Source organism: Schistocerca nitens, chromosome 8 (assembly GCF_023898315.1).
Source record: "Schistocerca nitens isolate TAMUIC-IGC-003100 chromosome 8, iqSchNite1.1, whole genome shotgun sequence".
Classification (NCBI taxonomy): Eukaryota; Metazoa; Arthropoda; class Insecta; order Orthoptera; family Acrididae; genus Schistocerca; species Schistocerca nitens.
This window is the reverse complement of record NC_064621.1, coordinates 279,508,435-280,085,150: the sequence shown is the minus strand read 5'-3', so window position 1 is coordinate 280,085,150 and position 576,716 is coordinate 279,508,435. Positions and strand designations below refer to the sequence as shown.

The following is a 576,716-nucleotide window of genomic DNA, read 5'->3' as shown; positions in this document are numbered from 1 at the left end:
GCCATAGCTCTTTAACGTCAAATTTTGCAGCACTGTCCTAGTGGATACGTTAGCCGCAACTTCCATACTGAGTTATGTGGTTAATTCACGCGGTGTTCCTTGTTGTTAGCACTCATAACTGTACGCAGAAGCCGCTTCTCTCTATCGTTAAGTGAAGGCTGTCAGCCACTGCGTTGTCCACGGTGAGAGACAATGCCTGAAATTTGATATTGTGAACCCACTCTTGACTCTGGGGATCTCGAAATACTAAATAACCAAACGATTTCTGAAATGAAATGTCCCATGAGTTCAAAGCGCGTTCATTCCCGTCGTGCAGCCATAATTACTTCGGAAAGCTTTCCACATGAATCAGCTGAGTACAAATGACAGCTCCGCCAGTGTACGGCTTACTTATATCTTGTGTTTGCTTTCTGCATATGCGCATACCGCTATCCCATGACTTTTGTCATCTCAATATATAGCACAACGGACGCGAACTCACCATTGATCATTGCTGATGAGGCAGACAAGTATAAAATTCTGCCGTGCAATGGAAACAGTTTCAGTAACTGCAAATTTCGAAGTGAGGTACTGTAAATTGAGATGGACTGGCTCGAATTTATTCAAATCGTATATTACGAGAACAATAGACCAGAGGTACACTTGAAGTAAGACGTTGAACGTGTAACTTTTAAGAAATGCTGTAACAAATGTAAGTCTCAAACATTACTCAGAATTGCTGATAATACGAGGGTAATCCCAAAAATAAGGTCTCATAATTCTTAGAAGTACATAGACCTGCTTATTTCTACAATCGTTTACATCAGTTTACAGCATGAACATTTAGCAGTTTTTCGACATATTCACCATTTCTGTCGATGCATTTTTGTAGACGTTGTGGCAGTTTTGTATACCCATCTCATACCAGCTCGTCGCCATGCTCTTAAGGAAGTTATGAACCTCTTCTTTCACCTCGTCGTCGGAGCTGAATCGCTATCCGGCCAAATGTTCTTTTAACGTATGGAACAGATGATAGTCACTGGGCGCCAAGTCATGATTATAGGGTGGGTGGGTGATTATATTCCACCAAAACTGTTGCAGGAGAGCAACGGCTTGCCGAGCGATGTGTGGGCGGGCGTTGACATGGAGAATGTGTACGCCCTTGCTCAACATTCCTCTTCTCCGGTTCTGATTTGCCGTTTTGAGTTTTTTCAAAGTCTCACAGTACTTGTCAGCCTTAATTGTGGTCCCAGTGGGCATAAAGTCGACCAACAAGATCCCCGTCACCCGTGACAATTGAGTCCAGAAAGTTGTCCTGTTCGGCTGCAAGGCGGTGAAGAAATGCGCGGGAAGCATCAACTCGTTGCTGCATGTGGTCCTCAGTCAGCATGTGTGGCACCCATCTTGCGCACACCTTCCGGTAGTTCACTGTTGCCGTTAAAATTCTGTGAATGGTGCTTCGGGAAACTTTAGGAACCGACGTGCAGAGATCATCCAGGGTTACCCGCCGATCTTCACGTATGCTTTGCTCAACCTTCAGCACTGTCTCCTCAGAAACTGACGGTCTCCCGCTCCTTTGTTTGTCGCGAATTTCGGTCCGACCAGCTGCAAACTCTCTGCACCACTTACGAACATTTTTGACATGCATACACGACTCACCATACACTTCCGTCAATTGGCGATGGACATCAATCGGCGCAGTGACCTGTGCGTTCAAAAACCGAATAGCTGCGCGCAATTCGCACTTGGCGGTAACATCCAACGGGAGCTCCATTCTCAACGGCTGGCAAGCCAAGGCTGAGCGCCTGAGCGCAGCGTGCGCATGTTTACATACAGCGCAGGAAGCACTCCTCGTAACAGTGTGACCAACTCCCACACAAAGAAAGTTCTGTACTTTTAAAAAAATAGGAGACCTTACTTTTGAGATTACCCTCGTAGCATTTGAATTACATGAAGACAAAGCTATCTCGTTTAATCTGTGGTCGTCACTGCAATGTTTTCGAGCTAAGAGGATTTGGAAGTTAGTAGTCAATTTGCTAATTACGAAATTTTACTCAACAAATAACTTGCTTACTGATCATTTTCTGCTATCCGACAAATTTCTTCGAGAGATACTGTCATCTGTTGCAGTGTCAGAAGAAATCGGTGTTTTTTCTTTGCCATCTATTGTTGACAATGTCGCCGTCTATGACAATCTATTCACGACGCTAGTAACACTCACTAGATATGTTAACCCTAGATTACTTGAAGAATCGACTTCTAGATGAAGAGAGGAAGAGGAAAGATGTTGTCAAGAAACACCACATTAAATTGTCGATGGTTTTTTGTTGCAGTTAGAACAGAAATCGATGTCTGGTAAGTCTTTTAACAGTACTAAATCAGATAAAAGAGGTAACAGTCTTTACATTCTTCGTGTTATAAGTGTGGGATGGAAGGACACCAGTTGTCGGACTGTCGAAAACCAAAGAAAAATACGGTAAAGGAAACAAAAAAAAATCTGCGGGGACAGGATTTGATGATTAAGTTATAAAGGAGAACAGTTACGGTTTACCTGCAGCTACTTTGAAAATGGGCAACATCAAGGGAAATTAAATGTGGAACGTGTGCCATTGGAGTGATATGGGACCCCTGATACCTCTAGATACGACTGTGACAGATGACAAGTACGTAAGCATTCTGTCTGATCACCTGCATTCATTCGTGTCCATTGTACATTCCGACGGACTTCGGCCATTCCAGAAGGACAGCGCGACACAGCACTCGTCCAGAATTGCTTCAAAGTGGCTCCAGGAAATCACAGAAGACTTAAATAAGGATGGTCGGAAGCGGATTTGAACCGTCGTCCTCCCGAATACGGATCCAGCATGCTAACCACTGCGCCACCTCGCTTGGTCTCTCTCCTCCGAAAAAGTTTGTTTAGACGCTACCCAATGTTTTATTTTTGCAAGGTGGTAAATTCTTAGTAATTTAGCAACGATCTCCCACTCTCGAGCAAAATTTCTGCACTAACCAATGGGGCAACAACCACATTTTCTTTTCTCCGAAAACGGCATCCGATCCTGCACTGCGGCTCCTCTTCTCAGGCACTGTCCAGTCATCCCCCTACATGCTGCAGTACTCCAGTCAACAAACTCTGTAGCCTGGCGACTGACTGTCGGCACCCCTGCTCCTTACAAACTGTCATGAGGCAAATTAGATCTTATCTACCTTTCCGGCCACCCCCATACCATTCTTATACGATTAGCGTCGGTGACCATGAAGCACCATGTGAGACCATTTAAACGGAATAGGTTACGCCATAAAGAAATGGACAGGCCCACACAGTCACAGCTGTCTCTTTAGTGCTCACTGATAAGATCCGTTCGGCGATACCCGTCCGCCAGTTGCCTCTCCAGTTTCTTCGAGAAACCTGCAGGCGGCGCCACTGCGGAACCGGTTACACAATATCAGTCGTCCTAACTTACGAATTGGTCGTTCTCCAGAGCATTGTCCTGGAACACATGGCTAGCGTTTTTTGATCCTGTTCCCTGACAGCATCTCCCCGACCCTTGTCTAGTGTTGTCACTCTTCTGATGGCTTACAAGATTCGACAAAACCCTGCACCTAAGTACTGTATGCGGAGTAAATAGAGCTAATCGGTCATACTTTATAGAAGGATGGCTTTATGTTTGTAGTCATCTCAACACCCATTTTGATATCAGCTTGAATTAGCGGAGAAAAATATGGAATCATCTAACTGTCGCATGATCGATCATACGGGTTCAGTGTGTGGGACCAACTTAGACAACAACTTCGTCCCAGTCCTTGTCACCAAGACATCAACGAACAGTTACGACAACTGAGAGCCAGTTTGCCTCGGGACGGAATGCAGTGGCTTTACGACACCCTTCCCAAATGAATCAGCGCGTACACCTGAGCTACAGGGAACACAAATTCACACTAATAAGTGGGTTCATAAAGCTAAGTTCTTTGCAAATCTGACTCGATTCTATAATCAATAACGTCACGTAACTCTCATAATGCGTGAATTTTAATTTTATTTCCTGCTCCCCTTCTGGATCCTTCACTTCCCTTGTTAGTCAATGTCTAAGAAGATAATAGTAACAATAATAATAATAGTACTCGGCTCAAGTCAGTTTAATGTGGCCACTCCTATCGACGTCAACGTGCAATAACATTTTGCAGACAATAACCATTCACAGACGGCAGGTGGAAGGACTATCAGGGGGAGGGATGCGAGAAACAGTGCAGTCTTCGTCGTAATGCGGAAACGGAACGACTAACGTAACGTTGAAAAGAGCATTATCGTTGGCTTTCCGAAACGACTAGGTGTGTAAACCCTTTACGAAAGAAAAATGCCAAAATAGCCCAATATTTTTAGAAGTTATTTAATTTACACGACCAGTTACGGCATCTCATTACTGCAATCTTCAGATCATAAGCGCTCCATGTATAATCAGACATATCGATACTGGCATAATTGAAGCCATCAGTATCTGTATTCCGCGATTTCGTTTCTGGAGAATTTATTTCGAAGACTTGTTGTGAAGTCTTCAAAGTAAACAATCCAACAGCGAAATCACGGCATCCAGATATCGATGGCTCCAGTTATGCAAGTATCGATGTATCTGATTGTCTGTACATGGAGTGTATAGTGCCTGAAAGATGGCATTAACGAGATGCTGAAACTGGTCGCCTAAATAAAATAACTCCTGAAAACCTACCACTGTTTGGCGATTTTTCATTAGTAAATTTTTGACTGGGTGCTGTCCCGTATCCACGATGGATCAACAGAGCCGTTTGCAAAACGTTGCCGGCCGGTGTGGCCGTGCGGTTCTAGGCGCTACAGTCTGGAACGGCGTGACCGCTACGATCGCAGGTTCGAATCCTGCCTCGGGCATGGCTGTGTGTGATGTCCTTCGCTTACTTAGGATTAAGTAGTTCTACGTTCTAGGGGACTGATGACCACAGATGTTAAGTCCCATAGTGCACAGAGCCATTTGAACCATTTTTGCAAAACGTTTTATTTCCGCCGTGTTTAGTGTACCAGGCATTGCTAAATGGCGTTATCCAAACCAGAGGCGCGACAGCTATGGTACACCTAGAACCATAAATGACAGGGTGAATGATAACTGCGGAGAAGTGTATATGCGAATATAAGTACGACTGGTCAGCAAGTGAGTTCTCAGACGAACGAGGAGGCTAACACCAGTGTCTCCTCAATAACATCAAACGTTGCTGTGTGTGAGCCACCGCAACAGATGCATGGTTCATACCGCCATGGTGACTGCTGTTCATTAGCGAAGAAGACTGGAATTTTCACGCCAATATCGCATCTGTACGTCCACTGAGCGGCGACAGGTGACCTTTCCAGATGACTGACGTTTTATGCTCCACTGTAAAGATGATTTGGGCGTGTACGGCACCGAAGCAATCGCCAGGAGGTTCCAGCCCGGAAGAGGGATTGTCATGGGCTGTGGAATGTTTTTGTTTCATACCTTGTGTGATTTCGTCGTTCTGGAAGGCACAGTGGATAAATACATGTGCCTATCTATTTTTGGAGACCATATACACCGCTACATTCAGTTTGGTTTCCCGCGGCACGATGGCACCTATCAGCAGGAAAATGGAACCTGCCAAACAACTCGCATGGCATGTGCTTCGTTTGAAGACCATCAGGATGATTTTACCGTACACATCTGGCTGCCAAAACCCAGTCCAGAATCTGTGGGACCACCTCGATCGGCATGTACGCGCCATCGTTCCACAACCGAGAAAGGTAGCGCAGTTGGTCACGGCGCTGGAGTGGGAAAAGTTACACATCCCTGTCCGTACCTTCCACTATCGCTCTGACTTTCTTTCGGCAAGTCACGCAACGGTCCACGCTCCTAAAGATGGCTGCTCAGAATTTTACCAGGTGATACATTTGTGTGGGCAGTGTATTACACTACTGGCCATTAAAATTGCTACACCACGAAGATGACGTGCTACAGACGTGAAATTTAACCGACAGGAAGAAGATGCTGTGATATGCAAATGATTAGCTTTTAAGAGCATTCACACAAGGTTGGCCCCGGTGGCGACACCTAAAACGTGATGACATGAGGAAAGTTTCCAACCGATTTCTCATACACAAACAGCAGTTGACCGACGTTGCCTAGTGAAACGCTGTTGTGATGCCTCGTGTAAAGAGGAGAAATGCGTACCATCACGTTTCCGACTTTGATAAAGGTCGGACTGCAGCCCATCGCGTCTGCGGTTTATCGTGTCGCGACATTGCTGCTCGCGTTGGTCGAGATCCAATGACTGTTAGCAGAATATGGAATCGCTGGGTTCAGGAGGGTAACGCGGAACGCCGTTTTGGATCCCAACGGCCTCGTATCACTAGCAGTCGAGATGACAGGCATCTTATCATCATGACTGTAACGGATCGTGCAGCCACGTCTCGATCCCTGAGTCAACACATGAGGACATTTGGAAGACAACAACCATGTGCACGAACCTTTCGACGACGTTTGCAGCAGCATGGACTATCAGCTCGGAGACCATGGCTGCGGTTATCCCTGACGCTGCATCACAGACAGGAGCGCCTACGATGGCATACTCAGCGACGAACATAGGTGCACGAATGGCAAAACGCAATTTTTTCGAATGCATCTAGGTTCTGTTTACAGCATCATGATCGTCGCATCCGTGTTTGGCGACATCGCGGTGAACGCACATTCGAAGTGTGTATTCGTCATCGCCATACTGGCGTATCACCCGGCATGAAGGTATGGGGTTCCATTGGTTACACGTCTCGGTCACCTCTTGTTCGCATTGATGGCACTTGGAACAGTGGACGTTTCATTTTAGATGTGTTACGACCCGTGTCTCCACCCTTCATTCTATCCCTGCGAAACCCTACATTTCAGCAGGATAATGCACGGCCGCATGTTTCAGGTCCTGTACGGGACTTTCTGGATACAGCAAATGTTCGACTGCTGCCCTGGCCAGCTCATTCTCCAGATCTGTCACCATTTGAAAACGTCTGGTCAATGATGGCCGAGCAACTGGATCTTCACAATTAGGCAGTCACTTCTCTTGTTGAACTGTGGTATCGTGTTGAAGCTGCATGGGCACCTGCACCTGTACACGTCATCCAAGCTCTGTTTGACTCAATGCCCAGACGTATCAAGGCCGTTATTTTGGCCAGAGGTGGTTGTTCTGGAAACTGATTTCTCAGGATCTATGCACCCTAATTGCGTGAAAATGTAATCACATGTCAGCTCTAGTATAATATATTTGTCCAATGAATACCTGTTTATCATTTGCATTTCTTCTTGGTGTAGCAATTTTAACGACCAGTAGTGTAGTAACAATAAATGCGAACTAGGCAACAACAAGGAAGACTGATAAAACCTAAAATCACCAGTAATAACTGCAAACCATCGAGGTCAAATTGTTTCATCCAGGAGTTCGGTTCCGAAGAGATCCTATTTGGAGGCGATCGTTAAGCGGTGCGTCGGCGGGAATGGTAACTTGCGACTGTGACTGAGAAGCGCAGAGCAGTCGCTCTGCCATAACGTGGCAGCCACGGCGAGGCGAGGTTCGGCGAGGTGGCGATAAATCGCGGTGAAACTGCTCCGGCCTTTACTGGCCTATTAAACGACCGGTAATGCGGCCGTTATCGAGGCTCCTGTTCTGCCGATGCGGCTAGGTGCGAGAGGTCGTTTTCCGGGGCCGTATCTCGCTCTTGCCCCAGAGCGGGAATGGCATTCGATCGCCTTACGCCGCCTGTGGAGTGCTCGGAGATGTTTGCCATTAGACGCGGCCCAATCTCTGGTATGGCTGTTAGCGATGTTGTCGTACATTAATCCTTGTGGAGAGGTCTTTGTAGCAGGACAGCCTAGCTCATTACCCTGACACTTGAGAGGCTACCTATGGGGCCTCTGAGGTAACATCCACATCTGTATTCTGGAAACCAATATACGCCGCGTTGAAGATCTACTATTCATAGTGCCATATATTAAGACAGGTAGTAATGGGTGATCGTCTTGTGGATGACGAGGTGGTTAGAGCAAGGAACCCGAAAAATTATCCTCCATGTCCTTTTCGAGAAATGTATTCAAGGAAAAGATAGGAAAGCCCTGATCTGGATAGCAGGAGTCGGTTTTGAAAACCGATCCTCCTGAATGGAGTACAAAGAATTGTTGTCTCTTACACACATCTTTACGATCTTTATTCTTTGGCATAACTTTGAGTCTTGATAGCACAATCTTTTACTAAGCGTTGCGCGTTTCAAAATTTCATGACCCCACTAAAGCTGTGGAATGAAGTGTGCAAGAATTTAATGACAGAAAATGTAAATAAGCCTGCATCTAAGTATTCCAGTGTAGAGAAATTGTATATGGTATCGTACTTGCATAAAAATTATCTTCAGTACAAAGCTCACGTATTATAGCGCATAAAATGAATAAAATACCATTTTCATCTCATCGACGTGTATTTGACATTGCCGTCGTCTGTCGAATAGAATCAGTGTTAAACTGAGTGTGACAATTGAACTATCGAAGAGGTAAACGATAACCATAGGTGGCGGTAGCTCTGACCATAGAAAACTAATCAAAGAGTGACTTTACAAAATTCTACACTCTGCGATTAAGCAGGTGCCAACATCTCGAGAGCAAATTTGACAAAAACAAGTTTTCTACTTTTATGGAAGTAAAACTCATACTAACAGCATGAAAATTGCATCGTTAGGTAACATTGTATAAAACGTACAGTAGTAATCTTAAGTCAGTAACCAAAACTGAGGGCATTTGTAATCAGTAACTGGTTTGGTACTAAATAAACATAAAACCAGTATGACGAATAAGTCTAATATAAGTGTGAAGCAATAAGTTCAAACCGATCACAAAATAAATGTACATAAAGCCTACTTTACACTACATTCGGTTGCTATACTCTTTGCATGGAGTGAGTTTTACGCACATGGTTTCATATTTGACTGTAGACACGGAAGAGCCAGTATACACTTCGGTTTCGTCGTTTCATGGGTCGTGTCTGAACTGAAAGTTTTGGCAGCTGCACGTTGCTCGAGTTGTGATGGAGTTACACCTTGTTGCGTTGAATCGCTGCATAAGAAAAAAATAAGAAACATGTTTCGAATCATGACTTGTAGAAGAAAAGACGTCAGCGCGGTTGCTCAGCATCCTTGCTGAAATAATTTATAATGTAAGACCTAAGAAATTCATTTAATTACCTTTGAATGTCACCAGAACTGTTCAAGTTTCTTCTAAGTACAGTTAATTATGCGATAAGGAATAAAGATACTGTAGTGCATGAAGCAGTGTCGTCGTAACTGAAATTACGTATCACATTGCGTGCATTACAATCGAGAACACTCGGCATGCTATAAGATGCGGATTTAGTTGGTGATGACGCTTTTTCATCAACACCAATAATTATTAACATTAAAAATAATTATTATTAACATTAACAGCAGTAATTATTCGAAGCTGGCCGCATTAAGAAGAGAATGGTTTGCAAACTATTCTCTTGAAGATAGGTCTATACAGTGGCAATATATCAAAATTCCAGAATTCAAACATATGTGAATGGGGAGCAATGCTGCGACGTTTCAAATAGATGGATATTGACTAAAGAATGCAGCTTCTTGATTTGTGTAGCATTCCCTCCTGTCAACAATATTCCTTAAAAAACAGAGTCGGTCAACTCGAACGGTGGGGTTTTAGTCTTGTATATGAGAGCATTTGTACAGCTAGAATTACATTTGCTTGTACTTTGCTTAATTCAGTTGTATATGTGCTTCTGATTAGATAAATTTTGCACTGCATCTCAGATATTGTCAAACTACCCGTGTTCTGATCGCTCGTGAAGGTCTCAGGAGAGACAATATATTGCTTATTTTTATAAGCAGCATCATTGAAATCCCACAAACACCAATGCAAGGCATAAATATTCAAAATGTGAACATTATTCTCCATCCCTCCCTGCATATTTCAGTTTTTCTACACTCTACGAACACATTTAACCTCAAAACTCATACAACTAGTGTCGCCAAAGTTGGAACAAACCGAAAGTGTTTAGTTTCACCAACAAGTTGCGCAAACGCCCAGAGCACATGTGCAGCAGCCGGTAGTGCAGTTGCCTGCAACCTAGTGTCGTCGTGTAAAATAGGCTTAAGTATCACAAGATGTAGTCAATTTACAATAGATAAACATGTAAATGTCATAACAGAATCACTTAGGTGACCCAAGACTGGTGGTAGCGGCATGAAAAGAAAGTATTATTACATGAGGAAAGGGGCATATATATATATATATATATATATATATATATATATATATATATATAATCAGAATATTTAAATTTTAAAACTTCATGTATTTTTGTTATCTTCTGCCCTTGAGGGCAACGTTATTTAAGATTTCTCTAGTGCACTACATAATTACACTCATCATTTAGTGAAGTGAATAACTTATGTTCTTCAGTTACTGGTACAATTTTATTTTCAGGAGCAAGTGCATTATCTTTACGTAAATCTTGCAGCTCTCTACTAAATTCGAGATGTACTTCGAATATGTATTCAATTCCAGAATTCTCTGATATCTCAATACTTTCTTAATCCAAAAGAATCTTGATCACCCCACTTAAATTGACCATATGTTAAATGTTGCTTCAAAGCATAACCACACAGATTGTTTTCCTTTAAAATGCTGAATGATTTTCTTTATATTATTATATTTCACATGTTTATTATTTGCTGCCACATATATTTTACAACATTGGGATATACTATCTTATATTCCTTTTTCTATTATTAGAATGATAAACATGTAACAATTCAAGTGGTTGTCCACTCATTTTTAGCACTAGATTAGATTAGATTAGATTTACTCCCATTCCAATTGATCCATAATGAGGAGATCCTCCAGGATGTAGAACATGTCAGAAAAACAACAATACATTGCAAATATTTACAACTGAAGCAAATAAGGTAACATTCCGCAGGTCCCAACTGGAATCATCGTAATTTTTTAATGAGCGCTATATGGAAGGATCATTTCACAAATACTAATGGACTGAATTTGAAATAAAAAAGTTTTTTATTTATTTATAAGGTAATAAACGTGTAATACAAATACTTATTTACAGTGAACACATTACTGCACTGAAATGGTGCAGAAGTTAGATTGTACTTACACATACACACACATACACACACACACATACAGACTTATTTACAATGAACTCATTACTGCACTGAAATATATACAAATCAGTTGGTTCTACTACGAAATTCATCAATGGATTAGAAGGCCACCAATAAATCCCTTAGGCTTCTCTTAAACTGAATATCATTGGTTGTTAAGCTTTTTATGGCTGCTGGGGAGTTATTGAGAATGTGTGTTCCTGAATAATGCACACCTTTTTATACAAGACTGAGTGACTTTAAATCCTTGTGAAGATTATTCTTATTTCTAGTACTGATTCCATTAATTGAGCTGTTGGTTTAAAAAAGTGTTATATTTTCAATGACAAATTTCATGAAAGAATAAATATATTGGGAAGCAGTAGTTAGTATCCCTAGTTCCCTAAATAGGCTTCTGCAGGATGTTCTTGAGTTCACACCACATATAACTCCTACTGCACGTTTTTGTGCCCAGAAAACTTTGGCTTTGCTTGATGAATTACCCCAAAATAATCCCATATGACATTATGGAATGAAAGTAAGCATAGTATGCCCGATTTTTCATTTTTATATCCCCTATGTCTGACACAATTCGCTTTGCAAATAGAGATTTGTTAAGTTGCTTCAGCAGTTCTGTGGTGTGCTTTTCCCAGTTGAATTCATTACCGAGCTGTAATCCCAAGAATTTAACACTTTCCACTTCTTCTATCTGCTTGTCATCATATGTTAGGCATATACTTGTGGCACACCCCTTACAAGTTCTGGACTGCATGTAGTATATTTTTCAAAGGTTAGTGACAAGGAATTGGCTAGGAACCAGTGATTAATGTCCACAAATATTTAATTAGCTGATCTTTCTAAGCCTACACTAAATTTGCTATTTATTGCAATATTTGTATCATCGGCAAACAAAACGAACTTGGTATCAGGTAATGTTAATGATGAAAGGTCATTGATATACGCAAGAAAAAGTAGGGGCTCTAAAATGGAACCCCACATGTAATTATTTCCCAGTTGGATGATGTCTGATAGTTTGATACATGTCTCTTTCCTAATATTACCCTTTGTTTCCTGCCAGAGGTATAAGATTTGAACCACTTTGCAGCATTTCCTGTTACACTATAATATTCTAATTTACTTAAATGGGTATTGTGATTTACACTGTCAAATGCCTTTGACAGAACACAAAATATACCAGTTGCATGCAGTTTTTTATCTAATGAATTAAGCACATTTTCACTGAAAGTGTAGATGGCCTTCTCAATATCAGAACCCTTTAGAAATCGGAACTGTGGCTTTGACAATATGTTATTTGAGATAAGATGGATATAAAGCCGATTGTACATTACTTTTTCTAAAATTTTTGTGAATGCTGGCATAAGTGAAATTGGTCAGACATTTGAGGCTATTTCCTTATCTCCCTTCTTAATCAGTGGCTTAACGTCAGCATATTTTAACCATTCAGGAAATATTCCACTGATAAACGACTGGTTACACAGGTAGCTTAATATGTTACTTAACTCAGAATCACATTCTTTAATTAGCTTTGTTGATATTTTACCCACTACATGTTTTTGATTTTTAAATTTTTATGATGGATATTATTTCTGTTGGGATAGTGAGGGTCAAATTCGTATTATGCAAGCTACTTGATATGTCTGGCCTGAATGCAGATCACGTGGAAAAAAATACCAAGTACATCTATCTTCATTTTATGGTATCAAACCTTCTGCGTTTTTCATAATGGAGCTCTTTTACAAACAAATTAGAATCATACCCTGAGAATTCTGTGAGTAATTTGGAACAAGATTAGGATACTTCAATTGAAGATTCCATTGACAGCATAGAAGGACAATATATTTTCCTCTGAAATGATTATGTTAATGACCTTTTTTGTTTTTCTTTGAATACTGGCATCTAAATAATGAATATATATTTTTTAACTTCCATATCTTGATTGTTCTTCAAATGTTAGTCGTTCCCTTTCCTCAATTTCAGAATACGTTTTTGGAATGTATTCCACCTTGCTTCTCAAACATTCAGTCAATTTTTTATTACAGTTTGTTGTTCCTATTTGAATGGATCTTACTATCCCTCATTGATGTACTTGACAAGGTAACAAAAACCACTTGGTTCATGTTTCTGATTTTACATATTACAAGACTGCCTACATAACTTTTATTCATTTACATTTATGTATTCAGCATTTCAAAATCTACATAAATAAAAGAAAAGGACTTTCTGTGTAAATTGATAATTTTCCAAACTTAGATAGTAATCTTTCTCTGGTAAACTTACTTTTAATAGATTATAACTAAGCAATCTGGTGTGTGAGTATTTAAGTTTTCCTTACTGTTGAAGTGAGTAATATGTATCACAAATACACTTTACTTCTTCATGTTTTGTAACTTCGCTCAAAACAAGCCTAGCTAAATTTTTTATACAACAGTTGTGTGAATTACTCTCACTCTTGAAATAAATAAGTTTTACATGCTTCTGTTTCTTACATTTTATATTTTTAAATCGATACAGTTTTTATTCTTCATCGAATGGATAAACATAAATAGATACCATAATTTTAGTCTTATTATTTGGAACATTATCAGTCTCAACTCGAAACACAAGGTTTTTCACATTTTTTATCTATATCAAGAGCAGCATTTCTATATTTTCTAACTGTCTGCATTTTTATTTACAAGAAACAAACCAGATTTTATAACCTATAGGAAACCTTTGCAATCATTACATTCCACATTCACCTAAGTTTTCTTACTTTTTGTTGTTTGTAACTAGTCAATATAGGATGAAGTGCATATACATATATTATTTCGTATCTCCAAGGCAGTAATTCTGTTTAATGCCTAACCAGATCTTTGTGCTTCATAAATAACCATTTTTGATAAACTTTTCATATTTGATTTTTATTCATTGTAATCAAAGCTCTTTCATTCAATGATGTATAATTTTCTGTCTGAAAATTATTTCCAAAATTCTTTGAACTATTGGCATTCGATACTCACAAAACAGGATAAAATTAATTTCAGTCCATGATGAATGTTTAGGTAATTTTAACTATTTTCATAATTTTTTGCTTTGGTGCATTCAAAAAAAGTTGGACTTAAATACTTTTTGAATATTTTTGAAATTCATAGTTTGTTGTCAGTCAGAAAATGCGTTATTAACCAGATGCTCATTAAATGTTCTGTTTGTTGATTACACAAGTAAATTAGTAGAAAAACGAAATATTTCTTTCATTCAATTTGTTTCATTATTTTAAAATATTGCCTCACTGAATCTGATTGTAAAATGAGGCAAGTGTTTCCATGCATTTTGCTGATGTCTAATAATGGATAGAATTAGAACATTTTTTTTATTTACCATATCCAGCCAACTTACTTCTATATCAATAATCATGTAGTTGAATAACTGTGAATTGGTTCATTTTCTACTTTAGTTATAACTAATATGTTTTAACTGATAAAATAAAAATGAATATAATCTGACTCAACCTGATTTGTAGTCGCAGTTTTCCAATTTTTGTTCTATTCTATGTACCTTTTGTTACATTTGCATTTAAGTTTGTCTTTAGTAAATTGGTTGGAATAAAAACAATTAAATCGTTGATTTCTTGACACCCAATATATTTTTTGTAGATGTGTTTCCTCACTCAGTTTGTTGTTCTCAACAATTGAAAACTTACAGGAAGAAATTTAAGATTTACAAATTTAAATGAAATGGCTTTCTGTGTGCTGAACAAAAGAAGACAGGAAGTGCCTGTACAAATAATTAATGAAATCGAACCATATGTTGTGACTCGAACTGAAAACCTTAATTTGAGAAATACGATCCATATTCTACAATTATTTTATTACATATTTGAGCATGATTACTATGTGCTCAGATGTGAAAAAATACATTCAAGATATCCACAATATCGTAGATAGGCATCTAAATTGTGAAGAAATAATAAGAATCAAGTATAATCCAATGGCAGAAGCCTTAGGTTTGCATCCAAACTGACTCTTCTGCAAAATAAAATGAAAAACTAACTGGGACAAAAAAGTTTTCTTTTGTAAAAATTACTTTTAATTACATAATGGACACACAGAGCAACAAAGTTTACATGATGCAGGAAATCTTTTGTAAAATAACATATTCATATATGAATAATTTGTTCATAAGTATCCCCTTTCACTTTCTCCCCATCCAATGCCTTCATTGTGTATATGACTGGATTAGAATAGACAACATGATCTGCCATAAAAAATTTCTGGTGGCCAACTGATTGTATACCCCTTTCCAAACATTCCTTTCAGTTTGCTAATTCTCACTTTATCTCCCATGATCTCATGATCAACAATAATAAATTTCTGGTGACCAACTGGTTGAATACCCTTCTCCAAACATTCGTTTCAATTTGCTAATTCTTACTTTACCTCCCATTTTATATTGACACCTTGAATCTCTTACATATCTGTCTTCCTCAGCAAATCTTTTTATTATCCTTGGTCACATCCTTTGGCATCATATTTATGGTTGAATGTTTTGTGTTCTTCACCCAATTTAGTATTTTTTCAAAGGTGTCAACTGCATTTACACCTATTTTATCTTTAACTGGAATAGCCCAAACAATTTTTGTAAAGGCATCAATTACAGCTTGTAAATATTTGTATCCTTTATCTATTATTCTAAAATTAGTTTCAAAATGCCTGAACACATTTTTTACTACATCAGCTTACCATAAATCGTCTATACCAAGTGAAAACAATTCTTATTCTTTTAAAATATTTTCTCATTGCTTTATGTCACTCAATAATTTCTTCATGGTTTATTATTAGGCAGTGTATCAGCAGCCACAGATTTTTTTTAACAGACTTACACTTTTTAGTATTGCATATTGAGGGTGATGTGATTCAGTAAACTTGATACACTTGAAACATATGTGATTATTGGCTTACAAAAGTTGAAAACTAAATAATATATTTCAAATTTTGTATGATGTAATTGTTTCAGCAAATGTAATTGATTTCATATCTATTGGTATGTTTGTAACTATATCTTCTAATCAGTCAGAAAATTTTATTTCATAACACTATTGATAGACTGCTATTGTTTATTTCATATATCTTATCTAATTCATTCCTGTGATATCAAAATCATGAAATGCCGATTGTTACTTTCTATTTTTCCCAACAACAATGATTCTTTTAAGTCTAAAGTTGTATTCAAAATCGTGCATTTTTTCGTTTGCCTCCTGACAAAAAAGAAATTCAATTTTTTATCTACTCTATCAATATTTTCTAGTCTATTGTTCCTTTCTAAAACAAACATATGAGCTGCATGCATGTTTTTCATCTTCATATAATGATTTCTTAAAGTGGTATTTCTGTCATTGTTGTTGTCATTATGGTCTTCAGTCCACAGACAGGTTTGTTGCAGCTCTCGATGCCATACAGTAAAGCTGCATGTCAGGGGAAAAATTATGGCTGTAGTTTCCACTTGTTTCAGCCATTTTCAGTACCTGTACAGCAAGGCCATTTTCTCAGGTTACCTTCCATTAGGAAAGTGGAAGCACCAAGCGACTGCATGTAACTTATAAATTATATAGTGCAGCAATCAGTCATCCATTTTAGATTTTATTATGCCAGTCCAGATTTCTGCTAGTAGCTAGCCATACGTAGTGCAAAAAACACAAGAAGTACATAGTCATATGCTATAGTAAAAACTTACAAATAATGGCATAACTTATATGGTTTGCATATTACATACAGCTATTTTTTTATTCTCAGTGCATGTAATTCTCTGTTGTTCAGGTGTCAGTCACAGTTCTTTGAATACTACTGTATACAGAAGGTGGGCTGTGTGAAGACCACATCGGTTGATTGTATGGTGCCCTCTATATGAGGATAACGTAGTACATAAAGTAAAGCAAAGACATCATAATAAGATTCTAAGTTTGAAAAATAGGGCAACAGCAAGTAACAATGATTGTGTATCAAATTTTAACTTCTTCCCAAGATTGTTGAATTTAACGAACATTGTTTTTGATCAGAGTGAAACGGAAATGCTTAGTAATGGTATGAAGTATAACGTATATAGGAAAGTGGATCATAAGGCTATAAAAGACATGGTGGTCCACCCTAAGTATGCAACTGACTCACTGAGAATACCAGAACTTCATCAGAATAAGATTTGTTTAGTGATTAATTTTACTATTACAAATGAGATTAATAAACCTGTCCCCAGTTCTATAAAAGAGAAGAGAGCCATTGAATATATCAATTTTAAGCTATCGGAAAACGATGGCATAGTAACTAATGCAGACAAAGGGGGAACAATCATGATCATCGCAAAAGACATCCATATTGCCAAAACTCTAAAATTCTTTGAAGATAATTGGATTAAGGAAAACGTTAAGGATGTAACGTCTGAACCTCAGATGAAATTGCTAGATCAGTTAAAAATTTGCAGTGAGATAATATCACGAAGGAAGGTACATAGGCTAAAGTTTATGAACCCCCGGCACCCACACTTAGTGCACAAATAAAGATATACACAGAATGATAATCGATATGCCCAGTGGTGGATGGTAGGTGTAGTCCTTTCTATTAGATAGCTGGCAAATGCCTGCGGTTTCCAAAACTCAATATAAATTCTATAAACAATTCTCCGTTAAAAACAGGTTCGTACTTATAAAAAAATATTAAATACGCCAATCACTGATGAAATGAAATCTATTTCTTTGGATGTCGCCATCTCATACACAAATATACCCATTGATAAAACTGTGCAAGTCATTCAGAATAATTTAATGGAACAAAACAAGCTTTCTATGAGGGAATTAGATGAATTCAATGGGCTCCTTACCATAATTCTGAAATTTAACTACGTTAAATTTTATGGGGGCATTTGTTCCCGAAAAGATGGTCCCAGTATGTGGAGCTCAATATCTGAATTGCTTGCTGCTAACTTCATTAATTAACTAGAAAACAGATTCTTTTCTGAAAATCCTTCCTTGGCTGACAACATTGTATACTACTTTAGGTATGAAGATGACACACTGCTGCTAATGCAAGGTAACAATGATGTCATCAACTCTATAGTAGCCAAATATAATAACTTGCATCAAACAATTAAATTTACTTGTGAGACTGAAACAAATGAATCTATTACTTTTCTAGATCTATCTATTCGGAATGAAAACGGCAGGCATACATTTTGCAGTTTCGCAAAGAGACTTGTACTGATGGCATTGTGGATTTAAATTCAAACCACTGAGTACAACATAACAAGGCGTTTTTCAATTTTCCTATCAATCAGTTGTTCAAAATTCTGTTGTCAAAAGATGAACTAGATGATGAAATGGCAGCAATAAGGCACACTGCAGAAGTGAATAATTATCCACATGACTTTGTAGGTACTATATGTAAGAAAATAGCTAATAAATACAAAAATAGGATGACACTTTACAATAGTATGGTTTCTAAAGAAAATACTAAGTTCGTTAGTTTACCTCACTATGGAAAAATGAGTACTAGGATTGCAACTATCCTTACAAAGTTCAAAAATGGCTCTGAGCACAATGGGACTTAACATCTGAGGTCATCACTCCCCCCTTAGAAAGTACATTGTGATAGTGTCTTTTGGTACCAGAAATAACTAAGGATGTATTCTGCAACACTCTATAGATGCAAAAAAACATATGTCACGCTTCTGGAGTTTATAAAATTGTTGCCCAAACTGTAAGGCCTGTTATGTTTGCCAAACAGGAAGGAGGTTGGAAATTAGGTTTGGGGAACACCTCGCGTTGAGAAGAAAAGTCACCTTGGAGAAATTGAGTATGGCTGCCCATTTACTTACAACGAAGCATAAGATGCCGACTTTGATATCTAATGTGAGGTTGCTGCATAAATGTGGGAAAGGTACGTTCCTCAACCTCCTAGAAGAGCTGGAGATCTTCTGCCATCACAAGAATGCCGACAGCAACCTAATTAATGATCAAATCGTTATGAAAAATACACTCTTCTGGGAATTGTTTGAAAGCTTGGTGCTAGGAATCAATGTAGGGTTTCACACGGGGGAACAAAGTATCTCCTGCCATCTTGCCAAAATGTGGCAAGCCTAATATTGTACGAGTATGATGGTTATAATTTTGAACCTACAGAACGTTCTCCATGATATGTTAGCTCAGATGCATGTACATTGTTATTAACACCAATTCATTCTATTGGTTTTATTGTATTTATAAGAAAAATCGGTTTGAAGTCACAAAGAGTCTAGTACCCTCTACATCTGTAACAGAATAGTCCAGTTACACCAACCATCCATCTGGCTGACATTTGGCACCATCTATAAACTATTTAGTAAATGGAAGGAACAATATACCTGTTAAGAGAGAAAAATAATACCAAGATAAAAACATTTAAATCAGATCAACTCTAATAGTTGTATATAGCATTAGCCTTCTTGCGTCTTATAAATAAATAATAATTATAAATTATAAATAAATAATTATAGATAAATAATTATAAATTATAAATAAATAATTATAAATTATAAATAAATAATTACAAATAAATAATAATTTAAAGAAAGATGTTACCAATCTGATGTTTGTTACATGTTTAAAGAATAAAACAACTGACTCACAAGGAGCGAACCTGGAAATTTTCTTATACATGTTTTCCATATTCACTGGAAAATATGTTCCAATGTAAATCTGAATTGTTTTACTTTCCATAAATATTATAAATGTAGTTGATGCCAGACAACCAACCGATGTGTTCTCCTCGCAGACTACCTTCAGTATACAGTAGTGTTCAATGAACTGTGACTGACGCCTGAACAACAGAGAGTTAAGTGCACTGAGAATAAAAAATAGCGGTATGTAATATGCAAACCATATAAGTTATGTCCATTATGATTATCTGGGCTGTTATGCTGATGTCGGTTGATGAATTTTGGCTCAATTCAGGTGTCTCAGTAGCGAGCCAGTGGGTGTGTTGGACCTTCCATCGAGCTACAGACCCCTCGAAGATGTCTCCCGCAGACGGGGATGAAACGTTGAGAATTGAGCCAAAATTCATCAACCGACCATGGCATAACAGCCCGGATCTGCATAATGGACACGACATTTCCGGCCATGAAAGTCTACATATAAGTTATGCCATTAGTTGTAACTTTTTAGTATAGCACCTCACTATGTTATTCTGGTATTTTTAACATTGAGAATGGCTAGCTACTATATAAAATATGGATTTACATAATAAAACCTAAAAAGGACAACTGATTGCTGCATTCTATAACTTAAAAGGCCATTTTAGCTAATGTTACAAGGACAGATCAGTCAATGACCCAGACTTTCGCCTGCAGAACTACTGAAGATGCTGCTGCCCCTCTTCAGGAACCACTTGTTTGTCTGGCCTCTCAACAGATACCCCTCCATTGTGGTTGCACCTACAGTACAGCTATCTATATCGCTGAGGCCCGCAAGCCTCCCCACAAATGGCAAGGTCCAAGATTCATGGGGGAGTTGTCACTAAGAAAATGAAATTTTTTGATTAAAAGGTTTTGTGCTGACATAATTATTCAATTGTGTTACAATACTTATGCTCTCAGCTTTTGTAAGACGATTATTTGATTGATTTTTAAGTATTGTTTGGTAACTTCACCAGAACGACTCTTTGGATTTTTTATACCTATAAATCTTCTACCTTTTGACATCAGTATATGCTTTAGTTGCTTTAACCCCCCAGTGGGCACCCCTTCGGCAGTTAGCCGCAAGATTTAGTTTTCTGTTAGTATCAGAGATTGTGTAACAGGTGCATCCACTTTCAGATACACATTTGCTATTCTCAAGAGGTATCACTACTTACAACGTTTGTGCAATTCATACTTTCAGCAGTTTTGTCGCTATTGTTGTTTGAAATGTAACTGTTAGCTGCTATGATCCACGTGTTGTATATGTTTACTGTACTTACGTTTTTCTTTCCCCTCAAGGCAATATTTCTTTCCTGTTAGTATATAATGACTATTCGAATAGAATCAAAGTTTCCATATGCAATTTTCATTACTTTTTACAATCTTGGATATTGATTTACTTCAATATATTACTTTTATAAAAACATGTGTTTCATTAGGTATCATAAAAGCGTGGAAATGGAGAAAAAGAAGGCATTTGACAGGCACCATCTAATTGTACATCCTGAAGACTATCAGGGAGTATTGCGAGGATGTCAGAAGAAGAATTACAAGAATTGTCAGATTCATGATGAATCTGAGTCGGAAGAAGAAGTTATTGACGAAGAAAAAGAACAGCAGTGGCTCCGAACAATCAACAGAGGAAAATGATGACCACCTGGTTGAAGAGAGGACACAACAAACAGATGTTTACCGATTCTACGTAGGAAAAGATAACGAAACTATCTGCATAAGTGAACTGCTTCTTTCTTCTTCTAAAATCAATGCCAAGAGTATGCCAAAAGTTTTGCCAGGTCCAAAGACAACTGATGAAATTATGGAAAAGGAATTGGTGCATTTTACCCATTTATTACTGGTGGGAAGATTGACAACATTGTAGAAAATACAAACCGATACATCCAGAACACTAAAAGAGCTAATGTTCAATATTCAAGAGAACGAGACTGCAGAGACACCACAAAACCAGAGATAAAGGCTCTTTTAGGTGCATTATATATAAAGAAAGGAGGACATACGAATTGCTGTGAACTGTGGGATGCAGATGGTACAGGAATGATTATTTTATGAACTTTCTTTAGCTACAAGCGCTTTCGCTTTCTGCTCTAACTCTTAGGTTCGACGACCTGGATACCTAGAACGAAAGAAAACAAAGTGACAAACTAGCACCTATTGCGGACTTTCATCAAGAGTTTGTCAACAACTCCCTTCCTCATTACAATGTCAGCGAGGTTTTCACTATTGACGAGATGTTGCATCCTTTCACAGCATGCTGCAGATTTTTACAGTATGTGCCTAATAAGCCTGCATAATATGGGATCAAGATATCAAGATTTATGCCTTGTGTGATGCCAAAATATTTTAAACCCTGAACTTCGAAATTTGCTGTGGCAACCAGATGCCAGGACCCTACCTGAAGTCTAACAAGCCTAATGAAATTGTGCAAAGTTTAGAGGAATCAAACAGAATTCTTAGAACTGACAATTATTACAGTACCTACCCTCTGGCTGAAAATCTAAACAATGGTTCGATTTTCTTTGGAACCATGAAAAAAAGATAAGAAGGAAACACCTCAAGAATTCCAAGCAATAAATCCCTAGAAGTCCAGGCATGTGTCTTTGGTTTTCAAAACAATTATTGTATCTTCTCGATTGTTCCTAAAAAGAACAGAGCTGTCATTTTTTTATCGACAATCCACAGGACACATGAAAAAGATCAGGAACCAAGAAATCGAGAGAGAGTTTGAACTACAATGTTACCAAAGGAGAACTAGACACTGTAGATCACATGTCCTCATCCTACAGTGCTTCCCGAATAACGTGGCGATGGCCACGTGCACGTTTCTACAGACATCTAGATATTGCTATAAATGTAAAAACTATTTTCAAATTCAACAATCCTGATAATAAAGAATGAAGACGAATTTTTTTGGAACATCTTGCTCTGGACCTTATGGAAGAACATTTTAATCAAGGAGCATCACTTGAGACACGTCCCAAGGATATTCACGGCTTCTTGAACAACTATAGGCACAAAGAAGTGAAGACAAAAGAGCCATCAAAACCTGGAATTTGTTACATATGTGGCAGGCATAAAAACAACAGAACCCAAACAGTATGTATGAAATGCAAGAAAAATGTACGGAAGAAACATAGTGTCATAGATACAAAATGTGTGAAATGTGAAAGTGAGATACAGATGGAAGTTGACTAACTTATTCACAATCATAAACAGGAGTGGGAGTTTATGAATGCTCCATTTCATAATGTGTTCCCTTGTGACTTTCTTTTCACATCAATCAGTGCAATTAAGTGATATAATTAAAAGTACAACGACAATAATAGAAAATTACAAAGGCATCAAATAAATAAAAGATTCTTTTCTTAGTGCTATGTAATTTTAGGTTATGTTTCCCAAAATAATGTAACTGGCGATTATGTATAGATTTTTTTTCCTTAGGTTAAAAGTGTAATACTAATTGCATTGTAAAAGGTGTAAAGCACCCACCCATGGTAGTATGAAAGCCACACCCACCGAAGGGTTAAAGATGTTGTGTGCTTCTTTATCAAATTGTTTAATTAAATCACCTACAGTTGGATCAATTATTGATTGCAAAAGCTCGAATTCATGTTTGATGCTTTCTAATACTCTAGGGCTTTGCTCATTACTGGAGTAACGTTTAGGCTACACCTTGTTTACATAACTTTTCGCCTATTAGATTTAAAATATTACAGAATACAGAGACAGGACTTCGTCCATAATGGACAATAGCTTTAACATGAATACACAAAAAGATCACAAATGACTTCATAAAAATTTTGTATTGTTGCAGTACCGTAGTGTAGTTCACTGAGACCAACATATTTAACCAAATCTTTAGGAATATTTTCTCCAAATGAATCAAATACATTTTTTTCATATTTGGTTATATAATAATATATCCAATGTGGGCCAACATTATCAGAAATAAGAAAATTTATTACTCTACATTTGACATTGTTTGGTTTGTTGGATAATTTGTCAATCGTATAATTACCACAAAAGTTTTTATTTTCCTGATTTTTAGCGAGTTTTTCTATATCAAAATTACTTAATTCATTAGGTTACATACTAAATATTTCTAGAGCTTTTTTCCACTTCTTAATTATGCAGTTTTTGACCTTCCAATTCTTTATTACATTTCCTTTTATTTATAACTGCATTTACAACATCTATTCCACCAGCTAGTGAATGAATTGTAGCTAAACACAGTAATCCTGCTAAATGATTGTAAGAAATCCTCTGTGTTTTATTACTCCTGACCCCTGCTCGTACCTTCTCATAAATCCAATAATTTTTTTCACAACTTGTGTGCCTAATGTTATGATTAATTTGCCACCATATTTCTTATCTCTATTTCTATTTATAACATCAATTAAAAATTATCAACAATATGTACCTGTTCATTACTGACTTTATTATTTTAATTGCTTTTGGTTTAGTTTTGCCAGTAGGCAGCAATTTGTTATCAATGCAGAAGAAAATCACTTATACAGATAACAATTTATGAGGATGAATATTTTTAATAGGTACTGAAATGATTCTATTGAAATTTTTATAGTCCTCACACATTTTCATCAAGATCCAGGTTGAAGCCTACTTCTGCAGGCGTAAATTGAGTACCCATACCTAATTTTTGTGTATCTCATATTATGCCAGTTACTGCAGCAGAAGGAAGTCTATCATTGAATTCTGCATCCTTACTACATAATCTTTCTTTTTCTGCCTTCTGAAGTTCTTTATCTGCCCCATGTATTCCTCTAAGTCTTGATTATTTGTGTATGCAATTTTATGTTGGTTACATCCTTCATTTAGTGGATTTTTACCTTGAAATCTTTCAACAGGGTGTTCAACTGGTGCCTTACCCAGGCCAAAAAATTTACATGTAGAAAGTGTTAAGTAGATGTTATGCTTTCAAACTGAATTAATCAGCGAGTTTACTAATCCTTTTCCATACTTTTAATTTTGCCAAAATCTATGTGGCAAGTTATTAAAAATCTGATCAAGTATGGTATATCTATTGGACTATTGATAATGAAATCATTGAATTTCATTACAGTAATTGTATTTCCAGCTATTTCTTCACCATCAGTAGCTGCTCAGCTACCTGTAATCCCACACATTCATTGAAACATATTCGACAAGTTATTCAGCAGATTTTTTATTGAATCTTTGGCTGGGTTTGAATCAGAATAAGCTAAAGAATCTGAATTTGATAGTATCTGTCTTAACTTTGGGATGTAGACAATAACGATTTCTTTTATCAAAATTATATATTTATTACCTCTTCTTGATTTCACTTTAATTTGATTCTTATCAGAATATAATCATGCTGAATGGTACTATACATCCATATAATTTATAGCCCAGTAGTGTCTTTATTTGAAAGATTCAGCAGACCATTTGTACCTTTATTTTTTTCACAAATTGTTAATTCACCTCCATTGAATTCAACAGACAAAGAACGAGTCAAATTTACCAGTGGGTTTGAACACAAAAACACAAAAACTCCACTACGTTTAATATACTTTCATATTGTTTCACTTAAATTTATTTAACATCACTATGAGGGACAACACCTCCACTCTCTTCATTCTGTAATTTTTTTCTACATATGTATATTCAAATTTATTCAGTGCAGACTGCATCTCTGAATCACTCAATATGAAATCAAAGAGTGGGCTTACATGTTGTTTAATTTGTGGCACATTTCAAAATTCTTCTGGAAGAAGCGTGGTACAATGGAGTGCATATTGAATCATGTGTTTTCCAAATGCTTCATTTTTATCAATTGTTTTCAATACATTTGCACCTAAACCTTCACATCATTCTTTTACTCTTTCTATTGCAGCTATAACAGATTGATCTTTTGTAATTTTCGTATTACGTTCTTGGTTGCTTTTTCCTGATAATGAAACCTTCCTTCTATTCTATGACTTTTTCTGTTTCTTTTAGCTTTTTTTAACAACCTGTGGCTCATTTATTGCAAACATTTACTGAAGATAAAGAAACATTAATTTTGCAACTTCACTATAGTATAGTACTAGACGACCATCTCCTCTACAGGTTCATATTGTTAGGATATCTTGTTTTCTAATTCTTTATTTTTCCCCATTGCGCTTACTAGTCACATCTGTCATACAAAATCCGATCTGATTTTTATTCCAACAATTACCGTACTTTGTTTAAGGCCATCAAACTTTAAATCACCACCAACAAACTCATTTTAAATTTGAGCCAAATATGTATCATCCTCTGTAAATGTAATTAAAACATTTACATCATCTCTCACTAGTTCCTATAGTATCTTTGATTATGTATGGGCTCAACAAAGCCAACTTATCCTTCATGTTTGCTTCTGAAAAGTATTCTCTAACTTCATCCTGATTTTCAAAAAAGAGGTCACCAAATACTAGAAATGAATCACCCTGACATTCATCCACAGGTATAATTCCATCATTATTTCCAGTAAATGTATTAGTCTTCTCTTTTCAGTTGTCTTTCACTTTCCACATATTTTTATAAATTCTTGATATTTGGTTGATCTAAATTTTTGGAGCAAATATACCAAGGATTCAATTTACTCCAATGCAAACATTATGGAGCTAAAATACAACTGACAATCATTGATGTTGTCTTTCAACAACTTGGTCCTATTAGTGGACTTTGAATATAATCAGGCCAGACCTTCCAATATTCTTATTTTTATTTCTTCTCTTTATTTTTCGTTCCCAAACAGTTTCCACATAATAAATAATTTTTATTCTCAAAAAGAGATTGGCTGCTTCTCAATGACACAGCTTTAGCAATTATTTTCAGCCATAATGGCAATGTTCATAAACTGTGACTGTGTGGGATAATTATTTATTTCAAGTTTTTGCTACCAGTCACTTTTTACTTTGTGCTTAATCTAACGTAATGCAACGCATTTGAGCATGTTCTGTTCATCTGCAGGCGTTTATACATACATATAGAGAAATGTTGCTTAAATACAGTCATGAACTAGACTTATCTAGAACTCTTTTTGCATTGTTTATTACTTTAGCTGCTGGTGTGACATTTGGAGGGAAGGAAGAGGGCAGTGTATGGCTACAAATCGAAATCAGTGATGTCTTATGCTGGTTTTCTTCCTTGTGGTTGACTATGTATATCACAGCCTGTATATGATGCAGATAGATTTGCATCAGTTATATGTTTTACGAAAATAGTTTGAAAGGCTTTTATTTAAAAGTTGATCAGTTAGAATTTCATCATCTTGCTGCTTCACTTGCATCGCTGGTGTAATGGCAGAGCTGTTGATTGACATTAGACTATTGCACATTATATTATGTCACTGACTGCCAACGTAATTCACTGCACAAATTGCTTCGATGTTATACACACAACATAAGATGGAGGACTGTATCATGTGAGTCTGTATCGATTATTGAGGTTTTGTATCGATATTCTTGGTACTGACAGATTTGTAGTCAATTGTTTACTTTGACATATCTTGAATCTACTTAGTTAGAACTGGCTTAAGACTGTTGAAAAATTTTAATGTTTTGAATTCGGTTAGTTGTTTAAGAATGTTATCTCCATGCCTTGTGTTATGTATGAAAATCTCCGTTTCTTCCACGATATCCATTCTTTTACTTTTTCCTCTTTTGTGTAAGATTTTGAGGTTGCCTTCGATTTCTGAAGGGTGGCCTGTGTCTTTAATGTGAGTTGCTATAGCTGCTTTGTTACATTTACCAGGCCTGTAGCAGTCAAAAGTTTCTTTCAGTTGGGTTCTGAAATTTCTGCCTGTTTGGCCGATATAATATTTATTACATTGGCTGCAGATACATTTGTAAATGCCTGATGCATGAAGACTTGTATCTGGTGGTTTCATTTTCTGAATAAGCTTCCTACACAGTTTGTTGTTGGTGCTGAGGCTGATATTTACTTCTGGGCTTTTGAAAAGTCTTGCTAATTTGTCAGATACCATTGCAAGATATGGCATTGTTACATATTTGAATGCTGAGGCACTGTCAGTTGTTAGTGTAGTTTGATGTTGTTTGTTCAGTTTATTTTTTATCTATTGTGACATGGTATTAATTAGAGAAGGGTAATATCCATTGTTTACTGCAGTATATGTTATGGTTTCTATTCCTTGTCGCAGTTCTGTATGTTAAAGTGGAAATTTGTGTGCTCTGCATGGCATTGAGCTATAACCAGCTTTCTTGTGGGAGGGGGGATGTTTTGAGGAGTTTGGTATAGTGTTGTCAGACCCAGAAGCTTTTCTGTATACATTGAACACTAGCTTTTGGTTCTGTTTTGATATTTTTATGTCAAGAAAAGGTATGGTGTTTTCTTCCTGTTCAAGGGCGAATTGAATATTTTTATGTAGGCTATTGAATTTTTTAAAAATGTTTGTCACTTCATCATCTGTGCCATGAGATAAATGAGGGTGTCATCTACATATCTCTTATAGAATTTAACATTGCTTGTGATGTTATCATTCAGTGCTAGAATTTTATTTTCTTTACGGTTGGTAAGTATTTCAGCTGATAGGCCACTGAGAGGGTTCCCCATTGCTAGTCCTGGGTCCTGCTCGTAAATTTTATTGTTAAAAGAGAGGTGATTATGTGAGAGCACCAGATTAAGTACATCTACCAGTTCTATGATTTCTGGTTTGCTCGTTGTCTTGTTTCTCAATAGGTTCATTCTTATTATCTCAACTGTTTCATCTACAGGTATACTGCAGTAAAACTTAACAATATCTAGGGATAGAAACATGGCTTGAGGTGGTACTGTCAAATCTTTCAAACTGTTAATAAGTTCACGGCTGTTCTTTATGGAATATGTTTCTTCAAATGTATATTTTTCCACAAGTATGACATTTAGGTCTCTCATTAATTTGTAGGCTGGGTTATTAATTGAGTTCGCAATAGCCCTGATAGGTTTGTTGGTTTTACAGACTTTTGGTTGTGCTCTGAGTTTGGGGGCTGTTGGGTTCATCACAATATGGTCTCATACTTCATTCTTAGTGGAAAGGAAGTTAGTGTTGTTGAGGCATTTTCTTATTTCAGCTTGAAACTATGATGTGTTGTCAACTTGGACTTCCAGGATGTGGTTGTTTGCATAGAATTCGAGTGCTTTGTGTATATAATCATCCATAAACGTAATAACTGTTGTGGAACCTTTATCAGATTTTACAACCAGAGCATTATGGTTTTGTAGTTTCTTATTGATTGACTTTAAGACATTTCTTTCAAAGTTGTTTGTTTTTGTTGCTTTTGTCGTTATGTGTTTCTGTACAATTTTAGTAGCCTTGTGGCCTAGTACTGTTTCTTCAGTGTCATTAAGTTTTGCAATATCACTGGCTATCTTTAGTGAGTATATGCTGTCTTTTATGTTTTTGTGGTTCATGCTTGAATTTATATTATGCTTCAAACCCTTATTTAGCAGTGTCATTTCGGTCTCTCTGAATTCAATGTTAGTTGAATTTAAAACTCTTGGGAAAAATGTGTTGGGGTTACTATTTTATTTACATATTTATCGATAGGTGGCTTGTTTCTCATTCTCAAATTGTCAAGCTTCTTCTGATAAAGTGCTGTTTATTTTATTATATGTGTTTTTTTATTATGTTTCCAAGGATATCATGGAATAATGGCATTTGTGCTGGATGTGCTAATAACATTAATTCCAGATAGGTGCTGTAAGCTAATCGCTTGAGGTCTTCTTTCTTTTAAGGGGTTCCGGAAAGGCTCAAAATCATGAAAAGTTCAATTTTTACTTTTTTGCGTTTTCTGAATCTGCAGACTATTACCTTTTAATAGATATATAATTTATTCAATTCCGAAGACTACAACTATTTTTAAACTTTTTTTGAAATGTGTTCTACATGGGCGTGACCCACTGTGGCGCTGTTAAACTGCTGTCAAATGGTGTTATTATTAACGTCCGTGTTCATCAGGTACATTTTAGTGATGTGAGATAAAGTATGTGTGGTGGCTAACCTGTGATGGTTCAATATATATCGCTGGTGTGATTGTCGATTGTTTCATGTTTATTTACTCTGTCGTTATCTCGAAAATATTCGTAATTAATTCTGTTTCTTGAGTCTCTGTTTTGCTGAAATATAATAATGAGTAAAAGTAAAGTTATTAGAAATCCTCTGAAGGCTTTTAAGAAAAGGAGAAATGTTGGAAAGCCAAAGGTATGTGTTATTACTGTAAACAATATAGATGATGAAAATCCCCAACATAGCTTGTGTCCCAAAGAAGAAGACAGTTGGTGTAAATATAACAAAGGATTGCTAACTGGTGAAGTGTACACTCATAAGCATAGTCTGCCTCATGCAATAATGGAGGTGATAAAACCTATTTTCAGAGACTTAGCAGCACCTGAAGTGTTGAAAAAGTGTATTCACGGAAAAACTCAAAACCCCAATGAAAGTGTAAATAGTGTTATATGGTCGAGAATCCCCAAGACTGTATTTGTTGGAATAGAAACACTTCACTTTGGTGTGTATGATGCTGTTGCGACTTTCAATGATGGCAACATTGTAAGGTGCAAGGTATTTAGAAATATGGGAATGAAGATAGGTTCTAACATGGTACGAGCGATGCTTGCTTTAGGCAAGGAACGCCTTCGGGCTGCAGACAGGGCTGTAAAGAGTCTAGAAATACAAGCAAAAGTAAATAGGAGGAGGAACAAGAGGAAGCTGGAGGAGGAGTTTGCAGAGGATGAAGATAATCCATCCTATGGACCTGGAATGCACTAAAAAGTTAATCCAATCTTTGTCGCTCGATTCCCAAAACTTTTATTTTCTCATACTAATTACATGTTTTCTAAGGATCTTCCAAACATATTTGTTTCAAACTTTCAGTAAATGTTACACAGTACCTTCTGCATAATTTAACACAGCCTTTTTCCAAAAAACTGTATATTTTTGAATATATAAATAAAAAATTGCAAAAAAATGTTGTGAATTTTCATTACAATTGAAAAAAAATCATCTTTAATAACTGAACTAAAATTTTGTAAAATCCCTGTGTTAATTTGTAGCCCATATTCCAATAAATAATCTGTAAAAAGTTCAACTTCCTACCTCAAATACTTTGTGAGGAAAGATGTAATTTATAAGCATTATTTTAACATTGCAAGTATAGGGCGTTCCGGAGCCCCTTAATATAAATATTGTACTTCACATCACAGCCAGAACTTCTCACCTGTAGCTTTAGCAATTTGTGCTGAGATAGATTTACAGTTAGTCATAATGCTCACATATTTAGGTATTATGTTTATGTATGGACATAATTTGTTGAATTTTATATCAAAACATGTTTTAAGTAACTCAATCTAATTTTTCTGTATGTTCGAAATACTTTCGCAACTTGGCTGGTTGTATCATAATTATTTTCAGCTATAATGGCTATGTTTATGAAACGTCACTGTGTGGGATAATTATTTATTACAAGTTTCTGCTACCAGTCACTTTTTATTTAATGCTTAATCTAACATAATGCAACACATTTCCAAAATGTTCTGTTCTTCTTCAGACATTTATACATACATACATACATATAGAGAAATATTACTTAAAAATAAACAGTCTTAAACTAGGTTAATCTGGATCTCTTTGTGCATTGTTTTTTACTGTAGCTGCTGGTGTGGTATTTGGGGGGAAGGGGGGGGGGGGACAGTGTACAGCTAGAAATCGAAATCAGTGATGTCTTCTGATGGTTTTCTTCCATGTTGTATTGTTTGGTTGTTTAAAACATTTATGACTGGTATTATTACATTACAAAATAACAAACAGTATTGTTATGAAGATATAATTGAAGATCCTATTTGTCAGTATTGTCTAGAAAGCTTAGAAAATTTTATCCATACCCAAAATCCGGTTATACAGGTTACAGCAGGTGAAATTTTGAATAGTTATCATTGGCTACCATTTTAAATTATATATGTAAATAAAAAGGATAGTGTTGGATGTGTCTTGTTTGTTGTTGTTGTGGTCTTCAGTTCTGAGACTGGTTTGATGCAGCTCTCCATGCCACTCTATCCTGTGCAAGTTTTTCATCTCCCAGTACCTACTGCAGCCTACATCCTTCCGAATCTGTTAGTGTACTCATCTCTTTGTCTTCCTCTACGATGTTTACCTTCAACGCTGCCCTCAAGTACTAAATTGGTGATCCCTTGATGCCTCAGAACATGTCCTACCAACCGATCCCTTCTTTTAGGTAAGTTGTGCCACAAACTCCTCTTCTCCCCAATTCTATTCTATACCTCCTCATTGGTTATGTGATCTACCCATGTAATCTTCAACATTCTTCTGTAGCACCACATTTCGAAGGCTACTATTCTCTTCTTGTCTAAACTATTTAACGTCCACGTTTCACTTCCATACATGGCTACACTCCATACAAATACTTTCAGACACGACTTCCTGACACTTAAATCAATACTCGATGTTATCAAATTTCTCTTCTTCTGAAACACTTTCCTTGCCATTGCATGTCTACATTTTATATCCTCTCTACTTCGATCATCATCAGTTATTTTGCTCCCCAAATAGCAAAACTCCTTTACTACTTTAAGAGTCTCATTTCCTAATCTAATTCCTCAGCATCACCCAACTTAATTCGACTAAATTCCATTATCCTCGTTTTGCTTTTCCTGATGTTCATCTTACACCCTCCTTTCAAGACACTGTCAACTGCTCTTCCAAGTCCTTGGCTGTCTCTGACAGAATTACAATGTCATCGGCGAACCTCAAAGTTTTTATTTCTTCTCCATGGATTTTAATACATACTCCGAACTTTTCTTTTATTTCCTTTACTGCTTGCTCAATATACAGACTGAATAACATCAGGGAGAGGCTACAACCCTGTCTCACTCCCTTCGCAACCACTGCTTCCCTTTCATGTCACTTGACTTAAGGATGTATCTTAGGTTTACTAATTAAATTATTGAAGTCAATGAAGAAACTGTTGCTAATGATGATAAAAAAATATTCCATTTGAATTACTCAACATAAATTATAATTTTGATAATGGAGATTTTGTATAGCATAGAGACAATTTCTATCAAGCAACTAATATGATTGCTTCAGTCAAACTTAATGCTGAATTGGGTGCAGCAGTAATCGATAAACCACATTATGGCATATTTGCTTATATAATCCTATTTTTGATGCTATTCAGGGTTTAGAAATTTCTATAACTAATAAATACCATAATTTAATTGACCTTAGTGGTTCTTTGTGACAGTTGTTTTAAAAATGGTTAGTAAATTTTATCCAAATTAAATGAATAATATCAACAGCTATTAGTTTTACTCATTCCGTGCAAACGAGGAAAGTAAATATATCCTTCATGATCCTAAAAGAGGATGCTATAATTATCATGAGTATAGGAGATGGTGACTTCATCCTAATCATATTCAGTTGTACATGAGATTGAAGACTGACACAGTTTATGGATGTAATGATGCAATGGAAAATTGAATAAAATTTATATCGGTAGTTATGTGGTGAAGATAATTCATTTTGCAACCATAAGGGAAGGAAATTATGTTGTATCCAGAATATAACACCCATTTCTTCCTCATCAGTTTTGTTACATTTGACTTCATTTCTTGCTGAAAAATGAGCAGGGTATAAACTAAATAATGGGACAATAAATATCAAGAAAAACTACGTGCTCTATATATTGGATATGTTTATGAGTTTTTTAAAGCTTATAAGTAATTTACCTCAGTAGGTGATACTACTGTGATTTTCAGTGGGAGTTCCAGTGCAAGAGAGGCTATTCTTGGGTGGTGTTGCAACTTACATGGAAGATAAATTTACTAAAGAAAGTAAAATTGTTGTTGAATCTATGGGAATTCATGTACCTATTGTTGAATATGAACCAAGCTACAAGCTTGAGCTATGAATAAATAAAATTAAAGACCCTAAAGTACTTCTATCATTCTATGCACTACAAGATGTAAAACTAGCTGGATTAAGTGGGAAGAAGGATGTTGAGGTTGGTAGTACAAGTTACTAAAACACAGTGGAATTTGATGCACCTTATTTTGTTTTTGTTGTACTTAAAACTAATCGTAGAAATAAACAGCTGCTTTAATCGTCACTGCATGATCATGACCAACTACACTATATCTATACAGAACTTCTATCTAAAAAGTGGGATAAAATGAAGTTATTCCAGAGATGATGTGGTATATTAATACCCTAAATAATTTTCCCAATGCTAATGAACCATTTCTTGATTTCAAACTTCTCATAGAGTTGATGGGGATGGCAGATATAAATAAAAATTATTTCATTACAGATTTTCCGACTTGTAGCATTTATATAACAGCTAAGTATAATATTGTTACATGTCAGAAAGTGATGGTGAAACTGTACACAGTTAGTGATAAAATTCCTGCAGACACTCTAGCATATGTTACCAGGTATGGAAAGAAGAATCTGACATATGATACGCAACACACAATTCAGCTAAGGATTTTTAATTGAAAACTACTTTATCTGCTTTTTATAAGTTGTATGGATTTACTCTGCTGGTCAAAAGTGGTGCTGCATTATATAGATCCCACCTGCAGCAAAGCACTAACTCAGCTTGCCTGTTTAGGAATTATACTGGACTGACATAACGCTGTGGCGCTGTGCTGTCTCTAGATACCAAAACCGCAACATCCTGTTCACTCCGTCACGCCTGTCAGTGCCATTCGAACAAAGTGACTAAGCTGCTGATAATTTCATTCACAGATGGCACTGAAGCAGTTCCCACCCTCAACAGTACAGGAAATATTCAGTTTTTCGCGTACAATGTAGTTTTCTAGTGTTAATTTGAATGTTCACATTCACATTTACATGTAGTTTACAATTCGTCTCATCTAGAAAACGCAATAATTCAATGAAAATAACCTCTTACAACAAAAAATAAACCAAAGAAACTAGGACATTTTTTAATGTGGTTTGTTTTGCATTTAATTACCATGTAAGCATACAGCTACATTTGTAACCAGTATGCCTCAGACTGGGAGCAGTCTACCTGCCGAAGCTACTGTGTTTCATCGATCATCACTACTATCCGAGTTGTGCTCCTTGAATTAAAGACAACAGATGAAAGTAGGGCAGCTACCATAAGATGCTAGATCATCATCATGACCTGACAATGGAACTGGACTTCGAGATGGACTTCAAAGAAACCCCCAGAGGGGTAAGAGATGGGAAATAGATGAGAGAAAGAGACAACTTCAAAAATCTCTTTGAGGTTTCCCTCGTTGGCTCAAAGGTTTTGCCAAAATCTATTAATAAATATTTTTCTATGTAAGTGGAACTGTTACTGATGAAGCTCTGAAATGCAAGCAATACTAGCTGCTTTAAAAATATTACTGACAGTGAATATTTTAATACTAGATATGGAAACCAAATTTGTTTGGATCTCAGTAAAGAATTTAACATAATTTTGCGAGATGGATATTTGAAATTAATCAATAATTTTGTTTTCAGTTTTCTGCAGAAGGCAAGGATAAACTGAGAATCAAAAGAATGAGGAAATTTTAAGTTACTAATAAATAATTTCCTTACCTAGAATTTCCTTGATTTGAAGAGAAACATGTCTTATGTTTTGTTCACTATGAAAGCTCTGGGGGCATGATCATCCCCCTTCGAATTATTAAAAACAATAAAGGGTTTTCGAAAAATCCCTAAAATCACGAAAATAAATAAATGAGTAAATAGATAAATAAATGACTAAATTCCCCTCCATTTGCCTTCATTTCCCTCTATTTCCCTTTGTATTCTCTTTTTCCCTTCATTTCCTAAAAATGTCCTTAAGAATCGTCAAAAAATAGCTGATGGTAGAAGATACTTGTATGTTCTGGATTATTTTTTTCTAAAAATCAATAAAAATAATAAAACTCCAAAGGGAAATATGCGGTTTCTAAGATATTGGGAAAATAGCTATAATCTACAAATATATTCTGTTATTCATCACTCACAGAGTGTGCTCATTCATCTTTGTCCCAGTACAGTAAAGGTGAATTATTTACAATCTCAGAAAAAAGCATGAGAACCTTACATTATACCCTGCTACCGAAAAAAACTTTCATGCAAATTGTCTTAGCTGTGGTAATGCAAGGAGAAATAAATTTTTTGAGAATTACAAAGAAGTGAGTACAATAAGTTACAACTATAAATAACAATATACGTATTATGTTACAGATTGTAAAATGTAAAAGAGAATGGTGTGATGTGAGTTTTACATACGAACATTGCTGTTGCACAGCAACGAAACACACACACTACTTTCTGAATACTGTGGACTGTAGGTAAATATTGCATTACTTATAACCATCTATATGCTTTAATGTCTGATATAATTAATCTTGAGGCCAGTGTGGGAATATTATCGAGTGTAAAATATTGCACCAGTTAGCATCAACAAATACACTACTAAATTCTCTTGTCATTAATTCTGTGGCCAAGAAGACAAATGCAAGTAGCACAACACTGACACATTTCGTGAATCATTAATGAAGTCATACCTGAAGCAGACTCCATAAGGCAACTGATTGTCTGTCGCTGACAGTACTCTGAAGATTGGTAGTAAATATGAGCAAATGGAGGGAAATAATTTTCCACCTGACAACTTGAAGTCACACAGCTAACTTCGCACTGAGTACTACTGTTTCCTTAAAGTGTGTGAAAAACTTATTTAAATCTCTGGCAACTTCATCTAATTTGTGATTATACAATACATTACAAATATCTCAATTGTACGCTAAGTGTTATCTGTCCAAGAAATTACCTTACTCCTAGCAAATAAGTGAAATAGCACAAAACATTAAATGAAAGTGTAAGATGAATCTTATGTGCAAAAGATGAATAACTGTAGATTATAATTGTCAGCATGATCAGAAAACCTTATATAAACAAAAAGAGTAGTGCAGTGCTCTGTGAAAGATATAAAGTAAAATTAACAAGAGAAGCAACGGACTAAAGATCACTATTTCCTAATTGTGACAAATGTCCATGAAAATGTACAAGAAAATCTATGTAATGGAACTCAGAGCTAACATGTAATGTAAAACATAGGAAACGTCCCAATAAAAATATATACATGACAAACATTCACAGAACATTAGAAAAAGAAGGTATACAGATAAGAAATAACAGCTAGACAGACAAAAAAATTATCTAGGTTCATGGAAAGGAAAGGGGAAGGGTATTCAGAGTATTTCAAAGACAAAGTGTCAATCAGTTTGTGTGATACTTATTCCAGTGTCATGTACTACTGAAATGTGCTGATCAGCTTTCTAACTCCTATTTTGTACGTGTGTTACACATTCACTGAAACCTCATACTTTTCTCAATATATCTTTTATATCAGTTTACCAGGCAAAAACGTCATAGTCACATAGCAATAACTTTCATGTCAATTTACAAAGCAAAATCATAAAGTTAATTTGCATAAGTTTCATTATCACATCATAACCATGTATGTACATAGTGTAATCATGTTTAACGTGCTTATTCTCATATATATTTCTAAATTACTATCAACATCCCTCTTCAGCTATAGCATATGTACAGTGTTGTTTGACCTGCCTACTCACACATTTTACTACATACATTTCTTTTACTACATATTTTTTTTCTTATTTGTATCTGTCACATTTTCAACTTACTCTCTTCCTACAACCGCTTTCTTAATTATGTTATGTCATTACATTTACCTCAATTATAACGTGTAACAGATAATGCATATCCTAAGAGAGCTCTCATAAAACCACTGCAGTATACAGATATTCACAAAATTAGCACATAAGAAAGGCAAAGCAGCCAAATTCATTATCAAACACATATAAACTAGACAAATATTTCATCAGGAAAGCTATGCAGCAAAGTATCTTACCCATATGTAACAAAAAAATAATTACAGTAAATCAGGAAACAAAATAAAGAACTCATTCTTAGGCTAAGACAAAGCATACATAAAAGTTCCATCAGAAAACTAGCATAGTGACTAAAACCGAGTACGTCATTACAGAAATGCAAGGTACCAGTGTCATCCCAAAATCCCAATAACACATCAGTGTCAATAGTTTGTTGGTGCCCAATAATTGTGTAATCTATGAGTCCACAAGAGACAAAAGCTATGTTTGTCTGTAGTCATAGTATGCAACAAGATTACGTAAGTTCACAACACGAACCTAAATCATGGCAAGAAAATTAATTAACAAGTGCTAAAGTGGGAAAAGAAGAAAAACATTATGAATTTGTAGAAAACTGTTCATTAAAATACGCACTTTACCGCAAGATACAGCTGCGATATTTTCCCACTGAAGAGTCAAACAAACTGGTACACCTGCCTAACATCATGCAAGGCCCCCATGAGCATGAGGAAGTGCCACAACAGGAAGTGGCATGGACTCAACTAATGTCTGAAGTACTGCTGGAGAGAACTGACACCGTGAATCGTGCAGGGCTGTTCATAAATCCGTAAGAGCATCAGGGGATGGAGATCTCTTGTGAGCAGGACGTTATAAGGCATCCCTGATATGCTCAATAATCTTCATGTCTAGGAACTTTGGTGGCCATCGGAAGTGTTTCATTTCAGACGAGTGTTCCTGGAGCCACTCTGTAAAAATTCTGGAAGTGTGGGATGTCACATTGTCCTGCTGGAATGGCCCAAGTCCGTTGGAATGCCCAATGGATGCGAACTGTTTCAGATGATCAGAAAGGATGCTTATGTACAGGTCACCTGTCAGAGTCGTACCTAGATGTATAGGAGTTGCATATCACCTCAACTGCACAGGCTCCACACTACTACAGAGTCTCCACCAGATTTAACAGCCCACTGCTGACATGCAGGGTCCATGGATTCATGAGGTTGTATCCATACCCATACATTTCCATTCGCATGATACAATTTGAAAGGAGACGACTAATCTGACCAGGCAACATGTTTCCAGTCATCAGCAGTCCAATGTCGGTGTTCATGGGCCCAGGCGAGGCATAAAGCATTGTGCCGTGCACTCAGCAAGAGTACACGAGTGGACCTTCAGCTCCTAAAGTCCATATCGATGATGTTTCGTTGAATGGTTCGCACACTGACACTCGTTGATGGCCCAGCATTGAAATCTGCAGCAGTCTGAGGAAGGACTGTGCTTCTGTCACATTAAACCATTCTCTTCAATCGTTGTTTGTCCCGTTCTTGCAGGAACCTATTCCAGCCACAATGATGTCGGTGATTTGATATTTTACGGATTACTGATATAAATGGTGCACTTGTGAAATGGTCATACAGAAAAATCCTCACTTCATCGCTACCTCAGAGAGCCTGTATCCCATCAGTCGTGCGCCGACTATAGCAGCATGTAGAAAATCACTTAAATCTAGATAACCTACCATTATGGCAGCAGTAACCGATCTAACAACTACGCCAGACATTCTTTGCCTTATATAAGCTTTATCGAGCTAAGTGGCGTGGTATTCTATATAACGTGCATCATCATCTGACTTGTGGACATCTTGGTGTGTAGTCAGTTACAAAAGAAAAGTACATATTTCTACAGAATAATGCTCTTGTATACCATTTGCAGCAAATCATAAAAAAATGTTCAGAAACATCATAAAGAACAAGTATATAAGAAACATATGCCTTACCAGTTGTACCTGACGACCCGAAAAACTTAACTTAAAAAATTAATTCTGATACCCTTTACCAAAAAAATGGTTCAAATGGCTCTGAGCACTATGGGACTCAACTGCTGAGGTCATTAGTCCCCTAGAACTTAGAACTAGTTAAACCTAACTAACCTAAGGACATCACAAACATCCATGCCCGAGGCAGGATTCGAACCTGCGACCGTAGCGGTCTTGCGGTTCCAGACTGCAGCGCCTTTAACCGCACGGCCACTTCGGCCGGCTACCCTTTACCATGTTGGTGTTACATACTATTTCAGATCTCTGTTGTCCTACTAATCGAATAACTGTCATCAACTTCCTTCGGCTACATGCAAGCTAATGAAATGTATCCAGACAAGGAAACAATCACCTCCAATAAAAAAACAAGGTCCATGATGACTATCTACTCATTCCTCATTATACATCATAACCCCTAACCATTGCATCTTTCTATCATGTTATTATCAATAATCAGTAATACCTTAAACACATTTATCTCTGCTGAATCCATATCATAAGAAGCTCATATCTCATAATGTCCTCATACGTCGAAATAATTCATAGTAAATACTCCCTGCTCTGTTTCTTTAATTAACTCTTACACCAGAAAGACTCCACAGTCACACTTAATAAATAACATAACTGAGCAAACAAACCTTCGTTACTGCACAACGGATCATGAAAAGAAAACTCCACAAAAATACAAATTACCTCAGACACTGATAATTTCCTTCAAACAAGACAGTCTTAACTTGAACAACCTTAATTATTCCTTGAACTGGAAGAGAATACTTCATATGTTTGGAATTCATCAATACCACTACTATTTCCAAAATCGATTTTCCATTTGTACAACACCACTATAATTTCAGTTACCTGTATGTCTAATTGGAACTCGTACAAAATCTTTCATTTCATAATTTGTGACTGGGACTGCTGTACTTACAAATGATAGCATTCAAAGCTGTTTGCTTGTTTCGCCAACCTGTGTACCACTTCCAAAAATTTCGTATTGAGAAGAAAGTTTTCCGAAACTACAGTTCCTATCTTCTAACAAGTTGGGTTCTTATAAGATAGTGCTCATAACAAACAGAAATATTCCCACATATTGCTTTAAGTGAACAAAGTTTACTGCTATAGCAGCAGTATATCCTGTATGATGTGACTAACTGTTTACTGCCGGAAGTGTAAGTCGCAATTGTAAACTGTGTTCCACTGTCGAATTTCAATGAAATGCCGCTTGTATTTCGTTTCATATTATCCTGATGGGATCAAATATTTATGATATCCGAGTAATTTTTCATTTAACAGTTTTTTAACTGGTTCATATTTTGTTACTGTCTCGAAATGTGTGTAATCGAAGTTTTTAATTTGCCACTATTGAAATGTGACACATTCTTAATCATAGCTCATAAGTCACTAAAATTTCTTTCATCAGAGTTATATTAGGATAATAATAGAAAATTTCTTGAACTTATAGTAGGAGAAGACAAATGAAGCAAGAAACTGAAAAATAGTTAACACACAGCTCGTAAAGGCATCGTTCACCAATCGATGTAACCAGAAAAGTATAATGGTTCCATCATCTATTTTTAAAAATAGGAAAATGCTTCGAATTTGGAGTGTCACTTCTTTTGCTCAAATGCTCAGTATAGCGCTCGAGGTTCTCACAGTCTTGTGTACAAGTGAATTTTTTTAAAGGAAACTAATCCCCTAGGTTGACTGCATTACAATGTTTGTAATCGTCACTGTAGCATTTCTGTACCCACAAAACGTCTTTGGTATGCCGCCAAGGCTGTTCCCTGTTTGGACTGAAAGTGAAATTCTGTCCTCCCGACATATGACAGCAGTGCTATGAATACACAAATACACAGACAACGATAATATGTAAATAAGAATAAGCAGAATAATCGCTCTTCTCTTTTCTTTCACTGTGTGTAAACTGTTGTTCTACTATACTTTCATGATCGTCTACATGCTGTTTCAAAGCTTTTCGTTTCTTTGTTCATGAAGAACAGATAAGTTAAGTGTTATCTGAATTTCTGTTTGTAGTTGTTTGTTTGTGTATTTCATCTGTCGGGATTGCAAGATACTCAATTTCTTTTGCCCATGAATTGCAATGGTGCAGGATGTTACACTGTTTTCTGTAAATAGTTCTTCTACTTTGTCATTGTGGAGATTTGTTTCACTATTTTAACACGTACTGCCTAATTTTGCGTTGGTATTTATTTTACTTATGTGTTGTATAGTGTTCAAGTGATTTTCTTCAGTTTCAGGACTCATAGTCTAGCCTCCAGTCTCGTAATAGTAGGCTGTAATCCATTTCCAATCTGTTGTTGGATTTCTATACAATGATTTTCTCAAGGTCTATGATATCTTAACTTCTTTCTGCTTGTGATTAACTTACTTTTTTAGATACTTTGGTGTTTTGCTGTAGTGTTTCACTTGTGCTTCAAGTTATATTCATGTTTTGTAGCAACTCTAACAAAGCAAAACCCGAATCGACTGTCTCAGTAAGTGGCTGTTGGAAAATTATGCATGGCTAAGGCGATTTTTCTCCTAGCGATTCGTTTTCTGAAATTCCTTGTTCACTGTTGGATACCTGATTTGTTGCGTTTCCTAATAAAGAACTCAACTGGGCTGGAAAAATTTTCTGTCCTGTGATATCTCAAATAAATTATTTATTTGTATCGACTGTGGTGCTCGTTGTGTTTCATTAATAACTGAGTCATTACTTTGCGGTGTGGTTTACGATCTAGTGGCATGACAAAGTAGTTGAAACGTACCCCTTAGAAAATTTTATGAATTACTGTGCTGGTAAACCTCTTACATTATTTGGTTTTCAAACAGTTGAGCAGAACTGAACGTACACAGACATTTCGCTCTTTACTTGTTGTGATTAACACTAAACTGAACCACAATATTTTTATCGCAATGTAATCCGACTTTCAAAAATCCCTACAAGAGAATGGCCCTGACTAACAATAACCTATACCTTTCATGAATCACTTACCTCACAAAAATCTTCGTTACTCGAACTACTGCAATACAGCGAGGGCCAATACTGCCAGCTGAATAAAAGATTCTAACTACTGAAGGCACTAACAACTGATAGGCATAGTTAGCAAATGAAAGATTTTGATAGAGAACAAACAATGTATTTACCTTAATAGTGTTTAAAAGTCATTATATATATATATATATGTGTGTGTATATATATATATATATATATATATATATATATATATATATATATATATATATATATACTCCTGGAAATGGAAAAAAGAACACATTGACACCGGTGTGTCAGACCCACCATACTTGCTCCGGACACTGCGAGAGGGCTGTACAAGCAATGATCACACGCACGGCACAGCGGACACACCAGGACCCGCGGTGTTGGCCGTCGAATGCCGCTAGCTGCGCAGCATTTGTGCACCGCCGCCGTCAGTGTCAGCCAGTTTGCCGTGGCATACGGAGCTCCATCGCAGTCTTTAACACTGGTAGCATGCCGCGACAGCGTGGACGTGAACAGTATGTGCAGTTGACGGACTTTGAGCGAGGGCGTATAGTGGCCATGCGGGAGGCCGGGTGGACGTACCGCCGAATTGCTCAACACGTGGGGGCGTGAGGTCTCCACAGTACATCGATGTTGTCGCCAGTGGTCGGCGGAAGGTGCACGTGCCCGTCGACCTGGGATCGGACCGCAGCGACGCACGGATGCACGCCAAGACCGTAGGATCCTACGCAGTGCCGTAGGGGACCGCACCGCCACTTCCCAGCAAATTAGGGACACTGTTGCTCCTGGGGTATCGGCGAGGACCATTCGCAACCGTCTCCATGAAGCTAGGCTACGGTCCCGCACACCGTTAGGCCGTCTTCCGCTCACGCCCCAACATCGTGCAGCCCGCCTCCAGTGGTGTCGCGACAGGCGTGAATGGAGGGACGAATGGAGACGTGTCGTCTTCAGCGATGAGAGTCGCTTCTGCCTTGGTGCCAATGATGGTCGTATGCGTGTTTGGCGCCGTGCAGGTGAGCGCCACAATCAGGACTGCATACGACCGAGGCACACAGGGCCAACACCCGGCATCATGGTGTGGGGAGCGATCTCCTACACTGGCCGTACACCACTGGTGATCGTCGAGGGGACACTGAATAGTGCACGGTACATCCAAACCGTCATCGAACCCATCGTTCTACCATTCCTAGACCGGCAAGGGAACTTGCTGTTCCAACAGGACAATGCACGTCCGCATGTATCCCGTGCCACCCAACGTGCTCTAGAAGGTGTAAGTCAACTAGCCTGGCCAGCAAGATCTCCGGATCTGTCCCCCATTGAGCATGTTTGGGACTGGATGAAGCGTCGTCTCACGCGGTCTGCACGTCCAGCACGAACGCTGGTCCAACTGAGGCGCCAGGTGGAAATGGCATGACAAGCCGTTCCACAGGACTACATCCAGCATCTCTACGATCGTCTCCATGGGAGAATAGCAGCCTGTATTGCTGCGAAAGGTGGATATACACTGTACTAGTGCCGACATTGTGCATGCTCTGTTGCCTGTGTCTATGTGCCTGTGGTTCTGTCAGTGTGATCATGTGATGTATCTGACCCCAGGAATGTGTCAATAAAGTTTCCCCTTCCTTGGACAATGAATTCACGGTGTTCTTATTTCAATTTCCAGGAGTGTATATATATCAGTACTTGACATACAGTCTTACAAATTTACTGTCTCTGATGGACACACATCCAAACCATCTGCTCTCAAAACTCTGCCATCTCTCACCCCACATCCACCACTGCTGGCGGCTCACCTCCAAGTGGGCAACGCTATGCTCTGTTCACATCCAGCTGCCCAACACTACAACAGCGAATATTTCAACAATGCCAACCAGCCACAGACTGCACATCACAGAGAGTGATTTTCGACAGATCGCTACGTGGCGTTACCGACTTAAAAACCTAAACAGCCTACTTACATAGTGTGTGCTATCTAATTAAATTCTAATGAAGGTAGGACTAATGATTAAAAATCCTATTGAAAGAATAAATATTAAAACAACAATGAAACGATTTATATTTTTTTCTCCTGCCATATAATCCTCTCTATAGTAAATTACCAGTGAAGAAACATACATACCAAAAGACATAAAAATGAGGGACATTCAATCCAAAGTTAAAGTCATAACAACCTTAGAACCATTTAAATTAAAAAGTCCTGATTCAACAAAAACTCTATAAACAATTATTAAGTAATAGATTCCTAAAATAAAAATTTTGTTGAAATGTAAAAACTGAATTACCAAACAAAATTTGTGTGTGTAGTTAAATAACCAGAAAAAAATAAATTCTCATTGGCAACAGAAATATCTGAAAAAATCTAGGTAACACTGAAATATTTCCTACAGTTTGTACTACTGAATGCCTATGCAACAGAGATCTTCAATAAAACTTTTTCGAGAACTATGTTGCTATCTAACCACAAAGTCACAGACAAACCAGAGGACTGTCAGAGGCAAAAAGGGTCGACATTTGCAAGTTTTCTACAAAAAATTTTATGTATGTGAGAAAACTGAATATATTGTCTTCATAAACTTTCACATGTAATGTGAACTTTGGATGTCATACTCAATTTCTGAGCAAAACTGACTGTTGGTTGGTCCTATGTTTCGCATGTGAACAGCATCACGGAAAAGAAAGACTTAAAACTTCACGAAATGTAAAATTTGAAAAAAAGAAAATAAATATTGTTAAACGCCAAAACAAACTACTAGCGTGCTCAATGAAAACTATATAACTAAAACTCAGTACTGAAGTACATTAAGAGCTTTGCATGGTATGACGTGTAACGTTTGACTTGAAATACACACGAAATAAATTACTGCTCTACTCGGAAGGATATGGCTGTTTGAAATTTAGAACACTGTTCACTGAAATTTAATCTGATTGCTAGCATGACACCTGACAATTTCGACTACATACTATTTGTTCAGGAATGCAATATGATATTGGCTCCAAAATAAAAGTGACTTACCTATTGCTCAGTATGATGTTTCTGTGTCTGGAGTATTCTGTGCCTGGAATACTCATGTTCTCGAAAGCAAATACTAGCCAGTAGATACAGCAGCCAAATAAAAAATAATACTCATCTCTTATATCATTCTTTTTGCATGTCAGAAACAAACTGTGACTCCTTTGGCGTAAGGAGCAGTGGACAGTGGACACACGGCAAAATACTCAAAACTTTTCAATGAGTCTTGGAGAAGGGTTTTACTTTGCAGAAAATAGTTCATAAGAAGTCAAACTCTGATTAATGTCAAAAATATTCCACAACGTAAGTCTAACAATTACAGAATTCTCTCATTACAAAATTTACAAACATTTCAACCAGTTGTGTTACTTGTGACATAATGGAAACAAAGAGATAAAATTAACATTATACTTGAGCGTTAAGGGACGAAGATTCCCTTCAGTTAATGTTTCTGACAAACAAATTTTTAACTCATGCACTTGTATTGGTTACCTTCAAAAATCCCTCTCGAAGGTCTTCTTCGTCAAAAGAAACAACAATTTATGTTTACATACAAGATTTCATCTCTATAATCAATTATACCAGATAATTTCTTTCAGGTTCCCTCATATCACATCTCCTTCTCTAAAATCTCGACTGCTCGCTACTAATCCTCAAAAGAGAATGCCCCAGAGGTGAACAACTGACTACCTAGAAAGTCATCCACAGATAAAACTACACAAAGCCAAGGATCGTATTCACTACTAGCACAGTGCGCTCATTCATCTTTGTCCCAGTAGAGTAAAGGTGAATTATTTGCAACTGCAAAAAAAGTATCAGAAACTTACAGCTTCACATGACAGATGTTTTATGAAGCTAAGAGTGTTGGTTCTTGAAGGGGTCAATCTGTTGGAGATATTTCACTGTGTTTGAGTTCAGAACACATACTAAGATTACATAATACTTGTGTGTCAATTATACTGGCCGATAGTTTTGTAGATCACTTTCCTTATCTTACTTCTAGACGTTCTTTCTTCCAACAACCTGACAGAACTCTGTGTTCGAGGGAGCTGTGGTATACCATGGTTAAAAGAAATGCTAACTGAGAGGAAAATTCTATGAAGAAGCTGATACTGATTCCACTACTAGCGGTTTTGTTCAGGTCTATTGCTCACAGTCGTTTCGTAATTAATGTTGGTTATCTTTGCCGTGAATTAAACTGGGGAAGCACTGTTGGAATTTTCTTTCCATAAACGTTCAGTAACTGTGTTTTTACTTTGATATCCTAAATTTCAGTTTCCGTGTGATCCGTGAGAGTCTGCACACTACCATTGTTGCCACTTACAGACTTTATATTTGACGAAAATTCCTTTGGGTTTTGTGAAAGTTTTTGAAAAAATTGTGCTACCGGTGTCGTTATAGGCCGAAATCGGTCATAAGGGCGTGCTGAGTTAGTTATATAATATTCCCAAGCCTCTTGTCACACGAAAGTGTCATCGAAATCATTCAGTCGGGTTTCATGGAACAGACAGTACGTCCGTCATTTCTTAGACCCTAGGTACATATCTATATCCTCGCTGAAGATTTTAAATTGCACTGAAGTGTATCGTGCCCAACATGTATCACGCCAGACAACACATTATGTGAAGGATTATTTGAACCACGGAATACTGGCGCGTTCCGTTGTCGCTATCACTCCTGATAGTCTTCTCTATTTGCAAAACATGAAGTTACATGTATTTTCAGTGATTCTCACATAACTAATGCCTCAAATTTTGACACTAGAAAACTCACTATTGAAGCTGTGCCTCTTTCCCTGTACACTGATGCACATCGATTACCCAATCTTTGTGGATCACTAAGAATGGTGCTAAAAACTTTTGGAAGAACGCTAGGAGGCCACCTCCTTTCATATTACTGTTTACTGCATGGCGTGGTGTAGCACTTGGCTAAAGTTCTGGAAACCTGTTTTGCTTGTGAAGTGCAATCTTGGTGCTATGACGATTACAGAGAAAGTATCATCAGCAAAATAGAATGAAAATTTATTACGAAACTGAATAAACTCGCTGGCTGGCTTTCCATAAACGTCTAGCCCTCCACTGTGTCCTATTTACGTAGAAGAACAGTCTAACCCGACAACTGCAACCGGGTAACAAGGGAAAATACAAGAGCTTCCCTCAACTTTCTTTGCCACCCGAGTCTTAAGAACAGTGCCTCCTCAACAGTTTCGGGAAGTTTTTATGAAACTTCGTAGTACGGCAACGAAGGAAACTCCAAGAGGAGCGACGATATGCATTGTTATCTACAAGTCCACTGAAAGTTTATGTCCCCGATAAAAGAAAGATAAACCCGCGACGCCCCTGTGCAGACGTACTTTCAACGCTGGCCGCAGTAGCGCCTTCGCTTTACCAGGTCGTTAGGGTACGCCCGATCTGCCTTAATTAAATTCCTCCTTTATTCGTCTTCTTCTCGCGTGCGGCCCATTCGAGGCTCCGGAGCTCGGAGTAGCAAGTTGTCCGCTCACTGCTACCTGCTGCCGCGGTTCTGACGCAATAATTAGCCGGCTTCGCCTCCGCCTCTGCTGTCGCAAGGGTGCCACAAAGTTTTGCCCCCCATTAAGACGTCATCCGGTGCGCACCGGTTGCCCCGGCAAGACGGGAGTGAATGCCGCCGAGGCACGGGCGAAGCGTGGCATTCTAGCTGTGACGAGGGCTAAGCGCGTTACGGAAGTCTCCGTGACAGCCGACAGTAAAAGGCAGAGCGCGCCCACTCTAAGTGTGCGTAATACTGGAGCCTCACGAAGGCTCTCCGAAGAAACCTGTAGCAGCCTTGTGCTTACAAGTATGTGACTCTAACGAAACACACCAGTTTCAGTGCGATCGAAATTTAAGGTGCTGAACATTATCAGCACATAGTACATATTGTGAGCTAAACGACGAAAACGTTCTCTAAGAAAAGATTCTTAACTGAATGATGGGATGTAAACATATCTACACTACTGGCCATTAAAATTGCTACACCACGAAGATTACGTGCTACAGACGCGAAATTTAACCGAAAGGAAGAAGATGCTATGATATGCAAGTGATTTGCTTTTCAGAGCATTTACACAAGTTTGGCGCCGGTGGCGACACCTACAAAGTGCTGACATGAGGAAAGTTTCCAACCGATTTCGCATACACAAACAGCAGTTGACCGGCGTTGCCTGGTGAAACGCTGTTGTGATGCCTCGCGTAAGGAGGAGAAATGCGTACCATCACGTTTTCGACTTTGATAAAGCTCGGATTGCATCCTATCGCGATTGCGGTTTATCGTATCGCGACATTGCTGCTGGCGTTGGTCGAGATCCAATGACTGTTAGCAGAATATAGAATCGGTGGGTTCAAGAGGGTAATACGGAACGACGAGCTGGATCCCAACGGCCTCGTATCATTAGCAGTCGAGATGACAGGCATCTTATCCGCATGGCTGTAAGGGATCGTGCAGATGGGAACGTTTGCAAGACAACAACCATCTGCACGAACAGTTCGACGTTTGCAGCAGCATGGACTATCAGCTCGGAGACCATGGCTGCGGTTACCCTTGACGCTGCATCACAGACAGGAGAGCCTACGATGGTGCTCTCAACGACGAACCTGGGTGTACGAATGTCAAAACGTCATTTTTTCAGATGAATCCGGGTTCTGTTTACAGCATCATGATGGTCGCATTCGTGTTTGCTGACATCGCGGTGAACGCACATGGGGAAGCGCGTATTCGTCATCGCCATACTGGCGTATCATCCGGCGTGATTGGTATGGGGTGCCATTGGTTACACGTCTCGCTCACCTCTTGTTCGCATTGACGGCACTTTGAACAGTGGACGTTACATTTCAGATGTGTTACGACCCGTGGCTCTACCCTTCACTCGATCCCTAAGAAACCCTACATTCCAGCAGGATAATGCACGGCCGCATGTTGCAGGTCCTGTACGGGCCTTTCTGGATACATAAAATGTTCGACTGCTGCCTTGGCCAGCACATTCTCCAGATCTCTCACCAATTGAAAACGTCTGGTCAATGGTGGCCGAGCTACTGGCTCGTCACAATACGCCAGTCACTACTCTTGATGAACTGTGGTATCGTGTTGAAGCTGCATGGGCAGCTGTACCTGTACACGCTATCCAAGTTCTCTTTGACTCAATGCCCAGGTGCATCAAGGCCGTTATTACGGCCAGAGGTGGTTGTTCTGGGTTCTGATTTCTCAGGATCTATGCACCTACATTGCGTGAAAATGTAATCACATGTCAGTTCTAGTATAATATACTGGTCCAATGAATACCCGTTTATCATCTCCATTTCTTCTTCGTGTATCAGTTTTAATGGCCAGTAGAGTACATCTACGTGATTACTCTGCTATTCACAATAAAGTGCCTGGAGGAGGGTTCAGTGAACCACCTTCAAGCTGTCTCTCTAAGGTTCCACTCTCGAACGGCGCGCGGAAAAAATGAGCACTTAAATTTTTCTGTGCCAGCCCCTGATTTCTCTTATTTCATCGTGATGATCATTTCTCCATATGTAGGTGGGTGGTAACAGAATGTTTTCGCAGTCGGAGGAGAAAACTGGTGATTGAAATTTCATGAGAAGATCCCGTGGCAACGAAAAACGCCTTTGTTTCAATGATTGCCACTCCAGTTCACGTATCATGCCTGTGGCACTACCTCCCCTATTTCGCGATAATACAAAACACGAGCTGCCCTTCTTTGAAATTTTTCGGTGTCATCCGTCATGCCCACCTGATACGGATCCCCCACAGCACAGCTGTACTCCAGAACAGGGCGGACAAGCTTGGTGTAAGCAGTCTCTTTAGCAGACCTGTGGCACCTTGCAAGTGATCTAGCAATGAATAGCATTCTTTGGTTTGTTCTACCCACAACATTATCTATGTGATCTTTCCAATTTAGTTTATTTGTGATTCTAAGCCCTAGGCATTTAGATGAATTTACAGCCTTCAGATTTATGTGAATAATAGCATAATCGATATTTAGTGGATTTCTTTTAGTACTCATGTGAATAACTTTACACTTTTCTTTATTCAGGGTAAATTGCCACGTTTCGCACCACACAGATATATTATCTAAATCATTTGGCAATTCGCTTTAGTCATCTCATGACTTTTGAAAACGGTAAATGACAGCGTCATCTGCAAACAATCGAAGACGGCTACTGAGATTGTGGTGTCACCGCTAGACACCACACTTGCTAGGTGGTAGCTTTAAATCGGCCACGGTCCATTAGTACATGTCGGACCCGCGTGTCGCCACTGTGTGATCGCAGACCGAGCGCCACCACATGGTAGGTCTACAGAGACGTACGAGCACTCGCCCCAGTTGTACGGACGACATTGCTAGCGACTACACGTACGAAGCCTTTCTCTCAATTGCCGAGAGACAGTTAGAATAGCCTTCAGCTAAGTCCATGGCTACGACCTAGCAAGGCGCAGTTAACCATATCTGGAGAGAGTCTCACTTGTATTATCAAGAGCAATGTACAACAAGAAATTAAAGTTAAGTATACGAGAAGCTCCGTACTTTTCTTTATAGCTTTCATCACGTATCCTGTTTCAGACTTAACGCAAGACGGCTTGAGTTGACGCGTGCCCTTTCGGCTACTTCTCAGTGTGGCGTAGCTAGCTTGTTACGCCACAACAGAGATTGTCTCCTACGTCGTTAGTACAGTTTGGGAACAATGGAGCGCCTATAACATTTAGTTGGGGAAAGTCCGATATTACTTCTGTTGTACTCAATGTTTATATCTGTAAATAAAAGAAAATAGAAATTGCAATGGAAGTGAAAATTGTGAGAAAAGTAAAAATTTTGATAAACAGTAAGAAAATAGAAAAGATGCAACGTGGAAATCAGTATAAAAGCATGGAAATTTGCAGAAAAATCAACATTGTCCGTTGGAATAGATGCGCACAGTGTATGCACAATAGTATGAAATCCAGTGTACTGACAATTGCCGTCAAATGGTATCACATTTGATGTCAGTGGTGTAGTGTACAATAAGGAATCAGCGATTCGGGTGGTAGAGGGGATACGGGTCGTACAGGGTTGAAGTCGGTATAAAGGCAGTCGGTTCTCGGCTCTATGCGGTGTTTGCCTAAGAGTCTTTAATGCAGACTGTAAACAGACGCCATTAATAACAGAGCGTTTTGTGTAGATAAGCCGGCCGGTGTGACCGATCGGTTCTAGGCGCTACAGCCTGGAACCGCGTGATCGCTACGGTCGCAGGTTCTAATCCTGTCTCGGGCATGGATGTGTGTGATGTCCTTAGGTTAGTTGGGTTTAAGTAGTTGTAAGGTCTAGGGGACTGATGACCTCAGCAGTTAAGTCCCATAGTGCTCAGAGCCATTTGATCCATTTTGTGTACAAAAACCACGACTGTGACAGTCCCTTGCGGAAAATACTACACAAGGCAAAAATCGGTACGTGCAAGGAAACAGGGCTCTATAATCTTCCAATTGCCAAGAAGTTGAACTGTTGAATTACAGCGAGTGGTAACTTCGCAGACTGGACACACGATATGGACGAAATGGTAAATATTAGCAAAGTGGAAAATTATCTGTATCATTGAAAGGATTACTTCTGCGCCAAGCAAGGGGCATAAACCGTAATTCTTCTGAACTTGTTCCTGATTTACAGTGCTAGTAACTGCCAGACGTCTACGATAAATTTTGTCACAGGACAGACATCTTACTGTCAACAAACAACTCCAGAAACCAGCTCTACAATTCTAACATAAGCAGGCTAGATTGGAGTCTGCTGATAACCATATACTAATGGACTTCAGATTGTGATGAATTGATCTTCAGTGATGGGAAGAAGTTTGATTTAGATAGCTTGGATGGATTTCAGTATGACTGGCATGATATGCGAAGAGATCAGCAGGTAAGAATGAGTAGAAGTTTTGATGGTGGAAGTGTTGTGATTTGGGGTAGCCCCCTAGGCTGAAAGTAAGTCACATATTGTTTGGCTGATCAGTAGAATGAACTCTGCATCTACATCTATACTGCGTAAACCATCGTTAGGTGTATGGCAGAGGGTACATGTCACTCTACCTATCATTAGCGTTTCTTCCTCTTCCATTCACATACGGAGCGCGGAAAGGATCATTGTTTGAATGACTCTGTGCGAGCAGTAATTACTCTAATCTAATTCTCACAATCCTACTTGATCGATACGTAGGGGATTGTAGTATATTCCTAGAGTCATCATTTAAAGGCGGTTCTTGAAACTTTGTTTCTAGACATTCTTGAGATAGTTTACGTCTATTTTCAAGAATCTTCCAGTTGAGTTCCTTCAGTACCTTAGTGACACTCATCCACTGATAAAACAAACCTGTGATCATTCGTGCTGCCTTTCTCTGTATATGTTCAGTAACCCCCGTTAATTCTTAAGCAGTACTCTAGGACGGGTCGCACGAGTGATTTGTAAGCAATCTCCTTTGCAGACTCAGTGGACTTCCCCAGTATTCTACCAATAAACGTAAGTCTACAACCTGCTTTACCCACGACTATGCCTATGTGATCATTCTATTTCACGTCCCGACAGAGTCTTACACCTAGGTATTTGTATGAGTTGGCCTTTTGCAGCAGTGATTCATTGACATTTCTGTCATAGGATAACATGTTGTTTTTTTTTATTTTGTGATGTGCACAATTTTAAATTTCTGAACATTTAAAGCATGTTTGAAAACCGTGCACCATTTTGAAATCTTAACTAGGTCTGGCTGAATATTTATGCACCTTCTTTCAGATACTACCTAATTTTAGATACCTCTATCATCTGCAAGAGTCCTGATGTTACTGTTAATATTGTCTGCGAAGTCACTAATATACAACATGAACAGCAAGGGTGCCAACATACTTCCCCAGCGTACACCTGAAGTTACGTCTACATCTGACGATGACTCTCCATCCAAGATAACATGCTGTGTCCTCCCTTCCGAAACTTCCTCAATACAGTCACTAATTTCACATGATACTCCATACAACCGAATTTTTTACAGTAAACGTAGATGTGGTTCTGAATCAAATGCTTTTCGGAAATCAATGAATGCTACATTTGCCTGATTGCCTTGATTCCAAGCTTTCAGTATGTCAAGTGAGAAAAGTTGGAATTGGGTCTCACATGATCAATATTTCGGAAATGCATATTGGATGGAACTGTTCAAGATACCTAATTACGTTTGAGCTCAGAATATGTTCTAAAATTCTACAACAAATTGATATCATAGATATCAGATGGTAGTTCTGTGGATCATTCCTTCTACCCTTCTTGCAGACGGGTGCGACCTGTGCTTTTTGACTAGAGTTGGGCAGTTTTTTGTTCAGGGGATCTATAATAGATCATAGTTAGAAGAGGGGCTAACTGAGCTGCAAATTCACTATAGAATCTAACAGGTATTCAATCCAGCCGTGGAGCTTTGTTCAGTTTTAATGATTTCAGCTGTTTCTCAACGCCACTGTCACTAATACTTACTTCATTCGTCTTTTCAGTGGCACGATTATTAAATTGGGGCAGTTCTCCTGGGCTTTCCTTTCTAAAAGAACGTTTGGTTTGGGAGTAAAGCCTTTCAGCTTTTTATTTGCTACTCTCAGTTTCAGTTCCTGTCTCTTTCGCTAGGGTCTGGGCACTAACATCGGTGCCACTAACAGCCTTTACATACGACCAGAATTTCTTTGGGTCATTAAAGGCCAAACGCGTTTAATTCAGCACCCTTCTATCTATAGCCCTTCGTTTTGTCTGCACCTATTACGTAGTATTCTCTGTTCCTCTAGAAGTTTCTTTACAATGACTCTGTAGAATGTTGGTTCCCTCTCATCATTGGTCTACTGGGAACATATCTATCCAGTGCTAGGTTAATTATTCTTTTAGACTTGAGCCTTAATTTCTCTACATGCTCCTGCCTGTGCTGAAAATTTCGAGTTCCTCACTGAGATATGACTCCAACACAGAGATGCGAGGGACAGAACTTATTAGAATAAATGATCACCTCGTGTACGAAACGTTTCAACAAGATAATGCACCTAGAATGAAAAAGTGGTTGGAAGATAAAAATATAAATATCTTGGTTATCACTGTTAGCATTCAACCGCGATTCTTATACATATATTTTAACAACGCATTTCAAGAGACAATGCTCTCATCATCAGGTTGTAAAGTCTATGTCATGAAATTAATCGGACTAAAAAGACAAAATACCATCACAAATAGTTGGGAAGTCCATAGAGTAAAACAGAATTAAAAGTATATTGGACTGTGGGTCCTCTTCTTATACTGAAGTTGTTGACACAAGTCGATGGCCGTCCCATAGCTACCAAGTATGCTGTCGCACTGTGCCGGCTGGGGAGCTGTTGTGGACTGACGTGCCTAGGTGTTGTGGCGTGGTTACAGCCGTGTGCTTGACGGTAACGCTATGCTATTGGGCGCCTTATTTCCTTATTGCATTGGTCTGCCATCTTTAGCCTCTCGCAACTCCGTCAGTGACATGCTACAAGTTTAAAGTCGCATACCTACCCTAAAATAATTCTAAAAACCCGCTAAAAATCTCATTTCTTTAAAATTATCTTGCGCATTTAGAATATTGCTTTATTTCTTTTCATGGATAGCTATCTCGAATACCTCTAGTAATTCAAGTTTCCTCCCTTTCGATTCTACATGCAATATTTCTACGTTATCATCTATGCTATTAAGGGAATGTCCTGTTTCATATATATGGTTCGCTACAGCTGATTTGTCATAATTTCCTAACCTGAACGCATCTCTATGTTCTTTATACCGGATCGCGAATGATCTTCCTGTCTGCTCTATGTATTTTTGCATCATAAATTCTGCACTGAATCTTATAAATAAGTTTGAAAGATCGGGAGTTTATAAGATTCAGTGCAGAACTTGTGATGCAAAATACATAGGGCAGACAGAAAGATCATTCGCGATCCGGTATAAAGAACATAAAGATGCGTTCAGGTTAAGAAATTATGACAAATCAGCTGTTGCGAACCATAAATATAAAACAGGCCATCCTCTTAATAGCATAGAAGATAACGTAGAAATAGTGCATGTAGAATCGAAAGGGAGGAAACTTGATTTACTAGAGGAATTCGAGATGGCTGTCCATGAAAAGAAACAAAGCAATATTCCAAATGCAAAAGATAATTTTAAAGAAATGAGATTTTTAGCGGGTTTTTAGAATTATTTTAGGGTAGGTATGCGACTTTAAACTTGTAGCATGTCACTGACGGAGTTGCGAGAGGCTAACGATGGCAGACCAATGCAATAAGGAAATAAGGCGCCCAATAGCATAGCGTTACCGTCAAGCACACGGCTGTAACCACGCCACAACACCTAGGCACGTCAGTCCACAACAGCTCCCCAGCCGGCACAGTGCGACAGCATACTTGGTAGCTATGGGACGGCCATCGACTTGTGTCAACAACTTCAATGTAAGACGAGGACCCACAGTCCAATATACTTTTAATTCTGTTTTACTCTATGGACTTCCCAACTAATTGTGATGGTATTTTGTCTTTTTAGTCCGATTAATTTCATGACATAGACTTTACAACCTGATGATGAGAGCATTGTCTATTGAAACGCGTTGTTAAAAAAATATATATGTATAAGAATCGCGGTTGAATGCTAAGAGTGATAACCAGTATAACGACAACTGCTACCTCGACTCCATAATGGATTATATTAAATAAATGTCTTACTCGGCTCTGCACGCACCCGGATTTGAACCCAGAGGGAAACCTTTGTGGATATTTTCAAGGCGTGTTTATCGCAGGTAAAGGCAATTCGAAGTCGTATGTGAGCTGATAAGATCCACATGAGAAAACTGGGCGAGAATTTCACTCCGAGAACTATCAACCCCATCAAAATCAATGCCCAAGATAATCTTTGAGGTGGTTAGGAAGAACGGAGGTTGGACAAAGTATTAACAATGCAATAACGCAACAGGACAGTGAGTGCCTTTATAGTAATTTCCAACCAGGAAATGTAAATATCTTATTGTGTTACTCTTGTTATGAGAGAAACTACGTAATTCCGTCTTGACTGTTTATGTCTTATACAATTTGGTAGTAAATTCGATTCATGTAGGCTTCAGACATTTTACTATTACTTTCGTGGAACCCTATCTTAATACTGATTTCCACTGTCACACTGCGACTTCATAATCCTTTTTTAGTTACTGAAAGTGCGGTGAAGCTATTGGAGTGTATACAGCTTTTGTGAGAAAGCGTTAATGCGGCGGATTCTGGCCACATTGTGTAAAAGCAGCAGCTGAAAGAAGGTATCCGTGGTGACATCTACATTAAGTGCTTATAACAGTACCAAGAAGCGACAAATAAAGAAAAACGAAAAGGAGAAAGTAAAAAGAAAGAAAAAGGAAAAATAGACGAAGAGACGAGGAAGTAAAAAGATAATGGTGTAGAACAGGGAAACCAACCCAGAAGAATTATTTTTGGCGACAACGATGAAGGCTCAGAGTGCGTGTACTGTGCAGAAAAAGTTTCAAATTCAAGGCCAGATAAGTAGTAGATGAAGTACAAGTTGTGCTTCCCCTGGGTTCAAGAACTTTGTACAAGACTTGAGGAACAGTTTGGCTTTTTTTCGTGAAAATTGTAATTCGAATCATGAAAACGGTTTTATCCGTTACCTTTTAAAGTTAAGTGGCCACTTACGCCGCTCAGTTCTGGAAATGTGACCATTTTGCCATTTTGTGAAAATTTAATTGTTTTAAGTACTTCATTTTATACTCAGCTTATTAATCTTTTGTACATTATACTTCAATAGCTGTAGACTGTAATCACTTATTTTTATGTATTACCGTCTATTACTACACAGCATTACAAACAGCAGTGTCTTAGCATGCATACTTTGCCCGCATCTTCATTATATCAATATACAAATCTAATTCAGATGTAGTTCATAATAAATAGAAATATGACATAATAAAGTATGTGTAAGGCGGTAGCTTGACAATACCATCAGCAACGAGATGACACTGAAGCTGCTCAACTTGGTGACAAGGTATTAATGTTGCAGTTTTTCTCTGAAACCATCACTAACATATTTCATAGGCTGATGTGTAAATTGACTTGATCAAGTAGTTGTTCAGTTACATTGTTCTGTAATTCCGGATCTGAATTAGCATTGCCAGTGGCTGTTTCTCGTTTCATCGTTTGTTGTTCCGCTTTTCCTGTGTAGTTGGTGGAGGTTCGAAGACCTGAGAGCCTACGACTGCGATGTAAGTGATAAGGGTCCTTTTCAGAGAAATTTTCCACTATAAAACTGTACTGTTGGCAGACACCCGGCCGCAGGTAGCGGGAGTGTCCTTCTCTTTCCCTCTAGCTCGCTATCCAGGAGAGTTATGGAGCACACTCCTGTGTTGAAGGAAACACTGAATTCATTGTGTAAGCCTTATAGAGATCTCCATCCAGGTGTGGCTTCCCTCAGGGCAAGTGTTCATTACGAAGGTTCGAAGTAACGTTCGGTTTAAGCTTTTAGGATAGGACTTTTGATTATGTCATTCTGTCGTTTTATGGAGACCCAGTGCCCTCGCACTGTGCCTACATGTAGAGGTTTCCGTTTGTCAGTTTCAAAATTATCCCATGGAGTGGGAGGAACCTCCTGGCTCTGGCTGCCCATCTCTGAGCGACTGGCTGAATCAAAATGAGACAGAATGAGAAGGAGACTGTTTAACGCTATTACGTATTTTTTAATTTTCTGAACTTGGAATCAACGTGCACACTGGGTAACGACTACCATTTCTGGAGACAAACTGCGAGTATCTAACGGCTCTTAGAGAACACACTTCGTGGTAGGCTTTTGTACAGCAATATCTTTGATTTAGAGTACTGATGAGTAGAGGCTTCTTTTCAGGAAGTTGTGGAGTAAACAGTCAAGTTAAGACAGGAGAGATGACAGACGAGTCTTGCTGGCGATGGAAGGATGTCTGTACTTAAGCACTAGGTAAAAAAAGAGGGGAGAAACCATATCCTCCAGCTGCTGCTGTGGTCTATTAAATTTTATTACGAAATAACTATGTCAGATAGTTTACTGTGTCTAGGAACCAAAGACGTTACTCCTTGAATCATAAAAGCAAACATTATCATTGCCTTACCTCTTATTTATTATTATCTCCGTTGTTGAATTTATTGTTAATGCTTCCGACTTCGTTCTTCTCTGATAGAAATGCAGGGAACTTGTGGATATTACGTTACAACTCGATAGTAAGAGTAAAAGTTGTATTCAAGGAATAAATAAACGAGTGCTCCTCGCTTCTAAATAATTAGGTGAGATTCGAACGTAAATATTACTGTTTCCAGTCATTCTGATTACTACATAAAATTCCAGCTCCACTATGTCGACGTGGAGTTGGAGGGACGCTGGGGAGATTGGCGAACGAATCTGCAAACACAGCGACTTTCAACAGACCCAATGCCACCTAACAAGAAATCTGCCTCAGTTCTTTACCAACATATTACCACACGACAAACACACACTAGGTGAGTTTAATTTCAATGGAAATTTCAATACTCCATTCGGAAACCAAGAAATCATGCTTGTCTATAAAACCACAAAGTGAAGGAAAGGTAATAATGTAGGTGCAGGCTCTGAATGTTTCGTTAAGATGCGCTGTCGTCGCTAGCGCACTCGTCGTTCAGTTTCAAATTACTTCGCTCCCTTCAGGAGCAGAATACGCGATCTGAAAGTCATGCACCCTGCTTGTTACTGTCAATCTGCATTTTTGGGTTTCCCGTGGTCTTCGCTCCCATCTATCTGTGTACGTTCTACACCTAATTAACCACACACACAGTCACCGGACATGTTCGCAAATTATTCACCTAACTGTGTCGCATCCTTACTGCCCAACTGAGGTTATGGTATGAGTTGGATTTCCTTGTCAGATTGTTAATAGTTCTTCCTAGGATGTCATTGGGTACCTCTCATGCCCAATGTCAATAAATTCATCTTGTTGTAGTGCCCATTTGTTTCTATTCACAGGAAGAAGATCGCTCCTCCAACCCATTCGCTGCTACAGACGTGTTCTTAACATTTCGTGCTTATGTGGCTGTTGTCATGGCTGCACTGCTCGCTAAATGCTGGTGCCTGCGCTGAGAAATAGCGTTCCGTCTTAAATGAAATACCTATCATCCAATTTTTCGAAAAGTACCGAGTGAAAAAGTTAGATTTTTGCACATCTCACAGTCTAAAACCTGCAATCAATAAAGAATTCAATTTCTTTCGTTGTCCGCCATATCCATTGCACTGCACCTTATTAAGGAAAATTTTGCACGATGATTTAGAGAGTTCGCAGAGGTAAAAACGAATTGCGTAAACTTTCAGTGCGGTTGATTTCAGCTCTTACATTGCACTAAACTAAATCAAGATAAGGTATGGCAATTTTATTTAAAATTGACAGCAGAAGGATATTTCATTTCGTTCTCGAGTTATAAGGTTTTGTTTCTGAAGGGAGGTCGCGAGCGACGCGCCTACCCACGTCCGTGCGCGTCGCTAATCGTGTGGTGATAAAATTCGTCATATCTCATAAACTACTGAAGATATCGAAAGAATTTTTTTTTTTTTTTTTTTTTTTTTGCAAATGATAACACGCATTGACGCACATAGGTTGAATGGTAAATACTCGAAACTATGTATTTCCTGAGATGTGGAAGTAACTCGTTTACAGCAGCGAGGTCGGTGGCTCAGAACGCATCCAGACGTCCATTGCACTGTAGTCAAACCCAAGCGCATATACACGTCCACGACACCTGGGGAACGGCGTATCAGGATGTACATGCATGCCCCCACAAGCGAAAACATTAATATATCTATGCGCGTGGTGTGGTAACCGTTTATTTCATGCTTAATGGGGCTACCGCTATTAATATCCATTTGAATAAGTGGTTTTTCGTTCCGTGATAGTACCGTTGTTTTCAATTAATTTGTATGAGCATTTGGATTGGTTCATCATTCTGTCGGGCACCAGACTTTGGTATTGTGCATCCTAGCTGTGTGCACCGATCACAACCGTCACCCCACACTAAACCGCCCGTATGTGTGGTAGTCAAAACCGGTTTCTAGGAACAGGAACGGAACAAAGAATTTAAGCAAATGAAACGAACTTTCTGATGTCATTTCTTGCGTTAACATTGTGAGGCCGAGTGCGAAGTGAAGACGTAAGACAGCCACAAAACTTGAAAAACAACAATGACAGGAGAGATCAGATACCAACAAAAACGTTGTATGACTATATCAAAAGGACGCCAGCTGAACAACTGCCATAGCAACTACTACATTCCGACCCAACTGGAAGACGGGACATAGGATGGGCAATGATGAGATGGAAACAACAGTTTTGGGAAATTACTTCGGTTACAAAATGGGCTTACACACAGCCCTTAAAGTAGAAGAATAAGAGGAAATCTACGAGAGACAAAAGTAATGAGAAGAAGCAGATATAACGATGAAATTGACATGAAAACTGATAGCTGAGAAATAGACAACTGAAGAAAAATACGAAGAAGGAGTGACAGGCGAAGAGATGATTCTTGGTCAGAATAGTCTGTGGTTATTAAACAAAGGCTTTCACTTGAGGAAAGACTTTCATAGTTGTACTTCTGGAACATAACACCGTATGGAAGTGTGTCATAGCCTGTGGGATTACTAAATAAGAACAGAATCGAAGTGTTTTAATGTAATGCTGTGGTAAGGTGATGAAAATTAGGTTGACTTATAACACATGAAATGTGAGGTACTCAGCAGAAACAGCAAGAAAAGGAACACGTATAAATGTTTGTGAAGGACAGGACGAAAGAACATCTGTCAGTAGATCAAGGAATAATATCCACGGCTCCTAACGCTTCCAAGAGCCGTAGGGACTGTAGCTGGTTCTTCTGTTTGCTGACAAATGTAGTTTTCAGGACTGTCGTAAGTATATATACCATCAAATGACTAAATTCTAAAGACTTCTGGGAAAAATGCTTATCAAGAAAGTAGTATCTACACATAGGAAGTATACCTATCACAGGATTAATATCTGTTTAGGCTTTCATGGGAATGTCTCTTACCACCTATCTATATGCCTTACACACTGTGGTAGTAGGCTGTATCAGGATGAATCAAAACTGCCGCCCGGTGTGGCTGGGCGGTTCTAGGCGCTAGTCTGGAAGCGCGCGACCCGTACGGTAGCAGGTTCGAATCCTGCCTCGGGCATGGATGTGTGTGATGTCCTTAGGTTAGATAGGTTTAAGTAGTTCTAAGTTCTAGGGGACCGATGACCTCAGAAGTTAAGTCCCATAGTGCTCAGAGCCATTTGAACCACTTTTTGTATCAAAACTGTTACAACAATCCGTTTTTGTTTGTCGTGAGATCTTACTGTTGTCACTTGTGAAGTTGATACACGTTGCTTCGTTTTTTCAGTATCTGTTATTGTGACGTCTATCGGCTCATTTCTTTGTAGTGTGATAAACGAAGTGTGAAGTTAAATAAAAACACAAAACGCTGTTTCCCAATTTTTTCACGTTAAATGGGTGTTGTGACCCTCGTGTCGAAGCGCCAGTCACGCACATTACACTACAACCACAGGAGATGATAAGGAATGTCTATCAGTCAGACGAAACGCCAATGGTGAGGGACTATGCAGCAGTTTACTCGTCACGTGGAGCAAGTACGTCAAAGCTACAGTACCACTTCACACTAAGTTAAAGCTGCAGTACCACTCTGCACTATTACATAAATCGGTTAGCTGGACCGCATATCACATTCTCATCTCCTTTTGAAACTCCAGACATATGCACTTCCAATTAACAAAGGCTACCTTATTGCATCCTTCTCATCTAATTGCCCATTCTGTGACGCTGTTGTGTGCCGTACCCTCCATCCCACTGCATGAATATTCCAAGACTCTGTCCTCTCTCCTTTATCTCGTCTACACAGGTGATATGCCCAAACAGACTCCACCGGTCCGTCTCCTTCAGTATGCTGACGACACCGCTCTCCACGCTCTGTACTCTATACGCCATCAATCCCAAAGATAGCTGCAAACCCACTTCAATCAGTTTTCATCTTGCTGTGGCTCCTCAAGACCAGCCCCTTCACAAATCAGGCTATAACTGTAGGCCGAACCACCTACACCTTCCATTTCCATGACTTCTACCTCACCGCCTACAACAGTCCTACCCCATGAAGTAACAAACGAAAATACGTTATACTAACAATCGGCTCCTAGCTAACATGGAGAGCCCTTCTACTAACTACTTAAGGGAAACTAGAATAAAACTAACTGTACGAAATTGGGGATTGCACCTCTCCACTACCCGTACACTTACAAACCGATGATCCGCTCCATCTTGTTCTATGCAAATGCACATTCCAAGCTTTGTCAGTTCTTGAAAGCTTCGAACGCCATGCATTCCTCCTCCATTACCGCGATCATTTACCTTCCGCTACGTGGAGCCTCCAACATCTCATCAAATTCTCACCTCACTTTACCCACATCAAACAGCTCCGCATATTCTACGCTTTCCGCAAATAACATTCCAACAATCCAGTTATCTCCCATCAGAGCACCATTCCTGGTATGCTGCCGCAACTCTGAAAACATGTCCCACCATCCCAACACCTTCACACACTTTATATCCTGTGTCAGTTCTACTTCAACTGATTACCTCTCCCAGACAATAAAATACGTCCCAATATTTACCCTTCCTTCCAAACGTTATCCTCCCCCACCTATCATATTGTAGTCTCTCTAGTCCGCTATTTTACGTGAAAATGCAATGCTGTTTTCTAGAAGAATATTACCTGTGTTAGTTTCGCCTTTAGTTTTTTAATAGAAAAATCAATATTTTTAATGTAACCGCCAAAGAGTTTATCACTTAAGTATCTTTAAATTGTATGTAAACTTTTCACGTTTATAATGTTTGGTACGCCTATGTTCATATTTTTAAAAACTCTTAGCTGAAGAGTGGAATATTCTACCGCTGACAGGCCCACACCCGGCCATATGGTACGAGGAGGAAAGAAACAGCTTAGCTTGCAGTGCGTGTTCTCGCGTTCCGGCCAAATCTTGCATTACATCGGAGACCAACTGACACTCGTCGACAGTGTTAACAGTGGGCTAGAGGCTACTTGTGCTTGCAGAACTATTACATTCTTGCTCTGTACACTGATCTTTAAATTGCGTATTCGTACAAAATATTTTTAAAGGAGAATGTCCTTAACTGAGGATCATATTAATAGAATAAAAATTCGCTTCAGTTGTAAGTAATTTGTCTTTTCCAATGAAAGAATGGTTTCAGAAGCTTAAAGCTCCATGATCAGATGTCACCAAATGCGAACAAGAGGAGGACAATTAGCTCATAAGAAGTATGGAACTGACATCCACAGATGCATGATAAGGCCTCTGAGAAAAGGTATTGCCCAACAATTAGAAAATATCATCAATGTGTAGCGGACAGGCCAGTCATTCACAAGGGATAAAACTTACGATAGGTGAAGGAAACCCATAATTATCATCGTAAGATACAAAGAACTGCTCCTCATATGTGAGAGAAATGTTAGTGGTTAACTTCAAACAAGCCACTGACAGATTTTTAATCGCTCCTAAATAGCACTGAAGCCCACACAGTACTAGGCACAGAAAGCTATTAAAAATCTTCAGTTGACTGTGGTGAGTTGTTTTGGAAAAATGTAACTGTATACCGAAAGAAAAGGGAAATGGAAAATGAATATGGTGGATTTTTCGCATTAGACGAACCTGAAATCCTCCCGAGACAGACACTTAAAACGCTTGCGAGATTGCTTCGGGAAAATTCATATCAAGGGTGACCATAAATTTATAATTAGGTCCTTCCATCAACCACCAGATTCATCTCTTGATGTTACCAAAAACAACAGAAAACCGCACTTTGTTTGCACAGACGTTCCATAGTCACACTTTTATCACTGGAAGAGACTTTCGTCCTGCAATGGTAGGATAACTGTAGTTTCCTTTGTGGTAAATGTGACAAGATATTCTCTGAAATCTTACTAAATGCCTTCTCTGACGACTATGTAGAACAAGCAGTCTGAAGCCCTACTCACTATGAAAGTATATTAGATGTAACGGCAATATATCGACGTGATAATTTTGAAGATGTCCATATCGAAACGTCTCATGAAGCAGTTAAAGCAAGACTGAATACCAAAGTACAAAGGACGACTGAAACAAGTAGAAAGTTTTACATGCTCAGCAAACTAGACATAGAAGCAGTAGTGTAATATCTCAATGACAGCTCAGGATAGCAGCATGTATAGGTGCTGTTTCAAAGAATAGGTGAGCGTTCACTGGATAGGTATGTACCTTGTACAGCAAATAATATTGAGATGGACACTCCATGGTATACAGTTACCGCAATTAAGCACACAAATAAACAGAGACCACTGCAATATAAGCATAAAACAAAGCATACGGCTATAGGTAGGGAGATTTTGAATTAAACGCGTTTGGCAGTCAACAGATCACTGCGTGGAGCGTTCATTGACTACCGTAGCAGAATGGTGTCGAACATTCACAAACCGAAAGAAATTCTAGTTGTATAAGGCTCTTATTGGCACCAAAGTTAGTGTTCTGCCACTCATGGACAAGAGAGGAACTGAAACTGAGACTCGCAAAGCAAAAGCAGAAATTATTAACCCTGTTTTCAAATGTTGCTTTACAATGGAAAAGCCGGAACTATTGCCCCAATTGTATTCTTGCACCAGCGTAATGTTCAGTGAAATAAATTTTAATGTTCGTGGCCGGCCGGGGAGGCCGAGCGGTTCTACGAGCTACAGTCTGGAACCGCGCGACCGCTACGGTCGTAGGTTCGAATCCTACCTCTGGCATGGATGTGTGTGATGTCCTTAGGTTACTTAGGTTTAAGTAGTTCTAAGTTCTAGGGGACTGATGACCTCAGATGTCAAGTCCCATAGCGCTCACAGCCATTTGAACCATTTAATGTTCGTGGCGTTGAGAAACAGCGAAATACGTTAAAACTGAATGAAGTCTCAGTGTCCGATGAAATCTTTATTAGGTTCCATTCTAAATCTGCGGCAAATTTAGCTCCTCTTTTAACTGTTATGTATCGTAGATCCCTAGAGCAAAACGTGCCTAGTAGTTGGAATAAGGCACAGGTCCTACTGGTCTACAAGAAATGTAGCAGATGCGATGCACAAAACTACCGTCCAGTACTCCTGACGTCTATTTGTTGTGGAATATTAGAACATATTCTGAGCTCAAAAATAACGTATATCGAACAGAACGACCTCCTCCAAGCCAAGTAGTACGGATTTCAGAAACATAGATCATATGAGAAACAACTTGCACTTTTTTCACATGACATCCAGAAAGCCGTGGGTCAAGGCAGACAGATGTATGCGGTATTTCTCGATTTCCGTTGTTCACTCAGTACCTCACCTGCGCTTATTGTCAAAAGTACGATCGTAGGTTTACCAGGCAAAATTTGTGATTGAATTTAGGATTCCTTGGTAGGCAGCACGCATCGTGCTGCCTTGGCTGGAAGATTATCCGTAGATGTAAAAGTAACTTCGGTTTTCCACGGGGGAATATGTTTGATACTTCTTTTCCTAGTGCAGTCGGAGCTGCAGATATGTCCAGTCAGACCTTTTGTGCAGATTCTGTACATAAGCCACTGAAAAATGTTAATCTCAACATTGTTTCCACACAGCAAGACAATAGTTAATTGTATCATCTCTGGTGAAACAGATACAGTCATCGGTTTATGATACACCATTAACAGTTATACTAGTAGATAATACACACTCTAGGGTTTTCATTGGAGGATTACTGCTGACAAGACTAGTGATGTCAAATTATCGTATATCACATGTGATGTGCAGAAGCGTCAAAAACATCTCAGCTGTCGTTCCAGTTTGTAGTGTTGTATTCATTATTTTCTTCTTTCTTCTTAGTTACATAGGTACACACATATGTGTTCCTTACTTCTTTCAGCGAATAGCCTGAAGTTGTTCTCCGGCAGACTGATATTCTCACTTGGGCTTTCAAGAAGAGGAGCCTTGGGACAGCAACTGGAAACAGAGATGCATGGAAATGCCAATTTGTCTGTTCAGTTTCTCTTACAGCTTGGCATTTTTGTGCCGATTTCAATGGTTTTTTAAATATGTTAAAACAACATTTAGCTTTCTTTCAACAAAAGAAACACTGTGTTCCCGTCCACACATTTTTTGGTACGAGAACCTTACACCTGTTGTTCTGTTTCTGTGTGTTTCTCTGATGGCTATCGATGTTACTTCCACTGCACATTCAAATATGACGATTGTTGAAATTGCTCTTGACTACATGACTTTTTCGAATAGCTTGGAAAAACATGTCAAAAGGGCTATTAGAGGATAATTATTGAAGTGTTTGTTATCACATCTTTATAAAGAGGTTTAACAACCACATATTTTAATCTACTACTACTGACGGCCTTGGGAGAGCCAGTCCTGGCGAAACTCTACCATCTGGTGAGCAAGATGTTTGAGACAGGCGAAATACCCTCAGACTTCAAGAAGATTTTAATAATTCCAATCCCAAAGAATTCAGGTGTTGACAGATATGAAAATTACCGAACTATCAGTTTAATAAGTCACAGCTGCAAAATACTAACGCGAATTCTTTACGGACGTATGGAAAAACTGGTAGAAGCCGACCTCGGCGAAGATCAGTTGGGATTCCGCAGAAATGTTGGAACACGTGAGGCAATACTGACCCTACGACTTATCTTAGAAGCTAGATTAAGGAAAGGCAAACCTACATTTCTGGCATTTGTAGACTTAGAGCAAGCTTTTGACAATGTTGACTGGAATACTCTCAAATTCTAAAGGTGGCAGGGGTAAAATACAGGGAGCGAAAAGCTATTTACAATTTGTACAGATACCAAACCAGATGGCAGTTATAAGAGTCGAGGGGCATGAAAGGGAAGCAGCGGTTGGGAAGGGAGTGAGTCAGCGTTGTAGCCTGTCCCCGATGTTATTGAATCTGTATATTGAGCAAGCAGTAAAGGAAACAAAAGAAAAATTCGGAGTAGGTATTAAAGTCCATGGAGATGAAATAAAAACTTCGAGGTTCGCCGATGACATTGTAATTCTGTCAGAGACAGCAAAGGACTTGGAAGAGCAGTTGAACGGAATGGACAGTGTCTTGAAAGGAGGATATAAGATGAACATCAACAAAACCAAAACGAGGGTAATGGAATGTAGTCGAATTAAGTCGGGTGATGCTGAGGGAATTAGATTAGAAAATGAGACACTTAAAGTAGTAAAGGAGTTTTGCTATTTGGGGAGCAAAATAACTGATGATGGTCGAAGTAGAGAGGATATAAAATGTAGACTGGCAATGGCAAGGAAAGCGTTTCTGAAGAAGAGAAATTTGTTAACATCTAGTATAGATTTAAGTGTCAGGAAGTCGTTTCTGAAAGTATTTGTATGGAGTGTAGCCATGTATGGAAGTGAAACATGGACGATAAATAGTTTGGACAAGAAGAGAATAGAAGCTTTCGAAATGTGGTGCTACAGAAGAATGCTGAAGATTAGATGGGTAGATCACATAACTAATGAGGAGGTATTGAATAGAATTGGGGAGAAGAGGAGTTTGTGGCACAAATTGACAAGAAGAAGGGACCAGGTGGTAGGACATGTTCTGAGGCATCAAGGGATCACAAATTTAGCATTGGAGGGCAGCGTGGAGGGTAAAAATCGTAGAGGGAGACCAAGAGATGAATACACTAAGCAGATTCCGAAGGATGTAGGTTGCCGTAGGTACTGGGAGATGAAGAAGCTTGCACAGGATAGAGTAGCATGGAGAGGTGCATCAAACCAGTCTCAGGACTGAAGACAACAAAAACAACAACATATTTTAAACTGTCTAGTAAAGCTCCCAATGCAACTGATGCATTTCATATATCAACTATATAACTAAATTACTACTTAAGGCACAAAAACATTTCAGAATTCAGTCCTAAATTCAATCAAAACCAAAATCACTTTTGTTTTTTACAAGCTTTATGATTCTACTAACTTCAGTGAAGGTTTTGGTACTACTTAAAGTGGCTTAAATTTTTGTAGAAGGATATTTTTACCATACTCTCTTGCGTCTTTATCTGGACCATCTAATCCAGTCCGGAATTCCAATTTTCCTTGTGTCTTTTCTGACACATTCCTCCCAAATTAGCTTTGGTCTTTAACTCTCCTGGTTCCTTCAGCCACTGCACTGAATATTTTCTTGCTCTCAGTAAATGTCCTGCCCATTACAGCATTTTAACCTTAATATAGCTGACAATGAGTCATTATACAAATTATATAATTCATAGTTGAATCTCCTCCTGCTGACACAATTTTCTTCCAGTATTCCAAGAATTTGTCTCAAGATCTTTCTTCCAGATGTGCCCGGTTGTTTTCCATCAAGTTTTGTTATTGTCTATATTTCAGTACTGTATGTTAGCACCAGCCTTTCTAAAACTTTATACGTCATTACTTCAGTTTCTCATAAAAGCAACGTAGATTTCTAAAGCTTTCTGAGGCCTTGGTAGCGCTTGCTGGCAGACAATATTCGTTTCTGAATTTCAGAGATGACATTGTTCGTAAACTTTCTTCTGATCCAGGGTAAGTAAAACTACACAAGCCATCAAACTTACATGAACCAATCTCTATGGACAGGGACTCATTTGAATAATCTTTTCTAGTTACACACATATACTTATTTTTCCTTACAATCTAGCCAAGTACCACTTTTCTCCTGGAAATACAGAATGGAAAAAATAAGCTGATACTATGGTCAGACCAGAAATTACAAATACGAGCAACTTAAATTGGAAAGACTACATAGGTAATATTGTGGGGATGGCGAAACAAACACTGCGCTTTGTTGGCAGAACACGTAGAAGATGCGACAAACCCACAAAAGAGACAGCCTACATTACACTTGTCAGCCCTCTGCTGGAATATTGCTGCGCGGTGTTGGATCCTTACCAGTTAGGATTGACGGAGGACATCGAAAAAGTGCAAAGAAACGCAGCTCGTTTCGTGTTATCGGGCAATAGGAGTGAGATTGTCACTGATATGATACGAGAGTTGTGGTGGCAGTCGCTGAAACAAAGGCGGTTCTCTTTGCGGCGAGATCTATTTTCGAAATATCAATCACCAACTTTCTCTTCCGAATGCGAAAATATTTTGTAGACACCCACCTTCCTTAGGGAGAAATGATCATCATAATAAAATAAGAGAAATCAGAGCTCGAACGGAAAGATTTAAGTGTTCCTTTTTCCCACGCGCCATTCGAGACTGGAATGGTAGAGAAGTAGTATGAAAATGGTTCGATAAATCCTCTGCCAGGCACCTAAGTGTGAATTGCAGAGTAACCATGTAGATGTAGATTTAGAATATATATTACAGCTCTTCAATGTAAAGGTAATAATTCTATTTACATAGATGTTGCATTCAAGAAAATCAAATAAATTTAGACTGGGGTCATATAAATCCCAGTGGTACTCAGTGGATAAAATCCTGAATAGATTTTAATGTGCTGCAAATATAACGCTGAATAAAACATCACTCAGCGGGAGATAGTCATACAGAACATAATAGGTCTGAAAACAAGGAAGATAAGTACTTCAAAAGTGCTTATGAGGGACTCCAATAGTACTAAGAAGGGAGCAACAGCAACTGAGGCAAGAAACCCTAACAATGGGTACAAGTACCATTTTCTTTGTGGCGGTTGCTTCGTAAAATAGCTGTTCAGTGGAACAGTCATCATCGTATTTTCATAAGTATTACTTTCAAAAAAGAAACAACAGTTTAAATTGACATCATATTGCTCCCAGTGGTAGTCAACACAAAACAAATGTATAAATATTCTAAATATAAAAATGAATAAAACATCGTTGGTAACAACTTACTCAGAGGGAGAGCCATGTATTTCAAAGTAATAGTTTCCAGATACGTACTTCGAGTGTATATGTGTGGTTATGTTGGACCCCTTGATTCTAGAAGGATTAACAATAAACGCTAAAGGCACATAGTTTATATTGTTGTTCATTTACAGACAGCAGGAATGAATTGTGATATGGTAAAACACGCAACAACAGAAGCAGTGGGAAAAAAATTAACAGCATAGTAAAGCAGCAGCTTAGTCTGACAAAATCGCACTGCTAAAAACGAACTCCCGCCATCTCGCCGTTGATTGTCTTGTCGTTTTATCGTCGTAGTTACACAATGGCTCATTCACTGTCAGTGGTTATCCAAAAAATGTAGCTTTATTCGGCGTCCTTCACCCTGCTCTGGGCTTGTTAACAGGTTGCTTTTTCATATATCCTGCATTTTTCGCCCACTGTGATTTCAATATCATTTTCTAAATGAAAAGTGTCTACCATGAATCTACTAGATATGTTTATTTCGCCCATCTGTACAAGCACAAATACAAGGTGTACATCTTTGATTCCGCCTTTTGCCGATAGGTGGGGACAACGGTAAGTAGCGGTCGAAAGAAACAGATCGCAGACGTCAGGCAGTTAGCTTGGACCTCGCTCAACATAACCTCATTCATACATTAGTCGATTTGTGTCTGCGTATTTAAGTTGTTCTTGATTGAAATGTCAGTTTACGACCTAATTCTAGTCAATTGCGGGAAGTGCTACTGTTTTGTTTCAATATGAATAAAACAGCGGCAGAGTATCATCGAATGCTCTCAAGAAGTATGGTAAGAATGCTATTAGCTACCGCATGTGACAGAGACCAGAGACAGGGCTGTGGGGCGGTTACGCACGCTGCACCCCGTGCTCTGCCCAGAGTCGACGCTTGCCCCTCGCCACGGCATCACTCTATTTGACTCTGGTTTACCTAGTATTGGAGTACGCGGCCGTGATATGCGGATACGCCGTCGAGTCCCACATTGATACACTACTGGCCATTAAAATTGCTAAACCAAGAAGAAATGCAGATGATAAACGGGTATTCATTGGACAAATATATTATACTAGAACTGACATGTGATTACATTTTCACCCAATTTGGGTGCATAGATCCTGAGAAATCAGTTTCCAGAACAACCACCTCTGGCCGTAATAACGGCATTGATACGGCTCGGCATTGAGTCAAACAGAGCTTGGACGGCGTGTGGAGATACAGCTGCCCATGCAGCTTCAACCGATATCACAGTTCATCAAGAGTAGTGACTGGCGTATTCTGACGAGACAGTGGCTCGGCCACCATTGACCAGACGTTTTCAATTGGTGAGAGATCTGGAGAATGTGCTGGCCAGGGCAGGAGTCGAACATTTTCTGTATCCAGAAAGGCCCGTACAGGACTTACAACATATGGTCGTGCATTATCCTGCTGAAATGTAGGTTTTCGCAGCGATCGAATGAAGGGTAAAGGCACGGGTCGTAACACATCTGAAATGTAACGTCCATTGTTCAAAGTGCCGACAATGCAAACAAGAGGTGACCGAGACGTGTAACCAATGGCACCGTATACCATCACGCCGGGTGATACGCCAGTATGGCGATGACGAATACACGCTTCCAATGTGTGTTCAACGCGATGTCGCCAAACACGGAAGCGACCATCCTGATGCTGTAAACAGAACCTGGATTCATCCGAAAAAATTACGTTTTGCCTTTCGTGCACCCAGGTTCGTCGTTGAGTACACCATCGCAGGCGCTCCTGTCTGTGATGCAGCTTCAAGTGTAACCGCAGCCATGGTCTCCGAGCTGATAGTCCATGCTGCTTCAAACGTCGTCGAACTGTTCGTGCAGATGGTTGTTGTCTTGCAAACGTCCCCATCTGTTGATTCAAGGATCGAGACGTGGCTGCACGATCCATTACAGCCATGCGGATAAGATGCCTATCATCTCGACTGCTAGTGATACGAGGCCGTTGGAATCCAGCACGGCGTTCCGTATTACCCTACTGAGCCCACCGATTCCATATTCTGTTAACAGTCATTGGATCTCGACCAACGCGAGCAGCAATGTCGCGATACGATAAACCGCAATCGCGATAAGCTACAATCCGACCTTTACCAAAGTTGGAAACGTGATGGTACGCATTTCACCTCCTTACACGAGGAATCACAACAACGTTTCACCAGGCAGCGCCGGTCAACTGCTGTTTGTGTATGAGGAATCGGTTGGAAACTTTCCTCATGACAGCAAGTTGTAGGTGTCACCACCGGTGCCAACCTTGTGTAAATGCTCTGAAAAGCTAATCATTTGCATATCACAGCATCTTTTTCCTGTCGGCTAAATTTCGCGTCTGTAGCACGTCATCTTCGTGGTGTAGCAATTTTAATGGCCTATAGTTCACTCAGCGGAGGGTGCAAAAGGTGCAAAATCGGGCGCTCAAACTGGCGCTGCACCTTCCTGGGCTCTACCCCACACGCCAGGTTCCGCCGGATTGCTCCTTTCACTTTATGAAAAGTCGGACCACTGCCGCAACTGGCTCGTCAGTAGCTTGGGCCAACAATACTTCCTCTGGCTGACTAGCGTTGGCCGGACCTGATGCAAGAGTGGTGCTCTCCACTATAGAACGAGTACCAACTCTCTGACGACACCAGAGGTCGGTTCTGTATCTAAAAATGCAGCAACAGGATTTCTGTGTTTACCGTGCGACTGGTTTCCTCGCCCATAACTGTGACTGTGACTATGTTGTGAATAGAGAAGCAGTAAAATCAGAACTGCAGTTATAACATCAGAAGGCAAGATCACACAATGTGAAACAATTTATTTCATGACAGTAACTGAGATCTCCCAGAAATATAACTACACACCACTCTCATTTACCTACCGTGATCATGCTCCAATTACGATACATGCTCCACACTGGTTCGTCAAATGTATAACACATGCTAAATAAAGTACCCATAACACTAATACAAGAGAAAAAGCAGATACATCAGTAATGATGATGCGTCGACAATAGCTCAGGGATTGGTCGACCGGAAGAGCTCAGTGACTTAGAATGTGGAATATTCAATGGATATCACCAGGGTTACAAATGCATCAGGGACATACTTCTAATTTTCCTAAAACTGTCCAAGTTGACTGTTGCTTGTTTGATTGCGTAGTGGAAACGGGAAGGAACAACAACAGCTAAATCAAGCCGAGGCAGATCTCATCTAGTGCCGGATGGGTTCGTCGAGACTTTTGGAGGGTGGTTGTAAAATATTGCATTGGATCAAGGGATGGCATCATTCGAGACTTACCCAGTGCTACAGTAACTAAAGGAGCTCAACGAAGAGATTACCTTCGTGCAATAACTGAAACAGCAGAAATATCTACACTGTTTGCCTTTGGGCTGTGAAACGAGTGATTTGTATGATCATACACGCCGTATGCTCTGGCATTGCTACTGAAGGATTTCGGACTGGCGAATGCCTGGAGAATGTTACCTGTCATCATGTGCAGCGCCAACAGTGAAATATGGAGTCGATGATGTTAACGATATTCGCGTGTTGGGCGATGTATGAAGAAAGTTAAGAAACTCAGTTCCATTATCGACGGCGTTTGGGATGTCCTGCCATAAGCATTGCTCTCTAGATGGTGAATCGGGCTGATGCCATTGCTCGTGCAGACCGAAGCATCGCTACTTGTCAATTGGCTCTAAAGCTATCAGTGAGGATCTGACGAACATGTGGTAATTTAGACACTGGGATCTTCGAAAATGTACTTCATATTGGTTCTAAGAATGTCCACAACAGGCCTCAAAATTCGAAGAAAGGCCATTTCACCTAAGCTATTGGAGTAGTTTGAGGCCCATAGGCAGCCAGTTCCGTCTCGGATCGTTATAATTGACGAAACATAGCTGCACCTCTTTCTGACGAAAACGGGATGGTAGTTATTGGGTTGACATCATTCTCGACCTCCAAAAAAACAGACCCCCAAGGCCCCTCTGCTGGTAAAGTCATGACGACAGTCTTGTGAGATGGATTCATTCAGGTGAAAGTGTAGCCAAAGCCTCATCCGTTTATTAAGAGAAGTGGAGTAAGACTCGGGACCAAATCAAGAAGTCTTTATGACGTTTTCGATCTTATAAGAATTCCAAATAAATCATTCTCAAGCACGACGGTGCACGCTATTGTCCCCATGTTCTCAGAACCTGGGAACATGACGCCAAACTGGGTAAAATATCGTCACCTCATCCATCCTCATCCTACATCTGGCGCCCTCCGACTTCCATATGTTTGGATCAATTAAGGGTTTGAAATACCCAATGGACACACTTGAAGACGATGAGAGCGTAATTCATGCAGATATAACGTGCCTACGAGCGTGAGACGATAGCTTTTACCAACAGAGAATGAATGATCTCACACAACGCTGACGTAAAACTATAGAGCGACATGGAGGTTATGTAGAAAGACAGTATGTGGCGTCACCGCCAGACACCACACTTGCTAGGTGGTAGCTTAAATCGGCCGCGGTCCATTAGTACATGTCGGACCCGCGTGTCGCCACTGTCAGGATCGCAGACCGAGCGCCACCACAAGGCAGGTCTCGAGAGACGGACCAGCACTCGTCCCAGTTGTACGAAGACATTGCTAGCGACTACACTGACGAAGCTTTTCTCTCATTTGCCGAGAGACAGAATAGCCTTCAGCTAAGTTAATGGCTACGACCTAGCAAGGCACCATTAACCATTTGTAACGTTGCATGTACCTCAAGATAGTTTCACTTGTATCATCCAGAATGCTGTATACCAAAGGACAATATAAAAGTTAAGTGTTCTAGTAGCTACGTTCTTTTCTTTATCACATTCATCACGTATCCTGTTCCAGACTTAACGCCAGACGGCGTGAGTTGACGCGTGCCCTTTCGGCTACTTCATTGTGGACTGGCTGCCTTAACAGTCCACTACACAGTACACAGGTAAGAGATGTATTGACTGATATTGCCGACAAATTCTGGTTGTTAAGAGTGGTTAAGTACTGAGAAAAAGTTGTACGGCATTGTGTATCGAACTACCCTCGCACATGCTCGTTCTATGAATTCAAATTTTAAAATATATTACGTTGCATCAAGGAAAATGAACTTTAATTTATAAAACGAATTAGAGTAAAGGTATATGTTTAGCAAAGCTCATCTGCCTGTGTTACTTTTACCATATTTTTGATGTTATTGAATATATCGCAGATATTGGTCATACCATGATGTTTACTAAACGTCTGTTAAAAAAAAGTTTTGATGACGTTTAAATCAGATTGTATACTGGATTATTTAGTATGATTCCACATACACATACATACACCGCAGGCCACCGTACCAAGCGTGGCCGAGGGTATCACATACAACCACTAGTCATTTACTTTCCTGTTTCACTCGGAAGAGAAAAACGACTCTGTACGAGCCCTAATTTGTCTCATCGTATAACCGTGGTCGTTCACTGCAACAGAGTCGATCTGCACTTGACCTTAAATACCGGCTATCTAATTTTCTGCAATAGTGCCTCACGAAAAGAGCATCGTCTTCCATCCAGGGACTCACATTTCTTCCCTGTAAGTATTTCCGTAAAACTGCGTGCTGATCGGATCTACCTGTAACAAATCTAGCAGTACACCTCTGAACTTCTTCGTTATCTTCCTTTAATCCACCCTGTCGGAAATCCCGCAAACTCAAGCAGTACTCAAGAGTGGGTCGTACTATCGTTGTATACGTAGACTTCTATATAGATGAGCTACGCTTTCCCAAAATTCTCCCAACAAAACGAAGCCGAGCATTCAAATACATGACTACCAACTTGATTTGCTCATTCCATTTCATATTGCTTTGCAACGTTAAGCCTAGATAATTAATCCAAGTGATTGTGTCGAGCAATACTATTTATGTATTCGATCGTTAGAGGATTGTTTTTTCCAACTCATCACCATTACCTTACATTTTTCTGCATTTATAGCTAGCTGTCATTCATCACACGAACTAGAAATCCTATCCTACAACAATCACTCAAGGACGACACCGTCCCGTGCACCGCAGCGTCATCTGCAAACAGCTGTTGCGTTCGCCCTGTCTACCAGATCATTTATGAGTAGCAGCGGTACTGTCACTGCCCGCTGGGGCACTCCTAACGTTACCGTGGCCTCTGATGAACACTCTCCATAGAGGACAGCGTATTGGGTTCTCACATATTTTGGAACCTAATCCGCACACTCAGACCTTCGTCAGCAGTTTGCTACAGAGCACCGAGTCAAACGCATTCCGGTACTCTAGGAATACGATATCGACCTGTTGTATTTTATTCTTTATTTTAGGACATCATGTGAGAAAATGGCAAGCTGAGTTTCGCACGAGCGACACTTTCTAAATCCATCCTCATTCGTGGACGAAAGCTTTCCGGTCTCAAGGAAATTTATTGTATTCGAACTCAGAATGGATTCAAGAATTGCGCAGCAAACTGATGTTAAGGATATTGGTCTCTAATTATGAGGGTTCGTTGTTTTAACTTTCTTATATACAGATCTCTCCTGCACTTTTTTTTCGCTTTAGACTCTGCACTGGGCGAGAGATCCGCGATAAATCGAAACGTCGCAGGAGCCCAGACTTAAGAGGTTATGGGATTCATGTTTAGTAACTGTTTCTGTTACTTTTCGATGAACAAAAAAGTCGCTGAAGGGTTCCTAAGACTTTGTAATGTTAATCTCAGTGATACAAACAAATATTTCTACTGGTCGTTTGAGACAGCAAATTCGTGCTTCTGGTTCTCATTAATTGCTTGGTTATGTCTTTGTTTAATATTTGTGAATCGAATGGGCTCATCATCTCCCCTGTATAAGTGATGTGACTGACGTTGCTAATGCAATTCCTGTGCATTAAATTGGTTGTCTCATTATTAAATCAGCTGCGTACAATCTGCGATTATCTTTAAAACTACGACTGAATTTGAGTTTCCTCTTTTTAGTGTTGCCTATAGATGTAGATGAACCCTCTGTATTAATTTTAATTCATGTCTTTGAAACCGTTTATAGTACATGTAGGGACTATTATTGGGAGTTGAATTTAATGAATTTCCTGCGGCCTTATATGATTCGTTGAATTTACTGTTACCAACATTAAACCTCACATAATAACGATGAAAAATGAAGCAGGTAGTAGTTTACCCAACAAAGAGAGTTTAGACAAAATTTTCTATTCAATTGTTTTGCCTTGATTTATTTTTGTTTTTTATATCAGCAGAGCATCTATTATTCTGATTTGGTTTGGTAGCCGCAGAGGTTTTTCCTCCTGTCCTTTTACTTCGTGGAGTTAAGTGTAACAACTTTCTATTGACATATTTTGTTGAACTGTAGAACCGTCACATTACCAATTTAATTTGTAATGGAATGGTTTTTGACATCTCACCTGGCTGGGATTGTTGATTTTCAGACTTTTCCAGAGTATGCTGAAATGAGTTGAGCCCCCAGTTGCAATCTACATTGTTTAAAAGGAGAAATCCACCACGCAGCTGGTACATATGTTCACTTTACAATCTGAACATATCTAATGGGTACATGGTGGATCTATTTCTGTGTTATACAATGAAGAACGTAGTTTCCAGGCCTGAACCTTTCTCCATAATGTGGAAAGTTCTCACGACTTAATTACTTTATTCTCTCTAGTCTCTGCAATTATTTGTTCCGCTGTTTCTCCTAGTTAACACCTCACAGGTATTTCTCAATTGCTCACTGAACATCCCGGTTTTAAAATTAAAAATCCATATCGTAAAGCCAAAGGTCTAAACCGATAACACACACACGGGCTGCAAGCTCATTTTAGACACATTTTACCTTCGAGAACTACATTTAAACCCCAAAGCTATTCCTGCTGACCTGTGTGCCTCTTTTGCTATTTGTTCAGTTATTGCCATTAACTGCCTCTAAAACAAAACCTCATAAGACGACTTCGTGATTTTTAATCATCTTCAGAACTGTTACATTAAATACGAAACGAAAACTACATTAAGAAACTACATTACTACACATCGAGAAAACAGCTATTCTTGTTCGTATATCATTCGTAAGTAAACTAGGTACAATGTATTAACAAACCATTCATGTATGTGGTAGAAATCATTTTTGCACATGTAAACGTCACAAGTTATAAGTGCTTCAGATATACAGTACTGGCATATGTATGTAATGCCATATTAGTGCTGTATAATGTCTAGTATACTAAATGCTTTAAAAAATCGACTGTTTAAAAACACAATAGCTCGCAATAAAAATTTTGGCTGGGTAATCATTTAAGATTCAGAGCTATATCATAATAAAAATAAGCCATTGACTTCCTAACTTTATCTTAATGAAGGAAAGGAAAAATATCAAACTAATTTTGTGGTCCAAAATCACTTTAGACTTAGGCCAATGTAACTTAACTACTCAAATAATGCTCACACGTTCAATACTTATTGGCCAGTAATCGTTATTGCGGAATAATATTGACGTTCTGTGATCGATATTGACGGTTTGCACAAAGTACTAAAGAAGACTGCAGAGCTCTGTAAATTGTGCAATGTATTGTAGGGCGTAAGGGCGACGATGTGCAGTACACGGCAGTTGCTGCGAATACCGAGGGAAATTCAATTCCCTTCGCACAAATTTCCGCAAAGAGCTGCAAACTGCTGAATCATAAAAGACCCGGAAGTATGCTGGAAGTTGTATATTAAAGCACCATACGGTACTTCGAGAAATGAAATTTGTGATCGATCAGGAAACTATTGTACACAATAGAAGAGGAAAACGAAGGCCGTGGTGTCGTGGCACGAAGAAGAAACGTTTATTTTACAGGTAGCAGTTCCCATAATAGACAAATGAGTTGAGGTGAGCTATCCAATGAGCACACAGGTTCATTTTTCTTGCTTAACAGTTGTGGCAGCACAGATACACTATTATATAAGCTTTCTGTCAGTAGTGAAATTTTTTGTTCATTTCCAAGAGTTGTTACAATAGACACATTCATAGATAACATCACATGTATGCAATAAATTGCACAGTTAACTAGTTTAATTTGTGGTTAATGGTTGTTATGATTTACGAATCTGTGCAGCGGTTAATGAGGTCCTGGTCCTTTGAAGTGTTCAATTGAAGTTTTCAGACTTATTTCACCAGTTCTGCATTATTCCTGTTTGCCTGTGGCCAGGAAAGCAATTCAATCGCAATACATGGGGATTATATGAAGACTGAAATACTAACGACCTGCAACACTTACCAGCTGTGACACGTGCATTTTGAACAGAAAAACTCGCTGCGGTTAAAAGTTTTTTATAGTGCATCTGGAAGTATTAATATATTTATACATCAGACCTGCATTACCCATGGAGGCTACAGAAATGTGAACTGTAGCCTTGTTGTAACAACGTTGTTGGTAGGAGTTTTTGTTTTATGTAACAGACTTCGAATTGCCTGATTCCGAAATCGATAAACTTAAGAAAATGCGTATGTGACCAGTGACTGAAAATAACTATACTAATAGTGCCATCATGAACGCAGGCTCGCAATGCAAAGTTTCTGTCTTGTATAAAAACCCCTGTTTGTTAATTCGCAATGTTTTATTTTCGCTTTGTTATTTGATACTATTTTCATTGTCAGGCCTGCTTTCAAACCAACTCTCTTCAATCGTTTGCTCTACTCCTTGTTAAAGTTAATCTGCACTAGTGGCAAACAGCATAACGTCACCGAAAAAACGCAGGACCTTCAGATATAAACGATTAACGTGTCCTTCTGATTTATTCTTCCTTATGGGTCTGAAAAGTTTCTCTATAAATGGTAGAAAACTGCTTTGATGATGTGTAATCTCCTTTCCAGACTGCTCTTTCGCTAAAGATTTTCCAAATAACCTACACAAGGCTGATGTAACCGGTTTGACATATGTATTCTTCAAAAACACTAAGCAGTTTGAATGAATGTCTCACGTGTTAAAAAAATGGCTCTGAGCACTATGGGACTTAACTTCTGAGGTCTTCAGTCCCCTAGAACTTAGAACTACTTAAACCTAACTAACCTAAGGACATCACACACATCCATGCCCGAGGCAGGATTCGAACCTTCGACCGTAGCGGTTACGCGGTTCCAGACTGTAGCGCCTGGAACCGTTCGGCCAACCCGGCCGGCACTTGTTCCATTGGCTGTTTGTACACATATTGTTAGAACAGAATCAAAAATTTTCTCTGAAAATAGGACTCCATAGAAAGCGATAACTCATATAAATTCCTCCGTTCTACCTCATCTGTCCAGATAGTTCAGAGACTGATTTCATTCCTGGCGTACAAGTGATGTCAGCGCAGTAACGATGATGGTAGCGTGAAGTAACAACTGCTAAACAACAGCTACCAACCTATGGGCATTCCTGCAAGCCACTATGCATTTCAAACCACGTGGGTCCATCTTCTGGCGTCTACATGTAGTCTGATAAATTTCTTTGCTCTTGGTCGAGATGATCTTTTAGAACTGTCTTGTTTTCTTAGAAGGTAATACGTTAAATTTCGAAATCTTGGAAAAATACAGTGAACGAAAACGGCACTAATGAGAATGCCTACAGTACTTTCTCTGTTACTTTGATCTTCGTTAGTTTTTTTTTTCACGACTTCCAAGTGTAGAACATTACCTTCTAATAACACAGATTTGAAGGATCAACTCTCCCATGAGAAAATACATTAATATGACTGTGGTGTCACCGCCAGACACCACGCTTGCTATGTGGTAGCCTCTAAATCGGCCGCGGTCCGTTAGTATACGTCGGACCTTCGTGTCGCCACTATCAGTGAATGCAGACCGAGCGCCGCCACACGGCAGATCTAGAGAGACTTCCTAGCACTCGCCCCAGTTGTACAACCGACTTTGCTAGCGATGGTTCACTGACAAAATACGCTCTCAGTTGCCGAGACAATAGTTTAGCATAGCCTTCAGCTACGTCATTTGCTACGACCTAGCAAGTCGCCATTATCAGTTACTATTGATATTGATTCATGTACCGTCAGACCGACGTTCACCATTAATGGATTAAAGTTAAGTATTCCACCAGCTACGTCCGTTTTTCTAAATTCTAATTTCCTTGTCCTGTTCCAGACCTCACGCCAGCCTGCGTGAGCTAAAACCCGTGCCTTTCGGCCTCCTTCTAGTAACACGGTGTTGGCTCTCCTGCCAGCCAAAACAATGACTACATGTGTAAACTAGAAGATGGGCCCTTGATGTAGCTAGTGTAGTGTAACAAAGCATAAATATTAGTGGCTGAAGGCTCTATTCAACGTTCTCTCAGCATAAAGTAGAAACAGTTGAAAGGTGGCTACACTGAGCCATAGCGCCAGAGATCGCGCTAGAAATTATTGTTCCGCCGCCTCCACTGGCAGTGATTATTGAGATGTCGTAGTGGGCAGTGCTTGGGGAGAGCTCGTGGTAGTCAGTGCTTGTTAAGAACTCGTAGCAGAGAGTGTTTGTTGAGATGTGCTAGTAGGGAGTGCTTGCTGAGATGTGATACTGAAAATTTCTTGTTGAGATGTGGTAATAGCGAGTCGGTGTGGAGATATATTGTAATGATTAGAGTGATTTGGTCAATATATGAAGGTAACGAAACTTGATTTATTTTTCATTATTTAATGTCGTAAATAATGCTTCATTACAGGTTCAGTCAACAAAGCATCTGGCTTGTGTTCTGGGATTAGAGTGTAATTCTGGTTTTCTTGAGTAATTATGGTATTTCTTTTTCCTTTAATTAATTCAGTATAAATGATATCTAAAATTTCTTGTGTTGTTGAAGAAGAACCGTGCCAGATGCGTACGTTGAGTCATACTCCCACACACAGAACAGTTACACTTGTGCTTTGGTTTCGTAGGTTTTATAGTTGCTGGGGACTTAATTAATTAATTGTGTTAATGTGCATGGGGGCTTAATTATTATGAAATGCAAATAATTTTAATTTTTGGTAGCTGTATGTCCGATTACGCTATGTCTCGTAAACGGTTGGCCCTGACTAGTATTATTACGCAATCTGACTGCATGGAACCACAACAAAGAACGCAATGGAAATTTTCATTAACACAATTAATTAATTAAGCCCCAGCAACTATAAAACCTACGAAACCAAAGCACAAGTGTAACTGTTCTGTGTGTGGGAGTATGACTCAACGTACGCATCTGGCACGGTTCTTCTTCAACAACACAAGAAATTTTAAATATCATTTATACTGAATTAATTAAAGGAAAAGGAATACCATAATTACTCAAGAAAACCAGAATTACACTCTAATCCCAGAACACAAGCCAGATGCTTTGTTGACTGAACCTGTAATGAAGCATTATTTACGACATTAAATAATGAAAAATAAATCAAGTTTCGTTACCTTCATATATTGACCAAATCACTCTAATCATTACAATATATCTCCACACCGACTCGCTATTACCACATCTCAACAAGAAATTTTCAGTATCACATCTCAGCAAGCACTCCCTACTAGCACATCTCAACAAACACTCTCTGCTACGAGTTCTTAACAAGCACTGACTACCACGAGCTCTCCCCAAGCACTGCCCACTACGACATCTCAATAATCACTGCCAGTGGAGGCGGCGGAACAATACTCTCTAGCGCGATCTCTGGCGCTGTGGCTCAGTGTAGCCACCTTTCATATGCCCTTCCTCCACAGGCTAGAATTTGATGGTATTTTTGCCAGCATTGGTGGTGAAAATACCACCAAATTCGTCAAAAAAATACACACAAAAATAAAAGATAATATTAATGCGTAAATATCACATAACTAGATAAAAATTTGGCTTTGCACTGACCTTTCAATAACCTAATATATAAAATACAGTAAGCAATACAAATTCCTTCATACATGTGACTTTACATAACAGTTTACACAAGTATTATGTGGTTAAACAGTTCAATCAATAGCGTCAGCAATGATGAATATATGCAGGTAAGAGTCTCATAACTTTTCACAAACAGTAATACACAAAAAATCAGTTTATGCAAATATTCACATAAACGCTTTCCATAGCCCAAGAAACAAGTAGTTGACAGTTCCAGCAGTAGCACCCAGCAATGGTCAACAGGTGCAAATACCATCAAGTAACATTATTTCAATAGAAGCAGTCCATCAGTGGCACCCAGCAATGTTGAACAGGTGCAGACACCAACAAGTAACATCTTTTCAGTAGAAACAGTCCATCAGTGGCACCCAGCAATGTTGAGCAGGTGCCAACACCAACAAGTGACATCATTTCGGTAGAAGCAGTCCATCAGTGGCACCCAGCAATGTTGAGCAGGTGCAGACATCAACAAGTAACACCGTTTCAGTATAAGCAGTTCCATCAGTGGCACCAGCAATGTTGAACAGGTGCAGATATCAAGAGGTGACATCTTTTCAGTAGAAGCAGTCCATCAGTGGCACCCAGTAATGTTGAATAGTTGCAGACACCAACAAGTAACACCATTTCAGTATAAGCAGTTCCATTAGTGGCACCAGCAATGTTGAACAGGTGCTGACCGCAGTCCATAATATTCACTTTCACTAATCACACTGTTCATCAGCAGAAATTAAACATGACTAAATGTCACACATCATGTTGAAAAGTGCAGCACCATCACTAATCAGACAGTTTAGGCATGAACAATAGTTTGAATACACATACAATGCTTTTACACTAAACATACAAATCATAACAAACACACAAATGATATCAGATAATTGTCCTATTAACTATTACAATACACAAATACCAGTAAACCTATAATATTTATGGGTGTCAGTGCACGCCACAACGAACAAGTAAAATAATATTTAGGAGATAGGTTGGGATCACTTCTCTGGGATTATAAAAGGAAAACACACAAAACACACTCACTCATCTTTCATCCACATTAGTGCTACTGTGTAATTGAATAGTGTTAACTGTGTAAATGCAATTCTGTCAAAATTTTATGTTCATCATGTGTATCAAGTAGTAGTGGCAGCAATGTATTACAGTCGATAATAGTTAGTCAACGTCATAGTCATCATGTCAAGACCAATGTTTGCCAAGCCAGATCAAAATGTACCGTTGCTGAACAACTGTCAGTGAGCCAAGATATGCAAATACTTCCTCTCTTCAAAAAAAGTCTATACTGCTTAGTGATTTAACAAAGTGTGTGTGAAGACAATTTTCCTTCTACTTGAGTGTTCTAGTCTGCCATCTTTATCCTCCTTGTGCCATATAGACCAACAAAAAAAAAAATATGCTCCTCACTTACTTCACCTCTTATCCACCAAAACTCCAATAATCATCAGCATCACATAATCTCAATATTTCAATAATACCTCTTCAATACGTCGATCATCAATATCATTTACCTTACCTCTTGTCCACGAAAACTCCAATAATCATCAACTTCACATAATCTCAATACCTCAATCATACCGCTTCAATACGTCGATATATATAAACCCTATCACCAATATCATTTCACTTCCATAACAACTCTTTCCTCTAGTCAGTCTCCTCGAACAAGTACAGATAAAATTCTAGTGCAAACTTCAGTTCATCATCCCATGCAATCCGAAGACACAGTGTCAACACACAACCTCTGTGTAATCCATCTGACCCAAATATTCTACTCATTATAAATTATAAGATACATTTCGGTTCCTTGTCCATCCTTAAATAAAAGAAATGCATACATGACCTCTAACAGACTTAGTTCGAATAACTCTCAGTTATGGCAAACAGAAGCAAACATGTAGAGTATTTCTTGTGTCAAGTGTCACTTCCTATTTCAATTGCTCACGAAGAATGCAGTGTAATAACTGTCAATGGTCTAAACCTAGTGTTGGTATGTCATGTCGTTATCTGCCTTCCTATTAGCATAAATTTATACAGCTTCCATAAAACCTCAAGCTTATGTGACTTCTATGAAGTTTCTCGTACTAATGTCGTTCGTCGAATTATAGCAGTTCATTTTCTTATCTTAAAAATATAAAGCACTGAGCGTAAGCAAAACATGCAATAGCGAGTAAATATACCAGTAGAGAACAGAATGTCAACAAGTGGATGCAGCACAATCCCTACAACGAGGCTCTGCCAAGCAAACAATCTATAATTAATACCACAGTGTAACTCTATGTTCGTACACAGTATATCAGCATTTCTATATTCTAAATTGAAGAGTAGTTATGACAACAAAACAGAAGTGTGTAAATATGGAATCCATACGCACAGCAGCAAACATATATCTTACGTAATAAACAAGTCATTAGCATCATTCAGCATAAGCAAATAAATGTTCATATGTAATCTTAATAAGTAAACATGAAGGCGCAAGCAGATAAATCACAAAGTGTAACCTACATACCTAACTACAGTCAGCACAATTAATCAGGTGACAATTATAATTTAAATAAATAAGCACAGCAGGCACATAATAGAAAAATATGACATCAGTGAAAAAGCAGTGCAGCCAAGCGATGCATAATACACTCCTGGAAATTGAAATAAGAACACCGTGAATTCATTGTCCCAGGAAGGGGAAACTTTATTGACACATTTCTGGGGTCAGATACATCACATGATCACACTGACAGAACCACAGGCACATAGACACAGGCAACAGAGCATGCACAATGTCGGCACTAGTACAGTGTATATCCACCTTTCGCAGCAATGCAGGCTGCTATTCTCCCATGGAGACGATCGTAGAGATGCTGGATGTAGTCCTGTGGAACGGCTTGCCATGCCATTTCCACCTGGCGCCTCAGTTGGACCAGCATTCGTGCTGGACGTGCAGACCGCGTGAGACGACGCTTCATCCAGCCCCAAACATGCTCAATGGCGGACAGATCCGGAGATCTTGCTGGCCAGGGTAGTTGACTTACACCTTCTTTGCACGTTGGGTGGCACGGGATACATGCGGACGTGCATTGTCCTGTTGGAACAGCAAGTTCCCTTGCCGGTCTAGGAATGGTAGAACGATGGGTTCGATGACGGTTTGGATGTACCGTGCACTATTCAGTGTCCCCTCGACGATCACCAGTGGTGTACGGCCAGTGTAGGAGATCGCTCCCCACACCATGATGCCGGGTGTTGGCCCTGTGTGCCTCGGTCGTATGCAGTCCTGATTGTGGCGCTCACCTGCACGGCGCCAAACACGCATACGACCATCATTGGCACCAAGGCAGAAGCGACTCTCATCGCTGAAGACGACACGTCTCCATTCGTCCCTCCATTCACGCCTGTCGCGACACCACTGGAGGCGGGCTGCACGATGTTGGGGCGTGAGCGGAAGACGGCCTAACGGTGTGCGGGACCGTAGCCCAGCTTCATGGAGACGGTTGCGAATGGTCCTCGCCGATACCCCAGGAGCAACAGTGTCCCTAATTTGCTGTGAAGTGGCGGTGCGGTCCCCTACGGCACTGCGTAGGATCCTACGGTCTTGGCGTGCATCCGTGCGTCGCTGCGGTCCGGTCCCAGGTCGACGGGCACGTGCACCTTCCGCCGACCACTGGCGACAACATCGATGTACTGTGGAGACCTCACGCCCCACGTGTTGAGCAATTCGGCGGTACGTCCACCCGGCCTCCCGCATGCCCACTATACGCCCTCGCTCAAAGTCCGTCAACTGCACATACGGTTCACATCCACGCTGTCGGGGCATGCTACCAGTGTTAAAGACTGCGATGGAGCTCCGTATGCCACGGCAAACTGTCTGACACTGACGGCGGCGGTGCACAAATGCTGCGCAGCTAGCGCCATTCGACGGCCAACACCGCGGTTCCTGGTGTGTCCGCTGTGCCGTGCGTGTGATCATTGCTTGTACAGCCCTCTCGCAGTGTCCGGAGCAAGTATGGTGGGTCTGACACACCGGTGTCAATGTGTTCTTTTTTCCATTTCCAGGAGTGTATATACAAATAACAAGCCTGTTCATTAATCAATCATCGTCAAAATCAGTTAATGTGCGTAAGCACGTCGCTTCACAAGTAAATTCATAGAACATGAAATTTAGCACAAAGTATGAATCATGTAATCGCAAGCAGCAAATTACGTCTAAAGTACGTACCTAAGTGGAAATATGTTACCTGAAAAATAAACTCAATTAATCATTACCTTTTTAGTTTATTACTTTTTTCTTTGAAATTACATTCTTCCTGAAATTTTTTCCATAGCAAGTCGTCTTAATGTCGGACACGCACAGAATTTACCTGAAGGTCTTAAATATTTGATACAACCGTATCCTGAAAAATACTGAACGTTAATAACATAATTCATAAAGTCACCATAGCTTTATACAGAATTTGTTCGGAGAATTTAGACTGTGTATTTGTTTATGGCTGTCAGTGCATTCGCACTGAGCGCTCGATCAGCTGTAGGCGCATGACGTAGGAAGTGATTGTTTGCAGTCAACGACTGCCTTGTGCGGCGCGCAGACTTCACTGTTGCTTTAAGTATCTGCCGCCGCCGGAACACGGCGCGGTATCCTTGTACTCTCCGCATGTTTACGTATAACTGTTGATGTCTCAAAAATATGTCATTCCACAAAAATTTTAACGTTCGATATATGATGTATTCCCTTAGAGCGTCGAGATTTAAGAGTTTCTACTTCAACAGTGTTATCATGGATAATTTTGCGAATTCTATATGGACCGTTATAAAGCAGAAAAAATTTGCGACATAAGCCTTTTGCTTTATGAGACAAACGGTGAGACTTAATTAACACCTTTTGACCAACTGACAAGATTTTTAAACGACCAGGACGTTTAGCTGATTTCTCTCTTCTAGCAGCCGCAGACGCAATATTTCGTAGAGATAGGGTGACAACTTCAGAATGCCGCAGTTTCCGTGAAGGCGGAAAAGGAACGATTTCAGAAATGCGATTTGTTGGTACTTTATTTTTTAATATCAATAGAGGCGGTAAAGAAGTTGAGTCATTAGGAAGTTCATTCAGAATGTTTTGAAAAATATGAAGATACTGATCCCAAGTTCTGTGATTCTGATGACAATAAAGACGGCACAATTTATTGATTTCCTTCATCCATCTCTCTGAAGCATTAGATTGAGGGTGAAAAAGTGAAATAAAAATTGGTTTAATCTTACGACGCCGTAGAGTACGAAGCCAAACTTTAGAGCGAAACTGTGATCCATTATCTGATATAACCTTATCAACATGACCAACTTCTTTAAGAAAATGTTTGATGAAAGCATTAGATACTGAACGAGCTGTTGCTTTGCGTAAAGGTGTAAAACACACATATTTTGATGTCAATTCCACTGCTACGAAAATGTACGCAAAACCATTAGTAGAACGAACCACTAGACCGAACAAATCGACTGCAGCCATGTTCTTTAATTTCGCTGGAATGATAGAAACAGTTGGCGGCTTAGCCTTTTGACATAATTTGCATTTGGCAAGAACAGATCGAATACGTTTTTCCATATTACTGAGGTAGCAATTTTCTCGTAATTTATGAAAGCATTTTCTGGGACCAAAATGTGCATAACTGAAATGTGTGTACCAAATCAATTTATTGACCCACTCATCAGGAATACAAACTAACCAAACAGAGTTGTCGACCGATTTCCGTTTAAAAAGAATGTCATTGAGAACTAAATAATGCTGTCTAATCGCTACGCTTTCCTTTCTCCTCCACTTCTCCTTAATGTCCTTCCAGATTGGATCCTTATTTTGCTCCTTAGCGATGTCCTGGAGCGAAGACGAAATAAAATTCTCAAACGCAACACCTTGAATGTACATCAAACAATAATGGTTTTCTTTGCAGTCCTCTTCAGCACTTTGTTTCAAACCCATAGGTGCACGTGATAAAGCATCAGCAACAATATTTGAAGATCCCTGTATGTAAACAATACTAAAATCAAATTCCTGCAGGTACAACGCCCATCGAGACAATCTGCCATAAGTTAATTTTGTCGACATAAGAAATTCCAGAGCTCGATGATCGGTGTAAACCTTAGTATGTCTGCCATACAAAAATGTGCGAAATTTTGTGAAAGCCCAAACAACAGCCAAAGCTTCAAGTTCCGTAATCGAATCATTCTTTTCGGATTTAGAGAGAACACGACTTCCAAAGGCAATAGTTTTCTGTACTACAACGCCGTCTTCTTCTATCTCTTGAAATAAGTGTGCACCTAGGCCTTTGTATGATGAGTCCGTCACCAAACAAAAGTCTTTAGATAAATCCGGATGCGAAAGAAGTGGAGCAGCAACTAAAGCATCACGGAGTTGTTCAAATTCTGACTGAGCTTCCTCATCCCAACACCAATTAGATTTCTTTCCAGATAGTTCACATAAACGAGGTGTGGCCAAATTGTCCAATCTAACAAAGCGTCTAAGAAAATTACAGACACCAAGGAAACTACGAACATCACGTTTTGTAGTAGGAACAGCATTATTACGAATAGCTTCTAGTTTCTCTGGATCAGGGAGAATACCTTCTGTAGAAATAATGTGACCGAGAAATTTCACCTGAGAACGACCAAATTCAGATTTTTCCAAGTTCACTGTCATGCCAACTCTTGCAAAAATACGTAATAATGAATCCAAAATTTTGTTGTGCTCACTCCAAGAATGTTTAGCAATAAGAATATCGTCAACATATGAAGTAATATTGTCACGAAGATAAACAGGTAAAATTTCATTTAAACTACGAATGAATGCTGCAGAAGATACAGTAAGTCCAAACGGTAATTTCCGAAACTGGTAACAGTTACCAAAGGCTAAAAAGGCAGTATATTTTCTACAATCAGGGTGGAGTTCTATTTGCCAAAAACTTGCGCGCATATCAATCGTGGATAAAACTTTAATTCCATGGAAATGTTGAAGAAGTTCATCTAAATTTTGTGGACGGTCAGTTTCAGGAATAATAATATTATTTATCTGTCTGGAATCCAGAACCAAACGAACTGACCCATCCTTTTTAAGAACAACGTGTAGTGGGCTGGTATAAGGACTGACAGCTGGCTCAATAATGCCCTGATCTAACATGTATTGAAGTTCATTCTTAACCTTGTCTCTGTAAGCCAAAGGAATAGCGTACGTTTTCCCGCGAAATGGTGTGTGTTCCTTTACTTTAAATAAATATTGTAAGCCTTGTATAGTTCCTGTGTGATGACTAAACACTGTACCATGTGAAGTCAAAATATGGTGCAGCTCTTCTCTTGCAACGTCATCTGGCACTTCAGCTTTTTTAACCTTTTCATTAATTAATTTTTCGCTACTAATTATATCCTCCATCGCGTCTCTGTATCTATTGTCATTGTCATGAATAAACACACTGTCGTCATAATGCTCAACGAAAACATCAGAAGTAAGAAACCTGAAACATTTTGTATCTGATTCAGATCTTGCTAAACACTCGAAAAATTTCAAACATTTCGGCATTCCGGCAACAGTCAAATTCACACTTCCTTCTTTAAAGTTCAAAATTGCCTTATGTGTGTTAAGAAACTCCATACCTAATATAATCTGTGTACTGAGTAATGGAACAATAATAAAATTAGCAGACAATTCGTATCCTTGACAAATGAAATTTAGGTTGGTCTGTTGTTTAACTTCCACACCTTTTCCAGAAATCGCTCCTCGAATTGTAGTTTTAGAGATAGGTAACACAGGACAGGCAATAGTTCTTTCACATATACGAAAAACTGATTCACTAATGACGTTCAATGGGCTCCCAGAATCTAAAACTGCAGTGAACTTATTCTTACCCACACATACTTCAATAACAGGATGTAAAAATGCGTCTACATTATTTTCCTTTTCGCCTAGCAAAATGTCTCTCATATCTTCCAGGCGTACGTAGTGTAAAGTTGTAGTGTCATTACTTTCTGACCCGTCTATATTGCTGCCAGAAGCCGAAGCTGCAAGTCATGGTCGATTGTTTGCGTCACGTCTTTGATTATTCCCGTCATTTCGCGGATCAATTTCTACTATTTCCATTTGTCTCTCTGAATTTCTGTCACGCGGAGGATGCCAATTAGGTCCTTCCTGTCTGTTAGATGCAAATTCTTGGTTGTGTCTGTTATTAAAATTTCTGTTTTCCTGTCTGTCTGCGTAACTACTTCTTGTATAATTTCGACTGTCACTTCTGAAATTATTGTTAGACCTACTACCCTGGTTATTTCTGTGGTAAGAGTTTCTATTATTGTATGAATAATTTCTGTCTTGATGATACCGATTACTGTTTCCGTATGATTGATCATTCCGGTACGAATTACCGTTATTATAATTGTCTGTGTAATTTCTGTTAGAACGTCTGTTATTGTCATAAGGCTGTTATCTATTGTCCTGTCTGTTACGTCTGTCATTCTCAAAGTTACCCATATAACGCCCGTTCCGATCACTATCCCTTTTCTCTGAACATCTGTCGTAATTACTGTTACTGAAAAAGTTACAAGAAGTCCCGTCGTCGTTGTCATACTCAAGTTCTTGTAACAAAGTCTTAAAAGTCTCAATGTCGTCTTTACATCTTCCAGCTAAAGCAATTTGTCTAATGGATTGTGGCAGCTTAGTTAAACAAATGCGAATTAATTCAGTCGGGCTATAAGGGTTGGAAAGGAACTGATTCTTTCGAATCATGTCTTCAAAATATTCCGCTGGCGTGCGGAACTCAGACTGTTTGAAATTACGCTGCATAATAAGACTGTGTTTCACTCTGTCTTGCGTGTTTTCGGACCAATAAGTCGATCGAAATGCATGATAAAAATCATTCAAATTATTACAATCTCTAATGAGTGCGCGCATCCGCGTCGCCGGTTCATTTTCTAAATATCCACACATAAATTCCAGTTTGTGACTTAGTGGCCAATTTGGTGGGAGTGCATACATAAATTGATCTAACCATGCACATGGATGTATGTCATTCTTAGAATTGCGGAAGATCTTAAATTTCCGAACAGTCAAAAAGTGTTTATAGTCAAAGTTTTCGCCTTGTGGCGACAAAGACCTACCGCGTCTGTCCCAGTCACAATGACGATTATTGTTAAATTCACGCGCCTGGCGCTCTCTTGTTGCATCCCGGAAATGAAACAAATTATTTTCTTCAAACCCCCCTGGTATCTGTGATTCTAAATTTCATCTGCTGTCTTTTCCTGCAATTTCGCCTTCAATTTGTTTGACTTGCTTTTGTAGTGCCTCAAATTCCCTTTTCACGCGTTCATTAAATTTTCCCTGATTTTCAACATGCTTATTTATGTTCTGGTACTCTTCAGTTTCCGCAAATGGCAATGGTGCTGTATCATCCGAATCTTTGTCCCCATGTAAACTAATATTTGTCAATTTATCTGAAATTTCCTCAACTCTTTCCGATAAGTCACCTATTTTTTCTTTCTGTTTATTTACGTCTTCCGTAAGTGTCGCGACTCGGGTTTCAGTGTTGACACATTTGGTAGTTAACTGTTCATATTGTTGTGTTAGATTATTTATTCTGTGATTTGGTACCGATTCCTCGATTCTCTCAAACATCTCTTCCTTATCGTGTGCACATTGTAAATTTAACTCTGAAAATTTCTGTACTATCACGCGATCTCTCTCCTCCTGTTCTCTATCCTGTTCCCTTTGTCTAATCTCTACTGCAATTAATCTATTATTGTGAGAATTCAAAATCGGTTGTACTTCTTCTCTGATTTCTTTCTTTAATTCATCTTTCATATTTTTGAAACATGTCCCTATTCGCGAATCTAACCGTGTTTCCATTGTTTATAATTCAGATCCTAACTGTGATCCCAGTGAGTCTAACCGTATTTCCATTGTTCCCATATCAGTTTTAATTGTTCCTATCTCTGTTTTTAATTCAGATCCTAACTGCTCCATTGTTCCCCTTTGTAAGTCTAACCGTGTTGCCAAAGTTCCCATCTCTGTTCCCATTGTTCCCATCTGTGTTTTAAATTCAGATCGAAAATTTAATATTGCACTCATCAACTGCTCCATATTAGCTTGTTCGAAATTCTTTTCGCCCCTAACATTTCCCGCAAAACCAGTTTCCTTCGTCATAGCTGTAAAGCTATCTGTGTTCGATACTATTTCAGAATCTTCTATCGTTAATCTCGTATTCTGTGAATTTCCTGATTGAGAAAAATTTTGAAATGGTTCCGGACTATTTTCCCGACTTATTAAATTGTTTTCCACTTCATTATTCACCATACTGTTGTCCTGTGTTAGCGAGTTCGCCATGTCAACAATTTCGTCATTCTGACTATCCATCATTTTTGCCTTTTTCATTGATCGCGTAATCATTTACAAAATATACAAAACTCGTCACTATATGAAAATTACACACAATGACGCTTTATCTCCAACAATACCATTCACACGAAATGTTTCCCTCAAACACGATTAATCGAACAATTGAAATAATTGCACTAAATTGTCAAACGCATATACAAGACAACAAAATTAAATTCTGAAAAAAAATACCATTAGAAGAATGACAATTACCACATCTACACATGCAAAATAGACTACAATTACTAAACTACAAATTACTACAACAATACTACTGTCTACTATTTTTACAATCAGAAGAATTCCAAGGGACGATCCGAAGCAGCGGTCGCCACGTGCATGGGGGCTTAATTATTATGAAATGCAAATAATTTTAATTTTTGGTAGCTGTATGTCCGATTACGCTATGTCTCGTAAACGGTTGGCCCTGACTAGTATTATTACGCAATCTGACTGCATAGAACAACAACAAAGAATGCAATGGAAATTTTCATTAACACAATTAATTAATTAGGTCCCCAGCAACTATAAAACCTACGAAACCAAAGCACAAGTGTAACTGTTCTGTGTGTGGGAGTATGACTTAACGTACGCATCTGGCACGGTTCTTCTTCAACAACACAAGAAATTTTAAATATCATTTATACTGAATTAATTAAAGGAAATAGAAATACCATAATTACTCAAGAAAACCAGAATTACACTCTAATCCCAGAACACAAGCCAGATGCTTTGTTGACTGAACCTGTAATGAAGCATTATTTACGACATTAAATAATGAAAAATAAATCAAGTTTCGTTACCTTCATATATTGACCAAATCACTCTAATCATTACAATATATCTCCACACCGACTCGCTATTACCACATCTCAACAAGAAACTTTCAGTATCACATCTCAGCAAGCACTCCCTACTAGCACATCTCAACAAACACTCTCTGCTACGAGTTCTTAACAAGCACTGACTACCACGAGCTCTCCCCAAGCACTGCCCACTACGACATCTCAATAATCACTGCCAGTGGAGGCGGCGGAACAATACTCTCTAGCGCGATCTCTGGCGCTGTGGCTCAGTGTAGCCACCTTTCACAGTTTCCTATATTGCTTTTATATTTCTGTGCCACCAGTTTTACCCATTCCTACTGAAACGATGTCATCTGTAAGCGACTTTGTGCTCTTTGTACCTACTAGTAGCAAAAGGCAGTCCATTTGGCCGACTAGTGGGATAAGGATATCGTGTAGAACAAAGCGGCAATTATATCAAAAGTGTTAGAAGTAGTTACAATCAAGCTACAGTAGCCCAGTACAAACAGTGGTGTAAGTTGCTTAAAATGTTATTAGGAAGTCAAAGAATATGTGGTATGCAAATAGAATAGCTAATTCACAGGATAAAATTAAAACCGTATGGTCAGTTGTGAAGGAAGTGTCGTGTAATCAGCACAAGGTCGACGATATAACGTCAGTTCGTAGTAAAAATATATCCTGCACTGATAAATCAGATATATGTACAGTATTAAACAATCATTTTCTGAGCAATGCTGGTGAATTAAATAAAAATTTAGTTTATACAGGGAATCATATAACTCTTTTGGCAAATGCCTTTCCGAGACTGATGTTTCAAATACTCCTGTGTGATACAGGCAAGGGGGAGATTGAGTCAATAATTAAATCACTAAAGTTAAGGACTCTCATGGATATGACAGAGTGTCTAGCAGAATATTAAACTACTGTGCTATACATGTTAGCCCTGTAGTTATCCATATTTGTAATTTATCCTTTAGGAATGGCAGTTTCCTGAGCGATGAAAGTACTCAATAGTAAACCCGCTATATAAAAAGAGAGAAAGGGATAATATAGACAATTTCAGACCTATTCCTATGCCATCAGTGTTTGCTAAAGTTATCGAAAAGGCTACTTATGAAAGGATAATTGATCATTTTATATCACACGATTTGCTATCAAACTATTGCTCCAGTAACTGGACCATTGCAGAATACAGGGAGTACCTCACAATTGCCTAACCTCTTACTTTAGCAACAAACAGCAATAGGTCATTATTCACAGCCTTGAGAATGACTGTGATGTGGGGTCTGAGTGGGGTATGGTCAAATTTGAGGTGCCTCAGGGATCAGATGTGGGGCCACTAATGTTCCTTACTTGTATAAGTGATATTCCCTCAAGTATTACAGGTATCTTTGATGATGACACTAGCTCGGTAGTAAAGGATGTTGTGTGCAACATTGACTCTGTTTCAAATAGTGCAGCTCGTGACATAAGTTCATGCCTTGTAGGAAAATAAACTAAAGCTAAATCACAGTACGACTCACTTTTTACAGTTTCTGACACACAATTCAACAAAATCTGAAGTTTTAATTTCACAGAATGGGCATATAATTAGTGAAACTGAGCAGTTAAAATTTCTAGCTGTTCAGATAGATATTAAACTGTCGTGGAAAGCCCACGTTCAGTAGCTTGTTCAAAGACTTAATGCTGCCATTTTTACTATTGGAACGATATCTGAAGTAAGCGATCGTTTGACACCAAAATTAATCTACTTTGGTTATTTTCGTTCGCTTATGTCGTGTGGTATAATATTTTGGGACAACTCTTTCCATTCTAAATGGATATTTTTGGGTCATAAACAGTCGGTTTGGGCAATAAGTGCTCTAAGTTCACGAACCTCATGTCCATCCATGTTCACGAGTCTAGGTACTTAACATTATCCTCTCAGTATTTATATACACACTACTGGTCATTAAAATTGCTGCACCACGAAGATGTGCTTTTTTTTTTGTCATCAGTCTACTGACTGGTTTGATGCGGCCCACGACGAATTCCTTTCCTGTGCTAACCTCTTCATCTCAGAGTAGCACTTGCAACCTACGTCCTCAATTATTTGCTTGACGTATTCCAAACTCTGTCTTCCTCTACAATATTTGCCCTCTACAGCTCCCTCTAGTACCATGGAAGTCATTCCCTCATGTCTTAGCAGATGTCCTATCGTCCTGTCCCTTCTCCTTATCAGTGTTTTCCACAGAATCCTTTCCTCTACGATTCTGCGTAGAACAGTTTACACAAGTATTATGTGGTTAAACAGTTCAATCAATAGCGTCAGCAATGACGAATATATGCAGGTAAGAGTCTCATAACTTTTCACAAACAGTAATACACAAAAAATGAGTTTATACAAATATTCACATAAACGCTTTCCATAGCCCAAGAAACAAGTAGTTGACAGTTCCAGCAGTAGCACCCAGCAATGGTCAACAGGTGCAAATACCAACAAGTAACATTATTTCAATAGAAGCAGTCCATCAGTGGCACCCAGCAATGTTGAGCAGGTGCCGACACCAACAAGTGACATCATTTCGGTAGAAGCAGTCCATCAGTGGCACCCAGCAATGTTGAGCAGGTGCAGACATCAACAAGTAACACCGTTTCAGTATAAGCAGTTCCATCAGTGGCACCAGCAATGTTGAACAGGTGCAGATATCAAGAGGTGACATCTTTTCAGTAGAAGCAGTCCATCAGTGGCACCCAGTAATGTTGAATAGGTGCAGACACCAACAAGTAACACCATTTCAGTATAAGCAGTTCCATTAGTGGCACCAGCAATGTTGAACAGGTGCAGACCGCAGTCCATAATATTCACTTTCACTAATCACACTGTTCATCAGCAGAAATTAAACATGTTCTAGTGGCACCAATTATGTAGAAAAAGTGCAAATAACAGTCCATAATATTCCCTAACACTAATCACACAGTTCATCAGCAGAAATTAAACATGACTAAATGTCACTTATCATGTTGAAAAGTGCAGCACCATCACTAATCAGACAGTTCAGGCATGAACAATAGTTTGAATACACATACAATGCTTTTACACTAAACATACAAATCATAACAAACACACAAATGATATCAGATAATTGTCCTATTAACTATTACAATACACAAATACCAGTAAACCTATAATATTTATGGGTGTCAGTGCAAGCCACAACAAACAAGTAAAATAATATTTAGGAGATAGGTTGGGATCACTTCTCTGGGATTATAAAAGGAAAACACACAAAACACACTCACTCATCTTTCATCCACATTAGTGCTACTGTGTAATTGAATAGTGTTAAGTGTGTAAATGCAATTCTGTCAAAATTTTATGTTCATCATGTGTATCAAGTAGTAGTGGCAGCAATGTATAACAGTCAATAATAGTTAGTCAACGTCATAGTCATCCTGTCAAGACCAATGTTTGCCAAGCCAGATCAAAATGTACCGTTGCTGAACAACTGTCAGTGAGCCCAGATATGCAAAAACTTCCTCTCTTCAAAAAAAGTATATACTGCTTAGTGATTTAACAAAGTGTGTGTGTAGACAACCTTCCTTCTACTTGAGTGTTCTAGTCTGCCATCTTTATCCTCCTTGTTCCATATAGACCAACAAAAAAAATATGCTCCTCACTTACTTCACCTCTTATCCACCAAAACTCCAATAATCATCAGCATCACATAATCTCAATATTTCAATAATACCTCTTCAATACGTCGATCATCAATATCATTTGCCTTACCTCTTGTCCACGAAAACTCCAATAATCATCAACTTCACATAATCTCAATACCTCAATCATACCGCTTCAATACGTCGATATATATAAACCTTATCACCAATATCATTTCACTTCCATAACAACTCTTTCCTCTAGTCAGTCTCCTTGAACAAGTACAGATAAAATTCTAGTGCAAACTTCAGTTCATCATCCCATGCAATCCGAAGACACAGTGTCAACACACAACCTCTGTGTAATCCATCTGACCCAAATATTCTACTCATTATAAATTATAAGATACATTTCGGTTCCTTGTCCATCCTTAAATAAAAGAAATGCATACATGACCTCTAACAGACTTAGTTCGAATAACTCTCAGTTATGGCAAACAGAAGCAAACATGTAGAGTATTTCTTGTGTCAAGTGTCACTTCCTATTTCAATTGCTCACGAAGAATGCAGTGTAATAACTGTCAATGGTCTAAACCTAGTGTTGGTATGTCATGTCGTTATCTTCCTTCCTATTAGCATAAATTTATACAGCTTCCATAAAACCTCCAGCTTATGTGACTTCTATGAAGTTTCTCGTACTAATGTCGTTCGTCGAATTATAGCAGTTCATTTTCTTATCTTAAAAATATAAAGCACTGAGCGTAAGCAAAACATGCAATAGCGAGTAAATATACCAGTAGAGAACAGAATGTCAACAAGTGGATGCAGCACAATCCCTACAACGAGGCTCTGCCAAGCAAACAATCTATAATTAATACCACAGTGTAACTCTATGTTCGTACACAGTATATCAGCATTTCTATATTCTAAATTGAAGAGTAGTTATGACAACAAAACAGAAGTGTGTAAATATGGAATCCATACGCACAGCAGCAAACATATATCTTACGTAATAAACAAGTCATTAGCATCATTCAGCATAAGCAAATAAATGTTCATATGTAATCTTAATAAGTAAACATGAAGGCGCAAGCAGATAAATCACAAAGTGTAACCTACATACCTAACTACAGTCAGCACAATTAATCAGGTGACAATTATAATTTAAATAAATAAGCACAGCAGGCACATAATAGAAAAATATGACATCAGTGAAAAAGCAGTGCAGCCAAGCGATGCATAATATATACAAATAACAAGCCTGTTCATTAATCAATCATCGTCAAAATCAGTTAATGTGCGTAAGCACGTCGCTTCACAAGTAAATTCATAGAACATGAAATTTAGCACAAAGTATGAATCACGTAATCGCAAGCAGCAAATTACGTCTAAAGTACGTACCTAAGTGGAAATATGTTACCTGAAAAATAAACTCAATTAATCATTACCTTTTTAGTTTATTACTTTTTTCTTTGAAATTACATTCTTCCTGAAATTTTCTCCATAGCAAGTCGTCTTAACGTCGGACACGCACAGAATTTACCTGAAGGTCTTAAATATTTGATACAACCGTATCCTGAAAAATACTGAACGTTAATAACATAATTCATAAAGTCACCATAGCTTTATACAGAATTTGTTCGGAGAATTTAGACTGTGTATTTGTTTACGGCTGTCAGTGCATTCGCACTGAGCGCTCGATCAGCTGTAGGCGCATGACGTAGGAAGTGATTGTTTGCAGTCAACGACTGCCTTGTGCGGCGCGCAGACTTCACTGTTGCTTTGAGTATCTGCCGCCGCCGGAACACGGCGCGGTATCCTTGTACTCTCCGCATGTTTACGTATAACTGTTGATGTCTCAAAAATATGTCATTCCACAAAAATTTTAACGTTCGATGTATGATGTATTCCCTTTGAGCGTCGAGATTTAAGAGTTTCTACTTCAACAGTGTTATCATGGATAATTTTGCGAATTCTATATGGACCGTTATAAAGCAGAAAAAATTTGCGACATAAGCCTTTTGCTTTATGAGACCAACGGTGAGACTTAATTAACACCTTTTGACCAACTGACAAGATTTTTAAACGACCAGGACGTTTAGCTGATTTCTCTCTTCTAGCAGCCGCAGACGCAATATTTCGTAGAGCCAGGTTGACAACTTCAGAATGCCGCAGTTTCCGTGAAGGCGGAAAAGGAACGATTTCAGAAATGCGATTTGTTGGTACTTTATTTTTTAATATCAATAGAGGCGGTAAAGAAGTTGAGTCATTAGGAAGTTCATTCAGAATGTTTTGAAAAATATGAAGATACTGATCCCAAGTTCGGTGATTCTGATGACAATAAAGACGGCACAATTTATTGATTTCCTTCATCCATCTCTCTGAAGCATTAGATTGAGGGTGAAAAAGTGAAATAAAAATTGGTTTAATCTTACGACGCCGTAGAGTACGAAGCCAAACTTTAGAGCGAAACTGTGATCCATTATCTGATATAACCTTATCAACATGACCAACTTCTTTAAGAAAATGTTTGATGAAAGCATTAGATACTGAACGAGCTGTTGCTTTGCGTAAAGGTGTAAAACACACATATTTTGATGTCAATTCCACTGCTACGAAAATGTACGCAAAACCATTAGTAGAACGAACCACTAGACCGAACAAATCGACTGCAGCCATGTTCTTTAATTTCGCTGGAATGATAGGAAACAACGGTGCTCTGTGAGAAACAGTTGGCGGCTTAGCCTTTTGACATAATTTGCATTTGGCAAGAACAGATCGAATACGTTTTTCCATATTACTGAGGTAGCAATTTTCTCGTAATTTATGAAAGCATTTTCTGGGACCAAAATGTGCATAACTGTAATGTGTGTACCAAATCAATTTATTGACCCACTCATCAGGAATACAAACTAACCAAACAGAGTTGTCGACCGATTTCCGTTTAAAAAGAATGTCATTGCGAACTAAATAATGCTGTCTAATCGCTACGCTTTCCTTTCTCCTCCACTTCTCCTTAATGTCCTTCCAGATTGGTTCCTTATTTTGCTCCTTAGCGATGTCCTGGAGCGAAGACGAAATAAAATTCTCAAACGCAACACCTTGAATGTACATCAAACAATAATGGTTTTCTTTGCAGTCCTCTTCAGCACTTTGTTTCAAACCCATAGGTGCACGTGATAAAGCATCAACAACAATATTTGAAGATCGCTGTATGTAAACAATACTAAAATCAAATTCCTGCAGGTACAACGCCCATCGTGACAATCTGCCATAAGTTAATTTTGTCGACATAAGAAATTCCAGAGCTCGATGATCGGTGTAAACCTTAGTATGTCTGCCATACAAAAATGTGCGAAATTTTGTGAAAGCCCAAACAACAGCCAAAGCTTCAAGTTCCGTAATCGAATCATTCTTTTCGGATTTAGAGAGAACACGACTTCCAAAGGCAATAGTTTTCTGTACTACAACGCCGTCTTCTTCTATCTCTTGAAATAAGTGTGCACCTAGGCCTTTGTATGATGAGTCCGTCACCAAACAAAAGTCTTTAGACAAATCCGGATGCGAAAGAAGTGGAGCAGCAACTAAAGCATCACGGAGTTGTTCAAATTCTGACTGAGCTTCCTCATCCCAACACCAATTAGATTTCTTTCCAGATAGTTCACATAAACGAGGTGTGGCCAAATTGTCCAATCTAACAAAGCGTCTAAGAAAATTACAGACACCAAGGAAACTACGAACATCACGTTTTGTAGTAGGAACAGCATAATTACGAATAGCGTCTAGTTTCTCTGGATCAGGGAGAATACCTTCTGTAGAAATAATGTGACCGAGAAATTTCACCTGAGAACGACCAAATTCAGATTTTTCCAAGTTCACTGTCATGCCAACTCGTGCAAAAATCCGTAACAATGAATCCAAAATTTTGTTATGCTCACTCCAAGAATGTTTAGCAATAAGAATATCGTCAACATATGAAGTAATATTGTCACGAAGATAAACAGGTAAAATTTCATTTAAGCTACGAATGAATGCTGCTGAAGATACAGTAAGTCCAAACGGTAATTTCCGAAACTGGTAACAGTTACCAAAGGCTAAAAAGGCAGTATATTTTCTACAATCAGGGTGGAGTTCTATTTGCCAAAAACTTGCGCGCATATCAATCGTGGATAAAACTTTAATTCCATGGAAATGTTGAAGAAGTTCATCTAAATTTTGTGGACGGTCAGTTTCAGGAATAATAATATTATTTATCTGTCTGGAATCCAGAACCAAACGAATTGACCCATCCTTTTTAAGTACAACGTGTAGTGGGCTGGTATAAGGACTGACAGCTTGCTCAATAATGCCCTGATCTAACATGTATTGAAGTTCATTCTTAACCTTGTCTCTGTAAGCCAAAGGAATAGCGTACGTTTTCCCGCGAAATGGTGTGTGTTCTTTTACTTTAAATAAATATTGTAAGCCTTGTATAGTTCCTGTGTGATGACTAAACACTGTACCATGTGAAGTCAAAATATGGTGCAGCTCTTCTCTTGCAACGTCATCTGGCACTTCAGCTTTTTTAACCTTTTCATTAATTAATTCTTCGCTACTAATTATATCCTCCATCGCGTCTCTGTATCTATTGTCATTGTCATGAATAAACACACTGTCGTCATAATGCTCAACGAAAACATCAGAAGTAAGAAACCTGAAACATTTTGTATCTGATTCAGATCTTGCTAAACACTCGAAAAATTTCAAACATTTCGGCATTCCGGCAACAGTCAAATTCACACTTCCTTCTTTAAAGTTCAAAATTGCCTTATGTGTGTTAAGAAACTCCATACCTAATATAATCTGTGTACTGAGTAATGGAACAATAATAAAATTAGCAGACAATTCGTATCCTTGACAAATGAAATTTAGGTTGGTCTGTTGTTTAACTTCCACACCTTTTCCAGAAATCGCTCCTCGAATTGTAGTTTTAGAGATAGGTAACACAGGACAGGCAATAGTTCTTTCACATATACGAAAAACTGATTCACTAATGACGTTCAATGGGCTCCCAGAATCTAAAACTGCAGTGAACTTATTCTTACCCACACATACTTCAATAACAGGATGTAAAAATGCGTCTACATTATTTTCCTTTTCGCCTAGCAAAATGTCTCTCATATCTTCCAGGCGTACGTAGTGTAAAGTTGTAGTGTCATTACTTTCTGACCCGTCTATATTGCTGCCAGAAGCCGAAGCTGCAAGTCATGGTCGATTGTTTGCGTCACGTCTTTGATTATTCCCGTCATTTCGCGGATCAATTTCTACTATTTCCACTTGTCTCTCTGAATTTCTGTCACGCGGAGGATGCCAATTAGGTCCTTCCTGTCTGTTAGATGCAAATTCTTGGTTGTGTCTGTTATTAAAATTTCTGTTTTCCTGTCTGTCTGCGTAACTACTTCTTGTATAATTTCGACTGTCACTTCTGAAATTATTGTTAGACCTACTACCCTGGTTATTTCTGTGGTAAGAGTTTCTATTATTGTATGAATAATTTCTGTCTTGATGACACCGATTACTGTTTCCGTATGATTGATCATTCCGGTACGAATTACCGTTATTATAATTGTCTGTGTAATTTCTGTTAGAACGTCTGTTATTGTCATAAGGCTGGTATCTATTGTCCTGTCTGTTACGTCTGTCATTCTCAAAGTTACCCATATAACGCACGTTCCGATCACTATCCCTTTTCTCTGAACATCTGTCGTAATTACTGTTACTGAAAAAGTTACAAGAAGTCCCGTCGTCGTTGTCATACTCAAGTTCTTGTAACAAAGTCTTAAAAGTCTCAATGTCGTCTTTACATCTTCCAGCTAAAGCAATTTGTCTAATGGATTGTGGCAGCTTAGTTAAACAAATGCGAATTAATTCAGTCGGGCTATAAGGGTTGGAAAGGAACTGATTCTTTCGAATCATGTCTTCAAAATATTCCGCTGGCGTGCGGAACTCAGACTGTTTGAAATTACGCTGCATAATAAGACTGTGTTTCACTCTGTCTTGCGTGTTTTCGGACCAATAAGCCGATCGAAATGCATGATAAAAATCATTCAGATTATTACAATCTCTAATGAGTGCGCGCATCCGCGTCGCCGGTTCATTTTCTAAATATCCACACATAAATTCCAGTTTGTGACTTAGTGGCCAATTTGGTGGGAGTGCATACATAAATTGATCTAACCATGCACATGGATGTATGTCATTCTTAGAATTGCGGAAGATCTTAAATTTCCGAACAGTCAAAAAGTGTTTATAGTCAAAGTTTTCGCCTCGTGGCGACAAAGACCTACCGCGTCTGTCCCAGTCACAATGACGATTATTGTTAAATTCACGCGCCTGGCGCTCTCTTGTTGCATCCCGGAAATGAAACAAATTATTTTCTTCAAACCCCCCTGGTATCTGTGATTCTAAATTTCATCTGCTGTCTTTTCCTGCAATTTCGCCTTCAATTTGTTTGACTTGCTTTTGTAGTGCCTCAAATTCCCTTTTCACGCGTTCATTAAATTTTCCCTGATTTTCAACATGCTTATTTATGTTCTGGTACTCTTCAGTTTCCGCAAATGGCAATGGTGCTGTATCATCCGAATCTTTGTCCCCATGTAAACTAATATTTGTCAATTTATCTGAAATTTCCTCAACTCTTTCCGATAAGTCACCTATTTTTTCTTTCTGTTTATTTACGTCTTCCGTAAGTGTCGCGACTCGAGTTTCTGTGTTGACACATTTGGTAGTTAACTGTTCATATTGTTGTGTTAGATTATTTATTCTGTCATTTGGTACCGATTCCTCGATTCTCTCAAATATCTCTTCCTTATCGTGTGCACATTGTAAATTTAACTCTGAAAATTTCTGTACTATCACGCGATCTCTCTCCTCCTGTTCTCTATCCTGTTCCCTTTGTCTAATCTCTACTGCAATTAATCTATTATTGTGAGAATTCAAAATCGGTTGTACTTCTTCTCTGATTTCTTTCTTTAATTCATCTTTCATATTTTTGAAACATGTCCCTATTCGCGAATCTAACCGTGTTTCCATTGTTTATAATTCAGATCCTGACTGTGATCGCAGTGAGTCTAACCGTATTTCCATTGTTCCCATATCAGTTTTAATTGTTCCTATCTCTCTTTTTAATTCAGATCCTAACTGCTCCATTGTTCCCCTTTGTAAGTCTAACCGTGTTGCCAAAGTTCCCATCTCTGTTCCCATTGTTCCATCTGTGTTTTAAATTCAGATCGAAAATTTAATATTGCACTCATCATCTGCTCCATATTAACTTGTTCGAAATTCTTTTCGCCCCTAACATTTCCCGCAAAACCAGTTTCCTTCGTCATAGCTGTAAAGCTATCTGTGTTCGATACTATTTCAGAATCTTCTATCGTTAATCTCGTATTCTGTGAATTTCCTGATTGAGAAAAATTTTGAAATGGTTCCGGACTATTTTCCCGACTTATTAAACTGTTTTCCACTTCATTATTCACCATACTGTTGTCCTGTGTTAGCGAGTTCGCCATGTCAACAATTTCGTCATTCTGACTATCCATCATTTTTGCCTTCTTCATTGATCGCGTAATCATTTACAAAATATACAAAACTCGTCACTATATGAAAATTACACACAATGACGCTTTATCTCCAACAATACCATTCACACGAAATGTTTCCCTCAAACACGATTAATCGAACAATTGAAATAATTGCACTAAATTGTCAAACGCTTATGCAAGACAACAAAATTAAATTCTGAAACAAAAATACCATTAGAAGAATGACAATTACCCAATCTACACATGCAAAATAGACTACAACTACTAAACTACAAATTACTACAACAATACTACTGTCTACTATTTTTACAATCAGAAGAATTCCAAGGGACGATCCGAAGCAGCGGTCGCCACGTGCATGGGGGCTTAATTATTATGAAATGCAAATAATTTTAATTTTTGGTAGCTGTATGTCGGACTACGCTATGTCTCGTAAACGGTTGGCCCTGACTAGTATTATTACGCAATCTGACTGCATAGAACAACAACAAAGAATGAAATGGAAATTTTCATTAACACAATTAATTAATTAAGTCCCCAGCAACTATAAAACCTACGAAACCAAAGTACAAGTGTAACTGTTCTGTGTGTGGGAGTATGACTCAACGTACGCATCTGGCACGGTTCTTCTTCAACAACACAAGAAATTTTAAATATCATTTATACTGAATTAATTAAAGGAAATAGAAATACCATAATTACTCAAGAAAACCAGAATTACACTCTAATCCCAGAACACAAGCCAGATGCTTTGTTGACTGAACCTGTAATGAAGCATTATTTACGACATTAAATAATGAAAAATAAATCCACACCGACTCGCTATTACCACATCTCAACAAGAAATTTTCAGTATCACATCTCAGCAAGCACTCCCTACTAGCACATCTCAACAAACACTCTCTGCTACGAGTTCTTAACAAGCACTGACTACCACGAGCTCTCCCCAAGCACTGCCCACTACGACATCTCAATAATCACTGCCAGTGGGGGCGGCGGAACAATACTCTCTAGCGCGATCTCTGGCGCTGTGGCTCAGTGTAGCCACCTTTCACAGTTTCCTATATTGCTTTTATATTTCTGTGCCACCAGTTTTACCCATTCCTACTGAAACGATGTCATCTGTAAGCGACTTTGTGCTCGTTGTACCTACTAGTAGCAAAAGGCAGTCCATTTGGCCGACTAGTGGGATAAGGATATCGTGTAGAACAAAGCGGCAATTATATCAAAAGTGTTAGAAGTAGTTACAATCAAGCTACAGTAGCCCAGTACAAACAGTGGTGTAAGTTGCTTAAAATGTTATTAGGAAGTCAAAGAATATGTGGTATGCAAATAGAATAGCTAATTCACAGGATAAAATTAAAACCGTATGGTCAGTTGTGAAGGAAGTGTCGTGTAATCAGCACAAGGTCGACGATATAACGTCAGTTCGTAGTAAAAATATATCCTGTACTGATAAATCAGATATATGTACAGTATTAAACAATCATTTTCTGAGCAATGCTGGTGAATTAAATAAAAATTTAGTTTATACAGGGAATCATATAACTCTTTTGGCAAATGCCTTTCCGAGACTGATGTTTCAAATACTCCTGTGTGATACAGGCAAGGGGGAGATTGAGTCAATAATTAAATCACTAAAGTTAAGGACTCTCATGGATATGACAGAGTGTCTAGCAGAATATTAAACTACTGTGCTATACATGTTAGCCTTGTAGTTATCCATATTTGTAATTTTTCCTTTAGGAATGGCAGTTTCCTGAGCGATGAAAGTACTCAGTAGTAAACCCGCATTATAAAAAGAGAGAAAGGGATAATATAGACAATTTTAGACCTATTCCTATGCCATCAGTGTTTGCTAAAGTTATCGAAAAGGCTATTTATGAAAGGATAATTGATCATTTTATATCACACGATTTGCTATCAAACTATAGCTCCAGTAATTGGACCATTGCAGAACACAGGGAGTACCTCACAATTGCCTAACCTCTTACTTTAGCAACAAACAGCAATAGGTCATTATTCACAGCCTTGAGAATGACTGTGATGTGGGGTCTGAGTGGGGTATGGTCAAATTTGAGGTGCCTCAGGGATCATGGGGCCACTAATGTTCCTTACTTGTATAAGTGATATTCCCTCAAGTATTACAGGTAACTTTGATGATGACACTAGCTCGGTAGTAAAGGATGTTGTGTGCAACATTGACTCTGTTTCAAACAGTGCAGCTCGTGACATAAGTTTATGCCTTGTAGGAAAATAAACTAAAGCTAAATCACAGTACGACTCACTTTTTACAGTTTCTGACACACAATTCAACAAAATCTGAAGTTTTAATTTCACAGAATGGGCATATAATTAGTGAAACTGAGCAGTTAAAATTTCTAGCTGTTCAGATAGATATTAAACTGTCGTGGAAAGCCCACGTTCAGTAGCTTGTTCAAAGACTTAATGCTGCCATTTTTACTATTGGAACGATATCTGAAGTAAGCGATCGTTTGACACCAAAATTAATCTACTTTGGTTATTTTCGTTCGCTTATGTCGTGTGGAATAATATTTTGGGACAACTCTTTCCATTCTAAATGGATATTTTTGGGCAATAAGTCCTCTAAGTTCACGAACCTCATGTCCATCCATGTTCACGAGTCTAGGTACTTAACATTATCCTCTCAGTATTTATATACACACTACTGGTCATTAAAATTGCTGCACCACGAAGATGTGCTTTTTTTTGTCATCAGTCTACTGACTGGTTTGATGCGGCCCACGACGAATTCCTTTCCTGTGCTAACCTCTTCATCTCAGAGTAGCACTTGCAACCTACGTCCTCAATTATTTGCTTGACGTATTCCAAACTCTGTCTTCCTCTACAATATTTGCCCTCTACAGCTCCCTCTAGTACCATGGAAGTCATTCCCTCATGTCTTAGCAGATGTCCTATCGTCCTGTCCCTTCTCCTTATCAGTGTTTTCCACAGAATCCTTTCCTCTACGATTCTGCGCAGAACCTCCACATTCCTTACCTTATCAGTCCACCTAATTTTCAACATTCGTCTATAGCTCCACATCTGAAATGCTTCAGATCTCTTCTGTTCAGGTTTCCCCACAGTCCATGTTTCACTGCTGTACTCCAGACGTAAATCCTCAGTAATTTCTTCGTCAAATTAAGGCCGATATTTGATTGTAGTAGACTTCTCTTGGCCAGAAATGCCTTTTTTGCCATAGCGAGTCTGCTTTTAATGTCCTCCTTGCTCCGTCCGTCATTGGTTATTTTACCGTCTAGGTAGCAGAATTCTTTAACTTCATTGACTTCGTGACCATCAAACCTGATGTTAAGTTTCTCGCTGTTCTCATTTCTACTACTTCTCATTACCTTCGTCTTTCTCCGATTTACTCTCAAACCATACTGTGTACTCATTAGACTGTTCATTCCGTTCAGCAGGTCATTTAATTCTTCTTCACTTTCACTCAGGATAGCAATGTCATCAGCGAATCGTATCATTGATATCCTTTCACCTTGTATTTTAATTCCACTCCTGAACCTTTCTTTTATTTCCATCATTGCTTCCTCGATGTACAGACTGAAGAGTAGGGGCGAAAGGCTACAGCCTTGTCTTACACCCTTCTTAATACGAGCACTTCGTTCCTGATCGTTCACTCTTATTATTCCCTCTTGGTTGTTGTACATATTGTATATGACCCGTCTCTCCCTATAGCTTACCCCTACTTTTTTTCAGAATCTCGAACAGCTTGCACCACTTTCTAGTGTCGAACGCTTTTTCTAGGTCGACAAATTCTATGAAAGTGCCTTGATTTTTCTTTAGCCCTGCTTCCATTATTAGCCGTAACGTCAGAATTGCCTCTCTCGTCGCTTTACTCTTCCTAAAGCCAAACTGATCGTCACCTAGTGCATTCTCAATTTTCTTTTCCATTCTTCTGTATAATATTCTTGTAAGCAGCTTCGATGCATGAGCTGTTAAGCTGATTGTGCGATAATTCTCGCACTTGTCAGCTCTTGCCGTCTTCGGAATTGTGTGGATGATGCTTTTCCGAAAGTCAGATGGTATGTCGCCAGACGCATATATTCTACACACCAACGTGAATAGTCGTTTTGTTGCCACTTCCCCCAATGATTTTAGAAATTCTGATGGAATGTTATCTATCCCTTCTGCCTTATTTGACCGTAAGTCCTCCAAAGCTCTTTTAAATTCCGATTCTAATACTGGATCTCCTATCTCTTCCAAATCGACTCCTGTTTCTTCTGTTTCTTCTTCTATCACATCAGACAAATCTTCACCCTCACAGAGGCTTTCAATGTATTCTTTCCACCTATCTGCTCTCTCCTCTGCATTTAACACTGGACTTCCCGTTGCACTCTTAATGTTACCACCGTTGCTCTTAATGTCAACAAAGGTTGTTTTGAGTTTCCTGTATGCTGAGTCTGCCCTTCCGACAATCATATCGTTTTCGATGTCTTCACATTTTTCCTGCAGCCATTTCGTCTTAGCTTCCCTGCACTTCCTATTTATTTCATTCCTCAGCGACTTGTATTTCTGGATTCCTCCTTTCATCAATCAACTGAAGTACACTCCTGGAAATTGAAATAAGAACACCGTGAATTCATTGTCCCAGGAAGGGGAAACTTTATTGACACATTCCTGGGGTCAGATACATCACATGATCACACTGACAGAACCACAGGCACATAGACACAGGCAACACAGCATGCACAATGTCGGCACTAGTACAGTGTATATCCACCTTTCGCAGCAATGCAGGCTGCTATTCTCCCATGGAGACGATCGTAGAGATGCTGGATGTAGTCCTGTGGAACGGCTTGCCATGCCATTTCCCCCTGGCGCCTCAGTTGGACCAGCGTTCGTGCTGGACGTGCAGACCGCGTGAGACGACGCTTCATCCAGTCCCAAACATGCTCAATGGGGGACAGATCCGGAGATCTTGCTGGCCAGGGTAGTTGACTTACACCTTCTAGAGCACGTTGGGTGGCACGGGATACATGCGGATGTGCATTGTCCTGTTGGAACAGCAAGTTCCCTTGCCGGTCTAGGAATGGTAGAACGATGGGTTCGATGACGGTTTGGATGTACCGTGCACTATTCAGTGTCCCCTCGACGATCACCATTGGTGTACGGCCAGTGTAGGAGATCGCTCCCCACACCATGATGCCGGGTGTTGGCCCTGTGTGCCTCGGTCGTATGCAGTCCTGATTGTGGCGCCCACCTGCACGGCGCCAAACACGCATACGACCATCATTGGCACCAAGGCAGAAGCGACTCTCATCGCTGAAGACGACACGTCTCCATTCGTCCCTCCATTCACGCCTGTCGCGACACCACTGGAGGCGGGCTGCACGATGTTGGGGCGTGAGCGGAAGACGGCCTAATGGTGTGTGGGACCGTAGCCCAGCTTCATGGAGACGGTTGCGAATGGTCCTCGCCGATACCCCAGGAGCAACAGTGTCCCTAATTTGCTGGGAAGTGGCGGTGCGGTCCCCTACGGCACTGCGTAGGATCCTACGGTCTTGGCGTGCATCCGTGCGTCGCTGCGGTCCGGTCCCAGGTCGACGGGCACGTGCACCTTCCGCCGACCACTGGCGACAACATCGATGTACTGTGGAGACCTCACGCCCCACGTGTTGAGCAATTCGGCGGTACGTCCACCCGGCCTCCCGCATGCCCACTATACGCCCTCGCTCAAAGTCCGTCAATTGCACATACGGTTCACGTCCACGCTGTCGCGGCATGCTACCAGTGTTAAAGACTGCGATGGAGCTCCGTATGCCACGGCAAACAGGCTGACACTGACGGCGGCGGTGCACAAATGCTGCGCAGCTAGCGCCATTCGACGGCCAACACCGCGGTTCCTGGTGTGTCCGCTGTGCCGTGCGTGTGATCATTGCTTGTACAGCCCTCTCGCAGTGTCCGGAGCAAGAATGGTGGGTCTGACACACCGGTTTCAATGCGTTCGTTTTTCCATTTCCAGGAGTGTATTTCTTCTGTTACCCATGGTTTCTTCGCAGCTACCTTCTTTGTACCTATGTTTTCATTTCCAACTTCTGCGATGGCCCTTTTTAGAGATGTCCATTCGTCTTCAAGTGTTCTGCGTTATTCCTTATTGCTGTATCCATAGCGTTAGAGAACTTCAAACGTATCTCGTCATTCCTTAGTACTTCCATATCCCACTTCTTTGCGTATTGATTCTTCCTGACTAATGTCTTGAACTTCAGCCTACTCTTCATCACTACTATATTGTGATCTGAGTCTATATCTGCTCCTGGGTAAGCCTTACAATCCAGTATCTGATTTCGGAATCTCTATCTGACCATGATGTAATCTAACTGAAATCTTCGCGTATCTCCCGGCATTTTCCAAGTATACCTCCTCCTCTTGTGATTCTCGAACAGGGTATTCGATATTACTAGCTGAAACGTGTTACAGAACTGAATTAGTCTTTCCCCTCTTTCATTCCTCGTCCCAAGCCCATATTCTCCTGTAACCTTCTGTTCTACTCCTTCCCCTACAACTGCATTCCAGTCGCCCATGACTATTAGATTTTCGTCCCCCTTTACATACTGCATTACCCTTTCAATATCCTCATACACTTTCTCTATCTGTTCATCTTCAGCTTGCGACGTCGGCATGTATACCTGAACTATCGTTGTCGGTGTTGGTCTGCTGTCGATTCTGATTAGAACAACCCGGTCACTGAACTGTTCACAGTAACACACCCTCTGCTGTACCTTCCTATTCATAACGAGTCCTACACCTGTTATACCATTTTCTGCTGCTGTTGATATTACCCGATACTCATCTGACCAGAAATCCTTGTCTCCCTTCCACTTCACTTCATTGACCCCTACTACATCTAGATTGAGCCTTTGCATTTCCCTTTTCAGATTTTCTAGTTTCCCTACCACGTTCAAGCTTCTGACATTCCACGCCCCGACTCGTGGAGCGTTATCCTTTCGTTGATTATTCAATCTTATTCTCATGGTAACCTCCCACTTGGCAGTCCCCTCCCGGAGATCCGAATGGGGGACTATTCCGGAATCTTTTGCCAATGGAGAGATCATCATGACACATCTTCAATTCCAGGCCACATGTCCTGTGGATACACGTTACGTGTCTTTAATGCAGTGGTTTACATTGCCTTCTGCATCCTCATGTCGTTGATCATTGCTGATTCTTCCGCCTTTAGGGTCAATTTCCCACCCCTAGGACAAGAGAGTGCCCTGAACCTCTATCCGCTCCTCCGCCCTCTTTGACAAGGCCGTTGGCAGAATGAGGCTGACTTCTTATGCCGGAAGTCTTCGGCCACCAATGCTGATTATTTATCAATTTTAGGCAGTGGCGGGGATCGAACCCCGGACCGAGGACGTTTTGACTATTAATCCAAGACGCTACCCCTACACCACGGGTGTTTTTTTTTTTAACCACAGCAAGAAGACGCTGTGATATGCAAATGTTTAGCTTTGCAGAGTATTCACACAAGGTTGGCGATGTGGCGACACCTACAACGTGCTGATATGAGAAAAGTTTCCAACCGATTCCTCATACACAAACAGCAGTTGACCGGCGTTGCCTGGTGAAACGGTGTTGTGATGCCTCGTGTACCACCACGTTTCCGACTTTTTAATAAAGGTCGGATTGTAGCCAATCGCGATTGCAGTTTATCGTATCGCGACATTGCTGCTTGCGTTGGTCGAGATCCAATGGCTGTTAGCAGAATATGGAATCGGTGGATTCAGGAGGGTAATACGGAACGCCGTGCTGGATCCCAGCGGCCTCGTATCACTAGCGGTCGAGATAACAGGCATCTTATCCGCATGTCTGTAACGGATAGTGCAGCCACGTCTCGATCCCTGAGTCAACAGATGGGAACGTTTACAAGACAACAACATCTGCACGAACAGTTCGACGAGGTTTGTAGCAGCATGGACTACCAGCTCGGAGACCATGGCTGCGGTTACCCTTGACGTTGCATCACAGATAGGAGCGCCTGCGATGGTGTACTCAACGACGAACCTGGGTGCACGAATGGCAAAACGTAATGTTTTCGGATGAATCCAGGTTCTGTTTACTGGATCACGATGGTCGCGTCCGTGTTTGGCGACATCGCGGTGAACGCACATTGGAGGCGGGTATTCGTCATCGCCATACAGGCGTATTACCCGGCGTGATCGTATGGGGTGCACGTCTCGGTCACCTCTTGTTCGCATTGACGGCACTTTGAACAGTGGGCGTTGCATTTCAGATGTGTTACGACCCATTGCTCTTTCCTTCATTCGATGCCTGCGAAACTCTACATTTCAGCAGGATAATGTACGACCGCATGTTGCAGGTCCTGTAAGGCCCTTTCTGGATACAGAGAATGTTTGACTGCTGACCTGGCCAGCACATTCTCTAGATCTCCCACCAATTGAAAACGTCTGGTCAATGGTGGCCGAGCAACTGGCTCGTCACAATACGCCAATCGCTACTCTTGATGAACTGTGGTATCGTGTTGAAGCTGTATGGGCAGCTGTACTTGTACACCCCATCGAAGCTCTATTTGACTCAATGCCCAGGCGTATCAAGGCCGTTATTATGGCGAGAGGTGGTTTTTCTGTGTACTGATTTCTCAGGATCTATGCACCCAAATTACGTGAAAATTCAATCACATGTCAGTTCTAGTATAATATATTTGTCCAATGAGTACCCGTTTATCATCTGCATTTCTTCTTGGTGTAGCAATTTTAATGGCCATTAGTATATATATATATATATATATATATATATATATATATATATATATATATATATATATAGTTATTTCTTGTTAACAATATTACCTTACTCCCATGAATAAGCGGCTTTCGCTCACTTAATACTCGGCAGAAAACAAACCTACATTTGGATTGGACTGCCTTAATTCATGTGCAGAAAGGTGTGCAGTATACTTATGCATCCATTTTCAATTAGCTACCACACTATTTCAAAAATTTTAGCTGTAATCCACGCGCTTTCAAATCGAAACTTTATACTTTCCTCATGGGTCACTCCTTCTATTCTGTCGAGGATTTCCTTGAAAAACTAAACTGATTCTTGTTGTATTGTTGATAGCGTTTACTTAAACTTATAGCTTGACTTTTTCGGGTTCATAAATATTTTATTATTATCTTTTATTACCTTTATGTTGTAATTTAATGTACTGACTCGTTATACGACCTTGGAGATTTGCCCCTCAATCTGGTCCTACGGAATTTGACGTGCAAATAAATAAATAAACTTTCTAATGCATCTAATATGGGGATTCTTCCCGAATGTCATTATTTTAATTACTAATTGCTATTTGCCTGAATCGTCTGCAGAATAGTGCAAACGACTAGACAAATTCTGAAACGATGGTACATTTTCTCTCCGTGCATAGTCGCTGAGACATTTACCAAACAAATGTGATGTTTATGAAACACAAGTTTCCGTTCTGCCTTCTGTATGTTGTTTCTGCTTTTAATATTAGCAGCTGTTACTTTATACTTACCTCTTTTTCTCGGTATTTGTAACCATGCTTAACAGCAAGGCATATCAAAAACAGTGAGAGATATCATTCCTGCTACGAAGGTTGTTTCCTCACTTTACTTTTAGAGTGACTTTACAACTGAAATATTCATCTGCAATACTGTCCTCGATTCTGAATCCAAATTTTATTGTCTCTGTGCTCAATCAGTTTCGTGCATGGACTGAAGATCCTGGCCTATATTATGTGTAAACAATTTGCAGTCATTAAAGTATAAAACTACGTTACAATTATTAAATCACCGAACCATTAGAAATTTGGCCATATTGCATCTTCAGATGAAAACTAGGAGAGAACGCCAGCTTGATTATACATTAATAGCTTCCTGCTGAAGAAGAGACACTGATACCTCATCTCAAAAGAGACGTTAAAAAGTGAAGAAAATACACAACTGTGTCGTGCATAGAATACGTATTACTTTTTAATGCTATACCTCTAAAAAACACAACAGTTGTAATTGAAACGCTTGTCGAACATTTCAGCAAAAACGGATCAGTGGTTCTAGTTTGTTGGAGTTAACATGCAGCGTATTCACAGTTTCAAAGTTCCACGCTTCAGCGCTTCACAACGCATGTAGTTGTGTTAACGGCTTACCTTGAGTGGCTACTGACTTGCAGCTGTTTACACTGACTACGTGAACGCTTAACGTCTAAGGATATGTGCATACTCGACACGTGTGTAATGTAATAGCGGCTTGAGGTCGCGGTCCGTATGGTAATTTCCCTGTTGGAGGGAACCGCTGTCTAAACTTGTAACCGAGCGGAGACGGAGGTTAACTCAGTGAAGGCTTCCGACTACGGATCTGGAAGTTTCACTGTCTTACCCAAACACTACCTTCACATCCACACACACATACACACACACACACACACACACACACACACACACACACACAACACACACACGGAATGATATATATTACCCTCGAACAAAAACGCTCATTCCGTGAAATTTTCCTCTTTCTGTTGTCGTTTATATGGCACGGACTGAAATAAAATGTGATCCAATAATTGCTATTCAGACGCTTTATATGGGCTATCAAGCCAAACGTGTAACTGTGTTCAAAGTTTCTTGATAGGGACATTAACATGTTACATTAGAAGCAGAGACGTCAACAAACGTAGACGTTACATCGGGCGAGTCCCAGGGAAATGTGTTGTATAGCTTGGTGTGCTGTTTAAGCTGTATGATAATAACTTCATCGTCAGATACTAAAGGCAATGCCTTGTTGATGTAGGCATCCTTCTCTGTCTCTCACAAACTCTCTCGTATGGTTGTACTTGCTGAAGTTCATTCCACTATAACTATTAGTAATATGGATGTTGTGAGGCTCTTATTTCATCTTTTTCCTATAATTATCGTTTCTAAGGTTTTGTTCTGTCGAATTAGGTTAGTTTAGTATTTCTTCTTTGTATCACGTTCATCTCTGTCGTTTTCTCTTTCATTTCTATTATCACTCGCCCATTATAATTTCTTTCACACCAGGATATATTGTGGACTTTCTCCATAATTGCATATTTATTGCTTATAATGTTTCATTTTATTGTTTTCTGGGAGACCACCCTTCACATTCAAAGCTTACCATGTTGTAAATGTCTTGGTTGATTAATCTTGTTTTTATATATTAACATGTTTTTTTTTATTTATTAAATACATTTTTTTTTTGCCATGAGTGTTCTGGTTGCCTTCAAGCAGCCACCACGAATTCCTCTCCTTTGCCAGCCTTTTCATCTCATGTTAGCAACTGCAGTCTGGTTACTTCATTATCTGCTGGATGTGTATTAAAATGTATGTCTTCCCCTTCAGTTTTTACCCTGTAGAGTCACTGCCTCCCCTCACCTAGTACAATGAATGTTATCCACTGATGTCCTTTCAGATGTCCTATTGTCTTGTCCCTTCTTGTCAGTGTTTTCAATACATTCCTTTCCTTGCCACGTCCTCCCTCTTATTTCTTACCTTATCGGTCCCCCAAAATTTCAACATTCGTCTGTGCACAACATCTCAAATGCTTATTTTCCCTTCTTTTCCGGTTTTGCCACAGTCCATGTCTCAATATTATAGAAAATCACGTGCTCAAAACGTACATTCTCACAAATTTCTTTATCGAAATACGATAAGGTCAATGTTTGATACTAGTAAACTTCCCTTGTCCAACAATGCCCTATTTCCCAGCACTAGTCTTTCTTGCTCCGTCTGTCATGGGTTATTTTGTTGACTACATAGCAGAATTTCCTAACTCCGGCTGCTTCGTGATCCACAGTACTTTCACGTTGTTCTCATTTCTGCTGCTTCTCATTACTTTCTCTTTTCTCCAATTTTCTCTCTGTACACATACTGACACAATCTGTTAATTCCATTCAACAGAACCTGTGATTTCAATTCACTTTCGTTGATAATACCAATTTCAGCAACAAATCTTAACATAGATATTGTTTCACCTCGAATTTTAATCACACTCTTGAACCTTTTATTTGCGTCATTGCTTCTTAGATCTGTAGACTGAACAATAGAAGCGAAAGACTACATCCCTGTCTTACATCCTTTTAACGCAAACACTAGGTTTTTGGTGTTGCACTGTTATTGTTCTCTCTTGGTTTTTGTACATATTGTACGACTATATTAGCTGTCTTTCCCTATACTCTGCCCCTATCTTTCTCAGAATTTCAAACATATTGCATCATTTTAGATTATCGAACGCTTTTTCTAGGTCGACAGATTCTATGAACATGTCTTGATTTTTTTTAGTCCTACTCCCATTATCAACAGCAACGATAGAACTGAATCTCTGGTGATCTTTAAAAAAAGAAAAAGGAAGGTCATCAGTCTTCTGACTGTTCAATGCGGCTCGCAACAAACTCACGACCTCAATTATTTGCTGGATGTATTCCAATCTCTGTCTTCCTCTACAGTCTTGCCCTCTACAGCTTCCTCTAATACCCTGGTGCTTACTGGGTGTCCTATCATCCTGTATATTCTCCTTGTCAGTGTTTTTCCCGATACTCCTTTCCTCTCCGATTCTGCAGAGAACCTCAATCCTTACCTTCTCATGCTACCTAATTTTCAACACTCGTCTCTAGAACATCTGAAATGCTTCGATTCTCCTCTGTTCCAGTTTTTCCGCAGTCCATATTTTACTACCATACAATGCTGTGCCCCAGACTTTCATTATCCGAAATTTCTTCCTCAAATTAAGGGCTGTGTTTGACACTAGTAGGCTTCTCTTGGCCATTTTGTGACATTACTAGTCTGCTTTAGATGTCCTCCATGCTCCGTCCGTATTGGATACTTTGCTGTCTACGTAGCAGAATTCGTTAACTTCATCTACTTCGCGATCATCAATCCTGATGTTAAGTTTCTCATTTCTGCTACTTTTCATTACTTTCCTCTTTTTTCGATTTATTCTCGGTCCATATTCTGTACTCATTAGACTGTTCATTCCATTCTGCAGATCATGTAATTATTCTTCACTTTTACTAACGATAGCAATGTCATCAGTGAATCCTATCATTGGTATCCTTTCACCTTGAATTTTAATTACACTCCTGATCCATTCATTTATTTCCTTCATCGATTCTTTGATATACAGAATGAACAGTAAGGGCGAAATACTACATCCTAGTCTTCCACCCTTTTAAATAAAAGCACTTCATTCTTCGTCGTCCACTCTTATTATTCCCTTTCGAACTTCTGTGATTGCCCTTTTCAGCGATGTTCATTCCTTTTCAACTGCACTGCCTACTTGGAGCTATTCCTTATTGCTCCATCTACAGCTTTTGAGAACTTCAAGTGTATCTCGTCATTCGTTACTGCTTTTGTGTTCCACTTCTTTGCATATTAATTCTTCCTGACTAATCTCAAACTTTAGTCTACTCTTCGCCAATACTACATTGCGATCTGAGTCATTATTTGCTCATGAGTACGCCTTACAATCCAGTACCTGATTTCGGAATCGCTGTCTGACCATAGTGCAATCTAAGTGAAATCTTTCCGCATCACCAGACCTTTTCCCAGAATAAATCCTCATCTTGTGATTCTTGAGCACAGTATTCGCTATCACTAGCTGTAATTTATTACGGAACTCTATTATTCTTTCTCATCTCTCATTCCTCGTCTCAAGCCCACATTCTCCAGTAACCTTTCCTTCTACTCCTTCCCATACAACTGCATTCCAGTCTCAAATGACAATTACATTTTCATATCCCTTTACATACTGTATTACCATTTCAGTATCTTCATACACTTTCTCTATCTGTTCATCTTCAGCTTGCGACATCGGCATGTATACCTGAACTATCGTTGTCGGTGTTCGTTTGCTATCGATTCTGATAAGAACAACCCTGTCACTTAACTGTTCACAGTAACTCACTCTCTGCCCTAGCTTCCTATTCATAACGAATCCTACTTCCTTTATACAATTTTCTGCTACTGTTGATACTACCCTATTCTCATCTGAACAGTATTCCTGGTCTTTTTTCCATTTCGCCTCACTGACCACTGTCGTGTCTACATGGTCCCTTTGCATTTTCCTTTTCTGATTATCTAGCTTCCCTACCACGTTCATGTTTCTGACATTCTTCGTCCCGACTCATAGAAAGTTACCCTTTCGTTAGTTATTAAATGCTTTCTCACGTTTACCTACCCCTTGGTAGACCATCTCGAAGATCTGATTGGGACAATATTCCGGGATCTTTTGACAATGGAGAGATCATCATGACACTTTCTCAATTATAGATCACATGTCCTCTGGATACCAGTTATGTGCCTTTAATGTAGTGGTTTCCATTGTCTTCTGTGTCCTCATGTTGTTGATCACTGCTGATTCTTCCGCCCTTAAGGGCAGTTTCTCAACCCAAGGACAAGAGAGTGCCCTGAGCCCTTGTTAGCCCCTCTGCCCTTTTGACAATGTCGTTGTCAGATTGAGGGTGGCCGGAAGTCTATGGCCGCCAATGCTGATTATTAATGAAAACTTAAGTAGTGGTGGGTTTCGGACCAGGAACCGAGAACGTTTTGATTACTAATCAAAGACGCTACCCCTAGACCACAGTTGCCTTTAAGTTTGGTAAATTCAAGGTGATCGTCATTTAACACGTGGTTGTATGTTAATAGATTACACTTATTCTGATGGCTTTGTCAGAAGCCTAAGTGATCTCCTTCCTTCTGGTCGGCATAGCCACCATGAGGAAGCTAATTCAGTTTCTTCTCCTGGCGTTGAGAAATTAACGCTGAAGACAGATGAACTTCACTGAATATCAACGGCAGGAAAATGCTTTAAGGATCATGGCGGATATATTATGCTCTGTAGCCTGAATGAAGAGCTAGAAGGAAATGAAATAGTGATCTAACACACAATATTAAAAGCTAAGTCGTTTTGCAGATGATGCAGCTGTCTAAGAAAGCTGCACATGTATTTAATCAGAATTTCATAATATTTCAGTAAGGTGCAGGTCTGGTAACTGTCTTTAATGGCTGAAAATTTAAAATTGTGCACTTCCAAGACGACAAAATTTAATATCTTATGGCCAGTGGCGGATACAATTGGGGGGGGGGGAGGTGAGCGCGGCACCCCCCCCCCCCTTTCAGAGGAGAATAGATTTAAATTCTTTGTATTTAAGTACTTGTCTTCTACGTCACCCGATTTGGGCAGCACAAAGTTGCAAATGAGTGAAAAATTAATTTTAAGAGGCTTGTTAATTATACGCACTATGTTCTCATAGACAGAGAAACATGCATCCAAGAAATATTTTGGGTCCTTGAACCCGCCTCGGTTAGATATCTCACCTGTACATATTCTATTTTTGAACGCACTTTCAACCGAAACCCATTCCAGAGCACTACTTTCCTGACGATCATGATTCAGCTTAATGCGCTTTGGCGATGGATCGGTCATTATTCACTTTCAGCGCTTCTCAAAATATCGTATATGGCGGACAACAGGACATTACAATTAGAATATACGAGTATAAATGAAACATCCCCACTGTTTAGCCATGTTTTGAGGCAAGCAGCTCCATTTAGAAAATCGAATTGACAACTAAATGCATTATGAGAACAAATTGTATACAATACAAACAAAATCTCTTTGATGTAAGCATCAACAAGATTATTAAACTTGGTAACATATAACTCTGTGTAATAAGTACACTCGTATTTGTCATAGACTTGAAAAGCAGCAAAACGTTCACCTTGTTTAAAGCACTCTGTTTGACCCTGCAGTATCACGCATTCACTTTATGCGTTCACGTAACATCAGCTGTTGGACGAGGACAATGACCGCCAGCCCGAAAGCAAGGGCCATGATGGAACTGCTTACGCCAGATGGTTGAGAACAAGAAAAAACGGTACGTCCCGCCAGCCACGATCACATGCGCAGATGTTCACTATGACCTTACGCAATGAATTTTTTTTTTTTTTTTTTGCCAGCCGACTTCGTCTTCTTCTCTTCCTTTTACACAGCTGGTGTTTAAAGCCCCTCCTGGAACAGCTGCGAACCTCCTGCTGTTGCTAACATTGCTATTATTGACATACAGCATCCTCTACATCCATTTTTTTTTTCTTTGAAAAATAGCAAATAAAATGAGATGCTTTTAGAGAGCTGCTATCAGTCTACGTTTCACCGAGGTGGCTGCTCCTTTTATCCTCCTCCTCTTATCATCGCCATTATCGTCTATAGAGAGAGAGAGAGAGAGAGAGAGAGACATTATCTGTTTGTCAGGTAAGAGAAGTCGGTGATGGATTGGGATTTACAATGATACTAGCAACATTAAACGAAATTAGACGATACCTTCATCATTTTTTTTTCTTTTTTCCTTCTCACATCATGACAGAATGAAGATAGCTTTCGTAGACCTGCAAGGATTCAAAGACGATGCAAATAATTTTGTGCCTAAACAAGCTGCTGCTATCCTCGTGGACGGCAATCAAGTTATTGCAAAGCAGTTTGTCACTATCGCACAAGTTTTAGCATTCAGCACCTTATCAGAAAAAACTCAGAGGATAAACTCGTGGGTGACACGCAATCACCTTCATCAGCAGTGGGGAATGGATGGAGTGTCACTACTTACTGCGAGAAATACGCTGTGGGAGTTGTGCAAATCTTGTGACTACATTATGGTAATGGGTCTGGAAAAAGCAGATTGGACGACGACTTTGTTGGGCACAGATCATGGCAGAGTGGTTAACATGCAATCTCTGGACTGTCCATCATTGAAATTGCTGAAAAAATCTTTCAATATTGCTGATGAAGAAAATGATCGATGTTTAGCAAAGACTAATGTACGATTAATTATGCTATGGTATTTTGAAAATAAAACGTCTTCCTAAAATACGTGTTATCTTTCTTTTTCCCTTGTTCCTCTTTCTCCTCCTCGTGTCTCCCCCCCCCCCCCTTCCAGCTCCATATAAGCAAACATTTCTATCACAACTGTGTCATTTCGAAAAGCATATTGCCTTCAGTAAGTAGCAAGTTAGAAGAGAAAAAAAAGAAGATGCAAGCTGCCATTGCTGATGAGCTTCATCGTCCTGCTCGCCCCAGTAAATTTACAAACTGATCAAGTAAAAGAATTCTACAATACTAGTTTTAAAAAGTTAATGCAGAAACTCCGAATTAATCACTACTCCACTTTTTCAAATATGAAAGCTTCCGTAGTTGAACGCTTTAACAGAACTCTCAAGAGTCTTATGTTCCGAAAATTTACTGCTCAGGGCTCCTACAAATGGATTAACACTGTACAAGATCTGGTCCATCAGTATAATCACATGACACACAGAACGATTAAAATGCGACCAGTGGATGTAAAAGATAATAGTCTTCTATCTACTGTGTATAACAAAATTAAAATGATTGATCCACGCCGGTCAAAACTCAAAGTTGGTGATTACGTCAGAATTAGTAAACAGAAAACAGTCTTTGACAAAGGGTACACCGCCAATTGGTCCACGGAAATTTTCAAAATACGTAAAGTGCAAGAAACCAATCCCAGAACGTATCTCCTTGAAGATTACAAATCACAGCCCATAGCTGGAGCTTTCTATGTTGAAGAGTTACAAAAAACTAAATATCCATCATCATATATTGTGGAGAAAATAATAAGGAAGAAAGGAAGAAAAGCTTTGGTAAAGTGGCTTGGATTCAGCAATGCACACAACAGCTGGATAAATTTGTGAAAAGAAAATTTAAAAAAAATGCATAGTACATGCTGAATGTGTGTGTGTGTGTGTGTGTGTGTGTGTGTATGTATGTGTGTATGTGTGTGTGTGTGCGCACGTGCGTAACATCTGCACTGGAGAGCTGCCAGAGCAAGCAGCGAGCAGTAGTGACGTCACGGAGCGGTACGGTGCTAAGGCCGGTACGTATACGTCCTCAATGTGTTCCAAAACCCCCCTATACTATCTACTAATGTTATTTACGAGACAATACTCAAAGGAAAATTCGAAGGTGAGGAAGTTTTCATTCCGAGGATCCCGATGATCCCAACCGATATGCTGTTTCAGTTTAAAAGACTACAATTTCCGATCCGTCTTGGATTCACCATGACCATTAACAAATCACAAGGCCAATCCTTGAAAGTTTGTGGTTTAAATCTGGAATATCCATGTTTTTCACATGGTCAATTATATGTGGCATGTTCACGGGTCGGAAGACCATCTGCGTTGTTTGTTCTTAAGCCTGATAATAAAACAAAAAATGTCGTGCATCAAAAGGTACTTAATTGAAGAGTGGAAGCTGTGCCCCAAAAAACATAAAGAATTAAGAATCATTAAAATACTTAATTTTTTATTTGTATTTCCTAATAAAAATTGAACTTAACATCCAAAATCTGATTATTTATTGCCTTTAAGGCGGTACAGAGTTCGCCGTGTCAGCTAGTAAGATAATATTTTTTTCTGTAAATGGAAGCTTTGCAAGCCATACTGGAGCGACGGGTTCTTGTCTGTACTCTGTCAGCAATAAAACTTAAATGGTACTAGCAGCTACGGTTAATATTTGGGATGGCAAATCTCGCAGGCTCTTAATCAAGGCCCGATATTAGGACTTTTTTTTTTTTTAAAGAAAGGCGTAGACTCTCTGCAGCGTTACTCAAATTTTTGGCGTGTGATAACCTCTATAGCTTACAAAGATCGGCTAGTGGCCATTCAGTTACATAGAGCCGGAAATTCCAGACTCAAACCAATTGGTACCAGGCCCGCTTTAAATACTGAGGTTTCCAATCTCGTGGGTATTAGAGAAATACAACGTCTCTGGTAAAAGGCACCAATAAGCTTTACGTAATAGTACTTGGAAAAATACAGCACTGTGCCCCAATAAATTACAACTAATTGGTGATCGAGATTCAGTTTTAAATATGAGTCGGTCACCGACTGCTTAGAAAAATGCAGACATCGTTTAAAAGAAAACAGTAATTTTCAAACTCTTAAGAAAGACGCCACAATGGCCGCTAAACATCTGTCCAAAAAACATACTTGGATTTAAAACTAAAATCGGTCAAACGGCGGATTCAATGAAATTTCAACGTCAGAAATTTTTAACCAGGGGTTTGTACAAAGAAACAGAGAAATTCCCAAATCCTGATCAGAACTCGGCTATAGCCTTTAAGCGTCAATATTTCAAAGAGTATGGCACAGTAGCCAGGGTCGGCTATCAGAATCAAATGCGATCAGAAAGAAGTTAAACCTCCTAAAGACTGAGGGCATGCCACACTTAAGTTACAAATAGAGCAAAAGTTCTAACATTTAGATTAACTCAGCACAGTGTCTGTTTAGTTAAGAAGCCTGTCTCCACCAAGAGCCGCTTAAGGAAACAAGTGAACAGTTACAATAAATCAGTACATGTCACTCTTAAGTTACAAGTATTGCTACAGTTCCAATTTTCAAGTTACACTGTGTACAGTTTTAAGCAAGTGACCATTAGAATTTACTCAAGATGAAATGAGTCTTTAGCGTTTGCCCGGATCTCCTGCCCTAAAACAACCCACAAGAAAAGAGCAGATACAGATTATACGCTAAAAATACGTAACTCTCTCAGCCGTATGGATGCTCTGCGGAGGGTAGCGGCATCGGTGTCTTTTTCAAAATGCGCCAGGTCGGCTGTTGGCTGCAGTAAGACCAAAGCAAGCAAGTTACCCGCCACACTCGTGGCAATAAAACACACTAGAAGTGGATCTAAGTTAGAGGCTTCCATTTGCCAGTACCTTACTCTCGCACTGACTTAATCCACGGAAAGATATTCAAGCAGACCAAAACTACAGTTAGATAGCGCAATATAATCAAAGAAAACACCAGAGATAAAACAGGCTCATTAAAATTTCTTGAACACTGGTGAGTGAATGTCGAAAGGTGGAGAGAAATTCATCAACGTTTTCATCCAAGATCGTCAAAATATGAAGTTAGGAGGACAACAAGGGTGTGAATGCGATCGGCCCATACTCTTACAGTTGGCTTAAGGCATTTTCCGCTACTGGGTGAAATCAACCGACGCGGCCAAGAAAGCGATGGTTTCGTATAAACAATCAGAATCGGTCGGACACTACTAAGGTCTCACAGTCTCATGCCTACATGTTTTTTGCTAAGTCAGAAACAACGGCAATCAGAACCAGTAACTCAATCACCAAGAGAAAATCTTAACCTCAAGCACACACATACCAACTCACGCGCCTGATGCCGGTGGAAGATTCACTCCCAGACGCATCGGGACTACATCTCCACTTGAGGCTCAGACCTCAGACGTCCTGCATGCAAACGCGGGCGTTCCTGGCACTCCACTCCCACTTCCGCTCCCTCCTCAGACCTCCACGTGGTCGCAGCGCTTTTACTCACCCCATAATGGGAGGCAGCCAACTCGCGATGACGAAGCAGACCAAACACGAACCAGCCAGCGTGGAAACCCCCTCACCAAAACTAGAAATCCCTTGGCCACCAGGTCATCCGACAATCTCTTCCCAAGCACAAAAAAATTGTTCAAGTGGCTCTGAGCACTATGGGACTCAACTTCTGAGGTCATCAGTCCCCTAGAACTTAAAACTACTTAAACCTAAGGACATCACACACATCCATGCCCGAGGCAGGGTTCGAACCTGCGACCGTAGCGGTCGCGCGGTTCCAGACTGTAGCGCCTAGAGCCGCTCGGCCCTTCGGCCGGCTCCCAAGCACAGAGTAACCCCTGTCTCACCTGACTGACATGGACATTGGAGAATTTTTCCCTTGCTAAGGTTGAAGATTCACCGGGCTCAAAATTCTCTCGACTTCACAGGCACTTGCGATGTAGGGATGGCAGTGGCAGCGTCCTTTGACACCGCTGCCAGAGGCGACATGGTAGGCAAGGTGCCACGATTTAAGATGTACCATTGCCAGTGGTACGGCTATAAAAATAAATTTGTGAAATGTTTTCTAGAATAAAAATGTTTGTGACATGAACATTGACTTTTAAGAGCAACTCTTTATTCTGTAAGGGCAATAATACACATCACTCAAGACTGATCTTCTACGAGTTCATCGAACAGTATGGTGGCCACGTGACTCCCTCGACTGTGACGAACAAGTGATTTGGTACCAAGGGCACGGCGCGCACACGCCAATGGTTTCAGATCCGTGCCGCTGTCACTGGTAGCCAGATCAAGTCTACTAGCTCCCCACTCCACCAAGTGCTGCCGGACTATGCCACGCTAAACTTTATTCTCTTTCTTTATGTTATCAACTGTCTCGAATTCTGTGCCAGTGTTCACTCCAGACGATAAAAACCAGTACATAGCAGTGTGAGATATTCGTAAATCTTGTGTATCATTCATATCGACGATTACATGTTTAAATTGGCGTATGCCTCGTCCCAACCGGGTTTGATTTAGCATCAATCTGGAGAAGTGAGTCAGACGACAGAAAACAGAAACAAGAGTGATGTGCAATGGGGACGTCGAGTGTCGAAATAGTGCTTCTGTTCGGCCTCTTGATGCAGCTGCCTCTCCTATAACATCAGGGGTTACTCCATGTTCAGTGGTACCAGTTTCATAGGTTGAAAACCAAATGACTCTAACTGCGTTCGTCAGAAGCTCCTGAAAAGAAGAAAGTTGACCTCACTATAACTAAATTGATTACAAGAAATTACAGCCGTACGGTTTGGTTGAAGACACTAGATATATGGATATTGGTTGAGGACACTAGATATATCGAGTACGGTCGTGCACTGAATCCTATGAACTGGCGTCAAAATATGTTTTAAGTCATTTAATGATTAATTCTCCTTATGATCCTTGTCAGCTTAAAGTACGGGAATACGTTGGTCTTGCACCTTCTGTCTGTCTAACTACTGACTTTTGGACATTACTTTCTTGGCTATCACCGCCCAGTTTGTTTTGCCGGACACTATGACCGTGCACGACGTCTTGTTAAAGTGTTTTTCGTATTCTGGGAAAATCTGGGTTTTCAGCTTGAGTACATCATCAAATGAATGGAACATGGTGAAAAGCTGTAACTGTTGTGTCCGACAGTGCTCCGAAAATGGTTCACGTAGTCGAAGGAAGTGAGGTTATTAAATTTAGCTGTTTCGTTAATATATTGAACATAATACTGCAATTTGCGTCGAAGCAGAGTGAGTTGTAAGCTGTTCTAAAGGAAGTGAGGAAAAGCGTGGAGTGATTAAAGGGAACCGCAATGGCAATGGCAGCTCTAAGAAACTATTTACAGCAGAACGACCTCCTAATTGAAAAATTCATTCATAATGTAGCATCTAGGCGTGGCTCGGAATTTTAGATCATACAACGCTTTCACAAACTTTCAAGTGCTGTGAAAAGAAAGGCTGCTGCTCTAGATGCCAAGGTTCCCACGATTGCAGTGGAAGAGCGGCTCATTATTTGCGACATGTGTGCAGTTTAGAAGTCGTTCGAAACAGTGATACGCGAAATGAGAGCAGACAAATATGTATTGGCTTGAAGGTGATTGTTTGGCGGAAGGGATTACTTTCTTCCTGCTAGAAAATGATCGATTCAAAGAAGTTTCATAGTGGTCGGCTTAACCAAATACTACGGAGGCACTGAGAACAGCAAGACATCTGAAGCCTGTACAGTCTTGGATTCTAGGTTCATGAAAGACAGTATGTTTAACGATCTTCTTGATCTACATCTACATCTACATACATACTCCGCAATCCACCATACGGTGCGTGGCGGAGGGTACCTCGTACCACAACTAGCATCTTCTTTCCCTGTTCCACTCCCAAACAGAACGAGGGAAAAACGACGGCCTATATGCCTTTGTACGAGCCCTAATCTCTCTTATCTTATCTTTGTGGTCTTTTCGCGAAATGTAAGTTGTCGGCAGTAAAATTGTACTGCAGTCAGCCTCAAATGCTGGTCCTCTAAATTTCATCAGTAGCGATACAAGAAAAGTACGCCTCCTTTCCTCTAGAGACTCCCACCCGAGTTCCTGAAGCATTTCCGCAACACTCGCGTGATGATCAAACCTACCAGTAACAAATCTAGCAGCGCGCCTCTGAATTGCTTCTATGTCCTCCCTCAATCCGACCTGATAGGGATCCCAAATGCTCGAGCAGTACTAAAGAATAGGTCGTATTTGTGTTTTTAAGTGGTCTCCTTTACAGATGAACCACATATTCCCAAAATTCTACCAATGAATCTTGTATCCTGCTACAGTCACTCAACGACGACACCTTCCAGTAAACCACAGCATTATCAGCAAACTGCCGCACATTGCTATCCATCCTATCCAAAAGATCAATTATGTAGATAGAAAACAACAGCGGACCTACCACACTTCCCTGGGGCACTCCAGATGATACCCTCACCTCCGATGAACACTCACCATCGACGACAACGTACTGGGTTCTATTACTTAAGAAGTCTTCGAGCCACTCACATACTTGGGAACCAATCCCATATGCTCGTACCTTAGTTAGGAGTCTGCAGTGGGGCACCGAGTCAAACGCTTTCCGGAAGTTAAGGATACCGGAAAGATCAAAGAAAATGATATCGTCGGTGTTTCAGACGTAATTTTAAGGTTCCCATCCGGAAGGGAGTTCGCGGGGAACTGGAAGTCCTGTTGCTGCTGACACAGTTGCTGATGAAGATGAACCAGGCGTATTTTCACCGTGGGTTACCATCAAGGAGGGCTTAGCTAGATGTCGGAAACCAGAAATGTCAACGTCTACGTTTCAATCCATGGCAGAAGTAAACAGGTAAGAGAACTATCTTTGTTTTTATTGCTGCTACTATTTCAATCAATTTAAAATATTCAGAGTGACTTTCTACTACACCGCGGACTCGGTTGTTGAACAGGCAGATTAGGGAAATATTTTATTTTTTATTTTTTATTACAGTTATCTGGAAGACCCCTTAATAGCTAAGCAAGCAGATCCGTTAAAATGGAGGTTGGGAAGAAAACTTCAGCGTCACAAACTTTACTATTTAGCTGTCCGGAAATTGTGTGTTGTATCAACATCCATCCCTGCCGAACGTGTGTTTTCGAAAACTCGTCAAATTTTGACTATCAGACGAAACAGATTGCCAGCAAATAAAGTGAAGTACTTGTTCCTGAACGTGAATGGAAAACTTATTTTAGGGTTATTGAAATATTTGGCATGTAAATATTAACATAAATTACGGTATACCTATGTGTAGCTCCTTTTTTTTGCCAATACACGAAGCATAAACGTCTTTACACGAGTGCCATGTACGAGTAGGCATCGTGGCGCTGCCAGTGTCGTGGCGCCGGTGTTATGGTACGGTGTCACGTTTGGCTCTGGCACTGCAAACACCAGCGCCAGCAGAGGCACTGGAATCTGCTTCGCTAACAGGTACCAAGGAAACATAGAGCCAGCTTACTGAAATATGCACCTTTCCCTCCAACGCTACATTGTGGTTTTGCACGAAAATTCGTTGCTACACTTCAGTTTTGAAGCTCGGCTAACCTTTGGTGTGCTTGCTGGATATTTCGCCTCACCCCCTTGATACTTCCGGAGTAATCTGCTCCAGCAGGAGAGGTAACTGACCATAGCCAGAGGCGGATCGATTTGGTACCAAAAAATAAGCAAGTCTGGAGAGATGTTAATAATTCGTGTTGAGAAGTATTGAAGGATACACTCTTACAGACAACATAAGGCAGTTTCTGCTACTAGGAGAAATCATCCGACGCTTCCTCGAAATCACTGGTACCGAAGAAACAATCTGAGTGGTTCGGGCACTACTAAGGTCTCATATTCTTATGCTTACGTGTTTGTTGCCCAGCCAGAAACAAACGCCAGGCAAAACCAATAACTCAGTCGCCAAGAGAAAATTGTAAGCTCAAGCGCATACAGACGCCAAGTCGAGCACCCGATACCGGTGGCTAATTCACTCGAACACAAGTCGAGATCACGTCTCCACTTCATACCCGGACCTCAGACGGCCACCGTCTTATAAAGGCTCCTTTGAAAAAAATTTTTTTTTTGTTTACTACTACTACTAGGCTAATTACTGTTTAGCTCTACAGGACCTTTATACTGAAAAGTTTCCCACACCACCTTGTATTATCTTTCTATGTGTGTGAGTAACTGTATGTTCACTGTTGTGGGTAAATACATACAGCGTACACAGGGCGATGTGTGAAACTGATAGCGATTACACGCTTCCGCTGTTGTAAAAATCTGCTCCAGATGCTGCAGATACCGTGTTGAGCTGAATTTGGTAACCAAAGTACGGAGAAATATTCTCCGGGGCTCTGTTGCATAGCAATCAGATTGCTTTCAGTTCTGAGAAATGTCCAGATACTATTGTGGATTTGAATGATCCATGAAGTGACTTCTTTTCCGAAGAAAACATCGAACTATTTCACTAGAACTGAACGCTCCGGTCGGAATTGTTCTCAAGCTGGTATTTATAATTAAAACACAATAGAAGTATACGCTGAGTGTAGAATATGACGTACCTTCTTGAAATGAACAATATTTTATTGTTCTATTAACTGATTTCCTTCCATATACACATGTATTTTACATTGTGAATCAATAACTCGCATTGGCATCGGTTTTTACATCACAAGAATGGCTCTCTTCTTGTAAACATTTTCTCTTAACAACAAAAGCTCTATATCCTAAGAATATTTATGTGAGCGCTGACCGCCATAGAGTAATAAACAATATCTTTGTCTCTCTCTCTCTCTCTCGCACTGTCGCAGCAAGTTACGCTGCCTGATACATCATAGTCCAAACGCCGGTGATGTTGGCACTCCACTCCCGCTTGCGCCCCCTTCTCAGACCGTCACAGGATAACAGTGCCCCCCAACCGGCAACGTCCTCAACGAAACTCAGCATGAAGCCTCCAACTCGCGATGAAGACGCGGAAAATTCATACACGAACGATTCGGCACGTCTCATCGTGTTCCGGGTCCCGTTGTCTTAATAAAGCGTGTTTCATCCGTAACCGAGATGAGGAAACCGTGTTCATCATACATCCATCTTGTCTTACTATTTTGTTAGATTCGCGAATACTTTATACATGAACTCTCTGACTGACTTTACTACGAGAACAGTGTGGCGTTTCTTGTAAAGCGGTTGTATCTTTTTGGGTTTCAACAATTATTAACAATAATTATAAAATCTTTTTCATTCATTTACACGTCGTCTGTGCATTAAATTAAATACAAATCTCCATTTTTATAAAGTTTGTCTTTCAAGTAACATGAGGCAATACATGTACAAATCGAACAGTGAAGATAATTGACTGTTATATCGAGCCTTCCAATTATTACTTCCATAAGAATTATTCACATGGTACAGACATTCCGATAGTCTGAGATTGCTTACAGCATTATAGTAGATTTCTTTCAGGTTCCAGGACATAAATTTCCGTCGAGAAGTTAGATCAACAGTAGTTGTACCACGTTCCATGCAATCTTCTATGAAAAGTGTTGTGAGTTACAGCAAGGAGCCTATATGGTTTAACATAGCAAATGTCCATACGATCACGTTTTGGTTTCTATAATAGAAAAGTTACTCACTACAAAGCAATACGTCATTCAGAGGCCTGCTATTGCTATAGGACTTAGTATGTGTGTCTGTGTCAAATTGTTTGTTAAGATTATCAGATTGCGTCATGATATCATTTTTATAAATCAATATTCATAAGAAAACAGGGTATTTTTCATCACGAAATTTTACTGCGTTGGCTCCCGTAGTTATGTCTATACAACTCATAGACAACATACAACTAGTGAGTCAGAGAAAAGAAGAAAAAGACAGAAATAACCACGCTAATGTAGTGGCAGCAGGGTTAGGTCACAGTGATCCACACATCTCTTACAGGGCAGTGTATTTCACAAGCCTTCTGGAAAGGAAGAGGTGAGGACAAGTTAAGATTGGCCTTCGACGGCCAGAGAAGATTTGATAGCTGTGCGTGAAGTCAGCTTGTCTAGGGGAAGAGCACCCGAAACCAAAGTTCCAGGTCCTCCGTGGATGTAAGTTTATCTAGAGGCTCGTAACGCAAACTAGTAAAAAAATTAACCAATTATAAGCATCAGCAATAAAAATCCACGTGGATAAACATTATGTCTACCTTAAAATGAAAAGGCATGCAAAGAAAAGATATGGAATACAGCATAGTTGAAAGATAGCAAACTGGAATATCCGTGGACTCACCAAAAACGAATGTGAACTGATTAAAGCAATTAAAAACAAAATGTAGATATACTAGCCCCATCGGAAACAATGAAAAACTTAAAGGGATCAAAGATGATTAACGCTGTTATTAAGTCTTACAGAGGAGTTCTGCAAGACACCAGAGCTCAAGCAGCAGAGGCAATAAATATATGCACCACAAGGGAGAAGGGAAGAGGAAAAGAAAGAATTTAATCCTATTTCGCAAAAATGAAATAGACAAGCAAAACAAAAATGATTTAATGATATTACTTGGAGATTTTAACACAAGACTAGGGAAACATACTATAACAATTGGCAATTTTTAATAATTACTAATATTTTTAAATGGAATATCGACAAGTAGAAGTGGTAAGCTAGAGGTCAAAGTTATCAGTTCATTACATGATTGTCAACAGAAAAGCATCAACACTGACAACCGATACAAGGGAGTAAAGACAAAGCGACTTCTGTTGCGACAACTGTGTATTTGCACAGGATGGAGAAGGAGTAATAATACAGAAATGAAGAAAAAACTTCAAGTACATTTGTTACGAGATAAAAGCTTACGGCTCTTATATGAAAACAGACTAAATGTACAATTGCCAATGAAATCCAACGCTGAAGATACTAATGAAGAATGGGAGAATATTAGAAGCAGTTTCGAGAAAGCAGTTTTTGAAGCACTGTGAACAAGATTTAAGGGATATAATAACGAGAGTTTTTTTAATAAGGTGGTGGTGGTGGTTAGTGTTTAACGTCCCGTCGACAACGAGGTCATTAGAGACGAAGCGCAAGCTCGGGTTAGGGAAGGATTGGGAAGGAAATCGGCCGTGCCCTTTCAAAGGAACCATCCCGGCATTTGCCTGAAACGATTTAGGGAAATCACGGAAAACCTAAATCAGGATGGCCGGAGACGGGATTGAACCGTCGTCCTCCCGAATGCGAGTCCAGTGTGCTAACCACTACCACTGCGCCACCTCGCTCTTTTAATAAGGAACGAACAATTAGCGAAAGTAATATGACAAAAAAGTAAGCATATTTAAATCAGCCACTTAAAAAGCGTTAAAATTAACAGTAGAATATAGCAGTAAAATAATAACTGCTAGATGAGAATGTAAAAAGGCGCACATAACAGGATGAGGCAGAAAGTCACTCCTTGGACAACAAGCAATTGGCTATTAAGCTGACATTTAAATAGGACGACGTATATAGTTTCATAAAGATTCTAATCTCCAGGGCGTCTGCTTCTTAATCTCTGTTGGCATCTTTTTCGTAACTATTTTGTCTATAGTCGACAGTCATGATTATTTAGTTACAAGTCTCGTACCTTTCTGAATAATTGCAAAATATCTTAAATCATTGTAAAAACTTTGTATAGTCTCCGCATATAAGTCTTTACATTTGTATCTACCATTTGGCAGTAAGCTTCAGTAAACCTAAAGTCAAATTTTTAAAACAGATCTTACGTCCTCACTTCTTTAACTGTTCTACGACCACTGCTAAATGGATGATCTACTGCTAGGAGCAGTAAGATACTGCCAAAAACTAAATATATTGATATGTACATCACGAACGGCCAGTTTAGACGTTAGAGGTCATTTTCAGATGAAAACATGTGGCTACCAGTTCAATAGCTTTCCTATCTCCATGGCACATTCGAAGTTTACTTCAGCCTATGAGCTCACAAAAGTATTTTCTTGATGCTCCTACAGTGATTCTACAATCCTTTAAACAGGAGTATTTTCAATATAATGAATTGTGACAAACGATTGATGCAATTATCAAAATTAAGAAATATACTCCACGTTTGAGAAATTTCACAAAAGGTATAGGTTATATATTTATGAATGTACTGAAAACAGGAACGCGTTCCTTGCTTTTAACAAGGGATGTCAGTGGACGATTAGGAAACAGCTTCCTAATGTGCTAAAGTTTCTAGACTGAATAAATTTTGGAGGTGAAGTATTTTCGAGCGGTCTTCATAGGTTATGGGATACGTTACGGGTAGCCCTCTAAGCTTAAAACAAACCATGATGTGAGGCAATCGTCAGTGTCACTCATCTTGAATCCAAAATTACTGTGAGTATTCCTTATAACAAGAAATGTAATATGCCCAGTTTTTAAGGTAGCGGATGGAATATTATTGGTACACTGGAAATGTCTATGGCGCCATCCACAGTATACGTTGTACCCGGTACTATTCTGACAAAATTTCGTCGGGACTGCAATAAACCACGAGAAGCGTTCAATAAGTAATGCAACAACATTTTTTCTCAGTCAACTGCGGTAAAAAAGTGGAATATGTTGTGGAACATCGTGGAATATTCCACTTTCAGCTCATATACTTTCATAAGTTCCGATAACTAACCTGCTTTCAGAAGAAAATGTGGTCCATTACGTATTGAGTGACCCTAGTACATAGCATAACTAAGAAAATAAATGAACAACATACCAATGATACATACGATTTTTCTGAGTCATTTACCCACCTTCCATATGGCCGTCGTCGCTGTCATTCATTTCTCTTACAATTCAGAACTTCCATGTTTCATGTCACTCACTAGCTAGGCTAAATGTCCCGCCCACCGACATTCCATTACCATAACGGTCTCCACACCGACTTCCATTCCAGCCAGGTCTCCTAGCCACTTGTTCATTCTCAGATCTCTCGCAGTACCCCCAACCTGTGACTCTCAATGATTTCTGAGTACCCCTAAGCTTTTTAATGGTTTTCGGTTTGCGAATCCATCTCACATTGCCATAACTCTTTCGTTTTTCACTCCCTCCTTGTCTCTAGAAGCTCCGGATACAAAATACCATCAACTAATTCCATAACCTCGTCGTTAACATACGGAGCATCATTATCCATATACTCATTGTATATTTATTTAGTCATTCTATATTTCATTTTCAAACGTACTGTGTGACAACCCTCCATACCTTGTTGCAGTTTACTTCTACTAGAGCGAAACAATGCAATACCATCAGCAGAACAAAACGGTTTGAGATTTTTCCGAGTTTTATCAGTGTAATGATCAACAAATTGTTCCAGGACTCAGAATAATTTTGGTGATACCGAACCTCCTAGTCGAACACGTACTAAGAACATGTTAAGTTTTAGTCAATAGTGTGGTCAAAATTATTCGTGCACTTTTTAACCCGTTCCTCCTCTTTTACCATTCCAATCTTTTTCCTCTGTCTCTAATGGTCTGTTCTCCTTTTGATTTAAAATTTTGTTTCTGACGTGGGCTTTCCGTTAATCCACTCTTTTTAGTGTTCATTCGATTTGTTTTTCTTTCCCATCCGGTTCTCCTTTCACATTTGAAGTTCGCAGACCCTTTCGAAAGCTTTAATTTCGTATTTTTATCTCTTCTTTCACATCCCTTCACTGCGCTAAGAAATCTCAACTGTGTTCCTAGTATTTATTCAATACCCATGATTCATTTCCATATAATAGGGCTGGCAGTCAGACTGTTTTATAAAATTTCAGTCGTGTTTCTTTCCGTATTTTATGCTTGGATGTTCTGTTAATTGCTTCACAAATACTGGCAGTTATATTCAACTTAATCTGCTTATTTTCTCCGTATTCACAAGTTGTCTCTTATCCGAGGTAGTTAAAATATTTTACACATTTTATTGTTATTTATGTCCTACTACTCTAATTCTTACTCAGTATTCTCCACAAAATGAAACTGACCTGTATTTAGTAAAAGTTACTTCCATATTATAATGTGGAAAAATTTTATTTAGTTCATAAATTCGCTTTTGTAAATCGTGTTCTTATGAAAAATCAGTGTAAAATCATCAGCGCCTAGGAGTGATTTCACCTTTAGCGATTTGCTTAGTAGTACGCCAGAGTTAATCATAAAATTTCATCGGCGAACTGCATCCTCACTGTGCATAGTGAAGAGCGTGGCTAAAGCCTTACTAGCTCTTTTATTTGTTTGTACCGGATCTGAATAAATACTTCTCGTATCTATATTACCAATGTTTCTTTATACAGACTGTACTCTCCATATCTTTTGTATAATTACAGTAACCAAAGCTTTCTCATAATACAGATAAGGAATGTCTCACTCGATGTTAAACACCTCTGGTTTTCAATAAGATGTCGTAGAATAAAAACTGCGCCGGTCGAAGTGGCCGTGCGGTTCTAGGCGCTGCAGTCTGGAACCGCGAGACCACTACGGTTGCAGGTTCGAATCCTGCCTCGGACATGGATGTGTGTGAAGTCCTTAGGTTAGTTAGGTTTAACTAGTTCTAAGTTCTAGGGGACTAATGACCTCAGAAGTTGAGTCCCATTGCGCTCAGAGCCATTTTGAACCAATAAAAACTGCGTCAGTTGTTGATCGACCCCTTTCTAATTTTGACCTGTTCCTCCACTAGCAAACGTTCTGCTATTGTTAATAGCTTTCTTTATAATTCTTAAGCTTATATGCAGTGTCTGTCCGTCTGTAGTTTTCGCATTTCTTTTCTTCTTCTTTCTTGTACATCGATATTAATTTTGCTTTCTTCCAATTTCGTGATAAATCTTTTCGTTTCCAGTGCACATTCTACAGATTTAACAATTTGATTAATATTGACAATCCTCCATGTCTAATTAACTCTGCATGAATTATACCTAAACCTGTTACTTTTCGATGTTTTGTGGTTTTCCAAACTGGTGTGAGTTCTTTTATTGTTATTTCATTGCGGCCCTTTACCTTTATTTGTGCCTGTTTCGCTTTCTTCCCTTCCATCTTAGCATCATATCAAAGGTTTCTATATTGTTTAATCCATCTTGTTGCATAATATTGTTTAAAAAATTTTATCTTTTATGTTTCATTTAATGTTTTCAAGGCATTGTATGCTATCTTCTGATGGCTTTCAACGATGCTCTTTATTTGTTGTTTATTTTCCTTTTATTGGTTCCGGAGTTCCTGGTGACCAAGTTTGTAATCCACGCTTTCTGCGATATTTCTGTTTATTTCTTAATGTCTTAGTTGCAGCTTCTTTTCTTGCTTTTTCAACATTTGTCAATTCATCTTCAATAGAGCCTGGAGTGGGCAACCGTTCTAATTCTTTCCCTACTCCATTCTCATATATGCCCTTATTGCTTTCATTCTGGAGTAAATATATTTTGTAGACCTCTTCTTGCTTCTGTGTAACTTAAGGTCTTTTTCTGCTTCCATTTATCAAAAGTGTCGTTATGTCTTCCTATTTTTATTGTCATCGTTATAACTTTTTCGCTTATATGCTGATCGGGCGCTAAAGACTACACTGTTGTGCGCCCATAACACCATATCCATCCATCCTATATGCCGATAATTTTTTATATATTTTTCCAATTTCCTGTGTATGTTTATTCTCACACCTTTACTGGTACTTTCTTTCTGTTGTACTCCGCTATATAACATTATGTTTTTTCCGACATACTTACTACCTTTCAGCTTCTTCTTCGACTCTGAGATGACTGTTGCTGTGAGAATATCTTTGCTATTCCTTCGCTTTTCTAAGCAACTCCACTCTCATCCCCTGTAGCTAGTCTTACTTTACCAGATATCCATTTTCTTTGTACTTTTCTGTAGATAGAATCGTCATTGGCCAGCCTTGTAACCCAGAGGTTCTAGGCGCTTCAGTCCAGCCGCCACGGTCGCATGTTCGAATCATGCCTCGGGCATGGATGTGTGTGATGTCCTATGTTAGTTAGGTTTATGTAGTTCTAAGTCTAGGGGACTGATGACCACAGATGTTAAGTCCCATAGTGCTTAGAGCCATTTGAACCATATTTTTGGGATCGTCATTGAAAACCCGTCCCACTTTGCGAGGAATTTAAATTATCTTGTGCCCTCTGAAATCGTAATCGTTGTCTCAGCATGAAAACGCGTAGCTGTCGTCCCTGTGCAGCTTCGCGTAACAGCCAACACTAGCATAGTTTTCAGTCGCCATACCTGCCCCAGATCGCCGCCTCTCCTACTTCAGCCGAACGGATAATTATCCGACTTTTCATGTTTCGAGGTGAGGCGTGGACGTCCGAAAGGTTGTCGCCTTCTGGAGGTTTCACTGCCCTCCTACCATTTTGCATAGCCGCTCACGATAGTAGCACGCGAGCAAACGAACCAGCTTCGTCACTTCCGTGATGATCGTTCCTAGGCGCCGAGCTATAACAATCTGCTCTTTGTCGAAGTTGCTTATGACAGTGGATTCTCCGATATTCAGCCCGTTTCATCGGTAGAATGATTGTTCATTAGCCAATGCCCAGTTTATATTCTTCCCTTACTGCCTCCCGTGCCTACTGTGCAACCAAGCGGCAATTAATCTCGTGGTGGGCAGCGATCATAATGTTTTGGCTCATCAGTGCATTGTGATACATGCGAGGTGGATGCCTCGCTTCATGCTATGGCTTTGTCGCAGTTTATTTTAGCACTGATATAGCTGTCGTCCTTTAATATTCACTGTGATTCAGAAGTCATGTCCCGTAGGACAAATTCGGTACTGGTGGAGATAGCGAAGACTACAACGAAAGGAATAACCCATCACCACCTCACGGCCGAAAATATTAATTGCTTGCAGTGCATAGTACCATATGGTTAGTTGTCTCTAAGGCAAATGATTAATATAGGTATTAAATTGGAACCAGTTAGGACAGCTGTTCTACAGTGACTCGTACAGCAACTTACATGCATCAGGAGAAGGTGGAAATGATACGCATGCACCCATCAGGCATGGGTCCAAGTGAAGCGGCAGAAGGTTACCATAGAAATGCATACCAACATAAGCCCAAACACGGAATGATCGGCTATTAAATGAAACAGTTTGTCTAGAGGCAGTGTTCACGACAAAAGACATTCCAGACGGCCACACACAGAACAAGGATACACAAACGTACTAGCTAAGGCGATAGTTAGCCAAACTTGGCCAACAACAACGGTGACACAGGAGTGTGGCATCTGCCAAGCCTCCGTGTCCACGCTACTGTCCCCTGATCATTTCCATCCCTATCGAATCTACTTTGTGCAACAACTCCACGTTTGGTTATAACGACCTCAGGAAAACTTCGACTGTTACTGTCACCACACACCATGACTATTGTACATGTTATTTAAAAAGCACAGCAACAACAGTTCTCTGTACTTAACATGTACTTAGGTTACAGGTATGAGTTCAAAGCTGACAGTCCCTTGCATGTTTAACATCCAGTTGACAAAGTGACCTGTCAGACAGTGGTGGGTATATTTTGAAGTCAAGACGAGCGGAAATGATCGGAAGTGGTTACCACATTTCCTTTATGCAGTACTGACTGGTAAAGGTTTTACAAATAAAAATCAACTTTTATTGAAATATAGACTGTGTCTCTACACTGATAATATGAAGTAACTATAAATCCGTTATCGTTTTCGAGGCATACACTCACACTATCCCTAGGTTAAGTATGTGGTGTGGCATGCATGGGGATGTCCTCATTGCCGCCTTATTCTTTAAAGGCACCCTCACTGCTCCATGCTACAGACATCATCTTGAGGAAACATTAATAACCTATTTGGACGACCTGCCTCTTAAACGGAAATATGGGTTGTTCTTCCAGCAGGATGGTGCACCTCCGCACTTCAGATGAAACTTCAGCTGAATCTCAAGTGTAAAAATATGCCTTAAAAGAAGTTGGTCCACTTCTCTGACTCACTTTACAGGAGGTTATTCGGTAGTGTGCTCTCTAACACATGGTTCTGAAAGGCATGTCCTGCCATCTTTGTCTCTATCTATGGCCAGTAAGGTTGATACTCTGTAGCACAGTCGGCTTTCTCTCTCTCACTTCTAGATTACTTTTGTTAGCCAGTCCTCGTTGTTCTTACATCGTGTTAAATGCTTGGTTTTTGTAGTGCCTGAGCTTGGTAGTGTCGTAAACCTTAAAAGTGTTCTCACTGTACTTTCTGATTGTACCTATTTCGGCCAGTGTATTTTGAAGACACTCTGGTTTCTACAGTCTGTTTATGTTGTGTACATAGTTCCACTTAGTCAGCGCTTACACAACTTTCCCACTAGAGCGCGCCCCACTAAGCACGACAGCGCAGGCGCAGCGCTCGTCCGTCTCCGCACTAGAAGATGGCGCTGTCATAGAGACGGACCAAATTCTGCTTCCGCCGATCCGAGTATTAATATTTAACGCAGCCAATGAGATTGCTGCTAACGTAGAACCTTTTCTCCTCGCGGATCACACTGGCGCAGTGATACATGAACGCGCGAGGTATTATAACGAGTGTAGAGACCTCCGATTAGTCAGTCTGCATTTGTCAGCACCAGTCTGTCCCAGTCTGCATTTGTCTGTACGAGTTCCAGCTTTGTCTGTACCAGTCTATAGTCAAGTTTCAGTCTGTGCCTAATAAGATTACCATATTCCTGTACATAGCCATGAAGATAAATGTATAGACACTTTTGTCAAGTATCAGAGATATATGTGAGAATAAGATTAACGTACCAATACTAAAGGAACTTCAGATTGTCAGTTTTGGCCACCGTCAATCTGCTACTGTAAGCGTGCAAGTGGCATTTCTATCGTCTGACCTAACGGCAGAAGATAAACACACCACGATAAGACCACGAGACATATTGCTCACACTCGCCAACTTCGTTAGAGCGACAAGTCAAATAATCTGATGGTGTGTGTACTGAAGGTCATACAGTACGCTCGCCACAGATTACAAAAGCGTCTTTCCTGGCCTCACCAAAAACAGAACGTCTCGTCTTTTAAGTTGATAAAAACAGACTCTGTCGGTGGCCATGCCGTATGGGAGATCGTATCTGCATTATGACTATTGGCTAACGGCGCCCAGGGGCAGCTTCTCAATGCGAAGAGGTCCGTTGCTCAAGTAGCACTGACCACCGCAGCTGCTGGCGAGTCCTGCCACGTATTCTCCTGTGGAGCGTCCTCCCCTGTCGGCCTATGTGACATGTTTCATGCTTGCTCACTCGCAGCTCGGCTTAGAATATCTCAATAGTGGTCTGTTATTTAGATGAATTTTGCTAGTCAGTAACAAAATGTAATCTACGTAAATTAAGTGCTGAAAATCACTGGTACTGAGACACATCTCATTTATGGGTGGGAATAAATTAGTCTGATTTGATTTGTCTTTTTAATTCTGGTTTTAAATCTTTTAGGGGCAGTTCTGAAAAAAAAAACGGTCATTTTGCTCCGTACCACAACTTTTCATGTCGTTTTTCACAATTTTTTTTGTTGACAGTTTGTTAATCCTTAACGTATATTTTTTGACTATTTAAGTTTCTGATTAATAGGCAGTTGCTAGTTGTCCGTGAATGTCATTTTCTACGTTGCTTACAAATCTTTCTCAACTTGTTATGTGTGGCTTTTTACATTGTCGTTAGAAGTTTTAGATTGTATTCTACTGTTAACTCCGGTGCTTTTTAAGCAGATATTTTAGATATGCTTGCTTTTCTTTCTTCGCAGAAAGGGCTATCCTTGACGCATGTCTGATCTACGTTGGAAACGGTTGAAACATGGTTGGTAAGATTGCATACTAAGGAAGGTATCAGCTTCCTGCTCATACGAAATTTCTTCTTCTTCTTCGTCTAATTACTTCTTCTAATTACTAACTGGACTCCAGCGTAGCAATGACTTTTTTAGCAGACTGAAAGGCACAGATCTTCTGCTCATTATTTGTCGACGAGTTACCGTATCCATAACTTGAAATCGGAAGATGACAGACTGATGTTCTTTACAATTGTTCTTCGACAGTTCAGTAGTTATCATTCGCATTCAGGAGGACGGCGGTTCCAATCCGCGTTACGCCACCAGATTTAGGTTTTCCGTGATTCCAGTATGTCGCTCCACGCAAACGCTGGTATGATTTCTTTTGAAAAGGGCATTGCTGATTTCGAACTTCATCCTTCCGTAAGCTGGCCTTATGTTCCGTCTCTAATGACCGCGATGTCTACGGCATAAACTCTAATCCTCCTTCCTCCCTTCCTTCCTTCCTTGCTTGACTAACTGGTCGACCTTTCATTGAAACCCTCGCTACATAAGAAGGAGCCAACTGAAAGGAGTTCTGATACCTATTCGTTTATTCTGCCATGTTTTTAAAACAATTTCCAGTGTTTGACGCTTCATTTGACTCTTCCACTTCGTGTTTTCAGTAGACTGCATACGCCTCTTTCAGTCTAATACTGTTAGCAGTTTGTGAAGCCCCGCTCGACGAGCAAAATTCGGACTCCATCGCCATAGTTCTTTGGTGAAAATTGAACAATACGAGCCCAGAGCCTTTAGTAACACATTTAAATAATGCTGTCGATAAAGATGACAGTAAGCACTAAAACCTTAATTAATTACACGGAAGCAACTTTTCATAGAATAGTGAATATCGAGGTTTTTCTATTGAAACCTCTACGGAATTTAAATGGAATTATGTAGCTATCTGAATAATTCCAACGATGGTAGTGACTTTAAAACTGCCACTAGTAAAGTGCAAAAATCCCATATTTCCGATGTAGACCTCATCAGCGGAACACTGTCTCTTATTTCTCGCAAAGAGAGTCGTTAATGTTCTACTAGGCTGCCGTCTCTTGTGACAGATAAATTTTCTTGCCAAGTACTGACGTCGAAGAGATAAGGGTTAACGTCGCGTGGTCGTCGGGGTCGTCATAGACACAACACGGATTGGGAAATGATGAATGTACGAATCCAGTTCGAAGGAACCGTCCTAGAATTAGCTTTACACGATTAATCAAAACACAGAAAATCTTTGATGTGGTTGTCAGGACGGTGATTTGAACCTTTGTGATCTCCCATACGCCACCTCGCTCTCTTTAAAGTAAAGTTGATTCAAAAATGTATATTAGAGGTCTTGCCTAAGACTCCTAAACTGAATTTGTCCTCCCGACGACCGCACGTATTACCGTGTAATAGTGTTCACTGAAGGTAGTACACTTGATCAAACCTCGCAAAACCAAGATTTGGAGAGGGGGGAGGTGTATTTTTTGGCCACCTTCTGAAAATCTACTCACTTACTTTAAATTTCAAAATTATTGAAAAATATTTATTGTTTTTAACGAAATCTTCTACCAGAGCCCATAAATATTTCAAACTTTTAGGTTAATTCTTAGTAGTAATATCACTTTCCACAGTGAATGTCATATTCATTATTTTTAAGAGTAGGACATTAAAAAGTATGTTGTGAGTACAAGGCAAAAACAACTAAGGATATATCAATATCCTTTATTTTGTGTGGATATTGCTAAGAATGTGCTAAAAGATATTTTCAGGCTCTTGACCATACTTACGTATCAGCATCTCTTCAAAAAGTATGTCGTCAACATAAATCAACAACAATTAACCAGTTATTTTTTCCTTAGTTTAGGTTGGGCATAATTTACTCCTCTCCCGCCCCTTCCACCCCCTGACACCCCCCCCCCTCCCCTTGGTAATGCGCTTTATGGAAAATACGTTGGTATTGATAAGGTACGTGGGAGAGTAATTTAAACGAAAATTTAAAGGTGCACTTGAATTCCGAATAGTCGATTTAGCAACCGGCTGGAGATACCTTGAGCAACAGTTGGTAGCCTGTGGTTGTATTACACAAAAGACTGCTGTCTCACCGCAAAGAAAGCCGGCTGATTATAGACTAGCGCCGCTTAGGAGCAGCGATCAGTACTACATTTTTTACGTAGTAAATCTCTTACATTTTTGAAAATTCATGACGAGGTGAGGAAACACAGAACGATGATTCGTGTTGTCCCTGTATCACGTGTACGAGTGGTACAGAATGCTTAAAACACCCCTAATTTCGCGCAAAATGTTCAGCGAAGTGACCAACCAAAACATCGGCATGAAAAATGCTCACTCTCTTTCGGGATGGCAAATTTGAAGAATTACATCGAAAGGAAATCAACAATTACCACTAATTCATCCTCAAATCTGCCAGCAAATTACTGCAATTAGGAGTAAACGATGAAGGCTTCTGAGAGCAGGTCTCCTGTCACAACGCGATAATATTTGTGACACTTGCCCGTTCAACAGTAGCAGCAATCCAGAATACGAAATCTGAATGTCTCTAAAATTGCAGTGGCAAACCTCATCCGGAGTGATTTTCTTGTGTTTTGACGATTCGGAGCAGCACTGGGAAGCAGTTCAGAAGCGACGGAGAGATGAAAACCACGGTACTCGAGTGGTTGCATGCACAACCAACATAATTCTTCTCACGAGGAGTCCATGAGTGAACTTCCTAAGCGGTGCAATCTACATCTACGTGATTAATCTGCTATTCACAATAAAGTGCCTGGTGGAGGGTCCAGTCAACCACCTTCATGCTGTCTCTCTACCGTCCCACTCTGGAAGGGCACGCGGGAAAAACGAGCACTTAAATTTTTCCGTGCGAGCCATTATTTCTCTTATTTTATCGTGATGATCATTTCTCCCTATGTAGGTGGGTGCCAAAAGAAAGTTTTCGCAATCGGATGAGAAAACTGGTGATTGAAATTTCTGAGAAGATCCCGTCGCAACGAAAAACGCCTTTGTTTTAATGATTGCCACTCCAATTCACGTATCATCTCTGTGACACTATCGCCACTATTTCACGATAAAACAAAACGAGCTGCCCTTCTTTGTACTTTTCCGATGTCATCCGTCAGTTCCACCTGATAAGGATCTCACACCGCACATCAGTGCTCCGGAATAGGGCGGACAAGCGTAGTGTAAGCCGTCTCTTTGGTAGAACTGTTGCATCTTCTAAGTGTTTTGCCAACGATTCGAAGACTTTAGTTTGCTCTAGCCACAATATTATCGATGTGATCGTTCCAATTTAGATTATTTGTAATTGTAAGCCATAAGTATTTAGTTGAACTTACAGCCATCAGATTTTTGTGACTTCTCGCGTAATCGAAATTTAGCTGATTTCTTTTAGTATTCATGTGAATAACTTCGCACTTTTCTTTATTCAGGGTTGAAACATCCCCTTTTATCAATTTTACTAGACTGTGTTTAACCTGACGCACAATATTTTTAGCGCAACGCAATCTGACTTTCAAGATTCCCTACAAAAGAATGGCCCTGACTAACATTAAACTATACCTTTCACAAATCACTTACCTCACAAAAATCTTCGCTGCTCAAGCTACTGCAATACAGCGAGCGCCACTACTGCCAGCTAAATAAAAGATTCAGACTACTGAAGGCACTAACTACTGATAGGGATAGTTAGCAAATGAAAAATATTAATAGAGAACAAACAATGTATTTACCTTGATATCATCATATATATAGCAGTTCACGACAAATTACAAAACTCCGCCATCTCTCTCCCCACATCCACCACTGCTGGCGGCTCACCTCCAACTGCGCAACGCTACGCGCTGTTCACAGCCAGCTGCCTAACACTACAATGGCGAGTATTACAACAATGCAAAGCAGCCACAGACTGCACACGGCACAGCCAGTGATTTTCATACTGAGGTGGCGTTACCAATAAAAAAAACCTAAACAGCCTACTTACAGGGTCAATTGCCACTTTTCGCACCATACCGATGTCTTATCTAAATCATTTTGCAAGTCGTTTTGATCATCTGATGACTTTACAGGACGGTAAATGACAGCATCATCTGCAAACAATTTAAGACGGCTACTCAGATTCTCTCCTATGTCGTTAATATAGATCAGTGCATGATGGGCCCTACGCTGAAATATGACTAATATTTCTGTATTACTTCATTTCTATAATCACAAATAATTTAGGTTATTTTTCACTCACCCTTTTACAAAGAGAAAAACTGTACTGTGCCTCGAAACGTATTAAGAAATGTTTTGACGGATTAAAACTACGTACCAGATGAGTCCTGAACAAATATCAGGCGCGTTCAGTAAGTAATGTAACACACTTTTATCAGGTTGGTTTTATTCAGAATTCCAGTATACCGTATTACTCCCGACTTTTTAGGCTACAAAACCTTATTTTCAACATAAACTCTGTTAAATGCGACGGCCTTACGCGATCTTGCCAGGAGGGCTCGTGTGCCCGAATGGTACCATTCACGCCAGAACCAACGTCTTGTTGCATCACTAACTACCCCATCGTCCACGGACTGCGTAATTCCAGTTGAGCAGCGAGGGGTTTCATTGTGATCCGTTGGTCACATCGAATGAAACAGTCTGCACGTTCCAAGACTGCAGGCGTCAGCTCTGTGTGCGGCCAGCTGGCACACAGGAGATGGAATACATGTGCGCGGTCTCCTTACGATGATGACAGACACCTCACTCCACGGCTCACGTGCTGTTATTCACTGCCACGTCTCCATAGACTATCAGAAAGCGCCTACAAATAACTACGATACTCCGGTTTTTCGCCGAAAGGAACTCAGTTACAGCTCTCTGCTTGGAACGCACCTCCGTCACAAGAGCCGCATTGAAGGCTACGTAAAGTGCAGCCACCTATCGGAACTTCATGAAACTATAGGGGCTGAAGTAGGAGTGTTCCACTACGACCCAATTTCTCAACAGAAACTGGATGAGAGAAAAGCAAATGTATCGCTTGAAACCTTCCTATACCTCTTTTGTTACGCAGCCTTCCCTTTTATAATAACCTATGAAACCTTCCCTTATGCTTTCTATCTCTTGCTTAATAATAACAAATGAAATCTTCCCTTTGAAATTAATTCACTTTCTCAATCTTCGCATACAAATTTAAATGCTGCTTATTAAAAGTGACTTTCTGATAATTTCGACGAAACATAGAATGTGTCGTTGTCGTGGCCCTCAGTCGTTACCTGCAATAACCCAAAACTGTTCCTTACCTTTTTTTACAGTTACGGGATCGCCATCAAACTGCGACATGAATATACTTACTCGGTTTTATTATACTTTATTAGCTGCTGGTGGGATGTCATAATAAGCTAAGCTGACGTTATTCATTAATTAATTTGACTGAAATTACGTAATTGATACTTAAACTTTTTCTTGACAACAATAAAATTTTGCAAAGTTTTACGTTGATGGTTTTTTGGATGGATTATAATCAGTAATGCAATATTGCTGGCAAAAATTAACTATATTCTGAATGAAATGATTTAACAAACGTTCAAATGGGACTTAATTTTTACAATAATCTTACAACTAGCATTGCGCAAACATACCTTCAGTAGTCTTGAGTTTCTCAAAAAAATTATTCAGTAATATTAGTTCCTCTAATGATAATAGTTAGCTGATGTCTCTGTACATCCGTTTATAATCTCTTGTAAATCATAGCTGGTGGATGGCAGACACACCACTCCTCTCAACCTCTCGCTTCAGACCTTCTACCAACTCGCTTCACATCTCGCTTGCCAACAATGCTTTCTTGTGCAGACAATCCCTGCTACCATTACAAAATGTATCAATGTGCGGTCTTTCCCGCTCTTTTCTTAAAATGTATCCATACGCGGTCTCTCCCACCCTTTTTAAAATTCTATCAACGTGCGGTCTCTCCTGCTAACAATACTTTGGTGCAGACATTCCCTGCCACCACAATTATTTCCAACACGACAAATATGAATTATTCCTACTTAATCCTATTAATAAAATGTAAACATCTTTCATAAATTGTGGTTTGACAATAGAAATATACACGTCTTACACGCTGTACTTCTGGAATTACCCTCGTATTTGTCACTCTTGGGCAGCGCACTGCTAACTAAGCTGGCTTAGAAGAACTCGCGGATGCCCTCCGAACTTCAGTGTAATAATGACTCTCACTGACTCAGATGACAGAGTGTTACGCTAAGGCCAGATCTAACTCCCAGCCCTGTCGGCAATTTCATTGCATTTTACAATTAGCTGCTGAGTGCAGGATACATTCGGGAGCCTAATTAACGGACGATGATTAGCAAATAAATTTTAAACAGCATACAGCTCACTGAAATGACAGCGTACTGTTCAGTGCAGCACTGAGGCCTCCCTTGCACCACATCGCGGCATGAAAAGACAAAGTGAAGAGGAGCCTAATTAGGGGAAACTGGCGTCCAACTCTGACAAAATGAGAGCCGCTCTCTAGTGTGTAACGCTGCCATCCCTGCCCTTTGTCACAGGTCGTCTTCTTAATTACAGAGCAGTTTGGATGGAACACGCCTTTCATACTGCGGCCGTAACAGCGTGGAACACGAAGAATTCCTTTTTTTCTGTATATTCCACAAGACTAAAGCGACTTGCTCTTGCAGGTATCAGTGTTGAGTGATGCAACTACGCGAGACGAGTTGTGGAGCTTCCGTGATTTTAGAAACCTTTTTATGTGAAAACCGAGCTGATTGCATAGCTCTGCATATTCAACACAATAGACAGGCAATTCTTTGATGAAGACGACAACGATTTTCAGGCGGTTGGTATAAATTTTATTCCACATCACGGGCTATGTTGAAGCCAGGAAGTAAATATAGCTTGTCAAGCAAACGGCACATCCAAGAGTGAAGATACGTAAATTGCGGATATTTGTTCTGATACTAGTTTTCCGTAATTTTCGTGAAGAGGATAGGTCGCCAAGCTGTACAGCAACCTACGCATGGTTCTGGATCTATAGCTATCTTCATACCCAGTGAACCCAGTGAACCTCCCCATCGGAGGTTCGAGTCCTCCCTCGGGCATGGGTGTGTGTGTGTTGTCCTTAGCGTAAGTTAGTTTCAGTTAGATTAAGTAGTGTGTAAGTTTAGGGACCGATGACCTCAGCAGTTTGGTACCATAAGATCATACCACAAATTTCCAAAATTCTGCTCTTATGTGTCCTCTACTAGCGCAGTTTGGCTGACTCCCCAGCTGCCGGTGGCGACAACTGCTGGCGTCAGCATGGAAGCAGAGTCCTCACATAAGGCGGATTGTGCTGGCGGTGGTTTACACATGGCTGTAGCATACAACACGCCGAAATATTCAGTGTTTGACCTGCATTGCCCAGCGTTGATGAAGATAATGGCGTATCCCCATTCTGGGGATTGACAGCAACAGTGAACAGTGAAGGGGGCACGCAGGTAGCCAAGTCGCTCACCAGGCAGGTGGCAGTCAGCAGGCGGTAGTCGCACAGAACGTGACCCTCTAGTGCACAGGCAAGTCGGCAGCATACAGACTTCAGACCACATGGAAGCCAGCGTTTACTGGCGGCTGTGGTAGCTAGTGGCTGGCTGATTCTTCTTGTTGCCCTCCTTTTGGCATACCTCACATGCATAGGTACCGCTATGTGCAACGAACATCTGAGTATGAGAGTTTCATGTGAGTGGTATATGTGTGTCAACTTACAGAGTGAGTGTCCCTTCGTCCTCAGTACGCTCACATACTCAACAGTGACTGCCCTTCAGGCAGATCGGTGCGTCTACCTCTATGACGTCGCTCTGCTCGTCCATGCAGAAACAGTTCACTGTCCTCTAGTGAAGTCATGGCACAATGTAGCTCAGGCCGTTTTACAGGGCATCTGGTAACTCTTTAATATGATAATAATAAATAGTGAATAACAGTGACGCTACTAGGTTGTCATACCAAGAAGAGAAAGAACTAACGTCTGCTTCTCTTCAAGTCTACAGAAAGCAGTAACTCAACGTTCCTGGCCATATAGTATTAAATGGTGGAATTCACAAACTTTGATATCATTTTCATGCCGTGAACCACAGTAGATATTCGCGGCCACTTAGTTTAAATGATTTTAATAAAAACCAGTCTAAGTTGCAGTAACTAATTTATTTTGGTGTCAACTAACCAGTTTCGGTCTGAATGACCATTTTCAGAACAGAGGCTTCAAATGTTGTGATGAACCAGTTGATGGAGCTGCTGAGTAGGATTTCCCAGTTGTTGTTACAGCTGTTGATGGGAGAAGAGAGACAGAGACGAAGCAGTATTATCTCAGCCCACGCTGCTGCGAGCAACGTCTACATATGATACCAAGAAGCCCAGATGTAAACCATGAACTCGCAAGATACAGGTACTTAAGGAGGAGAATGGCCAGTTAAATTAGTAAAATTGCATCAAACGCCCGTTATTTGCAATTGTACAGCAGATATTGTAGTGAGAAAGGTACATTCAACGGCAGCAGTTACTGTTAACTGTTCTATAGACTGGCTCGCTCACGATGTACATCGAGGAAGCAAGGATGGAAATAAATGAAAGTTTCTGGAGTGAGATTGAAATTCACAATGGAAGGTTATGGAGGCTAATATTACTAAAAGGGTTCGCATTGTGGGACTAAGTATTGAGGTCCGCTGTTAGTCACATATGAACATTTGTCCCGGACTAGACCCGAATCCGGATTTCCCGCATATCGTGAGAGGTTGCCTTAACTACTTCGACTATCGGAGGTCGCCTCCAAGACCTACCCAGTCTTCCATATGTCACGCAGCCCACAACCACTGCGCTCGTACATTTCCCGCAGAAGGAGCGATAACTACTTTATAGTCATTTTTGCCCGTCAAGGCAAGGATACATTATTACTAGTTAAATGTCTCTGTTTATACTGTGTCTCTATCTTTGCACTACAGTGTCCTTCAGCATATGTGGGTTTGGATCAGTCCTCAAGGCATGCTCGGATGGCCGAAGGAGTGATGGCACGGTAGCTCAGCGTGTTCGGTCAGAGAGAGGCTGCTCTCTGTAATAATAATAACAATAAACACTGAGCAAAGGGATCAGCGATGAACTTCAACGGGTGTCATGTGACGTCTGCTACGACCAAATGCAACGAATACTAACAAACAAAATGTAAAAAAAAAACTGTTGTTAAGGCTGCCGCTCGCGATTAGCGTGATAAAGCGGGATATCTGCGTTCGAGGCCCTGTAAGGGATATATTTTCATGTGTCACAAATAACTGACATGAGTCCATATTCGCAAAATTGGAATTCACTTCGGAATATTTACCACAACTGTCTGCTCCTTCAGAGATGCATGCACGTCTGAATGACACTGTAATGTGAAGATACAGACCACTGTTTAAAGACACTGTATCTATCAATGATATAGAGGATAACATTAACTAAAGACGTCGCCATTCTCAGTGAAACTGCAGGACCTGTTAAGTCGAATGAACAGTCTAACGAGCACACTACAATGATTTGAGAGTAAACGGACGAAATACGAAAGTAACGATCTGTAGAGAAAAGGTGCTTTAAAGATAAATTCAACACCAAAATTACGGATCGCGAAGTAGACGAAATGAAGGAATTCTGCTATCTTCGCAGGAGAAAACACATGTCGGACACAGCAAAGAGGCTATAAAAAGCAGACTAACATAGGGAAAAAGGGCATTCCATGCTACTTTCTAGTATCAGACATCGGCCTTCATACAAAAAGGAATTTCTGAGAACGTACATTTATTTGGAGCAGAGCATTTTATGGATGTGAAGCACTGACTGGGGAAAACCGCAAGGGAAGTGAACCAAAGCGTTAGTGTAACGATGTCGAGAATTAAGTAGACTGACAAAATACGAATCGAAGGTGTTCTCCGCAGAATCAGCGAGGAGAGGAACATTTGGAAAACGCTGACAAGAAGAGGGGGAAGGTTAATAGTACGTGTATTAAGAAAACAAAGTTCCATCGTATTTGACGTTGTAGAGAGTAAAATTCTAGGAGAAGATAGAGACTGGGATCCATCGAACTAATTGTGGTGTCACCGCCAGACACCACACTTGCTAGGTGGTAGCCTTTAAATCGGCCGCGGTCCGGTAGTATACGTCGGACCCACGTGTCGCCACTGTCAGTGATTGCAGACCGAGCGCCGCCACACGGCAGGTCTAGAGAGACTAGCACTCGCACCAGTTGTACAGCCGACTTTGCTAGGAAAGGTTCACTGACAAATACGCTCTCATTTGCCGAGACGATAGTTAGCATAGCCTTCAGCTACGTCATTTGCTACGACCTAGCAAGGCACCATTACCAGTTTATATTGAGATTATAAATTATGTATCATCAAGAGCGATGTTCTCCAATTATGGATTAAAGTTAAGTATTCCAATATCTTCGTACTTTATTTGCAATTCTCAGGACATTTTCCTGTTCCAGACCTCACGCCAGTCTGCGTGAGCTTAAACGCGTGCCTTTCGGCTACCTCCGAGTGGCTTGGCTGTCTTGCCAAGTCACTACACTAATAACTGAGGACGCAAGTGCTATTCCGAGACGAAGTTGACACAGGAGAGGGGTCCATAGTGGTCTGTATCAAACCTGTCAGAAGAGTGACGGAAAGAAGTTCGATTCATTTAAAATATGGTTTAACCGGAAAACTGATCCGGAACTGTTTCTAGGAAGAAAGGAAGACTGAGTTTTTAGTCCCATCGTCATCAGAGTCTTTAGAGACGGAGCCGAATCTCGAATTGTGGCAAGGATGAGGAAGGAAATCGCCCGTGCCCGTTTAAAGAAAACATCTTGGCATCCGTCTGGAGCAATTTAGGGAAATCACAGAAAACCTAAATGAGGATGTCCAGGCGAAGGTTTGAACCGTCTTCCTCCCGAATGCGAGCTCAGTGTGCTAAACACTGCGCATCCTTGCTCGGTCTGAAAGGTTGTTGTTTGCTCTCAGTGCAAATACTGATTTGTCACAGCTTCCATGCTACTCTATCCTGAACAAGCCTCTTCATCTCCAACTAACTACTGCAACTTAAGCCTTCTGAATCTACTTACTGTATTCTTCTCTTGGTGACCAATGCCAAATTGTTGATAGAACGGGCCCTATCAATCGATCGCTTCTTTTAGTCAGTTTCTGCCACAAATTTCTCTTCTTCCCAATTCTATTCATTGCCTCCTCACTGGTTACATGATCTACCCATCTAATATTCAGCGTTCTACTGTAGCACCACATTTCAAAAGCTTCTCTTCTCTTTTTATCTGAACAATTTATCGTCCGTGTCATATTTTCATAGAAGCCTACAGGCCAGACAAATAACTTCAGAAATGACTTCCTGACACTTACATCGATTTTCGCTGTTAACAAACTTCTCGTCTTCAGTAACACTTTTCTTGCCATCGCAAATCTGTTTTTTATATTTTTTCATTCAACCATCGTCAATTATTTTATTGCTCAAACAGGAAAACACATCTACTTTTAGTGTCTCTTTTCCTAATTGCTTCACCATCGCCTGAGTTATTTCGTCTCCATATTCCATTATCCTGGTTTTTCTTTTGTTGATGTTCATCACAGGTCCTTCTTTCAAGACACAGCCGATTGACTGTACTGTTCTTCTAGGTCCTTTACTGGGCCTGATAGGATTACAGTGTCATATCGGCAAACCTAAGAGTTTTTAATTTTTTTCTCCCTGAACTTTAATTCCTTTCCCATTTATTTATTTATTTATTTATTTATTTATTGTTACCTTCACTGCTTGCTCAATTTTCAGAGTGAATAACAATCGCGTATAATCTACAACTCTGTTTCACTCCGTTCTCAGCCATTCCTTCCCTCGAGTGTTATAACTGCCGTCTGTTTTCTGTGCACTATTTGACTCACAAGAAAGCGTCTGATTATCGATTGGTCGTAGTGCTGATGCTTGTTCGTGGTGCGAGACCTGTGTTTTACATAACTTTTTTGTCACCGCTATATTGACGCTGTAGGTGTTCGTTTGGGCCGAAGTGGCCATGCGGTTAAAGGCGCTGCAGTCTGGAACCGCAAGACCGCTACGGTCGCAGGTTCGAATCCTCCCTCGGGCATGGATGTTTGTGATGTCCTTAGGTTAGTTAGGTTTAACTAGTTCTAAGTTCTAGGGGACTAATGACCTCAGCAGTTGAGTCCCATAGTGCTCAGAGCCATTTTTTGTTCGTATGGATGAAAAAGTGCTCTTTACTGCAGACGTACTGGCAGTGGGACTGAAACGCGTAACCCACTTGTCGAGAGCATCCAGCTGGCGTTAGCTTGCTGTCCCAAGCTGTGACGCAACGTGTCTCAGGTTTCCGGTACAGGATGTCACAAGCGTTATCTCCACTCGTTCGTCTATTGTCTCCGCCGCCCTCTGCCTTCACCGCTCTGCTGATAGCCTGCCGCTAAGCGCATAGGGCAGGCGCGCGCTCGTCGCCCCGTCACTCCATACGCGCAGCTGCCTCGCCTGTTCAACAGCGCAGTAGACTGAGAGCTGCTTATCACGGTTAATCCCTATTTAATAGAATATGGTAGCCGAAACTGAGGGCTTTGTAATATTATTGATACGAGGACGTATCGATATCTTAGATATCATGCCTCAGTTTCTCTGTCGACACCAAATTTTCACAATTCAGCCCCAATAAATATCAGACTAACATTACTGTAACTATTGTATAATCTGGGCAACAACAGTTATTAATAAAACAATGATAATTTATCAGCAGTACATACATGGGACCAGAAATACACTGCCTGACAATAAGCGCGGTACACAGTATACGTAACCGGATGCACATGAAGTTCGAACACATATGCTCCAACGAGGATATGTAAATTATTAGAGCTTCAAAGCGCTGTGTCAGGCATAGCGGCCACGAGAGTACATCTGTATGGTTCATGTTGTGAGGGTGTAGCTGAGCTTTCCACATACCACTGTCGATGTCAGAATGATCCGAATTCGTGGACTGGTCGACATCCAGACTGTTCCCGAAAGACTTATACGTATTTAAGAGAAAATACACACATCAAGAAAAGTTTTGCTTCATCCAGGGTTACAGAACACCTGAAGATACGCGTTGATTGTGGACATTGTATCACAAACACGGTCCTTTTGCCTGTTCAGAGTTGTCACTAAACTCGCTCAAAGACATAAACAACCATGCCTGAGCAGCGCCTATTAGTCGGAGGGGGTCATTCCACCAGGAAGGAGGTACACGGCTGGTGTTGTCTGTAGTAAAACCATGCCTGGACGGTTAATACCGCTGTCAGATCGCGTCCGCATTGTTAGCTTGTGCCAGGAAGGGCACTCAACAGGGTAAGTGTCCAGGCCTATCGCAGTGAAAAAATGGTTCAAATGGCTCTGAGCACTATGGGACTTAACTGCTGTGGTCATCAGTCCCCTAGAACTTAGAACTACTTAAACCTAACATCCATGCCCAAGGCAGGATTCGAACCTGCGACAGTAGCGGTTGTACGGTTCCAGACTGAAGCGCCTAGAACCGCTCGGCTACACCGGCCGGCGTCTCGCAGTGAACCAAAGCGATGGTGTTCCGTCAGGGAGGAGATACAGAGAGACAGGAACTGTCGATGACATGCCTCGCTCAGGCTGCCCAAGGGCTACTACTGCATTATATGACCAATACATACGGATTATGGCTCGGAGAACCCTGACAGAATCACCACGATATTGAATAATGCTTTTCGTGCAGCCACAGGACGTTGTGTTACGACTCAATCGCTGCGCAGTAGACTGCATGATGCGCAACTTTACTCCTGATGTCCATGGTGAGGTACATCTTTGCGACCACGACACCATGCAGACCGGTACAGATGGGCCCAACAGCATGCCGAAAGGACAGCTCAGATTGGCATCACGTTTTCTTCGCAGATGATCGTCGCATATGCCTTCAACCAGACAATCGTCAGAGACGTGTTTGAAGGCAACCCGGTCAGGATGAACACCCTACACACACTATCCAGCGAGTGAAGCAAGGTGTAGGTTCCATGTTGATGTGGGGTGGCATTATGTGGGGCCGACGTACGCCACTGGTGGTCATGGAAGGCGCCGAAACGGCTGTACGATACGTGAATGCCATCCTCCGACCGATAGTACAACCCTATCGGCAGCATATTGGAGAGGCATTCGTCTTCAAGGACAACAATTCGCGCGACCATCGTGCACATCATGTGAATGACTTCCTTCGGGATAACGACATCGCTCGACTGCAGTGGCCAGCATGTTCTCCAGACATGAACCCTATCGAACATGCCTGGGATAGATTGAAATGGGCTGTTTATGGACGACGTGACCCACCAACCACTCTGAGCGATCAACGCCGAATCGCAGTTGAGGAGTGGGACAATCTGAACCAACAGTGCCTTGATGAACTTGTGGATGGTATGCCACAACGAATACAGGCATTCATCAGTGCAACTGGATATTAGAGGTACCGGTGTGTACAGGAATCTGGACCACCACCTCTGAAGCTCTCGCTGTATGGTGGTACAACATGCAATGTGTGGTTTTCGTGAGCAATAAAGAGGACCGAAATGATGTTAATGTTGAACTCTATTCCAATTTTCTGTACAAGTTCCGGAACTCTCGGGACCGAGGTGATGCAAAACATTTTTGATGTGTGTATTTTGCACAATGGATAACTAAAAGTGGGCTTAGCAAATATGAGACATGCGTATTGTATCTGACAAAATGTAACAAACAGGGTGTTCATCTAACTATGAAATGAAAGAGTGGTCCACGTTGATACCTGTATTAACAGGGCTTGCCACCAACGTATATTAATAACCTATTATCACAGGATTTGTCCGTCGTAAGATAGGCAGAGAACACGAAAGTTATCAGTTATTAACATGGGTCATTACTAATCTAATACTTGAAAAACTTGGTAAATTTGGAAAGTTAGGATTACAGAACAAGACATCAGTTTACCGAAAGGCGGAACCCTCGGCGGTCGCGCAGTGATTGCCTAAATCCACCAGAAGTTTGAAGAACTACACATCCGACAAACATTCCGATTCACTCCTATTGAGTCTTTAATCACTTGCGGAAAGCACTGGATCCTGAAATGTGGCTAATCCTAACGACGAACCTACATGGTCCAGTCACATTAATATCTCAACCTGTAAAAAACCTGAATAGCTACCTTTTGCAATGCGCCCGTGCTGGAAGAGAGTGGAGTTCTCGAAGGGGGTTCTGTAAGGTAGTGACAGTGATGTGGAACCATGCTGACGCTACTGTCGTGGTCAGCTGCGTTGAGCATACATGCCACAAGTAACCCGCTCGAGGTGGTCCTATAAATTCACGATTGGGTTTAAATGCGGGGAGTTTGATGGCCAGCTGAGTACAGTAAACTCATCCTGATCCTTATCAAACCACACCTTGCGATCTGTGTTACACATTGCATTGTCCTGCTGGTGTATGCCATGGTGCCGAGGAGAAGCATATTGCATGTAGGAATGGGCAAGGCCCTCCAGGGTAAATGGACACTAGTAGTGATCCATTGTGCCTTCCATCATCCAAGGAATGCCACGAAGACATTCCCCAGACAATAACGCTCCACCCTCCGGCCTGGACCCTTCCCACGATAGCTGCAGGATTGTACACGCCAAAGATCATCTGTCCGATTGAGTATAATAAGTGATTCATCTGAAAAGGCCCCCTGTCGACAGTCAGTGGACGTTCAGTTGTATTGGCGTGAAAATTCCAGCCTTCATCGCCGATGAACAGGGGTGCATTATTGCGGTCGTTAGGAAAATAGATTATTGACAGTTTCCTTGGTTCATATGGGCGGTCAGTTGCCCAACAGTTATATTTGTCTGCCCACATCTCCACAGCTGTCGTTCACCCCTGGCAGCTACGGCCCAGGGTACACCACAGTAACCTCGGTGGCAATATTGGATAGAGTCACTTTTCCACTAAGCACGGCAAGAAACCAACAGTTTACAAACTGAACCTTTCCGGAAGTTCTTCCACCCCTGGCGCGAAGTCTAATAATCTTCTCTTTCTGAGGTCAGCTAAGTTGCTCTGTTTCTACCTTACGAAAACGACTGTACTGTTGCCGTGTCCCCACCCCACCCCGACACGCTCTATATACCCTCCGATGCTAGTGCTACCATCTGCCATCTGTGAGTGGTTGAAGCACGTGACTGGACAGTGTACAAACGCCCGTAATTTCTCCTATCCCGCTCGTCCAAGCTATGATTTGTCGCCATGTTCAGCATTCAGATGCGTAGAACAACACGGGCGCTGCTCTCTCATGGACGTCCAGCGAAGTCTCTAAGTGTTCAGTTCTCTTTGGTCCCCTGAATCGAAGTGTCCTCAAACGAATCCCGACCAGAAAAGTTCTCTGCTGAAGTTCCGACAGAAATGTCCTTTACCGATTTTCGAACAGAAGTATTCTCTTCCAGCGCTGTCTTTGGAACTTTCTGGCAGATTAGAACTGTGTGCCGGACCGAGACTCGAACTCGAAACCTTTGCCTTTCGCGGGCAAGTGCTCTACCAACCGAGCTACCCAAGCACGACTCACGACCCGTCCTCACAGCTTTTATTCCGGTGAGGAGAGCTTCTTTGAAGTTTAGAAGGTATGAATCGAGGTACTGGCGGAATTAAAAGCTGTAAGGATGGGTCGTGAGTCGTGCTTGGGTAGTTCAGTTGGTGCCGCGTGGGGTAGCCGCGCGGTCTAGGGCGTCGTGTAACGGTCACAACGCAAATTATGTTTCCTCGTATTTTTGGAAGGCGCAGGCCAGATGTTCTGCCACTTATACGGATATATCGTAGTTAGGAGGGATGGGAAAAACAAATTAAAAAAAATGCCGGCGCGGTAGCTCAGCGTGTTCGGTCAGAGGGCTGCTTGCCCTCTGTAACAAAAAAACTGAGTAAAGGAAACAACGATGAACATAAACGGATGCCTTGTGGCATCCGCCCAGACCAAACGTAACGAATTATTTAAAAAAAAAAAGTTGGCAGAGCACTTTCCCGCAAAAGGCAAAGGTCCCGAGATCGAGTCTCGGTCTGACACAAAGTTTTCGTCTTCCAGGAAGATTCATATCACCGCGCACTCCGCTGCAGAGTGAAAATTTCATTCTGGAAACGCTGTCCTTGTTCTCCACTTTGCAATTCCGCGCAGTTCTCAAGCGCCAACGAAAACACCTCTGCAACGTGCTGCCCAAAGATCATTTTGTTACCAAGATGAGAATTTCTCCTCCATGCAAAACATTTACAACATTAACCAATCGTTACACACTTCGGCTTGTATTTCTTAAACAGTTCTGCGTTGGTCTCTCACTCTTCAACCAACTCGAGGTTTTAGCCAACGCCTGTGTGTGTGAAAACCGATCTCATTCATAAGCAAATAAATAAGCAAATCAATAATTTCACGCTCAGTAGACAGTCCGAACTGTATGAAATAAAAATGCGTAACTATATATAAAAAAATGAAATATCGACTTGTATAAGAATTTAATCTGAAACACATGTACATTTCTGCACCGAGATACGACCATGGTAAATTGAAAAAGCTGACAGAAACTACATTGCACAAATTCAACGAAAGTAAGCACCTATTATGAATCTCACCTTTAAAATGAAGTACTGGCAGGAAAATTAACACAGCAAGACTCCAAAAATAAAGTTAAAAAAATACTTCCAGAATGAGATTTTCACTCTGCAGCGGAGTGTGCGCTGATATGAAACTTCCTGGCAGATTAAACCTGTGCCCGACCGAGACTCGAAATCGGGAACTTTGCCTTTCGCGGGCAAGTGCTCTACCAACTGAGCTACCGTAGCACGACTCACGCCCGGTACTCACAGCTTTACTTCCGCCAGTACCTCGTCTCCTACCTTCATATCAGCGCACACTCCGCTGCAGAGTGAAAATCTCATTCTGGAACACATCCCCCAGGCTGTGGCTAAGCCATGTCTCCGCAATATCCTTTCTTTCAGGAGTGCTAGTTCTGCAAGGTTCGCAGGAGAGCTTCTGTAAAGTTTGGAAGGTAGGGCACGAGGTACTGGCAGAAGTAAAGCTGTGAGTACCGGGCGTGAGTCGTGCTTCGGTAGCTCAGTTGGTAGAGCACTTGCCCGCGAAAGGCAAAGGTCCTAAAAAAATACTGCTAAAAACAAACTACAGTTGATCCAGGGAAATTGGGTTTATAATGTTGACATAGAGTGCTAACGAAACACATGACTCAACCTTTAGGTTCTGAAATTTCAGTGAGGAAGCAATTTAAAAAATATATATAGGTTCCAATATGAAAATTGATGTGAGCAAATAACTTCCATGATACAGCAAATTAACTCAGAAGATGAATCGATGGAATAATTATCAAAAACACAGCTGTGACAAGGGTAAAGTGAACCAACAACAGAAGTCTAAAGAAATAAAAATAGCTGTTTTCTTTCATAAAATACGTTGTTCTTCATTTCAAAACATTTTTATTCCAAGTGCTATCCACTCATTGTCCGGAGTCATCACTCCTCCTCGTAATAAATCTGCAACTCACATAGTTCCAGAAGTGCGTTAATGCATTACACTGCACACTCAAGGAATCACCGCCTGCTGCAATCTGCAGCTATCCACTATTGACTGTCAAAGACTCTACGACTACACAGTGCTGCCATCACAGACACAGATGCTGTTGCAAACAACTGTTTCTGTGACCACAATTTTTCAATTATATCATTTCCCTTTACAAATCTTAACACATCCAATCAAAGAAATAGCCTTCTTGCGTTATTCTCAAAAGTATGGTCCTTCAAATTGGCCAAAGGCCGAAAACACAATTGTACGATAGACTAAACAATCTATACGGCGAAATGGCGGAACTTCCGTTTAAACACTACAGGAAGTGTGACAAATTATGTTGTTCATCTGCGCCCACCTCTGTACTACGAGTGTTGGATATTTAGAAAAACTTGTGATGTGATTGCCAAGACTACTTCCAGAGGACGAGTTTAATTACGCATTCTGATACCGTAGGGAATGCATAGCGTATAACAGCATCTGTTAGCAGCTTTTCGAGCTATTTCGAAACTTCTGCACTGCCACACCACGCTGTCTGAGGGTGAGGAGGAGGAATATGGGAAAATAGAGAATGCACTCCGCTAAACTTGCAGTACAGAGATACTGCGTATGACTTGGTTTTATATTTCACATTTCTCGACAACATAGGTAACTAACCCAACAAGTTTTCAATATTAATTAATTATTTTTCGCGCACTGATGACATAATATAACTTTTATTTGGTACTAACTGTTGGCATAGAGACACACACAGGTAATTTCACAGAGTTTCACATCCATGTTGCCACACGATTGTGACTTAAATAGTTTTATAACCGAAAAAGGTCTTTCACTCAGATACGTCGCTCGAAATATTGTAACTGATTTGCAACCTCATTATGGAGACTTTAAAAATCTTCCTGAGACATAAGTGTAGATGTATTGGGCAATTTTAACGTAAAAACATTTATAATTGAAACTAAAATTACCTTGCAGGTAAGTCAGTTACATCTGCACAAGCACAGAGGCGTTTTCAATTGAAACGCCAAATGAAAACAGATGTAAGATTGACAGTGTCTTCAAAACCATTATAAAACTATCGTTGTAATTCTTGTAAGGCGACAATGAAATCTTCGGACCTTGCGCGTTTTTAACGCCAGTCAGCTTATGAAATGGACTGTCTTCGTCAGAATGTGACCCTTCTAGAACGTGATTTTTAAATGCATCCCCATCAAAGTAGGCTGCCTTGCAATGTCTTACTGTGGGAAGTGTGCAGTCATGACGACTTGAAACGCGAAGTCGGCAACCCATTATGGATGTTATAATTTTCATTCCTGCCCTCCTTTTTCCTTCATAAATTCAACAATAACGACTTTTAAATCGAAAAACCGATCCAGTCATGCACCTTGACTTAACAACACATTGTGCAGTAATATACGAAGTTTGCATACTCTTCGTTCATTGAAAACTGTTGCAACCGAAAATGGAGTAATGGATGCGGCTTCAGAAACTTTACTATTTGTATCAAAAATGTCTTAAAGTGCTCCATGCCCGCAAATTTACCACGAAGTGCTTCCTTTGTGCAGAACAATGAAACCTTCTGTCGATCTTTGTAACTTCTTGTTCTTTCACTATGACCTAATAGTTTCAATTCTTTCTGCATGGCACTTTAACGACATTTCGTAGCAAATAAGCAGTACCCGTCGCTTATACCAACTGAGAATTCTCATCGCTCTTTTCCGTTATTCTCATTAGTTTAAAAGGATTGTGACGACAGATCACTCGATTGCCTTTTTTTTGTGCAAACAGCCACTGGAGTTGTGGACGCCCTTCACAGCACAAATCAAAAGCGAAGGGTTAACTGCTCTGATACGGGGATTCTGCCCAACTCAGAGATTTGTCGCACACGCTGTACACTGCACGTGTGGAGTTAGGCACGCCGTGGCCGGCCTTCACTAGAAGAACGGCAGCACGCATTTTATCGACATGCAATGCCTATTAGAGATGATCGATGGCCAAGCAAGACCTTGTTGCGCCATCCTCAGTGAAGAAGGAGAAAGGTAAGTGCGAAGGCTTTCTGGTAAGGTGGGATAAAGAAGGCTCTGAGTAAAAGATAAACAGAAGACGGTAAGAAAGCATGGGAAGGTAGGAACCGATCGCGACAGGCATGTGGGAAGCAGCGACACCTGTAGGAACTTTGCAAGAATGAAGCAGGTGCAAAGTACCCGTCGAGATCTTCGCATTCACTCATGTAACATAATACAAACCTATAGAGACTTACTGACTCTCCTCCTCACCGGCTTGAGGCGGTGTTACTTGGTATAAGCGTTAAGTCAGTCGCGGATCACTTTTATGCAATCCGAGCCATTATAGGCACCGGTATATAGTATGGGATCAGTAATTGTGTCAGGTTCACAGTCAGGAGCTTTTAATTCCGTCTAGGTTGTTTCAGACGCATTCTTCACCCACTAAGTAATCAGTTCCACTGTGAATGATTCGTTGTTTTCTTTTCCTTTATTCATAATACATCATAATTATACAAATGTAACCCACCACGTTAATGATTAGTGAGTCCTAAGTATTACAATGTTGTTATTTCCAGCTAATTACATTTTTACTTCTGAACTACACACAGTACAGGTTAATGGGCAAACTTAAGTTCTATGTTAACCTATACACACTAATACCTACTTATAGCTAATCTCAACTGCCTGCAGCGTCACAGGTGTGTCAGTGTGGATATAAACCTACTGCAGATCCTTGCTTATCGAGCTAATCCCGATGAGCGTGCCCCTGACACTGGGCAGGCCAAAATTACTAGTCGCTGCAGGTTCCTATTCCGTTTTCTCTTTCTAAATCCTACTAACTACTAACTAACCTACGTCAAGTCCGCTGCATTTCGTTGTTCTGAAGTTAATGTACCCACTCTCCCTAGCCCAGGCGGATTCTAACTTACAAGTCGACCTGCCCACGCACAGGCGGTACAAGATTAGGGTACTAGGACACGTTCGGTAGTTTGTTACTGGTCACGAATATCCCTCAAGTATGCTGTCGGAACTTTTCGTGATACCTCGTGAGCCAGATTATTCAAGGTTTGGAATGTCTCCTCGTGTCGCAGCAAGTCGTATGTGTCGTTGTTTTGTAGTTGCTGTCGTAATGTAGCTGGTACATCAGCGAAAAGGGGGCACTCGTAAACCACATGGTCGGAAGTACCATCCGATGTCACACGCGGGCGTAGCCCTCTTCCCAAACCGGCATAAATATGTCGGATAGGGTCCATGACCAGTGAGAAAATGGATCAAACCCCTGTTTGGCTCAAAATACCCCATGTCTATCATTTCCTTTACATTTGGTAAGAGTTGGAAAGTTCTTCTGCCAGGTTCGTCCGTTTCGCATGATTCCTGCCACAGTTCTTCGCCTCTTTTCCTTATCTCACCCTTGTCCCTAACCCGAACTCCTAAAATGTCTTCTATTTTCATATCATCAGCTTACTTAGCCCAATACCACGCGGCTTGTTCCCTGATTTTGAAGTCCAGAGGAGAGAGCCCCATTATCACTAATGCCCCCCCCCCCCCCCAGAGATGTCCCGTAAGCCGCCACAGACCTTAACAACATGTTTCTCTTCTCACTGTAATAACGGGCACCACCCTCGTGAGCCTGTGTGCCCAGGTTCCCGAGCCGTAACCCACTACTGACGTTAGTATGCTATTGTGGTACAATTTTATCAGGTGAGGAGGAAGGTGAAATCTTTTATGACCTATAGATATGAGGTTAATAAGTACTTGTAATGCCCTTTGTGTCACCGATTCAATTGCCTTCCGAAGTTCCACCTTTCATCGATGATAATTCCCAAGTAGCGTGTCTCACGTCGCCTAAGGACTGGTGAGCCCTCAATTCAATGACTTGCTGTTTTTTTTTTTTTAATTCTTCATTCAATCGTTATAATTATACAAGTTAACCTACTACCTAACTACATTAGTAGGTCATAATTCCAACTATTAACAATTGACATTTCTGCAGCTTTAATTTCTAAAACTACAGGTTAATACTACAATTCCTTCACCACTATGGGGACTAATTTACTGTTATTTATTGTACATGTTGTTTATCATGATTGAAATATGTCTTCCTCTACAACTGTTAGACTAGAGTACTACTTTTGGTATGTTACTGTGATTACTCTACCTGCAGCGTTACAGGTGTGCCAGTAGAAACAAACCTAATTTTGCTGGCCTTTTTTACCGAGCTAACCCCAGTGAGAGTGCCCCTGGCACTGGGTTGGCCGATGCGGCAGTTCTATACTAGTCTTTATTCCTATTTCTAATCCAACAACTAGTCGATCTCTATCTCTACTGTCGTGATAGGTGCGTTGTCAAGTCCGGTGATGATGTACAACGGCCCCTCCTAATCCAAAAACATAGCGGATTCCAGCCGTGAGGTGGCTGGCCAAGTCCATGTCCCGGCGGAACAGCAAAGGTCTACGGAGTCTAAGTCTGGTGTTGTTTATTCTTCTAATTGTTTCTTAAGTATTCTCTTTGGACTTTACTTGAACTGGAAGTAGTTAATTCCATAAATTATCTGAGAGTACGCATTAGGAGTGATTTAAAATGGAATGATCATATAAAGTTGATCATCGGTAAAGCAGATGCCAGACTGAGATTCATTGGAAGAATCCTAAGGAAATGCAATCCGGAAACAAAGGAGTAGGTTACAGTACACTTGTTCGCCTACTGCTTGAATACTGCTCAGCAGTGTGGGATCCGTACCAGATAGGGTTGGTAGAAGAGAGAGAGAAGATCCAACCGAGAGCAGCGCGCTTCGTTACAGGATCATTTAGTAATCGTGAAAGCGCTACGGAGATGGTAGATAAACTCCAATGGAAGACTCTGCAGGAGAGACGCTCAGTAGCTCGGTACAGGCTTTTGTTGAAGTAACGAGAACATACCTACACCGAGGAGTCAAGCAGTATATTGCTCCCTCCTATGTATATCTCGCGAAGAGACCATGAGGATAAAATCAGAGAGATTAGAGCGCACACAGAGGCATACCGACATTCCTTATTTCCACGAACTATACGAGACTGGAATAACCATCAGGTAGCTTGCGGAGTATGGATGTAGAAAAAAAAATCTCATCTGATAGTTTGTTCAAGACATTAAATGTGTCCTCTTGCCTGAGCAGATGGTGCGTGTCGCTGTTGGGTAATTGTTCTCTAAATTGTTGTACAACATCGTCGAAGAGGGGGCACTCATACACCACATGGTCTGGAGTGACTTGTTGTTAGCTGGGTATGTTGCTGGTTAAACGACTCTGATTCTTTGATGAGATTAAAATTAGAACGTCATCTAATCGTATGTGTAGCGGATCGCGGATAATTTTTTGACTGGTTCCCTGTGTAGTGCGTGGACACTGCAGCGAGAGACACACACCAGCGTACCGGTAGTGACAGAGGCGCACTTCCGGTGTCGCGCATCGCACAGTGTTTCGCTCTGCCGCGGGCCCGGCTGTCCTTGGCGCGCTGTCGGATGAGCGCGCGGGATCGGCGGCAGCAGCAGCAGCAGCAGCATCAGCAGTGCGGCCCCGCTGCGCCGCTGTCCGACAACAAATCGCCCGCTCCGCCTCGATCACCTGGCAGCCAATCGGCCCGCAGCCCGCTATCACCAGCTCGGCTGCCGCCGGGCCGTGCAGGCTATCAACGACTCGCGGACCACCAGTGCAGCCAGCAATTGCCGCCCATCTGTGCCTTCTTTCACTGTAGTGAAACTTATGGCAGCGTTCGTGTTACGCTCAGGTGTGTTGCGCGGATAAGACCCGCAAACAGCTGCTCTCGGTTCGTCTGGCGGATACGTGTGTCGTTTTTCTCCGTAGACGTCTTATTTTGACTCCGAGGTCCACCGACTGGCAATTAAAACTGCACTGAAGTGTCATATCAGGACAACTCCCAAACGCGACTTCTGCCTCCAAGTTTGGTAAAGGATTCAACTGCAGGTATGAACGCTTTTACTATCGCAAGACTCATTTTAATACTAATGTTACTTCCATGGGTAGAAATGCTTTTGTCGTCTCGACTGAGTAGCATGTAGCTCGATTTCAAGACTGCCCCAGACAAATGTAACTGCTTCAATTTTAGGTGAGGTGTGTAAATGAAAACCACTAGGAGCGATTTATCGCTTGCGTGTTAAAAGCACAAACTCACGTAGAATGTCTGCTATCATCCAGAATGAATCTTCCACGCCAAGCACAGTGTCTACCGCTCTTTATTGCTAACATATAACAGCAAGGAGCTTGACCTGCATTCTGGCTTGAACCCTTGGAAGGTAGGGAAAGGTACTGAAAGGTTTCATTTTAAACGTAGCCCGTAGTTCCTATCTACGTAGGCAGTAATAACACTGCACACTGCCAGCAGTGATATTGGTTCGAGTCCGGAGAAAGTAAAGTTGCTGTATATGATACATGATCCTTGCATGAAATTTTTCAACGAGTCTTATTTGTTAACCTGTCTTAATCCAGCAATCAAGTGCACAAACAATCCACAGAGGGCCAGTAACTAGTGTTCCTAGTGGTTCAGGAGGCTGTGTACGGAGGTAGTGAGTGTGACAGTCATATGTTAAAGACTGGGTAAAATTTCCACTAAGCCAGAAGGAATAGGGAGGAATAACCGTATGTTAAAGTACACGAGGATTCTTGACAACAACTTACAGTGCTTGATGAAGTTTAAATATTAAACTGACATTATATTTTTACACTTCCTCTTATAAACTCATGGTATGCCTGGAGAAGGACGCGAGGTGCCCCTGGAGGGCCTTCTCTTTCTTTGAGACTGATATCTGCGATGCATGATGTCTTTCTTATAGCGTCTCCTAATGTAGTTTGCTAAATATTTATGTGAAGTTCTCGTTGAGGCTAAACAATCCCTGACTACTACAGCACCTGCATATTCCATTTATTTTACCCCGCGTTTCATTCACGGCCGAATTACATTCCCTCAAGATCCATTCAAAGAATCTAAGTGCTTTTCTCAACAGCAGAGATTCGCCTCGAAATAAACCCTCTGTAATTTGTATGGAGTCGACTGAATGTTGGTATGCCGTTTAGTAACAGACAAACGCAAAAGAAAGCCTATAAGAACATGGAGTTTTATCTTTGACCAGCAGTATCAAAACAGTGATTAATCGTTGCAGCTCGTTATCTGTTTAAAATATCTGAGAGTAAAGTTTTGACGTCATAAGGTGAATCATGCCGTCAGCATTGCATTGGGTAAGCAAATGATACAGTGGGGCAATTCTGTAAATATATGAGAAATGCCTTAAGAAAAGCGAACGCCAATCCGATTTATGTTTGAAGTTTAAGTAATTCACTGTAAGTAACATCACATTGAAGGTGGTATCCGTTTCCCTTCTTTAATCTGATTACGCAGCCTGTTGTAGGAATATTCCTAATCACGATGCAACTTAGTTTTTTTAAGTACATATGGGAGATGCCTTACATTAAGTACAAAGAAACATTCTATGGCGGAGGAAGAACACTTCGACCAACTGCTGAGTATTGATCGTCTCTCTCTCTTTCTCTCTCTCTGTCCTGGTCTTTTCAAACTGGCCGATGAAGAGAAAAAGTCAATGATGCAAGATGAGCCCGAATATTTGTTGGGTTTGCTTAGCAGATTCGAATAACCACACAGGAAATTCGCTATAAGACAACTAGCTCGGCGAGGAAAACTGTAATCTCAAAATTCACCTCACAGACTAACTGAAAAGTTCATCAAGGAATACTGTTTACACATCACAAAAGGTGATATGGATGAATGGTATGGTGAATGCGGATGTGTACAGATTATCATGTATATTGTTCGACGCTTGCTCCATAAGCAGAAAGAGGTGCCAGTGAAGACTGCAAGAGATAACCGCATGTACTGCGTGGCAGCAGGTGAAATGTGTCTGTGTACGTATATGGCTGTAGCACTTTGTCAAAGACTGTGTATCTAAAGGTAGGTGTTGTGCAGATGGAGACTATTTTGTGTATTCTGTTACATGTCCGCTTATGACTGTCTCACATATGTATCGAAAACGCCTTCTAACACAAAATTGTTTTTATTGTATCTGGAGCTCTACATACTCATTTCTAACAAAAAGCCATTGATGGTAAAGTTCTTACTTGCATTGACATATGCTTGAAATACGTCCGAGAAACTAAACAAATTGTTAATCAACAAGCATCTGACGTAGCGATATTTTCATTCTCGACTTACATGCAACATAATTCTAGCGCTGGGCACTGATTCATTTCGTGCTCAACAAGATCGTCTTTCTCAGCACACCGACTCGCTCTGAGTTTGCGGGGTTTGGCAATCAGCAACCCCAGGACAATCAATAGCAACAACAGATCGCATTAATGCAATTAGATCTAAATTTCTGGTGGGTCACGCAATGTACTCAGATAACTGATACGAGTGGTTCACAATTCATTCATTTCTCGTGGTTGTGACTGATAAGTTCTCAGCCATTCGCAACCAAACCTAGGCGGTTCATCTTGTAGAGCCAATGGTAAGGCTCTTGATAGCTATCAGAATAAAACAAGTGTCTGCGGGTGTTACTTCTTCTAAGTTCCGACCAACATCCCGGCACTGTTGTTTCTGGTTTGAAGTCGTACTGCCCGTATCCATTAAAACCTTGTATATTTTCATCTGAAGAGCATTTAGGATAATCATAAGACCGACTGTTAACGGATATTGAAAATTTCTGCAGATATACTGATTATGTGGCTATAGCTTCTGAATAAAAGATCCAAACACATTGTTTACACAATGGTGCTGATTCACGCCGCATCCTCTTCATGTAGCTCACCGACTACATCAATCATTCGTGTAGTTCACTTTTTAAGGGTGATGATGATACAAACCCATGAGTCCATCTGTTTCTGCTGCGTTTTGCTTAAAACCAACACAATGCTGATTTAGAATCTGAAGATAGATTAGCACAGTTTGTAAGCGCCCAACCTTAGTGTCTTTCCTGAATAACAAATCGGCAAAATGAACAGTATACGAGATATGAAGAAAGAGTGTGCAAACCGAATCAGGAATTATGGCAAGCAATCGAATTAGGTTTCCGTATAACTCATCCCCTTCATATTCGAAGAAACTGCAGATTTTTTTTTACCATACTTCTCAACCAAGTAGCTAACCTTTATTTCCGCAACCTGTAAGAAGAATTTCAGCTAGCACACATTTAACGTCCGCCTGCAAATGCAAGTAGCGACATACTCTTCGACAATGGTTATCTGGATAGTCGCAGGACAGAAATTCACCACTGAACACCGAAGCACACGAGAAAGACAGGCCGTGGCGCGTACGTCACAACACCCAACACTATAGATCTTAAAGAGTCCCAGCAGCTGTCTCCGGCGGAAGGCGAGTAACTATTCCATACGGTTATCAACCGCACGTTTAAATGCATGTAAGTTCTCGATAGCAAACTATAAAATTAAGACCTATAGTGGATACTTTTTCAGTTAAATACTAATTTCCTGTGGGCCCTGCAAGGAGCCGAGCTTCGCGAAGTGTGGCAGGCAAGCCTGTTAGTGTGACGTCAGAAGATCCTTGCAGAGCCCTTGTATCTCGTTGGTCCTGCTGAATACAGTTCGACGTCATTTATCTGCAGTCCATGTCTCGTGGTCACAACAGAACTCCAAAGGCAGTCGTCCTCTGTGTTGTGGTGTTAGCGGCAACCTGCACACGGGACGGTAATTCTCTGGTCCTGCTGCTGCTTGTCTCCAGATAATTTCTCTCAGATTCACAAATATCAAATCTCCTTTCCTAAAAACTCAACTGCTCGCTACAGTGCCCTCAATAAAAATACCTCAGTGCTGCACAGCTGACAGGCGAGCAAGCGAACCACAAATAAACTTAAACACAGAGTCAAGGAGTTGATTTACCACTCGAACAGCGCACTCATTCATCTTTGACCCTGTACAGTAAAGGTGAATTATTTACAATGGCAGAAGCCATAAAAAATACCTTACATTATCCCCTGACTCCCAAAAAAATATCGTACGGTTTATCTTGGCCGCCGTAAGGCAAGGAAATGAAATGTGTTAAAAAATTACAAATAAGGGACAATAAGCTTCTATCATAAATAACATTACAAGTGCTAGACTTAAGGTTATAAAATGTACAAGAGAATGCTCTGATTTCTGTTTCACATATGAAGATTGTCTCTGTACAGTGCGGAAGCACGCACACTGTTTGCCGAGTTCTGTGCGTTATCGGTAAACGTTGCATTACTTATAACCATCGAAGATTTTGTCTCATATCACTAGTCCTGAGGCTACTGCGCAGTTCAGTTGAAGGTAAAATGTGGCATCACTTAGCACTAACAAAGATAATGTTTAATGTCTCTTGTTATTAATCCTGTGGCTAAGAAATTGAATGCAACTAGCGCAACATTGACACAGTTCTTGATGAATAGATGAAATTGATCAGAAGTATACTCAGTAAGGGATATTAATTGTCCATCATTGACAACACCCTGAAGTTTGGTAGTAAATGTAGTGTGAAATATGAGCAGACTCAGCGAAGTAATTTTCATCTGACAACTCAAATGTCCTTTCGAATCTCGTAGGTAGCTTCCTACTCAGTACTACAATTCCCTTTACGTGTGTGCAAAAATTAATGAAATCCCTGAAAAATTCATTGAATTTTTGTTTTCTACAATACATTAAAAAAGTCTGAACTGTACACGCAGAATTGTCCTTTAATAAAAGACCTACAAATTTATAATAAACTAACAAAAACGTGAAGTTTTCATATATAGTAAAAATATAACCTTATTTTTACCAAATATGTGAAGTAGAACAAGACCGTTGAATAAAAATGTAAGATGAAGCTAATGCACAAAACACGAATGTTTGTAGATTACAATAATCAGTGTGATCAGACTACGTTTATAAACACAAAGAATTATGCAAATATTTTGTGCAAGATATAAAAGTATAACTTAGCAACAGAAAAGTAAACAATAGTGACAAATGGGCATGAAAATGTAGATGAAAATCTAGTGTGTACCATGTAAAGGAAAAGAAATGGAACTGACTGCACATCAAAGTCAAAGCCTCAGTCAGTCTAGGTGATATTTTATCCTTGTGTCGTATACTACTCTAATGTAATGATCAACTTGCTAACATCTGTATTCTGTGCATACTTCTTGAATTTATATTTTCGGTGAAATCTTGTACTTTTCTCATAACATATTTTATCTCAGTTTACCTGCCAACAACATCATATTCACATATTAGCACTTTTCATGTTAATTTACCTGCAAAAAACATCATATTAAAACTTCTTTGAAACGTTTCGTTATGATATTATCGTAACCACATAATGTAGTCATTATTCAACATGCCTATACTCATTGTATTTTCACATTTTTTCCAACATTTTCTTCAGTCATAGTATATGTATGCAATTTTATTCTACCTGCCTGCTCACATAGTTTGCGACTTCCATTTCCCTGTACTTATTCTCTCTCATTCTAGGTGCACTTGCACTACTCTCGATTTACTTTCTTCCTTTACTCAATTTGCATGTCTGTTATTAATGATAACATTTACCTACGTTATAACCTCTAAAAGTAAATGCTTATCCTAAACAAGCTCTCCTAAAACTATATGCGCCACAGTACATACATATTCACAAAAATATTTCATCAAAAAAGCAATGCAGAAAAATCCTTTATCATACACATATAAACATGAACAACGTTTCATCATAAAGGCAATGCGGCAGCTGGCCAGTGTGGCGGAGCGGTACTAGGCGCTTCAGTCTGGAATCGCGCTACTGCTACGGTCGCAGGTTCGAATCCTGCCTCGGGCATGGATGTGTGTGATGTCCTTAGGTTAGTTAGGTTTGAGTAGTTCTAAGTTCTAGGGGACTGATGACCTCAGATGTTCTCCCATAGTGCTCAGAGACATTTGAACCATTTTTGAGCAATGCTGCAAAGTATCTTACTTTACACATAAGCAGCAAAAAATTCTTATCGGAAACCAGTAAATAAAGAGAATTACGCATTCTTAACCTAAGACAAATCAGATACAAAAACTTTAATCATAAAAGTAATGCAGCAACTAAAGCTCAGTGTGTCACCACAAAAGTACAATATACCAGTGTCACAGCATGCCAATAAGAAGTCGGAGTTAATAGGTATGTTGCTGGGCCAATAATTGTGTAATACAAAAGTTCACATAAGGCAATAGCTATGTTAAGCAACAATCATATTGTGCAACAGAATTATATACATTTCCCAACATTACGCTAATCCATGGCATGAAAATTATTTTAATAAGTACTAACAATATAAAGAAGAGAAAGAATTATAGGTTGGTACCACATTTTATTATAATAGTCATTTTACCACGAAAAGTACACATCTGTCTCAATCAGTAGTCTTCTCATTCATGTTTCCCATCTCTGACTGGTGTCTTCATACAACAATAAAAAACTTTTTAGTCAACAATGCATTCCCATTCGCAAATACGTGTCACAAATATGGAATACATACACCACAGCTAAATTAGTTTCAGTATGTATCGTCGTATGTGTCATAAGCTGAGCAGTAGGCATAAAGGTGTGTAGTTTGTTACAAAAGAAGAATGTACATACCTCAACAGGATAACGGTCTCCTACGTCATGTACAGCGAAGTAAAAAAAACACAAAACATCATAAAGAATATAATATGTCAGAAATTAGTGTCATACAAATAATGATGCAAGATAATTTGCAAGACGATCTTACCTGAGAAAAATACAAAAATTACTGTTGTACAAATGGTTTGATATGTTATATGATGTAGTCCTTAACTTTTTTTTGTACGTATACTGCATTGTGATGTGCTAGTCGACGAATTCTCTAAGATCCATTGCAAACCGGGAAAAATTTAAGATTTAGATGCTTACTTTTGTGTAACGAAGGATAGGGTTTCACAAGTACTTTCTAACCAATGTATAGCCTTTACACATTTACCTTAGCATATCGCTACGTCTTACTTCGCTCTACAGCTTTTTTGATGTTACTGATTGCTACATCTGTTACCTCTTTGTGACACAGTTTGCGTGAGTTAGGAAATGATACAAGCTCTCTGTTTCAGTCTGGTGGTTGTTCATTGTTAAGTACAAGTAAGGGAGGTAATAAAGTAGAATCACGTGGCAATTCGTCAAAAATGCTGATGTGTATGTACCTACCACAGTTCCGATGATGTTGGTGACAGTATATTCTGAAAAATGTATTGATTTCTTGTGTCAGGCGTTCAGAAGGATTAGCGCTTGTCAATAGAGACATACGAATATGGGTCTAATGTTTTGATTTTTGGGAGTTCTTGTCCAGATGCCTGACTGAAACAGAAGAGCACTGTCTGAAATTACCACGTCAACATGTCCTACTTCACACAGAAATACTTTAAAAAAGCATGTGATACAGTTTTCCCAGTGTCTCTCCATGAGAGACTGAGTGAGACAAATTTAGATGTAGCTCCATGGCAACAAAAACACATGAAAACCCATTCTGAGTTCACACGAGACGGTCTAGAAAATCTACAGCTGCTAATCTTTTCACTTCGTAGGAGCGATGGAAAATTGAGGTGCACGATGTGTTACAGTAGATGGCTTTGATCTCTGACCAAACTTGCATACAGTACAAATTTTCTCTTTCTCTTTTCCACGTCACTGAAGTAACAGGCTGTGCGGAGTTCTCTGAAACACTTACATCATCCTAAATCAGTGTAACTGAAATGAGTATATCAAACGAGTTTATTTATAAAATCATCAGGAACCTGTAAGACCCAAAGTATATCTTTGATTGTGCATCGCTTAAAGAGAATGTTCTTGTGTGCAAGGTACACTCTCTTATCTCCATGTTTGTTTTGTTCTGCCACATATTTTTCAGGTTTCTCCAGAGGGATTCTTATCCTGTACTTATACAATATCTTTTCAAGAGGAAGAAAAAATATTGCTAAAGGCAACTTACTGTACACTCAGTATACTGAAGTTATGCTCACGATTCGTTTCTATATTACGTTTTCCTAAGCCAATATGTGCACGAAATAAAGTGTCAGCAAAAACATTTTGCGAGCCAGGAATATGAACTACGGTTAAACGGAATTCTTGAAGATACAATGTCCATCGTGTTAATCTGTCAGGAATCTATTCTCAAGACATTAGAAATTGTACTGCTCGATGGTCTACATGGACCTTAGTTGTTTTGTCAAATAAGAAAAAAGTTAATCTGGAAAATTCCCTAAATGACTGCTAGAACTTCTAGAAATCTGGGAAATGCCCAAAAGATCGCTAGACCTTCTAGTTTCTTGTTTCTTTCTGAATTCGTTAGAGCACTGCTACTGGAAGCTCAATTCTTTTGTACAGTATTACAATTTTACTTAAATTCCTCGAATAGATGACCACCTAACTCAATCGTTGACGAATTTGGTGCCAAACAAAACTTACACGACAGGTCTGGGAGTGCCAGAATTGGGGCACTCAGAAGTGCGTCCCTTAAACTTAGAAACTCTGTTGCACCTGTTCATACCCATGCCATATTATGTTTTTATCTATAAGGGAACAAAGTTCTGGGATGGCAAGAATGACCATACTGAAGAAGCAGCGATAAAAGTTTATTGAAGCAAAAAAGCTACGAATTTGTCTTTTGGGGATAGGAACTGAAACGGCTCTGACTGTCGCAAGTTTTTCGGACTCAGGCTCTATGTCTCCAGACGAGACGATATGTCTTACAAGGGAACCTCCCCATCGCACCCCCCTCAGATTTAGATATAGGTTGGCACAGTTGATAGGCCTTGTAAAACTGAACACAGATCAATCGAGAAAACAGGAAGAAGTTGTTTGGAACTATGGGAAAAATAAGCAAAATATACAAACTGAGTAGTCCATGTGTAAGATAGGCAACATCAAGAATGCTTTAAGCTCAGGAGCGCCGTGTTCCCGTGGTTAGCGTGAGCAGCTGCGGAACGAGAGGTCCTTGGATGAAGTCTTCCCTCGAGTGAAAAATTTACTTTCTTTATTTTCTCAAAGTTATGATCTGTCCGTTCGTTCATTGACGTCTCTGTTCACTGTAATACGTTTAGTGTCTGTGTTTTGCGACCGCACCGCAAAACCGTGGATTAGTAGACGGAAGGACGTGCCTCTCCAATGGGAACCGAAAACATTTGATCGCAAGGTCATAGGTCAACCGATTCCTCCACAGGAAAGCACGTCTCATATATCTTATACGACACTGGTGACGGCATGTGCGACCCATGACAGGAATATGTTGTCGACCCACCTAACTTGTACATTCTTCTACCTTGCCCGATTTAGGTTTTCTTGTGGATGTGATAATCACTCCAAAAAAGTGATGAAACCATAAGAGTTTGTGCGCTGTAGTCGACTGACGTCGTGTTTTTCGATGTTTCTTTAGGTGTAGCGTCCCCAAACTACGGCGCAGTTACCTCGCATCGGACGGACGGACGGACGGACAGATAATAACTGTCTGAAAACCAAAAATTAAACTTTTCAGTCGAGGGAAGACTTGAAGCAAGGACCTCTCGTTCCGCAGCTGCTCGCGCTAACCACGTGACCACGGCGCTTCTGAGCTGACATTATCCTTCATGTTGCCTATCTTGCGCATGGACAACTCAGTTCCACACAACTTCTTCCTGTTTTCTCGATTGATCTGTGTTCAGTTTTTCAAGGCCTATCCACTATGCCAACTTATAACCAAATCTGAGGGTGGTGCGATGGGGAGGTTCTCTTGTTAGAAAAATTACTCTGATGAGGCTAAATTTAGATTTTTACAGATTGGTAGTACTTCCATGTTCTCCAAAAGTCTTCAGCAAATTACTAAAATATGGTTATGTTTTGACCAAGCTTTTCCTGCTGTGACAGGATGTTATCAACATACGAAGTAATGTATCGCTTCAGATATTCAGGTAAGATGGAATTTAAACTGTGAATGAAGGTGGCAGAAGATATGCTGAGACCAAACCAAAATTTGGAGAACTGACAGCATAACCCAAAACACCGAAATTCAGTATATTTTATACACTCTGGGCGCAGCTCTATTAGTTAGAAATTTGCTGTCAAGTTGACTGAAGATAGATCTTCTACGCCATAAATATTGTGAAGTAGTTAATCCAGGGTGAGGTCTGTCAATTTAAGGTAAGATAATGGTGTTAATTTATCTTGGATCTAATATGAGTTTGATTGATCCATTTTTTCTCTACTACACGCAGTGGGTTATTGTATGAACTAAATGCTGTAGATCAGACTAAATTTCAGCTTTCATTTTCTCTCTGCTGTATGCGGAAATAACATATAGTTTAACACAAAGTTGGTTTTTATTTCGAAGTGTGATGTATGCTGAAAACTATTTATAGTTCCTGTGTAATGAGTAAAAATAACTGAGTGTGAATTAAAGCTCCACTTTGTATGTTTTCTCTTAAATCAAACTGTGTTTTCTGATTAACGTCATCGCAAGAGGTATGTACACAGTTCAGGTGAAAAATGTGTTGCATGGTCTGTCAAAAAGCATAGGCCAATCTCCTACTCATATTGTCTTGAGATCCAGAATAATTGACTTGCCTTCAGCTTCTAAGATTACCTCAGCATCATTAAAGTTTAAACATGCTTTGTGTTCATTTAAAAAATCTACTTCCAATATCAGTTCTGTGGTCCGAAGCGGAACACCTAAGGAACTCATTACAAATTTATGGCCTTGACATGTGAAATACAAACAAGTTTGATGTCTTACATCAACGCTTTTTCCTGAAACAGCACCTTGTAGTTTGATTTTGCGTAAAGATAATGTAGGACAGGCTGCAGTTTCATTAATCACTGATACGGGGCTACCTGAGATAAGAACAGCCGAGAAAGTGTTGTAGCCTAATGAAACATCTACCACTGGATGTGCGAGAGCACTCTTTGTGTTGTCTAACTTCAGTAACAAAGTATCTCTTATGTCTTCGAGACGTATGAAATTTAATGTTACAGCAGCGATGTTTTCAGTCCTGCCTATATTGTCATCAGCTGCTGTCATTGCGAGTCCTTGCTGTGTGTTATTTACAGGCCGTTGGAAGTTGGCCGGGTTAGACAGTCTCACTTCAGCTATCCCAAAGTGTCGCAGCGGGCTTGAACTACTAGCACTTTTCCAATGTTGACTATGTTATTGTCTGTTACTATTTTGATAACCTTTCCCATTTTGATGACTGATTCTGTAATAACTGTTTCTGCATGAGTTCTATTGGCTTTATCTGTCAGAACTGTATCCGTTATAAGACGCGTTGTAGTTGTTCTGATTACTGTGATAGTGTCTGTGCTCGGTTTCAGAGTGTTCTATCGATTACCATGATCATGATGGTTACTATGGAAATGGCTTCTGTAACGTGATCGTGTCAGCGTGTGTCATACAGATGATACCTGTTTTATCGTCTGCAATTGTCTCTGTGACAACAAGTTTAGCGGAAGCGTTGGTCATTTCTACGATCGGGCGCCGGAAATGAATGCCACGAGTCACGATTTCTATGGTGCTTTCTAGTAATATAGTTATTGGTATCTAGTGCCAGTTCTTGGAGAAAACCTTAGAAAGCATCTAGGTCGTCCTTCCCTCTTCCTGTTAATATCACGTGACGCATATATGAAGGCAGTTTTGTTAAGCAAATGCGTATCAACTCAGACGGACTGTAAGCGATTGTAAGATATTGATTCATACACAACATCTCCTCAAAATAACTGACTGGGCCAGAAAACTCGGACACACCAAAATTTTTCATCATGATTATACTACGCTTACTCGATCATGAGCAGCTTGCGACCAGTACACAGACAGGAAAGCATAGTAAAAATGAGCTTCGCCTCGACAATCTGTGGTTACAGACAACATCCCCATGGCTGGCTCGTTTTCGAGATATCAGCAGTTTCATTCCAGTTTGTGGCCTAAAGGCTAATTTATAGCAGGGGAAAGGAAATTTAGTCAACCAGGCTTGGGGGTGGATGCCGTTGCTAAAATTTTGAAAACTTTTGAATTTGCGAACAGTGGGAAAATGCTTGTAATCGGAAATGTCGTTTCGGTAAAAGCTGGAATGTCCTCTGCTGCGCTTAATTAGCAGATCATTATCAAGTCTTGGTGAAAAATATTATTCCCTAGGAAAGGCACTAAGATCCCACAAACTGGTAGTTTCATCACAAGTTTCAGAACGTGGGTGTGAGTTTGAGAGCGTGGAAAATGGTACAGGGTGTGTGACATCAGCAATATTGTCTATGTTTGTGGACAGGTTTGCCATTTTGTAATCAAATGTTCTACATTTTTGCTGAGGTACGAAGTTGTAAAGTGCAATGCACACGCGATAAAATATTCAAAACTTTACTAAGAATAATGGAGGTGGTATTACTTGAAAGAAAATCGGTCTTGAGAAACTGAAAGTCAGACTCTAATTATTGACAAAACCGACTGTGCAATATAAGGAGAATACCCTAATAATTACTAAATCCACTCAATAAAAAATTACTGACCTTTACACTAATTGCATTGTGCCATAATGTGAAAAAGATCAAATTAACACTAATTATGAATATTGTTAGTTATTTGAGGGACAAAGATTTCCTTTAGTTAATGGTTCTGTCAAACAAACATCCCATTCTGGCACATGGATTGATTACGTTGAAAAATTCCTCCAAAAACCTACTCAAACAGTAGAATCAATAACATATGTGTACAAATAATTTTTCAACTCCTGTAAAAACTAACTGCTCCTTACTATGCTACAAATAAGAATGTTCCAGAGCTGCACCATTGACAGACAAATGAGCGAATCACAGATAAAGAGTCAAGGATCTTATTCACTACTCGCCCAGCTCGCTCATTCCTCTTTGACCCAGTACAGTAAAGGTGAATTATTTTCAACAGCAGAAAACATATGAAAACCTTACAAACTTTGTACGCTGCTCACGTCCCTTCCATACTCTACAAGGCTCCGTAACAAGGCTAATACACTCTGGTGGTCTTTCCAAAAGTCACAGATGATTACAAACTCTGTCATTCTGTGTATGTGTAAGAAGCATAGACTTCCGCAAGGGGCAACAAGAGGGTGCAAGAACAGGAAGTCGCATCTGCTATACCATCCACAAACTAGATTCTAATAAACCTATTGTTTCCCCTCTAATCAAGAATCCTGGTATACTGCTACGCCTTTATAATCATGTTCCAACACACTCAATATCCTATCCCAAGGCAGCTTCAACAGAATCTCTCTCCCAGACAACGAAATCCACTGCAGTATTTAGGCATCCTACAGGCTGTAGTTTTTTCCCCGTATTTCCACTCACATCAAGCCTCCCTCCTCTCCTCCCTCTCCACTTCACTCTCCCCCTTCCTCTCCACCCACCTGTCCACCCACCAAACTCATCCTTACTATCCGTTTTACCCAATGTCCACATTCCCACGTACCCTCTTTCTACAGATAGTACGCAGCGGTTTATATATTTATACCTACAACCATCCTAACGTTTACTTTCTGCACAACTTCTTTCCCAGCACAAGTCCTACAACTCTTAAGTGGACGTACAGTGCTTCTTATTAGCGAATTTCGTCGTTTCATTTTAAAATCTTTAAATGTCTGTTTTGTATTTTTATCTTTACTTGTCAGATATTTTATTTCCTTTCTAAACTTTAAATGAATAAAATCACACACACATATTTAATCATCTCTACATTATACAGGCTGTATGAAAAAGAACTTAACAGCTTTGAAAATTCGTACAAATTTGTCCGTACAACTTATAGACTTAGTCTTGGTGCCATCTTGAACAAAAATAAATCAAGTTTTGACTCACATTGTACACTAGCTCAGAATCGCGCCGCCGCAAGCGTGAGCGGCAGTTGCAGCAAATATAGATGCCTTTACCGGTCCCCGGCGTGATCGCTTTGTGTTTTGGTTCGCAGAGTCAACGTCTGCAAAAACTAAAGAAACTAACTTCCGTACTGAGTATGGTAAAGATCCTCTCATTAGGCCTACTATTTATGTGTGACATGAGCTTTTTTTTATTGAAACTGGATGTTTGATAAGATATAATATATCATAAGGTCGTCCAAATGCGCCTAACGACGTCGTAGAGCAAATGAGAAAAAGCTGTGTGGACGCTCCTACAAAATTAACCCGGCATGCTTCTCGAGAGCCAGGCGTCCCACCCATGACTGTCTGACATGTGTTATGAAAACACTTGCATCCCAAGCCATACAAGGTGACATGGAGAAAGAGCTAAATAATACTTATATGACTTTGCATAAAAAGTTGATAATGATTTCATTGGAATGATTATGTTTGATGAGAAGTCGACTTTCCTCTACAGTAGTAAAGTTAATGAGAACAATTGTAGGATCCGAGAGAGGGAAAATCGACGAAAATCGTTGGAACATGAACGTGATAGCCCAAATTTAAATGTGTTTTGTGCACTGAGCATCAGCAAAGTTTACAGGCCTTTCTTTTTCCAAAAGAAAACTATCAATGAGATAGTGTACTTAGATATGCTAGAATTATTTTAATCCATCAGACTAACGATGATGTCGTGAACACAGCGTACAGTGTACTGAAGAAGACGTAATACCACTACCACCCTCTTTCTTCATTGTGCGGGATTTCCTAACTGCAGTTTGCAGGCCTCTGGATGGGCTGAAGAGCACCAATTGCAGGGCTCTGTCATTCACCGAAACTGACATCTCTTGACTTTTTTTGTGGGGGGGGGGGGGGGGGGAATTCACCCATAATATTGTGTTTCTTCCACTCTTCTCAACTTCTCTCTGCCAGACATCAGAGCTAGAGTCTATCTCACAAATGAACAAGTCATGACTGATATGCTGCAGCGTCTTTGACAAGAAGACGACTTCAGATGGGATGTATGCCACATATCGAATGGAAGTCACACTGACACTGTTTAGGTACAATGTAGAAAACATGAAGTATTTTGTTATAAAATGACTCTAAATCCACGTATGAAAGTCAAATGAATAAATCAACATTAGTTTCTAAAGTTGTAAATCCAGCTTTTTTAACACCCTTCATTTTAAAACTATTTTTCTTTTCATTTTGCATCCACAACTATGTTCTGTCATTTATTTCTTTTCTGTAAATGCTCTTGGCTGAAGAGTGGGATATTGTACCACATAAAGCTCACCCCTCTGTCCCTCACAAGCGCACTTTATTTGGTTCAATTATCTCCTTTACGTTTTAAAGGGTTCGGATAGCATGAACGTGATCTGCGCCTGCGTTTAACACTTACTCGCACATATTGTGGAATTGGATGAATGCTGAAAATCAGAATCAGTTGTTTTTAACTTCCATCACCCAATTCGCGTGATTTACGTTGCACATCGAATGTTGTGCATGGACGTTCGTTCGCTGAGGAGGCGGCATTTTCTTAACTGTTGCACTCTACAAGAGAACTGGCACGTTTGTCATACACAGCCTTCCACTTCCATTACAGTTATATGCGCTCATCTGGAATCTGAAACACATTCTTTTTTCTTTTCATTAGAGAGTTATTGTGTATTTCTAGAAATGATTGTCTGCGACTGTACTACACGGACACAGCGCTACTGAGCTCGTTGGTAAACGTTGTGGCTTTAGCAATCACTGTAGAACATGAGTTTCCATGTCGTTGGCGCGAATTTGGTCTCGGCAGTGCCTTGCCGTCAATGTGGGTGAAATCACTTTCAGCACGTTGCCGAATTTGAGTCTACAACCTTTCCTCCATCGCTTGCTCGTACAACGTTTTCATTAGCTACATACAGGGATCGTTCCAACACCCTGGCGCAACAATTCCGGCCAAAAGTCGCCGCATTAAACAAACATGGTTACAGTACGCCACCAGAAACTCGTCCATAATCCGCTCAAGGAGAGCCTCCCTTCTGCTGCTGCACTACTTTGTCGTAGCAGTATTTTACCTTTCCTCTAGGAGAGAGGGGAAGAAAGATGTCCTGTCCACTAGTTGAAGCCTTCATAAATTCTACAGTTTATGGTGTGGAACACAGCGCAACATGAATACATAGCGTTACGAATTCTACACTCGTATTGGCACAACTGTCCAATAACGTGTCAAACTCGTAGTGGTCGAAATTTTATAAATATTAAATTAAATTGCACTGGAGTGCTGTAATTGCAAACTGAATAAAAGAACGCCTAATGCAAGAATGAAAAGATATTAGTCATTAATATTTATCTGCAGAAACAAAATGTCTTTGGACCACTGTTATTGAGTTTTAAGGATTTCATTTATTAATAAGAAAAGGAAATAACAGTTTTACCCATTATCAATTACAAAGTTCTCATCGTCGTTATTAGTGTGTTTTAGAATATGGTTGCTATGAGAAGGGAACTAGTAGGCACACACAGATGAGTGAGAGTGCTGGAGTGCTTCTTACCTTGAAGTGGTCGTTCTCTATCCGGGAACGCTGACGGCGCTGTGGTCGGTTTGGAGCTTCTTATAACAGCGTGGAGGGATTGTGGAAAGGGGGGGGGCGTGGGGGTGGGTGGCTTGGAGTCGTGCTGCAGACAGCTTTGGCCTCATCTCCCTCGTGGGCTGGCGGCGTGTGTGTGGCGGGCGGTGCCTGGTTTCGCTGCTACAGGCGCTGGATGTCCAGTTCATCACCCACCAGCAAGTATCGCTGTTGTGGTCGTGGTCACAAGTGTCCCTCTAAGGTGCCCTCTTTGCGTTCTCCAGAGCTATGTACCTGGACATGTCCACACATTCGACTGAGTGGCTCATAAACTTCTTCTGTACAATCAAATTATCAAATGGTTCAAATGGTTCAAATCACTATGTGACTTAACATCAAAGGTCATCAATCCCCTAGACTCAGAACTAATTAAACCTAACTAACCTAAGGACATCACACACATCCATTCCCGAGGCAGGATTCGAATCTGCAACCGTAGCAGCAGCGCGGTTCCGGACTGAAGCGCCTAGAACTGCTTACCACAGCGGCCGGCTCAAATTACCGCTATGATGCTTGTACCGTCCACAAACACTTAATTCTCATGATGAGGAAGAAGGGCCACATGAAAGCCTTACTGTTGGTGGAATTCCTTCACTCGGGAAGCTCCACGTCACCACCTAACGATAGATATTCTATGTCTCATTCAGTTGTTACCGCCAGCTCCTTCTCTTCTAAACTCTCCTTCGACTTCAGCGCGATCACTCCCACACCTTCTCTCGGCGAGATAGCACATTTAGACGCCAAAAACGTTTTTTATAGCAAGCATTCTGTCACTTAGCAAACTAACCATTGCTCATTTCACATTTGGGTCTCGCGTCTTTGGGGGCATCAAACTGGAACGGGGATGGCCAGGCTGCTATCCTCAGGTCCATTACAGAGTTGAGAGGCGATGACTATATTCGTTCAATTCTAAGCTGTAAAGAGTAGCTTCCGCTGGTTAACTTGAGAGTTGTTTTGAAGGGTTTGAATAACGGACGTGTGTTACTTTCACACAAACAATACACTGAAAGTCGTTTTCAAAATACTTTTTGATCATTTTTTATCATGCCTGTTGATCAGCAGATAATATATAAATCCATTACCATGATAGGATGTGAAGGTTTGTAAACAAGCAATATTATAGATGGTATCAATGTTCAATAAACATTTTTTGTTTTTATTCTGTTTTTCATGTTTGACAAGTTTTAATCAGTGTCATTCTGTGGTAATTTTTGTAGTTTGTTTAACATTGTTTCTTCATTCAATCTCATGTTTTTCTTCTGTCCGACATTTTTAATTTTCAGAGTGACTTTAATATTTGCGTTTAGGAACAAAATTTACTTTGGCCAATATTTTCTCATATTAACAGAATTTTCCGTCGGTTCTTGGTAGAACAACATTATAATAAATGAAAAGAACCAGTTTGCTTTTGTTCTACAATATTACTTTTATTGTTAACCGATTTTCGGCTTACAAGGCCATCTTCAGACATTTACTGAGTATTATCACCAAAGAAGGTAAATGTTAGCAGACAACATTGGAAGAGAAGTAACACATCTAGACTAATGTAGAAACATACACATACACAAAATAGGAATAGCATTTCTACATAACAGTTTCTATTAATAAACAAAACTAATATGTTATGTAGGCATGCTATTCCTATTTTCTGCTAAAGGTTTTCCTGTCTACTCCATTGTTAGTCATGTATAGTTCATTTTTTTCTTTTTCGTTGCAAAGATGTTACTTACTGTATGTTTCTACATCAGTCTAGATGTGTTACTTCTCTTCCAAAGTTGTCTGCTAACATTTACCTTCTTTGGTGATAATACTCAGTAAATGTCTGAAGATGGCCCTGTAAGCCGAAAACCAGTTAACAATAAAAGTAATGAAGTAGAACAAAAGCAAACTGGTGCTTTTCATTTATTATAATATTTTCTCATTTTATTTCACTATTGGATGCGTAAGCTGGATTTGGTAACATGAATCTGTTATTGCAGACCATTAAAAAAAATGTAACATCCATTTTTGCATTAATATATGAAGAGATTTTTGCATGTACCAGTGAAATATACTTCCCTTTAAGTAGCCCATGTAATGTAGGAGTGGCAGTCAAATAAAAACAGAGGCGATGCACTTGTCCCATTCAAAAGTAGTCGCTACGCACGTTAAGACATTTATCTCATTGGAGAAGAGCTGATAAATTCCTGTTTCGCAGAACGCCGTCAGCCGCTGGCCCATGCGCAATCGCATCCACTGCTGAAAGCTCTTGTCCGACTGAAACCGCGGTTCACGCATGTATTTCTTAGGTCACCAAAGATGTGAAAATCGCACGGTAGAAGATCGGGGCTGTACGGAGAACAATGCAGTGTATAAAAAGCGAAGCTGTTCAGACAAGTGCTGCTAAGAGCATGATGACATTCTTCGGCTTTAGGGCCCTCTTCTCGTCGAGGTCGCAGAGCGCGGAAACACAATCAATGCACAACGTCACGACGACACTTTGCAGAAACTGCGACACTCAATAAAGTCTAAACCCCCAGAGATACTGTCTGACGGACTCATCTCGTTGATCGATGACGCCTGCCTCCGGGAATGCCAACCAGATGAAGTCTACGTTTCGGCGATTTGCTTTGGAAACACTGCTACATTATATATACAGCTTTTTTTATTCGGTTGTAGAGTTCCTAACTCAACGAATGCATGTTTTTTCGTCTCTACCAAACAAAAGATACTTCTGTGATTAAGTCACGCAGCAGGAGGAGGGACGATGTCTTGTGCGGATTAAGGACGAATGCTGGCAGTGTACTGTAGCATTGTCTGTTTAATGTTGCGACCTTAGACCGGAATCGGCATGCAACGTGTTTAAACGATCCCTTTGTGGCTCATGAAGCGCTATACCAGAAAGCGGTAGGGGACAGCTTTTAGAGCCGATTTCGGTAACATTCTGCAGAGTTTCTCATCCACCTTGATTGCAGGTAGTACCAATATGAAATTAGCGCTAAGCGCCGGCCAGTGTGGCCGAGCGGTTCTAGGCGCTTCAGTCTGGAACCGCGCGACCGCTACGGTCGCAGGTTCGAATCCTTCCTCGGGCATGGATGTGTGTGATGTCCTTAGGTTAGTTAGGTTTAAGTAGTTCTACGTTTTAGGGGACTAATGACCTCAGAAGTTAAGTCCCATAGTTCTCAGAGCCATTTGAACCAATAAGCAGCTGGAGTATCCAGCAGTGGAATATCCCATCAGGATTTGTAATCAGAACATTACGATTTACTTCAGGGCCATACATCATTATATCAGTGCAATGAAAGTTAAATGGAAGTTTGTGCGTGAAATACACTCCAGGAAATTGAAATAAGAACACCGTGAATTCATTGTCCCAGGAAGGGGAAACTTTATTGACACATTCCTGGGGTCAGATACATCACATGATCACACTGACAGAACCACAGGCACATAGACACAGGCAACAGAGCTTGCACGATGTCGGCACTAGTACAGTGTATATCCACCTTTCGCAGCAATGCAGGCTGCTATTCTTCCATGGAGACGATCGTAGAGATGCTGGATGTAGTCCTGTGGAACGGCTTGCCATGCCATTTCCCCCTGGCGCCTCAGTTGGACCAGCGTTCGTGCTGGACGTGCAGACCGCGTGAGACGACGCTTCATCCAGTCCCAAACATGCTCAATGGGGGACAGATCCGGAGATCTTGCTGGCCAGGGTAGTTGACTTACACCTTCTAGAGCACGTTGGGTGGCACGGGATACATGCGGACGTGCATTGTCCTGTTGGAACAGCAAGTTCCCTTGCCGGTCTAGGAATGGTTGAACGATGGGTTCGATGACGGTTTGGATGTACCGTGCACTATTCAGTGTCCCCTCGACGATCACCAGTGGTGTACGGCCAGTGTAGGAGATCGCTCCCCACACCATGGTGCCGGGTGTTGGCCCTGTGTGCCTCGGTCGTATGCAGTCCTGATTGTGGCGCTCACCTGCACGGCGCCAAACACACATACGACCATCATTGGCACCAAGGCAGAAGCGACTCTCATCGCTGAAGACGACACGTCTCCATTCGTCCCTCCATTCACGCCTGTCGCGACACCACTGGAGGCGGGCTGCACGATGTTGGGGCGTGAGCGGAAGATGGCCTAACGGTGTGCGGGACCGTAGCCCAGCTTCATGGGGACGGTTGCGAATGGTCCTCGCCGATACCCCAGGAGCAACAGTGTCCCTAATTTGCTGGGAAGTGGCGGTGCGGTCCCCTACGGCACTGCGTAGGATCCTACGGTCTTGGCGTGCATCCATGCGTCGCTGCGGTCCGGTCCCAGGTCGACGGGTACGTGCACCTTCCGCCGACCACTGGCGACAACATCGATGTACTGTGGAGACCTCACGCCCCACGTGTTGAGCAATTCGGCGGTACGTCCACCCGGCCTCCCGCATGCCCACTATACGCCCTCGCTCGAAGTCCGTCAACTGCACATACGGTTCACGTCCACGCTGTTGCGGCATGCTACCAGTGTTAAAGACTGCGATGGAGCTCCGTATGCCACGGCAAACTGGCTGACACTGACGGCGGCGGTGCACAAATGCTGCGCAGCTAGCGCCATTCGACGGCCAACACCGCGGTTCGTGGTGTGTCCGCTGTGCCGTGCGTGTGATCATTGCTTGTACAGCCCTCTCGCAGTGTCCGGAGCAAGTATGGTGTGTCTGACACACCAGTGTCAATGTGTTCTTTTTTCCATTTCCAGGAGTGTATGTCCCAGTTCCTTCATGAGTTGTGCTGAACTACGTTACATGAAGCACAATCAGCTTTTGTGTCGCGCTCTCTTTAGCGGCTAGATGTACTACTAAGCCGGCGATGCCCGCCGTTGAAAACAGATGGCAGTATTGAAGCTCCGCTTGTGGCAACAGGCGCTCCGAGTTGTTTACCGTAAACCTTCGTAAAAGTCACACTGTGCCTTCCGCCACGATTGCAGACTCAATCGGTCAGTTATTAATAAGCTCGAAATTTGATGCGAAATGTTTCCGCAACCACAGTCTCACAGTTCTCTCAACGTCTTCATCAGAAGCATAATGATGTCCCCGCAGATCGTGTTTCATTATCAGGAACAGATGGAAGTCAGACGGTGCTAAAGCTGGACTGTATAGAGGATGAAGTACCGTGGTGATATTCACTCTCTGAGGGTCTGCGGTGGTGGCACGTGAAGTGTGTGGTTTGGCATTGTCATGCTATAGGACCCCTGTTAGCCGTCGTTTCAGTTCGCAGCTTTGTGATGTAACGCTCTGAATTTACTGTTGTTCCAAGATCAAGGAAATCAACATTTGCGTCCCAGAACACTGTGGCCATGATTTTTCCAGCTGAGGGCTGCGTCTTGAATATCTTTTTCTGGATCGAGTCTTTATGTCGATATTCCATAGACTGACGTTTCGTCTCCGGGTCGTAATGGTGTACCCACGTTCGTCTCCTGTCACAATTGAATGAAGAAAGACGTCACCTTCATTCTCGTAACGCGAGAGGAGTTCCTGGCTAATTTCAAGTCTGTGCGCTTTCATTTCAGGAGTCACCATCCGGGGTACCCATCGTACACAGATCTTTCGATAGCCAAGCAAAGAAATAATGTGACCCACACGTTCTTGTGAAATACCGATTGTGCTTGCAATTTCTCTCTGAGTGATACGACGATCGTCCTGAATCAATCTGCCAACATTTTGCTTGGGAAACTCAGTGGTTGCTGTCACAGGACGCCCAACTCTGTTTCTCACGCAGGTCAAATGTTCCCGCCTCAACATCTTTAAACTTACTCGCCCAACAACGCACAGTACTCACATCAACACAACCACCATAAACTGCTTTCATTCTCTGATGAATCTCCTTTGGGGTGTTTCATACTTTACACTGTAATAACACAACCGTTCAATGCTAAGACTTCCCACCAACTGGAGATGTAGAGAAGAGGCAACGGAACAAGCCAATACCTTCCGCATACCAATGCTGCCAACTGTTGAAGAGTTACGAAGGTGAAGGCATTACTTTTCACTCAACCCTCGTAATATGGAATTCGTAACGCCTTCAGCTTTACAGTCAGAATGCTACTCTCGCAAGTTTCGCAGGAGAACATCTGTGTAGTCTGGAAACTACGAGACGAGGTACTGTAGGAAATAAAGCTGAGAGTCGTGCTTAGGTAGCGAAGTTGGTAGAGCACTTGTAAGCGAAGCGCAATCTCCTGAGTTCGAATCTTTGTCTGGCAAACAGTTTTAGTCTGGTCTGGCAGGAAGTTTCAAATCAGCACACAGTCCTCTGCAAAATGAAAATCTTATCCTGGACCTTGAAAATGGTACATCACCGAAGTCAACATATCATGTGAAATAAAAGCCTGTGATCGCAATACAGCCATGGTGGAATATGGAGATTTCTCAGTTTATTTCTTCTTGTTGCACTGGACATGAAAAAAAAACTGTTGCTGAAAAGTAACGAGAGTCCAGTTTGTTGATATAGTCATTGTAGAATGTTTGAGTTTGTTGACGGAGCCACGACCTGACCTCTGCTTGCACTGCTTCATCACTACGAAAGTGAAGTCCTCAAAAGTATTCATTAAGTTTTGGGAACAGTTGAAAATCGGATGAGGCAAGGTCACACACGTTGAGTTTAGCACCACCGTTTCTGTTGTTGTGCACACCCCAGCAACGCACATTGATGATGTCGAATACAACCGTCACCGTACACATCTATCACTCTTCTATGGATTTCTACTGATAGCACGTTTTCTGCTGTTAGAAACTCGATTACAGCACGCTGTTTCTCACGCACCGATACAGTTTCGTTACACAGCACAATGTTACACTCTACAATTCGGAGTCCTCCAGCGGCAGTTACTGATACTTACTTCATTTCGGTTCATAACCAGTTTCAGTCTCTTTTCAATCAAGTGCTACTGTGAAGCAAATCATTTGACGTTGGTTCCCAGCTTCATGATTTCCATTAGAAAATGGCAACCAGGAAGTGATGTCCGAAACCGGTTTGGTCTTAAGCTAAGGAAATATTGTCAACAGGAATGTCTGGAAGTCTGAAAGTCGCCTCCTCGCCCCAGAAATCCGAAAAGCTCTTATTTATAATCCTCGTCGACGACACGCCGACGATTGCAAACAGGCACAGTTCGCTTACGACATTTCGTTTAAGAACGCACCCAAATATAGCACCAATAACAGACGACTAAAGACAGCCGGCCGGTGTGGCCGAGCGGTTCTAGGCGCTTCATCATGGAACCGCGCGACCGCCACAGTCGCAGGTTCGAATCCTGCCTCGGGCATGGATGTGTGTGATGTCCTTAGGTTAGTTAGGTTTAAGTAGTTCTAAGTTCTAGGGGACTGATGACCTCAGATGTTAAGTCCCATAGTGCTCCGAGCCATTTGAACCATTTTTGACTACAGACACAACGGAACCTTGCCACAGAGTGGTGCGGATATAATAAGATTAAAATTAACCCAGCCAAAACAATGGCAATATACTTTAACAAAAAATGCCCACAGATAGACAAAAACTTGAGTTTCCAAGGGCAAGCGAAGTTCAGCTGCCAAGTACTGGGAGGCGCACTACTTTGGCGCATTTTTTTTTTTTCGCAAAGACCTGCAAGAGCTAAACTTTAAAACCTCTGACATGGTGAGGGAACTAATGCCACTATTCCGCAATACGGAGCTCCTTAATGGAAGCATATCGTGGGGCCTGGCTACAAAGACCCAAATACAGCACATTAAGGTGTAACAAAATAAGGTCCTTCGGTGCATACCTCGTGTTTCACCATACACGCGCATCCAGACACGGCATGAGGAGCTCAGTCTGGAACAAACCGTAAACATGGAAAAAATGAACAAATTCAGGTCCACCAAAATTGAAGAGACCAACTTAGACATGTCATACGTCACATCGACAAAAAAAGGTTCCACCAGAGTAGATCCTTGGCGTCCTTACAGAGTCCTCAGGGCATTAGTTCAATAGGAAATTGGAAATGAAACACTAAAAGTAAAGATACCAACCCTAGGAAAATCTGTAGCCGTCACAAGTCCTCCCAAAGAGCAATAAAGAAAGTGGTGAAGACTAAACCATACGTCATCACCTAGAAGCGGAGATCGCTGTGAAAGCGATGGAATTCCAAATAAGAAAAGTATCCTCACATCCCTTTATATGTGCCGGCTAGTCCAAGAAACTTCTGTAGATATTTTGATCTGGTTTTGACCAATGGATACAGTGATTCTCAAGAAAGCTTTTTGTATGTGTTTTATGAATATTTAGTACGAGTTGTTAGAATTATGATCAACTGAAGTTTAGTTGTGAAAGGGACGGCATTGCTATCCATCGATTAGTCACCATAACACGATACTTTGCGATGTGGAATAAAGATACTATTTGCTTGGTCATTTTCAAATAGGACAAGAATTTCATACAGCCAATTTTTACTTCTCACACATTTGCAGTCACAATATTAATTTCCCTTCAAATGCTTCAAACAGTGGGTAATGAGTTATTCAACTTTCAAGTATTCTAATAAATACGACCAATAATGAAAAGATGACCATCTCATCATGTAATGTGAACCTTACAGTTTTAAATAATCAAATATTTTAAACCAATAGAATCCATGCAGTCGTTTGAGAAAGTTGTTTAGTGGAGAAAAATGTACTGTTTTATTTTTTATGCTTCAAGTAAAACGTTTTCCGAAAGACTATTGCATCAGCTTTACTTCGTTTACTTGCAACAAGTACTCTCAGCAGCGCAAGAGGAGATTCGACTTTCATCTCTCGGAATTCCTCGAATCAGAGCCAAGTGTGGACAATATTCTTTGAGTTGCACGGCGAAGAGTCTGCCACAAGGGCTCCATGACAAAGAATTGTGGCAAAGAGTCTCGACAGTACATCACAGCTTTATACGAAGTGTGCTGTAACACTACGTAGACATGTGCATCATGCGTGATTTTTTGTTTCCTTTTTATTTGTGCCATCTCAGCAAGCCTGGGATGCATACTGAATCACTCATACACACCTACACCCATGATTCCCTTTCATTGTTTACACGGGTGTTAAACATATTACTTACACTATGATTTATCTCCCATCAGTGGCATGAGCCGTCGTTCCGAACGCCAATTCTACACTGAAGCGCCAAAGAACCTGGTATAGGCATGCGTATTCAAATACAGTGATATGTAAACAGGCAGAATACGGTGATTCAGTCGGCAACGCCTATATAAGACAGCAAGTGTCTGGTACAGTTTTCAGATTCGTTACTGCTGCTACAGTGGTAGGTTATCAAGACTTAAGTGAGTTTGAACTTGGTGCTGTAATCGACGCACGAGCGGTGGGACTCAGTATCTCCGACGTAACGATTAAGTGGGGATTTTCCCGTAACGACCACTTCACGAGTGTACTGTGAATATCAGGAATTCGGTAAAACATCAAATCTCCGACATCGCGGCGGCCGGAAAAGGATCCTGCAGGGACAGAACCAACGACGACTGAAGATAATCGTTGAACGTGATAGAAGTGCAACCCAACCCTTCCGCAAATTGCCGCAGATTTCAACGCTGGGCCATCAATAAGTGTCAGCGTGCGAACCATTCAACGAAACATCATCTATATGGGCTTTCGGAGTCGAAGGCCCACTTTTGTATCCTTGGTGACTGCCTGACACAAAGCTTTGTCCCTCGCCTGGGTCCGTCAGCACCGAAACTGGACTGTTGATGACTGGAAGCATTTGCGTGGTCGGACGAGTCTCGTTTCAAATTGTATCGAGCGGATTCCAACAGGATAAAGCGATACCCCAAACGTCCAGAATTGCTATAGAGAGGCTCCAGGAACACACTTCTGAGTTTAAACACTTCTACTGACCACCAAACTCCCCACATATGAACATCACTGAGCATATCTGGGATGCCTTGCAACATGCTGTTCAGAAGAGATATCCACCCCCTCGTACTCTTAGGATTTATGGACATCCCTGCAGGATTCATGGTGTCGATTCCCTCCAGCACTACTTTAGACATTAGTCGAGTCCATGCCACGTAGTGTTGCAGCAGTTGTGCTTACTCGTGGAGATGCTACACGCTATTACGCATGTGTACCCGTTTCCTTGGCTCTTCAATGTATATAGCACATAACGTTCATGCCTCCAGAAAACTTCTCTCCCGTGAGCTGCTTCCACCGCATAGGTTCTATTAAAGTTATGATATTGGCTTACTTAACGTAGTTCTCTGAATAATTTTATCCGTCGCCGGCAAATAAAATTCCTTATGCTGTCAAGCCGTCTGGCCGTAGAACAATATGCTACCCGTGCTAAGCCGGGCCCGGTCGCTAGCAGAACATACACTTGCGGGGAACAGCAATCTCCAAACATGGGAAACTGATAGGTCAGATCTTCTTAAGAATATTAGAAGTACATTTCTTCTGTATCCATTCATATGATTCTGCAAACTACTCCCTTTTCTCAAGAAATAAAAACTCGAGTTTGATCATTTGCTCACAAAATTTAGTTCATAAAAATTTACCAGCGAAATCATATAGTTATTGCAATTATTGATGAAAGTATCATGTACCACCTATGAAACGTTTTCAGTGTAGATACTCAAAATATTAGCTTTAAATCCACGTCGATACTTCACCATAAATCGTGTGTATTGTCGTCAGTCTTCGCGTTACCTCAAAGTGTGAGAAGTAAGAAAAATAATGATGATGCGTTTGTGTATGTGTTGCAACCATGTATCTTGCAGTTTTTTTCGTGTTTTAATGTTATCACACTGCTAGCAATGACAACTACCTACAAAGTGTTTTGTTAAGTGGAGTCCTGAAGTTACCTGATGATCATCTCCATAAATCTCTCTGCATATCTACGCATTCCCCTATCAAAACCACGTACACCGTTTTATATATACTACCAGTTGAGTATCTTTACGATTTACCACTGTAGCAGTTCTGTCAACCCACTTGTCCAATATTCCCCTCGTTTTTTGCTAAGGATTAGACGAGCCTTCTCGCAAGTTCTTTCCCCAACGTCTCCATTCAGGAACTTCACTGCTCTCTGCTTGATTCGTTTATCGATCTCTTATCTCTTTAAGATGGAGCCGTATCTGTTTATATATTTGGCTTGTTTCCCCACACCGGCAATGAGGTCTGCAGTGTTCCGAGAACTGAGAGGATCTATACCATTTCTAAAGAACACGCCATCAGAAAATTTCTGAGAAACGTGTGAAGCAGCCATTTGATAGAACGTTGTCAGCGTATCACGGGGAAAACGGGGAAAGACAATCATTCACTTTATCTGAAAATTTTAGTACGGTTATTCATAAAAGTTATGAAGATAGGAGCAGACAGTTTTACAGGTAATACACCACTTTGGAAGATACAGGTAGTATATTCGTCAGTTAGCGTCGTAAGAGGTACACTGTAACCAAACATTTTCATTAATGACGGACTGAGGATTTTGGCGAATAAATTCTACAGCATCACTAAGTAAATGTACCTCTGAGGGTATAGTACTGCGGTGGGATCGCTAATTATAGTAGTAATGAGAATGAAGTCCAGACGGAAGCAAGACCCCTATCTCCCAGAACGGTACAGAAAGAGCAAGTTCTGCACTGTATTTTAGATGACTGGAAAATATATTTTTGTCGTCATCCTTGTGCTTGGTTTGATGTGACTCAACCAGAATTCCTTTTCTGTGCGAACCGGTTCATCTCAGAGCAGCACTTTCACCCCACGCCCCCAATTATTTGTTGTAAATATTCCAATCTCGAACTTCCCCTACATTTTGTAACCCACGCAGTTCTCTCAAGTAACGTGGCAGCTGTTTCTCTATGTGTTAACACATATACGATTGTCCTGCTTCTATATTTGGACTGTTTTTCCTGCTTATTCCTGTTCTTAGCGATTCTGCGGAAAATCTCCACGCCAGCCGTTGTGGCCGAGCGGTTCTAGGTGCTTCAGTCTGCAACCGCGTGACCGCTACGGTCGCAGGTTGGAAACCTGCCTCGGACATGGATGTGTGTGATGTCCTTATATTATTTAGATTTAAGTAGTTCTAAGTTCTATGGGGCTGATGACCTCAGATGTTAAGTCCCATAGTGCTCAGAGCCATTTGAACCATTTTTTTTAAATCTCCACGTTTACTACTTTATCACTACAACTAATTTCTAACGTCCTCATGTAGCACCCCACCTCAAAGCTCCGATTCTGTTCTTTTCGAGTTTTCCGCAGGCCATGATTCACTTCCATATAATGTTGTACTTCAAACTAACATCCACAGACATTTGTTCTGAACTGAACTCATATGTCTGATACTACAAGACTCTTTTGGCCAGGGATCAGGGTTGCCCCCTTTGCCTTTACTAGTCTGCTTACTACGTTCTCCTTGCTTCGTCCATTATGAGCTGCTTTGCTTCTTAGGAAGCCGAATTCGTACGCTTTGTAGTCCTCAGTTACGGTAGGTTCGATATCATTTCTGCTACTCTTAATTCAATTGATCGTTAGTTTACTCTCAATTGACTGTGTGTGATCATTCCATTTCTTACAAATCTTCCTCACTTTCACTGTGGATACAAAGTCTTATCGTTGATAACCTTTCACCTTGAATTTTAATTCAACTCATAAATCTATCTTTTAGAGTTCGATAGTCGCTTTTTTGACGTAAAGGTTAAACAATAGGAGCGAAATACTGTATCCTTGTTCTATATCAAATTCCGAGCACTTCGTATTTGGTCTTTCATTTTTACTTATCACTCTTTGTTCTTATACATATTATACATTTACGAAGAAAACTCGCAATACTAAAATATACTTCAAGTAGAGTAATTAAATTTCGGGAATAGACGTACATAGATAACTTGTTTAAGTGATTAACATTACAAGATCACTGGTTAAGATAATTGCGAGATAAGCTATTGCAAATGAGAAATGCTGGTACATATATAACCAGTATGTTGAATACGAACATGAAAACGTACATGTGTTATGTTTTACAGGTTCCTGATATCAGTTTGTGGGACAGAGTTCCATGCCTGTCGTACTAGGTCAGTAGGTACAGAGACGATTAATGCTGTTCCTGGATGACACCGGAGTTGTCTTACGACGATTTCCCTTATGTTCTGGATTGGAGATAGATCTATCCAGCAGGCTAAGACAACATGTTGACATTCTGTAGACCACGTTGAATTCTCTTCATGACGCGGAACACAAGAATTCGAATCACCAGATTTACTTACAAATTTGCCGACAGGGTGCGTGGAATAACTCCGAGAGTGCCCGTGTTGTCATCCAAAATCGCACCCCAGATTAAATCGCACCCCAGATTATAAATCAAGGTTTACGTCCAGTGTGTCTAGCAAGCAATCAGGTTGGTTTCAGGCCCTGAACTGCCCTCCTAATCAATACACAAACGTTACTGGCACCGACGCAGAACCAGCTTTCATCACAAAGCACAACAGACCTTTAGTGTGTCCTCAAATAAGCTACTGCTTGACAGCACTTAAGTCTCAAATGGCGGTAGTTTGTTGTCAGTGGAACGCATGCTATAGGGCGTCTGGCTCGGAGCTCCCCTTGAAGTAACTGATACGTAGCAGTTCATTGTGTCACTGCGGTGCCAGCTGCTACATCCTCGTGACCCACCGCTGCCAGCAAACATGGACAGTGGTTACATTCCTGCCTACTCTTTCTGCAGTATAGCACAATGAAAATCCGGCTTCTTTAGACCTATTATACGACCTCATTCAAACGCCTTGTGGACTTGATAATGGCGTCTTTGTCACCTTAAAGGCAGTCTTGACTAACAGTAACTCACCATGTCCAATATCAAAGCTAACTGCGCTCATGCGCTCACGACCGTTACAGCGTGTATTTAAATCGAACCTGATTTGCTGCCTCATAGTGGCGCTAATAGCATCACTCTTATGCAACCGGCACGAAATTTGAATGGACATCATCTTTCAGATGTACGAACACACAAATCAGCTTTCGTTTATGTCTACAACTTCTTCCCGGTGTTGTGATTTCCTTTTTACTGAGAATATCGAACATCTTCCATCTTTCTCTAGGTCAACAAATCCTACGAAAATGTCTTTATTTCTCTTACATTTAACTTCCATTTTCAAACCCAGCGTCCGGACTGCCTCTTTGGATCTTTACATTTCCTAAAGCCTAACTTACGTCCTCTAACAGGGAACCAATTTCCATTTTTAGTGCTCTTATATTAATCTTGTCAGTAAGTTGGATACCTAAGCTGTTAAGCTGATTGTGCATTACCTCTCGAGCTTATCTCTCGTCGCTTTCTACGGGGTTGTGCAGATGATATTCTTTCGCATGTCTCATGGTATGTCTCCAGACTTATAATATCTATAAACCGTTCGTGTAGACGTTAGGTTGCCACTTCCCCCAAGGATTTTACAGAACCCAAGACGAATATTATCTGTACCTCGGTGGTATTTGATAGAAAGCCTTCTAAAGCTCTTTTAAGTACAGACAGCAATACCAGATTGCCTGTGTTTTCCGTATCGACTCTTATTTCTTTCAGACTCTGTTGGTCCTACATGGACACGGGACATCGGACGGTTAAGTTACCGTCAATGACAATGAAATTCAGCAACAGCCATGTATCTTAAGATGTCATTTTACTTTATTTTGAAGGCTACCAGTTTCAGCGTTTTACTATGCCATCTTCAGTCCCGTATCCACTTCTCCAAATAAACAAAAATGTCATATAGAGCCATAAATCTCTGGACGTCGTGAATTCAATCATTAGACTAGTGCTTCATTCGAAGATTTGATAGAAACTAATTTCTTATTCTATCGTGCGATGAGTCACTCTATCCCACTGTACAGGACTTCAGTGCAGTCTTTCCACCTATCTGCTTTCTCTTTTGCATTTGACAGTGGAATTCGTCTTGCACTCTGAACGTTGACGCTTTTGCTTTTACCCACACGGCATGTGGTTTTGACTTTTCTACATGCTAAATGAGACCTCCCCATCACAATTTCTTTTTCGATTTCTTCACATTTTTCCTGCAGCCAATTTGCCTTGGATTCTGTGCTCTACCTGTTTATTTCATTATAAGTGATTTGGGTTCCTACAATCCTGTTTTTTTTCTTAACAGTATGTACTTCCTTCTTTCTTCTATCAATTGAATTTTTCCTTCTGTCATTCAAAGCGTCTTGTCATTTGTCTTCAATTTACATATTTTTATCTTTCTACCTTTTTAAAATACATCCATTCAACTTTACTGCCTATTGCTGAAGTCATTATAGTTGTTTCTACTGTCTTACAGAATTTCAAAAGCACATCAACATTGCTCAGTACTTCAGTATCCCACTTCTTTCCGCATTGATTCTTCCGGACGATTCACTTACACTTCAACCTACACTTCATCTTTACAAAATTGTGAGCTGAGTCTGTACTTGCTTATGGTTACACCTTACAATCCAATATCTCGTTTCACAATCTCTATCTGACCATCATGCAATCCAAATGGAATCTTCCCGGGTGTCCAGCCCTTTCCCAAGCACATCCCTCTCTTCTGATATTTGAAAAGTGTGTTCGTTATTACTGGCTGAAATTTGTTGCAGAACTCAGTCTCTCACCTCTCTGATTCCTGATACCGAGCCCATAGTCTCTCTTAACTCTGCCACCTATTTCATTCCCTAATATTACACATTGGACTCGCATTCGGGAGGACGACGGTTCAATCCCGAGTCCGGCCATTCTGATTTAGGTTTTCCGTGACTTCCCTAAATCGCTCCGGGCAAATTCCGGGGTGGTTGCTTTGAAAGGGCACGGCCGACTTCCTTCCCCATCCTTCCCTAATCCGATAAGACCGATGACCTCGCTGCCTGGTCTCCTCCCACAAAAAACCCCAACCTACTATTACATTCACGCCACTCGTGATTACTAGCTTTTCATCTCCCTGAATTACATTTTCAGTACCTTCATATATTGTATGTCTTCATCTTCGGCCCGTGACGTCAGTACGTACACCTGAACTATTGTCTGGTTTTTGTGTCAGTTCTGATGAGAAAAATAAGATCACTGAACTATTCTCAGTAACTCACTCATGATGTAATGGTATATCGAGACACAGTACTGTCATGCAGGAGCAAAGTGAATAGACATAGTTGCAGTCAGTAATGGAGTGAAAAGTCTACACGAGATCTTCAACAACCAATAGATATCAAGTGTCTGACCACCATCGTGCTAACCTTTACCTCTTCAGTACTGCGTGAACAATGTGAAACATGACTGCGATATGTAACTTAACGTTTGAGATTGAACTTTCGTGTTACCAGACCGGGATAAAACTCAGTGAGCGTAAAGTCTTCTTGAATGGGATGGTAGAGCGTAGCAACATCTCACCAACAGGGGACGTTATTGATTTGAAGGGGAGTGGTCACAACCTTGAAGAAGTCAATTTCTGCCTCAGGAAATTTCGAGCTCCTCTTAGTTCAAAAACCCCATTCTGCTTAATATAGTGTATCAACAATGCTGACATTTGTCAAAATTTTAAGAAAAAATTGGTTAATGCGAAGTATTAAAGTTTGCATTTTGAAGCTATCAAGCTCACTATGCGTCCCTTGGTGACACATTATAACAGAAGGTGATGTTAGCTGAGCAGCGAAAGCCGTATAATGAATTTATTTATTTTGTGGGTGAAAGGATAGCTGCAATCAAACAGTTCGTCACTTCTGAATAGCTTCATTTCTGTAACAGCTTGTTTTGAGTTCAAGCCAATGGTGACAATATCCTTCACTCAGGAAAACACGGGAGTGACAATTATAGAAATTCCATACTCAATGGCAGGAAGTTCCAGACACTGAAGAATGCTAACATAGACGTATGAATAAAGCAATTCAAATGACTTTTGATTTCAGTAAGAATCTCGAACATTTGTTTCTGCAATTATCGTCTAAGATGATGTGCACACATTAAGCTTTTATGGCCGCAGAACACTAACTTCTACAAACATACGTGACATGAGGTGGTGAGTGCACAGTGAAATCAACCGTCTCGGTGGCTAAAGAAAGGATTCATACTTTCATCTGATTGCTTTAGCAACGCCACATGTTTCTTCAGTTTATCAGATTAGAATACAATCCTGCAAGGTCTCCTCCACTATGAGGTCCCATGCTATCTTGCTCTATGTGAAGGATATCAAAATTCATTCAATGATATCTTCGTACAGTCTGCTTGAAAAGCTTCTATGCAGATGCGAGTCGCAGAAAAGATTTTTTGCGTGGAGATATTCGTTTATTTTATTAGCCTGGCGTATTTGTGAACAGCTGAGAGCGAGGTCGACTGACGGAACATTCTGTTTGTATAGCCCTTCCAGCACACCGAAGATATTAAACTTGGACGTGGCAACAGTTCGCTCTGCCCGCACGTCGCGTGGATTATGAATTCCAGCGGCAATATCTTTTTGTAACTTGACCTTTTTATTCTTTTTTACGATTGAAATGTTTTCTGCCGAACAAGTGTGCAATTGTGCCCTATTTTTTGCTGCCGCTGCTGTAGACAATTTAAAAAGTGGAACAAAGCCATTCTGATAACATTTTCAGATATGATATCTATTATGTGGGTGGGGCGGGGGGGGGGGGCGGTGCATTTTACTGATCCATTCATCCGCCTTTGTACCAACACAGGCTACCAGTTCTGATATACGGTTTGAAAGACCTCGCCTGCGGTAAAGACACGTACTCCTCTTGCCCATGTTTGAATTTTGTGGATTTATTTCATAATGCGATGATATTTAGTTCATATGAATCTGATCCTGGACACAATTATTCATAAGTAAATCCTCCCTGAATATACGTTTTAAGAATAAATGTTTTTGTACGTAGTTTCAGTGCTGTTATGACTTGTTTAGTGATCTAGCCAGCTATGATCTTATCCTGTTTTAAGTACTTTTCTTATCGGGATGAGTTCTGAGATATCTCAGTCAGTGACTGTTGTATTTTTTCCAGCTGCGTATCAGTCCTCTAATATATAAAAATTTATAAAAATGTGTTTATATGGAAACAGCATTGAATGTTTACAAGTAGGATACGATTATAAATTAATCGTTACATAACTGCACATCTCTTAGCCCGCATCTCGTGGTCGTGCGGTAGCGTTCTCGCTTCCCACGCCCGGATTCCCGGGTTCGATTCCCGGCGGGGTCAGGGATTTTCTCTGCCTCGTGATGGCTGGGTGTTGTGTGCTGTCCTTAGGTTAATTAGGTTTAAGTAGTTCTAAGTTCTAGGGGACTGATGACCATAGATGTTAAGTCCCATAGTGCTCAGAGCCATTTGAACCATTTTTTGCACAGCTCTTACTTTACTGTATATGTGTAGTTTGTTATTACTAAGCTAGAGTGACAGTATATAATAGAGCGAACACTCATGTCGTTATATTCGTATTACACACTTGTTAGGGAGAAGTATGTCTCAAGAAATAGAGGTGTTGTGAAATCGACGAACTGCTTGTCAAAATAACTTACACGTGCATGTATAACGCAGTTGCTTCGCCTTGCAACAATCGAACACCTTCAGTCGTAGCAGAATTCTGCACCCAACGTAATGCTGTGGGCGAGGTGGCGTCAAGACACATACCAACATTAGAGGGGACAGTGGTTCGATTCGCTGTCCAGCCATCTCTTTACTGGATTTCTGTGTATTCCTTAAACCGTTTAAGGTGAATTCTGGGACGGCTCCTTTGCAAGGGCATAGCCGACTTGGATCCCTGATCCTAGCATGTGATCTAAGGACCTCGTCGTCGTCACAACGTATAATCTGCCTTCTTCTTCCTTTTACAGAGAGTGCGATGAAATATTCAGAAAATACACCGGCAATAATAAGGTGAATATGGTTCTATCATAACAACAAATCTCTGTGGCGCGGCCGGCCGGTGTGGCCGTGCGATTCTAAGCGCTTCAGTTTGGAACCGCGTGACCGCTACGGTCGCAGGTTCGAATCCTACCTCGGGCATGGATGTGTGTTATGTCCTTAGGTTAGTTAGGTTTAAGTAGTTCTAAGTTCTAGGGGACTGATGACCTCAGACGTTAAGTCCCATAGTGCTCAGAGCCATTTGAACCATTTCTGTGGCGCGTCGTCTCAGAAGGATCTGCGAAATGCGTGAAGTATATTTATCTGTTTATTTATTTTTAATGTTGGTATGTTTGTAAAACTTTGTGTCTTCCGATGGAAAAGGCTGAATTTATGGCTCTCACGTTAAATTGGAATTGCAAACTTAGATGTTGGGGTTTCTAAGTGAAATCAAATGTTACTTTTATGGCATTACCCACACGGTTCTGTTAGGACACCTCAGTGCCTGCAAGTTGAGATCATTAATACGGACTTTATACCACTGGCTCTTCTCTTGAATACTTATTATCACTAAAACTGTGGGACAGCCATACGTTCTGGATGCAAAATACTAGAATTCACCCTCGTGGCTACAGGGAGTTCTCACCTAACAACTGCCTCAGCCAACAGGATTCTGTTCAATAGCAGAGACAACAAACTGAACCTACACAAACCTTGGAATGTGATTTTATAATCGTTGAGGATAGAACTGGTGCAGTGCATTAATCAAGTGAGGAACACATCGCTATCAGTGTCTCAGTCGTTGTAGGCAACACTGGATTATTCTTCAATAGGTAAACAGAAAATGGAATCACTTTGACTCAGAGTAGTACAAGCGTCCACACATTCACACTGAAGTCAATCTGTCTTGGAAAGAGCTTTAGTAAGAACACCCGCAACTTTGAGAGATGATGAAGACGTCCCAAGCCTGTTCGTTAGCCACTTAAGCCTGCGAGATATACCTGAGAGTTCCACTGAAAAAATCATCCTGTATGTTTCAGGACACCAGCTTAGCACGACGACAATACTTTGAAGTAGGCCAAGGAAGGAGCAGTGTGTTGGATGGCGTCAGCTTGACAATTACCGGGGCTACAGACGGTAGACGTCTTATCACTAGCAGCGGCTTATCACCTGGAAGAAAGGCCAAGTTCGCTCGCGTTGCGCAACTCCGGCGTGTAGGAGAAATACGGAGAAACGGACGTCAGAACACGCCCCTCCGCTACACGCAACTAAAGCCGAGATCCCGATACAGTTTCTTCCTCTGAGTGCTCTGGAACTGTATAGCTTCACTGAAAATTCAGGCCAGCATCGGGGCATGCTTCAGTTTCTTGTGGTGGACCGAAAGGTCGAGTATGTTAAATAGCGCCTTGTGTGCTGCCGGCGTAACCTTCGAAAACATGAAGAGATAATGAACAGTTACAGCGCTTGAATCATCAAGATTGCTACATCGGAATCAAGTCATAAGTGTAGACTATATCCCGTCACATGATAAATGGACAAATGTGTTTATTTTCACGGATAGTGAGGAAATTGGTGATTAAAGCTGCCTGCCAGATGGACTGCTGCTATCTGCGTGTATTCTAACGCTCTGTAATGAAGCATTATGAGCAATCCATGTTAATACCTTGGTCACTGCGATTAGATAAAATCTATTTCAACACTACAGAGGCTATTACGAGGCCAATGTTATGAATTCCTGGACTGGCAAGGAGATGGAAGTTACATCAAATAAATTTTGTTTTTGTATCTTGGTATAAGTAACGCTAAGAATTAAATTTGGTGTCACTTTATACTGAAGAATGGTTTTGCTGGGACAACGTTTTTAAAATAGTCGTTTTAGTATATGGGTTAGTTCTGCTATCAGACTGTACGCGGAAGAGAATCGGCGTGACTACTTTCAGACAGCCAAATAGCTCTGAAATCTATATAGCCCCTACAACGAGATCAAAGACCGTTGTAAAATGCCGTGTAGTACTTCGGAGGCTCATGGAAACAACAGTGTAAACCTGCCATTGGTCCCTTGTCCCTCGGGAATCACTGGCAACGAAAAAGCTTAAGGGCTGACCAGTTCAAGTGGGACGACTCCAATTGATGGACCGGAGCCGTCTTAACTGTCGCTAAGACTATGGTAAGAACCAAACTACGTTGATGGATAAGAAGCACTACAGTATTGGACTAAGATTCTAAAACAGAAACTTGATAAGCGAGTGATGAAGTTATGTTTCAAGAAAAGTTTTGTAATCGTGGGCCTGAGAAGATAAAAGTCATGGTAGGACTGATGGCTGGCCTTGGGAACTTTAAGAAAAGCCTACATAAGATGGATATGGTAAAAGAAGTCCGTAACTACAGACTGTGCTGTGAGGCGGATGAAACCGTACCACATTCAATCTTCAAAGCCACCGAAGAATTTTCGGATCATTAATTCCTGTAGAAACTGTGTCTAGTAAATAACTAGAAAAGTCCCTGTACTACTCTTTGAAGGTACTCGGTGGCTTTACTAGAATTACTGGGAGAGAAACAGCAAACTCGCTTTAGGTGCTGGCAACAGTAAGCTAAGACCATTGTCCTGTCCCCAGCGTAAATCAATCAATCAAGTGGCTTGGTTAACTGGGTAACTTGGAACACAGAATGCTGTCATGAAGTTCTCTGTCGAACTGTTGAACGTCGACATTTATATAAAGTCAGATAATTCATTTTCAACAGGTGCTAATTGCTGGATAGAATTCATAATTGGTTGAATTGCTCTCGATGATGATTTAAGCGAGACAGGTCCAAAACTGTGACCACACATGAAAACATTGGGAAAATACTTGACATGGCGCTGGACGACCTCTGATTAAAAGGCTCATGATACTGTTAATGCACAGAGACTTTTTCTGCTCTATATACCTCACAAGGAGAAATGACTGACAGAAATCATTGTGCTAGAGTGGTACTGGTTCCGTATTCGTTGAATACTGGTCAAAGATTTGTTTTTAGACGAAACTATATTTTATTTCATGCGTTCAATCCAACGGGCGAAAGCTAGTGGAGAGGTGGATATGATTTTGTGGCAAGTCTGCTGTTAGTTTTTCTTGGGCTTAGAATACTTAAGTTTCAAAGATATTGACGAATACCATTGCCAACATATGAGAAAAAGTTTGCTTGGCAAAAAAAAAAAAAAAAAAAAAAAAAATTAACAGATAGTTTTACTAGTACAAAATATTTGGCCTTTGAATTTTAAGTTCAGACATCCCGAAAGATATGTAATTATGTGGCTCGAAAACATTTTGAGTTCAGTTAATAATAACGGTAGTTGGATTTTTTATAAAATTTCCACACTCAAGACTGAAATCTGTTGATTGGAAAAAGACTGGACCAAATAAATAAACCTACATTCAGTGCAATTTTTTTGTGTAAAAAGAGCACAGTCCGAGTAGGACTCCTGCTTTGAACATTGCGCACTGACTTAGTTATGTGTAGATAGTTCATCTATAGCTACAGATAAGTGAGTGTGCAAGTATCAAAATACTTGGCATAACTGGCCGTATCTTTTGAGTGCAATGATTCAGAAACTTAAGTTTTTACATGGCCAAGAAACCCTTGACCTTAGTATTTGATACAAATCTCAACTTGACACCTTCACCCATTTCTGAGGAAAAAATGGATCTTAACAAACGGGCAGACATACAGACTGGGTAACAAGTGGCAAAAAATATTTTATGGGATATAATTACAAAATAACAGTTTTCGGCATTTTTCTTTATTTGCAGTGTAAAACCACGATTCGTGCCAAGTACCATGGTTCAAGATTATAATTTACGGTAGAATTTTCTGATAAAGTACGTTTGGAGCACAGTATTGTATAGCAGTGAAACACTGATTTTGGGAAAACCGGCAGAGAAGAGAACCGAAGCATTTGAGACGTGGTGAAAGAGAAGGATGTTGAAAATTAGATTGACTGATAAGGTTAGCAATGAGGAGGTTCTCCGAAGAATCGGGCAGGAAAGGAATATGTGGAAAACACCGATAAGAAAAACGGGCAGCATGGTAGGACAAATGGTTCAAATGACTCTGAGCACTATGGGACTTAACATTTGAGGTCATCAGTTCCCTAGAACTTAGAACTACTTAAACCTAACCATCCTATGGACATCACACACATCCATGCCCGAGGCAGGATTCGAACCTGCGGCCGTAGCGGTCGCGCGGTTCCATGATGAAGCGCCTAGAACCGCTCGGCCACACCAGCTGGAAATGGTAGGACAGCTGTTAAGACATCCGGTATATCTTCCATGGTACTAGAGGAATCTGCAGAGGGTAAAAACTGTAGAGGAAGACAGAGGCTGGAAGATATTCAGGAAATGGTTGAGGACTTTTTTAAGTTGCAATTGCTTCTGATACGAAGAGGCTAGCCAGGGAGAGGAATTCGTGGCGACCCGCAAAGAACCTGTCAGAGGACTGATGATCAAAAAAAGAAGACAGGAAAAATATCAACCAGAAGTAGCCCATAGGTATTGATGAGTAAGTTTGCAAGTATCGAAATAAATGACATAAACGGCAGTACGTTTTGACTGCATTTACTTACAAGCTTAAATCTCTGACTCCGCCACGGCACTGTGGACTATAGTGTTCGACATAAATATCAACTTGATACTTCTACCCGTTCCTGCGAAAAAGGATTCTTAAGAAACGGAGAGACAGACAGACAACAAAGCGATTCCCTGTAAGGGTTACGGTTTTACCGACTGAGGAACAAACCCCTGAAATTATAACTCATTAATAATATTCCGCCTAACTTTAGTTACTAGCAAGATCTTCCCCAATGAATCTCAGAGATTTAGATGGACAACACTTATAACTTAAGACAAATCACCGGGTTGATTCTGTGTCTGCCCAATGTAAATGAGCAAGTTCCTTGTGAAATTTCATTCTGCTTCTGATACTTCCGTTAAGGTGACAAAAATCAGGGATGCCTCCTAATACAGTGTTTAACCTTGTTTTGCTCGGCGCGGTGCAGGAAATCGACACGGCATGGGCTCCACCAGTCGTTAGAAGACCCCTGCAGAAATGAACCATGCTACCTCCGTAGCCGTCCATAACTGTGAAAATGTTGCCTGTGCAGGATTTTGTGCACAAACTGAACTCTCGATTATGTCCCATATACACTCCAGGAAATGGAAAAAATAACACATTGACACCGGTGTGTCAGACCCACCACACTTGCTCCGGACACTGCGAGAGGGCTGTACATGCAATGATCACACGCACGGCACAGCGGACACACCAGGAACCGCGGTGTTGGCCGTCGAATGGCGCTAGCTGCGCAGCATTTGTGCACCGCCGCCGTCAGTGTCAGCCAGTTTGCCGTGGCATACGGAGCTCCATCGCAGTCTTTAATACTGGTAGCATGCCGCGACAGCGTGGACGTGAACCGTATGTGCAGTTGACGGACTTTGAGCGAGGGCGTATAGTGGGCATGCGGGAGGCCGGGTGGACGTACCGCCGAATTGCTCAACACGTGGGGCGTGAGGTCTCCACAGTACATCGATGTTGTCGCCAGTGGTCGGCGGAAGGTGCACGTGCCCGTCGACCTGGGACCGGACCGCAGCGACGCACGGATGCACGCCAAGACCGTAGGATCCTACGCAGTGCCGTAGGGGACCGCACCGCCACTTCCCAGCAAATTAGGGACACTGTTGCTCCTGGGGTATCGGCGAGGACCATTCGCAATCGTCTCCATGAAGCTGGGCTACGGTCCCGCACACCGTTAGGCCGTCTTCCGCTCACGCCCCAACATCGTGCAGCCCGCCTCCAGTGGTGTCGCGACAGGCGTGAATGGAGGGACGAATGGAGACGTGTCGTCTTCAGCGATGAGAGTCGCTTCTGCCTTGGTGCCAATGATGGTCGTATGCGTGTTTGGCGCCGTGCAGGTGAGCGCCACAATCAGGACTGCATACGACCGAGGCACACAGGGCCAACACCCGGCATCATGGTGTGGGGAGCGATCTCCTACACTGGCGGTACACCACTGGTGATCGTCGAGGGGACACTGAATAGTGCACGGTACATCCAAACCGTCATCGAACCCATCGTTCTACCATTCCTAGACCGGCAAGGGAACTTGCTGTTCCAACAGGACAATGCACGTCCGCATGTATCCCGTGCCACCCAACGTGCTCTAGAAGGTGTAAGTCAACTACCCTGGCCAGCAAGATCTCCGGATCTGTCCCCCATTGAGCATGTTTGGGACTGGATGGAGCGTCGTCTCACGCGGTCTGCACGTCCAGCACGAACGCTGGTCCAACTGAGGCGCCAGGTGGAAATGGCATGGCAAGCCGTTCCACAGGACTACATCCAGCATCTCTACGATCGTCTCCATGGGAGAATAGCAGCCTGCATTGCTGCGAAAGGTGGATATACACTGTACTAGTGCCGACATTGTGCATGCTCTGTTGCCTGTGTCTATGTGCCTGTGGTTCTGTCAGTGTGATCATGTGGTGTATCTGACCCCAGGAACGTGTCAATAAAGTTTCCCCTTCCTGGGACAATGAATTCACGGTGTTCTTATTTCAATTTCCAGGAGTGTATGTTTGATGGGATTCGTGTCCGGTTATCTGGGTGGCCAAATCACTCGCTCGAATAGTCCAAAATGTTCTTCAAACCAAGCGCGAACTACTTCCCCCGGGGACATGCCATTCTTGTTTGGGAACATGAAGTCTATGATTGGCTGCAAATGGTCTCCAGGTAGCCGAACACAACGATTTCTAGTCAATGATCGTCTCAGTTCGACAAGTGTAACACCCGTCGTGCGGCCATAACAACATCGGAAGCCTTTCATATGAATCACCTATTCAGCTGAATACAAATGGCAGCTCCGTCAATGCACTAGCCATTTATGCTCTGTGTACACGATATTACCGCTCTCTGTATATATGTGCATATCGCTGTCATATAACTTTCGTTGTCTCACTGTATGTTGAATTATTTTATTCATCTGCTTATTTAGATTTTAATGTCCGAAAACGAAATGACGAATAGTCCATGTAAATCATATATCTCCTATCTGGCAATGTTCACTAGTGTGTAAGGTATTGAATGTATTAACTGAGGCCGATTGTGTTTACTCCATAGAGAACACAAAATGTTACATGCAACGTGAAAACATAAATCTCTGCATTAGTGAACAATTCACAGGTGACGAAACACCTGTCAATAACACAGTGTATGCTGCTACTATGGTTACCGCCCAATATGTCTATTGGAATATTTCCTTTTGCATCGATGCATCGGTTACTATCCCGGCTGTAGACAGGAATGCAGCGAATAACAGTCCAAAGTTGTCTAAAACGTTTTGCACTTGATAGATGGTCGGTATGACGCTCCCGTCATTCAGGAAATGCTTTTCTGATACCGCTGCGCTGTCTAGTACCCTTATTTCTTAACAATAATGACAAATAGTACATGCGAGAAATCTGTATTTTTCGCATTGTCGGTCCTTGGACAGTGTGTGTGTGTGTGTGTGTGTTTTTTTTTTTTTTTGTCATTCTGATTCGAGAAACTTTTAATGGTGTGAATATTCCATCTGCAGGAAGACTTACAGTAACTCCAATGACGCCTTCCAAGTATTCCGTTAATACCTTTAAATCTGATGCCTTGTAGGTGTATGATTTCCCCTTTTTATATGTCAACATATATATTAGGTATGACAGTTCGATTTCATTGAATTTCATTTACTGGTAAAAATACAATATGCCACTCGATACTCGTATGTAGTACAGAGCGTAGTTTACCTTAGAAATAATCCTAGGAAATATGTCACAGGTGCTCCAGACTCTAATTCGAATTTTGATCCGTCTATAACGCCATAGTTCTGGAAGCAGTTTCTTTGAATGGCACCATTGACTGATCTGAATACTCTAGTAATAAAACTTTGATGAAATATAAGGAGGGTTATTAGATATATGTATAAACTTCTAATAATATGTTCTCAGCAGCTAGGGATCCAACTTGCAAATAGTACCTTGGGCTGGAACGAGAGTTCGCATATCGAAAGTGAGCACTGTGGTATAGAGGTGAAAAGGAAGAAGCTCACAAGATTTCCGAGAAAACCATGCAGCATAAACCTAAAGCGATACACTGTAACGGCCACACAGGGAGACAGCATAACACACGTACTACAGTATATGTGGCCTCAGGGTCGTAAACACTGATTTAAGGGAACAGGTTATAAGGAAACTGTTGGAACTCATACCTGCGTTCGAAAATCCTCTTTTCGAGTTGTGTAGCATGAAGTGGGTAAGCACTTAGTGATGTTCAATGATGAAAGCATATTTTAGCCGTATCAGGTCGTCAAACTGTCCTAGTGTTCAGCGTATACTCCAACAATATCACTTATCACAAGTCCATTATGTACAGGCATATACATCGTGCCTTATCGACCTCAGTCTAGTAGCTTCCATATTCAGTTATGCTCCACTGTTCGTTGAAGAGTTACTGGCAACCAACCTGTATTATTTCATTATTTCCAGACAAAGCGTGCACACGACGTGAGTAAGCCACAGTCCTTCAAGAAGTTCACACTGAACAACTGCAATGTTTTATAGATTACAGTATTAGCAGGATTGTAATTCCAATACAGGCCGCCTCCTTTGTTGTATGTATGGCTGGACATCAGTTTCTAAGAGCCAAGTTTCTATCAGTAGTCCATGTAATATCTACAACGACTCACAAATCGTAGCTACAGCCGCCGCATTATTTTCATTTAATAGCGATACTTGAGGAACATAATATGAAATCTCGTGAGAGTTAATGCCCTCTTTGGAGCCTAATTATTCCTCTCAAGCGAATCCTCAATTATCTTCATGATGTTGCATGAGGCCTGTTCCACTTCTGTCTATGAAAGTCGTTAGCTGTATGGCTAAACGAACCCTAATCCTGAGCTAGTTAGTTTCTAGTATCATGGACTGTTTTGCACGATAAATCGTAATGATATGGAACGAGTCATTTTACATCCTCCCTGCAACTTAATCTGTAAGTATGGCTACATGTTTAACACTTATATATTTTTGCGTTATTATTATTGTTATTATTAATATTATTATTATTAAATACACAAACGTGAGATAGAAATTCATACCCACCACATTTTACACTTTACAATACCAGAAATTCTTCTAATAAATAGGAATTGTCAAGTAGAAACTTTTTAGTTTGTTTCCAAATTTTACTTTGTTGCTTGTCAGATTTTTATTTCACTTGGTGCGTGATCAAAAATTGTAGATGCAGCATTGTGCAGCAATCTTTGTGCTAAACCAACCTTAATATGTAGTAAAGAATGCCTGTTTTCCTTCTGATGTTGTAATTATCCCACGTCATTGTTCCTTTTGAACTGCAATGGAGTATTTAGAGCAAACTTAAAAAGAGAATAAACATATTGTCAAGCAGTACTGGGAAAACCCAATTCCTTAAAAAGATGTCTTCAGAACAATCGTGGGTGGGAACCACATATTACTCTTAAAGCACGTTTATGAAGAATGAAGACTTTCTTTTCTAAAGTGAGTTACTACAAAGCATTATTTCATATGAGATTATTGAATGAAAATAAGCAGAATATGTTAACCTACTGAATTGTCTCTCCCCAAGATTTACTGTGATTCTAAGTGCAAATAGGGTTGAACTAAGTTGTTTTAGGAGTTTCAAAATGTGCTTTTCCCAGTTTAAATTCTTATCATTATGGACACCTAAGAATTTTGATTGTAGCATTTTACACGGTAGCCTTCCATTTAGAAAACCGACAGATAACAAAAGAACTACCCCTTGATAGCCCCCACCGTCTCCATCAGATATAAAGGTTTTTGACGTTTCATTCACTCAGTGAACTCCACCAACGCAGCCCAGTATGAGAACGAAAGGTGTTCCACCATAAAGCACCATTCCAATATTTGTCAAACTTTGTGTAAACGTTAGTCACGTAACGGGAAATGATTACTTTCAATCATTTCGGATTTGTGGTCTATTACTAACATCAGCGTGAGAAGTGATTTCCGTGCGCACGACTACCCTCTGAACCGTTACCTTCCCCATTGTTATCTTTTTTCTCTCTCTCTTAAACTGTGCCGGTGGCGTGTGCGTCAAGGCAGCTCATATGCACGCTGCTTTACCCACTTGCTTCAATGCTCGGAAGAATTCATTGAAAGGAGGCCTCACAGAAGTTAGTATTTGATTGATTCGTTGATTATCATATTATGATTTCGCAACGGATAACTCGGGGGAAGGGTCAAGCAACCAGATGGGCAAATAACTAATTACCACGCTCTAACACGATTTATATTCTCTACCCTTGTTAATTTTCATTCCCGCCAGATTATCATGACTTCAATTTAGTACTAACATTGTTCTCTACACAGGATGGGGGTGTTATGATCACTCACTGAATCCATGATATTAAAATCATTCACATTTTTATTATTTACCCAGAAACTTATACAAATATTATAACCATTTTTTCACTCTCTACTTAAGCGACCTCATAACTTATCTAGCACTGAATCAACAATCATCAGAAATCTATTCAACAATCTATCGCACTGAAGGTGCTTATACTATAAAAAATCTGGTCTCGTTTATAATATTGTGCACTGGGAAAGGGGAGGGATCTACGTTGCTGCATCGGTAGTCCGTCTGCTTGGACAATGATTGAAATTCGCACCTCCTGTTCCTACTTGGACCGAAACGTTATGAATTAATGAACCGCACTTCAGTTCCTCAATGGTCACTCTCTCTATTACTTCTCAGCACCATTACCTTAGTCAAAATTATAGCAAAGATTATTGGGGGAAAACGGGGGACCAAAGCAGCCACAAACATCTCTCGTGCACAAAAAAAAAAAAAAAAAAAAAAAATCCTTAAAGGTAAAACATCCTATAAAATTTAGCACACACAAATTAACAATTTATGGCACACGCAAGCATCCTCACCTTAACTAGAACTGGTAGCTTTCTGGTGGTGCAATTCGACACCACGTTGGTTATCGGCACCAACGGCTAATTTTTTTTGTACTCATTCCACTGTTCATTCTTGTTTTCAGTCTATACAATTATTTACACGCACAACCTATTATTTACCAATTGATTAGGAGGTGGAGCCTCGTATAGGTTCCTGCTTGCAAATGGGGCTAGTCATGGATCAAAAGTTCTGTGGTCAATATTCATGAATTCGCCAAATAATTACGTCACACTCTTAGAGCCTTAAGTAACTCACATAAGACACACTCATATCCTATCAGGTTTCACACGGAATCATCGTCTAAATTTCTCATCAGCAACTACGACCACTGTTATGCTAACTCGGTGGGGTGAGGCCTCATGTTACTTTAGCAAGACCAGTACGAAATTTAAAATTGCATAACGCTACTGGTAAAAATGGAACCATATGATTTTTTATACGTTTGCTGCTCTCGAGTCCTGAAGGCACTAACTGATTGCATTACTACAAATGGATAACGTGAGTACCCATGCTCACCTCTGGAAAAGAAACTCTAACTGGAAATTTTAATTTTACAGGCAAAATTTCTCAAAAAAGTGAATGGTCGTAACGATATTCTAACAACTTCCAGCCTGAAAAAGAGCGGATTAATAATAATATAATTGATTATAACTCATTCCACAAAGAATTTGGCGGCAAGACGGAGATCGCCCTTGATTCCGTCGGCTCAGTTCAACAGCCTCGCCGGCCGCGGTGGCCGTGCGGTTCTGGCGCTGCAGTCTGGAACCGCGGGACTGCTACGGTCGCAGGTTCAAATCCTGCCTCGGGCATGGGTGTGTGTGATGTCTTTAGTTAGTTAGGTTTAAGTAGTTCTAAGTTCTAGGGGACTTATGACCTAAGATGTTGAGTCCCATAGTGCTCAGTGCCATTTGAACCATTTTTCAACAGCTTCCCCCAGAGTGTATCTGTCATGGCGGTCCTCACCGATTGTTCTTCTCCACCCTGGAGCGGAGGTGAAACTGTAAACAACCCCGAACTACCTCTGGCAAACAGGTGCATCATCGATGTCTTTACCCAAATTTATGTAGGCACTAACGAACCTACAGAGTGACAACATATCTGCCTTGTCATTACCAGCAGACGAACTCTTAATACAAACTCAAAGTCAATTAACACAAGGACAAGTAGAGGGGTTCAGGAAAGAAAGTGTATTTATGTAATTATGAATTAAATAAACAGATCGTCCATTTCTTCACTCGAGTTATAATATTTCTTAAACTGGAAAATAGGATGAATGTATCTCAAATCTCTATAGTATTCAGTATAATACAACGGAAGAAGCTAATTATAATGAGATGGAAGAAGCTGTTCCCTCTCAACTCTTGTATTCGTTGTAGCATGAAACCAAAGAGTCTCCGAATGTCATCTTAATAAATTTCTTCCATTACTTGAAACACATGCTGTTTCAGGTAATGGGCCAGGACATTCCTTTCCCGTCAACGTAGGTGTAATAGAAAAATTTCGACACGTTGTTACATAACACAGAAGAACGCCACACAAAGAGAGCCACCACGTCCCGGATTTCCAGTGTGTGAATGAGACAGGAAGTACCAACGACTCGTGCCAATGTACCTGCAGCGCAACGCATGCCATGAACTGAATCCCTGGTTCATACGCCTCATGTTGCATGAATTACCCCTACCTGCTTTGGTTGTTTATATCTGCAAAAGAATCACTTTCCATTTATTTCAAAAATTGTCGCCGTATGACGTAGAAACACAACTTGAAAGTCAATGTGTTTTTCGTACTGTTGCTTTGATCTTATTTGGAGTCTTCTACTACTACTTTACTTTATGACTTCAATATTATAGATTGTTTCTTAAATTTACAATCAATTAATATTTCAGCGCGATTTACCTGTTTTTATGTGCTTTTATTTCGTCTGTAATACAATATTTTGTAGCCTAAAATAAAATCCACGAACCAAAGTTCGGCGGCTTGTTTTCTTCGTGTTTGTTTCTCTTTCAGCGTCTAGAATTTTTCTGTATTAAGATCTATGGGCGCTGATACAGCGTTACAAAATTTATCACTGATTGACCATTGGATATGCGACCCAAGGTTCTTTCAGCTTTGGTACATAATACAGAAAAACTTAATTTTGGATTACATATCTCTGAAACTATTTACATTATTACCAATGTCTTTAAACACCTGAATCTGTTCGGTTGTTTGTTTCCAAATAAGGTTTAAGCTATTGTCAGGTAATTCAGTCAATGTTTGTCTCTTTATTTCAATGCAAGAAGTAGGCACTATTTATCTTCCAAGTCAATGATTTTCTTACGTTTACGAAGGCCTAAAATCAACATATAACAACACTGAAATCATACGATATCGTTAAAGCTATTTTGGCAAAATTTTAGATTAATTTATTTTGTACTTTAAATAAAACAAATCACAATAAGACGGAAACAGAGGGAAGGGGAAGCACATACAGGAAATCAGATAAATTGTATAATGATTTATTATTCGCGAAATATAATAGTTATTCATTCGTCCCCTTACTGAATGTAAAATTTCTCTGTGCATACAGCCACTATCCACAGCAAGATATTCGTTGAACATGTGCGTCACTTATGATATAAATGCCTCTTGCCACACATTAAATCCATTACCCTCTTAAAAACAACAGCTCATTTGGAAAGCACTTAGCTTCATTTGATAAATATCGTTCTTGGACCATTAATTGGCACTTTTCAGGTTCAAGGTAAATAATATCAGCCTCAAGTATCTCCTAGACTAAGATAACAGGACAGGTACGAAATATGTCATTAAAATTTTTTTGAGTGCTGTCGTTTTATAATGTTTATCTGATGTTAATGAACTCACAAATACACCTCAATATCTGGGTGAACTACTCAGATAGAATATTACGTAACAGTCATTTATTAGAAATTTCAGCTACTTTTATACACCTACATAAGAGAAATAGTAGTCGACTTCATCTTTCGAAGAGGCCTGTGACGTTTACACCCAAACCATACAAGTCACAGTCGAGGTAATATCTTAATGTATTTCAATAGACCACTAGTTTCAGGTTTACTGCGATCATCAGATACATAAGAGTAAAACGGAAACATCTATTTCTTTCCTCTTACAGAGGTACTGGTATCCGTAAAACGGGAAAAAGTTATATGTTGAAATATACTGACGGAAGAAAGATCGCAACACCAACATGGAGCTGTGCGACACACACGAAACATGGTAGGCATGTTTCTTATTCACATAAGAGTGGCGCTAGTGCTCCCACTACGACGATGAAAATCAAGTTGGCTTTAAATACGTGCTGTAACCGTGGTGAGCGTTAGTTACCTTTGAGACTGGGCATGATGTTAGTCAAGAATGTCTTTAAGCCGACAAAGGCGTCATTATCACCAGATTACTGCGTTTGAGCGAGGTCGTGTAATGGGCTACAAGAAGCTGGATGTTCCTTTTGCGATACTGCAGGATTGTATCTAATGTTCATGATTGCTGGCAGCAGTAGTCACGAGAATGTACAGTCGCAAGAGGACTTGTTCAGACTATGGCTCTGGCGCGTTGTACTGCATCTGCAGCAGCAATGTGAGCAAGAGTTGGCACAACAATGTTACAACGACGTGTTGCGTATTGGTTAGTTCAAGGACATCTCCGAGCCAGATGTCCTGTAGCGTGCTTTCCACAGACTCCAAATGACCGCCATTTGCGACTTCAGTGGTGTTAAGTGAGAGGTCATTGGCCGATTGTGTGGAATCTGTAGTGTTTCCTAATGAAAGTTGGTTCTGTCTCGGTACCAGTGATGGCCGTGTGTTGACCTATTGAGGGCCTGCCACAAACCTGTCTGCGTGCTAGACACACTGGACGTACAATGCACCTCCAGTTATGGTCTCAGGGTGCGATTTCTTATGACAGTAGGAGCACTCTCGTAGTTATGCCACGCACCCTGACAGCAAATTTGTACGTCGGTCTCGTGTTTCGACCTGTTGTGCATTCTACGGGTGTTTTCTAAAGGGTTAACGGCCGCCAACATACCGCTATTGTAACCCAACATGCTCTACAGGGTGTCGACATGTTGCCTTGGTCTGAGGGAGTATCAGATCGGTCTCTGATCGAGACAAAAAAAAAATGGTTCAAATGGCTCTGAGCACTATGGGACTTAACATCTGAGGTCATCAGTCCCTTAGAACTTACAGCTACCTAAACCTAAGGACATCACACACATCCATGCCCGAGGCAGGATTCGAACCTGCGACCGTAGCGATCGCGCGGTTCCAGACTGAAGCGCCTAGAACCGCTCGGCCACTCCGGCTGGCTCTGATCGAGAACGTATGGGATATCATCGGACGACAACTGCTGCGTCATTCTCTACCACCATTAACCGTTGCCAACTCTTGCAACAAGCATGGAACTCCATCCCACAAACTGACATCCGGCACCTGCACAACATAGTGCATGCATGTTTGCGTGCCTGGGTGGAATATTTTCAATGTGTTATCTCATGCTTAAAGTAATCTGTGATCTTGCAGTGTTAATCACTTAAATATTTTACCAAGAAATTTTTTTACCGAAATTTGATTATCCAACATTAATTACTTTCTGGTGTTGCGAATTTTTTTGCGTCATTGCGTAATGTGTCCAAGACGGTGGATTTTACAATTTATTTAAGTAAAAGGACATCAGTAGGTTTGGCTTTTGAGAGTTCTGTAAATTATATCAGTTTAAAAACTCTACTATGTAGTAGGGGAGAGTGCTATACCTAGAGGATAGTATGCTTAGGGGAACACAGAGTATTCCGGGCGGTACTTCAGTCCAGTGACTGATCTTATCAACGTATAAAAGAATACGAAGCAGAGACCAGCGTAAGCAGTTCCCGCCATTTTCTACAGTATTCTTAGCTGTCAGACATTTGGTTGTGTTTTACGCAGCTACGTAAGTAATTCACATTGTGCTCATTTAAGGGCTGTATAATATACTAAAGCCATTTGGAATATATCCTTCATTCTTCAGTTACAGAATTTTATCGTGAGTAAAATACTACATGTTTCTGGACTATTTATATAACATCTTGATAGTTAAGCCGTACATCGTCGGTCGTGTGCCGTATTGTACTTTGAAAGAGAAGAATGAGTTTTAGCATGGAACATGTGATAAATGCAAATGAACTGAGTTTCTCTAATGTCTTAACAGTATTATATGTATTGAAAATGAATATGTGTGTTAATTTCTAACAGCTTCTATTTCAAAATGTATTTGAACTGTAAGTGATTTCTTATTGTAGTTCTGCTTAATGAGTTTACTTACTGATTGTTAGTGTGTAGGAGAATAATAATGTAACACATAGATTTTATCGACTGCAGTGCTTTCAAATTTGGTAAAACCTTCTTTTTCCGGAGTAATTTTTGTAGTTTAAGAAAAACCAGCTGCACATAAGGAGTCAATGCCATCATTTAAAAATGATATAAGGCAATTTATTAAACCTCTGTTAAAGGGCAGGCTGGAGACGAAAGACTTAAAATTGTAATACGGTACAGTACTCTCTTTATCGTTAATGGGAACAGTATAATCACTTTCTTAGGAGGCTTCCATAACCCAGAAAAACGAACTGGTTCTTGGACGTAGTATGCAACCAAAAGCTATAAATGAAAATAAGACTTTACAGCTTTTGGATATTAAGTGTTATTAAAGTGTGAACATTATTCATATAGTTTCATAAACAAAAATATTTTGCAGTTAGTTATTACTCTGGTATTTGGAAATAAATAGGTGTTCGTTTTAATTTACTTTAGTTGCATTAGCTAATGGCGTAGAACATTTTAAAGGGCGATGACAATTGGACCTGGACTCGAATGAATAACACACTGACCGTAAAACGTCGTGCCCTCTGCCTTTACCACCGACAAGGGTGGACTGCATATCAAGGCTACAATGACTAATTAACACTGAAATATAAGACTTCTAAATAATGTATAAGATCTACATACACTTGCAAAGGACATCCTCAGAAATGAATCTTGTCCAACTTAAAATGACGTCAGACTAATTGTATTTGCCTGCTGCTGCAGGAAGTTGCTGAGAAACAAATCACTAACGTCCCAGTTTGTATGCAAATCCCTTCAGACAGGCTATGCGTAGCCTCTGCATTTCATATTCAACTGGGTTAAGTGACCACTCAGTGACGTTCCAGCAATAACGCCTCGCTTTACAGCTATGCAAGTCTGTGGCTAACCGTCTCCTCCGCCCTCTCTTTGATCTCCCTCCACCCCCCCCCCCCCACCACGTCTCTTTCTTTTACTCTCCCACCAGCCAACACAACAGCAGACTTGCTTTCATCGCAATATGGCGTGTTCCACTTGTTGTACAGTGTACAGTAAAAGCAGTCGTTTCGAAAGAAAAAGTAAAGTTTTCTTCCTGTTACAGCGCATGCCTTAATTTGCCTGAGAGACAAGTTCTGGCGTTTAAAGGAGCACGGTTAAGAAAAGTGGTATTAGTTCTACGGTCGGAGCGACGTTGTGGGTGTAGGCAAAACATATGTCGACGCACGTCAGATTCCTTCTAAAAACACAACCTCAGTGTAAACAATTTACCAATAAATAAATGAGTATAAGTACATACTCAACGTGACATGTTCTAACACCGAACGGATTCATCCAGATTGGGTGTCTGATCCTTCCGCTCAGAAAATCATTGGGCAGTATACCAATGTGTGTAGCGCAAGGCAGTAGACTAAAGGTAGGAGAAACTTCAACTCAGTGTGGGTAAGATTGAGGAACGCAGTGGCCGAATCATGTAATGGATCTTTTTGTTTATTTTTGTTACAAGTAGATGACATTACTCCACTTTGAATATCTAACAACAATAGACTATTTAACAACGATATTACTGCGACTGGCCTCCTGTGGCCGTTATCAGAAACATGTGGCGCAATTAGTAAACAAGCAAGTAGAGTGGTGAGTAAGAAAAAGTAATCGCACTGTCAATATTTTCATGTCAGTTCTCAATATGCTATCAACTAGTTCAGCGATAAGCCGACTGAAGCATCCTTACTCCCAGGTGCAGTAATGTTTTGGTCAACTAATAAGTTGATGTTACACGAATTACATGTCACGGGACAGTCAATACGGTACGAAGACAATAAATCCTAGGGCAAACAACTAGTTAGCCTGATGGTAATGAAATTACGTCGCGTTGGTACCTGGTGCCTTATAACACAACTCATGTGTCGATGAAAGTATCTGATGTATTGAGACAGTAGGTACTGGTGCCTAATTGTAGTTGTTTTTATGGCATATAACCCAGAGAGGGGAAAATTATACGGTAAAGTACTGTAGTGAAATACACTGGTGTCCAAAATTAAAGCAACAAGTTGCTATTTCCGAGCCCTGTGTCTAATTCACGATATAATGGTACGGACTGTCAAAAGATGTATTCTGCCAGAAGATGGCATTCCGTCAGGGCACCCATCAGACTCTCGCATCCACAATCGCTGTGTACATAGTCACTGATGGTGCCCTATGGCACAGAAAAGACGTCTACCATTTTCTCTGCGATAGAGGGCCATAGCAAGAAGGGAAGCAGGATTATCGCAGACTGATGTGGCCGGATGGCTTAACGTGAATCTTTCTGTTGTTTTTCGAATGTTGTGACAAGGCTGGGCCGACCACGTGTGACATCAGAAAGAGAGGACAGTTGTTTGGCTGTAAGTGCGCGACGGTACCGCCTTAGGACTGCCAGGCAACTGGCATCTCACCTTGCAGCATCCTCTGGACGTATTGACTGGAGGCAAACGGTGTACAGAACGCTTCAACAAAGTGACCTTTAACGTCGGAGACCTGCTGCATGTGTACCTCTGAAGCGTCTTCACAGAAGGGAACGTCTAGAGTGGAGCCGTCAACACACCACCATGACGGTGGGCCAATGTTCTTCTCAAAGATGAGTCCCGATTTGGTCTGGAGAGTGATTTTCGACGGATTCGCATTTGGAGGGAACGTGGAACACAATTTCGGAACCCAGACATTGTGGAAAGAGATCGATGTCGAGGAGGGTACCTAATGGTGTGAGCAGGATTGGGTTGACTGCTCAGACACCTTTTCAGGAAATTTTACGATTGAATGGGTAAGATTTCGTGTCGAGATCTTCGGACCTCATGAGGAGATGTTGCGAGGTGCTGTGGTCCCAGACTTCATACTGATGGACGATAATGATCGACCCTATAAACTACGGATAGTTGAGGTTTTCTTGAAAAGGGGAGAATTTGCCTGCATGGTGTGGCCACCTCGCTCTTCTGATTTAAATGCCATAGTCTACGTCTGGGATTTACATGGAACACAGGTTCCATCACGTCAGCATTCACCAACGACTCTCCAAGACATGTGAGCAGGTCTGAAGGAAGAATGGGCGTTATTGCCTCAACATAATATTGATGATATCATTCGCAGCATGCCTCCATCGTTGTCAGGTCTGCACTGCGGCCAGTGGTGGTCACATCGCATACTGAGCACAATAACCAGTTGTCAGGAAGAGAGTAGAAAACTCTTAAGTTGAAAAAAAAAAGAAGAACATTTTCTTTACAGTTATGCCCGTTGCAGTTGTTGCCGTTTGGTATTTTTACGTTGTTTTTACTTTATCGTCCCCTATTTGTACTGTTTTGTGGGAAAATAAAAGCAACCCTACAAAATTTCCGTTTGGTTCTTTAATTTTGGAGACCAGCGTAAATACCATAGAAAAGGATAGAATTTCAGTTTCAGACGGAGGACAACATATTGAAATCTACTCTGATTCTTCAATTAAAATAAGTTTTAAGTAACGACGCATAGCCTAGATATGGATACGTGGCATGAGGCGCCTTAAGATGTTACACGTAAAATGTTCACGGGGTCTGTCGAAATGCTAAACATGTCAGGGTATCTTTGATAAACTTAAGCATGAAATTATTATTCAGGGGTATCAAGTGGTGAAATGTTGTTGTATGCTCGTTAGGCAACACAAATCATTTATTAGTTTTTACCTCGAAGTATTGTCTCTGAAATGGTATTCGATCGCCGTGAAGCGGCCTATTAGAATCACTGAAGTGATAGCCTACAAATAAAGACAAATACTGCAAATGTCTTGAAGTTTCTAAAATAAGGCACGTCAAAGAGAAGTTATTTATACACTCTCAGGCTCTGAAAATATAAAGAGAAATGTTATGCCCGGTAATGGCAGCCAACAATGACTTTTACTGGAGTGATCTTTCCGCGCTGCTGCAGTCACTGAAAATGTGGCGATTCTAGAAGTTGGTCAAGGGGGTGGCTACTGGAGGGGGAGAGGGGGTATGGGGGAATGGAATATCGCTTAACAAAAGGAGAGTTGGGTCCTCCACCGAAAAGTTGGTAAAATTTTGTGTTGCTTAAATTACGTTTTGGTAACCGTTTTGGAGTTCAGGGTACAAAACGTGTATTAATAAATAATAATACGCCCATTTTAAGTTGAATGATATTTATTGGTTTAGATTGGCCGCTCTTGTTCTTTTGTTAAATGTCTCTGAAATGCATTTTAACCTATATTGGGAAATTTGTGGAAAGTTCTACAGGGTGTGGTAGATCAGTAATGAGACTCAGTCTAGAAAAACAAATTTATTGATCCAATTTGTACAAAACGTTAATATTCTTTAAAGTACTCGCCTTGGGCGTCGACACAACGTTGCCAGCGCGTTTTCCAAGCTTCATAGGCCCCACTGTAGTCCGTTTGAGTTATCCCAGTTAGTGCCTTCGTGACAGCACGTTGGATGTTCGGAATATCGTCGAAACGATGACCCTTCAGGCATCTTTTGACCTTCGGAAATAGGAAGAAATCAGGAGGACTCAAGTCAGGGCTGTATGGTGGCTGTGGCAAAACTTCAACTCCAATTCGGGTCAAGTAGGATGTCACGAGGAACGCTGTGTGCGCCGGAGCGTTGTCGTGGTGGAGACGCCAGCGTTGAGCAAGGTCCTGTCGCTTCCGTTTGACAGCTCTGTGCAATCGCTGAAGGACTTCTTTGTAGAATTCGGCATTGACAGTCTTCCCCTGAGGGACAAACTCTTTGTGAATTAACCCCCGCTTGTCGAAAAACACAATCAGCATTGTCTTGATGCAGGACTTCGACATTCTTGCTTTCTTCGGCCGCGGGGATGCCGGTGTGTGCCACTCTGAGCTCTGGGCTTTCGTCTCCGGGTCGTACTGGAATGTCCACGATTCGTCGCCTGTTACTACGTTATCTAAAAAGTGTGGATTATTTTCCAAATCATTCAATATCTCACGGCAAACGTCCACTCGTTGTTGCTTTTGGACGGCGGTGAGCACTCGGGGAACCAATTTTGCGCAAACTTTCCTCATCATCAAATCTTGCGTAACAATTTGGTGAACCGTAAATTTATTCACGGAGACCTCATCGGCGATCATTTTGAGTCTTAAACGACGGTCGGAGTCCAGGAGTTCTTTCACTTTGGCCACCGTTTCATCCACACGACTCGACTCGTTGAAGGGCGTCCAGATCGTTCCATGTCTTCAACGGATTCCCTCCTGTTTTTAAATTCATTAAACCACCGGAACACTTGAGCTCTTGATAGGGAGTCTTCTTTGTAGGCCTCCGTAATCATAGCAAAAGTTTCCGAAGCAGTTTTGCCCAAGCGAAACCGATCCATCTTCAGCGTTTTCACAAGTGTCACGGGCACACAAACAACGTAATACGCGAAGCTCGACCCTCACTGCACCAGAGCCCCGACGCGACTGCGAACCGGTTCTATTGTTAGCTCAGATCCCCCACCACGTGACGTACAGGTGGAGACCGCCCTGCGAGCGACTGGGGCGCAGCGCGGCGGCCAGTCTCATTACTTATCTACCACACCCTGTATGGGACCAAACTGCCGAGGTCATCTGTCCCTAGGCTTACACACTACTTAATCTGAATTAAACTAACTTATGCTAAAGACAACACACACACACACACACACATGCCCAAGGTAGGACTCCAACCTCCGACGGGGTGGGGAGCCGTACGAACCGTGGCAAGGCGCCCGAGACCGCGCGGCTACCCCACGCGTCAAACCTATATTGCTCCATAATTATAAAAAAAAGATTGAATCTGTGGGAGCAATACATTGGCAGATTTCTGAAGTCATTTTATCCAGTGTAAAATGATAATCCATTGGGACGGGAGGGGGGGTATAGCCCACATAGACCCTCCCCCCCCCCCCACCCCCTACCCATGCCACAGCCCCTGCTGAAAATTAGATAAGTTAATATTTCCTACATGGGAAAGATGTATCTTCTTGAATGAAACGGTAATAACTATTTCTATAATAAATGTGACTAATTATTAAATTATTACAGACTCACAACATTCAGTGGCCCGTTGCGCGCATTCAAGAAACAGAGATACCTAATAGTCAATTCTTTGACCTTGTACAATGATAAAAATATAAAATGGTTTCTTTCTAATTACACAGATCAAAGTTTCATAATTATAATACATTTTCTATGTCGACCATATCGACATTATTCCTAAATTTAGTTCCTCTTTTCTTTACGCATGCCTTTATCAAAGTCTTTGCTCATACTCAAAAATATTTCAGTAAACAATAATGTTCACTTTATTTAATGTATCACCAAGTATCGTTACAATTAGTAATCGTTGTCATGTGTAAATTGTGGTGTAGAAACATCCCAAGCGGAAATTCATCCAACTTTTGTGGAAGACGTGGCATGGACTCAACATGTCGTCGGAAGTCCCCTGCTGAAACATTGAGCCACGCTGCCTCCACAGCCAACCATGATTACAAACGTATTGCTGGTGAGGGATTTTGTGCACGCAGTGATCTCTCGATTATGTCCTATAACTGTTAAATAGGATTTATGTCGGGCGGTGTGAGTAGCCAAATCATTGATCCGCATTTTCTATAATGTTCTTCAAACATGTCCTGTTGACATGTCTGGGAACATGAAGTCCACGAATGGCTGCAAATGGTCTCCAAGTAGATGAACTAAACCATTTTCAGCCAATGATAGGTACATTTCGACCAGAAGACTCAGTCCCTTCCATGTAAACACGGATCACATCATTATCGAACCACGACGATCTGGCACGGTACCTTGTTGACAACCAGGGTCCATGGCTTTGTGGGGTCTGCGCCACACTCGAACCCTACCATTAGCTCCTACGAACCAAACTCGGAACTCATCTGACCAGGACACGGTTTTCCAGTCGTCTAGGGACCAGCCGATATGGTCACGAGCCGAGAGTCGCTGCATGCGATGTCTTGTTACAAAAGGCACTCGCGTCGGCCGTCTTCTGCCATAGTCTGCCAGATATCGCTGCACTGTCCTAAGATATAGGTTCCTCGTAGATACCACATTGATTTCTGCAGTTATTTCATGCGGTGTTGCTTGTCTATTATCACGGACCGTGCAAACGCCGCTGCTCTCGGTCGTTAAGTGGATGCCATCGGCCTCTTCGTTGTTCATGGTGAGAGGTAATGACTGATGTTTGATTTTCTCAGTACACTCCTGACACTGTGAATCTCGGAATATTGAATTCCCTAATTATTTCCGAAAGGGAATGTCCCTTGCGTCTAGATCCAACTACCATTCCGCTTTCAAAGTCTGTTAACTCCCGTCGTGCGACATGATCTCTGCGGAAACCTTTTCAAATGAATCACCTGACTACAAATGACAGCTCCGCCAACGCACTACCCTTATACACCTTATATACCCCATTTGGTCCATAGAAGCTGGCAGTTATTAGTTCAGCATCAGTTCCTTGTTTTCAAAGGTGACTAATAGCTTCGCCTGAACACGGAAGACCAAAGAAATTTGACTGGATTGTCGCTCTGGCCACTGGTTCCAACTACCTTATGTACTCCATGTGTGAGAAAACTTTTTGAGCAAGGATGATAAACAATGACAACAGTTCGTCCTTGACACCATAGAGGAAACATACCACTATAATTTATAGCGGAAGGATGGAGTTTGATGAGCATTAATATGGATCTTAACGATTTTAACCCATTATGTGGGACTGAGATAAGTTAGTACCTTTTCTTTCTCATCTCAGACGACTTATCGCCGACTTATACGTCACTAATCATAATAAAGAATATTTATAATGTATGATATAAGATTTCCATTATCTGTAAAAACACTAGTAACTTTCCTCCAAATTTTATCTATTATTATATGCAGTAATGTTTTGCACTTTCGCTGTGCGGGACATAATATCTGTTTTCAAAACATAGTGATGGATACTCGTATGTACAAGATACAGTTGCTGCATTAAAGAGAGAACGATAATGACGGCTAAATGACTGTACTCGTTCAGCGTGCAAGTTTTGTATTAGCCATGTCAATGACGTAAGCGCAATGAATGCCCATACAAAATTATCAGCTCAGTCAGTCGCGGTACGTTCATCCGTGTAGATACGCGTATCCTTAGAATTCCGTAGATATTGCCGATTTGTTGCATAAGTTTTGTCTTGGACACTGTTTCCCGATTTAGGAATTAATAATCTTATTATGATTCTTGCTGTCATGATACTTGTTTTTTAGGCTGATTCTCGTCATTACTGCATGGACACACCACCAGAGAGTGTTTTTAGGGTGCCTGTATGATCAGTAAGTGGCTACCAAATATCCGCTGATTCTAGATTCTACCGCTTCGGCATGGATATATTTTTCTGGGCTCTGTCTTACACTGGTTGTTAGAGGCCGTGCCGCCTCCTTTTACTACCTTTCTATGGCTGGGGTCGATACATTTATGGGACCGTGCAAGTCGCCTCTGTCTCATACATTGGTCTAATGGTTTGAACGAAGCAAAAACAAGACTTCCTATAAACCGGACGACGTATTCTTGTCCGAATTTTACTAGATGTGTGGTCGAAATAATATACAGCAAAGGAGATGCCGATTGAGAATTTAAAGCTCGATGTTTAACTTAGACTCTTCGACTTTTAAAGAGTAGGTTCTACTATTTCTGGTAGATTATTTAAACTGTGCAGTCTCATTTGTGGACATGATTGCCAGCGTAATTCAAAGATTCGACAAATGTTTCTTAATCTATTTTATTCCTTACTTTTAGACAAATCATTTCACGGAACATTTGACCGTTCTTTTGTTTTCCAAGTGATTTTTCCTCACTAGCCTACATCACCACATTAGACGCCCCCCTGCATACGGACGGTGGATGCCATATGTATATTTCTACCGGGGCGTGCTGGAAAATGATGAATACGGATTTATTACATGAAAACGCTTAAAGTTTTAAATAAAACAATTGTTATAAACATTCTTAATCTTTCCAGAATGATATTTTCACTCTGCAGCGGAGTGTGCGCTGATATGAAACTTCCTGGCAGATTAAAAATGTGTGCCGGACCGAGAATCGAGCTAGGGACCTTTGCCTTTCGTCCCTTCCCCACAGCTTCACTTCTGCCAGTACCTCGTCTCCTACGTTCCAAACTTTACAGAAGCTTTCCTGCGAACCTAGCAGGCACACAGTTTTAATCTGCCAGGAAGTTTCATTCTTAATCTTAATTCGTCATGTTTACATGTCTATTTCTCAACATATTCAGCCAGGAGACGAACACATTTCTCCCAACTAGAGGTCAGTTTGTGGAAAACATCACTGTTGAATGGTTGTTGACAGGGGCACAACCTCAGCTCCGATTTCACAGCTTCATCATTATCATAGCTAAGTCCTCGAAGGTATCCTTTAAGTTTTAGAAATAGCTGAAGATCGGATGGGGCGAAGTCGTGACTGTATGGAGGACGATCTATGACAGTGAACCCAAGGCGTCGGATTGTTGCACAGCCCTCGAGTGTGGTCGGTCACTGGCATGCTGAAATGGAGGGTGCTGCATGTGTGGACGAACTCTTAGAATTCGAAACTATACCGTAGCACAATTACGTTACACACCGCCATCTTACACGCTACAACTCGGAGCCCTTTAGCGGTAGAGAGCCGCAAGCTTGTAGACATTGAGAATAAAGAGGTAGAATGTTAATAATCTTTGTTTTATGTGAACAGCGAGCTTCAAGGATTTTCACACAAAAAATTCGGAGGCATTACTTTTAAGCACTTCATCGTATGATACTACGTTGTTAGAAGGAAAGACTTCGGCAGTGCAAGTTACTGGTCATGTGAAAAACCTTTTTTCTCACAACTATAATTTTTTTCAGTCTGCAGTTTGGTGAGAATAAAGAAAGGAAAAAAAGAAGTGCCTTTACTCTCACGTCTGATCATCACAGGCCCAACTCTTCGTCCTGTTCTCGCTTATTATGCTTCACTACAAATCGACGTATTCATACCTCCATTCTACAAGATTACATTTCACACTGAAGTGTTTGGCTGAGAGTTTACAGGACCACATTCATTCTACATCATGACTGTTCCACTCTCGAATAGCACATGGGAGCTCTGATATCTCTTATTTTATATAAGGATGGTCATTCCTTCGAATATAAATGGGCGTCTAACTTTTTTTTGTGTGTGAGTCGGTGGAGAAATGGGACATCTTAATTTCGTGAAAATATCTCATCGCAGTGAGAAACGCCTGTATTTTGATGATTTCCATTTGCCCACCTTCATCATATTCGTAACAATCTCTTTTCGTAATAACATAATTCCTGTAAGTCCATTACTTGATGGAGAAGTAAATCCATGGTAGACGCACGCGGCCATACAGTTTAGGCAAAACTTTGATATATGGAAAGGTCTTGATCGCACAGTTCTTTATTAACCGTTCCGCGTTTCAAAATTACGTCACCCGACTTAAGCTGTGGAATAAAGCGTACGAAGAAATTAACGATAGCAAATATGTAGACACTAACATAAGTATGCATATTAGTGATCCATATACAGAAATTTCAGTGAAAGGATCACGAAAGTGAACACGTAGAGGCATATTTCATAGTGACGTTGTCTATTCTGGATGAACCAGTGCCAAACTGACAGTAGGGATTTACCTACGTAAGAAGTAAAAGAAGGTCGGGAGGGATAGGTAGCATTGACCGTAGCAGTGAAGTCAGAGAGTTAACTTTACAAGGAACTATACATTGCGATGAACTACATGGCAGAACATCGTGTATATCACTGTTACCACGTTTAGGTTGTCGCTAATTTCCTTCTGAAGGAGATGTTTTTGTAATCGGTGGAACAATGGTAAGGGGTGTAAATAAACCTTCAGTTTTGCAACTGAGTATCTGCTCATTATCTCTTCGTGAACATTTCATTCTACGGTTGCTGCTGCAGCCATGTACAGATTTTCTTAAATGTTCAGGGTGTACTGTCATTTTTCCGACAATGGGTACAACTGGCCTAAATCATTTGTATTTCCACGTTGTTTCTGTTGGACGACAATGTGCCTGAGTAATTCTGGTAGCAGTTTCCAGATACTTGGATTCCTCCAAATTTTGATACCAATGATTCTGCAACTGTTGTTTACAATTATTACCTTCGTTTCGTTTTTGTGTACTCCCTTTCGCTCCTTGTCAGTCCAGATGAGTTTTTACAACCATCATTACGTAATTCTGGGCTTACAGTTCATAGCCTCTAATTAAAAAGAGTTCTGAGATACGTATTGGTTACAACATAGCTTCCCCTTTTTTGCTAAATTCATACGTGCAGACTCTTAAAAATGGGAATATTTATGTGCCGGTAGGTAGCCACGCGGCCAATCGCGGTAACTTTACTCTGGTCCTCAGTGTTAAACGACTCTACAAGTGATAGTACCGCAGTGTGAAATTCAGCTGTCACAGCGAACGGATATAATACTGCCGAAGCAACGCCATCGGATGCTCAAAAACTAAAAAGTTCCACCAGATTGATACGTTCTTGAACCCATAAGCACACGTATATCGGAGGTTGCGAGAGCTTGTTTGATTGCGGTGTTCCAGGGTGAGGAATTTTACGTGGATGAAATGAGACACTTATGCTTCTACGCCGTCCGTCACTGATGGACTTTTGTAGGTTTTCTGTGGTTTTCCTAGATAGATTAGGACAAACGTGACGGTTCCTTCGAAAAAGAATAGGGCATACCCGCAGCGGCCATTCTTGCCTGAACTTTTGCTCCTCCTCATAATGGTTGGAGGATCGTGGAAATTTAATCTCTCTTTTTGCAGCCTTTCGGTAGATAATGTGCCCCTGTTCACGGGCCCACATCTACGAAATAGGAACATATACTTACAGTTAGACAATGCCTCCTCTGCCTTGCGTTACGTATCTCCCACCAGCAGTCGGCGCAGATAGGATTGTTTCTTTGTTTTCTTTAGACTCAATCGTCATGCCTTTAGTTTCACGCAGAAGATGAACGCCATAGGCGAGTATACTCACGAATAAAAACGTGTGAATGTGGTTGTCATGAAGAAATAAAAAGTATTACCTAGAAAATTTCTGCCGCGTTACTCCACTGACAGAATGTCGTTGTCTCTTAAGGCGTTAAAGTATGTATCTGGCTTTTAATGTCGCAATATTATACAGAGAGACGCTCCCTGTATACTGATCCATTACATCTCGTGGACTTTGGGTGGCTGGCGCGCGTTCAGAAATCTACGCGTCTTCGCAGACGTGTGTTGTGCCACGTCGAGTCTCAGTCGTTATCATGATGAAAGGGGCGCCACACGCCACCGGAAGCGTGTCTAATTTAATTGCTCATTAGCGTAATTAATCCAACAAGTTTCTGCCACGCCGCTACAGCTTCCACACTGCGCTTACATATGCGAATTCTTCCCATGGACAAAGGGAATGGGAACCACAGGCGCGTGCATACATACACTTACACATACCCAACAGACACAAAAAAGCACGCTCTCTCTCTCTCTCTCTCTCTGACACACACACACCAATATATTCAGAGCTGTAATGAGAAGTATCACATTGCTGTATGTTTCTCACAACAAGCTTACACGGTTTCGTGGACTCCTTCCCCATGATTTAATCAGTGCTTCAAAACAATTTTAGCGGAAACATGTTACGCGGTTATTAATTTTTTTCCATTGAAGTCGTATAATTTCGACGTTATGATAATTGAAAAAGCTGACACATAAACAAAACATTTATACAGGATGGACAATGTCATCTACATGTACACTCCTAAAGGCAGCTCATGATACGTGGCAGATGGTATTTAGGGTACCATGATAATCTTCCCACACTTCCATCTACTATTCACAAGTGCTATGCACGAAGAACGATTGTTGTTATACCTCTGCGTGAGCATTTCTCTGATTTTTGTGTCACGGTCTCTTCACGACATCTATGTGAGAGGAAGTAATATTCCATCTGGATCTTTTTGAAGAGTCCGTAGTCGGAATTTTAACAATATACGTAGTTCCAGAATGAGATTTTCACTCTGCAGCGGAGTGTACGCTGATATGAAACTTCCTGGCAGATTAAAACTGTGTGCCCGACCGAGACTCGAACTCGGGACCTATGCCTTTCGCGGGCAAGTGGTCTACCAACTGAGCTACCGAAGCACGACTCACCTTGGAAGGTAGGAGACGAGGTACTGGCAGAAGTAAAGCTGTGAGTACCGGGCGTGAGTCGTGCTTCGGTAGCTCAGTTGGTAGACCACTTGCCCGCGAAAGGCAAAGGTCCCGAGTTCGAGTCTCGGTCGGGCACACAGTTTTAATCTGCCAGGAAGTTTCAATATACGTAGTTAATAACGTGTATTTACAAGATAGATTTCTGGGCAGTTCTTTGTGTTCATATTCGTCTACGCAGCTCTGTTCTTAAACATTGATAAGAGTGTTTTTTACACAATTTTTCACTGTTTAGTTAATAGGAACACGAAAACAAGACGAAACTAATAATAGAAAATAAGAAATAAATTTCCTTATGGTTAGCTGAACTTAGTCTGCCGCAGGGTTTGCGATCGTTAATTTTTTAGATGGATCTGTTCAGTATGAACGGACTTTGTCATCGTGTTTTCGTAAGTTCCATAACGCTGTCACGTAACAGATGATACATTAACTATCCTTCACTATGTACTTTTCAGTTTTCGTTTGTGTCTTGATGTATGAACTATAATTTGTTGTAATGTGTAATGAAATATATACAGCTTAGGTATACTCTTGGTTAGGTTTCCTTGTGTACTTTATGTCCTTTGTATAAAGATTTTTAAGGCTGTGTATCACTACGTCCTTTTAGTTATTTTAGTGTTGTACTGAATAGGCTTTTGTAGCACTACTGGTCGTGTCGTATATGCATCCTGTCGCTGGGCTATTTTTGTATTTTTTTTTTTTTTGTATTGTGATTATTACTTTTAACTTTTCATTTCAGATTTGTATTATTTATGCCATATGTAATTTTTATTGCTATCTTGTAGAATAATAACCAACTTTCCCTGTGGCACACTGCCGCCAGTGCCACCAAATCTAGTTTGACTAGAATAACGCTCACGTAGCTTCCTTTCGTTGCACGCAGAAAATACTACAATACATACGGCTGTTGGAAATTATTGCATCAAGAAATACATGCCAGCCATTGTCCCACAGTCCATAATGGATCAACAAAGCTCATCTTTCAAGTTGTTGGGAACCAGCAGTTATATGTTTCCTGGAGCAAAGAACACTGACACCTTACGTCAATAAAACCACTGAAGCGCGTCATGTGGCAGAAACGACCTGAACTATTGTCAAACTAGATTTAAATAATTCACAGCTTCCAAAAGGAGGAAGATTAGGATTTAACACCGCGTTGAGAACGGTAACTATTCTTGCTTTCAGCATCTTGCAGGAAGACTCGTAGAAATCTTTATACCACGGATTAAAAACTTCTCTGTTATCAGTCACGGTTTCATGAGCTCAGACAGTCATGTCGAAGAGTGAAACAAATGTGTGAGCAAACTAAGTGGTATCACTTTTGAGATTATACAGGGTGGTCCAATGATAGTTACCGGGCCAAATGTCTCACGAAATAAGCATCAAACGGAAAAACTGCAAAGAACGAAACTCGTCTGGCTTGAAGGGGGGAAACCAGATGGCGCTAGGGCTGGCCCGCTAGATGACGGATATCGATTGCATTTTTTTAAATAGGAACCCCCATTTTTATTACATATTCGTGTAGTACGTAAAGAAATATGGATGTTTTAGTAGGACCACTTTTTTCGCTTTTTGACAGATGGCGCTATAATAGTCACAAACGTATAAGTGCGTGGTATCACGTAACATTCCGCCAGTGCCGACGGTATTTGCTTCGTGATACATTACCCGTGTTAAAATGGACCGTTTACCGATAGCGGAAAAGGTCGATATCGTGTTAATGTATGGCTATTGTGATCAAAATGCCCAACGGGCGTGTGCTGTGTATGCTGCTCGGTATATTGGACGACATCATCCAAGTGTCCGGACCGTTCCCCGGATAATTACGTTATTTAAGGAATCAGGAAGTGTTCAGACACACGTGAAACGTCAACCACGACCTGCAACAAATGATGATGCCTAAGTAGGTGTTTTAGCTGCTGTCGCGGCTAATCCGCACATCAGTAGCAGACAAATTGCGCGAGAATCGGAAGTCTCAAAAACGTCGGTGTTGAGAATGCTACATCAACATCGATTGCACCCGTAACATATTTGCATGCACCAGGAATTGCATGGCGACGACTTACAGTTCTGCCACTGGGCACAAGAGAGATTACGGGATGATGACAGATTTTTTGCACGCGTTCTGTTTAGCGCCGAAGCGTCATTCACCAACAACGGTAACGTAAACCGGCACAATATATAGTATTGGGCAACGGAAAATCCACAATGGTTGCGACAAGTGGAACATCTACATCTACATCTACATTTATACTCCGCAAGCCTCCCAACGGTGTGTGGCGGAGGGCACTTCACGTGACACTGTCATTACGACCATTTCCTGTTCCAGTCGCGTATGGTTCGCGGGAAGAACGACTGCCGGAAAGCCTCCGTGCGCGCTCGAATCTCTCTAATTTTACATTCGTGATCTCCTAGGGACTTATAAGTAGGGGGAAGCCATATATTCGATACCTTATCCAGAAACGCACCCTCTTGAAACCTGGACATTAACCTACACCGCGATGCAGAGCGCCTCTCTTGCACAGTCTGCCACTTTAGTTTGCTAAACATCTCCGTAACACTATCACGCTTACCAAATAACCCTGTGACGAAACGCGCCGCTCTCCTTTGGATCTTCTCTATGTCCTCTATGCTCAAGTATAGGTCGAACGAGAGTTTTGTAAGCCACCTCCTTTGTTGATGGACTACATTTTCTAAGGACTCTCCCAATGAATCTCAACCTGGCACCCTCCTTACCAACAATTAATTTTATATGATCATTCCACTTCAAATCGTTTCGTACGCATACTCCCAGATATTTTACAGAAGTAACTGCTACCAGTGTTTGTTCCGCTATCATATAATCATACAATAAATGATCCTTCTTTCTATGTATTCGCAATACATTACATTTGTCTATGTTAAGGGTCAGTTGCCACTCCCTGCACCAGGTGCCTATACGCTGCAGATCATCCTGCATTTCGCTGCAATTTTCTAACGCTGCAACTTCTCTGTATACTACAGCATCTACCCCCAAAAGTCGCATGGAACTTCCGACACTATCTACTAGGTCATTTATATATATATTGTGAGAAGCAATGGTCCCATAACACTCTCCTGTGGCCCGCCAGAGTTTACTTTAACGTCAGTAGACGTCTTCCCATTGAAAACAACATGCTGTGATGTGTTTGCTAAAAACCCTTCAATCCAGCCACACAGCTGGTCTGATATTCCGTAGGCTCTTACTTTGTTTATCAGGCGGCAGTGCGGAACTGTATCGAACGCCTTCTGGAAGTCAAGGAAAATGGCATCTACCTGGGAACCTGTATCAAATACTTTCTAGGTCTCATGAACAAATAAAGCGAGTTGGGTCTCATGAACAAATAAGGCGAGTTGGGTCTCATACGATCGCTGTTTCCGGAATCCATGTTGATTCCTACAGAGTAGATTCGGGGTTTCCAGAAATGACATGACACCCGACAAAAAACGTGTTCTAAAATTCTACAACAGATCGATGTCAGAGATATAGGCCTGTAGTTTTGCGCATCTGCTCGACCACCATTCTTGAAAACTGGGACTACCTGTGCTCTTTTCCAGTCACTTGGAACCTTCCGTTCCTCTAGAGACTTGCAGTACACGACTGTTAGAAGGGGGGCAAGTTCTTTCGCGTACTCTGTGTAGAATCGAACTGATATCCCGTCAAGTCCAGTGGGCTTCCCTCTGTTGAATGATTCCAGTTGCTTTTCTATTCCTTGGACACTTATTTCGATGTCAGCCAATTTTTCGTTCGTGCGAGGATTTAGAGAAGGAACTGCAGTGCGGTCTTCCTCTGTGAAACAGCTTTGGAAAAAAGGTGTTTAGTATTTCAGCTTTAGGCGTGTCATCCTCTGTTTCAATGCCATTATCATCCCAGATTCTCTGGATATGTTGTTTCGATCCACTTACTGATTTAACGTAAGACCAGAACTTCCTTAGGATTTTCTGTCAAGTCGCTACATAGAATTTTACTTTCGAATTCACTGAACGCTTCCCGTCCCTCACAAAATCAAATGGCTCTGAGCATTATGGGACTAAACATCTGAGGTCATCAGTCCTGTAGAACATACAACTATATAAACCTAACTAACCTAAAGACATCACCATGCCAGAGACAGGATTCGAACCTGCGACCGCAGCGGTCGCGCGGTACCAGACTGTAGCGCCTAGAACCGCTCGGCCACTCCGGCCGGCCGTCCCTCACAGTTTCACTCCGCACGTACCTGTCTAAAACGCATTTTACGATTGCCTTGAACTTTTTCCATAAACACTCAACATTTTCAGTGTCGGAACAGAAATTTTCGTTTTGATCTGTTAAGTAATCTGAAATCTGCCTCATATTACTCTTGCTAAACAGATAAACCTTCCTCCCTTTTTTATATTCCTATTTACTTACATATTCAGGGATGCTGCAACGGCCTTATGATCACTGATTCCCTGTTCTGCGCTACAGAGGCGAAAAGTGAAAAGTTCGGGTTAATGTATGGTGCGGCATTATGGGAGGAAGGATAATTGGCCCCATTTTATCGATGGCAATCTAATTTGTGCAATGTATGCTGATTTCATACGTAATGTTCTACCGATGTTACTACAAGATGTTTCACTGCATGACAGAATGGCGATGTTCTTCCAACATGATGGATGTCCGGCACATAGCTCGCGTGCGGTTGAAGCGGTATTGAATAGCATATTTCATGACAGGTGAATTGATCGTCGAAGCACCATACTATGGCCCGCACGTTCACCGGATCTGACGTCCCCGAATTTCTTTCTGTGGGGAAAGTTAAAGGATATTTCCTATCGTGATTCACCGATATCGCCTGACAACATGCGTCAACGCATTGTCAATGCATGTGCGAACATTACGGAAGGCGAACTACTCGCTGTTGAGAGGAATGTCATTACACGTATTGCCAAATGCATCGAGGTTGACGGACATCATTTTGAGCATTTATTGCATTAATATGGTATTTACAGGTAACCACGCAGTAACAGCATGCGTTCTCAGAAATGATAAGTTAATAAAGGTACATGTATCACATTGGAACAACCGAAATAAAATGTTCAAACGTACCTACGTTCTGTATTTTAATTCAAAAAACCTACCTGTTACCAACTGTTCGTCTAAAATCGTGAGCCATGTGTTTGTGACTATTACAGTGCCATCTATCAAAAAACCAAAAAAGTGGACCAACTAAAACATTCATATTCCTTACGTACCACACGAATATGTAATAAAAATTGGGGGTTCCTATTTTAAAAAAACGCAGTTGATATCCGTTTGACCTATGGCAGTGCCATCTAGCGGGACAACCATAGCACCTTCTAGTTTCCCCCTTCAAGATAGACAAGTTTCGTTCTTTGTAGTTTTTTTCGTTTGACGGTCTTTTCGTGAGATATTTGGCCCGATCACGATCAATGGACCACCCTGTATAATTTAGGAGAGCGGTTTCAAAAGACTGTAATTGTAGATACTCACATATCGTCCATTAATAAAGTTAAAATTTGCTACCATACTTCATAGTAAGTAAACAGAAATATGTGTAGGACCCTGCTATTGATTACAAATAGTAATCGGTTACTGGTCCATGTTAAAAGATGTGTAACAGTGATCTCTTATAATACTCTTATCTACGGATAGTTTATGTGACTGTATTGTGATTCAAAACTCAAAAAATTAGAATTCTTTTTTTCGTCGATATCTGGATTGTCATAAATATTATGTAATGAACTTAATGTGTCTTAGTAAAAGAGTAAACATAGATACCTTTTGACTATAGCAGCAGTTACATTCTAGTCAGTGATGTTGATCAAATCCACGTGGCAATCCTACAAAAGTTCTAATATGCTACAGTTAATTAATCCTGATAATCCTTCACGAAAATCTGTGTATAACGAGGTCCTTATAAATGATCGCAGCAAAGTGATACGTGAGTTTCATTAGAGCTAATAATGAGCATCTTTGGAAATACAGGGAATTAGATTTACCGACTCGTCGACGACGATATCATTCCACACGGAGCACAAGCTAGGAATAAGGAAGCTAGGAATAAGGACAACGGAAATTTACAGTGTCCTTTTGGTGGGAAACATCCGAGGTTTACTTTAAGCGAAAAAGGGAAAGCATCGACTGCCCGAGTTGAGATTAGGCAGAGATTTCTTGAAGACTCACAGCAAAATTTATCTTAAGAAAGTTCTAGTAACCTAAATCTGGACGCCCGAAGAGGAATTTGAACGCCACCCTTCCTAAATGTGAGTCATAACCTCTTAAATCGCAGCTACGCGATACTACCGAGACAAGTAACGTCTGCTAGCTACGGCGCCTTAGGGCTAATGGCCGTTCCGCAGGGAGGAGCAAGAAGAGGCGGCAATAGCGACGCTCTCTGCCGGAAACCACGACATTGAGCTGGCTGCACGACGCACTAAAGGCAAAACGCCCTGTCTGGCGCTAATCGTTACGCGCCATATCAGACGTGTTACATCCTTTCTGCTATTACTTTGGCTTTTCTTGTTGGTTACTATTGGAGCTCTTTTTCTGACATACGACTTGGGATACGCTTACTAGTCCTCCATACGGTGCTATGGTCACTGTGCGACGCAATTCCCCTGCCATGCCGATGTTTACGTTCACAGTATAGTCAGTTCAGCTGCTCACGCTCGTGAATACGAGCATGCAAATGCGCGTCGTAGTGCGCCACCAAATAGCCATTGCACCAGCTCACTCTTTGCAGACTCCTCTACGTAATTTCTTGCATCTCAGTCCAATTACGAAGGCAGAACCATATCTGAACGCCATATGCACTGGAGGTCTCCACGCCAAATCCAGACCTCATGCCCAACACATCAAGGCCTCACGAAGAGAGATACAAGGAATAGAGGAACAGTTTTATTCACTCTGAGCGTAACTGTGCTACCAAACTTGTTGATAATATAAAATAACCATTGTAACCACTATAACGTAGAATGCTTTCTAACCACTACCAGTTCCGCACCTAGAAAACCGTCAGGTGACATTCATACAGAGTGTCGTTTCAGATTTTGAAACGTTTCGCAGTTAAGTTTTCGTGATATGTTTTGGAGCACTCTGTACTGGCACACTGTGCACATCGATTGACGATGTTCTAAAGACAGAACCGAAGTGGAAATAAAGTACCCTACCTTATCTATGAATGTTTTTTTTACTGTAGAATAACTTTTGCTTCTGCTAGCCACGGAGATATGGGACCAGGTGAGTGTAGGGTAGTATCAACAGCAGCAGAAAATGGTATAACAGGAGTAGGATTTGTTATGAATAGCCTGTAGGCATCGTTTAGACCACTCCGATGTACCGGTACAGTTCGCCAGGCTTTCGACATCCTTACTTCACGTTGACTCTTGCTGCTTACATGGCCGATTGAAACTCAGTTCAGTTTCTCCTCATCTACTACGTTGTTCAGCTACGTGTAGGTTGGGCACATTCATCTTTGGTTGATTCACTTGTCTGATGATTTAGCTAGGACTAAAAAAATGCGATCAATCTCAATGTAAACCTCACAGCATTTTTTCGTGTAACAGAGCGGAGATGTCCATTGGATTTTGGTGATCAAGGAATTGCGGGTAAAACATTTATTCTTCTTGTCAAAAATTTAATTTCAAAGATTAAATAGACCGTGTAAACTGCAGGTTCTCCCTGAGAATCCAATACACGTCTGTCCACTTAGTTTAAGCGAATGATACTAGCACACGAACTTCGTGCTTAGCTATCAACGAAATGACGCTTCAACGTACCTTTTATTCCTTTAAATAAAATTCTTTGTTTTGTCCTAGTTGTTTACAATTTAAATCTTCCTTATTCAATCGTGAGTTCCAACCCTTCTATACGTGTTTTCACATCTAAGTCTCACAAATTGAAAATAGGAACATATGTCTGATTAACAATACAAGATTTCCTTTTTCTGCGTATCTAAAATACGCCCGGTCTCCTCTGACATCTCATACAGGAAAAAAATTATAATCTTCGGACATGCTGCGAATGGTGGCAGCACGGAATAATCACGCGCTCCACACCGGTTATTAGCGTTCCCACTCGCAGTAGAATATAACAGTCATTTTAGCACAGTTTTGTCACAAAACAACACTCTCCGTTAGTAATCTGTCTTTTCCTCTCCCACAGAAAGCAAACTCCATTTGACATAAGTCTCATGATATACCACTCTCAAATAATGAAGCGTTTGGCTCTAATGAGCTTTTTGTCTTCCCGTTGGTAGGTGCTCTTTGCAATGGCATACCCTCTGTGAAGCCACAGGACATCCTATCCGGAGGTATTTTAAGAATCGAACGCGGATACATGGATGGGAGAAAGACTAGAACTATGACGGACGCAATCCATCGGAGGTTGGTAGCCCTGAGTAGACTTGAGTTTCCAGTAAAATACGAGGCTCACGAGGCACTGTTCCTCCGCCGTCAGCGCGGGGGTTGCGATAAAGCGACGCTATGCCGTCACGCCGCGTTTTACGCCCCACAGTAGTGGCAGCTATTAAAAGCCAGCCGTATTGTTACGCCTTCTCTCGCCTCCGAGTAGCGGCGGTGCGCCCCCACACAGACACCTCAGGCGCGCCGAGTACGGAGCCGGGGCGTAATGAAACGAGTTTACAGAACGACGTCTTTTATTGCGGGACTTGCACTAGAGGCTCCTGCCGCGGCACTTTTATGTCAGTTCTGAGCGAGAAACACGAACCGTGACACAGAACAGTGGCTCAGGTAACAACTCCGGAGCACGACACATCTGTGTTTCACTCATGGCGGAGGAGCCTAACTCTCCATTTTCCTCTTATTAATTATTTCGTAGCTCTGATATTTTGCCGATGCATGGCAATCAACCTTCACTACATTACACCTAGAAAATTAGATTTTAGTTATGTGTCTTGAACAACTAGATTGCGTACCAATTACAGGTGGTATACCAAAATATGGTGACACCAAAGTACACCGCATGAACACTCAAGGAAAACAGCTTCCAGTCGCCTGAGAATGGACAAATACAGGTTATCAGGGAATTTTGTACCATTCAATCTGCAAAATAATGGCAAGTTCATGGGTAACGACAATGGCCATCTCGCACGCTTCTCTCCAAAATGGACCATAATAGTACAATAACAACGTGATATGATGACTCTGGTGGCCAGGAAAAATGGCACAACTCATCCTCGTGCCCACAAAACTAGTTGAGGACGATGCGAGCTGTATGAACAGATGACTTTTAATCTAGCAACACAGCACCACCATTGGGGAACAAACATTGTATCATGGGATTGTCCTGATCGCCCAGAATGATCACTTTATCCGTGTCAGTAACACGCCCTTGCAGAGTACCCATGAGGCTCATAGAATACCACAATGTGGCTACCCAAATCTCTACCGAACTCCCACCATGTTTCACTCTTCGGATGAAAACACGGCCATAAGATGGCAACAGTGTGAAACTACACTTATCCGACCAAATAAACACAACAAAAAAAGTTTTGCATCACCTCCGTTCCCAGAGTTGCAGAACCTGTACAGATAATTGGAATAGAGATCAACATAAACATCATTTCCGCCCTTTTTATTGCTCATGTAAACCACACAATGCATGGTCTATCACTACACAGCGAGACTTTCAGAGCTGGTGGTCCTGATTGCTGTACACACCGGTAGCTCTAATATCCAGTAACACAACCTCTTTCATTGATGCGTGCCTATATTCGTTGTGGCATACTATCCACAACTCCACCAAGGCACTGTTGGTCCACATTGTCCCACTGCTCAACGGCGATTCGGCGTAGATCCCTCAGAGTGGCTGGTGGTTCTCGTAGTCCATAATCTGCCCTTTTCAATCCATCACAGGCTGGTTCGATTGGGTTCATGTCTGGACAGCAAAAGCTGGCAATACTAGTCGAGCGACGTCGTCATTCTGATGGAAGTCATTCACAAGATGTGCATGATGGGGGCACGAAATGTCGTCCATGAAGACGAATGCCTCGCCAATATGCTGCCGATATGGTTGCACTATCGGGCGGACGATGGCATTCGCGTATCGTACAGCCGTTACCGCGCCTTCCATGACCACCAGAGGCGTACTTCGGCCCCTCATAATGCCATCCCAAAACGGCAGGAAATCTCCACCTTGTTGCACTCGCTGGACGGTGTGTCTAAGACGTTCAGCCTGACCGGGTTGCCTCCAAACATGTGTCTGATGATTGTCTGCTTGAAAGCATTTGCCACACTCATCGGTGTAGGGAACGTGATGCCAGTCCTGAGCGGTCCATTCGGCATGTTGTTGGGCCCATCTGTACTGCGCTTCATGGTATCGTGGTTACAAAGATGGACCTCGCCATGGACGCCGGGAGTGAAGTTGCGCACCATGCAGCCTATTGCGCACAGTTTGAGTCGTAGCATGACGTTCTGTGACTGCACGAAAAGCCTATTCAACATGGTGGCGTTGTTGTCAGGATTCCTCCGAGCCAAATCCGTAGGCAGCGGTCATCCACTGCAGTAGTAGCCGTTTGGCGGCCGAGCGAGGCACGTCATTGACACTTCCTGTCTCTCTGTATCTCCCCCATATCCGAACAACATCGCTTTGGTTTACTCCGAGACGCCTGGACACTTCCCTTGTTGAGAGCCCTCCCTGGCACAAAGTAACAATGCGGACACAACCGCGGTATTGACAGTCTTGGCATGGTTGAACTACCGACAACACGAGCCGTGTACCTCCATCCTGGTGGAATGAATGAAGCTGATCGGCTGTCGGACCCCCTCCGTCTAATAGACGCTGCGCATGCATGGTTGTTTACATCTTTGGGCTGGTTTAGTGATTACTCTGAACAGTTACATGGACTGTGTCTGTAATAAGATATCCACAGTCAACGTCTGTCTACAGGAGTTTTGGGAACGTGTGTAAATTCGTCCAGTTCCTCATTGTCCAGGTTTCGTGAATTCGGTATCAATTTTTCCTTAATAGGCATTCGCACCACTGTGAAGTGTGGCTCTGAGCACTATGCGACTTAACTTCTGAGGTCGCCTAGAACTTAGAACTAATTAAAGCTAACTAACCTAAGGACATCACACACATCCATGCCCGAGGCATGATTCGAACCTGCGACCGGAGCGGTCTCTCGGTTCCAGACTGTAGCGCCTAGAACCGCACGGACACTCCGGCCGGCACTGTGAAGTCTGTTTGGGGTTGTAGCTCGCCCTGATATTCGCAGCTTACGCAGCTCCCTACGTGTTATTTTGATGCTGACATGGTTTGCGAGTGCGACATTCAGTTGTGCAGTTACTTTTGTCTCTGTCGTCTTCTTTATTTATCGTAAAAATTCTGCTCAGGGACCGTCAGCCACAATCACTAAGCAAACACTCTCGTCAGCGTTTTTACGTAGCAGCTGATGTTTCTCCAGTTTCCCTGGACGAGGTATAAATCTTCAATATGATGCCTCTTGAAACAACAAACACTTCGGGTACTTAGGTTACAGAAGCCCCCATCAGGCGAGCACCAAGAATTTACCGAAATTCAAATATACTTAGCTCACACATAATGCACTCACAACTATACAGAACACGTTTCTGGCCGGCCAGTGTGGCCGAGCGGTTCTAGGAGCTTCAGTCTGGAACCACGCGACCGCTACGGTAGCAGGTTCGAATCCTGCCTCGGGCATGGATGTGTGTGATGTCCTTAGGTTAGTTAGGTTTAAGTAGTTCTAAGTTCTAGGGGACTGATGACCACAGATGTTAAGTCCCATAGCGCTCAGAGCCATTTGAACCATTTGAACACGTTTCTGCCTACAACTGACAGCTTCAGCGTATTGCACAGGTACCAATACGTGGTCACATACAACAGCACAACTTGTGGGTTTGGCAAGTATTTGCATTTATGTTCAAGCATTCTTTTCTCACAGTGTTTCCATTTTTTTGTCCAACCCCGGAATATTCCTTTCGGAGTATTGTGGTGAAACATTTCTCAATGAATCAGGAACAGGGTGAGCTGATTAGTAATAAAGATACCTTCGGTGTAGCAAAGCAACTTAAATCACTCATTAAACGCAAGCCTCCCAGTCCACAATGTATACCAATTGTCTTTTTTTCTGCGTATGCTAATAATACAGCACATAAAACACCTCTATCATCGAAAATGCAAAGTTGTTTAGGTCACACAAATACACTAGAAAAGAATCAGAAAAAAATCCAATGAATTACACAACCATATAATTGACGTCGGTTCGCACTGAGATTTTGGGTTATGTCGGCTCGACTATGTCAGAGCATTATACCTCGAAGAAAATGATCTATTGCCACGTAACCAGCACAGATTCAGAAACTTGTGAAACGTAACGGACGTTTCATTCCAAAGAATTGTTATCAATGCTCAATCTCAAGTTGAATACATATTTTTAGATTTCCGGAAGACTTCTGACAGTGGTTCTCACAAGTGGCTTCTCATTGTTTGCCTATGGAGCATCGTCTCAATTACTGGACTTGTTATCTTCTGTCAAAAGGGTCATACTCCGTGGAAATTAACGGGGAGTCATTCAGTGAAAGCGAAGTGGTATCCGTTTTTCTCTAGAGAAATCTTATAGCTCATCTCATATTGTTGACCTGCATAAATGATTTAGGAAACAATCTAAGAAGCCTTCTTAGATTTATACAGATAATGGTGTTTCTTACTATTCAATAAGGTCATCAAAAGATCAAAACGAATTAGAGAATTATTTAGACAAGATACCTGCTTTGTGTGAAAAGTGTCATTCGACGCTGAACTATAAAAATGTGGAGTTTCCACTTGAGTACAGCAATAAATCGTTACATTTCCATTACACGATTATTTATAAAAATTTTGCGCGGTACGAGATCCTTAGCAGATAGGGCTGACACAACTCACAGAAAAATTAAAAAAAATGGCATCACATTTTGTTTTAACCTTAAATAGTGAAGATATGGCACTGATATAGTAAGCATGTTGGAGTGGCATGGCGCTTCGGTGACATCTTTACACGAAATTTTAGTTACCAACTTTCTCCCCGAAATGCTAAAATATTTTATTGGCTCCCATCTATATAGGGAAAAACTATCATCCTAATGAAATAAATCACAGCTAGCATGGCAAGCTATTCGAGAGCTGAATGGTAGAGAAATAGTCCGAATGTTGTCCTACGATTCCTCTACCAAATGCTTAAGTGAACAGCAGCGTTTTCATGTATAAGGGGAACAACATAAAACTTTCAGGAAAATATTTCATGCACCTTGAGATAGACGACCCTCAACCTAACCTAAGCCAGCTAAGATCACCTGGCGCTATATTAAGGTGCAGGAAATACCTTACTGGCCAGTGCCATTTAGCCCATCCTTTCGTTCCAGATGTGATACGGTTACGGCCCATGGTATAAGTTTTTACATTGGACAAATAGATGCACTGTTGAGATGTAAGATTACTACTCTTTCACTCTTTCACGTTGGACTATTCGGGTAACCCTTATGACCATAACAGCCAATTTTTCAGGTGTGTCTGTGAGTGACATGTCTACCTTGAGGATTGTTTTCCGTGTAAATAGTGTATGCCGCTAAGCAAGCAATATCCAGAATGTAAAACATGCTGGAAGCGATCTCTGTGTCTTCTTTCTACACTGTAATGAGAACACAACTTTTTGTCCACGTCATCAATACCCCCTTTCTGCTGTTATAATAGTGTATAACATCAGGCTTTGAAAGAGTACCAGAAGTGGATGCGTCATAATGTATTGCGGTTAAGATTAGAACTGCTTTTTTCTTCCTTGGAATATATGAACATAGAAAACCGTTATCTTCAATGAATCCGACGACAGTTTTTGCGTGAAGAGGAAGGGTGCATTTTTTGCGATATACAGGGCTTGTTTCTTTTCACAGTACCAACTAGATGAAAATACCAAGTCATAAACAGCCTTGCTAATGGTAAAATTGTGAGAAAACTGTCGGTGACTATCTTTCTCCCAGTATCTTTGAAATGGTGAAAAAAATCTGTTACTTCCATCTACCCTTGATTAGTTTCTCTTCCGGAAACAGATTTACCTGTAGCAGTTTGGCCAGTTATCGGATAAGAATTTCGCGAATCACAAACGCAGAAAAACTGTATTCTACATTTCGTTGCCTTTGAGGGCATGTGTTGAGTACATCTTGTCTTTCCTTTGTAAGGAAAAATCTGCTCATGAACAGCGAGGTAATCACAAAGCACACATTTTTACGAAGATATGAATTTGGCATTTCAAATGTGTCAGATATCGCAGCAGCTTTTTCACTTTTCAGACGATCAGCGCTATTGTTCACATTTTCCAATCTTATAAATCCTCATATCTGCCAAAACATGTTGAGGGACAAGTTTGCACGATACAATGGGAATACATTTGTTTTCCACATTTCCTGTGTCTTGTGTGTTCAGTCTTAGCGAATCTTAACCCACTGTAATCAGTATACCAAGATATGCTTCATATTCTTCAGTTGTCAATGGCTTCCCCATTTCCACTGCTCCTTCTGAACTGATGTTATATTTTGTGAATACATGATTAGTCTTGCACTTGGTCTAACGTTTCTTCTGTAAATATAATCCTGAAGGTGTCATTTATAGAAAGCAGTTTTGTTGTACGTGTTGGACCAGCCCTTTCCTGTAAAACATTATGCTTCAGCAACTTTCTTATCCCAAAAGGTTCCTTATGCCATTTAGTTCTATCTTTACCACGCAGAATGCCTGCAAAGACACAGTCGCTTCACTGTTTTCGTCAACTCTGTCTTTTTCATCGTTATTATTATAACTTGTCTCTCTGTCAACTTCAATATCACTACAAGCACCAAGAGCATTTTCAATATCTGAAGCAGCAGCATTTTCCTTACTCGGAATCCATTCGTCTGTAGAATCCTCGTCGCTGAAATCTGTAGCATCATTTTCTTCTGTATCAACAGTAGACAATAGCTTTCGAATATACTCTTCTTTCGCTTCATAGCTTAACCCTGCGACAGGCGCGTGACGTCATACAGTGCCGCCAGTTCAGTTGTCTTTCTGTTATCACGTTAGCGCGCCAAGTACACAACAATGGTGCTACATATGCTGCGGTGACATTGTGTCGCATTATAAGACCCTTCGCAATAGCCGTGAGGGCTATGTGAAGTGGAAAACTGCACTGAGGCGACACTGCCTACCGCACGCCGCCGGTGACGTAAGTAAATGTGGCGTAAACTCTGCTGAATATTTTGAAGATCAGAATCGAGTGACTGATTGGTTACAGACGATTACTAATGTATTTTTCCTGTTGTCCTGAATGAATTATCAAGCGATGAGTGCCTTTTTTACATTGGTAAGGAACAGGAAATTTTATGGATAAATAACCCGTTAGTGGTCCCGGGTAAAACAAAATGTATGAATATAGTCAGGGTCTTACCTTACCCGAAACGCAATGCTACAGGAACTAAAACTGAAACTGTAAGTTTTCTCAATTTTTTTTATCCTGAAATAATTGATTGTGTTATCGCGAACACCAATAGATACGTACATACCAAGAGACAATCTGTGGATTACGCAACAGACAGAGACTGCAGAAATACTTCCGCTTATGAAGTAATGGCTCTCTTAGGAGCACTGTTCCCCATCGCTGTACAAAAAGGAGGACGCACAAATGTATCAGAGCTGTGGGCACAGGAAAGATTATTCTCAGGGCAGCATTTAGGTGCAAGCGCTTTCGGTTCTTGCTCTGGTCACTGAGATTTTGATGATACTTCAACGAAAAAAGAGCGACTGTCAGTTGACAAAACTGCTGCCATTCGCGACTTCTACTCACCACAGACGAAATGCTTGTTCGTTTTCGTGGACGTCGTGGTTTTGTGCAGTACATGTCCAATAAGCCTGCCAAGTATGGTTTGAAGTTGTACGCATTGTACGATAGCAAGACATTTTACACTTGTGTAACTTTAAAGTACACACGTAGTCCTGGATCATATCTTGCATCTAACCAGCCTGTGGATACTGTGAAGAGATTAGTTGAACCAATAAAGGGCACTCATAGGAATGTAACTGCAGACAACTATAATAGTTATTCTTTAGGACAGTATCTTCTGGAAAATGGGCTAGTCTTCACAGGGACACTGAAAAAGAAAAAGAAGGAAATTGCTCCGGAATTTTTAACAAACAGGTCGCGAGGAACTGGAAACTGTCTTTTCGGATTTCTAAATGACTTCTGTTTTGTTTCTTGCCAAACGAAAATAAACAAGGCTATGCTTTTTCTGACATCAATGAACAAAACTGATGAAATAGACGCTTCTACATGAAAATCTGTTGTAAATCTGGACTACAATGAAACCAAAGTTGGCGTACATACTGTTGATTACATGTGTACATCCTATTCCACTCAGAGGAGAATAAGATGATGGCCCTGGTCTGGATATTGCTGGAGTTAATTCCCAAGTGCTATTCTTCGCAAATAATCCAAATAAAAGGTTCAGAAGAAGAACGTCCCTCTGAAACATGGCCTTGACTCTAATGGAGAACCAGTTGAAAGAAAGGGCTCAACTCTTTACTTTACCAAGGGACATCCGAGAATTTCTGTCACCGTATCGATCAATCTCCGTAACTAACGAAGAGGTTGTTAGAAGGTGTGGAAGGTGCTATTTTTGTAGCGGTAAAAATAATAACAAAACTACTGTGACTTTTAACAGTTCCAAAAGATTGGTTTGTAAGCATCACAGTAACAATATTGTGAGCTTTAATGACTGCAGAGCTTCTCCAGAAGAACAAACTGTGTGATTGATGATACGTGTTCACGATATTTTTTTTCTTAACTGGATGTCTCGTTCTTCATTATGACTATACAGTATTTCCGTTTATTTTCACTGTACAATTTTGTAACACTTGCTTTACTAAAGACCTCTGTAGTAGCAATGAAATCTGTGGCTACAACGATATTGCTCATAGCTCAAAAGCCTTTCTATAAATTCTACCAGAAAACTAAAAAAAAATTTTCATTTAAATGGTATCTGACGTTAAGCGGCTCTGAGCGTTAGACGCGCCCCTGACGCGATCATCTTCAGCGCGCCTGTCGCAGGGTTAATCTACTGTTTTCAGATCTAGAGTGTTCCAGTTAACATATGTGAGAATCCAGAGTTGAGGTTCACAGTAATAAAGCTTGCACAATAATGAACAGTTCATAATGTTGTGCAGCAGTAGCAACAGTAGCCAGCAACAATTAGAAAGCTTCGTTGCAACGATTTAAAATATACACAGAGCTGAGTGTTGTCAACCATGACTCTACGACAATAAATTCATTAGGTTACCTCGATAATCTGATTATGGAACAAAGTATAGTTTTTTGAGTCTAGAAACAAAGGTTAAAATTTCTTATTTGTTATTGTTCAAACAATATCAACTGAGAAACTGGCAGTGTAGCTTCATCACAAGAAGCGTGTAAAGAATGACATTCATGATAAAGAATGGTAATTTAACGTTAACGTTTCAGTTGGCCGATCTTTTATTACTTAATTGCAATGCTGCGAAACGGTTCATCCAACTTACTTCACTTGTCTTTAGAAAAGGTTGTTTGAATAAAATAAAATCATGGACGACTGTAGGTGCTTTTACGAGGGCAGTTCAATAAGTAATGCAACACATTTTTTTTCTCGGCCAATTTTGGTTGAAAAAACCGGAAATTTCTTGTGGAATATTTTCAAACATTCCCGCTTCGTCTCGTATAGTTTCATTGACTTCCGACAGGTGGCAGCGCTGTACGGAGCTGTTAAAATGGCGTCTGTAACGGATGTGCGTTGCAAACAACGGGCAGTGGTCGAGTTTCTTTTGGCGGAAAACCAGGACATCTCAGATATTCATAGGCGCTTGCAGAATGTCTACGGTGATCTGGCAGTGGACAAAAGCACGGTGAGTCGTTGGGCAAAGTGTGTGTCATCATCTCCCACGTGCGGGCCGGCCGTGCACAGCTGTGACTCCAGCAATGGCGGAGCGTGCGAACACACTCGTTCGAGATGATCGACGGATCACCATCAAACAACTCAGTGCTCAACTTGACATCTCTGTTGGTAGTGCTGTCACAATTGTTCACCAGTTGGGATATTCAAAGGTTTGTTCCCGTTGGGTCCCTCGTTGTCTAACCGAACACCATAAAGAGCAAAGGAGAACCATCTGTGCGGAATTGCTTGCTCGTCATGTGGCAGAGGGTGACAATTTCTTGTCAAAGATTGTTACAGGCGATGAAACATGGGTTCATCACTTCGAACCTGAAACAAAACGGCAATCAATGGAGTGGCGCCACACCCACTCCCCTACCAAGAAAAAGTTTAAAGCCATACCCTCAGCCAGTAAAGTCACGGTTACAGTCTTCTGGGACGCTGAAGGGGTTATTCTGTTCGATGTCCTTCCCCATCGTCAAACGATCAACTCTGAAGTGTATTGTGCTACTCTTCAGAAATTGAAGAAACGACTTCAGCGTGTTCGTAGGCACAAAAATCTGAACGAACTTCTCCTTCTTCATGACAAAGCAAGACCTCACACAAGTCTTCGCACCCGAGAGGAGCTCACAAAACTTCAGTGGACTGTTCTTCCTCATGCACCCTACAGCCCCGATCTCGCACCGTCGGATTTCCATATGTTTGGCCCAATGAAGGACGCAATCCGTGGGAGGCACTACGTGGATGATGAAGAAGTTATTGATGCAGTACGACGTTGGCTCCGACATCGACCAGTGGAACGGTACCGTGCAGGCATACAGGCCCTCATTTCAAGGTGGCGTAAGGCCGTAGCATTGAATGGAGATTACGTTGAAAAATAGTGTTGTGTAGCTAAAAGATTGGGGAATAACCTGGTGTATTTCAATGCTGAATAAAACAACCCCTGTTTCAGAAAAAAAATGTGTTGCATTACTTATTGAACTGCCCTCGTATTTATTTCTCACGATAGTAAACGGCCGTCGTCCCAGAGACCTCCTGCTAAATGTATCGACATACAAAAGTTTGTTTCAATAAGTTTACACAATTTCCTCGTGGGACAGAGCGTATACAAAGCGCCAAGAGCTCGCACAGAGAGGCATGTGATACTAAAGAACTGCGAAAGAGATCAGCTTGCTTAAAACAATGTTTTCTGGACTACAAGGAGGTTGCTTATAAATCACGAATGCTATCAGATTCTTAGACGAAGCACAGACGTGAGGCTTTCCAGGTCTCAAACTGGGATAGCCATTAAAAAGACGTGTCATGTGTCTGCTTTCGCAGGAACTTGGGGACGCAGAGAAACATGGGACTATGTGCCATAAATGCTGGGAATAACCTTGGCAGTGCTAACGTGAGAAAGGTGCCAGTTGTCGACGCACCCACAAGCTCATGGAAGACACAAAATTTCCAGCCTGCAGTGTAAGACAAGGTCGTGAAAGGGCGATCAGTCGTTCGGGGGCATTGCCAATTTAGTCTTGCAATGACAATGTGCCGAGAGGAGGAAAATTCCGCGCAGTCGTTGAGCTTAGAAAAGCGATTAGAAGGGAAGAGATTAGACAGTGAGAGAGTTCGGAAGCAAGACGACATGGGGACTCTTCTATCCATCGCGTACATTCACCTCCCGATGGTATCGTAGCTTCGTCTCGCCACTCGGAACGAACAATAAACACGGAGACCGGTTCGGGCTTCGCGGTAGAGTCGAAACACGAACGGGAGCAGCCAACACGACACCAAACAGTTCCGAGGCGACGCACCAGACTTAACCAGCTTTATCCGCCATCGTTACCATATGACAAGGGACGATGAAGAGAAGTGAGATGACTCATATCTGTCCACGTCCAGTCAAATCGGTCCTGAGATTTGGGATTTAGGTTAAAATGGTTCTGAGCACTATGGGACTTAACATCTATGGTCATCAGTCCCCTAGAACTTAGAACTACTTAAACCTAACTAACGTAAGGACATTACACAACTCCCAGATTTGAGATTTTTTTCTTGTGTGTAACAGCTAATGAACAAAGTAAGAGCATATGGACTATCAGACCAATTGTGTGATTGGACTGAATTGTTCCTAGATAACAGAACGCAACATTTCATTCTCAATGGAGAGAAGTCTTCCGAAGTAAGAGTGATTTCAGGTGTGCCGCAGGGGAGTGTCGTAGGACCGTTGCTGTTCACAATATACATAAATGACCTTGTGGATGACATCGGAAGTTCAGTGAGTCTTTTTGCAGGTGATGCTGTGGTGTGTCGAGAGTTTGTAACAATGGAAAATTGTACTGTAATGCAGGATGATCTGCAGCGAATTGACGCATGGTGCAGGGTATGGCAACTGAATCTCAATGTAGACAAGTGTAATGTGCTGCGAATACATAGAAAGATAGACCCCTTATCATTTAGCTACAATATAGCAGGTCAGCAACTGGAAGCAGTTAATTCCATAAATTATCTAGGAGTAGGCATTAGGAGTGATTTAAAATGGAATGATCATATAAAGTTGATCGTCGGTAAAGCAGGTGGCAAACTGAGATTCATTGGAAGAATCCTAAGGAAATGCAATCCCAAAACAAAGAAAGTAGGTTACAGTACGCTTGTTCGCCCACTGCTTGAATCCTGCTCAGCATTGTGGGATCCGTACCAGATAGGGTTGGTAGAAGAGGTGGAGAAGGTCCAACGGAGAGCAGCGCGCCTCGTTACAGGATCATTTAGTAATCGCGAAAGCGTTACGGAGATGATAAACTCCAGTGGAAGACTCTGCAGGAGAGACGCTCAGTAGCTCGGTACGGGCTTTTGTTGAAGTTTCGAGCACATACCTTCACCGAGGTGTCAAGCAGTATATTGCTCCCTCCTACGTATATCTCGCGAAGAGACCATGAGGATAAAATCAGAGACATTAGAGCCCACACAGAGATATACCGCCATTCTTTCTTTCCACGAACAATACGAAACTGGAATAGAAGGGAGAGCCGATAGAGGTATTCAAAGTATCCTCCGCCACACACCATCAGGTGGCTTGCGGAGTATGGATGTAGATGTAAATGTAGACGTAGATAGATTAGAGGAGCTAAGCTTTTCTTGCCAAGATCGCTAATAATAACCTTTATTCTGAGAATAAAGATTATTATTAGCGACCTTGCCAAGAAGATTAGCTTCTCTAGTCTAACAAATGTTTTTGATGTACTGGAACCAGTGGAAGAAAATGTTTCCATATTTAGTTCTAAAGCATACAGTAGCGCATAAATTTTAAAAGCGAATATCTTGAGAAAGGGTAAAACGGTTTGTACGAAAATGCTTTTCCTTAACCGTCTTCTTCAGTACTTAACTGATTGTCCTCGTAACCGTATCGAACTACAGAGAGCTTTGGGCTTTACAAGGTAGAAACACAGGAGGCCGTCGCCTACAGAGCTAAACTCCGGGGAACGTTTCTATGAGAGCAGACTTTCAGCCCCGCGTGGTTACGCAAGCTGCCGATGAAGTTCATTTGCTGTCGATTACTTCCAGCTGGCTTCGATTACTTCGTGAAATTGTTCGATATGATCTGCTTGAACTTGGCAGAGGCATTCTGTTACACATTTAAGGACGGCCTACGGTGCCGGGTTGTTGGAGCTCACTCGAGTAATTAGCTTCGAGATCGATGGTTTCACTTCCACGGCAAGCGGAGATATATGAGGTATTTCATGGTTCCACCTTATTTACCGCGTCATTCGGCTGCTTCCGCTTTCTGTCATGGTATTATTCTGTACATTTTCAGACAGATTCTTCACTCTGGCCGCTGATGCAACAGTGATGTCCCAGGAAGTAGTATTGTAAGTGTTTCTCATCAATCTGTCTGACTAGCTGTTTTTTAAGTGGCGTATACATAGCGCGTAAGACGAATGAAGAGCTTTAACAATAGGGCGATGAAAGCAAAATGAGGAAGTCACTGGCCGTTGAGAAAGATTCCAAAAATGTCAGACACATTTGCATGCTCGACTGAATATACAAATGGAAGAAGTGGACAACTGTCGGGATATAGGGGGAGGCCATGAACAGGATGACCGTCTGCTATACGATCAGAGAAGTGAGATATGAAATAAGTACGCTATGTTTGAAAAAGACGGAAATTACTCGCAACACAGAACAACAGAGAGAACTTTACTAATGTATTGTTATATAACTGTATTTAACTCGTCTTACATTTCATAAAACCAAGATCGATTGCGGTCAGTCGATCTGCTCCAGATCCATTGCTTCTAATAAAAGCTGCTTTGTTTGTCATAACCTAAATTCTGTATAATAAGATTCTGACAAAAATTCTTGAAAATAGCTGTCGCTTTTCATAATGGACCTTTTCCTTATATTTTCTTTATCAGCTCTCTTCACGTGGTTAATGTAATCGTATTTTGTTCATCTTTTAGATATTATCCCCATATTTGGTAGCATATAGTGGTAGTCAACACTACCTCTTATTAGGAGTGACAGACTGGGTTTTTTGGGGAATGACTTTCTCAAATCCTACAAGGCCAGAAATAAGAACCGGTTCATCTCAGTTTTAAGAATTTTTTAGAAAAAGCATTTTAAGCAACTGACATATTTCTGTCGAAGCATCGGGTAAAAAAATATTACTTCTGACAACTAGTTTCACTTAAACGACGGTATTATAATTACTGTTAACTGATTAAAACATCGATAAAGACGTATCATAATATCTTGGCTAGACAATATCCATCTACAGTTTTGTAACCCCCTCGCCAAACGGAATAGTCTGATTTATATCATGATAACATTCTGTAAAATTTTTAGTTTTGCATTTTTCTGTCGACTTTTGTTTCAGTGCGCCTCTAGCCCGTCCCACCCTCGCCAACCTGATTCAGTCAATAAGCTAAAAACAAAACGAGCAGGCAACCAGAAACTGCAATTGGTGAGGGATCCACAATGTCACTGGAAGCACTGAACTACCTGCATTATTAGCCAGCAACATACTTTAAATTAACACAAAATTTCAGATATTACACTTGTCGAAATTATGAAGTAGTATTTGTCTGACGCTTTGGGAATAACGCCACTAAGTACTAGAACAAAACCAGTAACCGCATCACCATCATCATGATTATCATGAGCCTCCACTAATAGTGCAGACTACCGTATTCCCGTGGATATGCTCAGCATGTTTACATGTTGCTTCCGTTTCAGCTCGTATGTGTCGACTTTCTTTTTAGGTATTGCAAATCAAGTCGTAGACACGTAAAATAGCACCGGAACAGTTAGTACACTACTGCCCATTAAAATTGCTACGCCACGAAGATGACGTTCTACAGACGCGAAATTTAACCGACGGGAAGAAGATGCTGTGATATGCAAATGATTAGCTTTTCAGAGCATTCACACAAGGTTGGCGCCAGTGGCGACACCTACAACGTGCTGACATGCGGAAAGTTTCCAACCGATTTCTCATACACAAACAGCAGTTGACCGGCGTTGCCTGGTGAAACGTTGTTGTGATGCCCTGTGTAAGGAGGAGAAATGCGTACCATCACGTTCCCGACTTTGATTAAGGTCGGATTGTAGCCTATCGCGACTACGGTTTATCGTATCGTGACATTGCTGCTCACGTTGGTCGAGATCCAAAGAATAAGGGATCGGTGGGTTCAAGAGGGTAATAGGGAACGCCTGCTGGATCCCAACGGCCTCGTATCAGTAGCAGTCGAGATGACAGGCATCTTATCCGCATGGCTGTAACGGATCGTGCAGCCACGTCTCGATCCCAGACTCAACAGATGTGGACGTTTTCAAGACAACAACCATCTGCACGAACATTTCGACGACGTTTGCAGCAGCATGGACCACCAGCTCGGAGACCATGGGTGCGGTTACCCTTGACGCTCCATCACAGATAGGAGTGCCTTCGGTGGTGTACTCAACGACGAACCTTGGTGCACGAATGGCAAAACGTCATTTTTTCGGATGAATCCAGGTTCTGTTTACAGCATCGTGATGGTCGCATCCATGTTTGGCGACATCGAGTGAACGCACATTGGAAGCGTGTATTCGTCATCGCCATACTGGCGCATCACCCGGCGTGACGGTATGGGGTGCCATTGGTTACACGTCTCGGTCACCTCTTGTTCGCATTGACGGTACTTTGTACAGTGGACATTACATTTCAGATGTGTTACGACCCGTGGCTCTACCCTTCATTCGATCCCTCCGAAACCCTACATTTCAGCAAGATAATACACCCCCGCATGTTGCAGGTCCTTTATGGGCCTTTCTGGATACAGAAAATGTTCGACTGCTGCCCTGGCCAGCACATTCTCGAGATCGCCCACCAATTGAAATCGTCTGGTCAATGGTGGCCGAGCAACTGCCTCGTCACTATACGCCAGTCACTACTCTTGATGAATTGTGGTATCGTGTTGAAGCTGCATGGGCAGCTGTACCGGGACACGACATGCAAACTCTGACTCAATGCCCAGGCGTATCAAGGCCGTTATTACGGCCAGAGGTGGTTGTTCTGGGTACTGATTTCTCAGGATCTATGCACCCAAATTGCGTGAAAATGTAATCACATGGCAGGTCTAGTATAATATATTTGTCCAATGAATAAACGTTTATCATCTGCATTTCTTCTTGGTGTAGAAATTCTAATGGCCAGTAGTGTATGTTAAGATATTTCTATTCAATTGTTTCTTTGTTTAATATTCTTTTCATTGTTCCACAGGCACCCAGATTTGTTTTTTTTTTGTTATGTCTTTCTTGTAATCAAAAGAACTGTCGCATTCCAGATAGTAAAAATGACCTACCTGCTCGATTATTTTTTTTTCTATCACCTATTGTTTTCCTCCGTCTGGGTGACCTGTGTCTTTTCTATAGATATTATGAAATTATAATTTTGGCCAATTTTCTTTAATTTAAGAACATTTATTTGTAATTCTTCTCCTGAAGTGCCTATTATAGTCAGGTTGTCAGCAAACATTAATGCGTCTATGTAATCGTCCTTACCTAGTCTAATTCCTTTGTTGTTTCTTGTTTCCTCATTAGATTTTAATCATGTAATTTGTATATAAACTGACTAAAATTGGAGAAACACTGAAACCTTTGTTGACTCTTTGGTTCGTTATAAAGCCAGTCTAACTTATTTTGTTCCCTGCGTTTATTACATATTTAGTTACATTGTATAAGCATCTAACGTTCTACTGGAATTGGCGTGGATTTCCATTTTCTTGTGATATTGAACATGGTTTCATTCTTACATATGTGTTTGGATAGGGTCTGCCTTTAGCAAAACACATTTTTGTTTTTTAACCCAAACATGTTTCACTGCAGTTACAGCCTCTTCAGTGGGCTTTTATTTTAAGGCTGTTAAAGATAATTAATATTCTTTACTGTTTGTATACATGTAACTATTAGTTTTAAAATCGTAGCCGGCCGAAGTGGCCGTGCGGTTAAAGGCGCTGCAGTCTGGAACCGCAAGGCCGCTACGGTCGCAGGTTCGAATCCTGCCTCGGGCATGGATGTTTGTGATGTCGTTAGGTTAGTTACGTTTAACTAGTTCTAAGTTCTAGGGGACTAATGACCTCAGCAGTTGAGTCCCATAGTGCTCAGAGCCATTTGAACCATTTTTTTTTAAATCGTAATTACAGATATTCTGTTTAATCTGTCAATCGCCTTGACGCAGTCGATAAATACAATGTGTCTGTTGTTTACATAGTTCTGCGTAGTCAGCGCTTACACAACTTTCCCACTAGAGCGCGCCCCACTAAGCACAACAGCGCAGGTGCAGCGCTCGTCCATCTCCGCACTACGAGATGGCGCTGCCATAGAGACGGACCAAATTCTGCTTCCGCCGATCCGCGTATTAATATGTAACGCAGCCAATGGGATTGCTCCTAACATAGAAACTTTTCCCTCGCGGATCACAGTCTTGCTGTGATACATGAACGCGTGAGGTATTACAACGAGTGTACAGACCTCCGATTAGTCAGTCTGCATTTGTCTGCACCAGTTTGTACCAGTCTGCATTAGTCTGTACCAGTCTGTACGAGTTCTACATTTATCGGTACCAGTCTATAGTCAAGTTTCAGTCTGTGCCTAATAAGATTACCATATTCCTGTACATAGCCATGAAGATAAATGTATAGACACTTTTGTCAAGTATCAGAGATATATGTGAGAATAAGATTAACGTACCAACACCAAAGGAACTTCAGACTGTCAATTGTAAATAGCTTCCAGAACCAAGTTAAGTAATTTTTATGATTGTTATTATTTTAATAAATGTGTGTGAAAATTAATCAAGTTCTGTTTAAAGTTGGTCACCGTCAATGTGCTACTCTAAGTGTGCAAGTGGCTTTTCTATCGTCTGACCTAACGGCAGAAGATAAACACGCCACAGTAAGACCACGAGACATATTGCTGACACTCGCCTACTTCGTTAGAGCGACAAGTCAAATAATCTGATGGTGTGTGTACAGTACGCACACCACAGTGTCATTATTAAATTCTCTTCTTTTATTTATCATTAACTTCAAGGCAAATGGGTTTCCCATTGTTGTTTACGTAAAACTATATCCACTTTGGTCTTCAGTTAGAATTGCTATAGCTGTCGATCTTGACATTACAGCTAAAATTTTTGCATTCGCTTTATTTCCAGCTATTAAAACGCTTATTCTCTTATAATTGTTACTCTCTTAGTTCAATTTCCTTTCTTAAAAACTGATTACACAACTGCAGGATGAATTTGGGAATGTAAAGATCTCAGTTTGAGGAGAATTCCGCCGTATTTCATATAACTCGCTGTTACTGCCGTCTACACGAGTACCCTTTCTGTTTTCCAATGGTTTTAAAGCTTCTTCCAACTCTTCTAATGCCAGCATTTTAACTCTTTCCCACATTCCCTACATTTCTGCTCGTTCTACGAAGTTCACTGCTAATTAAAATAAACATTAAATATATCTCAATATGCAGTCGATGGTAACACTAGGAAGACATTGGTAAGCACTACGTGTATATGGATCCCGATTTCAGACTTTGCTTGGGACGAATTATCCATCCAGAATACCAGTTAGAGGATCCTTCTTTTTAAAAATGATTTACATCCTTTCTCTGCATGTAAAAAGTGGTCTACCACAGATTTCCGTGATTTCCTTTTTGTTTTCTGTCTTATTTACTTCCCTTTCACAGAACAAAGTGAAGCTGCGTATTTACTAAATAACTGTTAGTTAATGTAGCACTGTAGTATCTGTGGCTCGATTTAAATTCTATCTCACCAGTTAACGACATAGGAACAGGCATGTTGTATAAAGAAATTGGCGAATTGATATCTAAAGGAATATGACAATATTATAATTTTCGAAAGGTGTAGCAGACGAAACCGCATTTGCTTCGATTACTAAATGGGCGTAGAAAGACATCTATTAACGACTCAAGTTACTTTTGCCGAGCAGTGTCAAACGTTTCCAAGGAACAAAAAATTGTAACGCATATTTTCAAGAACCCTTGTGTCGTAGATAACCAAAAGAAAGGGTCGTGGGCTACGGTAATACACTCCTGGAAATGGAAAAAAGAACACATTGACACCGGTGTGTCAGACCCACCATACTTGCTCCGGACACTGCGAGAGGGCTGTACAAGCAATGATCACACGCACGGCACAGCGGACACACCAGGAACCGCGGTGTTGGCCGTCGAATGGCGCTAGCTGCGCAGCATTTGTGCACCGTCGCCGTCAGTGTCAGCCAGTTTGCCGTGGCATACGGAGCTCCATCGCAGTCTTTAACACTGGTAGCATGCCGTGACAGCGTGGACGTGAACCGTATGTGCAGTTGACGGACTTTGAGCGTGGGCATATAGTGGGCATGTGGGAGGCCGGGTGGACGTACCGCCGAATTGCTCAACACGTGGGGCGTGAGGTCTCCACAGTACATCGATATTGTCGCCAGTGGTCGGCGGAAGGTGCACGTGCCCGTCGACCTGGGACCGGACCGCAGCGACGCACGGATGCACGCCAAGACCGTAGGATCCTACGCAGTGCCGTAGGGGACCGCACCGCCACTTCCCAGCAAATTAGGGACACTGTTGCTCCTGGGGTATCGGCGAGGACCATTCGCAACCGTCTCCATGAAGCTGGGCTACGGTCCCGCACACCGTTAGGCCGTCTTCCGCTCACGCCCCAACATCGTGCAGCCCGCCTCCAGTGGTGTCGCGACAGGCGTGAATGGAGGGACGAATGGAGACGTGTCGTCTTCAGCGATGAGAGTCGCTTCTGCCTTGGTGCCAATGATGGTCGTATGCGTGTTTGGCGCCGTGCAGGTGAGCGCCACAATCAGGACTGCATACGACCGAGGCACACAGGGCCAACACCCGGCATCATGGTGTGGGGAGCGATCTCCTACACTGGCCGTACACCACTGGTGATCGTCGAGGGGACACTGAATAGTGCACGGTACATCCAAACCGTCATCGAACCCATCGTTCTACCATTCCTAGACCGGCAAGGGAACTTGCTGTTCCAACAGGACAATGCACGTCCGCATGTATCCCGTGCCACCCAACGTGCTCTAGAAGGTGTAAGTCAACTACCCTGGCCAGCAAGATCTCCGGATCTGTCCCCCATTGAACATGTTTGGGACTGGATGAAGCGTCGTCTCACGCGGTCTGCACGTCCAGCACGAACGCTGGTCCAACTGAGGCGCCAGGTGGAAATGGCATGGCAAGCCGTTCCACAGGACTACATCCAGCATCTCTACGATCGTCTCCATGGGAGAATAGCAGCCTGCATTGCTGCGAAAGGTGGATATACACTGTACTAGTGCCGACATTGTGCATGCTCTGTTGCCTGTGTCTATGTGCCTGTGGTTCTGTCAGTGTGATCATGTGATGTATCTGACCCCAGGAATGTGTCAATAAAGTTTCCCCTTCCTGGGACAATGAATTCACAGTGTTCTTATTTCAATTTCCAGGAGTGTATGTTAATGTAGACGATGGTGTACAGTAAGTTCTAAGTCCACCTATTCTGTTTGAATTCGACACACACTTGTCAAGCTCCTCGATTTATAGGTTCAAATCCATTACAGTGTTGCACATGCCGAGCTTTTCAATGTCGTCCATTCTTATTAGGACTGCCTATTGGAAACACGTTTCACAAGAGCAAGTAGGAATTATTTGAAACTTCCTAACGGATGCGATCTCAGTTTAGTATTTTACAATCGTCAAATTCGAGCACTTTCAGGTTTCCAAAGTTATACGGTGTTATTAATTTAGATTTCCACAACGTATTGTAGAAATATCCGCTGTTCGTTTTCCCCATTTCATTCCTTGCTGTCCGATACTTTCTCAGTAATTAAACGTCTTATTCGGCTGTTGTAAACGTAGGGCGCCAAAGTGTTACTGTGTTGTTTTTGTTTCCAATGAAAAATGCCAATGTTGGTAGGAGATAATGTATAATTTTGGTGGCATTTTACTTTAAGTTTTTTGAAGATTAATTGTTTTGCTCTCACAGTACTTCTCATTGGTTTTTTGTTCATTATATTACATGTTTATTGTTTCTGTCTGATTTAGTTAGCCCTTTTTAGTGGATTTTATCAATATGTAACGTGTTTCCACATTGCACTTGCACCTGTCTTCATTACTTGTGTTACGTTCACATGAAGTTGGTACAGTGCTTTGATATCACAGTACTTACAAATCTGTCATTAGCTCCCGCGTTACTCTGTATATTTTTCGTGTTAGTTTCTATCTGTTTCTGCTCTTGCTGTCCATGTACAACAATTTTTTGTTACTGTATACGGAGACGTTTCTATGAACGAACTTACACACTGCGGCTACTAAATATCTCGCGTTTCATTTTGAGACCAGGTTTAACTTAAGGTCGCGGTTTTGAGTAGGACTACGCCTGTTTTTCTTTTCTTGTGTCACCAGTCCACTGAATAGTTTGATGCGGCTTTTAATTATGTATTCCTGAATTTCCCAGTACACTTTTGTACATCGCTCAGCTGAAGTATTTCTTCTGTTATCCACGAATTCTACGCAGTTACGTTTCTTGTATCACTATATTCTTTCCAACTTCTGTGATTGCCCTTTTCAGAGATGGTCATTCCTCTTCAAATGAATAGCTTGCTGAGCTGTTCTTTATATAGCGTCAGAGAAGTTCAAGCGTATCTCTTCATTCTTTAGTACTCCCGTAACCCATTTCCTTGCACATCGATTCTTCCTTACTACTCTCTTACACTTCAGCCTACTTTTCATCATTACTAAATTGTTACGCGAGTCTATATATTTTTCCAGTATCTGGTTTTGGACTCTTTGCCTGACGACGGTTTCATCTAATTGAAATCTTCCTGTATCTCCCAGACTTTTCCAAGTATAACGCGTTCAGTATTCTCATACTATTTCTCTAACTATTCATCTTGTGCATGCGACGTTGGCCTGCGTATAGGAAATATAGTTTCCGGTGTTCGTTTGCTGACTGTTCTGATGAGAACAGCCCTGTCATTGAACTATTCAGAGTATAGGATTCCTTCTCCTGTCACACATTTTTTCTGCAAGTGTCTGTATTACCCTATACTCGTCAGACGAGAAATCCTTGTCTTCTTTCAATTTCACTTAGCTGACTCCTACTGTTTCTAGATTGAGCCTCTAGCATTAACCTTTCCAGATTTTCTATCTTCACTACTATTTTGAAACTTGTTGCATTCCACTCCCCAACTTGAAAAAACTTTAGCATTTCGTTGGTTACGCCATTTATAAATTATGTGATGAACAGTAATGAGACACAGCATTTTAACCACCAGCTTAATAGCGTGTTCGTCCATCTTTTAAACGCCATATTGAATCGAGTCTGCGTGGCATGAATTCGTCAAGTCTCTGTAATTCTGCTGAGGTATGTGGCACTAGATGTTTAGGGAAAAGTTAAGCAATTGCTGCAAATTACGAGAGGCTTCGTTGTAGGCTCGGGGCTGGTGCCCGACAGCAAGCCAGATGTGTTCCATCGGGATTAGATGTAGCGAAACTGGTAGGAAAGGTATCAAAGATGTGGAGCTCCGACTGTTGTACTGAATAACTGTGCTTGTTCAAAAGTATTCCAACATCAGTTCGCGAGCGTATAGTTGAAATGAAAAGTTCGGTCTCTGGTGAATCATTTGTTACATTTACGTTAGCTAACAAGTATCCAAGACTCGATACTGCACAAAGCCTACAGTCTGCATGGACGGACAATGTGACTTTGGAATGACGTGAAGTTTGGTTTGTGGGTGACGTGGCCTGGTTTAACTGCGTCATCCATATCAGAATCTAACGATCTGCTGAGCTATGCCCAAATATATATGGTAACACAAAATTTCCATGGCAGGAATTGGCTGAAACAAGTAACGCAGAACTCCCTTGTGTCGACAGGGATTCGAAGATCAGAGCTGGTAGTGTTAGTCTGGTAGCAGGAGCCACATGAGCATGCATAAGGTGGCTCCGCCATTTATGTGTACCCGTGGTGTAGGGGTAGCGTCTTTGATTCACAATCAAAAACGTCTTCGGTACCGGGTTCGATCGCCACCACTGCCTAAATTTTGATAAATAATCAGCATTGGCGACCGAAGACTTCCGACATAAGAAGTCAGCCTCATTCTGCCAACGGCCTTGTCAAAGAGGGCGGAGGAGCGGATAGAGGTTCAGTGCACTCTCTTGTCCTAGGGGTGGGAAATTGCCCCTAAAGGCGGAAGGATCGGCAATGATCAACGACATGAGGATGCAGAAGGCAATGGAAACCACTGCATTAAAGACAAGTAACGTGTATCCACAGGACATGTGGTCTGTAATTGAAGAAGTGTCATGATGATCTCTCCATTGGCAAAAGATTCCGGAATAGTCCCCCATTCGGATCTCCGGGAGGGGACTGCCAAGGGGGAGGTTACCATGAGAAAAAGATTGAATAATCTACGAAAGGATAACGTTCTACGAGTCGGGGCGTGGAATGTCAGAAGATTGAACATGGTAGGGAAACTGGAAAATCTGAAAAGCGAAATACAAAGGCTCAATCTAGATACAGTAGGGATCAGTGAAGTGAAGGGGAAAGAAGACAAGGATTTCTGGTCAGATGAGTATCGGGTAAGATCAACAGCAGCAGAAAATGGTATAACAGGTGTAGGATTCGTTATGAATAGGAAGGTAGGGCAGAGGTCGTGTTACTGTGATCAGTTCAGTGACCGGGTTGTTCTAATCAGAATCGACAGCAGCCCAACACCGACAACGATAGTTCAGGTATACATGCCGACGTCGCAAGCTGAAGATGAACAGATAGAGAAAGTGTATGAGGATATTGAAATGGTAATGCAGTACGTAAAGGGGGACGAAAATCTCATAGTCATGGGCGACTGGAATGCAGTTGTAGGGGAAGGAGTAGAAGAAAAGGTTACAGGAGAATATGGGCTTGGGACAGGGAATGAAAGAGGAGAAAGACTAATTGAGTTCTGTAACAAGTTTCAGCTAGTAATAGCGAATACCCTGCTCAAGAATCACAAGAGGAGGAGGTATACTTGGAAAAGGCCGGGAGATACGGGAAGATTTCAATTAGATTACATCATGGTCAGACAGAGATTCCGAAATCAGATACTGGATTGTAAGGCGTACCCAGGAGCAGATATAGACTCAGATCACAATATAGTAGTGATAAAGAGTAGGCTGAAGTTCAAGACATTAGTCAGGAAGAATCAATACGCAAAGAAGTGGGATACGGAAGTACTAAGGAATGGCGAGATACAGCAATGAGGAATAGCGCAGTAGGCAGTACAGTTGAAGAGGATTGGACATCTCTAAAAAGGGCCATCACAGAAGTTGGGAAGGAAAACATAGGTACAACGAAGGTAGCTGCGAAGAAACCATGGGTAACAGAAGAAATACTTCAGTTGACTGATGAAAGGAGGAGGTACAAACATGTTCCAGGAAAATCAGGAATACAGAAATACAAGTCGCTGAGGAATGAAATAAATAGGAAGTGCAGGGAAGCTAAGACAAAATGCGTGCAGGAAAAATGTGAAGACATCGAAAAAGATATGATTGTCGGAAGGACAGACTCAGCATACAGGAAAGTCAAAACATCCTTTGGTGACATTAAAAGCAACGGTGGTAACATTAAGAGTGCAACGGGAATTGCACTGTTAAATGCAGAGGAGAGAGCAGATAGGTTAAAGGATACATTGAAAGCCTCTATTGGGGTGAAGATTTGTCTGATGTGATAGAAGAAGAAACAGGAGTCGATTTAGAGGAGATAATGGATCCAGTATTAGAATCGGATTCTAAAAGAGCTTTGGGGGACTTACGGTCAAATAAGGCAGAAGGGATTGATAACATTCCATCAGAATTTCTAAAATCATTGGGATAAGTGGCAACAAAACGACTATTCACATTAGTGTGTAGAATATATAAGTCTGGCGACATACCATCTGACTTTCGGAAAAGCATCAGCCACACAATTCCGAAGACAGCAAGAGCTGACAATTGCGATAATTATCGCACAATCAGCTTAACAGCTCATACATCGAAGCTGCTTACAAGAATAATATACATCAGAATGGAAAAGAAAATTGAGAATGCGCTAGGTGACGATCAGTTTGGCTTTAGGAAAAGTAAAGGGACGATAGAGGCAATTCTGACGTTACGGCTAATAATGCAAGCAAGGCTAAAGAAATATCAAGACACTTTCATTGGATTTGTCGACCTGGAAAAAGCGTTCGACAATATAAAATGGTGCAAGCTGTTCGAGATTCTGAAAAAAGTAGGGGTAAGCTATAGGGAGAGACGGGTCATATACAATATGTACAACAACCAAGAGGGAATAATAAGAGTGGACGATCAAGAACGAAGTGCTCGTATTAAGAAGGGTGTAAGACAAGGCTGTAGCCTTTCGGCCCTACACTTCAATCTGTACATCGAGGAAGCAATGATGGAAATAAAAGAAGGGTTCAGGAGTGGAATTAAAATACAAGGTGAAAGGATATCAATGATACGATTCGCTGATGACATTGCTATCCTGAGTGAAAGTGAAGAAGAATTAAATGATCTGCTGAACGGAATGAACAGTCTAATGAGTGCACAGTATGGTTTGAGAATAAATCGGAGAAAGACGAAGGTAATGAGAAGTAGTAGACATGAGAACAGCGAGAAACTTAACATCAGGATTGATGGTCACGAGGTCAATGAAGTTAAGGAATTCTGCTACCTAAGCAGTAAAATAACCAATGACGGACGGAGCAAGGAGGACATCAAAAGCAGACTCGCTATGGCAAAAAAGGCATTTCAGGCCAAGAGGAGTCTACTAATATCAAATACCGGCCTTAATTTGAAACCGAGCGAGGTGGCGCAGTGGTTAGCACAGTGGACTCGCATTCGGGAGGACGACGGTTCAATCCCGTCTCCAGCCATCCTGATTTAGGTTTTCCGTGATTTCCCTAAATCGTTTCAGTCAAATGCCGGGATGGTTCCTTTGAAAGGGCACGGCCGATTTCCTTCCCAGTCCTTCCCTAAACCGAGCATGCGCTCCGTCTCTAATGACCTCGTTGTCGATGGGACGCTAAACACTAACCACCACCACCACCTTAATTTGAGGAAGAAATTTCTGAGGGTGTACGTCTGGAGTACAGCGTTGTATGGTAGTGATACATGGACCGTGGGAAAACCGGAACAGAAGAGAATCGAAGCATTTGAGATGTGGTGCTATAGACGAATGTTGAAAATTAGGTGGACTGAGAGGGTAAGGAATGAGGAGGTTCTACGCAGAATCGGGGAGGAAAGGAATATGTGGAAAACACTGATAAGGAGAAGGGACAGGATGATAGGACATCTGCTAAGACATGAGGGAATGACTTCCATGGTACTAGAGGGAGCTGTAGAAGGCAAAAACTGTAGAGGAAGACAGAGATTGGAATACGTCAAGCAAATAATTGAGGACGTGGGTTGCAAGTGATACTCTGAGATGAAGAGGTTAGCACAGGAAAGGAATTCGTGGCGGGCCGCATCAAACCAGTCAGTAGACTGATGACCAAAAGAAAAAAAAATGATATACTTTAAAACAAGGCTTTTTTCATATGGCTATTTTGCACTTGCTGCAAAGGTATGTGGTGCTTTATCTTGCAGCTTATCCCGTCTGCCTGGACAAACAGAAAAAGTATTTCATGTTTCAGCCAATGGAGGAACATCAGAAAAGAACGTTAAGTTTCAGCGAATGTTTTACGAAATCAAAACGAGAAATACTAGTCGAAGCTTGACGCGAAGTCGGAATCATCCTCCGAATCATCAATATCGTAATCCTCACTGTCAGTGTCAACAAAGTCTTGCTCCAAATCACGGAAAATTTCGTCGTCCGTAAGAAAAAATTAAGCTGTATGTTTCGTTTCTTTACACACTGATCGACAGCTGCCGCTCTGCAGCAGCTTGATTTCACAAAAAAAAATTTCCGTCAACATACGTGATTTCGTATTCAGTGCTGGAGAAATTGTACCCTGTCACACGTTAGGATCGGCAGTCTACCGAGATTTTAGCATTTTAAATATAGCACTGGAGTGGCAATCGGTGTTTATAATAGTAATTGTACTTACATTTAAATGCACTATGATATAAGTGAGAGCCGACCGCAGTGGCCGAGCGGTTCTAGGCGCTCAATCCGGAACCGGTGGCAGGTTCGAATCCTGCCTCGGGCGTGGATGTGTGTCATGTCCTTAGGTTAGTTAGGTTTAAGTAGTTATAATTTCTAGGGGACTGAAGACCTCAGATGTTAAGTCCTATAGTGCTCAGAGCCATTTGAACCATTTTTGCAATACGTGACAGTGTCATAGTTGCTGGCTAAATATTTTTAGTGTTATTGTATTACAGCAGTCTTAATTCAATTTCATATTTCTTGTTGCAAATATGTACCGTATTTGAAGATGACCGTCTCTATAACACGCATTCTCAAATAAAAGTTTTTCCGTTTTACATTTATACCATTAAAGAGGATTGGTATGAGGATCATATGCCAGTAAGTTGTCAGCACTGGAAGGTAAAGAAGAAAATATTCCCCTTCTCACATCCTCTTGCCCCTTAGGTAAGCGCCAATTTTACGTATCTTATGGCCGGATTCACTACCGCCGATTAAATGTATCACAAAATATTACTGTCTCTGTGAGTATTTTTGTCCGTACCAGCGCGGAAAAACTACATTCTCAAGAAACTCTTAACGGTTGTTGAAGATCTTGGATTCGTCTGTTCGTTGCTAAACGTATATTATTACAAAATAGAATCGTGGGCCACACAAATACATAATTGGGTTCACATGCAGTGGCACATGGAGCACAATACGACAACCACCGTTTGTAGACGATCGAATCGTTTGTTGAGAAATACCATTAAAAACATTTTTTATGATTACGGTATCACAGTCCGGTCCATAGTGGGCTCGCTTATGTGCGCTGGACGTAATTAAAGCGCCATCTGCCCATAAATGCAGAATTGTTTTGATATTTTGTGCAACATATTAAGTATGGAGTGAACTGTGATGAAAAACCTCAGGAATCATTAAATGGCATCCGTTAAATAAGTTTAACTGTATGCTCTTTCCTGAAAGCCAAGACCTCCAAATATCACTATTAAAACGATACATTGGCCGAGATCACGGCCTAGTGCTACCACCGCAGCGAAGTGATATCTCTGAAGAGGTAAAGTTGTGAATTTAATAAGATCTGCGGGATATGACAGTATTGTGAATCTCATACAACCTCGCGTGTGCGGTCACTCTATTACAAATACAGGCCGGGGCACGTCTTGCAAACCCAAGAAGTGTTATGTACACTGCTGTTAGAGGCATGTCATAAAAATCTCCTGAAAGTATTAATGTTCCGGCACTAAATCATTGGCTGTGGCTTCCCAACTTACTGAAATATTCAGCACACTGCAGCAATCAAGTTCCGCTGCTACGTACGTGCCTCGTAAAAACAGAGAATACTCTGTCACAAAGCGACAGTTTAACACGCACATGCAACACTCCTGGTGCTGCTTTTTTACGACAGCAGCGCTCGAAGTGGCCAGAAGGCAACAGTTCTGAACACAATATCGGATGAGTGCAAATAGTACCGCTTATATCGCTTTGCAAGTTACTTTTTACAATGCGGAACATATGCAGTGCCATAAAAATCGACATTAACTAAACAACGACACCTCACTTGTTTTCCTTCAGTTTCCTAAGAACTCAGCGGTTATGAAACGGTACACATCAGATTAGTTTATTTACTATTCTCTTGTGACCAACAGATACTTATTGAATTTCGTCGCCCATATCCCGTGGTCGTGCGGTAGCGTTCTCGCTTCCCACGCCCGGGTTCCCGGGTTCGATTCCCGGCGGGGTTAGGGATTTTCTCTGCCTCGTGATGGCTGGGTGTTGTGTGCTGTCCTTAGGTTAGTTAGGTTTAAGTAGTTCTAAGTTCTAGGGGACTTATGACCACAGCAGTTGAGTCCCATAGTGCTCAGAGCCATTTGAACCATTTTTTTGAATTTCGTTTTCTTTGAAGAACCAAAAAGTGGCTAGTAAACATGAGATGTCCTGACCTTTTGCTGAAGGAAGTCGTGTATTTACTCAGCAACGTGCAGTTTTCTTCACTACACTTCCAGTCAAATCAGTGAATATGGAACATAGAAAACTTATATGGAATGCAATACGTGTATAACGTAATATACTAGATATGCCACCAAAACTGTACCTCAAGGTAAGACGACACAGATTTGACAATGAATAGTTACCCAACACTGAAGAGATCAGTTCCTCTGTTGTGGTTTCATCTGAGCCACGAACGGAAATAATCTTCAACATACTCACTTTTGAAGCAAAAATTGTTACATTCACAAAAATTTTCGTGAATGGACAGTCAAGTGAAGTGGCAGAACGTGGGAATCATTAGACTATACAAAATTGTTACGTGTCAAGGAAAGTGCCTGTCATAATAAGAACAAATCACAAATAAAAAGTATGTTTCTCATGCATGAAATATATGTTTATATTCTCTTGATATCAACAGTATAGCCTGCAGTTATACACATATTCGAAAATATTTTTTCATGAATAAGCTGTAGCTTATGACACTATCACTGAAATGCTTCCGCGATAATTCATTTCTCTCGATAATTTGCTAATGTTCTGAATTCTTAAATATAATAATTATTACGTTAATCAATTAGAAAAAATAAGTAAAAACAAACGTTAATTTTAGGAAATATTAGATCAGTCTAACATCCGCATCTGAGGAACACATTAAAAGAATAAAATATCTGCTTCAGTTGCCGGTGATTTCTTTCTTGTCATAGTGTCGACGCGGGCGCCACGGTTGCTTGTTCTAGGCTCCCATGCGTCTGTTTCATGGGGATGCGACCCCCGAACCCCCCCCCCCCCCCTTCACTGACTGTTCAGAAAGCCAAGCATTTAAGTTTCCATAATCATTTGGTAGTACCTGAAGATAAGCTTCACGCTTCGAATCCGGATTTAAATAAAGAAATCACTGTTAATAAGTTAATCTTACGGCTGCCTTTCGCCTCTAGGCGCGCTAGTGTCGTTCCAGTTATCAGCCAGCAACAATTACCACAGCAGTGAGTGTCAAGACTGTATGTACAAAGATAAGAATAAATGAATAACTGAATATATCTCCTTCACTCACCAGAATTAACATTGCTTATCACGTGTTCTGATCGAAATTAAAACAAACACATTTATTTATACAGGGTGTTCGGAAATTATAGGGGGGACTGACCACATACTGTTTTCGTAGGAATAATATTCTGAATAGGAACCGACGCCCGGAAACATACCGTTTCCATTCTACGACGGTTTCAATTCTGACGTTTAACTCTTCCACTTCTGCTTGATGGACTGAATTAGGTGAGATGCAGTACAATTATTGGAAAGGATACGTAAGGTAATACTCATTTATCATTTAAACACTTACGTGTTTACATTATTGCAAAACAAAAAAGAAACCAGGATACTGCACATACAGAAAATGCCTTCATGTTTAAAATATCCTCTCTACACGCTTAAAAGTTCGTAAAGTGATTTCCGAACACCCTGTTCAGTATAATCACTTAATAACAGAATGAAATATCTCCTTAAAGCCATTCAGCTATATTCTTGATAAAATTTGCAGTCAGTGCACCTTCTATGTATTATGAAACTCCTAATTCATTTTTAGCAGATTAGATATACGAAGAAAAGGGTGGCACATTGATAATGTGGTCTGTCCGGAAAGAACATAAAACAACGACGCCGTGAGTATATTTCATTTTTCTTTGTTATTTTAGCATTATAAAATAGCGACACAGGCGATCTGTTACATTAATATGTGAGGACAAAAATTCTAAGTCAACACTGCAAAAATTCCTTCTTTGTTAAATGGTTTCAGCTCATTGTATAGCCATCTTCGTATCTAAAATACAGAAAATTGCATTTTAGAGATGATCAGTAGCAAAATACATTTAATTCTATAAATTCCATTGTATCATACACAACATTAAAAGTTATAATTAATTCAATGTATATAACCAGGCGTCGTCATAATCTGTTGAGCTGAATCGCTGTTGTTGTCACCTCCATATTTAAAAATACAGCATAGTGTAACGAAAATAATATATTTGGTAAAGAGGTATAGCGCTGTTATCTTGCCTAAAGTAGATAGTCGTCATTGTTACGCAATTTACAACTTATGCCACGTGTAACATGTATCTCTAGTACTCATATTGCTACACGTGTGTTGTAAAATAAGGCGACTGACAGCGGTAACAGTAAGATAATCCAGGTGTGGGTGTAAATGAGGAGATTCAGTACAGGGCCACGGAAATACCTCTATTAGGACTGTCAGAGAACAGGCCACTGTGTAGCATGATTGCTACACGAAAACACTAGCTGCCAGATAGCGCTACTAACCAACGCATTTTTATGAAGTCATAACGTAATAAAAATATAAAAAAGTGTGACGTAACGCACTTTTTACTAGATTTAAGTATAAAATACAAGGAACTATTTTCAGTTTCTAAAAATCTCTAGTAACCATATAGCTAACATGAGCTATTAGTCTAAGAAATATGCACACATCTAAAAAAGTTTTGCATCACCTCGGTTCCAAGAGTTCCGGAACCTGTACAGAAAATTGAAATAGAGATCAACATTAACAATCATTTCCGCCCTTTTTATTGCTCATGAAACCCACACATTGCATGTTGTACCACCATACAGCGACACCTTCAGAGGTGGTGGTTCAGATTGCTGTACACATCGGTACCTCTAAAGCCCAGTAGTACGTCCTCTTGCATTGTTGTATGCCTGTATTCGTCGTCGCATACTATCCACAACTTCATCGAGGCACTGTTGGTCCAGATTGTCCCACTCCTCAACGGTGAGTCGGCGTAGAAACTGAGACGTCCCCTTATTAAAATTATACATGACTGTGCTTAAAATGACACACAATATTTTTAGCGCAACGCAATCTGACTTTCAATAATCCCTACAAAAGAATGGCCCTGACTAACATTAACTCCTCAACGGTGAGTCGGCGTAGAAACTGAAACGTCCCCTTATTAAAATTATACATGACTGTGCTTAAAATGACACACAATATTTTTAGCGCAACGCAATCTGACTTTCAATAATCCCTACAAAAGAATGGCCCTGACTAACATTAACTTATACCTTTCACAAATCATTTACCTCACAAAAATCTTCGTTACTCGAACTACTGCAATACAGCGATCGCCACTACTGCCAGCTAAATAAAAGATTCAAACTACGGAAGGCACTAACTACTGATAGGCATAGTTAGCAAATGAAAGATTTTAATAGAGAACAAACAATGTATTTACCTTAATAGTCATAATATATATAGCAGTTCATGACATCCAGTCTTACAAATTTCAAAACTCCGCCATCTCTCTCCACACATCCACCACTGCTGGCGGCTCATCTCCAACTGTGCAACGCTATGCGCTGTTAACAGCCAACAGCCCAATACTACAATGGCAGACAACAATGCAAACTAGCCACAGACTGCACACAGCACAGCCAGTGATTTTCATACAGAGCGCTACGTAACGTTGCCAATAAGAAAACATAAACAGCCTACTTACATAGCCCCCATGCTCCCCACAATAGTGATTTGATAAAATTTTTCATAATTACAATAACAAAGATATCAAATGCACACACTTATTGATATAATGTTGGTCAAAAGCTAATATTTTCTCACAGTCCATAAAGGCAGTCCTGATTATTCATCACAGTAAAATTGCAGTGTTTTTCTCAAAGCCTGAGCAGCAAAAGAGAATGCACACGAAAGTAGTGGATTTCCATGCAGTCTTGAAGAAGCAGTGTTGTCCTTCCAACGGAAAGACAGTGCTGACTCTTGACATGCAGACAGGTAATGGGCCACAACAGAGCAAACCCACCGTAGAGTCAGTCGAAGTTTTGAACAATATTGGTAGGTAGGTCATCACAGAGCAGACCATATGTAGTCCTGGTAGAGAGTATGGTATTAGTGAGTCATCAAAGGTGTAGACCCACTGTAGTCCTTGTAGAGATGGCTAGCAGCCATCTGTTGCGACTGTGCAGGTGCACAAACACCATTGAAGAGTCTTGCGGAGAATATAGCAAGTCCATAAACCATCACTTGTGCATGCACAAAGTTTTTGGAATTGTCCTTATAACCAGCAATGCTGTTAATCAGTCCCTTGCTGAATTATTAACACATGTCCAAACACTGACAGTCGTCTTTTTTCACATCTTGTCCATATACCATGACCAACAGAAACGTGTGCAATGAAATGTAACTTACAAGTTACTTAATTTGATGAAATGGTGTCAATTACAATTTTATAACATGAGAATACAATAACAAAGGTACAAAATATATCATTAAAGAGCATAACAATACAGATAACATTTGTGGTAATACAGGCTTTACAAAAGAATTGAACTAACATATACATCGGTGTTACAGGAATTATGACATAAGTAAATACATAAAAGATCAGAATAACTTTTGGAACATCAACTTCACACATGAGCATTAAAACAAAACAGAATAAATAATGTCTAAACATCTTTACAAAGTAAATAACATAGTATTTGAAAAATTCTACAACATAAATCATATTAGCTAAACACTTAAAGACAGGAAAAAGACAAATACACAAGGGTACATAAACACATAGCGGAATAATACAAAAGGAAAGACAGGGTTCGTTTTCAGTGTGACATTTGGTACTGCAGTCCAACCCAAAACTTCGTTCTGAAGATCTTTCCCCTTATTTCAACATTTGTTTCCACCAAAAAGAATCCTATCCAAGCATGCTTTCTGTATTCTGTTGACATCATCTTTCAAAATTCTTTTTTTGGGCAAACCATTTTCTTATAGCTTCCCAATGCATTTCTTCCAATTCATCACAACTCGTTCTCACATATAGCCTACCCCATCTTAAGCTAACTTAAATCTACTGAGCTCAGATGCTAAACTAAGGGACAAAACAGTGCAGCAGCACAAAACAATTAACATAAACAGCAATGACAAAAAAATGGAAATTGGCAAAGCAAGCTACAGTAAATTTAAATTACCAAGCAAATGCAACATTACAACTAATATGAGCCATAGTGCAGCAACAAGAAAAATAAATCAGTAGTAAAACTAGCTTAACAGAGTAATACAAAGTCGAATTCAGTAACATTATGCCTGGCAAACAGCAGCAGCAAATGAAATAACTTATACCTAAACATGACAAAGCTCAAGCAGAAAAAATAGCACACTAAAGACAACAATGCAGATAAGGAAAATGGATAATCACATCTTAATGTCTATGTAATCAAAGTGGTGCACCATAAAAACTAATTCTACACAAAATTACCAAGTACTTGAAAAGAAAATTATATATGCACTTACTGTTATTAGTCCTTTCTTCTTGTTCTTTCCTTTCCAAGAGCTCCTTTTTCGAAGAATGTGGATCATAAAATAATCATTTAATAGATCTGTTGACAGAAAGTGTTCACATTAGCAAATGCATTTAAGTTTATTTTATAAAACCAATGCTGCAACACAGCTGGAAAACAGATATCAAATGAAACAAGCAATTACGCAAACCAAAGCATAAAAATATCATTCAATAGTCATGTGGCATTTCATAAGTTAGTATAAATTCTCTCAACTCTCGTAGAAAGACGCTTGTCGTAATCAGGTGTGCAGATGTAAGAATATTTCCCGTCAGTTCATAAGCATATCGGTAAGTAGCGCAAAGTACGAGTAATCATATGTTTTCAAGTAATGAGCGTGTCATATTTGCGATGCTTTCTACAAAGAAATGTCAATAGCGAGGTTAATGGCCTCCTTTTTTTCTCCACCTAATGGCTTTCTTTTGTCAGACGACTATCTCTCAGCTGGGCGCCCAAAACGCATTACGTCAAGGTGACCTATCTTCCTTACCAAAATATTTACATCATCACTTTCTGCTACAGTGACAGTCTCATATGAAACTTTCACAGGTCGAGAATTTGCGTTACAAATGTGTAGAAACAAAATCCTGTAAATATAACAGTGTCCAAATAATTTTCGTCGGCATTGTGGTACATTCACGCATTTACACACATTTCATAACTTGTAAAGTACGATTCTTGGTTTCCAACAGCCTTTTTCACAAATCAGAGTCCCTAACCACTACTCATTATTCCTTACCTTATTACACATGTAAATATTCGTCGACTCTTCTACAATATTTTATCATAATAAATATGTAGCATAATCAAATTCCTCATATAGCATTAGCTTAAGGATCATTAACATATCTCAACAGCAAAATACACATGGTTGTCGTAATAATAACATCATAACACCTCAGTCAAATCTCAAAATCGTCGTAGCTTCCTCCAATAATATCAAAACCTAAAGAAAATTCTCTGCTCATTTAATAGTGTCATCTACCTCAAACATACTTTAAAAATCATAATCCCATATCAAATATATCATTCAACGCTCTCATAGTATCACAATGGTTCCGAAAAAAAAATGAACAGTTCACTAAGTACAGACAAAATACAATTCCATAAGTATGAAGTTATCCAACTGTGTAATTGCGTAAACATTTGTTACTGACGTAGTAAAAAAGATGTTTATCTCTCAGTTAAATGATCAGGAAGCTGTGTAATTATGCGTTAGAGAAATATGGTACCGATGTGTAAAGTTGTATAAGCAAATACCATATTAGCTAGGGCTCCTTGTGCTTGCCAAACACATGATACACAAAGTAAGAGTGTACCCCCCTGAGGATTAATGTTATTATACCCTCAGGTGTTACAGATTACAGCAATGGAATGAAATGTGTCACGGAAAACTTTCTTTGTAATTCAAAAATCTTGAAAAATAAATGCTTTAAGTTCAAAATTAACCACTCAAATGCGTCTCCTGTGGCGGTGATTGTGCGTCTTGCTGTAAGATAATTCTGTGGAACTGTCGTAGTTATTGTTCTCTGTAAGCAAAGTTCTGCTGAAGTCAATGTACTTACCTCATCATAAACGAAAGTGAAATGCTTTGCGTATAGATATCGTAGTTATTACGTACCTTACCGTGATCAAGAAAGTACTATAATGTAACGTATTGTTGTGCAACGGAAAAGGCTGTCTCATTGTAGCTATACCACAGAAGTTATTACTAAAATATGTTTTACTTTCCAGAATAATTCAGAAAAACTGTGCAGATATAAAACAGAAACACCGCAAAAGGAACATTGTAAATTGTCACTCATTAGTAGTGTCGTGATAAAATCGTGTAGCTGTCACATAAACTAACCACTGTGTCATTTGGTATCTCACAGAAAGTACTTTAAATCCAGAATGTATTTTCAAGTAAACCAAAATGTTGCATTAAAATCTCATTAGCAGTACTGGTAAATGTTCTAAGTATGTGAGCCTTATAGTCGTTACGTAATCGTGCAACTAACAAGCAAGAATGTACAAATAACAACACTGTGTCGTCTGTTCACTATAGCAATGCATTCGTAATTTGTAGAAATAAGTTCTCTTGGTTCTTGACTGGATATTTAACTTCCAACATTGTTGCATGTTAACAGATTCTAAGTCTGACAAAGCATACTAGTAACGTAAAGTGAAAAGTTATATGGCAAAGACAAAGTTAAAAAGCAGATTATCTTTCAATAAACGGTTTAACATGTGAAATGTGGTGCAATCCTTTACCCTTTCTAGTACGCAAAGTGTCAACTTCAAAGTAATTATCATGTTGTATACGTCGGTAAGGAATTTTTCGCAAGGTTAGCGTCTATGTTATTTTTCGCTGAGCCAGCCGGCGCACATGGCTGCCTGCGGTGCGAGTCATTGGCTGTCTCTCTGTTGGCACGCGTCGTTATTGCGATTAGGAGACCTAACTTCTACCAATTCACCTTGACGAGAATGCCCTGCCGTAATTTGAAGCTCGCCAGTTCTGATGGAATTCAGGTCTGTCGTTTTGTCGGTAGTTTACATAGTTTCTTGTTTGTCGGTCATGTGGTGGAGAATTTCTCCCGGAATCGTAACTGCGTGGTGGACCGTTGCATCTGAAGTTATTCTGTCTCCCTTGATAATAATTATTTTGGTTCCCATATTGTCTGTTTCTCTGATTGTCTCTGTGATAGTCACTACCACGGAGAGGTGATTTTTCCCTGCAATTATTACTACTCTGCCAACGGTTGTCATATGGGTGGTGTCTGTTTTGGTCACGATTTGTGTTGTGAGAATAGCCTTGTCGTGTCCAGTTATTATTTCTTTCATCGCGGAATTGTGATGGATGTGACCTGTAATTGTTGTGTTCCTGTTTTCGCGTTCCGCGATTGTCAGTGTCAATTTCCAATTCTTGTAACAGTCCCTGAAAAGCTCCAATGTCGTCTTTACAACGTCCTGCCAAAATAGTATGTCGTAAATGTTCAAGCAATTTGATTAAGCAAATGCGGATGAGTTCTGAGGGGCTGTAAGGGTTTGACAGGTACTGATTCTTGTGCAATATGTCTTCAAAATATTTCACAAGACTGGAAAATTCATATTGTTCGAAATGTTTCATCATTATGATGCTATGTTTTACTCGGTCTTGTGTAGCTTGAGTCCAATATGCTGAGAGGAAGGCATGATAAAATTCTCCTTCTCTGTGACAATCGTGAATGACCGATCGCATTCTTTCGGCTGGTTCATTCTCTAAGTAGCCACACATAAATTCTAATCTGTGCTCTGATGACCAGTTGGGAGGAAAACAATGAGAGAATTGATGGAGCCACGCTTGTGGATGAATGTCGTTGCCAGAATTCTTAAATGTTTTGAATGTAGGTGTAGTAATAAACTGCTTATACTCAAAATCAATGTGTCTGCGAGTCACATATCGGTCAATGTTACTTCGTTTCGGCGGTTCCATCTCAAAATTCGGTGTACCCTGCCAATTTCTTTCATAATTTCCGAAGTACCCCGTGTCATTATTTTGTGGCTGCTCTGTATTTCTATGCCCCTCTTCCCGTATTGGAGCGTGAGTGTCCTGTGAAATACGTAATTCTTGTATTACCTGTGTCAACTGATCTTGTACTTCCCGGATTTCTCTTTGGTGTTGCGTATTAGTTTGATTCTGATTTTGTTTGAATTTCGTAATTTGTTCATACTCTTCTGTGTCAGTGATGGCTACAGGTCTTGTGTCATTCAGATCATCATCTACCTTTGTAGATAAGTTATTGAACCGATCCGAAAGTTCGGCTACTTTCTCCGATAGTATACTTATTTCCTCAGTGTGTTTTTCTGAACCAAGTTTCAGAGTGTCTATTTGTGTTGAAATCGTATCTACTGTGTCCTTTTAAGTTTTCCTGAGTTTTTGCAAGTTGCGTAACCGCATCGGTAGATGCAACTGAGTTAATTTTAGCTTACAGACTTTTTGACATTTCGATTCGATTTTATGTAACTCAGTAGTTAAATCTTCATGTGTTTGTTCAAGCATATGTTCCACTGAGTCTAACTTTTGAAGCTTTTGTTCCACTGCGTCTAACTGTTGCTGTGTTTGTCTCTGCTGTTGTTCCATTGTATCTAACTTTTGAAGATTTTGTTCCATTGAGTCTAACTTTTGAAGATTTTGTTCCATTGTGTCTAACTTTTTAAGATTTTGTTCCATTGTGTCTAACTTTTGTAGCCTTTGTCCCAATTGTTGCATTAACTGTAATAACAATGCACTGGTGTCTGAAACATGTTCCTCCGTGCTTTTCGGCAGTGAACTTGCACCAGCAACATTCACATTTTGACAAGCAGAAAATGTGTCTCGTCTTATTTGAGAAAACAGTGAGGACCCAAAACCTGAATCTACAGTATTTGCGAGATGGTATCCTGTCATTTCGGATTCCTGAGGCGAGCTGTTGCCAACCGATCGACCGATAATGCTTCCATGTTCACTAATTGTTTCACTGTCTACGCCAATATTTGCCACCCACTCCATTTCCCTATGGACAATTACCAAATTACTACTTTGAACATTAGTTAATTCATTACTCACCAGCGCTAACACACTGCTTTCGTCTCCACTATCATTTCTCAGTTTACTTTGGAGCGTAATATTACGTTTTTCACACGCCATTATTGTCACAATGTTTCACACGATAACATAGAAAAGCACAATTTGAAGAGCAAAATAAGAAAACACATAATTGCAAGCGCAGCTGCGAAATACTTGGTGCAAATCTACATGCATGTCACAACTGTTCTACTGTACAACAATGAAAAACTACAACTACAAAGGAAATTCTCGCTACAGTTATGTGCTAGCAATAAACAAAAGCTGCACTAATTGCACAAACTACAAGAAAAAATCAGAAGATTCCAGTGAGGTATCCTGGCAGGGTCGCCATATGAAACGTCCCCTTATAAAAATTATACATGACTGTGCTTAAACTGACACACAATATTTTTAGCACAACGCAGTCTGACTTTCAATAACCCCTACAAAAGAATGGCCCTAACTAACATTAACCTATACCTTTCACAAATCACTTACCTCACAAAAATCTTCGTTACTCGAACTACTGCAATACAGCGATCGCCACTGCTGCCAGCTAAATAAAAGATTCAAACTACGGAAGGCACTAACTACTGATAGGCATAGTTAGCAAATGAAAGATTTCATTAGAGAACAAACAATGTATTTACCTTAATAGTCATAATATATATAGCAGTTCATGACATCCAGTCTTACAAATTTCAAAACTCCGCCATCTCTCTCCCCACATCCACCACTGCTGGTGGCTCACCTCCAACTGCGCAATGCTATGCACTGTTAACAGCCAACAGCCCAACACTACAATGGCAGACAACAATTCAAACTAGCCACAGACTGCACACAGCACAGCCAGTGATTTTCATACACAGCGCTACATAACATTGCCAATAAGAAAACATAAACAGCCTACTTACAATCCCTCAGAGTGGTTGGTGGGTCATGTCGTCCACAAACAGCCCTTTTCAATCCATCCCAGGCACGTGCGATTGGGTTCATGTCTGGGCAGCAAAAGCTGGCCACTCTAGTCGAGCGATATCGTTATTCAGAAGGAAGTCATTCACAAGACGTGCACGATGGGGGCGCGAAATGTCGTCCATGAAGACGAATACTTCGCTAATATGCTGCCGTTATGGTTGCACTACCGATCGGAGAATGGCATTCACGTATCGTACAGCCGTTACGGCGCCTCCCATGAGCACCAGAGGCGTACTTCAGACCCACATAATGCCACTCCAAAACATCAGGGAATCTCCACCTTGCTATACTCACTGGACAATGACTCTAAGGCGTTCAGCCTGACCGGGTTGTCTCCAAACACGTATCCGACGATTGTCTGGTTGAAGGCATATGCGACATTCATCGGTGAAGAGAACGTGTTGCCAATCTTGAGGGGTCCTTTCGGCATGTTGTTGGGCCGGGCCCATCTGTACCGCGCTGCATGATGTCGTGGTTGCAAAGATGGACCTCGCCATGGACGTCGGGAGTGAAGCTTCGCATTATGCAGCCTATTGCGCTCAGCTTGAGTCATAACACGACGTCCTGTGCCTGAACGAAAAGCATTATTGAACATGGTGGCGTTGCTTTCAGGGTTCCTCTGAGCCATAATGCCTAGGTATCGCTCATCCACTGCAGTAATAGCCCTTGGGAGGCCTGAGCGAGGCATTTCATCGACGGTTTCTGTCTCTGTTCATCTCTTCCATGTCCGAACAACATTGCTTTGGTTTACTCCGAGACGCCTGGACACTTCCCTTGTTGGGAGCCCTTTCTTGGTACAAAATAACAATGCGGACGTTATCGAACCGAGGTACTGACCGTCTAGGCATGGGTGAACTACAGACAACAAGAGCCGTGTACCTCCTTCCTGGTGGAATAACTGGAACTGATCGGCTGTCGGACCCTCCGTCTAATACAGGGCTTCACAACATACGTGCTCGCGGAGGAAGCTGTGAGCAGCAAGGCGCGAGCACGGAGCAGCGCGAGCACGCTACCCCCCACTACCGGACCAGAGCGGAGAGTGGGGAGAGTCACGTGGGGCACACAACAGCTGCCGCCAGTCAATGTGAATCCGCAGCCACCTGCAGGGATATCACTCACGAATTATTACTGCGACAAATGAAACAAATAAAGGAGAATGTACACTTGCCACATAATTTTATTAGCTTAGGGTATGCCTCTACCATCTGTAGACACTGAAACTAAAGAATTCCACGACAATCCTATATTTTCAACACTTTCTTCAACACTACTGAAAATATCACCTCCGGTTGTAGTGTTCTTCATGGCTACTACATCGAGGAGCTCCTCCCTCACCTGAAGATCTTTGTTAACACCTCTAATAAATATGGCAAGCTGCGCTGTTCCAGTGATATCAACACTTTCGTCCAGAGCTAGAGAATACGCCATAAAATCTTAACAGATATTTGCAAGCTGGCTCTGGACGTCGTCTGCCATGTCCTGTATGCGACGCATAATGGTCATGTTAGGTAATGGCACAATCCGAAACTGTTAAACTTGAGATGGACACAAATGTTCCGCTGCAACTACCAAACATTCTTTTATTAAGTCGCCATCAGTTAAGGGGCGCAGGGATTTTGCTAAAAGCAAAGCAATTTTGTAACCCACTCTGAGAGCTGCCTCACTTGATTTTTGTTCGTCGTCCAGATCTTCTTCGGATAGCTTCCTTTTATGTTTAATAACTTCCTGTGCACGATCTGGTCAATCACATTTTCCACGTCTGTAGTCTTTCGCGTGGTACGACATATAATGTCGCTGCAAATTAAATTTCGTAAAAGAATTCAGCGTTTTGTGACATACCAATCATTTTGGTACGACATATAATGTCGCTGCAAATTAAATTTCGTAAAAGAATTCAGCATTTTGTGACATACTAAACATTTTGCAACACCATCTTTTTCAGTAAACAGATACAATTCCTCCCAATGGGGGTTGAACTGCGAAAGCATGGTTGGGGTTACACAACGGCGACTCCACATGATTCTTAACCAGCGAAGTGACTGTTAAGAGCTGATCGTAGTACTTTAAACGTTACACAGTCGGCGCGAATTCAATAGGCACGCTGCAGCCCTATTCAAACGTGCGCACGCATTTCCCCTCCCTCCCCTCCCACCGTACTCCACGACCTTGCAGCTGCTCGCGAGCACGTGCCTGAGCAGACGCGAGTACTCGCGCTCAAAACCGGCCAGTTGTTAAGCCCTGGTCTAATAGGTGCAGCATGGTTGTTTACATCTTTGGGCGGGTTTAGTGACGTCTCTGAACAGTCTAAGGGATTGTGTCTGTGATATAATATCCACAGTCAACGTCTATCCTCAGGATTCCGGGAACGGGGGCTATGCAAAAATTTTTTGTTATGTGTAAATTCAGAAGATACTAAGAGAGAAGGAAATTAATATACGGTCACAACCGAAAGCAATGCAGTATATTAATATACGGGAAAATATGTACAGTACCAGTTATCTTTCGGCTTCACGCCATTTAAAGTTTTAGACTGGAAATTAGGCCTCGTTTGGTGGCCACCAATCAACTTACGGTCTGCTCCAACTGTGGCGCGCGACCTCAACTTGTGACCATCACACTACACTCAAAACAAGCCTGGAGAGCGTCCCATAGCATGATCGGCGTCACTCCGTGACTCGTGCGGCGCTAGGCGCTGCCGCTTCCGGTGCTGGTTAAAGTTATAGTCGCCCTATCTCCCCAGCCCACTGACCAACACATCCTGGCCCAGTCCACTGTCGCACACAGTGCTGGCCACAACAGCGATTCTTGAGCCCGACGACGTGCTGCAAGCTTGTCCGTCATTACCATCACGGTGGCGACGCTGGTCTCCGGATGATGTTACAGTTAGATCTGGTATAAGATAACCTCGGACCCGCGCAAAAGCATTTAATTTAAGGGGTGCCGGGTTTCGAACCCGGAATCGCGGACGTTTTGGTAAGTAATCGAAGACACTACCCCTAGACGGTTGCTACCATGAGTAACTTAGAAGTAGATAACCCCAGAGTAGTGAAGCTACTTGAATCACTTGATAAAGCAAGTCTTCCAGCTCAGATTGTATACCACTTAGGTTCCTTTCAGAGTATGTTGGTGCACTAGCTCCTTAGTTAGTAATCATATACAAGCGCTCGCTCGGCGAAAGATTCGTACCAAAAGACTGGAAAGTTACACAGGTCACACCTACATCCAAGAAAGACAATAGTGGTAAGCCATTAAATTATAGACCCATATCATTAACGTCGATATGCACCAGGATTTGGGAAAATATTTTGGTCGAACGTTATGAATTATCTCGGGGACGACGGTCTATTGATACACAGTAATATGGACTTAAAAAACACCTTTCTTGTGAAACACAACTAGCTCTTTACTTAGACGAAGCGTTGGGCACTATTAACACGGGATTTCAAATTGATCCCGTATTTATATATTTCCAGAAAGCTTTTGACACTGTAGTTCACAAGCGTCTTGCAGTCAGATTGCTTGCTTATGGAATCTCGTCTCAGTTATGCGACCGGATACGTGATTTCCAGTCAGTCATGTCACAGTTCGTAGTAATTGACCGAAAGTCGTCGAGTAAATCAAAAGCTATTTCGGGCGTTCCCGAAAGTAGTGCTATAGGTCCTCAGCTGTTCATTTTGTGTGTAAACGATTTAGGAGACAATCTGAGTAGCCGTCCTAGGTTTTTTGCAGATGACACTGTCCTTCATCGTCTAGTATAGTAATCTTAAGGTCAAAACAAATTAGAAACTAATTTAGGAAAGATATCTGTAAGGAGTGAAAATTGGCAGTTGACCCTAAATAATGAAAAGTGTGAGGTCATCCACATGAGTGCTAAATGTAGTCCGTTAAACTTCGTTTACACGATAAATCAGTCGAACCTAAGGTGCATAAATTCAGCTAAATACCAAGTAATTACAATTATGAACAATTTAGAGAGGAAAGAACACATAGAATGTTGTGGGGAAGGCGAACCAAAGATTGATATTTACTGGCAGAACACTTAGAAGATTTAACAGATCTGTTAAAGAGACTGCCTACGTTACGCTCGTCCGTCCTCAACTGCAGTACTGCTGCGTGGTGTGGAATCCTTACCAGGTACGATTAAAGGAGTAGATCATGAAATTTCAGGGATGAGCAAGACGTTTCTTCCTGTCGAGAAACAGGGAAGAGAGTGTCACGGATATGATACAGGATTTGGTGTGGACATAATTAAAACAGAGGCGTTTTTCGTCGCAGCAGAATCTTCTGGCAACCTTTAAATCACCAACTTTCTCGTGCAATTGCGAAAATATTTTGCTATCGCTAACCTACGCATGAAGAAACAACCATCATAATAAATTAGGGGAAATCAGAAGTCGCACGGGAAGATATAGGTGTCCGTTTTTCCCGCACTCTGTTCGAGAGTGGGATATTAGAGAATTATTGTATTATTGTGTAGGTGGTTCGATGAATGCTCTGCCAGGTACTTACGTGTGATACACAGAGTATCCACGTAGATGCAGATGTACAGCTGCCTCTGATCGGAACACCGAAACCCTTCCCTTAGTTCATTTAGTCCAGTTCAGGCTCAAATACCGATCCTCTTATCCCTTGAACCTTGTGTACACGTACTATATAAGTGTAATGTCTTTGTACTTTATGTACCCTATAAATAAGTATTTATAACCCATCTCTAAATTTCGTTTTATCAACTATTAAATAAGAATAAGCTGGTACATGCTGTTGGTGACAATGATAATTTTTAGTAGGCCCCCTTACCCACGTTCCGAAGTAAAGGTTTGGGATAAAACTGAAAGCTCTTGGTTTGTTTCTAAAGGCCATTAAATTTTATAAGCAATAAAATTCTGCTTGTGACTCATTACTGTAGGAGTGCTTGTATTTATTGGTGCTTCTATTTATTGATACTTTGGCAATATAAATGAACTATTTAGTTCGTCTCAACTAGTTCATTAAGAAGAACTACCTCAATGAAACGGTTTCGTATAGAGAACGATTTTACACAACTCTGATGATAACATTTGAATCTGCTTATGATCCTGATTTACCAAGATTCGCTGCGTGCAGCCAAATCTAAACAGCATAAGGAAACATTAATCTTTTCTTCTAGCGACCTAGGGCGAAATTATTAAACAGACAGAATTAGGACTGTAAGATTTCGCCAATTCAGATAATATTAATTTCAGTTTCAAAACATGCGAGTAGGAATTTCACTGTTCGTATGTAATGGTTAAATAAAGCTCTTTTCTCACGGCATCAAACTAAACGTTTTGGCTAGTCAAAGCTACAGTATCTCTCATTACCTAATTAGCCTATTACATTCAAACAATTTTTCTTTCATATAGTTAATTCCGAAATAATTTAATAAAACGTCTGACTAGCATTACTAACAACAATGTTTATTATAGTACTGACACAGTTCGCTCATCATACAATTTTGGTTTGTTGTTAATACTTATCTATGTGAATTACCTAGTTGAAGCCAGTGGCTGCTGCTGTGAAGTGCAGCGTGATCTCTGCTCCTCGCCCGTCGTAGTCAGTTGTATTTTACCGTAAATGGGATTCCCTGGCAACCATTTTAATCAAATTTCATTGAAAATCATTACACTGAAAAACCGGCTTCAGTTTGTCGTCAGATGCAAAATAAAAGTTTTGTATCACCCAAAAGGTAATTGCTGGACAGAGTGAGGGTTGTTGCTTTAGCAAAACACTTTATTTTAGTGATAACACTGCAAATAATATAGAATGAATTTGTTTGCTTGCACCGACATTTATTAAGAATGTTCGCTTCACTGAACTTCGATCTACCCCTTACAGTTGGATAGTTCTTTTGCTCCGACACTCTAATGTCCAGGTAGTGTTTTTAACCTGGCTACCCAGCTCATTTACTCGTCATAGATCATGTGCACGTAGCTGTGTTCCTTAGCCTGTTTGTTAATGTTTCATATCAACTGTTTCCTTACGTATTTCCCAACATTTCAGTACTTGTCAGTTAGTGAATTTCCCGACTGCTCGGGAATGCCATCCACAATTAACAGTTTACAGTATATCTGTTACCCACCTTTCCATAGTTATGAATCTTCACCAATAAATACTTCTGTCCGTTCTCTAGTTAATCAGTCCTCTGATTTCATCGTGTGTACTGAATTATTGATGGTTCAGCTTAACGTTCATTAAGCAGCTCTAAAGCATCCCCTAGGCGCCGACACAATGACAATTTTCCGCCCGCTACAGATGCTCTAGACTCCAACTTCACTTTAAACAACATCAACGTGCACCTCTTTTAACGTTCCTCATTACAAGTGTCAGTTCCTTCTCTACTGACTTCCATAAAACTGCCAACACTAGTGCACTTCCATTCCAACATCTCCCCACATTTTATCCTAACTGGGCATAGCATGTGGAAAAAAATTTGCGATGATTTGTTATAAAATATAATTTTCCATAACTTAACAATTTTACGTAATAAAATACACTCATAAACAATTTACATTCGTATGAACGGAAATTGGGCAATACATACGAGAATGAATGAACACTCAGTGAACGGTTAGGTAGTCAGAGGAAATCGTCTAAAAGAACAGATAATTTCGATCTTAATGTTGTAACGTCATTTGTGATGTGAATACCGACTCTCCCGTCGCTATTTCTGGCAGCCTTCACCAGGATTACTGTTCTTCCACCCACCTCCCTACACCTTAGTACAGACACACACACACACACACACACACACACACAAGCACACGCACACAGACACAGACACTCGCGCGAGCACGCGCGAAGTCGGCTTTTTGAACGCTGGATACTATATCAATCGAAACGTCTGTAGTCTCCTCACATATCGACGCTATCATAAATGGCTCTAATCACTATGGGACTTAACATCTGAGGTCATCAGTCCCCTAGACTTAGATCTACTTAAACCTAACTAACCTAAGGACATCACACACATCCATGCCCGAGGCAGGATTCGAACCAGCGACTGTAGCACCCGCGCGGTTCCGGACTGAAGCGCCGAGATCCGCTTGGCCACAGCGGCCGAGGACGCTATCATAAACACAGAAGAACTACACTGATATGGGTAGCATACATTTGACTACAGTAGGACAATAGTAGTGTAGCACAAAAGTGTAGTCAACACATAAAAATGCATATGGCTGGATCATAGGAAGTTTAGGGAACAACAGTATTTATACCGTCGTCAGCTGCGATTTTGAGTATCACCCTCAGCATAGCTTAACCGATAGTGTGATTGTTCAGTCATCTCGACTTAACTGCCAATTTGGCACATTGCTGTTGGCTGTGGATCACGTATCTCCTATCGCACTGTGAATCGTCATCTACAAGTGATTGCTTTGTGGGCTCCGCGAGCCGCCTCAAACAAAAGTAACACGTCTTTCGGCTTGGTCAAAGGATAATGCTCAAGGATCAGTCGCTGATACGCTTCGAGAGTGATTATCGCCGTGTTTTCATCTACCGCGCCTCTGTTTACTTGATAACCAAGTTAATATTGCAGAAAAGGACAGTTTAAGCAGCGCAAGTGTTCTTGTCAGGGGCAATCACGCGGAGGGCATCTGTGCTTCTCTGTCGGCATCAGTCTGTGTTAGCAAAAACAGACATAATATCTGATGGGATAGCAGCAATCAGTGACTGTACAATGTTATTTATAATCCGTCTTGATTGCAAAATTTTTATTCATATGACCGGTTTCGGTTCATCCAGAACCATTTTCAGATCTGATATTTCGGTTGCAGGAGTAACCCTACCAAATCTACCAACTTTCACAGGCTGCGTGTGAAAGTTGCTAGATTTTGACTGGTTACTCCTGTAACCGAAATATCAGATCTGAAGACGGTTCTGGATGAACCGAAACCGGTCATACGAATAAAAATTTTGCAAACAAGACGGATTATAAATAACAAGTCTGTGTTAGGGTTGGCCACTAACCTTATCTTCGGGAATCGCAAACTTTAGGAACTTATTGAAACAGAATTGCATTCCTTAGAGACTAATGTTGAACATAAATGAGGAAACGTTGATATTGCATTGCAGAGCAGGAAATAATAATATACTTCTATCAGTCGCTTTCTCGGTTGTTCTGTTTTACAGTGGGCTCCTCGAAATTTGACTAAAAACTGATGAACATAGGTCCGAGACGTTGGTTCAAATGTTCGTCGGTGCAGATCTGTATTTGGACTTAATGAGCTTAAGTGCTGAGGTTACTGATTCACACAAAGTCGTTCCAGAAATTGGAACAACATTTTTTGAGATGGTAACTGTCTTCTGTAAACTTATTCCAAACAATAATTCAACAACCAGTTCGTTTCAGGCAGTCCTGTCCTTTCCTCTTACTGGACAAGCAGTTCAACCTATACAGCTACTGAATACTTTATGATTTGCGGTGAAACGTGACATCATCCACCACAATTCCAATAGCAAACGGACTTTCTAGGAATGAATATGAAGATTTAGATACCTTCGGATCATTAAATCTGCAATATATTTCTCATGCGAGGTAAAAAGTTTCACAAAAATGATCTTCAATTCCCACCTGAGCTTCAGGAAGGTGTTCAGTAATCTTCTTCACACATTTGACGTTTTTTGAAAAATACAAATTTTGTGCGAAAAGTAACAAAAACTATATCTCCGATCATCAGTGACGACTTGCTTAGTATCTGTAATTACTGAACGTTATATAAAATTATGGCTGCATCTAACAACGACTGCGTGTAATCAAGCTGAGTTAAAGGTTTTCCTTCTTCTCGCAGAGATTGTGTTAGTTGATACAGTAACAGTAAAAATGGGCCTCGAATATTGCCTACCAACTAGAAAATACCAAGATACGGGGTGGTTATTATTAAACTTGTGCTACTTCACCCAGTGTAGACGGAAAACCATTTACCATATGGGTACTCACCTTTATGGCAATGATGTTCAGACTGTGAGTTGCAAGATTTACGTTACTAGTAGTGTTAGTGTCATGACAAGCCGTTACGCACCGGTTCTAGTACGGCGACGTAGGGTTGCAGACAGTCAACAAAGGTCCGAACAAGGTAAGCGGGGATTTATTTGTTCCGGCCGGGGTGGCCGAGCGGTTCTAGGCGCTACAGTCTGGAACCGCGTGACCGCTACGGTCGCAGGTTCGAATCCTGCCTTGGGCATGGATGTGTGTGATGTCCTTAAGTTAGTTAGGTTTAAGTAGTTCTAAGTTCTAGGGGACTGATGACCAAAGCAGTTGAGTCCCATAGTGCTCAGAGCCATTTGAACCATTTTTTTTATTTATTCGTAAAGCTGTGTTATCAAAACAACAGCATCAGTGCTGCTCTTGTTCACATGTACTGATGCATTAAAGGAATGTGGTAAGATTATGCATCTGAGGTTGAAAAAGATGATTCGGAAGTTCGAATTAGCTGGCGAGGTAGGAATTGTTTCTGGGACAGGCCGATGAACAATTGCGCCACGTATAATAACTGTTTAAAGAAGTTATTCCGGCGTGGCTGAGAATGCTTAAACCAACGTGTGATCTTCAAGCAGTGTCACGACAGGGACATTCCATGGTCCACCGTTGTTTCGCGCACCAGTAGAGGAATCTCTAGTGCGGTTCCAAGCTATCATGGATGCAGATAGTCGTCACTTTGAGCAACGTCTCTACGTCACACTGAGTAAGGTCTGTAACCTGGAATGTAAACTTACTATGCGATTAACAAATGTTACTCTCTCATGTAGAAATTAAAAAGTGCTACTTTCAATGGTTCATTCGTCATTTTTCTTCTGCACGTACTTACAGATGTTTTTCTCGAAGTTTCATTGTCCTACGCCCACTTGTTTTTGTCATGGGTGGCCCTTTAAAATAGCGAAAGTTTAATTATAACCATGCTGTACATTACGGATCTCGTCATTGTACATTTCTTATGTGCAGGATTTGAATTGTCGGTGTGTTTTGGCATTCGAGGGACGGTAATTGCCAATTCATGTGACTATCTGCACAACACGCAAATACTAGAAATATCTGTGATGTACAGCGTTAAAGAAGTCAGGAAAGTTGCTCGTGTACAAGCCAACAAGAATCGCTCCAAATGGAGACAAGAGTCGCATGCGGCTCACTGGCTGCGTTGTGGCCATCCCTGGTCTATAAAGATATCATTCATCAGCAGTATTTTCATATTTTTCGCGTTCCTCGTGGGTCTGGGTCCAGTTTCATTAGAACTAACAGCATTACGCCATCACAGGACTAGACTGTCCTGTTTAGCTGAACTTGCGGCGTAACATTGTGCAGGAGGCCTGCGACCATTAGATGGATTCAGCCGGACCGCAGTCGATCCCAAAGATTTGCTTCCATCTCGTTGATGCATAGTACCACTGCCTGCTCGGAGGCGAGAGAATAGCGCTATCGACAGTCAAAGTACGTACGCGGGCCATATCGGAGATGATCTGTCAGCATGCTCTGCCTTGTGCCTTGGCTGGAATGTTGCCCAGTTTCAATGATTTCATCTTGTGTTGACGAAGTCTTACCAGCCTCGTTGTGGCGTAGGGGTGTGCCGTAGACCTTTGGGCCTGTATGGGGGCAGTTGTGCTGCTTGTCTGTTGCAACAGTGGAATTTAGATGGAGCCGGCCGGTGTAACAGCGGTGTGCGATAGCGTTCACGGTCCAAAGTAAGAGAAGTATAGTGGATTGAATTTGCGTAATGGGGGCGTCTGCTAATTCCTGTCTTCACACTTCTCGAACACTCATAATAGCTGGATAACTGGCTCATGAATATGCAATGAAGGGAAGAACATTAGAACAACAAAAAATAATTAATGTAGAGTAAAAAAATTTCGGAAATACATGCATTGCTCTTGGTAACATATTCAAGCAAGATCAGAGGTTGATGCAAGCGCGAGATAAGATACTGCAAATATGAAATGCTGGTACATTAACAACCGATCAACCACCAGAATATTGAATGCAAGCATGCAAATGAGTATGAATTGTGTTCCACAGGCGACGGATGTCGTTGCAAGGGATGGAGTTCCATGCGTCTTGCACTTCGTCGGTCAATTCAGAGATGATTAATGCTGTTTGTAGATAACACTGGAGTTGTCATCCGGTAATGTCCTACATGTGCTCGATTGTAGACATATTTGGTGATCATAGAGCCATGAACAACATGATGACGTCCGTGGCAACCCTTGACACTACTCACACACCCAGACAATTCCACACTTATCTAAGGACATTGTGTTGGTGCATCCTCGTTAAAGGTAACCACACCCATTTGGAGTACAGCATGACTTCAATTCCTGCTACTGTGTACAGGTTGGAAGCACTATGGACCATTCAAAGCAGCAGAGGGTGCTTACATTTTCACAGCCCTATTGTTTAGCGCCCTTCAGTGGTGTTATCACACGGGCTGCAACACTGACACAATCGTGCATAAAACGGCAAATGAATCTCTAAGATCTCCTAGTTAGGCAAAACCTCCTTAATTGAGGGACAACCTCTAAAGAAATTCTCTTCAGGCAGGCAACTGTAATCTGCACGGATTCATTCCTAAGGTGGACGGGTGCTACCGAGAAATTTGCTCAGCTTGGGGCTCTTACAGGGACTTTTTACCATTTTCCTCTTTCATGTGTTAATGTCGCACACCCCCTCCCTCCTTCCATGATCAAGCCACACAACGACTTGAGACAGGAGGGTTGAAAAAGCGCAAACCCCCTTCGCTCATTCGAACTACGTCCAAATTTCATCGAATGGATTTTAAAGGTCCGTTGTGTTTCCAAGATGTACTTGAGACAGAAAACTGCGGTCGCACTGCATTCCAAAGGGATACGATCCCACTGAATGGGGATGCACCATCACACTATCCTTAAAGAAAGGCGAAAACGTCCAGGCGTGTCAGTAGTGTCAAAGGTTGTCAAGAAAATCGTCCTGTTGGTCTTCACACTGCAAACTGTTGTATTCGATTGCACCACAACTAAAGGAGTGGTTCATTGACGCCATTTATTTGTAAAACCTCCCTCCCTCCACTAACGAGACTTTTTTGTGGCGATTCTGAGTGGTGGTGTGTCTGAAATTTTTACCTCGGCCACTGATAAGAGAACGCGTGAATTCAGTTCTAGTTATCGTGGTTTTGATCTCCGTCGTTGAGTAGTCAAAAGAGACGGAGAAATGTAGACAAAAGGGTGCGTGATGACCTCTCCATCGCGTGACATGTGCTCGGTGAAACTGAGCACAATTGTGAGGAAATTTGGTGCCAATGTGCCACCACTAACACATCTTATGCGTCACATTAACTTCTGAACTCTGGCCTGCTTCCCCATGTGTCGATATCTTGCTGTTTACAGCGTTGTCGAGCCCAGGGCTGTGGTGTGGTCTCAGGACGCCATGCTTCTGCACCGTTACAGACACAGTTCTTAGGCACCTTTGAGCCAATTTTCAAACTTCTGCGTCGCAATGGGAAATGATTATGGTGTTTCAAAAAACTTAACCTTTAATTCTATTGCTCGTTGTATATAAATCCCTTCTTCAATCATCTAACGCGTTTTGGTATTCTCATCGGTTGCTACAATACTTTATTGATAATTGCTTGTTACGCTGCGATATGGACTTCAAATGTTCGTTTAAAATTAGCAATGGCACTCCCCGCTTTATGACCTATGTTTTGAGTTCAAATAATCAGTAGTTTACACATTCATTTAACGATTCTATTTAGTAAGCTATGTGTTCGTGGACTTTATAAATTATACGGTAGTGGTGAATCTAACACGATCATTTGCCTTCTGCAAAGTTATTTATTCAATGGGTGTGGCCTGCACAGTTGTTATTTATTTATTAAACGTAGGATTACTAGTATCATTTTCTTAAGGTTTCTTTCAGGCTGCCCAAAGTAAGTTTTTGCTGAGACCTTCCGAGGAGATAATGACATTCCGGGATCCAGTTAGCGTTCTTCTGTCATACAACATCTACACTGTTTGTGAGGAACGGTATCTAAGACACAACCTGTAAGTCAAACATGCTCATTGCACATGTTTCGGGTATAAGACGAAGCACTTATACATTTCTTTACTCAAGTGATGAGTTCATCGATAGAAAATTGGATCCTTAAGGTGTATTTAAATATTCATTCAAACCCATCGGCTAAACGTTGTGCGAGGTAACTGATCACTGCGTTAAATTGTTGTGGAAATAGAATCGGATGGCGTTAAAATGAAATTTTCATTTGTCGGTATTCACCCTTTATAAGTGGATATTTTAAATAGGGCAGTTTTCTGTAGACGCTGCTACATGTACACAGAATTTAACAACAACCAGATCACTTGGAACTGCCTCCCTCAGGCTGCTGTTTTTAACTTTATAAGCACTACTGACAGCAGTACTTAATAACGTACAGTTTTAAAATAACTGACCAAATAATACTGCGTCTTTATTCAAAATAAAACAGCTATTCGCAGCAGTTACTTAATTTTCTTCAAACGGACGCATTATGAATTTAGAGTCTGGTGGATGTAGTGTGAATGCGTCGAATTGTCTGCACAAGACATCCTGTCACTCTAAAGCATATTGGGTATTTAGTTACCTTAATCAGCTCACTTTAAAGTTACTTTTCAGTTTAGTAAAATAATATTGATAATACGTAACATACATAGTTATACTGCGAAATTAATGCTTATAGACGACTAAGTTACTATTAAGAAAATCGTGAGGCATACATCACAGGGCATATAAAATTCATACTGCTTCCATCTCACATTTAACACAGAAGTCCTCTAAATGCATTGTGTATATTTCTAAGATCTGTGTGAATAACACAATGTTTTAACTTGTTTCGTAAATTCTTCTAATTGAGAGAATGGCGGCAGATAATTGGATACGGATATAGTTTATTTTTGTCAGGCGTTTCCCTCGAAACAGATATCCTGTGAAACTCGCCTTCTCTTTGCACAGTGTTTTAAGGCGATCTTGCCGCAGGTAAAAGTAAAATGGGAGGCTCGGCTCGAGGCGTACAGATCCATTTCCGGCGCGGTCCCCTCGCTGAGCTCCCCTAATACTACACGTCAGGCGGTGATGAAATATCGCTCCACCCTCTTCCTAATTCTGCAGACGAATGGCTTTCATTATCCGGGAGTCTTCAGGACGGCTCTGGGATGATCTGAATGTTTAAAACTTTGGAGATAGCCCCAGGGCGCAGATGGCCGCTAGCTGCGAGTGACAAATGCGTGCCCGAGGCCTTTGGAGGTTTACGGCGTTTTACCCAGCCACCCCCAATTTCTCTTGTAACCGTGACCCCACCCCAACTTTTCACCCGTAATTTAGTTCTAATCTCGCGAAGCCATCTGCAGAGCCCTTCTAAAAGAATCTGCATTGGTACCTCTTTCTCTACCTGCGACAAGAACTAATGTTATGTCCCATAATGTGCTTCAGCCGATATGAGGCAAGGGAAATTTGAATTCAGTGTTAGTGTGAGGCCAGTGAATTCATGAATGTATCACCAAGTTGCCTGATGGTGAATTCTCATAAGCCGGAGTATGAAAGGTGTCTCACCATGATGCGGTTAGCGGCTCATTTCTCAGTGTCGCATGTTGTAGGAAATGTGTAGCTAACGGTCCTATAAGTGTATGCTTAGTTCGGCAATAGCTTTAAATTACCTCTACAGGCCAACCTATGAAGCTTCTTAATAACTAAATAACTCTTAAATTGTAATATAATGTGTAAGTATGTTAATGCGGTTATTTTAATATGCAACATGAAATATTTGTTGCTGTAGCAAGACTTACGAGGAAACATTCCACTAGAATTTGGTACTTTGTTATGATTCATCTAATGGGTCTGGTAGTATGTGTCATGTAAGAGATTTACAGAACGACTATAGAGGCGAAAAAGATATTTATTCTGGTAAGTGGTGGACAGGTTCAGGGGCGAGGGAGACAATTTATCACTGTATTTTGCTTCCATGCTGGACGAAAGTCGTACCTACTCCATTTCTGCAGCCTCTGCAGTTAATAGTCGATGATTTTTGTGGAAGAGGGACAGTTTTGGATTGCGTTTGACATATGAAAAGTTGGACGAAAATCCTACTTGCTTTATTTCGACAACCTCTGCAGCAATTGTTCCATGTATGCTTCTGAGACTTCTCACCGCTTTCGACTCTGATCAGTTCTACTATAGTATTACTTATCCAATGTAAATTTAGCGATGTGCGCCACAACTGCGGGTGTGAGGGAGGGGGGACGGACAGAGGGGGAGGGGGGTGGGGAAGGAAAGAATTCCTGCAAGTATACTCTGCTCCACGTGCTCCGACGGAAATGTAAAATATTACGCCATGAACCAATGTTGCCAAACTGTTACTAAAGTATACCCATGGCTATGGGATGTACTGATTAAACTTACGTCTGTACCCGGCTTTTTTCCTACGCTTAAAGAATGGTGTGTGTACATACTGGCTATTACGCGCTTGCAACATTACTAGAACCTCTCAGATAGAAATAGCAACGCATTGTGCATACAGGACACGAAAGTGCAACTGACCGATATTTAGTTGACTCTGAGGAAGGTCAAACAATTGGGAGGCCACTGAACTTATTTTGTAATCGTACAAACTGGTACCTCATTCATACAATTATAGTTGGAGATGACTTCAATCAATCCTTGGTATGTTGGCAATAACAGGTGTTTGAACTCATTGAAAGGCATAAAATGTCTGCTAAATCATACTGAATGTTTCCTCCAAAACCTATTTTGAAAAGTTAGTTCAGGAGCCCAATCGAATTGTAAGTGGTTGCAAAACATACTTCATCTTTTCGCAATAAGTAATCCTGAGCAAATAGGGAGCATCGTGACGGATACAGGCATTAGTGAACACAAGGACGTTGGGGAAGACTTAAAACCGTAAAATCCAAATCCACCAAAAGTAAACGCAAAATATACCAATGTCAAAAAGCAGATAAAAATGCGCTTGACGCCTTCGTAGGAGACAGTCTCCACGCCTTCCAAACTGATTATGTAAGCGTAGACCAAATGCGGCTTGAATTCGAAACAATAATATCAACAGAAATTGAGTTATTTTATTGTGTATAGTATCATCTGATAGGTTTTGTGCGGCCCGTCATGGATTCCTCTCCTATGTCAACTTCTTCATCTAAGAGGAGCACTTGAGCAACCTAAGTCCTCAATTATTTGCTGGATGTATTCCAATCTCTGTCTTCCTCTGCAGTTTTTTCCCTCTAAAGCTCCCCCTAGTACCACGGAAGTCTTCCCCTGATGTCTTAACACATGTCCTCGTTGTCAGTCTCTTCAGCATGTTCCTTCTCTCTCCGATTCTGCACAGAATCTCCTCATTCCTCACCTTCAGAGGTATATTCCAAATAAGTCAGTAAGAGTTCGTATTGATCTGCCATGGCAAAAAACAGACCAGAGCAGTGTTGTGCAAGCTACGAAAAAAGCATGCCGAGTATGCAGAATCTCAAAGGTTGGCGAAGTTTTACTGAAAGCTCGAAATTTAGCACTTATTTCTATGCGAGTTGCTTTTAATAGTTTCTATGATGAAACTATGTCTAGAAATCTGCAGAAAACCCAAAGAGATTTGGTCTCATGTAAAGGACACCAGTCTGGTTCAGACTATAAATCAGTCAGGTTCCTTTCAGAATATGCTGGTTCATTAGTTGCATACCTAGCAATCGCTTGCTCGACGAATGATCCCTTGTCCGTCCTCTGCTGGAGTACTGTGCTATCCGCATCTGGTATGAATTGGCGGAGGACATTGAAAAAAGTTCAGAGAATAGGAGAGATTTAGGGGAGAGAATGCCACGGATATGATACGTGAATTATGGTGGCAATAATTAAGACGAAGGCGTTTTTAGTTGTGGCAGGAACCTTTCACGAAATTTCAAGCACCAACGTTATCCTCTGAATTTAAAAATATTTTGTTGGCATCCATCTACGTAGGGAGAAATGATCACTGTAATGCAATGAGTGACATCAGACCTCGCATTGTAATATTTAAGTGTACGCTTTTTCCGCGCGCTGTTCAACAATGGAACAGTAGGGAATTACCTTGAAAGTAGTTCGATGAACACTCTGCCAGGCACATTGTGAACTGGAGTCAGTAGATGTAGATGTAGGCTTACATTTGTTCCTCCCGTGAATAATGGAATATATGTATTAAATTCTCAATTTTTTTAAATAATGTACTTTAACAGTTCTACCACGCCTTTCTTTCTTTCTTTCGTTCTTGGACCCACTGGCTGCCTTTAAAGAAGACTAAAAGCAAGTTGCTAGTGAATCCTTTAGTCAATCAGAGCATATCCCGCAAAAGTAAAAAAATGTGTTACAGTGCCTGTCTAGGATACAGCCTCGGTATGGCACTAGGTTCATTTTCGTTAATTTACAGCCAGTTTCGGTCCACAGACACTCAAGGGGTGTACTGTACACCAGTGGGAAGGACACTTTTTTCTGTATTAAAGCGACCTTTGAGGGATACGATACAATTCGGTAAAAAGTAGCTGGGGATGTATATATGGCGTAAAACAAAAACAAACTTGCGTACTAAACGTGGGCGTAGCTTATGTTACACCGACGTGAATGTACTCGTATAAATGTAAGTTGTATTGATGCATTGTGTTACTGTCAAAGTCAATGTTCTTGTACCACACATACAGTGTGCTGTTACAAATGGCTCTGAGCACTATGGGACTCAACTGCTGAGGTCATTAGTCCCCTAGAACTTAGAACTAGTTAAACCTAACTAACCTAAGGACATCACAAACATCCATGCCCGAGGCAGGATTCGAACCTGCGACCGTAGCGGTCTTGCGGTTCCAGACTGCAGCGCCTTTAACCGCACGGCCACTTCGGCCGGCCGCGTGCTGTTACAGTATGATTTAGCTGTTACAGTATGATTTAGCAGACATTTTATGCCTTTCAATGAGTTCAAACACCTGTTATTGCCAACATACCAAGGATTGATTGAAGTCATCTCCAACTATAATTGTATGAATGAGGTACCAGTTTGTACGATTACAAAATAAGTTCAGTGGCCTCCCAATTGTTTGACCTTCCTCAGAGTCAAATAAATATCGGTCAGTTGCACTTGCGTGTCCTGTATGCACAATGCGTTGCTATTTCTATCTGAGAGGTTCTAGTAATGTTGCAAGCACGTAATAGCCAGTATGTACACACACCATTCTTTAAGCGTAGGAAAAAAGCCGGGTACAGACGTAAGTTTAATCAGTACATCCCATAGCCATGGGTATACTTTAGTAACAGTTTGGCAACATTGGTTCATGGCGTAATATTTTACATTTCCGTCGGAGCACGTGGAGCAGAGTATACTTGCAGGAATTCTTTCCTTCCCCACCCTCCTCCCCCTCTGTCCGTCCCCCCTCCCTCACACCCGCAGTTGTGGCGCACATCGCTAAATTTACATTGGATAAGTAATACTATAGTAGAACTGATCAGAGTCGAAAGCGGTGAGAAGTCTCAGAAGCATACATCGAACAATTGCTGCAGAGGTTGCAGTATAACTTATGACTGTCACATATGCCCTTAGTAATGTATGATACACAACAGCATACCTAGTCTTAAGACACTAGTCAGTGGCATTGTACTGTTTCTATGGATGTATGCAGACCTCTGCATCTACTTTGGATCGACTTGTAAAAAGTAATAAGCTGTGCAGTCGGCTGTATGTAGTGTGTTTCCTCTCGTAACGTTGTAAGCTGCCTATTGGTGTAGCTTCAATAACAACAAAGTCTGGCACATTTATGCTGCTAACATTAAAATTTATATTACTATTTATAAATGTACTTAACTATTCCGTGATACGAACTGAAAGAGCCCGTTGCATTATTCATGTGTCGTACTTTTATTTCCAGCAGAATCATGGATTTTACTTTATTTGACAACGTTGACTTTATATCATCTTGTAAGCTGCTGTAAATATTTTACGTGAGTATGCGACATAATTTGTAAACCGGTTAGCGGTATAGTTACACTTGGAAGGGTAATACTTTCCATGTGTCCGTTACATAGGTACACAGGATAGCTGATGATCGTCTGTGGACGAGTAGCTGTAAAGCAAAGAAATGTTAATCAACAGCTCCTGTGAATCATGAAGCTTTTCAAATTTTCCTACCAATGGGGTCACCGCTTTATTAAGACAAAACTTCCAATTGTCCTTATAGAACAGGATATAATTTTTCACTGTTGCCCATTTTTACTGCTCTTAAATTAATGTGTCTTAGTTCTTACTGACAACAAGATTTTTCTTAAATTCCCATTTATGTAAATTCTGTCTTAATTTTTGTATTTGATGTAACAGATTTTACTTAGCTTAAAGACTTCCCGGTTTGACTGCCACACCATAAGGTCAAATTCTGTTGTTCACAGTGAAACCTACTCTCAGTGAAACTTATCTGTTCCACCTGTATTATAATTTTGTGAAAAAACGACTCGATCCGCATTTGAATTTATAGTTCACTTCCGATTTAGCACAGCAGTCACTGAATGAAGTGAATACTTACTATTGAGTTTTATTGGCTCTATTGCTTGATGTCCATAAAATCAGGTTCTAGATTTTTTTTAATTGCGAATTTTGGTGGTTGAGGAGAATATGATGTAAAAGAAAGAGATTAACATGCTCGTTTTTTCTTAGGGCTGTAAAAATTATTTGTCATATTTTTAGTTCAAAAGTCACGCAATACGAAAGTCACAAACGTGTTTCTACCGTGGTTTATACATATCTGGTTCCGTGTTTACTTGTGTACCCTGTAAGAGGGAAAAGATTCGTACTCGCTTGATGGTTTTACTAGCAGCTATATTTATGCCAGTGGGCGTATTTGCATTTCAGATTTCTGCCTGAAGTTGAGCAATACCCTTAACGACTATCGCAATAAATAAGGAAAAGATAATATTTAATGACTGTACGTGGAAGCGAACAAGTTAGTAATTAGATTAAGACTGTGGACCCAATCCCGCATAAGCATGTATTGCTTGGTTATTTACTTAAAATAATTTCTGACAGCACATTATATGGACAGTGCTGTTGGTGCAAGGTGCTACCCTGGAACCAAGATGGGACAGGCTGCTCCACACATTAGGCTCACAATGTGAATCGCCTACTCTACCTATCCTATATCTAGGCATTCTCCCCCACGACTGTCCTGCTACCACAGATGCTTGCTCCTTGACAAAACTTCCCTAAAACCAGATGGCGCCACCTGTGTCAGAGGGGAACTTTCAAGTTCATCGAAGTTTATTCTAACAGAAACAGGCGGCTAGCCAAGCAAAATGGTGCACTATTCCTTACGAACATCAAATCTTATTCGTAATCACTCCAACATTTCATTTAGTAGCATTATGCTGTGTGTCTTAAATGCGAATAAACTTTGACCTTCAGTACGTCAGCCACCAACACTACAAAACTAAAATCATTTACATTTTACATAATAGTAAAGTAAGATTAACATGGTTCTTAAATGACTGAGTATTTTTTGTCTGTATAAGATGGATATGACATTAGCGTTGGTATGGTTTCCTCAGTTGATATTTACCTCCGATTACTTATTGTAGTCTTCTTTTTATAATCAATTTAGTTGCCAAGATCGCTATGCTAACACAGTTACTGGATTACTGATTTCGGTAAAATGTATCGTCATTCTCAGATCTATAAAAAGAAAATATATCAAGGTTAAAGGCCTACAGTCAAAAGATTAAAAATTTATAGGGCACTCACAAAAGCTCAGTGACGAAAATTACATACCCACAAAGCCGGGGAGTGCTACTTACATCACACAAAGCTCTGTCAAATGCGGACTATAGAATGTGCTGTAAAATAACCGAAGTAACTTTCATTACTGAGCTTTATGTATGCCCTCCTACATTTTTTTGTTGTTGCTATGAGCCTGTAACCTTGACGTATTTTCTTTTTGTAGATCTGAGGCTGGCAATGCACATTCCTGAAACTCTAATCGAGTAATTGTTTGCATACCGATCTTGACAAATAAAATGGTTTTCAAAAGAAGATTAGAATCCATATTTATAAATAGCTTCCTGCACTGAATGATCAGATTAGGTAACCATTTAATACCAATTAATCCAGTTGCTTTAACTCACAGTATTTAGAGTTCTGGTAATACTTTCACCGCCTGAGTAGACGGTTCTTGTTGTACTGTTTCTACTAACAGATTCCTAATGTACAAAGTAAATGTGCACCTATTTGGTAGAATATACTTGGCATAAACATGTTACGGAAGGTATTCTCTGTAAAAACCTTTACTATGTGGTAGATGTGTTGAATATAATCGAACACCTGAAATCCGATACTGAAACCTGCTTTGACTGTTTGCGTGTGTCTTCAAAAATATTGGTTGAGTGACTGATGGCAGGAGACTTAAAAAAGCCAAGTCTGGTGTCGATGTCAGAACTATAAGTAGTTGTGGAGATTGATAAGCCGCCACGATAGCTGAGTGGTCAGCGTGAGGGATTGCCGTCCTACGCGTCCGGGTTCGATTCCCGCCTGGGTCGGGGATTTCCTCCGCTCGGGCACTGGGTGTTGTGTTGTCCTCATCATCATTTCATTCAAATCCGGCGCGCAGGTCACCCAATTTGGCGTCGAATGTAATAAGCCCTGCACCTCGGCGGCCGGACCTGCCCCGTAAGGGGCCTCCCGGCCAATGACGCCAAACGCTCATTTCCATTTCCATACGCATTACTTCCTCCCGTAAAACCGGAGGGTCCGGGGTAGTTGTAGTTGACCTCAGTCGTTCGCTATAGATGTTTCTCAGTAACGCAAATATATATATACACTCCTGGAAATGGAAAAAAGAACACATTGACACCGGTGTGTCAGACCCACCATACTTGCTCCGGACACTGCGAGAGGGCTGTACAAGCAATGATCACACGCACGGCACAGCGGACACACCAGGAACCGCGGTGTTGGCCGTCGAATGGCGCTAGCTGCGCAGCATTTGTGCACCGCCGCCGTCAGTGTCAGCCAGTTTGCCGTGGCATACGGAGCTCCATCGCAGTCTTTAACACTGGTAGCATGCCGCGACAGCGTGGACGTGAACCGTATGTGCAGTTGACGGACTTTGAGCGAGGGCGTATAGTGGGCATGCGGGAGGCCGGGTGGACGTACCGCCGAATTGCTCAACACGTGGGGCGTGAGGTCTCCACAGTACATCGATGTTGTCGCCAGTGGTCGGCGGAAGGTGCACGTGCCCGTCGACCTGGGACCGGACCGCAGCGACTCACGGATGCACGCCAAGACCGTAGGATCCTACGCAGTGCCGTAGGGGACCGCACCGCCACTTCCCAGCAAATTTGGGACACTGTTGCTCCTGGGGTACCGGCGAGGACCATTCGCAACCGTCTCCATGAAGCTGGGCTACGGTCCCGCACACCGTTAGGCCGTCTTCCGCTCACGGCCCAACATCGTGCAGCCCGCCTCCAGTGGTGTCGCGACAGGCGTGAATGGAGGGACGAATGGAGACGTGTCGTCTTCAGCGATGAGAGTCGCTTCTGCCTTGGTGCCAATGATGGTCGTATGCGTGTTTGGCGCCGCGCAGGTGAGCGCCACAATCAGGACTGCATACGACCGAGGCACACAGGGCCAACACCTGGCATCATGGTGTGGGGAGCGATCTCCTACACTGGCCGTACACCACTGGTGATCGTCGAGGGGACACTGAATAGTGCACGGTACATCCAAACCGTCATCGAACCCATCGTTCTACCATTGCTAGACCGGCAAGGGAACTTGCTGTTCCAACAGGACAATGCACGTCCGCATGTATCCCGTGCCACCCAACGTGCTCTAGAAGGTGTAAGTCAACTACCCTGGCCAGCAAGATCTCCGGATCTGTCCCCCATTGAGCATGTTTGGGACTGGATGAAGCGTCGTCTCACGCGGTCTGCACGTCCAGCACGAACGCTGGTCCAACTGAGGCGCCAGGTGGAAATGGCATGGCAAGCCGTTCCACAGGACTACTTCCAGCATCTCTACGATCGTCTCCATGGGAGAATAGCAGCCTGCATTGCTGCGAAAGGTGGATATACACTGTACTAGTGCCGACATTGTGCATGCTCTGTTGCCTGTGTCTATGTGCCTGTGGTTCTGTAAGTGTGATCATGTGATGTATCTGACCCCAGGAATGTGTCAATAAAGTTTCCCCTTCCTGGGACAATGAATTCACGGTGTTCTTATTTCAATTTCCAGGAGTGTATATACTTTTATAGATCGACAGCATATAGTGTCCTCGTAAAAGTAAGTGATTTTAACATGATTGTTCTAAGTTAGGAGTCCAATTATATCACAGCTGAAAGAGTCTCCTTTGTTGTAAAAATACTTAGTTACAGTTAGACTGATCGTACTTCAATATCTTCCTTGTTTAGTCTACTGATATTCTATAATGTTACAGTTTTTTGTGAAGTTGGTCAGGTGTTGTGTATACTGATACTGATTAGTTATTCATCTTTACTATGACCTTCATGGATGAATCTCATTCAACCATAGAATATCAACTTGCCTAGCAAGCAGGAGACTCGGATTCGATTCCCAGCCTTGGTACAAGTTTTCTCTCTCCGCTTCAATCTATGTGCACAAAATCATATCTCCATGAGACCAGTAAAGTTTCAGAAATGGTGTCATTACATTTGTCACATATATATTTATTGCTGATAGAATCAACTGGCTAAACACTCGAAGTCGGCTTTTTGGCCCAACTTGGTGGTGTAAATAAAAACAGGTCCTAACAGAAATACAGCATAAGTGAAAAAATACCGCCTTCATTCAACACATTTATGACTTTGCTGCGCACAATGAACGTGACGAAAGAATTATTGAAATCTCATTCATAGTTGACGGAATCCGATTTTAAATGTCAGTCGCCTTACAATGTCGACATGATGTTATGACAAAGTGTACTTCTCAGTTAATAAGACGGCATATCGTGACTTTCACAGTAATGGTAACATTGGAGATGATGCTGTCTGCTTCGGTGAGCCTAATTGCACAAGAACTAGCCGTAACGTTTCGTTTCAATGTAACTTTGTGTAGTGCAGAGCCGTATGGGGTCGACCATGTGCTGTCAGGTACACAATGTCACCAGCAGAAAATTTTAAAATAGGTACGCGAAAGAGGATTATATTTCGTAAGATGAACCTGTAAACGATGGTGCCAAGGTGGCTTAGTGGTTAAAGCACCTGCCTAGTAAACAGGAAACCCGGGTTCGTTTCCCGGCCTTCGTACAAATTTTGACTCGCCACTTCAGTTGAAATGCATAAAAAATGACAAATTCACCCATGGTAACATGCCGTACGCAAGAAAATGGCAGCGAATTCACGCGATATGCTATCGTTCGTGATAGTTTACAAAACATATAGCTCGTATATGTGACTGTAGGCTTTCCCGCCGTAAACTGTTGATGAAGGTTACTCGGGTCTCCAGCCGGGTGGTAGAGTTATCTCGCGACGTTTCGGGAATTGTCTTACTAACCATCTTCTGGCGGAGTGTCGAGATTCGCGTCGAGCGGGCTATTTATATGCGCTGTCACCCCCCTCCACTAGCCCGAAACGTCGCGAGATATCATCGCTACCACCCGGCTGGAGACCCGAGAAACCTTCATCAACATATAGCTCGTGTTGATTTGACAGATAATTAGTCCACTTACGATGGTAGAAGTACACCGACTATCTGCCAAATTATACGTGATAGAAATAGCACAGAAGGTGGCCAGAAAATAGGACAACAGTGTTTCCTCACGCACAGACTAACATTTTCTTTGAGCGCCTAAGATAACATACAGTGACGTTATACCTAACCACAGTCAACGCAGAGAAGAATACTATACAAACGAGCACTGCGTTTTACCGACGTCTAAGACAGAGATACTACGAAGTCAGTCTCTTTCCTCTAACTACCCAAGCAACGCAATGATATATCATTAGCTATAAATATTGTAACATGACAAGGACGGCATGCAATACAAATCGAAACGGCACGAAGTGTACTACATGCTTCACTGTATCAATGATCAGCATTTCCACGCAACTGCACAGGTTATGTAGGAGTAACACCATCTGCATTCTCTATGTAAGGAGAGATTATATAGCGCATTTCTCATTCGGGTAGTGGTTTTGGATGTTGTTTGTTTGTAATATACCATCCAGAAACATTAATGTGACCACCTGCCAAAGGTTGAATAAACACCTCTTGCGGCACGGACAGCTGCGAGACGTACATGAAGATGGTCAATGAGGTTATGGAAGGTGGCGACCAGGATGTGTGTGGGGTGGGGGTGGGGGGCGGGGGCTTGCCGGTCCAGTGCCTTGGCCAGCGGCGCTAGGTTTCTCGGCTGAGGATCTCCAGTGCGTACAACCCGATCGAAGTGGTCCCACACTTTATCTATCAGGTTTAAGTGTGGGGAGGTCCGTGTCCATGGAAGTACGGGAAATTCCTCCTGGCTTTCTTCGAACCACACACGTACATTGCGAGCTATGTGACACGCTCCTTTGCCTGCTTGTACATCAAAGCGTGCCGAGGAAAGGCAGACTGCATGAATGGATGGACATGGTGGTCAAGGATAGATGCGCACTTTTGGTGTTCCATTGTGCCTTCCCGTAAGACTAAATCACTAAGGGAATGCCACCAAAATATTTTCCAGACCATAACTAATGCAGGGTGTTTCCTATGAGACTTTTCACGCCATACAGGCCAACAGCCGGAGCATAAAATGTTATTAATCTGCAGAGGCCGCCTGTAGTCACTCAGTAGACATTGGTGCACCCAGCGGCAATACTGGACTCAGTAGCGGTACCACGTTGTGCGTTGAAACTAGTCCCGAGTGTGCGTACAGCATCATTTTGGACTAACATTGTATGCGGAGGCTAGGACGATAGTGACCACTACCAAACTGCCTTCGTCACGTGGACCCAGCACCTCGCGTGCTGGTGTGAGGTGCCATTGGGTACAATACGCAGCCACCTCTGGTTCACATAACCGTAATTTGGGCAGCAGGTGTCACATTTCTGATGTCTTATGGTCAGGTGGCTGTACCCTATTTATACGGTCCGTTATCTTTCATCAAGGTAATGCAAGATATGGGAGCAGAACTGTGTACTAAATTTTGCACCAGTGTAGTTCCCAACCATCGATTACGAGGGCGTGCCTCCACATTTTTTTAGTGAAAACTCTTGAAGTTTTTTAAATAAAACAAACTTTATTAACATTCGACATCTCATTCTTCGTGGCTACATATTTGCGGCCGTCTGCCGCTAGGGAACTCTGAACTGTACTGTGTAAGTGGGGGTTTGTAATCTATGTTTGGTGCGTGGGAAACAGTGTCTGTAATCGGGTTTCCAACGGTAGAAGAGTTCGTCTACACTTGGAGCATCCTGTGCGTCACCATGACAATGCCATACCACACACGAGCGCTGTGACATCCCTGCGCTTCGCCGTCAGCGATCGTTCTCCATACAGTCCCGACTTCACTCCATCTCAATCTGTTTGCAGCACTCAAAGATCACCTTCCAGAACTTCACTTTGGCAATGATGAAGCGGTTCGAAGAGAGTCGAGGTTGTGACACCGTCAACAACGTCAAGTTACGGTATCAACAATTTGGTCTCTCCTTGGGAAAAAAGTGTTCGTATTCAGTGTGGCTTTTTTGAGAAATAAATATGTTGACCTTAAGCATAAATCTGTAGAATGTTAATAGCTTTCATTTTATTTAAAAATCCTAACGAGTTTTCACAAAAAAAAATTCAGAGGAAGTACATTGCAGCTTGCTGTCTTATTTTAATCAAGTACCCTTCCCACTAACCTTCATTCGAAAAGTAATTAAAACTTTTTATTCGTTCAATTTTAGTGGCCAGCAGTGTACTTAGGTCATGGAAGAGTGATAATTGCTGCATTAATTTCTACTTAAGGTTTCTAATTAAAGGACGAAATTTTATATGTGTAGTTTATATCTGCTCCACTAATCTGTCATATTAGAATCTCCGTGGAAATCAATGGTAATTTCGTATCTAACCGTATCCTCAGCGATTTCGGTATTAATTTTAAGACTTCCTCTGTGAAAATCGTATGTCTCTATCTCTGGAACAACTTATTTTACTGTTACGTTTTGAATGTTTTGATTTTCCCTTGCTCTCTTACGTACTAACTATAATTGGTCTCTCGATACGTCATCTATTGCAATTATTTCTTCTTGAGGTGACGAAAATCCGCAGGTGCCTAACTGTGAAGAAAATGAGAATAGGGATTAACTCTACAGGAGCATTTGCGTTTGGTGTCGTGTCACCAGCCTGTCATTCGTAACAGATCATGTGGCTCTCGGCAGCCTCCTTTGCATTTAGTGATTAATACAAACAAGGGTTTGGCTTGCTACTTTCTATTGATCAACACTTATGAGAAAAGTGTGCAGAGATAAGATCTCGTATCACATTCTGTAAATATGTCACTCGTGTGATAATACACACCGCGGTATGATAATGCCAGTACTGACGTCACTGTTTCTGAGAAGTGTTTAGTGGCCTCACGTGCTCTACTGATATTCAATTGATTGAAGATGGCACACGTAACTGACATGATACAACACGTAATACTAAGGAAAATAGCTCTTTTTCTCGTTAGTTCTACACGTAATCTTTGGATTTGTCTATTATCTTTTTTACCTATTTGTACTGTCAGTATCATTTATACCTTACACCCAGGTTCACATAGACTCTTAGAGCGATGTGATTTCTTGGGCTGGGACACCTGACTCTTTATAAGTTGTAACATTTGTTTCCTCTTCCCTCGGCAACACCATGTCAGTTACTGTACGTAAAGTTGTATCTCCAATACGACTAGTCTGATTAGCGTTATGTTAGTGGATTTGAAAGTGTTTTACGTGGACGTATTAATAACGGAGTAAAAAGTAAAGAAGATGGGAAATTTCTTAAATCGGAGACAGGACTGATTTTAACGGAAATAATTGATACACCACAGTGTGGGAAGTATTCACAGTGAGCTGTAAGATGGGAATGAAAAAGAAGACACAATGGACGAAGAAGAACAAGATAAGGAGACAGGTATTATGGGAATAAAGGAAGCCACACACACACTGAAAAGTGTTAAAGCAGCAGGAGTGGATGAGGAGACCTTTTTTGAGTCCAGGTCCTGTCCTTTGCCAATATTCCCACCTCGGAGCATCAGCTGCACACAACTTCGTTAGTTATTTGCTGGATGTATTCCAGTCTCCGCCTAGTCTCTAGTTTTTACGCTCTACGACTCCCTCTAGTACTATGCAAGATATTCCCTGATGTCTTAACACATATACTGTCATCCTGTCCCTTCCTCCTGTCGGAATCTTGCTTATGTTCCCTTCTTCGCCCGTCTACGGAGAATCTCGTCATTTCTTACCTTACCAGACAACGTAATTTTCAACATTCTTCTGTTACCCCTCAACTCAAAGGAGTCGAATCGCTTCCATTGCAATTTTCCCAGAGTCCGTAATTCACTGCTATACAACGCTGTGCTCCAAACATACATTCTCAATTTTTTTCTGCTGAAATTAAATTTTAAATGTGCAACCGTATATCGAGTTAATCTTTCGAGTTTTTTAACAACAATCACATCACGCAATTATATTTCAATGCCTAACGTGTCCCAGATACACACAAATAGCTGTGAAAATACAGCCCAGTTTCCCGTCAGAATGTCAGGGAATGGCGGAAGGGGCGGGGTCGACTTGGAAATTTGACTTTTGTGGGTGACGTTCTATCAGTGCAGATTTTTAAAATGTAAGTTCTTATCAAGAACGTTATTTTCAAAACTCTGACTAATGCTTACGGTAAAGCGCTGTACTCGCACTCCCAATTACAATCCTTCAATGACGACATAAGCCTAGAGGAACTTTTTAAACCTTGGAAGCAACACTCTCGAAACTATTGGCACTTCATAAAAACGTAAAACACGTTAAATATGTAAACCTCTCATGAACAGGCTGCTACTATCCCTAAAGAGGAAGGCTTCGTAACACACACAGAACGTACGTTACAATGTTCCTGCAACTGATGGCCTATACACGAATCACTAATAGTTTTCACGTTTCTTACAAGGGGTGTGTTATTCGTGACTTCATTAGGAACGAGGCGCTGATGGCTCTGTAGGATAATAAAGTGTCTGATCCGGGAATAATTGGGAGTATACAATACGCAACGTGAGTACTGAGAAGAGTGCTTACAAATATCTGATGCCAGAAAACCAACAACCTGTATCACTCCTTTACCATTTGGTCGAATCCTTACTGTGTGAAAACCAGCACACGATGCTAAACAGCCTTCGCCGTGTGGACCCTGGAGACGTATTATAAATGAGCTATGTTGAAACGACACAGACGAATACATTTCATTATAAACAAACTTCTGTTACCAGTGGCAGGGAATTCAATGTTTCATTGCCTCTTTAGAGGCCCTTGCGTTTGACTGTGAATGTAGGACCTCTATCATTGTCTGTCTCTTCCCCGCTCCTCTCCTTCTTTAAATACATTGTGACGGTTCAAAGTATTTGATGATATTTGCCCTCACTGTAATTTGATGCCTTAACTTGTTGACTCGACATCTGAGTGTATATTGTTGTTGTTTAAACGTATGTTGTAGAGTGCGTCTGCAGGATTACGAAGTGATTAAAAACCACGCATCGGAACACCGAATGGCAAATATGTTGCACGCCGCCGCTGTGCTCTAGAACATGAATGGGCAGACATCTTTCATAATACCTAATTGTTAATAGTAATGGTAGGCCTGTACATTTGTTTACTTTAACGGTTCCAGAAAGTTTTAATGTTGGTCTTAAGGGCAGCTGCAGTTGAGATGGGCTTGGAGTAGCACTCACCATTTACCTTTGGATGCTCATGGGGTCATTGTATATACTAACTACAGCTGTCTGGTAGTTCAGACGAAGTTGGGAGCAAGTCGCAGATGTATGTCAACTATGAAGAGTGTGATTACCGCGAAATTTTGTCGGGTCCTCGAGTTTGCCAGCTTTAAATTACAGTAAACTGGGTTGTGCTTATTATTGTCAGTTCGTTTTTAATGCCGGATAGCACTACTAGTGAGGGAAGATATTACGAAATAGCTGTATAAAGAGGACGGGATTATATGTGTTGTTAGATCACTGCAGCACAGGGTTTTTATCGTTGTATCTTGAACAATAAAGTATTATTGGTATTTTTTATGTGAAGATTTGCTGCAATCGGGCAGTGAACCGATACGTTCCGTTTCTAGTGGCGTAATTGAGTGGTTGCTGTATTTATGTTGGAATTTGTTATCCTCTACCGTAATAGAGTGGCTGCAGTACATGTATTGAGGATTTGGCATCCATTAAATCAACGGAGTGATTGCTCTACGTGTATGGGACATTGTTGTGGTCATTTGCATTAAGCGAGGTATTGACTTAATTGGAGTATACTTTGATTAACAAGCACTAGATGCTTTTAAAACTGAAATTCTCTTTGGTCATAAAGCGTGTGTTTCTCGAAAATTCACAAAAGATGTTTCCCGGAATTATTTAACATTTGGACCCTATCGGAATCATCAAAGCGAGCTTTGTACAGGGATTACCATTACTTGCAGAATTATTGTGCCGAGTGATCATTTATTTTCGGGAACTTTAGTAGCACATATTTGCCACCACCTGAAGAGGCAGAACTTTGCTTTGATTGTGAAATGACAGAGCCTAAATCTGTGGTGGAGAGTAAGTTCTTTTGTTTGTATTTTTTCGGATTTCGGTATTGTTCTCGTCTGGGGATTAGCTTTTCTGGCGCTCATACACAGCCGAAGATCGAAAGAAAATAAGAATCAAATAAATCTGGTTGTTAGTAAAAATTTGACACAGAGATCACAAATCTTTAGTTTGAAGCAAAAAGAAAAGAAATGGAATTCACAACGAATTAATTTGGAGCCTCAAAGAAACAAGAAATAAAAGAAAAGACATTTTAAAATCAAGCAAAGGACACAAAAAAGCAAAGGTATGATATTTCCTGTTACCTGCATTGGAGAAAAATAAAAACTTTCCTGTTGGGTTCAAATGGCTCTGAGCAGTATGGGACTTAACATCTGAGGTCATCAGTCCCCTGGACTTAGAACTACTTAAACCTAACTAACATAAGGACATCACACACATCCATGCCCGGGATTCGCACCTGCGACTGTAGCACCAGCGCGGTTCCGGACTGAAGCGCCTAGAAACGCTGGGCCACTACGCCGGCTTCCTGTTAGGGAATAACAGTTCAGAGATAATGATTACAGATGTTATGTCCAACTAGGTAGGTGTAGTCTGTTAAACTTCATTTTCTTGAAAGAGCTAGAACCTGAAAAATACTTAATCAGTGTAGACGTATATAAAAAAGGAATACTTGACAGTAATTTTATAATACGAAAAGCAATACAGAGAAGTATACACTAATGGGAAAAAATCGCAACATAAAGAAGAAGTTGTGTGACATAAATGAAATTTGGTAGGTATGTTCTACGTCTGAAACATGGTGTCTATTCAAATTTCGCACCAGTGGCATAAATTCAAGAGAGATAGGACAAACATTATATCGATGACTCGGCGGTGAATTTAATCATAAAATACGACAAAAGGAGGAAAGTCTGCAATTATTATGGCTATTTCGACCAACTGTATAAGTAAAATAAACTTCGCAGTCGTTTAGCTTCCTTAAAAATTTAACTGTTTGCTTAGGGAAATGCTTGTGTAAATAATAGTTGTATGTATTTTTAACGGAAGTCAGCGATGTAGTTACGGTCAAACTACGTAGCGCTACTGGGTGTATAATTAAATTAAAAATAACTATATGTGAGTTATTACTGCTGCATATCGCATTGACTCATAAGAAGTGAAATTATACATGCTTGCTAACTTGGAATCTGGACTAGGCTCTAGATTAAAATCTGTAACAATTTGTTCATTTTAAGCAGTACTAGTCTACGAGGCTTTCATGTATTACATGAATACATTTAGTTCGTCTCAATTTCTATGAATAATTAAGCTGTAAAAACGAAGTTAATGCATAACTTCATTTCTGTAATAATTTATGGATGATGTTGCACCATTAAGTATAAAAGAAAAAGCATTAGTACTGATATGTCGTATTGGAGTCTGCACTGAGTGAAATTCGGAATTTAATATCAGAAATTCTAAAACGTACATGCAGCATCCTAACGATGTCTGTATTTTTTTACTACGTATACGTCAGGTTGCATGTATGTACATATCTGAAATGTGTGCTAGAAAGTAGAAATATAGGATTGATACCAGCAAGTCTTTTACTTATCACTTACGCATACAATCGTTGATTATTCACCGAAATGCTTCACGCAGTATTATATACTGTAGGTGTTCAGTGTATTATGTTGGCCTTTATATTGTTAACACTGTCAGGAATATTCTCATAGACAGATCACATGCCGGCCGAAGTGGCCGCGCGGTTCTGACGCTGCAGTCTGGAACCGCGAGACCGCTACGGTCGCAGGTTCGAATCCTGCCTCGGGCATGGATGTGGGTGATGTCCTTAGGTTAGTTAGGTTTAACTAGTTCTAAGTTCTAGGGGACTAATGACCTCAGCAGTTGAGTCCCATAGCGCTCAGAGCCATTTTTTTTTTTTTTTTGAACAGATCACATGCAGACGTACTACACTATGCACGCAGTACGGGAGGTATCAACCACATTATTCCTTAATGGTACATCATCTTTCAGTTTTTCTCATTTATTCTCTATGAACTCCCTTGCTATAACTGCCCATTTCTTTCTGAGTCTTTCTCAAGGTGCTTTTCCAGTGAAACTTTCAGAATGTACTCTCTCCTTCTCCATGCTCATCATGTACCCATATCACATCAGTAATGTCGTTTTTCTATTTTTTTATGATGTTTCAAGCCACATCCACAATCAGTTCTATGCAGATGGAGGAGCGATTCTTTCGTTACTCAGGATGGCGTACCTCTTCTCACATACAGGCGTCGTGCACTCGATTGGCGAGCAAGGAGTCAGAAGAGCCTACAGCAAGATTGGAGGATTTCAGTAAAACTCTGCAACGGTCTCAACCAGTCAGAGATGTGTGCTCTCGTCCAGTTGGTGCTGCCTGTCTTCGACCCACGGCGTCTCTACAGGATGAGTCACTATTGCCACCAAGAATAACTCCGAAAGTATGATAGAAGCTGAAAAGTTTGTGGGATAAATGTTGCACGGGACGACGTGGGCCATACTATGACGTTGGGTTTTTGTTGCTAGGTGGGGTCGCTTAAGAGATGTGGTCAACTTTCTTTTTATTAATTGGATGCTATTGTTTGGTACTTGTTTTCTGATACCGGCTATCGAAGTGAATGCAATGATGTGTAACAGTAAAGTCTTTGAGGGTCAACGAAGGTCACAAAGGTAGCATGGACGTCCACTTACAGCAATCGTCACAAGGTTCCAGGCCGAAAAAGGGAGTGTTATGATTTGGGGAATGTTTTCGTGGTGTTCCATGGGTGATCTCATCATTCTGGGAGGCAGAATGAGCAGCATAAGTGTGCATCTATCGTTGGGGGCTATGTGCACCCCTAAATGCTTTTTTTTTTTTTTTTTTTTTTTGACACGATGGCATCTAACAACAGGACAATTCAAGGTTTCACATATGTTGCACGTCACACATCTCGCACGCCACTCACCTCGCACGTCACACACCTCGTGCGTGTTCCGAGTAGGACCTGAATGACTTTTACATACTCTCCTGTCCACGTAACTGCCCACATTTTAGGCCATCCATGAAACTGTAGGACCATCTTGATCAATCTGTTCGCGTCATGGATCCTCAACCGAGACACCTAGCTCGGCTGGCCATGGCACTGGAGTCGGCATGACCCCACGCGCCTATCGATACCTTCAGAAACTCACTGACTCTCTTCCTGCACCTCCGTACTTCAAAATTTGGGTATTTAGGTTATTGATAGGTGGTCTCCTTCATGTGACTGGACAGTGTATACTGCCGTTACGGTGCAAAAAATCCACACCGCCACGAGATGTCATCCTGTCTCGTGGCGGACAGTAACCATAATATTATGTAATTCTTATAAAAACGGATCCGCCAATATCTCTTCTGTGTCTTTTTATTAATTACTATTTGCGACAGATCCGTGGTGTCACCATCGGATCCACTCAAGGTGACTAATACATATAAGATTTCACAGAAACACTGTATACATAACTGAAGCATTAGAACATATCTTGCACCATATTAATAGAAGTTCATGATCTTTATAGACTTGCAAGCCACGTAGTGATGTTGCGTCACTTTATAATAAGAGGTGGCAAGGAACATTAGAACGTAAAAATTAAAATACTACAAATATAAAATGCAAATTATGTTGTGTTGACGTCCTAACTCACCAGTTGACTTAACACCACACTGGTCACTGAGCTACTACGATATTAGCACGAGTGAGACTACAAGCAGTTGTTTACATTGTGGTACTCGACAATCGATACGTACTCGCATAAATTTCAAACTAGATGTGCAACGAAAAAAAATGTTCAAATGTGTGTGAAATCTTATGGGACTTAACTGCCAAGGTCATCAGTCCCTAAGCTTACACACTACGTAACCTAAATTATCCTACGGACAAACACACACACACCCATGCCCGAGGGAGGACTTGAACCTCCGCCGGGACCAGCCGCACAGTCCATGACTGCAGCGCCTTAGACCGAGATGCCCAACGATATTAAATCTCTCTTCTCTCCAAAGTGATTCAAATTAGTTTTTTTCTATCATTTAGTGTAGATGCACATACTGTGTAGACATAAATAATCTGAACTATATTTTGATTGTAAATTTGCATTTCATGAATGACTGCATATTTTCAGAACGTAATTTTTCGTTAATTTGTGTTTTAAAAATGTTACCTAATGCTGTCAAAAATAATTTTAATGTGATCGGAGTTAAGAAACAATTTGTGTTTTGGCATCTGTGCTAATATCGTACTAGTTGAGTCGCTATTGTGGTGTTAGGTGAACGCGTAAGCTAGGACGTTAACACCACATGATTTGTGTTTTATATTTGCGTCGTTTTATGCTTGACATGCAGATCTTCCTTGCTACTTTTCATTGTAAAGTGACGCAACATCACTATGAGGTTTGGCTTGCAGGTTTCCAAAGATCATGAACTTCTGTTAATATGGTGCAAGGTACGTTCTAAAGCTTCAGTTACGTATACAGCGTTTATATGAAATCATATATGTATTAGCCACCTTGACTTTGAATGTCTGTTTCTTAAACTTGCAAATCCGATGATGACCGCACAGATTTGTCGAAACAATGGTATCAACCTTCGGTACCACACTGGTTAAGGGTTGCAGTTATCGACCGCGGTCCGTACTAGTATCGCTGGACCAGCGATGCAACAAGTCTCTACCGTGCGCTCGGCCACTCTTGCTGACGTCAAGTAAGAAAGTAGTATAGCTTTCAGCTGATAGGAAGCAACCTCTAACAAGGCTCTTAGTTAAAGTATGGCCTCTGTGATGCCTCTATAACTCTCTGTTTGTAATTACATTCCTCCTGACTATATAGACTCCTGTATCACCAGTTAAGTACAATATATTATTTTTCTCCAACGACTTCTATTTATTTTAGTCGTTGTGGACCCAGACCATGCAGCCAGCTCCTTATCGACTTCACTGGTAAACCTGCTGTATATGAAAATAAGAGATTTGTATGTTTCTATTTAGCATTGGCCACCAGTCATTCACATTGCCGACGATTCGTTCGTCGTCAACATAACAGAAACTGGCAGTAAGAAACAGATGTACAAGCAGTTTGTCGAAACAGATTCTTCAAGAATAATAAAACACTTCAAATTGCCCCCAACAGCTGACACAATGCCAAAAGTACATAAGTATACTATGTGTTCTTTATTGCATACCAAAAATACTAGCAGTGTGATATGTTGAAATTAATTTTGCAGGAGCCCCTACATTCCCACGTGTACTGAGATGGAGGGTACGATGATTTTCTGTAAACCGTGTACAACCCTGTGTTGCAGGGATCAGACGGCGGTCCTCACTGGACGTGAGTCCCTCGGCAGCGGCGCACCGACATGAGCGGCAACCCGTGGACGGCGGCGTCCGCCTGCCCCTACTGCGGCCGCCAGCTGCCTTCCTCGCACTTGCAGGTACTGTGACGTCAGTACTGCACTGCTCCAGCTGTTTGTCTCATAACATTTTGTCACGTGTTCTGTACCAACCAAACGGAAGCGACCAATAGTAGTAAGTGTTGCCTCACTTCTGGCATCATAGTACGGTCCCTCAAATGGCTCGGAGCACTATGGGACTTAACATTTAAGGTTATCAGTCTCCTAGACTTAGAACTACTTAAACCTAACTAACCTAAGGACATCACACACATCCATGCCCGAGGCAGGGTTCGAACCTCCGACCGTAGCAGCAGCGCTGTTCCGGACTGAAGCGCCTAGAACCGCTAGCCCACTACGGTCCCTCCTTTCTCCTTTCGACTACCTCGTGGACACCGATATACAAGGTGTACCGGTATGAAATGAGCGTTTTTTTGTTTTTTTTAATAGACTGAAACACTAATTTGGAATTGAAAAGTAAAAACATTTTATTCAAAGTACTGACCATTGCTTTCTATACATTTTGACCACCTTTCTGGCAATTTGTGGACACCACGCCAATAGAAATGTTCGTCTTTTGAAGCAAACCAATCAGACACCCAATTTTCGACTTCTTCGTAGGAATCGAAGTGTTCCTCAGTCACTGCGTCTCCCATTGATGAAAACAAATGCTATTCGGAAGGGGCCAAGTCTGGTGAATACGGCGGGTGGGGTAGCAGCTCCCAGCCAAGTGTTTTGATTGTATCCTGAACCAGTTATGCTTTGTGTGAATGTGCATTGTCGCGTAAAAAAATTACTTTGCCATATGTTCTGGCCCATTCTGGTCTTTTTTTCGATCAGTGAATAGTTCAAATAGATCATTTGTTGTCTGTAGCGATTATTATTCACAGTTTCACCATGTTTTAGAAGCTCATGATACACCACACCTTTCTGATACCACCAAACAAAGAGCATTGCCTTCTTGCCGAATCGATCTGGTTTTGCAGTCGATGTTGATGGTTGTCCCGGATTAACCCATTTTTCCCGTTTAGGATTCTTAAAATAAATCCATTTATCATTGCCAATAACGATTCGATGCTAAATTGATTTTCTTTCATGTCTTTGAAGCAAAATTTGACAATTGGTTTTTTGGTTTTCCATCTTTCATTCAATTCATGTGGCACCCATTTTCCACACTTTTGGATCTTTCCCATAGCTTTCAAACGGCCAGAAATTGTTTGTTGTGCAACATTTAGCATTGCTACCATTTGCTTCTGACTCAATGTATCATCTTCACCCAATATTGCTTGCGATTCGGCGTCTTCGAACGTTTTCGGTGGTCTTCCACGTTCTTCATTTCTTACATCAAAATCATTATTTCTGAAACGTTGAAACCATCTTTTGTATGTTGCTTCTGATAGAGCATGATCACCATATGCCCCTACAAACATTCGATGCGACTCCGCAGCACTTTTTTTTTCAAATGGAAACTAAATATTAAAGGTTTCCGCAAATCATCACTTTCTGGTACGAAATTCGACATTGTTAACACGATGAAGACATATGATGTTGTTTGTTGCATGACTTGATGTATACTAAATATCTTTGACGGATGTCATACCAACCAGACAAAAAAAATTAAGGCTCGTTCACAGCAAATGTTCCCTATTGACACATTTGTATGTGAACGCTCATTTAATACCGGTATATAGACGTAAGTGATCCCGGAGTTGAGAATCAAATAAATTCGCTCAATAATGGAAATTCATCGGGATCGGGTGAGATACCTGCGAGATTCTACAGAGATTATGTGTAAGCATTTGTTGCCCCTCTCGTAGGTAGTAGGATCAGTAAATGGAACCAAGCATTATGTCGTGACCGGATAACGAAAATCTCTACAAAAACCAACGAGGATTCCAGATGAACAGCGATCTTGCAAAAACCTACTCACTCTGTTCGTCCATGAAATCTAGGGCGCCGCGGACGATGGAGCCCAGGCTGATGACATTTTCCTCAACTTCTGGAAAGTATTCGATGCAGTTCTGCAGTGAACAAAATTTGAGTTTACTGAGTATCGGATTTGTAACTGCTTTCAGGACTTTCCAAGAGATAGAAGTTAATAACGTACTCTTAACGGGACATAATCTGGAGATATGAAGCGAAATTCTAGAGTACATCAATGGACTATATAGTGCCATTACTATTTATACTATGTAGGCTGACCAGGAACAATACCGACATAATTTCTCAGCGTGTTCAGGAATATTTCCCGAGACTTTTGGTGTAAGAGACCTGTGGTCTACAGTGGCTCGTTATAGATTGATTATATACAAGAGCTACTCGTTTATTAAGGTCTGGTCGGTCACGAAATGGAAATCACAGTGAAAATTAAAAATGTCCTGTTTACGACGCTTAGCATCACCTTCTAGCTACTTCTCTACATAGGGTGGTCAGAAACAGTCTGAAAAGCTTGTAAGAGTGTTACAGGGTAGGTAGTGCTGAGAAATAATTCTTACAAATAAAATTCGATTCGTTGCTTCAAAAATGGCTCTGAGCACTATGGGACTTAACATCTATGGTCATCAGTCCCCTAGAACTTAGAACTACTTGAACCTAACTAACCTAAGGACATCACACACGTCCTTGCCCGAGGCAGGATTCGAACCTGCGACGGTAGCAGCAGTGCGGTTCCGGACTGAAGCGCCTAGAACCGCTCGGCCACAGCTGCCGGCTACGTCGCTTTGTTTCCGAGTTATTTACCATCAAAGCTAGCCAACCACGTCATTGCGTGCGCAATTACAAGGGGCCCGCCAGAGACGATGTCGCCAAACGTGTTCTTCGCTTAGTTTCCTAAAACCGAACAAGAGAGCGACACACAAATTAGACAAGGGACGGTGGTAAAGATCGAACCCGAGCCAAAGGCTGAGCAATCTCGTGCACTGTCATCTGCACTATGAGATCAACCAATCGCCGTCCTGCTGCTTTTCATTATTCTTGCATATCCAGATTTCAGCTATAAATAGCCAACTACAGTGCGTTTGAGTGAGTTACCATCCAGCAGACCCGCACCAGTAAAAGTCACCATGTCTGTCTGCTGTCATCCAGTGAACTCTAATGGTGTCATGTACTGCTGCGAGTTTATGGGATGGTAACTCACTCAAATGTACTCCAGATGGCTATTTATAGCTGACATCTGGATATGCCAGAATAATAAAAAAACTACTTAGATAGCCACTGATTGCTGGTTTCAAATCCTTTCGTAATTAATCTACCGTCGCTGTGCACAACCTTTGTTTATGGAATCAAAGTTCATTAAGTGACAGAAAATGTATCTGGCAGAGAGTTGCATTTGGCTCGTAACGTCCTGATTGGCTAACGCCTGCGCTAATTAACGGCACAAAGTATCGAATTCTTCTCTTAACTATTGTTTCTCAGGACAACACCTTACAAGATTTTTAGACCGTTACTAATCATCCAGTACATCCGCCATTCAGACTTACATTTGCTGTGGCGTTGTACCAACTTTACAATAACTTACTCTTAGAAATCAGTCACTAGTGCTTTCCGCCAATTCTCTATGATAGTCTGCAGGCCATTGTTAGTGCCAAAATGCTGTCATCATTGCCAGAGGTTGATATAAGCAGATTTGAAACTCATAGGGAATCATGTCCGGACTGGTGGGCTGATGGTGAGTGACCAAATACTTCCCATCGAAAACCCTGTTGCCATTTTATGATGAAGGGCCGACCTATGTGACCGAGCGGTTCTAGGCGCTTCAGTCCGGAACCGCGCTGTTGCTACGGTCGCAGGTTCGATTCCTGTCTCGGACTTGGATATTTGTGATGTCCTTAGATTGGTTAGGTTTAAGTAATTCTAAGTCCAGGGGACTGATGACCTCAGATGTTAAGTACCATAGTGCTTCGAGCCATCTGAACAATTTTTATGAAGAGGGAAGTGATTGACACGATACGTGGGCTGTATGAAATCGGGCAAAATCTCTCAGCTGGCACTCATACTTGGCGAGAGACACAATTTTCCAGGACACTTTACCTGCTCACTGTGCTCTCATAACTGAAAAGAGCGACGTGACGCGATCTGCAGGCATACTGGAGGTACCACCCAACACATCCGAGCGAAGCTGCATCGTATTTTTAGTATGGTTTCCATTTCGCGACCTATCGGACCTTAATAAACGAATAGCCATCGTCATGATGAATTATTTGGCTTTGTTGCTTTGTTTCCGTGAAAATACTTTCACAATAGTGAAAATACTTGTAATAATTAATCACGAAAGCATAGTAACACGAAAGTAATTGTTGTTTAATGAGGAATCCATCAGGAGTTGCATGTACCAAAACTTACACACCAGCATTAATAACAAAAGGACGTTCAGCATTGATCGTTGAAGCAGAAATCTTTATTTCCGTAGCAAATGGATTTCAATCACTGCGTGACCATCGTCAGTGCTAGTGTTAAAGCCGTATGGACTCGTAAATAGAAGCAGTAAAATTGCACTATCCTCACATGTCTGACGTGTACCCCTCATTGACATGTGCAGATGCCGCAGTTTTAGTGCTTGTATTTATCATTCCACAGGCCTTTAATACTAGCAGTAATGATGGTCACGCAGTGACTGAAATCGATTTGCTATAACACTAAATATTTCTACTTCCACGACCAATCCTGACCCCCTCTTGTTATTTACAAAAGTATTTGGTTATTCGTGGGTGCCTATGTAGAGGTGCGAAATAATTGTGGTAGCCGTCTTCCGAGAACAGCTGAGCATAGCGTGGCCGTGCCGCCTTTTAATTGTACCATTCAGAAAACCCACAGACGAGAAACACATAGGCCGACTCTCGTCACTAAACCTGTATACACAGCTATGTGTCACAATGTACGACTAACACTGCTGGAAAAACAAACCCGAGACGGAACATTGTAATACTGAATGCGACCTTGAGGACCAAGACTGAAGAAGACTATATTGTTGGCAACAGAAAGTACCGTGAGTCAACAGAGAGTGTTTATTTCCTGAGACACAGAGCACCTACCGTGGACTTTTCCACTGTTATGCGAATACTCGGATTTTCAATGCAATACCAATACAAGGGGTAATGAATCAAACGAAATCCAATTACTCAGCAACGAGAAACTAGAGGCCACGGGTCTCTTGTACCAAATTCTCGGAAAATGTCCCTGAACAACCTCCGAAAATTTGTCGGTGCAGTTCTGGTTGATCCTCTGTATAAATGGCCTTGCGAATAACGGAGGGAACTCCATAAGGCTTTTTCAGACAGTACTTCTGCCTATGCCAACGGCCTTGCCGCAGTGGTAGCACTGGTTCACGTCAGATCACCGAAAATAAGCGCTGTCGGGCTGGGCTAGCACTTGGATGAGTGACCATGCGGTCTCCCGAGCGCTCTTGGCAAGCGGGGTGCACTCAGCCCTTGTGAGGCAAACTGAGGAGTTACTTGATTGAGAAGTAGCGGCTCCTGTCTCGTAAACTGACATACGGCCGGGAGAGCAGTGTGCTGACCACATGCCCCTCCATATCCGCATACAGTAACGCCTGTCGCCTGAGGATGGAACGGCGGCCGGTCGGTACCGCTGGGCCTTCCAAGGCCTGTTCGGACGGAGTTTACTTTTGGCTATATGGACGCTGTAACGTAGTGACGCAGATAATCGGCATCTGGTACAGGGAGTCGCAGTTGCCACTGAACGTAAACAGATACATCATACTACGTGTAACCCGGTGAAGGGGTTCTTTACCGTTCAATTGTGTTAAAAACTCACTGTAAACAGAGACTGCCGTGAGATACCCAGGAGTGAACGTCTGGAGCGACCTAAAGGGGAATGACAACATAAAATGAATTGTAGGAAAAGCAGATGTCGGACTGAGTTTCATTGGGAAAATCATAAGAAAATGTAATACATCCACGAAGGAAGTGCTTTACAGAACAGTTTTCGACCGAGTCTTCAGCATCGTTTGTAAGTCTGGAACCTTTAATGAGAAGGGTTTACAGAACACATACAGAAGATCGACTGAAGAGCGGCACGTTCCTTCGTGGAATCTTTTATTTGGCTCAAGACAGTTACCGAGATGTTAAAAAAATACCAATAGGAGCCGCAACAAGAGAGACCAATTACGTGGGCCGCTGAATGGGCTGCTACTGATATTCCGAGAACGTTCATTCGAAGAAACGTAGGACAAAATAATATTGCTTCCTCTCACATATGTCTCACGAAACGACCACGGCCATATAATCACAGAAATTCCCACACACCATACGGGGATAGACGAGAGAATAGGGAAAATGATAGTGCTACGGGAGATTCCCCCCACCACAGTCCGTAAAGTGACCTGTGGAGTATGTATGTGAATAAAGAACACATGAAGTTCCCTTACTTCATCATCAAATTCTGGTATCATTTAGTTAACAAAACATCCGTTTAAGAGGGTAACACTCTAGAACGCAAGAAAAATCGTGATTCTCGTGATGATTCAAGTAAAATAAAAAAGTATTGCTACATCGGATGATATAGTTTTATTCTTTACACTTCTGTCTTTTATAAATCATTTTCGTTTTCACATGGGACGCTCCCTTTAACTGCTGCGCTAGGTGGCAGGGCGCCTTTGCAGCCGGAACATTGGTCATCTGCGGCAATTCGCGTTCCTCTCCTATTGGATCTATAACAAAATAATTTTTGTAAGTCACTTTCGATATATTTTCTATCAGAATTGATACGATAAGTGAAAAATGTTAATTTCTAACAAAACTGTGACGTGTTGAAATATATGTCGTATTCTTCGCCCACACAACGGAGACAAAAGGGTGCGTCGACTTCTGAAGGTATAGCAGAACGGCCATGTACGCTAATAGTATTTGCCATTCTCAAGTTATATTTGCCACCAATTTGAAAAATAATGTTTCCAAAAGAACGCGCTTTAAGTCTTGCGCTATACGTTTTGAGGTTAAATTGAACGTTCCGCTAGTAACGATCTCCAGACAGTACAGAACTCCTTCCAGATCCGAAAGTAGGTCTTCCTCCATATTCTTCGTGGCCATCGTGGTCCTGCTGGCCTCTTAGGCAGCGTCTGTCATCCACTGCTCTGCTCGCACGTAACGCTTTTCGCCTGTTTTTCTGCAGAAGTTGTAACGGGCTGATTCGATCTCTAGTTATAGCGTGTTAGTACTCGTAGGTTCCATAGTGTTCGTTAGGATGCCACACTGGCCGCAGTGTCGACGATTTTTTTCCTGCTGGAACTGGAGACTTCCATTACAGCACTAGTGGCTGCTGCATCGCGGTCGCGAAGTGCGGCCGTGGCAGTTTCAGATGAGTTTTTAACAGTAATATATATACTATATATATGCTGTAAACCGACTCGTGCCACATCATTTCGGTAAAAAAAAAAAAAAACATTCAAATGATCTGTATAACATAACAACTAATACTATTCTGGGGAACTGCGGAAATAACCTCTGGATCAATTGTTCGTCCCATTAAAAGAATTAATTTAAAAGTCCTCAGTGCATTGACAAATCTGGTTCGATAATCGGTAAGCTCGTATAAATACCACGCGAAGTACTGTAATTTACCAATTAACAACCTCAAAGCAAGGAAAAACTTTATGTGTGCTGGAATGTGAAGGAAAACTGGCTGTTAAGTGTGCAGACGAGTACAATTTAGTAAGCGTCCACTGCACAGTATTTGCTTGCTTCTTGAAAACGTATCTAAATGATTCCGTGGGTTAGTTAAACATATTATTCTTATTGTTCGCTTTTGTGCGAATAATATTTTTCTTCTAGATGATGACTTACCACAGAAAATATTCTGTAAGCTATTGTTGACTGGAAATATGCAAAATATGTCAGGAAATTAATACGCTTGTTTCCAAAGTCAGCAATTATAATAAGAAGAAAAGTAGATGAACATAATTGTTTGAGAAGCTCAGTAATATGCTTCTTCCAGTTAAAGTTTTCATCAGTTTGTACACCCAAAAAATTGAACCATGCTCTCGCATTTCCTGAGTCCTGCTCATGTGCTGCATCAGTTGTTGATATGACACGATTTGTTGTGCAGAAATGAATGTAGTCTGTGTTTTCAATATTTAGGTAGCGTCCATGTTCAGAAAACCACTTAACAATTCCTTGGAAAATATGTTTTACCTGTTCTTCTGCTGCTTCACCTCTCTTATTGTGACATTGCTCCGTATATACTGATAGAAAAAAAAAACGCAGCACTATAAAATAATTAATGTAGAGTAGTGAAATTTCGCGAATAGAATTTTCTAGGTAACATACTTAAGTGATTAACATTGCAAGATCGCAGATTAATGTACACTCTTTGACATAAAACTTGACCGGCGGCCGGCCGCTTCAGAGGCTAAGTCCGCGCCGATCGCGACATGGGACAAAAAAACTGGCCAACTCGCTAATTCTCTAAGTCCGGTTATCTGCACAATCTGGCAACACTGTAGACTGCGGCACTTCCTGGAGGAAAACTTGTCCCATGATAGAGAATCTCTAGGCTGATTACGCCTGTGGTCTAGCGGTAGCGTGCGTTGTTTCTGTTCATAATGTCAGTGGATCGAGAGCAGCTGGCATAAAATATTTTTATAGCCTCTTCTGTCTGTATGCTGAAGACGTGAATGTAATGGTAGCGCAGATTCAATCTATTTCGCTTTGTGACACACCGATATCAAAATTTTATCCAGTAACGATTTTGCGGCAGATTTCCTGCAGACTGTCCTCCTCTGGACGCCGTATGCGGCAAAGCTCCGGGATCCATTTGCTGGCTACTGGCAGCGGCCGTGGCGACAGCAGCGGCGCTGCACTCCCCCGTTCTTTATCGAAAGCGCCTGCTACCGCTCATCGCTTTTGATGATTTAAAACGCTTTATTATTAAATGTTGCTCCACAGAAAATTTCTACAATTTCCATTCACGCTCAAAAGCAACGGAGACAGACGCCCTGATTAGTAGGCGGGTATTATATTACATTAATCGGCAAGAGCTGAGTATGGCCCGAAATTAATTTTATAGACTGGGACGAAATTAAACCACCTCACTACATTCGATGAATTTATAAATGCTTCATACCTCGTTTCTTTTCCTTTCAAACTCAATTATTTCTGCAACTTTTGGTCAATGTTTGGATGTTTTCGTCAAGCCAGAGTGAGCGTCTGTGGTGTAAAGTGTATTACAGTTCTTGTTTCATTCCTTATGGTAAGTCTATGCGATAAACTGTGTGACTACCTTGCAATGCATCGTCTGTAGCAGTGCAGGAACACTGCACATTTGGAGTTCCATGTATGGGTTCATGAAGTATTTATTGTTGATCGGAAGTGATAGTTAAGGTCATCAGATTTAAACCAGAAAAATTTGTCGTTTTGAAGGTTTCAGAGAACGGAAAGGAATTGCTAACGCCGGTGTTAGAAAACGTCTACAGTTAAATGCTATTGCAAAAATTTAGAAGAAGGGAACTATATTAATGAACATGTGCACTTCATAAACAACCTTCTGACATGTTAGACCTATATGACGAACAAAGCTCAAATTTATATCGTTGACAGTCGGTTTGAATCTTTTCAGGGTCTATTTTACAGTGAAGCACCTTGGAATTTGCAAAGCAGAAATCCATGATATTAACTTAATTTACTAAGTCGAAATCGGACGAAGATTGATGTTTAAAGGCATTCTTCAGATTTCGCATAAGAAATTTTTACTAGCAGTTTGCAATTCCATTAATTAAAATGGAAAATAAAAGGTTGTAGTCAGCGGCTTCTACCGTGATTCGAACTGCTATGTCTTATAGTACAAGCACTGCAACGCACAAGGGAACCTCTGAGCTAACGACACACTGGCGGCCAGAGGCGGAATATAGTCACTGCGATGTTTGCCTGAGCCTCAAAACGCAACCTTAAACACACGAACAGAGGAGGTGGAGATTACTGTTTTAACGTCCCGTCGACAACGATGTCATTAGAGACAGAGCACAAGCTCGGATTAGGGAAGGATGGGGAAGGAAATCGGCCGTGCTCTTCCTAAGGAACCATCCCGCCATTTGCCTGAAGCGATTTAGGGAAATCATTGAAAACCTAAATCAGGATGGCCGGGCGCGGGATTGCACCGTCGTCCTCCCGAATGCACACACAAACAGGTGTTACTTATGTGAAGAACGCCGTTCTTGGAGTCCAGAAATTAAATATACTTTCTAATTGTGTCATCTTGCAGTGGATTATATCGCACGAGTCTTCGATGTGGAAAACGAATGTCAAGTGAATTTAGCGAGGTACGCCGACCTACACCCGGAAGTAAATGCACTATCAGTGTGTTGACAAATACTTGCTACGACGCTGCCATTTCTAGGCTCTCTGACGAGGCAGCTCTTCAGCGAAATGCTTGCCGTGATTCTCCCACACGGTTCTTCAGAGTGGAGACGCGCGCGCACGTTTGGTTTTTATGCGGCGTTCTCCCCTGATGGTTTCTGACGTCGCCTTGTGGGCTATGTATACATATGAGACATTCAATTATCATTAATCCAGAATCATACAAGTTTCAGCTTCCGGCGTGGAAGAAGGCTGTTGACGCCGACATTATATCATTTCAACGTAGGGAAAGCAAAACTGATCATTCAATGTTTCTCATTCAACATAAAGCATGTGAGAGAATTTTCCGTAACGTTCATAATCATCTAAAAATACAAACGAAGTAAAAATACACCGGAAGCTTATTCGAATTGAATATAACGCTTTGCACCTCGATGTCGAATTTGTCCACTTGCAATCTTTTGCAGCATACACATAGAATGTCATGATTACCACGAGAATGAAGAAATATGTTGGTAAGGATGGAAGCAAGAAGAGACGCAGTCAACAAATATTCTATTACTCATGGCATTCATTTCATTTGACACGTAAGAAGAGTTAAAGCGGGAATTTACTTTCGTTAACACGAAAGATATGCCGCACATATTGATAACGAGGAAGTCTGCGTCTTCATACGTTTCCTCCTTGAAATCTGTATGCTCTATTATATACTAAGTAGCCCGATCATTGTTTCAGTAATGTTACCCTCTTGTTCGACCCCGTAACGATGAACAGATTCCAAATGCATGTCTCCCTTCCTGGGTTGTTTTTTGTGTTTTATTGCTTGGAATTCCTGAAGCAGACCACTGTGCCTTCCCCCCTCGTGGGTTAGGTCCCAAAACTAAACCGCTTTGTATCCAATGGCATAATTTATTCAGACTGCATCAGCATAAGACTATCAAACAAAGCCTTCCATTTACAGTTGCAGCACTCTAACCAGCACTGACCAAAGTGTAATCCACGGTCATGGTCCTAAATTACCAGCTGTCTGCTACTGTGGCAAAGTCCGTACTACACTTTCGATTCCGCAGCACCATTTTATCTGGTAACACTGTGTAGTTGCACAGTTGTGCTACCAGGTCTGTCCTCACACTGTCAACTTTATGTATCTCACTTCTCCTGTAGCGTAGATCACGAGGAGCCGAAGTAAATGAGTGTATTCTGCATGACGTAACATTCAGTATTCCCTTCTTTCATAGCCACTCTTCATGTGCATCGATACCAAATAGGAATGCGAAAACTCTTGCGAGTGAGAGAATGACAATAACAATCGTAACAAGAACAAGCAAATAATGAATGATGTTTATTCCAACGCAGAACGAGAATGGCTTTGAATATAAAACTCTGTATCTATATCTATATCCATATCTATTGATCTTTGAGTTGGCACAATGCAAATATATTCTTAGCATTTAGTTACTGAATTTAGTTATGGATGTTTGCAGAGAAAAGGAAAAGTCGGTACTTCTCGCTAGTGTAATATAATGTGAACCAGCAACTACCCTTTCCTTAGAACACGACTCAAGCAGGTCCTCAAGTAGGTAGCAAGGCACTGCTGCATTCTGTTCCCTGACATTGCTCTGATGACGGTTAATGCAGATAGTTCCGATTATGAAATACAAAACGTATTACAGGTTAGTTCCTAGGATAGTAACATTACATTTGCGTTGTAGACGGCACATGAACGTGACGACTATCCATATTACTCATCAATATAAAAAGACAATATTTTGGGAATTTAGCAGGATTACTCAAAATGAATTCTGAAATTGGGTGACTGACTGCACAGGTGCTAAACGTCGTCAAGAGTATACGATGTCCTAATCGCATTAGGAATATGAAGATCGTCTTCGACAGCTCGCAACTTTCACATTGCTATCTCCACCCTACTCCAGACAGCCCTCGGTGGAGTTGCACTACGTTGCCGATGTTATGGAAGGCCTTCAAACCGACAACAGACCACATATTGAAAAATACAAGCGAATTCCCTTGCAGCGTAAGCTTATTGTAACTAATCTAAAAATTATTGGAGAGGAACATTATCCTATTCAAAAAAAGTAAAATGTTACACACTGTTGACGTCAAACGGACATTATCTATGTCCTGTCTTGTGTCCTACTCATCTATAATATCAAGTGTACTATGAAAATGATTATATATAATGGATGACAGGGTAATGCATTGATACCAGATGGTGGGGGCCGGCCGGTGTGGCCGTGCGGTTCTAGGCGCTTCAGTCTGGAACCGCGTGACCGCTACGGTCGCAGGTTCGAATCCTGCCTCGGGCATGGATGTGAGTGATGTCCTTAGGTTAGTTAGGTTTAAGTAGTTCTAAGTTCTAGGGGACTGATGACCTTAGAAGTTAATTCCCATAGTGCTCAGAGCCATTTGAACCATTTGAACTATTTAACACAAAATGACATTAAAAATTAAAGTTATTCACGAGCAGCTAGTTGAGAATATGTATGAACATTAAATGACACGACGAACTGAAATAATATGACGAAGAGTTCAGCGCTCACTGGGAATAGAGCCCCACACATATCGTTGTTGACTACACACAAAGAGACGTCAGCTACCGAATTTTTATCCACCAGCTGCTCAGAATTGCATCTTGAACTTACAGTCATCTCGCAAATAGTTCTGTGTCTCACTGGGAGTTAAAAACGTCAGATATCGTTAGTGTTGACAACGAATGAAAATACATTAAAAATCAAAATTATTATCCACCAGCAGATAGGTGTTCTCATGATAGAGCTTGATAATACATAATTAAATCTTTAGTGCCGGGCCAGGATTCGATCCCATTCACGCGTAATATGTGAAGGTGTTGAGAAATCTGCAGTTTTGAACAAACAACAAATTGTAGCCGAGCTGTATTGCCACGAAGGGATCAAATTCCGCGTTAAGGGCGGTCTGAGTTGCATTCCCAGTTTAGAACCAATTTTATCGACATACAGAAGCTCAAATAAAAGATGGAATAAGTGTCCTGTGACCATACATAGCGTTTGTGTCGTCACTTGAAATAAATAGCTAGTATAAGAAAGGTTACTGGTGATAGAGTTTCTACATGTCGCCACTCCAGACTTTATTGTGGTTCAACCTACCGTCTACTTGGTAAAGAAGGAATATCATCTTGAATGTGAATTTTCAGACCACGCAGCCATTATATCTCCTTCACTTGGTGTAGCCAGGAGAGAATGGAATCTGTCTCTCCCTATCTAAAATCATTGACGGAAGTGGGAATCGAATCCAGACCATAGGTATAACAACCTACCATTCGTCCAACAGACGACGAAATCCTCTTCTCTGCGAGTCATTTTTCTATCGTAACGCAGTTGCGCCACACTGGATGAGAATTCTGACACACAGGCTCCCTGTAGTAATTTGCAGCATGTTCAGTAAATTCATTTACTTGGTTGACCGAATCACCATGAACTAGCTGCCTCGGCTACCCAGTGCATACATTCGACTATTTTGTAATCACAGAAATAAAATCACGTAACTGCCACCTACACACAACTGCCAACAGTGTAGGATGCAGAAGTTTAAATAGGAAGTGTTCCTTTCCACTTGAGCTATTCTATTGCGCTATCTGTTACTAGAAAACGTCGTTCAGTCCAAAAGAAAAGCTGTAACTGTTTGTCTCTCAGAAGTCAAGACCTGGCCATATGCATAATCTCACAGTGCTGTGGAATCCAAAAGTTCTGGAGGAATAGTTGCCGAGCTCTGGAGCTGCTGTAGCTACGTGTCAGCTTGTAGCATAGATAAGATGTCGCGAGTTCGAATACATTCAGTGCTACATTTTTTAAAACGCAATTCTGCTCTCTGCTGAAGGTATCAATCTAATGGAACTTTGAACATAATTCCCTTCACTTCTCAACCCAAAGTAGTCGCATGTGGAAAAAGGGCTAACTACTGTGACATTTTGTTCTATTCAGGTTTAATAGACAGCAGGCAGCAGATGCATCTCGAAGATGTGCAGGGAGAGCGCATCGTGCCATAATATGTCAGAAAAGTATTTTCTACATTAGCCGTCGTGTGGTAGTGATCTTTTATTCTTCTTCAAACTTTGTTTGACAGCTTTAACTCAGAACAAGTTTTCTACATGCATGTAATCAATAAACCGCATGTGCATTGTCAGACTATCATAGGTAACATCAGAGAATTCGCATATATCGTTGATGATTAATTTCTCTCTCAAGTTTACTATTGTTTTAACAACACTAAAGGAAACCTTACGAAAATTGTGCACTGTATTATAAGAAATGAAATAAAACTAACCATGATAACCTTACGACGAAAGTATCTGTACACAAGCATGCCTCTATCGACACGAATTAGTAAAATACTACTCACTTAGATTTTGATTGGGTCTGTGTTTAATTGGTATGCTGTGTCATACTCAAGAGGTATGCAAATGTGGCATTTCATAAATATAGTTACGTATTCCTAGAAACCCAAAATTCGCTTGTCAGCAGCGGAAAGAGGCCTTACCTGTTGTGCAGCATTGTAAGTTTTTCAACATTGCACTATGAGCTGAAAGCATTTTCTTGCGATTTCCTTATTGATGTTTGATCTGACTGCTTGTAGCTCTTTCACAGAAGGGATAAAAACGTTACAGTCAGTGAGACTGGAACTGCGAACCGTAACAGACGCTTTTTCACAGGGCAGCACGTTACCACAGAGCTGGCGAGGAGGTATGGGTCTTAGCTTCCTATTACGAGGGCAATAGTAACTAGAACTCGTAAACCGCTATTTGAAGGTCGAGATTAGTTGCGGTTTCCACCTGCAACGACTTTCCTGGGCTGAAAACCGTAAATTTTCAATCTTTTGTTACCCTTCAAGCGATAATAACTCAGATTATTCAATGGAAATGACAGGTAAAATCAAGTGAACTTTGAGGCTTAATTCCGTGCACACCAGGAAGTAACTCGTCGATCACAGAGTTGCCAAACATACGTTGCCTTGTTGCCAAATCTCAGTTACAGTACCAGCAGGAAGAAGACGAACCGATGTGATCCTACAGCGGTCTGGGAAGTGACCATAGCTGGTGTCTCCAAGTCGCGGCTGCTACGGCCTGGAATACGTAATGCGTCTGATTCGCTTTCTGTAACTAGGTTTAGGGACTGGAGCGTAGTTACTAATAATACTCAGAACTGACTGAAAACTGAGCATCATAAATCAGTAACTCTCATTGTTATTTTTATATTTCTTTCGTAAGTGTACTCAAAACTAAGAAAGTCATTCACAGGCGTTTTCGTGCCTCGCCGATAGTCGAGCACAACATACAAATAAAAATAAAAAAGAATGTGTGTGTGTGTGTGTGTGTGTGTGTGTGTGTGTGTGTTTGTGAGAGAGAGAGAGAGAGAGAGAGAGAGATAAATAAAAAGCAATGAGAGAGAGTGTAAAAAATTGTTGTAAAGAAATTGAATCATGGTATTTAAAGAAATCTTTCATTAAAATGACACGTTCCACATCATTACGAAATGTCGTATTCATGATCTATGGCACAAGAGTTAATCTAATGTAATCTAATCTAATCTAATCACATCATATTGATGATTAGCCATGAAGAGTCATGAATTACCGAAATTTTGGCCAATACCAGTAACCAAATCTAAACTTGAAAATACAAGACGACAATTTTTGTAATAAACCGTGACGCCTATCAAGACCCTTTCGTCCCTGTTATCTAACCACGAAAGATGTCTGATATACCTCCATTCTGAAGTAACAAAGTGTGCATGCATTTAAAGATGAAGTGCATGATGTGAAGTTCTGTGATGGAGATATGAACCCAACACGTAATCCGATTGTTAACTAAGAAAAATCAAATGTTACGTATCGGTTTTTCTTACGAGCCGCTAGGTGTCTGAATCTAAAATAAGGATACACACTTTTGTGCCTAAGCGACAATCGAACTGCACACCTACCGTGCATCCACGAATATAGCTTAAGTATCAGTTGCTTACTCATGAACAGTAAGATGTGTGCGTGTTTGACCAGAAATAAAGACACCTGTTGCGATTGTTGGAAACACATGAACAGACATTGAAATTGTGCGTTAATTTTCACTAGCAGGTGGGTGTGCACTTGATAAAGCTAGAAATGAGATTATGAATATTTTTGTACTGGATCAGGTTTCAGACCCACATACTTACCTTTGGAGGAGACCTAGAGAAGATTGCAGTCTTGGGAAAAGGAACGAAATGACTGAACTATACTGTTCCGAGATATTCAGATCCTCGAAAGAGGAGATACGAATTCGAATCACAGTCCAGCACCAAATTTTTAAACGTCTCTAGTTCAATCAAGTACAAGTAAAATAAGAGCCCTGTCCCTTTAAATGGCTATCGGTTCATCAAATAAAATAAAATTTCCTAATGTAAGTAAGCTTACTGGCGACTGTATTTCTGTTTACCATGACTTCCGCTGTGTCATTTCCCAACGTAAACCGGCTCTGCCCAGTTGGTAATGAAGGAACGTGATGTTTAATGCGGATTCTGGATTATAACGTCTTTCTCTTGAGGTTACCAGAGGTAAAATAAATCTGTTTGTGCCTCTTAAAAGTAAATGCCTGAACCCACGCATTGCACCTGTGATAGCTCGTTCCACCATACCATTGTGGCCACATTACCCACCCCCAAGAGTGTGCTGTAACGGATGATGTGCTTAGCTTACAAAATTAGTCACGGTGGAAAAAATGCGAGTCTATTAAATGGTCAAGTAGAAGCAAGCTTGTGACGCAGAGATTATGCTGTTCTCATGTCAGCAGGATGTAAAGACTCTTCTAGGCATCATAGGCTGGATGTGAAGCCATTTTGATTTTTCACAAATTCAGCAAATTTCTTAGTTCGAGAAAATCCACTGTGAAGTGTGAAGTTGCCGGATAATTCGATTATTACTGTTATTATTACTATCATTTTATTCATACCGCTGCTGGAACACGACCGTAGTCCTCAGGTAAAACGCGAGACCAGCTAATATGACGTCTGGCGACCGAAAGCACATATCGACAAAATTTTTATCGCCCCTTTCCTCTCGGTGCTGAAGCTATGAGTGTAATTCAAGCGAATCTACAATATCATATTAGCTGGTCTCGCGTTTTACCTCAAGACTACGGTCGTAGTCAAGAGTAATGTACTAAGACTGGAGTCAAGACTTCCTCTGGGAAGTGCCGCAGTCTACATGTTGCTAGATCGAGCATATTGCCAGACATAGAATTCTGAGAGGAGCACGACTGTATTGTCCACCTTACGTGAACGACTCGGCGGTCAATTTTTTGGTCTGAGACTGTATCTACAACACATATTGCACGCTGAAGACCCAGAAGAATTTTTAAAAAAAAGTAGTTTATGAGAGCAACGTTAACCATAGCGTTCGAAGTATTCATAGTATTGTATACGTGTGTGTAAACGCCTTCCAATGACCACTCAAGAAAGACAAGGATACACAGTCTAGCTCCAATATTATAAATACGCCTCAGTTTGTGGATGAACTCAGACTTAGGTTGATAATAATTGTGAAAATTTATAAGCACTGTACCCATTGGTGTTAAACTCGTTTTCAACCAATGATTCCCACAGCTACAGGGATACTACTTGTGATACCTCTTAGACAAAATACTTAAGCAGTGTTATCAGACGAAAAGATCAACCTGACACAAACTGTGGGAAGTTTGTTTTACAACCTTCGTACCTGGATATTCAGCTTTTTCCTATTTGAGATATCTGTGAACGTTGCTGCTTAAGACGATTTAAGCAGAAACTAAATTCCCTCAGCTTCGACAATGTTTAAAGAAATCGTCTTGTTGGCACTAAATCGTGGTTTGTGAATTGTTTACCGGCCGTACTCTGCCGTATTTTGCCGGTTGGAAGGCAAAAGCTTACTGACAAATTTCACACAGAATTACTGTTACAGTGTACTTATGGAGCCAAATGAGTGAATTGCGTATTTTCCGGTGAGAAAGAGCACTGGCAAACAGTCTTCGCTACATTAGGTTATTTAAACTGGTGTCACTCTGAGCTAAAATGTATGGTAAGCGACTAAGTGTAAGGTCAACGTTTCGGATGCGAGTTTTGCGACTGTGAAATACTTTCCTACATTATAGAAGCGAATATTAAATTTGAACTAATATTGCGAAAATTTTGTACTTCGACAGCTTAGAATGAAAATACTTCTGTTTATTTCAAAGGGAAACAATAGATTTTCGAAAACACTGTCTGTCATACACAACTTGAAACAGGTCATGTCGACCAAATCATGTGGAAGAACTAACAGCAACGTATATCGGAAGGCAGTAAGATCTCTTGCCTTTTGGTTTGTCAGTACTCGATAGCCATTTCTAGGCGAAAGTAAATGAAGAAAGGCAGTGCGTTTTTGTTACCAAGTAACGTCTTCGTCAATTACTTTAGTTTTAAAGTAATCTACGAGTAATTGCTGGTGTTTGATTTTAACATGAAATGGGATTCCGTAGACAGGGAAAGAACCTGTTCTTGGGAAACTACATCTATAGTGACCAAAAGGCATTAAATGATGTTCAAGCACTCGTGTTATAGCAGCGGTATGAATAGAATGATATTAATAATAACAGTAATAATCGAATTATCCGGCAACTTCACACTTCACAGTGGATTTTCTCGAACTAAGAAATTTGCTGAATTTGTGAAAAATCAAAATGGCTTCACATCCAGCCTATGATGCCTAGAAGAGTCTTTACATCCTGCTGACATGAGAACAGCATAATCTCTGCGTCACAAGCTTGCTTCTACTTGACCATTTAATAGACTCGCATTTTTTCCACCGTGACTAATTTTGTAAGCTAAGCACATCATCCGTTACAGCACACTCTTGGGGGTGGGTAATGTGGCCACAATGGTATGGTGGAACGAGCTATCACAGGTGCAATGCGTGGGTTCAGGCATTTACTTTTAAGAGGCACAAACAGATTTATTTTACCTCTGGTAACCTCAAGAGAAAGACGTTATAATCCAGAATCCGCATTAAACATCACGTTCCTTCATTACCAACTGGGCAGAGCCGGTTTACGTTGGGAAATGACACAGCGGAAGTCATGGTAAACAGAAATACAGTCGCCAGTAAGCTTACTTACATTAGGAAATTTTATTTTATTTGATGAACCGATAGCCATTTAAAGGGACAGGGCTCTTATTTTACTTGTACTTGATTGAACTAGAGACGTTTAAAAATTTGGTGCTGGACTGTGATTCGAATTCGTATCTCCTCTTTCGAGGATCTGAATATCTCGGAACAGTATAGTTCAGTCATTTCGTTCCTTTTCCCAAGACTGCAATCTTCTCTAGGTCTCCTCCAAAGGTAAGTATGTGGGTCTGAAACCTGATCCAGTACAAAAATATTCATAATCTCATTTCTAGCTTTATCAAGTGCACACCCACCTGCTAGTGAAAATTAACGCACAATTTCAATGTCTGTTCATGTGTTTCCAACAATCGCAACAGGTGTCTTTATTTCTGGTCAAACACGCACACATCTTACTGTTCATGAGTAAGCAACTGATACTTAAGCTATATTCGTGGATGCACGGTAGGTGTGCAGTTCGATTGTCGCTTAGGCACAAAAGTGTGTATCCTTATTTTAGATTCAGACACCTAGCGGCTCGTAAGAAAAACCGATACGTAACATTTGATTTTTCTTAGTTAACAATCGGATTACGTGTTGGGTTCATATCTCCATCACAGAACTTCACATCATGCACTTCATCTTTAAATGCATGCACACTTTGTTACTTCAGAATGGAGGTATATCAGACATCTTTCGTGGTTAGATAACAGGGACGAAAGGGTCTTGATAGGCGTCACGGTTTATTACAAAAATTGTCGTCTTGTATTTTCAAGTTTAGATTTGGTTACTGGTATTGGCCAAAATTTCGGTAATTCATGACTCTTCATGGCTAATCATCAATATGATGTGATTAGATTAGATTAGATTACATTAGATTAACTCTTGTGCCATAGATCATGAATACGACATTTCGTAATGATGTGGAACGTGTCATTTTAATGAAAGATTTCTTTAAATACCATGATTCAATTTCTTTACAACAATTTTTTACACTCTCTCTCATTGCTTTTTATTTATCTCTCTCTCTCTCTCTCTCTCTCTCTCACAAACACACACACACACACACACACACACACACACACACACACATTCTTTTTTATTTTTATTTGTATGTTGTGCTCGACTATCGGCGAGGCACGAAAACGCCTGTGAATGACTTTCTTAGTTTTGAGTACACTTACGAAAGAAATATAAAAATAACAATGAGAGTTACTGATTTATGATGCTCAGTTTTCAGTCAGTTCTGAGTATTATTAGTAACTACGCTCCAGTCCCTAAACCTAGTTACAGAAAGCGAATCAGACGCATTACGTATTCCAGGCCGTAGCAGCCGCGACTTGGAGACACCAGCTATGGTCACTTCCCAGACCGCTGTAGGATCACATCGGTTCGTCTTCTTCCTGCTGGTACTGTAACTGAGATTTGGCAACAAGGCAACGTATGTTTGGCAACTCTGTGATCGACGAGTTACTTCCTGGTGTGCACGGAATTAAGCCTCAAAGTTCACTTGATTTTACCTGTCATTTCCATTGAATAATCTGAGTTATTATCGCTTGAAGGGTAACAAAAGATTGAAAATTTACGGTTTTCAGCCCAGGAAAGTCGTTGCAGGTGGAAACCGCAACTAATCTCGACCTTCAAATAGCGGTTTACGAGTTCTAGTTACTATTGCCCTCGTAATAGGAAGCTAAGACCCATACCTCCTCGCCAGCTCTGTGGTAACGTGCTGCCCTGTGAAAAAGCGTCTGTTACGGTTCGCAGTTCCAGTCTCACTGACTGTAACGTTTTTATCCCTTCTGTGAAAGAGCTACAAGCAGTCAGATCAAACATCAATAAGGAAATCGCAAGAAAATGCTTTCAGCTCATAGTGCAATGTTGAAAAACTTACAATGCTGCACAACAGGTAAGGCCTCTTTCCGCTGCTGACAAGCGAATTTTGGGTTTCTAGGAATACGTAACTATATTTATGAAATGCCACATTTGCATACCTCTTGAGTATGACACAGCATACCAATTAAACACAGACCCAATCAAAATCTAAGTGAGTAGTATTTTACTAATTCGTGTCGATAGAGGCATGCTTGTGTACAGATACTTTCGTCGTAAGGTTATCATGGTTAGTTTTATTTCATTTCTTATAATACAGTGCACAATTTTCGTAAGGTTTCCTTTAGTGTTGTTAAAACAATAGTAAACTTGAGAGAGAAATTAATCATCAACGATATATGCGAATTCTCTGATGTTACCTATGATAGTCTGACAATGCACATGCGGTTTATTGATTACATGCATGTAGAAAACTTGTTCTGAGTTAAAGCTGTCAAACAAAGTTTGAAGAAGAATAAAAGATCACTACCACACGACGGCTAATGTAGAAAATACTTTTCTGACATATTATGGCACGATGCGCTCTCCCTGCACATCTTCGAGATGCATCTGCTGCCTGCTGTCTATTAAACCTGAATAGAACAAAATGTCACAGTAGTTAGCCCTTTTTCCACATGCGACTACTTTGGGTTGAGAAGTGAAGGGAATTATGTTCAAAGTTCCATTAGATTGATACCTTCAGCAGAGAGCAGAATTGCGTTTTAAAAAATGTAGCACTGAATGTATTCGAACTCGCGACATCTTATCTATGCTACAAGCTGACACGTAGCTACAGCAGCTCCAGAGCTCGGCAACTATTCCTCCAGAACTTTTGGATTCCACAGCACTGTGAGATTATGCATATGGCCAGGTCTTGACTTCTGAGAGACAAACAGTTACAGCTTTTCTTTTGGACTGAACGACGTTTTCTAGTAACAGATAGCGCAATAGAATAGCTCAAGTGGAAAGGAACACTTCCTATTTAAACTTCTGCATCCTACACTGTTGGCAGTTGTGTGTAGGTGGCAGTTACGTGATTTTATTTCTGTGATTACAAAATAGTCGAATGTATGCACTGGGTAGCCGAGGCAGCTAGTTCATGGTGATTCGGTCAACCAAGTAAATGAATTTACTGAACATGCTGCAAATTACTACAGGGAGCCTGTGTGTCAGAATTCTCATCCAGTGTGGCGCAACTGCGTTACGATAGAAAAATGACTCGCAGAGAAGAGGATTTCGTCGTCTGTTGGACGAATGGTAGGTTGTTATACCTATGGTCTGGATTCGATTCCCACTTCCGTCAATGATTTTAGATAGGGAGAGACAGATTCCATTCTCTCCTGGCTACACCAAGTGAAGGAGATATAATGGCTGCGTGGTCTGAAAATTCACATTCAAGATGATATTCCTTCTTTACCAAGTAGACGGTAGGTTGAACCACAATAAAGTCTGGAGTGGCGACATGTAGAAACTCTATCACCAGTAACCTTTCTTATACTAGCTATTTATTTCAAGTGACGACACAAACGCTATGTATGGTCACAGGACACTTATTCCATCTTTTATTTGAGCTTCTGTATGTCGATAAAATTGGTTCTAAACTGGGAATGCAACTCAGACCGCCCTTAACGCGGAATTTGATCCCTTCGTGGCAATACAGCTCGGCTACAATTTGTTGTTTGTTCAAAACTGCAGATTTCTCAACACCTTCACATATTACGCGTGAATGGGATCGAATCCTGGCCCGGCACTAAAGATTTAATTATGTATTATCAAGCTCTATCATGAGAACACCTATCTGCTGGTGGATAATAATTTTGATTTTTAATGTATTTTCATTCGTTGTCAACACTAACGATATCTGACGTTTTTAACTCCCAGTGAGACACAGAACTATTTGCGAGATGACTGTAAGTTCAAGATGCAATTCTGAGCAGCTGGTGGATAAAAATTCGGTAGCTGACGTCTCTTTGTGTGTAGTCAACAACGATATGTGTGGGGCTCTATTCCCAGTGAGCGCTGAACTCTTCGTCATATTATTTCAGTTCGTCGTGTCATTTAATGTTCATACATATTCTCAACTAGCTGCTCGTGAATAACTTTAATTTTTAATGTCATTTTGTGTTAAATAGTTCAAATGGTTCAAATGGCTCTGAGCACTATGGGAATTAACTTCTAAGGTCATCAGTCCCCTAGAACTTAGAACTACTTAAACCTAACTAACCTAAGGACATCACTCACATCCATGCCCGAGGCAGGATTCGAACCTGCGACCGTAGCGGTCACGCGGTTCCAGACTGAAGCGCCTAGAACCGCACGGCCACACCGGCCGGCCCCCACCATCTGGTATCAATGCATTACCCTGTCATCCATTATATATAATCATTTTCATAGTACACTTGATATTATAGATGAGTAGGACACAAGACAGGACATAGATAATGTCCGTTTGACGTCAACAGTGTGTAACATTTTACTTTTTTTGAATAGGATAATGTTCCTCTCCAATAATTTTTAGATTAGTTACAATAAGCTTACGCTGCAAGGGAATTCGCTTGTATTTTTCAATATGTGGTCTGTTGTCGGTTTGAAGGCCTTCCATAACATCGGCAACGTAGTGCAACTCCACCGAGGGCTGTCTGGAGTAGGGTGGAGATAGCAATGTGAAAGTTGCGAGCTGTCGAAGACGATCTTCATATTCCTAATGCGATTAGGACATCGTATACTCTTGACGACGTTTAGCACCTGTGCAGTCAGTCACCCAATTTCAGAATTCATTTTGAGTAATCCTGCTAAATTCCCAAAATATTGTCTTTTTATATTGATGAGTAATATGGATAGTCGTCACGTTCATGTGCCGTCTACAACGCAAATGTAATGTTACTATCCTAGGAACTAACCTGTAATACGTTTTGTATTTCATAATCGGAACTATCTGCATTAACCGTCATCAGAGCAATGTCAGGGAACAGAATGCAGCAGTGCCTTGCTACCTACTTGAGGACCTGCTTGAGTCGTGTTCTAAGGAAAGGGTAGTTGCTGGTTCACATTATATTACACTAGCGAGAAGTACCGACTTTTCCTTTTCTCTGCAAACATCCATAACTAAATTCAGTAACTAAATGCTAAGAATATATTTGCATTGTGCCAACTCAAAGATCAATAGATATGGATATAGATATAGATACAGAGTTTTATATTCAAAGCCATTCTCGTTCTGCGTTGGAATAAACATCATTCATTATTTGCTTGTTCTTGTTACGATTGTTATTGTCATTCTCTCACTCGCAAGAGTTTTCGCATTCCTATTTGGTATCGATGCACATGAAGAGTGGCTATGAAAGAAGGGAATACTGAATGTTACGTCATGCAGAATACACTCATTTACTTCGGCTCCTCGTGATCTACGCTACAGGAGAAGTGAGATACATAAAGTTGACAGTGTGAGGACAGACCTGGTAGCACAACTGTGCAACTACACAGTGTTACCAGATAAAATGGTGCTGCGGAATCGAAAGTGTAGTACGGACTTTGCCACAGTAGCAGACAGCTGGTAATTTAGGACCATGACCGTGGATTACACTTTGGTCAGTGCTGGTTAGAGTGCTGCAACTGTAAATGGAAGGCTTTGTTTGATAGTCTTATGCTGATGCAGTCTGAATAAATTATGCCATTGGATACAAAGCGGTTTAGTTTTGGGACCTAACCCACGAGGGGGGAAGGCACAGTGGTCTGCTTCAGGAATTCCAAGCAATAAAACACAAAAAACAACCCAGGAAGGGAGACATGCATTTGGAATCTGTTCATCGTTACGGGGTCGAACAAGAGGGTAACATTACTGAAACAATGATCGGGCTACTTAGTATATAATAGAGCATACAGATTTCAAGGAGGAAACGTATGAAGACGCAGACTTCCTCGTTATCAATATGTGCGGCATATCTTTCGTGTTAACGAAAGTAAATTCCCGCTTTAACTCTTCTTACGTGTCAAATGAAATGAATGCCATGAGTAATAGAATATTTGTTGACTGCGTCTCTTCTTGCTTCCATCCTTACCAACATATTTCTTCATTCTCGTGGTAATCATGACATTCTATGTGTATGCTGCAAAAGATTGCAAGTGGACAAATTCGACATCGAGGTGCAAAGCGTTATATTCAATTCGAATAAGCTTCCGGTGTATTTTTACTTCGTTTGTATTTTTAGATGATTATGAACGTTACGGAAAATTCTCTCACATGCTTTATGTTGAATGAGAAACATTGAATGATCAGTTTTGCTTTCCCTACGTTGAAATGATATAATGTCGGCGTCAACAGCCTTCTTCCACGCCGGAAGCTGAAACTTGTATGATTCTGGATTAATGATAATTGAATGTCTCATATGTATACATAGCCCACAAGGCGACGTCAGAAACCATCAGGGGAGAACGCCGCATAAAAACCAAACGTGCGCGCGCGTCTCCACTCTGAAGAACCGTGTGGGAGAATCACGGCAAGCATTTCGCTGAAGAGCTGCCTCGTCAGAGAGCCTAGAAATGGCAGCGTCGTAGCAAGTATTTGTCAACACTCTGATAGTGCATTTACTTCCGGGTGTAGGTCGGCGTACCTCGCTAAATTCACTTGACATTCGTTTTCCACATCGAAGACTCGTGCGATATAATCCACTGCAAGATGACACAATTAGAAAGTATATTTAATTTCTGGACTCCAAGAACGGCGTTCTTCACATAAGTAACACCTGTTTGTGTGTGCATTCGGGAGGACGACGGTGCAATCCCGCGCCCGGCCATCCTGATTTAGGTTTTCAATGATTTCCCTAAATCGCTTCAGGCAAATGGCGGGATGGTTCCTTAGGAAGAGCACGGCCGATTTCCTTCCCCATCCTTCCCTAATCCGAGCTTGTGCTCTGTCTCTAATGACATCGTTGTCGACGGGACGTTAAAACAGTAATCTCCACCTCCTCTGTTCGTGTGTTTAAGGTTGCGTTTTGAGGCTCAGGCAAACATCGCAGTGACTATATTCCGCCTCTGGCCGCCAGTGTGTCGTTAGCTCAGAGGTTCCCTTGTGCGTTGCAGTGCTTGTACTATAAGACATAGCAGTTCGAATCACGGTAGAAGCCGCTGACTACAACCTTTTATTTTCCATTTTAATTAATGGAATTGCAAACTGCTAGTAAAAATTTCTTATGCGAAATCTGAAGAATGCCTTTAAACATCAATCTTCGTCCGATTTCGACTTAGTAAATTAAGTTAATATCATGGATTTCTGCTTTGCAAATTCCAAGGTGCTTCACTGTAAAATAGACCCTGAAAAGATTCAAACCGACTGTCAACGATATAAATTTGAGCTTTGTTCGTCATATAGGTCTAACATGTCAGAAGGTTGTTTATGAAGTGCACATGTTCATTAATATAGTTCCCTTCTTCTAAATTTTTGCAATAGCATTTAACTGTAGACGTTTTCTAACACCGGCGTTAGCAATTCCTTTCCGTTCTCTGAAACCTTCAAAACGACAAATTTTTCTGGTTTAAATCTGATGACCTTAACTATCACTTCCGATCAACAATAAATACTTCATGAACCCATACATGGAACTCCAAATGTGCAGTGTTCCTGCACTGCTACAGACGATGCATTGCAAGGTAGTCACACAGTTTATCGCATAGACTTACCATAAGGAATGAAACAAGAACTGTAATACACTTTACACCACAGACGCTCACTCTGGCTTGACGAAAACATCCAAACATTGACCAAAAGTTGCAGAAATAATTGAGTTTGAAAGGAAAAGAAACGAGGTATGAAGCATTTATAAATTCATCGAATGTAGTGAGGTGGTTTAATTTCGTCCCAGTCTATAAAATTAATTTCGGGCCATACTCAGCTCTTGCCGATTAATGTAATATAATACCCGCCTACTAATCAGGGCGTCTGTCTCCGTTGCTTTTGAGCGTGAATGGAAATTGTAGAAATTTTCTGTGGAGCAACATTTAATAATAAAGCGTTTTAAATCATCAAAAGCGATGAGCGGTAGCAGGCGCTTTCGATAAAGAACGGGGGAGTGCAGCGCCGCTGCTGTCGCCACGGCCGCTGCCAGTAGCCAGCAAATGGATCCCGGAGCTTTGCCGCATACGGCGTCCAGAGGAGGACAGTCTGCAGGAAATCTGCCGCAAAATCGTTACTGGATAAAATTTTGATATCGGTGTGTCACAAAGCGAAATAGATTGAATCTGCGCTACCATTACATTCACGTCTTCAGCATACAGACAGAAGAGGCTATAAAAATATTTTATGCCAGCTGCTCTCGATCCACTGACATTATGAACAGAAACAACGCACGCTACCGCTAGACCACAGGCGTAATCAGCCTAGAGATTCTCTATCATGGGACAAGTTTTCCTCCAGGAAGTGCCGCAGTCTACAGTGTTGCCAGATTGTGCAGATAACCGGACTTAGAGAATTAGCGAGTTGGCCAGTTTTTTTGTCCCATGTCGCGATCGGCGCGGACTTAGCCTCTGAAGCGGCCGGCCGCCGGTCAAGTTTTATGTCAAAGAGTGTACGTGCGAGATAATCAATTGTAAATGGGAAACGCCGGTACATTAATAACGGGTGCAACCGCCAGAATGTTGAATACAAGAACGCTAACGTGTATAGTTTGTGTTTTGCAGGTGCCGGATGTTAGTTTGTGGCATGGAGTTCCATTCCTGTTGCACTTGGTCGGTCAATACAGGGACGGTTAATACCGGTTGTCGATGACACTGTAGTTGTCACCCAAAGATGTCTCACATGTGCTCGATCTGGTAATCGAGCTGCACAAGCCAACATATCGAGACTGTGTGGAGCCCTTTGGGATACAACAGCCGTATGTGGACGAGTGTTTTCCTTTTCTGAAACACCTCATGCAATGCCTTGAATGGCAGCACAACAGATCGAATCACCGCGTTGTCATACAAATTTGCAGTGAGGGTGCGTGAGATAACCATAAAATGCTTCTGCTGTCAAACGAAAACGCATCCCAGAACGCAACTTCAGGTATGGGTCCCGTGTGTCTAACATGCGGGCAGGTTGATTGCAGGGCCTCGGTTGACCTCCTCCCAATTACCACACAGCCATCACTGGCACCGAGGCACAACCAGCTTTGGTCAGGAAACACAGCAGACCTCCATCCTGCACTCCAGTGAGCTGTCATTAGACACCAACGAGGTCGCAAAGGCGGTGACGTGGGGTTAGTGGAACGCACGCTACATGGAATCTGACTCGGAGATGTTCTTCAAGTAACCGATTTGTAACAGCTCGTTGTATCGCTGTGCTGCCAACTGCAGCTTAAACTCCTGCTGCAGGTGCAGGACAATGCGCCTCAGCTTTACGTCGAACAGAATGGTCTTCTCTCTCGATAGTGGCCTATCAGGGCCCGGTCTACCGCTGCCAGCAATCATATACAGTGGCTACAGTCTTGCCAAGTCTTTCTGCGGTATCCAGAAGGAAGATCCATCTTCTCGTAGCCCTATTACACACTTTCGTTAAAACTCAATGAGATATAGAAAATGGGGTTTTTGTCGTCTTAAAGCCATTCTTTATTAACATAAACTCGCAGTGTCCAATCTTAAAGGTAACTAACGCTCACGACCGTTACAGCGAGTATTTAAAGAAAACCCGATTTGCATTCTCATACTGGCACTGCTGGCACCACTCATATGCAACTGACGTGAAATTTGAGTTGACATCTTCTTTCGTGTATAGAAACACACCTACCGCACGCTCTATGAAGCTTTTGGTAGGCGTTGCTATTGTCAATAGGAAAATAACAACATCAGAAAACTGCAGCGAGATGCAGAGTGGAAGATTGGGGCAGAGACTGACTGTTGCCCGAGAGCTTAACTAAATGTAACATATGCAGGCAAAGAGGCGAAGTAATTACTGTGCTATTACGGTTTTAGGTGAAAACTGGCTGTAACAAGCGTAAAATACGTAGAAGTAAACGTCCGAAGCTACCTAATGCGGTACGACGACGAAAAGCTAATTGTAAGAAAAGCAAATGCCCGGCTCAGATTTAATAAAAGAATCTTAGGGAAATGTAATTCATCAACAAAAGAGGTGGTTTACAAAACGCTTGTCTGATTTTTTGGTATTATTCAACAGCATGGGACCGTCACTAACAAGGGAACCTCCCCATCGCACCCCCCTCAGATTTAGTTATAAGTTGGCACAGTGGATAGGCCTTGAAAAACTGAACACAGATCAATCGAGAAAACAGGAAGAAGTTGTATCGAACTATAAAAAAATAAGGAATATATACAAACATAGTAGTCTACGCCAAGATAGGCAACATCAAGGATCGTTTGAACTGAGGAGTGCCGTGGTCCCGTGGTTAGCGTAAGCGGCTGCGGATTGAGGGTCTTTGGTTCAAGTCTCCCCACGGGCAAAAAATTTTTCTTTATTTTCGCAAAGTTATGATCTGTCCATTCGTTCATTGACGTCTCTGTTCACTGTAATAAGTTTAGTGTCTGTGTTTTGCGACCGCACCGCAAAACCGTGCGAGTAGTAGACGAAAGGACGTGCCTCTCCAATGGGAACCGAAATCATTTGATCGCAAGGTCATAGGTCAACCGATTCCTCCACAGGAAAAAACGTCTGATATATTCTATACGACACTGGTGACGGCATGTGCGTCACATGACAGGAATATGTTGTCGACCCACCTAACTTGTACACTTGGCGAGTGGGTAAAAAGATTCTTCTATGTTGCCCGATTTAGGTTTTCTTGTGGATGTGATAATTACTCCCAAAAAAGTGATGAAAACATAAGAGTTTGTGACATAAACTGCAACAAATGAATATAAAAGTCACACAGTCGCACACTTTTCCCTGTGCTCCGTCAAAACAAATGTTTTTAACGTTTTCAAATTTTTCCGTGTGTAGACCGACAAATCCTGCATATGTCCAAGCAAATCTGAACATGTCCTGGAATTTTGGAGAGCGAAGTTGATTATGTGCGAGTGCCTGAACTTTGATAATTGTCTGAAAAGAAAGAATTAAAATTTTCGCTCGAAGGAAGACTTGAACCAAGGACCTCTCGATCCGCAGCTGCTCACGCTAACCATGGGACCACGGCGCTCCTGACCTGACGCTGTCCTTTATGTTGCCTATATTGTGCATGGACGAATCAGTTTGTATATTTTTCTTATTTTTCATAGTTCCGCACAACTTCTTCCTGTTTTCTCGATTTATCTGTGTTCTGTTTTTCAAGGTCTATCCACTGTGGCAACTTATAACTAAATCTGAGGGGCGTGCGATGGGGAGGTTCCCTTGTAAGTAGGATTATGAGAGGATGGAGAGAAGATCCACCAAAGAGAGGAATGTTTTGGTCACGCGATCGTCCAGTAGCTACGAGAGCGTTACGGAAATGTTCTACAAACTCCAGTTTCACACACTACAAGAGAGGTGTTGTGTATCGCAGCGAATGTAGCTGTTGAAATTCCGAAAGCGTATATTCGAAGAAGTGTCGGATAACGTATTGCTGCCTCCCACCTGTGTCTCGCCGAATGACCACTACGAAAAAAATATGAGAAATTAGAACTCATGCGGAAGTTTACCTACAGCCGTCCTCCCTTTGCACCATTCGCGAATGGAACAGAGAAGGGGAAACAATGATTATGCAATTCTCACACGGGACGTTTTTCTCATTGCGAAGCACGCCAGATATGGTCTCCATCGCAGTTGCTGCAAACTGTGAAACGACCTACTACATCTCACGGAACGTGCTTCTTATTGTGATTGGCGACGGCATTAATCAAGTAGTTTGTTTGCGAAAAAGGACGCAAGAGAAATGGTTGCCTTTACTCTGTTAGCAACTACCGAAAAAGATAGGAGAAAACTGCGAAGAAGATTCTGGATATCGTCGATGGCTTCAACAGCGAATTGCTGACAGAGGAATACGTACATATGTTGGAGAACGATCAGAGAAGTCATTCGTTAATTCACTGAAAGCTTCCTCACACTTTCGGATTTAAACTGAATGCAGTCCGTCTAATGTCAGCTTGCACATGCTTAATATCTATATTATTTATGTTATATTGACCATCGTGAGCCTGAAGTAATGTACTTAATGACATAGGTTTCAAGACTGAGAATCACTTCGTAGTTTCATTCAAATGGAAGAGGAGAGTTTTCTGAAGTACCAACAATCACTGAAAAAAATAATTACTGCCAAGATACAAACATAAGGCACTTCATAAAACCATGAGTGTACCTCTCTCATACAATGTTTCATAATAGCAATAACTTCCAGTCAGTGAGTTGTATTTACTTTCTGACATGGACGGGGAGTCACGTTAAGATTTCTGGCCACTGGCAAAAAATTACAACCGTTGGCTTATGCGACAGGAATTGAAGCATATATTTATAATAAATGACATCGACCGTTGAAGACTATCTACTAAATTAATGAGGAAGTCGTAGACCGTTTTAGAAAAAAAAAAGATGAAACAAAGAATTTGGTAGTAACTAGACAAAATCCTGTAACCTGCCTCGTGTATTTAATGACACTAACAACTACGCTACAGCTTCGACGTGGCACTCGGTATAATGTGTTACGCTGTATCCAAACTACTGTAGTTTTGGTGTAGTACATAAATGACATATTAACTGGTAGGAATACCGGTAGTTTTGGCAGTATTGGCAGGGAAAGAAACATAAATGAATTCTTCTTGCAGAAATAACAAAACCAGCTAGGACGTCAAAACATCAAATGCGTCTACCGCGCGCCGCCAAAGATCAAGTCCCTTGTAGGGGCAGTGAAGGACGACTTCGGATATCTGTAGTTTATTTCACACCGTGCGAGTGTGGGAAAGCATATGTGGGGCAAACCATTCGCACGATCGAGGAAACGTGTACTGAACACAAACGGCACACCGATCTCCAACAGCCTACAAAATTTGCAATCGCAGAACATTGCCTCGAGACAAATCATCGTCCTGCGCAACACATCCCGCTTTTGGGACTGTGAATACAAGGAATCAATTGAAATCCGGCTGCACGAGAATCTTATTAACAAGGACAACGGATTTCAACTCAGTCAAGCGTGGAATCCAGCAATAAAAGTTCTGCAGGAGCAGCGGAAACGGGGCGCCACACCCGCCGAAGGCGGCACACGTACTGACGCCCATCAGTCATCTCGTCAGCGCAAGCTACCCCCACCACCGCGGCCTGCACATTGCACGGGGGCTTAATTAAATAAAATGCAAATAATTTTAGTAGTTGTATGTCGGGTTACGAAGTCTTGTAACCGGTAGGCCCTGAGTAGTATTAGTACGCAATCTGACTGCATAGAACCACAATAAAGAATGAAAGGAAATTTCCGTTAACACAATTGATTAATTAAGTCCCAGCAACTATAAAAGCTACGAAACAACAAAGCACAAGTGTGACTGTTCTGTGTGTGGAAGTGTGATTCAACGTACACATCTGGTACGGTTCTTCCTCAATGCGACAAGATATTTTAAACACCGTTTACAATGAAGTAATTAAAAAAAATCAGAAATACTATAATTGCATATAGAAACCAGAATTACAGTCTAATACATGAACACAAGCCAGATGCTTCGTTAACTGAACCTGTGACCAAGAGGCATTGTTATTTAGGAAATTTGAAATAAAAATTTTTTTGCTACCTTCATATATATTGACGAAAAATACACTGTGGTCATTACAACATCCCCAATCGAACAGCATCTGCTATCTCGCCCAATAGAACAACTGCACACGTCATGCTCTCAACTAGTACTGCTATCGACATCCTCTCAACAAGCACTGCCCACGGCAACCTCTAAACTACTACTGCCAACGGCAACTTGTGAACTACAACTGCCCCAGTGGAGGCGGCGGAAAGATTGTCTTTGGCTCAATCCCTGGCGCTGTGACTCAGTGTAGCCACCTTTCATATGCCCCTCCTCCACGGGCTAGAATTTGATGGTATTTTTGCCAGCATTGGTGGTGAAAATACCACCAAATTCGTCCAAAAAAATACAGACAAAAATAAAAGATAATATTAGTAATAAATATCACATAACTAAATAAATTTTGGCTTTGCACTGACCCTTCAATAACCTAACATATAAAATACAATAAGGAATGCAAATGCTTTCATACATGTGATTTTACATAATAGTTTACACATCATTCAATCAATGGCACCAGCAATGACGAATAGGTGTAGGTAAGAGTCTCATAACATTTCATAAACAGTATATATACAGAAAAATCAGTTTATACAACTATTAACATAAAATCGTTTCAGTAGTTCAATAAACAAGTAGCACTCCACGGAGTAGTTGACAGTTCCAACAGTAGCACCCAGCAATGGTCAACAGGTGCAAATAGCAGTCTCATAACATTTCATCAGCAGTATTTAAACAGCTCCAACAGTGGCACCCAGAAATGGCGAGCAGGCGCAGACACCAACAAGTGACATTATCTCAGTAGTAGCAGTTCCATCAGTGGCACCCAGCAATGTTGAACAGGTGCAGACAGCAACAAGTGACATCATTTCAGTACAAGCAGTTCCATCTGTGGCACCCGGCAATGTTGAACAAGTGCAGGTAACAGTCCATAATATTCACTATCACTAATCAGACAGTTCATCAGAGTTTGTCAACAGAAATTAAACATTTCCAAATGGCACCCATCATGTTGAACAAGTGCAGGTAACAGTCCATAATATTCACTATCACTAATCAGACAGTTCATCAGAGTTTATCAGCAGAAATTAAATATTTCCAAGTGGCACCCATCATGTTGAGCAAGTGCAGGTAACAGTCCATAATATTCACTATCACTAATCGAACAGTTCTTCAGAATTTATCAGCAGAAATTAAACATCTCCAAGTGGCACCCATCATGTTGATAGGTGTAAGCACGAACAACAGTTTGAATGCACACACAATAGCTTTTACAAAATTATTATCCATGCTCTTACCCTAAACATACAAATTATAATAAACACACAAATGATATCAGATAATTGTCATATTAACTATTACAAATACACAAATATCAGTAAACCTATAATATTTATGGGTGTTAGTGCAAGACATAACAAACAAGTAAAATGTAATTTAGGAGGTAGGTCGGTACCAGTTATCTAGGATTAGGAAAGGAAAACACACAAAACACACTCTCATCTCTCTAACTGAATAGTGTTAACTGTGTAAGTGCAATTCTGTCAAAAATTTGATGTTCAACATGTGTATCAAGTAGTAGTGGCAGCAGTGTATAACTGTCAATAATAGTTAGTCAATGTCATAGTCATCATGTCAAGACCAATGTTTGCCAAGCCAAATCAAATGTACGGTTGCTGAACACTGTCAGTGTGCCAAGATATGCAAATACTTACTCTCTCTCAAATATATATATATATATATATATATATATATATATATATATATATATATATATATATATATATTGCTTATTGATTTAACAAAGTGTGTGTGTAGACAATCTTCCTTCCACTTAAGTGTTCTAGTCTGCCATCTTCATCCTCCTTGTTCCATAAAAACCAACAAAAAAAAATGTGCTTCTCACTTACTTTACCTCTTATCCACCAAACCTCCAATAATCATCAGCATCACATAATCTTAATACTTCAATAATACTTCTTACGTTGATACATATAAACCTTATCATCAATATCATTTACCTTATCTCTTGTTCACCGAAACTCCAATAATCATCAACTTCACACAATCTCAATACCTCAATAATACCTCTTCAATATGTCGATACATATAAACCTTATCGCTAATATCATTTCAGTTCCATAACAACTCTTTCCTCTTGTCAGTCACCTTGAACAATTACAGATAAAATCCTAGTGCAAACTTCAATTCATCATCCCATACAATCCGAAGAGACAATGTCCACACACAACCTCTGTGTAATCCATCTGACCCAAATCTTCTACTCATTATGAACTATAAAATACATTTTGGTTACCTTGTCCATCATTAAATAAAAGAAATGCATACATGACCTCTAACAGCCTTTAGTTTGAATAACTTTCAGTAAGTAAGTATGAGTACGGAGTGTGAATGATCGTAATATTTCGCAGTGTGTACACCACTTCAAGAATCATGGCAAAACAGAAGCAAACATGTGGAGTATTTCTTGTGCCAAGTGTCACTTGCTATTTCAATTGCTCACGATGAATGCAGTGTAATAACTGTCAATGGTATAAATCTAGTGCTGGTATATCATGTCGTTACCTTCCTTCCTATTAGCATAAACTTATAGAGCTTCCATAAAACCTCCAGCTCATGTGACTTCAATGAAGTTTCTTGTACCAATGTCGTTCGTAGAATTATAGCAGTTCATTTTCTTATCTTAAAATATAACGCACAGAGCGTAAGCAAAACATGCAGTAGCGAGTAAATATACCAGTAGAGAACAGAATGTTAACAAGGGGATGTAGCACAATCTCAAACCGAGGCTCTGCCAAGCGAACAATCTATAATTAATGCCATAGTGTGACCTAAACTCCATGTTCGTATACAGTATATCAGCATTTCTATATACCAAATTAATGAGTAGTTATGACAACAAAACAGAAATGTGTAAATATGCAATCCATACGCAAAGCAGCAAATATATATCTTACATAATAAACAGGTCATTAGCATCAAATCAGCATAAGTAAATAAATGTTCATATGTAATCTTAATAAGTAAACATGAAGGCGCAAGCAGATAAATCACAAAGTATAACTTACATACATAACCATATCAGCACAGCTAATCAGGTGACAATTATAATTTAAATAAATAAGCACAGCAGGCACATAATAAAAAAAGTGACATCAGTGAAAAAAAGCAGTGCAGCCAAGCGATGCATAATACACATAAGTAACAACCCTGTTCATTAATCAATCATTGTCAAATTCAGTTAACACAAAGTATAAATAAAGTAATCGCCAGCAGCAAATTACGTCTAAAGTACGTACCTAAGTGGAAATATGTTACCAGAAAAATAAACTGAATTAATAGTTACCTTTTTAGTTTACTATTTTCTTCTTCAAAATTACATTCTTCCTGAAATTTTCTTGGTAGCATGTCCTCTTAACGTCGGACACACACAAAATTTACCTGAAGTTCTTAAACTTTTTTATACAACTGTATCCTGAAAAAAACTGAACGTTAATAACATAATTTATCAAGCCACTATGGCTTTATACTGAATTTAATCAGAGAAATTAGACTGTGTATTTGTTTACGGCTGTCAGTGCATTCGCACTGAGCGCTCGATCAGCTGTAGGTAGTACGCGTGACGTAGGAAGTAATTGTTTGCGTCAACGACTGCCTTGTGCGGCGCGCAGACTTGACTGTTGCTTTTGAGTATGTGCCGCCGCCAGAACACGGCGCGGTATCCTTGTATTATCTGCGTGTTTACGTATAACTGTTAGTTTCTCAAAAGTATATCATTCCACAAAAATTTTAACATTCGATATATGATGTATTCCCTTAGAGCGCCGAGATTTAAGAGTTTATACTTCGACAGTGTTATCATGAATAATTTTGTGAACTCTATATGGACCCTTATAAAGCAGAAAAAATTTGCGACACAAACCTTTTCCTTTGTGAGACAAACGGTGAGACTTAACTAACACCTTTTAACCAACTGACAAGGTTTTTAAACTACCAGGACGTTTAGCTGAAGTCTCTCTTCTAGCAGCCGCAGATGCAACATTTTTTAGAGCCAGGTTGACAACTTCAGAATGCCGCAGTTTCCGTGAAGGCGGAAAAGGAACTATTTCAGAAATGCGATTTGTCGGTGCTTTTTTTTTAATATCAATATAGGCGGTAAAGAAGTTGAATCATTAGGGAGTTCATTCAGAATGTTTTGAAAAATATGATGATACTGATCCCACGTTCTGTGATTCTGATGACAATAAAGTCGACACAATGTATTGATTTCCTTCATCCACCTCTCTGAAGCGTTAGATTGAGGGTGAAAAAGTGAAATGAAAATTGGTTTTATCTTATGAAGCCAAATTTTAGAGCGAAACTGTGATCCATTATCTGATATAACCTTATCAACATGACCCACTTCTTTAAGAAAATGTTTGATGAAAGCAATAGATACTGAACGAGCTGTTGCTTTGCGTAAAGGTGTAAAACACACTCATTTTTATGTCAGTTCCACTGCTACCAAAATGTACGCAAAACCATTAGTAGAACGAACCACTGGACCGAACAAATCGACTGCAGCCATCTCCTTTAATTTCGCTGGAATGATAGGAAACAACGGTGCTCTGTGAGAAATAGTTGGCGGCTTAGCCTTTTGACATAATTTGCATTTGGCAAGAACAGATCGAATACGTTTTTCCATATTACTGAAGTAGCAATTTTCTCGTAATTTATGAAAGCATTTTCTGGGACCAAAGGGTGCATAACTGAAATGTGTATACCAAATCAATTTATTAACCCACTCATCAGGAATGCAAACTTACCAAACAGAGTTGTCGACCGATTTTCGTTTAAAAAGAATATCATTGCGAACTAAATAATCTAATCGCTGCGCTTTCCTTTCTCCTCCACTTCTGCTTAACGTCCTTCCAGATTGGATCCTTGTTTTGCTCCTTAGCGATGTCCTTGAGCGAAGACGAAATAAAATTTTCAAACGCAACACCTTGAATATACATCAAACAACAATTGTTTTCTTTGCAGTCCTCCTCAGCACTTTGTTTCAAACCCATAGGTGCACGTGATAAAGCATCAGCAATAATATTGGAAGAACCCTGTATGTAAACAATACGAAAGTCAAATTCCTGTAGATACAGCGCCCATCGTGACAATCTTCCATGTGTTAATTTTGTTGACATAAGAAATTCCAGAGCTCGACGGTCGGTGTAAACCTTAGTATGTCTGCCATACAAAAATATGCGAAATTTTGTGAAAACCCAAACAACAGTCAAGGCTTCAAGTTCCGTAATCGAATAATTCTTTTCTGATTTAGAGAGAACACGACTTCAAAATACAATAGTTTTCTGTACTACAACGCCGTTTTCTTCTATCTCTTGAAATAAGTGTGCATCTAGGCCTTTGTATGATGAGTCCGTCGCGAAACAAAAATCTTTAGATAAATCCGGATGCGAAAGAAGTGGAGCAGCAACTAAAGCATCACGAACTTGTTCAAATTCTGATTGAGCTTCCTCTTCCCAACACCAATTAGAATTCTTTCCAGATAGTTCACATAACCGAGGTGTGGCCAAATTGTTCAATCTAACAAAGCGTCTAAGAAAATTACAGACACCAAGGAAACTACGAACATCACGTTTTGTGGTATGAACAGCATAATTATGAATAGCTTCTAGTTTCTCTGGATCAGGAAGAATACCTTCTGTAGAAATAATATGACCAAGAAATTTCACCGTAGAACGACCAAATTCAGATTTTTCGAAGTTCACTGTAATGCCAACTCTTGCAAAAATACGTGATAATGAATCCAAAATTTTGTTATGCTCACTCCAAGAACGTTTAGCAATAAGAATATCGTCAACATATGAAGTAATATTGTCACGAATATCAACAGGTAAAATTTTGTTTAAACTACGAATGACTGCTGCTGAAGATACAGTAAGTCCAAACGGTAATTTCCGAAATCACTTTTGGGTAAAATAGTCATATCCGGTTATTCTTTACCGACTCTCTAGATAGATTGATAGTTGAAGTGTTGTTTTGATAGATATAAAGAATAGTAAAAGAGTAGGCAGCGGTGCAGAAAACTAAAAGGGAAATAGCACCACTACAGCTCCGGCCCTGTGCACGCTACGGCACATATTCACTTAGTGTAGCGAATCCCCTGAGGACTTAAATAGCCGCTCATAAATTCCAGTTTGTGACTTAGTGCCAATTTAGTGGAAGTGCGTACATAAATTGATCTAACCACGAACATGGATGTATATCATTCTTAGAATTGCGAAAGATCTTAAATTTCCGAACAGTTAAAAAGTGTTTATAGTCAAAGTTTTCGCCTCGTGGCGACAAAGACCTACCGCGTCTATCCCAGTCCAAATGTCGATTATCGTCAAGTTCGTGCGTCTGGCGCTCTCTTGTTGCTTCCCGTAAGTGAAATAAATTATTTTCTTCAATGCCCTCTGCCATCTGTGATTCAAAATTTCTTCTGCTGTCTTTTCCTACGATTTCGCTTTCAATTTATTTGACTTGCTTTCGTAACGCCTCAAATTTCCTTTTAACGCGTTCATTAAATTTTCCCTGATTTTCAACATGTTTATTTATGTTCTGGTACTCTTCGGTTTCTGCAAATGGCATTGGAGCTGTATCATCTGAATCTCTGTCCCCATTTAAACTAAGACTAGTCAATTTATCTGAAATCTCCTCAACTCTTTCCGATAAGTCACCTATTTGTTCTTTCTGTTGATTTAGTCTTCCGTAAGCGTCGCAACTCGGGTTTTAGTATTAAAACATTTAGTAGTTAACTGTTCATATTGTTGTGTTAGGTTCTTTATTCTGTCATTTGGTACGGATTCCTCGAATCTTTCAAATATTTCTTCCTTATCGTGTACACGTTGTAAATTTAACTCTGAAAATTTTTGTACTATCGCGGGATCTCTTTCTTCCTGTTCTCAATCCTGTTCTTTTTTTCTAATTTCTATTGAAATTAATCTATTATTGTGAGCATTCAAAATCGGTTGTACTTCTTCTCTAATTTCTTTCTTTAATTCAGTGTTCATGTTTTTAAAACATTTCCCTATTCGTGAGTCTAACCGTGTTTACAATGTTCCCATATCAGTTTTAGTTGTTCCTATTTGTGATCCCACTGTTTTTAATTCACATCCCAAATTTAATATTGCACTCATCGGCTGCTCCATATCAACTGGTTAGAAATTCTTTTCACCCCTAACATTTCCCGCAAAACCAACTTCTTTCGTCGTAGCTGTAAAGCTATCTGTGTTCGATACTATTCCAGAATCTTCTGTCGTTAATCTCGTATTCTGAAAATTTTTTGATTGCGAAAAATTCTGAACTGGTTCCGAATTATTTTCCAGGCTTATTAAATTGTTTTCTACTTCATTATTCGTCATACTGTTCTCCTGTGTTGGTGAGTTCGCCATGTAAACAATTTCGTAATTCTGACTATCCATCATTTTTGCCTTTTTCATTGACCGCGTAATCATTTACAAAACATACAAAACTCGTCACTATACGAAAATTACACACAATATAACACTTTATCACCAACAATACCATTCACACGAAATGCTTCCCGACAAACACGATCAACGAACAATTGAAATCTTCATAATTTCACAAAATTGTCAAACCCGTATACGAGACATCAAAAATTAAATTCTGCAAAAATACCATTAGAAGAATGACAACTACAAATGTTCAGTTACCAAATCTACACATGCAATATAGACTACAATTACTAAACTACAAATTACTACAACAATACTACTGTGTGCTATTTTTACTATCAAAAGAATTCCAAGGGACGATCCTAAGCAGCGGTCGCCACGTGCATGGGGGCTTAATTAAATAAAATGCAAATAATTTTAGTAGTTGTATGTCCGGTTACGAAGTCTCGTAACCGGTAGGCCCTGAGTAGTATTAATACGCAATCTGACTGCATAGAATCACAATAAAGAATGAAAGGAAATTTCCGTTAACACAATTGATTAATTAAGTCCCAGCAACTATAAAAGTTACGAAACAACAAAGCACAAGTGTAACTGTTCTGTGTGTGGAAGTGTGATTCAAAGTACACATCTGGCACGGTTCTTCCTCAATACGACCAGATATTTTAAACACCATTTACAATGAAGTAATTAAAAAAATCAGAAATACTATAATTGCATATAGAAACCAGAATTACAGTCTAATACATGAACACAAGCCAGATGCTTTGTTGACTGAACCTGTGACCAAGAGGCATTGTTATTTAGGAAATTTGAAATAAAAAATTTTTTGTTACCTTCATATATATTCACGAAAAATACACTGTGATCATTACAACATCCCCAATCGAACAGCATCTGCTATCTCGCCCAACAAAACAATTGCACACGACATGCTCTCAACTAGTACTATCGACATCCTCTCAACTAGCACTGCCCACGGCAACTTCTGAACTACAACTGCCACAGTGGAGGCGGCAGAAAAATAGCCTTTGGCGCAATCTCTGGCGCTGTAACTCAGTGTAGCCACCTTTCAACATCCCTCGGTCCATACGCGGAATCAGTGCAGGGGAGAGACGACAGGTATATACACCACACCACCAGCCGGCCTAGGACGTCAGTCAACAGGAGTAACCTCAAGATGGTGGCACGTTACGCCGTCGAAAATTCGTTCTACAACGACCAGTCAACCCGGCTGCATGTCTGAGAGACCTTCAAGCATCTCATTCGCCGGGAAAATCTACGAACACACGTAAAACCAGCCAGTCAGTTGTAACCTGGATAGTTAATTTAAAACGCTGTATCATGATTTCAGTGTTTATAAATACATCATTTTGGTTATACGTCATGGCGGAAGTACGTTACAATGCAGCAGAAAGGCGTCAGTCACATGTAAATAATTAAAATAATTAAACATGTTCAACGTGGCCGTTGTCATTTGGCATTCCCTCACCAATGCACTAGCTGTGTTGTGGAAGTGAATTTCGGCTATATTTTAACATACCTCTCCCACAACATGTAACCCAGTTGCCAATATGTCCTTCTGAGAAAGACGTGTTTACAAACGTTGTAACCATGGTAAAGAGTTTTAAATAAATCTTCCATTTTGCGACTGATTGACTGTTTGTTATTTCTGCTAGAAGATCTGATCCTACAGTTCTTGCGTCAGCAATGTATAAAATTTTAAAATAAAAAATTCGTTTAAGAGATACTGGGAACCGATCCTTTTCTTCCTTCGTATGTTTGGTTTTTTGTTTGTTTTGCACACAGTTACAATGGCACATCACTTAGTGTTAGTCCATTGTGAATAATAAATCGTCATAGAATACAAACTGACTTTATAAATAATAAAAATTAGGTGGTCGTGCAGCTTATGCGCTTTTATGTAACCATAGCAATTACTTTTGATGGAAGTGCAGTTTACAAGCACAGAAAAAAAATTGTATACTTACTGTTATAATTTTTTACCCAATAGTTCATTCTTCATCATTATCAAATGCAAGAGTGTCCTGTCATTATTGACAAATGCGTAACTTATTTACGACTAACAGAAACATATTTTGTATAAGTTAGACGAAGTATTGAAGTGACAATTGACGTATTTTTGTTTTGCTGTTTTTTCTGCTGTCACCTTTTTCATTAAGTTGCGTGTTCTATCACTATTTCATGGCTCAGTGTTTTCTTTTTCTACCACAAAATCCCTCCGTTTCACATTAAAAATCAACATTGTTCGCATATAACTTGAATTAAACATTGACCATTTCAATTTTTCTATTTCTACGTAGAGCAAAAATGTTGCTTAGTTTACGCTGCCATTTATATATTCTCATTACGTTTCTAGACAGTTCAATGTTTCCAGTTTCTAACGGAATCTAGTAATACACAGATCGCATACGTCAACTAAGAGACCGATGTAACTGGTTTCGATTATGAGATGATCATCTCAGACCTGCAACAGCTATATTACATAGGACATACACTAGAGTGATGCATAAAAAGAAATTAAAATTAGCTATAAAATTACAAAACATAGATGTACCCATATTGATGGTCAATGGCTGTTTTATGAAGAAAGAATCGCTGAATGACGGTAGTCAAGTGCTGGGGAAAGCAGTAGAGTTATATCTTAAGTTCTGGAGGCTCCGGCTGCAGCTGACAGTATGGTGCCAGCGTTAGCCAATTAGGTATAATTCGAAAGAATTATGAACAAAAAAAGACGTACCTATTAGTAAATAGAAAATAAAAATAAAGTAGAAAAATTTTATAATAGAGAAGAAAGAGCTTATTAATGTAGATATGGATTAAGGACAGGATGAGGGTAGAACATTTCAAACAAATGAGGAAGCCATAAAGATCAATTTACTATCCCACTTCGACGATTTGTTCAGTATGATCACCAGCGCCAGATTTTAACCTAATGGCCAAAATTAGAACTAAATTTTTTCCCAAAGTGAATCAGTTTCGCATAAACACATTAGAATTTTTACTAAGTTTTACTGCTATACGATAATTACAGTCACACTGGACCTCCATGAGTAGCCGCACTTTAATTACAGCCAGCCGGTATTTCATTTCTACAGTAGGACTGGTATAAGCTATCGAAATTACCCTATAGAGTTTCCAGGCATGAGTGGCCGACTGTCATTATACTAAGTGCAGTATCACAAATTACCTCGAGCAATTAAACAGAGAACCGACTCGTGGAGATAACACCTTGGACCTACTGATAACAAACAGACCCGAACTTTTCGACCCTGTAAGCGCAGAACAGGGAATCAGTGATCATAAAGCCTTTGCAGCATCCCTGAATATGGAAGTAAATAGGAATATAAAAAAAGGGAGGAATGTTTATCCGTTTAGCAAGTGTAATAGGAGGCAGATTTCAGACTACCTAACAGATCAAAACGAAAATTTCTGTTCCGACTCTGACATTGTTGAGTGTTTATGGAAAAAGTTCAAGGCAATCGTAAAATGCGTTTTAGACAAGTACGTGCCGAGTAAAACTGTGAGGGACGGGAAAAACCCACCATGGTTCAACAACAAAGTTAGGATACTACTGCGAAAGCAAAGAGAGCTTCACTGCAAGTTTAAACGCAGCCAAAACCTCTCAACAAACAGAAGCTAAACGATGTCATAGTTAGAGTAAGGAGGGCTATTCGTGAAGCGTTCAGTGCATTCGAAAATAAAATTCTATGTACCGACTTCACGGAAAATCGTAGAAAGTTCTGGTCTTACGTTGCATCAGTAAGTGGATCGAAACAGCATATCCAGATACTCTGGGGTGGTGATGGCATTGAAACAGAGGATGACACGCGTAAAGCTGAAATACTAAACACCTTTTTACAAAGCTGTTTCACAGAGAAAGACCACACTGCAGTTCCTTCTCTAAATCCTCACGCGAACGAAAAAATGGCTGACATCGAAATAAGTGTCCAAGGAATAGAAAAGCAACTGAAATCACTCAACAGAGGAAAGTCCACTGGACCTGACGGGATACCAATTCGTTTCTACACAGAGTACGCGAAAGAACTTGCCCCCCTTCTAACAGCCGTGTACCGCAAGCCTCTAGAGGAACGGAAGGTTCCAAATGCTTGGAAAAGAGCACAGGTGGTTGCAGTTTTCTAGAAGGGTCGTCGATCAGATTCGCAAAACTATAGGTCTACATCTCTGACATCGATCTGTTGTAGAATTTTAGAACACGTTTTTTGCTCGCGTATCATGTCATTTCTGGAAACACACAATCTACTCTGTAGGAATCAACATGGATTCCGGAAACAGCGATCGTGTGAGACCCAACTCGCTTTATTTGTTCATGAGACCCAGAAAATATTAGATACAGGCTCCCAGGTAGATGCCATTTACCTTGACTTCCGGAAGGCGTTCGATACAGTTCCGCACTGTCGCCTGATAAACAATGTAAGAGCCTACGGAATATCAGACCAGCTCTGTGGCTGGATTGAAGAGTTTTTAGCAAACAGAACACAGCATGTTGTTATCAATGGAGAGACGTCTACAGACGTTAAAGTAACCTCTGGCGTGCCACAGGGGAATGTGATGGGACCATTGATTTTCACAATGTATATAAATGACCTAGTAGATAGTGTCGGAAGTTCCATGCGGCTTTTTGCGGATGATGCTGTAGTATTCAGAGAAGTTGCAGCATTAGAAAATTGCAGCGAAATGCAGGAAGGTCTGCAGCGGATAGGCACTTGGTACAGGGAGTGGCAACTGTCCCTTAACATAGACAAATGTAATGTATTGCGAATACATAGAAAGAAGGATCCTTTATTGTATGATTATATGATAGCGGAACAAACACTGGTAGCAGTCACTTCTGTAAAATATCTGGGAGTATGCGTACGGATATATTATAAGTCGAATTATGATATGAAATTAATTGTTGTTAAGGTGGGTGCCAGGTTGAGATTCATTGGGAGAGTCCTCAGAAAATGTAGTCCATCAAAAAAGGAGGTGGCTTACAAAACACTCGTTCGACCTATACTTGAGTATTGTTCATCAGTGTGGGATCCGTACCAGGTCGGGTTGACAGAGGAGATAGAGAAGATCCAAAGAAGAGCGGCGCGTTTGTCATAGGTTTATTTGGTAAGCGTGATAGCGTTACGGAGATGCCCAGGTTTGGAGAGGGTGCGTTTCTGGATGAGGTATCGAATATATTGCTTCCCCCTACTTATACCTCTCAAGGAGATCACGAATGTAAAATTAGAGAGATTCAAGCGCGCATGGAGGCTTTCCGGCAGTCGTTCTTCCCGCGAACCATACGCGAATGGAACAGGAAAGGGAGGTAATGACAGTGGCACGTAAAATGGCCCCCGCCACACACCGTTGGGTGGCTTGCAGAGTATAAATGTAGATGTAGATGTAGATGTAGTTGTTTCGCGTCTACTCCAGGAATTGGTCCCGGCGTCGCGGCCCTGAAGTTCCAACAACACTGGTGAATCACGTCGCGGCGCTATCTCGGTAATTTCTTTGTCCGAGCGACATGTTTACTACGGAAGTGTTTATAAACACAAGGCGGATGTGAATGGGGCATCCAGTGTGCAGCAGTGCCAGATGGAGTGTATTTACAGCGCCCGGCTTCGCGTTTCGCCCTTGGTGGGCCGCAGTGATTACGTCGTCGGGCGGCGGCGGCGCCGCTGGCTGTTGTCGCTTATCTGCGTCCTCACCCGCGCCGGCCTTGCCCTCCCACGTCCGCCCCCACTACCCCCCCCCCGCCACGCCCACACCCGCTGCAGCCGTTTAATTAACGCGGCGCGGCGGCCGGCGCTTCTGCGCCGTACCACAGTCACACTGCGGTCGGGCTGACCTGATAGGGGTGCAGGGTTGGGCGGTGGGAACAACGCCACCGGGCCACGCCGCACACCGCCGCGAAACCGACGGCCGGAAGATCCGCCCACACCGCTCTGTTCCGCGCCGCACGTCTGTATTTTCACCGCGACGTGCGTGTCAGCCGCTCGTTATTAAATCCAGCTCGTCTCGTGTTGCTCAGCTGAATGTGGCGGCGGTTTGCTTTCGCCTTGCACCTGAGGCTGAGCTACAAAACGTACTGTCAGGAGAATAAAACACTGATTTCATTCAATTTTAATGAAAACGAAGTTTTTCGCGACGCACTGTTGTGTGAAACATTCTCGGCTTCTTGCCGCATCAGTTCTACATCTACATCTACATCTACATCTACACGACTACTCTGCAGTTCACATTTAAGTGCTTGGCTGAGGGTTCATCGAACCACAGTCATACTATCTCTCTACCATTCCACTCCCGAACAGCGCGCGGGAAAAACGAACACTTAACCTTTCTGTTCGAGCTATGATTTCTCTTATTTTATTTTATTATCATTCCTACCTATGTAGGTTGGGCTCAACAAAATATTTTCGCATTCGGAAGAGAAAGTTGGCGACTGAAATTTCGCAAATAGATCTCGCCGCGACGAAAAATGTCTTTGCTTTAATGACTTCCATCCCAACTCGCGTATCATATCTGCCACATTTTCTCCCCTATTACGTGATCATACAAAACGGGCTGCCCTTTTTTGCACCCTTTCGATGTCCTCCGTCAATCCCACCTGGTAAGGATTCCACACCGCGCAGCAATATTCTAACAGAGGACGAACGATTGTAGTGTAAGCTGTCTCTTTAGTGAACTTTTTGCATCTTCAAAGTGTCCTGCCAATGAAACGCAACCTTTGGCTCGCCTTCCCCACAATATTATCTATGTGGTCTTTCCAACTGAAGTTGTTCTTAATTTTAACACCCAGGTACTTAGTTGAATTGACAGCCTTGAGAATTCTACTATTTATCCAGTAATCGAATTCCAACGGATTTCTTTTGGAAATCATGTGGATCACCTCACACTTATCGTTATTTAGCGTCAACTGCCACCTGCCACACCATACAGCAATCTTTTCTAAATCGCTTTGCAACTGATACTGGTCTTCGGATGACCTTACTAGACGGTAAATTACAGCATCATCTGCGAACAACCTAAGAGAACTGCTCAGATTGTCACCCAGGTCATTTATATAGATCAGGAACAGCAGAGGTCCCAGGACGCTTCCCTGGGGAACACCTGATATCACTTCAGTTTTACTCGATGATTTGCCGTCTATTACTACGAACTGCGACCTTCCTGACAGGAAATCACGAATCCAGTGGCACGACTGAGACGATACCCCATAGGTCCGCAGCTTGATTAGAAGTCGCTTGTGAGGAAGGTGTCAAAAGCGTTCCGGAAATCCAGAAATACGGAATCAACCTGAGATCCCCTGTCGATAGCGGCCATTACTTCGTGCGAATAAAGAGCTAGCAGCGTTGCAGAAGAACGATGTTTTCTGAAACCATGCTGATTACGTATCAATAGATCGTTCCCTTCGAGGTGATTCATAATGTTTGAATACAGTATATGCTCCAAAACCCTACTGCAAACCGACGTCAATGATATAGGTCTGTAGTTCGATGGATTACTCCTACTACCCTTCTTAAACACTGGTGCGTCCTGCGCAATTTTCCAATCTGTAGGTACAGATCTATCGGTGAGCGAGCGGTTGTATCTGATTGCTATGTAGGGAGCTATTGTATCAGCGTAATATGAAAGGAACCTAATCGGTATACAATCTGGACCTGAAGACTTGCCCCTACCAAGTGATTTGAGTTGCTTCGCAACCCCTAAGGTATCTACTTCTAAGAAACACATGCTAGCAGCTGTTCGTGTTTAAAATTCTGGAATATTCCATTCGTCTTCCCTGGTGAAGGAATTTCTGAAAACTACTTTAAATAACTTCGCTTTAGCGGCACAGTCGTCAGTAACAGTACCATCGGCACTGCGCAGCGAAGGTATTGACTGCGTCTTGCCGCTTGTGTACTTTACATACGACCTGAATTTCTTTGGATTTTCTACCAAATTTCGAGACAATGTTTCGTTCATGGTAGAACCTCGAGATTTCGCAAATGACCTCCATCGTCTTCAGCAACTGGTTCAAATGGTTCAAATGGCTCTGAGCACTATGGGACTCAACTGCTGAGGTCATTAGTCCCCTAGAACTTAGAACTAGTTAAACCTAACTAACCTATGGACATCACAAACATCCATGCCCGAGGCAGGATTCGAACCTGCGACCGTAGCGGTCTTGCGGTTCCAGACTGCAGCGCCTTTAACCGCACGGCCACTTCGGCCGGCTCAGCAACTGACGAAACAAAAGTTGTGCCTCAGTCTCCTATATACTGGGGTTCCGTTATTAAAGAGGCTGTAGAAATAATAATGTGTGAGGAAATCTTCAACAGTGACAGCGGATTTAGTCTCTGCAGTGCATGGAAGCGAGGTCCCGTTTTATACAATATTAATGAATAGCTTATGTGCGTACTGAAGAAACAGTGCTCATACGTAATTCAAATATTACGTTAGATATGTAGTCTTCAGTAACATACGCCATCGGCCCGATGGCGGTCTCTACGCAGTGTCGGAGTTCATGGCTCACCGACCCTGGACATCAAAGTTGAGTGGTGATTTAATTACCGAAGCCAGTCTGTTCACATTGTGCCGTTGGTTTTCATGGCTGTCTGTTGGGGGTATTCCCGTGAGTAACAGCGAGTGTTCGATTGGCGAAAGTTTGGCCACTATCCGGTGGAGTTTAACTGTATTTTGGTTATTTGAAGTCCAAGTGCACCAGCGGAATTTTCTGCCTTGTGGCCGTTAGCGTTCTGGTTACCTGCCCTGACCGCTGACGTAAAATTCAGGCAATGTCCTTTCCTCACCGTGTTGTCGCTGTCCAACACGTGTGTGTAGTTTTGACAGCTTATGCATACTTGGTTGCGGGCGGCTACGCCTTTTACGTTTTGGCATTGGATTTCCTTGTGTACTGGTCGGGTGGAAAGCAAGTCGTCTTGTCGGTGGGACCGTTGACTGTCTCTTGCTTGGGTTGCCGGTAGATCGGATATAGTCGGGCCGACTACCTGTCTCCCCTAAGCAAACGCTAATATTTCAAATGCAGACCGACCCCCGGAAACTTCTGACCGCCGCTGGCTGTCCTGCCTTTTCTTATTGGTGTTTGATTGTGTATTTTAATGGCTCATATCCGATGGTTTGAATTTGTATGCTTTCAGTTGGGTTTTAAATAATGGGCTTCAGCCGATTTAAAACTGAATGTTCCTCACTTGTCAAGTCTTACATTGTTTAGGCCTTCAGCCTCATTAAAAAAATTTTTCTGGATAAAGCTTTTGAGCTTTCTGCCTTTTGAAAATTTATTGTAGTTGTGTTTTAAATCATGGGCCTTCAACCGTTTTAAAAATTAAAGAGGTTGTGCCCTTAAGCCAAAAGATTGAGTGACATATTCAATCGATAGTTAAGCTCGGATATTTGCGCTGTAATGTTTGGTCAACTAAATAAAGTTATATGTGTTCGAGTGGAACTGACAGCAGCTAATTTTAGGCCCCTTTCCACAATTCCAACTACCTGTTCTGTCCTGAGGATTTAACCAGGCGTCTCTGCATTTTTTCAATTTCAGGAAGCGACACTCACGAGGAGAGATCAGGTGAGTAGTGGGAGGCTGTGGAACATAAGATATGCCTTCTGAAGCAGAAAATTCAGTTATGAAAGTGGCAGTATACTATGGGACGTTGTCATGATGCAGTATCCACTTATCTGCAGTGTCTGATCCCACCCGATTCGCCCTTTCCCTGAGCCTTTCAAGGACATTTCTGCCAAACACTTGGCTGACAGTTTGTCCCTCTCGTTAAACTTCAGTGTGATCTCACAAAAGCACTCATATTTTAGAACTTTTCGTCGGTTTCAGAAGTTGAAGGTCTAGCTGAGTGAGGTTGATGTTCAACGTTTTCTAATCCTTCTAAATATGATTTGCGCCAGCGAGAAATTAGTGCTCTTGATAAGGAATGTTCCCCATAGACCTGTTGCTACTTTTGAAAGGACTCACTTGCAAATTTTAACACAAAACTTGATAGCATAACTTTGCTCTAAATTCCACTGTTCCATTTTTCTTAACACACACCATAAACACAGCTTCACTTATTGCACTCTCAAAAATCACGTAATGCCTTTTCGTAGCTGAAATTCGAACTGAGCATCTGGAAGAAATGAACACAGCGATCTCCACAACTAGAACAACACAGTATTGCCACATCACTCGCGTCGTTGTCAATCTCAATTCTTTTCTCACAGACCTCGTAATGCAGTTTATTAGAGACGTCTAGCTTAATAAAAACCAGAATAATATCACTTGCGCTCAAATTAATGAATAAACATGAACCTTCTTTCATCAGACGCCAACTCGACAAAATTCATGATATATAAGTAAATATTGGCTTACAATGAGAAAGGAAAGCACATGGTAAATCTGGTGGCCTACAACTAATTCATTATGTACAAGTTGGAAGGAATAATAATGAACTAAGGTTCCTGGACTCCAAACACAATTCCCAAATAAAATACAATGATAGCTGACATAAAATTACCCAAAGCTAATACTAATTACCTCAGTCAATTGCAGCCGTAGAGGTTGCACACTCCTGGGTTGGAAACTCGTACACTTTTTCGGGATAAAGGCCAAGGAACCTTTGTGGCATCGCTAACACAATAAAACAGGATAAAATATTACTTCATTTTTCTCTGACTACACTTCGTAACCGTATCTTCGGCAGCGGCTGGTGGCTTATCAACCCTCCGAGGAATCTACTGAAACCGGTAGCTTTCTCAGGCTGCTTTATCACACTACATCAGCTCTGTGCTCAGGCCAATGGCTTCTAGTAAGCAGGGTGTCACCCATGGTGTGGAAGATGTGACCCTTCGGAAGCTGCGCTCAAAGAGTGCGGTGATCTCGAAACGTGTGTGTTGTGTCTCATACAGCCATTGTGGGAGTACTGTGACTCTCCCAAGTCACTGTACCTGCTGCTCCATCAGGCGGACCACAATGTCAGATGTCGAGAGATCGTGTTGAATGGTGATGATGGATGGCCCTCTGGTTCGTTAGGTCGTCTGATCCAGGTGATGTTGGAGCACAGAGCAGTTTGTGCCCCAGGCTTCAATGGAGTTGGTAGGTCTCTGGTGTACCCATCAGTGGCGGCTGGTACTCTGGTTTCTGTCATCTGTGGCTATAGATCAGTGGTCATCTCATAATACAGCAGGAATATGACTGGTACCGGAACGTTCTCATAGACGTGATGTTACAATATAGTATGCAGAGAATCGATTGTGGACGACATCGACCCTAGTGACCAACTGGCTCTAGACTAGCGAGATGCGTTACTTATGGCATCAAGCAGAGGCGTGCTTTTTGACGCAATTCGTCATGACCTAATCAGTTCTGATCTTTACAAGTTATCAGCAGTCCTATGTTCTGCTACGTTTGCTTAACCAATTTGTATCTACTCGCTTTGTCACACCTCTGATGGGTGCTGTTGCGACCTCCTTAGCGCTTCTTACATAATGTTATGAGGTAAATGGAGGCAGTCTGATCTGCACTTGTCCAATCCGTTTCCACTGAGCTCGTTCGCACTCGCACACAAGAGCGTGTCATAATTTGTATGCTTAATGGCTGACTTGTGTTCATACTTCCGTGTGCTCTAACAGTGCTGTTCGTTTAGTACATACAAAATTTCGCTTTCCCGTTCCGTTATTTTCTTGATGCGTAACACACCTAACGAGAAACAAACTATCGTTTGTTGGTTGGTTGATTTGCGGGAGGGGACCAGACAGCGAGGTCATCGGTCCCATCGGATCAGGGAAGGATGGGGAGGGAAGTCGGCTGTGCCCTTTCAGAGGAGCTGTCCCGGAATTTGCCTGAAGTGATTTAGCGAAATCACGGAAAACCTATATCATGATGGCCGGACGCGGGTTTGAACCGTCGTCCTCCCAAATGTGAATTCAGTGTGCTAACCTCTGCGCCAACTTGCTCGGTAAAGCAGATAATGTAAGTAACCGAGAAAAAGACTACACGACGCTGGAATATGAACAATACAGAGGGGTTCAACAATTCAAAACACTACGTCTACCTATTTATACTGCTAGAGAGAGTGGTAGCACTGGGTTGAGCTGTGAGTGCTTCGTTCCCCTTTTTAAGATTATTTATATTTTACTGAAACAAGCTCTCAGCTTTTATCTGATTTTAAATACTGTATAACTTTAAGCACATTTTAAGGCAGTTCCGTCTTCCACACGAAGAACTAGTACAGCATAAAATAACTAGTCAGCTGTGTAGCAGGTGGATAGAAAAAAATTTAAAGATCTACAATATTCCCAATAAATAGTATAAAAGCCAATTGAATTGGAAAATACCGTACGTGAAATACCAGTGCTGCTTCGCAGTTAAAATCAGTTAAAACAAAGTGCACTGTAACGAATTAATTCATTTCGGCCAATGTCTCATTAAGTTGCTCACAAGTTGTCTGTATTATGCAAAAGGGGCAAATTATATTTCAAAACGTAAAAGGAAATGCACACCAAACAAGACTGGCATGTTAACAGAAAAGTAAAAGAAGCACAAACGTGGAACTGAAAGTGGCCAACCATACAGGAATCTAACAACTTTAAATAATATAAGGAAATCGAAAATGCAGCTCTCATGTCAGACAGCGAGTACTGATAATATGTCCTGATCAGGCTGAATTGCACACGGAACATACAGCAGACCACACTAACTTATAACGCTTGCAGACATCCAACCAGCATAGAACAGCCCAGTTTTACAACAGAGTCACATAGGAAAACTAGCTGCGGAAACGACCAGCCAGATAGACCTGAAGCAAACTGCGCCCAGTCTCGCCGTATCGCACGAATCTGGCTAGCACACACTGCCTTGTTGCCTCTGTCCCACCACGGAAGCCACGGTGTGCAGTCAGATACAACGGCCTTTTCCTCTATTGGTTATCAGCCCGCTGCCTGTTGCTCGCTCTCCAATAAAAGACTCCACTTTCGCTACCTCTTCTCCAGAAGGTGCTGGCGGTGGCTCCTATTTCGCGATGAACATGGTGCGTGAGGTCACACATTCTCTCACTGCAGCTAGCCGCATACAGGACTAGCAGAAGCACCACTCTACTCTGCGGAAAGTCGCCGCATGAAGAGGTATATTCAAGCTGTGTAGGTTCCGATGTCACGTTCCATATTTAAATGTTATATGCACGAAAATCTTTCAGGTTACACACTACATGTTGTTGGATTCATTGCCAAATGTGTGGTATTTTAGAAAGCTTTAAGCCAAAGTCTACATCTACATCTACATGGTTTCTCTGCAATTCACACTGGCAGAGGGTTCATCGAACCATTTTCATACTACTTCTCTAACATTCCACTCTCGAATGGCGCTTGGGAAAAAGGAACACCTAAATCTTTCCGTGCGAGCTCTGACTTCTCTTATCTTATTATGATGATTATTTCTCCCTACGTAAGTGGGTGTCAACAAAATATTTACGCATTCGGAAGAGAAAGTTGGTCATTGAAATTTCGTAAATAGATCTCGCCTCAAAGAAAACCGCCTTAGTTTCAGTGACTGTCACCCCAACTCGCGTATCAAATCAGTGACACACTCACCCCTATTGCGCGATAACACGAAACAAACTGCCCTTCATTGCACTTTCTCGATGTCCTCCGTCAATCCTACCTGGTGGTATCCCATAACGCGCAACAATATTCCATCAGAGGACGGACAAGTTTAATGTATGCTGTCTCTTTAGTGGGTTTGTCGCATCTTTTAAGTATTATGCCAACAAAGCGCAGTTTTTGTTTCGCCTTCTCCACAATATTATCTATGTGGTCTTTCCAATTTAAGTTGCTAGTAATTGTAATTCCTAGACATTTAATCGAATTGACAGCCCTTAGATTTGTGCGATTTCTCATATACTCAAAATTTATCGGATTTCTTTTAGTACCCATGTGGATGACCTGGCACTATTCTTTGTTTAGTGCCAATTCACACTTTTCGCATCATACAGAAATTCTCTCTAAATCATTTAGTAATTGGAATTGATCGTCTAATGATTTTACTAGACGGTAAATTACAGCGTCATCTGCAAACAATCTAAGGGGACCGCTCAGATTGTCACCTATATCATTTATATAAATCAGGAACAGCAGAGGGCCTATGACACTACCTTGCGGAACGCCAGGTATCATTTCTGTTCTACTCGATGATTTACCGTCTATCACTACGTACTGTGACCTCTCTGAGAGGAAATCACGAAGCCAGTCACGCAACTGAGACGATACTCCATATGCACGCCATTTGATTAATAGTCACTTGTGAGGAACGGTATTAAAAGCCTTCTGGAAATCTACGAATATGGAATCTATCTGAGACCTCATGTAGACAGCACTCATTACTTCATGGGAATAAAGAGCTAGCTGTGTTGCACAAGAACGATATTTTCTGAATCCGTGTTGGTTATGTATCAATAAGTCATTTTCTTCAAGGTGATTCACAATGTTCGAGTGCAGTATATGTTCCAAAATCCTACTGCTAATTGCGGTCAGTAATATGGGTCTGTAATTCAATGGGTTACTCCTATTTCCTTTCTTGAATATTGGTGTGACCTGTGCTACTTTCCAGTCCTACACTAGAGAGGTATTACTTTTAAATCATGTAGTTCAAATGGCAATCAAGTGAATGATATGCACATGTACTAGACAGAGTCAACGACTCCCATATCGGATACAGATAATATGTGATTCTAAGTACAATACCTCCAGAGGAAGACAGTTTTAAAACTGTCGAAACCATGATCAAGAATTAATAAACATTTATTTTGCAACTGGTTGGCAATCCACAGAAGCAATTACAGAAGTTGGAGAGAAAAACGTAGGTCAAGAAAGTAACACAAGAAATACTTCAATTGATCGATGAAAGGAGGACGTACGAAAATAATCAGGAAAATTCAGTAATACAGAAATACGAATCATTTAGGAGTGAAACAAACAGGAAGCATGGGGAAGTATAGACGATATGGCTGCATGAAAAATGTCAAGAAACAGAAAAAGAATTGACTGTCGGAAGGAGTGACTCAGCATATAGGAAAGTCAAAATAACCTTCAGCGAAATTAAGAGTAAGGGTGGTAACATTAAGAGTGCTATGGGAATCCCACTGTTAAATGCGGAGGAGAGTGCGGATGGGTGGAAAGAGCACATAGAGGGCCAGTGTTAGGGGGAGGTCTTACGCGATGACGTGATAGAAGAAATAACAGGAGTCGATTTAGATGAGATAGGGGATCCAATATCAGAAACAGAATTTAAAAGAGTTTTGCAAGAGTTAAAATCGAATCAGGCAGAAGGGATAGATATCATTCCATCAGAATTTCTAGAGCCGTTGCGGAAAGTGGCACCAAAATGACTATCCATATTGGTGTGTAGAATGTATGTCTGGCAATATACCATCTGACTTTCGGAAAAGATCCACATAAGTTCGAAGTTTCCAAGCGCCGGCAAGTGCGAGAATTATCGCACAATCAGCTTAGCAGCTCATGGATCCATGTTAGTGACAAGAATAATATACAGAATAATGGAAAGGAAAATTAAGGATGTTCACAATCCTGAGAAAGATAGTGGTACGTTATGGGGAAAGACGTGCGGTATACATGACAAAGAACGAAGTACACGGATAAAACGGTTATAAGAAAAGAAAATGGCCTTTCGTACCTGTTGTTCAATATATAAGTCGAGGAAGCAATGAGGGAGATAGAGAGAAGTTTCAAGAGTGGGATTAAAATTCAAGGTGAAAAGATATCGATGTTAAGTCTCGCTAATGACATAGCTATCCCCAACGGAAGTGTAGAGGAATTGCAGGACCTTCTGAATGGAACGACTAGTTTAATGAGAACAGAAAAAGTATCTACATCTGTACAGACACTCCGCAAACCACGGTACGGTGCGTCGCCGAGGCTACCCTATACCACTACTAGTGAAGAGCAAAATCGAAGAAAGACGCAAGTAATGACGAGTAGCAGAAATGAGAACAGCGAGAAAGTTAACATCTTAACTTGCGACCATGAATTAACGAAGTTAAAGAATTCTGCTGCCTAGGCAACAAAATAACCCTTGACGGATGGAGCACGGAGGACATAAACAGCAGACTAGCACTGGCAAAAATGGCATTTCTGACAAAGAGAAGACTACTAGTATCAAACATAAGCCTCAATTTGAGGAAAGAATTTCTGAGTATGTACATTTGGATCTCAGCAGTGTATGGCAGTGAAACATGGATTGTGGAAAAACCGGAACAGTTGAGAGGAGAAGCAGTTGAGGTGTGGTGCTACAGAAGAATGTTGAAAATTAGGTCGATTCATAAGGCAAGGAATGAGGAGGTTCTGCAAAGAATTGAGGAGAAAATTAATATATGGAAAACATTGACAAGAAAAAGGGACAGGATGATAGAACGTCTGTTAAGACACCAGGGAATAACTTCTGTGGCACTAGAGGGAGCTGCAGGGGGTAAAAGCCGTTGAGGAAGATTGGGCTACATCTAGCAAACAATTAAGGATGCCGGTTTCAATTGCTCCTGTGAGTTGAAAAGGCTGACACAGGAGAGAAATCCGTGGCCGACTGCATCAAACTATCCAAAAGACTGATGATTCGAAAAAAAAGGGAGGAGGAGGGTGGCAGTTATATACCGTACTGCTAGGTCAATGGGGCACGTGCCAAGCGCCACGCGTTGTGCCTCTATCAACGTTGTACAACTCACATCCGCCTGAGCTGCTCTCTGCCTCCCTCGTTCGCTCTCCACTAACAAATTGGCTGCCCACTCCTCCGTGTTACCAGACTCGGTGGCGCTGTCCCTGTTCGTCCAACAGCCATCTTAATCGCTGCCGCGTCTCGTGTACCCGGGCGTCCGCTCTTAGACAGGCTCTGCTGCTGCTACTCGCTGGTCAGCTTCGGTTACCAGTCACTCCGGGAGGTAAACAACACAGGAAGGCTAGCTCTTCGCGGACTGATGCCACACTCGTAGTGTTGTCCCGGCGCTGCAGCCCTCGGTCTCTAGCACAAGTTGTGGCCATTTCGCTGTCCCAGACGCAGGGAAGGTTGGACACATTTGACGTATCTCTGTATCTCGTCGTATGCTAAGCCAGTAAGCTCCTGAAGGATGCTGCAGTTAAATGGTTGTCGATCAATTCACTCGTCATTATGGAGAATCCATCAGTTGTTGCTGAGTTAGTGCAGAGAAATGGTACATCTTATGTAATTTTTCTAAAGTGTATTTTAAGAGGTAAGAACAAGCGTGTAATTTATTACGAAATGCGTGTGTAGCGATGGTATCCCACTGACAGCTGATGAAGTAACTTTTAAAAGAATAGACATATTTACATATTTGGTAAGTATTTTTAACGATCAGAATAAATTGGATATTAATGTTAACACAAGGATCACAAAGACCGACAGAGCATATTTTTTCTTACGAGACGTGGAGAGCAGTTTCGAGAAATTCCAAAACAAGTCTGTACCAGAGGGTATTTCTCCCAGTGGCTGTGAAACAATTACATCAAGGAAAACAGATTAAAAAAGGTGCTAGTCATCGAGAGAAAGATATTAAGTTAAGTATTTGGCCTCAAGGGGGACACCCAGTCAAAGGAATGAAGGGAAATTAAAAAACCATGAATTGGCAGACCAATTTTTACAAGCTGATGCTGGCTGAAGGTGAAGATAAGAAGACTGATATGGGCAAGACACCTAATTGGGATGGAAGAGGGAAGACTACGGCGAGTAAAATTTTCAGGATCCGTTCGGAGCAGAAGTGACCGAGGAAGGCCTTAGGAAAGATGGCAGGATGATATAAACAGGAATACGGGGGAGGGGGGGAGGGATCCCTGAGAAAAAGAGATTGGACCACGAAAGCCAATAATACAAATGTTTGGTGGAGGAATGCAGAGGACGCATATGGTCTGCCAGGTCAAAGCGACATTTTAGACGAAAGAAGAACGGTATAACAGAAATAACCTTCATGTGCTTTTACAATATGAGATAGTATTTAAAGTTTCCATTTACGATATATATACGCAGACTGAAGTAACGAATAAAAATTTGTACAATGGGCGGGACTCGAAACCCGGCCATGGTACAAATTTTCATTCGTCGCTTCAGCCCGCATAGATACATAAAAGATGTTTGAGACTTGAAAATGTTCCTGGAACCATATAGTCTCAGTAGACTGTGTTTAAGCCTTTCTTTAAACGTATGTAGTAAACCAGTAATATAACCATATTAATGGTTCACTGACATGACTGGGTGCGTCATATAATCCTGCAATATCGTAAGTTTATTTGTATTATAATTTTACAGTTTTAAATACCGTAACTGATGCAGAAACATTAACACAGAAAAGAAACACTCCACAAAGTCGACGGATACAAAGGGCGTTGAAAATTAAAGAAGAGAAACTTAAGTTCAAAGAAACTGTGTTAGTGAAATGTAAGAAAACAAAAAACTAATTTTAAAAAAGACACGAAGTAGAAACCTAATCCCGCAAAGAGAAGTACGAGTTGCGAAACCTGAAGTTCCATTGTGTGAATCTGAATCGTGGCAGACTTGACCAAACTGTGCGAAAATTAACTGCGATATGGATGCTGATTTGAAACAGGAGTTAGTTTAATGTGTGATAAATCCGAAAAAGACGGAGAATTTTGGTACAGATACGTAATCTACTTGTGCTAGAACCATTCAAAGTGCAGTGGATGGGACGGTTCACATAATTATATATTTGATATACAGGGTATTTCACTAAATGTGTTTGCCTCTGTAAGTTACGAAGTAATAGGCGACGGAAATATTTTTTGCGGTAGGTCACCATAAGAAACATTACACTGTCTGCAGAGCTATGAACATAGTTTATTGTGTTATTATCCAAAGAGTTGCAGCAAAAAGATACAACTTTTCAATTGGCGTAATAGTTGTTTCTACTATGCATTGGAATCTGTAACACCAGCTGTGTATACATCAATTTAAATTACATACAGATGGATAGAGCGTCTACCATGTAAGCAGGAGATGCCGGGTTCGAGTCCCGTTCGGGGCACACATTTTCACCCGTCCCCGTTGATATACAGGGTGTTACAAAAAGGTACGGCCAGACTTTCAGGAAACAATGCTGACACACAAATAAAGAAAAGATGTTATGTGGACATGTGTCGGGAATCGCTTAATTTCCATGTTAGAGCTCATTTTAGTTTCGTCCACCTACGCTCAATGGAGCGCGTTATCATGATTTCATACGAGATACTCTACCTGTGCTGATAGAACATGTGCCTTTACAAGTACGACCAACATGTGGTTCGTGCACGATGGAGCTCCTGCACATTTCAGTCGAAGTGTTCGTACGCTTCTCAACAACAGATTCGGTGACCGATGGATTGGTAGATGCGGACCAATTCCATGGCCTCCACGCTCTCATGAACTCAGCCCTCTTGACTTTCATTTATGAGGGCATTTGAAAGCTCTTGTCTACGCAACCCCGGTACCAAATGTAGAGACTCTTCGTGCTCGTATTGTGGACGGCTGTGATACAATACGCCATTCTCCAGGGCTGCATCAGCGCATCAGGGATTCCATGCGACGGAGGGTGGATGCATGTATCCTCGCTAACGGAGGACATTTTGAACATTTCCTGTAACGAAGTGTTTGAAGTCACGCTGGTACTTTCTGTTGCTGTGTGGTTCCATTCCATGATTAATGTGATTTGAAGAGAAATAAAAAAATGAGCTCTAACATGGAAAGTAAGCGTTTCCGGTCACATTTCCACATAACATATTTTCTTTCTTTGTGTGTGAGGAATGTTTCCTGAAAGTTTGGCCGTACCTTTTTGTAACACCCTGTATATCAACGCCCGTCAGTAGCTGAAGGTATAAATATATAATTCTAATTTCTTTCTAGACGGCTGCAGGTCATTAATGATGTCTGTTCTTTCGGACATGTCCGAAAGAATAGACATAATATCCATATATTCAAATACAATCGTCTCTAAATAGGGGACTATAGCTCACTTACTTCAAAAGTCGTAATAAGAAGCAAAAGCAAGAACAAAAGTCAAACGAAAAGGCAGACGAACCACTACAGGTATCTTCGGGTTCCATCTAAACTGCGCCCCCAAACACAGACGCGCTTTCTAGTGCGATCCGTTGTATTTCATTTCTATAAAGAAATGTAAAGTCTAGAACCGTCAAAAGAATAAATAAAAGTGTGATTAGTTACCGTTGTTTAGTAGGTGAACTTGTGAAATTGTTAATGACGTGTGAACTGTTAAATAGACGGTGGATAATGATTGTAATTCCTAATTTCTCGTCTTCCGCTAGAATAAATGCGAATGGAATTGCAAAACAGTAGAGTACCAATTACTAACAGTTTATTGCAGCCTCCAGACAATGGATCTACGACTTAAGTGCTGTTTTCTGTGCATGGTACGGCTACAAAGGAGTAGTGGTTGGTGAACCTCATCAGAAACCCCATGCATGTCGCTTAGAGCAGTGAAATCAACTAGGTGCCACGCATGTACTGCATTCTCAGTGCAAATGGGAACAGCAACAAATTATCTATGGTAACACAAAGGAGGTAGATATCTCGAAAGAAACAGTCTTTCTCAAAGTGAAATTATTTTAAAGTCTTCCCCCTTGCACCTTTCTTATTTCTAAATAAGTACGTTGTGTGTTACTTTAATCCCGTTTCATCTTTCCCATTGAAAGATCCTAAACATCTGGCCCACTTCTGAGCGTTTACTATTGTCATTTTCACCTCTTCGGAAATTTGTGGCACTTGTGCTGTTGTAGGTTATACAAAATTCTCAACCCTTTATTTCGAAATTTGTCTTGTATTTCCTCGTTTGCCCTTTCCGACCACCACATCCCAGTCCTTTGGCAGTCCAAAACTGTTCCCTTTCTGTACTTTCGTTATGACTGCTTTCATCTCCTTGTCTATGGCATAGGTAGGCAAAAGGTAGGCATACACACTTGAACAACTAACCATTACGAGGCAGAGGCCTTATTATAAAATAGTCATCTTCATCAAACCGCAGTCTGCAGACAGACCGCAAAGTATGAAATGAAGGACAAAACTAATTGCGCTATTTCAGACCAACTAAGTTGCCAATGTATAAATCCTCGTACCCAGGGTCAGATGAAGTCCAACATCAAAAATTTCTCATAATAGGTATGATATGACGCCTGCCTATGAGGGTTGATATGTTGTGATTAACCTCTTCAGATTCATGTTGACCTCAAAGAAATCAATTTTTTACCTCTGTCATCTGATAAAAAATTTAAAAAATGACGCAGCCTTTGTCACTGGCTTGCGCCAATGTCAGGCAACTGATATTTTTCCTTCTTTGTTGTTATTTGACCCTCAGCACACAGCGATCTATCAGGCAACTGATTCTCTTTCTGCTCTGGCCATTCGTGTGTGTCTTTGGATACACGTGGAAAGCACTTACTGTAAAGGTGACGTCTCATGGAAGCCAGAATGGAAATATCTTATTGGAAAATTAATTATTCGCTGTCTATTAGGTGTCGTCGTTCGGGAAGGTGTAACAATATAGTTGTATTAGTTGGAAGTATAACAGTTTGCCTTCTAAACTTACATCGTTTTCTTCTGGCGTCAAAATGATTCACATAAAAGAAAAATAAGAGTAACACACATTCAGGATTCCTGTACATGAACTGGTTTTTCTCTGAGAAGCAAGACGAATATTTTGTAATTAGAACTCTGTAGAGCAATATGTTTTACACTCAAATTAGATGTGCTACTCTCCGCTTCCTTCATCAGAACATAGCTGGCGGCAAAATATTTGTTAACAATGCGACACCGAGGAGAAGATAAAGACAGTTTGTTCGTATGGCTTCAAGACAGTATTTACCATTTGAACAGCTGTGCAGAGTTACTGACAGAGTGAGAGAAGTTGAAACAATGGTTAAATGCCAGTACCTGTACTTATCGCACAACTAGCGAAAGTTTCTAAGCACATTTTGCACAACCATAATGTCTATGAAGGAAGATAAGTTCAGTGAGAGGCATAAGCGATCTGTATTTTCTACTCTGCCCTCATACGAAAAGCTGAATGAGGTAATACAGTTGTTAAGACACTTGATTCGCTTTCATGAGAAGGTGTGTTCATTTACTTGTCTGATCTTTCAGAATTAGTTTTGTCGTGGAGTTACGTTGCTGAGGCTAGCGCGGTATACTGTAGGACTTACGGAGGAATATCTTGCAGGTAATATCTAAGATAGCAGAAACAGAGAATTCTGCCTGCGAAATTCATGTTGGTTTCTTAGAGGAGGCTAACATTCCGCAAGTACCTCATAATGCATGAGGATAAAACATTTTCCATAATTCTGCAACAGATTGAGCTTAGTGACATAGGCCTACAGTTATGTGCATCTTTCCCTCTTGAAAATGTACTTTGTGTGTTAATACGTCGTACATAATAGAAAGCATTTTTGGCTACCTTAGTTACCATTTTCTACCAGCATGTCATAAATGCTCATTAGCTGACCACTGATTTTTCGGAGACTGTCACCGAATAATCTTTATGCAACGGAGCCATTTACCCTGGTTACAGACTTTTTTATTATTTTAGATCCACCTGGACGAGTGTGACCTGGCGCTGGAGAAATGCCCCAACTCGTGTGGAGTATCAGTTCAGCGACGCTACAAGTCGTTACACTTGAAGGTAAGTTGCTTCTCGCTGCTGCCGTGCGTACTGATCGCCTCCAGTATCCGGTCAGGTGTCTCGACTGGGACTACATATCTTCTTCTCTTTACTAACAAAACACTCTTCTGATTTGTGGCGGACCAATTATTAGTAGCAAGTGAAACTCAACTTCACTTTTACTGTTCACCATCATGATATACAGACTCGTTCGGGAGTTTCTGAAAGTAAATGAAGGAAGACTAATACGGAAATAGAAAGAGTGGATGGAAAATTAGCTAAATAACCACATAAGGTTTTGAGCAGATGTCAAGAATGTATAGAATATCTGTATAAGATGGAGAAAATACTAAGTGAAATCCAAACTATGTGCCGGACCTAGACTCGAAATCGGAACCTTTGCCTTTCGCGGGAAAGTGCTCTACCAACTGAGCTACCTAAGCACGACTCACAACCCGTCCTAACAGCTTCACTTCTGCCATTACCTCGTCTCATACCTTCCAAACTTCACAGAAGCTCTCCTGCGAAACTTGCAGAACTAGCAGTCCCGTGTGAGGACGGGGTTGTGAGTCGTGCTTGGGTTGCTCAGACGGTACAGCACTTCCCTGCGAAAGGCAAAAGTCCCGAATTTGAGTCTCGGTCCGACACACAGTTTTTATCTGCCAGGAAGTTTCATAACAACGCACGCTCAGCTGCAGAGTGAAAATTTCATTCTCGAAGTGAAATCAAGATTGAAGACAAGGAATATGTGCCAGAAGATGAAAAGAGAGTAGAGATACAAAAGGCGATGAAATAGATGAAGACTCGGAAGGCATGTAGGCATTTGGAATCGATAACTTTGCCATCAGAATTGTTGAAGAATTTGGGAAACACGGGAAAGAAGGAAACGGCTTACCTCTGTAATGAGATGTAGGAGAAAGGGGAATGGACTGATTACTTCCTTGCAGCAGTAATGATACCAATTGAGTTAAAGGGAAATACGATACAATGTCAGTAGCATAGGTCTATCAGCCTAATTTCTCATGCAGCTAATGTACTGCTTAGAGTGCTGAAAACAAGGCTAAATAGCAAGTTGGACAGATTGACCAAGGTGGAACAGTTCGGATTTATAGGAGGAAAAGGAACAAGGGATGCTATTGGCCTTGTTAAGAATCGTAGGGGAAAGATATATTGATAAGATAGAGAAATTTATGCATTTTATATCAGTTTGGATAGACCTTTAAGCGGAATACAATAGAAGAAGCTGTTGGATATTTTGAAGAGGAAAGGAGTAGCTTGGAAGGAGAGAAAACTGGTCCAGAACTTATATTTACGAAAGAGAATAGGAATAAGTAATGGAAATTAAATGTCACAATTAAGCAGCAATAGAAGGGGCGTCAGAAAAGATTTTTGCCTCTTATTGCGAAAGGATTAGCTGGCAAAAGAAGTGTGTACTGCTGGAAAGAGAATAAATGTATTAGATTTCTTGATGAAATGGCATTAGCGGCAGTAAATGAACGAACCGTAAATAAAATACTAGAAGATGTGATGAAGCTTGTATGGAATATGTGATGAGAACGAACACAGCAAAAACAAAGAGTATCGCGATCGTCAAGGGAGGAGACTAACAAATCTAAAGAAAAGACAATTTATTATTAGCTAAGTCAGAGCATTTAAATCTCTTGGAAGTACTATCACTAAAGATTTCAGATTCCATCAAGAGGTGGAAACTCACATTTCTGTAGCGAAGGAGACATTCTACAAAAAGAGGAAATTTTCATGTAACTCTTCAGGCTTCCCGGCGATCTAATGACATCTTGGGTTGTCGGGTGTTCTGCCGGATATCAACGTCGTCCTTGCACGATATTTCGGTTACGTAGCTCGTAACCTTCATCAGGTGCGACCTGAGACTGCTCCTCGAGTTTTAAATAGGATGGGGCCCCTCCACGCCCGCACCAACGTGGTGACCAGACCAAAAGTTCTACTGTCACCTCCGTAAACATGTTAGTTTTTGAATCAGGCGTCACAGGATGCAGGCTGTGATGTTGTCCATGCGTCTGGGTAAGACTACTCATTAACATGGTCCATCAGGAGATAGAAGTGGTCGAAAACGATCGAAGGGTAGCGGTTTTTAAGAGCAAAGGAAAAAAAGTGCCAAGGCCAGCGCCAAGGGAAAAAAACCTCTGCGACAGTAGGTCGGGTAATAAGGGCAGTAGCGGCTTGCTAGCTGCGACAGAGCATGCAAGGTGAGGGAAGGTTAGCGTGAGGTATCGTGCATCGTTACCTATGTGCTGCGTGGTCGTTAGCGGGGTCAGTCCGGTGCTGCGGCGGGGCTCTCTTGTAGTCTCCTGGGCCGGCCGCAGTGGCTTCCTCCCTGTAACATAAAAGTTCGGCGCGGCAACGCATGCGTTGCTGTTAGGCCCTCTGCTGCACCTTGTCGTCAGTGACTTGGTGCAGCTTCATCAGGCCGGTGCGGAACGACGGCGATTGGCTACCGTTCAGCGTCCTCCTCTACTGCACGGCGCAGGACTTCTGCACAGCAGCTTCGAGCAGCTCCGCTGGTTCAATGAGCTGCGCCGCTTCAGCGTCGGAGAAATGCAGGCCGTTCGCTCTCGCTGTCGCGATGAGGGTCGCTCCCGCGGTCGACGGCGTCGCCACCGGTTCCGCTGGGGCGGCGGTTGTCCTCTTTGCGCCTCTCACCTGCTGTGCTGCTGGAACAAAAGCAGGGATAGGCGCGCGAACGTCCTTCTGCGAGGTCGCAGGAGTGTTCGCAGGTACGACTGCGCTGAGGCCTTGGGCGAAAACTGCTCGCAGTTGCCTCAAGGCCTCTTCCTTCTCTGCAGCCACGGCGGCTGCGAAGGCAGCCCTCTCCGCCGCCATGACGGCTTTGAGGGCCGCTGTGGCCTCCTTCACGGCGGTGCCGAGTTCGAGGTCACATCTCTTCGCGGGAAGGCGAGCTGCGTCCTGGCTGCCCGTTTCCGAGCGGCCGTCCCTGCCCCTGGCAGGTGGATCTGCTGCTGCGCCGTCCCTCAGCTGCGCCGGGCTGTTCTGCGCCCTACGCCGTTTCCGACGTCGTCTTCTCTTCTGCTGCTGCGTCGGTGCGGCCGCGGCCGCTTCGCCGCCCCCGGCACGGCTGCGGCTTGAGAAAGCCGCACAGCCGCGCCAACTGGCGACGTGCGGGCCGCCGCACCGGACACAAGTCGGCAGAGCGTTGCTGCCGCGGTCGCAGGCGCGGCTGTCGTGCTCACCTGAGCACTTGACGCACCGCGCCGCGTAGCGGCAATACTTCGCAACATGGCCCTCGCCCTGGCACCTGAAGCACTGGGGCTGAGGATCCATGGCGGTCGGGAGAGCCTCCGTCGTAACCGGGAAGCCCAGCAACTTCCGCAAGTCGAAGATGTCACTCCCGCCGTCGACCGTTTGCACGGTCACGGCATAGAGCGGCGCCCTCTTCTTGTTGGTTCGGTTGTGCAACCTTGCGGCTGCACTACCAAACCCGGCTCGCAGCAGCCCTTCCCGGACCGCTGCCTCATCACAGCACCAAGGCAACCCCCTGAGGAGTGCCTTAGTCGTCTTCGTCCTTCCGACGAAAGGTGCCTTCTCTCGCGCCGGCGGCGCGTCGACGATGTGGTCGGCCACTGCGACCTTGATCGCCCTGTGGTCGGCCACGTTTGCGGCTCGAACGCAGATCAGCGAGTCTGTATCGACAGACTCGTAGACCACCTCGTTCCGAGCGCAGCTCGTCATGGTGTCGAACAGCGCCGTCCACCCACCTTTGCACTTGACGTACAAAGGGGGGACAGGCCGCGACTCGTCTTCTCTGGAGTTCCTTGCACGGTCGGCAGACTCAGTGAGTTGCACAACCGAAGGACCCCTCGTAGCGGCAGGTTTCCCTTGCGCACGCTTCTTTCCCATGCTGCGAGGCGCGGAACACGACAATTTGCACGCGTCGTCAAAACAACGCACGACAATTTGCTCTCCGCGGCGCCCACAGCACGGAAAACCTCTTCACGAGCTCTCAACGGCCGAGTAAGCGAAGCGCGCAACACCAGCGATGCGCTCACCTCGCCAGCTCAGGCCGCTCTTTGCTCCTCGAGTGGACCTGGTCCAGTATTTATGCCTATGGACTTCCCCCTCCACCAACGGCTGCAGGCGCTTCCTCTGTGGTCCGCGCCCATTCCCTGCGACCTGCTGGAGCGTTGCTGCTCCGTTTTCCGTCCGCTGCGGTTCTAGGTGTTCCCTCTGCGGTCCGCGCCCACCTAACCCGCTCCTGGGGGTCACTGTCACTGTCTCTTATCCATACGGGTCTGCCCTGACCCGTGGTGGGAGCAGGCTAAGCATATACTGCTGTTCCTGCATAATCTGGTATCTGTGGAGTGGCTTCCTCACGGTGCGAATTGGCCTGAGGTGTTTCCTGGGGTGGAGTTGTCCTCTCTCTGCCACGAGATATTAGTCTCGTAACAGGTCAGGCCAACGCGTGGTTGGCTTGTGGTGAATAGGATGGCCCAAGTCCCTAATGAGCCTATTGTCGGACTGTACAGTCCGCTCATAAAAGACCCGCGCCGATTGTTTAAATCGGTCGCGGAGGAAGGGGATGCCGGTTTGGCGGTGTAGCCGAGCGAGCTTGAGCGCCCTGTTCTGCACCCTCTGCAGCTTGTTGATGTGTGTGTCGGCTGCGTTGCCCCACACCACGGCCGCATATTCCAGCACTGGACGAACCAGCGCCAGGTACAGCGTGATGCCGTGGTGGGGAGGCAAGGCAGACGACGGGTTGAGCAGAGGGTACAGAACGCGTAGGCGCCCTATTGCTCTGCCCCTGACGTCCTCGATGTGGGCTTTCCACGTTAGGTTCTGATCGAGAATGACTCCCAGGTAGCGGCCAGTCCTGCTCCACGGGACGGGGCTTCCCATGACGGTGACTGGCGGAAGATCTGGTGGCAGTGGTCTTCGTGTGAACACCACTGCCTGGCTCTTCGCCGCATTCTGTTTCAGGCGCCACTTTGTTGACCACGCACCAAGGGCCACACATCCACGCTGGAGCAGGCGGCGCATCTCGACTGCCTTCATACTCCGCACGAATAGCGCTGTGTCGTCGGCGTATAATGCCAACTTCACCGGCGCCACGCGCGGAGCGTCGGCTGTGAATAAGGAGTAGAGCAGTTGGCCGAGAACGGACCCCTGCGGCACTCCAGCACGGATGGGTCGGTGCGTGGACGTCCCCTCGCCCAGGCGGACGTGGAAAGTCCTGTCGGCCAGATACGACCAGAGTAGCACCCCGTGCGACGTCGGGACCCTGTGCACAAAACGTTTGTACACGAGGCCGTCGTGCCACACGGAGTCAAATGCCCTGGAGACGTCGAGGAACACAGCCGCTCCTGGGGGTTTCATCTACGGTCTGGGGTACCAAGTGTTTCCCCCTGCGGTCCGCGCCCGCTCGCCACGACCTGTTGGAGCGTTGCCGCTCCGTTTTTCGTCCATTGCGGCTCTGGATGGTTCCCTCTGCGGTCCGCGCCCACCAGTCCCACTTCTGGATAATCCATCTTCGGTCTGGTGCGCCTAGCAGTTCGTCAGGGGCTCGTTTTCCATCTCCATGTCTCTGGTTCTTTGTGTAGTGTTGCAGCTGGCTCCGTTGCTGCTTTAACAATTCCAGAGCCGGATCCCAGGCTCTGCTTAGCTGGTACCCTGTGTCACGGTTCATAAGATCGTCAGCCATTTTAATTTCTATCGATTCTCTTATAATACTGGCCCAAAATCTGGGTGTTTGTGCTAGAATCTTGGTATCCTCATACTTCATGGAATGATCTAGTTCTAGACAGTGTTCAGCAATGGCTGACTTCGTCACCTGTCTTAATCTAGTGTGTCTTTGATGTTCTTTGCACCTGATCTCCACAGTTCTTGTCGTCTGGCCAATGTAGGACATGCCACATTGACAAGGTATATTGTAAATCCCTGGTTTTCGTAACCCCAGGTCGTCTTTGACACTCCCCAGCAGTCCCCCGATCTTGTTGGATGGACAGAAAACACACTTGATATTGTGTCTACGGAGGATCCTACTGGTTCTGGCAGAAATAGAGCCAGCATAGGGCAGATATGCCACCTTCTTTGCTTCATCTTGGTCTTCTTCAGGAACCTGTGGTATAGTGGCTGGTTGGAGTGCCCTCTCAATTTGTCTGTCCGTGTATCCATTCTTGGAGAAAACTGTTTTGAGACGTTCTATCTCTATAGGTAGATTCTCTTGGTCTGACGGGGCACGTGCTCTGTGGACCAAAGTCTTCAGAACCCCATTCTTCTGTGCAGGGTGGTGACAGCTGCTGGCCAGCAGATATAAATCAGTGTGTGTTGGTTTTCGGTACACACTGTGGCCAATTGATCCATCTGCTTTTCTATGGACTAGTACATCCAGAAATGGCAGCTGGCCATTCTTCTCCAGTTCCATGGTGAACTTGATATTAGGGTGGCATGAGTTAAGATGTTCAAGAAACTCATTGAGCCTGTCCATCTCATGTGGCCAGATCACGAAGGTGTCATCCACATACCTAAAGAAGCATGTGGATTTAAATGTGGCTGTCTCCAATGCCCTCTCCTCAAAACTCTCCATAAACATGTTGGCAACCACAGGGCACAGTGGGCTGCCCATAGCCACACCTTCAGTTTGCTCGTAATATTGGTTTCTGTACAGGAAATACGTGGATGTCAGTGCATGACTGAACAGGTCCAACAGAGCTCCGTCAAATTTCTCTGCAGTCAGTTCTAGTGAGTCCTTCAGTGGAACCCCGGTGAACAGCGATACCACATCAAAACTAACCATGATGTCCGAATCTGTGATGTGCAGTTGCTTGAGGCGTTGCAGGAAATCTTCTGAGTTGCGGATGTGGTGAATACATTTCCCCACATACGGAGACAGGAGACCTTTCAAGTACTTGGCTGTTGTGTACGTAGGTGCCCCAATATTACTGACAATTGGACGTAGGGGCACGCCCTCCTTGTGTATTTTAGGCAGACCATACAGTCTAGGTGGCATTGGCGCTTTTTCCCGTAGTTGTCTGATGATCTTATCAGGCATCCCTGTTTCCTTCAAGAGAGCACTAGTCTTCTTGGCCACCTTGTCCGTGGGGTCACACTCCAAATTCTGTATGCAGGGTCCTCCAGACGTTGGCGTACTTTCTCATCATAATCCACCCGCTTCAAGATGACAGTGGAGTTCCCTTTGTCTGCTGGCAGTACCACTATGCTGTTGTCTTCCCGGAGTTTCTTGAGTGCAAGCCTCTCCTCGGTTGTGTTGTTCGATTTCGGCGGCCTGGCCTTGGTGAGGGCCCTGCAGGTCTCTTAGCGGACTTCCTCTGCCACATTAGGTGGAAGTGTGGCTGCAACTTGCTCTACTGCACTGACGAAACCTGAAATGCGTACGTTTCTAGGGGTCGCAGCAAAGTTGAGACCCTTGCTGAGTACCTTTAAGGTTGTATCATCAAACTGTATGCCACTCAGATTCGTCACAGTGCGTGTCTCTTCCACCTGCTGTGCTTTCTTACTTGTTGCGGTCAAACTTTGCAGATTGGCAAGATGAGGCATTCCTTCTAGCACACTCAGCTAAAGACCAGGAGGCACGGTCTAGCCAATCCCAATCTTCTCTTGTTAAGGAGGCTGCCATGTACAGATGAATGTGTAACAGCTCCCTGGCTACAGCATCTAACCTGTGGCGCATATCTCAAATCCTCTCTCTCACCAGTGCCATGCTGGCTCTGCGTTTTATCAAGGAGAGCGCGCCCCTACGTCCAATTGTCAGTAATATTGGAGCACCTACGTACACAACAGCCAAGTACTTGAAAGGTCTCATGTCTCTGTATGTGGGGAAATGTATTCACCACATCCACCACTCAGAAGATTTCCTGCAACGCCTCAAGCAACTGCACATCACAGATTCGGACATCATGGTTAGTTTTGATGTGGTATTGCTGTTCACCAGGGTCCCACTGAAGGACTCACTAGAACTGATTGCAGAGAAATTTGACGGTGCTCTGTTGGACCGGTTCAGTCATACACTGACATCCACATGTTTCCTGTACAGACACCAATATTACGAGCAAACTGAAGGTGTAGCTTTGGGCAGCCCACTGTCCTCTGTGGTTGCCAACATGTTTATGGAGAGTTTTGAGGAGAGGGCATTGGAGACAGCCACATTTAAACCCACATGCTTCTTTGGGTATGTGGATGACACCTTCGTGATCTGGCCACATGGGATGGACAGGCTCAATGAGTTTCTTGAACATCTTAACTCATGCCACCCTAATATCAAGTTCACCATGGAACTGGAGAAGAATGGCCAGCTGCCATTTCTGGATGTACTAGTCCAAAGGAATGCAGATGATCAATTGGCCACAGTGTGTACCGAAAACCAACACACACTGATTTATATCTGCAGGCCAGCAGCTGTCACCACCCTGCAAAGAAGAATGGGGTTCTGAAGACTTTGGTCCGCAGAGCACGTGCCCTGTCAGACCAAGAGAATCTACCTATAGAGATAGAACGTCTCAAAACAGTTTTCTCCAAGAATGGATACACGGACAGACAAATTGAGAGGGCACTCCAACCAGCCACTATACCACAGGTTCCTGAAGAAGACCAAGATGAAGCAAAGAAGGTGGCATATCTGCCCTATGCTGGCTCTATTTCTGCCAGAATCAGTAGGATCCTCCGTAGACACAATATCAAGTGTGTTTTCTGTCCATCCAACAAGATCGGGGGACTGCTGGGGAGTGGCAAAGACGACCTGGGGTTACGAAAACCAGGGATTTACAATATACCTTGTCAATGTGGCATGTCCTACATTGGCCAGACGACAAGAACTGTGGAGATCAGGTGCAAAGAACATCAAAGACACACTAGATTAAGACAAGTGACTAAGTCAGCCATTGCTGAACACTGTCTAGAACTAGATCATTCCATGAAGTATGAAGATACCAAGATTCTAGCACAAACACCCAGATTTTGGGCCAGTATTATAAGAGAATCGATAGAAATTAAAATGGCTGACGATCTTATGAACCGTGACACAGGGTACCAGCTAAGCAGAGCCTGGGATCCGGCTCTGGAATTGTTAAAGCAGCAACGGAGCCAGCTGCAACACTACACAAACAGAAGAACCAGAGACATGGAGATGAAAAACGAGCCCCTGACGAACTGCCAGGCGCACCAGACCGAAGATGGAACATCCAGAAGTGGGACTGGTGAGCGCTGACCGCAGAGGGAACATCCAGAGCCGCAGCGGACGGAAAACGGAGCGGCAACGCTCCAACAGGTCGTGGCGAGCGGACGCGGACCGTAGATGAAACCCCTAGGAGCGGGTTTGGTGGGCGCGGACCGGAGAGGGAACACCTAGAACCGCAGCGGACGGAAAACGGAGCAGCAACGCTCCAGCAGGTCGCAGGGAATGTGCGCGGACCACAGAGGAAGCGCCTGCAGCCGTTGGTGGAGGGGGAAGGCCATAGGCATAAATACTGGACCAGGTCCACTCGAGGAGCAGTCTCAGGTCGCACCTGATGAAGGTTACGAGCTACGTGACCGAAATATCGTGCAAGTACGACGCTGATATCCGGCAGAACACCTGACAACCCAAGATGTCAGGAAATTTTTATGTTGCAAACTAGACAAAAGTCTTAGGAAATGACTGGCTAGCGTTCTGTTTGTAGTGTGGCATTCCATGTACCAGTAACATGGGCACTCAGAGAAGAGGATGAAAAAAAAAGCTAGAAGCATTTGAGATGTGGATGTGGGGAGAGAAAGGAGGAGATACTGTATGACAGACGACGTCATGGGAAGCGCAAATCACGGGGACCGACAGAGAATGGCAGAAGACAAGAAAGTGCGGAGGATTACGATGTGAAAACCAGCCCACAGCCAATTAGCAGGACACAGATGACGATGATCATGGAGTACCGCAAGAAAAATTGACTCTAAATTATCTCGTGCATTGGGTTACAACTACATCGGTTGCCGCTGTGTTATAAAACTACCGGCAGATGAAACTGGTAATCCACAGTCAGAAAGACGAATTATTTATATTTTTCTTGGTGTCATTTGTTATTTATAAATAAAAAAATTAAGTTGCCGTGTAGATCAATAACGAAACGGAAGGATTCTTCTTTCATATGATCATTCAGGTTGGTACTCAGCCTCATTGCTCGTCAGTGCATGTTGTTGTACAGTAACGGAACAATAGTTATCAGAAACCGTTTACAATTTACTAGCCATTTTCTTCACTGAGAGAGTGCAAGTTCAAGATACGCAGTAAAGAATTTTTTTGTCACAAAAAAACATTACGCTTCCTCCTAGCGCTCATGATTTATCAATCGGTGCTTATATATGTCTACATCAACTCTTTTTCAAAAATGATGTTTTACTGTCTAGGTGTTGAAGAAAAGGAGATACAATCGTTACTTTCAACTGAAGGCTACTTCTGGTATTTTGAAGTTTAGTGGAATTAATGTAGGTATCCAAATATTTCATTAGGCTTTCTGATTTGTCATTTTCTCTTTGGATACATAAATTACCACTTATTCTAAACGTTAAGATACTTAGACAACTGTAACCGCCTCTCCCTTGCGACATCTCATCATTCTGATATTCTCTAAGAAAATCAGCAGTTAAGTTAATGTTCAAATAGGTTTCAAGTGAAACCCAAGGTAATCTAAACAGTGAAAGCGCATCACTTGAACACAAAAAAATGCAACAGGTTTACACGTTCTCGTTACTTCGTTATCCACTTTCCCACAGGAATGCTTGCATGAAATACACTCCTGGAAATGGAAAAAAGAACACATTGACACCGGTGTGTCAGACCCACCATACTTGCTCCGGACACTGCGAGAGGGCTGTACAAGCAATGATCACACGCACGGCACAGCGGACACACCAGGAACCGCGGTGTTGGCCGTCGAATGGCGCTAGCTGCGCAGCATTTGTGCACCGCCGCCGTCAGTGTCAGCCAGTTTGCCGTGGCATAAGGAGCTCCATCGCAGTCTTTAACACTGGTAGCATGCCGCGACAGCGTGGACGTGAACCGTATGTGCAGTTGACGGACTTTGAGCGAGGGCGTATAGTGGGCATGCGGGAGGCCGGGTGGACGTACCGCTGAATTGCTCAACACGTGGGGCGTGAGGTCTCCACAGTACATCGATGTTGTCGCCAGTGGTCGGCGGAAGGTGCACGTGCCCGTCGACCTGGGACCGGACCGCAGCGACGCACGGATGCACGCCAAGACCGTAGGATCCTACGCAGTGCCGTAGGGGACCGCACCGCCACTTCCCAGCAAATTAGGGACACTGTTGCTCCTGGGGTATCGGCGAGGACCATTCGCAACCGTCTCCATGAAGCTGGGCTACGGTCCCGCACACCGTTAGGCCGTCGTCCGCTCACGCCCCAACATCTTGCAGCCCGCCTCCAGTGGTGTCGCGACAGGCGTGAATGGAGGGACGAATGGAGACGTGTCGTCTTCAGCGATGAGAGTCGCTTCTGCCTTGGTGCCAATGATGGTCGTATGCGTGTTTGGCGCCGTGCAGGTGAGCGCCACAATCAGGACTGCATACGACCGAGGCACACAGGGCCAACACCCGGCATCATGGTGTGGGGAGCGATCTCCTACACTGGCCGTACACCACTGGTGATCGTCGAGGGGACACTGAATAGTGCACGGTACATCCAAACCGTCATCGAACCCATCGTTCTACCATTCCTAGACCGGCAAGGGAACTTGCTGTTCCAACAGCGTCTCCATTGGGGAATAGCAGCCTGCATTGCTGCGAAAGGTGGATATACACTGTACTAGTGCCGACATTGTGCATGCTCTGTTGCCTGTGTCTATGTGCCTGTGGTTCTGTCAGTGTGATCATGTGATGTATCTGACCCCAGGAATGTGTCAATAAAGTTTCCCCTTCCTGGGACAATGAATTCACGGTGTTCTTATTTCAATTTCCAGGAGTGTAGTAAAATGAGCCATTATCACAATAACAGCGTCTGACAGAAAATACACTGCCAGACAAAAAGTATGACGTTCGCAAAAGACGTGATCGGGTGTCGATATAACTTCGTACATGAACACAGTGGCGGCAGGTATGTAAATAATTAGAGTTGCAATTATCTGTGACAGGTAGAGGCTCACCGGAGAGCTTAAGTGTTGTACGTTTTTAGTGTTGCCACCACGCCTGATAGTGGATTTAAAGGTAGTGAAGAGCGTCAGATGTTGAATGGTCAGTGTGAATGACAAGTAGATGCTGCGCATTCCTGTGAGACCAAGATCTCCACCCTCGACAGTGTAAGTTTGGCACAATGCGTTTCTGTATGAAATTTAGCCCAGATTTACCACCCACTCTATAAAATGTCCACGTATTACCAAAACTATGAACCCTCAACCTGTTATTCAACTTAAACTCGTATACTAACCTTTGACTAAATAGAACCTAGTTTGAACTGAGCTGTAACTTGTTGGAATACAGCTTGTCTTTATATTAAATGCGCAACTGAAGTCAAACAATTATCTGGCGTAATCAAAATTTCCACTTACCTTGCATCTTGACATCAGTGTTGCAGATTTCTCGAAAGCACAACAGCAAACAGCAAGCAGACAGTGGCTAACTAGATTTCTACTTCTTAAATAAAATTTCCAAACAATATTCAAACTGTAGCTTATCATATGGTGCAATGTGGTAATGCGTAATGATAAACTTTCTTTAAAGTGTGGGATGACGAGACTAACTATTCCTATGAAACGACATTCGAAGCCAACGATTTTAGAATGAAGTATATGTTCAAGAAGACAGAGTAAAACTATGCATGATCTTCACATATAACTTTGGTCTGAGCAACACTATGCTTAACGCAGTGAACAATGTACACGCAGTGTACCCAAAGTACAAATTTCCATAAAAACCTAGCAGCTTAATCCGTTAATATGCTATTGCATGACTCAGAGAAGTGTGGTGGTCTTTCTCTTAGCTCTGAGCAAATGAACAATAATCATTCCGACAAACTAGCTGAGAAGTGCTGTAGTCTTAACTCAAACTTCTTCTCTACAAAAATGTAACATTATTCAAAATTTATATTCTTTTCGCCTTTAAATATATACATCGTTTTCATTCTTCGCGTCCTTTACAATAAATCTTTCTTCATGTGACAGATACCATCACAACATAGCACTACTGAATGCGTCTATTACCTACCACATTTCAACTAAGAATATATAAGACTGCGCAGAGACAAGAACTGTGCCACAACAAGACCACAGCCGGCCGCGGTGGTCTCGCGGTTCTAGGAGCGCAGTCCGGAACCGCGCGACTGCTACGGTCGCAGGTTCGAATCCTGCCTCGGGCATAGATGTGTGTGATGTCCTTAGGTTAGTTAGGTTTAACTAGTTCTAAGTTCTAGGGGACTGATGACCTAAGATGTTAAGTCCCATAGTGTTCAGAGCCATTGGAACCATTTGAACAAGACCACAGATTGTTTAACAATAACATAACTTAATCTCTCTCTGACGTGCACACCGGCAACTTACAAAAATCAAAATCACGTGTCCACATTACAACAAAGTTTAAAAGTGGCCTCATTCTCGGTAATCATTTGGCAGCGTTGTAGAATCCTACCATATCCAGATTTGTGGGACAATCGGACTTGACAGTGACACCATGTTGGACTACATGGCGACGCGAGGGCAGGGATATTCGTTGTCAAGGATCCTGTCGACCAAGACTGACCGCTACAAGGGAGGTCTGCCGTATTGTCCAACGAGCACGTCGTGATGCTATTACATTGTATTTAATTAATTTATTTATTTAAGAAATTTTGTTTAAGAAAATTCTCTGCTTCTTATTTATTTTTGGCATTTTTAGTTATTTTCCAGAGGTTTTATTTAGGTTTTATCTTCAGTCTTTTAAAAGCTAAAAAATACAAGTCTTTGGTTTCAAATGCCACAGGAGAGCTAGATATAAGCCCTGCAACATCTGTCTCGCTGATACTCCTCGTCGGAACTGCTCCTCATGAAATCTCTAAAATGGTTATTTCGCTACGAAGATCGTTCGGCACAACTAGATGCTATGTTGTATGATGCTTACTGATTGATGTTTCTAACTTTTTTATCAACGGAAAGTTTATTGCTTCTGAGATATTCTCCCGAAGAATATCGACCGTGAAAAGATGCAGGCTCGAACTATCAATCCACACTGCACCTCCGCTCGATCTACGTCACGTGATATCTGAAGAATGTTTGTCAAATCTTTCATAAATTGATAAACACACACCTTGAATGCGTATTATTTTCTTAACTTCGTTTGTTATGCCATCGACTAATTAAAATGCACAGTGGAGTTCTTAATAGCAGAACACTAGCAAAATCTCTACAACATAAAACATGTCCGATCTCTGTAATCGCTTCACACAGAGTCCTCCAATATACATCTTTCGTTACTTATTCCAGAGATATGCTTCCATAGCACGGAATGTCCAAATCTCGCAGGCATTTTATACTACTCTCGGCATTAAAAATTTGCCGCACCACATCCAAGTTTTTTCTTCATTTGCAATCCATTATCAGGCTCGGCCTGCCACCTGAGACAAGAAATGAACTGCCTAAAACGTTTGGCGACATTCGGTACTATTGGTCTCAGATAGAGGTAGCAGCAGTAGTAGAAAATTGACGTTACTCAGTTACTGTTGCTTGCTCAGTTCTTTTTTATTATTATTTTTTAATCACATACACTTTATTTGAAACCAATTGCAGATGAGATTAACAGTAAGAGACAATTATCAAATTTAAGTATTAAGACACAATGTATAATGAAAAAATTCTTAAGCAAGTTGCACTCGTGGCTGAAGGCCTTATGGACCAGAAATTCAATTTATTTGTCGGCTGAAGGCCCCAATAGAACTCAAAACAATTTAATGGCTGAAGGCCTGGATAAGAAATTAAACTTCTCTTGGAGATTGTAAATTTTTTTCAATACAGAAAAACCCAATCATTCTTTTTTTTAAAAGAAAAGAAAAAAAAACAATCATGAGAATGTGATCAAACCAAAAGAGAAGTTGGCCTCAGACAGTGCTCCTAGGATCGGCCTGGGAAAGGTCGCTCAAATTGGTAACCAACGAGACAGGCACCCAAGAGTTGTATTCACTTAACCAGATGGCAACTCAGACTAGCGACAGTTTAATGCAGACCAACACTCTTGCAAAATCTACTTAAGGTCTGATAACCAGTACAAAGACGGAATAACCCAGGCAAGGCGGAAGCGGGGGACAGTACTGCGTCTTCAGAATCCGGTGGTTTAGAACATCCAGAAGCAGAAGGAATCACTACGACCAAACTAGTCCAAAAGAAACAACATATACGGACCACAATCAAGGAGGCTGTAGAAGTACTTGCCTTACCGGACAGCAGCGGCAAGGGGAGGATAGGTACACTGCTGTGAAAATACGCTAACCTCCAGGGCAGGTAACTGGAGCGCTAGCGGCCACCAGACAGAAAAATGCCTTTGGTTGAACTTCACCAATAAACACAACGAATTCTATGATTAATAATAAGAAGCTGAGGACGGCTAACTAATCTCGCCAACACTCCACTCATTGCTCTTCGACTCAGGGACAGTGCGAGCAACAACGCGCAAACAAATGGCGTGATCTCAAAATAGTGGAAGTTTCACTACTGGGGTTAATGTTCACTCATCTCAAACGTCCTGGGTCCCGTGGACAACGACGTTGTGGCCCTCGCCCAACTGCAGCCCCTCGATCTGGCAGTGACTGTATTCCGCCAGCCGTCCCGGCATAACCCCACGCTGCCACACTTCACTGCTGTTTTATGTCAAAGCGGTAGGTGGATCAAAACAAAATGTCCAGACACTTCGTGACCAAAATGGTACTGAAACAGGGGATGACAGACTAAAGGCCGAAATACTAAATGTCCTTTTCCAAAACTGTTTCACAAAGGAAGACTGCACTGTAGTTCCTTCTCTAGATTGTCTCACACATGACAAAATGGTAGATATCGAAATAGACGACAGAGGGATAGAGAAACAATTAAAATCGCTCAAAAGAGGAAAGGCCGCTGGACCTGATGGGACACCAGTTCGATTTTACACAGAGTACGCGAAAGAGCTTGCCCCCCTTCTTGCAGCGGTGTACCGTAGGTCTCTAGAACAGCGTAGCGTTCCAAAGGATTGGAAAAGGGCACAGGTCATCCCCGTTTTTAAGAAGGGACTTCGAACAGATGTGCAGAACTATAGACCTATATCTCTAACGTCGATCAGTTGTAGAATTTTGGAACACGTATTATGTTCGAGTATAATGACTTCTCTGGAGACTAGAAATCTACTCTGTAGGAATCAGCATGGGTTTCGAGAAAGACGATCGTGTGAAACCCAGCTCACGCCATTCGTCCACGAGACTCAGAGGGCCATAGCCACGGGTTCCCAGGTAGATGCCGTGTTTCTCGACTTCCGCAAGGCATTCGATACAGTTCCCCACAGTCGTTTAATGAACAACGTAAGAGCATATGGACTATCAGACCAATTGTGTTATTGGATTGAAGAGTTCCTAGAAAACAGAACGCAGCATGTCATTCTCAATGGAGAGAAGTCTTCCGAAGTAAGAGTGATTTCAGGTGTGCCGCAGGGGTGTGTCATAGGACCGTTGCTATTCACAATATACATAAATGACCTTGTGGATGACATCGAAAGTTCACTGAAGCTTTTTGCAGATGTTGCTGTGGTGTATCGAGAGGTTGTAACAATGGAAAATTGTACTGAAATTCAGGAGGATCTGCAGCGAATTGACGCATGGTGCAGGGAATGGCAATTGAATCTCAATGTAGACAAGTGTAACGTGCTGCGAATACATAGAAAGATAGATCCCTTATCATTTAGTTACAAAATAGCAGGTCAGGAACTGGAAGCAGTTAATTCCATAAATTATCTGGGAGTACGCATTAGGAGTGATTTAAAATGGAATGATCATATAAAGTTGATCGTCGGTAAAGCAGATACCAGACTGAGATTCATTGGAAGAATCCTAAGGAAATGCAATCCGAAAACAAAGGAAGTAGGTTACAGTACGCTTGTTTGCCCACTGCTTGAATACTGCTCAGCAGTGTGCGATCCGTACCAGATAGGGTTGATAGAAGAGATAGAGAAGATCCAACGGAGAGCGGCGGGCTTCGTTACAGGATCATTTAGTAATCGCGGAAGCGTTACGGAGATGATAGATAATTTCCAGTGGAAGACTCTGCAGGAGAGACGCTCAGTAGCTCGGTACGGGCTTTTGTTAATGTTTCGAGAACATACCTTCACCGAGGAGTCAAGCAGTATATTGCTCCTTCCTATGTATATCTCGCGAAGAGACCATGAGGATAAAATCAGAGAGATTAGAGCCCACACAGAAGCATACCGACAATCCTTCTTTCCACGAACAATACGAGACTGGAATAGAAGGGAGAACCGATAGAGGTACTCAAAGTACCCTCCGCCACACACCGTCAAATGGCTCTGAGCACTATGGGACTAAACATCTGTGGTCATCAGTCCCCTACAACTTAGAACTACTTAAACCTAACTAACCTAAGAACATCACACACATCCATGCCCGAGGCAGGACTCGATCCTGCGACCGTAGCGGTCGCGCGGTTCCAGACTGTAGCGCCTAGAACCGCTCTGGCACCCCGGCCGGCAGTCTTCTGTTAACAAACTGCCTATTGGCTTCTGTCTCGGGTTCTTCGGCCGACGTTCATCTAATGATTTTTCTGACGTTTCGCCAGCACGAGTGGCTGGCATTGTCAAAGCTTCACCCTCCATTGCCGGTGGACGTCAGAAAAATCATTAGATGAACGTCGGCCGAAGAACCCGAGACAGAAGCCAATAGGCAGTTTGTCAACAAGTGGCCACGAAAGCCTTAACAATTTTGTAGTCTTCTGTTAATCTGATTCGCTTGAAGCGTTGTATAGCCATCCAAGAAAGCAGCACCCGTTACGAGCGCTACAAGCGACAAGTGAGCAGGACCCCACACAGTTCATCACTATACATACATCGATGTCAAGTTTGACTCGATATTGTAAAAACCGAAGCAACACAGATTCCCTCTCAACCCTTGAACATTCATTTCGTTCTCCCTTCCTAGGTGCTTCAGTTCTTTGTCAGGCTGTGTGTCATATAGACCCTTCAAAGGACAAATGTCGTCGAAACAATGTGCTCCTTTCTCTATGGGTTTTAATTCACAACTAAGTGAAATTTCCAGGAATTAGTACAGCACAATTAGCTGCAATTTTAACCACAGATTTCTGTTATGCTTTCTTGTCAAATTCACTTTACAGCTTATGTTCAAATATATTAGCTCGGACACTAGTTAGTGCCTTTTCTTGATTGTGGCCTTTGTGTTGCTGAACGATGCGGGTTTGTACAGTATTGTATAACGTCGTCGTGAGTCGAAAATTCTCTCTCGTTTTCGTATGTAAAACACGTCACAGCAGCCGACATTTGTCCTGATCTTACGTTCATTGTGGGCGATATGCTATGAGTGAAGATGATACCCGTCGTTGTAAGTAAAAACAGCCTTGATCAAGAAGAAAGCGACCAGAGTCAATGGTTGGCAAATAAGTGTCCCGACGGCTGAAATGTGGAAACAGGCGACTCAGCATAACTTTCGTTCTAAAAACAAAAACTGATTATAAAGTTAAATACTTCGAAACACCCGGTATTGTAATTTTATAAGGTTCTGCAGGACTTCGTCGCTTGCTAGAGATGGCACGTCACTTCCCTCTGCATCACGAATCTTCATGCTTAGATTTTTAAAGAATTGAAATGCAATCCCATTAAATATTTTATAATACTGGTGGGCATCCTCTTCACTCATCCTATCTGTCCACAAACATAAAATTTATTTTGATCGTCAGATGGTGCGGTTCTTATGTTCAATGAATACTATGTTACCTCATGGAATAATCCTTAGTTGCGGTTTTTAATAACACCGTTCATTCTGAATGACTACTACCATCGAACGAGAAACAGCACAGCCGTCCGACTAGAGCTACCTTATGTGTACACTAATTAGAGACTACTTTCTGTATGTTACTTGTCTAATGCAGAATTGCTCCAACAGGTGGTCTTACACTCAATCGAGGAAAAACATTTCATCTCCATAATATTAACTTATACGTATTGTTTATCATCTGTTATTGTCCGTCTCTAAAAGATGCTACCCGCTATTACGTGAAAGGAAAATTGAATTTACACTTGAGAACTTTCTCTCATAAAAGAGCTCTTCACACAGAAGGAGGAGTTTCTGTCAGTGAAAGAAACGGACAGCTGTCGAGAGATCCAGCAAGGCTTTTACCAGGAAAAATATTAGTGGACGGAACAATGCAGGCTTTACGCTCCTGACGGGGGAAACGTTTCTTGGCTTCAATAGTGCGGTATAATTATCGGAGCCGTAGCTAAGACACTCTGAAGAAAAAACAAGTATTAGGCAACGTAACACTCTTCTTTTCCGTAGAGTTTTATTTCATTCTGTGCGACACTTCTCTTGCAAATGACAACACGCGGTAGCGCACCAATTGTGTTCAGCCGTGGCACCAAATAACCGTCGTGGACCCTGTAATGTTTCCTTCAGCGTTATTTGTAATCTTTTGTGAATTATTCGTTGCAATACCGGTATTGCCTTATTCGGAAATCTAGTTTTGACGACTGTGCACCTTTGCAAGGATAAGGGTCAAAAATGTCTACAGGTTACTGAAATTATTAAATTTTACAGTTTATTTTGAGTATACTATATATACATGAAGGACAACTTCCACATGTACATATCCACTCGCTGCTAGTTTGAAATGTTCTATTAAAACTAAACTCCGTGTTTCATAAAAAATTTCCGAGCCCAACAGCGCATACGCTCTGCATCACTCATCGGCTAACGTCCGATATGGTGAATAGTTTGTAACCTCCCAACAGATAAAAAATAGTTATGTATAGCATTCACATTCAGCTTAAAACAGTTAAAAATACCTCCCAATAGTAAAATATGTATATTGTATTCCCATTTAGCGTAACTTACCAACAATAAAAATGTGACTAACCTCCTAATAAAAAATGTGACTCATATATAACCTTTCAATAATTATCTGACTGTGAATCTAAATTGGTAAATTTGGACGTCAGCAGTGCTGCGTCAGAGCCCTGAAAGATCATACTGAATAAATTGAAAATTCTTACCTCAATGAAGTCGCCGGATAAAGCGTATATATCTGCTCCTATAAGAAATTTAACTGGAACAACCCAGTGCAATGCTGGCCGATAGATTGTCATGTATAAAAAGAAACAACTGATTTTTATTTACAATGATCGCGATGACTATGGACTGGAGAAATTAGTAAATTCCTTAAATTGAGATGAATTATTGTCAGAAGTTAATTTTTATAAGAAAGATTATTATTAATAGATTTTTTTAAAAACATTTACATGGGTCTTGATATAGCCATAGTACATTTGGGACGCTGCTTTTACCTTATACTACAACGCTCAGGCACCGCCATCGCTCCCCACTACCGGCCCAACCAACTCGATACACCAGACTGCTAGCTACTCCTTACTCCTACTGTCACACAGTTCCTACTGCAGCTAACACTGCTCTCTGGGCTGAGGTTCTCTAATAGCTTACATATCGTAGGCAGCGCGTGAGCAATCCATCGAAATCACATCTGCTCGAGTGCGCTAGCAAAAAATTCCTTAGTCATGGACCTCTTACAATTTGCTTAAGAGAAATACGCTGGCTCAGGTATATTCCGAACTTACCACTGTGAAATCCATGTATCATTTTGGGTCAACACCATTAGAATGTACTTTAGGATTGGATTTAATAGGTACAGCAAACTTCCTTTACTATAAATTGATTGTATAATCGTATACCCTTTCCGGATGCCTGTTTCACTCAGTGTCAGCTGCCTAGACTGTAAGATAATTCAGAATGAAAAAAGAAATGTTTATTTGGCCTGTGCACTAATTGTGTACTTGATTCGTTTCGTAGGACATAGTAATACGTTTAATTTTTGTATATCTTGCTGCTACGCTTTCTTTCCTTTACACCCTGTTTTTCTTCGACGGTCATTGAACCTCATCTTCCCTTTCCCCTTCCCGCTAATCCACCCTCCCCCCTCCACAATATGCCCCTTCAACAGTCTCATCTCTATTTTATTCTTGCACTCCACGACCCCATTTACCTCATTTACCTTCACCTCTCGCAAGCAATTTTTAGTTAAACCAGTCCATTTCAGTGGATTACAGTTTGTGTTTGTTGTTCTACACTAGACGTGTTCACCACGTAAACGTAATTTAATTATTGTTACTAAAGATATATGGGCTGTTCGTATAGTACCTTCACCTGCCGCGCATATAAAGTCGTTTTTTTCTTACTTTCTAAAACACCTATCTCGAAATGATTATAGTTACAGTTAGTAATGAATCTCAGTCGGTTTTTCAATTTTGACGCCACTCATTTCTCTGTGTACGATATGTCTGTACACCGCCTGCGTCGTATCCCCATGGAGCCTAGCATTTGTCCATGATTTCTATGTCTGATTATAAATACCTTATCGGTCAAGGAATTTTCAGTTGATATTTGTACATTTCATTTTTATTGTTACTACATAGTCTGTCACCTTTGTAAATACCAGGCATAACGCCCTTGGCGCCACCATGTAATCCTTGCCCTTTGGTGGCCAACGTTGTCTTCCTTCCCCTCCTTCTTCCTACAACAGCTAGCAATCTGTCAGCTTATGTTACATATACATCTAATAACGCTCATATCCTATGACCATCTAGGCACTTCCTAGGTTCTCAGCTGATACATTTTGGACTTTGTTCGTGCTTGTTATATTTTTTCACATTCTGTGTAAAACTTGTTCTCATCTTACTTTTTAGTCATTTGAAAATGGAAACCAATCCGAAAACCTTCAAGTGTGCAATTTGAATGACAAAGTCGTTTTTCACCGGCTATACCACTTTTATGAAGTGACCTATCCGTCTCCAATACAGTATGTTATGTGATAAAAATGGTGGCCTGGTTCCTACAAGAGTCTCAACTATATCAAATAAATTGTCGTTGTTAACATGAATTAGGGATTTCAGACTATTAACTATTAACCTTACCAAAATCCTTCTTATCAACATATCGTGAGGTACAACGGTCGTAGGTATATAAGTGTGAAAATAACTGAAGGTTGAAGCAGTTGATAGGAGGTCAACTTGACAGAGCTGCTGTGTCTCATTCTATGCTCTAGCAGACGTTTTTATATTCTTAATTTCACTCAACGTCCCCACCGAATCCAGTGGAAGTGTAAATTTCCTGAACACGAAAAGAGAGCTTTACTAGAAACTAACAGATTTCAAACCAAGTCATATCCTGCATCAGTAACTGAATTACGAGTATCTTCCATTACGTGGCAAGGAAGTAAGGAATAGCAGATTAAGTACATTGCAAACGTTGTTACACCTAGAAGGATTACGAAACGGTTGTGATGATTTGTATGGTACTGGTTGAACACAGCTTTGAATGCAAAAACGGCTGAAAGTACATCTTAGTCAAAGTCTTCACGTGTCGCTGGTGAAATTGTCTCCTAAGCTCAAAACATACGCTACTGTCTCTGTGCGATGGTTTCGTTGGTAAGATAACGGGAAAATGAGGCCAGGCTAGAAAACGATACTTTCTAAATAAATACATATTATAAAAGTTTATGTAGGTGTGCTTGTACACTTATAGGTATGTATGTTGCGCGAAGGGGGCGAGTGGCGGACTTCATTCGTCCAGTATTTGAGAGTGAGAGGTCTTAATGATTTGGAAACACTTTACACATAATTTCAAATCTTAACGAAGATTTTTCTCGCTGACAAGCCCACATGGAGTCATGAAAGAAAAAATGTTTATAGCCTACTAAATTTTTGCTGTTCGTACAGTACATCTGCCACATCAGGCTTGTTGTTTTGAAGTGTTATTTCTTACTGCTAAATGTGTTGACGACAAATTTTGCAGACAGTATTCACATATTCCACTGAATACACTTGCAAAACTACATTATTGTAAGACACATAGTTCAGGAGATATGACGTCATAAACAGTGAAATGCCTGAAAAACTTGCGCATCATGCATGACATTTAAATTTACTATTTCTCTGCTACTACCTCTATTCGCAATGCATTTCGAATACAGTATCCACATCTGCCTCATGTATCTACGAAATTATATCAGTGTACGACACATAGTTCAGAAGATATTACGTCATGTATGAATAATTCCCGCATTATACATGACGTTTTAATTTATTACGTCTTTACTACTATATTCACAGACTATTTCGCAGACACTGTAAAAAGATGTCATTGAATGTGCCTGCAACATAATATCATTGTAAGACTAATTGTTCAGGAGATATGACGTCATAGCTATTTAGCTGCTTTAAATGGAAACTACAGGACGAAATTCGCTACACATACAGTAGAAGTATGTGTAGAGATTTGCGTAAAAATATTAAATGTACTGGGTGGTCAAAAAGTCAGTATAAATTTGAGAACTTAATAAACCACTGAATAATGTAGATCAGACGTAAAAATTTACACACATTCTTGGAATAACATGGGGTTTTATTAGACCCAAAAAGAAAAACAAAGTTCACAAAATGTCGGACAAACGCGTGAAAGATCTCTTGCGCGCGTCGTTTGGTGATGATCGTGTGCTCAATCGCCACTTTCATCACACTTGACCTCCCAGGTCCCCAGACCACAGTCCGTGCGATTATTGGCTTTGGGGTTACCTGAAGTCGCAAGTGTATCGTGATCGACCGACATCTCTAGGGATGCTGAAAGACAATATCCGACGCCAATGCCTCACCATAACTCCGGACATGCTTTGCAGTGCTGTTCACAACATTATTCCTCGACTACAGCTATTGTTCAGGAATGATGGTGGACATATTGAGCATTTCCTGTAAAGAACATCGTCTTTGCTTTGTCTTACTTTGTTATGCTAATTATTGCTATTCTCATCAGATGAAGCGAGCGCCATCTGTCGGACATCTCTATCTACATTATTCCGTGATTTATTCAGTTTTCAAATTTATACTGACTTTTCGATCACCCGGTATATACTAGTGCCACCGCAGTTCGAATTCTACTAAATGTAATACACATATTACTATCAGGAAATAATATCTGTAGGAGTTACAAACAGCAGCCTCCTATTTTGGTACGGGTGGTAACGTAGAGAGAGAATGGGGTGGGAAAGAGATTGAAAGAGATAGGAAGTAAGATGTGGGGACAGATGTGAGGGAGATGGAGATGGACGCAGTAAGGGGGAGACGGAAATGGAAAAAGAGGAGAAGATGGGCTGAGAGAGGGGGAGAGGAGCAGATGGGCAGAGAAAGAAGGAGGAAGATGCAGAGTGAGAGAGGGGGGGGGGAGGAGAATATGAACTGATAGAGGCTGATAGAGAAGATGTGGTTCAGGAAATAAGTAGGGAAATGGAATAGGAAATGGGCAGAGGGAAGGAGAAGATGGACAGTGGGAGGAAGGATTAGCAGATCGACAGAGGAAATGGGGGTGATAATATGGGGTGGTGGACAAGGAGAGGAGAGAAAGAGATGGATATGGAGTAGGGTGAAGGTGAAGAGCAGAGGGAGGGGGATCCAGGATATGAGGTAGTTGAATTGGAATAAATACGTATCCGGGCGATGCTGGGTACTCAGATATAGTTAAACACAATTTTACCCCTCGGACTGGTCTTACTACACTAGTCTCTAAATTCCACCTTAGCGAGACTATGTGAACGAAGCAGACGAGTTATTTCCGCCACGAGGACAGTGTATTTGAGGTCATACGATTATCTATATTCGACCACCTGCTACTGGTCACACTTTCTTGAGCATATTAAATAATGTGCAGAACGAGTGCCTGCTGCGACCGCCGTCGCTGCAGCGCCCGGCTACGGCGACGCTGCTGATGAGCTCCGGTGTGGGCGGCGGCGTCGGTGGCGGCGCCGGGACTGCGGGGGGCCGCGGGACGGACGCGTCGGCGGCGTCTGCGGCGCCCGACGTGCTGGCGGCGGAGCTGGCCAAGCTGCGCAGCGCGCTCGACGAGGAGCGGCGCCTGCGCGGCGTCGCCGTCGCCGAGTTCCGCCAGCGCTGCGACGCGCTCGACCAGTGGAACAAGAAGCTCGTCCAGGTGCTCGCCGCCTTCAAGGTGAGCCACGCAGCGCCACGCAGCCCCTACCATACGATACTAAGTCTCGGTGGAGGGCAGCGATTATTCTGCACAGCACCTACACAGTTACGGCATACATCAATCTCGTAATCAGTGTATTTGACGTCACTTTACGTTTTTTTCAATGCCTTCGCCATCTTCAGAATACGAAGTACATTGAATTAACAAAAAATTTGCGAAAAATAAGTTAAATGAAAATCGAATATCATTGTACTTAACGTCGATATAGACAATAACTTACTTTGACTTGGAGAAATTTTCTGCATCTATGTGTATTCCAGCTATCAGTTTACTACAGTGTGCTGATTTTTTGTTTTGGTTGCTTAAATGTAAACTGGCGAACGCGACTGAATGTGTTAGACGGTTTCAAAGAAACTGACTGTAGGATAAACACTACATTATAGTTATTTAATTACAACTGTCAGAAAGGTCACAGTTCAAAGTAATAGACGGAAAGTCATCGAGTAAAACAGAAGTAATATCCGGCGTTCCCCAAGGAAGTGTTATAGGCCCTCTACTGTTCCCGATCTACACTCCTGGAAATGGAAAATAGAACACATTGACACCGGTGTGTCAGACCCACCATACTTGCTCCGGACACTGCGAGAGGGCTGTACAAGCAATGATCACACGCACGGCACAGCGGACACACCAGGAACCGCGGTGTTGGCCGTCGAATGGCGCTAGCTGCGCAGCATTTGTGCACCGCCGCCGTCAGTGTCAGCCAGTTTGCCGTGGCATACGGAGCTCCATCGCAGTCTTTAACACTGGTAGCATGCCGCGACAGCGTGGACGTGAACCGTATGTGCAGTTGCCGGACTTTGAGCGAGGGCTTATAGTGGGCATGCGGGAGGCCGGGTGGACGTACCGCCGAATTGCTCAACACGTGGGGCGTGAGGTCTCCACAGTACATCGATGTTGTCGCCAGTGGTCGGCGGAAGGTGCACGTGCCCGTCGACCTGGGACCGGACCGCAGCGACGCACGGATGCACGCCAAGACCGTAGGATCCTACGCAGTGCCGTAGGGGACCGCACCGCCACTTCCCAGCAAAGTAGGGACACTGTTGCTCCTGGGGTATCGGCGAGGACCATTCGCAACCGTCTCCATGAAGCTGGGCTACGGTCCCGCACACCGTTAGGCCGTCTTCCGCTCACGCCCCAACATCGTGCAGCCCGCCTCCAGTGGTGTCGCGACAGGCGTGAATGGAGGGACGAATGGAGACGTGTCGTCTTCAACGATGAGAGTCGCTTCTGCCTTGGTGCCAATGATGGTCGTATGCGTGTTTGGCGCCGTGCAGGTGAGCGCCACAATCAGGACTGCATACGACCGAGGCACACAGGGCCAACACCCGGCATCATGGTGTGGGGAGCGATCTCCTACACTGGCCGTACACCACTGGTGATCGTCGAGGGGACACTGAATAGTGCACGGTACATCCAAACCGTCATCGAACCCATCGTTCTACCATTCCTAGACCGGCAAGGGAACTTGCTGTTCCAACAGGACAATGCACGTCCGCATGTATCCCGTGCCACCCAATGTGCTCTAGAAGGTGTAAGTCAACTACCCTGGCCAGCAAGATCTCCGGATCTGTCCCCCATTGAGCATGTTTGGGACTGGATGAAGCGTCGTCTCACGCGGTCTGCACGTCCAGCACGAACGCTGGTCCAACTGAGGCGCCAGGTGGAAATGGCATGGCAAGCCGTTCCACAGGACTACATCCAGCATCTCTACGGTCGTCTCCATGGGAGAATAGCAGCCTGCATTGCTGCGAAAGGTGGATATACACTGTACTAGTACCGACATTGCGCATGCTCTGTTGCCTGTGTCTATGTGCCTGTGGTTCTGTCAGTGTGATCATGTGATGTAGCTGACCCCAGGAATGTGTCAATAAAGTTTCGCCTTCCTGGGACAATGAATTCACCGTGTTCTTATTTCAATTTCCAGGAGTGTATATTAACGACATAGGAGACAATCTCAGTAGCCGTCTTAGACTGTTTGCAGATGATGCTGTCATTTACCGTCTTGTAAAGTCATCAAATGATTAAAACGACTTACAGAATGATTTGGATTAGGTATCTGTACGGTGCGAAAAGTGGCAATTGCCCCTGAATAAATAAAAGTGCGAGGTTAACCACATGAGTACTAAAAGAAATCAGCTAAATTTCGATTACGCGACAAGTGACACAAATCTGAAGGCTGTAAATACAAATAAATACATAGCGATTACAATTACAAATAACCTGCATTGGAACGATCACACAGATAATATTATGGGTAGAACAAACCAAAGACTGCGATTCATTGGCAGAACACTTAGGAGGTGCAACAGGTCTACCAAAGAGACTGCTTACACTAAACTTGTCCGCCCTATTCTGGAGTACTGCTGTGCGGTGTGGGGTCCGCATCAGGTGGGACTGACGGATGACATCGAAAAAGTACAAAGAAGAGCAGCTCATTTTGTATTATCGTGAAATAGGGAAGATAGTGTCACAGACATGATACGTGAATTGGAGTGGCAATCATTAAAACAAAGATGTTTTTCGTTGCAACGGGATCTTCTCATGAAATTCCAGTCACCAGTTTTCTCCTCCGATTGCGAAAACATTCTGTTGGCAGCCACCTACATAGGGAGAAATGATCATCACGACAAAATAAGAGAAATCAGGGCTCGCACGGAAAAATTTAAGTGCTCGTTTTTCCCGCGTGCCTTTCGACAGTGGAACGGTAGAGAGACAGCATGAAGGTGGTTCATTGAACCCTCTACCAGGCACTTGATTGTGAATAGCTGAGTAATCTCGTAGTTGTAGTTGTAGATGTCATCATTTGCGAAAGAAAATGACTCACAAAATATTAATTTATAAAATATGAGGCACGTTCAGAAAGTACGTGAGTGTACTGTGACCATGATGAGCTGTGACTTTTTGGGAATTGGCAACAACAGGTTCTAGATGGGGATCCCCTGACCAGAGCGAGCATCGGAGGAACACGGTAGTACGTAAACTCACTTTGTAGTGTCCAGTGGCGCGAAAGATGTAGGTAAATAATCCCGCGAAGTGCGTGCCATTTGCTGTGATCCGCTTCCTGCTAGCCGAAATTTTTTCGTGAATCAAAACGGTTTACGGCGAAGGTGTTAGAAACAGATGTAGTGTGTTTAAGTGGTGTAAGGAGCTTTTTATAGTCAGAAGTGTTCATGAGGAATACAGGAGTGGAAGACCTCCCATTTTCACTGATTAGTTCGTGCAAAAAATTCAGGAAATTCAATGCAACTGGATGAAAATTCAGTGATGTTTCCACAGCTCTCCGAAACTCTCTTATACGAGACATATACAGAATCGTTGGGATACCGTAAACTGTGTGCGTGATTGGTCCAAAACAGCTGCCAGAGCAGCACTAGAAAAATCTAGTCAGTAACATCCGTGATTTTCAATTGGAAGGGTGGATTTTTGGAGCTCTGTTGTGACTGGAGGTGAATCCTGGGTGGCTCATTACACGCCTGACACGAAAAAGAGAGTCGTCACAGTGGTGTTACACCAACTCCCCATATATCAAAAAGTTCAAAATCACAGTTTCTGCCAAAAAAAAAAAAATCATAGCCTCAGTGCTTCGGGAACGAAAAGGAACAGTTTTGGAGCGATTACTGCCAAGGGTGAGGGTGGGGGACCATCAATGCACAACGATTCTGCGAGAACCCAAAAAACCTCAAAAGGAACATTCAAAACCGAAAGTGGGGAATGTTGGGAAGAGGAGTGCACTTGTTGCAAGACGACGTTCGTCCTCACAAGTCCATAGCCAACACGGTTCTCTAGAACTCATTTGGTTGGGATGTTTCCAATCACCCCTCGTATTCCCCTGACATGGCGCCTTCAGATTATCATCTTCTCACTTCCCTGAAAGCACACGTCAGTGGAACTGAATTTTTTTCAAATGAGCATGTGCAGAAAGTGATTCTGAAGTAGGGGAAAGAACTGGTGTCACGGCCACCACATGCAATGAATGGGATATAGAATACGTGGTAAAACAGTCAACAAATGTACCAACAATACTCTGTATCTTTTTCTAAATGGTAGAAAAGACTGGTACACTTACCTTCCGAACATGCCTCCTTTTATCGAAATTTGTAGAATTTAAAATAGTCTTTGGTCACAAACATCTATATCTTTCGATAGACAGTCAGTTTCTACCTAAATGATCATCATCAGATGTACTGTATTAATAAACTAGTAAATAAAACGTAAAAATCTTTTAGCCATGATAGGCACCATGAAAATGTGTGAAACATGACCACTATATAGATGGCGACTCTACATTATTGGCTAGTATTATGCAGTTCTATATCTTTTGACGGTGACTTTCTGGCCTAGAGGGTTACTTACGTTTCATTTACTGTAAGGGCGATCAGAAAGTTTTCGTTTGTATGCGTTGCTGCAGCCTATATGCAACCGAGCACGATTGCGATGCGATTGTATACAATGGCCGACATATAGACAATGGTTTAGTCTGGCATTCGAACGGAAATTTAAAGTTTAGCAGGATTGACATATCTGATAATTATACGGATTGATTATAAAATAAAAGAAAAATATTTTATATCCAAAGACTGATTTGAATGCTATGAAAGTTGAACTCTGGACCATTCTGGACAAACAATACGAGACTGCAATAGAAGGGAGAACCGATAGGGGTACTCAAAGTACCCTCCGCCACACACCGTCAGGTGGCTTGCGGAGTATGGATGTAGATGCAGATACCTCCTTAACGGTGATTGTCACTTCCTATTAAATACTCTCTAGCTTGTAACCGTAGCACGTACTAGAAGTGATTCATACACATGGCACTTAAAGGTCTCTATCTAGTTGATACCCTGCATGTTTCGTGCTGCGGATGACTCCGTGACAAAAACAATAACAGCAAGAAGACGCTTTTCTCTGCTTAGTGAGAATAGAGACTTTATCAATTTCTAGCCATGTGTTACCAGTACAAATTTTTATATTCGTTATCCTTTACATTGTGCGAAGCTAATAAATTTCAGTTTTCATGACGGCATGCTGCATCTTGCCTATACTCTCTCGAACTGGACAGACAGAAATACAAAATTTATTTTTAAGGTAAGGTACAACAGAAGTACTTTATAAAGATCCGTGATAAGTTTTGTGCTCACTTTCAAATTTGTACGATAATTCAGGGGTTTCATTACCGTATCTATCCTGCGCCAACTAAGGTTTCTTTTGATTCCAGTGGTATTGTCTTTAAAAGATCAGTGCCCCATACGCTGTTAGAGACTGGAAAAGTAGAAACATAGTCTGGGTGTAGTTCGATGAATACTCTGCCAGACTCTCAAGTGTGAAATGCAGAAGAGTCGTGTAGACCTAGACGTAAAATGGCGGCCACTGAGTGACGCGCGTTTCTTTGGCTCGCGAGTTTTTCCGCTCATTGAAGGTGTTACAGAGAAGTGCGGCAGTCCACAACGTGTGCATCCGACTAAACAAGTGTTACTTGCCGTGGTGTGTTGTTCTCCGTTGATTACCACAAGTGATAAGTGATAAGTGAGTGAAAAATGGGAAGAGCACGAGTAAGCGGCAGCAGGCGAGGCTACAGGGGCGCAGGCAGCGCGGGCGCCCGGTCTCCGGCGGCAGGTGAGGCCTCGCTTCCCGACATCGGGGAGCTCGTCCGGTCCCAGGTGAGTGCGGCGCTGCACAGTAAAGACACGCTAGACGTAATCGTGCAATCCATCACGGACTCTGTGACGGCCGCGGTCATGGACTAACTGCAAGAGTCTGTCGGGCGCAACAGCACCGAAATCCAGTCTCTTAAAAAGTCCCTGGCCGCACAAGAGAAAAAAGCCGCCGACCTAGAAGCTAAACTGTCTGCGGCCACCGATGAAATTGAGCAGTATCAGCGAAGGAACAGCTTGCGCTTGTTCGGGATAGCTGAAAACGACCGTGAAAACACCGACGACCTGGCCATTAGCCTCGTGCGTGAGAAACTTGGCGTGCAGATCGACGTGGCCGATATTGACAGAAGCCACCGTGTTGGGCGCAGGATACCAGGTGCCATGAAACCCAGGCCCATAATAATTAAATTTGTGTCATACCGGAAAAGAGCTGAAGTGTTTGCTCAGAAAAGAAAACTCGCCAAGAGTGGGGTTACCCTGAGGGAAGATCTGACGCGCGAAAGACTAAAAGTTTTGAACACTGCGATCACACAGTTCGGCCTTCAAAATGTTTGGACCCAGGATGGCAGGATCGTAGTCAAGACGGAAGGAGGGAGGAAAACGGTGACGAACATGTCCGAACTGAAAGACTGAGCGAAATCTCGCGAGACACAGTCTCATATTGTACTCTGTCTAATATAAGTTAATTTTTATTCTTTCTTTTCATTTTTTTTACGTAAATATTGCTTCGTTATTTCTATATGTACCATAAGTACTCTATTTAAAATCAGTCAATTGCTTCACATAAATATTGCTTCTTAAGTTGTCTATCATAAGTGCTCATGTATATTCATATTGTCAGTCAAACGGGAATTAACATTCTCCATTAACAGGAATCTCCTTAAAACCGCCTTTCTATACCTGTTATTTTCATCCTCGTCACTACCACTACTACTACTATTATCTTTTTCGAAACCACTACTGCCACTTTCCATCTTTCTTTTCGCTCCCTTCTCCGATACCTCCAGCTTGTCTTTCACCTTTAGCCCACAGATGCTTGAGTCAGTCACGACCTTGGACACACCTGTAAATATGTCTTCCCCCGCGAAATCCAGCTTTTGTCCCTCTTCCGGCCAGCAGGTAGACGGAGCGCGCTCGGTCCTACAGGCGGCCACAATGGGACGGACTGGTTCCGGCGGCGGGCTCTTTGTGGCCCACGCGAACGCTCAGTCGCTAACGGCTCATTTCGACGAGTTCTGTGACCTGTTCTGCCAATCGCTGTTCCATATTATCCTCGTCTCTGAAACTTGGTTGAAACCAAACATTTCTTCCGACGCTATCCGAATCACTGGTTACACTCTCCTAAGGGCAGATCGTGAAACACGACGCGGGGGTGGTGTGGGTGCCTATGTTCGCTCTGATCTGAGACCTACTATACTATGCACATCGGATGCAAAGGGCGAAGGAGAAGCAGAGTTCTTGTTTTTCGAAATAAATACATCAAATCAGAAACTGCTAATTGGAGTGATCTATAAACCTCCAAACGTCGGTGCTATGTCCACCTTTCAGTCTGCCCTGTCCTCGCTCGTGACACTGTATGAACACATAATCATTATGGGCGACACAAACATCGACTTACAGTTAAAATCTCCCTCTGCAGAAAAACTAAGGAGACTGTTCCACTCCAATGATATGAGTTTAACACCGCTGGACCCAACTCATCACACGCCACACAGCCATACACTCATAGATATAATAGCAACAAAGCGACCAGATAAAATAATTCGCGCCAATCAGACATCCGCTCCAGGACTCTCTGCTCATGACGTGATATTCTTAAATTACTCAGTACATACTACCAAAGAAAAATCTCACCTGGTAACCTACAGAAACCTAAAAAATGTTAACCATGACGCTCTTCAAAAGGATTGCTCAGACATCCCTTGGCATGATATAAGCAATGAAGAGACTTTAGACGGAAAAATTCGGGAATTATGTCGCAAAATTATTGCACTGCATGATAAACATGCTCCTCAACGCACTGTCAAGGTAAAGAGAGCTCCCGCTCCGTGGCTCACCACTGCATTACGCCAGTTAATGAACAAACGTGATGCTGCACATAGGGCCTTCAAGCGTAACCCAACTCCCGAGGCGTACGAAGCTTATAGGAAACTCCGAAATAGAACCAAGCAAAGCGTGAGGAATGCCAAAATCAGACATGCCCGCTCTGTCGTATGCGGCATATCAAAACCTGCTGCACTGTGGAAAAAGCTGCGCAGTTTCGGTATAGGGAAGCGAAGATCTGACGCTGTTTATCAAGCGTCTGCAGAAGAACTAAACGATTTCTTCTCAACAGCTGTAAACTGCCACGCAGCGACAAATTACCAGCCCCAAGATATCAATCTCTCGAGAGACAAGTTTTTCCTAAAACATGTCACTACCGGCACAGTACACAGGGCAATTATGAGAATCTCTTCCGAGGCAGTAGGAAATGATGGAGTCAGCATTGGCATGATTAAGAACGTCGTAAACACTATTACTCCAGTTATCACAGACATCTTCAACCTGTCTCTTGTCAGTAGTACATATCCTACTGAGTGGAAGCAAAGTTTAATTCATCCTTTACCCAAGACTGACAACCCTAAGTCGCCAGGTGACTACAGGCCGATCAGCATACTTCCTGCAATATCTAAAGCCCTAGAATACATCGTCCATGAACAGCTGACGGATTACCTCCAAACTCATAACATCCACGACAAATATCAGTCAGGCTTTCGAAAGCACCATAGTACAGCAACTGCATTAATCAAAGTAACTGATGACATTAAACATGCTATGGACAGACGTGAAGCTACCATCCTAACTCTGCTTGACTTTAGCAAGGCTTTTGATACAGTTGACTTTGATATATTACTAATTAAAATGAAGCAGCTGAATTTCTCAAACAGCGCAATACACTGGTTCGACAGCTACCTCAAAAACAGAAGTCAACAAGTCATTTGTGGGTCGGAAAAGTCATCATGGAAAAACGTGCGCTCTGGAGTTCCCCAAGGCTCCGTCCTTGGTCCATTACTCTTCTCACTGTACATTAATGATATTTCTTCAGTGATTCACTCCTGCAACTACCATCTATATGCCGACGACATCCAACTGTACATAAGTGCAAGCCCCAAGAACATTGCTGACGCAGTAGCGAGTATGAACGCAGATCTTTGCTCTGTTTCTCGATGGGCACAGAACCTAGGTCTGAAACTAAACCCCAAGAAATCCCAGGTCATACTTATATCTCATCCAAAGTTAATCAGTCGGTACTTTCGCGAAACAGTCCCTCAAATACTCCTCAATGGTACCCAACTACCATACCAAAAAACAGTAAAAGACCTTGGAATAATCATGGATGAACACCTAAACTGGGAAGAACAAACAGTCACAGCTTGCCGGAAATCGCTCTCCTCCCTACACGCAATTCAAAAATTTAGAAAAATATTTCCAACCCATGTTAAACAAAAATTAGTCCAAACACTAGTTTTGCCTAATCTCTACTACTGTGATGTAGTTCAACACGGCACAAATAGTGAAAATTCGAGATGCCTCGAGCTAGTGATGAATGCTTGCGTTAGATACGTATGCAATATACGGTTGTATGATCATATCAGTCCTTCATACTCCCAGCTAGGTTGGATACGCCCACATAAGGCACGCGATCTCCACACGATGTGCTTACTTCATCGATTTCTTAGCCACTGGTGCCCCCAATACTTATCTTCTCACATTAAACACCTCTCATCATTCCACAACCGCAATACCAGATCGGATACGTCTAGCATCTTGGCTGTACCTTTACATAACACAAAATCTTTCTCCGTGTCATTCTCCATCTCAGCCATACGACTATGGAACGCGCTCCCCTGTGATCTGCGTCTTATCCAAAACCACTCAGCTTTCAAGAGGGAACTCAAGACTCACATATTAGGGACGGTATAGCCACCATTGTTGTGCCCCTCTCATCTTTTTCTTTCTCCTCTCCATCATAGCTTCGAATTTTACCATTCTATTTCTCTTCATCTAACCTATCTACCTCTTCTATATCTCTTTCACCCCATTCCATCGTCTTATGTCTCTGCTTGATGAGAATAACTCACAAGCTGCAAGAATATAACGAGAAAATTCCCAACTAGCAATAGGACTGACATTCATAAAAGAAAAATATGTTTACTTTCATATACATAGTCATTATTATTATTATTATTATTATTATTATTATTATTATTATTCTTGATTGTTATAATTATTTTTTGATTGTTATAATTATCAGTGTACTACTTTTATAATCTCTATTTTTTTTCTTTAACATTAATACTGTATAACATGTTATATGTCCTTAATGTTCTGTAGAAACTGAAATTTGTTGAATCTGAGTATGCCTGGTTAGGTGTAAGAGAGGGCCTGAAGGCCCTAATCTTGCCAGGTAAAATAAATGCATAAATAAAATAAATAAATAAATACAAACGAATTTCGCTACGAGGAAACTTTTACTAGCCAAGATCGCATTCAATGCTATTTGTTCTTGATGAGCCGTTTCAACAGCTGAGACTGTCACCTTTTGATATTTTAAACGCTTGTTGTTATCCATCTTGTTCCATTATGACTGTAACACTCGTGCCATGTTGGCATAATTGTGGATAGTATGCAGCACATTCCACACCGGTTTGTTAAAAATGTAAACATATTCTTCACAGCGGAACAAAACGCATTACAAGATTTTTTTCTTTGTAAGATCGGAAGAGTACATTCTTATTTGCTGAAACAGTTTATCAGGAATGAGTAACACTGTAATCTTGGCCATCAAAAGTTTCTTCAGACCAAATACTGATAGCTCCTTGCCATTCCTAAAACTAAACTCCGTCCGAAAAGGCCTCGGAAGGCTCAACGGTACCTGATGGACCACCGTGTCATCCTCAGGTGCAAGCCATCACTGAATATGTAGCACACCAACTCCAAGCCATTCTCAGTTCACGTGACCAGAGCCGCTACTTTCAGTGAAGGAGCTCCTCAATTGGACTCTCAACGGCTGAGTGCAGCCCGCCTGACAGCAGAACCCTGCAGACTCGGAGCTCCCCTGTGCACAGTCGTTTTAAACGTAGTCACTGCCCCGCTGACGAACACAAATTATGTCAAATGAAAGCATCTGTCAGAAGGACAATGAGGGATTCTTTTAACGAATTTGAAAGCAATATTTTATCAGTAGATTCTAAAAATAACCCAATATTATATTTGGTCGTACGTAAAATCTATGAATGCTACATATAATTCAATATCTTCTCTTGCTGACAGTACGGGTAATGTAGGTGAGATAAACAGAAGGCCGAAATTCTAAACCTAGCTTTCAAGAACTCGTTTACGGTAGAGGACTGCAGCACCATTCCCCCTCTCAGCTATCGAACAAACGAAAGGATGGCTGACATAGCGTTTAGTGTATCTGGGATTGTAAAACAGTTAAGCTCCTTAGACGCCAGGAAGGCATCTGGCCCAGACGGTATCACCGTAAGATTGAATGTTGACTATGCTACAAATGTAGCACCATTCTTATCCATCATCTATCAGAGATCATTGGAACAGCGGAAATTTCCGCTGGACTGGAAGAAGGCCCAAGTCATAGCAATCTATAAACAGGGTAGAAAATCGGATGCACGTAATTACCGGCCAATTTCACTGACACCGATTTGTTGTAGAATCATGGAACATATTTTGTGTTCAGACATAATGATCTTTATAGACACTGAGAAGCTGATCTGCAGAAACCAGCACGGTTTTAGGAAACATCGGCCATGCTAGACACAGCTGGGCCTCTTTGTGCATGATATACAACAGGCTCTAGATACCGGCTCCCAGGTTGATGCCATATTTCTCGACTTTAGAAAGGCGTTCGACTCAGTTGCGCACTGTCGCTTGCTACAAAAAGTGCGCTCTTACTGTCTGTCCAATGACATATGCGGTTGGATAGTTTTCTAACAGACAGGGAGCAGTATGTCGCCCTGAACGGTGTGACTTCAACGGAAACAAGCGTAACTTCAGGTGTGCCCAGGGCAGCGTAATAGGTCCTCTGCTTTTTACGATTTACATAAACGATCGGTTGATGGTATTGACAGCGGCCTTAGACTGTTTGCCGATGATGCTGTAATCTACGGGAAAGTAGTATCACACGAAAGTTGTAAACAACTTAATGAGGATTTGCAGAATATAAATGCGTGGTGTAATGACTGGCAGTTACATCTCAATATTAGCAAGTGTAACCTACTCCGTATAACAAGGCGAAAATTCCCATTAATGTACGAGTACAAAATAAATGCCCAGTCTTTGGAAGCGGTAAGTTCCGTCAAGTATCTGGGCGTGACTATTCGAAATGATCTCAAATGGAATGATCAGATTACACAAGTAACGGGTAAAGTGAACTCTATATTGGGGTTTATCGGTAGAATCCTGAAGCGATGCAGTCCTTCAACAAAGGTAATAGCTTATAATGCGTTAGTTCGTCCAGGCTTCGAGTATTGTTCGCCTTAATGGGACCTTTAGCAGTTGGGTCTGATTCAAGAGATTGAGAAGGTCCAAAGAAGAGCGGCAAGATTCGTGACTGGTACATTTAGCCATCACGAGCGCGTTACAAATTTCATAGAAAGTTAGAAGTGGGACACACCTGCAGATAGACGGCGCGCTAAACAGAATGGGCTGCTTACTAAATTCCGAAATCTGATTTTCACCGAGGATGTAGAGCATATATTATTGCAACCAACTTTCAAATCGCGCAATGATCACCATTCAAAGATAAGGGAAATAAGAGCTCGTACTGAGCCGTTCAGACAGTTATCTTTCCCTAATATGACTTTGGCGCGGATTGTGTCCTCCGCCACACACCGCTTGGTGGCTACCGGAGTATATATGTAGATGTAGATGTGCTAGCCGAGCCCGACTGCTCTTAACTTAGGTGATCTGACGAGAACCTGTGTTACCACCGCTGCAAGGCCGTTGGCCCTTCCCATGTCTAATTGTCAGAAATGTCAAACCAACTTCTGGTTAAGGACAGCCTACCTTAATGCTAGTGTCTGATTCGTTTACAAACAGTTTCTAATCCATTTTGAAACGAATGTACTTCGCCTCCGCTCGTAGGACTCGCTGCGACGGGAGGCGGAGCAGTGGCGCCGTGACGCAGTGCTGGCCGCCGCGACGTCGGCCGCGGCCACCGCCAGCGCCGCCCCGCCGCTTGCCGCCCCCGCTGACGTGGAGGCGGCTAAGGCGGCGCTGGGCGCCCTGGGAGAGCAGCTGGAGGCGGAGCGCGCGCAGCGGCTGCGCTCGGAGGGCGAGTACGACGAGCAGCTGGCCAGGCTCAGCGGCGCCGTGGCCACCGCCAGGGACCTGCACAGGTGAGGTGCGGGTGTGCCCGGTTCTGACGATGTAACGCACGCGGCTGGAATTAACGCTATTCCACAGACTAGGCGGCATATACAAATGCAAGGAAACTGACATAAATAAAACAACTAGAGGACAAGTCATGCATCATTATGCTCAGATGTATCCGAAAGACCTGAATTGCGTTCCGCGTAGTTTGCATGCACTATGTCCGCCTCCGTAGAGTAGCGGGAGCGTTACCGCCTACTACGCAGGGGGCCTGGGTTCGATTCCCGGCAGGGGACTGGGTGTTGTGTGTCCATCATCATTATCACTAACTCGCAAGTCGCCGAAGTGGCGTCAACTAAAAGGGACTTGCAATACGGCGGCCGAACTCCACCCCGAATGGGGCCTCCCGGCCAACTATGCCATACGATCATTTCCAATATTTTTCCATGCATAACACCATCATACTATCATTTCAGAAGGTGGGATCCCTAGCCATCGATCGTTTCTCATTTATCCCTCTTACAAAAGTTCAAAAGTTTCACATCCATATGGTAAGAAGGTGCCCAGAATCTGTAAAAACTCACTTGTCTTCTTTCGACAGGGCCTTGTATAAGGTCCATATAACGGAAGTCCTGGGCTGTGTAGGATGATGAGTTTTTATTCTGCATTTCAGCATTGGTGGCAATTCAAGCAGTATCTGAACTCTAAGGTAGTGCTACAGGTTCGCTGAAGTTTCTAACAAAGAGAAATGTCATTCATTACGGAGTCACTATTAGATTTGTGGCAGTGTCGCGTATCTTGCAGCCATCTGTGGTGTGCAGTGATACTATTGGAAATTGGGTGTGAGAGAATTAGCACAGGTGTTAAGAGAAGAAAAGATTTTAGGTTTAATTTGTTTGGTGGGGACAGATTAGTTGTTTTGAAGTAGTGGGTTATGTGAAGCAGAATTTCGTCCAGCAAGGTAAAAGAAAGGATTACAGTACTTCCTTTGCTGGTAGTGTTTTTTAAAAGAAGATTGCATGTGCGTCACGTTCTGGCGTCTTATGCAGTGAGTTATCTTCGGTTTCTGAAAATCATAGAGGCGTGTCAGCGTGTCTCAGTCATGAGTGTGTAGGAATGAGCAGTAGATCATCTGCATTCTCTGGGTATTTCAAAGATTCATGGGCGATGAGGACGTTGATGCAGGTAGGTGGGATGAGTGGTTATTTCTGTAACAGCTCCTGTTACGACTTATTGTTGTGAGTCGTGAGGATTTTGGGAAATGATGGGGTTGCTTAGATCTGAGTAAGGCTGTACTACCGGTACACGTTAAAGCTGGCTTAACTATAATCATGGAATACTTGGGAGAAAAGTTCCACGGTTGGGTTTGTTGGAACTGAGAATTCGACTGGGTGATGACTGCCTTCAGATGGTTCAAAGAACTTGCATTTATGCGTCCAAGGAGTTCGTCAGATGCTATTTACACCCTTTACTGCTGTAGTCTTCAGTTAGAAAGCTGGTTTGATGCAAGTCTCCGTTCTAATGCATCCTGTCCAAGTCTCTTCATCTCTGTATATCTATTGCAACCTACAGCGATTTGAACCTGCTTATAGCGTCCGAGACTAGCTCTCTCTCTCTCTCTCTCTCTCTCTCTCTCTCTCTCTCTCTCTCAAATTTTTACCCCACCACACTTCCCTCCATCACCAAATAGAGCACTGCTTCATGCCTCAGGATGTGTCACACCAACCGATCCCTTCTTTCCGTCATGTTGTGTCAAACATTTCTTTTTTCTGCAATTCGACTATCGCCACATAAGTTATTTGATGTATCTACCTAAGCTTCAAGATTCGTCTATAGTATCGAATTGAAAAAGCTTCTATTGTCTTCCTGACTGTACCATTTATTGTCCATTTTTCAGCCTCGTTTAAGGATACGCTTCGAATACCTAAAAAAAAGGACTTCCTTATTGAAGTGGAGTGAAGGAAGGATTTATGTCAAACTTCATTCCCAGATTTAATTAGAGATCATTCCATTATCCTTGTTTCACTTTTTTTGTAGTTCATCTTATAACTTCTTTTCAAGATACTATCCTTTCTACTGAAATGTTCTTCCAAATCCTATGCCGTTTATGAGAGAATTACAGTGCCATCGACAAACCTGAGATCCTTCATTTCTTTACCCTGAAATGTAATTCCCTTTCCAAATATGTGCTTCCTCAATGTCAAAACTGAATGGTTTTTGGGATAGGCTAGAACTCTGTCTCACCCTCCTCTCATCTAATGCGTCCCTTCCATGTCCTTTCCTGCCCCCTCGATTCTTAACAATTTGTGAGTAACATTATGATCCCTGCGTTTTATGTCTGCTGCCTTTAGAATTTCGAAGAGTACAGTAGAGTCAACATTCCCTTAAGCTTCCTCTTAGTCTACAAATACTAAAATCGTAGGCTTTCATGTCTTCATCCTCTTCATCTTAGGAACCATACATCCTAGTGTATTGCTATATTTCTCCAGAATCAAGCACGCCTTCCCCGAGGTCAGCTTAGAAGTGGACTGGTCAATTGCGGTCTCATTTTTCGCTCACTTTGTACGTGCTCATGTTGAATCGCGAGTTGTCTGGCAATGCCTTCGATTAATTGAAATAAGCTCTTTGAGCAATCTCTTTGTATCTACACTGTTGTATTTCGTATCTTTGGAGGTCGGCTTAGGCCTTCAGCCAATTGAAATCGTTCGCAGTTCTGGAACGCCATTCTTGTACAAATTCTTGTCAAGTTAGGTGCTGTTGAATTTGAGAGGCAGCTGTCGCTGAAAGCTGGTCCAGAGACTGTAGTGGTGAAGAAAGTCAGTAAGATACTTTCAGCTACTTTCCAAGGAGCGCATTAGGCGAATGTGTAGATTATTTTAGAAGTAGATTCTAAATACCAGCACAGTTACTTGTAATAATTTCCCATTCATACTGGCGTTGATATCCTTCCATAAAGTGAAATGGTAGCACACAAGCTGCTCACTTCTATTAAACAGAAGCTGAGTGTAGAACCGAACATTATCTTTTCAAGCTGTCGCACTATAGATTCAAAATTATCACCCACTCCTTAATTATCTAGGAGTTAGCTGTATCTGACAATGTCAGGAATGGGAAAGCGTTTAATTTCTTAAATTTTTTTTTTAATTTTTAATAATTGATTATATCGAGTACAGAATAAAAAATTAAAATGTGATGACTAGTTACAGTTGACAAGTTTGACTAAGCACCCATCTTCACATCCCAGAAAACGCAAAGAACAGAAAGTTGTCGTGAGCTAAACGTCGAACTTATAAAAGTGGTGAAACGTATCTCAGCTTATTGCGTACTGATTACCCCGCATCGTCTACATAGCTGGCAGCTTCGTAATGCCTTTCACTGTGTACATAATTATTTTGTTACCCTTGTTTCTACAGGCTTTGAAATAGGTGGCTTCGCCTTGTTGACTTACTCAGCTTTTTATTGGAAGTGTTATCAAACGGACATGGCATGTTTTACACATTACATCTGTGGTGCAATTTCGTTAATTTATCTGTAGTCAGTGCTTACAGCACAGTCACTTCCGTTGTCTTAAAATAGTTCCCCGCTATGTAAGCGATGCAGGGTTATCAATACGGTATACGCTGAAATACATTTTACCATGAATGGTACGTTGTTATCTTTATTTATTTCCTCACTGTCAGGCTTCTATAAGCTCGAAGTTTAACTAGCACAATTTACCTTAAGACAGTTTTTTGTTCCTTGATTGTTTCCAGATTTGAAGACGGTTGCTTTATCAACTAAAACTAGTCATCGCATTTTAATGGTGTATGCAATATGTGATCTAGACAATTATTTTAAAAAAAATTTGAAATTTGTGAAAGATTTATGGTTCTGTTTGAAGCTGTCTGTTGAGAGCATACGTTTCCGTTCACTTCATGCGAAAATCTAATTTTTATCTGCTACTTGAGGACAAACTTACATGTAAATCAGTTTCATTCTTTTGAAAACGAAATGCACGTATATTTCCAGTATTTATCTCTGAATTATTTCTTCCACTCCAAACCATTTCATTTATTACTTTTACTTAATGCAGCTATATGCTACCACACTGCCATATTGTACAAACTTGTTGCCACAGGCTTCGTCATGTAAATGCAGGAATAGTTATTTAAATTGATTACATTATATAGCTGCAATCCATTAGCAGTAGATATTGTTTTTCGTAGAGTTGTGTTTCAGGTGGGGAATGGTAAATGGTCGGCTGGGCTACCGGTCCAGAAGACTGCTGACGACTGAATGCAGTGTTTAGTGAGCTGACATACTACCGGTACCGGGGTATTGTGGTATATGTGTCAGTGAGGCGCTCTGTAACTGAAATATTAGGAAAATATTATGGGTTGCAGCTGTGTTCTGATCTCAGTGAGTCATGAAAATATTGGTATAATTACTCATTAGAGTCTAGATTTAGTGGATACAGGTAACAGGGAAATATCCTCATTTGCGCTCTCGGGTTCTAAGCCAGTAGCAAACACACTGTAAAAGAGAAGGTCAGTTGAATTTTACAGTGCTTCTGTAGCTCGATGCAGTGTTCCTAGGACATGCATGCATGTCCCAAGGAACAGAAATTAATAACGATTGACAGCCGTATTAAATAAAATTCATTTGCAAATTGCGAATACAATTGTACAATAGCTATACGATGTGTTAGAAACAATGAAAAAATCTGCCAAACCAGAACTCTAACCCGGATTTTCAATTTTACGCTAGCAGTCGCCTTAGCTGCCTCGGCCATTTCAGCACTCCTTCAGGAACGACCGAAGTTTACGTTTTTCCTACTGCCTACGTCCCATAGTGCTCACATACAAATCGTATGATTCGCGCACAGGGAGAGACAGTGTTCTGTTCATCACATTGCCTTGTTTTGGAATAAAATACGGTAGGTTAGTCTCTTTAGTTTACGGTGTCTGTGTGAGATGTTGACAAAGATATTTGAACTGTGACTAGATACTATATTTATCCATGAGGTTTGTGATCAACGAATGCGTCACCATAAATATTGCATACGTTTTATACATAAAAGTTTGTTCCATACGTTTAGTGTAAAATGTGTGTACCACAGATTTGATATGACGATGCTACTAAAGCGAACGCGTAATCAGGAGCAATAACAACAACAACAACAACAAAAAATACAGCAACCGGGACACGAATGCATTTCGAGCCAGCCATGCTCGCAGACTCGCTGAAAGATTTTTTGTCTAAATTAATGACAAACGCGTTCATTTATTGCAATGTACAGTACTGGCCATTAAAATTGCTACACCACGAAGATTACGTGCAACAGACGTGAAATTTAACCGACAGGAAGAAGATTCTGTGATATGCAGATGATTAGCTTTTCAGAGTATTCACACAAGGTTGGCGCCGGTGGCGACACCTACAACGTGCTGACATGAGGAAAGTTTCCAACCGATTTCTCATGCACAAACAGCAGTTGAGCGGCGTTGTCTGGTGAAACGTTATTGTGATGTCTCGTGTAAGGAGGAGAAATGTGTACGATCACGTTTCCGACTTTGATAAAAGTAGCCTATCGCGATTCCGGTTTATCGTATCGCGACATTGCAGCTTGCGTTGGTCGAGATCCAATAACTGTTACAGAATATGGAATCGGAGGGTTCAGGAGGGTAATATGGAACGCCGCGTTGGATCCCAACGGCCTCGTATCACTAGCAGTCGAGATAACAGGCATCTTATGCGCATGGCTGTAACGGATCGTGCAGCCACGTCTCGATCCCTGAGTCAAAGCATGGGGCCGTTTGTAAGACGACAACCATGTGCACGAACAGTTCGACGACGTTTGCAGCAGAATGGACTGTCAGCTCGGAGACCATGGCTGCGGTTACACTTGACGCTGCATCATAGACACTAGCGTCTGCGATGGTGTACTCAACGACGAACCAGGGTGCACGAATGGCAAAACGTCATTTTTTCGGATGAATCCAGGTTCTGTTTACAGTATCTTGATGGTCGCATCCGTGATGGCGACATCGCGGTGAACGCACATTGGAAGCGTGTATTCGTCATCGCCATACTGGCGTATCACCCGGCGTGATGGTATGGGGTGCCATCGGTTACACGTCTGGGTACCTCTTGTTCGCATTGACGGCACTTTGAACAGTGGACGTTACATTTCTGATGTGTTACGACCCGTGGCTCCACCCTTCATTCGATCCCTGCGAAACCCTACATTTCAGCAGGATAATGCACGACCGCATGTTGCAGGTCCTGTACGGTCCTTTCTGGATACAGAAAATGTTCGACTGCTTCCCTGTCCAGCACATTCTCCACATCTCTCACCAATCGAAAATGTCTGGTGAATGGTGGCCGAGCAACTGGCTCGTCACAATACGCCAGTCACTAATCTTGATGAACTGTGGTATCGTGTAGAAGCTGCATGGGCAGCTGTACCTGTACACGCCATCTAAGCTCTGTTCGACTCAATGCCCAGGCGTATCACATGTCAGTTCTAGTGTAATATATTTGTCCTATGAATACCCATTTATCATCTGCATTTCTTCTTCGTGTAGCAATTTTAATGGCCAGTAGTGTATCTAGATGCTCATAGTAGAAGTTGCCTTTTTATCACACATACACAGACATCTTACAAGCTTCTGTCAGTGTTTTCAATCTTCTGTAAATAATTCGTGCCTAGTTTCTACCTGTCGAGAATTAGTTTAGTTGTAAATTCTTACAACGAGGACCAGTACGATGAGTGTGAACCTGCACATATATTCGAACAGATGCAGCCAAAGTAAATCTTTACGGCACCTTGGTAAATGGAGCGGGTGGTAATGTTGCAGCGCGCTGGAGGAGCGCTACACGGAGCTGGTGTCGTCGTGCGAGCGCCTGACGCTGGAAGTGGAGGAGCTGGCCCGCTCCCAGCTGCTGGAGGGTGACGCCTGGAGGGCCGAGGTGCGGGGAGAGCGGCGCCTCGGCGCAGAGAGGGCAGATGCCCTGCGACAGGTGCGTGCCCACTGCATGCTGGTCACTGCTCGCATGCTCAAAACTCTCTTCTCATGACTGAAAGATATCATGAATTACAATTCATAATTGTTCCGATTGTAGTCATCAGTACTCACCTCATCCGACATTTTATTTCATCACGTACATCTCTTTCCGTTCTCATTCTACATCTACATTTACATGACTACACTGCAGTTCACCTGGCAAAGGGATCATCGAACCATCTTCACCCTGTTACCAATAACAGGGTGTAATGCTGAAGAATTTCTTATGTGGCAGTTTATTGCCAAATTGTCTCGTTACCTTTTTATAATTTAAGGATCTTAGCGCGAGCTGCTTCACTCACGTAACTCTATGGCCTGCAGAGAATGTTTTTGTTCTTTGTTTTAACCAAATTTATGTTGTTTACAAATTGCAACATCCTCTGAGCTTTTCAAGCTAATTAAAATCCATAAAAGCATCGTCTTTTCGGAATGTACTTGTGACCAAACACTAGCTGGAGTTTAAAGTTTTTTTTAACCATACCTTTTGCATTCTTGTGTAGATATTTCCATAGCAGCTTTAATCCCCAAAAAATATTTATTTATATCTAAACAAGAAGTGAAACACCGAATTCATAAATGTAGCTTTACTTTTTTTTATTGTAACGAAATGTTTTCGTAAAAATTTTCATTCCCAATTGTAATCGCTTAGGGTTTGAATTTCCCGAAACACTGAAATTTGCATTCTTTTATTTCTAACCGAGAAGTCAAACAACACTTGTTATCGATGGAACCTGAAAAATCTCTTAATAATTCTTCAGTAATTATTCATTTTCAAAACAAACTTTCACGCTTGATTCCCCCTTTTAGTGTTTGAATTTCCAAATACCAGTTTTCGTGGTTCTAACTTCAAAATTCCCTTAATCTTCCACTTACTTTTTCATAATTTATATCACCCCCTTTGGAGTGGCATTTCGGACTATTCCTTCTTAAACGTCGCCTACACTATAGGATCCACACCGTCTCCAAACCTCAACTTTCTATCCTCATCGGTTTGGCTGGGTGATGATGAGTCAGTGAATCTGTCCGACCCTATTTCACCCCTTTAAGGTTGGAAAACCAGGTTTTCCAAGGACAGAGAAATACTTATTCTTTCGTCTCTAACCGAGAAGCCAAACTCCAATTTTCAAAGATTTAGCTAGCACAATGAAATATTTCCATTAAACTTTCATCCCCTGTTTCACCCCTATAGTGGTTAAATTTCAAAAAACAGTGAAAAATCTATTTTTTTTAAATTTGTAACCGAGAAGTCAAATGCGGATGTTCATAAATGTGACTTTAAAAATACTTTACTAGTTCTTTAATAATAACATATTTTCAAAAAAGGCCTTCGCCCATTATTTCATCCCCATAGGGTTAAATTTCCAAATTTTGAAACTGTATTTCTTCTTTTTGTGTCCGAGAAACCAAATACGAATTTCCGTAGGTCTACCTTCAAAATTTCTTAATAGTGACCTTTTTCAAAAAACCTTTCATCACCCATTTCACCCCCTTAGGGCTGGAATATCGAAAAATACCTTCTTAAGCAACGTGTACAGTGTAAAATTGAAACTTCCGCCAACTTTCAAATTTCGATCCTTAGCGGTTTTGGGTGGACGATGATGAGCCAGTGAGTCAGGACACTGACGTGTATATGCAGAGATACGCAGATCGCAGAAATCAGTCGAGTCACGTCGCTAACACTGCATGACAGCTGAAAACAATGTTCATCGCTGCCAATGACTGCAATTCTAATTATTTCAACATCTGCTATCCTCTCGGTAACTGGTGGTATTCCGCACCCTTGGGGTTTTTAGCTGGCTCACGAAAGGCAAGTTTTCACCCAGGGAATGGAATAGTCATAAAGTTTATATAATTGCGTAGGCCTCCACGGCCAGAGTTGACATAAAATTCTGTGAGAATCACAACGCGTCGTAATGTAAACAACTATACCGAAGAAACGAACATTTTGACCACGGTTCCAGTGGCCTTTCCCTGCATCTACTCGTGTGCTTTGTCTGAGTGGAGTTACTTGAATGTTGTTATTACTGCTCATTAGAGTGTCATTATTGTTCACTGACCATTACGTTACGCCACAATTTTAAAGTTCGTTGTTACGATTGGTCTCTTGAGGTGGAGGGAGAAGGAAACTTTGGAAATTTGTGGTAAGGTCTTATGGGACCAAACTGCGTTGGTCATCGGTCCCTAAGCCTACACACTACTTAATCTAACTTAAACTAACTTACGCTATGGACAACACATACAGCCCTGCCCGAAGGAGCACTCGAACCTCCGAGAAGGAGGGGGGGGGAGGGGGGGAGGGAGCCGTACGGACCGTGACAAGGCGCCTCAGTCCGCGCGGGAGAAGGATTTTCATTATAATGGATAGCTACGGTGGGGAGAGTGGAGATCACTGTTATCTATTACCTCTTATATTGTTTCCTACGACTGATGGTCATCGGTGAATGAAGTGTAGTCTCCAGGTTTTCTCCTGCTGAATGCAGGCCTTGCGTCGCAGTTCAAATGGTTCAAATGGCTCTGAGCACTATGGGACTCAACTGCTGAGGTCATTAGTCCCCTAGAACTTAGAACTAGTTAAACCTAACTAACCTAAGGACATCACAAACATCCATGCCCGAGGCAGGATTCGAACCTGCGACCGTAGCGGTCTTGCGGTTCCAGACTGCAGAGCCTTTAACCGCACGGCCACTTCGGCCGGCGCGTCGCAGTTACTCGCCGATAGTGCTCATTGTTGGTGCAGCCTGTTGGACTCTGAGGGCTGACAGTGAGGATGGGGCAAGCTTGAATCCATCCTCTCCATTAATCTTGTTAAGTGTTAGGCGTTTCATCAACCCTGGTTGCTTGCGCAGTCCACAAGTTTCATTAAATTTTATTTACTTGCCACATTGATGCTTTATACTGGCCAATTGGCCGGCCTTTTCGAAACGCAAGATCAGACAAGCTATAGAAGTAATAATACAACATAACAACATGAACAGCGAGGATGGATGACGGCTCGTCCATCCTGACTGCCAGCCCGCAGAGTTCAACAGACATGAAGCGTAACAACGATCTTCCGAAACTGGGACTTAACGTCATGCTCATTGAGTAGTGATGGCAAAGTATTAGTGACTTCACACAGCCGAAGCACACCAGAAGAAGGCCACTGTCGCCAAAATGTTGGTTTATCCAGAATAGTATTTTTTACTTTGTGATGTGGTACGATACTCAGAAAATATTATGTCAACAGTCATAAAATCGTTCTCTGCTGGAAGCCTGTCTCCATACACGTAGAGCATTGGAACGCAGTATGCCATCCCAGTTCAGCAGGACTGTCAATGAGGCTGCGCAACGTGCCGTAAAACAGCATTGTGCGACAAGCACATAGAATCCGTTTTAGCCAAGATAAGAATCTGAAAGGCAATAAGAAAAACTAGCTCACAAAGACTGAGTGAAGCTGTTAAGCGCATACGCAGTTTGCTGAAATGTTCTACTAATGGTTTCTGGTTGTCTTATTGTTATTTTTTCGGTAGCGGGGACGAGTTCTCATGCTTGTGTATGTGCATTCCTCTTCGTTAGCCATTACTGTAAATCTGTCATTTAGTAGGAGGGATTTTCTGCTGTCTTCCGCCTGCCTTGGAGATACAGACCGTACTGTCTAACGACGAAAAACTGCGAAAGAGTGTAAAAGTAATAAACTTGATTATTAAATTATCTCGCGACGTCTGCTGCAATTAGCCAGCGAAATTCCATGCTGGGATAAGCAGGTTTCGAAGAATGAAGTTAGCGGGCACTTGCCTCAGGGGCTCCGTCGAGGTCACTCGATTTGGGGGCTCCCCGAGCGACACTTGTTCCAGGGCTTGTAGCAGAACGAGATGTCGCAGACATTGACCACAGTACGAAGCTCGATATGCGCTTAGCATTTGCAGTAACTTCTCCAGCCATTTTCCATTTTCTCATAGCTTAAAAGTGGCAAGCAAGTCAGGGTCTTATTTCACAGATCTAATTTTCGCAGCCAGCTAGTTGTTCTCATCATGCATTTATGCAACAATGTTGGTGTTCGTTCATGCTTTTCTGGGGACTCTTCTTTAAGTAATTTACCTCTTCTACCCGTTGCCCCCCCCCCCCCCCCACACACACACACACATATATACACTCCTGGAAATTGAAATAAGAACACCGTGAATTCATTGTCCCAGGAAGGGGAAACTTTATTGACACATTCCTGGGGTCAGATACATCACATGATCACACTGACAGAACCACAGGCACATAGACACAGGCAACAGAGCATGCACAATGTCGGCACTAGTACAGTGTATATCCACCTTTCGCAGCAATGCAGGCTGCTATTCTCCCATGGAGACGATCGTAGAGATGCTGGATGTAGTCCTGTGGAACGGCTTGCCATGCCATTTCCACCTGGCGCCTCAGTTGGACCAGCGTTCGTGCTGGACGTGCAGACCGCGTGAGACGACGCTTCATCCAGTCCCAAACATGCTCAATGGGGGACAGATCCGGAGATCTTGCTGGCCAGGGTAGTTGACTTACACCTTCTAGAGCACGTTGGGTGGCACGGGATACATGCGGACGTGCATTGTCCTGTTGGAACAGCAAGTTCCCTTGCCGGTCTAGGAATGGTAGAACGATGGGTTCGATGACGGTTTGGATGTACCGTGCACTATTCAGTGTCCCCTCGGCGATCACCAGTGGTGTACGGCCAGTGTAGGAGATCGCTCCCCACACCATGATGCCGGGTGTTGGCCCTGTGTGCCTCGGTCGTATGCAGTCCTGATTGTGGCGCTCACCTGCACGGCGCCAAACACGCATACGACCATCATTGGCACCAAGGCAGAAGCGACTCTCATCGCTGAAGACGACACTCTCCATTCGTCCCTCCATTCACGCCTGTCGCGACACCACTGGAGGCGGGCTGCACGATGTTGGGGCGTGAGCGGAAGACGGCCTAACGGTGTGCGGGACCGTAGCCCAGCTTCATGGAGACGGTTGCGAATGGTCCTCGCCGATACCCCAGGAGCAACAGTGTCCCTAATTTGCTGGGAAGTGGCGGTGCGGTCCCCTACGGCACTGCGTAGGATCCTACGGTCTTGGCGTGCATCCGTGCGTCGCTGCGGTCCGGTCCCAGGTCGACGGGCACGTGCACCTTCCGCCGACCACTGGCGACAACATCGATGTACTGTGGAGACCTCACGCCCCACGTGTTGACCAATTCGGCGGTACGTCCACCCGGCCTCCCGCATGCCCACTATACGCCCTCGCTCAAAGTCCGTCAACTGCACATACGGTTCACGTCCACGCTGTCGCGGCATGCTACCAGTGTTAAAGACTGCGATGGAGCTCCGTATGCCACGGCAAACTGGCTGACACTGACGGCGGCGGTGCACGAATGCTGCGCAGCTAGCGCCATTCGACGGCCAACACCGCGGGTCCTGGTGTGTCCGCTGTGCCGTGCGTGTGATCATTGCTTGTACAGCCCTCTCGCAGTGTCCGGAGCAAGTATGGTGGGTCTGACACACCGGTGTCAATGTGTTCTTTTTTCCATTTCCTGGAGTGTTTATATATATAGTTCATAATTCCAACCCCTTGTCCATGTGTTAAACGATTGCATTCTTGATTCAGCGGGTAAATCATTTGGCAATAAACCACGATGTTGTAGTGACCGTTAGTTTCCTTCCGTAGTTTTATTGATTCTTTCATGAATCTGTCAATGTCAACGTAGCAACACTTGTATAATTACTGGACCATCCGTAGTAAAATTCTCTTATTAAGACGTTATCTGTTGTGCGACCTTGTCCAGTTTAAAACTGAATGTTTTTGTGGTGAGCTTCCCATACCTGTAGATCATCGGGGATAGGGTCTGCCACATCTTACGTATAAGCCAAACATCTCAGTTGACACCTCACAAATTTTAAGCCATTCGACAGTGCAAAAGCCATGGAGCAGCAGGCACGGATGTTATATGGGTAGAGCAAACAGAACAATCTGAACAAGTGACCATAAAATGGATTGTCGAATTCTGTAATAATTGTTTGCAACAGAAACTGTTCCCAAAAGTAGGGACGAAACCTGAAGTAGTTCCCATTTTGAGACCTGGGGTAGAAGCAACCAACGTCAAAAGTTATAGATTTGTTTAACTCCTATGTCATATTTATATCTAAAAGGCGTCTTTTGAATCGTTTGACCCCCGTAATTGAGTCCATTAATTACTGAACAGGCAGGCTTCAGATCTCAAAAGGATTACACAGCACAAGCAACTTACTTTATCCAATACAACGAGGACTGTTTGAAAGAGGCGACGTCACTGGAGGAGTTTTTATTGATCTGTCTCCACTCTGTGGTGCTGTTCAGTATCGAGTAATGCTGAAGAATATTTACAGCATGATACCCTGTTACGATTTCAGGGAAGTAATTCAAAGTTTTTTGTGCAATCAGAGGTTCTTTGTTTAGTTTCAGGAAAGACGAGATCTTTGGAGAAACCAAAAGAATGGTTTGTTTCAAAGAAGTATTTTGTCCTCTCCACCCTTTAACGAATAGACCGACAACCAATGAAGGCCTAACACAGGCAAAAGCTTCATGTATGCAGACTACCTGCTTTAGCAAACCAAGCAAACAAGTTTCAGGAAGCTTCCCAAGTTCTGAGTATTTGGTAAGAACCATCTGAAATATAATCCTCAGAAAACGCGGGTGTGTGTTTTCCAGCTCAGAAACAGACAAAGAAATAACAAAATGTACCGAGCTGGAACACTGCTTTACGCCTGAATACCACGGCGTCACTGTAGGCAGTCCTCAGCATACGGTGAACACTGGCTCAGCAGCAAGTTAAAAGTTGCATTGTGGAATAAGACCATTCTTAACCTCTCTAGTCGTCATAACTTCTGCTATGGCACTCTATTTCTTGCCGAGTAGGTTCTAGCTTTGCCCACGTAAAGTAAGTGGGCGTTGCACTTAATGAAACTGCACGATTGTCGACTGGGTGTCTGAAACAGATACCTAAAGATCAAGTTTATTGCGTGGCAAGCAAAGCATCATCTGATGTACGACGTAAAGTAGCTGCAGACACTGAAAGGAAAAAGGTTGAACTAAATCATCTACACCCACTCCACGGCCATCATCCACGAAAATATACACTGAATTCCAGAAGTAGTTTTCTCTGTTTAGGGTCGGCACTAACTACATCTCCATGTGCTACCAAAGGACAACCCAGGACAGCTGGATGTGAGCAACTTCAAACGTAGGTGAAACGGCTGGGTGTCTCCCACCTGGACGTACCTTAGATTGATCCACTTGGAGATCATTCAGCAGCCTAAGATCAGACGTTGGTAAATCCAGGGACGACCGTGTCAAAGGGGAATATTCCAAAGGACAGACGCATTGACACTTCGGAGGACAACAGATAATGGATCACGTGTGCCACTGTCTATGGTGCTCTGAGTCATGCAGTAATGAAGAGCCGCCGAGGGCTGATGGCGTTGTAGCTGTTGTTACCCAATTCAGACGAATATCATTTAGTTTTAACCTCTTATATTTAGTTATGTGAACTATTTAAATTATAAATTATGTAAACTGTTGTTTTAGCACTATCACATAATATCGTACATTTATTTAATGTAGCATTTAGTACAGCTTCTAACTCGAGTACAAATATCTGTAGTGTTTTTCTGAATCAAACAAAGGAAAATCTAGAAATGACAGCTCAATGGAATGAAGATATTTGGCACAGAATTCAAAGAAGGAAGCGAGGAGATATAAGGAGGAAACAACTTGCCAATGAAGGAACAAACAGTCTTGGTTTCAAGGATAAAATGATTATTTATTTGCCAATGTCGCGTTTCGCTTAATTTATGCATCTTCAGTTTGGCTGATATTAGATGGTATTAAGCGCATGGGATACCGAGTATACAAAACGCCCCAGAAAATAGCTGTGCTCGTGAAATATTCGGAAACATTGTGCGGTGTTCCCGTTGAGGCACGTAACGTAGTCCAGTGAATACAAAATAGGACCACACCTACATAGACCTGTCACCTTGTAAATAAGCTGAAGGTGTACTTGCTCATAGGCCGGCTACACAAGTATTATTCCCATGTGCCTAACACCGTCCAATATCAAATAATCTGAAGGTGCCTGAATCAGGCGAGATGCGTCATTGGTAAATAAATGATAACGAAAATCTTGTATCCAAGATTGTTTGTTTCTTCTTCGAATATTAACGATTGCCGTGCCATTCCCGCCATAAACATGAAAATGTTTTACAACTTGCTAATTGAAAACGGGTCAATACATAGCAGAAGAAAGGAGAAAAAACAAACTGCCAAGGATCCAAAATTACACAGTGTGGGAGAATAGAATGAAACATTCGATAAATACAGCATTTCTTAAATGACAAACTCTACTTTTGCCAAACAGCGATATAAAATTTAGGAAGATTGGCTCTGAGCACTATGGGACTCAACTGCTGAGGTCATAAGTCCCCTAGAACTTAGAACTACTTAAACCTAACTAACCTAAGGACAACACACACATCCATGCCCGAGGCAGGATTCGAACCTGCGACCGTAGCGGTCGCGCGGTTCCAGACTGTAGCGCCAGAACCGCTCGGCCACCAGCGGCCGGCTAGGAAGATTCTTCTGAACGTGTATGCTTATGAAACATTGATCGTTTGAAAAATGTCGCTGTCTGAGAATATTTACAACTAAGTGCCAAATAAATAAGGAAAACATATGCTAGTAGAAAGAATAGAAATAGATCATTATTACTGATAGAGGTTGTTTAGAGAGCCATCTTGAAAAGCTCTTTGGAAGAATTCTTTCGAAGTTGCACCGTTAGATAACGTTTAAAAAGTATTTATAACTTATCTTACACAATGGCTTGGGTACTATACCCAAAAGGAAATAATAACAGAAGACAAAAATAAATGGAAGAAATTGTGAAATCGGTGAAAGTCATCGAGCAGAAAGACATACGGAATTTAGTGTCCTACATAACCTGTGTCATGATTTCCGCGAATTTCTGTAGTATTCTTCTGTATTGCCACTGGCCATTGCAAGATTAATCAATCTTAGATGGCCTGCACCTGATCGATAACCTTCGTATAGTTAATGTCTCCGCCCACTTCCTCACTTACGTTGCAAAACTCTTTCTATAAACTCATTTACAAAATAATTCATCTACTTTTCTACGCCGATAATTGATAGCAGTGTATCGCCAATCATAATAAGCGTTACTTAGATTGTTTCTCCATTAACTGTAAGTTTCTCTGCATTACTAGTATGTACGTTCCTAGTATGTAGAACCTGAGCAAGAATCTCAGGTTATCTGCATTTTATGTTCTGCTCGTTCTTTCACTTCATACGATTTTCGATATTCAATTCAATGTAATACCTCAAAATTATATCATCTTTCACTGAAAATGCCAGTGCCCTATTTGAGTTTTCCGTCGGTTTACTTTTCCTTAGATGATTCCCTTCCGTTTCATTTTCTTCATTACAACGTCGACCTCATGGTTCAGCGACTCAGAAGATAAACGGAAACATTGTCTGCCGTACAGAATTCCTTTGCGAATGGGTGGAACAAAAATGAGTAAACTAGTGTCGCATTCATTCGTTTATAGAGTTAGAGAATGCAACAGTTAAGTCAATGGATTTGCTTTGGCATGCTGGCAACTTGAATCCTTGTCTGGCCATCCATACTTTAATTTTTTGTTGTTTCCCTAAGTTAGTTTAAGCTGATGCCCAGGATGTTCTCTTTGAAATACGCAAGGCCGATTTCTTTCGTCATTTTTTTGTAATTCACGCTTGTGTGTCTCTAATGACTTCGTTATCGATGAATTCAAATCCTTGATCTTATTAAGGGTTTGTTACGTTCACATGTACATCTACATAAATACTTTGCAATTCGCACGTAAGTTCTTGGTAGAAGATTCATAGTACTACTTTCAGAATGTTTATCGACCGTTACCCTCTCGAATAGCAACTCTTAAAAATGACTATCTAAATTTTTTTGAGAGTCTGATATCTCTTACTTTATCACGATGCTCTTTTCTCCATATGTAGGTGGGAGACAAAAAAAATAGTTTCGTATTCGAATAAGAAATCTAGTGACTGAAATGTCAAATTGCGCCACAACGAAAGATCCCTTATTTAACAGATTGTCATCTCCAATTTGCTTATCACACCCGTGATATTGTATCCCCCATTTCGCGATGATACAGAACCAGCTGTCCTTTGCACTTTTTCAGTGTCCTCCCATCAATGCTGTCTGGTTACGATCAAAACACCGTGTAGTAGTACTCTAGATGTGGACGGACAAGCGTAGAGTAGAATGTCTGTTTAGTAAACCTGTTGTATCTTCTAAGTGTTCGGCGAAGAAAATGCAGTGTTTGATTCGCCTCCCCGAACTATCACTTCCTTGGGATGGTTGCCATTTAAGTTTTTCCTAGATGTAATCTCTAGGTACTTAGTTGAATTCGCAGCCTTTAATTTGAATGAATGAGGTTGAGGAGCTGAGGTGGAAAGGCTACAGGTGCCGGAGATCGGGTCGGAGCTGGTGTGTGTGACTTTGCACGTCCTACGACGCTATTGGAACAGCGTTATCTGGAAACACAATTATTGATTGTGGTTTTAGAGTAGGTGTTGTCCTCTCCTGCACTGGGGAGGTGTGAACTGCACACTTGAGAGCGACAAGAAATGTGGACGCAGCATTTTGTCGGCTTGCACAGTGGTATAGGTCAGGACCCAACAGTGACGGCGAGCAGATAGCAGGAACAGGAGTCTTTAGACGTAAATTTACCGTGGTCTACCAGCACTTAGTGCAACGCACCCTAGTGCTCTAGAACACGAATGTGTGCTTAAGCCGTTGCCAACAGGATATCACGAATGTTATGTGCCGGGAAGGCGAAAGACCAGAGCCCAAATCAGCAACACAGCGCGCAACCAGGGAGGCGGTACTACGTACAGCCAGGGAGGAAGTATTCCGGAGTCTCACCCAACAGATTGTAAGCGATATTCTGAATTCACTTCGTATATCCTACTCAAGGGGAAGTCTCAGATTCATCCGCATCTTGTATCGGCTCCAGAAGTGACAAAGCAGCAGTGGCAACTTGCAGCAGCTACGTTCCTCTACATCTGGCTGACCGGGGTCTCATAGCCGAAGTTTTCTGTCAGCAGCAGGCAGCAAATCGCCATTTTCCATGCAAGTTATCCTGTAACTTGTGAGACTGCGGAATCAGATGGACAGGTGGGATAGCCAGGCACTGAGACTAATGTTTCTGAAACGAGGGTATTTAAGCTGGACGTGACGTCACGGCGGGCGGCGATGCGGTCATTTGCGCTCTTATTCAGGAGGAAACTGGGAAAATTGTGGTTAGTTTCTGTGGGACCAAACTGCTGAGGTCATCGGTCCCTAGGCTTACATACTACTTCTAACTTACGCTAAAGACAACACACACACCCATGCCTGAGGGAGAATTCGAACCCCCGACTGGGGGAGCCTCGCGAACCGTGGCAAGGCGTCTCAGATCGAACTGCTACCCCGCTCCGCATATTCAGGAGGTGTCGGTAGGCTTCTCTCCACTGTTGTGTCTTTCTCCTTGCCATCGAACTTCCCGTCAGTGCTAGGACAGGGTGAAGCCGCTGATCTCGGATGTTACGCGTAGTAGCTCCACCACAATGCAAGGCTCGCAGTATGACGTATTGGGTGCCGTTATACTGAGCCGTTGGCACTTCCTGATCATGGCTCGGGTCGGTGTAACAATGAATCACGAGCGGCGCCCTGCCTTCTGAATCACTGGCACTCTGTGCGTACCCCAGCTACTGATCGTGATACGCGAAATGTGCGGTGTCAGATTCTCTGCGCCAAGAAATAATTTTAAAAATTTATATGCGCACCCAGGAACTGGATTCTGCTGTGCATCAGATTTATCGAATAACCAAAATTTCAAAATTTAATGGACTTCTTTTTTGTTTATACTAACGTAGTGGACCTCACATATTATTTTTTAGTGTGTCAATTGTCAGTGCTCGCAATATGTAGATCGCTTGTATATATCATATTGTTATTCTTGTTGATCTGCTGCTGAATTTACTAGTCATTAAACAGCAGCATCACCTGCAAACAATCTAACAGACCAAAATAACTTGTGTAGATTAGGAACAGCGGAGAGCCTATATCACTTCCTTCCGCAACGACAGATATCATTCAACTTTCAATTTATTACTTTCCATCAGTTAGTACGAACTGTGACCATTCATACAACTGAGACTATACTACGTTGGCACGTTATTTGACTAGAAGACGCTTGTGAAAAACAGTGTCAAATGTCTTCTGATAATCTAGAAATTGGGAGTGAACTTGTGATAGCACTCATTACTGTGTGTCAATAAAGAGCCAGTATTGTTTCACAAGAACGGTATTTTCCCTGTGTGAATGCTGGCTATGAATCAATAAAACATTTTCATAATGTTCGGTCACAGTATATTTTCCTAAACTGTACTGCAAAGCGACGTCATTGGCGTGAGACTGTAATTTAGCAGATTACTTGCATTTTCTTTATGTGTTCTGGCGTGACGTATGCAAATTTGCAGTCTTTAGGCACGGATCATTCGCGGAGCGAGCGGTAGTACATGACTGCAAGAAATGGAGCTATTTTATCATAATACACCTAAAGAAACATAACTGCTGTACAACTTGTACCAGAAGTCTGCCATTGTCATCGAGGATATCTTTATCACTAAGCGGCTAACCCGATACGTGTTTCACAGTGCACAATCCCAAATGTAGGATGCATTTGAAAAGAACTCCACGGTAACAAAAATTTTATATTCAGTACTTGATATAAAAATTCAAAATCTTGTCATAAAATACGCACTAAGTTGTATAATCTAGTTTTAAAGGATTAAACATTGAGAAACCGTTAGGAACTACGTACATACACTGGTGTAGAGAAAACGCAATCCAAAAAATAATTAATATAGAGTAATGAAATTTTGCATTAAATTTGTCTGGGTAACATATTTAACTGATTAGCATTGCAAGGTCACAGGTTCATGTATGAGCGAGATTAGCCATTGTAAATTTGAAATGCTGATACGTTAATAACCAGTGTAGCTGCCAGAATGTTGCGTGGCAGCATGCAAACATGAACGAATTGTGTCGTATAGGTGCTGGATGTTAGTTTGTGGGACGGAGTCCCATGACTGTTGCACTAGGTCGTTCAATACAAGGACCTATAATGCTGGCTGAGGATGACGCTGGAATTGTCGCCCTATGATGTCCCGTATATGCTCGATTGGAGACAGATTTGGTGAACGAATAGGCCAAGGTAACATGTCGACACCCTGTAGGATGTTGTATTCCGTCAGTAGTACGTGGGAGAGCATTATCCTGCTGGAAAATAGTCCCTGGAAAGCTGTTCACGAATGGCAGCACAGCAACTAGGATCACCAGACTGACGTACAAATTTGCAGTCATGGTGCTTGTGATAACCACAAGAGTGCTCTTGCTTTTCATATGAAATTGGACGCCAGACCATAGCTCCAGATGTAGGTCCAGAGTGTCCTGCACCCAGCCAGGTGAGTTGCAGGTCCTCAACTGGCCCTCTTCTCTCCAACACATGGTCATCACTGGCACCGAGGCAGAGCCAGCCTTCAATAGAAGACACAGCTGACTTCCACCCTGCCCTCCAGGGCGCTTGACACCACTGAAGTCACAAATGGCACTGGCTTGGGGTCAAAGGAATGTACGCTACAGAGCGTCTGGCTCTGAGCTGTCCTTGACGTAACCGATTTGCAACAGTTCTTTGTGTCACTCTGGTGCCAACTACTGCTAAAACTGCTGCGGAAAATGCAGTACGATGCGGCAGAGCTATACGCCGATCACAATGTTCTTCACTCTAGGTATCGCCACGTTGCCCTCCGAAGATCGGTTTTCTTGCAACGCTACATTCTCTTGACCACATTTGCCAGCATTCATGTAGAGTGACTTCATACCTGCCAAGGCTTTATCGCAGAAGTAACATCAGCTCCACGTAGCCCAGTAACATGGCCTCGTACAGGCTCAGTTAGGTGTTAATAATGGCGTCTTCGCTCCGTAAAAGCTTTCGTTACTAGCATGAACTCACCACGTCCAATCTGAAAGGTAATTAATGCTCACGCCCGCTACAGCGTGTATTTACAGCAAAACTGATTTATGTCCTCATAGCAGCGCTACTAGCGCCACTCTTATGCGACTGGTGTGAAATTTGTGTAATCATCATCTTTCAGGTGTAGAAATATCCCTGCCAACTTTCGTTTATGTCGCATAACTCCTTCTCGGTGCTGCGATTTTTTTCCGTCAGTCTACGCGTAACTCACAGCACCCAAGTGAGCCATATTACATTTATATAATAACTGATAATGAGAGCACTAAGTGACTTCCAACAAACTTTGAACCTAATGTAAAACTTCTAAGAAACATTTTCTCGCAGCCACCCGGCACAAAACGAAGAAATCAAGAATGTTTATGGCTTACAATAATTTCGCTGTTCATGTAGTAAAACTTGAGCTTCAGGCAGGACGTTTATAAACTCTGATTGCAACACATTTCGTAGACAGTACCCACATATGACACTGAATACACCTGCGAAATTATATCATTTTACGACACATATTGCAAGGTGTATAACATTATAAACATTGAGATTCGTGAGAAACCGCCTTTTACTTAAAACGGAGCCCAAATGACCCAGACTCCACTCATGCAGTGATTAATAATGAATGCACTTAGACACTTCTAACAAACTTCAACCACAGATACAAACCATTTCTAAACATGTTCTCGTTTATATGCTAATCTTAAGGTATTTAAAATATTAACCAATTTGTAAAGTAATCAGAAGTTGGGTTGGATTCTTTTTACTGGTGTACTCTTAAATCACTCATGCTGGCGACTGTTCTCTCCTCGAATTCTGAAATATTTGCTGGTTTTGCCGGTTAGGCATCCTCTGAGTCAACAGGTGAGGATTAGGAATCATTTGAAGCAGAGAATTACTCGGAAAATGGTCGTCCAGCGCCCCTAGTGGTCACTTGATATCAGCTGGTTCAATAGACTTCCCATTTCGGATAATGCAACAACCCAACAATTTTCTGTTGGATAGTTGGGCAAAAAATAGTTAGACGTGCCATGAACGGACGTTCATTTTAGCTTTAGGAAAGGTGCAGGCATCAGACGGGTATTTCGGATAATGATATCGAAGCAAGACTTAAGAAGAATCAAAACACCATTATAGGATTTGTAGATCCAAAATAAGAGTTCGATAATGAATGATGAATAATGGTGCAACAGATTCAATTTTTTTCAGGACAATAGATGTAATCTATAGGGAAGACAGGTAATATACAATAAGTAAAAGAACCAAGACTTAACAGTAAGAATTGGAGGCCGAGGATGAATCGGACACATTACAAAGGCTATAAGGTAGGAGTGAAGAGTAATAAAAGAACGGTGCAAGAGCGGGACTAAAATTAACGATGAAAGGATATCAATGATAAGATTCTCTGATGACTCCACAATACTCAGTGAATGTGAAAAAGAATTACAGGAGGTGTCGAACGGAATAAACAGTCTAATGAGTACTCGCCATGGCGTGACAGTAAACCAAAGACAAAAGAAAATAATGAGCAAAGCAGAAGTAAGATTAGCGATAAACGGAATATAAAAATTGGAAACCACGTAGTATACGAATATAAGGAATTCTGCTATGATAAACCTTTTATAACGTACTGTTTTTTATCCACATGACTACTTGGCGTGAAGTCCAACTTAAAATGACACATTTCATAACAAAAAGGATTTTATAAGACCTGAAGATGACGGCAAAATTTGCTGAAACCGTTTGTTTTAAATAAAGAAATATTTATGCGGTCTTTTCTTCAGAAAGGTTTCAGAATGCAGTCACCTTGGAAACAAAACAGGACATAATGGATGAAGCAAGGAAGAGGTAAAAAGCAGTGTAGATCACATCTGGTGTCAGGATTTTTAGATGGGGTGGAGGTTCAACAGGTGAGATGGTGACGTTACTGGTGTAGGAGACCAACCTTTTGAGATGGTGCAGATGGCTGTCGTACGCCCTACAGGGTCAGTGAAAGAGCAATATCTGACATAACATATGTTTAATGTGTAAAATGTGTTGATTCATATCTTCAGAGTTGCAGTCAGCGGCCTGGCTCAGAAGCGCACACACGGCGTGTGTCTTATCAGCAAGTGTGACTTGCTGATAAGACATACATCACTGCCCAGGGTTAGTGCCACGACCGAGTGCTGTGTCCATGGCGGCTGCGTCGAGGAAGGCACTGCCCACCGAGATGTTCCGTGATGACCTAGAATGGTTTTCATTAAGCGCTCTCGAAGAGGAACTTGTGCTTACGCAGATGCCGACAGAATGTTACAGACGTGGGTGCCATAAAGGCGGAAACCACGGATCCAGATCGAAGACACAACCCACAGCCAGGGAAGCGGTACTATGCTCAGCCAGGGAAGCGCTGCTCCGGTGTCACGCCCAATAGGTTGCAGGCGGTAGTCTACAATCAGTCACTACGGCTCTTTTACGCCCACGTCCTGTTGAGTCAAGGCTACAACTTGCAGCAGTGGCAGTTTGCTGTGACTAAGTCCCACTACAGTCGGCTATCTGTGGTCTCGGAGGCGAAGTCTTCTTTCGGCAGCAGACAGCACATCACAATTCGCCAGTCTGGCTATAACTACCGAGACTGTCATTCTGTCGCAATAACAGATGGAGGCACTGAGAGTGAAACTTCAGGAAAGGCCATATTTAAGCCGAACATCACTTCATCATACCCGCTGATGCGGTCATTTGCTTTCATTATGTGGAGGCGTCAGTGGACTTGTCTCCATTGTGGTGTATCAGCTATTGTACGTTCCCTTTGACTTCGCGCTTTCCGTCCACAACATGGCGCCGCTGAGCGACTGAGCACGGAAGTTACAGGTAACGGCTCCATAGTGTTCTCATACTTTGTGCTTCTCGATTACGGCTCGGTTTGATGTAGCGATGTGTTACTAGCAGCAGGATGCCTTGTGCAACAAAGCACTCCTTGCACACCCCAGGTACCGACTGTGATACACGCTATGAGCCGGAAATGGTTCCTCCGCGTCCGCGCCAAGATATAACTGTGCAACAGCGTACTAACACGGGCAAAGAGGGCATCCCTGGAAAAAAGTCTTTTTTTTATTGGCCTCAGAAATTTCTGACAGTATACGTTTGAAGCCCAAACAGTGGCCTTACTATGGGGCGGAAATTTGAAGCACACCGATGTGTAGAAGGGAATCATGGGCTGTGGGAAAACTGGAAAAGATGTACTAAATAAAGATATTGGGTGGATTGATAAGAAATGAGGAAGCTATCTGCAGACTCTGTGCGGTGCAATGTGAAATACATCGACAATAAGAGGGAACAGTATGATAGAACATGAAGGAATAGCTTTGATGGTACTTGAGGGAGCGATAGAGGGTGAAACTACAGAGGAAGACAGTGTTTGGAGAAAATTCAACAAATAATTGACGACGTTGACGTATGTGGTAGCCGCGCTAAGTGACCGCGAGGTTTGAGGCGCCTTGTCTTGGATTGCGCGGCTGCTCCCGCCGGAGGTTCGAGTCCTCCCTCAGGTATGGGTGTGTGTGTTGTTCTCAGCATAAGTTCGTTTAAGCAGTGTGTAAGTCTAGGGGCCAACGACCTCAACAATTTAGTCCCTTAGGCATTCACACACATTTGAACATTTCTTGTATGTGGTACGCAAATATGAAGAGATTGTCACAAGAGAGGAAAGCGAAATGCATCACATGAAAATGGTCAGAAAACTGAAGACTCCCAGAGAAAAAGAAAAAGCTCTTACTTGCAAGAAACGAATAGGATTTTTTTAAGACAGGACACAAACACGTGTTAAAATAAAATCAGTAGACGAACAACATCTAGCTCACAAGATCTTTAACTAATGACCACTAGTTTCAGTTACTTTATTATTGGCAAACTGCACTTTGTGTCGCCAGACCTGAAGATGATTTGCAGTGCAATTGAAACCGATAGTCACTAATAAAAGAAGTTGTGTTCCCGACGATGTTTGTTTATTTACTACTACCTGAGTACCCGGCGTTGCGCAGGTATGTATTTATTCCAATCAGCTGTTAGCATATCTCCTCCTTCCCCCTTTCTCTGTCCACCATCCCCCCTACCTCTGTCCTCCTCCTCCTCCTCCTCCCCCTCCTCCTATCTCTGCCTACCACCTCCTTCCCCTAGCTATCTGTCTATCTCCCCGTCCTCCATTCTCTCTCCACGGTATCACATCCACCGCAGTAGGAGGCTGGCGGTTCCTACCCATACAGTATATCTTCCCATATTGCAACTAATAGAAGTACCAAATTTGGTCGAAATCGTTCCAGGGGTTTATGATGAGCCTTTCATCCATGACTTTGCCCGCGTATGCACGTGTCAAATATATCTCACACATATTTAACATATTGCACTCGTATTTGTACGCATATTTCAGATCTGCATCTTGCGAAGTCCGCCTGTAGTTTCATTTTCATGAAACTCAATGTTTATGACGTCGCATCTCCTAAACTATGTGCTGTGCAATGATATATTTTTCTAGATGCATTCAACGCCATATTTGGATACTGTCTACGAAATGCGTTTGCGAATAGCGTTAGTAGCGAAGAAGTACTATATAGAATCGTCTTGCATGATGCGGCAGTGTTTCAAGCATCTCAGTATTTAACGTCACATTTTCTGAACTATGTGTCTCACTATGATACACAGGTACATACAGCGGTATAAGTGCACACTACCTGCGAAATGTGTTGCGAATAGAGTAATCAGTAAAGAAGAAATAAATTAAAATGTCATTCATGATGTGGCAGTTTCTTTCGCAATTCACTATTTGACGTCGTACAGTGGTATAATTTTGAAGGTTCATTCAGCGGCAGATGTGAATACTATCTGCGAAAAGCTTTGGGAACAACGGAGCAATAATTTTAAACGTCTTTCAGGATGCGGTAATTTTTCAAGCATCTCCTAAACTAAGTGTCGTACAATGATGTAATTTTTTGGTAAATTCAGTGGTATATGTGAATACTGTCTGCAATATGTGTGACGAATAGAGTAAGTAGTAAAGAAGAAATAATTTAAAACGTCACGCCTCACGCGGCAGTTTCACTGTGTCAACAGCGATAATGCAGTACGCGATAAACTTTCTTCCTTTCTTGTGGGGTTTGTCAGCGAGAAAAAGTTACGTAAAGGTATGAAATTATGTACAGAGTTTGTGGAAATTCACTAAGTACGCTCTTTCTCAAATACTCGATGGCTAAACTAAGGGTTTTTCGTGTCGTGGGCTGTACTGATTTTCCATCCCTAACCCCACCACTTTGACAGGTGGCCGGTTCTTATCCCCCCCCCCCCCAACATTCTTACCAGATAGTAAATGGATTGGTTAATAACCGTCCAGTGGTTGAGGAGGAGATGTGCAACATATATATATATATATATATATATATATATATATATATATATATATATATATATATCCTCAACCACTGGACGGTTACTAACCAATCCATTTACTATCTGGTAAGAATGTTGGGGGGGGGGGGGGAATAAGAACCGGCCACCTGTCAAAGTGGTGGGGTTAGGGATGGAAAATAAATAAATATATATATATATATATATATATATATATATATATATATATATATATATATATATATAGATTTTCATAATTTGTATAGTTCAAAAAACAAGTTGCTTGAATTATGGTTCGAAAATGGTTCAAATGGCTTAAAGCACTATGCGACTTAATATCAGAGGTCATCAATCCCCTGGACCTGGAACTACGTAAACCTAACAAACTTTTTTTTTTTTTTTTTCATCAGTCTACTGACTGGTTTGATGCGGCCCGCCACGAATTCCTTTCTTGTGCTAACCTCTTAATCTCAGAGTAGCACTTGCAACCTACGTCCTCAATTATTTGCTTGACGTATTCCAATCTCTTGTACCATGGAAGTCATTCCCTCATGTCTTAGCAGATGCCCTATCATCCTGTCCCTTCTCCTTATCAGTGTTTTCCACATATTCCTTTCCTCTCCGATTCTGCGTAGGACCTCCTCATTCCTTACCTTATCAGTCCACCTAATTTTCAACATTCGTCTATAGCACCACATCTCAAATGCTTCGATTCTCTTCTGTTCCGGTTTTCCCACAGTCTATGTTTCACTACCATACAATGCTGTACTCCAGACGTACATCCTCAGAAATTTCTTCCTCAAATTAAGGCCGGTATTTGATATTAGTAGACTTCTCTTGGCCAGAAATGCCTTTTTTACCATAGCGAGTCTGCTTTTGATGTCCTCCTTGCTCCGTCCGTCATTGGTTATTTTACTGCCTAGGTAGCAGAATTCCTTAACTTCATTGACTTCGTGACCATCAACCCTGATGTTAAGTTTATCGCTGTTCTCATTTCTACTACTTCTCATTACCTTCGTCTTTCTCCGATTTACTCTCAAACCATACTGTGTACTCATTAGACTGTTCATTCCGTTCAGCAGATCATTTAATTCTTCTTCACTTTCACTCAGGATAGCAATGTCATCAGCGAATCTTATCATTGATATCCTTTCACCTTGTATTTTAATTCCACTCCTGAACCTTTCTTTTATTTCCATCATTGCTTCCTCGATGTACAGATTGAAGAGTAGGGGCGAAAGGCTACAGCCTTGTCTTACACCCTTCTTAATACGAGCACTTCGTTCTTGATCGTCCACTCTTATTATTCCCTCTTGGTTGTTGTACATATTGTATATGACCCGTCTCTCCCTATAGCTTACCCCTACTTTTTTCAGAATCTCGAACAGCTTGCACCATTTTATATTGTCGAACGCTTTTTCCAGGTCGACAAATCCTATGAAAGTGTCTTGATTTTTCTTTAGCCTTGCTTCCATTATTAGCCGTAACGTCAGAATTGCCTCTCTCGTCCCTTTACTTTTCCGAAAGCCAAACTGATCGTCACCTAGCGCATTCTCAATTTTCTTTTCCATTCTTCTGTATATTATTCTTGTAAGCAGCTTCGATGCATGAGCTGTTAAGCTGATTGTGCGATAATTCTCGCACTTGTCAGCTCTTGCCGGCTTCGGAATTGTGTGGATGATGCTTTTCCGAAAGTCAGATGGTATGTCGCCAGACGCATATATTCTACACACCAACGTGAATAGTCGTTTTGTTGCCACTTCCCCCAATGATTTTAGATATTCTTATAGAATGTTATCTATCCCTTCTACCTTATTTGACCTAAGTCCTCCAAAGCTCTTTTAAATTCCGATTCTAATACTGGATCCCCTATCTCTTCTAAATCGACTCCTGTTTCTTCTTCTATCACATCAGACAAATCTTCACCCTCATAGAGGCTTTCAATGTATTCTTTTCACCTATCTGCTCTCTCCTCTGCATTTAACAGTGGAATTCCCGTTGCACTCTTAATGTTACCACCGTTGTTTTTAATGTCACCGAATGTTGTTTTGACTTTCCTGTATACTGTGTCTATCCTTCCGACAATTATATCTTTTTCGATGTCTTCACATTTTTCCTGCAGCCATTTCGTCTTAGCTTCCCTGCACTTCCTATTTATTTCATTCCTCAGCGACTTGTATTTCTGTATTCCTGATCTTCCCGGAACATGTTTGTGCTTCCTCCTTTCATCAATCAACTGAAGTATTTCTTCTGTTACCCATGGTTTCTTCGCAGCTACCTTATTTGTACCTATGTTTTCCTTCCCAACTTCTGTGATGGCCCTTTTTAGAGATGTCCATTCTTCTTCAACTGTACTGCCTACTGCGCTATTCCTTATTGCTGTATCTATAGCGTTAGAGAACTTCAAACGTATCTCGTCATTCCTTAGTACTTCCGTATCCCACTTCTTTGCGTATTGATTCTTCGTGACTAATGTCTTGAACTTCAGCCTACTCTTCATCACAACTATATTGTGATCTGAGTCTATATATGTTCCTGAGTACGCCTTACAATCCAGCATCTGATTTCGGAATCTCTGTCTGACCATGATGTAATCTAATTGAAGTCTTCCCGTATCTCCCGGCCTTTTCCAAGTATACCTCCTCCTCTTGTGGTTCTTGAACAGGGTATTCGCTATTATTAGCTGAAACTTGTTACAGAACTCAATTAGTCTTTTTCCTCTTTCATTCCTCGTCCCAAGCCCATATTCTCCTGTAACCATTTCTTCTACTCCTTCCCCTACAACTGCATTCCAGTCGCCCATGACTATTAGATTTTCGTCCCCCTTTACATACTGCATTACCCTTTCAATATCCTCATACACTTTCTCTATCTGTTCATCTTCAGCTTGCGACTTCGGCATGTATATCTGAACTATCGTTGTCGGTGTTGGTCTGCTGTCGATTCTGATTAGAACAACCCGGTCACTGAACTGTTCACAGTAACACACCCTCTGCCCTACTTTCCTATTCATAACGAATCCTACACCTGTTATACCATTTTCTGCTGCTGTTGATATTACCCGATACTCATCTGACCAGAAATCCTTGTCTTCCTTCCACTTCACTTCACTGACCCCAACTATATCTAGATTGAGCCTTTGCATTTCGCTTTTCAGATTTTCTAGTTTCCCTACCACGTTCAAGCTTCTGACATTCCACGCCCCGACTCGTAGAACGTTATCCTTTCGTTGATTATTCAATCTTTTTCTCATGGTAACCTCCCCCTTGGCAGTCCCCTCCCAGAGATCCGAATGGGGGACTATCCCGGAATATTTTGCCAATGGAGAGATCATCATGACACTTCTTCAATTACAGGCCACATGTCCTGTGGATACACCTTACGTGTCTTTAATGCAGTGGTTTCCATTGCCTTCTGCATCCTCATGTCGTTGATCATTGCTGATTCTTCCGCCTTCAGAGGCAATTTCCCACCCCTAGGACAAGAGAGTGCCCTGAACCTCTATCCGCTCCACCGCCCTCTTTGATAAGGCCGTTGGCAGAATGAGGCTGACTTCTTATGCCGGAAGTCTTCGGTCGCCAATGCTGATTATTTATCAAAATTTAGGCAGTGGAGGGGATCGAACCCGGGACCGAAGACGTTTTGATTATGAATCAAGGACGCTACCCCTAGACCACGGGTATCTCCTAACATAAGGAAGTCAAACATCCACGCCCGAGGCAGGATTCGAACCTGCGACCGGAGCAGTCGCGTTGTTCCAGATTGAAGCGCCTAGAACCACTCGGCCACAGCGGCCGGCAATTATGTTATAATAAAATATTCATAAGATGCAGTCCATCATTAAAGTTCTGAATCCGCAATGTATTCTAATATCAGAACTACAAGTAATAACAACGCTTTTGTTAGTAACGCCAATTCTACCGAAATATGCGTAACATCAATTTATACCGAAATTTCTTATCAAATATTGAAAATGGAGCAAAATGAACCTAATCATTCATAATAAACATGTAATATAACCTGAACAGTTTCAGTACGTCTTCAAATATAGCCACAATTTATCTCTTTTCAACTACTACAAGTTAACGTAGCCAGGTTATTATTAAACCAGTAATTGTTTCATTAATATCCATCAGGTCGTTGCATTTGGATTTTCAGGATCTGCAGGCGCTGAAGAAACGGATGGAAGAGGAGAACGTGGCGTTGAGCGGCGTTTGGGGCGACCAAGAGGCGCGGCTGGAGCGGCTGGAGAACAGGGTGGCTTCACTGGCCTCCAGACTGACCGACATGGACCAGCAGCTGGTCCAGCAGCAGGACCTTAGGCACGCCGTCCAGGTGCCAGGTACTCAACGCCCATCTATTCCTAATGTCAATTTTTTTTTGTTCTTTTCAGTTATCACTTATTTTCAGTTATAAGTCTTTCGATTGGAATGAAACTGTTACCTTCCTTGTGTCAACCACTCCCATATCTACGCAGCTGATGCATCATATATGTTTTTTATATCCAAGTCTTTGTCGGCAGCTTCTCCTATTCCGATCTACTGCTCCTTCTATAGCTACATCTATGTCTATATCAATACTCTGTAAAAACACTGGGTAGTGCATAGCAGAGGGTACTTTGAATTATAGCTGTTATTAGCGCTTTTTCCCGTTCCCAGGAGAGTGAAAAGAATGGTTGCCTAATCGCGCTGTATGTATCTGATCCTTGTTGTCACATCTCCACGGCAACGAAACTTAAGGGCTACAGTATATTCATTGTTGCATTACTTAATATTGCTTCCCGAAACACGCTAATTAGGATTTCTCGGGGTAGATTGAAGCTGTCGCCAGTGAAGGAACGAAACGAAACTTGAAATCCTTAAAGCTATCCCATAGTGGTACAAATACGTGGAAGCCGCCACAGATGGGGATGGGGAAAAAAGAGCAACCCATCGCCAATGTTCGGACGAAACAATAATTGTTTATCTTCAGCATCGCATGATTGAACGAGTCATTGGAAGCCATCGACAAGGACTGGAAAGAAATAAAATGGTTCAAATGGCTCTGAGCACTATGGGACTAAACATCTGTGGTCATCAGTCCCCTAGAACTTAGAACTACTTAAACCTAACTAACCCAAGGACATCACACACATCCATGCCCGAGGCAGGATTCGAACCTGCGACCGTAGCAGTCGCGCGGTTCCGGATTGAGCGCCTAGAACCGCTAGACCACCGCGGCCGGCGACTGGAAAGAAAGGGAACATATGTTGATCCTCGTTGCGAAATATAATGATTATACACTTAAAGTGGTCACCAGTGACTGCTATTTACTCCGACAATTTTTTATTGTCATCGCAGTTAATGGACATATTATTGAGTGGAGACGTTGGAGCCGGTGGTGGAGATGGACCCGACGAAAAATGTGTATTCATTGAGCCAATTTATGGGACGGAACTGTGAGTGGTGATGCAGGAGCCATTGGTGGTGCTTGAGCTGGTGAATTATGTTTATCCTTGTCATAACTGTCAGCCTACTCCAGACGTGGGAAAACTTACGCTCATGCTGACTGTGAATAACAGGTCTACTGAAAGGAGAATAAACCTTCTATTCTCTTTCTAGGAAGCTTAGCTGTCACAAGTCTCTGTCTTGAAGTGACTGAGATACATTAAGTCTGGTGAACTGTCAGTCATGCAACACTGAATCATAACTACTGTAGCTCTATACTAAATTTATATGGGCACTATGAACCACATGACCATGGCATTTTGCTGTATACATCTTTCTGTTGACACCAGCAAATAATGCGATAGGTACGACCTTCTGAAGAGCATTTACCTCCCAAAATACGAAAAGCAAAGACGTTGTAAGAAAAGTTTATTTGACAATATTGCAGTTATTAGCTTTAATAGTATACATTTGCATCCTATTTTTAATAGAATTTTTTGCTTCTAATGATCGTTCCTTTTATATCCCTGGAACTGACCATACATCCTGTGGTACCCTGTATGTCTCATACCGACAGAGCACTCTCGCAAGTGCCAGCTGTTCCGTGTAACCTTACTTGCTAAGTAGGAGAAGTGATTTCCTTCGTCCACTAATGCTTAAGCTATCTTATCCCATTGGCTTTCACAGCTCTTGCAATCCCAGGCGGTGGAAATAAATAGACCTGGCCCCAATTCGCAGGAGCGTTAAACGTTAAGAGTCCAAAGGCTTTTTAAATTGATTTTCTAGTGTCCGACCGTGTAAGGTGTGAGCAACGTCCATTTGGACACTAGAAAGGTGGGGAGGATATCGCAAATAGCGTGTAATATACTCATATATTCTGAAATTAGTGTTTAGCCGAGGGCAGCCTCCGCTGACGTTGTGATTGATAGATGACGCTGAGCACATGTATTGAAAGCGTAGCTAAATACATAGAACTGCGATAAAGCCGCAGAGAGGCTCGCGGAGTAGCCGCGTGGCGTAAGGCGCTTGTCACGGTCCGTGCGGCTGCCCCAGTCGGAGGTTCGAGTCCTTCCTCGGGCATGAGTGTGTGTATTGTACATAACGTAAGTTAGTTTAAGTTAGATTAAGTAGTATAGTAATGGAATGTAGTCGAATTAAGTCGGGTGATGCTGAGGGAATTAGATTAGGAAATGAGACATGTTGTGGATTGGCAAGACAGCCAATCCACTATGAGGAAGCCGAAAGGCACGCGTTTAAGCTCACGCAGGCTGGTGTGAGGTCTGGAACAGGACAAGGAATTGAGACTAGCAAAAAAGGTACGTAGCTTCTGGAATACTTAACTTTAATCCATAATTGGTGAACATCGCTCTTGACGGTACATGTTTTACAGCATCAATAGTGACTGGTAATGGCGCCTTGCTAGGTCGTAGCAAATGACGTAACTGAAGGCTATGCTAACTATCGTCTCGGCAATTGAGAGCGTAATTTGTCAGTGAACCATCGCCAACAAAGTCGGCTGTACAACTGGGTCGAGTGCTAGGAAGTCTCTCTAGACCTGCCGTGTGGCGGCGCTCGGTCTGCGATCACTGGTAGTGGCGACACGCGGGTCCGACGTATACTAACGGACCGCGGCCGATTTAAAGGCTACCACCTAGCAAGTGTGGTGTCTGGCGGTGACACCACAAGACACTTAAAGTAGTAAAGGAGTTTTGCTATTTGGGGAGCAAAATAACTGATGATGGTCGAAGTAGAGAGGATATAAAATGTAGACTGGCAATGGCAAGGAAAGCGTTTCTGAAGAAGAGGAATTTGTTAACATGGAGTATAGATTTAAGTGTCAGGAAGTCGTTTCTGAAAGTATTTGTATGGAGTGTAGCCATGTATGGAAGTGAAACATGGACAATAAATAGTTTGGACAAGGAGAGAATAGAAGCTTTCGAAATGTGGTGCTACAGAAAAATGCTGAAGATCAGATGGGTACATCACGTAACTAATGAGGTGGTATTGAATAGAATAGGGGAGGAGTTTGTGGCACAAATTGACAAGAAGGAGGGACCGGTTGGTAGGGCATGTTCTGAGGCATCAAGGGATCACAAATTTAGCATTGGTGGGCAGCGTGGAGGGTAAAAATCGTAGAGGGAGACCACGAGATGAATACACTAAGCAGATTCAGAAGGATGTAGGTTGCAGTAAGTACTGAGAGATGAAGAGCCTTGCACAGGATAGAGCAGCATGGAGAGCTGCATCAAACCAGTCTCTGGACTGAAGACCACAACAACAAGTAGTGTGTAGGCCTACGGACAGATGACCTCTGAAGTTTGGTCCCATAAGACATTAACACAAATTTTCAAATTTCCAAGCCGCAGAGAGTTTACTGAACCGGAAGAGCAGATCAAACTGACTGGAAGACTCCGGGGTATCGTACTACACCACTGGCGACCTGGTTTTGCAGTCGAAGCACGAGACATTTGCACTCTCCGACTGGACGAACTGACGTGCATACGTGAGCGAATGAAGGAAGGAAGATTAGGGTTTAATATCCCGTCAACGTTGCAGTCATTAGAGATGGAGAACAGGCTCGAAGTGTTTCAAGAGTGAGGAAGGATATCGGCAGTGCTCTTTCAAAGGAATCATCCAGGCGTTTCCCTGGAGCGATTTAGAGAAACAACGGAAAATGAAATTTGGAGATCCGAATATGGATGTGAACCGTAGTCCTCCCGAATGGTAGTCCAGTGTGCTAACCACTGCGCTACTTCGCTCGGTCGTGCGTGACTGACATTGCTGCGTTGTTGATAATGCACACGTGAGCTGATACTAAAGCAAGAATGTAAATGGCTGTTCCAAGACGCGCCCGCAACAGTGACGAAGTTTATCCAATTCGGAGCGCAAACCGAATGGGCAGGGTGTGTTGATGGCCAGAGATTTTATTATTTAGCTGCCAACAGGCACCTATAAGTTCCGACTTCAAAAAACCCGAGCCTGAGCCAAAGCCTATCTGCTGGGACACAGATGACCAAGTCTTTGTGCCGAGAGATTTTCCCTTCTGTGTCTGAGTTCGAAGCTTCGGGGAGGCGGTTCTCACTCTACCCCTATGTTTCCATGAGGTAGAAGAACGACCGCTTGAAAGTTGATTAGCAAAGCCTATTTCACTCAGTGATGGACTGACTGGTGCAGCAACGGGTTTCCACAGTTATAAGAAAACAGAGAATCTCGGCAGCATGATTACTTTCATTCGCCTTGTTAATGGTATCTCAGATTTCCAAAAGGAAAGAAAGGATGTAATTACACAAAATTAAAAAATAGGGGTACGTCGTTGTAAGCTGCATTAAATTGTTAAAATTATTTTCAAATATTTCAGAAGCAAATTAACACTAATAGAAGGCTACCAAAGCATTATTTATCATCGGTTGGTATGGCGAATAGTTAGAACGATAGTGACAAACCATCTAAAGGAAGAACCGTCGAACAAGAAACACTGTAACAAAACCAAGTGTATAATCTTAAATGGAAAAAAAAACGGGAAAAATCTGTGAAGGCATACATAAAGCTGAGGTCGGAGCACAGGGATACAAAGGAACGGAAAACACCTCAAAATAGTCTGCGCCGCAAGGTGAAGCGCAGTGTAGAGCCGCACGTACTACATGGAGTGACCTTGACGTCAGGTGTCTAATAGACGGCCATATTCAAACTGGAGTGCAGAGGAAAGCCATGTTTCCCGCGCTAGTCTCGGAGAAAAACTAAGACAGGTTCAAATGTATGTGAAATCTTATGGGACTTAACTGCTGAGGTCATCAGTCCCTAAGCTTACACACTACTTAACCTAAATTATCTTAAGGACAAACACACACAACCATGCCCGAGGGAGGACTCGAACCTCCGCCGGGACCAGCCGCACGGTCCACGACTGCAGCGCCCTAGACCGCTCGGCTAATCCCATGCGGCTCATGACTTACAGGTCAGGTGCAGTCTAATCTCTTTTGCTTATTGCTATAGCATGTTTTTCCTCTGTATTCCAGTTTTTATGTGGCCGTCTATTGCACCGCCTAGTCATCTGATATGCAGGTCATTCAATGTGCATTTGGCTATAAACTGCACTTCACCTGGCGGTTCTGGCTATTCTAAAGTATTTCCCGTTAGTTTATTTGTCTGTGCACCCTCCTCCGCTTTATGTTAGTCTTCTTTTAGATTTTGGTTCCTCAGAATGTTACGAATCGTTATAATTAAGTTTCTTTCCTCTTGGAAATTAACTAACTACTGAATTTCCAGGTAACATGAAATAAAATTGATGGGCAAATTATGGACAGACTTGTGAATTCTAAACTCCAAAGAGTCCTGAAACTGTAATCCTATTGTTTGCTTATTATTAATCCTCCGCAACTGTTTCTTTGTTTGCCTTCTTTCACAGCTTCTCACGCATTGCCTTGACACAACGTGGCCTTGCGAAATTTCGTTATCCTACATTGTGTTGTTCTCAGATTTGATGTTGTGCAACTTGTTGTTGTTGTTGTTGTTGTTGTTGTTGTTGTTGTCGTCGTATTCAGTCCTGAGACTAGTTTGATGCAGCTTTCCATGCTACTCTATCCTGTGCAAGCTTCTTCATCTCCCAGTACCTACTGCAACCTACATCCTTCTGAATCTGCTCAGTTTATTCATCTCTTGGTCTCCCTCTACGATTTTTACCCTCCACGCTGCCCTCCAATACTAAAGTGGTGATCCCTTGATACCTCAGAACATTTCCTACCAACCGATCCCTTCTTCTAGTCAAGTTGTGCCACAAACTCCTCCCCAATTCTATTCAATACCTCTTCGCCGGCCGAAGTGGCCATGCGGTTCTAGGCGCTGCAGTCTGGAACCGCGAGACCACTACGGTCGCAGGCTCGAATCCTGCCTGGGGCATGGATGTGTGTGATGTCCTTGGGTCAGTTAGGTTTAACTATTTCTTAGTTCTAAGGGACTAATGACCTCAGAAGTTGAGTCCCATAGTGCTCAGAGCCATTTGAACCATTTGAACCAATACCTCCTCATTAGTTATGTGATCTACCCATCTAATCTTCAGCATTCTTCTGTAGCACCACATTTCAAAAGCTTCTATTCTCTTCTTGTCCGAACTATTTATCGTCCGTGTTTCACTTCCATACATGGCTACACTCCATACAAATACTTTCAGAAACGACTTCCTGACACTTAAATCTATACTCAGTGTTAACAAATTTCTCTTCTTCAGAAACGCTATCCTTGCCATTGCCAGTCTACATTTTATATCCTCTCTACTTCGACCATCGTCAGTCATTTTGCTCCCCAAATAGCAAAACTCCTTTACTACTTTAAGTGTCTCATTTCCTAATCTAATTCCCTCAGCATCACCCGACTTAATTCGACTGCATTCCATTATCCTCGTTTTGCTTTTTTTGATGTTCATCTTATACCCTCCTTTCAAGAAGCTATCAATTTCGTTCAAATGCTCTTCCAAGTTCTTTGCTGTCTCTGACAGAATTACAATGTCGTCGGCGAACCTCAAAATTTTTATTTCTTTTCCATGGATTTTAATACCTACTCCGAATTTTTCTTTTTGTTTCCTTCAGTGCTTGCTCAATATACAGATTGAATAACAATGGGGAGAGGCTACAACCCTGTCTCACTCCCTTCCCAACCACTGCTTCTGCAACTTAGCACCCTTATTCTCCTGTTTATGACCTTCGTTTATTCGTTGTTGTCCGCAGCTCGTGGCCGTGCGGTAGCGCTATCGCTTCCCACGCCCAGGTTCCCGGGTTCGATTCCCGGCGGGGTCAGGGATTTTCTCTGCCTCGTGATGACTGGATGTTGTGTGATGTCCTTAGGTTACTTAGGTTTAAGTAGTTCTAAGTTCTAGGGGACTGATGATCATCGATGTTAAGTCCCGTAGTGCTCAGAACCATTTTATTCGTTGTTTTTCCGTAAACAATATTTTGTGATAAGTATGCTGTATCATTCCTTTCAGAAGGTCTAACTCTTCCTTACATCCGTCTGTGATCTAACCGTTTAAATTGTTAGAGAGTGTACCATACTAGGCGAAAACGTGGAAGTATTAGAACTATCCTTTCCCTTGAATAAGTATGCATATAGAGACTGCATGCTGTTCCACGCACTTGTGCTGCGTACAGCGTCCACTGAGGAGTGTACATAATTGCAATTTATTTACTTTCAAGAGAGAAGTAGCTTCAGTTCACAGTCCTGAAAAGCCCTAAGTTGCGTAAATCTTATATAACAGACCAGATGAGAAAAACTTTCGAAATATTGTTTCTGGTAGTACCAGAAGACACCTCGCAATAGTACATGATTTGATAATTCGTGACATTTAGGTCCATTAAGGGAAATTAGTTTTGTGGAAGAAACAGAATTATCTGATTTTTGATTTCCTTACGCAGCTGGAGCCAATTTTTTTTCTGCGAGCGTAATTACTGGGGAGTATGAAAACGAAAAATCAACTAGAGTTAGTCTCAATACTTTCGCATTATGTATCACTCGAACCAATGCTTGTGCCTGAATGGAAATACAATATGTACAGTATGTGACTATAGGGGATAGTGGCATCTACTGTCATTCAAAACGAACTATCGTAACATCAGAAGTCGATCCAAGGCCGACTACCTGAACATCGACGGTTAAATTATTCAGTCGAGCGTAACATGATGATACATTTTAGTGATGATGGAAGCTACTGTACTAGCTTCTAATGCTCGTCACATTTAAAATTTCTGGACTACGGATGTTTTTTTAAAGCAGCAAGATCATCTAAATTTCTCCACAGCCATAAACACTATTTAAAATTACCAAGTTCCACGTTACTAACTTAAATAAATCAGTTTAATGTATATGCCTGTGGGGGGGCCGAGCGGTTCTAGGCGCTTCAGTCTGGAACCACGCGACCGCTACGGCCGCAGATTTGAATCTTGCCTCGGGCATGGGTGCGTGTGATGTCCTTAGGTTAGTTAGGTTTAAGCAGTTCCAAGTTCTAGGGGACTGATGACCTCAGAAGTTATGTCCCATAGTGCTCAGAGCCATTTTTTAATGTACATTCCTAGGTTAAAACAGTTCATAATTTCTGGTGAACGTCGGAAGTTTCAAGGTCGGCAAAAGTCTGTATCACATCTTCCGCAGAAAGTACATGTATATCTACTCCCCGTATGCAGCCTTCCAGTGTGTGGCACAGAGTACTTTGTGCCCTAGTTTCTCTTTTCCCTTTCTCTGTTCCAGTTGCGTACAGTTCGTGGAAAGAACGATTCCCGGTAAGCCTCCATATGGGCTCTAGGCCCTCCAGTTTTATTCTCATGGTCTTTTAGCGTGATACATGTAGGAGGAAGCAATACATTTTTTAGAAATTATGCGCACACTGAAGATATCTGTAGATGACATTCTTGTTAGGTTCGATGTGGCATCGTTATTTACTAACGTCCTAGTATCAATGGAGATCATAAGGGAGAAAGTTGCTCCAGATGCTTGTGGCTTAATTGAATATGTCTTCGTGTGAGCTATTTTAAATGCAGTGCTGAATTCCAGGAACAGACTGACGGCCTTGCTATGGCCTCACCCACTTCGCCAGTTCAGCTTACTTTTTTATGGAACATTTATAGCAACAGGCATTAAGTAGTGCTCCTTTAAAGCCTTCTTGTTGGCTCCACTGTGTGGACGAAACATTTGTTATATGGCCACAAAGCAAACAAGATATTCATGCATTCCACAATTTCTTAAATGGAATTCACTCCAAAATCAAATTTACCTCGGAGGTTGAGAGTGAGGTCGGTCCCCCGTTCGTAGAAGTGTTGGTTAACAAAGGATCTGATAACACTCAAGGTCACAGAGTGTATAGAAAGCCGACTAAGACAAACAGGTATTTAGATGCCACTTCACACCACCACCCAGACCAGAAGCAAGCAGTGCTCAACACAGTCTTCACGTGTGCCTTCCTTATCAGCGGTGACGATAACTTGGAATCTGAGATGAATTTTTTTATAGAAGACATTGAAAGCAAATGGCTATGATAGTTGTTCATGACAGGGCTTTTAGGAGGAATATTAATCACGTTAATAAGAATCACAAGGAACCCGCCTTCTCACTCAGTTATGTTACCGTTCGTTTACTGAACACATAAGCAGAATTCTAAGGAAAATGGTATTCAGACATCTTTCTTTAGTCAAAACAAAATAAAAGTTTTTTTCGGACAAATATAGATGTATTTGATTGCCTCCACAATGAAGGCGTCTATCAAGTGATATGTGGCTGCGGCAAAGTTTATATAGGTGAAACGGGAAGAACTGTTTAAAAAATATTAAGGAACACGAACGACACACGCGGCTAAAACAAAGTGTAAAATCGGCAGTAGCGGAACGTCATGAGATCTGTACCTCTGACATCGATTTTATTAACATACGTATAGTGGCCAAGGAAACAAACATTTATAGAAGAAAGGTCCGAGTAGCGTTTGCAATTTCCAAGAATGCATGTAATTTCAATATAGAGACGGCTATAGGCTTCCGGCATCGTGGCTCCTCGCCATCAAGGAAGCGAATATTTGGCCACAGTGTGTGAGCAACATAAACAACGCTTTGCAAGTCACCTCGGCGGAAAATAAAATTTTGGATAAACATTCCCCTTCTCTTGCTCTGTCCGTTTCGCATCTAGCCAATGACGGCCAACCAATAGAAGTAGGAGGAAATTCAACCAATATCCCTTCACCAGTGTAAGTGTGGAAAAGTGCCTTTCTATCCAATGACGATGGGCCACCAATAGTATCCACAAGAATTTAGCCAACAACGTCCCTTCTTCTACACCAGTGCGAGAATATTAGCATATGACGATAGCCCACCGGTGGTAGCCATAATAATTTTAACCAATACTACCACTTCTCCAGCACGAACGCGGGATAACTCCCCTTTATAAGAGAAGGCGACACTGGTCTCTGACAGTGTTCTAGAAGTAGTGGACACCGGAGGATCCAGAGGAAGATCCCAGCAGAGGGGTCAAAACGTCGATTATTTTAAAGGAAATGTGAAGCGGCCTAATAACCCAGAAGATTTCATCTTGAGAAGCAATACATTGTTTGACTCTTCTCGGAATGTACGCTCTCAGAACAGAAGACCATTTCGTGATGCAGAACGCCTTTCTTGGAGCGTCTGCCACTGGAGCTGAGAATCTCCGTGACACTTTAACGCTTACTAAATGAACCAGTAACGAATGCTTGCTGCTGTTCTTTGGATCTTCTCCATTTCCTCTAACAATCGTGTCTGGTATGTATCCCAGACTGATGAGCAGTATTCAAGTGTTGGTCGAAAGCCGGCCGGAGTGGCCGAGCGGTTCTAGTCGCTTGCAGCCTGGAACTGCGCGACCGCTACGGTCGCACGTTCAAATCCTGCATAGGGCATGGATGTGTGTGACGTCCTTAGGTTAGTTAGGTTTAAGTAGTTTTAAGTTCTAGGGGACTGATGACCTCCGAAGTTAAGTCCCATAGTGCTCAGAGCCATTTGAAGCATTTTGTTGGTCGAACAAGTGTTTTACGAACTACTTCATTTGCTCATGGACAAACATTTCCGAGGAGACTTCCAACGAATATCATTCTGGCCTGTGCCTTACCAGCGATTAATCTTATGTGATCTTCCCACTAAACATGGCTCCCTAAGCATGCTCCTAGATATTTTATGGAAGTAACTGCTTCCAGTGAGTGTTCTACAATAGTTTAATCATATAGGAAGAAGTCTTCCAGTCTATGTAATCGCAATACGCTACAATTGTTTATGTTGCAGGTCATATGTCACTCCCTGCCCCAAGCGTTAATCCCCTGCAGACGCTCCATTCTGCTACAATTTTCCAGCATCCTGATTTCTCTGTATACAACAGTATCATTTGAAAAAAGCCTCAAGGATCTTCTGAAATTATCTGCTAAGCCATTTATATACATTGTAAAAGGTTGTGAGGCAGTAAGAGTTTGCACCACAAGAATAATTTTGACGATATATATTTCACCTTTACTTTGTGTGGGATCGGATGTTTAGGTGGAGTTATCGAATTATTAATCGTTTATTGGTCTACACTGGGTAGCCTCATAATATCGTTTCTGCAGAGTTGCATGCTTTGAGGATAACTTCACGCTGGCTCTGACAACAGAAAGGATGAAGGCCTCTGTGGTCTTTGAAAGTGACATGTGTGGAGGGCTGGAGGCAGGGCAGTTTTTGTGACTGAAAAAGATAGGACGATGGAGACGTTTACTGCCTTCCAGAAGCCAGTGGAATGGGCTTCTCGTGGGAGCCGTGCGTTTGCTAAGGCAGATTCCTGGGACGAAGCAACACTGAAAGCTTAAGATTGTAGAGAGAGCAGCTTACAAGCGACACCATCAGTCTTTTTAGCATGGGGGTACGTGCGAGGAATGCCTGTCACAGATGCGAGCTAATGATCGCAGAAGTTCTCACGCCAGATGTATTCCTGCCACAAGGCAGAGAAGCAAATATGATTGACTGAACTTGTGTCGAAGGAGGAGTTACCAACTGTTCTAGAAATTTTTGCTGAACTGAGTATGACCTGAATGCAGGTGGCTGACTGCTTCATGATCCGAAGAGTGGGAGGTATTATGTTTGTAACAGGCGCAGTGATTGGCTGTATGGAGAGCGAACGCTTCGAGGTGAGGTTTGCTCTAAACTGAGAAATCGGTGGCGGGAGTACCCTCTGGTGAGTGTTGTGAGGACACACATCGCTGGACAGCGCTCTAAGACATTGTTGGTGTGGCGCCAGTGAACAGTCTCACTATTAGATTTGATAAAGTGCTGATTTTGCTGCTAGGAACAGAATTATTCGTTTCTCTGTCAGCAGAGAAACGAATCTGTGCTTGTTTGCGGATATTAAGGCATTGAAAAGTGCTTCTCGGCGACCACGCTCTTGAGTCATGTCTCTGCTCCTTGCTTATGAGCAAGAAGAACTCTTGATTCGTGTTTGGCATTGTAGTGAAGTAGTTTCGACTCTACGAGTCAGATTTTGCAACTACAGAACGCAGATCGGTAGCACTGCATATATTGGCACTGCAGGATTGCGCATCCCAGAACTGAATTTCATGATATGTGCTCCGTGTCTCAGCAGATAGGGTTCCTTTAACTGTATATTAAAGTTCAGCAGATGGGGCGCCTTTAATTGCAAACTGAAGTTCCATTGGTTTGATCAAATAGCTCTTTACTATCAGTGTGAGTCAAAGTGGAGGTTTTCTTAACTTCGATGATAATCAGTATCAACCATTTAATGTTAATGTCGAATAAACGGGAGAGCAATTTCGATTCAAATCATAGATGTATTTCCGAGATCAGATTTTCATTAATGAACAGGACTTAGTGTTTTAGGTTAATACGTGTTCAGTTTGCATATTTTTCTTTGAGTGTTGTTTTTACAATAAATATCTTGTCAATACATAGTTGTTCTACTTTTCGTAGGATTAGATTCCAAATACCAATCCTGTTTAGAAGTATTGTCACAACTTGGAGAAGTAATTCACATCTTATTCCCGGTTACAGGAGTTGTATGGTACGACTTACATTGCACACATGTGTAGCATTGGGAAGTAAAGGGCCTACATTGACGCATGCCTGAAATTACTTCTACTTCAGAAGACTTCTCCCCGTTCAGCATGACATGCTGTGCTCTGTTTGCTAGAAACTCTTCATTCAAACCACAAAGTTGGCCTGATATTCCATATGCCTGTATTTTGTTCATTAGGGACGCAGTGCGGAACTGTACCGAACACCTTCCAGAAGCGAAGCGACACGGCATCTACCTGGGTGAACGTATATGCTGCTTTCTGGATCTCGTAGACGAGGTGGATTTCAAACGATCGTTATTTTGGGACCCTGTATTGCTTCCTACAGAGGAGATTTCCACTCTCAAGTAATGTCATAATGAGCAAGCATAAAGCGTGTTCCAAAATTCTACAACTGATTGATGTCAGGGTATATAGGTCTGTAGTTTTATGTGTGTTCGACGATCCGTCTTGAAATCCACAATGACCTGTGTTTTCTTTTCCAGTCATTACAAACTCTTCGCTCCTCTAGAGACCTACAGCACACTGCTGTTAGAAGTGTGTGTGTGTGTGTTTTTGGAGCTTATGGGTGCTCAACGACGAGGTTAACAGCGCCCACTGCTAGAAGAGGGGCAAGTTCTTTCACATATTGTAGAATCGGATTGGTATCCCTTCAGGTCCTGTAGCCTTTCTTTCCTCTGTTCTGCAATTTAAGCTGCTTTTCTATCCCTTGATCACTTATTTCGATATCTGTCTTTTTTATATTCGTGTGATATTTTAAGCAGGAAGTACAGAGCGATCTTCCTCTGTAGCAGTTTCGGAAAAGAACATTGAGTATTTCTGTGTTTACTTTATCATCCTCTCTTTCAGAGCCGTTATGGTGACAGAGTGTCCGGACAGAGAGCTTCGATCCTTTTACTGATTTAACGTGAGACATTTTAGGGTTTTCTGCCAAGTCGGTACACAGAATATTACTTTCGAATTCATTTCATGCATAGCTCTCTCCCTATGCTAATTGTGGCTCCATTTGGTTATGTTTGCTGTGAGGCTCGGCTACGTTTAAAGTTGCAGTGCAGCTGTCTTTGCTTTCGTAGCAGTTTTCTAACATGGCTGTCGAATCACGGAGGGTCCTTTCCGTCCCTCACAATTTTTTTCTGGGCATACTTCTTTAAGGTGTATTGTATGTTACTCTTGAACTTTGTACATTCATGCTAAACTTTGTCAGTGCTAGACATGAAATTTTTGAGATGACCTATAAGGGAATCTGAAATCTGGCGCTTGTCGCTGTTGCTAAACAGAAGGGTCTTCCTGCCCTAGTTTGTATTCATAACTACAACCGTATGTACTGATGCAGTATCAGCCTTATGATCACCGATTCCCTTATCTACGGTGAGTAGAAAAGTTCGGGTCTGTTTGTGACCAGAAGGTCCAAGATGTCGTTTCCCTGATTGACTGCTCAAGGTAATTTTTGGAAAAGACACGTAGAACTATTTCATGCGATTTCCTGTTCTTACTGTCTGTCCTAATCTATAGCTGGTAAGTTAAAATCTCCACCTAAAACTATAACATAATCAAGATATTTGCGCGAAATATTCTTCAATTTTCCCGTCAGACGTTCCACCACTACTGCTGCAGAGGCAGCTGATCTGTAAAACCATCCGATTACCATCTTTAACACTTATCTTCACCCAAATCACTTCCAATTCGGAATCTGTACTAATCTCACTACGTACTGTAGTACTTCTTTTGCTATAAACACACCTCTACCACCACATCTTTGTGCAATACATTCCAGTATTGATTATAATTTCATTCCTATTGACATCTGATGTCATCGAGCTTTCTCTCCCTAGTACTATGTGAGCACCGTTAACGTTAATAAGAGATATTAGTTCCGGGACCTTTCCGCAGATGCTCCTGCGTTTAACTAATACTATAGTAATTTTTTCTTCTTCAATCTAGTACGGTGACTGCTACTCAGTCTGCAGTCAGAGCGAGCCTTATTGGGCCTGTGACGGGTGTTCTCTATCCTAAAAACGCCATATGTGGACGCCACACTTAATCCGCTACCCACTTCCTGCGTGTAATGCACGCCTGCCTGGTAAGTTACGTCCTACGTTTTCATCCGAGAAATTTGTATGCGATACTGTCGCTGAATCGTCTGAGCCTCTGCTTTAGTCCTTCTGCTCTGCTCCAAACCAGAGCACGGTCGATTCTGAGAAAAATGCTACAAAACGATATCTCTGCTTTAAGCCTGTGGGGTGAGATTAGCTGTCTTCACCAAATCTACTGTCTTCCTTTAGAAACCAAGGATGGATTCTGAATGTACGCTACAGGCGTCATTATTGCCAACGTGAGTCACGATTTGCAACCGGGTACATCCAGATCACTGCCGGCGGAACCTCTTCCACATCTCGGACGATCCCCCCCCTCTACCACCCCCATTCTCTACCACCCCCCTTCTCTACCACCCCCCTTCACTACCACACCTCCACCCCCACCCCCATCCCCCCTCCCCGCAAGCAGAGTGAATGCTGGCCTTCTTTCTCAACCTACCCTATACCGCCACGGTTTGCTGATTATTGTTGAGCAAGTGTCGATCAGCAGAGACGTGCGAATCGGAATGCGCTGCGTAATCAGAGATCGCAGGCGGCGTAGTAGGCTCCAGAGGTGCCGAAAGTTTCGTCTTAGGCTTCGCAACACCACTGCAGCCAAGGACAGAAAGCTGAAGCCTGTCGATAGTGGGTAACGCAGCTACCAACTGTTTACAGAAAGTGGCCAGTTCCAACTACCAACCGTTTACAGAAAGTGGCCAGTTCCAACTACCAACCGTTTACAGAAAGTGGCCAGTTCCAACTACCAACTGTTTACAGAAAGTGACCAGTTCCAACTACCAACCGTTTACAGAAAGTGACCAGTTCCAACTACCAACCGTTTACAGAAAGTGGCCAATTTCCCTCTATCCGTACCCAACAAAGGCAGTCCCTGTCTGTTTTAATCAATATTTTACCGTTTCTATCGCAAGAAACGAGACACTAACTGGAAAAGTCACTGGGTGATATGTGAGTTTTGCTGTTGTGCTACCACTGGTCTATATTACACGAGAAAGTCACCTCGCACAAGGATAATGCCCTAAAATGTACGCATAAACTGAGAGTAAGTTACGAAACACTACACCATACTGTGCATGTGCAGTTGCAAATATAACGAACGATGTCAATATTTAACTGTGAACTTTTATAATTTTTTCAGGTCGCCTCCTATGGAAAATAACGGACTTTGACCAGAAACTGGCAGACGCCAAGGAACATGACACCGTTCTTCATAGCCCTATATTTTTCAGCCAACAGTTCGGACACAAGTTAAGGGTAAGAAGTACTTTCTATGTAGCCATTAAGCAAACTGTACTAGACAACAGAATAGCAAAAGTTATTATTCGGTCATTTTTATTCAGGTGCCTTCTTCAGTTAACGGGAAATTTGCCGACGCTCCTTTAGCAAACCCGGGAACAATGTCTCAACTCAATCTTTGTTCAGCCAGAGCAGTGCTCCAAGTCTGAACTCTTTACGAATGGCGTTTTAAATCCTAATAATAATTTCACAATAAAATGTTTCTGGGAGTTGATGTACGCCATGATGTTACTCTGGTCAATGTTTTGGATTTTGTTATAAATTGCTGTCATGAGGGTGGTGTACCTTAATTTTACGACCCTGACGACGACGTTTCTAGCATTTGTAGACTTAGAGAAAGCTTTTGACAAAGTTAACTGGAATACTCTCTTTCAAATTCTGAAGGTGGCAGGGGTAAAATACAGGGAGCGAAAGGCTATTTACAATTTGTACAGAAACCAGATGGCAGTTATAAGAGTCGAGGGGCATGAAAGGGAAGCAGTGGTTGGGAAAGGAGTGAGACAGGGTTGTAGCCTCTCCCCGATGTTATTCAATCTGTATATTGAGCAAGCAGTGAAGGAAACAAAAGAAAAATTCGGAGTAGGTATTAAAATTCATGGAGAAGAAGTAAAAACTTTGAGGTTCGCCGATGACATTGTAATTCTGTCAGAGACAGCAAAGGACTTGGAAGAGCAGTTGAACGGAATGGACAGTGTCTTGAAAGGAGGATGAACATTAACAAAAGCAAAACGAAGATAATGGAATGTAGTCAAATTAAATCGGGTGATGCTGAGGGGATTAGATTAGGAAATGAGACACTTAAAGTAGTAAAGGAGTTTTGCTATTTAGGGAGTAAAATAACTGATGATGGTCGAAGTAGAGAGGATATAAAATGTAGACTGGCAATGGCAAGGAAAGCGTTTCTGAAGAAGAGAAATTTGTTAACATCGAGTATAGATTTAAGTGTCAGGAAGTCGTTTCTGAAAGTATTTGTATGGAGTGTAGCCATGTATGGAAGTGAAACATGGACGATAACCAGTTTGGACAAGAAGAGAATAGAAGCTTTCGAAATGTGGTGCTACAGAAGAATGCTGTAGATAAGGTGGGTAGATCACGTAACTAATGAGGAGGTATTGAATAGGATTGGGGATAAGAGAAGTTTGTGGCACAACTTGACTAGAAGAAGGGATCGGTTGGTAGGACGTGTTTTGAGGCATCAAGGGATCACAAATTTAGCATTGGAGGGCAGCGTGGAGGGTAAAAATCGTAGAGGGAGACCAAGAGATGAATACACTAAGCAGATTCAGAAGGATGTAGGTTGCAGTAGGTACTGGGAGATGAAGAAGCTTGCACAGGATAGAGTAGCATGGAGAGCTGCATCAAACCAGTCTCAGGACTGAAGACCACAACAACAACAACAACGACGACGAAGCCTACTAGAAGCAATGGTCGGAATGGTTGTGAACATGAAGATACAGTCACATATCAGAGGATGATAACAGATATCACGGAAGGCATGTAATGCGTATAGGGTAGCCGTTACGTGTCTGAAAATTACGATATTATTCGCGTTGGAAAATGTCAGATTTAGTGTTTTCTAGGACATGAGTTCTGCTAAAAGGGTCACTCAACAGCAAGTGACTAAACAGTTTTCCTGTTCTAGTAACTGCGTTAGAAATGTTCTCAGATATCATTCAGAATTTCTTAATCAGTCTGCTCTGATGTCTAACTGTTTGTTAAATAAAAACAATTTTTTTTATGTTCAGGGATGTTCCAGTTGCATGACGATGACGCAACTATAGCTCTTGAAGTCATACATCATCCCAAAGTATCTGTGTTGACACACTGTCGTATAGTAACCATTACTGGGCTAAGATCAGTTACTTAACAGAAGAAAATTTCTTCGGCTTCGGTTTATCAGCTGCGTCGTAGCGTCGCGTTGTCGCAAGGTTTCGACGAGTTTCCTACTCGTCTTCTTCGGGTGAAGTGTCGCGATCATGTACAGTTCGTTCCTTTATAGCCGCTGGAGCGCTGACTCCTCTGCCGAGGACCCAACGGGTGATGTCGCGACTGCTGCTGTGGAGGATGGACCGAGGTCCGGCCGTCGAGTCCTGGTGCTGACTGTTTATTACGACCACTTGCTCCACCACTGTCACAGCAGCGTCTTCCTGACGTCGCTAACGCCACATCCCATGCGGAAGTCAGGTGGAAACCATTGTCCCGGTTGACAAAATTGTCATGTAGTCGTATTTCCTCTACTTCTTTGATGACCGGATCCCACAATCCGTTGGCGTCGCTCAGCGCCTCCGTCTGTTCAAAAGCCAAAATGTGAGCTTCGTTGATGCTCTGCCACTGCAAACTTTTCTGATTTGGCCGAGATGAGGCCGTAATTGGTCTTTGACTGATCCAAGCATTTTCTTGATTTTAACCGTGTTTCTCCGCTACCGTGCCAGTCTTGCCTGTGACCGGCCGTGCATACGGCAGGAAACCAAGCTCTTGTTTTTCATTTCTCGATTGTTTCCTTTCTTTTTCTTGCTTGACTGGAAAGCGCATATTATTTGTGTCTCTGAGTAGCCGTTCTGCAGTAGCTTGCATGGGGGCTTAATTATATAAATGAATGCAAATAATTTTAATTTTCTGTCGGTGTCTGTCCGATTACGCAGTCTCGTAAACGGTTGGCCCTGACTAGTTTTAGTACGCAATCTGACTGCATAGAATAACAACAAAGAATGAAAGAAAATTTTCGTTAACACAATTAATTAATTAAGTCCCCAGCAACTATAAAATGTACGAAACCAAAGCACAAGTGTAACTGTTCTGTGTGTGGAAGTGTGATTCAACGTACACATCTGGCACGGTTCTTCTTCAATAAGACAAGAAATTTTAAATACTATTTATACTGAAGAAACAAAAAAAATATACTATAATTGCGCAAGAAAACCAGAATTACACTCTAATACAAGAACACGAGGCAGATGCTTTGTTGACTGAACCTGTGACGAAGCATTGTTTAAGACACTGAAATAATAAAAAAAAGGTAATTTTTTTTACCTTCATATATATTGACGAAAAGCACTCTGATCATTTCAATATCTCCATTGGAACAACATCTGCTGTCTAGCCCATCAAACAACTGCATAAAACATGGAACAAGCACTCCCTACTACAACATCTCAACACCGACTCTCTACCACCACATCTCGATAAGCACTCTCCACCACGATTTCTCGACAAGAACTTTTCACTACGACATCTCAGCAAGCACTGACTACTACGACTTCCCGACAAGAACTGCCTGTGGAGGTGGCGGAATAAAACTCTTTGGCGCTATCTCTGGCGCTGTGGCTCAGTGTAGCCACCTTTCATATGCCCCTCCTCCACGGGCTAGAATTTGATGGTATTTTTGCCATCATTGGTGGTGAAAATACCACCAAATTCGTCCACAAAAATACAGACAAAAATAAAACATAATATTAATACGTAAATATCACATAATTAGATAAAATTTTGGCTTTGCACTGACCTTTCAATAACCTAATATATAAAATACAATAAGCAATACAAATTCTTTCATACAGGTGACTTTACATAATAGTTTACATAATACACAAAAATTAGTTTATACAAATGTTCACATAACATGCTTTCCATAGTTCAAGAAACAAGTAGTTGACAGTTCCAGCAGTTCAAATGGTTCAAATGGCTCTGAGCACTATGGGACTCAACTGCTGTGGTCATAAGTCCCCTAGAACTTAGAACTACTTAAACCTAACTAACCTAAGGACAGCACACAACACCCAGCCATCACGAGGCAGAGAAAATCCCTGACCCCGCCGGGAATCGAACCCGGGAACCCGGGCGTGGGAAGCGAGAACGCTACCGCACGACCACGAGATGCGGGCAGTTCCAGCAGTAGCACCCAGCAATGGTCAACAGGTGCAGCCACCAACGAGCGACATTATTTAGCAGAAGCAGTTCCATCAATTGGACCCAGCAATGTTGAACACGTGCAGATACCAACAAGTCACATTATCTCAGTAGAAGCAGTCCATCAGTGCACCCAGTAATGTTGAGCAGGTGCAGACACCAACAAGTGACATCATTTCAGTAGAAGCAGTCCATCAGTGGCACCCAGTAATGTTGCGCAGGTGCAGACAGCAACAAGTGACATTATGTCAGTAGAAGCAGTCCATCAGTGGCACCCAGCAATATTGAACAGGTGCAGACACCAACAAGTGACATTATATCAGTAGAAGCAGTTCCATCAGTTGCACCCAGCAATGTTGAACAGGTGCAGACACCAACATGTGACATTATGTCAGTAGAAGCAGTTCCATCAGTTGCACCCAGCAATGTTGAACACGTGCAGATACCAACAAGTCACATTATCTCAGTAGAAGCAGTCCATCAGTGGCACCCAGTAATGTTGAGCAGGTGCAGACACCAACAAGTGACATCATTTCAGTAGAAGCAGTCCATCAGTGGCACCCAGCAATGTTGAGCAGGTGCAGACAGCAACAAGTGACATTATTTCAGTAGATGCAGTCCATCAGTGGCACCCAGTAATGTTGAACAGGTACAGACACCAACAAGTGACATTATGTCAGTAGAAGCAGTACCATTAGTGGCACCCAGCAATGTTGAACAGGTGCAGACACCAACAAGTGACATTATTTCAGTAGAAGCAGTCCATCAGTGGCACCCAGTAATGTTGAACAGGTGCAGACACCAACAAGTGACATTATTTCAGTAGAAGCAGTTCCATCTGTGGCACCCGGCAATGTTGAACAGGTGCAGACACCAACAAGTGACATTATCTCAGTATAAGCAGTTCCATCTGTGGCACCCAGCAATGTTGAACAGGTTCACACAGCAACAAGTCACATTATTTCAGTAGAAACAGTCCATCAGTGACACCCGTTAATGTTGAACAGGTGCAGACACCAACAAGTGACATCATTTTAGTAGAAGCAGTCCATCAGTGGCACCTAGCAATGTTGAACAAGTGCAGACACCAACAAGTGACATTATTTCAGTAGAAGCAGTCCATCAGTGGCACCCAGTAATGTTGAACAGGTACAGACACCAACAAGTGACATATGTCAGTAGAAGCAGTACCATTAGTGGCACCCAGCATTGTTGAACAGGTGCAGACACCAACAAGTGACATTATCTCAGTAGAAGCAGTCCATCAGTGGCACCCAGTAATGTTGACAGGTGCAGACAGCAACAAGTGACAGTATTTCAGTAGAATCAGTCCATCAGTGGCACCCAGTAATGTTGAGCAGGTGTAGACACCAACAAGTGACATTATCTCAGTAGAAGCAGTCCATCAGTGGCACCTAGCAATGATGAGCAGGTCCTGACAGCAGTCCATAATATTCACTATCACTAATCACACTGTTCATCAGAGTTTATAAGCAGAAATTAAACATGTCCTAGTGGCACCAATCATGAAGAAAAAGTGCAAGTAACAGTCCATAATATTCACTATCACTAATCACACAGTTCATCAGCAGAAATTAAACATTTCTAAGTGGCACCCATTATGTTGAAAAAGTGCAGGTAACAGTCCATAATATTCACCATCACTAATCAGACAGTTCAAGCATGAACAATAGTTTGAATGCACACACAATTGCTTTTACAAAATTATTATCAATGCTCTTACACTAAACATACAAATTATAATAAACACACAAATGATATCAGATAATTGTCATATTAACTATTACTAATACACAAATATCAGTACACCTATAATATTTATGGGTGTCAGTGCAAGCCACAACAAACAAGTAAAATAATATTTAGGAGATAGGTCGGTACCAATTATCTGGGATTTGGAAAGGAAAACACACAAAACACACTCACTCATCTTTCATCCACATTAACTACTACTGTGTAATTGAATAACTGTGAAAATGAAATTCTGTCCAAAATTTTATGTTCAACTTGTGTATCAAGTAGTAGTGGCAGCAGTGTATAACAGTCAATAATAGTTAGTAAACGTCATAGTCATCATGTCAAGACCAATGTTTGCCAAGCCAAATCAAAATGTACAGTTTCTGAACAACTGTCAGTGTGCCAAGATATGCAAATGCTTCCTCTCTCCAAAAAAAAGTATATACTGCTTAGTGATTTAACAAAGTGTGTGTATAGACAATCTTCCTTCCACTTGAGTGTTCTAGTCTGCTATCTTCATCCTCCTTGTTCCATATAGACCAAAAAAAAAATGCTCCTCACTTACTTCACCTCTTATCCACCAAAACTCCAATAATCATTATCATCACATAATCTTAATACTTCAATAATACTTCTTACATTGATACATATAAACCTTATCATCAATATCATTTACCTTACCTCTTGTCCACCAAAACTGCAATAATCATCAATTTCACACAATCTCAATACCTCAATAATACCTCTTCAATACGTCGACACATATAAACCTTATTACCAATATCATTTCACTTCCATAACAACTCTTTCCTCTAGTCAGTCTCCTCGAACAAGTACAGATAACATCTTAGTGCAAACTTCAATTCATCATCCCATGCAATCCGAAGACACAATGTCCAGACACAACCTCTGTGTAGTCCACCTGAGCCAAATCTTCTACTCATTATGAATTATAAGATACATTTTGGTTACCTTGTCCATCATAAAATAAAAGAAATGCATACATGACCTCTAACAGCCTTCAGTTTGAATAACTTTCAGTAAGTAAGTACGAGTTCGGAGTGTGAATGATAGTAATATTTCACAGTGTGTACACCACTTAAAGAATCATGGCAGAAGCAAACATGTGGAGTATTTTTGTGTCAAGTGTCACTTGCTATTTCAATTGCTCACGAAGAATGTAGTGTAATAACTGTCAATGGTCTAACCCTAGTGTTGGTATGTCATGTCGTTAGCTTCCTTCCTATTAGCATAAATTTATACAGCTTCCATAAAACCTCCAGCTCATGTGACTTCTATGAAGTTTCTTGTACTAATGTCGTTCGTCGAATTATAGCAGTTCATTTTCTTATCTTAAAATATAAAGAACTGAGCGTAAGCAAAACAAGCAAGAGCGAGTAAATATACCAGTAGAGAACAGAATGTCAACAAGTGGATGCAGCACAATTCCTACAACGAGGCTCTGCCAAGCAAACAATCTATAATTAATACCATAGTGTGACCTTAACTCTATGTTCGTACACTGTACATCAGCATTGCTATATTCTAAATTGAAGAGTAGTTATGACAACAAACAGAAATGTATAAATATGCAATCCATACACACAGCAGCAAACATATATCTTACGTAATAAACAGGTCATTAGCATCATATCAACATAAGCAAATAAATGATCATATGTAATCTTAATAAGTAAACATGAAGACGCAAGCAGATAAATCACAAAGTGTAACCTACATACATAACTATATCAGCACAATTAATCAGGTGACAATTATAATTTAAATAAATAGGCACAGCAGGCACATAATAAAAAAAAAGTTACATCAGTGAAAAAGCATAGCAGCCAAGCGATGCATAATATACACAAGTAACAACCCTGTTCATTAATCAATCATTGTCAAAATCAGTTAACGTACGCAAGCACGTCGCTTCACAAGTAAACTCATAGAACATGAAATTAGGACAAAGTATGAATCACGTAATCGCGAGCAGCAAATTACGTCTAAAGTATGTACCTAAGTGGAAATATGTTACCTGAAAAATAAACTCCATTAATAGTTACCTTTTTAGTTTATTAGTTTCTTCTTCGAAATTACATTCTTCCTGAAAATTTCTCGATAGCAAGTCCTCTTAACGTCGGACACACACTGAATTTACCTGAAGTTCTTAAATATTTTATACAACCGTATCCTGAAAAATACTGTACGTTAATACTACAGCTTTATACTGAATTTAATCGGAGAAATTAGACTGTGCATTTGTTTACGGCTGTCAGTGCATTCGCACTGAGCGCTCGATCAGCTGTAGGTACGCATGACGTAGGAAGTAATTGTTTGCGGTCAACGATTGCCTTGTGCGCCGCGCAGACTGGACTGTTGCTTTGAGTATGTGCCGCCGCCAAAACACAGCGCGGTATCCTTGTACTCTCCGCATATTTACGTATAACTGTTGGTTTCTCGGAAGTATGTCATTCCACAAAAATTTTAACGTTAGATATATGATGTACTCCCTTAGAGCGTCGAGATTTACGAGTTTCTACTTTGACAGTGTTATCATGAATAATTTTGCGAACTCTATATGGACCGTTATAAAGCAGAAAAAATTTGCGACACAAGCCTTTTCCTCTGTGAGACAAACGATGAGACTTAATTAATACCTTTTGACCAACTGACAAGGTTTTTAAACGACCAGGACGCTTAGCTGATTTCTCTCTTCTAGCAGCCGCAGACGCAATATTTTGTAGAGCCAGGTTGACAACTTCAGAATACCGCAGTTTCCATGAAGGCGGAAAAGGAACGATTTCAGAAATGCGATTTGTCGGTACTTTATTTTTTAATATCAATATAGGCGGTAAAGAAGTTGAATCATTAGGGAGTTCATTCAGAATGTTTTGAAAAATATGAAGATACTGATCCCACGTTCTGTGATTCTGATGACAATAAAGTCGACACAATTTATTGATTTCCTTCATCCATCTCTCTGAAGCGTTAGACTGAGGGTGAAAAAGTGAAATGAAAATTGGTTTAATCTTACGACGCCGTAGAGTACGAAGCCAAATTTTAGAGCGAAACTGTGATCCATTATCTGATATAACCTTATCAACATTACCCACTTCTTTAAGAAAATGTTTGATGAAAGCAATAGATACTGAACAAGCTGTTGCTTTACGTAAAGGTGTAAAACACACATATTTTGATGTCAATTCCACTGCTACCAAAATGTACGCAAAACCATTAGTAGAACGAACCACTGGACCGAACAAATCGACTGCAGCCATCTCCTTTAATTTCGCTGGAATGATAGGAAACACCGGTGCTCTGTGAGAAATTGTTGGCGGCTTAACCTTTTGACATAATTTGCATTTGGCAAGAACAGATCGAATACGTTTTTCCATATTACTGAAGTAGCAATTTTCTCGTAATTTATGAAAGCATTTTCTGGGACCAAAGTGTGCATAACTGAAATGTGTGTACCAAATCAATTTATTAACCCACTCATCAGGAATACAAACTAACCAAACAGAGTTGTCGACCGATTTTCGTTTAAAAAGAATATCATTGCGAACTAAATAATGCTGTCTAATCGCTACGCTTTCCTTTCTCCTCCACTTCTCCTTAATGTCATTCCAGATTGGATCCTTACTTTGCTCCTTAGCGATGTCCTGGAGCGAAGACGAAATAAAATTCTCAAACGCAACACCTTGAATATACATAAAACAATAATGGTTTTCCTTGCAGTCCTCTTCAGCACTTTGTTTCAAACCCATAGGTGCACGTGATAAAGCATCAGCAACAATATTTGAAGATCCCTGTATGTAAACAATACTAAAATCAAATTCCTGTAGGTACAGCGCCCATCGTGACAATCTTCCATGAGTTAATTTTGTTGACATAAGAAATTCCAGAGCTCGATGATCGGTGTAAACATTAGTATGTCTGCCAAACAAAAAGATGCGAAATTTTGTGAAAGCCCAAACAACAGCCAAGGCTTCAAGTTCCGTAATCGAATAACTCTTTTCTGATTGAGAGAGAACACGGCTTCCAAATGCAATAGTTTTCTGTACTACAACGTAGTTTTCTTCTATCTCTTGAAATAAATGTGCACCTAGGCCTTTGTATGATGAGTCCGTCGCCAAACAAAAATCTTTAGATAAATCCGGATGTGAAAGAAGTGGAGCAGCAACTAAAGCATCACGAAGTTGTTCAAATTCTGACTGAGCTTCCTCATCCCAACATAGATTTCTTTGCAGATAGTTCACATAAACGAGGTGTGGCCAAATTGTCCAATCTAACAAAGCGTCTAAGAAAATTACAGACACCAAGGAAACTACGAACATCACGTTTTGTGGTAGGAACAGCATAATTACGAATTGCGTCTAGCTTCTCTGGATCAGGGAGAATACCTTCTGTAGAAATAATATGACCAAGAAATTTCACCTGAGAACGACCAAATTCAGATTTTTCCAAGTTCACTGTAATGCCAACTCTTGCAAAAATACGTAATAATGAATCCAAAATTTTGTTGTGTTCACTCCAAGAATGTTTAGCAATAAGAATATCGTCAACATATGAAGTAATATTGTCACGAAGATAAACAGGTAAAATTTCGATTAAACTACGAATGAATGCTGCAGAAAATATAGTAAGTCCAAACGATAATTTTCGAAATCACTTTTGGGTAAAATAGTCATATTCGGTTAATCTTTACCTACTGTCTAGATAGATTGATAGTCGAAGAGTTGTTTTGACAGATGCAAAGAATAGTAAAAGAGTAGGCAGCGGTGCAGAAAACTAAAAGGGAAATAGCACCACTACAGCTCGGGGCCCTATGCACGCTACGGCACATATTCACTTAGTGTAGTGAATCCCCTGAGGACCTTAATAGCCGCACATAATTTCCAGTTTGTGACTTAGTGGCCAATTTGGTGGAAGTGCGTACGTAAATTGATCTAACCATGAACATGGATGTATGTCATTCTTAGAATTGCGAAACATCTTAAATTTCCGAACAGTCAAAAAGTGTTTATAGTCAAAGTTTTCGCCTCGTGGCGACAGAGACCTACCGCGACTGTTCCAGTCCGAATGTCGATTATTGTCAAGTTCACGCGCCTGGCGCTCTCTTGTTGCATCCCGTAAATGAAATAAATTACTTTCTTCAAACCCCTCTGCTATCTGTGATTCTAAATTTCTTCTGCTGTCTTTTCCTACGATTTCGCCTTCAGTTTGTTTGACTTGCTTTCGTAATGCCTCAAATTCCCTTTTGACGCGTTCATTAAATTTTCCCTGATTTTCAACATGCTTATTTATGTTCTGGTACTCTTCGGTTTCTGCAAATGGCAATGGTGCTGTATCATCTGAATCTCTGTCCCCATTTAAACCAAGACTTGTCAATTTATCTGCAATCTCCTCAACTCTTTCCGATAAGTCACCTATTTGTTCTTTCTGTTTATTTACGTCTTCCGTAAGTGTCGCGACTCGGGTTTCAGTATTGACACATTTAGTAATTAATTGTTCATACTGTTGTGTTAAGTTATTTATTCTGTCATTTGGTACGGATTCCTCGATTCTTTCAAGTATTTCTTCCTTATCATGTGCACGTTGTAAATTTAACTCTGAAAATTTTTGTACTATCATGCGATCTCTTTCTTCCTGTTCTCTATCCTGTTCCTTTTGTCTGATTTCTATTGCAATTAATCTATTATTGTGAGAATTCTAAATCGGTTGTACTTCTTCTCTAATTTCTTTCTTTAATTCATCTTTCATGTTTTTGAAACATGTCCCTATTCGTGAATCTAACCGTGTTTCCATTGTTTCCATCTCTGTTTTAATTGTTCCTATTTGTGATCCCACTGTTTTTAATTCAGATCCCAACTGTGATCCCAGTGAGTCTAACCGTGTTTCCATTGTTCCCATATCAGTTTTAATTGTTCCTATCTCTGTTTTAATTGTTCCCATATCAGTTTTAATTGTTCCTATTTGTGATCCCACTGTTTTTAATTCAGATCCCAAATTTAATATTACACCCATCAACTGCTCCATATTAACTGTTTCAAAATTCTTTTCGCCCCTAACATTTCCCACAAAACCAGTTTCCTTCATCATAGCTGTAAAGCTATCTGTGTTCGATACTACTCCAGAATCTTCTGTCATTAATCTCGTATTCTGAAAATTTTTTGATTGTGAAAAATTTTGAAATGGTTCCGGACTACTTTCCCGACTTATTAAATTGTTTTCAACTTCATTATTTATCATAGTGTTGTCCCGTGTTGGCGAGTTCGCCATTTCAACAATTTCGTCATTCACACTATCCATCATTTTTGCCTTTTTCATCGATCGCGTAATCATTTACAAAATGTACAAAACTCGTCACTGTACAAAAATTACACACAATGACTCTTTATCTCCAACAATACCATTCACACGAAATGTTTCCCTCAAACACGATTAACGAACAATTGAAATAATTGCACTAAATTGTCAAACGCGTATACAAGACAACAAAATTAAATTCTGAAAAAAATACCATTAGAAGAATGACAATTACCAAATCTACACATGCAAAATAGACTACAATTACTAAACTACAAATTACTACAACAATACTACTGTCTACTATTTTTACAATCAGAAGAATTCCAAGGGACGATCCGAAGCAGTGGTCGCCACGTGCATGGGGGCTTAATTATATAAATGAATGCAAATAATTTTAATTTTCAGTCGGTGTCTGTCCGATTACGCAGTCTCGTAAACGGTTGGCCCTGACTAGTTTTAGTATGCAATCTGACTGCATAGAATAACAACAAAGAATGAAAGAAAATTTTCGTTAACACAATTAATTAATTAAGTCCCCAGCAACTATAAAACGTACGAAACCAAAGCACAAGTGTAACTGTTCTGTGTGTGGAAGTGTGATTCAACGTACACATCTGGCACGGTTCTTCTTCAATAAGACAAGAAATTTTAAATACCATTTATACTGAAGAAACAAAAAAAATATACTATAATTGCGCAAGAAAACAAGAATTACACTCTAATACAAGAACACGAGGCAGATGCTTTGTTGACTGAACCTGTGACGAAGCATTGTTTAAGACACTGAAATAATAAAAAAAAGGGAATTTTTTTTACCTTCATATATATTGACGAAAAGCACTCTGATCATTACAATATCTCCATTGGAACAACATCTGCTGTCTAGCCCATCAAACAACTGCATAAAACATGGAACAAGCACTCCCTACTACAACATCTCAACACCGACTCTCTACCACCACATCTCGATAAGCACTCTCCACCACGACTTCTCGACAAGAACTTTTCACTACGACATCTCAGCAAGCACTGACTACTACGACTTCTCGACAAGAACTGCCTGTGGAGGCGGCGGAATAAAACTCTTTGGCGCTAACTCTGGCGCTGTGGCTCAGTGTAGCCACCTTTCAAGCTCTCACCCAAATGCTGTAACTCGGTAGTCAGACTTTCCTTGCAGCGTATGCGTCGCGCTATGCGAAAGACTTTCGTGAGCACAGATGTGTGTTGTGCTGGAAGGTGGTACCTGTTGGTGTTTAGCTAGAGGTCCGAGTGTGTTCCAGGAGTGCCGCAGAGTGGCGTGGGAGCTCTCCTTTATCTCTTCCAGAGGGACAACACTGGACCACCTGCTGGGCCCTCGGCAAAGGAGTCCGCGGTCCAGCCGCTACGAAGGAACGAACTGAGCAGGAACCCAACACATTGCCTGAAGATGACGAATGAAAACCTCATCGAAATACTGCCACAACAAGATGCCATGACTTGGTTTATAACTCGAGGAAACATCATCCATGAAATTCACTGAGGAGGGATGCATTCTCGTATTAATTCCTCATGCTTCCCAAGACGCAGATGTTTACTTACTTTACTGCTTCAGTACTGGCAGCTATGTCATTAGTTGTTAAAACTCACCATTCATTGTGAACGACTCACCACTGATTTGCTTCTTTAATGTGCCGTAAAGACAGAAATCGTTGCCTTTCTATTCGGAGCTACTGCAGGGATTCTTCAGTCCTCCCACCCAATGAAATGCTTCAATGTGCTGCGCACAGAGGTAATAGTTTTCATTCCTTTTGACTGTTGAAAAATCATAGGGATGAGAAGTGACACGTAAGCGATTCGGAGCATGACCGCGTCATCCTCATATCGGTGGAGAGCATTGGTGGAGATTTCTTATACTTAACTTTTGGCTGTGCAGGGTAGCTCGAACAATTTATGAAAAATTAAACGAGTTCTTATCAGTGTTTGACGACCGCTAATAACTTGGGTCAACTTATTAAAACTTTTTATATTTTCGCTTTTCGGTCTTAGCCCATCATTAGAATATGAGAGAGAGAAACCTGATCCAGACTATTGCGTCAAGTGACATGTATCGTACCACATTACACAATACCCAATGTCAATTTCATCTCTAATATTCTGATGATGGGCAACGCCTGAAATGCGAAAATGTAAAACATTTTAAAATGTGGACCCTTGTTATTACCAGCCATGAAACGTTGATAAAAACGTGCTTAGTTATTTCTTATATTCATGCCCTGGTGACCTGGTATGCTGACTACGCACTTTTTCGAAAGTCGTTCACTATGTAGAGAAGAAAGTAACGACGGTATTTCTTTCTGTGGAACGTAGTTGCCAGATGAGAACTAATAATACCATAGTCTCTTATATAATACCCGGGCGTTACTATTTTTGTTCATAATTCACACGTTTCCAAAAATTTCATACGCTGACAAAGTGAGGAATGCGGGCAGTTTAGGATCTCGGAACACTGCAGAGGTCGGATTTTTTGAGGAATATCTAATCCACAGCGAGTAGGACATGACGTGCGAGCGATTGGGGCTTGTGGGTGGAAATTAACGGTTCCTGCATTACCGATACACTATAAGCCATGCGATATCGTGAGTCTGAGAAAAAAATATATATGGTGGAAAATTTAACTGTGGCTCTCTGTATACAGGGTGCTCCAGGAGTGGTCATTACTGAGGAATATGACAGGAGCGATCATCTGAAGATAAAAGTCCAGTAAACAAGGGCTCTAAAATACGTACCTCAAGAGCGATGAATGCTTATTCATCTTCGATACTGTGAAACAGATCTCATCTGAAGCAAGCTCTTTGGTTTCTGTATTTTGAGAGATGGTATTACGGACCAAGATAAGAACAAAAGTCACGTACACATGAACTCTAAATTGCACACTTTAAGACCTATGAGCACTTGTTCATTTTCGAATCTGTAAAGTACAACTCTTCTGCTGAGCAAGTCCTCATAGCTCTTAAGATGTGCGTTTGTCTATTCTGTCACATCTCAAAACGTGGAAAGCAAAGAGCTTGCAGTAGAAGAGATTTGTTTCACATTATCCAACATAAGCGAGTGTTCATAGCTTTTAAGGTACAATATGCATTTTGAGCCCTTGTTACCTGGACAATTTTCTCATGTTTCTGACCGTACTGTGCCTTCCAAAATAAGGAAAGATAAAAGCTTGAAGTAGAAGAGTTTTGTTTCACAGTACTGAAGATGAAGAAGTGCTCATACGTCTTAAGATAACAATTTTTGGACTCATGTTTACTGGACCTTTTTTCTTCGAATGATCATTCCCTTCACCACCCTGAATATTGACCATTCCTCCTTGGACACTCTGTTTATTACGTAGTGCTCTACTGTATGTACTAAGAAATATTTACAAGTAAGTCTCTTACTTACTTCGTAACTTTTCTGAATATAATGTTTATTTGTCCTGAGCTAAAACCTGGACTGGACTGGTTTTCCATTTTAAACTTCACCTATATTTGGTGTTGTCCTGAACAATACAAGTGTTGTAATTGCGACGCTTTATCTGGTAAAGTGAGGGGCCCAACTATCTCAAACTGAATAACTATATTTGAATTAACAGTCACCAAAACAATCGTAAAACGTAAAACTGTCTATTGAATATGCTGTCCTGTGAAATTGTGCATTGCGAAATGCAGTGAACAATGCTCCAATGCGCTCACAATATGTGACTTACAGTTCCAACACATAAAACTAACAATGAAAATGCAACACAAAATTACAAATGAATTTTCAACGAATAAATAACCAAAATGTTCGTTTAAAAATACCCCTGTGAATAAACGTACACAAATTGACTAACTAAATTTCCAACATTAAAACATACACACTCATATTTAACACTGCACTAACAATATAACTGTCTGCGTATGAAATGGAATCTGAACACCCTCTAAATCTGAGCCTGCCCAAAATTTTGGAATACATATCTTAACAGTGAGTGATCTTATTGTCCTGACAGTAATGTAAAATTGGCGCTAACAAACTTTTGTAACTTATTAGTTGAAACCGAAACTTAGTATTGCACGAAGAGATGAATATAAAAATACAGCTCAGCAGCAAACTACATGAAAGAAAAGAAAGCCTCGCGCAGTGCAGGCAATGACGTGCAGCTATTCAAACCAGATTAAGCTTTGACTTTAGCCACTGTGTTCTGCATAGTGCAAAGCTACAATACGTTTAACCAGAAAGACGCTTTCGTGAGGAGATGATGGTTCAATTTAAACATGTTAAATGACTGAAAAGAAATCAACCTTATTTTTGAAGAACTATGTTGCAAATAATGAAACTTATTCTTTGACAACTACAATGATTCTTACAATAATTGCTGCTTGTGAAAGAATAAGAGCCTGCGTTGAAATTAATTATTGAACTGGTAAAGGTGTGGTAAATCTGTAACTTCTGCGTACAGGCTATGTGAAATGATAACTTTACTTGTTCACGGCTGAGCAGTGAAACTAATCCGAACCGACAAAGGAAAATCCCACTAACTTTCTTGTAATTTCGCGAAGACAAAAAAATGTAACAAAAACGTTCCCTGAAAATGCTCGTTTCTCAAGTTAATCTTTACCAAATGACATTTCCAAAATTCAACTCCCTCTGTATCTTTATCCCTGTGCTGTGCAAGCTATTTCCAGACTGATCAGTAGGACGACCGACAGCCGACTCACTCAACAGCTTCCCTCACAATGCTACAACAACAACAATGCTACTAGCAACCAAATACCACACTGCATACCACACTGCTTGTACTAACACTTTCTGTGAAGTAACATATCGACTGTTGAAAACCACTGTTGCAAAAATGTTCAGTATACAGATATAAATTATGACACATCGAACGAAAATACAGAGCCCTCATTAGTTTCCTTCAATACGAAAAATAAGCCGGATACGTTTCAAAAATATCCAGTATACAGATATGAAGTATGGCACATCGTAAGGAAATCGACCTTACATCACTTTTCTTGAAAACCAAAAAATAAGCTAGAAACCTTACAATGTGTAAATTACGGGGTAATAATGTCTTTCAAATACCAATATCTGGCGCAATTGAAAATTGGCATTAGAAGCTACTCCAAAATACATTACACAACGAGCAATGAACAGGTAGTACGAAATCAGTCATCATGTGAATCAGGTACACATTGTGACGTTTTCCACGCAGCAAATACTGACTATAATTAATGTCTGTTTCATTCTAGCTGGAAGTTCACCTAAATGGAGTGGGCCACTGGAAGGGCCGCAACATGATCGTGGGCTTGCAAGTACTGCCGGGGGACTGGGACGCCCTGCTGCCGCAGCCATTCAATCGCAAAGTGTCCGTCACCCTGAGGGACCAAACCCCCAACTCGGAGCAGGTGAGATCTAGTTTAGACTATTGAAGAACTGTTTGCTTTTCCTTTTATTTACTCTACGATACTGTCAGTTCGCACCTGCATTTTGAATCTGTACGTCCTTCCTAAGTGTCTCGCCATTTCTGAATACAGTCAGGTACAATACCAAACATGCAGCTATGAAACCTTTTATTAAAGCAAGGCTGAGTCGTGCTTTGTATTTCTCCTGTAGCTGCACAATGCAGAACATCTTTATGTGTGGTATTATTCCTACAGATAAGAACGAGAGTGAAACCGGGGGAATGACGAACCACAGCCAGTTTCAAAGATCACAAAGCCAACAGAAGACATTACAGTCACTCTAACGATGTTTTAGGTATCATTAACTATAGCACTAATAAAGAATTTTTACTAATAAAATGAAAGCTCCATACATGCAAATGGTCCAACGTAGCCACACGACGGCTGGTTATAAAATGAAATTAGGTACTATTTAAATTAATGAAAACTACAGTGTCAGCCTTTGCACAAAATGTAAATAGTCGATCGTTCAGTGTCATACTGTCGCTTTCTTGAAGTTTTCATACGTGGTTATAGCACTGTGAAAGCGTGCAAACACGATTATTTTTAAGAACGATTGAGGACAAAGATTATCTAGTTCTTGTGCTCTGTATTACAGTCTGGCGACCAGATACGGGAGAGCTTTGGTGAAATTCCAGTGTAGTAGACTGCAGGAGCAAAAAGTGCTGCATAGCATCAGCTCCTTTCAGTTTGGCTTTAGATTAATGTAGTCAACGGAGGAGTCTATAAACGATGCAAGAATTTTAGCGAGAAGCTCTCCACGCGGATTCAGTGCTTCTACAGTGATAGAGTCTGGGATGCTGTTTACCTTTGATGGACAGCGCTTTCTGACCAGTTGAGAGAGCTGGATTACCCTACAGCTGTTTGAAAAACTGTTATCTGCACATTTAAACAAAAATATCTCCAAAGGCAGCCAACGAGAGTCGATTTGTTGTCGTGATCCTTTCGAGACGTGCATGATTGTTACCAAGGAATAATGTTACCAGTAGCTCCGCAAAAATACATATTGTCAGAAGGCCATAATTTCCAGCAGTTCGTACCTCCAGAGCTAAAAAATGTGAGCGTTATAAAACGTTAGAAGGCCTTCTGCTAACATATCCCCTATTCCGATTAATAATATGTCTATAAAAACAAAAACTGCATTCAGATATTTGAGTGTCTTCCTGCATGAGCGATTGTATTACGGAACTCATATAGAATAAAGGGATAAGACAGACAGAAAAGTAATGCGGAATACCTGTTATAATTGCTGTCGTGGATTACTGTGCAAAGACTCTGCGCCCACAGATTGCTACAGGTGACGCTAGCACAAACAGTAGCACTATTCAATAAATTTAAACTACTTTGTGCATCTGGTTTGCAAATGGGTGGATCTGCCAAAATTAGGGGTTCTCATTTCAGTGGTGAAATCAGTTTTTCTCTATTATATTCCTAGCCATAAGGCAGAATCAAAATCACTACTGGGGAACACGGATTAAAACAAACAAGAAAGACATATTCAGAACTTTAGAATTCAATACTGTTTAATATAAGTAATCAAATAATGCTAGTAGACAGACTAAATTATTTCGCGAAACATTTTCAAGTTTTTATCTTCATTGGAATTCTAAAAATGCGACAACGATGCTCTTCGTTTGTTTGCCGTTTCATCACTGTCTGTAACAATACACGATCATTGAAGCATTCCTGTGACCTAATAACGGCGTTCCATCGTATAGGTGTCCGGGTGAAAGAGTACACCATGCTCTTTGTTTACGGCTTCCTAATTTTCAGGAATGAAATCAAAGTAGTGATGTAGAAAGCGCTTTTTAGATGACATTCTACACACCATATTCCTGTAGCTGTCTAACAGATCATTTATCTTGCAAACATAGCTGTCATCTTTCCTGCCCGCATCTCGTGGTCGTGCGGTAGCGTTCTCGCTTCCCACGCCCGGGTTCCCGGGTTCGATTCCCGGCGGGGTTAGGCATTTTCTCTGCCTCGTGATGGCTGGGTGTTGTGTGCTGTCCTTAGGTTAGTTAGGTTTAAGTAGTTCTAAGTTCTAGGGGACTTATGACCACAGCACTTGAGTCCCATAGTGCTCAGAGCCATTTGAACCATCTTTCCTGTTGCCTAAACAGCCATTCACAATCATCTTAAAAGAGGACCAGCAGCTAGTTCGATATTTTTGAGTTTGCTACTAAAGATTGCAATTTTCATCAATTTTATTTTTACTTCAGCTTTGCGTCACGAAATTTAGGAAACTTCTGTTTCAAATGGTTGGAGGGCTGACGGTAAGAAATGCTTCGAACTTCTAAAATGTTACGTGGTAGAAGATTTTGAAAGGTATATTCGGATTCTACACACCAAAGGACATGGTAATTGATATATCACACGACAAATGCAAAATGACTGTTGAGTAGTATAATCAGCTTGCAACGAGGGGCACTCTTGAGGTTGTCAGGAACCTTCAGTACTGTATGTGTGCAGGAGCATCAATTAATGTTTAGAATACAGAAATGTACTGCTTGAAGAACAGTGATTACCTCGAAGTTCAGCTTCTCGCAAGACTGGAGGCAACAGACCGAACACAAGCTGCCATCTCTAGCAGCAGAAACGGTTCTCGCTCCGCTTGGCACCGTGTCCGAACAGTTTGGATGACAGAGAGAGACAAGTGAGTCATTTCACGCTGCTTTGGCTTTATTCCAGTGTTCATTCATCATAATGGCTGACGAGTGTGGCTAGACAGTCTTTCGGCAACCCATGGCCAGGCGTTTTTCAGTGGATCGCATACTGTCGTTTCGAGGTAGGTCATAACAGTACGGACAACATGCGGTCTTGCACTGTCGTCCTGAAACATGTCACGGAAGTCTCGACGACGTGGCACGGCCGCCAGCCTCCAGCAATGTAACGCATGTTGTCCAGTTTACGGCTTTGTGTGGTGAGGTGACCGTTTTCTCAACCAATGAGACGTCAGATGCTGGACAACTACGATGAAGGCAATCAGCTAATGTTCGTTCTCTTCAGAGCCTCTGCATCGAGATACGCCCATTGTGATGTTATACGCAGACTTAGAACTCGTATTAAAGTACAGCGTGACCACTCGTAAATCCTGTGCTGTTACTGAATGTACCACTGTCGGTGTACTTCTCTCTGTTGCCTCATCGATGGCAGCTACAGCAATTGTCGCCGTGTTGACAGTTCGTGGCGCTCCAGTCGTCATCGCAATGCCCTTGTTAATACTTGTCTTACCGCAAACAAGCCTTTTTGCTGCCACAAGGTACATTACGCGGATTACAATCCTGCACGGCCAAGTCAATAATGTGGCTGTCTTGTCCTTTCCTCCATTAGTTGCGCACGGACATTGAGATTCAGGCGTCAGCGAGTATGGTCCTCAGTAGAACCGTTTTTGACCAAAAAGAGCTGTAATATCACTGAAAGATAACGGCAGTCTCGACAGACGACGATCCTGCCGCTGTCGAATCTCGACACTAGATGGTAAACGATTCCTTCTCTTGCAGAAAGAATACGTCAGTCTTATACACGGACAAACAACATTGAAGTGCAATCTCTGAATGACAAATCCTTTGTGTAATCTTTCCCCATACTGTAGACAGATCACAGATGGCGTTACTCCTGCATTCATGGCGTTTCACTTTTAATGGCCAACAACATGAAGCTACATCCTTAATTTCAAATGCTTGGATTACGCCACACCTAAACCCCTAACGTACCGTGAGCTATTTTTTGACTGACCATAAGAATTAAAATTTCGATATGGATATTTGGCTGGGAGTCGCCATCGAGGGAGTTCGGCTGGCTGGTGGAGGTTTTTTATATGACGCCACATCACTGATTCGTGCTCCGATGATGATGAAATAATAATGAGGACAAGACACACCTACACCCTCTCCCGAGCGGAGAAAATTCCTACCCGGCATGGAATAGAACTCGGAGCCACACGATCGAGAGTCAGCAACGCTAAACATAAGAGCATGAGCTGACAGGACACAGTCGGTATCACATGTACCATCAACGAATCAAAAGGCAATGTACCTGCGTAGAAGGAGGCACCCTACGAGTACCGTAGCTGGTTATGCCCTTTTGTATGTGGATCCTAATAGTGCTCGGGGACTACAACTGACACAGCATAGAATATAAATGTTAAGGACATTGTGGATTCAGCCTGGCTAATACCCGAAGCTGCTACTACTGTCAACGTCATTTGGACCGAAACGTTCCCTCTGCCTTTCTGGCACAACAGAATAGCGGAAGTACAGGTTTGAATAACTTATGAGTCTGAGAGACATGAGTCACCATGAGACGACTGTCGACATCAAATGCCTCAACGCACCCTAGGACAGAGATCTGTCACCTGCAACCACGCGCAGGGAACTGCTTTCTGTGCTTAAATAAGTGAACAATATAGATTCCATCACAATGTACTCCGAAGTGGCCACTAGCCAGAAGTGCAACTAATGACCAGAGTACCACAGAGCCACTGAAGATTCTCTGAAAACAAATAATTTTAGAAAGACACTTTTCTACGGGTATAAATCATAACGACAGTAGAAATAAGTTGAGGTACACAGGTGCGGACATGATCAGGTAATGTAATTGATGATATCAGTATTAATAGGACCAATATTGACGCACCACGAGCCTTCAAAGATAAGTTAGCCATTATTATGTTACGACACGTAGCTTTGATTTAAGTCTGTACTACACTACAGGGTTACGCAGGTACCAGATACAATTTTTCAACACAACACCAATTCTATGTAGACAACTTAGAGATCTTTCTACCGGTCGTTCAGTTCCAAGATGATAGAAAACAACTCCTTGATCACTCATCATAGTAAAATCTCTTTTCCTCAGATGTTTCTCCTGAATTGCCTGGTCACTGTCCTTTGTGGTCGATGTAAAAGCCCTTCCTTCCTAATCCACACCACCCACGTCAATGTGGCATTGTTCAAATTGGTGAAAAAAATAGGAACCGGCAATCGGGGGTAGGGGCAATAAGGGCAACGTTCACCCATCTGTGGAATCTAGAATACACAGTTCTTATTCACACATTGGGTTGAGATACAACTTTTTAGTGTTGCCTATAGTGCTTGTGGTATGCTAATCTCTAAGTGACCAACAAATGTTTATAAAAATGACAATTTTAGAATCATTACCACCCTCCTGGAGAAATTATTTTAGGGTGCTGCCCCAACACCGTGGAAAAATTTCAGCGTTCGCCCATGCTGGTTGGGCGGGGCATTGCATTTGATCCACATACCACCAGGATTTCATGGTGAATCAGGGTGCAATTTAGATGTTTTTCCCTAAAAAATTGTACTATCGCACGTACTTCAACTTTGAGATACTCTTCCAATAACCGCGCCATTTCACTCCCACACTGTGTTGCGTCCGTAATTGGTACCGCAGCAGAAGTGTGTCCGCACGAAACCCGTACCATATACTCTCTTCTGAGAGTGCGTCACTTTTTCAGCAATGGCCTTATCATGGGAGGCAACGGCCTTGTGCAGTGGATACACCGGTTCCCGTCAGCTCACCGAAGCTAAGCGCTGTCGGGCGTGGCCGGCATTTGGGTGGGTGACCATCCGGGCCGTCATGCGCTGTTGCCATTTTTCGGGGTACACTCAGCCTCGTGATGCGAATTGAGGAGCTACTTGACCGATTAGTAACGGCTTCGGTCAAAGAAATCTGTCATAACGACCGGGAGAGCGGTGTGCTGACCACACCTTCTATCCGCATCTTCAGCTGAGGATGACACGGCGGTGGGATGGTCCCGATGGGCCACTTGTGGCCTGAAGACGGAGTGCTTTATCATGGGACGACATGTGTAACTTATTTTATTAAGTTCCTAAGGAAAATAAGTTTAATTCTTTATCGTATGTCGTTTATATGTATCTGAAACAGAAAGTAAAAAGTATAATTGCAGACGGATAACATGCCCAGTTGTAGACTACTGACAGGCTATGATGTTTGTAACCTAACTACACTCCAAAGACTAGCCACGTATAGCGATACTTAGTTTTGCATCCTCGGATGATTTGCAAGAAAGTAAGAGACATTTATTAATGAATGAACCATCCAAATACAGATTCGCGAACCTTTAGAAATCGTCAACCCATGCTTGAATTAGTTTTGCAACTATTTATTCTGTTTCAGGGAAACCAGTAATCTACGTGTAGCGTATTTGGCTAGTAAAACATGTTGCATCCAGATTCTATTTCGCCAGCTGCTTTAATTTTCAGTGCAATTTACCAGCGTAAGGAGTCCCCTCGTTCCGCCAACGGCCTTGTCAAAGAGGGCAGAGGAACAGACAGCGTTTCAGGGCTACCTAATGCATTTCGCATTCGAAACTGCCTCTAAAAGGCGTAAGAAACACCCACGATCAGTGGTACGAGGATGCCGAAGGCAATGGAAACGACTGCATTGAAGATGTAGCTGTGTCTACTAGATACGTATCCTATAACTGCAAAATTAACTTCCCACTGGGGAAAATTTCGTATTGGTAACCCGTTCGGATCTTCTGTAGAGGAGTGCCAAGAGGCAGATAACGATGAGAAAGGGTTGATCAGCCAACGAAAGAGTAATATTTTTGCGAGTCGTGACATGGAATATCAGAAGTCTGATCGTGATAGGGAAGCTAGATAATCTGAAAAGGGAAATGCATGAGTCAAGCTAGATATTTTTTAGGTCACTGAAGGGAAGTAAGAAGCAAATAAGGATATCTGTTCAGATACATTCTTTACCGTAGTCTAATATTGCCACCAGACCGGCGCTTAACGAGGTCTCCATCAAGCTCTTAAACATTGCTTCTTGGGATTCACCCCACTCGCAAATGTAAAACTCAACCATAACTCATTCGGAGGCTGGGCAGTTACGTAAAATTCGGTACAAACTTCCTAAAAAAATAACCATTCCCACAACTCCTGCTGTTGGCTTAACATTACTCTGTAAGGGGGGGGGGGGGGGGGCATTCTCTATAGCTTTGACGTTTTCGTGATCCATTTTGATGTTCCAATCGAAACGATATCTTCTGTACACTACATGACCTAGAGCTCAACGCTCACCTTTTCACGTCTCGTCACCAGGACCACCTTACTAAGATGTATAAATACCTCCCTCTTATTGCATGTGTACTGCACATGCCCATGCCAATTTTGATTAAAAACCGCCGGTACTTTCATTGGAATTTGATGTCTGCAAACACGCCTAAAAGCTGGCATAAAGTCACTGCACCAGTGGCGAGCCCAAAAGACACCACATTACAATGAAATATATTTCAATTAACGGCTAACACCGTGCCTGGTTCAAATGCGAGGTAATATAAAAAGCTGCCTACAAACAGGTCAAAAGAGGTATACTGATCTGGCTGGGGGACCATCTTCTTATTAAGTTCTCCGTAATTTACTGTTGACCTTTATTTGCCATATGTTTTAGACAAAAGAAATGTCTGTGCAGAACACTGTGATTTGGAAAGGCAAATAAATCCTTGCTGCAATATAATATTTGATATAACTGCAACATATCTACCACTAGACCTTTCAATTCCGTCATACATGATGGTGACGGGTAACATGGTGGCCTCCTCACCAGAAATGTAGACATTCATTCGATACAGTACGTAATAAATTTATCCACCCCTAATCTGTCGATCATCACGTAGCCACCAATTGTCCACATTATTGTCCTCTCCCTCTGCTGTACTACCGCTACCACTGATTCAAACCGTCCGCAAAACGAGATCGTCCTATTTCGACAAAACAGCAGGAAGAAGCAATCTATTGTGCAACATGCGATAAATCCTTTTCTCCTGATTAAATCCTGCCCCAGAATCAGTTGCGTACGCAGCGCAGTTCACTGTGTAATTTCTAAACTTCATTTTTCATGTGAACTCCCAGATTTTCATCTTACCAAAAATACTCCACAACATCTGTAACGCACTAAAACTGGCGGGGTGTTAACCAGATTCAAAGTCGATGATCCCCAATAGTGTCTGGCGTGTGCTAAGCCACTTGTCACTTGCTGCTGTGACTGATCTGATAGTGTCGAGTAGGCCTCATGTAAGTTCATTATTAACTTCACAGCAAGGAAATGGTGTCTTTAGTCGCTGATGCGCAAACTTTGCCTTAATTCATACAGGGGCAGTTACAGAACTGACACCTTTCGCTGCACTTAAACTGATCTACAGCTTTGGGCTATCTCACATAAATTTTTCTTTGCCAGGCAGAGGAAACTGCTTTTACGCTTTGAATATTCTTCTTCTGACACCATTCCAAAAATCATACTTACCTAATCCTTTGATCTGATATGCTAGCTTTCGTAAGCTCCTGAAGGTACAAAGGCAATGAGTGAACTACCGCAACCTTGGTGGGCACAAGACAAACTGCACATGTAGTGGTTTGAGTCCTGTTAACAAAGTCTCCTAATAGCTCATTTATTCCCTGTTCGTGTCCATAATGTAAGTCAATCAATTTCCACATTGCGTGCACAGAAACTGCTCTCTTACATAACTAGTATAGTATACCGTTCAGCTACGCTGCTCGCTATCCTGCTTGCCAACTACGCCTAATATGAGGACACATTAACTGTAGAAGTAACATGTCCCTTAGTGCATATATTACAAATGGTTCAAATGGCTCTGAGCACTATGGGACTTAACTCCTGAGGTCATCAGTCCCCTAGAACTTAGAACTACTTAAACCTAACTAACCTAAGGACATCACACACATCCATGCCCGAGGCAGGATTCGAACCTGCGACCGTAGCGGTCGATCAGCTCCAGACTGTAGGGCACATATTACCTTGTGTTCTTTAAATAACACTAGATTGTACAAACACATGGCAGTATATGGTATAGAAGCTATTAAAAATTCATTGTTGTTAGACATGGCTGCTAATGGGGGAAGAATCCTAGTGGACTGCATCTTTCACTATTTACCCTCCCTTTCTGACAGCTCAATCTGATCCTGTTGCTTCGCTTTGTCAAAAGAAGGAAAACTACCTGAATGTGAGTTCTGCACCAGCACAATGCACAACAATGCTCTGCTACTAATTATAGCGTAGAATTTGGGTGGAGCGTAGATTGTGTTCGGACTGTTAAGGCGTCGGCTTAATTTTACAAATGATTCATCAAACATAAAATATTATTCTTGACGTGGTCTTGGCATGGAAAAAAGTTCTCCTGCATAACCAGCATCACTGGCACTTCTGAAAGCAAGGTGAAAATTCATCGTAGAAACAATGCCCTAGCCTTAGGCTAAGATATTTCTCTCTAGTACCCTTCTTTCTAGGAGTGCTTTTCTCGAGCCGTATGCAGGATAATTGTGATGTTTGGAAGTTATAAGAAGTACTGGTGTGAATAAAGCTGTGATGGTGGGTTGTGAGATATGCGTGGACAGCTTTGTTGCGTGGACTGCAAAGGTGCCAGGTTGGTGCACCGGTCTGTCACACAATTTCAGTCTGCCAGAGTGAAATTCATTCTGTGTTCAGGTATAAGGTTGAACATTAGACAACTTTAGATTAAGCTTCCTTGACTATTCAAGCAATCTACACAATTAGAAATTGTTTTGTCGGGAGAGAAATTACGTAATATGTTTCTTCAGATTGTTCCAGCGTACTTCATGACTACCATGGCAATGTGGTCACTTTTCGAAATATAGTACCTCCTTGACACTGACGTCCAACCATTCACCCATTAATTATTTCATCAGAGTTTATGTAGTTGTCGATGGGTACGTGGTTCACAACCTGAAAGTCAATTAAATGAATATTTAAAAAAGGAAATTTTTAAATGTCTCCACCGCACCGTTCGACTGTGTTAGTACAGTCTTCTGTAGACAGTTACACTTATTTGTATGCTCTTTCTCTCCTGAGGCAGAAAAAGAGAACGAATATAAGAAGCTAGAGATTTTCTTACCGAAGACTTTTGGTGGAACCTAATTCCCAATTTTCTGTCTGCTTAACAGCATATCACCTTTATTCATAATGATTGCATAAGCTTCATATACGCTTAGTGTTACTTACGCTTCATGATACCTCTCTGTGATAGCCAATAGTTTTTTAAGGCACAGTACGCACCTTAAAAGAAGGAGCCCCTTAACTGTAATAGATGAAATATGATATGTGCAGTAAAGTAAGTAAAGTTGTTTTCTTTTCAGGCAAACAACCTGATGAAAATTTTGAAGGCTGGAACAACCAAAGAAGATCCTGCTGGCTACCACCAGTTCTTCCCTCACAAGACGATGCAGCAGTTCAATTACATCAAAGAGAACGCTATATACCTTGAAGTCACTGTAGAGTAACATATCCAAGTGCATTTCCATGTGAACCGAGTGCATTGGTGGAATCGCTTGTTTTTAAATGGATAATTTAACTTTATAGATTTCTCAGTTTGACCGCGTAATGCGAATGTTTTGTTATTGTAACGTATATAAGACAATCGTTCTGATTGTTTTCAATTGATGCGTCAACAACAGCGGAGAAGTCTAAGGCCATGTGAGACACATTTTATATAGCAAGTACGGGTAGTTCTTTATGATTCTAATGTTTATAATGAAAAAGAATCATGAATGATCTGAATTTTATTTAATTGTATTGAAAGATCAATTACTACAAAGTGAAACCCCCGGACAGCTTCATTCATAGGTGATGTCCTGCAGTAGACTAGATTAATTACGGAATGATGATGCCGAAAGATGACTGAAGATTCGTATGGTTCAGAATATCCATGTGTTAAAAAAGTCATCTAACGGAAGCCGTTCTTATTTTATTTCCTCTTAACAATAGCCCAGTTGTAGTGATTCCTCACCCAGGATTAATTTTGCGGAACAACGTTAATCACGCCATCTTTTTAATATAAGCACAGCAAACAGCTACGAACACTGACTTACTTGCATCCCATTCCTCCATTCTGTCTAAGTTTTTAATGTTGTCGAAGTTGGAGTACGTGACACAATCAAGATGGTTGATTACACTACAGGAATTCTCTACTCAAGACTTTTGCTTTTGCACCTGAGGCTAACCCTTCCTCGTTCTGTGTGCGATGCTGTATTTTCAGTGACAACACTGCTCGGCTGCTCGCTTTTCGAGTCACGTCCATCGCGAACATGAAGAAAGGGATACAATATTTATTAGTATCCAAGAGAAAAATTCTCCATACGGGGAATCAAGTAGCTTCACTCTATGAAATCGACAGATTGTACTAATCTCTTTATTAGTAGTAGCCTGTCACGAACTACATATGATTTCCATCTTTTTAGTCTGTCTTCAGCACGCGTTCAGGTATGTGTTTTATTCTGCCGAAAATTTTCTTTAGAGGTGCATGTAGCCATATGTTTGCTCCAACAAGGAACTTTGTCATATCCTAAGATCAAACTTTAGCTGCTCTCTAGGAAACCAATGCCCTTCGGTTTCTTCCTAAACAAGTGGTCTCTCATATGGATTTATCTCCGTAAATTCACTGCGGGCCTTTGAGTACCCACCCACAACCTTCACGTTGTTTAGTGGCTTCTGCATTAAGGCACCCATATGACTTCCGAGTAAGGCAACCAAGAGGACAAGTGTTAGACCGCATCAACATAAAGATATTGAACAGTTCAATATTGTTCCCCAAATGATGATGTAATTTCCTTCTATGCAACGAAAAGGATTATTATGATAGAAGAATATTAATCACGGAACGCATCTTATAAACTTGAGTAATCTACTTTAGATTTCGTTCTCCGTGTGTTTTAACCTATATTTAATTTTATATTGAAGTTCAGTGTCAACTGAGATTCGATCCATAATGTGGGGGACGATTGTAGAGGATTTACTGGAAATTGTTTTGTCAGAAGAGTCCAAGAGAACAAAAGGAACTGTTCTCAATAATAAAATGTCATAATGTTTATTTAAGAAGAATTAAATGAACCGTGAAAGAAATAAAGCGAAATACATATATTTGAGCATAGAAACGTTAGTATTGTGTATATTATTATCTAGAGCAATATTTTGTCGTTAACGCGTATTGCTTTCGTCTGCGGTTACAAATTTTAAATAACATAAGTGTTTCATATCCATGACTATGCACTGAAAGTGTACTCTGAAAGATATTCTGAAATAGCTTTACAGCACTAGCAATTGTAACGAAGTATTGACATTGTTTTAATTGACACCTAAGAACTGATGTATCTTATAATAAAAATCTTTCTTGTGCAGTGTCATTTGTGAATGTCTGTCCTTCATGTTTGACGACGTTTGATGATAGACGAATTTACATGGAATCGAAATTGAAAGATACAATAACCATTATTTGAGAAAGTTATCCATCAGTGAGACAGTTACTATTATTTCGTGTCAAACTGGTTGTCTTGAAATAATCCACTGATTTGTTGTCAAACATATGCAAGTATCCGTAAACAGATTGCCTGGTAGAAATTGTGGAGCACGCTGTAGACATGGTCAGCTGTTAAATAAATTCGTATGCGAAGACACCATGGCCGGGTATGGAAATAATCAGAATCAAAATTCTCTGCGATACGTAGAACGACCACCTCAGTGTGTTAGTGTCTGATTCGTGTTTAGTACTGTTACCGGTCATGGTAGGGTACGTAAGGGGCGTAAGCAGTGTCAGATACTAAATGATCACTGTGAAGGGAACAGAGAAGTCATTCATTCGTGTAAGAAAGAGTTATCAGCACGTGACAGTTTCGATGAGGCCTCATTGTGGGTCTCCGTTTGGCCGTCATTCAGTATCCCTATTTTGAGTATTCGGATCTGACAGCGGCCCTATGCAGGACTTTATGAGAACGTGAGGGCAGAAATACTCGTCGTCAAAATTCCGGTCGACCACGTCTGAACACTACAAGGGATGAGCGATTTACAATGCACCAGGCACGACGTGATACCTTCATATCTGCATTCGTTTTCTGAAAACAGTCAGTGAACTACATGCTACATCACGTACCATTCTGCACCGCTGGTCAGACACTTTGCAGAAGGGCTAGAGAATTACCGTCCCATGCGTTGGCTTTAGTTAACACCACAAGATAAACGGCTCAGTCTGAAAAGGTGCCGTGGCCGGGAAGCATGGACTTCTGCTGAACGGCATCGCATTGTGTTCATCAATGTATCACGTTTGTTCACTACCCCTGATGAGCATCGTGCATTGTGTTCAGCAATGGATCACGTTTCTTCACTATCCCGGATGACAATCGTGCATTGTGTTCAGCAATGGATCACGTTTCTTCACTATCCCGGATGACTATCGTGCATTATGTTCAGCAATGGATCGCGTTTCTTCACTATCCCGGATGACCATCGTGCACTGTGTTCAGCAATGGACCCCGTTTCTTCACTATCCCGGATGACCATCGTCAGCGAGAATGGCGGCGGTCTGGGAAGAGATCCCATTCTTCCAGTGTTTTGGTGAGACGCGGCGGTGTTACTCCTGGTCTCACGGTATGGCGAGCCATCAGGTCACAGTTGGTAGTGCCTGAGGGAATCCTCGCGACACAACGATACGTCACGGACGTGTGTTACCCTAATGAGCTACCTCCGATACGACGGTATCGTTGTATCATTTTTCAACAAGAAAATGTTCGCCCATATGTGGCACGGGCCTCTGCACTGCCTGTGCATTCCCGTGGCTATAAGGTCCCACATATGTCCCCAATGGAACATGTGTGAGACCAGCTCGGAGGTCACGTCTGTTTCATGCCAGTATCGGTTGTGTGCAAGTTTGCCTCGGCAGAGGACGGCTTCATGACTCCCTTTCCAAGCGATTCACTGTATGCATCCAGGGCAAGGAGCGTGCAACATTACAGTGATAAGCGGGATCATACTCCCTATTTCTTCGTTAATTTTACAGCATTTCATTTGATCTTTGAAATAACATCACGTACCCTCTCGATATATGAAGTTTAATTTCGTTTCCTCCTACTCTTCTAGGTGCTTCACTTTTAAGGTAGTGTTTCTGAAGTGATACGAGTGAGGAGGAAATGGTGATGTGCTAGGCCGAATTGACAATACACATTTTGCGTAAAATAATTTATTACACAGAAATTAAAACCCCAATAATGAAATCCAAATAACTTGTCCTAACCTTCATAGAATGAATAACACATATCGTGTCCTTCATATTACAATTATTGAGGACATCATGCTACAACAAATAACATTTTAACAGTGTAATGGTGATCCACATGAAACCAAGCTGTAACTACAAATTTTACACATTGACTTTAGCTCAGGGACATAGAAGGTGTCAAACTCATATTAGTTTCTAAGACTTTAGATAACAAATACAAAATGGAACTTCCACTTCATATACAGTTTAAACCCAGTTTTGAGCAATGTAACTATGCGTACGAAATTTTGATGTTATCCAATTAAAATGTTTCCGCCTTATCAAGATAATTTGAACTTGCAACTATGATATCAATTATTAAACCATGTAAATGACGATTAAAAAGAATAGCAGTAATTAAATAACTTCTGTTAGTGAACGACTCTTAGAATTTAAAGCCTGAGTACACAAATATGAAATAACATTAATCAAAATTGTGCCTAGATATAACAGCCGATTTACTGTAATACAAGGCATACAACTCAGTCAGATAGTTCGAAAAACAATAATGTAAACTTGAAACTAAGTAGAAAATTTCTTTAACTAACAGTTGACGACAATAAACCGGAATATATCATCAATGATTTCTTTGTGACAGAAACAACTGCACAACATTGTCCTCTACTGTTAACAAACAACGAATAGTGCACCAAGTTCTGTAGGATTCTATGGGTCATTACTTTTATTTAGTCTAAAAGAATCTCAATGACATGCTACTTAAAGTTGCATGTGAAGGTGCTGAAAATTGTAAGGATAAGTTTTCTCAGCATTTGTAGTTGTGTAACTAAGATCTACAACTAGGCATTAACAATAAATCGAAAATTTTTGTTTTTGGGGATGAAGAAGTAGTCATTTTGAAAGACATGATATGTAAATGATTTAACCAGTGAAGTAATATACTTTAGGGGCTCGTGACTTAAAACACGTACCTACATCAAATTACAGTACATTTCCACGAACAAAACTCTCGTCAAAGCAATTATTTTATCATCAGGTGATCGAATAAATGCTGACGCTAACTATTAAAAATTCTCCTGACTGAATACAGATGAAAATATTTGTTGAAAGGATCGCACTCAAGATCTTCTACGGAAGATCTTTAAGAAAGCTGGTGCAGTCTTTACTACAAAAGGAATGAGTTATGTCTTGGACAGTGAAACTCAAAACTTTCTTCACTTTGATTATATACTGACGAGTCGAAGCATTATGATCACAGCCAACGCAAGACTGAAAACCACCTGGAGCATAGTCGAATGAGGAATCATTTTTAACAACTTTAGGGTCCTAAAGACGTAAAAAGCAAACTAGCACTGTCAAAGAGAGTATTTCTGGCCAAGAAAAGTCGTTTAGTATCAAAATTAGGTCTTAATTTCAGGAAGAAATTACTGAGACTGTACGTTTTGAGCACAACATTGTATGGTAGTAAAACATGGACATAGGGAAACTCGGAAAAAAGAATCGAAGCATTTGAGATGTGGTGCTAGGAAAGAATGTTGAAAATTAGATGGACTGATAACGTAAGAAATGAGGAGGTTCTTCAAAGAACTTTGACAAAGTGAAGATTGTTAACATCTTGCAATGGGTGTTACTGTCGCGAACGTCTGTGGAAAGTGGTTGAGGGATGGTGGAATTCTGAGTAGGCGACAGGGGTTAAGGCTTCTACGTTTCACCACAGAATGAGGCTATCGAGCCTTATCCGCTCTGTAAGTAAGAAGTAAGGGCAAGCGACGATGTGTTTCTGACCTGACCACACAGTACAATGCAGATGCCGCTACAATTGTTTCGGAGCACACCGTTCAGGTACATCGCTCAAAATGGGCCTCTGCATCAGATGACCACCACGATTACCTATTTTGAACCAACGACAGGCTGCCCGAATCATCAAAGCACCACAGATGCAGGCCATTGGGGACAGTATTATACTGTAGGAGAGGTTCACCTGGCCCTCCAGGGGACCTACCCTGGTAATGAATGACATTCGTGGAGTGCGTGACAATTATTGCGGACCATCTGCATCCATTCACGCTTGATGCCCACCGGAGGCTATTACATTCTCCAATACAAGTTGTCCATGTCATATCTTGGCCATCCGAGTGGCCTGATCTGTCGCCGATGCAACACATATGGGACCCTACCAGGTGCCTGCTCCGTACCCATAAATCACCTGCTGTAATTTACACTGCATGACGTGTGCATCAACATGTGGTGCCACATGTTGTGGATTGGCAAGAGGGCCAACCCGTATGAATAGAGGAAGCCGAAAGGCACGCGATTAGCTCACGCAGGCTGGCGTGAGGTCTAGAACAGGTCAAGGAAATTAGACTAGCAAAAAACGTACGTAGCTGCTGGAATACTTAACTTTAATCCATAAATGGTGAACATCGCTCTTGACGGTACATGTTTTACAGCATCAATAGTAACTGGTAATGGCGCCTTGCTAGGTCGTAGCAAATGACGTAGCTGAAGGCTATGCTAACTATCGTCTCAGCAAATGAGAGCGTATTTTGTCATTGAACCATCACTAGCAAAGTCGGCTGTACAACTGGGGCGAGTGGTAGGAAGTCCCTATAGACCTGCCGTGTGGCGGCGCTCGGTCTGCAATCACTGATAGTGGCGACACGCGGGTCCGACGTATACTAACGGAATGCGGCCGATTTAAAGGCTACCACCTAGCAAGTGTGGTGTCTGGCGGTGACACCACATTCCTCCCCCGCAAATCGGCGTACGGTTGTGTTATAAGGAATCCGCCCGCCGTGGGGAGGACCCCATGTTGACGTATGCGACGAGGTGGGGAGCCTAACAATAGGCCAGGCTGTGCCACCCGCACCCTGCCATTCGGTCCGAGGGGAGCTAGGAAACGCCTGAAAACCTGCTGCAGGGTGCACGCGAACATGCGGTGTATGGGCCCACAGAGAGACAGGAGGGGCCGAAGGGTCCACCTCCATCGGGCCGGGGCACCCGACGGGCGAAGACGACATATGGTTCGGGGCGGGCAAGAGTTCCATGTCGGAGCACAACTGGTCACGGAAAGCGATCGGCGGCGCGTGACCCAGGGAGGCGCCCGGCGGTTGCAGCGACGGGTCCACTGCGGGCGTCGCCGGTGGGAGAACAGGCGGCGGCGGCGGCGGCGGCGGCGGCGCGCGTCGCCACGGGGCAAAATGGAAGGCTGGGGCTGAGGCGAGCCAGTAGATGGGTCCCCAGGGCGCTGACCGGACGGCACCGTCGCTGAAAGCAGATGGCGAGGGGCAGGTCCCGTGCGACGACAGAAGCGCAGCTGATTGAGATGCCGAGGCACCTCACCAGATGCCCCCAAAACCAGATACATAGCGCGGCCGAGGCAGCAAAGAATGTGCCCTTCAAGCCAACGCCGTGAACCTCGATAGTGACGATAGTAGACAACGTCGGCTGGAGCAAAAGCAGGTATCTGCCGCTGCACAGGAACCTGATGCGGCGGATGTAGCAAAGACATGAAGGTTCGATGAGGACGACCGTGGAGCAACTCAGTCGGCGAGCGACCATCTCGGGGCTGAGAGCAATACGAGGACAAAAAGAGCAACAACGCGTCCTCCCGAGAATGCGACTCTTTCAACTTCAGCGTCTGTGACTTGAAAGTCCTGACCAATCGTTCAGCGGCACCGTTTGACTGTGGCGAAAAAGGCGCGGACGTCAGATGTTGAATACCATTGGCCTTGCAGAATGACTGAAATTCTGCGGACATGAATTGTGGGCCATTGTCGGAAACAATAGTCTGTGGCAGACCTTCAATGCAAAAGATAGCAGATAACGCTTGGATGGGGGCAGATGACGTCGTGGAAGACATCCGGACAACAAAAGGAAAATTACTGAATGAATCGACCAGAACCAACCATCGAGCATTCCAGAATGGACCAGCAAAATCTATGTGTAAGCGTTGCCAGGGGAAAGTGGCTTTTGGCCATGCAAAGAATTTACGCCGTGGTGCGGATTGTTGTTCGGCACACGCCATGCAAGAAGAGCACATATTCGTAATCGCAGCATCGATTCTGAACCAAGTACAGTGCTGACGAGCAAGTTGTTTCGTTCTCACTATACCCCAATGTCCTTGGTGGAGAAGCCGTAATACAGAGGACTGTAACGAACGTGGGACCACGACCCTGGACTGATCATTATCAGAACGCAACAGTAAAACACCCCGTCGTACAAAAAGTCTCTCCTTGTGGGCAAAAAATCGGCGAACCAACGGATCCCCGATCCGTGACTTTGACAAGGGCCATTGCGTAGCAACAAAACGGAGAACGGTAGCAAGGACAGGGTCAGCAGCTGTGGCTGTAGCTACACGACGAAAATCAATCGGAAACGATTCGACCACGTCATCGGTTTCCGCATCAATGAACATGCAAGCAAGTTCGGAGGAATCGAATGCTCTATCCTCAGCAACAGGCAAACGGGACAACGCATCGGCGTTTCCGTGCATAGCAGTGGACCGATACAAGATATCGTAGCGGTACTGCGAGAGGAAAATAGACCAGCGAATGAATTTCTGCGCTGTATGTGGAGGTACAGGCTTGTTCGGATGAAAAAGCCATGGCAGAGGTTTGTGGTCGGTGATGATGGTAAAGTGATGACCATACAAGAAATCATGAAACTTAGTAACACCAAATACGAGAGCCACTGCATCTTTCTCGATCTGTGAATAATTTCGTTGCGCAGACGAGAGCAATTTGGACGCAAAGGCAATAAGGGCGATCGCGCGAACCATCTTTGTGCGCAAGCACAGCACCGATCCCGAAATCCGAGGCATCCACCATCAACAAAATGTGCTTCCGGGGATCGAATGGCTAAGGCAAGTATTGGAAAGCAACGCCGATTTCAACTGGCGAAAGGCGCGTTCGCATTCCGTCGTCCAGACGAACGGAACACCTTTACGGCGTAAGCGATGAAGCGCAGCTGAAATGGAAGAGGCGTGTGGGATATATTTATTATAGTAATTTATTATTCCCAGCACACTCTGTAGCTGCTTCAAATTCTGCGGCGAAGGCAAGTCTTGTATGGCACGGAGGTGCTCTGGACTGGGATGTATGCCTTGGGCATTGAGTACATGTCCCAGATAGGGTAAGTCACGAGCAAAGAACACACATTTGTCCTTCCGCAAGCGAAGACCATTTTGTCGCAAGATCTGAAATAATGTTCTGAGATTGGCTAAATGTTCTTCTTCCGTCTCTCCGGAAATTACAATATCGTCCAGACAGTTTGCTGCAGTAGGGACCAACGCACAAACAGTTTGTAGATATTTCTGAAATAATGCAGGGGCGGATGCACACCCGAATGGCAGTCGTTTGAATCGATACAAAACAAGATGCGTGTTAACTACTAAAACGCGCTGGGATTCTTCGTCCACCGGTATTTGCAAGTACACATCTGCTAGGTCCAACTTCGAAAAATATTTACCCGTGCACAGTTTGTCAAAAAGATTTTCCGGGCGGGGTAAAGGAAAAGTTGCAATTACTAATTGTGGATTCACTGTTGCCTTGAAGTCCACACAAAGTCTCAATTTTCCAGAAGGTTTTGGCAAAATTACTAAGGGTGATGCCCAGAGAGAAGACTGCACACGTTCAATCGCACCTTGTGGTTCCAAATCGTGTAATGTTGTTGCGACCTCATCACGCAATGTGTGGGGAACATTGTGCGCTCTGAAAAATTTCATTAGCACGTTGACTTTCAGTTCCAAATGTGCTTTATAGTTCTTAGCGCAACCAAGGCCCGGTGCAAAAATGACTGCAAATTCCTCACAGAGACGAGAAACACTGTCTGAAGGCACAGTCTGGTTCACTGATAGGACCTGATTTACTATAGACAAGTTAAACAATTGAAATAAATCTAAACCAAACAAGTTCACTGCAGAAGAAGAACGAAGGATGTAAAATGACATAAGTTTTGTTTGTCCTTTGTATGTTGCAAGAAGGCTGCACTGTCCTAACACAGGGATCGTTTGTCCTGAATAACTACTTAACTTAACATTTGTGGCATGCAACGGAGGTGTACCCAGCTGTGTGTACGTGTCGTGATTGATCAGAGAAACTGCAGCTCCGGTAACGAGTTGGAATGGTATCAATTTGCCGTTAATGTCCAAATCTACAAAAAGTTTATTGTCCTGCTGATGACAAGAGCGACTGTCTCGCGCAACGTGAACTGACACTGGTACATCATCACGTGCGACTTGACAGGATCTCCGGCAATGTCGATGTACACTATTTCTGGGACGAACACAGTCACTGTTAGAGAGAGAGTGGCACTGGGTGGGGTGGAATGAACTACATGAATTTCCATGGGCGAAGTTTCACGAGCCTGAGTATCCGTGGTTCGATTCCGATTCTGGCGTGAGGCAAAGGGCCTGGAATGGTTGTGAGTGTCCGATCTGAGCTTTTTCTGGCAAACACTCTGAACATGGCCTTTTTTGATACAGAAAAAGCAAATAGCCTGGCGTGACGGGCAATTCTCGCGCGAATGTCTAGTAGCACACTGCGGGCATGACTTTAGCACTGCATTTGCTTGCCGGCGCGGTACACGTGGCTGAGAGCCAGGCGGCTTTGGCGCGGCCGGGTGCAAGGACTGTTTACTGTTCCGTGCAGCTGCCCGGCGGGCCGGTTAACCTGACACACAGGTGGCGAAGTTTCAAATGATTCCTGAGCAAAGTCAAGTGTGTCCCGCCGATCCAAAATGTCCATCACTTGTTGAAGGGAGGGATTGACTAGTTTCAAAATCTGTTACCTTATACGAACATCAGAAACGTTCAGTGCAATTGCGTCACGTACCATATTATCTGAATAAGGGAGTCCACATTGACACTCAAAAGCAGAATCCCTAGTAAAGGCTTGCAAGGTCGCAACCCACTCCCTATTAGTCTGACCGGCCGTACGTTTTGTACGAAAGAAGGTATACCTTTTTGGAACTACATTGACTGAGTCTTTGAAATATACATCTAATGCAGACAAAATTTCGTCGTAGGACAGAGTTGCTACGTCGCGTCGGGGAAATAATTTGACTATCACACGGTACGTGGTCACCCCGACGGAAGATAATAAAAAAGGCTGCCACTCGTTACCTTGAATTTTGTAGGCGGCGAGATGGGATCCAAATTGGCGTGACCAATCCGTCCAGCTTTCCAGTGCAGCATCGAAAGGACGAAACGTTGGTGCAGCTGCGTGTTGTGGCTGCGTGAGCGGTGGAGCAGTGGCTGCCGCATCGTTTTGCATTGCTCGTTGACCCTGGACGAGCTGTCCAAGGGCATCCAGTAAGGCCTGCGTCTGCTGATTCTGTAAGCGATAAAATTCGGACAGTACATCTGGAGATTGTGGCGAAGTCATGACACAAGTAAATCAGGGCAATATCGATAAGAACTCGGAAAACCTCGTCGCCGAAATGTTGTGGATTGGCAAGAGGGCCAACCCGTATGAATAGAGGAAGCCGAAAGGCACGCGTTTAGCTCACGCAGGCTGTCGTGAAGTCTGGAACAGGTCAAGGAAATTAGACTAGCAAAAAACGTACGTAGCTGCTGGAATACTTAACTTTAATCCATAAATGGTGAACATCGCTCTTGACGGTACATGTTTTACGGCATCAATAGTAACTGGTAATGGCGCCTTGCTAGGTCGTAGCAAATGACGTAGCTGAAGGCTATGCCAACTATCATCTCGGCAAATGAGAGCGTATTTTGTCAGTGAACCATCGCTAGCAAAGTCGGCTGTACAACTGGGGCGAGTGCTAGGAAGTCTCTCTAGACCTGCCGTGTGGCGGCGCTCGGTCTGCAATCACTGATAGTGGCGATACGCGGGTTCGACGTATACTAACGGACCGCGGCCGATTTAAAGGCTACCACCTAGCAAGTGTGGTGTCTGGCGGTGACACCACACCACATATCTCTGGAAATCTACCGAGCACTGGTCGAATTCACGGCACTATAACTTTGCTGCTATATTGCGTTACAAAGGTGGAAAAACACTCTGTTATGTAGTTGGTCGTGATGTTTTGGTTCATCAGAGTACGTCCTATGATATGTAACAATGCTGGCACTGGGAGCCATGATATTCAGTCCCACAATTCGCTATTTGTCTATGATTGAATGCACTGCGAAAACATGAAACTGGAGTGAGGTGCAGACAACAGATGGGACAACGAGTACCAATTCCGTGACAAATTGCGCCCACATAATAGTTGTAAGATCTGATCGTCTGCCACGATAGAAGATGAAATTTTACCCTCAGCCCCGTGTGCCAAATCTCACTTTTTCATTTATTACTCTTTGTTGAAGAATAATTCATACGTAGTAGATAATTATAATAGAAAAGCTCTCAATAAAAATGGATCATCCACTTAGTTAAGATTTCATTTTTAAAGCTACATATAATAATATTAGAATAAGCATGAGCTGCCAATCAATTCTTATGTCGTTGACTTCTCGACAAGGCATACGACCAGTTTACTAATTCGGGTGGTGATAGATTCCTCTGAATTGTATGAGATACTACCAAATTCTTTCGGTTTAAAGACCATAATGAACCGTAGTCCACATCGTTTTCAGGCGAAGGTTAGTATAGTTCAGTTAGAGAGGGGCCGCACGGTAAAAGTCTACTTGCAGGACGAGTGTGACGTTTATCAAGAAATAGCGACTCCGTGAGGAGTGGAAAGAAATACAGGGATCAGGATGTATATTGTAATATGAGCAGAATTTCTACAACATATACATCAACTCTGATTCATAAGTATGACGTATTTGAATGACTTTACACATGATTTTGTAGATGTAGACCTAAGTACGTTAAACTTCGGTGATCAAATTATGGCTTTATCTGATAAACGTGTTATTGAAAGCTTTTGTTATCACAGAAAACTTCAAATTTTGACTAAACATTATCATAAGCATTAGCTAGCTCGCTAGAAACTTCCTTACAGCCTAACCTCAAGGAAACAGATCTGCGACCTGAATGTTGCTTCTTTAGCAAGGACGAGGACGCAATTAGAGGACGGGTTTTCGGAATTTCAAAGCTCTGCTTTGTTGTAGCAAAACGTAAATAGACCCTCACACGTCCTCCCATTCCGCTATTCCAGTACGGGTGAAGATAATTACGTGTATTCTATGGTCACAAAGAGAAGGGAATCGGAAAGCGTATTTTGCTCTGGAGAGTGACTGGCATCACATTCAGTCGCTTTTTGCGTGGGGATAGGATTGACTCAGGTGCCGTTATTTTTTGTAGCTAAGTGTATGAACAAGGAGTATTCTTAATCCAGAATAGAGTGGGCACGACGGCGTCCGTTCTCAATTCACGAACATCATGACAATGTGAGAGAGGACCAGTTACTCTCTCACCTGTTTTTTTGCATATGAAAAATTATTAAAGATTTCATTACAACCTGACGCATCTTGAGCGAGACTCTAGAAAGCTAATGGTCTGAGCAGACATAGATGGGGCCTGGTAGGGCCCTAAATGCATGAGGTATTTCTATGGTTCTTAGCTCATAGAAAGGGCATGTTCGGAGTTGAAAGCAATTGATGACAAGCCCATCCCTTAGTAAATCTTGCTGGTCAGGTCAACAGCCGTTTAGGGGCAGACAGAGCAGCCCCTCGTTGAGATACGTCTCCAGCAGAACAGTGCTGTGCTACCTGCTGGAGAGCCAGCAGAAGCCTGGGCTGGGTGCGACAGTCTGAAGGAATGAGTCCACACAGTGGAGTTGTAAACTGGGCATTGTGTGCAGAGATATGCGTAATAAAAATTCACACGTTTTCGTGTTCCCCGAAAGTGTAAATTGGCCTGTGAACCGGGCCCCCAGCTGCCTCGATTGTATAAGATAAATCTGGAGTCGGAGAGACGTTTAGAGATAGAATCTTTATCACACCTCACAGCTGGGACCAACAAGCTCCAAGGCACAGGCGATTTAGATAAGGATCTTTAAGATTGTATCTGTTCGCTTGTTTCTGTGGGAAGTGAACGACTTAGGAGAAAATCGTCTCATCCCCCTCTGCGAAAACTTGCATGACTTCAAACGTCTCGGACTGCTCGTTTGACGAGGGCACACTTATTCGATTTTTGTTTGCCAGTCTTGAAGTTTGGCACCCTTGTGCGCTCTGTCGTGTAAGTGAGCCAAATTGGTCCTTGGTGTGACCAGTGAACGGGTGTATCACGTACTGAAATCTACTGTGATTTCTGGGCCCTGGTAGAGAGTAAATTGCGATCCGTCTGCCTGATCGCTAGACCGTGCGATTTATGAATTTCTTTCGTGGGCGCGATCGATTTACAGGAGCTGCCTCCACGTCTCACCTCCACCGCACACATCTCACTAGCTGTAAACATACATCACCGCACGAAGCAAACAGGATAACATACTGCCGCTCCGGCATTGTCAGGGATTACACATCTCAATCGCCACTTGCGTTATCCACATTTTTAGGGCCAGTGTTAAACCGTCTTAGCCAACCCGGGATCCTTGTCCAGTGTAGTCTTATACACATGTTGGTTGTTTATAGTATTCAATCAATACCTTGATTAGCATAATTTATGTCTGTTTTAAAGAAAAAATAATGTTGTTAGAACACTAAAATTATGCCAAAACATTGTCGGTCATGTAGACAATCCCCATTAGGGTTGCCTTTCAAATGTTAACGGCTAACCATATGTAGTGGAGCATTAACTCAATGGTCACCAGTCACAGAAAACTTATCTACGCTACAGGAAGGATTTCACTGACCTCCACTTTATAATAGCTTCCAATAGAACTGAAAAACAGAGTAACAAATCCAAGACAACAAATCCCAGACTTTTATACACAAGGTGCATGGTTTGCTAGTGGTCTTGTATAGGAGCTCTATGCACTGTTTTACACACTTTAGCAATAATTTGTTAATTCTCTGTCTATAATACCAAAATTATTTGCACATTTAGTTAAACTGCTTTTAATCAGGATTCGGCGAAATACGTACTCTTTGTTGCGTACGTATTTTTTCATAGAAAGTCGTTAACATTAGGTGGGGTAGTCACGAAACATCTGTGGGCCGTTGAGGAACAGTAAACAACTAGTCAGACGAACCGTCAACAAACTGGACTTCTGAAAGCATGTAGACAATCATCATAGCCGGTATCTTCAACCTCTCCGTTTCCCTTTACCAGTGTACATTGTGTCTCTGGGACGCATACTCCTCCTCTTGTTGAAAGAAACCCGAACACCTGCGCCGGAATTTCCCTGAAGACTGGAGCTGTTGTTTCATAGCTAGCACTTTCATCTAATCCGGTTTGACTTAATTTCGTCCTGTGAGATCAAGTGAACGTTTAGTGCGCGAGACTTGAACCGAGATTGAAGAAAATCGTCTTCCTCTCGAAAGGAAAGGAAGATTAGGATTTAACGTTCCACCGATGTCGCGGTTATTAACTAAGGATTTTTCAATAAATTTAAAAAGCGGTTCAAAAACTGCAATGGTTCAAATAGCTCTGAGCACTATGGGACTTAACATCTTAGGTCATCAGTCCCTAGAACTTAGAACTACTTAAACCTAACTAACCTAAGGACATCACACACATTCATGTCCGAGGCAGGATTCGAACTTGCTACCGTAGCGGTCGCGCGGTTCCACATTGAAGCACCTAGAGCCACTCGGACAAACTGCAATGTTTGTTGAAGATTCAAGCACATTGATCAATGGTCCAAACTCACCCGTAATAGATACAGCTCAAATAATAGCTCAACAAGACTACAAATTGTTCACAGATAACAGTTGAAGCCTTAATCTCACAAGGATACTAACAGAGTTTAGATTGAGAAATAGTAACATAATCGCTTCAGAAACAAATATTAATGGTCATACAGTGAACGAAAAACACTGCTTAAAATTCATTGGGGTCCAGTTGGATAACTAGGTAAAACATGGTCGGGGTATAAATGAACTAATCTAGAAGCTCATATCTACGTGATACGCATTAAAAACATCTCTCGTTGCGATGATCTTAAGGCAGGAGTGTTAAATAATTTTTTATATTTTCATTCCTAGGTTTCTTTTGGAATTTTCTTTCCGGGCATCGCCCATAACATATATATAATGTGCTATTTCAAAAGAAACGTGTAGTGTGACTATTGTGTAAAAACAGATAACCGTACACTTAGTAGATTATAAGGATCCTCGAAATCTGATACTGATTGCCAAATATATTTCTTTCTTGATGGTTTCTGTTGCTGATAATAAAAATAAGTTTCAGGTGAACTCTGATTTACACAGTCACAATACCAGACACAAAAGCAATTTTCGCACATATTTCTAATCGTTGATATAGGGTTCAGAATGGAGCCTGGAAAAAAATTCCACAAATTCATGTCCAACAAAAGGCAAGCACTTGGGAATACTGGCCATTTTAAAAATTTAAAACATACAATTTAGTAATTAATGAAAACTACCTCAGCTGTATTGTTACACATTTATTGTGTAAGGACCGGTTAATATACAGTTTAGTAATTAATGAAAACTACCTCAGATGTATTATTACACATTTATTGTGTAAGGACCGGTTTCGTTCTTATAAAATCTCCAGTTTGCATGCAGGTAGACAAATCATCAAATTTGGTGTTATTTATTTCAGTTTGATTTTGTGACTGAGGAGTATTTGTAAATGAATCTGAATTCTGTAGGTAGCTTAAGACTAACTGTTGGTGACAAAATTCAGCTGCGAGAACTCTTAGACTCTTAGACTCAAACTGCGAGACTTAAGAGAAGCATGCTCTGTCTGTAACTTACTGTGATCACAAAAGATGACTATGAACTTCGATAAAAGAAAACAGATTACTTTGGAAGTTGGTGCCTGTGAAATTTAATTAGAGGAACAATCTGTTTTCTGCACAGTTTGTTTTACCTGGTTCCAAACTGCTATCCTAGCTACAGCACGTCTCGATTACATAGGTGCAGACTACAGAGATACGCAGAGGTGCCATGAGTACTCTAAAAACATTACTTCATTCTTGGTTTATCATACTTCGATAATAGTTTTTACATAATTGAAAATTAATTACTCTTTTGATATGGACAATGATTGTGATATAAATAAACTTAAGTCCAATTTCGTTTCCTTAGGCTTAATAACATTTAATGAAATTTCAAAAATGTTTAAACTTTCTCTGAAATAACTTAATCGTAACAACAAAACTTGAACTTCAGGTGTACAATTCTTCCTTAAAGAAAATACCAAAATCTAATTCTTAAATCCATTTCTCTCCGAGTGATCAATAAAACCTAACAAAAAACCAAAAGCAAAAAGATTACTGATCTGGATGTCTGACCAAAGAAGAATGCTGCATTACAGAAACGCTGCCGCAAATAAAACAAACTTGGTCATTACCTGTAATCCATTCTTCACAATCGTACCAACTTAAAAATAAATTCTTTTTCTCTTCGAAATATGTCTTCTACTGATTCATAACAGAATTTCAAAAATATTCATTGTTTGTTGCTTGCAACTACTAAACCAATCTCGACTGTTCACATCTAATACCGAAGCTCAACTAACTGTCTCTTCTCCTCTCTTCGCGATCAACAGATAAATCTGGTGCACATATTCACAGAGCAGAGATCATCTCTGATTCATCTCCGTACTTCGCAGCGTCTTTGTCAAGGCTGCGCGCGCATTTCTAAGCAGTTAGACATTACGAACGCGGTTTCAAACACCCAAAACAAGAAAAATTCCAACAAAAGTTACCAGACATAGCTTTCCATCTGCAATACCTTACGAACAAAATAAACAACTCACACTGACAACAGTGTTATATTAAATACTACTGAGCTGTGACAATGGTCACAAACATTCTGACGGCGGAAGTAAAACATTCTGCCGGCGAAAGTATCGAGCAGGTGCGGCATGTTGCGTACAGTAAACCATTCACACAGAGACGCTCCATGATAGAGGTAAACATGTAAACAGGCGAGAGCGATAATCGGCAGTGAGATCGTAATCATTATAAGGAATGACAAAACCATAGGTACGGAACTGATATTACAAAGAAAAAAAAGTTTAAAAAAGGAGATACGACTGAAGGTTAACAAAATAGCTATGCACAATAACAATGGAACAGGTGACAGTGCTCGCACAAAATTGCATCGTCATTTGACAGGTATTACTTAAGTGCACAATTATGAAACAAAGTTACAATGATACTATATAAAAATATCAGGAAAGAAAATTACGATTAGGGTCCGGGATTCAGTAGTTCTGTTAACTACATGGCAAATAATAGAGTTGGTTCCAAAGCTGAATAAGAAATAGTAATGTAGGTTTTTACAGACCTCTCTCCTTTGTGGGGCGATTCGGCTCTGTAAGTCTTTTTAGTCGACGCCATTGCAGCGACTTGCGTGTCGGTGGTGATGAAATAATACGAGAACAACACAGCACCCAGTACCCGAGCGGAGGAACTCCCCGACCCGCCCGGGAATCGAACCAGGGACCTATCGGTAGGCATCCAGCCACGCTGACCCCGCAGCCAACGATGCGGACAATTTTTACAGAAGAAGGTAAATATTTTCTTTTAAAACTACTAGGATAATCAAGTAAATATTAAGCTACAAAGAGCCGATCAACACATGCTTTGTATTATAACTAAAGATGCAGGACTCTTCAAAGTAGCAGTTTTCTTCCCAGTTTACATGGTTAAATTAATACAACATTAGCGGGAATAGCATTAAACAGTACGTATATTAATACGTTATTGTTAATACACTATACGATGTGTCTTCAAAAAGTAACGGGAATTTTGTAATTTCACGTGTTGTGTTAGTTCGACTCATGCGTTTCTTTCGTTATTGTTTTGGTAAACATCTATGAAATATATCTTTTCAGTTTAAGTCACATAGCATATTTATTCCGTTGTTAGCTGTGTCTTGGTAGTATCGGCATCTATTAATCAAATTGTTCAAATGGCTCTGAGCACTATGGGACTCAACTGCTGTGGTCATTAGTCCCCTAGAACTTAGAACTACTTAAACCTAACTAACCTAAGGACATCACACACATCCATGCCCGAGGCAGGATTCGAACCTGCGACCGTAGCAGTCGCACGGTTCCGGACTGCGCGCCTGGAACCGCGAGACCACCGCGGCCGGCTATCTATTAATCCATACAAATATAGAAATATAGTAATATGGTCAACATCCGCTATGTGACAAGGAACGACCATTCGAAGCAAAGAAGTTTGATAATTACGGGCTCTAAGATGCGTATCTTAAGAGTTGTACACACATGTTCAGTAGAATTGATATGTTTAACACTAGCGAAGGCAAACAACTGCTCATATCTCTTAAGGTATGTGCTTAAGAGCGCATAAGTATCGGGCATTTTTTTCTTGTTTTGGTCCGTACCAACACCTCTCAAAATACGAAAAGCCAAGAGCATGCAGAGGAAGAAATTTGTTCCACACGTTTTTCAAGGCACAGCAAAGAATTTTATTTCTCATTGTCGTTTATAACAGAAAAACCTACACACTTTTACTCAGAAAAATATATGCACTACGTCCATCTGAATGTACGTCAGAGAAAGACTAATAGTGTAACAAATTTAAGTAAACCGGTCAAAAAATTTTCATGTTGCTCGTCTTCAAAAATCTGTGCGATTTACTGTGACTTCCATACCTTCAAAGTGGGCGAAGTTGTAGAGACGAACCTTTATTTGTGTCCTGACACATTTCCCAGGCATACCACAGTCAGACCGTATATCAAATTTCTATATGTATTTAGCAGTTGCGAATGATTGCCGAGTTAAATGGTTTTGTATAAAAATGAATCAGAGAATTTGAATAATACTTTGCTAGAGGGCTGAATAAAGTTCAGTACAGTTGTTATTGTGTTAAATACTGCTTTTGGTGACTCTGTTATCTGTGTAAGAACGGCGCACCAAGCATTTCTAAGAAATCCAAAAAGTATGAAAATGATAAACACCCTGGGCGCCCCAGCGTAGCATCAACCGGTGAAATCATGTAAAATCAGATGATTATGAGTGGTGCCGAATCACAATAAAAAATCAATCGCTGACGATTTTGCCACATGAGTTGAATCATATTTTGTGGGTATATTTTGTGGGTATGAAATGTGTAGCGCGAAAGTTTATTGTGAAAATGTTGACTTACAAGCAAAACTCGTGGCGAATGTAAGTTGCTCAGGAGTTGCTAACTGAGATCAGCAAACGTTACGGAACTGCTGAAACTTATGCTAATAGGCGATGAAACATGGATTTACGGATGTGATGGACAAGCGAAATCTAAATAGATAAGACTGAAAAAGATTGAAAAGTACAGTGAATTTTGAATATTATAATCACTGTGTCCATCAGTTTTGTTCGCTTGGTACACCTTGAGTTCTTTCCAAAAGAATGGACGATCAGTAACAACTCCTACTGACAAGTTCTTTACGCGCTGCGTGCAACAATTCGAAAAAAGAAGCCCTGTTTACTGACAAAACAGTTCAGGGCATTTGCGTCACACTAATACGACTGCTCACACTTCTTTTACCAGCTTCCACATTCGGCAGACATAGTGACAAGTGATTTTTCTTCTTCTCCCAGCTCTTCATCTCAGAGCAGCACATCCTACCTAAGTCCTCTATTATTTCCTGGATGAATTCCAATCCCTAACTTCCTCTACAGTTTTTATCCTCTTCAGCTTCCTCTAGTACCATGGAAGTCATTCCCTGATGTCTGAACATATCTCCTATCATCCTGTCCCTTCTTCTTGCCAGTATTTTCCACATACTCCGTTCCTCTCCGATTCTGTGGAGAACCTCTTCACTCCTTACCTTATCAGTCCACACAATTTTCAACATTCTTCCGTAGCACCACATCTCAAATGCTTCGTCCTCTTCTGTTCTGCTTTTTCTCACAGTCCATGTTTCATTACCATACATTGCTGTGCTGCGACGTTGTACTCTCAGAAAATTCTTCCTCAAATTAAGGCCTATGCTTTGTACTAGTACACTTCTCTTGGCCAGTTATATTCTACTTTTTATGTCCTCCTTGCTCCGTCCGTCATGGCATATTTTGCTGCCTAGCTACCAGAATGCCTTGACTACATCTACTTCGTGATTATCAAACCTGAAGTTAAGTTTCTTGTTGTTCTCATTTCTGCCACTTCTTACTATTTTCTTCTGTCTTCCATTTACTAACAATTCGTATTCTGTGCCCATTAAACACATTCAACACATCCAGTAATTCTTCTTCACTTTTACTGAGATTAGTAATGTCATCAGTGAATCTTATCATTGATATCCTTTCACCTTGAATTCTAATTCCTCTCTTGAACCTTTCTTTTATTTCCGACATTGCTTCTTCGATGCGTAGATTGAACACCGCTGCCTGACACGCTTTTTTCTCCGGGCCCTTCGGTCTTGCTCTTCCAGTCTCATTGTTCCCTCTTGGTTCTTGTACATACTGCATATTTGCCAAAAGCTTATCCCTATTTTTCTCATAATTTCGAACATCTTGCGCCATCTGACATTGTGGAACACTTTCTCGAGGTCAACAAGTCCTATTGACGTGTCTTGATTTTTCTTTAGTCTTGCTTCCAATACGAAACGCAACGTCAGAACAGACTCTCTGGAGCCTTTACCTTTCCTAAAGCCTAACTGATCACCATCTAACAGATCCAAAATTTTTGTTCCATTCTGCTGAATACTATTCTTGTCAGCGACCTGAATAGATGAACTGTTAATCCGATAGTGCGATAATTCTCACACGTGTCTGCTCTTGCAATTTTCGGATTTGTTTGGATGATTTTTTTTTTCCGAAAACCCGATGGTATATCTCCGGTCTCATGTATTCTACACAACAACGTGAACAGTCATTTTGTGTTCACTTCTCCAAATGATTTCAGAAATTCTGATAGAATATTATCCATCCCTTCTGACTTATCTGATCATATGTCCTTCAAAGCCCTTTTAAATTTTGATTCTGTTACTGGATCCCCTATTTCCTCTATATCGACTCCTGTTTCTTCTTCGGTCACATCAGACAAATTCTCCCGCTCGCAGATGCCTTCAGTGTACTCTTTTCACCTCTTCCTTTAACAGTGGAATTCCCTTGCACTCTTAATGTTACCACTTAACGTTACCACCCTTTCTTTTAATTTCACCAAAGGTTGTTTACACATTTCTGTGTGCTGAGTCAGTCCTTCTGACAATCACGTCTTCTTAAATATTTTTGCGTTTTCATGCAGCCATTTCGCCTCAGCTTCCGTGAATTTTCTGTTTATTTTATCCTAAGTGACTTTTATTTCTGTGTTTCTAAATTTTCCTCAACTTTTTTGTGCTTCCTTCGTTCGTCGGTCATCTGAAATATTTCTTCAGTTACCCTTGGTTCCTTTGTACTTACCTTTCTTGTACCTAGGTTTTTCTTTCCAACTTCCGTGAATACTCCTTTTCAACATGTCCACTCCTCTTCAACTCTACTACCTGTCGCAGTATCTATAGCCTCAGAGAACTTCAAACGTACCTGTTCATTTCTTAGTACTTTTGTATATCACTTCTTTGGATTTTAGTTCACTCCAAGTAGCCTTTTAAACTTCAGCCTACTCTTTATCATTAATAAATTGTGAACAGAATCTATATCTGCTCCTGGGTACGCCTTACAATCCAGTATCTCATTTCGGAATCTCTGCCTGACTATGGTGCAATCTAATTGAAATCTTCCCGTATCCTCCGGCCTTCTCCAAGTAGACGCCCTCGTCTTGTAATTCTTGGACTGAGTATTCACTATTACTAGCTGAAGGCTGTTGCAGAACTCTATTAATCTTTCTCCTCTCTCATTCCTTGTACCTAGCCCATATTCTCCCGTAACCCTTTCTTCTACTCTTTCTCCTAAAACCGGATTCCAATCCCCAACGCCTATTAGATTTCATCTCCCTTTACATATTGCATTACCCGTGCAATATCCGCATGTACTTTCTCTATCTCTCCATCTTCTGCTTGCGGCGTCGTCATGTGTACCTGTTTTGTTATTATTGGTGATGGTTTGCTGCCGATTCTGATGAGAACACTGAACTGTTCACAGTAATTCAGTCCCTGTCCTACTTCCAGATTCATAACGAATCTTATTCCCGTTACACCATTTTCTGCTGTTGCTGAAATTATTTTATACTCATCTGACCAGAAATCTCTGTCAACTTTCAGATTATTTCAGTAACACGCACTATGTCTAGATTGAGGCTTAGCATTTTTCTTTCCAGGTTTTACGTGTAAGGATATGATTTTAAAACGTATACATGAGAGAGCTAAAAGCTATCCCAAAGAACGAGTTCCCAAAAGTTTATGGGGACTGGAATTATCTCTCACAATATGTTTCCAATATGTAACGGGAACTACTTTGAAGGAGGTAGCATCGTTGAAGACGAATAAATAAAATCATTTCAGCAAACAAACACTTCTTTTCGTAAAAAAACCATGTAGTTACTAAGCTTTTATGATTTCGTTGTCTTTCATAGATGTATACTTTAACTCGTTCCCTAACACTGAAGGTTCTCCTTCTTCATGGGATATACGATGAACGAATGAATGGATGAGATTCGGAGTAGCTATGTCCTTGACGAAGGACTCTGATACGCCTGAGCTAGCAGGACAGAGCGGGTTACGTTGTGGAAGGGGGCCAAAATAAGTTGCTGTCAGTTTCACTCAACATACAAACTTTATTCACCAACACTTAGTATTACCACATGGATGCAAAACACTCAAAACTTTAATCGACCTCCTTTGATTAACTTTATATCGGCTGAAGGCCACACTCAAAATTCAAGAGACAAGGCCTAAGCAAGAAATTGAAATACAAGGTTCTTCTGGAGGTTTCATCCAAGAATATTTTCTAAATCTTCAATCTAAACAGGCTGAAGGTCTTAGCAACGTAATTTTAATGGAACTTGGCTGGAGGTCGTATATTAAGCAATAAGAAGAGTTTAAGTCAAAACGCAGAAGGTCTTATCTTAAAACTAAAGCATAACAATCTTAAGCCTTAATTTAAGAGACATTAAAACTCTGCTGAAGGCCGCACATCAACAAATAATTTAACGGCTTAAGCCCAAAAAAGAAGAGTTGCAATTTTAAAAGACAGAAGGCCGTATCTAAAAACATTTCATATGAAATTCGGTTGAAGGCCCCCATAAAGAATAACAGTCTCTTGCCTTAAGGGCAAGAGAAGAACATTAATTTAAGACATATTGATACTCGGCTTTAGGCCACAAATCAACCAAATAACTAAAACTCAGACAGGGAAATTACTATGTAACACACAATGAACGGCGCTCAGAAGTTTCCAAGGGTCGGCCTGGGATTGTGAGACTAACGCCCGTTTAGGTGAGACAGGCAGCATGTTCAATGACTTCTTAATCTGAAGGCAACCCAACCGACAGACAGTCAACTGACCAATGAACAAGATCAGTTCCACTCCATGCAACCAGCAAAACGACCACAAGATTTCAATACAACGACACACAGAAGATTGGCGCCCACAACGGCCAACAGAACCCTAGCTGTCTACGCGCCGCGCTGGATAGCAACAACACGACGAAGAAAACACACTGCCCAAAATTACGTGAACGACCAGGGCAGGTAACCGGAACGTCAACGGCCACAAGGCAGAAGATACCGCTGGTCAACTTCAATAACTCCATAGGAGGATGGCTGGAATCTTAGCCGACTTGAAAACACCCACGCTGTTGCTAGCAGGAATGTCCCAAAAGCGACCACCACGATCAAACGAAGAAATGTAAATAGCTGAGGCTCGATAGTAGGTTAAGTGAGGACTCAACTCTGATTTCCAAGATCGATGCGCGACTTCGTGGCACTGCTAAGCAGCACCTCACACTCCAAGCGTGCGTGCACGCCACCAGCGGCTCCAGCCCGACTCTGCGCGACTGGGACTTCCCCGCTGCTCCACGCAAACCGACGAACTGCCCCGGCCCGGAAACGGTGAAAGGACCAAATATACGTCGGCCGATGAGACTACCAACCGAACGACCAATCAACGGTCGTCCCGCTCCTATCTCCCTCCGACGGAGAGTTCATGTGTGTCGCCAGCGGTAGGCGAGCAGTGGCTGTCCGCGCCTCACCGGCGCTCCGTCCCCGACTTCACTGCTGCTGCGTGCCGACTGCACAGCTGGTCCGTCACCAACTGGCTGCCAGACTCACGACGACCCGGAAATACTATCAGTCGCTTCAGAGACGGTACGACAGTGCACTTATCGATAGTGCTGCTGCTGCCGCTCACGTTAACAGAAGCAGTTTCGTCTTCACAGTATTCTGTAACGAACACAGATGATTATTTTATAACAGCTATTGTTAACCCATTGTTGATGCCTGGCTAATCGTACCACACTCTCAGTTTAGTTCGTTTCTTGATACGAATCCCTCAGATGTGAAAACTGTCTTCACACTGGACGTTGGTAACGTAAGCCATGAAAGGTGTTGCTTAAGTGACGGTCGAAAGGATGGAACTAGTACAGTAAGGTGGTTCGACGTGATTAGATAGCGAATTGGCAGAAACGAGCTATTGTCTTGTTTGGACGCACCAATGAGCACAACGTGAATGTAGTTGCCCCATTTGTTGGTGTATCATCGCGACCTGTCAGACGTGTCTACAAGAAATCGTGTACCACCAGTAGTCTCGTAACACAAAGTAAAAGAGCGACTGTAAGAATAGCCTAAGCAACAGCGACCGTGGGTGAGTGTGTCACACTTGCCAATCACAATCGGTTTCAAACCAGACCGGATTTGCTGCTTTCGGCGAAAGCACATCCTTCTCTGCCACTAAATTCGCTTCTTTCAGTGAAAGCAGATCCATCTCAACTGTTCCGGCGTAAAAGTTAAGCGCCGGCACGACAGTGAGGAACGGTAGAGCAGAAAGGGCTGTGAAGAAGACATTAGCCAATAGCACGCTGACCGAACCCTCTCCAGGACAATACCGAGACAGCAGCGGCCTCTAGGTGAAGAGAAAATAAGCGCCGCCCGCGCCTCGCCGCGCCGCGCCGCTTGGCCGCGACCCAGCTGAAAACTAGCCGTTCTACGAGCTCTACAGCAGCGACTTTAGAGCTATATTGTTTCACTTGTATTAGGGATTGTGTGGACTGAAGAGATTTTCTTATTTTGTCTGTCGCCCATTGCTTGCGACACTCCTTTGTAAATTCTCGAAGTCATTTACCTTACAGTAATTAAAATTCATTAATACGTTTTGGTTGCATTGTTGGCTAGCGATCCGAGAAAGCAGGTTTCCTTGGCACCCCATATTCTACGAGTAGGCAGGACACAACATCAAACACTATCAGAGTGACCATTGGGAAATGACCAGCATGTAATGGACATGCGGAGCCGTTTACTTCGAGAAAGGCCGTTACTCGCAGCGACAAATAAAACTGTACATTTTTAATGAGCCAAACAATACGGAAACTCAACAGAAGCTGACTGGAGGCGTGTAGTGTTGGTGGGCACTTAGAATCTATATAGCGACAAACAAAATAAGCTCACGTCAATCTATGGTGGTGTCGACCTGGAGCAGCCGCTGTCACACTCGCATGCAAAACAACCAGAACGAATAACAGAAAAATGGGCATTGATCAAATAATTGCATTAACTCTGCTAGAAACTGCGGAACTGAGGCGCAAGCATCTATCGATTCAGAACTACTTAATTTTGTTATGTGGCAGTTTATTCCCGAACAGGAGAATATAATAATTGTAAAGATATTTCCTGCTGAAAGCCATTCTCAGAGCTGGTGTAGAGCACACCAGCAGGAGCATGGAATGAGAACAGGCAATGCCCCATAACACTGCATTGTGTGAGAAGCGAAAAGAATCCTTTCCAGCTACGATGAGACTCTGTACGACAGGACAGAGCGTGCGGCACAAAGCTTGGGAGCAGTTGTTTATACCATTGGAGGAAGTTGGAATTTTTATTCTAGTTTTATTAAGGGAATCTCTGTGTGTTGCATAACAATTACAATCTAAGGTAAAAAAAAGACGATGCACCAGGAAGGAATTATCCACATGGAACAGATATCGGTACTATAACGTACAAGTACAGACAAACAAATGGTCACATATTCAGAAAAAAAATGTATGATTTACTCAAGAGGAAGGGTTTCACAAATTGAGTTAGTGTATAACATGTTGGTCCACCTCTGGCCGTTAATCAGGTGTTAATCAGCTTGGCATTGATTGACAGAGTTCTTGGATGTCCTTCTGAGGGATTTCATGTGAAATTCAGCCCAATTGCTGCATTAGATTGTCAGAATCCAATTTTTTTGGGAGCGCTGTCTACAATGCTCCAAAAGTCCTCAAATGGGGAAAGACACAGGACTTGGCGCCCAAGGTAGGGATTGGCAAGCAGGAAGACAAGCAGTAGAAACTCACGAGGGGCGAGTGTGGGCATTACCTTGTGAAATAGAAGCCCAGGGTGGCCATATATGCCATAAAACTGGGTATAGAACATCGTCAGTGTACCGCTGTGCTGAAAGGTTGCCTCGGATGACAACTAAAGAGGTCCTCATACGCTTCCAGGAAGTATGGCAAGCGACAGTCAGGTTGGTATCCCACTGCTGTCTGGGATGTCTCCAGAACGTCTCCGCTGGTCATTGGGGCTCAATTCGACGCGGCATTCATCAGTGAAGACAATTCTGCACCAGTCAGTGAGCTACCAGGCCAAAGACGTGCTGAAACACCCGGACAGTGATGGGATACCAATGTGACTGTGGCCCACCTTATGACCTGACAACCACAAGTGATGATCAACAAGGCCATTTCTTTTCATAGAAGGACCCCTTTGGTACTCAGCTGCGTCACCCTTACATTACAGTGGTATGTTGACGATATTGTACGCCCCGTTTCGTTGCCCTTCACCAAAGCCACATTTGGCTTACATTTCAGCACGATAACGTCCGTCCGCACATCGCGAGATCTTCTACTTCTTGTCTTCGTGCTTGCCAAACCATAACTCGGCCAGCAAGGTCACCGGATACCTCCCCAATTTAGAACGTTTGGACTATTATGTTCTTGGCCCTTCAACCAGCTCGGCATTTTAACGATCTCACGCTCCAGGAGAGAATTTTTCACAACACTCCTCAGAAGGGCATCCAACAACTTTCTCAATACATAAGGGCCTGAGGTGAACCAACGAGTTATTGACTTGCTAAATTTGTGAATCTTCTTATGTTGGAAAAATCACCCATTTTTCTGAAACTGTTATTCTTTATTTGTCTTTACAAGTAGATCACATCAACCGATATCCCTCCCTTCCGGATAATACCTTCACAATGTGTCGTTTCTACTGCCGTAGAGGGGACAGCAGGGGTGAAATCCCTCAAGTGTGTCCACGAACGTCTTTATGTTGGTCTTAATTGAAGTTCTGTCATGTAGAGATTTTGTGCTTTTTCCCACACCGCAGGAGTATTACACCTTATTGGTTGACCAGGACGAAAAGTGTAAGGGTAGGAAATTGTTAATCTTGTTTACTAATTATCATTTGTTGGAACTTATAGGGTACCTTGCAGCTGGTCGGCGAAATTGTGATGCTGGCAGAACCATCTAAGTTTCGTGGAAAAAAGTTAGAACACACTTCCTCTGGGGCCACCACAGACGACACTTCTTTCAGGACTTGAAGCATTAATCGGGGGCTTACAATTGCAGAGCGAAACGAGATGTCCCTGACTTACAAGGAGAACCGCGCCTACTTGTTATCACTGATTTCGTCCAAAATTATGTTGTATACAGGGCTCGGCCATACGTGAAAGTGCTGGAGGTGGGTGCTCCAGATGCCTGTGGTACGACGCCTGTACGCTATGGGCAGGGTCAGCGAGAGATCCCGGCAGTGACTTGATGGGACCTGGGGTTTGGTATCGCGGTGGTGCACTGTTGTGTTTTGGGGCTTTTCTGCTGCGAGGGCATGTATAAGTTCTTGTTACTGGCCATTGAAATTGAGATGTGTCGATGGCGTGACGGAGGAAATGTGCGATGCTCGCCGCTGTTGAATGTGAAAACGCTTCGTCTGTCTTGTGTCTGTGCAGGAAATTATGTGAAGTAAATAGTTGAAACCTCGGCGACATCTTGCTCTCACATGTTGTTGAATATATTTCGGAATTACTGAATGGTGAAGATATCCCACGTGTAAAGCCAATGAAACCATTTGCGCCATACTAAGGTACTGATTTATTCTGCTTAAATCTGTGTCAGTTATATGTGCATTTATATGCCCTTCTTTAGTTGCAGAAGTTATAGAAGTGTGTAAACAGAGAGCTACGTGGAAAGGGATGTAAAGTTGAAACCCTTCCAATAAGTGAATACACTCGACCTCTGTATTACTTAAGGTGCCTTTCCATACCAGCACCCACCATGGGTAATAAGTATTATTCGGAGGTTGTCATGATACTGTAAGTAATGATTATACACAAAATTGATTATTCTGATTATACTAAATTTGAGATTTAAGGTCGGTCGTGTGCCGCTGTAAATTACTATTGTCTCCTCTGTGTGGCAGCCTAGCATTGTCAGGGGCTTCAATCATTATTCCTGTCATATTTCGAGTATTGTATTTGCGGGTTTGTTTAAGCTGATCCTGTTAAGTTGAGTTTGAACAGGTAAGTCAAACCGAGTAATCTATGAGCTCAAGATGATATTCTATTACATGGTACCTTAGTTCGTTATAGGTTAGAAGTATTTCACGTGTTATTAATATTCTGCTGTTTGCTTTGTCTAAAGAGGAGCTAGTTCTGTGAAGTAGTCGTTTATATTTTATTAGTGTGTTACGCGTTGTGCCTTTTCACATTAATTCTTTTTAAGAAGCTGTAAATGACACTGTGTATGTTGCAGGAAGCTGAAACTGACGTGTTCACGGGGGTCGCGTCCTGACGGGATTGATAGTGGCCCTTTTTACTACGGCACATCCGGCTATCCTTCTTCACTACATTTGTCTCCCTTATATCATTTATTCGTTAGTCGAGTGGAATTAGGGCTTACTGTAATCACCTTATATGTTGAAGTTAAGTATCTCCCATGCCAGGGCACGAACCTTCGTGGATATAGTCGTATTCTCATCTGTAAATATTGATAGTGTTATTCATTTGTTCTCGTCACATGTATGATTATTTATCTTGTTATGTTTAATGTCAGTAAAATGTAAGTGTTAGCGAGGCCCGAATTGGAACGTTGTATTCTTCTCTTGTGGACACAAATGTAAGTGATTTTATGCCTTTTTTAAGTAGCTTTTAGATACGTACACTTTGCCTCCATGTTTGCTGTTTTTATGCCTTCCACGGTAATTAAAATTACAATAAAGGTAAATTTGGCAACGGTGGGATTCGTGCATTTATTAGTTGGTAAGTGGATTCTACGTTATGTGCAGGAACCGTTTCTCGCACTGCAAATAAATTGAAATAATGGTACATTTTGTTGTTGTGGTCTTCAGTCCTGAGACTGGTTTGATGCAGCTCTCCATGCTACTCTATCCTGTGCAAGCTTCTTCATCTCCCAGTACCTACTGAAACCTATATCCTTCTGAATCTGTTTAGTGTATTCATCTCTTGGTCTCCCTCTACGATTTTTACTCTCCACGCTGCCCTCCAATACTAAATTGGTGATCCCTTGATGCCTCAGAACATGTCCTACCAACCGACCCCTTCTTCTAATCAAGTTGTGTCACAAACGTCTCTTCTCCCCAATCCTATTCAATACTTTCTCATTAGTTATGTGATCTACCCATCTAATCTTCAGCATTCTTCTGTAGCACCACATTTCGAAAGCTTCTATTCTCTTCTTGTCCAAACTATTTACCGTCCATGTTGCACTTCCATACATGGCCACACTCCATACAAATACTTTCAGAAACGACTTCCTGACACTTAGACCTATACTCGATGTTAACAAATTTCTCTTCTTCAGAAATGCTTTCCTTGCCATTGCCAGTCTACATTTTATATCCTCTCTACTTCGACCATCATCAGTTATTTTGCTGCCCAAATAGCCGAACTCCTTTACTAATTTAAGTGTCTCATTTCCTAATCTAATTCCCTCAGCATCACCCTACTTAATTCGAGTACATTCCATTATCCTCGTTTTGCTTTTGTTGATGTTCATCTTATATCGTCCTTTCAGGACACTATCCATTCCGTTCAACTGCTCTTCCAAGTCCTTTGCTGTCTCTGACAGAATTACAATGTCATCGGCGAACCTTAAAGTTTTTATTTCTTCTCCATGGATTTTAATACCTACTCCGAATTTTTCTTTTGTTTCCTTTACTGCTTGCTCAATATACAATTGAACAACATCGGGGAGAGGCTACAATCCTGTCTCACTCCCTTCCCAACCACTCCTTCCCTTTCATGTCCCTCGACTCTTATAACTGCCATCTGGTTTCTGCACAAATCGTAAATAGCTTTTCGCTCCCTATATTTTACCCGTGCCACCTTCAGAATTTGAAAGAGAGTATTCCAGTCAACATTGTCAAAAGCTTTCTCTAAGTCTACAAATGCTAGAAACGTAGGTTTGCCTTTCCTTAATCTAGCTTCTAAGATAAGTCGTAGGGTCAGTATTGCCTCACGTGTTCCAATATTTCTACGGAATCCAAACTGATCTTCCCCGAGTTCGGCTTCTACTAGTTTTTACATTCGTCTGTAAAGAATTCGTTTAATATTTTGTAGCTGTGACTTATTAAACTGATAGTTCGGTAATTTTCACATCTGTCAACACCTGCTTTCGTTCTGATTGGAATTATTATATTCTTCTTGAAGTCTGAGGGTATTTCGCCTGTCTCATACACCTTGCTCACCAGATGGTAGAGTTTTGTCAGGACTGGTTCTCCCAAGGCTGTCAGTAGTTCTAATGGAATGTTGTCTACTCCCGGAGCTTTGTTGCGACTCACGTCTTTCAGTGCTCTGTCAAACTCTTCACGTAGTATCGTATCTCCCATTTCACCTTCATCTACATCCTCTTCCATTTCCATAATACTGTCATCAAGAACATCGCCCTTGTATAGACCCTCTATATACTCCTTACACCTTTCTGCTTTCCCTTCTTTGCTTAGAAATGGGTTTCCATCTGAGCTCTTGATATTCATACAATTGGCTCTCTTTTCTCCAAAGGTCTCTTTAATTTTCCTGTAGGCAGTATCTATCTTACCCCTAGTGAAATAAACATCTACATCCTTACATTTGTCCTCTAGCCATCCCTGCTTAGCCATTTTGCACTTCCTATCGATCCCATTTTTGAGATGTTTGTATTCCTTTTTGCCTGCTTCAATTACTGCATTTTTATATTTTCTCCTTTCATCAATTGAATTCAGTATTTCTTCTGTTACCCAAGGATTTCTACTAGCCCTCGCCTTTTTACCTACTTGCTCCTCTGCTGCCTTCACCACTTCATCCCTCAAAGCTACCCATTCTTCTTCTACTGTATTTCTTTCCCCCATTCCTGTCAATTGTTCCCTTTTGCTCTCCCTGAAACTCTGTACAACCTCTGGTTTAGTCAGTTTATCCAAGTCCCATCTCCTTAAATTCCCGCCTTTTTGCAGTTTCTTCAGTTTTAATCTACAGTTCACAACCAATAGATTTTGGTCAGAGTCCACATCTGCCCCTGGAAATGTCTTACAATTTAAAACCTGGTTCCTAAATCTCTGTCTTACCATTATATAATCTATCTGAAACCTGTCAGTATCTCCAGGCTTCTTCCATGTATACAATCTTCTCTTATGATTCTTGTCTTGACCAAGTGTTAGCTACGATTAGATTGTGCTCTGTGCAAAATTCTACCAGACGGCTTCCTCTTTCCATTCTTACCCCCAATCCATATTCACCTACTACGTTTCCTTCTCTCCCTTTTCCTACTGACGAATTCCAGTCACCCATGACTATTAAATTTTCATCTCCCTTCAATATCTGAATAATTTCTTTTATTTCATCATACATTTCTTCAATTTCTTCATCATCTGCAGAGCTAGTTGTCATATAAACCTGTACTACTGTGGTAGGCGTGTGCTTCGTATCTATCTTGGCCACAATAATGCGTTCACTATGCTGTTTGTAGTAGCTTACCAGCATTCCTATTTATTATTAAACCTACTCCTACATTACCCCTATTTGATTTTGTGTTTATAACCCTGTAGTCACCTGACCAGAAGTCTTGTTCCTCCTGCCACCGAATTTCACTAATTCCCACTATATCTAACTGTAACCTATCCATTTCCATTTTATAAATTTTCTAACCTACCTGCCCGATTAAGGGATCTGAGATTCTACGCTCCGATCCGTAGAACACCAGTTTTCTTTCTCCTGATAACGACATCCTCTCGAGTAGTTCCCGCCCGGAGATCCGAATGGGGGACTATTTTACCTCCGGAATGTTTTACCCAAGAGGACGCCATCATCATTTAACCATACAGTAAAGCTGCGTGCCCTCGGGAAAAATTACGGCCGCAGTTTCCCCTTGCTTTCAGCCGTTCGCAGTGCCAGCACAGCAAGGCCGTTTTGGTTAGTGTTACAAGGCCAGATCAGATAATCATCCAGACTGTTGCCCCTCCAACTACTGAAAAGGCTGCTGCCCCTCTTCAGGAACCACACGTTTGTCTGGCCTCTCAACAGCTACTCCTCCGTTGTGGTTGCACCTACGGTACGGCTATCTGTATCGCTAAGGCACGCAAGCCTCCCCACCAACGGCAAGGTCCATGGTTCGTGGGGGCACATATATTTTATTTATTGGTATTTTCATAAAAGACATGAAAAGGGAAGGCAAAGAAAATTTTGGATTACAAATAAATTTCCAGGAAGGGTTTGAAATGCGTACACAAGAACTTCGAAAAAAAATTAAGATATTTAATTATTTTATAGTTGATAATTTCCACATGGTGGCCTGATATTCAGTGTAAGAACAGGGGAGGAAGTAGTAACGTTTTTGTCACGTCGCACATGTTATGAACGCCACAGTTTTACCTGTACATCTTAATTACAACACCTTCTTGGAAAATTATTTGCTGAGTCCTCATGGATGCTGTATGTACAGTTCTTTCATAGAAATTTATTTGCGATCTCAGATCTTCCTTGGCCTTTCCGTTTCATGCCTTTACGGGAATATTAATAGAAACTATATGTCGAGCATTATTTTCGTTTATTTGCAATGTAAGTAACTTAAAAAAGAAGTGTCCCCGTGTAGGGACTCGATCGCAAAATAAAAGTGATAGAGAGATAAAACTTGGGATAGTGATTCAACATATACTTAAGTATATCACAAAAAATTACTGTCGGATAATATTACAAAATGGCGACACTTGCTGCAATTCTCCGGAGGCATAATGAAGTTGAGGCAATTTGTCGCACGTGTCATAACTATTGCCAATTTGAATCTGGATAAATTTGCTTGAGAGTAGCTAATGAACCGTGTAGGGGATTTTAGAAATATTGATGTCGGTGTAATTTGTGAGTGTCTGAATGAAGTCGTTCAGATTTTACCAAAAAAGGAATGGCCATTTGTTAATAAATATTGTTTAAATTACATAACCGACAATTCTCCACGTGGTCCATTTTGAAATTTTATTTCAAAGTTATGGTTCAATTTTCTAATAAACAGATTAATGGTTGCTTGGATTAACCTGTGGACCGTTTCGAACAACCATACTCCGAGAAAAACGCGTTTGAACTTTTGAAGTGTCTTATAGGCACGAATAAATGAAAACGTTCTACTGTTACAAAACTCTTACCATTAATCTGTTATCCCAGGAATAGCTTGTAGTACTGTTGCCGTCGTGATCAAAATCATATCCAGTATTTTATCATAGAACGGATGAAATACTAGTCGTGGGAATTCCATGAACTCACGAAACTATACAATTCCGTTTAGCCTCTACCCAAGAAAGCACATTGCCAGGACGATTCAACGAGTGATTTCGTATCTATCAGGTAAAAACTTACTATCTGGTGTAACAGCTGGGCAGTTTGGACAAACAATAATCATATTCGATTTCAGTCTTTCTCGACGTATTCCACTGATGAATTCTTCTCGAGTTATCAGCTGAGTCGTGGCGTCGTCTTGTCGCAACGTTTCGATGAGTTTCGGACCCATCATCTTCTGGCGAAGATGACCACGCCAGAAGATGATGGGTACAAAACTCATCGAAACGTTGCAACAAGACGACGCCACCACTCTGCTGACAACCAGAGATGAATTCATCAACAATAATTATAGTGAGGCTTAAGCTTGGAGGAATTTGTTCTTGTAACGTGACGTCTGTATTGCCCGTTATACATTTAACATGTTGAAAAAAACAGAGAAAACAGCAAGAAATTGTAATCCTATAACTCAATCCACAATTCACATCAAAATCCTGGTCACTGTCTTTCAGTTTCTTAGCAGAAGCACTGACTCCCTGTGAACTGCTCTCAGCTTAGTTCATTCTTTGGACGTTTTGATGACCTACTACTTCGACGCCGCGTTGGATACGATATTTTTAAATCTTTTCCACCAGAGTACACTTTCTTACTACTATTTCTTAGTCGGAAGACAAAAATGTATACTGTAAGATCACAAACAAACTATCAAAAGCCATATTTCACACGAAAATAAAGATTCGAAACGAAAGAACTGTTTTTTCGTACAAGTACTGACGCCACGCTAACGGACTGCTGTTTTGAAATGCTTCTAGCGATACTCAGACACTACAGGGGAATCCATTTGATGCAGGTAGGCCACTTCGAGTCATCAGAGGAGCTGGAGATCAGAATTCCATAGAATTTTTTTTTTTCATGGACTACATTTTTTTGTTTCATATTTTCGAAGGTTCAAAAAAATTTTTAAACCAATAAAATGTTTTTTTTTTAATTCTATAGTAGTCTTAATCCTTAAGAGAGGTAAACACGGGTCAGCGTTGCAGCCACCGAGAGGAGGCGACCGCGAAGTCAGTTAATTAGCATCGGAGTTTCGTTTCACTAATCTAATTTTCACAGCCAGTTAACTGCATCCATTATGCGCTTAGGCAAGAGCATTTATGTTCATTCATGCTTTCCTAGGACTTTTCTTTAAATAACTTTCCCTTTCTGTAGCATTTATTCATGTTCGTGGCATGGTTCTACCGGATTCTTTTATGTATTCACCCAGTTGTGCCAAGCCTACAGTTTGTATTTGGAATACCTTGTCTACTTGTTAAATGCTTGTATTTCGGATTCATTATTTTCCTTTTGTAGTCTGATGGATCCATTTATCAATATGTTCCTGTGAGATTCGGTGCCCATATTTACATGCTTAATCGCGCGACCTCTGTTAAGCAGCTATCCGTCAAATAACAACTTTTAAATTCACGTGATGTTATGGGGAGCTTTACGTCTCTGTAAGCCACCGGGGATAGGATCTAAAGTGGTTCCCAACCTTTCTCAGACATTACCCCTGAGTAAAATCAGACATTACCTACTACTTCCGCCCTCCCTACCCTGCCATTATTTATAAAATTATGAAATATGAATGAGATATTTAGTTTGTGTGTGTGTGTGTGTGTGTGTGTTTACCCCTCTCCAGCACCTGCTTGACTTGCAGACTGCAACCCCATTTAAAACCAAACAAGTTGAGACGTGTGCACTATGCTCACTGTTTGTAAATCACTTCACTGCTGCACTCCTTACTTTTGAACTGGTAGAAATTGGACGACTTCAGGTTGTGAATGCTTGATGTCTAAACACTCTGATAATAATAATTATAATAATAAAACTGTGTACTGCATTGTAATAGTCCTACGTAATTACTGTCAATTATTTCATTTATCTGTTTTGAAGCGAGTAGTGAAGCAATTTTCTGGACTACTGCAGGTACTATCTACAACTTGGAGAAGACATTTTCTTGACATATTTAGCATTCGTTACGTATATGTCTCATTTTACTATGAGCGATACACGGGGCCAAGTACAACACGTGTGTCGTGGGTAGGCTATGTCAGGAACCTGTAACTTCCACCGCATTAATGCTACTAACTGAGAAAAAGTAATTATTGATACCTAATGTAGTTAGTATTAGAATTTTACAAAACTGTGATAATAGTAACGATATTTTGAAAACAATTTAGTTTCGTGACTGAAACAGAATCGAACTGTTTAGTGTTTACCCCTCTGAAAATTTCATTTTGCCCCTCAGGAGGTAATTACCCCCAGGCTGGGAATCATTGATCTGTACTGTGTTAGGGCTATGCTAAACAGGTCAACATACACCTCACAACTTATTCAAGAGAGTTTCAAAAATGTTCTCAATTTTGATTGGAATTTATATGTTACAGAAGATGTGAACAAACAAGGTGGAGCCTTGAATTCCATCTTTGAAAGACGCATAGCTCACAGAAAGATTGAATTTGTCACTTGTTTTTTTTCGTCAAACATATTTTCATTTTTTTTATACTTTCAATACAGACGGGCATAGTAATTGGTCCTTTTAATGTTCTTTTTCTTATCCATATCTTTCCATGTGGCTTGTCATTACTTCATTCTTTCACTGGTCAGAGGAATGTATTTTTTCGAGTGAAAGTCTTCAACCATGGAAACAAATACGAGTATGTAAACTAATCTCAGAACCGGTCACAGGGTATAGCGCTTGACTGCTAAACAGACACGTGTACACACACACACACACACACACACAAACACACAGACACACACACACACACACACACACACACACACACACACACACACACACACACACACACACGCCCGCACACACAAGGGTGTTTCTGCATGCGTAATGGGATAGGCAGCCGAGAGAGATACATAACAGAATCTTTTCGTTTCAGAAGAAGGATATGTTGTAGGAACCACACTTTTAGGAGTGGTGTGTGGTTACTTTCGACAAAAGTTATACACATTTTAATTCTGCATCGGAATTTATTTATCTATGTACAATATAGGGAACGAGGAAGTTAAGTGCTAGAGGAATCAGGGGTGAAATATTCCAGCGGCACCGAGTAAGATTCGTAGATCTTCTTCAGGACTCTTGCTGATGCTTTAGCGGTCCTGGGACGGTCTGGGTCGTCATAATCCACGCGGAAGATACCAAAGTGATTCCTGAAAAAGAGATATGGTATTTTACAAACTGGAAACATAATGTAAAAGTAACTATGGACATCGCCATCATATTTTGATACGGGATTTATACGATCTGTTGCCTTTTCACGCGATGTAATCCACATCTTTGTGAGCAACGCTAGTAACAGTGCAGTAAGCCTCTATCGTGGTTGTTCAGAAATTCATGTACGGTACCTTCTGTAAGAAGATAACATAAACTCCAGCACAGAAAAAGTCCGTAAGGCTACAGTCATCAGTTAGGGAAGATTGAAACACTTGTGTCTTGTGTTACGACAGCTACCTAGATATAAGGAACAACACAAAATATTGCTAGTCATTACAAATAATCGTGGCGTATGAAATATTCTGCAACTCATTGGGAGAATAATCATCACAGAAAGCTGCATTCAGTCACAGCTCACTCGAATGAACATTTTATTTTCCTCTTCTTAATTATTAACTGATGTCAGAAGAGGGAGATAGGGCCAACATTTGCTGTGTTCGAACATTATGAATTACCTCGAAAAAAAAAAACGATTTATTGACAAGCAGCCAACACGGATTGAACTACACAGTGGACCGTATGTAAGTTGCTCTTACTATAAATGAAACAACGTATTACACGATTTTTATGTAATTATGTCTGCCATGTTTATCATTACTTGTGGATCTGTTTGCATACTAAATGACAGATTTTGAACCGAGCGCTGGTACGGACTGCACCCGAACAACAATAGCACACTGATAAGGGTGAAGAGGAAATTTTATGGAAGTACGTTTTAACGATAGCGATCGAATGTTCCAATGACGTCGGTCTGCTGACAACCCTTTTTGTTCTACAGTGACAATACGTGCACAGTCTAAGCTTGAAATAACCCATCGAGTCATCTAGACAGACTGTGTAATAAGCTGTATTGTCCAATTGGCAATAGGAGAGACAGTGCGCGCTTTTGAACTGCAGTAAAAGTGCAGGTTTTGTTTTACTTCCATTATACATACGCCGTACATAGTGATTTCCTGTGGTCAAAAGAATTTTGATGAAGAAGTTTCCGATAAAGGGAACACAAACTGTTGGAGTCGTGAGAAGTGCAGTTTCCTTTTTAAACAGTTTACGAAAAGTGAGCGATCTCTACCGTATGACTCTGATTAATTGCAGACATTTGTTAAAGAGAATTTAGAACGGAAACGTATTTTTACATTTTTGGATTTTAATCCCGAAACAAAATTGTCAATTTTCTTATCCAAATTATATATAAATCAATTATTAACTTCCAATGGAAGTATTTTATTTGTCCTTTAGAACATAGTCTTCATCTATTTAATATGTTAATAAATTTTACGTATTTTTCTTCGAAATCCAATATAGTGGATCATTTTTTTTAATTTTTTTTTGTAGGAAGCTGTGGATTGCAATATTACAAAGACAAAAGTACGTTCTTCCTGTTGGTAGTAGTGCCATAGCTTTTCGTAGTATAAGCCTGAGAAATAAGAAACTGTCTGATGCTGAAACCTTAAGGCGTAGGCTGACAGACAGAATTATTGATGAACTACAAAAATACTAAGGCATACTCCGTAGAAATAGCACAGATAATTTCTTCAAAACGAAGCAGGCATTATGGACTACCTTCCTCCACAAACTTGGAAGTCATAAAGCCCCAGAATCCAAATGAATCTTCCAAGAATCTCATATATTGACCGGAAAACCAAATAATATTTTTGTTGGAAGGAAGACACCCAAATGGTTTGGGGGGGGGGGGCAGATCTATGATGCTGGAGTTGCTTTTAATTATGGCAGCATTGACAGGATCAGCTGACAACATCATATGGTAATTAATCCTGGAGTAAAATGCATCAGAGGAAATAAAGATATGGGCAATGTTCACATCGATAAAGGACAGTAAGCAACACAATGGCTATTAAGGCCAGAACAGGGAAAATAAAGACATCGTTGGAAAATGGTGAAAAGGATTGGACAGAATGTTTTTGCGGGTACTCCTGTGTCAGTAAAATTTAGAAAATAAAATACATATTAAGTAAGTTTTAGGCACTTCAGACATTAAAAGCTGTTTCTGAAAATTTACTTTTTCACTGGTATTGTTCCCTACATCTTAGAAACCAGCTGGGGCAGAGTATTTCAGGAACTTTAACATACATATAATGATGAGTAACTGACATTATCAGCTCTTTCGGAGGCTATCTCAAAATTTAAAATTGGTTGTTTTCCTTACTACAGAAGTTTATTCTCCCAAATTGCATAATACAAACAGTGATTATTGGTTTCAGCGAAATTAAATGGCCATCTTCAGGCAGAAAAAATAATTACAGGGACAATCCATTTTTCGATTGTTCACATTAACTAGACACAAGTTATAGAGACCACATTCCATAGTACCGTCTCTCGTCATACAATAAGAGAATCGCTGTGCTGACATGTGCACAGTCATTAGAAATAAGATACATAAGACGTGGGTAAAGTGTTTTCATGTTGCTACCTTCTTTCGTATCGCATGTCAACAAGGACACAACATGAAATCAATCAATACACGTCTCATGCATCTTTTTTTCTAATGACTGTGCACATGTCACCACAGCTATTCTCTGACAGTACACGAGCGACGTTACTGTGGAATGTCCTCTTATTAGTTGCATCAATTTAATGTAAACAGCCGACGAAACTGATTGATCCTGTAAAAATGTTTTATATACAAATGATCTGGTGATGCCGATTTAATTTACTTGAAACAAGTAATCATTGTGTATCTTTGTGCGATCTGGGCGAATAAATTGCTGTAATAAGAAGAAGAACAGTGTTTATGCATATGAGTCTGCTGAAAAAAAATAATGTTAAGTATAACTACAATTATTTTGAAGAAAGGACGGAAAATGACATAATTTTAATCTTGTACTTGAAAATAGTATTTCCCAAACCAGTGGCTGAAATACAGTGAGTTTTGTTCAGTAGACTAACAACATAATGTGCAATGTCCTATAAACATTTCATGGCATTGCTACACCGGTTTCTGAATTACAGGGGAGCCAAGCAACAAAATTTAATGTAGCCGATATAGGGCACTCTGTTTCCTCTTAAGGACAAAGTACGTACAGGTTTATTGTTGTAAGTACTGCGCTAGTTTAGAGATGCAACGGTATTAAAAAATGAACTTTTAGCAGGGCAACCAAGCACCAACCACTGAAGTCCGCTGATGTGACCTTGCGTTGAGAGGCCAGTCTGCACCGTGCCTCTCAAGCAATTGACGGCAGTGGCGGTGAGGCCATTTCACCTATTTAAAACGTACGTATTTATGATGTCCATTAGACAAAGTGCGGCCTATGAGTGCTTCCGCAGAGCGTCCCTCGCCACTTAGCAGCGCAGACTCAAGCGTGCGCTAATATAACGTGAGCTCAGCCGGCCTTGCCCGGACAACGACGTATACTTACGTGTATCCGGCCATCCACTCGAGGTTATCGATGATGGACCAAGCGCTGTAGCCGATCACGTCCACTCCGTCCACGTTAATGGCCTTTACCACTTCGCTGAGGTAGCCCTGTAGAACACAACAGTTTAATGAGAAACACGTAAGTGAACCCCATGTATCATCCGTATATTTACTCTTTCCTCACAACTATCACCACAGGGTTTTTCCAGTAGATACGCTGCCACTTGTTAAATCGATTTAAAAGTAGTTTAGAGCTTTTCTTTTACGGATAACAAGAACACTGGTTGCATTAGTCCTGTGATGATGTAAACTTGACACTATGTGGTGGCTCAATACGTGTACATGTGGTAGAAATACGAAATCGTTGTACTTGGGGTACGCAATGGGCCAGTTGTTGGAGCTGTTAGGCGACACATATAGTGGCTTCCATTAGAATCGACGAGACCTTTAGAGACACGGGAAAGCCTCTGATCAAGCTGCACTGTCTTTTACTCCCAAACCTGACATCATTACACCCCTTCCCTCGTATATTATGGGAAGTGAATATAAGATTTGTTGGAACCGTTCTAGTAAAGAGCAGTGTACCTGTAAAGGATTTTGTCGTCAGTCTCCTGCGCAACCATCTTCCTCCGGGAGTAGGCACTTGCAACTTACGTCGTTAGTTATTTGCTTGATTTATTCAAATCTCTATCTTCCTATAAAATTTTTCCCTCTACATTTCCCTGAAGTACGATAAGTTATTCCCTGATGCCTTAATACATGTCCCATAATGCTGACCCTCCTCCTTCTCAGTATTATCCATATTCCCTCGCCGATTCTGCGGTTGGGGCTCCTCATTCCTTATCAGTTCACGAAATTTTCAACTTCATCTGAAGCACCACATCTCAGATGCTTCGTTTCTCCTCTGCTGCGGTTTTCCCATTGTCCATGATTCATTACCATACAATTTTGTTCATAAGGGATTTCTATTGCTGTATTGCTGTCTTTTCCTGAGCATTTTTATGCTTCCTTCTGCAGTACATCAAATGAAATATTTCTTTCCTTACCAAAGGATTCTTCGCAGTTACTTCCCTAGTACCTATGTTTATCTCTCCTACATCTATGATTGCCCTTTTTATGGGTGCTGACTCCTCTTAAACTGAATTGCCTACTCTGGTATTCTTTACCACAGTTCCCACATTTTTCCCCTAATTTTATTCTACTCCTTCCCCTACACCTGGTTACAGTCTCCGACGACTATTAGATTTTCATATCCTTTTATGCTCTGAATTACCCTTTCAGTACCCTCATATACTTTCTCTATCTCTCCATCTTCTGCTTTTGATATCGGGATACACGAGTATACATCAACTACCGTTGGTGGAGTTAATTTGCTGTCATATTTGACGAGGAAAACCCTATCACTGGACTGTTAACAGCAGCTCACTCTCTGCCCTATTTTCCTCTTCATAACCAGTCACACTCCCTCTATACCATTGTCCGTTACTGTTGCTGTTATCCTACATTTATGTGACCAGGAGGCCTTATCTTTTGTTCCATTTAACTTCATTGATCCACATTATATCAAGATTGAGCCTTTGTATTTGCCTTTTCAAATTTTACAGCTTTTCTATCACGTTCAAACTTCTAACGTTTCATCTTTTTCTCACGGTCACCTTCCCCTTGACAGACCCCTCTCTCAGATCCGTATGGGGGGACTAATCCGGAATCTATTTCCAATGGAGATATCATCATCACCCTGTTTCAGTTAGAGGTCCATTCTCCTGTGTCTTTTATGTAGTGGTTTCCATTGCCTTCTGCATCCTCATGCCGTTGATAACTGCTGATTCTTCGGCCTTTCAGGGACAGTCTCCCAAATCTAGGAGAGGAGACTACCCAGACCCACTCCGTTCCTCCACCCTTTTTGACAAGGCTGTTGGCAGAAAGAGAGTGACTGCTTATGCAGGGAATCTTCGGCCATCATTACTGATGATTCTTACTCAAAATTTAAGCAGTTGCAGAATCGGAATCAAAGACAGTGGTCTCTTTGATCAGTAGTCAATACGCTACGTCTAGATCAGTTTGGGGGGCGGGGGGGGCAGGTGTTTTCTTGCGTACACAAACTGATAATCCTGTCGATGAAAATAGTGGCCACCATTCATGCTTTTTTGTTGATCTTGTATTCGACTGGTAAACTTCTTATGTATTTTAAACACCTTGCTGTTAAAGTTTTTCCAATTTCGAATAAGTGTACTTTTTTAGATCTATCTGAATTACATCCTACAGATCCCACCAATTCTTTCCTAATTTCATACCTGAATAATATTTTCCCGTAAATAGTAAAGTCTGACTGGGTAACAATTCCCAAAATTAGCGAGTTTCGTAGGCCTATATTTTGCAGCATGTTGTTCTGAGCGTTGAAGGTAACGTAGGCAGCAAGTAATTTGCTGATATTGTCGGTGAAACTTTGTTATTTTGGTTGGTCTTGTTATGGGAACATTATCAACCAATCTTGCAAAGCAGACTTTCCATGTTCATGTTTATCCGCTCATCAGCTCGAAAATACTATACATTTTTAATCATTGTCAACAGTTTATAGTTGACAATACAAAACTATTTACAAAGTTCCGTTTGCGAACACCGTTTATTACCAACCGTCGTAAGTGACTGGGTCTCTATTTCAAGCAACATAACAGGCTGTTCTCGGCCCGACGAAAGTGTAAACTGAAGAGTGTGAAAAATGGTACCGAAAAGTGTTGGTTTCCGTGTTAAAATTCGGCGGCATGGTATTATACTTCAAGAAAAATACGAGTTATCTCGGTCAGAGTGTCTCTCCCTTTACCCTGAATGTCATCCGGTCGCTGAGTGGCCCGAGTGGCTGACTGTCGTTTGGGGGGGGGGGGGGGGGGGGCAAGTTCGTTGCCCGCTACTAGCCCAGATCCTTTTCTTGCTGGTAGGAATGAGATAACGTGCATTGTGTCACCAACCGATCAGCTACTTGCATGAAAAGTTGCGTCACTAGGTCTGCAATCCGGAGAACGGCAGAAAGGGTGGGCCTTCGTACCGCATCTCGATGAAGCCATTGGCTGAGTATGACACGGCGGTCGGTTGGGGCCTATTGTCCCATCTGTGGCCAGAAATTTCATCTTCTTCCAGAATTCTGCTAATGTTCTCTAGTACCCCATGGTGTTTTCTTTTATGACATCGAGAAAACTTTGCTTCTGTTTAAGAATTTCTGTTCGGGGATGCAACATTCGTTCTGCAGCATATGTGTGCTAAAATGAACTCTATTACTGAAATTACAAATTGAAACGGGGACAGCTACATGGATCTATGATGATCGCAAATTACGCTCTATCCTTTAATGTTTAATACATCGTGTAAAATCCATGTTCAAGTAGCGGTGCATTTCACGCTTTCATAACGTAGATTTAGAAAGCTGCTTGTTGTGTTTACAGCTAGATATGTACACAGGATGAACTTTCTCTCTCTGTGTCTTTTTTTTTTTTCGTCAAATATCATTTGCGGATAAGGGACGAACGCATTCAATATTGTCATTCCGTTGAATTTTATTGGAAAGCTATGTCATTTTTCCGTTGTTTACATATCTCATTACGTACCGCGGAGCTTTCCGAGCTACGGGAGAAAAACAGTGAAACGGCGCTGTTCGTCAGAGATGTTGTTTCCGTGCAACTATCACGTTTCACGTTGAATGCGATCACAGAGAAATTTACAGTCAAAAATGTGTCAAAAAGATGAAAACGGGGGGCATAGTACAAAACGTCTAATTTTTTATGGAAGTTCAGTACAGTTTTTCATTTGTAGGGATTACAGATTGTGCATTACGTTATGAAATTATCTGGTGTAAAATAACTTTCAGTTACGGTTTTTATTCAATATGTTATGAAATATGCTCACTGTATGTCATTTTCATTACTCTTAATTCTTGAAGTAGAACACGTATATGTGAATAAGCTGCTGTTATGACATATTACCACGTTTATTGTAATGTAGTTGACAGTATAAAACAAAATGAAAGCTGAATTAATTTCGTAAGGGTAACAGGAGATCAAAGTACGGAGTATGATTAAATTTTAATATGCAAGTTGGAACACCTAGTGGCGCAGAAATAACGCTACTATTTTCCCGGACAGCAATAAATCGTGTGATAGCAAATTTAATACAATTCAATTTCGAGCAGAACTAAACAATGGCCCTGCGGGAACAATTTTGATTTCCAGTTACGATTACAATTTTTTTTATCACCTAATCACCTATTCGTTATACAAATATTATGCAACGATGGCTTTCCTTTGCTGTGTTAAGCGTAGTTTACCTGGTAGAATGTACTGCCAATTCTCACCATAAAAAATGTTGGGGAATACTGAACTTCCAATGTAAAGAATATTTCATCATGAAAGAAAAGTCGCAGTATATCACTGACTGCGAATCGAACACTGATCTACTGTTAATCTCCTAAACGATAACGCGACTGCCCACAGCGCTGATACGATTTCAAGTCATAACATTTCATTGGTTTGGATCTCACTGATTCCGTTCATATCATCTCATAAAATGTAATCCAGCTGGTATGTATACCGATCTGATGGGATAAGCCGCAGGCGTTCACCATGTTTAGACCCCAGACAGATTATTGCCACACACCCAGTGGGGGAACCTCTGGTCTTAAAATTATAAATTATTTAGAGGAAATAGCAGAGACACTGATAATTTGAAGACCTGGTGGTTAAGACGAGTGTTAGCAGCAAGCACGAGATAAACGTTCGAATCCCAGTTTGACGTGTCTTTTTGTTTCTAACTGCGTTTTGATTCAATTACAGAATCAGCATTTCAGGATATATTTAACTAATGGTGCTTTGTGTCAACGCATTTTGTTGAATTCACCGCCATTGATTCTACTGATTTCATTTCAATGAATTTAATTCAGCTAGATAATAATTTCGTTAGACATACATATATACATCAAAGGTCTCTATTTCTCAGATTACGTTCGTTACCAATAACATAGCCACTGATTCATGGATACTGGATAGCTGTTAACGTGACTGAGAATATTGTAAAAGGAATATGACGAGCGTCTGTATAATGTGTGAACCCAAACTCCACTAACAAACGTCGAGGCAATGTAGAGGCTATCTCGAGGAATAAACCGGTGATCTAAATTCATATTTGGAAAAGTCACCCAACTACGGTACAGTTTTGGGGAAAAAGATCTGTCGCTAGGCCATACTTTCTGCAGCAAATGTGAATTTGAAATGCCCGTTTACAAGTTCATTGAATAGCGCAACAAAGCGCGCGCTAAAACCTACAGGAAAATGTTAAGGCGGTTAGACGCGCCACAAAACGTACATCAGTTTTGCGCTCAAAGAGTGATGAAGGAAAGTCGGCACCAATTGGCTTCTCCACGGCAGATGCATGTTACGCCAAGACAATGACTGATACAAAAGGAAAATAGTTATTTTAGAATTTTTTTAATGAGTACGTAGGTGGGAAAAATAGTGACATTGCTTCAGAAAGTATTGCTCTTGGAGGACGTATCACTGAACGTAATAAAGACATCAGATTTCATTAGACATGAATAAATAGCTATTTGACCCTACACAAAATTGGTTGTGTCTCTTCGAAAATCTCATCTTCGCTGTATAGTAGACACATTGCCCCTATTTGTCAAGCAGGTCTACATCTACATCCAGATCTGTTCTCTGCAAACCACCGTGACGAGCATGTCAGAGTGCACGTCACACTGTACCAGTTATTACCAGTTATTAGGGTTTCTTCCCGTCCTATTCACGCATGACGCCCCTGAAGAATGATTGCGAGAATGCCTCTGTGAGTGCAGTACTTATTCGGATCTTGTCTCATAATCCCTATGTGAGTCATACGTATGGGATTGTAGTATATTCCTAGACTCATCATTCAAAAGCGGTTCTAGAAACTTCGTTAGTATACTTCCTCGTGATAGGTCTATCTTGAAGAGTCTTCCAGTTCAGTTTCTTCGTTATCTCTGTGACACTCTCCCACGTATGAAAAATACCTGTGACCATTCGTACTGGCCTTCTCTGTATACGTTCAGTATCCCCTATTACTTCTATCTGGTGTGGGTCCCAAAACTTGACCAATGTTATGGGACCGGCAGCACTGATTGCACTTCCCAGTATACTACCAATAAACCTAAGTCTACCACTTGCTTTACCCACGAATGAGCGTATGTGATCATTCCATACCATATCCCTACGAATTGTATGAGTTGGCCGATTCTAGCAGTGACTCATTGATATTATTATCATGGGATAGTAAGTTGTTTCGTTTTGTGGAGTGCACAACTTTACATTTCTGAACGTTTAAGGCAAGTTGCCAATCTTTGCACCAATTTTAAATTTTATTGAGATCTGACTGAATACTCGCGCAGTGTCTTTCAGACTGTACCTCATACAGCTAACTGCATCATCTGCAAGAAGCCTGAGGCTACCATCAATGTGTCTGCAATGTCATTAATATGCAGCATGAACGGCAAGGGTTCCAACACACTAACTGGGCCACGCCTGAAGTCATTTCTGCATCTGACAATGACTCTCGATCTTCACGCGCCAAGCTAGCCGCACGGACTATTGTGCTGCTTTCCGGGTGGGAAGGCGTGCCGGTCCCCGGCACGAATCCGCCCGACGGATTAGTGTCGAGGTCCGGTGTGCCGGCCGGCCTGTGGATGGTTTTTAAGGCAGTTTTCCATTTGCCTCGGCGAATGCGGGCTGATTCCCCTTATTCCGCCTCAATTACACTGTGTCGGCGATCGCTGCTCAGACACCCACGTACACAGACCGCCATTACTCTACCACGCCAACACTTGGAGTTACACTTGTGTGATACGGATACATTCCCGAGGGGGTCCACTGGGGGCCGAACCGCACAATAATCCTGGGTTCGGTGTGGGGTGGCGGTGGGGTGTGTGGTCTGCTGTGACCTGTGGTGGTGTTCTGAACCACTGAGGGCTACTGCGGGACGAAGTCTCTCCGTCGTTTCTAGGTCCCCGGTTTAATACAATACAATACACTCGATCCATGTGTCCTCCCTATCACAAAGTTCTCAATCTAGTCGCAAATTTCACTTGATACCGCACATGATCGTGCTTTTGACAATAAGCTTGAATCAAAGTCTTTTCGAAAATCAAGAAACACTGCATCTACGTGGTTGCCTTGATCCAAAGCTATCAGTATGTTATGTGAGAAAACTGCGACTTAGGTTTCACATGATCGATGCTGGTTGACAGTGAGGACGTCATTCTGTTCAAGATACTTCATTATCTTCGAGCTCAGATTACGTTCTAAGATTCTACAACAAAGCGATACCAAGAATATTGCACAGTAGTTTGGTGGATCACTTTCACTACCCTTCTTGATGATGACTGATTTGCGGGGCGCTCAACTGCGCAGCCATCAGCGCCCGTACAAAGTCCCAATTTTTCTCAGTCCAGTTTTTACACGATCCAGTCTAGCCACAGTCACGAATGATGATGATGAAATGATGAGGGCAACATAAATACCCAGTCCCCGGGAAGAGAAAATCTCCAACTCGGCCAGGAATAAAGTTCGGGACCTCGTGATCCAGAGGCAGCAGCGCTAGCCACTAGACCACGAGCTGCAGACACTACCTTTCTTGTGTATGACTATGATCTGTGTTTCTTCCAGAGAACTGGGCACGGTTTTTTCTTTTAGGAATCTACGACGGATTGTAGTTAGAAGAGAGGCTGACTCAGCCGCAAGTTTAGTACAGAATCTGACAAGGATGCCATAGTGTCCTCGAGCTTTGTTCACTTTCTATAATTTCAGTTTTTTCTCAACACCACTGACACTAACACTTATTGCACACATCGTTTCAGTGGTACGTGAATTAAGCTGGTGCAGTAAATAATCAGAAAATGAAGTATCACAAAAAACCTCACTTTAAGTACGTAAACATCCTCACTGACAGCACCACATCTCTCTGAGGTCTCAAAGTCATGCCTTTCTCGGCATACTATGAATGTAACGTTTCTTTTTTTCAGTATGTAAGAGAAAATCGGTATTAAATTGAAAATTACAAAGTAATGATGTCGTCTCAGAATTACAGAAAACGCAAGTCATAGGAAAGCTCGCGTCGAAATGAATACAAAAAATTACAGTGCCGAGTGATTTCGAGAGCTGGGCAGCGTTGGAAAACAAAGAGAAAGAAAAAAAATAAAGCGCAATTGATTTTATTTCTGAGCCATAGAAGCATACAGCGTCCCGTCCAGCGTCAGTCCAAACTTGTGATTTGTCTATTTTGCAACCATTGTATTATTCTGTGCAACAGTCGTGTTAATGAAACTGATAATTAAAATACATATTAATAGGAAAGAAGTGTTGTGATTTTCTCCGGACGTTTTCACGAAAAATAAGGCGCTGACCTGAAATACGCGCACATAGTATTCCCTAAATTGCTCCACTACTGTTGCAATTTCGACTGTTTTAAAGTACAGCAGATTTTGTTTCATGCTGAAAGAGGTTGTGATAATCGATACTTATGATGTCAAAAAGAGGTTGATTCTGTTCATACAGTTCAGTTAAAACATTCACGTCTCTTGTGCATCAAGCTGGTAACATCTGCTTTCTTTCTTCTCGAAATCACTTTATCACCGAACAGTTGATGCAGTGAAAAGCACGCAGTAAAAGAGGTCTTTCCCTCTTGAAAGCAGACATGTGAGTAAACGCTTCCGCTACTCGCGGCTATGTTCCTATAAAATCGTATCCTCTTTCACACACACGCGTCTATCAAGCTTCGAAATTAGCCGACTGAGTACGGGTTCGTCCTTTAGAATTCGCGACAAACAATGAGATGGCGCTGGCTGGAACCTACCGTGTAGTATTCGATGCGCTGCTGGTCATCCAGAGTAGATCCATCGTCACTGCAGCCGTTCTCTGTGATGAGGATTGGGTGACCCGGGTACGTCTTCGATACCCAGTTGAGTATCTTACGGATACCAGATGGAATCATCTGCAAAAATTGGGATTAGTTCCATTTTTGTTATATAACTGTCATTTGATGTACAAGCCATGAGATATCACCATGGCATACAGTTTGTATACCTGATGGGTGAAACGCCTTTTGTAAGGACATACTGACATAGTAGCGGGTTACATATCAAGAGCTTTTAAAATAAAACAAACGTTCTTAACATTCTACATCTTTATTCTTCACGTACTACATATTTGTTTCTCAACATAGTCGCCTTCACAACGACAACATTTTTCCCAAAGACAGATCAGTTTATTGATACCGTCATTGTAGAATGTTTGACTTTCTTGACAGAGCCGCAATCTTACCTCTTCTTGTAGCGCTTGCTCACTATTAAAGTGAAGTACTCGAAGGTTCTTTAAATTTAGGAAACAGATGGAAACCGATTGGGGCCAAGCTGGGACCGTACTAACATTTGTAACTATGAATAATAAAGATCTAGAATGTTAGTAACGTTTGTTTGATTTAAAATACGTCCAGATTTTTCATATAAAAAATTCGGAGACATTACTTTTCAGCATGCCCTCTTAGTTTTGTATGCTAACTGGTAAAAACACATTTCATTTTGCTACATGGAGGGGAAGCTGGAAGTTAATAGCACAAATCCACTAATTTGTTATGAAATGAAGATGCTAAATGATCTACTAGTGATAAATTGGGCGCATAACGTATAAGGCAAGCATTATGCATATTTAGTTCGGAAGATGTTCAGGAGATGCTTCAGAAACTCTCCGTAGGAAGACATTCCATTATTCGTGAACGAAAAGTATGTAACGTCAGGTAAACAAGTCTTGACTCTCAAAGCACAACAAGCTATACTCGACGGAGAAGCATCCGCAGACAAACTGTCACTTCGGGGGTGTATCAGGTAACTGTGGTAACATCAGAACTGCTCAGCCGGCCGCGGTGGTCTAGCGGTTCTGGCGCTGCAGTCCGGAACCGCGGGACTGCTACGGTCGCAGGTTCGAATCCTGCCTCGGGCATGGGTGTGTGTGTTGTCCTTAGGTTAGTTAGGTTTAAGTAGTTCTAAGTTCTAGGGGACTTATGACCTAAGATGTTGAGTCCCATAGTGCTCAGAGCCATTTGAACCAGAACTGCTCATGTTACACATAAGGTAATTTTTAAAAAATGTCCCATATTCCCACATAAAATAGTATATCGTCCAAAACTAGAAGACAAGTTCCTTCTGTTGGATGTCCGGCGTGGACTAATTTGTCCTCTCTTTCCCATCTGTCTGTTACGTACAATTATATACTTAGACAGTGCTGCATTTTGGCAGATCGTTCAGCCCTTTTTCGCAGTGAATCACCCACTCTTAAACACCTCGTTCCATTCAGACTGCGGCACACGCATTGATCACTTGCTCTTGTAACCTTTACACATCGTGTATGGGTTGGGAGCTCATCAATATCTTTAAGCGTCTCCCCAGCAATAAATCCAACGGATTCAGGTCCATTGAACAGGAAGGCGATGCTACCGGACCACCCATGAAACGTTACGATGAGGTACTGTCGCGCGATCTGTAGAAAATGAGAGTTACTGCCATCGGATCACTCATGCAGAATACGATGTCTGCCATTTCCCTCGTGGGATAAAAAGTCACCATAGAAATGATAATAGTACAGTTTGTTCACACTTCAGGGGATCACTGATCTTGTTCTCCTAAAGCAGAGCACGGGCAGCACAGTCTCAGCTGTGTGATGTAGCAAATCGTTGTACTGCCGTGACTTCAATCAACAACACCATCAGTGTCCTGAAAATTACAACCATTGAGATATGCGCAATGAACTGCAAAGTCAGACGGTCTACATCCCTGAATACTGCACCAACACTCATCACAATTAACAGGCTCCATATCTCAATAGGAACGTATCTTCTAGTTTAGACCAGTACCACGTCTAGTGATTATCTAAGTACTTGAACTATATTTTACATGGAAAAACATGACCTAGTTATAAAAATAATCGAAAGATATATCCTGAAAGAGTGTATGTTGACCATGTTCCAACCGAATCTCTACATGAGTTATGGTGTCGCCTACTTACCCTGAGCCAGACAGAATACGTTAGTGGATACTCTGTCATGGGGGTGGTGATGGTTCCTGAGTCATAAGTCTTGGAGGGAACAGTGCCCTCGACTCCGTCAGCCACATACCAGCTTGTGTAGTGATTCAGCCCGAAAAAGTCAGATGTTCCTGTAAAATAACAGCAGTTCATACCACAAGTTTAGTTTCTTCACCTGTACTCATTATGCAACGTTGTGCAGATATTTGACACATATTTTCACTTTAATACTAATTTTGTTTGTAACTGGAAACCAACTGGTGTTATCTTCTGACAATGGGGGTTGCACGAGACGTGTGATGAGCAACATTTGTTTTAACTGACTGCATCTCCACATTATGCAATCTAAATAGCCAATTTCACTAGACAGAATGCTGACCTGTGTTAATGCTTGTGTATTCGTTGAACTCAAACGAGTCTAATGACTGTATTGTCAGTAGAGACATACTATTATATCAATTATTTTGTGTAAAGTTGATATGAATTCTGCTGGCAAAATTCAAAAGGCAATTCAATGATGTATAGCTATACTGAAATCATGAGCTCCAGCGTGCTGTTTAACACCTTTTTTGACAGTTAATTTATGGATATGTTGTGAGAGATAGTAGATGCCAGACGAGGTGATGTAGTTCGGACTTGAAGATGTGGTGCATAACTGTTGTTTACCGATCTGACTGCAAATGGCGTCACTTTAATCTCGCAGTGCAGTAAACACGCTTTCTTGCTTTCATGTTTATCTATGGGGCTTAGATACGCTTGCTGAAATTTCCTCCCTATACCATATACATTCATCTTGCTCATATGTTCACACATAATACGTGGAGCATACCTCACTAATTCTACTGGTAAATTTTGAGGCCATGGTGATATCCTAATTTTCCTCTGTATAGCCGTCTTCTGTATATTTTTCGTACTTATTTTTTCTGCTTCTTCACTGTCCTTTCTTAGGCTAGGAAGCCTATAAAATCCTTCTTCCACTTTACCAGACATAATCGGCAGGTTTGTTCTTTGTTTTACTTTTTTCCTTAGCCCTGGAACCCTGCCGCCACATTGACACTTTTGTGCCCCGTCCCCTATGCATTGATCAGTTTCCTCGTATTTATCATTTTATAAATACGAGGAAGCTGATCAATGCATAGGGGACGGGACACAAAAGTGTCAACGTGGCGGTAGCGTGGAAAATGCTTCCAGGGCTAAGTAAAAAAGTAAAACGAAGAACAAACCATACAGATTTCATTTTTCCTTTTGCAGATGTCGTTTTTTTCTTCTCTATTCGTTCTAACTATCGTGTTTGTCCCATGTTCTCAACCGTTTGTTGTGGATCATCTTTTTTAGGTTTGCTTCAACGCTGTGAATCCACTATTAAGGTGGCCACTTTCTTTCGTCTTCTTGCCTCCCCAGCATTTAAATGCTGCTTCACATATGCATTTTTTAATTCCTCGGTACTTATGCTCCGCCGTTCCTTCTTCTAAGTGCGTGAGTTTATTTGGCAACCGTAATTTACAAATAAATTGTGCAGACTTGTTCCAAGCTGTCTAAGTTGTATTTAATTGTTTTCACAGCCTTGGTGGGAATATTTAGCTCTTTAATTTGCTTTCGCCCTTGGATGTTACTACCATGTTGCACGTAAAAGGAAGTGGTCTGGGTCATATTCTGGATCTCTGTTCACTGCAACAAAATTTGCTCTTACGCTGGAATTTTTATATTGAATAGTATTCTATTATTGACCCGACACTTATGGAAGAACTTGTGGATCTGCTTGTGAGCAAAGAAACGATTTAACATCTTCAAAGATAATGTCTCCCACATATCCACTAACATTATCCCATTCTCATTTACTGTGTCATTTCCATCCCACTACTCCACTATAGGTCGCCACCACAACTTTTCGATTGAAATCTCCCACCAGCTGTACCCAACGATGGAAGACGCACTACTTGGTCGCACATTCTACAGTGGTGTCGACATTGCATGAGCGATTTTCCAGAGGTGAAGGCAGATCCGCGAAGAAGTGTTCGTTGTCTCTATGGAAATATGTTGTAGGTATTGTCAGTACTGTTTACAACTGACAGGATTTTCAAACTTTTCGTGTTAATATTTAATGAAAGCGAAAATAAGAACCACGAAAACTTGAATGAATATTCTAAAGACAAAAATGTCGCTAAACTGTTTTTGAACAGAGTCTGCCGTGGTCCGCGTGCCGGCATTCGCCATACGGTCTCTTTATCGCTTTGAAGCAAAGCTTCCCAGTCGTTGCTGTCGCAGTGAACACATACAGTAAACCACATGAAGCACTACGCTACTATGTGATTGTGCAAGTGAATGGACATATAAAATACCACCCCCACATTAATTTTTGTTTGCTACGAGAAACAAATCTACGTTTGCTGCTGTTAGTGAACGTCTTATGAAACAGAGCGAATAAATCCATTTATATATTACATAAATCAAATCAATTATATCTACCGAAATGACAGAAATAATGCGCCTGAGATTTCTAGGAGATCCATCGAGTATAGGCTCCTTGTGCAGAAGTGTCTCTTGGCACTTTTTACACCAGCTCAATATCAATTACCAAGGAAGCGAGTGCATTAGGTGATGAAGCAGTTATTAGGTAAGCCCACCTCTAATGTACTCGACTTCGCTAGGGGTGAAGGAAGGCAGCCTGGACACCCCTCTGCCCTCGGCCTTGCTGTTGGCATCCACTCGCAGCCGCACTACTGAAGGGTAGTCTCCTTCCGACGAGAAAATAGGGTGTGCAAACAGGCCGCCCTGAAATACGTAGAATCGTATCATTAGTACACGGCGTGCCTCTAGCATATAAGCAGCTATTAATGAAGTGTTGAGGTTCCTAGTTTAACGCTACGTGCTATCTCTGAGAATGAGCCTGTATTTGGTGCTCAAACGACTCGATTCCATGACTGTAGGTCATCGAGAATTACCTTACAGGCTATGATGAGTTAATGTGTGAGTAACAAAATATGTGATATAGTCATTTCTTTTGATTACATTTATTTAGAAGCTTAACGCTGACACATATTCAAGGGCCCTTAGTTTCTGCCAAAAATTTCACAGTGGTACCGCAATCTGTTCTTGAGAACAAAAGAGTCTTAACAGATAGACAGAAGGGTCAAATGCGCAGCAAAATAGTCCTGTTTTGATATATTGTTCCATTTTAAGATACTATAAGAATATTCAAAGACATTTTTCATTTGTATATATATATATATATATATATATATATATATATATATATATATATATATATATATATATATATATATACTCCTGGAAATGGAAAAAAGAACACATTGACACTGGTGTGTCAGACCCACCATACTTGCTCCGGACACTGCGAGAGGGCTGTACAAGCAATGATCACACGCACGGCACAGCGGACACACCAGGAACCGCGGTGTTGGCCGTCGAATGGCGCTAGCCGCGCAGCATTTGTGCACCGCCGCCGTCAGTGTCAGCCAGTTTGCCGTGGCATATGGAGCTCCATCGCAGTCTTTAACACTGGTAGCATGCCGCGACAGCGTGGACGTGAACCGTATGTGCAGTTGACGGACTTTGAGCGAGGGCGTATAGTGGGCATGCGGGAGGCCGGGTGGACGTACCGCCGAATTGCTCAACACGTGGGGCGTGAGGTCTCCACAGTACATCGATGTTGTCGCCAGTGGTCGGCGGAAGGTGCACGTGCCCGTCGACCTGGGACCGGACCGCAGCGACGCACGGATGCACGCCAAGACCGTAGGATCCTACGCAGTGCCGTAGGGGACCGCACCGCCACTTCCCAGCAAATTAGGGACACTGTTGCTCCTGGGGTATCGGCGAGGACCATTCGCAACCGTCTCCATGAAGCTGGGCTACGGTCCTGCACACCGTTAGGCCGTCTTCCGCTCACGCCCCAACATCGTGCAGCCCGCCTCCAGTGGTGTCGCGACAGGCGTGAATGGAGGGACGAATGGAGACGTGTCGTCTTCAGCGATGAGAGTCGCTTCTGCCTTGGTGCCAATGATGGTCGTATGCGTGTTTGGCGCCGTGCAGGTGAGCGCCACAATCAGGACTGCATACGACCGAGGCACACAGGGCCAACACCCGGCATCATGGTGTGGGGAGCGATCTCCTACACTGGCCGTACACCACTAGTGATCGTCGAGGGGACACTGAATAGTGCACGGTACATCCAAACCGTCATCGAACCCATCGTTCTACCATTCCTAGACCGGCAAGGGAACTTGCTGTTCCAACAGGACAATGCACGTCCGCATGTATCCCGTGCCACCCAACGTGCTCTAGAAGGTGTAAGTCAACTACCCTGGCCAGCAAGATCTCCGGATCTGTCCCCCATTGAGCATGTTTGGGACTGGATGAAGCGTCGTCTCACGCGGTCTGCACGTCCATCACGAACGCTGGTCCAACTGAGGCGCCAGGTGGAAATGGCATGGCAAGCCGTTCCACAGGACTACATCCAGCATCTCTACGATCGTCTCCATGGGAGAATAGCAGCCTGCATTGCTGCGAAAGGTGGATATACACTGTACTAGTGCCGACATTGTGCATGCTCTGTTGCCTGTGTCTATGTGCCTGTGGTTCTGTCAGTGTGATCATGTGATGTATCTGACCCCATGAATGTGTCAATAAAGTTTCTCCTTCCTGGGACAATGAATTCACGGTGTTCTTATTTCAATTTCCAGGAGTGTATATATATATATGATCAAAATAAACTTTGCGTGATATTGAACTCTTTTGTGGACCATTGACAACTTTAACAATCGGCAATAAGGTCGTTTTTCCCCTAGTGTCATACGTATGGTTATCACTATTCTTCTCGTCTTGTGATAGATTATTTTCAACGAATTACATGAACGAATATATATGTATGGTAACGATGCAGCTAAAAAGCCCGACGCCTTTAAGTGCTACTACATAACGACTGTGGATAAACATGACTTTTTTCTGCTCCTTTTGTGCAATCAGTACCTTCTTTCTGATTATGAGTTGTCCCAGACAATTATGCCATAAGACATTATTGATCATAAATGAGGAAAATACGTCAGGAGGTTGGTTCGTTCGTTTACAAGACAAGAAATTTATGAAGAGCAGAAGTAGATGAACTTATTGTTTGAGCAACCTGGTAATACGCTTTTTCCAGTTAAAGTTCTCATCAATATGTGCACCTAAAAATTTGGAGCCTTTTACACCATTTACTGACCCTGTTCATGTGCTACATCAATTGCTGGTTTGATACTGTTTGTTGAACAAATCTGAATATAGCGCCTTTCCTCAAAATTTAGGGGTAGTCCACTTTCAGAGAACCACTTGATAATAATTCTTTGTGAAACCTCGTTAACAATCTCTTCTGTTACTTCTTCTCTAATGGGATTTATTATAACACTAGTATTGCCCGCAAACAGTACCGTTTCCATTTCTTGGACGTTAATGGGAAAGTCATTCACATATATAGGGTACTTGAGTGGCCCAAAATTTAATCCCGTGAGACTCGTTCTATGCTTTCTCCCGAGCCATTTGTCCTTCTGGAGCATTGCCTGAATTACATGGTGCAATTATTTCATTCGGTTAGTTAAGTGTGATTTAAACCAGTTGCGTGCAAAAACTCAAAATGTTAAGTTTTCTATGAGTGGGGCATGATCTACACTACCAAATGTTTTGGAAACATACTAAAAATACCAACCGGTGATATTTTATTGTTTAAGGCTTTTCATATTTGGAGGGTGAAATTCCCTACGCATTTGATGTGTTAGTTATTTTACTGACGATATTACTTGTTAAGTCAGGACAACTTTTCAGAATTTTGCTTGAAATTTCATCAACACCATATGAGCCTTTGTTTCTTTAGAAATTTTATAATTCTATTAGTTTCAGTGAAGGTTGCTGGTGCTACTTGTAGTTACATTAAGTTTTTTGGATTGAAATTTGTAATATATTTTCTTGCAATTTGAGCTGAAACTTTTAATCCTGCTCATTTCTAAAATGGCTCTTAAAAGTACTTGCAACACGTGAAATGTCAGTCACAAGATTGTCATTTAATTAAATTGTTGTGGTACCTTTTTCACTGATTGACTGTCTTGTCTCCCATTTGACAATATCCCACACAGTTCTAATCTTGTTACCTGCAGTATTAATCTCTGGTAGGATGTGCAAACTTCTGCACATTTTAAGGCTTTCCCAACTATCTAACAGAATTTTTTGTAACATGCTAGTAATGTCAGATCTTGCCTTATTGTAGCCTCCATGTAAATTTCCCTCTTCCTCTTAGATGACATTTTAATTCCCTTTGATACCCACAGCTTACTTGTTTTTTAATAGATTTTCTGGTTAACTATCTAGCAAAGCTGCTTTCAAATTTTGACACAAATTTACAATGGACTGAAATTGACCTTAATAGCTATATCTTCATGTACCTCTTCCCATACCACCTCGTTTAAATATCTCTTAAAAATTTGTAGCTTGTTCTCATGGGTGTAACCTGTATTATTAATTTACATTACTTGTATGTTATTATCAGATACTCTGTTAATTTCTGGATAGACATTAATTGTGTCACCTGAGTGCTACATATAAAAATATGTTTCAGTCAGGGTCCAACTATCTTGCTGCATACAGTTTGGAATATTAATCACATAAATTGGATTGAACCACAAAAATAATGATTCCAGTTAATTTTTCCTGTCCATATCTTTTGAAAAAGTTTATTGAAATCTTGTTTAACAGGTAGCCCAATTATGCATCTTCTTTTCTTATAAGTAGGTGAAAGTTTCCAATAGGGAATCTGTGGACGGTTACAGGTACAAGAGAAGTAGTCAGAAGGAACAACTCACAAGCACATGCTTCTAGGTTCTGATATGTACAGAAAACCTAAGTGTATCAACATATCCGGTTTGTTGTCGAACTTTAACATGTACTGCATTCCTCCTCTTTTCATGCTGAGTGACACTACTTTACGCATCCCTTATACTTAACATTTTTATCCCTATTGCTATATGGTACTGAGAGAGGCGATGATACGTCGTAGCTGAACTCGATGGTATCCGACACAATATTAACATTCAGCATAAACAAAAGTAAGAATTAGAAGGAGAAATAAGAATAAGTTTTCGATGCCACAGATGGGGGCTTACCGTAAATTGTAGTGACCTTTCGGCCGCCTCTGCGTCGTCAGCAGAATCCGTGGCGGGCTCTGACCAATCAATGTTCAGCGTGATGCCGATTTTGCCTGAAACAGCCCCATTAAATTTTTTTTCTTCATAATGATGTGCCACAGTCATAATATATTTCTTTAAAGTCAGTACCGCCATTAGACTGTTGTTTATTTGCAGTGTTACATTTACACGATCATGATTTCGGCTTCAAAGTGCCATTATCAAGTGTTTTAAGTGTTATACAGTGCCTACGATGGCATACTGTCGTATTTAGAATACACTATTAGATACATTGTCTAAGGGTCGATATTTCTGGTAAAGCGTACTGCTTTGTTTTATCACTGAGTATGCGATCTTGACTGAATGACGGAATTCAGTGAAGATGGTATACGTCTTTAAAGCAGTTATTGTAATACATATTAAATAAATAAACAATTTCACTACGCATAGACAAGTATAAACATCTAAAGATGGGGTGAACATAAAATGAAAGTGTCTTTTGAGGCATAACCTGTTGCCGTGGCGTTTCGGGAAAGAGGCACCATTCATATGGCTGCGTTACCCCATAAAAGTTAACGTCGTAACGGGGACTGTAGTTCCGGCTTTTTGCGCTAGGAGCGTTGCTGTTGCGACACATGACGAGGCGGTCCGCAAGCTAGAGCATGCGATTCTCGCTCACGGGTTACCAAAGGTTGGCAGTACCTGCTGTAGAGGGTAAAAGCTACAGGGAAAGACAGATTCTCGAATATATCTGATAAATAAGAGGACGTAGGATGTTAGTGCTAGATTTGCAGTGGTCCGCATCAAACCAGTCGCAAGACTGATGACTTCAAGACAATAAAAGGACGGAGGTAGATATGGCGTGTCCATACGAAATGTGTAGGTTACACGTGTTACGTCCAGGGAGCGATGCGTTGAATTGATGAAAATGAAATTGTTTTGAAGCCAATATCGCTGGAAATTACGGATGTCCCAGAAGTCTTTTCCTAGTTACAAACAATCATAAGACATAAAATATGGCAAATAGATGAATACTTTTTATCTTCAAATGCATGTAAGATATTCACATTTATTTCCTACACATATAGTTATTGTTATTTAGACTGTTACAGTGTCCAGTGGTGTAACAACAGGCAATTCAGACACCATTTGGAAACAACTTGACCACACAGCAGGAGAAATTCCAGTGTGTGCTCTGGTATCAGGAGACACAATCACCAAAAACAGTCCAGAGAAAATTCCAGACTAACTTCTTGCGACTTCTCACGAAGGTGTCTCTCACTGAATTTTCTGCGCACTAGGTCCAGGCCCGCGTGTTCTAGGGAGATCGCAGACTCCCCCCGTTTCCTTAAACTTCGCACACGACACCTTGATGCTATTAACACCTGGTGGCTATCTATGGTACGCCGCCAGGAACTTTCTCCTGATTGGTTTTGGTGACTGTGTCTCGTGATACCAGAGGACATACTGAGCTGCTGGTGTGAGTAGATGTTGTTTGCAAATGGCGTCCGATTCCGCTGAGCCCTGGAACAAACAAAGTGACATTATGTATGTATCTACACAAAAACTTGAGTATGTCACATGCAACTCAAGACAAAAAGTGTTGGCCTGCGTGTCATATTTTATGTCTCATAAATGTTTATAACGAGAAAAAGAGTTCTCCAACACCCAGTACTTTTATTTCACAATGACTGTTTTCCACAGGTATTTGCTGTCATTATCTGGTATTCGGAAATTTAAGGTGCATACATGTAAATGTGTATCCCCTATGTGACTGATATCTCTGTACTTTAAATTTTCAAATATCTGATGATGATAGCAAGCTTCTGTTGAAATCGGTCATCATGAAATAAAAGTTTTATTCAGCGATTTTGATTTCAAAACAATTTTCTTTTCATCAAAAGAAATATTTCCCAACCACGGTGGACAACACCTCGGCCGCCTACCTGCGGCAGCCTGCTCCATCAGCAATATTAAACACGTAGGCAGCCATGTTGGAGAAATGTTGACGGCAACTCTACGGAGGTCAAACGTGGCTATAAGATGTAGCCCATGTGAACGCCCCTTTAGGTGCACGCCATTATCAGTAGGCGCACGGGACAGGCCGCTCACCTTTCTGCGTGGGCCGGAAGTGCTTGTCGTAGAGGTGCCAGGCGCCGGCGTGCGCCAGCAGCACGGTGTGGCCCGCCTGGTAGTCGCCGAGGCCCGACGCGTTCACGCTGGGCGCCTGCTGGCCCCACGTCGCGTAGCCCTTGGTGAACATGTCCGGCTCGTTTATCGTGATCCAAAGCTTCACCTGGTGACAAAAGCATTCGTGTCTCACACAGTTCCATCGAATCTCCTAACTGCACATTCGTTGCGTGGTCGGTTGATTTGGGAGAGGGGACCAAACACTGAGGTCATCGGTCCCTATATATTTGTAAACGAAATAATAAATAGCAATTTGAAGTAGTTCAAATATGCAACCACATTCGAAAATTAAAAACTATGTGCACAACTGTCTCGCCACCAATATATCAACGGCAGTCTGGCACTGTCGACTAGTTGTCGATCCAGCAGAGCGTGGTCGTTCAGGCTACAATCTCCACAAAGAAAATTCCTCTAAAATCGTTTATACTTTTACGTATAATTGCTGTCGAAAATATCATGCAACACACTTTTTTCCTGAAAAAATTGAGTTAACAACAGTTCAGTTGATTCAGTAACCATTGAGCAGTGCACGGCTCGTGTTCGTACCATTATTGTTTAACATTTTGTCCCAGTGCTGCCGTCTCGTTTCTTATTCGATTTACTGGCGTTACTAAGTTGCTGGTCTGCTTGCCCGTGAGTGGCAGCAGCAGCGCTTATCGATAAGTGGGCTGTCGTACTATCTCTGGAGGGACCTGTAGTATTTCCGGGTCGTGGTCTGTCGGAGTTCGGTCGGGACGCAGCGCCAGCGAAGTGCGGACAGTCAGTACTCGACGACCGCTGGCGACACACACATACTGTCCGACGGAAGGAGACTGGAGCGGGAACGACCGTTGCGCCTCGTCAGTTGGTCATCGTGCCGAACTTGGGTCGAGTCCTTCCTGGTGCAGAGATGTCGGTGGTCAATGGGAAAATGTTCCCTTTGCATGGTGGGGTCCGAGCCAATGCGCCCGTGTCGCCGTGTCTCCAAGTTCCGAACGGACATCAGGGAGTCGGGATGGAGCTGCAGTGAAGTCCGGACAGCCAAGACTCACCCGACCGTTGCCGACGCACATGACTTCAGTGGGGACGACGTTTTTGGAAGTTCGGTCGGTCGTTTCATCGAACGTCGTGTATTTGGTCGCCGACCGTTTATAGGTTCCCTGTGTGTGTGTCGACTTGTGACTCGTCCTTGTTGTTCCACAGCGATTGCTTTTAGGATTGTTCGAGTTCTTGTGGAAGTGTTTTCGTGGAACTGTGTCTAGCTTGTGTGATTTCGACTGAGCAGTTATGTTAATGCTGTCGGCGTTCTCGAGTAGGCAGTCGGTCGGTTGGGACAGAATAGCGAGTGTGTGTTTCTTCGCCGTGTTGATGCTGTCCGGCACGGCGTGTAGTTCGACAGCCTTTGGTGTTTGTTTATATATTTTTGAGTGGTTATTGTGCCTTGGCTGTTTTTAGACGCCAATTTTGAAGACATAGTGCTGCTGGTATCTTCGTCCTCGGCTGTTATTTTCCGTTGCCGTGCCGTTGGTCGGCGGAAGGGAATTGATTAGGTTGTTGGTCGGTCCTTCAGCCGTCCTTGGGTCGGGTTGCCATCTGATTACATAATCTTATTCTTGGCTACCTATCTCACCTAACCTTACATGAAAGTTACCTCCGCAGACCGACCCTTGAAACACTTCTGAGCACCATTGTTCTGTTATTTTTAGACTGTGATTTTTGTCTCGAGTACTGTGCGAGGCCTTCAGCCGCTTATTAATTTAGTTTGTTTTAAATTTAAAATAAGGCCTTCAGCCGGCTTAAGTTAAAACTTTTAATATTCTTGTTTGAACTAATTTTTTAAAGGAGAAAAGGGGGAATTTTGCTCTACTGCTAATCCTTGTTATCCAGGCCTTAAGCCTAAGTTCTTCTATGTCTAGTGCCAAGTGTTTATGTAAAATTTTTGTAACTAAGACCTTCTGCCGCGTGTATTCCTTGAGGCAATTTTAATAACATGTGTTCGGGCCTTCAACCGTATTGTTTTTGAATCCTTTTAAGGGCATGTGTGATTAAGAGTTTTTAGGAAAATAAAGTTTGTGTGTTTTGTGCAACTGACAGTAACTGATTTTGGCCCCTTTCCACAAATATAACCTGATCCGCTCTGTCTTCCGAAACCAGATTTCAGCCATAGACGAGGTTGACCAGCTTCTGCAAACTTTAAAAAATCGCAAGAGCTGTGCCCCAAATGGAATAAACGATAAACTTACTAAGTATGGTGGACGGGTGCTGTGCGAACTAAGAGTGTTGTGTTCATTTAATAAATGCTGAAGAAGTTATGAAATCCCTGATGACAGCAAAACGGCCTAAGAAATTTCTGATTCTCGTGTCCAGAACACGTTTAGACATGCGGCTTGAGCGTATACAAAATTATTTTGCGGACTTAAATGAAACGTTGAGTTAGAAGTATATATACCAAGTTGTACTTTAATATCTTGTTATAACACTAAACAGTTTCAAACGGAATAAATCTAACCAAAATAATTTAAAAAATTTCGAAAAGAAATTTGCTCCGGTCTTCCCGAGCTGCCTATACAGCGTCGCAATGTTGGACTTTAAAAATCAGACAGCCAGGAAAACATAAAAATATTATAATATTGCAATGAGTAGCCAAAAGCCATGCAATAATGGTATCCACATATATAGATGGCGATAGTAACGCGTACGCGAGGATAAAAGAAAGCCGGCCGCTGCTGGCCGAGCGGTTCTGGCGCTACAGTCTGGAACCGCGCGACCGCTACGGTCGCAGGTTCGAATCCTGCCTCGGGCATGGATGTGTGTGATGTCCTTAGTTTAGTTAGGTTTAAGTAGTTCTAAGTTCTAGGGGACTTATGACCTCAGCAGTTGAGTCCCATGGTGCTCAGAGCCATTTGATAAAATAAAAGTGCATTCGTGGGGCCGTCATTTGTACTCAGGTGATTCATATGAAAAGGTGCCCGACGTGATTACGGCCTCACGCCGGGAATTAACAGACTTCAAACGAGGAGTGGTGGTTGGAGTTGTACGCTTAGGACATTCCATTTCTGAAATCGTGAGGGAATTCAATACCCCGTGATCTCTAGTGTCAATATCGCAACGAGAATACCAAATTTCGGGCAATACCTCTCAAAACCTACAATGCAGAGGCTGACGGCATTACTTAAAGACCTAGAGCAGCGACGATTGCGTACAGTTGTCATTGCTAACAGACTAGCAACACTGCTTGAAATAACAGCAGATATCGACGTGGGACGTTGGGCGAACGTATCCGTTAGGACAGCGCAGCGGCATTTGGCATTAATGGGCTATGGCAGCAGACGACCGACGCGAGTGCCGTTACTAATAGCACAACATCGCCTGCAGCGCCTCTCCTGGGCTCTTGACCATCACGGTTGGACGGTAGACAATCGAAAAACCGTGGCCTGGTCAGATGAGCTCCAATTTTAGTTGTTAAGAGCTGATGGTAGGATTCGAGTGTGGCACGGACCCCATGAACCCATGGAACCAAGTTGTCAACAAGACACTGTGTACGCTAATAGTGGCTCCATAATGGTGTGAACAGGCTGGTGAAAAGTAACCAATCATTGGCAGTAAATGGTTATTTTCGGCTATCTGGAGACCATTTGCAGCCATTCATGTATGACTTGTTCTTAAACAACGACGGATTTTGTATGGACGACAGTGCGCCATGTCACTAGGGTACAATGTTCGAGATTGGTTTGAAGAACGTTCTGAACAATTCGAGTGAATGCTTTGGCCACCCAAATCGTCTGACATAAATCCCATTGATCATTTCTGAGAGATAATCCAGGTACCAAATCGTGCACAAAATCCTGCGCCGAAAATTAACTGACAAACAATTTGAAAATCTTGAAGTCCGGAGCATACACTGGCGAATTTTAGAAATGTTGTTCAGAAAAACAGAAATGTAGAATCTAAATTTAAATGTAGCGAACAATCTTACGAAAGTGTTGCACTGGAGTGTAGCGTCATACGGAAGTGAAATTTCGACGATAATCATTACAAAAAAGAAGATAACAAAAGATTTTGGAATACGGCGTTACAGAAGAATGCTGAAGATTAGAGCGCTCTTAATGGATAATCCAACAAAAAGTAGTGAGAGTATTAAAAATACATAGTATCTACGATTTAATTTGTCAACGTACCCTGTCACCGAAGTTTTCGAAGAGAACTTTCGCGTATTGGACGTAGTATTCTGCGATTCTTGGATTCGTCCATCCACCCAGCTTCTGTAGCTCAAATGGTAGATCCCAGTGGTATATGGTGACCTGGAAGTAAATATAATTTAATACTGTTTTTAACGTCTCAATGCGCACAACTGCATACTCAGTTACGTATAATACATATGGGCAACGGGAATAAAAAAGTATACAAGAGAAAAATAGTAAAATTTTACAAGATAGCGTAAATTTTGGGCTTCGAAACACACTCCAACAAGCTCGCTACTATCCATTCTATATCAAAAGGATGTTATTTTTATAGCTTTCGCCTTACCAGCGGTTGTATGCCCTTCGCTAAGAGGGCGTTGATCAAGTTGTTGTAGTAGTCAATTCCAGCCTGGTTGATAACGTTGGTGTCACCTGTTGGCAGGATCCTCGGCCAGGAGATGGAGAATCGGTAGAAGTTCGCCTAAGACAACAACAAAATACTCCTTAAGCTACCGCCTTTATCTCTATGAGGTTGAAGACAAACACACTTACATCCGAAACATCCTATGAATTGTGTACTTTTTTCTGGTTTATAGCCTCTTGAGTATTGAACTGAAACGTAGAAATAAGCATACCGAACAAGTTACTGTCATTCTCAGCAGATAATACCGCGTAACAGTGCCTATAGCCTAACTAGTACATTTAGTTCATCTAATAGGATTGTGTACTAATTTCATGAAGTATCCACATGCAGCTGAAGTCAGTCTGTGGTGATTAGACACCGTACAACAACAAAATTGCTGGGGTATAGATTTCTAAGTTTCACTCGCTGTTACGAACAGTACCAGACATTTTCTAGTGGACTAAGTGTGATTCGGTGGCCCAGTCGACGTGCTATATGAAGCCTGAGAGCTTTGTAAACCAGAAACGCACGTGTGCAGCCCTATGAACAGGACTGCTGTCGTCTCGGAAGATGCAAGCTCGACAGAATACCCAGCATGAAGTTGTACAAGACAGGGCAACAATTCGTCTCTGAGAACGTTCAAATAAGCACCTTTGTTGGCTTGCACGCTAACCTGAATGAGGGGATCCAAGATATGGTACGAAAGACACCCTGAAAACATCACTGAACCACCTCCAGCACGAACCGCACCCTCCACACATTGCGAGTTAAACGCCTTATTGGGCCGTCAGTGCAAACGACGCCTTGCACTACTCATACAGACGCAAGATTATGACTCGTCGGGTCTTACTACACGCCACCGATCAACTACTGCCCAATGTATGCGTGTTGAGATGTATTATTGTAAGCACACTGTGAGCATTCGCCATTCGCGAGGTAATCTACTATTAATTTCACGTCATGCAGTTCCCTCCGCATTGCACGCTGGGAAACTGGTAGAGGTGGATGTACAGTCACTGATGGCAGAAACTGTTGTCGGGTGAGAAAACGACTCTCATTGATATTGGGCGACGTTCATCACCGGTATCTGGTGGTTAGGATCTTCTTACGTCACTGTTAATACGCCCTGTTATTTGCAAGACAGTGGCACACATTCCTGGTGGACACATTAAGGAGTCAGCACTGGTACATCAACAAGTAAGATCACTTTATTCGTACGCAGCTCGTGGTCTAATGGTCAGCGTTGCTACCTGTGGTTCATCGGGTCTTGGGTTCGATTCTCGGCCGGGTTGGGGATTTTCACTGCCCCGGGACTGGGTGTGTGTATTGTCGTCATCTTTCATGAAAGTGGCTAGATTGGAGTGTGTTCAGATTGGGAATGTCTACGGGCAGTGATGACCATGCAGTAGAGCTTCCCACAAACCAAACACCATCACTACTTTATTCACACTGTGGTCATGATCACGTCCTAACATGACAGCTGTTGTGTGACGTTTACGCATCTACTCATCTTAGTACACTGATTCCGTGTAACCGACTAGCATATACCGATCTCTTCACTACCTTGACTCAACGGTGAAGGGACACATGACCTCCCAAGGCCCAATGGGCTCTAATAAGTGAATGGCAAATATTTGAAATAAACAGCAGTACGATTTCATATGTAAATTTTGACGTCTTGATTAAGCTATCAGTTTCGAAGTTACATTACGTCGTCATCAGTCCCCTTGATCACAATAAATCGGAACATCTAATTGCGTGTGGTTGTTGTAGGAATCGTAATAAGATAACCGATCCTCGCAGAACACTGATATAAACGACATGATCACGCTGTTCATGTCAGACATTTGCGGACACTGTTTATCTTATTGTGGCCTCTACAATGAACCCGCAATTGGATTTGTCAGCGGGCTTGATGACATTATATTGTAACATCGAATCTGGTAGCTTATTAAAGATTTCTAAATTTACGGCTGAAGGTATACTGTTATGTACATCAAACTGACTAGTCTATGTCCCAGCCACTATCTTCTATAAAGACGGACGTACAAAAGTGACAAGTATTTGGTCAGATGAGTTTACTAGATGCTCATTTGGTCAGGTTACGTATTTAGTATAGCAGTTGACAAGGATGCCTCCGGCGTTCGACCTCTTAAATCATATTAGAACGTGAAACTTCATTGAAAATAATTTGTTGAGGAACGCCCATAAAAACTTCCACGTTTCGTCTGATACAATGTTAGTATCTTATCCACAAAGACTACAGTCGCTTTCTGTGTAAGGCATGCGGTACTGATTTTACAGCTAAGGTACATCCCCAGTTTCTGTTTCGGATAGCCCTGCTGTCAGCTGGTGGGCACATTAGGAATGAATAACAGCTCTGAAGAACCAAACAGCAACTTTCCCCATCAGGCCAACCAGTGCTGTGACGGCACTGTCGTTGTTGCTGAAATTTTCCAATTTTTAACTCATCCGTTTTTAATATAGGTGTTGTGAAACACACAGGGTGGAAAGGACCTGCTCCTCTACCCTTTGATGCACCGTGAAAGACATTTTCTGAGCTATTTGTTGTGAGTAAGCCTCCAGCGGCTCATATTTCTAGAGATACTGAATGGACACGTCCACGGAAAGTTTACTTAACACGTCGTCTCATGTTTAGAAAATACCTGTGGTTTGTGTAGTACTAAAGTTTACTACTGGACGCGGTTCTAGTTGGCAGCTCTTGTGGATCGTTTCGCGATTCAGCTATAACTGAGAGTGAATTTTGTAACTGTGCATATATTTAAATTTCTTGTTATATTTTAGATGACTATGTGAGAAGGAAGAAGGTGAAATACGGTGTCGGTACATGAACTGTTCTGATCTAAAAGCTCAAAGAGGGCAGTAGACGAATCACGTTCAACAGTCCCAGATGACATTCTCCATTAGGCACTGCAAGAATGCCTGGATTTTAATCCGTGTCATTAGCTAAAAGAGTATAACTAGATGGCGCCAGAACCTCATCACCTCTTCTCTGCCAAATGCTGCCAACGACATTTTCTTTTCTCCCCTCTCCAAGATTGGAATGTGTTTCTAGAGCTATTCCTCAAGCATGCAATTACGAATCCAGCAGCTTCATTTTAACTGACGAATGCCGTTTTACTTTGCACTCGTTTCCAAGGGCCAACTTGATGTACAATTCGGACAGAGCGGTTCTAGGGGTCCAGATCCACACCCAACATGGATCAGTGTTGCAGAGTAAATGGCTCAATAGGGATCTGCATTACCTTAGCTGTTCCTCTACAACACTACAGTAGTCAGAAAGTAGTAAGTAGTTGACAGATGTTTTTGTAGAATTAAAATTCTTCTGACATGGCCTTGAACCATTATGTTATTTCCCTGCCATCATCACACTTCCCACTAACGTAGTTTAGGAGAGATTGAATTCCTCCTACCAAACCTCTCAGTGCTATACATTCGTATTGGTATAGTGGCAAGGTAGCGGCGGTGCCTTCACAGCAGGAGGCTGGTGTTTCCTTCGTTCGCAGAAAAGGACGCAGTACAAAGGAGAGGGGCTTGAAGAGCACATTGCACGGGGTGTTTGCTGCCACCTTACCATTTCACAGTAAACAGGTGCGAAGACACAACATTTGTTGGCAAAGCTCATAGACACTGAGTATACAATTGGTGCATATGTGCATTTCCACAAAAAATTGCAGGTTTTATATTATAAACGTTGGAGCTCGCATCATGTTCGTGTGTTAGTTTTGTCCTTCTCAAGAAACATTTTCCTTGGCAATTGTACACGAACCAAAATGGAACTTCCACAAGATGATTGTGTACAACTCAATAAAGAAACGGATTGGCGGATTTTCACTATAAGGAATGCAAAATGTATCAATAAATTCCTATTTTCAAGTGTTATAAAACTCGTAAAGTGACAAATGTACGGTCCGCGTCCTCCACTCCACCATGCTCCGTCGACATTGGTTGGTGAAACTTCCGCGAGCTGCTTCGCAAGTTCTCACGGCAGCAATGAAAATTGATTAGAGTAGCCACTGATTCTTGAGACTCACCCCTATGCTGGCTAAGGCCTCCACATCTTCCTTGTACTTGTGATAGGAGTCGGCAGCAACGTCTCCATTTCTGCCGTCAGTTGTTAGATTTGGGAAAGTGTGAAGCAGCCTGTCCCATATGCTTTCGCCCTTCCCTGTAAACAACGCAAAAGCACTTCAGTTCAAGTGTCCCTGAAACTTTGGACAGTATCAACTATATAAGACACCAGTTGCAATAGTGAATGACGAATTTAAATACCTTTCTTATTTTAATATTAACATATCCAAAGGTTTCAGGCAGCGAAAGTATTTATTGCACCTAACACCAAACAAGGTTCCATGAAGGACATGATATTCGACCATACGCGATGTGACCAGTAGAGATCACGGATTTTTTTTACATTTCATTTTACTCCCTTGCTAACATTTCGAAGAGTATATTAAATCCTACCTGCATAGTGAGAGACAATACAACACCTATCAGAAAAATCGAAAAACAGAAAAGCACAGTTTAGAACTATTATTGGACTACACTGTTATCAAAAAATATATCACGTAGATGTTAGCAAGATCATCAATAGTGATTTCGCCATCGGTACTACCTGGTGGTAACCAAGCAGTTTCATGTTGCTGGAATTGAAATAGTTTTAAATGCGTAAAAGCTCTATGGCCGTAATGACAATTTAACAAGTAACTGTTAGCAGTAAGTAATTTCAAGCACCTATGAGAAATGTCTACGTTTCATTACAGTATGCTACATCCATTTACCTCATTCAGTAAGTGTAAAAAGTACAGTTACCAGTAAAATGTAATTAGATATTTGGTGCATTGGAAAACTACCTTTGCTAAGATGCAGTAGGCTTTGTAGTCATTATAACAGCGTACAATCCAAGGCTAGTCTACAGACTTATAGAATTCACAAAGGATGTCGAAGCAACAGAAGTTATCGGGTAGGAGATAATGAGACTTGTGTAACGTAAAATTAAGTACTAGCTCTCCACAGAGTTTGATCTTAAAACATAGATCAGACGGGCTGACCGGTTACCTTCCGCTTGTATTTTGGAAAAGGTCAGCCGCAAAAGGGAAAAAGTGCTGGACAGGTAACAGTTACACAATCACGTATACACTGATTCAGAAGCAATATCAAGAGTGCGTCTGATAACACTACCAGGCCTACAGAGCAGGTAGATATTCTAAGAGAGCAAGTAGAAAAGGAGGGACCTTTCAAAAAAAAATGAGAAACATTAAATCAACTGCTCATCACCTGAAGATAGTGCGTGTTAACACAGCCAGAACTGACAGCTTTAAATATCTCGGGGAAACCGTGAATCTGAAAATCAGCGAACGATATGCTAACACTAGGCGATAAAAGATGGCCACTGCTTTTCGCAGGACATAACATATATACAAGCCAAAAGCAATCTCAAGAAAAGCTAAACATTCGAACACGACGATTGAAACAGAGGGTCTGTAAAATAGTGAAAGGCCCCGAACGACGTGGCTGTAGGGGCTAACTGAAACGGTGTAATTGGAGGTCTTTCGTTTTATTCTGAATAGAACGCATATGTTACGAGAGGGGGAAGAACTGTACCGCAAAATTAAAAACGAATCCAGTCACATATAAAAGATATCTCTTTGGGGAGGAGCCGAAACAGATGATTAACGTACCTCACAATAGGTCTAAGGTTTTACGCAAATGGTTCAGGAAGGTGAGAAAGGAATTTGAATGGGCTTTATTACGTCTCGTAGACGTCTTCCATCGCACAATGCACTGGTCAGTTACTGACACGTTTCAAGTCTTCCATAATGAGCGGAAGCTGAATAAGAGACAGACGAAACAAGATGGTTTACAGCAGAAAAACTGCAACGATTTTGGATGGCAAGGTGTCTTTCCCTAATGTGCTTTGTTGCTGAACGTGTACTCTAATGGCTGTTATTAAGTTAAAAAGTACTTGATATACTTCTGCAAAACATACCGCAAAGGAAAGAGCAATTTGGAGGCGTTTTTTGTACAGCCTTTGACATATTCTTCTTATTCGAGTTATATACGTTTATATGACTCACTACTGCTGTGAAATACTGCTTGTAGACACATTATTGTGTTAAATCCAATAAAGAAATGGATTAGCGGACTTTTACTATAAGTAATGCACAACGTATAAATAAATTCCTATTGTCAGGTGTAATAAAACTCGTAGAGTGATAAACGCATCAATCTCTTCAGGAAGTTTGTTTGGACGAGACGACAAGAATTAATTTTTAATACGTTGTGTGCCAAAATTAATGCATTCGTAAATTCATTTTGTAGCCCACGATGATTACATATCTTTCCTTGTATGCAGTGTTTCATCAGCAAAAATGTGTAGTGGAAATGGGTACTTTCATTAACTACATTTAATTAGGGAATTCCAGCATAGTGCTTCAACATTTAAATCTACATCTACACGGCTACTCTGCAGATCACATTTAAGTGCCTGGCAGAGGGTTCATCGAACAACCTTCACAATTCTCTATTATTCCAATCTCGTATAGCGCGCGGAAAGAATGAACACCTATATCTTCCCGTACGAGCTCCGATTTCCCTTATTTTATCTCGGTGATAGTTCCTCCCTATGTAGATCGGTGTCAATAAAATATTTTCGCATTCGGAGGAGAAAGTTGGTGAGTGGAATATAGCTGCATTCTTCCAAAGCAGAAGTCATGCCAGTACAAGGAGGTCTCAGTAATGTGCACACGCCACAGTACACCTGATAGGTCCTCTGGGTGTATTTTCTTGAAAGAAAAATGGACCAAGAAAATGTGCTTGTGACTCCACTCCACACCACGCACTCACATACAGCGAGTGCATAGAGCGACTTCAATAGCTCTTCGTGCACAATACGTGGGTGGCTTAACAGTAACCCACGTTCGGCAGTTCCGTGTATTCACTGCATTCTTTAGTGTAAAATGGGCCTTCGACACTCCGTATAATATTGCCAAGCCACACGTCGTCAATATTGCCAAATAAAAAAAAAACAAAGAGCAAACTCAGAGCGTTGCAGTAATTGATGAGGTTGCAGTTGCTGCAGTGTCTGGACCTTGTACGGGTACCGGTGTAAAATGGTCCACCAAACTTCCAGTGCAATCCTCTTCAAACTACACGACCAACAGCGCTGCCCGGGGCAAGTGCTGTATGGTCAGTTACACCAACAGCAACCTCGTCAATAACTTCAGCCGCGATAGGACTCCTTTCACTTCCAGGTGCCACACCAAGATCATCCATGTTTTCGAATGTCATTGTCAACCATTTAATGACATTGTGCCTCTCCCCGTATCTCTCATCGCTGATACTCTGTCAATGCAGCACTATATTCACTGTCGTTCACATAAAACAGTTTCACGAACAGTTCACATACTCTTCTTGATAGCCATACTGTTAACTAAAGTTAAGGCTTGTCAAATGACAGCGTCGAAGTCTTGCCGTCATACAAACAGTGTATAGCGCCAGATTTGCAGCTGTTGACAAAAACTGAAACTACACTACTGGCCATTAAAATTGCTATACCAAGAAGAAATACAGATGAGAAACGGGTATTCATTGGACAAATATACTATACTAGAACGGACATGCGATTACATTTTCACGCCATTTGGGTGCATAGATCCTGAGAAATCAGCATCAAGAACAACCACGTTCGGCCGTAATAACTGCCTTGATACGCCTGGGCATTGAGTCAAACAGAGCTTGGATGGTGTCTACAGGTACAGCTTCTATACAGGTACAGCTGCCCATGCAGCTTTAACACGATACCACAGTTCATCAAGAGTAGTGATTGGCGTATTGTGACGAGCCAGTTGCTCGGCCACCATTGACCAGACGTTTTCAGTTGGTGAGAGATCTGGAGAATGTGCTGGCCAGGGTAGCAGTCGAGCATTTTCTGTATGCAGAAAGGCCTGTACAGGACCTGCAACATGCGGTCGTGCATTATCCTGCTGAAATGTAGGGCTCCGCAGGGATCGAATGAAGGGTAGGGCCACGAGTCGTAACACATCTGAAATGTAACGTCCACTGTTCAAAGTGCTGTCAATGTGAACAAGAGGTGACCGAGACGTGTAACCAATGACACCCCATACCATCACGCCGGGTGATGCGCCAGTATTGCGATGAAGAATACACGGTTCCAATGCGTGTTCACCGCGATGTCGCCAAACACGGATGCGACCATAATGATGCTGTAAACAGAACCTGGATTCATCCGAAAAAATGACGTTTCGCCATTCGTGCACCCAGGCTCGTCGTTGAGTACACCATCGCAGGCGCTCCTGTCTGTGATGTAGCGTCAAGGGTAACCGCAGCCATGGTCTCCGAGCTGATGGTCCATGCTACTGCAAACGTCGTCGAACTGTTCGTGAAAATGGTTGTTGTCTCGCAAACCTCCCCATCGGTGGACTCAGGGATCGAGACGTGGCTGCACGATCCATTACATCCATGTGGATGAGATGCCTGTCATCTCGACTGCTAGTGATACGAGGCCGTTGGGATCCAGCACGGAGTTCCTTATAACCATCCTGAACCCACCGATTCCATATTCTTCTAACAGTCATTGGATCTCGACCAAAGCGAGCAGCAATGTTGCGATACGATAAACCGCAATCGCGACAGGCTACAATCCGACCTTTATCAAAGTCGGAAACGTGATGGTACGCATTTCTCCTCCTTGCACGAGGCATCACATCAACGTTTCATCAGGCAACGCCGGTCAACTGCTATTTGTGTATGAGATATCGGTTGGCAACTTTCCACATGTCAGCACGTTGTAGGCGTCACCACTGGCGCCAACCTTGTGTGAATGCTCTGAAAATCTAATCATTTGCATATCAAAGCATCTTCTTGCTGTCAGGTAAATTTCGCGTCTGCAGCACGTCACCTTCGTAGTGTAGCAATTTCAATGGCCAGTAGTGTACTTTTTGTTTCCAGCGTAAATCGGTTCTGCATTAACACACTAGGATATTTACCAAGTTTCATGCCATATTGTAATTACAGCCCACACTGGACCTCCGTGAGTGACTGCCCTTTAATTGTAATCACCCAGTATCAAGTATCAATGTCCCCGAATAGGGGTCCCGGAAATACTTGATCGGATAGTGTAGCTTAATTTTCTCTCAGTATCGAAGTCACTCGCTGTCGTAACTCATCTTAAGGGCAGACGGTGGCAGAAATAATGAAAAATTTACAAATTATTTTTATTTGCTTAATCGATAGTAAATACGTATAATTGAGATTATTATCGAAAATTTTTTCCTTGAAATTCGAACTACAAATTGCATAAATAATTAAAACCCTAAGCAGTGTAATGCGCCAAGCCCGCTTTTCAATGTACTAAATGGAGGAAAAATTTTATTGCCGAATTTGGCCTGTGAACATAGAAAATATAGCTTTAGAAGGCTGTGTTTTTTTGCATACGTAATAGCAGTGTTGTAAAAAAGGCTATGGAGCCATTTTCTGTGTGGTATAGAAGGCTGTGGAGTGTTGTGAACCATTTTTGTGCCGTTCAGTCGAGTGACGCTTGATTTATTGTGCCATTCTTTGTGCAAGGTTGAATATGTTGATCCCTTTTTACAATGCCTAGGCCTGGTATAGTATTTAAAAAATATAGTAAGTCCCATATTTCCAATATAAAGCGAAAAATTGACATTGAGTTTAGGGTCGGGCCTGCAGATGCAAACATTAGTTTGTGTCCAAGTGCAGCCAAAATAAAACTTGGGACAGGGATTGTGTCAGAAGAAACAAATCATGACCGAAATACAGGTTTCAGAATTGTGGATCTGGAAATGGTGTCAGAAGCACTCAGAGAAGCCTGCAAGTGCTCTGTTTGTGGAGGAAATGTGGATTTGGTTGACGATGGAAAGAGAAAAGGTTTGGTTTGCACATTGCACATTTTGTGTCAAAACTGTGTTGCTGACAGACCATTCAAGACATCAAAGGTCAGTAATAGAATCTATGAAGCCAATATGAGATTTGCTTATGGACTAAGATGTATAGGGATTGTAAGAGATGGTGGAAACCTTTTATGTGGTATTATGAACATGCCTGGTCCTCCCCTAAAATTTTCTGCAATAAATACTGCTCTCTTCAATGCAGTTGCAGAAGTAAGTGAAGAGAGCATGAAAATGGCAGTCCTGGAGGCTATTCAAGAAAAATGTGAAGCAACTAATAGCAACGATATAGCTGTTTCCTGTGACAGTTCCTGGATAAGGAGGGGGCATACTTCACTGCAGGAGTTTCAACAATCATTACTGTCAACACTGGAAAAGTATTAGACTTAGAGGTGATGTCTAAAGATTGTTCTGCACATTCCTTGCACAAGAAATATATTGATGCAGGTAAAGAAACAGAATGGCAAGAAGCCCATAAAGCTGTTTGTAGCAGAAATTATGCAGGCTCCAGTGGTGGGATGGAAGCTGCAGGTATGAAATTCATTTTCCATAGATCTTTGCAAAAGTATGGAGTAAGATACGTACAGTATTTAGGAGATGGAGACTCTAGTGCTTTCAAGAATGTAGTTGAAAGTCAGCCCTATGGAAAAGATTGCACTATTGAGAAACTGGAGTTCTTAGGCCGTATTCAGCGTGGACGACTCCGAAGACTTGTTGCAGACAATAAAGGCAAGCTACTAGAGGATGGGAAGCCACTGGGAGGTAAAGACTAACAAAGAAGAGAATTGACAGCCTACAAGTCTATTATGATGCTGCAATTAGAAGTAACCTCACAAGCTTGGACAGTATGAGGAAAGCAGTATGGGCCATTTGGTTTCATTACTTGTCGACAGACACTACACCTCAACATCACCTCTGTTCTAATGAATGCTGCAAATTTTTAAAAAGTAAGGAAAGTGGGGAAGCTTATACCCATAAAAATAACCTTCCTTATGAGGTTTCAATGGCCATTAAACCAACTTTTAGAGCACTGGCTTCACCAGAACTGCTAGAAAAATGTCTGCATGGGAAAACACAGAACCCAAATGAAAGTTTCAATGCTCTTATTTGGAAAAGATGTCCAAACACTGTGTTTGTTTCCAATTTGGTGGTGAAGATTTCTGCTTTGGAAGCTGCAGCAGTGTTTAATGATGGGAATGTGGCAAGACTTCACATCCTCAGCAAGTTGGGCTTTACATCTGGAGTCTTCACTGAGCTGGTACCGCAGATCATCGATAAGCAAAGAATCGCGAAGGCGTAGACTTCAGTCCAGAACATACAAAAAATTGCTAGGCAAAGGAGCAGAGAAGGTAAAAGAGCTGTAGAGGATGATAAGGAAGAAATGGAATATGGATATGGTCAGTTGTAGCTAAGGTATGATAGATTTCTCTTTTTTTTTTTTTTTTTTTTTTTTTTTTTTTTTTGCATTTCATCCAAACTTTAAAATGATTTTTCTGCAACTTAAGGTTTTCTACTTTCAGGAACACATATATCAGAAACTAATGGACGGATTGCAATGAAATTTGGCACACCTGTTCTTTTACTTTGAAGCAATATTTAAGTGGAGCAAAATTTTAATCGAGATATTATACACAGTTTTGTGGTTGATAATATATTCAAAAGTTTGCTTGGAAAAAATGTTCGAATCCAAAATATCACAGAAAATAATAGCATTAATTTAGCAAAAAGTTACTGCACTTAATTGTACACCTATTAGTGTGGATTATTTTACCATTAAAAAAGTTTGCCAAATTTGCCTCGAAATTATGAAAAAGTGTACCTTAAAATAATAATGCAATAAGAAATTCAAAATTATCTCACTGCCTTAGATTGTTATTAAAAATTCTGAATTTTTTTTAAATATCATATTAGATCTCTATACATAAGTGTGCTAAATTTCAGTGAAATTGAACAGAAAATGGCGAAGATGTGGATTTGCAAAAATATCAGTGCAAGACTGCCACCGTCTCCCCTTAAGATGGAAAATAGATTAAGGTCACTACGGACAGAAGCAGTGATTGTGTATAGCGAAAATTGGCTATATGTATATATAGAGGATGATGAAGGCAGACCTACCGTCAGCGTTCCAGCCGCCCTCAATCTGATAAGCTGCGGAGGAGGCGCCAAAGAGGAAGCCCTCCGGGAACTGGTTGTCGGCGTTCCCGGAGCCGGCGGTCGTCGGCGCAGCCCCCGCCGGCGCTCCCAGGAGCAGGGACAGGGCGGCCACGACAGCCAGTAGCACCTCTTGGCGGCGGGACATGGCGCGACATGCCGTCGTCTGCGCACCGTCCGCTATATAGCGACGCTTATCTTCCGCGCACCGCCCAACATCGACCCTCGTGATCCCCCCGAAAGCCCGACAAAGCTCGCCGCCGCCACGAACGGCTAACGCAGATCCTCCCTAAGTTACACACTACACTTTAAGCCGACGTCGTCGTTCCGGACCAGTTACGAGATGATCCGCGATTAACATCCGTACAATCTCGGATAATCGTGTGTGCTAACCGAAGGTGAAAACACTACAGGGCCACATCGCGTGACGAGGGATTTACTCAGTTTGGCACAACGAGAATGGCTGTTGTAAAGGTCTCGTCCGCATCTGCAGCTTACCTCATCGAGGCTCCGTCCTCACATGACGCTTTCGTAACGCGCGGTTTTCTTCCTGGTGCAAAGTGACGATGGCAACAATCTTCAAGAGCTATCTACATTAAATCACTGATATAAGGTGACAGTCACCCTTCATCTACATCAATACTCCGCAATCCACCTAAGTGCATGGCGAACGGTACTTCTGGCACAAAATACTGCTTTCCCCCTGCCACTCACACTCACACTCACACACACAAAGACATTGGCTCTGAGCACTATGGGACTCAACTTCTGAGGTCATCAGTCCCCTAGAACTTAGAACTACTTACACCTAACTAACCTAATGACATCACACACATCCATGCCCGAGGCAGGATTCGAATCTGCGATCGCAGCGGTCGTGCGGTTCCAGACTGTAGCGCCTAGAACCTCTCGGGCACTGTGGCCGGCTCACACACACACACACACACACACACACACACACACATCCTGCTCCACTCGAGAATGGGGCATGGGATGAATTATAGTCAGTAAGCTTCTATATTACCTCCAATTTCTCAAATTTTCTCGTCTTGGTCATTACGCGAGATATATGTGGGAGGGGCAATGCGTTGTCCGACTCTTCCTGAAAAATGTGGTCTAGAAATGTCCAACAGCAAACCTCTCCGTGATGCACTAAGCTTCCCTTGTAACGTCAGCAGTGGAGTTTGTTGAGAATCCCCGTATCGCTCTCGCGTCGACTAAACGATCCTGTGACGAACGGAATGCGTTGTATCTTCTCTATGTCTTCTATCAATCCTACCCGGTAAGGATCCCATACCGATGAATACTCAATAATCGCTCGAATAAGAGCCTTATCAGCCACTTCGTTCGTGGATGAGGATCTTCCTTAAGAATCTTCCTATTAACGTCAGACAGGCGCTTGCTTTTCCTACTATTTTCTTATGTGGTCATTCCACATAAGGTTGCTCTGGATAGTTGCTTCCAGATACTTTACGCAGATACTGTATCCAGCAGTTTCTTACCAATAGTGTAATTGTACAGTAAAGGCTTTCTTTTGCTTTGTACACGCAAAAAGTTACATTTAAAACTTCCTGGCAGATTAAAACTGTGTGCTGGACCGAGACTCGAACTCGGGAACTTTGCCTTTCGCGGGCAAGTGCTCTACCAACTAAGCTACCCAAGCACGGTTCGCGACCCGTCCTCACAGCTTTAATTCCGCCAGTATCTCGTCTTCTACCTTCCAGACTTCGCAGAAGCTCTCCTGCATGCATCGCAGAACTAGCACTCCTGGAAGAAAGGATATTGCGGAGACTTGGCTTAGCCACAGCCTGGGGGATGTTTCCAGAATGAGATTTTCACTCTGCAGCGGAGTGTGCACTGATATGAAACTTCCTGGCAGATTAAAACTGTGTGCCAGACCGAGACTCGAACTCGGGAATTTTGCCTTTCGCGGGCAAGTGCTCTACCAACTGAGCTACCAAAGCACGGTTCACGACCCGTCCTCACAGCTTTAATTCCGCCAGTACCTCGTCTTCTACCTTCCAGACTTCGCAGAAACTCTCCAGCATACATTGCAGAACTAGCACTCCTGGAAGAAAGGATATTACGGAGACATGGCTTAGCCACAGCCTGGGGGTGTTTCCAGAATGAGATTTTCACTCTGCAGCGGAGTGTGCACTGATATGAAACTTCCTGGCAGATTAAAACTGTCTGCCGGACCGAGACTCGAACTCGGGACCCTCTCATTCTGGAAGTTACATTTATTTACGTTCACGGTCAACTGCCACAGCCTATCCCATTCATCAGTCCTCTGTAGGTCATTCTGCAAATTGATACTGTTTCTGGTGTTGCTACGGTGTCATGGGCGACCACATCACCTGCGAACAGTCTTAAATAGCGTCCGACGCTTTCTGCTAGATCATTTATATTTACATCTGTTGATTTTGTTCTTAAATTAAATTGCCAATTCTTACCCTGGCTACGCGAAGTACATTTTCCATCCTTCGCTTAATTTTACTCCTGTCACGATAAAACTTCTTACCAACTCTGATCTTAAACTACATCTCGAGAGAGGTTGCAGCAATTGCGGCAAGCGGTGCCTTTGTCGATACTCAATATACAACATACGAGTATCAGCCTTATTCAAGAACAGCATGACACAGGCAGTGTGGTAACATCTAGTAATATTTTCACTACATCGAATGTAATGAAAATATGACAGAAAGGCAGAAACTATTCCGTTGGCACAACGAGACCCTGGTAAATGAATTCGTCAAATGATAAAGCAGTCTTGTAACCTAGAGATGGATGGACTTCAAATTTAGTGTGAAAGCGGCATTGTTTGGTACCATACTATATAATACAAATAAATGTATGATAAATTTCATATCGGATTACTCTAAGTACACCAAGACAGTATCTACAAAGAGAAAGGGGAACTGTAACGGTAGTTAGCTTAACACATACTTTTGTAGATACAATGAGATCTTGGAAGATGTTGATAACGTCAATCAGCTACAAGAATCCAGTGCTACACGCAGGCACGACCGCAGTTTTCAGTTCCTAACTGACTTGCGCAATTTTTGGTGCTTTTTATTTTACAAAAGCTGAGTAGTGAAAATCACGATCAACGAGCTCAGCTAAGTTTTCGGTTGCAGTTTTTAAGAGAGTTGATTGGTGACTTATCATTGGCAAACAGGAAGGGAGAGCAGTATCAAAGGATGTACGACTTAAAAAAGTACGAGATCACAATCCCCTCTTGAAAGAAACACACACACGTTGTTATTTGTTTTCAACGAGTAACAGTAGAACAAGGTGTGTATGCAGTTGCTGCCCGTAACCACTTGGAACCGAGCAACGTTCCCGCAGGTTTCATGGATAGTAGTTTGATTCATAGTGTGCGTTTTTATTCAAACAATATGGAACAATGTCTGTAAATGACAGAATGATCTCCACATCTCTTATTTATGAAGATGCCAAATAAATTTATTGTTTTGTTTAGTAAAAAGAAATATTGCCCATGAAAGAATCGAGGTTGTGCGTTTCACGCGCATCGCGCATAGGGATGCAGTTTTATGAACACAGTTTGTTGCTAACAATTTATCTTCTTTTACATTCTTCGTAAATTAATTTAAACTGTGCCCTATAACACGTCAATTAGCAGTTTCCACGTGGAACCTCACATAAACGATATAAAGTAGTGTGGTCCACATACCGAGAATGCACGAAGCACTAAATTATGATCCCTGGGTCAGTCATTCCTGCAAGTATACCCATACTCATGTCTGTGCTCGAAACCAGGACTCCTACAGTGTTTGAAAGAGAAGAAAATATCCCTTATTCTTAAAGAAGTCAGTATTGGTTAAATTTAAAAAACATCTACTTAAAGCGTATATTCAGAAACAATAACGTATTGAGATATAGGCCCTTAGATCCTAAGATACCTCCGTGCTGGTGCTACAAGTGAAACTAGATAAAAGTTTTTAAAATCATGGAGAAAATCAGAAGAGTACAAAGACGGTCGACAAGGTTTGCAATTAACCAGTGGACATTATGAACGTCGACAATGAACAAAGAAGTTCAAAGGAAAGCACAATTGCATTTCACAGTCAGTTAACTACACGCCGCGTGTGAAAGATGCAATGAAAAAGTGGAGAAAACTTCTTTCTGCAATCTGAAAAAATTTGATAAACAGAATCAAATGCTACTATTAGCTGTCAATATATACGTTTAGGTACAAAGTATGGGTCACTTAAATCAACGGTCAAAGAGATGTTTAGCAAACTCAGCTCAGAATTTCAATAAAAAAAATGGAACCATTGCCGGTGCAATGAAAAGAGACTTCCTTTCAGTCATAATTGGGGTGGTCACAACACAACAAATGAAATCTCGGTAGGTAGGAGGGTCTCTTACAGTTCGCTGGGACATGGAGATTTTAGAAGCAGCTTGGCACAGTTGAAACTACACATTACAGGTTGCAAATTCTAAGACGAGTATGCTTAGTCATTCAGTTACGCAGCTCTTTTAAGTGTCCCTTATATTTTACTAGAATATCTGCATTCGCAGTTTTACTACATCTATATTGACAACAGTTACAGTATATTACTAATGTTGATCATGTACTTTATGATTCGTTCTGATGTGTTCCTCTTTCTTCTTTGGTTCATTTCACAGGCACCTCATATATAACTGACTGTGAAGTCCAAATACGTTAACTCCTTGGACACGACGTTTGTCATCATTGACTTTTATTAAATTCATTGAAATTTTGTAAATGTTATTTATCTTGAAAGCGGAGTGTTTAAAATTACTTTACTTGATGATCATTGCCTATCTTTCAAAATTCCTGTATGATCTTCTGGGATCGCATTCACGCAACATGCCGAATACAATGATCACAAGGCTGTAGCTAGAGGAAACAATGGTACGTTAATATTTAAGTGATGCGAAGAGCCAAGAAACCCAAGATGAACCACAAGGCTAAATTTCTGTGTTATACTTCTAAATGTTACTCTTACAATGTATAATAACTGGCAAATCTACTACCAAAAATTAGTTCTGCCACGTCTGATGAAAAATATCTGGGCACCACTAAGTAACGCAGAACTGATCACTAAATGACATGAAAGGCCAGCCAGTAAACAATGAACATGACAGAATTACATTGTCAGTGTAGAAGGAATAACGACAAGATGAGGGAGTCTGATGACCTCAGTGTCTTCGAACGTGGACTAGTCGTTGGATGTCACCTGAGTAAGAAATCCATCAGGGATACTTCCACCGTCTAAAGATGCACAATAGTTGGTGATCTGATTGCGAAATGGAAACGAGAAGGAACAACCATAACTATACCCAGACCAGGCTGATTTTATGTACTGACCGTCAGCGAACGTTCAGCACTGCAAAGGGTGTACGTAAAAAATCGTATGCAGTCAGCAGAAGGAATCACTCGTGAGTTCCATACGACTACCAGCAATCCAGCTAGCACAATGACTTTGTGTTTGGAGGTATACAAAAGGGGTCCAGTGGTCAAGCAGCTCCTCGTAAGTAACACAATTCTTCAGTCAGTGCTAAGCGACGCTTGAGCTCGTGCC

General features: G+C 41.5%; 2 protein-coding genes across 2 annotated transcripts; one reads left to right on the top strand and one right to left on the bottom strand.

Annotated features, from left to right (window-relative positions):
• Window positions 1–166,759: 166,759 nt before the first annotated feature.
• LOC126199522 (TNF receptor-associated factor 3) lies at window positions 166,760–494,497 on the top strand. Its single transcript, XM_049936443.1, has 10 exons — window positions 166,760–167,116; window positions 316,588–316,716; window positions 379,750–379,842; window positions 404,746–405,042; window positions 417,999–418,135; window positions 424,949–425,111; window positions 448,810–448,993; window positions 464,857–464,972; window positions 482,243–482,398; window positions 492,613–494,497. Exons 2-10 carry the CDS (start codon window positions 316,642–316,644, stop codon window positions 492,754–492,756), a joined length of 1,365 nt encoding a protein of 454 aa, XP_049792400.1. The 5' UTR covers window positions 166,760–167,116; window positions 316,588–316,641; the 3' UTR covers window positions 492,757–494,497.
• A 35,952-nt stretch (window positions 494,498–530,449) lies between these two features.
• Window positions 530,450–571,572, bottom strand: LOC126199050 (myrosinase 1-like). Its single transcript, XM_049935758.1, has 11 exons — window positions 571,108–571,572; window positions 563,098–563,231; window positions 558,986–559,120; window positions 558,637–558,759; window positions 554,402–554,585; window positions 552,269–552,363; window positions 547,748–547,895; window positions 545,106–545,254; window positions 542,902–543,039; window positions 534,035–534,141; window positions 530,450–530,596 (listed from the first exon to the last, which is right to left on the bottom strand). Exons 1-11 carry the CDS (start codon window positions 571,289–571,291, stop codon window positions 530,452–530,454), a joined length of 1,542 nt encoding a protein of 513 aa, XP_049791715.1. The 5' UTR covers window positions 571,292–571,572; the 3' UTR covers window positions 530,450–530,451.
• Between the last annotated feature and the right edge of the window lie 5,144 nt (window positions 571,573–576,716).

What these genes read in the sequence shown, in the direction of transcription:
- LOC126199522 (XM_049936443.1), top strand. Translation starts at nt 316,642, where the DNA reads ATGAGCGGCAACCCGTGGACGGCGGCGTCCGCCTGCCCCTACTGCGGC. An exon ending in TGCCTTCCTCGCACTTGCAG is followed by an intron (nt 316,717 to 379,749) that starts GTACTGTGACGT and finishes TTATTATTTTAG; the next exon opens with ATCCACCTGGACGAGTGTGA. An exon ending in GGGCAGATGCCCTGCGACAG is followed by an intron (nt 425,112 to 448,809) that starts GTGCGTGCCCAC and finishes TTGGATTTTCAG; the next exon opens with GATCTGCAGGCGCTGAAGAA.
- LOC126199050 (XM_049935758.1), bottom strand. Translation starts at nt 571,291, where the DNA reads ATGTCCCGCCGCCAAGAGGTGCTACTGGCTGTCGTGGCCGCCCTGTCC. An exon ending in CTTCCGGCCCACGCAGAAAG is followed by an intron (nt 552,364 to 554,401) that starts GTGAGCGGCCTG and finishes GGGCTGTTTCAG; the next exon opens with GCAAAATCGGCATCACGCTG. An exon ending in AGCGCATCGAATACTACACG is followed by an intron (nt 534,142 to 542,901) that starts GTAGGTTCCAGC and finishes TGTGTTCTACAG; the next exon opens with GGCTACCTCAGCGAAGTGGT.